Below are 512,516 nucleotides of genomic sequence, written 5' to 3' on the forward strand. Positions count from 1 at the left end.
AAGCTGAATTTTATTGAATGCTTTTTCCGCATCTATTGAAATGATCATATGGTTTTTTGTTTTTAATTCTGTTTATGTGATGTATCATATTTCTTAACTTGCATATGTTAAACTATCCCTGCATCCTTGGGATGAAACCCACTTGATCGTGGTGAATTATCTCTTTGATGTGCTCTTGGATTCAGTTAGCTAGTATTTTGTTGAGGATTTTTGCATCTATGTTCACCAGGAATATTGGTCTGTAGTTTTCTTTTTTGTTATATCCTTTCCTGGTTTTGGCTTTAGGGTGACTTCATAGAATGAGTTAGGGAGAATTCCCTTTATCTCAATATTTTGGAATAGTTTCAGTAGGATTCCAACCCAATAAAACCAAGTTGGCCTGGATCTGTAAGACCCAAGGGACCTCAGCAGACTCAAATACAAAAGCACTTTCCACTCTGCACACACCAAACACCCACAGAGGAAAACATTCCATTAAAGATGAGCTTGCAGAGCTAGATATATAAAGCAAATACTATCAGATCTAAAGGGAGAGAAGACTCCAATACAATAATAATGGGTTGCTGAAGTCCCCCACTCTCAGTATACTCAGTATACAAAAAAAAAAAAAATTGGATTTAAACTGCACTTTAGACCAAACGGACCTAACAGACATTTATTTACAGAACATTTCACTCAACAGCTACAGAATATATACATTATTCTCATTAGCACATGAAACATTCTCCAAGACAGACTATATGTTAAAACACAAAACAAATCTCAAAAAAAACTTAAAAATTGAAATCATATCAAGTATCTTCTCGTACCACAGTAGCATAAAACTAGACATCAACAAGAAGAGAAACTTTGAAAACCATATAAATACATAGAAATTAAAAAACCCGCTCCTGAATGACCATTAGGTCAATGAAGAAATTAAGGAGGAAATAAAAAAATTATTGAAACAAGTGAAAATCAAGACAAAACATACCAAAATATGGAATACAGCAAAAGTAGTACTAAGAGGTAAGTTTATAGTATTATAGTAACAAATGTCTATGTTTTTAAAAAAGTAGAAAGATTTCAAATAAACAATCTAATAGTACACCTCAAGGAACTGGAAAAGCAAGAACAAACCAAACCCAAAATTAATATAAGGAAAGAACTAATAAAGATCAAGGCAGAAATAAATGAAATAGAGACTTAAAAACAATACAAATGGTCAACATGAAAAGTTGGTTTTTCAAAAAGATAAACAAAATTGATAAACTGCTAGCTATACTAACCAAGAAAAGAAGACAGAAGGCCCAAATAAAATCAGAAACAAAAAAGGAGACATTACAATTGATACCACAGAAATACAAAAGATCATCAGAGACTATTATGAACAACTATATGCCAACAAGCTGGAAAACCTAGAGAAAATGAATAAATTCATGGACACACACAACCAAGGTTGAATCAGGAAGCAGTAGAAAACCTGAACAAACCAATAACTTGTAATGAGATTGAATCTGTAATCAAGTCTCCCAACAAAGAAAAGCCCAGGACTGGAAGGCTTCACTGCCAAATTCTACCAAAATTACAAAGGAGAACCAACACCAATTATTCCAACTATTCCAAAAAAACTGAAGAGGCAGAAACTCCTCCTAACTCATGCTACAAGGCCAGCATGACCCTGATACCAAAACCAGACAAGGACACACACAAAAAAGAGAAAACTACTGGCCAATATCCCTGATAAAAACAAATGCAAAAATCCTCAACATAATACTAGCAAATCAAATCCAATGACACATTAAAATGATAGTACACCATGATCAAGTGGGACTTATCACAGCGTTGCAAGAATGGTTCAAACATGCAAATCAATAAACATGATACATCACATCAACTGAATAAAGGACAAAAACCACATGATCATCTCAATAGATGCAAATAAAGCATTTGACAAAATTCAGCATCCCTCAACAAACTAGGTGTAGAAGGAACATACCTCAAAATAATAAAGCCCATATATGACAGATCCACAGCTAACATCATACTGAATGGGGAGAAGTTGAAAGCCTTTCCTCTTAAAACTGGAACAAGACAAGGATGTCCACTTTCATCTTTCACCATAATACTGGAAGTCATAGCCAGAACAATCAAATAAGAGAAAAATAGAAGGCTTCCAACTTGGAAAAGAAGAAGTCAAGTTGTTGCTCTTTGCAGATGACATGATTTTACACCTAGAAAAACCTAAAGACTCTATCAAAAAACCTCTCAGATCTGATAAATGAATTCAGTAAAGTTTCAGGATACAAAAGCAACCTACAGCAATCAGTAGCATTTCTATATAACATTAATGAACTATCTGAGAAAGAAATGGAAAAGGCAATCCCACTTAAAATCGCTACGAAAAACCAAACTACCTAGGAATAAATTTAACCAAGGAAGTGAAAGACCTGTACAAGGAAAACTACAAAATATGTATGAAAGAAATTGGAGATGACACAAACAAATGGAAAGACATCTTATGCTCACAGATCAGAATAATTAACATTGTTAAAATTGTCATAATACCCAAAGAAATTTGCCGATTAAATGCTATTCCTATCAAAATATCAACAGCATCTTTCCCAGAATTAGGAAAAATGATACTAAAATTCCTGTGGAACCAAAAAGGAGCCCAAATAGCCAAAGCAATTTGAGCAAAAAGAACAAAACAAGAGGCATTACTTTACCTAATTTCAAAATATATTACAGATTCTATAGTAACAAAAACAGCGTGGTATTGATATAAAAACAGACACATTACCCAATGGAACAGAATAGATAACCCAGAAATAAATCCATATATTTACAGCCAAACTGATTTTCAACAAAGGCATGAAGAACATACATTAGGGAAAAGACACCCTCTTCAATAAACGGTGTTAGGAAAACTAGATATCCTTATCCAGAAGAATGAAACTGAACTCCTATCTCTCACTATATACAAAAGCCAACTCAAGATGAGATTAAAGGCTTAAATGTAAGACTCAAAACTATAAATCTACTAGAAGAAAACATAGAGGAAACACTTTAGGACATTGGCGTAGGCAAAGATATGGCTAAGACCTCAAAAGCACAGGGAACCAAAACAAAAATATATGAATGAGACTATATTAAACTAAAAAGCTTCTGCACTACAAGGAAAGCAATCATCAGAGTGAAGACAGAACCTGTTGTATGGGAGAAAATGGTTTGCAAACTATTCATCTGATAAGGGATTATTATCCATAATATATAAGAAACTCAAACAACTCAACAGTTAAAAAATAATAACCCCATTAAAAAGTAGTCAAAGGACATGAATAGACTTTTCTCAAAAGAAGACACACAAGTGGCCAACCGGTATACAAAAAAATGCTCAACATCACTAATCATCATCACTAATCATTAGGGAAATACAAATCAAAACCACAAAGAAATATCATCTTACTCTAATTAGAATGGCTATTAGTAAAAAGACAAAAAATAACAGATGCTGGTGAGGATGCAGAGAAAAGGGAACTCATACACTGTTAGTGGGAATGTAAATTGTACAGCCATTATACAAAATAGTACGGAGATTTCTCAAAAAACAAAAAATAGAACTACCATATGATTCAGCAATCCCACTACTGAGTGTCTGTCCAAAGGAAACAAATCATTATATCAAAAGGTTACCTGCACTCTCATGTTTATTGCAGAGCTATTAGCAATAGCAAAGATATGAAATCAACCTAAGTTTCCATCGACGGATGAATGGATAAATAAAATGTGGCATATATACACAATGGAATACTATCTGACCATAAAAAAATAAAATCATGTCATTTGCAGCAACATGGATGGAACTGGAAGTTCTTATGTTAAGTGAAATAAGCCAGGCATAAAAAGACAAGTATCATGTTTTCACTCATACGTAAAAGTTTAAAAGTCCATGTCATGGAGGTAGAGAGCAGAATGATAGTCAACAGAGGCTGGGAAGGGTGTGGAGGTGGGAGATGAAGAGAGGGTGGTTAATGAGTACAAACATATAGTTAGATACAAGGAATATGTTCTAATGTTCAATAGCAGAATAGGGTGACTATAGTTAACAACAATGTATTGTATATTTCAAAATAACTGGAAGAGAGAACTTGAAATGTTCTTAACACATAGAAATTATAAATGCTTGAGGTGATGAGTATCCTAAATACCCTGACTTGATCATTATATGTTCTGTGCATGTTACAAAATACCACATGTACCCCACAAATAGATATATTATTTATCAACTAAAAACCTCATAGTAAAATGGAATTAGAAAAGATCTAACTTGGCCTGACAAAGAGAATCTACAAAAAACCCATACAACATACATCATACTAAAAGGGGAATGTTGGAAATGATTGGTTCCTATAAGAATCAAGTTAAAGGGAGAATATGTACTGTCATCACTTTTATTCATTGTTGCACTAGAGATTTTAATTGGTACAATAAAAAATAAAATAAAACTGGTCATTGTCTGCAGCCACTATGATTATTTACATAGAAAACCCCAAAGAATCTACAAATAAATTAATAGAAAGCATTAAAAAGGTCAAGGTGGCTTTTATAAAATCAGCACATAAAAGTCCATTTCATTTTACATACCAGCAACAAATAATAAAATCACAATTAAAAAGATGTTTACAATAGTGCCCAGGGATAAATCTAACAAAAGACATGAAAAATATGCAGATCATTACAAACATATTGAAAGACATTGGAGAAGATCGAAATAAAGGAGAGGTATTCCAAGTTCACAAATAGGAGGGCCTCAGAAAGAAGTCGGTTCACTCAAATTGATCTATAGATTCAATGCAACTTAAGTCAAACTCTCAACAAAACTTCTGCTTCCATATGGCAGGCTAGTTAATTTGAACTAGGCTTCTTGAAGATGAGATCTTTTAAAATCTGGCATATATCTTTTAAAAAAGCATAAAAGAGCTTACTGAATGAAAATTAGAGAGAGAGCAAGAGTAATTAAGCATAGCATTGGGGCTTCTCTTACCCCAGGGCTATCTAGTGCTCTTGAATAGGCGGTCTAGAGAATGACCTGCATTTTTTCAGTCCTTGCAGATGTAGAGGGTACAAGAACTGGAGTCCGGCACCACCAAGGATGGGGAAACCCTGATAAGTCACCACCCTCCTTAAGTTAGGATCCCAAAGGACTGCACCACAGGAATTAGGATTAAATATAAATCAACCAATCTCCAAATGGACTGTAGCCCAGTTTTGAGTCATCTGGATGGCTCAGAAAAATCTCAAACTCTGAAACTGTATGAAGATGATCCTGGGTTGGTACAAGTAGGAGTTAACAAGAAGTAAATTTTAAAATCTTCTATAGGGGAAGATACTATCTTAGGCCTCAAATTGTTTCTACAAATACTTTTTTAATACAATGTCCAGCACACAATTAAAATAAACCAGAACTCTAGGAGACAAGATAAAATGCGTAGAAACCAGCGGAAATAATAAACCGCAGGACAAACACATGGGTTCTCCAAACAATGGAATTCTCAAACACAGTCTATAAAATACCTATCTTTACTACAATGAAGGAGATAAAGCCAAACCTAAAACACTTGGGAAGAAACTGAAAGTGGCACAGCAGATTTGAAAAGAGAACAAACTAAAATTCTAGAATTGAAAAATATATAACTGGAATAAACAATCAAATTCCTGGCTTTTCTTCTCAGTTAAGAGCCAAAAAGAAAATTCGTAGACTGGATTACAGGTAAAAATGAATGAATGCATGCATACAAACGTGTATACATACAACCCCAAAAGAAGTATGGAAGAAGAAAAAAGAGAAAAGCACAGAGAAGACACATGCAGATTACAATGAGAAGGTCTAACATATACCTAGCTGGAGTCCCTGAGAATGAGAAAATGGAACAAAAGCAATATGTGAAGAAATAATGACTCAAACTTTTCCAAAAACTGATGAAGGACTTTAATTCAGTTTCAAGAATCTCAACAAATCCCAAGAGAGGTAAAATATACAGTAGCATACGTTGAGAGAATTAGTGGGAAAGGGTTTTTTAAATCCTTTACTGTTACAGTAAAACTACAGAAAGCAAGAGATAAAGAAACATAAGCGGTCTTGAAAACAGAAGAGTAACGGAAAACAACTATTCATACAAAACTTTTAGCAAAGTTAAAACAACGTTAAATTTCTAATTAATAAAAACACTACAGTGAGTAGAGGATTTTTGCCTTTAAAGACGTGTACAAAGTTTATAGAGAACCAGAAAATAAGTCCTTCTAAGACAAGACAGGTAACCACATAGAGCCAAGAGGATGAATAATGACATCATGTACAGTCCTGCCTTCCTCCATAGTCTGCTGGGTTCAGCTGTGTTGGTGAATTCAGTGGTTCTTGTCCGATGGTGCGAAACTCAAGTGCTGGGGGAAATTATGTATGACCCATAATAATGTCAAAATTCTGCTGATATCATTCCTCTATTTAACAATCGTGTATAAACTAATTCTCATCAAAGAAATATGTATCATAGAACATACTGTACACGTGGAGAGAATTAAAATACACAGTAGCATACGTTGGGAGAATTAGTGGGAAAGGGTTTTTAAAATCCTTTACTGTTCAAAAGGAGGGTAAAAATATCAACTACAATTGAATATTTAGAAAGTAAAGAAATGCTGTAATCGCAAGGGTATTGCGATTGTTAGGTTGGGCTAATTTCTGTAATAAACAACCCCCAAAATCTCAGTGGTTATGGAATAAATGTTTCCTTCTGGCTTCGGTCACCAACTAATGCAGATGGGTGGGGCTCTATTCGGCGCAGCTACTCAGTGGTCCAGGTTCCTCCCACGTTTTGGGTCTGTCTCCCCGGGAGCCTCGGGTCCTCCCTGGGATCCCGTATCTGGCTACCGATAAGAAGAGGGAGACAGCAGGTGTGGAGGAGACTTTTTAGGAGCCATGCCTAGAAGTGGTGGATGTCTTTTATGTCCAAATTCCAATGAGCAGAACTGAGCAAATAAAAGGGAATTGGACGAATTCAGTTTTGGCTCCACCAAATAGCCTAACTGGTGACAGAAGGGGCCGGGGGAAGAAGGTGGGGGAAGAAGAATGATGAACGAATACTCCCAATCAATCAAAAAGAGGCAAGAAAATAGAAGAAATGCAAGGGTTTCCAATCCATACTACACCCCTGTCACTCTTGGGACCGCAACTTGCCCTCCCAGAGCCTCGGTTTTGTAAACAAAAAACATAAAATACTTCCTAGGGATGGTAAACTGATTCAACCAGATAACGCAGGGAAAATGCTTCGCACGCCGCCTGACACGAACTTACTGTGCCTGGCTGCTGCTGTTATTTATCACTAACACTTGCCACACCAGCTCAAACGCGCGTATTTGCGGACCAGGCGCTGAGGGTCACGTGAGCAGCTTGGGGCCGGGAGGATCCCCTAGCGCCACCCCGGCCCCGCCCGGCGCGTAGCGACGCCCACGCGCCCGGGCCGGAAGAGAGGTTGCTTAGCAGCGTGTGTTTCTCCCTTGCCTCTGCGGCGGCGGAGGCCTGGCGATGCCCAAGAACGCAGTGGTCATCCTGCGCTATGGGCCCTACAGCGCGGCAGGCCTACCGGTGGAGCACCACACCTTCCGCCTGCAGGGCCTGCAAGGTGGGCCTCCTCGCCGCGTGCGCCCCTGAGGGCCCCAGCCTCTGAGCATCCGTGCAGGTGGTGCCCTGTGCCTAGGCCTTCCTCAGACCCCCACGAAGCGCCACCTCTCCAGGAAGTCTTCCCCAGGATGATGTTGCAACCTATGGCTTCCAGGGCTGGGCTAAAAGAGTGGGAAGGCTCTTCTATCCAAGAGTGAGCTGTGGGCCCACCCAGTGCCCAGCAAATTACAGAAATTACCTCCATAGAAAAAATTACATAACCCTGCTTTAAGAATTGGGAAACTGAGGATCAAGAATATTAAGTGACTTTCACAACTCAAATGGCTGGGAAGTAGCGTTGCTGGTATTCCATCTCTTAATCGTTCATGCAGCAGACTTTTATTAAGCACGCAGTGTGTGTTGGACACCCTTCCAGGGACTGAGGACACACTGTTAAACAGTGATGAATGTCCTTGAAGTAATCTCCTTGTTAACTGCTAAATGACAGCTGTGCCTAAGCTCTGACTGAGGCTAGGTGGTGCCATGGGAGCTAACCACAGTGGGACCTGTGACTAGCCATAATGGGAGGGGAGAGGGAGAGGTCTGGAAAGGCTCATTTAAGTGGAGCCTTAAATGAGCCCACATTTAAGTAGACCTTTAAAGAATGAGTAGAAACTAACCAGGTAAAGAGAGGAATGCCTTCCAGGCAGAGGGACTAATAATATAGGCAATGGCTGGAGGCATTCAATAAATGATGTATTAATATTTGTTAAACTGATGGGGGATGAGGCTGGAGAGGTAATCAGGCCAGATCCTGCAGTGCCGCAGATAAGTTTTAGGCAGGGGATGAAGCTGTTGCTGCTCTGAGGAGAACAGATTAGAGGGGGCAAGAGTGGAAACAAGGAAGACAAGTCTGTTGGGGTGGTCCAGGGCTGAGATGAGAGTAGCTTGGACCATAAAGGAGACCATGGATCAAAGTGAAAGCAATGGTACTTCCTGAGAGGATGGAGGTGGGAGGTAAGGGTAAAAAGAATGTTATCCGGATCTAATCAGTGTCTGACTTGAAACAGTGCTGATGGATGGATGTACTGTCCACTAAAATCAAAGACACCAAAGATGGACCAAAATTTGGAGGAATATGTGGAATCGTTCCAAAGGAACAGTCTATTTTGGTCATACAGATAGTCCCCAACTTAGACTTCTTGACTTTAGCATGGGTTTATTGGGAGGTAACCCTATCCTAAGTTGAGGCACATCTGAACCTACAATGGTTCCACTTAACGATTTTTCCACTTTATGATGGGCTTATCCAGGTATTAAGCCCACTTTCCACTTACAGTGGGCTCATTGGGACCTAGCCCCATCATAAGTCAAGGAGCATCTGAATTAAGCTTCATGTGCTTTCGGCTACCTAGACAGAGGTGCTGAATCAGCTCTGTTGTTCTGGAGTTCAGAGAAAAAGTCTGAAATGGAGATAGAAAGATGTGAGTCATTGACTTGGAGAGAACATATAGAATGAGATGAGAGCCCAGGAATGACCATTGATGAACTCCCATCCTATGACCCAAACTAAGAGTCTTCCAGGCAAAATACCCTGAAGCCTAAGGACACAAAAATTAGTTTTAGCTGAGCAATCAGGGAAAGCCTCCTGGAAGAGATGGCATTTGAGTTTGAGTTTGAAGGATGGGTAGGATTTCAATCAGCAGAGGAAGTTACTTTCTGTGAGAGAACAGTTGATAGAGAAATTTCTGTTGCAAATACCTCCATGTTTGTATTTGTCTATTGGGATTGCCAAAACAAAATACCATAGACTATGGGACTTAAACAATAGAAATATATTTTTTCAGTCTAAAGGCTAAAAGTCCCTGATCAAGGTCTGGCAAGGTCAGCTTCTGGTGAGGGCTCTGGGCGCTCTTCCTGGCTTGCTGACAGCCACCTTCTCTTTTGTCCTCACCTGGTGGGATTATATGGGGAGAGCGGGGAGCAAGCTCACTGGTGTCTCTTCTTATAAGAAGAAAGACACTAATCCTATCAGATTGGGTCCTCATCCTTATAACCTCATTTAACCTTAATTACCTCTTTAAGCACCTGTAGTCACATTGGGAGTTAGGGCTTCCATATATGAAGTTGGGGGAAGGGGGGCAACAATTCAATTCCTAGCAGTGTTGCATGGTGATGTTTAAAATGTTTTGTAGTTTTGGCTAAGAAGACAGCCTAAATAAGTGACTTTTCTCTTCCTCCCCCTCTGATGAGCCACACCTACCCACCCTCACCTCATAATCTACCTTTAGTTTATGTTCACTGTCTCTAAAAATAACGTGGGTAAAACATATATTTAAAATGTTGCCATTTTAACCATGTTAAGCATACAATTCAGTGACATTAATTATCTTTACAATGTTGTGGAACCATCACTATTCTCTCTTTTTAAAATTTTTCAACACCCCAGACAGAAACTGTATTCCTTAAGCAACAACACCCTATCCCTCTGTGTCCAGAATTTATTCCTTCTGGTGGGTTCATGGTCTCGCTGACTTCAAGAATGAAGCCAGGGACCTCGCGGTGAGTGTTACAGCTCTTAAAGGTGGTGCATCCAGAGTTGTTTGTTCCTCCTGGTGGGCTCGTGGTCTCGCTGACTTCAGGAATGAAGTTGCAGACCCTTGCAGTGAGTGTTACAGCTCTTAAAGGTGGTGCAGACCCAAAGTGAGCAGCAGCAAGATTTATTATGAAGAGTGAAAGAACAAATCTCCCAAAGCGTGGAGGGGGACAGGAGCCAGTTGCTGCTGCTGGCGCAGGGGGACAGGAGCCAGTTGCTGCTGCTGGCGCAGGTGGCCAGCTTTTATTCCCTTAGTTGGTCCCGCCCATGTCCTGCTGATTGGTCCATTTTACAGAGTGCTGATTGGCTCATTTTACAGAGTGCTGATTGGTGCATTTACAATCCTCTAGCTAGACACAGAGTGCTGATTGGTGCATTTACAATCCACTAGCTAGACAGAAAAGTTCTCCAAGTCCCCACCCGACCCAGAAGCCCAGCTGGCTTCACCTCTCACCTCCACCCCCAGCCCCTGGTAACCTGCAATCTACTTTGTAGCTTATTTCACTTAGCATAATATTTCAAGGTTTATCCATGCTACAGCATGTATTATACTACTTTATTCCTTTTTGTGGCAGATATGCCATATTTTGTTTATCTGTTTATCTGTTGATAGACACTTGGGTTGTTTCCACCTTTCCGCTACTGTGAATAGTGCTGTTATGAACACTGGTAAACAAATATCTGTTTGAATCCCTTTGTTTTAAGGGACTGAAATTGCTGAGTCATATGGTAATTCTATATTTAACTTTTTGAGGAATGACCAAACTGTTTTCCAAAGCAGCTGCACCATTTTACATTCCCACTAGCAATGCACAAGGATTTCAATTTTCTTTGGTTTTAATTACAGCCATCGCAGTAGGTGTGAAATGGTAGCTTGTGGTTTTCACTTAAATTTCCCTAATGATTGGTGATGTTGAACATCTTTTCATGTGCTTATTGGCCATTTGTATGTCTATGGAGAAATGTCTGTTCAAGTCCTTTGCCCATTTTTTAAATTGGGTTGCACTTTTTTTTGTTACTGAGTTGGAAAATTTCTTTAGATATTCTGAATATGAGACCCTTAATAGATAAATGATTTGCAAATATTTTCTCCCACTCTGTAAATTATCTTTTCACTTTCTTGGTAGTGTCCTTTGATGCACAAAATTTTTAATTTTAATGAAGTCCAATTTATCTGTTTTTTTCTTATTTTGCCTGTGATATGCTGTTTAAGAAACCATTGTCTGCTGGGCATGGTGGCTCATACCTGTAATGCCTGCACTTTGGGAGGCTGAGGCAGGTGGATCACTTGAACCCAGGAGTTCAAGACCAGCCTGGTTTGAAGTTCAAAACCAGCCCTTTTTGTAGAAACCAGCCATCTCTATAGAAAACACAAAAATTAGGTGGGTGTGATGGCACGCACCTGTAGTCCCAGCTACTCAGGAGGCTGAGGTGGAAGGATCGCTTGAGCCCTGGAGGCCGAGGTTGCAGTGAATCAAGATTGTGCCACTGCATTCCAGACTGGGTGACAGAGCAAAAGACTCTGTCTAAAAAAAAGAAAGAAACCATTGTCAAATCCAAGATTATGCAGATTTGCCCCCATGTTTTCTTCTAAGAGTTTTATAATTCCTAAATTTAGATCTTTGATCCATTTTGAGTTAATTTTTGTATATGGTGTAATGTAAGGGTCCAAATTCATTAAAAAGATATTCATATGGATATCCAATTATCCCAAGACCTTTTGTTAAAGTGACTGTTCTTTACGAATTGAATGGTCTTCGCACCCATGTCAAGAATCAACTGACTGTTCATTCACATCAGTCACTGTGAACATTTATTTCTAGGCTCTCAATTCTATTCCATTGCTTTATATGTCTATCCTTATGTCAGTATCACATGAGTTTGATTACTGTAGCTTTCTAGTAAGTTTTGAAATCAGGAAATGTGAGTCTTCCAACTTAGTTTTTTCTCAAGATTGTTTTATCTATTTTAGGTCCCTTGCAGTTCCCTATGAATTTTAAGATAGGTTTTTCCACTTCTGCAAAAAACACCATTGGGAATGTGATAGGTATTGCATTGAATCTGTATAATCCTTTGGGTAGTATTGTTATTTTAACAATATTAAGCCGTTTAGTCCATGCACACAGGATGCATTTTCATTTATTTAGATCTTTCTTAATTTATTTTAGCAACTTTTATAGTTTTCAGTGTATAAGACTTGCACCTAATTGTTTGCATATATTCCTGTTTTGTTCTTTTAGATACTACTATAAATGGAATTGTTTTCTTTATCTCCTTTTCAGATCAATCATTGCTAGTGTGTAGAAATACAACTGCTTTTTGTGTGTTAATTTTGTTAATTCCTTCAACTTTGCCAATTTCATTTATTAGCATTAACAACATTTTTTTAAGAACACTAGCAGTTTTGGGGTATAAGATTATGCAATCTGCAAATAGAGGTAGTCTTCTTCCTTTCCAATTTAGATGACTTTTATTTCTTTTTCTTGCCTAATTTATCTGGCTGGTACTCCTAATACTATGTTAAATAGAAGTGCAAAGGTGGGCATCCTTGCCTTGTTCTTGATCTTAAGGGGAAAACGTTCAGTGGGCCTCCTTCAATCAGTTGAAGGCCTTAAGAGAACAAACATTGATGTTTTTCAAAGAACAAGGGATTCTCCCCAAGACTGCAACATAGAAACTCTACCTCTGTCTGTAGCCTAGCCTGTGAACCAATTCCTTAAAACCTCTCTGCTCTCTTTCTCTCTCTCTCTCAAACACACACATACACACACACACGCACACACACAGATGGTCCCTGACTTACAATTGTTTGACTTTTGATTTTTGACTATATGCTGATGCTTTCAGCTGTGTACATTAATGGTGAGTACCCATACAACCCCATTCTGTTTTTCACTTTCAGTATAGTATTCAATAAGTTATGTAAAATATTCAACACTTTATTGTAAAATAGGCTTTGTATTAGATAATTTTGCCCAGCTGTAGGCTAATGTAAGTGTTCTCAGCATTTTTAAAGTAGACTAGGCTAAGCTATGATGTTCAGTATGTTAGGTGCCCTAAATGCATTTTTAACTTAAAATATTTTCAACTTACAATGGGTTCATCAAGACTTAAGTTCACTGTGAGTTGAGGAACATCTGTACATGTGTATAATGTATATATATTTGTGTATGTATATGTACACACACACACACTTACACACACATATATTTTATTGGTTCTCTTTCTCTGGAGAATTGTGACCAATACAACAGGTTCTTGTTTTTTTCCTTTCTGCACTTTAAATATGTATCCCACTGCCTTCTGGCCTCCATGGATTCTGATGAGAAAGCTGATAATCTTATTGAGAATCTGTGTGTGATGAGTCATTTCTTTCTCACTGCTTTCAAGATTCTCTCTTTGTCTTTTGACAATTTGTTTATAATGTGTCTTAGTATAATACTTTTTGAGTTTATCCTGCTTGGAGTTGGTTGAGCTTCTTGGATAGGTATTTTCATGTCTTTCATCAAATTTGGGGAGTTTTCAGCCATTATTTCTTCAGATATTCTTTCTGTCCCTTTCTCTATTTCCTTTTCTCCTGGGACTTTCACTAGGTATATGTTGTTATACTTGAGGGCATCCCACAGGTCTCCAGGGCTGTTCATTTTTCTTCATTCTTTTTCCTTTCTACTCCTCAGACTGGGTTGTTGCAGGAAGTCAGAGACCCTGAACAGAGGGACCAGCTGGAGCTGAGGCAGAAGAACATAAATTGTGAAGATGTCATGGACATTTATCAGTTCCCAAAATTAATACTTTTATAATTTCTTACACCTGTCTTTACTGCAGTCTCTGAAAATAAATTGTGAAGATTTCATGGACATTTATCACTTCCCCAATCAATACTCTTATAATTTCTTATGCCTGTCTTTACTTTAATCTCTTAATCCTGTTATCTTCATAAACTGAGAATGTACGTCACCTCAGGACCACTATTTTACAAATTGATTGTAAAATATGTGTGTTTGAACAATATGAAATCAGTGCACCCTGAAAAAGAACAGAATAACAGTGATTTTCAGGGAATGAGGGAAGATAAACAGGAGGTCTGCCTGCGGGGTCGGGCAGAATACAGCCGTATTTTTCTTCTTGCAGAAAGCCTGTAGACAGACGTGTGAGTAGGAGAAATATCGCTGAATTCTTTTCCCAGCAAGGAATATTAATAATTGAGAACCTGGGAAAGGAATGCATTCCAGGGGGTAGGTCTATAGATGGCTGCTCTAGGAGTATCTGTCTTATGCGGTTGAGATAAGGACTGAAATACGCCCTGGTCTCTTGCAGTACCCTCAGGCTTACTAGGATTGAGAAATTCCAGCCTGGTAAATTCTAGTCAGACCGGTTGTCTGCTCTCGAACCCTGTTTCCTGTTAAGATGCTTATCAAGACAATGAGTGCACAGCGGGACATAGACTCTCATCAGTAATCCTAATTTTGCCTTGCCCTGTGATCTTTATTGCCCTTTGAAGCATGTGGTCCTTGTGACCTACTCCCTGTTGGTACACCTCCCTCTGGAATCAAGAACCAGAGTCCCATACTGGGAACACAGGCTGCTATCTTCAAGACTGCCACCAGGTCAGAGAAAAGGTGAGGCAAGGGCAGGCAAACATGCCACAAAGCTTTCCTACCATTTTAAAGTTGCCTTTTCTTTGATTCAGTATTCACTTGGTTGCTGTAGACCTTTGACTGTTTTCCAGAGTTTTGACAATGTTGGTTCTGACTGTTTCTGGGTTTTGTTTTGTTTTTTATGTATCTGCAGAGGAATGGGAGTTTGGAGCTGTCTGCTCTGCTGTTTTGCTGACATAAGTTCCTTGCTCCTGCCACAACCAGCATGATTGTAGGAGTTCCATTAGATCATTTACATACCAAAAATTTTATTAAAGCAGGATGCATAAATGAACATTTTGTTATAATACACAACTTATCAGTATTGGGGGGGAAACTCCCCATCTAGTTTGTCCACAAATCATGTCAGCTTTAGTTGTCACCTCTCCCTGGTCACTTATCTCCTGCCTACATTTTTGGCACTTCTGGCAGGGAGATGGCATGAGCAGAGGATAAGCACAAGGGCTCTGAAGTCAACACATATGGTTTGAATTGGGCTCCACCATTTAGTAGCTTTGCAGTCAAGGTGAAAATCAAGTGGTTTTACCTTTATGAGCCTCAGTTTCCTTGTTGGTAACAGAGGAATGTGAATCCCTGCCTCACCAATGTGAGATTCTGATGAGCAAGTGCATGTAAAGTAATTAACTCCATGCGTACACACAGTCAGGGCTCTGCAAGCGTTAGTTCTTATTGTTCCTGAGGAAGGCTCATTGCGAAGGGGAGGTGCAGGCAACCTGGGCACTTCTGGGGAGCAGCAGGCTATTGGGTCTGGTTGGAGGAGGATGTGCAACAGGAGAGTCCAGCCTGTCTCATCCTTGGCAACAGGAAGCCAGTGAAGGTTCTTGAGCTAAAGGATGATGAGATCTGGGATGTACCTTAAGAGTCCAATTTTGGAAGAAGAAATTTAAGAAGGAGAAATGGCAGGGTGTGGGGTGGAATGAACTATTAAGAAATATTAAGCCAGTGGCTGGAAATTACGTTCTGGAGTTTGGAAGAAAGATGAAGGCAGGAGATTTGAGTCAGGAGTAGCTATGACTTTAAATGACATTTATATGCGATGAACTTCCAAATTTATGTCTTTAATCAGGACCTCTCGTAGCCACTGCCATGTTGAGTAGGCATCTCAGACTTAGTATGCCCCAAATTTCCAGCTAGACCCCTAGCACTCACCCCCACCAGCAGCTCTGCCCACTTTCCCTCTCCACTGCTCACAGCAGCTCCATCTTGCAGTTTCTCAGGCCAGACACCCTGCAGGCACCTCTCACTCCTCTTTCCCTTACACTCCCTGTTTAGTCTGTCAACACAATTTGTCAGCTCTGCCCTCAAAGTACGCCCAGAATTAATCCCTCTTAGGCCTCCTGACTACCCCCTCTGCATTTTTTGTCCACCCGCCATCATCTCCTGCCTGGATTACTGCCCTGGCCTCCTGACTTCCCTGCAACCCTCATCTGCTTGCAGTTTGTTCTCAGTAACACAGCCAGCTGATACCGGTAAACCTGAATCACATGAAACAGCATGACCTTTACCCCTGAGAACATTCCAGGGGCCCCCAGCTCACTCAGGGGAGAAGCCAAAGGCTCACATGGCCCTCTAGGCTCCTTATGGCCCCCCTGATCTCACCCCCTCATCTCACCCCCTCCTGCTTCTGCCTATCCTCTCCCTGGCCCGCTGCTGCAGCCACAGCCACCTCCTGCAGTCCTTCAATGATCCTAGCCAGCTCCCACCTCAGGGCTTCACAGCCGCTCCGCCTGGAACGCTCTTTCCTACGTGGTCTTCAGCTTCATTCTCTCAGTCTCAAGATATTCCTCAAAAGTCACCTTCATGGGCAGGCCTTCCTTGGGCATCCCAACAAAAATGTCAACACTTCCCTCTGCCTCCCTCTTCCTGATCTCCCTTCCCTCCTTATTTCTTCTTCTTGCTCGTAATTACCTACCTCAGCACGCACTCACCTGTATACCTTGTTACCCTTCTCCCCCACTTGGAGGCATGCTTTGAGGAGGGAAGGGGCAGGAGTTCTTTTCTGGTTCTGTTCTCTGCTGGGTCCCAGCCCAGAGCTGTGCCTGGCATATTGTAAGAATAAACATTAGTTAAGAAAATCAACCTGCGTAAAGCCGAATGCTAGAACCACAGGAGGCAAGACTGCGGAGGAAGCAAGGAAAGACAGGACTGGAGATGGCAGGATGATGAGACAGCCCCCCGAGGGCAGGGTGTGTTAAGAGGAGCAGCCTGTGGAGGAGCAGGGGCAGAGGGAGGAGAGAACTGGAGGCATAAGGGGGCAAGCGATGGCATTTCAGGAAGAAAATTACCAGTGGGCTCCAAACTATTGAGTAGAGGTGATTTCTAGGAGAGAAGAATTCATGGCTGATGAAAGACTGAGAAAAAAAGTATTTTCCTAATTTACCCTCGGCGGGAGAGTAAATTGAACTGTCACCTTTAGAGGACAACTTGGCAGTGTCTGTTAAAATGTGATCATATACTGTAGAATCCAGCTGTTCCATTTCTCAATATCTTCCTTATAAAAGAAAAAACAAACCTCACACACGCACTAGGATGCATGCTGTGAATGTTTTCTACAACATTCTCAGCGATAGCGAAAAATTGGAAACAATCAGAAAAAGGAATGGGTAAATAAATTGTAGTGCGTACATCATGTAAAATCCTACACAGCGCTGAAGAAGAATGCAGCCACTCTATGTGTGTGACAGGGCTGGGGCACATGATGCACTGCGAAGGGAACAAAGCATTGTCCTGAATGCCATGGTCTTACTGCCACTGAAAAAGACAGAGGGAGAGAAGAATTAGGGGTCATTTTTAAAATGTTGTCCTTTTCTATAATTTTAAAGTTTTTTTAAAAAAGTATTATGAATCTTCATTACATTGATAACTTGATTTTTAAAATTTAGAGATCAAAAAACATATTTGTTTTTACCATCAAAAGTATTTTAAAGAAACAAGAAAGGAGGTGGGTCCGAGAGGGATGGGGAGCGCTGGGAAGCCATTGAATGTGCGATGGTTTCCTGACCTCTGAGACGGCAGGCTCTGGACTTGGTGAGCTGAAGGCTTCCCTGCAGGAGGTGAGCGGGTGGAAACACAGCAAAAAGCGAAGGCAGCAGGCGCAGGTGGCTCTTCCCACAATAGGGGAAGGGAAGAGTATTTGGAGAAAGAGCAAGAGGAGCATTTTTATGGCTGAAGGAGACTTGAGGGTTGCAAGGTATCAGTAGGTGGTTGATTTGTAAAGTCAGTTCTGTGTTTCGATGAATGATAAGTCATGTAATACCGGCAGCCAACAAGGGCCAGGGTGTTCACCGCAGCAAAGCAGGGAGCATCTGCACCCCCCCACAACTTTAGATCCAGCACTCACCGCACAGCAGGCAGAGAGTGGTACCTTTGCAGGCCCTCCTCTGTAAAATCTGCATCTGAATTCTCTGTGTTTCTTTTAAAATTACAGCTCTTTATCATTTCCCGAAGCCCTGCTGGCTTTAGAAATAGGCCTGATCTTTTCTGAACTTACCATGCCTTTAGCAATCTGAAAATTTTTGTTCTTTCTTTATTATCCATGAATTATAATAACTCAGCAAAATGTTTCCACTATGGCCTCAATGCTGGTGAAGCTAAACTAATGCTTAACAAAAAGTTCTAAGTAATTTCCCTGGCCACACTTGCCCCTTGCATGCTCTACTTAAGTTTGCCAAATGACCCACTCAAAGGGCTTGGAAGGAATTGAAACCAATCCATAAAATAGAATCCACCCCACGTAGCTGAGACACTCTGTGTGGCATTCTCCTGTGCTAGCTATGCATCAGCGGCCCTTGCGCGGGGGTGTGTGTATGCCTCTGTGCTGAGTAGAGGAGGGAGAGAGGTCTGTTTACCTCTGCTTCCTGACCAGCGGCATTTAAATCATTCGCAGATGCTGTGCAGTTCCACCAGCACCGGCAAGGAGGGAGCCTTTTCCATATCCCTTTCGTTTATTTAGATCCCCCTTGAAGAATGAGGTGCCACTTCAAAGAGGCAGGCGGACTGCAGGTGGCCTTATAGCTTCTGGTTGATTTATGCTGGAGTTTACCCACTGCCTTCGCACAGGCTTTGTTTCAGGGAGTATATTTATCTGACCTTTCTTTGACTAGACAACCCCACAGCAGCTCATGGGAGGAAATGGGTGCTCCGTGTAGAGAAGTGGCATTTGGATGAGCTGCAGGAATTCCGGGGTGTCTAGTGTTTGATCCCTTAAGCCTGCACTGGCCACCTTAGAGCCAAGCCAGCTCAACACCTCCCAGAGTGATGGGAAGGGAATGTCCTGGGGCTGAATATTCAATGTAGACTCTGAGGTAGCTTGTTGCTTTAGCAAGAATCAGACTTAGGTCACTCTGTGGGTCCAAAAGTGTCGTGGGCAGTGCCCAGGGCCATTCTGTGTTTGCTTCTTCAGTGAGCCTCTATTAAAACCAGGCACTTGGAGATAATTCTGGTCAGTGAGGAAGACACATGCCCTTTAAGAGCACGAGAGCCTGTGCTTTGCAACCCTGTAGAGGGCAGAGTGAAGAGTGGTGTGTCTCTTAAGAGGGTTTCTTCCTGTTGGGCTTCATTTGCTCGAAGATGAGGTGGACCCCCATTATTCGGCACCCCTCAACTCAATAGGGTAAGTGATTCGGTGGATCAATTCCTGTTTCTGAGCTACACCATGCCGTATAAGTGCCACTGTCCTCTAAACTCCAAGCTCAGATGCCACGTGAGGCTCAGTCAGCAGGCCCTGCAGGAGGGCCAGGGGCAGGCTACAGTGTGCTCGCCTCCTGGGGCCTCCACCCGTAGGGCTGCTCCTTGCCCACAGTCCATGCACCCTCACTCCTCCAGGCCTTAGAGAGTTGGCACTGGGTGTTAACTGCCGAGTGGCAGCACCTTGCCTCACAGGTGGAGGTTGGGGGGTGCGGGTGTAAGGTGGGAATGGAGAAGTTGTTTTGCTCCTGATTTCTTCCTATCAAATTGAAGTCCATCCTCCAGGAGTGTCTTCAGACAAATGCAGCTCCGCCGTCCTGAGGGGTTGCTGCTGAGGGAGTGTGGGATCCCAGAAATCTCTGCCCATGGACTGCCTTTATGTCTCCCTAGATGATCAGCTGCCTTTCCAAACGAGCTGGACTGCTTCATTTAAACAAGTCGTGGGTCCAAACTGAGTGCCTTCTTCAAAGACGTTTAAGAACGAGACACTTAAACAGGATGCAATATCATAAATATGCCAATGAAAAAGATGCAGGCATTTTTTTAGAGACGCATTAGCTGACATGGGTCAATTAGGGCCGCCTATGGGTACCCAGGGAGTGCTGTCTTGTTAATGGAGATCCTTGCTGAGTCTCTTTCTGAAGTTCCTTTCCAGAAGTGAAATTAAAATCGCGCAATTAAAATGTTCACAGTTGGGGCTGGATGTTCTTGAACTGATTGAAAGATGAAGAAGTGGACACACCAACATTTTGAAACAGCAATTGTCTCTGTAATTAAATGCAATTAACTGACATAACTGTTTGCTTTACTCCGTGTAAAACTGATTGAAATGGCAAGACTTTAAAGAATATGCCCCCGTCTGTTTTCTCTTTCCATCCTAAACAAAATTCTCACCAACATATGAAGACCAACAAAGGTAATGATCGGCACACCCACTCTAATATTGATGTTATGGGTTAAATATATCCAGGAAAGTGGGGAGAAATACATTGGAAAAAATAGAGCTCTAGGCTGTCCAATGTACATCATTTCTTCTAATCCACACACCTTTGCATTTCCACAATAAAAAGATTAAATCTGACAATTATTCCATAACTGTTCTCTGGGGAAGGAGCCATTGAATGTAAGTGATAATCAAAATGCAGATTCCAAAGATGAGAATAAAAAGTTAGTTCATTAGCTTTTCTAAAAAACTTTTTTTCAGATTATTATACGCAATCTGGAAAATGCTGAAAGAATAAAGAGAAAAAAGTTTCCCATAATCTCACCACAGACAGATAATCAATAGGTATTTTCTTCATCCTTACATACATATTTGAATTCATATTGACTATATATTTTAAACATGTATTATATATATTTGTATCCTAAGTTTTTGCTTATATTGCATGTATTTTTCTTGCCATTAAAAAAGTTCATGAACATTTTTATAAATGTCCAAATAAAATCTCATCACATGGACATTCCACCGTTTATTTGGCCGTCCTCTCATTATTGGATATGTAAGTTATTCACGGTATTTTGCTGTCATAATAATGGAGAAAAGACATCTTGTTGCAAAAATCTGCCTGTATTTTTTTTCCTTAGGAAGCTTTCTTTTAAGTGTAATTTCCTGGACTAAAGATTAGAATCATTTTTTGAGGCTTTTGGTACGTACTGCCAAATTGCCCTCCAGAAGGTGTTCAATTTGTACTTTCATCAGCAGAGTAAGAAGTTGCCTATTCCCCCAAGTCTTCTCCAGCACTGAGTGTGGTCTCTATAAGATTGAGCCTCTGGAAAGCCCAATAGCCCTTTACTAGAGGAAGCTCATTGTTTAACAGATCACCTTGGTGTAGGACAAACCGCAACTGAAACCTGAATTACTCAGGCCTCTGGCTGTGCTTCCCAGCAAAGGTGAGGGCACCTGGGGCCAACACCCAGAAAGTGCCTACCAGGGCAGTTGAGTGATACCCATGAGCAACTAGATGGCAGACAAGCTACTGTCATCATGAGGACTGCTACCAGTCAGGTTAGTTTGAAGTCTGACCCCATGTCACTCACCTCCTTTTCTTTCCTTCCCAGCTGTGTTGGCCATAGATGGACATGAGGTCATCCTAGAGAAGATAGAAGACTGGAATGTGGTGGAACTCATGGTGAATGAAGAAGTCATCTTCCACTGCAACATTAAGGACTTGGAGTTCGGTAAGCCCTTTGGCGATGCTTCCAGCCAGCAATTTGCCTCCTCTGAGGAGTCCCTCAATTTCTAGTTGAAATGATCAGTGTATCATGCCTGGATTCAAATTGGGTTTCTTTCTGAGTTTGAAACTTGTACTGAAAGCCCTGTGCTTTCAGTGGCACACACAGGAGAGTATCCAAAACCACACAGTAAAGTGTGTGATGCTACGAGTTTCCCCAAACATTGGAAACAGGAAGGAAAATGAAGTGAAGCCCTGGACTTCGAGGGATGTGATGGAATTAAGGGATAATAGGTTTTTGTACTTTAATAATATGTATTCTGTTATTATTTGCTTTCGAAGCTGCTTTTTTTCCACTTGTTTATTCTATCTAGACTTGCTAAGACACTGAGTTGATATGCCAGCAGTGCATGACACTATCAGCAACATTCAAATGAGAGCTTCTGGCCTGGCAGGCTGGCACTGTGCGTGCCTCTCTGTGCTCAGAAGTTAAAGCTTTGCAATCCACTAACACTCTATTAAAAACTAGTTAACATTTTACCAGCCCATGGCCTTTGAAAATGCACTCTGGGTGGAAGCCATAGGTATGTCTGATATGATAACAAATTGTATATAAAGCTAACCAAAAGACAATTATATCTGTTTCCCTAGGAGGCGATGGTAAACTAGACCCACTGTGTGAAAAGGCCAGGATAGCCGTGCTGAATGCCTACTGATCTCCTCATGGAACAGGCATCTCAAGTCGGCACAACAGCAGCTGCCCCAGCCATTCTATGATGCAGGCAGAAGTGGCTGTGCCACGGTGTGGACACTGGGCTCTGCTAGTCAGAACAGGGCAACTCGGGCCTGACCTCCAGCTTACGCAGCCTCAGGATTGTCACCTGGCTGCACAGGAGCCCACAGAAATAATAAAAACCACATCATTTATAACATGTCTCAATCTCAACCCATAGGGAGAGCCCTCCAATATCAGGTACACATTGAGCTGAAGGAAACAATAAAATGCAATCAAATAACAAGGTGCCATTCCTGACTAATAACACATAGTTGCCAGAAGCATCTGAGATTCCATTGTTTAGTACTCAAAGTGCTCAGAACAGGTGAAATTAAAGAGAGGTTGGGGGAAGAGTGGGAATAAAGGCTTTTGAAAGTCTGAACCAAAAGCAAATGTTAATATTTGGAAACCTTGCTATTCCTACAGATTTATTTCTGACTCCTGAGGGAATAAATATTTTAAATTGCTATTATAAAATTAGCCAAAATCAAATCTTCAATTTCTCTCATCTAAAACAAGAAAATGACCTGCCTTCTTTTGCATTAATATCGTCTGAGGAGGGCGCAAAAGAGTCCTCAGCAGAATGTGAGATGGTTCCCTGGTCCCTCTGGAGTAGAACACAGCCCCATAGAGTTAAAGAGGGTTTTCACTATGTTCAGTGTGAAAATCAGTCATGTCGAAATGATATTTTTACTTTCCACTCTTACGCACCAATGTGTAGTATATATTCTTAACTATAGAGTAACAGAGAGGGGGAAATGCAGATATTGATCTAATGACGTCAAATGGGAGGTCATGGTAAGAAGGCCTCACACCTACGGGGAGAAAACCAGATTCCCTAACAGAAAACTCTGGACCCGGGGCACCTGTGCTGAAGGAGCAGGGCTTTCAGGATCGCTCAGAGACCTGCGGCTTCACCTGCTCTGAGAGCAGTCCTAACCATCGCCCCAGGCAGCCTCAAACCCTCCTGCACCCCAGAACTTCAAAGACCACTGGGGACCATGAAACTGCTTGCACAAGTTCCTTCTCACACAGGACAAAGTAGGGGATATAATTTTTAAAACCCCAGCCCAAGCTTCACTTGTCAGAGTTGATTCAGGGATTGTGAATCACTTAGAACTCTATGGAACTATTTAAGCATCTCCTTACTGAGAAACTGAGGCTCAAAAGAGATTCTTCCTCCCAGTGTCTGGTGCTGGTTTTCACATATCTTTTGTAACCCTACATTTAGTCCCTTTTTTTCAAAACCCAGTTTAAGTTACTATAGATGTAGCATTCAATCTTTGTTTCAATATAACATTTTACTACAAGAGAAATCCATTCTCATTAAAGAAAAATGGAAAAATACAGGTAAAAATAAAGTACAACTTTAGTAACATTTTTATATATTTCAATTTGGGTTTCTTCTGTTTATGTCTGAATATTCATAAAGAGATAGACATATAGAAATTGACTTCATCCATTTGAGATTTATGCACAATTTTGTAAGTTTTTAAAAATTTTTCAACTTTTATTTTAGATACAGGGGGTACATGGGCAGGTATGTTGAATCTTTTTTTAAACGTAACATTTTACATAGAGCCTCTTCCCGCATGATTTGTTGACTGTCTGAGCATTTTATCTTGAATCAGGAAATCTCTCCCTTGAGCTGTGATTTCTACTTTCATGGCCAAAACTTTTTCAATGCTGAGAACTGAAATTGCTAGCTTCCCCTGTCTGCATTTGGAGTGGGAACTTCATCTCCAAACACAGTGGAATCCTGTCTCCTCTAGCCCTGCAACCCCGGCATTAAACTGGTAACAAGTGCTTCCCTCGGCAGCCCCATGCCCTCCTCCAGCATCCGCCTCAACCCCGCAGGTTGTATTTGTGCCTTCAGAGTAGCACTACAAGTGAAGAAGACCTGCCCTCCTTGGCTTCATGACCAGAGCTGAAGGGCAGGTAAGGCGAGACAGTACACGGATTCTAAGAAATACCGGAGAAGCTTCTGGGAGATGCCTGTGCCCAGAGCCCTATGTTTCAGTTTGGATCAGAGGCAAATGATGTCTGAATCAGCATTGCTGGGAAAAATCACCGAGGTTTCCTCTGAGCAGTGGGATTGGGGGGTGTGGGGGGCAGGTGAGGTAGAGGGAGGAAGTTTGCAGGGCTATTCTGCCTTCCGTATTGTAAATGTTTTTAGTGGTGGAATTGATTTTCACTTTGTATGTAAGTGTGTGTTAGGGGTACTTTTCAGATAAAAACTTAAAATCAGGGCCGGGCACTATGGCTTTTGCCTGTAATCCCAGCACTTTGGGAATCCAAGGTGGGTGGATTTGTTTGAACACAGGAGTTCGAGAGCAGCCTGGCCAACATGGTGAAGCCTCATCTCTACAAAAAATACAAAAATTAGCCAGGCCTGGTGGCATGCACCTGTAGTCCCAGCTACTTGAGGGGCTGAGGCAGGAGGATCACCTGAGCCCAGGAGCTAGAGGCTGCAGCGAACCTAGATCACGCCACTGCACTCCAGCCTGGGTGACAAAGTGAGACCCTGTCTCAGAAAATAAAATAAAGATTTTGACATAGAAGCCACCTGTCTATGGCCTTATCCTCCTCTGTCACTGATTAAGAGGAACTTTCTCTATGGAAATCTCTGAAGAATGTGCTGTCATCCTCCTCCTTTGCCTCCCTCTCTCGAGCACGCACCTCCCTGCCCAGAAGCAAGAGACACAGCTTGCTCCCCATCAAAGGCAAAAGTGCCCTGTGCTTCAACGTGCTAGACATTCGGGCGCCTTCATGCTTTTAAAATACCACTGATTAAATCACATTTTAAGTTTTATAAGATGTCAAGTCAATGTCGTTATGATTAACATGTAAAGAAAGTGTATTTTAAAATAAAGTTAGAAGCATAGCTGTGTCTTAATTTTTTTTGTTTTTGAGACAGTCTTGCTCTGTCACCGAGGCTGGAGTGCAGTGGCATGATCATGGTTCACTGCAACCTCTGCCTCCTGGGTTCAAACAATCCTCCTGCCTCAGCCTCCTGAACAGCTGGGATTACAGGCACTTGCCACCAAGCCCAGCTAATTTTTGTGTTTTTAGTAAAGACGGGCTTTCTCCATGTTGGCCAGGCTGGTCTCCTGACCTCAAATGATCCACCCACCTCGGCCTCCCAAAGTGCTGGGATTACAGGCATGAGCCACACCAAGCCTGGCCCTTAATTATCTTTAAATGAAATTTGGAGTCTCTAAACTTTTTCCATTTACTTCTAAAATTTAAAAAGAATAGATTTTCAAGGGGCCTTCCTGGGCTCCTCCCTGGGGCCTTATTGGCTATATCTGCTCCCTTGGTAAGATTGCCCTTAAAATCTGATGATTGGCTGGAGGCTGTGGCTCACACCTGTAATCCCAGTGTTTTGGGAAGCCAAGAAAGGACATTTGCTTGAGGCCAGGGGTTCCAGACCAGCCTGGGCAACACAGTGAGACCTCATCTCTACAAAAAGTAAAAAATTAGCTGAGTGCAGTGGCATGCACCTGTAGTCCCAGCTATTTGGTAGACTGAGGTGGGAGGATAGCTTGAACCCAAGAGTTCAGGGCTTCAGTGAGCTACAATCACACCACTGCACTCCAGCCTGGGTGACAGTGAGACCCTGTCTCAACAAAAAAACAAAAAAACCTGACAATCCTTGCAAGAGGGCCATATACAAGGGAACTGTGTGAAAAATCAGCTCTCCAGGTAGGTTGCTGGGACATCTCAGTGGTGTGGAGACGAAGGGAGGACTGAACACATGGTGCTGAGGGAGGACTGGACACATGTCCTGAACAAAATCACACTGGGATTTGTTACTCTGGTCCCCTGCTTCAGACATTCATCCCCAGCCCTGCAAGCATTACAGTTAGAGAAAGAGAACATCTCAACTGGTGACAATCAACAAATGCCCTGGGGGTGTAAGGTTTCCACTAGAAACACAGCTGTTGGCCAAATCCAGGTAAAAGACAAGAAAGTGCTAGCCCAGGTCTCGGGCATAAGGCGTGTGGAACTATTCTTCCCAAACTGTCTGAATATTGAAAATGCTGGTGGAAGGGAGCTTCCTATGAGACAGTGGTGTAATCAGGCGCTATAGTGGCAGCTGTGAGTGGATGTTCCCACTCATAGGACGGGGCACTGCACTTCTCCCCCGTGCAAATCAGAGCACACACCCGAGGCCTCCGAAGTCAGGCAGCAGCAGACTGAGGGCACCATGCTGGTGTAAGACAACAACAGGGTGGACAGCGTAGTGAGTGCCAGGGACGTGGGGAGCAGGCAGCTAGGCTAACAGCGGTGGCGGCAGCTCAGCTCTAGTGATGTTGCTGTGCAGGGTATCAATCTTCTGAATTGTTCCAGAAAAGCTGGAAATCTGGATTTTTACTAGAGACTTTTGGTTTTAAAATGTTGGTTCAATTTTGCTTTTTGGCCAACAGTAAAATTTTACTGAAAGGCATTTTTAAAATAGCCCAATAATATGTCAAGATTTATCATTTTTCTTTCTCTTGTTAACTTTTTGTTTTGGTGGCTCAATCTTTTTTTTTTTTTTTTTTTTTTTTGACAAGGCCTTGCTCTATTGCCCAGGCTGGAGTGAGTAGCACAGTCATAGCTCACTGCAGCCTCAAACTCCTGGGCTCAAGCAATCCTCCTGCCTCAGCCTTCCGAATAGCTGAGACTACAGGTGCATGCCACCATACCCAGATACTTTTTCTTATTTTTTGGTAGAGATGGCATCTCCTATGTTACCCAGGCTGGTCTCGAATTCCTGGGCTCAAGCAATCCTCCTGCCTTAGCCTCCCAAAGTGCCGGGATTACAGGCACAAGCCACCACACCCAGTATGGTGGCTCAATTAAAAAAAAAATTGGTGCCAACTGAAAAACCAAAACAACCACATTTGTAGCCCGTTACTGTGATGATCACCTGCTTCTGATCAAGGAGCATGGGATGCTCCTTGCAGGGGGCACTCCAGTTTACACCTTTGGTCTGAGAGTCATTTTCCACATTAATTCCACCGTCACCCTTCCCAGAAGGCCCCTGGCTCTCCTGTCCACAGCTATAGTGTGTGCAGACTACTCTTGTTTTAATGAAACCACTTGACCCAACCATTTGGTTATGTAAATGAAAAAGCAAAGACTATTTGCAGATCTATGAAATAAAGACATTTGAGAAGCTAAGACCTAAAAAGCCTGATTGTTCTGTGATCAGGTACAAGAGGGCCCAGCTGTAGGCAGAGCTCATCCCCCCCGAGATCAGGTTGCCTGAGGGGAAGAGCCTCCAGGCAAGATGTGAGCCTACTTTGCCTGCATGGTCACAGGTCTTTGTGAGCGTGCATGTCCCTGTTCTGTGGATGTTCTGTTTAGAGGAAGTTAAGAGCTGAGACCCAGCAGACTCAACAATGGTGAGTTAGCCCCTCCTCACATGGGAGGAACCTGTCAGGTGAGGCTTAGTCCAAACTGCACCACCGATGTCTCCATAAAAAATACTGAACACCAAAGCTTCTGACTCCAAGGAATCCATTGGCATGGCAGTCCCTCGTCAGCGGACTCCAGGCCCCATTCCCATGTTCTGATTTAATGGGTCTGGGAGGGACCCAGGAATCTACTTCTTTCACATGTGAGCCACCTGATTCCAGTGCATCCAGGCCAAATGCACTGAGAGAAGTGGCATCAGGGTGTTAGGACAGGACTATATTGTCCCTGTAGGTAGCGGTGGGCATTTCCCCCCAAGGGGAATGAAGCTACCTTCTGTCAGTCATTCTGGGAAGTGCTAGGAAGGTTATCCCCCACCCAGACCAGGGAAATGGGATGTTTCTTCCCTCTGGGCCTCATGTTCTTGGGCCTGGATTCCAGGGACAATAGAAAGGCTTGGAAATACTCCGGGTTGGCGGTTGTGAGAGAGGCTGGTCTCTAGAGCATGGCCAGTAAACCATGGGCATGTCCACTTCTCCCTGATTCTCATATCTTTCTAACAGTCACAGCACCACTGGAGCTGTGATGTGGAGATGTCAACTCTTTTGCTAGATCTGCACCTACTCCTAGGGTGGAGGAAGGCCTGGGGGAAGAGAATATACTCCCAGGGTGAGCACAGCAGCAGCAGCAATGGCCTTCAGAGTCTCACCCTGGAACCTGCTGGAAGTGAATCCAGGCAGTGTGGACTCCCAGAGCCCAGAACTATGAGGGAAACCACTGGGCATGCAGCCCCCATCCCTCCTGTCCACAGTAAAAGCACATTAGATGATGCAGGCTGGTCCTTTGACCACACAGGAGGACTCTTTTGAGCAAACTTGGGGTTTTATTGCTAATCTGCCACTTGTACCCTGAACCAAGAAGAGCCAGGCCACATTTAGGATATATATATATGTATATATATGCACATAAATGATGTGCCTTTATTGACATATCTATTTATTAAAATCTGCATTTACATTAGTGAGTCTTTTTCTTTGGATACAAAGCAATACAGGTACTCCTCACTTTACAGATAGGTACACTCCAGCGGAGGGCAGCACTCAAATGCGTCTCTTGAGAGAGAGGAGGGGAGTTGAGAGAGAGGGCACAGCTCCCTAAGGGTGTATCAGGTTTCAGCTCGTTCAATCTGCAGACACTTTCAGCAGAGGCTGAAATGGTCACCTGGAGAGGGAACCTGCAGCTAACTGTCCCTCTGTCACTGATGTGAGTGTGTGCTAAATGGGGGGAAACTAGGTTGAGAACCAGAGCTATATGTTTTGTACAAATTGCTGCGTTTTTTTTTATTAACTTTTATTTTACACTTAGAAGTATATTTCTGAGTTGCTATAACTATTGTACTACAAATTGTTCCCCAAGTCATTGTCATTTTTCATACGTTTTAAGTCTGACCAGTGACCTAGACCTTATTCTACACACAATCAGGGTACCCCAAATTTCTCACAGTTCCTCAAAGTAAACCATAGTCTTTTCTCTGCCTTCCTCGTGCTGCTTCCTCCTCATGGAAGGCCATGCTGTGTTCTCTGGTTGACAAACTCTTGCTCAGCCTTCAGGTCCCTTCTCACCTATCAGGCCCTCCTTGAAGCCTGCCCTGCCCTCCCACCACTCCCACCCCCATGGCACCAGGGATGACCTTGGTGGAGCATCGCATGCCAGCCACACTGGCTTGCTGGTCTCTCCAGTGCCTCTGTGTGATGAGCCCATCAATGACGATCTCTTCTCTTTACCTTTGTGCTCTGGATAAGAAGGGTCAAAATCAGCAGCATGTTGAATAAAAGTGGAAGAAATAACAGTGGTTGGCCGGGCGTGGTGGCTCACACCTGTAATTCCAGCACTTTGGGAGGCCGAGGTGGGTGGATCACTTGAGGTAGGGAGTTTGAGATCAGCCTGGCTAACATGGTGAAACCCCGTCTCTACTAACAAAAATTAGCCAGGCATGGTGGTGGGCGCCTGTAATCTCAGCTACTTGGGAGGCTGAGGTAGGAGAATCACTTGAATCCAGGAGGCGGAGATTGCAGTGAGCCGAGATTGCACCACCTCACTCCAGCCTGGGCAACAGCGTGAGACTCTGTCTCAAAAGAAAACAAAGAAAAGGAAGGAAGGAAGGGAGGGAGGGAGGGAGGGAGGGAGGGAGGGACAGTGGTCAAAACCAGTGGGAAGTTGGGGTGGTTAATTGTATGTATCCAGTTGACTGGGCCATGGGGTGCCTAGGTATTTGATCAAACATTATTCTGGGAGTTTCTGTGAGGATATTTCTGGCTGAGATTACCATTTGAATCACTAGACTGAATAAAGCAGATTCCACCCCCACTCAAGGTGGGAGCCTCATCCAGCCCATACCTCATCCAAATCTGAATAGAGTGAAAGGTGGGATTTGGAGAAATTTGCTTTCTCTGCCTGACTATCCTCAAGCCGGGATGTTGATCTTCTCCTGCACTTGAACTGGGACTTACACCACTGGCTCTCCTGTTTCTCAGGTCTTCATATTTGGACTTAAACTACCACCTACTCTTGGGTCTCCAGCTTTCAGCCAGCAGGTAGCAGGACTTCTCAGCCTCCATAATTGTGACAATTCCATACAGATATAGGTTTAGCTATAGATGTAGATATAGACTATATAGATATACATATAGATCTCCTATTGGTTCTGTTTCTCTGGCGAACCCTGACTAATACAGAAGTCAAGAGTTGAGGCCGCTCCTCAGTCCCAGAGACCCTGACTCCAACTACCTCTACTAACCACCATCTAAGCATGGAGTGTTCTGGTCCATGATGTCTACCAAGTTCCAGCCACCAGATATATGTTGCAGGCATCTGGAAGGAGGAAGGGACAAAAAGAGGGGTTTTCCCTGCTCCCTTCTTTTTCTTTTTTCATCAGGGGCCTACAAGGACAGTGTACCCCACCCCGCTCCCTCAAGGGGAGGGGGGTCGCCGGGGGCCTCCCACTTATTCTACACCTCTCGTGTCTCTTCACCATGCCAGACTAGAGTCAAGCTCAACAAGGTCTTCTTTCCCCGCCAATTCCACCAAGACTCTTCCCTTGGCTGTGGTTTCACCGGATAGTAGATAGGGACAGTGAGAATCTCCACTTCATTAATTCATGCACATCACTAATTAGATGACAAGGCATTCAGCTACTTAAGAGAGTCATAGTTACTCCTTTACCTGCACTTCATTGAATTTCTTCACTTTGGCATTCAGAGCACTGGGCAGAAATTATATCATATCAACACACGCCATGGGCCTTCGCAACACCCCCTCCCTTTTAAGAAGAATTCTCAGAAGCCTCACATGAGCCTCCATTTGCATGACCAAACCTAGCTATGAAAAGGACCGAAAATTGGAGCTGTTTAGCCAAGCAGCAGCGTTCTGCTAAAATATCTTATTAGTAAAGAGATGGAAGGAGTCCATGTAAGGCGACCAGCAGCCCCAGCCACATACTGGCACAAGGTAGGTGCTCACGGAGTGCCTGCTACATGCAGTGAAGGGAACTTGGTCACCACTAAGGTCTTGTGATGCCTGGTCTTGTGATAAACTGAGTGCTTTAGATCTGGGGACATTTCTAGACCGTCCTAAAGCCCTCTCATCATAACTCCTTCCTCCCGCTGGATATAACAGGCAGACTCATCATAAAACATCAACACTCCCTAATTAATATGTAAATGTAATGCTATACCAATAAAAATGCCAGAAAGACTTCTTGAAAACAAGACAACCTGATTATAAAGTTTATATTGAAATATGAACAATAGTAGCCAAAAATAGAATCGAAATCTAAAAATTGACAAACAGAGGAATGTAGTATATGATAAAGGGCCTCTCAAATCACTGGAGAAAAGCGCTCATTCTTAAAATGTGGTTAGGACAATTGGACCACCATCTGGAGGAGCAACGCCATTCCCGCCTGTCCTTATCCTACTATAAACTCCAGATGGAGCAAATACTTAAATGTAATAAAGAAAATCACAAACTTGAAACCTTTCATAAACTTGGAAGAAAGAAGGCCTTCCTAAACATGACTTGAAACCCAAAGACATAGAAGAAAAAAATGATTAAATTCAACTTCATAAGAAGAAAAGTGGTTTTGTGTTTTTAAAAACAAAGCAAATCACATCAAAAGTGAAAATACTTGTGAAAGAAGGCATTTGCAACTCATATCCTTAACCTACAGAGAGCTCCCACAAATCACTAAGAAAAAGGCTAACAGCCCACAGAAAGAAGACAAAAATGTAAGGAGGCAATTCACAGAAAAGGAAACATAAAAAGTACATAAACAGAGGAAAATATGTTTAACCTCATTCTTAATAAGATAAATGCAAATTGAAACTGAGATACTAGGCCAGGCGCAGTAGCTCACACCTGTAATCCCAGCACTTTGAGAGGCAGAGGTGGATGGATCACTTGAGGTCAGGAGTTTGAGACCAGCCTGACCAACATGGTGAAACCCTGTCTCTACTAAAAATACCAAAAAAATTAGCTAGGCATGGTGGTGCACGCCTGTAATCCCAACTACTCAGGAGGCCAAGGTGGGAGAATTGCTTGAACCCAGGAGGCAGAGGTTGCAGTGAGTCGAGATTGCACCACTGCACTCCACCCTGGGTGGCAGAGCGAGACTCTGTCTCAAAAAATTAAAATAAAAAAGGAAATACTAAAACAAAAAATGTTATAGGACTCTGTGTTGGTAAGGATGTGGTAAACAGGCACTTGTGCTTGATAGAGGCAGAGTAAGTTGACAAAATGTCTACAGAGCAATCTGGCATTGTCAAAAAAATCTAAAGCGTATATCTTTATACCTCCCTAAAGGGATTTGTCCTAAAGATACTATCTAAATCTATTCAAAAAATTTATGTGCATACAAGGAAATGCTTGTAATAACAAAAGATTGAAAGCTGCCCTGTATCACTAACAAGGGCCTGGTTAAATAAAACCTGGTTCATTCATTCAATGGAGTCCTATGTGTCCAGTCAAAAGAATGAGAGAGACTTTTGGAGTACTGTTATGGAAAGCTCTCTAAAATATATTGCTAAGGTCAAAAAAGTATGGTGTGGAGGAATATATATACTGTATGATTTATGAAAAAATGAGAAAGAACATATGGGTATGCATTGAATCTGCTTAAAATAGCAAGAAACAGGAAGAAGCTACCTCTAGACAGGGAGGCCTGGGGTGGCAGAGGGACAGCAATGAGCAGGAGATCTTTCACTATACATCCTTTTTACCTTTGAAACTTTGTATATATTATATTACCCATTCAAAAATAATGTTTTAAAAATAAGGCAGTTGTATTTAGATTGACAGAGAAGCCAGACCCTAGCATAGCAGAGGGCCATGGAAGATACAAGAAACAGGAATTGACTGGAAGACTGTTTGGATTAATAAGATAATTCAGTTTGGAGAAAGATCCAAAAGCCACTTGCCTCAAGAAATGGTGCAGGGACAACTGGATAGCCACAGGCAAAAGAATGAAGTTGGACCCCTACCTCACACCATATACAAAAATTAACTCAAAATAGATCGAAGACCTATATGTAAGAGCCAAAATTATAAAACTCTTAGGAAAAAAACCTACAGTTAAATCTTCATGACCTTGTATTTGGCAAATGTTTCTTATATATTAAACCAAAACACAAACAAAAGAAAAAATAGATAAATTGGACTTCATCAAAATTAAAAATGTTTGTCTTTCAAAGAACACCACCAAGAAAACGAAAAAATAACTCACAAAATGAGTTTTTAAAAATCATATATCTGATAAAGTACTTGTATCTAAAATAAAGAACTCTTACAGCTCAATAATAAAAGGACAAATAATTTAAAAACAGGCTAAGAATGGGAAAACCATTTCTCCAAAGAAGACATACAAATTACGACAAGCACAGGAAAAGATGCTCAGCATCATTAGAGGGAAATGCAAATCAAACCCACAATGACATACAATTTCGCACCCACAAAGATGGGTTCTAGCAAATAGTCAACAGGTGTTGGTTGATGGGGATGTAAAGAAATCAGAACCCTCATACACTGCTGGTGAAATGTCAGATGGGCAGCCACTTTGGAAAACAGTCTGGCAACCCCTAAAAAAGTAAAACATTGACCCAGCAATTCTATTCCTAGTATATACCCAAGAGAAATGAAAACATATGCTGACACAAAAAGCTGTACACAAGTATTTATAGCAGCATTTATTGATAGTAGCCGAAGTTGGAAATAACCCAAATGTCCATCAACTGATGAATAAGCAAAATGTGGTCTATCCATACAATAGAATATTGTTCCACCATAAAAAGGAATGAAGTTCTGATATATGCTACAACAGGCATGAACCTTGAAAACGTCATGCTAAGTAAAGGAAGACCATGTATTGTATAAGTCCATTCATATGAAGTGTCCAAATAGGCAAACATTTGGAGACAGAAAGTGGATTAGTGGTTGCACAGCACTGGGAGAAGGGGGACTGAGAAGATGATGGCTAAAGAATAAGGTGTTTCTTTTTTTTTTAACATGATGAAAATGTCCTATAATTGATTGTAGTGATGGGGTTGTACAAGTTCATGAACATAGTAAAATCCATTGAATTGTACAGTTTAAATGGATGAATTGTACATATGTGAATTCTACCTAACTACCAAAAAACGTCAGTTGCCTCCTCCCTCCAAACTATTTGAACAACATTAAAGGCACTGATGCAGTGTTTACATCTATTGTATGTACTGGTTTTGCAAAGATGTCCATATCACATTTACATGAACAATTTTCTGGTGTGTGTATAGTGTGTGCATACTCATTTGCACAAGCAAAAATATGCCAGGAAGAATATTCTTGCCCAGGGTTACCTGAGAGCAAGACGAGTAGGTAGGAGAACAGGAGGAAAACAATCCTTTACTCCTATGTTGTTTGATTTTTTTACAATGAGCACATGCTACTTTGTTAGCATACAACAAAAATTAATAAAAAACAAAAATTGAGCTCCTTTGCTGGCATTCATCAATGATCTAGCCTTGGTCACCTGCCTCACATGGACCATCTCAGATGTAACTCCTGTCTGCTAATCCTCACAAGAGCCCTACACACCCTACAGTGTTTTCTCCATTTAACAGGTGGGGAAACTGGGTCTTAGTGGAGGTGAGGGACCTGACCAAGCTCACTCACATAGGAGAGAAGTGGCCAAGACTGGGGGCAGAGCCCATATCCACAGGATGGACCCCAATGTTAAGCTTTCCCACTCCATCCCTTCCCATCACTGGAATGGGACTCAAGCTATTTTTGTAATTTTCCCAAAACTGACCTTAGGAAGTCTCCATCACCATAATCAATGACAAGCACAACCAGCTACAGTGCCCATATACAGTGAACCAGGTTCAGGCAAAAATTCTCAGGTTTCACCAGAACTTAGGCAACAGCCTAAATAACACCAAATAAGATTCAGAGCAGCTGGTGATCGAGCTCCAAGACTTGACTGATTCTTGTCTTTAAAATGTTCCAGTCGTTTAGCTGTTCAGTGGAAATTCAGCATCACTGAGGAAATGGGTTAAATGAGTTAAATACCCAATTCATAATGAAAAAATATCTTAAACCACTTGTTGATTGTTGTCTTTTCTGAAGCAAGCAGTGGAGTGGCATGGAAGCCAGGTAGCACGCCGCATTTGAATAGTGTGTGCTTCTTGGGAACTGTCTTCAGAGGGATGTACATTTTCCTCTGTTTTGAAAATGCTTCTGAGGCATCTAATAGTATCTCAGTGGTTTTCCTTAGAAATGAAAAAAAAAAACCCATTGACCTCATTGTATTTTTAACTGTCTTAAAGTTTTTCTCAATTTGCTACAAACATTAGTGCTTTATAAGAAGGGTACCAGTATTAGTGCCTGGAGTTCTAAGTGTTTCTAAATGTATTTCTGTACACCACCCAAGTACTGGCCCATCTCCTGGTTCTGTTCATGTGTTCTCCCCTGCACACTCTATTGTCATATCCACAGCTTCAGCTCCACTTCCCAACATCTTTCTCCAGCCCTGATTTCTTTGTTACATGCTAGATCCCAAATCTCAATGGTTAAGTCAGGAAATGTTCATCTTCAAGCAGTTTAAGCCAGCTGCAATTGGCTTAAGAATATAGGAAATATATTGGTTTGTATACCTGAAAAGTCCAGCTATAGGCATAGGTGAATATGAGTGTTCAGTCGACAACAGCAGGACTCTGTCTCCATCTCTTGATGCTGCTTTCTTCTCTGTTGTCTTTGTTCTCAGGCAAGCTCACCCCAAGTAGTGACAAGAGGACCACCAGCAGCTCCAGGCTGACATTTCACCAGCTTAGCAGCCCGTGTAGGATGAAAGTTTCTCCTTTGCAACAGTTCCCACAAAAGACCCAGGACCTGACTTGTACTGTATTGGCCCAGATTGGATCATGTATCCATTTCCAAACCAATCTTTGTGACCTGGGTTGGCCAGGCCTGGATCACATGCTCATTTCTGGACTAGAGAAGAGGGGAACTCAGCCCTACTGAAATCGACAGGACAGATTGTGGGAAAGGGGTTCATTTCACAAAAGGAAAATGGTGGGTCTGTTTCCAGAATAAGGGTGAATAGATGCTGAGTCCCCCAAAACAAAAATTGTCCCACATCTCCCGAACCTCTCCAGCTAGATGTCCCACAGGCAACCTGTGGCAAACCCAACGTGATTCTCCCCAGCTCTGAGTCTCTACAACTGTATTCCCGTGTTGAAGTTATGATCGATGAACTACTTACTCAATTTGGGAACTTGGGGACAGCCCCCACCATCTTCTGAAGTGAACTGATCTGCCCTTTTCTCAACAATGCCAGTGCTTTCGCCCTGCTTTGGGATTTGGCATCTCTTCCCCAAGCTGTTTAACTGGATTCCTATCTCGTTACTCTGTCTCCATTATCTCCTCCTGCAAACCACTCGCCACATGGCTGCTAAAATCATCTTTCCCAAGCATTGATCTGCCCGTTTCTTCCCTGTGCATTTATTTTTTGGCTTTCCATTGTCATGTTATATTTGGGGACCTCTCCACACTGTGAGTCTTGGTGGAAACAGAGTCTTGACATGAGCAAGTAACCCATGCTCCACCAGGGGAATGCACTGGCCCTAGACCTCAACTCTAGGGCTTGTGGCAAAAGGATGGTAAGAGAAGGAATGATGTGTTCTGTGGCTCTGGCAGCGGCAGCTACATCCAGCTTCTGGGGTCAGCCAGGGCAATCATGCCAGCTACGACATCCAGCATCTAGCAAGGTTAATGGGGTAAGCTGCCGTTTCTGGCCTCGGCAGCATGACCATGGGCTCCTTCCAGGCCTGGTTTTGTGGTATGACACGGCCTGAACCTCTGGCTTCAGAGCCTCTCCTTGTGTCCCTGTATTTTATCCAGCCTGCTTCTCCAGCCTTCTAGGCCAGTCCTTGAGATCCTGGTTTCCTCTCAAACAATTCCTTTTGAGCCCATCTCAGCCAGAACCAGCTCTGTTGCTCACAGCTATAAACCTTGACTGAGACACTCCTGTGTGGTTTCAGGAGAAAATTTAAACTCTTCAGCCAGGCATAAGAGACCCTTTACGATCTGAGCCTCACTCACCTGTTCCCTGGCCCACTGCCCACCCCACAGCCCTAAGTGATTAGCAAAGCAGGCCTTTCACATTTACAGGCCTCTGCCCTCCTGGCATCCCCTTCTCCACCTGGTAAATGCTGCCCAACTCAAGCAGCAACTCCTACCATAATCTTTCCCCTTCTCCCTTCTCTCCCAGCAGAACGGTGGGCTCCCCTCTCTGGTTCCCTGCAGCCTTGCTCTGCATAGGCTCTGATGAATGCCTGGCACCCTATATCTGTGTGTGTGTGTGTGTGTGTGTGTGTCTGTGTGTGTGTGTGTGTGTGTGTGTGTCTGTGTGTGTGTGTCTGTGTGTCTTGGGAGGGTCATAGAGCTCCTCAAAGCAGCAGCATGTCACCTCCCCCACGCCCCACGTCTTTGTGCCTCCTACCCTAGAGCCCACCATAGCACTTGTCCCATAGTGAGCCCTCAACAAACACACAGTTAACAAAGGATGGCAATCAATGCTCCATCCTGCCAGCCCTGGACACAACACCCAACAGTTGCTCGAGGGCCAGTGTGGCATTCTTACTTAATAAAACATGTTGGAAAATGTTTGAATGTCTCGGGGAAGAGTGCTTAGTACAAACTGTTGCAGACATTTCCATGGCATCTCTCTCGGGGATTATCAGTTGACCGGCTGGGAAAACTGTCTCCCTCAGGTTCTGGTGGCTGGAAGAGCCTTGTCACTGTGGAGCAGGGAAGACATGGCTGTCTCTTTTGGCCACTGTGGTGGACAGGGGCTGCTGTTGTCACTGCCTCCCTGCCTCTCCCCACTCTCAGTCTATGTGGTCCCCTGGACTCCACACCTTGCCTTGTTGCAGCTGAAACTCGTGTCCAAACAGTCAGAGCACATCGCCCAGGCCACAGCAATCAGCTTTTCTTAGGCCAGTGTAAGTTAGACTTCTTATCACTTGTAATCAGAACTGAAATGTTTTTTGCTACATCAGCCACTAAACTCAACAGTGGGTGCCCAGCAGGATTAAGTGGGCCTCCTCTCACACAGGAAAGGGGTGGCTCCCTGCAGCTCCTGGCACACCCAGCTCTAGTCCGGGACTTGAGTCCCCCACACCCCGCTGCAGTAGCTGATGGCTTTAGCTCCGCATTTGCCCCCTCACCCCCAGGCTCTTCTCTGTCTCACCCACCCCAGCCCAGCCCTTCCCTCCTTCTCCCCATTCCCCAGGGCTCTGCCTCCTCCCCCTTTTCAGGAGTAAACACTTTCCTGTTTTCTCCTCCAGCAGTTAATGCCTCCCTGTGTTTGATTCCAGGCAGACATAGACCACAGTTCTGGAAACTTCACCCTGTTACCTGCTGTAAGCGAGGAAACCATGGCATGGCCGTCATGGATGTTCATGAGTTCTCGGCAACCTGTGAGCTAACAGGCCTTGCTATCCAGACTTTTAAAACTGTGTTTCAGAGAGTGAAGTCACTTGCCCATGGCCCCAAGGCTGGCTGGGGGCAGAGTCAGGGCTCAAACCCAGGTCTACATGACTCAGATGAAGCTGAGATGGGCAAGCAGAGTGCTGATAAGCAAAAGAGAGGCAGTCGAGGAGCCAAGAACACACAGATTCACTTCATGCGACGTGGGGAAGGTGCTAGAACATGTAAGGGCTTTTAGCCAAAGTACAGACATCTAAATTGTAGAGGTTGTCCTGAAAAAAAAAATTGTAACTGTGAAATATTTGGGAAAATAGCCCCCTTTTCCAATATGTTGTTCAGTTTGTCAAAGTGACTGTTGCCATTTTCCAAACAGCTTGACTTGCATGTTATATGAGTTATGGCCCCTCCCATTGTGCTGCACGGACGGCTGCTATGTCCTTCAAAGCACACATTTCAACAGGCTCTAAGATCCCAGCAAAAAAGCGCCCCAAATCCCTTTATTGCAGAAGACAACCTTGGGCACGCCTATGTGTGAGCAAACACTTTGAGGGTTGCTCGAATGGAAGTATGTGTGTCATTTTATGGAACGGGGGCATAGGAAAAAGAAAAGACTGCTGTCTTCTTTGTCAACCACACAATATACACAGCTCAGGGGTGGGGATGCAGAGCCGGGATGTGAATGCCCACTCCCCTCTTGCTGTTTGTAGTATTGAAAACGTACTCAGCCTCTCATTCTCAGTTTTCTCACCTATAAAATGGGGGTGGCAATAACATGTCCCTCCTGAGGCTATTATGAGGATAAAATGAAATGCTGTAAGGAGCTGAGCCCACTGGCACACGGTTAAGCCAGCAGTAAATGTGAGCGACCATCATCCCGGCTTCTTTTGTTTAGGTTCTCATTTTTACTCAAAGGACATACATTGCTTTTCCACCAGGAAAAACATGAAGTTTGGTTTTTAGGATCATCTACAATAAAGCAGCAGCATTTTTTTTTTTGGCCTTTCCTTCTGGGCCCAGCAGTCCTGAGAAGGAGGTGACAGCAAGGTGTTTTCATCTTACACTTCAGCTGAAGAGAGAGGTGACAGAACGCAGAGGCAGATAATGTGTAATGGAGTTCCGCCCCAGCCTCCAAATTTTGAGAATTCTTTCTTGTTATGCTGGAAATTTCCTTGGGTATTTAAAGAGAAAACAGCTCACATCATTCTCTCCCTCCCCCCATCTATGGAGAAAAGCCAGTGAGCCCCAACAGACCCACATTGACTGACCTGGCAGGCACTGAGCCACCACCAAGGACCAAGCACTGTGTCGGGGCTCTGCCTGCACTGCCTCACTCAGTTCCCACCACAGCCTTATGAAGAAGCACCTCAGTCCAGAGGCAGCATGGCTTAGGGGCTCAGTATACGAACTCTAGACCCAACCAGCCAGGTGTGAATCCCAGCTGTGTGACCTTAGGAAAGTTACTTGACCTGTCTGAACCTCAACATATTAATCAGTAGCATAGAAGTAAAGACATGCCTCATAAGGTATAGTGAGGGTTAGGTGGAAGGGATGGAAAATAATGGTGGCCCCCTGGTAAGGAATTGAAATTACTTGATAAATATCAGCTGCTATTATTGTTCTCACACCTACCCAGTAGCAAAGTAGCATGGGCCTCCACAGGTGTTCTGCTCAACATCCAAATCCCCTTCTTCTGGAAACCATACCCCAGTTTTATTTGGAGGCTCCTCCCCCATTCATTGTACACAGTCTTGGGTAAACTGTCAATCAAGTTAACCCAAGAAAGACATGGATAGCCCCAAAAAATTGCCAATCAGATATTTTCTCTTGGAACTTGGCTGGGCACAGTGGCTCACCCATGTAATCCCAGTACTTTGGGAGCCTGAGGCAAATGGATCAGTTGAGGTCAAGAGTTTGAGATTAGCCTGGCCAACATGGTGAAACCCCATCTCTCCTAAAAATACAAAAATTAGCCGGGCATGGTGGCGCATGCCTGTAGTCCCAGCTACTCAGGAGGCTGATGCACGAGAATCGCTTAAGCCCAGGAGGCAGAGGTTGGAGTGAGCCAAAATCACCCCACTGCATGCCAGCCTGAGTGACAGAGCAAGACTCCATCTCAAAAAAAAAAAAAAAAAAAAAAAAAAAAAAAATATATATATATATATATATATATATATATATATATATATCTATCTATCTTCGGGGCCAGAAACAGGACAGAAGTGCAATTTCTGACAGGTCAGACAAGTCAAGTAACTTTCCTAAGATCACACAGCTGGGATTCACACCCAGCCACTTGGGTCTAGAGTTCGTATACTGAGCCCCTAAGCCACGCTGCCTCTGGACTCAGGTGCTTCTTCATAAGGCTGTGGTGGGAACTGAGTGAGGTGGTGCAGGGAGAGCCCCGACACAGGAGTGGCAGTAGAGAAGCTGCAAGGATCCTGAGCACTGGCTCCAGGGCAGGGAAGGAACCCAGGAGCTTGGCTTTCACAGGGTAATAGGACTAAAAATATCCCACGTGAGGCAGAGGGCTTGCAGCAGTTTCTCTGCTTAAAACCAGTGTTGGGATGTGGATCTACTGGTCAGGAAATATGGCAAAAACAAACTCTGACCTACTACCTGGAACACTGGTTTATTTGAGGTTCTGGACTTAAAGAGGAGGCTAGATAAAGAACTTAATCAAGATCACCTGCTGGCTTCTTGCCTGGGCCTAGCATCTGTCTAGCATCACCACAGAAGAGAATCCATAAAACTTCATTATAATGTTTAGTCCAAATGAGATTAGATGAGGCTTAGTAAAGACAACCACAAAAACGAAAAACTGATGCACAAGGCAGGAGAGAGATGAGAAACAAAACAACACAAAAGGCCTAAAACACCCTACTCTAAATAAGCCAGCAAATCAACATTCCAAATATAAGGGAGAATGCAAGTACTGAAAAAGACGGCCAACAAGGTCAACCTCGTTGGAACATGAGCTCACTCCAGACAAAATTAGGTTTATAAAACAATCTGACAAATGCTTCACAATTATTATAAGCTGCACCAAGAGATTTTTTAAGCAACATCCATGAAAAATAAAATACTTTTAAATAGGCAGAAATGAAGAATGTATACTACAATGAGAGATATCAAGGACATATGAACAATTTCAAAATCTTAGAAAAGTATAGTCATTGACATTTTTTAAAACTCACTAGATAGGATAAATTCTATATAGAAACTAATAAAGGAAAACATGAATGAATTGGAAGATAGTCCTGGAGAATTCACCCATGACAAGACACAGAGACACAGAAAATAAAAGATTCATTTGAAAAAAACAGCTATGAGACCTGACGTCTACTTTGAAATGTTCTAACACCTATCTAACAAGGGTTACAGAAGCAGGGAATGAGAAAAATAGCAAAAAATACGTATTTGAAGAGATAATAGCTTAAACAAATATAGAATTGAGGAAAGGGTTCTCAGAGTACACTATGAATACGGAGCCAGGACAAAGAAAGATAAATCTACACCTAGAGAATCTGTAACAAAACTGAAGAACATCAAGGGTAAAAAAGGAAATGTTAGGCCAGGTGTGGTGGCTCACGCCTGTAATCCCAGCACTTCAGGAGGTCAAGGTGGGTTGATGATTTGAGGTCAGGAGTTCCAGACCAGCCTGGCCAACATGGTGAAACCCCATCTCTACTAAAAATACAAAAATTAGCGGGGCATGGTGGCGGGCACCTGTAGTCCCAGCTACTGGGAGGCTGAGGCATGAGAAGAGCTACTCCAGGAGGCAGAGGTTGCAGTGAGCCGAGATCACACCACTGCACTCCAGCCTGGGTGACAGAGCGAGACTCCATCGCAAAAAAATAATAATAAAGAAGATGGCCGAATAGGAACAGCTCCAATCTACAGCTCCCAGCGTGAGCGATGCAGAAGACGAATCATTTCTGCATTTCCAACTGAAGTACTGGGTTCATCTCACTGTGGATTGTTGGACAGTGGGTGCAGCACACCCAGCGTGAGCCGAAGCAGGGCGAGGCATCGCCTTACCTGGGAAGCACAAGAGGTCAGGGAATTCCCTTTTCTAGCCAAGAAAAGGGGTGACAGACAGCACCTGGAAAATCGGGTCACTCCCACCCTAATACTGTGTTTTTCCAATGGTCTTAGCAAACAGCACACCAGGAGATTGTATCCTGTGCCTGGCTCGGAGGGTGCTATGCCCACGGAGCCTTGCTCATTGCTAGCACAGCAGTGTGAGATCAAACTGCAAGGCCGCAGCAAGTCTGGGGGAGGGGTGCCCGCCATTGCTGAGGGTTGAGTAGGTAAACAAAGCGGCCAGGAAGCTCAAACTGGGTGGAGCCCCCCGCAGCTGAAGGAGGCCTGCCTACCTCTGTAGACTCCACCTCTGGGGGCATGGCATAGCCAAATAAAAGGCAGCAGTAACCTCTGCAGGCTTAAATGTCCCTGTCTGACAGCTTTGAAGAGAGTAGTGGTTCTCCCAGCACGCAGCTGGAGATCTGACAATGGACAGACTGCCTCCTCAAGTGGGTCCCTGACCCCCGAGTAGCCTAACTGGGAGGCACCCCTAAGTAGGGGCAGACTGACACCTCACACGACCGGGTACTCCTCTGAGACAAAACTTCCAGAGGAACGATCAGGCAGCATTTGCTGTTCACCAATATCCGCTGTTCTGCAGCCTCCACTGCTGATACCCAGGCAAACAGGGTCTGGAGTGGACCTCCAGCAAACTCCAACAGACCTGCAGCTGAGGGTCCTGACTGTTAGAAGGACAACTAACAAATAGAAAGGACATCCACACCAAAACCCCATCTGTACGTCACCATCATCAAAGTCCAAAGGTAGATAAAACCACAAAGATGGGGAAAAAACAGAGCAGAAAAACTGAAAATTCTAAAAATCAGAGCACCTCTCCTCCTCCAAAGGAACGCAGCTCCTCACCAGCAATGGAACAAAGCTGGATGGAGAATGACTTTGACAAGTTGAGAGAAGAAGGCTTCAGATGATCAAACTACTCCGAGCTAAAGGAGGAAGTTCTAACCCATGGCAAAGAAGTTAAAAACCTTGAAAAAATATTAGACGAATGGCTAACTAGAATAACCAATGCAGAGAAGTCCTTAAAGGACCTGATGGAGCTGAAAACCATGGCACAAGAAATACGTGACGAATGCACAAGCCTCAATAACCGATTCGATCAACTGGAAGAAAGGGTATCGTGATGGAAGATCAAATGAATGAAATGAAGCGAGAAGAGAAGTTTAGAGAAAAAAGAATAAAAAGAAATGAACAAAGCCTCCAGGAAATATTGGACTATGTGAAAAGACCAAATCTACGTCTGATTGGTGTACCTGAAAGTGACGGGGAGAATGGAACCAAGTTGGAAAACACTCTGCAGGTTATTATCCAGGAGAACTTTCCCAACCTACCAAGGCAGGCCAACATTCAGATTCAGGAAATACAGAGAACACCACAAAGATACTCCTCGAGAAGAGCAACTCCAAGACACATAATTGTCAGATTCACCAAAGTTGAAATGAAGGAAAAAATGTTAAGGGCAGCCAGAGAGAAACCTCGGGTTACCCACAAAGGGAAGCCCATCAGACTAACAGCTGATCTCTCGGCAGAAACTCTACAAGCCAGAAGAGAGTGGGGGCCAATATTCAACATTCTTAAAGAAAAGAATTTTCAACCCAGAATTTCATATCCAGCCAAACTAAGCTTCATAAGTGAAGGAGAAATAAAATACTTTACAGACAAGCAAATGCTGAGAGATTTTGTCACCACCAGGCCTGCCCTACAAGAGCTCCTGAAGGAAGCACTAAACATGGAAAGGAACACTCAGTACCAGCCACGGCAAAAACATGCCAAATTGTAAAGACCATCAAGGCTAGGAAGAAACTGCATCAACTAACGAGCAAAATAACCAGCTAACATCATAATGACAGGATCAAATTCACACATAACAATATTAACCTTAAATGTAAATGAACTAAATGCTCCAATTAAAAGACACAGACTGGCAAATTGGATAAAGAGTCAAGACCCATCAGTGTGCTGTATTCAGGAAACCCATCTCATGTGCAGAGACACACATAGGCTCAAAATAAAGGGATGGAGGAAGATCTACCAAGCAAATGGAAAACAAAAAAAGGCAGGGGTTGCAATCCTAGTCTCTGATAAAACAGACTTTAAACCAACACAGATCAAAAGAGACAAAGAAGGCCATTACATAATGGTAAAGGGATCAATTAAACAAGAAGAGCTAACTATCCTAAATATATATGCACCCAATACAGGAGCACCCAGATTCATAAAGCAAGTCCTTAGAGACCTACAAAGAGACTTAGACTCCCACACAATAATAATGGGAGATTTTAACACCCCACTGTCAACATTAGACAGTTCAACGAGACAGAAAGTTAACAAGGATATCCAGGAATTGAACTCAGCTCTGCACCAAGTGGACCTAATAGACATCTACAGAACTCTCCACCCCAAAGCAACAGAATATACATTCTTTTCAGGACCACACCACACCTGTTCCAAAACTGACCACATAGTTGGAAGTAAAGCACTCCTCAGCAAATGTAAAAGAACAGAAATTACAACAAACTGTCTCTCAGACCACAGTGCAATGAAACTAGAACTCAGGATTAAGAAACTCACTCAAAGCCAGTCAACTGCATGGAAACTGAACAACCTGCTCCTGAATGACTGCTGGGTACATAACGAAATGAAGGCAGAAATAAAGATGTTCTTTGAAACCAATGAGAATAAAGATACGAACATACCAGAATCTCTAGGACACATTCAAAGCAGTGTGTAGAGGGAAATTTATAGCACTACGGCACACAAGAGAAAGCAGGAAAGATCCAAAATTGACACCCTAACATCACCATTAAAAGAACTAGAAAACCAAGAGCAAACACATTCAAAAGCTAGCAGAAGGCAAGAAATAACTAAGATCAGAGCAGAACTGAAGGAAATAGGGACACAAAAACCCTTCAAAAAATCAGTGAATCCAGGAGCTGGTTTTTTGAAAAGATCAACAAAATTGGTAGACCGCTAGCAAGACTAATAAAGAAGAAAAGAGAGAAGAATCAAATAGACACAATAAAAAATGATAAAGCAGATATCACCACCGATCCCACAGAAATAAAAACTACCATCAGAGAATACTATAAACACCTCTACACAAATAAACTAGAAAATCTAGAAGAAATGAATAAATTCCTAGACACAAACACCCTCCCAAGACTAAACCAGGAAGAAGCTGAATCTCTGAATAGACCAATAACAGGCTCTGAAATTGAGGCAATAATTAATAGCTTACCAACCAAAAAAAGTCCAGGACCAGATGGATTCACAGCCAAATTCTACCAGAGGTACAAAGAGGAGCTGGTACCATTCCTTCTGAAACTATTCCAATCAATAGAAAAAGAGGGAATCCTCCCTAACTCATTTTATGAGGCCAGCATCATCCTGATACCAAAGCCTGGCAGAGACACAACAAAAAAAGAGAATTTTAGACCAATATCCCTGATGAACATCGATGCAAAAATCCTCAATAAAATACCGGCAAACCAAATCCAGCAGCACATCAAAAAGCTTATCCACCATGATCAAGTGGGCTTCATCCCTGGGGTGCAAGGCTGGTTCAATATACGCAAATCAATAAACGTAATCCAGCATATAAAAAGAACCAATGACAAAAACCACATGATTATCTCAATAGATGCAGAAAAGGCCTTTGACAAAATTCAACAAGCTTTGTGCTAAAAACTCTCCATAAATTAGGTATTGATGGGACATATCTCAAAATAGTAAGAGCTATCTACGACAAACACACAGCCAGTATCATACTCAATGGGCAAAAACTGGAAGCATTCCCTTTGAAAACTGGCACAAGACAGGGATGCCCTCTCTCACCACTCCTATTCAACATAGTGTTGGAAGTTCTGGCCAGGGCAATTAGGCAGGAGAAGGAAATAAACGGTATTCAATTAGGAAAAGAGGAAGTCAAACTGTCCCTGTTTGCAGATGACATGATTGTATATCTAGAAAACCCCATCGTCTCAGCCCAAAATCTCCTTAAGCTGATAAGCAACTTCAGGAAAGTCTCAGGATACAAAGTCAATGTACAAAAATCACAAGCATTCCTATACACCAATAACAGACAAACAGAGAGCCAAATCAGGAGTGAACTCCCATTCACAATTGCTTCAAAGAGAATAAAATACCTAGGAATCCACCTTACAAGGGATGTGAAGGACCTCTTCAAGGAGAACTACAAACCACTGCTCAATGAAATAAAAGAGGATACAAACAAATGGAAGAACATTCCATGCTCATGGGTAGTTGAAAATGACCATACTGCCCAAGGTAATTTAAAGATTCAATGCCATCCCCATCAAGCTACCAATGACTTTTTTCACAGAATTGGAAAAAACTACTTTAAAGCTCATATGGAACCAAAAAAGAGCCCGCATTGCCAAGTCAATCCTAAGCCAAAAGAACAAAGCTGGAGGCATCATGCTACCTGACTTCAAACTGTACTGCAAGGCTACAGTAACCAAAACAGCATGGTACTGGTACCAAAACAGAGATATAGACCAATGGAACAGAACAGAGCCCTCAGAAATAATGCCACATATCTACAACTGTCTGATCTTTGACAAACCTGACAAAAACAAGAAATAGGGAAAGGATTCCCTATTTAATAAATGGTGCTGGGAAAACTGGCTAGCCATATGGAGAAAGCTGAAACTGGATCCCTTCCTTACACCTTATACAAAAATTAATTCAAGATGGATTAAAGACTTAAATGTTAGACCTAAAACCATAAAAATCCTAGAAGAAAACCTAGGCAATACCATTCAGGCCATAGGCATGGGCAAGGACTTCATGACTAAAACACCAAAAGCAATGGCAACAAAAGCCAAAATTGACAAATGGGATCCAATTAAACTAAAGAGCTTCTGCGCAGCAAAAGAAACTACCATCAGAGTGAACAGGCAACCTACAGAATAGGAGAAAATTTTTGCAATCTACTCATCTGACAAAGGGCTAATATCCAGAATCTACAATGAACTCAAACAAATTTACAAGAAAAAAACAAACAACCCCATCAAAAAGTGGGCAAAGGATATGAACAGACACTTCTCAAAAGAAGACATTTATGCAGCCAAAAGACACATGAAAATATGCTCATCATCACTGGCCATCAGAGAAATGCAAATCAAAACCACAATGAGATACTATCTCACACCAGTTAGAATGGCGATCATTAAAAAGTCAGGAAACAACAGGTGCTGGAGAGGATGTGGAGAAATAGGAACATTTTACACTGTTGGTGGGACTGTAAACTAGTTCAACCATTGTGGAAGTCAGTGTGGCGATTCCTCAGGGGTCTAGAACTAGAAATACCATTTGACCCAGCCATCCTATTACTGGGTATATACCCAAAGGATTATAAATCATGCTGCTATAAAGACACATGCACACGTATGCTTATTGCGGCACTGTTCACAATAGCAAAGACTTGGAACCAACCCAAATGTCCAACAATGATAGACTGGATTAAGAAAATGTGTCACATATACATCACGGAATACTATGCAGCCACAAAAAATGATGAGTTCATGTCCTTTGTAGGGACATGGATGAAGCTGGAAACCATCATTCTCAGCAAACTATCGCAAGGACAAAAAACCAAACACCACATGTTCTCACTCATAGGTGGGAATTGAACAGTGAGAACACATGGACACAGGAAGGGGAACATTTCACACATGGGCCTGTTGTCGGGTCGGGGGAAGGGGGAGGGATAGCATTAGGAGATATACCTAATGTTAAATGACGAGTTAATAGGTGCAGCACACCAACATGGGACATGTATACATATGTAACAAACCTGCACATTGTGCACATGTACCCTAAAACTTAAAGTATAATAAAAGATAATAAAATAAAATAAAATGTTAAAAGCTACCAGAAAGGAAATATAAATTGCTAAGAGCGCAACAACTAAACTGATGGAAGACTTTTCATCAGCAAAATGAGAGCCAAGAAAATGGAGGAACAGCTTCCAAAGGACTGAGGGTAAAAAAACTGTCAACTTAGAATTTTATGCCACATAAACTATCATTTATGAGGAGTAATAAAAGTTTTTATAACCAAAAAACTAAGAGGGCTCACCACCGATAGATTCTCACTAAAGGCATGGTTTGTTTTAAGGGCCACTGGGTTTTGCTTTAATCAGGTGTGGTAAGACACACAAACACAGAAATGGCTGTCATGAAGAAAGAAGTTTGTTTTACTCATAGCTAGATAGAAACTGGAGGTACCACATGCCAGGCATGGCACGGTGGGTCAGGGGCAGAGGGAGTGAGGAGGAAATGTGGGTAAGAGCCTTTTTATTACAGTTTCTATGGGAAGAAAAGGACAAAGGAGGGGAAGCAGGCTTACGAGTGGCTAGCTTGAATGGTTTCAGCAGGCTTTTAATCCTCATGGGGAATGGAAATGTCCTGAATTATCTGGTACCGGGCCATAGGGTGATTAGGGCCTGTGATTGGGAAATGGGCTCTTCATTGGTTGGTTTGCATACAGAAAGCCTATTCTCGGGGGAGTTGTTTACTAACTCTACAAATTGGTTGGCCCTGGGAGGGGCAGTCCCTCCAGGGTTAGCAATGTCCAGAGATGTAAAAGCATCAGAAAATAAAAAACACGATTACAAGGTGGGTAGATTGTTTGAGGCCAGGAGTTCGAGACCAGCTTCAGCAACATAGCAAGACCCCTTCACTACAAAAAAAATTTTTAAAGGTAGACGGGTGTAGTAACAGGTCCTTGTAGTCCCAGCTACTCTGGAGGCTGAGGCAGGAGGATCACTTGAGTCCAGGAGTTCGAGGCTGCATAAGCTATAATCATACCACTGCACTTCAATCTGGGCAACAGAGTGAGAGTCTGTCTCTAAAAGAAAAAAAAAAGATCAATTACAAAGTTGTATTTCAGTCCAAAGTAAAATAAACCAAGAGAGAAGTTGTGGGATTCAAAATACAATGCTAAGCACAGGGATGAATAAAACATCACTAAATTTAATTAACAATAAAAAATAGTTAGCTGGGCACAGTGGCTCACACCTATAATACCAGCATTTTGGGAGGCCGAGGCAGAAAGATTGCTTGAGCCCAGGAGTTAAAGACAAGCCTGGGCAACATATCAAAACCCCATCTCTTCTTGCACTTTTTGTACAAAAAGCAGAAAAATTAGCAGGACGTGGGGGCTCGCATCTGTAGTCCCAGCTACTGGGGAGGCTAAAGTGGGAGGATCACTTGAGCTGAGGGAGGTTGAGGCTGCAGTGAGCTGAGGTCATGCCAGTGCATGATCCTGTCTGTCTCAAAAAAAAAAAAAAAAAGGAAAATAGCCATATTAAAATAATATAATTTCTGTGTTTAACAATATTGTTTTTAGATAAAAAGACTAAAATGGGAGTTATTCAACAAGTTCCTTTGTTAAAGAAGTTAGAAATACTAAATAACAAATTTTTAAATAAAATCATTCAAACAAAAGAATTATTAAGAATAAGAATGGATACTAAAATGAATATTAATATGTATTGCTTCCAAACCAGCAGATGATAATTCGGATTATAAGAAAATTAAGCCGGGCGTGGTGGCTCACATCTGTAATCCCAGCACTTTGGGAGGCTGAGGTAGGCGGATCACGAGGTCAGGAGTTCGAGACCAGCCTGGCCAACATGGAGAAACCTTGTCTCTACTAAAAACACAAAAATGAGTTGGACGTGGTGGCCTGTGCCTGCAGTCCCAGCTACTCGGGAGGCAGGGGCAGGCTTGAACCCAGGAGGCAGTGGTTACAGTGAGCAGAGATGGCGCCATTGCACTCCAGCCTGGGCGACAGAGCAAAACTCCATCTCAAAAAAAAAAAAGAAAAGAAAAAAGAAAACTAAAACTTTTATTCAACAAAAGATGGGATAAATAGAAAGATAACTTACAGTTTGGAAAATGATACCTGTACCACATGTAACTGTCAAGGCTCAGATTCTAGAATTTATAAACAACTGCTAAAACCCAAGATGAAAAAGTAACAAAGAGCTTCCACTGTATTTGTTATGCTTTATTGTTGTAAAAATATGGAAAGCATGTAGACCAAGACATCAGAATTTGATCAAGATGAGTGGTTGATGGATATACTGATGTCTGTTCTCATATCCTTTTCACTTTTCTGTATATTTTATTTTTTTGAGACAGAGTCTCACTTGACTCACTGCAACCTCCACCTCCTGGGTTCAAGCAATTCTCCTGCCTCAGCCTCCGGAATAGCTGGGACGACAGGTGTGCACCAACACGCCCGGCTAATTTTTGTGTTTTTCATAGAGATAGGGTTTCACCATGTTAGCCAGGCTGGTCTCAAACTCCTGACCTCAGGTGATCAACCTGCCTTCATCTCCCAAAGTGCTAGGATTACAGGCATGAGCCACCATGCCCAGCCTCCTTTTCTGTATATTTTAAATATTTCATAATATTATTTAAGAATTAGAAAGAACCATAAGCATTATAGCAGAATCAAATACATCCCCATTTGATTCCCATTTTTACCTTAATTACCATAGTAGACAGCAAGTGTGGTCACTGTCCCCCCACAACCATGGTCCCAGCGTTGAGACTAGCTGACAGAGATGGTGCAGACAGGGACCCTGGCGAACTCAGCTCTGCCAAGCAAAGATCTCCGACCCTCCACAGAGGAAGATTCCACATAAGTGGCAGGTGTGGTCCTCCAGCTGGCCTCACCCTGGGGAACCAGGGACAGGGACCCACTGGCTGCTGCATGGGGCTCACAGGGAAGGAAGAAAGACAATGCTGCCAACTGGAGCCCCCTTTCTGCTGGCTTCTCAGCACTGCTCACTCCCCAGCACCTCAAGACCTTTGGGCTAGAGATGTCAACACAAGGAAATCCAGTTCAGCAGTTAAGAGGAAGATCAGCAAACTGAAGTAGCATTCATGCCATGGGATGTTTCAGATCCACATTCTATACTGTTTCAGGGAATATAAGCTTCATAGACACAACATTTGTAGAAGTTGCTCCTTAAGCAACAACTTAACAGCAACTCCAATTTAAAACCAAAAAGCATGTCAATACAATCAGAGTGTTCAACTTAGCGCTGCCTAGCTTTCATATTGATCACAAAGCAGGTACTTTTTGGAGGGACCTCACAACATTTTGCTGAACGAAAAAAGCTCAATCTCAACCAGTAACACACTGTGTGATTCCATTTATATAACTTTTTTTTTTCCAAGACAAAGCCTTGCTCTGTCACCCAGGCTGGAGGGCAGTGTCACAATCATAGCTCACTACAGCCTCAAACTCCTGAGATCAAGGGATCCTTCTGTTTCAGCCTCCCTAGTAGCTGGGATTACAGGTGCATGCCACCACCACACCCAACATATATAATATTCTTGAAATGACAAAATTTTAGAGATGGAAAAGAGATTAAAGGTTGCTAGAGGTTAGGGACAGTGGCAGAGAGGCTGTAACTATACATAGGCAGTACGAGTGAGATCTTTGTGATGCTGGATAATAGTTACACAAGTCTACATATGTAATAAAATGGCATTGGCTGGGCATGGTGGCTCATGCCTATAATCTTTGGGAGCACTTTGGGAGGCTCAGTCAGGCAGATCACTTGAGGCCAGGAGTTCAAATCCAGCCTGACCAACATGGAGAAACCCTGTCTCTACAAAAAATACAAAAATGTGGCCCGGTGCAGTGGGTCATCTCTGTAATCCCAGCACTTTGGGAGGCCAAGATGGACAGATTGCTTGAGGTTAGGCGTTCAAGACCTGCCTAGCCAACATGGCGAAACCCCATATCTACTAATAGTACAAAAATCAGCCCGGCGTGGTGGCAGGTGTTTGTGGTCCCAGCTACTCAGGTGGCTGAGGCACGAGAATCACTGGAACCCAGGAGGCAGAGGTTGCAGTGAGCTGAGATAGTCCAACTGCACTCCGGGCTGGGCAACAGAGTGAAGCTGTGTCTCAAAAAAAAAAAAAAAAATTAGCCTGGCATGGTGCCGCACACCTGTAATCCCAGCTACTGGAGAGGCTGAGGCATGAGAATCGTTTTGAACCCGGGAGCAGAGGTTGCAGTGAGCCAAGATTATGCCACTGCACTCCAGCCTGGGTGACAGAGAGCGAGACTGTCTCAAAAAAAAAAAAAAGGTATAAAACTATACACATATTGTACCGTTGCACTGTAATTATATAAAATATACCCACTCGGGGAGACTGGCTAAAAGGTACTCTGTACTATGTTTGCAAGTTCTTGTGAATTTATAATTATTTTAAAATTAAAATTTAAGAAAAAAATCACTTACTTGTGTATAAAGTTAAATAAAATCTATAGATTAGGGATTGGCAAACTATGAACAATAGATCAAATCTGGCCCACCACCTATTTTTGTATGACCTGCAATCTGAGGATAATTTTTATATCTTTAAGTGGTTAAAAATTTTTTAAAAAGAATGTTTTGTGATACATGAAAATTATGTGAAGTTCAAATTTCAGAATCCATAGGAAAAGTTTTATTGGAACACATACATATCTATTCATTTACATATTATCTATACATTACTTCAGCAGAGTTGAGTTATTGCTTGCTATAGAATGAATGTTTGTGTCCCCTAAATATGTTGAAACCTAATTCCCAATGTGATGGTATTTGAAGGCAGGGTTTTTGGGAACTGATTAGGCCATGAAGGTGGAGTCTTAATAAACGAGATTAATGACCTTATAAAGGGACCTCAAAGAGCTCCCTCATCCCATCTGCCATGTGAGGACACAGTGAGAAGATAGCTATCTATGAACCATGAAGCAGGCACTAATAAGACATTGAATCTGCCAGCATCTTGATCTTGAACTTCCCAGCCTCCAGAACTGTGAGAAATAAATTTCTGTTGTTTATAAGCTACACAGACCACAGTCTTTGTTACAACAGCCTGAATAGAGTAAGACATTGCTACAGAAATCATATGGCCTACAAAGCCTAAATTACTTACAATCTAGCTATTTACAGAAAAATTTTGCCAATCCTTGCTATAGAACATTTAGGGACTTATTAATTCACTATTTTGAATAATGCTGAAATGAAAAATCTTTGTACTCATTTCTGTATACACATGTATAAGAATATCTCTAGGACAGAAACCAAGAAATGGAGGTATTTAAATTTTTAATACATATTGCCAAATCTTCCTTCAAAGATGGTGGTTGTAGGGAACAGCTTCTGGTAATGAAAGAGGAATTTGTGTCAGATTAACCCTCCTGCTGATAACATTTACAAAAATCTGGACAAAAATGTAAAAAGAACAACTGTTTGAGGCACTGTAGATCAACTAAAAGTAGGGAGAAATTGATGGGATATGACTACTCTTATGAGAAGAAAAGCAAAGTAAGAGCAAATGAACCCTAAAATAAGCAGAAGAAAGTAATAAAGATGAAGGCAGAAGTCAGTAACATAGAAAATGAAACAAATCGAGAAAATCAATAAGACCCAAAGTAGGTTCTTTGAAAAGAGCCAAAAAAATGATAAATATTAGTCAGACATGTCAGAAAAAAAAAGAGAAGACACAAATTGCCAAAAGCAGAAATGAGAGAAGAGCCATTACTACAGAGCCTACAGACATTGAAAGAATAATAAGGCAATAGTAGGAACAATTCTATGCTAATGAATTCAACAACTTACTGAAATGGAAAAATTTTTTGAAAGACTATGTATTAGTTTCCTAGGACTGCCATAACAAAGTACCACATAATTCCTCACAATTTCTCACAATTCCGAAGACTAGAAGATTGAGATCAAGGTGTCAGCAATGTTGCTTTCTTCTGAGACCTCTCTTCTTGGTCTGCAGATGGCTATCCTCTCTCTGTGTCTTCACATTCACATGGTCTTTCCTCTGTGTATGTCTGTGTCCTAATCTTCTCTTCTTCTAAGAATGCCAGTCATTTTGGATTCAGGCCCATGCTAATGACCTCATTTTAATTGAATTATCCCTTTATAGGCCATATCTCTAAATATGGCCACATTCTGAGATGCTGGGAGTGAGGACTTCAGCATGTGAATTTAGGGGATACAATCAAGCTCATAACAGGTGCAAAAACTCACTCAAGAGAAGACAGATAATACGAGTAGCCCTAAATTTATTTTTTAATTGAATTTATTATTTAAAACCCTTCCACAAAGAAAACTCCAGGCCCAAGTGGCTTCACTGGTTAACTCTACCAAATGTTTAAAGAAGAATTATGCCATGTCCACATAATCTCTTCCAGAAAACAAGAGATGATGGAACACTTCCCAACAGATATCAAAATTTGACAAAGACATTATAAGAAAAAAACTACAGAACAATGTCTCTCATAAACATAGATGTAAAAGTCTTAATCAAAATTTTAGCAAACCAAATCTATCAATATATAAAATAAGTAACACATTATGACCATGTTGTTTATCCCAGGAATGGAAAATACATTTAATATTCAAAAGTCAATCAATGTAATCCACCATATTAAAAGACTAAAAAGAAAAACTATATGATCATCACAATAGACAAGAAACAAATTTATCAAAATCCTACATACGTTCCTTATAAAAACTCTCAGCAAACAGGAATAGAAAAATTGTGCTTAACCTGATAAAGAGCATCCAAGAAAAACCTTTGGTTAACATCATACTTAATAATGAAAGACTAAATGCTTTTCTCTAAGAATAGGCAACTTCTTACAACTTCTATTCAACACATTACAGAAGATCCTAGCCAGTGCAGTAAGGTAAAAATAATAATATAGGCAGAATACATAAAGATTTCAAATGAAGATATAAAACTCTATTTGCAGATTATATGATTATCTTTGTAGAAAATCCAAGGGAATCTATTTTAATAAGCCATTAGAACTAGTAAGCATGTTCTCAGTATGTAAAAATCAATTCCATTTTACTACACTAACAATTAATAATTAGACATTGAAATTTTAAAAATACCATTTATGGTGGCTTTAAAAACTAAAATGTTTACGGATAAATTTAGCTAAATATATGTTATTCTTATACAATTAAAACTGTAAAATGTTGTTGAGTAGAATTTTAAAAGATATAGATACATGCAGGTATAGAACATATTGCTGGATTGTAAGGTATCATTTCTCCTGAAATTGATATATACACAATACAAATCAAAATCCCATCAGGCTTTTATGGTAGTTTTATAATAAATTGTGAAATTAGGTAATGAAAGTCTTCTGCGTTCTTCCTTTTCAAAGTTGTTTTAGTTAAATACTTACACATAGATTTTAGAATCAACTTCTCAATTTCTATAAAACAGTTTGATATAATTTGAATGGAGGTTGTGTCAAATCTATAGATCAATTTGGGAAGGATTGATTCTTAACATGGTATAACTCTCTCCCTTTATTAGAGTTTCTTTAATTGTCTCAGTAATATTTTATACTTTCAGTGTGCAGGTCTTGCACATATTTTCTCATTTTTATGCTATGTAATTGACTATATATTATGTACGCAAAGGTGCCAAGTTAATTCCATGAGTAATGGATAGTCTTTTAAACAAATGGTACAAGGTCAATTGATTATCATCCAGTAAATAATAAATCTGGACCCTCACCTTACACCATATACAAAATAACTCAAAATGTATGTTTATAGACCTAAACTTAAAAGTTAAAACTATTGGCTGGGCACGGTGGCTCATGCCTATAATCCCAGCACTTTGGGAGGCTGAGGCAGGCGGATCACAAGGTCAGGAGATGGAGACCATCCTGGCTAACATGGTGAAACCCTGTCTCTACTAAAAATACAAAAAAAAAAAATTAGCCGGGCATGGTGGTGGGCACCTGTAGTCCCAGCTACTCGGGAGGCTGAGGCAGGAGAATGGCATGACCTGGGAGGCGGAGCTTGCAGTGAGCCAAGATCACACCACTGCACTCCAGCCTGGGTGACAGAGTGAGACTCCGTCTAAAAAAAAAAAAAAAAAGTTAAAACTATTAAATATATAGAAGAAAATACAAGAGAAAATCTTAACATTAGGTTTAAATTTTTTTTTAGTTAGGACACTATGATGGCTAGAATATCTGTGTTCACCAAATTCATATGTTGGAATACTGACCCCTCAGTTGATGGTGTGAAGAAATGGGACCTTTGGAAGGTGATTAGGTCATGAAGGTAGAGACCTCATGAATAGGATTAGTCCTTATAAAAAAGTTCTAGGTCTTCACAGAACAAGAAAAAACAATCCTAAAGTTAACGTGAATGGAACCAAAAAAGAGCCCACATAGTCAAAGCAAGACTAAGCAAAAAGAACAAATCTGGAGGCATTACATTATCCGACTTCAAACTATATCATAAGACCGTAGTCACCAAAACAGCATGGTACTTATATAAAAACAGGCATATAGACCATGTGCAGTGGCTCACACCTGTAATCCCAGCACTTTGAGAGGCCGCGGTGGGCAGATCACTTGAGGCCAGGAGTTTGAGACCAGCCTGGCCAACATGGTGAAAACCTGTCTCTACTAAAAATACAAAAATTAGCCGGGTGTGGTGGCACACATCTGTAATCCCAGCTACTTGGGGGGCTGGGGCACGAGAATCACTTGAATTCAGGAGGCGGAGGTTGCAGTGAGCCTAGATGGTGCCACTGCACTCCAGCCTGGGTGACAGAGTAAGACCCTGTCTCAAAAAACAAAACAAAACAACAACAACAAAAACAGGCTTATGGACGAATGGAACAGAATAGAGAATCCAAAAGTAAAACCAAATACTTACAGTCAACTGATCTTCAACAAAGCAAACAAAAACAAAGTGGGGAAAGGACACCCTAATCAACAAATGGTGTTGGGATATTTGGCAAGCCACATGTAGAAGAATGAAACTGGATCTTCATCTCTCACCTTATACAAAAATCAACTCAAGATGGATCAAAGACTTAAATCTAAGAACTGAACCCATAAAAACTCTAGAAGATAACATTGGAAAAACCCTTCTAGAAACTGGCTTAGGCAAAGACTTCATGATTAAGAACCCACAAGCAAATGCAACAAAAACAAAGATAAATAGATGAGACTTAATTAAACTAAAAAGCTTCTGCACAGCAAAAGAAATAATCAGCAGAGTAAACAGACAACCCACAGAGTGGGAGAAAATCTTCACAATCTATACATTTGACAAAGGACTAATATCCAGAATCTACAAGGAACTCAAACAAATCAGCAAAAACAAAAACAAACAATCCCATCAAAAAGTGGGAGGACATGAATAGACAATTTTCAAAAGAAGATATACAAATGGCCAACAAACATGAAAAAATGCTCAACATCACTAATGATCAGGGAAATGCAAATCAAAACCATAATGCAATACCACATTACTCCTGCAAGAATGGCCATAATCAAAAAATAAAAAAAAGATAGGTGTTGGCATGGATGTGGTGAAAAGGAAACACTTTTACACTGTTGGTGGGAATGTAAATAGTACAACCACTATGCAAAACAGTGTGGAGATTCCTTAAAGAACTACAAGTAGATCTACGGTTTGATCCAGCAATCCCACTCCTGGGTATCCACCCAGAGGAAAAGAAGTGATTATACAAAAAAGATAATCGCATATGCATGCATATAGCAGCACAACTCGCAATTGCAATAATATGGAACCAGCCCAAATGCCCATCAGCCAACGAGTGGATAAAGAAAATGTAATACACACACACACACACACACACACACACACACCATGGAATACTACTCATCCATAAAAAGGAATGAAATAATGGCATTTGCAGCAACCTGGATGGAATTGGAGACCATTATTCTAAGTGAAGTAACTCAGGAATGGAAAACCAAACATTCTATGTTCTCACTCATAAGGCGAAGCTAAGCTATGAGGACGCAAAGGCATAAGAATGATATAACGGAACTGGGCATGGTGGCTCACACCTGTAATCCCAGCACTTTGGGAAGCCAAAGCAGGTAGATCACTTGAGGTCAGGAGTTCAAGACCAGCTGGACCAGCATGGTGAAACCCCATCTCTACTAAAAATACAAACATTATTTTGTATGGTGGTGTGCACCTGTAATCCCAGCTACTCAGGAGGCTGAGGCAGGAGAATCGCTTGAACCTGGGAGGTGGAGGCTGCAGTGAGCTGAGATTGCACCACTGCACTCCAGCCTGCGCAATAGAGTGAGAAAAAAAAAGAAAAGAATAAAGAATGATACAATGAACTCTGGGGACTCAAGGGAAAGAGTTGGGGGGGTGAGGGATAAAAGACTACACACCGGGTACAGTGTACACTGCTCAGGTGATGGGTGCACCAAAATTTCAGAAATCAACCACTAAAATTCATGTAACCACACACCACCTGTTCCCCAAAAACCTATTGAAATTTTAAAAAATTAAATTAAATTAAAAATTTTTTAAAAGAGAGGTCCAGGGGCAGACTTGTTTGCCCCTTCTACCATGGAGGACACTGCAGGAAGGCATCATCTCTGAGGAGGCCAGGCCCTTACCAGACACCAGATCTGCCAGTGCCTTGATCTTAGATTTCGTAGCCTGCAGAACTGTGAGAAATATTACAAGCCACCCAGTTTATGGCATTATGTTATAGCAACCCAAACAGACAAACACAAATGATTAAAAATGATAAATTGAACTTCATGAAAATAAAAATCTTTCACTCTTAGTGAAATTTAAAATACAAGCCACAGACTGACAATATTTGCAAAATACATGTGGTAAAGGACTTGTTTCCAGAGTATATAAGGAACCCTTACAACTCAATAGGGAGCAGACAACTCATTTTTTAATTAAACTTTTGTATCTGATATCACTGTAAATTTGCATGCCATCATTAAGAACTACATCACAGAGAATCTTTACCCATTTTTCTCCAATAATAACATCTTACAATACTCTAGGATAATCACAACCAGGATACAGTGACATTGATACAGTCAAGAGACAGACATTCCATCACAAAGATCCCCTGTGTCTTCTCCTCCTGGGATTCCTGTTAGATGCAGTATCAGCATTGTGAAACTCCTGTGTTCTCCATGTTTCTTTAAAGAATTTTAAAATATATATATTTGTTCTTTGTTCAACTTTCTTTGGAGAATTCCTTGGCCTTGTCTTCAAACTTATTTTGTATTTCAGCTGTGTTTGTTCTGCTATTCAGCCTATCTACTGAGGTTTTAATTTTGGGAAAATTTCATATTTTCTTAACATCCAATTATTTTAAAAATAGTCTGTTATTATTTCATAGCAGCAATATTCTCCTTGCCCTCTGAAGTTACTACAGTTCATTTAAAGCCTTCTGCTTGTTCCATGAGCTTGTTTTATTTCCCAGGGTTAGTTGTTTTTTTGGTTGTGTTTTTTGAGATGGCGTCTCGCTCTATCACCCAGGGTGGAGTGCAGTGGTGTGATCTCAGCTCACTGCAAGCTCCGCCTCCTGGGTTCACGCCATTCTCCTGCCTTAGCCTCCCAACTAGCTGGGACTACAGGCGCCCACCACCATGCCCGGCTAATTTTTTTTTGTATTTTTAGTAGAGACGGGGTTTCACTGTGTTAGCCAGGATGGTCTTGATCTCCTGACCTGGTGATCTGCCCGCCTCGGCCTCCCAAAGTGCTGGGATTTCAGGCTTGAGCCACCGCACCCGGCATCCCAGGGTTAGTTCTTATGTTTATAGGGTTTGGAGCCGTTTTTTATGTGGTTGGTTTTCCCCAATTTGGTAATCTGGTGGTTGCACCTCTTCCCTTTTTTTTTTCCTAAAGAGACAGGGTCTTGTTACATTACCCAGGCTGGTCTTAAACTCCTGGGCTCAAGTGATCCTCCTGCATCAGTCTCCTGAGTAACTGGGACTATAGCTAGGAGCCACCATGCCTGGCTGATTGTACCTCTTCCTGCAGGAGATGACCTCTGGCCTATCTACAGCCTTCCCGTACCCACACTAAGGAAGGGACTGTATGCACCTTGGGCAGGCCACATCCACCATCTGATCCCCAAGGGCTCCTGCACAGCCCAGGTGCCTCACCAGTTGCTGCCTCAGCCAATCGCAGAGAAAGCCCAGACTAGTGGATTTCTGTGGGGCTAGGAATGCATGGTATGGGAAGAGCTGATTTCCCCAAGGGAAGCAATGTGGTCTTGAGGACAGAGGTGAAGTCCAAAACCACCACTTCCTTAGGAAGTGACCTTGGGCAAATAACTTTATATGAACCTCGATTTCCTCGTCTATAAAATGGAAATATTCCCAACATGCAAAGCCATGGTGAAGATTAGACAGCGTTTAATTACACACGCAAAACATCCAGCAGAAGGCCCAAGACACGACAGACACTATAAATGGGGGCTACAATTCTTTTCACTTTATGTCACTTTGAATGTCCCTGTGGTAGGATTCAAAGTATATCTCAACAAGACATACTCTGTTTTTTTTTTTTTGAAACAGAGTTGCTCTGTCACCCAGGCTGGAGTGCAGTGGCACGATCTTGGCTCAAAGCAACCTCCGCCTCCCAGTTTCAAGCAATTCTCCTGCCTCAGCCTCCTGAGTAGCTGGGATTACAGGCACGTGTCACCATGCCCAGCTAATTTTTCAACAAGCTATTTTTGAGGCTGATAAAACTTAACACTCCACTGTCCAACCTCACGCTGATCGTTCTTTTAGGTTGCTCATGCCAGCCCTATGGTCAGTATTTCTGTCTGTTCCAGAGAGGTTCATCTCTCTTTTCCTCTTCCTTTGAACACCACCTCTTCCAGGGATCCTTCCCTGACACCCACAGCTGTCTGCATTGACTTCCAACATAACTCGTAACTCAATGAATTAAACAGCTGACATGTCTCCCCACTGGACTCCCGATGCGAAAAGCCAGCATGCAGACAGATGCCTTCCACCCGGGCCCTAGTGTCCCGCACGGAGGAAGTGCTCTGAGAAGGGGATAAATGAACACATGATCTGTTCCAAGCAAAACATCCCTCCTCTGTGGCAGCTTCTCCAGTATCTCCACAGGGAAGCAAAACCCACAAAAGGCCAGAGTGGAGAAGCCAACAGACACTACCTGGTGCTCAAATGAAAATCTGGCGTAGTGGCTCACACCTGTCATCCCAGCACTTTGGGAGGCCAAGGCAGGCGGATCACTTGAGGTCAGGAGTTTGAGACCAGCCTGGCCAACATGGTGAAACCCCGTCTATTAATAATACAAAAAAATTAGCCGGGCATAGTGGCGCATGCCTGTAATCCCAGCTACTCAGGAGGCTGAGGCAAGAGAATCACTTGAATCTGGGAGGCGGAGGTTGCAGTGAGCCAAGATCGCACCACTCCACTCCAGCCTGGGTGACAAGAGCCAAACTCCGTCTCAAAAAAATATCCATGGAGGCAGATATTTTCTTCTCTCCATTTTTTTAACTTTCTCCCCATTCCCTACCTTCTCTCAACTGCCTATCCCTCCCCCAGTTTTACAACATGAAATGAAAACAGCAAATCTCTCTGAAGCATGTTTTTATTTCTCTGTGATTTGGTTTTCTACTTTGGTACACATGAGCTGTGGCTGCATTTCACACAGAAGCTGACACATCTCGCAGGAATGCCCCATAAAACAGAGCGCAAACAAATCACCCAGCAGGTTCGCTTCACCTGGCTGTTACTGCTGAACTCCCTACTTCTAAGAGCACAGAAGAGAACATCGCTTTGAATCTACAGATAAGCGAGGGTGGGGCGAGCAGCAGCCAGGGCTGCCGGGATGGGAGCGGCCACAGACACAGGCCCCCGGGTGTCTGTCTTGAGATACAGGTGGAGAAGCCGCCCAAGAAATTCCAGCAAGATGGGAGCAGCTGGGGGATGCTCCAGCACAGTAGCCTGCCTATAGGACTCCTCTGGCTCCCTCAGTCCTGGTAGATTCTGGCATGACACCAAGGCCAGCAGTGCTGGCTCTTGGCCCTGTCACTGTGTCTGTTTTATCCTGGGGCCCCACAGCCCCTCTCCTGGGCAGGAGCTCCGCCCCTCCCCTTTTCATCACCCCCTTGGTCCCCAGCAAACCCACAGCGAGACCTACACAGGTTTTGCCCAGCTCTAAAATGTCTTGCCCTCAAAGGCCTGGAGATTGAAGGCAGTATCCAGAAACTTCTTCAGTGACACCAGGTGAGTGTTCCTGTTTCCTGTGGCTGGTGCAGCCGCTGGGTCCCGGCCAACATACCTGGAGGAGGAGAGACAAGCTAAGGGGAAGGCGGGGCCTAGCCGCCCCCCAACCGCTGCCCTCACTCCGGGACTGCAGGGGGCACGCATCTGAGAACCGCTGACCTCGAAGCCATAGACCCTGCCTTTTGGCCCTGGCACCACTTCCAATGAGCTGCAAAGCCCGGATCAAACTCAGTCACCTAGCCACAGAAGAGTGGGGAGAAACTGTCCCTCCATGTCACTGCACTTGCCCATGAGGACAACAAATGAGGCAACAACTCAAAGACTTTGGGGACAAACATACTTTTGGCTTCTTGGAGTTTCTCAGGACCCTCTCCCATCTTCCCAGGAACACATGATGCCAGTATTGGGAACGCACCATGTGCCAGAGCTAATACATACATCAGATCTAATCTTATCACCGCCCTTTGTAGAGATGCAGGGACTAAGGCTCCAAGGACTACATAACCGGCCTAAGATCTAAGGCAGGAGTTTTGAGACATGTAGCAGGTTCCTTAATACAGTTCTGGCTGCAGAACAAACACAAAGCCAGTACTGATGATGCCCCATCATTGCTCATCACCAGAGAAGGGCAGGGCCAGTTCTGGGTAGCATGGCCTATGGGACAGATGGAGCCAGGACAGAGCCTCAGGGCCGAGGTGAGGGGCAATCAGCGGCCCCACCATGTACCATATGGGCCGTGCGCGCCTCAGGATGGTCATGAAGCGTGGGCTGATGTAGTCATAGTAGCCCATGTTCTTGTGCTCCTCCTGACACCAGGCCAGCTCCGCACCTGGGTACTTCTCTGCCTCCTGCTTGATCAGGTCGAAGGGGAATGGAGAGATCTGGGGAGGCAGAAACAAAGGAGCATAGCCAGAGGAGGGGCGGTATGTCCCCAGCACCCCCGGACAGGAGGCACAGGGCCTCACCGGCCTTCATCTGGCCTGCCTGGCACATTGGCCAGAGCCGGGGCCAGCGACGTGAGCTTGCCCATCACTTGACTGTACAAGGGGTTCAGGCACACCTGCTCCAGGCGCGTGATGGCCACTTTCTCCTCCAGGTCCTGGCTGCTCCGCTCCTTCACCAGGTCATAGTACACCTTTCCCGTGCAGAAGATGAGCCGCTGCACCTGCTCAGGGGCCCGTGCTGCGGCCCCATCTTCAGGAATCACCCGCTGGAAGCTGGTCCCTGAGGGACCAACAGGACATGGCAGAGGCGTTGGTACCCAGAGGGGCTGGGGCAGCTCAGGACCAGGCCTGCATCCCCAGGCTCTCCTTAGCCACTGACACTAACTGCAGGTTTGGACTTGTGGCTGCAGTGGACACCTCTTGAACTAAAAGATGGAGCAGGGGGCAGATGACACCCTGAGCTGTCATAGGGAGAGGGGTGGAGACACCCAAGGGTTGAGCCCTGGAAGCATCACGTTTAAGGTGACCGGAGGTGGGGGTACAATAAGAAGCGCCCTGAAGGAGACAGAGAAGGCAACATGATGGCATCATCCTTTGCCCCAACCTTGCTTCTGCCCAGCTGCGCCCACCTCCTGCAGAGCACTGCAGTCCCCCACCACTAAGCAGATGTCCCAGGAGGCTGCTGCATGCTCCTCCTCTTTCAGCCTGGCAGCTGAGCTTCACCTCCAAGCCCCAACCATTCTTCCTTCCTGAGCCCATGATCCTGACCCCAGGTCACGCACACTGCAAAACCTCTCAGGAAGCTACTGTAGTGTCCTCACATCCCTGCATCTCAGGTGAAGACTCTGGGGTAGAGAGGACAAATGGATCCCAGGCCCTCAAGAGAGAAGCCAGCACAGGGCAGGTAGCCCAGGTAGTCCAGTCCCGACATCAGAGCTCTAACAGCTGCCCACCTGCACAGAGGGGACATCCAAACACACATGGGAGAAAATCCAACCCCTGTCCATGCTGAGGCCCTTCCCAGCCCTCCCTCTACTGCCCAGGACCATTTTCCAAGACAGCTCTGCTCCACCAGCCTCACACCTGTCCTTCCCTGGACATAGTCACCTCTCAGTTGCAACTATAGTGTTTTATCTGATCTGACTCCCAGGGAAATAAGGCCAAAGACTCCTGGAGGGGACACCAGGACCCCAGGGCCTGTAATGTCTGTTTGGCTCATGAATTTTTAAAATGGACAAATGAATGAATGATACTCAATATCTTGCGAACTCAGCAGGCCTCTGCCAGGCCTCGACCAGCCCTGCTAGGGTCTAAGGGGGCCCCAGTGGACTCTACCATGGACGCAACCCACATGACCTGAGCTGGCCCAGGTCAGCCATTGTGCCAACCTCCCAACCCTACTGCTAGTGGGACCATGCCAGGAGCTGCTGCAGGTCAGCAGAGCCACAGGCAGAGGGGAGGTTGGAGAAGCCCCAGAAGCAGAAGCCACACAATGGGCCACCGCCCCATTGTGGGCTACCCCACACACCCAGGCCAGGCACGTACCGGATACCATTTGGTCAAAGCTGGACTTGGCCTCTGGGTGCCTCAGCAGAGATTTAGGTGTGAAGATAATCAGCTGGAAGGGAAATACACGCCCAGCTGCCAGCTGGCCCTGCCTGGCCAGGCCCCCTGCCTGTGACCCCTGCCCTGGGACGGAGACTCACCGGCTTGCGGAAGGGCAGCAGGATCTGCCGGCGCAGCACGTGGAAGTAGTTGGCCGGTGTGGAGCAGTTGACCACGATCCAGTTGCAGTCATAGAGCTGGCTCACCTCGAAGTCCTTGGTGAATGCCTGTGGGGACGAGATGCATATGGCCAGGGTGGCTGTCTGCTGCACCCACACCCTGGACCCCTAGCCCTGTGGGCACAATAGGGCGCGTCCCTGTCCTGGGGACAGCAGCAACACTCACAGGGTAGGCATCCGAGTCATCATTGCTCATCTGCAGGAACCTTTCGGGCCTCGCTGACGAGTGCTCTGGGCCCTGAAAGCAAACGCCAGACAGCCAAGGCTGGACCCCACCATGGGAAAGACATCTGGCCCTGCAGGGACCCCAGGCTCAGGGGAAAGTCTGGAGGGCTTCTCAGCAGAGGTGCCCTCACCCTGGAGCCTGAACCATAGAAAAGAACCAAGAATGTGGAACAAGAGCAGAATGGGAATCCTCAGAGTGGGGTCTGCCCAGAGCTAGCACAGTATGTGAACTTGCAGGGACAGAAGAAAAAGCAAAAAGCCCGCACTGAGACGTGCTTTCTCTGGAATGTCCTGGAACAGTGGCTGCCACTGACTGAGCACCTGCTGTACAGGAGGCAGAGTTCTAGGAATCCCACACGCCTTATCGCTAACCCCCAAAGTAGCCCCATGATGCAGACACTCTTCCCCACTGCACAGATGAAGAGGCAAGGAGAGGGTAAGAAACCACCCATGACCACACAGCCAGGCAGGGGCCAACCCAACTCGGCCTGGGCCTCGCCCACCCTCACCCACACGGACCGCTCTGCTCCATGAAAGCAGCAAGACAAGCCCAGGGGCATCTCCAAGCCAGCTCCTGCAGGACGGGGATGACCCACTGCACAGCTGCCACTTGCCCTCTCTTGGTGGGGACGGCCAAGGACCCAGCCCCCCACACCCAGCCTGGCCCAGATCTGGCCTCCCAAGAAGCTGCCTTCACGGCAGGCAGCCCCAAGCAGGGAGCCTCACCTCCCTCCTCACTGATACCCGGTGTTGTGAGGATGCCGAGTATGCAGCCTGTAAAGTGCTCATAACATGCCACTCAGGGATAATGGTGGCAATGAGCCCCCTGCCTGTCTCCCTTCTGCCTGGTCAGGCCACCTGCCCACCAGATGGTATCACATGACACCCTGCTCCTTCCTCCCTTCCTGCTAGCCCAGGAGCCTCCGGAGGATGCACCCAGCCTGCATGTCTTCCCTCTGCCCCATGTGTGGCTGCAGAGGCAGGTCATACAGGAGGGGACCAGAGAACAGGCAGTACTGCACAGGATAGCTTCAAACCCCAGCTACTAGCTGTGAAACCTTGGGCAACCTACTCCCCAGCTCTGTGCCTCTGTTTCCTCATCTGAAAAGCAGGAACACAGCCTACTTCATTAAGTTGTATGGATTGGAAGAGTTAACATTCAGAAGCATTGAACAGTGCCTGGCGCACAGCAAGCACTCATACGTGGTAGCGCCTTCTGCTGCCAGGGGTAGCATCATCGTCTCAGCAGCTGCAGCATGCACATGTGCAGACCCCACCCTGCACAGACCCACGTGCTCCAGGGGCCTGGAAGGCATATACCGTCCAACCCGACAAGGGGCCCAGGGTCCATCCCGCCCCTTCAAGGCCCGCCAGAACCCACCAAGCCACCAGCCACCACCGCAGCCCTCACCATGCCTTCCATGCCATGGGGCAGCAGCAGCACAATGCCATTATGCCGCACCCACTTGGCCTGGCCGGTGCTGATGAACTGGTCGATGATGCACTGGGCCGTGTTGTGGAAGTCCCCAAACTGGGCCTCCCAGAGGACCAGGGCATTGGGGCTGGCCATGGCATAGCCCAGCTCAAAGCCTAAACAGAAGACAAGATAGAGCTTGCTGCACACAGTCACCAAGTGGCAGTGGCTCCAGTCAAATTTAGCCTTTCTCAGTATATCCTCCATGCCCCCACCCATCCTTCTCACAAGCCAGGACGAACCCAGGGATTCCCTGGGATTCAAAGGGTACAATGTACCATCCTGGGGGCTGACAACATGCTCAGAGATGCTACCCTCAGCCCTGCTATCATGTGTGGTCAGGTTCAACCTTATTTAGGTATCCTGGGGAGGCAACAGGGACCATCTGTCAAGAACTCCTTAAAAACATGCAGAGCTGCTAAGGAGAAGGGGCAGAAACAGCCCTAGAGGCATCTGCCTGGGGGCGGGGGGCTGCCTGGCCTCTAGGGGCAGGCAGTGAGGACGAGGTGAGCCAGCTAATGATGCATCTGAGGGAGAGCATGCACAGGGGACACAGGCAGGGAAGCCCAGAGCCCAGAGAAGGGATCTCAGTGCAGTGTTCCTAGGGTGCAGGGCAGAGGAGGCAAGATGGGGCTCAAAGGAATGTGAGAGGGCTGGGCCAAGACTGGACTGCTCAGCAGCTGGAACCCACAGCAGACTGTGTTGGGCTCTCTGTCTGCGCCCACTGGGGCCCTGATACCCACAAAACCCCTCAAGGCAAGGAGGTCCCCCCAACTGGGATCCCCAAGGGGCCCAGATGGGACACGATTTCACCTCCCACATGGCCTTAGGTGAGGGCAGCCCAATCACCATCCCCCAGGGCCATCCCCTAAGGGCCTCTGAGCATCTCTCGCCCCTCCCAGGCCCTGGCCCCGGTCCCTTCCCAGCCCATCTCTTGTCCCCAGGTGTCTGGGGCCTGCCTGGCCTGCAGGAGAGCGTGGACCCACCCAGGACTCCGTACTCCGAGAGGGAGCTGTTGCACACGGTGTACGGGGCCTGGTCAGGCCAGAGATGATTCATAGGCACACACGTCCTGCGGTCAACCTCCTGGTCATGGAGAACATGGTGCCGGTGACTGCAGAGACACAGACCGGGGCAGGGACAGAGGGCAGGTGGGCTGGCACCTGTTCACCTGGAGCAGGGGAGCTGGGCAGCAGGAGGCAGGCAAGCCTCCGTCACTGTCCCAGGAAACCTGCAGGGTCCCACAACATGGCATCCAAGAAGGCTGTGGAAAACCAGAGCCATGTGGTCCCTCCTGCAGCCTGTCCCCCACCAGGCCTCCCCAGCCTGCCCCCTGCCTGCTAGCAGCGCCCACACACCACGCACTGGGGGGTCTGGGGGAAGGAGCTGTGAGTTGTGGCACCTCTCTGAATGTCAGCTTTTCACCCATAAAGGGGACCTGATAAGACACTTCCCAGGTGCCAGCTAGAGCCAGAGACCCTAGGAGGCCACTTCCCCTGCCCCGTCTTGCTGGCTTCTTTACCATCTCACCAGCCCTGTCCCAACTCACAAGAGGCAGAAACCACCGTGCAGTAGCCGAGGTGGGCACAGTAAGTGAGGGGCGCCTGGCTGAACCCCAGTCCCTGGCAAGGACTGACAGGTAGCTCTGGGTGCATCAGAGGGCCACCTGGGCCCTGGCTGGAGCAAGACCAGCCGAGATAAGCAACCAGGAATGAGAAAGCCAGCTGGTCAAGTCCTGGAAGCCACACCACCCTGGCTTGCTAACCAGGAGCGGACTGAGGCAGGATCTAGAACATTTTAGGAACCCGAACCAGAGGAAATGTGGTGTGGACAACTGACAAGTGTCAAGTCCCCATTTGGATTCACAAAGACAACTGCAAACAAGCAAGATAGGGGCTGACTTAACAGCAGTACACACACACACCACACACATACATACACATGCCACACATACCACACACACATACACATCCCCACACACCAAACACATACATACACACACACCACACACATACATACACACACCACACACACCAAACACCACATACACACACATCACACATACCACACATACATGCAAAACACACCACACACATATACACCACACACATCCATGCACACACACCAAACACCACACACACTACACACACCACACATACCACACACACCACACATACCACACAACACACACACCACACAGACTACACACCACAAACACAATCACACACACCACACACACTACATACACTACACACACACAACCACACACACCCCACAAATACCACACCACACATGCACCAAACATGACACATACCACACATATCACACGCACACCACACTACACACCACACACCCCACACATACCACACAAACACCCTCACACACATTACACACATACACACCCTACACACACACCAAACATACACACACATCACACACACCATACACGCCCCACACACACTATACACACCCCACACACATACGCACACCCCCACAAACCACACACGCACACACCACACATACACCACACATACCCCATACACACTCAACACACAACACACACCACACACACCACAAATGCACCACACCCACCACAAACACCACACACGACACACACCACACATGCACCACACAACACACCACACACCCACAAATACACACCACACCCCCACACACACCACACACACCATACACACATACACACCACACATACAACAAACACACCACACACACGCACCACACACACCCCCTATACACTCCCCCCACTCACCACATACCACACACCACATACACACCAAACACACCACACACACACACCACACACAACTCGCCCACACTCACCACACACCCCCCACACACACATGATCCTGAGGACCACAGATGGCCACCAGCTTGACCTTAGTGGACAGCTTGGGCCCAGCAGTGAGCTCTGCACACTTGCCCTGGGGGGTCAGCGAGGTGGCCATCTGATGATGCCACCTGAGGGCAGGGGCTAGGGATGCTGTGAAGATCCCACCCCAACAAAGGCCCCCTCGGGATCCCCAAGCCAGGCCCAGCTTCTGCTCCAGGTCTCCTGTGCGGATGCTGAGCCCCACTGCGCTCACCTGAATGTGCCCCTCTCCACATCCTGCCCGCTGAGCCGCACGTGGATGCCTTCCTTCAGCAGGGAGCCAAAGGCCATGTACTCTGCCAACGCCCAGTCCACCGTCCGGTTCTTGGTCATGTCCGCACGGCCCCGCAGAATGCGAGAGAGGCCTGTGGGAAAGGAGTGCTGGCCTGAGGGCCAAGGGACAGCCAGCCCTGGGGCGGGTAGGTAGGTGCTCAGCACACACCCCGCACAAAGCAGGGCAGCCATCTGTTGATTTGGTTGGAGGGCAGGGATGCTGCAGGAGGGCCCAGGGCCAGGCACCCCTCCTCCAGCTGAGACAAGGGGCTACCCCGAGCCTGTGGAGGGGTGGAGCAGGTACCACTTGGCAAGCATTGGCCACGTTGCAGACACCGTCAGGCTCAGAGTCATTTACTCAGATCACACAGCTGTCAAGGTACACGGATTTGACTCCAAGTCCCCAGGCTTATGCTGTGCTCCTGTCAGCCCCACACACAGAGGCTAACACACAAACAGAGCGGGCACATGCCCCAAACGCTGTCAGCAGCTGCCCCAGGACATTCGGTCTCGGTGCACACTGTAAGGGAACCCCCTCAGAACTCCCCCAGGTGGGTCAGAGGGTGTGTAGGCACCCCAATACAGCCACAGGGGACCCTCCGGACTTCCCAGGCAAAGGTCACAGTGGCCCCAGCCAAGGGATGCAGTCGGTGACCACCCACATTCTAGTCTCACCCCGGAGTGGGGGGGCTGCCCTCGGTCATTGGTCCAGGCCCCGGCAAGCCACCGTCCTTTCAGCTGCAGAATTCTGCCCACGTTCCAGGCTGCGTTCCAGCCCCTGTATGGGAGCCCTTGCTTTCCTGCTCTTCTGCCTGACCCAGGGACGCCCCGGCAAAGGCATTTGGAAAATCCAAGGTCCCCAACCTAAGACTAGTCACTGGTACCCAGCTGGGAGTGTGGCATCTGGAGCTGCCCAGCTCGCCACGCCCACCCTGAAAAGAGCTACTGTCACGGGCACAGACATGGTGCCGAGAGCTACGTGGACCCACTACAGACTGAGCAGGAATGCGACACACCATCTCTCTTGCATCCCAACCAATCTCCCTTCGAGGCACAGTGTTGGGGTGGGGCCAGCAGCCTGGGCTGCAGCCTGTCCAGCAACCTCACCAGTGTGGATCTTAAAGTCCTCCAGGGGCACAGAGCTGGCCACACTGCCGATGTGGGTGAGCATGTCCTCAGGGATCCCCGTGGCTGGGCATGTCATGCTCTTGGGCTCCCCATCTACGTTGAAGAAGCCTGAGAGGGAGAGAGGCTCTGTCCACACTGTGTCAGTGGTGGGTTCTGATCCCCCTGGCCAGCCTGCCTCCCCAGGACTGAGTGGCCCATGGCTTCCCAAACTCCACCGGCACTCGGACTCACCCTGAGCCCACCCTTGGGACCTGGGACAGCTGGACAGCCACAGCTGCAACTCCCCCACAGGCCCAACACCCACCTCTGGGCCCCAGGGTAACAGCTCTTCTAACCCTGCCCCCCAGGGAGGCCCTCTGAGCACCCTGGCCCCAAGCATCCAGTGCCCAGGGCTTCCTCTCCCACCTGGCTATGCCCTCCCTTTTCAGTGAGCACCTGGCCATCCATGCTCAGAGGGCAATGCTATCCTTGACTTGCAGGAATCGGCCCCACGCAGCTTTGGGGACTCAGTGATAGAGCCTGCAGCCTCTAGACTAGGCAATGACAGCTGTCACCCAGGGCCATTCCAGTCCTGATCCCAGTGCAAGACCTCAAGGCCCAGGGGAGTCCCTCTGAGCCACACACTGCTCGCTCACCAGGCCAGGGGGAGTCCAACCAGTGCTTTATATGCAGAATCTTTTTATCCTTGGACCTGCCATAAGCCTCCTCACAGATCCGGTCGTATTTGGCAATTTCTTCCTGGAATCAGGATGAAGATGTGGACAGAGCACCAAAGCCCTGCGCAGCCAGACGCCCAGTCCACTTGGACTCGTAAGTCCTGGTCCCCATCACCAAGTTCTTCTAGAACTCTCTGTCTCTGGCCTATAGGGACCTCATGGCTAGAAGCCAAAGTCTCAGAGTTCAGGGGATCCTGTACAGGTACCCCGAGGCTGGGCAGGCCTGCAGTGCGCTCAGCAAGGGGCTTGGAGAAGGCTCTGGAAACTTGTAGTCCTTGCCCTCAGAGCTCCATGAAGGTGGAAGGACGAACACTCCATAGATAATTATGGGGACAACCCCAGCTCAGGGCTGCCTCCTACAGGAAGCCTTCCCGCACTCCTGCTCAAGGCTGGACTTCCCCCACATTGCAGTACCCACTGTGTCCCACTTGGCTGTAACTGCATCCTTAGTTCTTGGTCCCCTTTGGTAACTGGGGCCTCTTGGGGACAAGGACCATAGTGGCTACTTCTTTAAATCCTTAGTGCCCAGCACTGGGCTGGTAACATCTACAACCCCTCTCCAGGGTCCCCACCCAAAGTTTGTCTTGGGCGCCCCTGCAGCCTGCCTGCCCACCTCAAACTCCTGCAGGGTGACTGTGCCCTCGGCAATCAGCTTGTCTGCGTACTTCTTCAGCACAGGCACCTGTCTGTGGATCTGCTTGTACATGAGCGGCTGGGTGAACATGGGCTCGTCCATCTCATTGTGGCCACGCCGGCGGTAACAGACCTGCAGGAGCAGCCAGAGGGGCTCAGGCCCTTCCCTACGCTGTGTGGTCAATGTAGCTGCTGCAAAATTGGGGAATATCTGGGTAGGGCACACCCACTGGGAGCCCTTTGAGCTCCACTATCACCTATCACCGAATGAATGTCCCGTCCCAGGCCTTTGCACAGATTGCTCTTGGTGGCATAAATCTCTCATCCAAGAAGCACTCCCAGCCCTGAGTGCTGAAGATGCTGATGACATGGCTGGCTCAGCACAGCAGGGATGGGCCACCCACCCATGCCTTGGCCTCAGTCCCCAGACCCACCAGGTCCACGACAACATCTTTGTTGAAAGTGTTTCTCCATTCGGCTGCCACACTGCACACATATATCACAGCCTCTGGGTCATCGGCATTCACATGGAAGATAGGCGCATTGACCACCCGGGCCACGTCGGTCGGGTATGGTGAGGAGCGGGCCATTCGGGGGTCTGTGGTGAATCCAATCTGCAGAGGCAGGAGAAACCTGCTGCGCCTCTCAATTTACTTAGAGTGAGATAGAAGGTGCCAGCCTTGGAGACTGAGCAGGGGGATGCTCAAGGTCCACTGAGGTGCCCAGGAGGAATGTGGGACACAACAGGGTGATGGTGAGCAGCCCCACAATTAGACACGGCAACAGCTCCCACGGGGACGGCAGCAGCACCAGCCGGGTGGAGCCTGCTCTTTTTCGCCAGTCACTTTGACACACTGGTAGTGAGGAACATAGGCCTGGAAAATCCAGTCCTAACAACGGCTAACTGCAACCTGGGGCAAGGTGCTTACATACCCACAGCCTGTTTCCTCATCTATAAAAAGGGGTCACTTAAATTCCCACCTCACAGGATGTTCAAGGACGATGACGTGACTTAATGCAAACAAGGCAGTGAACACAGGGCTTTCTAGACTCCATATGAGCTGTTAGAAGCTCAGCTGCCTTAGAGAAAGGGCACCAAGGTCCCTGTGTCTAAGATTGCCCATGTGGGGCTGCACACGGCCAGCCTCCATGAGGCACTCGCTACACAGGTGCTCCTTTGGTCCTTCCAGCCCTACTTATCCCTCCCTATTGTGTCTTCCAATTTCACAGACCAGGACACCAAGGCTGGAAAGAGCAGGGTCCTGCCTGGTAAGCAGCACAGCAGTGGGCTCAGAGCCAGGAGCATCTCACTTTCCCCGCAAGCTACTGCCTGGATTTCCAGGGATGCTGACGCTGTGAGGCCCAGCGTGGAGCCTACATGCTCACCTGGTTGTTGACGACGACGTGCACGGTACCATTGGTCGTGTAGGAGGGCAGGTCGCTCAGGTGGAAGGTCTCATATACCACGCCCTGGCCAGCAAAGGCGGCGTCCCCATGAACCAGGATGGACATGACCTGCAGGGCAGGTGTGAGCCAGGAGGGGCTGCGTGCCCCAGCCCATGTAGCCCAGCCGGCACCTGTACTGTGGAGACCCAGGGTCCAGCCCAGCCCTCTGGGCCCACCCTGAAGGGCCCAGGTCCTCTGGGTTCCCCCAGGTGAGCTCACCTTCTTGCCCTGGGCATCTCCACGGTAGAACTGCTCTGCCTTTGTCTTCCCCTGCACCACAGGGTCCACTGCCTCCAGGTGGGAGGGGTTGGCAACCAGCGACAGAGTGATGTTCCGGTTGGTGACGCGGTTGATCCTCTCATGGTACATGCCCAGGTGGTACTTGACATCCCCGGAGCCCTGAAGGTGGAGATGGGAACATGATGGATCCTCCCCTCCCACATCAGACAGGCAGATACACAGGCAGGCACTGCAGCCCACAGTCAGGCTGGCACATTCCCCCGATCCCACTGCCTCAGAGGGCCAAGCTGTCTCTGACCCCTCTCTCCTCATCACACTGCCCCTCCTCACTGGCCTGAGGGAGGAAGGCAGGGACCCCAGGCCTTGGCTCAGAGCCTCTCTGTACACTGACCATGGAGCAGGAGAGCACAAGAGTGGGGAAGGCCATCCAGCGGTGGGGAAGGCAGGGAGAGAAGGGCAGTGCCTAGGCATCAGCGCAGAGACCCTCGGCCAGGCCACCAGCAAACACTGAAGCTGAATCCCCTGACTCCTCACACCAATGGTAGCAATGAGGAACACACAACATTTTATGACCCTGAAGCAAGGAAGACTTACAGCATTCTACACAATATCCTAACACCAGAAAACACAAAAGACACCTAAATTCTAGCAAATTTGCCATGGGGGAGCAAACCCACGCCCAGCGATAGGGGAAACAAATCAAGCTGAGAAAAATATTCATAAACAAATGCAGGCAAAGGGCAAATTCCCTCAATGTACAAAACGCTTTTACAAATCAGGAAGATAAAGCCCAAAAACTCCATAGGAAAATGAGCAAAAGCCACAAGCAGGAATTTACAGAAAAATATGAATGGCTCAAAAGCATGTGAAAAGATAAGCAACTGAATTCATAACAAAGAAATGCATTACAACAAAATCCTCTTTTGAACCTATTATATCGGCAAAGATGAAAGGATTCGAGAGCGTGTAGGAGGAAGTGGGGTGGGGGCTCTGGCACCATCACACACTGTGGATGGGCTCGCTGACATCTGCCAGCTCCTGGGAGGGTCGTTCAGTCCCACCCCCGTAGCTCCAGCCGCTGCACTGCTCGGACACCATCTAACAGATAAACTCGCTCACACATGTGCAAGGACCCTCATGAGAACAACCCAATGTCCAGCACAAGGGATGCTTTAGCTGTAAGAAGCCTGGGGTAGCCCATGTGTGCAGGCAGGAAACAATGACAACTTGTTAAGTGAAAACAGCAAGGTGCCACCCGGTGTCACGGCTATGCCCATGGCCTCTTAGAAATAAGGTTGCACTGGAAAAAGAGGTTTGTTTGTATCAGCATGAAATGTTTCTAGAAGTACACACCTAAACACAACAGAAGCACACAAACAAAATTGGCCACAAGAATGGAGTCTCACTGAGGAACATATTCTCATTGTATAAGCTTTGTTCTGTTTTGTTGTTTTCACAATGATCAAATTTCTTTTTCAGTTGAAAAAAAATAGTAATTTCATTTTAAACATCCTTTGGCCAAGTTTTCCACTATACACACAGGTCATCTTTGACTCATTGCAACCATTCTCGGGCATGCGCTTTTATCCCTGTTTTATGGAAGAGCAAAGTGAGGCTTAGAAGGCTGAAGGTGCTAGAACAAAAGGAACAGGATGTCAGAAAGACCTGGGATAGGAGCCAGTAGGTATGGGTCCACACACACACACACACACACACACACACACACACACACACACGGCAGCAGGCTGGAGACAGCAGGAGAGATAGTCCTGAGGGCAAAGGGACACAGAGGAGGGAGTGACAGGCTCACTGCCCAGGGGACCCAGAGAGCCACCGAAAGGGAAGATGGGCAGGACTTTGAAAGAGGCTAGGCAGTGGCCGGAAGCGGTGGCTCCATGCCTGTAATCCCAGCACTTTGGGAGGCCGAGGCAGGCAGATCACCTGAGGCCAGGAGTTCAAGACCAGCCTGACCAACATGGCAAAACCCCATCTCTACTAAAAATACAAAAATTAGCCGGGCGTGGTGGCGCATGCCTGTAATCCCAGCTGCTTGGAAGGTTGAGGCAGGAGAATCGCTTGAACCCAGGAGGCAGAGGTTGCAGTGAGCCAAGATCATGCCATTGCACTCCAGCCTGGGCAACAAGAGCAAAACCCCATCTCAAAAAGAAAAGGAAAGAAAGAGGCTAGGCAGTATGGGCTGAAGGCCTGGCCCAGGCCTCCCAGGGAGGGGGTGGGAGCAGGAACAACATTTCCTCAGCAGGTCGATGGGTACGGAAAACCATCCTCACCTCCCAAGGCTCTGCTGGGCAAACAAATGAGCAAGGGAGTCATTCCTGGCTGGTGGACAGGACTTTGGACATGGAGGCACAGCCACATGAGCAGAACTGAGCAACTTCCAGCAAGCCTTTGCATCTTTGGGCTTCAGTTTCCCTAGCTCAAAACAGGGAGGTTGACCCAGATTATCTGAGGGCCCTCCCAGCTACCAGAGACTGCAGCCCTTGCTCCAAAAAGCCTTAGGGTCCTCAGGCAAACACCCAGCCTCTCTCCTGCAGGCTTCTCCAATGCATCCATCTTAAGGTTTATCTCAGCCCGGAAGCTCCCGGCTCAGCCCCTCCACAGTCCACCTCCCAAACACCCAGCTCTCCAAGGGTGCCGGGACCTGGGCATGGCACCCACCTCGTCCGCCGCCTCCAGCTTGGGGTCAAACTGGCAGAAGATCTGCTCCAGGTCCTTGCGGATCACGTTGGCCAGCACGTTCAGCCTTCCCCTGGAGCCAGAGGGGCCGGGCTCTCACCTGGCAAAGCCCGCAGGCCTCAGGGTTCCCTCCCCCACTGTGGAGGCCTGGCCTGGCCTAATACAGCCCCTTCGTGCCCAGAGCCCTCCTCAGGCCACCCAATCACCAGGCACCATCCTCTCCTGCTGCTGTAATGGCCCGAGGCTTAAAGCCCCATGCTTTCTTGCTGCCTCAGGCCACTGGGCCAGCTCTGCCTAACTCTCTGACCAGACACTGGGCATTCCCAGGCCCCCCATGACAGACAAACCCCAAAGTCCTGGCAGGCCAGCCACGAATGGGGACCCCTGCACCATGCATTTGGATGCCCTCATGCTGATGTAGCCCTGGGCTAGTCCAACCACAAGCAGCTCTCTGGTCACGGGAAAAGCCCAGGGCCCTTCCCACAGGCCACTCTGCACATCTGCACATGCCCACTCAGCAGGACCCCTGGCCACAGACGTCTCTGTCCCCCAGGGTGCATTCCCCCTCCTGCTTCCCCACAGGCTCCAGCTCAGAGGTAACGCCCCACTGCTGAGCAAGCCTCCTAGATCTTCATCAAGGTCAAGGGAACACGCAGTCAGCTTGCAGCCAGGTCAGAGACCCTCGGCTCACCTCCACAGACCTCCCTGTTGGGGACACAACCCGGGAACAACTGCCCAGGCCCTGCCCTCCCTTCCCTGGAAGAAATCCCTCCACCTCTCCTTGTCCACAGGAACCTCAAGAAGTATAGTGTACCGCTTTCTGAAATCTCACCCTTGCTAGGGACAGAGGCAACATGGCCAGGGAGAGAGGGTGCCTGATAACCTGGTTAGCACCCGGCCCCAGGTGACTCTGGCCAAGTACCCGGCAATTTCTGTGACGAGCAGGCCAGGCCCAGGACTCAGAACTTTCCAGGAAACCCACCTCTACCCCCAGGTCCCACCAACACCTCCGCTCTGATTTCCATCTCATCTCTCCCACCTCTGTCCCCTGGGCTGGAGGAGAATGCGCAAGGCACAGCAGGGAGGGGGACCCACCTGTGTGGCATCCCCAAGATGACATTCTCAATCCCCATCTCGCTGGATTTGTCGATGATGGTCTTGAGGGCAGGAATCATCACTTCACAGCCCTCCAGGCCAAACCGCTTCTCTGAGGACCATTTCCGGGCCAGGAAGTCTTCAAACCTGCTTGGGGAGAGGATGGGAAGAGGAAAGGGAAAGGGATGGAGAGGGAGGGGACTGGGGCTCACAGGGGCTGTTCATGAGTGCTCAGAGCTGAATGCTGAGGACAGAGGAAGTCACAAATCCTCCTTCCACCTACATGGTCCAGGGCCCACCATGGATACACCTGTCCCACCCAGCAAAGGAACACAGGGTTAGGGGAGGCTAGGCATCTTCCCAGCTGAACCAAACGCCTCTGCCTACACCCCTTCCCAGCTGCCGCCCTCTCTCTTCCTCATAGCCAAGCTCCTCCAACAGGCCACTGCCCACCCACTCCTAGCCCACTACCCTCCTGCCACACTCAAGGGCTCTCTTCGCCAAGTCCCAAAGATCTCCACCCAGCCAGATCCAAACTCCAGCCCACACCTCGCTGCTCAGGAATCCACTTTGCATCCAGCAGCTGAGTCAGGTGCTCCCCCAGCCCCTGCAGCCCTGGGGGACCCAGCTTCAGAAAAGTCCAGTGAACAGACAGGTGGTGTGGCCACAGTCACTCCACACCAGGGATAATTTTCTGCCCAAATGTTCCCACAGCCACTTCCCGCCACTTCTGGCCTTGCTCAGTGTCCCCGCTCTCTTGTTCTCCTAGAGCCTCATCCCTGCCCACCTGACCTGCTCTGCCTTGGGCCAGCTCTTGGCCAAACTGCCTAAACACCTGGTCCCAACTCTCCTCCCTGCAGCCAGTGGTGAGGCCGATCCAGTCCTGCCTTCCTGTGGTACCCTCCTGCTCTCTTAGGCAGGGTGTGGGACGTCTCATAGAGCCCTGGAGCAGGACCTCCAGCCACTTGGCCCTCCAGGTGGTGCCAACCTCATGGAGCGCACTAGCCGGGCCAGCAGGGTCCGCTTCTCCTCGCTGGAGAACTGCATCACACCAGGGGTCTCAAACTTCTGCCGGATCCACTGGCACTGCTCCACATCGTTGATGAACATGAACTCCAGGCCAATGTGCTGGCAGTAGGTGTTCTGGGGAGACACATTGGGACCCCATGAGGAGCGGGGAAGAGGGACGGCTGACATCCCTGCTGTCTAGAACAAAAAAGACAGTGCCTTCCCGTCCTCTGGCAAGCTCCAAAGAGCTGCTTCAGCTGCACCCCACACACCCGCCTGTGCTCACCTCCAGGCGCCGAATGATCTCCCGCAGAGAGAGGGTGTTTTCAGAGCCCCCAATGAAGGTGGTTGTCGGCAGCTGGAACTCCTTATCAAGGTCAGCCTCCTGAAGGTCATAGAAGGCTGGAGAAGGAGGCGTGGCCGAGCCCCGGGCAGCAAAGTGGAGGGAGGGAGGTCAGGCCCAGGTGGAGCCCCGCAGTCTCACCAGACCTCCCAGTCTCCCCAGTGCCCTCCCTCTGGGTCCAACCTGGGGAGCAGAAGTGAGAGTGAGCCCAGGGAGGCAGGGTGGACAAGCCTCTCAGGCTTGAACACATGGGGCACAAGCTAGGGAAAGTGGCAGGCATCCTTCTCAGGAACAACAGGCAGTACACAGGCAAGGTAGAAAGGAGGCCCTGTGGGCTGCTCCCCGAGCTCCATGGATTCCCAAGGATCAGGCTGTCCCTAGTGCCCGTGGGCCCCTTACTGGGCCACCCACACAGCACTGCCATGGCCGTCCTGAGGAAGGGTCTTACCCAGTTTATCAATGGTTGTGATCAAGTCTGAGGGCACAAAGGAGTCCAGGTCTGCATCCAGAATGCCCAGGGGGTCCAGCTGGGCCACATGGTGACCCCGGATCTGGGAGGAGGGAAAAGAGCAGGGTGGGGCTGGGACCCAGCTGGACAGACCTCCTCCAGGGTAAGGCTCTGGGCCCCAGCCCCTCTCTTCCCATTCCCGAATGTTAAGCTTCCCCATGTCTCTGCCCCGCGGCTACTTCACTGCTGCCTGCGAGACCCCAGCCACAGCCAGTAAGGTGGCAGGAGCTCAACCTGGTTTGGAAGTACAACATGCACGGGCAAAAACAGGAAAAAGACCTATGCACAAAGGTGTTCACTGCGGTGCTACTAGTAATAGTGAAATTCTAGAAACTTCCCCACTGTCTATCAGCAGGAGACTGGCGCATGGATATGGGCGATCCACACAGCGGAGCACTCCAGAGCCATTAAAAGGAAGAAGAAAAATCCCCATCTGATACTACAAGGTAGTCTCTAAAAAATATTGTTAAGCAAAAAAGCAAATTCTAGCAAAGTATGTATGGTGAACTACACATTATCTAATAAAAAGGAGACACAAATAAATATATGCATTAGAAGGGAAAATCATAAAATTTAAAAAAACCACAACATAAGAAAAATTATCCTCTAGGGGAGGGGACAAAATAGGATAGAGAGGCAGGGCTAGGAGCCAGATTTTTAAGAAGTTATCTTACTTTGAAGATTTGACTTTCAAACCTTGTAAATATTTTACATTCTTATAAAACAAAATTAAGTCTTAAAAATTGAAAGTGAAATGAATCAAATGAATAAATATGTCCACTTAGTGGCATAAATACAGAGAGAAACCATTCCAATTGACTAATGGAACATTCCCTAAAGACAAACAGAAAAAAATTCATCAAGTCTTTTTTATTACCAGTCAGTCGTAATAGTGTTAGAATTGTTATGCTGGCTGGGCACAGTGGCTCACACCTGTAATCCTAGCACTTTGGGAGGCTAAGATGGGTGGATCACCTGAGGTCAAGAGTTCAAGACCAGCCTGACCAACATGGTGAAACCCCATCTCTACTAAAAATACAAAATTAGCTGGGCGTGGCGGCACATGCCTGTAATCCCAGCTACTTGGGAGGATGAGGCAGGAGAATCGCTTGAATCTGGGAAGTGGAGGCTGCAGTGAGCTGAGGTCGCACCACTGCGCTCTAGCCTGGGCTACAAGGAGAAACTCCATCTAAAAAAAAAAAAAAAAAAAAAAAAGAACTGTTATTCTAAGATTGTTGCATGTGAGCTCTGGGAAATCAAACAAGCCATTGTACTGGCATCTTTGAGAACCTCTATTTTTGACATCTCTAAAGGCAATGTTGCCATAAGATTGACAGGGTCAAGGACAAACCCCAAATCCCACATTTGTAGCACGTTAGAAGCATCAGTATAAACCCTTTCCTGGCTCTGATTCCTGAAAGGGCCCAGAAGTAATGATCAAACCAATAGCAGGAAACAGCCAGAGACCTGGACAGTTCTGGAATAGGCAGAAATGTACAAGCTGAGCTTGAAGCATCTTGTTATACCAACATCAAGGCAGTGTTCAAACACCACGAGTGCTGGGAATAAGGACAAGTTTTGAGCAACTATAAGGACAGTATACCTACAGCAGATTGAAACTCATCAAATATGTTTATATTCATGCATTCATATGAATCCAAAAAAAAGAAGATAAACTTTCATTAGTCACTTTTGGAGTGTGCTAGGGAATCACCTCATAATTTTGAAAATCACTGAATAAAAGAAAAAAATAAAGCAGTGATCCTGTCTTTCCTACACAATCTGCACCTCAGGATAAACAGAGTTAACAAACGGAAGTTTCTCCTGATAGTGGGACTTCAGTTAATAAAGAAGGCAAAACAGAATTGGCATATCACCATTTTTGCAACCCCTAGTGAGTTAATGGATCTAGGAAATCACTATCCACAGCTGCTAACTGCTCAAGTGCCATCACCATCACCACCAGGAAGCTGATTTTGAAAAAAAAAAAAATCAAATGTCTATGGGATCGAGCCTCTAGATCTAATTGTCAAAGTACAGAAATTACATGGGACAATGGGACAGATGAAATGACATCATGAGGAAGCCATCAGCAAAATCCAGACTTGGGAAAACCCTACAGGACAAACCACCTGGTTTTTCCACATCATAAAAAGAAACAGAGGGAACCTGCAAAGTACAAGAGACGTAAGAGCCACTTTAGCCTATTGCAACCTGTGGATTTAGCTGGATCCTGCTTCAAAGAAGCAGTAAAAAGAAAGCACAGGCTGGGTGCAATGGCTCACGCTGTAATCCCAGCACTTTGGGAGGCCAAGGCGGGCAGATCACTTGAGGTCAGGAATTCAAGACCAGCCTGGCCAACATGGTGAAACCCCGTCTCCACTGAAAACACAAAAATCAGCCAGGCGTGGTGGCAAGCACCTGTAATCCCAGCTACTCAGGAGGCTGAGCCAGGAGAATCACTTGACCACGTGGGGCAGAGGTTACAGTGAGTCGAGACTGCATCACTGCACTCCAGTCTGGGTGACAGAGTAAAACTCCATCTAAAAAGAAAAAAAGAAAGCACAGGACAAAAGGCAAACACAAATGTCAACTGCATATTTGATATTAGGCATTATTATGTTTAGATGCGATAATGGTATCATGGCACATTTTTTAAGAAGCCCTTTTCTCTAGACATACACAAAGAAATGTTCAATGAATGAAATGCTATATCTGGGATCTGCCTCAAGATAATCAGCAGTGAGCGGGGGCTAAGGGGGAAATTGATGAAACAAGGCTGGCCATGATTGATGGGTGGTGGGCTCACTGCACTATCCTTCTGCCTTTTATATGTTTGAAAATGCTTATAATAATACAGTGTTTTTTTTTCAGCACAGTGTGCAGGTGATTCTAACCACAGCTGTGCCTGCTACTCGCCTGTAAGGGGCTGCAGCCCTCCTGGTGGGAGCTCATCCACACCAGGCACAACAGAGTAACACACCTGAATCCAGAAGCCACCCTGCCAGGAAAACTCTCTAATGCCTCGTCTTGGTTAATCAAAGAACAAAGAGCTACTGAAGGGCTGAGATCTGTGCTTAGAAGATAAGGCCCTCGGGCAGCACCCTGAACGTTTCCCTGTATTTAATATACAGTTTTACATCCTTGTTCTTCATTTTTGAAGTCAAGGGTTAGATCACTGTCTGCTTCTTTCAGCCAGCCAGGAAAGACACAATACACAATAGCTGCTGTTTGCTCCTAGGTGGCCCACAATTGATGGGTCCTCAGGCCAGAAGGGAACCCAACCCTGCTCACCTTCCCTCTTCCATCCCCAGGTGGGTGGTGTACAGGGAACTCTGTTCCATCCCACAGATTGGGCAGCTCATTCAGAGGCAAAGCATCATTTCCATTTGCTAATGCCCCCCTGTACCCTAGCCTTGCTGTGGCTTGCTGCTGCCTCACATTTCCCTGACGGAATACCTCCTGCCAGCAGTTCCCAGAGATATTCCAAATGATTACGCTTGTTATGGCCTGAACACCGCAGCAGTCCTCCAATTAGTCCTGTCTGGTCAAGACCAAAAACACACACCATCACTGGGACTCTGACAGAGCAGGGGCCCAGCATGGGAGAGCCTAAGTCTCCAGGAGGAGCAACTGGTGGGGGAGAATTGTTTACTGAACCATTCATTCCATAAACATGAATTAGGCACCTGCTGTATCAGTCCCTGTTCTCCCAGGATGCCCATTCTAGAGGAGAAAACAGAATTAACAAGGGTTAATCTACTCACCCCTCATTCAACAGGCTTTGGAATTGATCCCTTACTAAGTGCTCCTCCACGTACTCGGGGCATGGTGTGTGCAAGGAACAGACCACAAGGACACAAGTCAGTATGCACAAAAAAAAATTCAAGCAGGTGGTAAGTGCTCTGAATGGTGATGTGGCAAAGACTGGCTAGAGGAGTAGGTGCCGCTCAGTAGAGGACAAGGAGAAGGGCTCTCTGGGGAGATGATGTTGGAGCTGAGACCCCTTCCCTTCAGTGCCTGGCCACACCCCAGGAGCCAGTGCAGCCTCCCAGGCTGTGCCTCAGCTGCCCCTCACCTGGTAGGCCCGGATCAGGGACTGCACAGCCAGGTGGTCCTCCACCAATTTGCTGGTCTTGGTCCGACTTGAGACTGCAGACCTGCTCTCATGGACAACAGAAGGGGGCCGTGGCTGAGCAGAGCCAGAAAAGGCTTCCTCGCTGGCTTCCCTGAAGAAGCTGTCCCAGGACTAGGCAGGGCAGAAACAAGAACGCAGCCAGGTCAGGGCCTGGGAAGAGTCAGGGGTGGCCCAGGCTGGGGCCCCAAGGAGTGTCAGGTCTTCCTTGAGGACCACAGCTCTCAGGGCCTTCCCAGGGTGCCTAGATGTACATACAACGATGTTCCCTGCAGAACTGTTTACAAAAATTGACAATGTGAAAACAACCTACATGGCTATCCATAGAAAACTGGCTAAATAACGATTTTACATTTAGAATCTGGAAGATTACACAGTCTTTTAAAAAGGTGCTTTCAGTATTGTGGACATGGAATATTGCCAAGATACGTTTTAAAGTGAATGAAGCAGAAGAGGATGTATGGCTGCTACTCTCTGTGTAGAAGCAAAAAGCAGATGTGAACACACACAGGCATTTGCATGTGTTTTCCATAAGAACAATGTAAAAGCGCTTTCCTCCGTGCACTCCCATACGGCACTGGTGGGAGACTCAGTTGGTACAATCCCCATGGAAAGCAACTTGGCAATACCCATCAAAATTATACACAGCCACTCCTGGACCCAACTATTCCACTTTGGGGAATTTACCCTACAGATGGCTCTGCAGGTGCAAGATGATGAAGGTGTAAGATGATGCACTGCAGCACTGTTCGCCACAGTCAGAGACTAGAAATGAACCAGATGTCCATCAGCAGGAATAGGGGTGGCACATACATGCAATGGAATACTACACAGCTGGACAGAGTGAATAGTGAGGCTCTTCATGTACTGATATGGAAAGATCTTGGAGATACATCACCAAGCGAAAACAGCAGGGAGCAAAACAGTATGTGTTACAGGTTACTTTTGCGTAAAGGGAGACAAATCCAGAGTTACATTTGCAGTAAGTTTACCTAATGCAAGTCTTGGAAAGGATATAGAGGACACTAAGTTGGGGGACAGTGGGAACTGAGCAGATGAGGATAGATTAGGAGGGAGCTTTCTGACTGTGTAACTTCTTATACCTTCTGGCTTTGGATCATGTGACTGCACTGCTTTCCACTGCAGGTGAAGGGGTCAGAGAACAACTTCACTTTTCACCCTCCCATCTAATTTAATTTTTTTCTTTACTATCAGCAAGTATTTATTTTATCAGATCAATACATACACAAACACGTATGTCCCTAATTACATACAAAGGAGCATATGGAGGCAGCATAGCACGACAAAGGGGGCACGGCAGGGCTCAGGTGTGGCTGAGCAGGACATGGCCAGGGCCTCTCAATCAAAACCACCACCCACTGGCTGATTCAGCAAAGGGAAAGCAACAGGCTTTGATGACTGAGGACCTGAGAGGCAAAGAAACCTGCCCAGGATCACACAGCAGGCAAGCTGCTTCTCCCCACTGCCCTGCCACAGCCCGGCCCCCGAGGGCTTCCCTCCCTTGCGGTGGCCCAGGGTAGGGTGGGGATGCTGACCTTGTGGACACTCTGGGGGTTTTCCAACCAGGCGAAGTACATCTCCTCCATGTAACTGGAGCCGCCTCCACCTTTGCTGCTTGGGAAGGTGGCCGGTGGCCCGGAGGACCTGCTGCGCCAGCCAAACACCGGGACGTCATGTGCAGCCAGGAGCCTCGCAGCCTGTACCCCAAGACGGGACGGCAGCAGCCTCAGCTGACTCATTCTGGACACAGGCAATGAAGGAGAGGCATAAATGGCAGGACCAAGACAGGAAGAGGCTCTACCAAGCCACTGTCCGCTCATCAGCACTTGTCATTCCCACTGGGCAGATGGTGCTGGGCTAGGCAGTGATGAGACTGGGAATGTGACACTCTCCCAGCCCCCTGGGCTTACTGTCTGGTGGAAGCTCCCAGCTCAGTAAACTCTATCAATAGATATCAAACAGCCCTGAGCCCCAGCCCTGCTGTGCCACACTCATCCCAGACCACACTCCTTCCCGGATAGTCCCCAAAGCCTGTGCAGAGACATGAACTCCCCAGGCCCTGCCTCAGGGAGCACCCACCTAGGTCCTGGAGCCCACTCGGAGAGCCACAGGGCAGGTGCAGGGAGTACCACCAAGAAGGAGTGGGTCTCAGGCCCACCACCCTAGAACCAGGGCAGGCAGTCCTCCAGGGGTCAGGTGTGTTGTGCATGGTCAGGGAAAAGCAGGGGCAAAAGCATCCAGTGAGCACAGGTGTCGGGGGTGATAGAGGCACACTATCTCAGGAGGGCTGTGGCTCTAGTCATTGCGACCAAAAGTGACCAGTGACTCCCTGTGACTGCAATCCTGGGCCAGAGTGCCCTCTCTCCCAGGCCCAGCCAGAAGGCTGGTGACACTAGGCCCAACAATAGCCCCACTTCATTGCAGGAAGGGCTAAGGTCTGGAGGGGCAGGAAGAGTAGAATGGAAGGCAGCCCCAGGCCCAGCCCAGCGCCACTCAAGACAGCTAACAGTCCAGGCAGGTACAGACTGGAAGCCCACCCAGACCACGGGGAACCAGGCCCTGCAGCTCATCTCACCTCACTCTGTCACCTGTGCCTTCCCAGGGAAAATATCTAAATCTTGGGCTTTCAGTGATGGGGGCTTTCTCTATTCCGCAGACGGTAAGAGTTCTAAGAGCCCTCTGCCAATCCTGGAGAACCCCCCAGATATCCCTATCCAGGCAGGTTAGGGGTTGATAGGGCCTACTGAGGTCCCAGATCACCCCATACCCCTGCCACCTCATCCTACACATGATGTGTAAAGTGGGACCTCTGTTCCCCACCCTACAACTGTGAGCAGAACCCCTTCCTCTGCTCCAGCACAGCCACTGCCATAGAGCAGCTCCCCATGAATACCAGCTAATGCCCTCCTGCCCAGACCGCCCAGCTTGTAAGCTGGGTGCAAGGACCACCCCACAAGGGGTCGCCCAGGCGGGAGGAGTCCCCTACCCCTGGACAGCTCAGGCCCCAGAAAATGTGCATTCTGGGGTATAACTGGCTTCCAAGTACTGCCCAGGCCAGGCCCTGAGCCAACGCTCCTGGTCAGGTGTGCTCAGCCAACACCTGTTGCACCCTTCTGCCTCACCCCTGCCATCAGCTCAACCATGTCACCAGAAACTCACTGGCTGGACTTTCCACAAAAGGTCAGGCCCCACCAGAGGGCAGGGCACAGCCCTCCTTCTAACTCACATGAGCCAGAGGAAAGGGGTGATGTCACCTCAATGGAGGGAGGACAGGCTCCTGGGGCAACCAGCAGCAAGCCTGAACAGAGAAAATTTTCAAAACAAAAAAGATTCCACTGCAGGGAGGAGGGAGGTGAGCTTGGGAGCCTCTGAGTGCCCCCAAGTTTCCCTCCCCAATGCTCAGCCCCTGAGGCTTCGGGTCATGTGGCCCAGCCCACGAGCCAGTGATGCCAAGCCCTAGAGCGCGGGGCACTTGGGGCCGGCTCCTCTGGGAGCAGCACCTCTCCAAGTGCCAGGCATGAGCTCTGGGGTCAGGCAGCCAGGGTCCCAACTCCTGTTCCACCTCTGACTATCCTAGAGGCCTGGGCAAAGAGAAGGTCGTGCCAGCCCAGCTGGCCACTAGGCCCAGGAGCTCCTGAAGCATCAGGGAGAATCTTCTAGAGCATCAAAAAGAATCCACAACCCAGGACGCTTTATCATCCCCAGTCTATGGCAAAGGAAACTAGATATCAAGACCATCGTCATGGGAATAAACATAATAGGCACCGTCAGGAGCACTGATTCTAGGACAGATACTGTGCTCATTTAATCCTCCCAACATCCCATGGGGTGGGCACTCATATCAGTTCCACTTTATAAACAGAGAAACTGAGGTGCAAGAGGCTAAGCTGGCTAATCTGGTGAGTGACAGGGCTGTGTGGGGTTCCAGCGACTGTGCCCTGATCACTGCAGTCAATATGTAAGCCAGATTTCTCTTAGCGATGCAGTTCCCATCAGCTGAGCCAGAGCTGCTCCCTCTGCCAGCGCCACTCCCACCCCCACAGGGGAATGGGGCAGTTTGGGCCAGATAGGGACAAAGTCTGGCTGTGTCCAGAATGGCCCGGTGCAGGAACACTGTTTTATAAACACTAAACAGTCTGGGTTGGCCACTGGGCACTGTTGTGACCTTGACCCAGCCTGGCAGGAGGGCAGCCTGCCACCCACCCCCACCTGCATCCCAGCAGGGCATGAGGGCTCAGTATCTAGAGCCAGAGCCCAAGCCAGCCCTACTAGTTCCTGCCCATACAGTCAAGGACAGCAACAAGGAGTGAGAGTCAGGTGCCCTGTGCAACCCCCTGCCCAGTCCAGACTCCAGCAGAGTTGCCCTGGGTATCTCTTGGGGGTCTCTTCTCTGAGGACAAGGTCACATAGCATCCCCAACCCAACCTCAGAACCTCAACCCAACCCCAGAAAACTGCCGACACCATGGCCACTAAGACTCCCACACACACAACCCTGTCTGGGGTGCCCTAGTGAGGACTACTCCCTAATGCACCCATTGCAGAGATCAGTAAACAGAGGCCGGGAAGGGTTCTCCCCAGAGGGCCCTCCAAGCTGGGCAGCAGCAGAGCCTGGATTCTCTCAGCAGCAGGTCTACTCTGACCCCACTTTCTGAGAAGCAGATGAGCTTTTGCTCAGCAACAAACCGCAATTCTATTTAGTTGGGGCCTGTTCCAAGACACTGGGGAGGGGCTGCTAGGGCCTGCTTGAGCCAGGTGGCCGAGGGGCGTCAAAGGGTCTCTCCGGTTCGGCGAATGCGTACTGCAGCCTGCTGTGGCCTCGGGATTACCCCGTCCCCCTCCCACATCTCCCGGGGGGCGGAAGAAGCGCATCCCATGCAAGCAGCGACCTCAGGCCATGCCGCCCTCTCTCAGGCCTCAGTTTTCTCATCTGTAATCGGAGACCGCGGTTAAAACCGTCTATTAGGCTCCTTGGTAGTCCGAAGCTGCCTATGGGTCCCGCCAGGTGCACAGCGCTGACCCTCCCCATCCCCCGCACAGCCCTCGCAGCTCCGGGCCCTCCCCTGGCCACGGAAGGCGCGGGGCAGTCTGAAGTCCTCGGGCTGGAGAAACCCACCGCGAGCACCCGCTCCTCTGCGCAGGACCCTGGACTAGCCGGGTGGTACGCGCGCGATGGGCTGGGGGTCCCGGGGGAGGCCACGGCCAGCCAAGGTCAGAGCCAAGGTCACAGTCTGTTCCTCCTCCCCCTCCCCCCGGCGGGGCCAGACTCAGGGCTGCGGGCAGCGGCGCCCCAGGACCCAGGAGAGAGGAGCTGTGGGGCCGGTCCCCAGGACGGCAGGAGAAGCAGCGGCGCAGGGACCGGGAGGGGGCGGGCCGCCGCGCTCACCGGGCGGGCGGGCCGGGTCCGCGCTGCAGCGAGGTCCGGAGGCTGCAGGTCAGGGGGCTGCGCGGAAGGGGTGCGCGCGCGCCGTGCCAATTACCTGGGTCACGTGACGCAGCCGCCCACGGGCGCGCGCCCCTGAGACTCCGCGCGTCGTGACGTCTCCATGGATGCCCCGCCCCGCTCCTGGCGCTGTCCACGGTGCTGGCGGCCCAGGCCCGAGGTCGCCCACGGCCGAAGGGGGGACTCCTCTCTGAGACCGCAGAACGGGGCTGAGGCCCTGAACCCCGTGTGCTCGTCCTAAAACTAGGACGAATGTACCAGACGACAAGCAGCCTTTGTGTGTAGGAGAGGATAGGTTTTGTTTTGTCGTCTGTAAAATGGGAATGCTATGAAAAGTTCCACTATCTTAGGGATGTTTTGAAAAAAAGATGAGATAATGCGTGAAAAGTGCTTACCCCAAATCTGATACACATTTTACCCATTCATCCTCCCACTGATGGTGACCCAGGCTGTCCTCACCACCCCGTGGCCACAAACAAGGCTGCAATGAACTTCTTCATACACATTCCCTTAGGATCCTGCGTGGAACTTTCTCTGGGATAGAGATCAACTTTCTAATTATTATCAGAATAGCAGATGCAATGTCCTGTTATTGTTTTAATCTGCATTTCTCTGGTTATCAACCATTTGCATCTCCCGTTGTTTGTTAGTTTGGGGTTTTCTGTTGTATTTTTTTCAGCTTTCTGTTGGGTTTTGTTCTCATTTAAATGCAGGGATTTCTTGTATAGGAACATAACATACCTGTGGTTCAAGTTGCCATCAAATCTCTCCTGGATTATCGCAGCAGCCTCCTAACTGGCTTCTCTGCTTCTACACTTACACTCTTGAATTTTAATCTCAAAACTACAGTATGCACTTCACAAGAATATATTCAAGTACATATCAAACCAATTAATATGGTTGCTTGTCGAGGGAGGAGGATGGGGAATGTGGATATGAGGTAATTAATCAATTACCCAGATCACTGCTGACAGAGTGCCACGAAGAAAGGAATACAACTAACTTCTGCACCTGAAGTCTCCCAAAAGTTCTTTATTTGGAGACAGTTAGGGATACATGTGGTCAAGAATCTTCAGCACTTAACACAGCACTATCATGGTATTTTTCAGTAAATATTTGTTGAATGAATGACTGAGTGAGTAAATGGACACTTGACTTGGATCCTGAAGGATGAGTAAGATTTTATCTGGTGCAGAAGGGCAGGGTTCATTGGGAATTCTTTGGACACAAGCACCAAAAATGACCTGGCTAGCTTCAGCCGAAAACGAGTTGATATGAAGGTTGTATATAAGGCAACTCACAGAATCAGAGGAAAGCTGAAAATTTACTTCAGGAAGCAGGGCTGAGCCATAGAGGAACTGTCTCTTCAAGGCTCTTCTGTTTTTCAAAATTCAAATTCCGGGTGAGAGGCAGTAATGTACTTGCAGTAGAGACGGAGTAAGGTGGCCAGATTTGAGAGACTTACGGGGATCAGCTCCACGGGGTTTAGTGGTTGACCAGATATGAGGGTGGAGACATAGATAACTCACAGGTGTCTGGCTTTAGTGACTTGGGCACAGTGGAACTTCTCAGTGAGCTAGGGAAAAGGAGAAGCTGCAGTTTGGGGTAATAGTGGAAAAGTTTACAAGTCAGAGTCACCGATTAAGAAAGATGGAAAGCCTGACACAGAGCAGCAGGCAGGAACAAGGCTCTTGCAAATCAAAAGGCTTCAGAGCCTTTCAGCCTTCCAGCCTAATTGGTGTTCTGCTAATTGCATTGATTAAAGCAAACATTTGGGGCAATCAACGCTCCCATGAGGGTGGCTGCCATTCTCAGAAGCCTGAGAGGATTAGTGGCAGTGGCTGTAGGCTTTGCAGAGATCTTCAGAAACAGACACCTTTCTTTTTTTCCCATGCCTGTGGCGTGTGTGTGTGTGTGTGTGTGTGTGTGTGTGTGTGTGTGTCAGAACATGGAAGTTTTTATTTATTCTAGTTGTACAGAACTTAAATGATACAGAAGGATACAGAACAAAATGTGAAAAGCCCCCTTCCACCTGCCCCAACCTCACCTCTTTTTTTTCCTTCCAGAGATAACTACTGGCCAGTTTGGCAAACATTTTTACAAAATTGTTTATGTATTTATATCCATATGCTTCTACAAACATATACATAAAAATATGAAATGGATCACACTAGAATATAGTTCCACGACTTGTTTCTTTTTTTCCCTTGTCTTGAAGATTTTTATTTAAACTCAGTATGTGTAGGACCACCTCATTCTTTTTCATGGGTATGTTGTATTCATTATAGGGATGTATGGTGACTGTATGTCACTTCTCTCCCATTGAATGAACATTTCCATTTCTTTTGACATTTACAGAAAAAAAAGGAGAAAAGAGTCCTCCTATATATTCCCTTTAGTACATGCAAAACTACTATGGTAACATTGATTTCTCTTTCTTTCTTTCTTTCTTTCTTTTTTTCTTTTTTTTTTTTTTTTTCAAGATGGAGTCTTGCTCTGTCACCAAGGCTAGAGTGCAGTGGCTGGATCTCAGCTCACTGCAACCTCCACCTCCCAGGTTCAAGCAATTCTTCTGCCTCAGCCTCCTGAGTAGCTGGGATTACAGGCTCCCACCACCATGCCTCGCTAATTTTTTTATTTTTAGTAGAGATGGAGTTTCATCATGTTGGCCAGGCTGGTCTTGAACTCCTGACCTCATCATCCCCCACCTTGGCCTCCCAAGTGCTGGGATTATGGGAGTGAGCCACCATGCCCAGCCTGATTTCTAAATTAAGTTTAACAATGGGTCAAAAGATATATATTCTTTGCAGTTTAATATGTATAATAAATATCTAGTAAGACCGTTCCACTGAATACTTCCTCATTAGTGTTTTTGAGTTCCCACTCCCTTACATCCTTGCCAAGATTTATTATCAGTTTTCTTTCATTTATGCCAGTCTGATAGGTGAAAAATCACATTTTGTTTTAGTTAGCATAAAACTGATAAGCGAGTTTGAAAATCTCTCTTTTTTTGAGGTGGAGTCTCGCTCTGTCACCTAGGCTGGAATGCGATGGCGTGATCTTGGCTCACTGCAAACTCTGCCTCCTGGATTCAAGCTATTCTCCTGCCTCAGCTTTCCAAGTAGCTGGGACTATAGGCACACACCACCATGCCCAGCTAATTTTTGTATTTTTAGTAAAGACAGGGTTTCATCATGTTGACTAGGCTGGTCTTGAACTCCTGACCTCAAGTGATCTGCCCGCCTTGGCCTCCCAAAGTGCTGGGATTATAGGCATGAACCACCGCACCCGGCCTGAAAATCTTTTTATATGTTTTTATATGTTTCTTTTTATATGTTTCTTATTTTGTATTCTTTTTCTACAAATTGCCTATTGATAGACTTTGCTCATTTTTCTATCAGGTTGTTTATATTTTGCTTGAATTCACATAAACTCTGTACATATTCTGAATAAGAATATTTTGTAGGTTGTAAATGTTGCAACATTTCTCCCAGTCTGTCACTTGTCTTAACTTTGTTTATAGATGCTTTGGCCACATTTTCATAGCTTTGATTACAGTCTATTATTATAATTTTTCTTTTATAGTCTTACTTATTGTTGTTAATCTCTTACTAGGCCTAATTTATAAATTAAACTTTATCATAGGTATGGGCCAGGCATGGTGGCTCACACCTGTAATCCCAGCACTTTGGGAGGCCAAAGCAAGTGGATCACCTGAGGTCAGGAGTTTGAGACAAGCCTGGCCAACATAGTGAAACCCCATCTCTACTAAATATACAAAAAATTAGCCGGGTGTGGTGATGGTTGCCTACAATCCCAGTTACTCGGGAGGCTGAGGCAGGAGAATCACTTGAACCCAGGAGGTGGAGGTTGCAGTGAGCTGAAAGAGTGCCACTGCATTTCAGCCTGGGCAACAGAGTGAGACTCCATCTCAAAAAAAAAAAAAAGAAAAAGAAAAAGAAAAAAAAATTATCATAGGTATGTATAGGAAAAAACAGGGTATATATAGGGTTTGATACTATGTGAGGATTTGGGCATCCATGGGGGCCTTGGAACGTATCTCCCCAGGATAAGCACAAACTACTATATAAAACATTTCTATCACCACAAGGATCCCTCAAAATGCCCTTCTATAGCCACACCTATTTCCCTCCCACATCACCTCCTCCTTAACCCCTCCAAACCATTAATCAGTTCTCCATCTCTATAATTTTGCATTCAATAATGTTATATGTAAGTGGCATTATAGGGTAGGTAGGCTTTTAGGATTAGCTTTTTTTCATTCAGTATAGTTCTTCGGAGATTCATGCAGGTTGTTGTGTGAATCAGTCATTTGTCTCTTTTTATTGCTGAGTAGTATTCCATGGTATGGATGTACCACAGTTTGTTTAACCATTCACTCATAAAGGGCATCTGGATTGTGCTCAGATTTTGGCTATTACAAATAAACCTGCTATGGACATTTATGTTCAGATTTTTGTGTGAACATAAGTCTTCATTTCTCTGGGGTAAATGCCTTGGAGTGCAATTGCTGGGTCGTATGGTAGTTGCATGTTTCATTTTTTATAAACCTTCTGCTCTTTTCTAGAGTAGATGTGCCACTTCACAGTCCCATCAACAATGTGTAGGTGATACAGTTTCTCTGCATCCTCACCGGCATTTGGTGCTGTGTGTTACCCATCCTGATAGGTATGTCATGATATCTTATTGCGGTTTTAATTTGCATTTCCCTGATGGCTAATGAGCATCTTTTCACGTGTGTGTTTGTAATCTGTATATCCTCTTTGGAGAAATGTCTCTTTATGTCCTTTAGACCTTTTCTAATTGGATCACTCTTTTTTTTTCTTACTGTTGAGTTTGAGAGCTCTTTGCATAGTCTAGATGCTAGACTTTGTCAGATACGTGATTTGCAAATATTTTCTCTCGGCCTGTAGCTTGTCTGTTCATCCTCTTAGTAGGGTTGTGCACTGAGCAAAAATTTGTAATTCTGATGAAATCCAATATATCATTTTTTCATTTTATGGCTCATGTTTTTGGTGTTTAGTCTGAGATTTTTTTTCACCTCACCCTAGATCCTGAAGATTTTCTCCTATTTTTCTAGAAGTTTTATTGTTTTACATTTTGCATTTTGGTTCATTATCCTTTAATTTTTGTATAAAATGTGAGATTTAGGCTGAAATTCTTTTTTTTAACCTATGGACGGTCCATTGCCCCAGTACCATTTGTTGAAAGGCTGTTCTTCCCCCATTGAATTGCTTTTGCACTTTTGTCAAAAAATCAGTTGAGCACATTTGTGCGGGTCTGTTACTGGGTTCAGCTTTATGGAGATATAATTCACATACCATACAATTCACCCGTGATATAATATATCATTCAATTCTTTTTTAAGCATATCCATAGAGTTGTGCAACCGACTGTGCAATTTTAGAACATTTCATTATCTGACAAAGAAACCTTTGAAAGGGGAATTTTACCACCTTAAGAATATCAAGTTGATCCAAGACCTGCATCATACTGAAAATCTTCTGTGGGTGCCCCGAAGTGCAGAAGGCGCCTCCTCTGATAAGCCTGTGATACAGCAGGTGTTGATCCTAGGCCCGGCTGGTCAGCTTCTCCACAAGGCTGCCCTCTGACAAGCTCTGCGCTTCCACCACTGCCTCCCACAGGCCTCTTCTGCTCCCAGCCTTGGCCTTTGGGCCACAACCTCCAGAATACCCATGGTTTTCCTCCCTGAAAGATGGAGCCCCTAGGGCAACCATCTGCTCCTGTCCTCCAGCTCCATTGCAGCCGGCCTTTCCACCAGCCCCAGTCCAGGTGGGACAGGACATGGAGACAGCAGGGACTCGAGTTTCCGTTTGGAGGCGGCAGGATTCAGAGGCAAATTCAGCCCCTTAAACCTCTGCTGCCGCCTCCCCTGCAGCAACTGAGGCCTCCCACCTCTCGGAGCGAACCCCCAAGGAGAGCACAGCCAAGATTTTGGACTTCAGGAAACAGCATCCAGGCCATCGCTTGCCCTCGGGCTGAAGGCCACGCATCCCTGCCCGTCCCCTCACAGGCGGCTGCACGCTCCGGCCCTCGCCCCAGCCCTCAGGGCCCCGGCGGGAAGCCCCTCTCTGAGCAGGCCTGGCCGGGTTGTGCCCTCCTGCGGAGTCCCCAAGGGGCGGGGAGCCCGCGCCTGCCTAGCCCGGCTCTCAGGACACCTCTGTCTGCGTCTCCTTCGTCGCCACTCCGGGTTTCGACTCCGCGTGGCCAGGCACCCCGGGTCACCACCTCTCGACCCAGGGCGAGCTCACGCCGCCGCCTGCGCGCTGAACTGGGAGCTGGGAGCAGCCGACATCGGTCTCTGAAACCCTGCGCTGGGAGGCCCTCGGCTGGGCGAGGATTCCTGGGCGCTGAACAAGTTTTCCCGGCGGTGTCTGTCCGAGCGCAGACAGAAGCCGCGCGAGGGAACGCGGGGTCGTGTCCTGGGGCGGCGGGGAGGGGCTGGGAGGGCGGGTGTGCAGGGGCCTGGGCTGCCCGCCGGCTAGGGGCGGCCACCTTGGCCGGAGATCCGACGCGCGGGGACTCCCGGTCCGCGCTCCTCCAGCAGGCCGGATCCGCGCGGCAGTCCTGGGCTCCGCTCCTCATCCTCCTGCCGCGGCCGCGCCCCGCTGGGGAAGGTGCGAGGTGCGGCGGACGAGGACGATTCTTGACGCTGAGCCTGTGGGCCAGGCCCGCGCCCACCACAGGAATCTCTCCCGGGAAAGCCCGGAAAGATGCCAGCGGCCCCTGAAGCAGGGAGACCCCTGCGCGTGCGCTTCTGAGGCAGATGCATCAGGGAGGCCTTCCTGGGCGAGAGGGAAAGGATAATGGAGTGAGGGGAGTGTTGTGGACCAAGGCCTGGAGGGCGAGCAAGGGTCTGGGGTGTCTGGCGATACTGGGTGGAGGGAAGGGGGTTCTCTGTGGCCGGCATCAGGTGCTCCAGGGCAGGGCTTGGAGATAGCCAGGCCCAGCCAAGGGTCTCAAACGTTCTACCTGACGTTTCAGTCCTCAAACCGCTGTAGGGCCTCTTCAGGGTTTCAGCAGGAGACGCAGTCAGATTTTGTAGAAAAGTCATTCTGACCAGGCGCAGTGGTCACACCTGTAATCCCAGCATGCTGAGAGGCTGAGGGGGGCGGATGACTTGAGGTCAAGAATTTGAAACTAGCCTGGCCAATATGGTGAAACCCTGTCTCTACTAAAATAAAAAAATTAGCCGGGCGTGGTGGCGCGCCCCCGTAATCCCAGCTACTCAGGAGGCTGAGGCAGGAGAATTGCTTGAACCTGGAAGGCGGAGGTTGCAGTGAGCTGAGATCATGCCACTGCACTCCAGCCTGGACGACAGAGTGAGACACCGCCTCAAAAAAAAAAAAAAAAAAATAGCCAGGCATGGTGGCGAGCGCCTGTAATCCCAGCTACTCTGGAGGCTGGCAGGAGAATTGTTTGAATCCGCGAAGCGGAGGTTGCAGTGAGCCGAGATCTCGCCACTGCATTGCGGCCTAGGAAAGAAAGAAAGAGAGAAAAAGGGAGAAAGAAAGGGAGAAGGGGAGAGAGGGAGGGAGGAAGGGAGGAAAAAGAGAGGAAGGAGGGAGGAAAAAGAGAAAAAGGAGAAAAGAAAAAAAAAGGAAATGAAGGGAGGAAGGAAGGAAAAGAAAAGTCATTCTGGAGGCTGGTGGATAACTGGTGAGCTCCCATAAGCACCCCAGTGAATGGAGGTTTCACCAGTGAGGCCTGGGGAGGAGGGACCTGTGCAGAGCATTACAGAGGCAGGGTCAGTGGGGCTGGGACAGCTTGGCTTTGGGTAGTAAGAGAAGAAGAGTCAAGGATGTCTTATGGCCCCTGAAGGTGTGCTCCAGGCCCCCTGCCTCTATGGGGCACAGTTACCACCTCTTAGGAGGCCTCACCTTATGCAGAGTTGGGCCTTAATATTTATTTGAGGCCAAGAGAATTGTTTCCTCACTACCCTCGGAGAACTAACCTGATCTTGCTGTACAGAGACATAAGCAGTCCCTGCCTTCACAGTAGTTTCAGAGTACAGATGACTTCTGGCAGGTGCAGGGAGCACCCTCAGCTCTGAATAGGCAGAGAAGACAGAGAGACCAAAGAATAAAACAAAAGAAAGAACACTGACATGGTTAACAAATCAGACAGAAGGTAAGGTCTCTTAACCGAGTGTCTTTTTGTTGTCTTTTTTGTTGTTGTTGAGACAGGGTCTCGCTCTGTCACCCAGGCTGGAGTGCAGTGGCATGATCACGGCTCACTGCAACTTCCACCTCCTGGGCTAAAGTGATGCTCTCACCTCAGCCTCCCAAGTAACTGGTAGGACAGGCACGTGCCACCATGCCTGGCTAATTTCTGTGTGCTTTGTAGAGACAGGGTTTCACCATGTTGCCCAGGCTGGTCTCAAACTCCTGAGCTCAAGCGATCCACCTCCCAAAGTGCTGGGATTACAGGTGTGAGCCACTGCACCTGGCCCATTAATTGAGTGTTTTTTAGAGTCCAGATTTTCTTTTCAATTGCAATGTCAATACATGCTCATTATAAAAACACTAAAAAGCACAAAAAAATTGTAAAAGGAAAGAATATTCATATTTTCCTGTTTAAACTCAACCACCTTAGTTGAGTTTATCATTTAGTGTTTTCCTTCCAATTTTTCTTCCCTTACATGGTATTCAAACTTTTACCAAAGTTGTGGTTATACTGTCTTCACAATTTGCAGAGTCCCTTTTCACTTAAGATTATCTCAGAAGCGCTCTCTCATGGGTCATGGTTACATGGCAGCTACCGCGGCAAAGCGAGAGCCTCAGAGACGCCACTGCGGCCAGCACAGCCGGAGACCTGAGCTGGGGGCTGTCTGCAGGCCCTGCACTCTCTCGATGAGTTGGAGAAGTCCCATTGTATCAGAGTAAGATGGACGGTAGCTTTGATTGTGATTGTGGTGAGCTGGAGCCACCTGATCACTAACAAAAGACACCTTCTGTTAACCAACAGCCGCCAGGGCTTCCTGTTGAAATATATAGCAACAAAGGAAGAAAAGAAGCAAAACGGAAATAGTGCTTAACAGCACCTTAGAATGATGCTGCTCAGGACCAGTCCAACACTGAATGTATATGCACTGTGAGGAGAATGTTCATAGAAGCCTGTTGTGTGCATATTTATTCACATTTTTGTTAAATGTTAAATCGTTTAGCACAGTAATCTGAGTGCATAGTATATCATTTCATTCCGTTTGAGTTTCTTGAGTGTTTTCTTTAAATGTCTGCAGAGTTGCTGCCCCTTTCTTGGACTATGAGTACTGCAATCTTTTTAATTCTCAATATGAGTAGAGCTTTTTGAGCTTTAAATCTAAGGGAAACTCAACAGGCCTGTTTGGCGTATGCAATGAACATCAAGAAACCATCTTGCTGTGGAAGCATAATTATTTTTTTTTTCTCTCTTTTTGAAAGATCTTTCCTTTGGATGCCAGTTTTCTTCCTTGTTTACACAAGTTCAACAATTCAAAAGGAAAAGGCAATATAATTGGCAATGATTGGCCTATACATAACAACTTTGATATTGATGAAGTTCAGCTTGATCCAAGAGCTCTGTCTGATGCCACTGATGAAGAAGAAGTACAGGTTGACCCCTGAAAATATTTGGATGGAGATCGGGAAAAGTATCTGGAGGATCCTGCTTTTGATACCAATTACTCTACTGAGCCTTGCTGGCAGTACCCAGATCATCATGAAAACAAATATTGCGATCTGGAGTGTAGCCATACTTGTAACTGCAAAACGAGGTCATCATCATATTTAGATAACTTAGTTTGGAGAGAGAGTGAACCATTACTATGAACCCAAGCTTATTATAGATCTTTCCAATTGGAAAGAACAAGCAAAGAAAAATCTGATAAGGCAAATCAAAATGTGAAAGGAATGGATTGGTTAAAGCCAGATAGCACTAAAGGAAGCATCACAGCAACTGGCTGGAAAAGAAAGGGAAAAGAATCATGGATTTGATTTTGATTCCTTTATTGCAGGAACTATTCAACTTAGTTCCCAACATGAGCCTACTGATGTTGTTGATAAATTAAATGACTTGAATAGCTCAGTGTCCCAACTAGAATTGAAAAGCTTGATATCAAAGTCAGTAAGCCAAGAAAAACAGGAAAAAGGAATGGCAAATCTGGCTCAGTTAGAAACCTTGTACCAATCTTCTTGGGACAGCCAGTGTGTGAGTGGTGGGGAGGACTGTTTTCTCATCAATCAGTTTTGTGACGTAAGGAAGGATGAACAAGTTGAGAAAGAAAACACTTACACTCGTTACTTGGACAAGTTCTTTAGCAGGAAAGAAGATACTGAAATGCTAGAAACTGAGCCAGTAGAGGAAGAAGAGCTTGGGGAGAGAGGAAATGAGGAAAGGTTTCTGAACAACAGTGGGGAGTTCCTCTTTAACAAGTTTCAGTCGCGTCCATGTGAAGAGACCACCAAACAGGCTTTGTGTGAGCAACAAGGCTGTTTATTTCACCTGGACGCAGGCGGGCTGAGTCCGAAAAGAGAGTCAGTGAAGGGAGATGGGGTGGGTCTGTTTTATAGGTTTTGGGTGGGTAAAGGAAAATTACAGTCAGAGGGGGTTGTTCTCTGGCTGGCAGGGGTGGGGGTCACAAGGTGCTCAGTGTGGGAGCTTGTGAGCCAGGATGAGCCAGGAGAAGGAATTTCACAAGGTAATGTCGTCAGTTAAGGCAGGAACAGGCCATTTTCACTTCTTTTGTGATTCTTCAGTTACTTCAGGCCATCTGGATGTATACGTGCTGATCACAGAAGATATGATGGCTTAGCTTGGGCTCCGAGGCCTGACAAAAAGCAGCTCGAGTCCATAGGCATCCCGCAGTTTCACAGTCCAGTTGGGTCACCACTTAAGTCAACACAGGCCACATTAACACCTTCTGCTATGAAATCTTCCTCTAATATTCCTCATCAAACATACAGTAGCAGTCTGAAACTTCTGAACTAAAACACTCAGCAGACATTTATCTTTGTATTCTGCATGAAATGTGTTTTGTCTTTTTTTATTACTAGTGTTTAAGTCATTTTTTACTTGAATCAGATGGTGTCATTTAGTAAGGATTTTATTAGTTCTTGGCTTTTAAAATCCAGACTTTCTTTTTCTACATGTGAGATAGTTTTTATTTTAACTGGCATGTCATTTGCTCACAAAAGTAAAGACTAGAGCAAAATAATGCAATGCAGGAGAAAAGAAATGCACTAAGACAGGTAAAGAACATTCTCTCATAGAACAATGATCTGTTTTACAGGAAACAAACCTTGCCTTGAAATTTACACAGTGAGACTGTACATAATTGCATGAAAATAGCTATTTTTTCTAAGACATTATTCATTCATGAGTATTTTCAAGTTTTTCATACTGTACACATTTCTCAAAACACATGATACCAGCAGCAACTGAAAATGAATGCTGAATTTGGTACACATGTGTTATCTACCTCAAGGTAACAAGAGTATGTGGCAAAACATATACCACCATAGTGCTTCACAATATGCACTTCTATTTAGCCAGCGTTTATTGTAGTAAACTATTCTTAATAAGACTCATTCACTGTTTATAAATGTTCTGGTATGCATTCTTTATAGTGAAGTGTTAATACATCGCATCTTATTTATTTTAGTATATTTTCTGTATTTAATTATTAAAATTAACTTAGTTTTTAAAATGTATTTGTAAATACACTTTTTCCATTTGACACTATGGTTTGTTGCTTTCCTAGCTGAATCTATAATGTCAGCTTATCCTAAGCCTGTCCACATACTTAATTTACTTAAGTGTTCATTTTAAGTAACATGCTCACTGTGTATAAGAATTTGTATTTTGGAGGTGCTTGATCTATCTACAAAGAAAAATTAATTAGGAATTACTTTATTATAAAATGATCCGAGAAGTTTGTGTTTATTTAAAAAAAAGTTAGAATTGTGTACATGGAAGTAATTAAGGTACATCATTATTGTACTTTAAAAGTTGTACATGATAAGACATTTTGTTTTTACTGTATGTTTTTACTGAATGATCTATTCCCCATCCCAAGGCAAGCATGAATAAAGTTAGGTTAAATGAAAAAAAAAAAAAAAGATTATCTCAGGAGCATTTTTCCATCATATGATAAACTTGCAGGTAATTACAATATTGAGCAGGTCACTCAGTCCTGGTCTGCCAGATTTAGCTTCATTCTTGAACCCCAAATTCCAGTGAATCTACAAATATGAATGCAGATGCCACTTGGTTTCCTTTCCTTTTGCATTATAATAAAAATTAAGAAAGCTGGCTCTGACATTTATTAATCCTCTTCTTTTCTGAAAAATCTTTAGGCAATGATAAACACAGTGCCTTAGAAATACCAGCAGGATAATTAACTTCCAATGGAAGCAGGGAGGAAGTATGGGCTGAGGTTAGTTAATAAGATTGGGAGAGCCTCCTATATTATATGAAGTGTGTGGGCTAGAGATGACGGCCTTAGGGAATAATCAATGTCATTGTTGGTTGGGTTCGATTGATTTCATAAGGAAGTACTGAGCTATTGAAACATCGGCAGATCAAGACATCACTTCATTATTTAAACTCCACCAAGAGAGTTTGCAACATGTTCTCAGTGGTTGACCTGGGAGGGGAAAGGAGACATTTGTCTGTCCTTATTCACACCATGAATCACAGCTAGAAAGAGGGTCTCTGTTGACCACTCAGGAAGCTCCAGGAAACAGGCCTTAAGTTTTGAGCTCAGAGACTCAGTAGCAGAGTGTTCAATGTCTTCTAGAAACTGGACTTCATCGTTGTCTATGTCTTTGCTATTCAGACTTTGATCCACAAACCAGAAGCATCAGCATCATCTAGGAGTTTGTTAGCAATGCAGAATCCTAGCCCCACCCTAGACCTACTGAATCAGAATCCATATTTAAACAATATTCCCAAGTGACATGCACATTAAATTTGAGAGGCACTGCTCTCTGTAATATCAAGAATGTTTCAGCCCTTTAGAGAAAATTATGCCCTAGGTAAGGCTGTCAACAAAAAGGATGCATAAAAAGGACCAACTTCGTGGCTTAATTTTCAGTGAGTTCATCTTTAAATATGTTAAATAAAAACTCCATCTTTACTTAAACAATTGAACAAGCAGAAAACAAATAACCCCATTAAAATGGGGCAAAAGACATGAACAGGTGCTTGTCAAAAAAAGACATACAAGTGGCCAAAAAACATGAAAAATTGTTCATCATCACTAATCATCGGAGAAATGAAAATCAAAACCACAATGAGATACCATCTCACACAGTCAGAATGGCCATTATTAAAAAGTCAAAAAACAATAGATGTTGGCAAGACTGCAGAGAGAAGAGAACGCTTACACACCACTTGTGGTGATGTAAATTAGTTCTGCCACTGTGAAAAGCAGTTTGGGATTTCTCAAAGAACTTAGAACTGCCATTCAGCCCAGCAATCCCATTAGTGGGTATATGTCCAAAAGAAAACAAATTGTCCTACCAAAAGACACATGCACTTGCAGGTTCATTACAGCACACTATTCACAATAGCAAACTCATGGAATGAATCTGGGTGCCCATCAACAGTGGATTTGATAAAGAAAATGTGGTATGTATACACCACAAAATCTTACACAGCCAAAAAAGAAAAAAAGAATAATATCATGTCCTTTGCTGCAACATGGTTGCAGATGGAGGCCATTATCCTAAGTGAATTAAAGCGGGAATAGAAAAACCAGATACCGCATTTACTCACTTATAAGTGGGAGCTAAACATCAGGTACACATAGACATAAAGACGGCAAGAATAGACACTGGGGACTACTGGGGGAAGGCCAAGGTTGAAAAACTAACATTGTCAGTACCTGGTCAGTATCAAGGTACCATGGTCAGTACCTGGATGATGGGACCATTTGTATCCCAAACCTCAGCATCACAAAATATACCCACATAACAAACATGCACATGTACCCTCTGAATCTAAAATAAAAGTTGAAAAAGAAAAACAATTAAAAAAAAAAAAAACCTCCATCTTGTCCGGGTGTGGTGATGTACCTGTATTCCCAGCTATTTGGGAGGCTGAAGCAGAAGAATCTCTTAAGCCCAGGGGTTCGTGCTCAGCATGGACAACATAGCAATAGCTCATCTCTAAAAAAAATAAAAAAACAACTCCATCTTGCCTATCTATGTTCAAGAGTTCCAATATTTGGAAACATTTTTCCTTTTGCCACTTCCTCAGAGGCAGTTATTTCTTTTCCAAGTGCCACTAGGGAGTGTTTCCTACTATGACTTTTATGGAAGACCACAGAAATATGAAATGGGAAGGCCTTGCTTGTGTGTGGTTCACAAACAGGCATTTCTTTTTAGGAGTTTGCATTGCATTAATATCTACATTTTAAAATAACACATTTTTAACGTTTTTATTATTGTTAATCATTTATGTCTGGCTCCATTCTTCTCTTTGGCCTCTCATCCTTCCATGGTCATATCAGGGCCAAAGAAATAAATCTCTCGGAGGTTGGCTAATTGTTGTCTTAATTTCTAAAGCTGGAGATTTTAGCATAATTACTAAAGGAAATGAGATCTGGCTGCATCACGCAAGAAAAGTGAATGCACTTGTCCCACCAAGTGTGGAACAGTGGGCAGCCAGAAAGCAGCTGAACTTTCAGGACCAAAGGCAGCGCCCGGACCTCCACTCTTTTGCCATCTGGTGACCTGGCAGCTTCTGCCACTGCAGGCACAATTCCCAGCTCTGGATTTACAGCATCTCAGGGAGCCACAGAATCTCAAATGTCTCTAGACTTCAGAATTAATTCATTAAAAAAAAATTAACTAATGTGTAGCACTTTACAGTCAGGGGAGTAGAATGTTATAAAAGCCAAATAAATGATCTTATGCTACAGAGCACAAAATATGGAAAGTGACAAGATGGTATTTAACCATGGTGGCTCAACCAAGACCGATATGGCAGTACTCTCCTTTGCCAAGCCTTCCACCTCCCTATACATCTCTGCTAGCATCTCTTTCCTCCTCCTCTGCCCAGAGCTACGGGCTCTGAGGGGGTTAATTACTGGGTGACCTGGTAAAGGACTCTGAGGCATCTCAGGGCATCCAGATTATAGGAGTATCCATACAGCCAATTGTAAATACATATCAGAAACCTCAAAATGTCCACTGTGGAATGCTCTGTTGGGAAATCTATCCCAAATAAGCAAGTTTAAAAATAGCAAAGTTACACACATGGAGATGTTTCTTGCAGCATTGTTTAGAATAGCCCTAAGTTAGAAACAACCTAAAAGTCTAATTGTAGGGAAATGGCTAAATAAATTAATATACAGCTATATGATGGCTTATTTTCTAATCTTTAAGAAATGTGTTCATGAAGAGTGTTACATTGAAAAATGCTTCTGATAGAATGCTATTATAGTCAATACTTATAAAGCACTTACTGTGTGCCAGGTATTAAGTGCTTTAAAATTTTGAATTTAATTTATTTAATTTTCACAAGTCTATGAGGAAAATATTGTTATTATTATCCCCTTTTTGAGGAAACTAAAACACGGAGAGATTAGACCAGCCCAGGGTCTAATGCCAGTAAGGGATAGAAAAAAATTCAAACTTGTGTGTACAATATAAACTCACCTACACATATATACACAGAAAGACACAATTTTAACATCCTCCTTTTTAAAAACTTTTTTCTTGAGCTGTAACTTATATGTTAGGTTGGTGAAAAAGTAATTGCTGTTTTTGCCATTACATACAGTTAAGTACATCAATCTTATGTGCACGGCTTAATTTTTACATGGTATACACCCATGTAACTGCGATCCAGATAAGCACAAAGATAGTTTCCAGCATCCCCAGAAGGCTCCCAGGTACTGCCTCCCAATCAGTGCTTCCCAGAGGCAGCCATCATTCTGATCTCTATCACCATAGGTTAACTTGGGCTGGTTTTGAACTTTATATAAATGGAATAGTGCAGTATAAATCTCTTGTATCTGATTTCTTTCAATCAACATTATGCTTGTAAGATTCATCTTTATTGGATGTCTTGGTCATTTTCATTGCTGTATAGTATTCCATTGTATGAATATACAGCAATTCATTCGCCCATTCTACTCCTGTTGGACTTCAGAAATTTTTTCTACTATAAATAATGGTCTATGAATATTCTAGTACGTGTCTTTTGGTGGACCTAAGCCCTCATTTCTATTAGATACATTTCCAAAAGTAGAATTGCTGAGTCTCGGGGTATGGTAGATACTGCCAAATGGTTTTTCCATTTGGTATGGCAGTATCATAGGAGAAAAGCCATGACACAGGAAGTGATGGAGGACTTAACACTAAACTCCAGATCCATCACTGAGTCACCCTGGATCTCAAGCGTGTAAATTGTGGGGTGAAACAACCTTATATGAAGTATTTGGTGTGCGCGGGGAGTGATATAAAGGTGTGCAAAAGTCTTCTAAAGAACTATTTTTAGGCCGGGCACAGTGGCTCACGCCTGTAATCCCAGCACTTTCGGAGGCCGAGGCGGGTGGATCACCTGAGGTCAAGAGTTTGAGATTAGCCTGGCCAACATGGTGAAACCCCATCTCCACTAAAAATACAAAAATTAGCTAGGCGTGGTGGCAGACGCCTGTAATCCCAGCTACTCGGCAGGCTGAGGCAGGAGAATCGCTTGAACCCAGGAGGCGGAGGTTGCAGCGAGCCGAGATTGCACCACTGCACTCCAGCCTGTCGACAGAGCGAGACTCCATCTCAAAAAAAAAAAAGACAGTGCTAAAAGACTTTCAGGACAGTTAAAACTATTTTAACGGTAGATATATGTCATTTGACGTTTGTCTAAACTCATAGAATGTACAACATCAAGATGAACCCCAATGTAAATGGTGGCCTCTGATGACATGTCAATGCAGGTTCACCCACTGTAACAAATGCGCCACTCTGGTGCTAATGTTAACAGTTGGGGAGGCTCGGGGGTGGATATATGGGAACTCACTGCACTTCCTGCTCAATTCTGCAGTGCATAGAAAACTCCTCTACAAAACAAAGTCTATTTTTAAAATTAAAAAACTTTAAAGATGGTGCCAAACACAATGCCCAGCACGTAGCAACTGCCCTGTGAACATCAGCTGCAACTGTGGCATTATCATTATCATTATTATTGTCTTGCTGCTAGGGCCGTGTTCCTGGAGAGATGCCCCTGTGAGCCGTTTTGGGAACTTACAGATGGCACCTGAATCTTCTGGTGGTCTCCTAAATGAGCCCTGTCCCCCACCAGGCCAAAGCCACACCACCCTTGGCAGAGCTCCCACTTGCCTGTCTGCCACACTTGCTTCCTTACCATTTTTTGTTCTTCATACTTAATTGCCTGGTTTGTTGAACTGTACTCAAAACACCTATTTTACTAGAAAACCTAAACCAAGGTCCTTTGAGCTCAATCAAAGGCATCTTATCCAGTTAATAGAAACGTTTTAGAAATTTAAATCCATTGCCTTTAGATTGGGCATGTCAACTCTACTTGTTCACAGACCTCACTATTCCCTACTACTTTCCTCTCTCCAGGTTGTGTAACCCCCCTGGCTCCTGCAGTTATCTGTCTTATTGGCCCCTGACATAAATTCTGTATGAATCTATCATTATTTTCAGACTGATAATGACTTTTTGTCAAGTGTTAGGATAAGAAAGGAGTGTGCTGAGGAAGGCCAAGTCTTCAGCTTCTAGCATTTCAGGGTCTCGTTCAGTCCATTTCAACCCTTCTCTCCTTCTCCCTTCTTTTTTTTCTCTCTCTCCTTTCTCTCCTTCTTTCTTTCTCTCTCTCTCTCTCCTTTCTCTGTCTCTCCTTCTTTCTCTCCCCTTTCTCTGTCTCTCCTTCTTTCTCTCCCCTCCTCTCAGATATCTAGCACCTACTCTGTGCTATGCCAAGGGATGCAGATCTGAGCTTACAGCCCTGGGGAACCAGCCCCTAGGGATTCTGGCTAGGGAAGGAGATGGGGATCAGAGGGAAGGGAAACTCGTACCACGTGGAAACCACACCCAAAGGTACTGGATCCACTGACCTTGTCTCCACCACCCTAGAGGAACTTCTGGATGGGCAGCTCTGAGAACATAGCTCACCTCCAGCTGGGGAGGAGCTCCTGTCCTTATGTGCTCTCCTGCAGCTTCCAATGGAGAAGAGCCCAAAGACACAGTATCTCCTCTGTCCCCAGAGTTCTTGCCAGAGTCTTGTCAAGGGGTCTTGACAGGGCTAAGCATCAGCCGTCAGCCTCCTAATGGGACAATCTTGAGGGGCTGGACCCCACACTGGTCTGGGAGACCTCCTCCGGGTACACCCACAGGTTCGATTTCTAAGATCCCGGCATCCAAGACTGCTCTAATTGATTCACTGGAGTCACTGACTTGGAACAAAATACTTTTATAAGTATTTAGTTGGTAAGTCTAGCTATTATTAACATGCAATAATGAATTGCTAATAAGAAAACTAAATCAATCTAAGGAAATCTCAAATTGGGACCTGCCAGAAATAGAAGAAAGATCTCAGTCTCCAAGTCTAAATTATTTCACCGACAAACCTCTAGAAAAAAGAAATAGCTTTCAGGTTCAGCTCTTGGGTGCAAAGCTCTTTGGGAGCATTCATACGACTTGAATGGAGCTGTGGTACATGGAGAGGGGACTGGACTGGGAATAGCAGAGGCAGGGTTGGCGGCCAGTCCTCCTGATCCCCAGCCCAACACCCCCAGCTGCTCCCTCCTAAATAGGACGTGGCTCCCCTCAAACAAAACGTACATTCGATTGCCCATATTAAGTGCTTGATAAATGTGTGGAATTTAATGGAAATGACTATGGAAGGAATGAAGTAAGTTTGCTACATGAACAAGACTCTGCCTCAAAAAAAAAAACTACTTTTAGTCATTAAGGTCTGATCACTTCTGCTATGCATGGTGGCAGATACATGGTGGCTTTTCCTTTGATGAATTATGTTTTCTTTGCCATTTCTGAGATTATTATAGCTTAGCTGTGTCTGAACACTGACATCAAATTACAAGATGCATGAGTCATCATGGAAGAGACCCAAGGGAAAAAAGCAGGGCCTAATAAACTAGCCTCTGGGTCACAGCCTAACAGCATCCTTCTCCAAAGGGATGAGCTAAGCCTGCAGCCAGACATTGTCAGTGACTATTAAGGAGATCTGAATGCAAAATGTGAATGTCACCTGAGTCAGGATTAGTGGATGCATGAGACTCTCCTTTTCCTAGCAAGTAGATTCTTACCTTACTGAGTTCTACTCTGTGCTAGGGACATGATCCCTGCCCTCAGGCGTCTCACAGTCTGCACAGCAGAAACAGATAAATAAACGGGAAATCATGACCCAGCATAATAAGTCATGTCTGATGGAAACTGCAGGGCCCAGGGCCTAAGAAGGGCAGATTTTAATGTCTTGAAGAATTTAAGCTGACCACCAATGTTGAGAGGTGAAGCCAGCTGGACTTCCTGGGTCAAGTGGGGACTTGGAGAACTTTTCTGTCTAGCTAGAGGATTGTAAATGCACCAATCAGCACTCTGTGTCTAGCTAAAGGATCATAAATGCACCAATCAGCACTCTGTAAAATGGACCAATCAGCACTCTGTAAAATGGACCAATCAGCAGGACGTGGGTGGGGACACATAAGGGAATAAAAGCTGGTCACCCCAGCCAGCAGCAACAATGCTCTGATCCCCTTCCGTGTTGTGCAGGCTTTGTTCTTTGGGTCTTCACAATAAATCTTGCTGCTGCTCACTCTTTGGGTCTGTGCCACCTTTAAGAGCTGTAACACTCACTGTGAACCTCCATGGCTTCATCCTTGAAGTCAGCGAGACCAAGAACCCACTGGAAGGAACCACCTCCGGACACATGTGAGTCAAGAAGAAGGGCAATAGAACTTTTGAGCAAATAGCGATGCACCTGAAATTTTTTAAAAGTTAGCTTTCAGAGGCTAAAAGAGGCCTTTGAGTCTCCCAGACACAGGAAGTGTATTACAGGGAGACTAGTTCTAACCATCAGGTTCAAGAGCAAGGGGTTGCACATGTAAGGAAGGAGTTGCCAGGGGTCCTGGTTTCTGATCCTAGCTTGAATGCACTCTGCTTGTGGAGTCCTGAGAGGCCAGGTGGCTTCTCTGGGCTCAGTTTCCCTACTTGGGAATAGGTATAGACCAGAGGATCTCTGCAAGCTTCTTTCCAGATAGGACATGCTATGGCTGCTTAATATTTTTAAACAGGACAGAACTGCATCATCTCAAATGCTCATGGCAAGTCAACTCCACTGTATGCATTTTATCACTTCATGATATAATTTAATTTTGCTTGTGAGCTCATCGTACATATCAAACCACATGCAAAAAAAAAAAAAAAAAAGCCAAGCCAGAGAGAACATAAAAAAAGACAATGGCTTGAGGACATGATCTGGGGTCAAGAAATGAGACCTTTTTAACTCTTGAGTGCTCATGATGCAAAGTGAACCTGAGACCATCGAGGGATGACGAATGGATGCGAGCCACTCTTCCTCCACAAACTTCACCTTCCTTCCACCATCCTCAGAGTACCATGTCTAAAACTAGGATACTCATCAGTTGAATTGGATGGGAATGAAATCCAAGTCCCACCTCCATGGATTCCAGCCACACTCACTAAACATGAGAACAGGCAGAACGCACACAGAATGAGAAGTGGGCGTGTGAACAGGGGGCTGAAGTCTGGAAGGCACTGAGCAACAGAAGCTACCAGCTCTTTCGCCTTGAGAAAGCCTGGCTGTGCTTTGTATCTTGTCTGTAAATATCTGTTTACTGAGTTAAAATGCAAACAGTCTGGGTGTGCCTTAAAAGTGAACACCAAAAAGGAAAGGCCTAACCCAGTTCAGTGGCTCATGCCTATAATCCCAGTGCTTCAGAAGGCTCAGGTGGGAGGATTGCTTCAGGCCAGGAGTTTGACACCAGCCTGGGCAACACAACAAGATCCCGTCTCTATAAAAATTTAAAAATGTAGCCGGGCACAGTGGTGTGCACTTGTAATCCCAGCTACTTGGAAGCCTGAGGCAGGAGGATCTCTTGAGCCTGGAAGGTCGAGGCTGCAGTGAGCCATGATTGCACCACTGCACTCCAGCCTGGGTGACAGAACAAGACCCTGTCTTAAAAAAAAAAAAAAAAAAAAAAAAAAAGGAAGGGAGAGAGGGAAGGAGAGAAGGAGGAAAGGGAGGGGAGGGGGAGGGAAGGGGGAGGGAAGAGCGAGGGAAGGGGGAGGGGAGGGGAGAAGAAAGAGACCTGTGGGAAAGCTGATGTGAGCGTGACAAGGGAGGTGTCCTCATTCAACACATTGACTTTTGCAGTTTGCTCTGTGCTCAGGGCTGGGAACTCAGGGATGAGATAGCCAGTCGGTGTCCTGCTAAAGCAGAATGGTAAGACACACACACAAATGAGAACAAAACCCTGTGCTGAGAACACTGCATTCTTCCACTCGAAGCATTGCGTGGACCTGTAGCGGCAGCACCACCTGGGGGTTTGTTAGAAAAGAATCTTAGGCTCCAGAACCAGAATCTGCATTGTAGCAGGAACTCCAGGGTTTTAGAAGCATGGCTGCATAGGGTAAGGGGCCCTGGGGAGCTTACAGTGGGAGGAGAAGGGCTGATTCTGTCTAAGAGGGTCAGGGAAGGCCTCCCCCAGGAAGTCACATTTGGGCTGGATCTTCAAAGATGAGTAGGAACTTAATTTGAGAAGAGATGGAGGAAATTCCAAGCAGAGGAAGGGGTAGGATGAGATGGTGACAGACTGCAGAGAGAGATGATGCTGAACTGGAAACGGGGGCTAGAATCTGATTTTGAAGGCACCTGTACTCATCTACCATATTCAAGAATTTATGTTTTGTTTGTCTCCTGAGGATGAGAATCAAGTAAGGAGGGAGAACATTCTCCAGGCACCATGCTGACGTTTAATCAATGCAGGGTGTTCAGGGCACATTAGAGATGCTGATGACCTTGTTCACAGCGGAGATTTGCTCTCAGGGAAAATAGTAAAGACTGGTGGCTTTCAGGTCTGCTCACAGAGGGTGGGAGGGTCCTGTATTTAAAGGGAAACAGAAAAAAATGTTTCCATCTAAGGACAACTTCTTCTTTTTTTTTTTTTCCTGAAGGTGATAAAAGCAAGGGAATTATCAATTACTCTAAATGGTAGGAAGCCAAAATATGGTGCCAAAGGACTGGAAAGTAATTTTTCTTGGAGGCAAAGTAGCAACTGTTTAATCTTTTAAACAGCCTCATGGAAGGCCAAGGCAGAGAGAGAGAGAGAGAGCTTGCTTCGCCTTAGCAGAAACCTGCTTGTAACTCAGGACTCAGAAGCCTGGTGTTGTCCAAGGACGGTCCACAGACCGACTGGTCCCATGGCGGGTGGAGCCCACGCTGCCCAGGACCCCGGCTCTGGGAGCGATTGCCTTCCCCATGCAGGCCTGGGCCCTCCTTCAGCTCCCAACTGGCCAGATCCTCTCAATGACGAGCCAGAGGAAGCCATGTGCTTTTAAAAATGCCAGAGGACATTTGTCACACTCTGTTATCATAATGATTATTGATTGCTTAAGTGGTCTTGTGTGTGTGGAATAATATAGCACATCCAATCTAGCACAGATAATTCAGACAGCTCCCACTTTTAGAGATAATGTTGTCTTGGCATCTGAAGGTGTTTTATTGTAGCGACAGTCCTTGGGCCATTGGGACTGTGTATTGGGGGTATAGTATGTGAGAAGTAAAAGGAGAGCATTAGCAACCAGGACTAAACTATGCTGCAATGTGTAGAAGGAAAAAAAAAATGTGGGAGCTTCTGTTATTAGCACTCATTAAATGCTGGCCCTTTAATGAATGCTTTCTAGCACTCATCTCTAATTCATTCCACAACCCTACAAGAGAGCTGTCATTAGCCCCATTTTCAAATGAGTAACCTGGGGTCTGGTGAGGGTGGTTGTCAGGGCCCCGCAGCCAAGCTGTGCAGAGCTGGTGTTCAGGTCTAGGTCAGCCTGTTGTGGACCACAGCTCACCACTCTGACTTCCTGTAGTGTACTACCCTGCCATTCAGAAGTCTCTAAGATGCTGCAAGTTTGCTGAGAGTTTGTCTAGCCTTCAGAAAATTCACACAAAAGAAAAAAACAGGGAAAAGGCAGAAAACAGACAAAATCCACATAGGTAAAACATGAATTAAATATTAATTATTAAATAGCATACGATGTGTAAATTATATATAATCATATATAATAAATTTTTGTTGAAAAAGCTTCATTTTACAAAAGACTTCCACATAGGTTTTATGTATACAGCTTCTAAACGTACTTAAAGTGATCTGTTCACAGATATTTAGTTTGTAGTTTTTCCAGAATAGTTTTCATTTCCATATTTCGCAGATGAAGAGGATTTCACATAAGCCCAAATCTATGGATCCATTTGATTCCTTGAGACATTGGTATGAGCAAATCAATGAGCATTTATCTATGACTACTCCTTTAAAGATGCTGTGTTAAATCCTGGAGGAGAAATGATGGCGAAGGAGATACAGGTTCATCTCTAAAGAGGTCTCTCTCTAGTAGGGGAGATGAATCAAACAAGTAGAAAATTAAGTAAAAGAAGTGTGTTGCTGTTGTCACTGTTGTTTTTAATGTTAGTGACAAAAGAAAGAGAGATAAAGGTTTTACTGGCCTAAGTAATATTCAGATGACACTTACTGTAGGCACTCAGAAAGGAGAAATGAGATCGGGTTCAGGAAGGAAAGCTGTACAAAAACCAAGACTTGTTGCTGAATTTAGAAGAGAGTTAAGATGCTGAAAGACAGAAAGAAAATGTATTTATCAGAGCCCAACAAAAGTACACAGGAAGATGTACTTAGGGAAGAGTATCCAGATTAATTTGAGTTTGAAGAAACATTTGCAAATGGACTAAAGAGTGTTAAGCCTGAAAAGGCAGGTTGGAGCCACACCATCAAGAAAGTCTTGAAAGACTCATGCAGCAATTGGGACAGCTCTCTTTGGTGTGGCAGCCATGGAAGGTTTTTGATCTGCTTAAAGTACTTTCTTCCTTTTCAATAAACAGAGCTGGGAGAACTGGATATGCACATGCAAAAAAAAATGAAGTTAGATCCCCTATCTCACACTACATCCAAAAATCAACTCAAAATAAGGGTGGGCATGGTGGCTTGTGCCTGTAATCCCAATGCTTTGGGAGGCTGAAGTGGGTGGATCGCTCTGAGCTCAGGAGTGCAAGACCAGCCTGGGCAACATGGTGAAACCCTGTGTCTACCAAAAATACAAAAAAAAAAAAAAAAAAAAAAAAATAGTCCCAGCTACGTGGGAGGCTGAGGTGGTAGGACTGCTTGAGTCTGGGAAGCAGAGGTTGCAGTGAGCCAAGATCGCACCACAGCACTCCAGCCTAGGCAACAAAATGAGATGCTATCTCCAAAAGAAAAAAAAAATCGACTCAAAATAGATCACAGCTGTATATGTAAGAGCTAAAATATACAACTATTAGAAGAAAACACAGAAGTAAAGCTTTGTGATCTTGAATTAAGCAATTATTTCTTAGGTACAACACTGAAAGCACAAATTATTAAAGAAAAATTGATGTTGAATTTAATAAACATTTTAAAACTGCATTTCGAACAACACCATCAAGAAATAGAAAGGAGGCCAGGTGCAGTGGCTCACGCCTGTAATCCCAACACTTTAGGATGCCGAGGTAAGAGGATTGCTTGGCCGGGCGTGGTGGCTCACACCTGTAATCCCAGCACTTTGGGAGGCCGAGGCCGGCAGATAACCTGAGGTGGGGAGTTCGTAGACCAGCCTGACCAACATGGAGAAACCCTCTCTCTACTAAAAATACAAAATTAGCCAGGTGTGGTGGCGCATGCCTGTAATCCCAGCTACTCGGGAGGCTGAAGCAGGAGAATTGCTTGAACCCGGAAGACGGAGGTAGCAGTGAGCCGAGATCATGCCATTGCACTCCAGCCTGGGTGACAAGAGCAAAAAACCCCGTCTCAAAAAAAGAAAGAAAAAAAAAAAGGATTGCTTGAGGCCAGGAGTTTCAGGCCAGCTTGGGCAATATTGTAAAACTCCGTCTCTACAAAAAAATTTTTAAAAATTAGCTGGGCCTGGCAGTGCACACCTGTAGTTCCAGCTACTCAAGAGGCTGAGGTGGCAGGATCACTTGAGCCCAGGAGGTAAAGGCTGCAGTGAGCTAGGATCACAGCACTACACTGTAGCCTGGGCGACAGAGCAAGACCCTGTCTCTAAAAACAAAACAAAACAAAACAAAAACAAAGAAAGAAAGAAGAAAAGAAAATGGAAAAGACAACTTATAGACTGGGAGAAAATATTTGCATATCATATATCCAATAAAAGACTATGTAGAATTAAGAAAAAAAACTCTTACAACTCAGTAATAAAAAAAAAAAGTTTTAGTGGGCATAACCCATTTGAACAGACATTTCTCTAAAGAAAGTGTAGAGCCAGGCGCAGTGGCCCATGCCTGTAATCCCAGCACTTTGGGAGGCCAAGGCAGGTGGATCACCTGAGGTCAGGAGTTCAAGACCAGGCGGACCAACATGGAGAAACCCCACCTCTGCTAAAAATGCCAAAAAAATTACCAATTTTTCTCCTCTTACCTCGGCATCCTAAAGCCGGGTGGTGCCTGCCTATAATCCCAGATACTGGGGAGGCTGAGGTGAGAGAATAGCTTGAACCTGGGAGGCAGAAGTTGTGGTGAGCCGAGATCATGCCATTGTACTCCAGTCTGGGCAACAAGAGCAAAACTCCGTCTCAAGAAAAAAAGAAAAGAAAAGAAAGCATAGAATGTGCAATAAACACATGAAAAGATGCTCAACATTATTAGTCATTAGAGAACTGCAAATCAAAAATACAGTGAGACACCACTTCTTATCCACTAGGGTGGCTATAGTAAAAAGCAGACAATAACAAATGCTGTTGAGGATGTGGAGAAAGTAGATTCCTCATACACTGCTGGTGGGATGAAAAACGGTACAGCTGCTGTGGAAAACAATTTAGCAGTTCCTCAAAAATGTTAAACCTAGAGTTACCATGTGACTGAGCAAGTCCTCTCAGAGAAATTCTTTAAGAGAAATAAAAGCCGGGCACTGTGGCTCACGCCTGTAATCCCAACACTTTGGGAGGCTGAGGAGGGTGGATCACTTGAGATAAGGAGTTCGAGACCAGCCTGGCCAACATGGTGAAACCCTGTCTCTACTAAAAGTACAAAAAATTAGCAGGGCATGGTGGTGTACGCCTGTAATCCCAGCTACTCGGGAGGCTGAGACAGGAGAATCACTTGAACCCAGGAGGCAGAGGTTGCAGTGAGCCAAGATCATACCATTGCACTCCAGCCTGGGCAACAGAGTGGGACATTGTCTCAAAAATAAATAAATAGGCCAGGCGCGGTGGCTCATGCCTATAACCCCAACACTTTGGGAGGCCAAGGCTGGCGGATCACGAGGTCAGGAGATCAAGACCATCCTGGCTAACGTGGTGAAACCCCATCTCTACTAAAAATACAAAAAATTATCCAGGTGTGGTGGAGGGTGCCTGTAGTCCCAGCTACTCAGGAGGCTGAGGCAGGAGAATGGCCTGAACCCAGGAGGCGGAGCTTGCAGTGAGCCAAGATTGCACCACTACACTCCAGCCTGGATGACAGAGCGAGACTCTGTCTCAATAAATAAATAAATAAAGAGAGAAATAAAATGACATTTGTACTAAGATTTGAACACGTATAGTCATAGAAGCATTACTCACGATAGCCATTTGGCTGTGGAAACAACCCAAGTGTCCATCAACTGACGAATGGAAAAACAAGATGTGGTCTATCCATATTGTGGAATACTATTTAGCCATGAAAGAGAATTGAGTACTTACACATGCTACAACATGGATGAACCTCAGAAGTGTTATGCACAGTGAAAGAAGCCAGACACAAAGACCATGTGGAAGGAAAATTAATCTTGGGACCCCCAAATCACTAAAGCAAAGGGAAAAGTCAAGCTGGGCACTGCTAAGGGCAAACCTGCATTAGTAGCTTAGACAGCTACTAAGAAGAAAAAGCTACATACCTCCCTCACAAGGAATTCCCTTGTGGATAAAGGACAGACAGAGCTCAAAGTCATCCCTCAGCTCACTGAGATAGATGCATATCTGATTGCCTCCTTTGAAAAAGCTAATCAGCAACTCGAAAGAATGCGATCCTTTGTCTCTTACCTATGACCTGGAAGCCCCCTCCCCAACTCGAGTTGTCCCGACTTTCCAGATGGAACCAGTGTACATCTTAGGTAGACTGATTGACATCTCATGTATCCCTAAAATCTATAAAACCAAGCTGTGCCCTGACCACCTTGGGCACACGTTGTCAGGACCTCCTGAGGCTGTGTCACGGGCACAGGTCCTTAACTTTGACAAAATAAACTTCGTAAATTGACTGAGACCCATCTCAGGTATTTAGGGTTCACAATCACATACTATAAGATTCCATTTCTAGGAAAAGTGCAAACAAGGCACATATTCAGACAGGGCTGGAGGTGAGAATAGGATGTAAGTGAGCATGAAGTTTCTTTTTGGGATGAGGGAAATATTCTAAAATTAGATTAGAGGGCAGCACAACTCCATAAATATACTAAAGATCATCGAAGTGTGCACTTAAAACAGGTGAGTTTTATGGTATATAAATTGTATCTCAATAAAGCTGATTTTTTAAAACTCTTCCTTCATTCCTTTCTTCCTTCCTCCTTTTCTCCTTTCCTGTCTTTCTTGTCTTCTGTTCTCCTGTCCTTTTTTTTTTCTCTTACTCTTTTGCCCAACTTTTAACCACAGGGAAGCATTTAAAACATAAATGTTGAGCAAACACTCAGGTTGCCACTATTCAGGTCAATAAATGGAATGTTTCTAGCTTCCCAGAGGCCTCTCCTTGCAAATACAGTGTCTCTTCTCAATTGCAACTTCCCCCTCCTCTAAATACCAATTATCCTAGCTTTTATGGTAGCCACTTTCTCACTTTTCTGTACAGTTTTACTGGTTTTACTACTAAGTATGCATTTCTAGACAATATTAATTTTGTTTGTTTTTGAAATAGATATACAGGTACAGATATTCATACATTATGCATAGTTTTCTGTCTGGTTTATTTCATTCGACATAATGTTTGTAAGAATAGAATTTTTGATGAAAAGAAGCAAACTGTAAAATATTTGAAGAGATTTATTCTGAGCCAGCTATGAGTGACCAATGGCCCATGACACAGCCCTGTCCCCTTCTCAGGGTAAACACACCTGGCAGTGGTGTTTATCTGGTTCACCAGGCTGGCTGCTCCCTCAGGAATAACTTCCTGTGCGTCCTGATCAGATATATTCATCAGCGATTGTTTAATAGTGAGCTATGGGTGCTGCATCAACCCAAACATGCTCTTTCATTCTCTGGCATTGAAAATTAAAGATACTGGCCTGGTGTGGTCGCTCATGCCTATAATCCCAGCACTTTGGGAGGCCGAGGTGGGTGGATCACCTGAGGTCAGGAGTTCAAGATGAGCCTGGCCAACATGGTGAAACCCCGTCTCTACTAAAGATACAAAAATCAGCCAGGTGTGGTGGCACGCACCTGTAATCCCAGCTACTCAGGAGGCTGAGACAGGAGAATTGCCTGAACTCGGGAGATGGGGGTTGCAGTGACCCAAGATCATGCCACTGCACTCCAGGCTGGGCAACAGAGCGGAACTACGTCTCTAAGTAAATAAATAAATAAAACAATTAAATTAAATTAAAGATACTGATATGGTTTTATGTGTGTCCCCACCCACATCTCATGTCAAATTGTAATTCTTGTGTGTCAGGGAAGGGGCCTGGTGATAGGTGATTGGATCATGGGTGTGGATATCCCCTTGCTGTTCTCGTGATAGTGAGTGAGTTCTCACGAGATCAGATGATTTAAAAGTGCATGGTTTTCTTCACTGGCTCTCTCTCCTGCCACCTTGTGAAGAAGGTCCTTGCTTCCCCTTCGCCTTTCACCATGATTTTAAGTTTCCTGAGGCCTCCCAGTCATATTTCCTGTTAAGCCTGCAGAACTGTGAGACAAGTAATCCTCTTTTCTTCATAAATTACCCAGTCTCAGGTAGTTCTTTATAGCAGTGTGAGAACAGACTAATACAGATACTGTCCTTAAAGTAGTTGTTTTACAATCCATTACAGTAAAGGTTTCTCAGGAAGCCGATGATACCAATTTACAAAACAGATCCATTCCTTTACATTTTCCCCTCTGGTTTTAATAGTTACTTGGTTTTGCCTTTCCCTTGACCATCTTCTTGGCAACCACAGGTCTCAGAGGTAACTTTTGTTGCCCTGGCTTAATTTTTCCTTTTATAGGTAGCTTCGAGGCTGGTGGCCTGAGCTGAGATAGACCCATACCTGAGCTTGGTCCAGCCTTAAGGCCCAACCCAGCACTCTTTTACTTCCCTTTTAGCTATTGCAGATAATAATAACCAAGGGATTGAATATTTTATCTTTTTCTCATTAGTTTGCATTTTCTTATGCATTCAATGAACCAACTCCCTAGGAATATGAGTATGGCCCAGCTCTAAATTCCACTGGAAACTTTTACCTTTAGTAACTGATGCAATCCACTGCAGCTCCTTAAGATGGGTAACCACGTGGCCACCCAGGAGTCTAAGGTTTTTGATTTCCCACCTTTTTACCTTCCTCTTTATCCATTTAGATTTAGCTATATAATTTTTCCTTTATTTTAAAGCAACTCAAATAGCCTTTAAACTAGAAAAAAAATTACATTTTCTTTAGCAAACATCCTTGTGTTTTTATAAACCTCACCAAAACATTTCTTACTCTTTTACTATTTTATCTCTTGGTAACCCAAATTCCAAGTGAAAAACCCAAGGTTACTTAATTTAATATAATATGACCTTAAGATTCTAAACTACTGGAGAGAATTTTGAGATTAAATTTACCAAATTAATCGTACCATATATTACTATAGTCATGTGAACTAAAAGGCATCAGAGCTAACTTTCGTTAGTCTGATTAGCACTTACTTTTCTTTAAGCCAATTGATGAGAGCTCTTTCATATAGTTTGATAGTTAATTATCACCTCCACATAACACATGTCGATATAACAGATACACAGACAAAAGCAGATCCTATAAGATTTTTCTTTCTCTTTTTTTTTTTTTTGAGACGGAGTTTTGCTCTTGTTGCCCAGGCTGGAGTGCAATGGCGTGGTCTTGGCTCACTGCAACCTCTGCCTCCCACCCAGCTAATTTTTGTATTTTGTTTTTTGTTTGTTTGTTTTTGTTTTTTGAGACGGAGTCTCACTCTGTTGCCCAGGCTGGAGTGCAGTGGCGTGATCTTGGCTCACTGCAACCTCTGCCTCCCGGGTTCAAGCGATTCTCCTGCCTTAGCCTCCCAAGTAGCTGGGATTACAGGCATGTGCCACCACACTCGGCTAATTTTTTGTATTTAGTAGAGACGGGGTTTCACCATGTTGGTAGGCTGGTCTCGAACTCCTGACCTCAGATGATCTACCCCCGCTCAGCCTCCCAAAGTGCTGGAATTACATGCATGTGCTACTGCGCCCGGCAATTTTTGTATTTTTAGTACAGACAGGGTTTCACCATGTTGGCCAGGATGATCTCAGTCTCTTGACCTCATGATCCACCCGCCTCGGCCTCCCAAAGTGCTGGGATTACAGGCGTGAGCCACCACGCCTAGCTATTTACCTTTTAATAACACATTTTTTAGAAAAATGTTTTTCTATAGTTTTTAAATTAGAAACTACCCAGTTAATGAATTCTATTATTTAATGTAACTTTAGATTCTAAATTATATATCAAGTTTGTTTATAAGCATTTATTCCATTACATTTACCTGATTAATTTTGATAGTTTACTTAGGTTATTTATGAAAACTGTGATAGTCATCATTTAAAGCTATTTCCTGTTAACCTTTTTTATAGCCTGTGAGTTTCTTACCTAAGTAAGAAACTTAAGGTTAAATATCAGTATTTTACCAATAACTCAGAATTTAGCTGTTTTCATTAAACCAACAATAGTAAATGTCTTATTTATCAAAAATTACACAAGAGGGCTGGGCGTGGTGGCTTACACCTGTAATCCCAGCACTTTTGGAGGCCAAGGCGAGCAGATAGATCACTTGAGGCCAGGAATTTGAGACCAGCCTGGCTATGATAGTGAAACCCTCGTCTCTACTAAAAATTCAAAAATTAGCCGGGTGTGTGGCGCACACTTGTAATCCCAGCTATTCGGGAGGCTGAGGTAGGAAGATCTCTTGAACCCAGGAGGTGGAGGTTGCAGTGAGCTGAAATTGTGCCATTGCACTCCAGTTTGGGCAACAGAACAAGAGTCTGCCCACCCCCCCAAAAAAAAGCAACAACAAAAATTACACAAGTAAAGATCATTTTGTTTTGGACTGAGTTTACAGTTTTATAACTCTTATACCAAATTTTGACATCTTATAGTATTTGGCAGGGATAAGTTTGAAACTGCTTCCATCATTCAATGGAAACAAAAATGCTGACAATTCTTAAGACACATCTAAAATTTACTAATAATTTTAAAGCTGGCTTATTTATTAAATATTTTACTTATGTCACATGAAGTTGAAAAACATTTGGGTTTATTATTTATGAGTACTCTTTAACTTTAAGCCAATTTGGTACATTGTGGCCACAACACATAAAGTACATGTACATATACATAAACACACATACCACTCATACAAAAATCCTGTTGCTTTTACTTCAGAATTCTAGACATGAGATATTAATACGAACTCACCAGTTTACAAAAACAAACAAATGGCCTGGCACAGTGGCTCATGCCTATGATCCCGATACTTTGGTAGGCCAAAGTGGGCAGATCGCTTGAGCCCCAGGAGTCCCAGACCAGCCTGGACAACTCAGTGAAACCCCGTCTCTACAAAAAAATACAAAAAAAAAAAAAATTAGCCAGGCATGGTGGTGGGCACCTGTGGTCCCAGCTATTCAGGAGGCTGAGTTGGGAGGACCGCTTGAACCGGGGAGACAGAGGTTGCAATGAGCTGAGATCATGCCACTGCACTCCAGCCTGGGTAACAGAGCCAGACCCTTCTCAAAAAAAAAAAAAAAAAAAAAAAAAAAGCCAAATAAAATGGTTGAATCCAAGCAGTGATTTTTTTTAATCTCAGCAGAATAGTAACAACAGATTTTAAGCAGCAAAAAATAAAACAGAGAAATAGAGAACTTAAGAACTCCGTAGTTGCAGGTGGACCATTGGGCTCTGAATTTTTCCGTGATGTAATTTACCCATCAGTTCAAAATGTGCACAACAGACCATAGTATGTAACCAGCTCGACTACTAGAAAACCTGGCGTGCCTTTGGACTTTTCGTTTACTTTTCTTTCTTTTTTCTTTCTTTCTTTTTTTTTTTTTTTTTAAGACAGGGTCTCTCTCTGTTGTCCAGACTGGAGTGCAGTGGCGTGATCTCAGCTCACTGCAATTTCCACCTCCCAGGTTCAAGCGATTCTCCCGCCTCAGCCTCCTGAGTAGCTGGGATTACAGCACCTGCCATCATGCCCGGCTAATTTTTCTATTTTTTGGTAGAGACCAGGTCTCACCATGTTGTCTTGAGCTCGAACTCCTGAGCTCAAGCATCCTTCCACCTCAGCCTCCCAAAGTGTTGGGATTACAGGTGTGAGCCACTGCACCCAGCCAGACGTTTTTTTTATTTCGTACAAACACTTGCAAGTAGAGCTGCCATAAAACCAATGGGCTGTCCAAAAGGCGGTTGTTGTTTTTTTTTTTTTTCCTCATTCTTAGATTATTTGTGTCCCACTTTTTTTTTTTTTTTAAGGAGGAACTGAGCTGTGGCCTAGGGTTTAGTATGGTGGCTCAAAATGTGCTGCTTGTGGGCGGGACTCCAGTGTGTCACTACTGAGTCGTTTCTGCCCGCTAATGTGTGTCAGTTTCCCTCTCCGGAGGTCTGTCATCTCCAAGAGGGCTTGAAACACAGAGTTATCAGCTCTTATATGCATTTCCTGGGTGTGCTTTTGAAACTAATTTTGTTGGAGGATTCCCTGCTGCAGGGCCGCTGCATATTACAAGGAGTCAATCCCTTAGAGGCTCCCACTCCAGCCCCTTGTCATCTAGGGTCACCTTCAGGCTGAGAGGAGCAAAATCCCCTCTCTCTTCAGAGCTAAGGAGCTCAGACTCTCATTTATCTATGAAAAGGGCAGTTCAGTTGCTCATGCAAATGCACAGACAAGAAAATTGAGCTTAATTTTGGGAGAAAAAGCAATGGAGAAGACCCTTTAGAATGCAACTCTGAACTAGAATTAGGATCCTAAACAATTTCCTAGGCGGAAAAAAAAAAAAAACCAGCTCAAAATAAATCAAGGATCATTTATAAACCAAAGGGAGGTCCAGGACTCGTGAAGACTTCCCAGTTCCACTGGAGGAGAAGCTCGAAGTCGGGAAGGTTTCAATGGGCCCCTGCTGGTACCTTAGCTCCAAGAACAGGCAACTCCTTCTGGGTCATGAATCTTCTCTGAGGCCCCACGTGTTTGGGCACCAAATTACTGTTGACAAAAAGAGCCAAACCCTGTAAAATATTTGAAGAGATTTGTTCTGAGCCAAATATGAGTGACAGCCCGAGGAGATCCTGAGAACATGTGCCCAAGGTGGTCATCGTGCAGCCTAGTTTTATACATTTTAGGGAGACGTGAGACATCATTCAAATACGTGTAAGATTTACATTGGTTCAATCTACATTGAACAGGGAGTGGTGGGAAGACTTCCAGGTCATAGGTAGACTTAAAAATTTTCTAACTGGCACCCAGGTGCCATAGCTCATGCCTGTAATACCAGCACTTCGGGAGGCTGAGGCAGGAAGATCACTTGAGGTCAGGAGTTCAAGACCAGCCTGGCCAACATGGTGAAACCCCATCTCTACTAAAAATACAAAAATTAGCTGGGCGTGGTGGTGCGCACCTGTAATCCCAGCTACGCAGGACGCTGAGGCTGGAGAATCGCTTGAACCCAGGAGGCAGAGGTTGCAGTGAGCAACCACTGTTCTACTGTGTGGAGATCGTGCCACTGCACTCCAGTCTGGGCAACAAAGCAAGACTCCGTCCCAAAAATAAATAAAATAAAACAAAATAAAATTTTTCTGATTAGCAATGGGTTATTATCAATGGAAAGGAAAGTTTGGGTTATGATAAGGGGTTTTATCATGCAGATGAAGCCTCCAGGTAGCAGGTTTCAGAGAGAACAGATTGTAAATATTTCTTATCAGACTTAAAAGAGGTTTATCAGTAATTCCAAAAGGGAGGGGGTATAAACGAGGCATGTCTGGCTACCCTTCCCATCACGGCCTGAACTAGGTTTTTTTGGTTTGGTTTTGTCTTTTTGAGACAAGGTCTCATCTGTTGCCCAGGCTGGAGTACAGAGGCACAATCTTGGCTCACTGCAACCTCCACCTCCCAGGTTCAAGCAATTCTCGCATCTCAGGCTCCCGAGTAGTTGGGACCACAGGTGTGAGCCATCATGCCCAGCTAATTTTTTTGTATTTTTGGTGGGGATGGGGTTTTACTATGTTGCCCAGGCTGGTCTTGAACTGAGCTCAAGTGATCCACCTGCCTTGGCCTTCAAAAGTGCTCGGATTACAGGTGCGAAGAACCACCCCCAGACTGAAGTAATTTTTCAGGTTAACTTTGGAACACCCTTGGCCTGGAAGAGGGGTCCATTAAGATGGTTAGGGGGCTTAGAATTTTATTTTTGGTTTATGGAGTCTGGAGATAGATTCACACACCTTCATTAATTTTTTTTTTTTTTTTTTTGAGACGGAGTCTCGCTCTGTCACCCAGGCTGGAGTGCAGTGGTGCGATCTCGGCTCACTGCAAGCTCCCCTCCTGGGTTCATGCCATTCTCCTGCCTCAGCCTCCCTAGTAGCTGGGACTACAGGCGCCCGCCACTACACCCAGCTAATTTTTTTGTCTTTTTAGTAGAGATGGAGTTTCACCATGTTAGCCAGGATGGTCTCCATCTCCTGACCTCGTGATCCACCTGCCTCAGCCTCCCAAAGTGCTGAGATTACAGGCGTGAGCCCCCCTGCCCAGCACCTTCATTAATTTTTGATGAAGTTCCCAAGGCAATTCAATGAGGAAAGAAGTCTTTTCAACAAGTGATGCTGAAATAAATGAACATTTATGCAAAAAAAAAAAGAACCCTGACCCCTACTTTATCACATATACAAAAATTTACTTGAAATGGATCTTAGACTTAAATTTAAAACCTAAAACTCCAAACTTTTAGAAGAAAATATAGGAGGAAAATCTCTGTGAACTTTGGTCAGGCAAAAATGTATTAGATAGGACACAGGTGGCACAGGCCATTACATTTTTGAAATAAATTTTACTTTACCTTACTTTTAAAAAGCCTGTTGAAAGACACTGTTAAGAAAATGAAAAAATAAGACACTGACTGAATAACATATTTGCCAAACACATATCTGATAAAGGATTTATATCCAGAAAACATAAAGAATATTTAAAATTTAATAATAATTCCAGTGAGTTTAGCTAAAATTAAGAAACCTGGCCGGGCATGGTGGCTCATGCCTGTAATCCGAGCACTTTGGGAGGCCAAGGTAGGCAGAATGCTTGAGCTCAGGAGTTTGAGACCAGCCTGGGCAACATGGTGAAATCCCATCTCTATAAAACATACTCGAGTTAGCCGTGCATGGAGGCACACTCCTGTAGTCTCAGCAACTTAGGAGGCTGAGGCAGGAGGATCACTTGAGCCTGGGAGTCAGAGATCACAGTGAGCTGAGATCACTTCACTGCACTCCAGCCTGGGCGATGGAGCTAGACTCTGTCTCAAAAATAAATAAATAAATAAATTTAATTTAATTAAGAAACCCAAGGATACCAAGTGTGGGTGAGTATTCAGGGCAAATACCATTCTCATATACTGCTGGCGAAAGGACAAAATAGTGCAGCCACATTGGAAAGCACTTTGGCAGTTTCTTTTAAAGTTGACTATACAACCCAACCATCCGACTTTTGGGGTTTTACCCAAGGGAAGTGAAAATACATATCCACACAAAGCCCAAATGTTTCTAGCGGCTTTATTCATAACCACGAAAACCTGGAAACAACCCAGTGTCCATCAACTGGTGAATGAATAAACAAATTATGGTACCTCTATACAATGGAATACTGCTCAGTAATAGGAATGAGTTACTGATAACTGATATGCTACAACATAGATCACTCTCAAAAAATGTGTGCTAAGTGAAAGAAGTTAGATAAAAAGATAAATGATGCATTCAAGATGAATGAATGACTCCATCACATTCTGGAAAAAGCGAAACTATAGGAACTGAACTCATATCAATGTTTGATAGAGGGGCTAGACCATAGGGAGGGGATTGACTTCAAGGGGCAAGGCAGAACTTTGGGCAGTGAACCTGTTATAGTTATGGTACAAATTGAAATGCTGTGTTATAGTTTTCTTCTGCTCCATAGTTTTAGGGAGAGTTTCATGGGCTGAAATATTCTGATTCTTTTTGTTTTCTTCTTGTGGCGTTGTGTGGATGGAAACTGCCCGTGTGCATGCATTCCGTGAATGGGATTGGGAGGCTGGGTGGTTTACAAAATCCCTCCTCCCTCTTCTGTCACTGCCGGACTGTCCTTGCATTTTCCCTAATAGATGGCTTTAGGGAAGGGTGTGTGTATGAAGGAGTATTTCATGTGTCCTTCAACTTTTTGGCTCTCTTCTGTCTTCCAATAGTCTATATCCCTCTCTTGTTCTTTCCCTTTCACCACTCAGGTTTCAAGAACCATTCTTTCTCCTTTTTCTACCTTTTTTTGTCTCGCTCTGTCACCCAGGCTGGAGTGCAGTGGCACAATCTCGGCTCACAGCAACCTCCGCCTCCCGGGTTCAAGCAATTCTCCTGCCTCAGCCTCCTGAGTAGCTGGGATTACAGGCACGTGCCACCATGCCCAGCTAATTTTCATAATTTTAGTAGAGATGGGGTTTCACCATGTTGGTCAGGGCTGGTCTCGAACTCCTGACCTCATGATCCGCCTGCCTCGGCCTCCCAAAGTGCTGGGATTACAGGCATGAGCTACCGTGCCTGGCCTTTTCTAGCATTTTTGTGAGGATGCTCAAATATACAGAAAATAATTCTCCAGCAAGCACTCATATACTCATCACTTAGATTCTACAATTGGCATTTTATAATTACTGCTTTCCCACATGTTGCTGAAACTATCCCTCTCTCCCTGCACTAATCCATACTGTGTTGATACATTTCAAAGTAAATTGTACACATCTGTCCATTTCCCCTTAGACACTTTATCATATCTATCATTAAATAGAGCTCAATATTTCTTTGCAGTTTTTAAATGTAAAATCTACATACAATGAAATTCACAAATATCCAGTATGTATTGCTAAATGTTGACAATTGCATAGTTCTGTTTAACCCAAACTCCTATCAAGATATAGGATATCATCATCAACCCCAGATAGTTTTCTTATGTTCCTCAGTAAATCTTCCACCCCATACTCACAGACAACATCGTTCTGATGTCATCATGGGTTTTTTTTTTTTCTGCCTGTTCTAGAATTTCATATGAACTGCAACTGTATGGTGTGTACTCTTTTGCATAAGCTTATTTCACTTAGCATGTTTTTGAGATTCATCCATATTGTTTTTATTAGTAATTTTATCAGTAATTCATTCTTTTTTAGTTCTGAGTAGTTTGAATATACCACAAATTGCTTATTTATTCTCCTGTTGGACATTTGGGTTGTTTCCAGTTTGAGGCTATCAGGAAAAAGCTGCTAGTTATTCAGAGATGCCCTTTATCAGTCTAAGGGCTTCCTTCCGTAGCTTGCTGAGAGTTTTTATCATGAAAGAATATTGAATTTCCTTCCTAAAAAAAAAAAATCTTCCTTTCTAAGAAGCCATGCCTTTCAAGGCTGCCACCATGAGTCCCATAAACTTTTTTTTTCCCCCAAAAGAGCATCAGTTTCTCAACCCATAAATTTTCAAGGCCCATCCCTTTAGTGTTCTGATTTACTGTTTTGCAAAATTTAATTCACATACATGAAGTGTACAATTCAATGGTCGTTAGTCTATTGATAAGTGCAACCATCACCACAGTCCATTTTAGGATATTTTTGTCACTGCAAGAAGAAACACCATACATATCATACATATCCTTTGGCTATCACCCCTGTTTTCCCTTCATCCCTGCCCCCAACCCTAAGCAACAACAATTCTACTCTCCTTCTCTATGAATATGCCAATTCCGAACTTTCCCATGAATGGAATCATACAAGATGTGGTCTTCGGTGTTTGGCTTTTTTTTTTTTTTAGACAGGGGCTTGCTCTGTCGCCCATGCTGGAGTGCAGTGAAGTGATCCTAGCTCACTGCAGCTCAACCTCCCCGGTTCAAGCAATCCTCCCACCTCAGCCTCCCGAGTAGCTGGGACTACAGATGTGCGCCACCACGCCCTGCTAATTTTAGCCTCTTTTGCTTATCATGTTTACAAGGTTCATCCGTGTAATAGCAAGTATCAGAACTTCATTCCTCTTCATGGCAGAATAACATTTTATTGTATAAATATCCCACATTTTATTGACTCATTCACCTGCTGATACATTTGGGTTGTTTCTATCTTTCAACTATTGTCAATAATGCTCCTATAAACATTCATGTGCAAGTTTCTGTGTGGACATGGGCTTTTCTTTCTATTGTCTATGTAGCTAGAGTGGAATTGCTGGATCACGTGGTAAATTTCTGTGGAGTAACTGCCAGACTGTTTTCCAGAGTGGCTGGCCTATTTTTATGTTCCCACCAGCAGTGTTGGGGGTTTCCATTTCTCCACATTCTCACCAGCAACTGTTGTTATCTGAGTTTTTGATTCTAGCCATCCTAGTGGGTGTGAAGTGGCACCTAATTGTGGTCTTGATGTGCATTTTCCTGATGACTAATGATTCTGAGCATTGTTTCATGTGCTGTATGCCATTTGTGTATCTTCTTTAGAGAAATGACTATTCAGATCCTTTGCCCTTTTTTTATTGGTTTATTTTTTTTATTATTGCATTGTAAGAGTTCTTTATATAGTCTAGATACAAGGCCCATTAGATATATGATTTGCAAAAGCTTTCTCCCACTATGTGAACCATCTTTTCACTTTCTTGATGGAGTCCTTTGAAACATAAAAGTTTAAAATCTCGATTAAGTCAGCTTATCTATTTTTTCTTCTGCTGTTTGTACCTTTGGTGTCATATCTAAAAATATTTTGCCACATTTAAGGTCACAAAGTTTTTTTTTAATTTTATTTTTTATTGTGGTAAAATATATACAACCACATACATATTATATATATATATACGTGATATATATATAGTTTACCTTTTTTAACATTTTCAAGTTAGGCTCAGTGGCATTAAATGCATTCACATCGTTCTGTGCAACCATCACCACCATCCATTTCTAAAACTTTTTCATCTTCCCAAACTGAAACTCTGTACCCATTAAACAATAACTCCCTGTATCCCCCTCACTCTTCACCTGGTCCCTGGTAACCAGTGTTCTACTTTCTGTCTCTATGCATTTGACTACTGTAGGTACCTCATATAAGTGGAATCATGTAATATTTGTCCATTTTTTATCTGGCTTATATTCCACTTGGCATAATGTCTTCAAAATTTATCCATATTGTAGCATGTGTCAAAATTTCCTTCCTTTTTAAAGCTATATAATAATCCATTGTATGCATAGATCACATTTTGTTTATCTATTCATCTATTGTTGGACATTTCCCACCAACTTCCAACTTCTGGCTATCGTGAATAATGCTACAATGAACATTGTGTACAAATACCTGTTTGAGTCCCTGCTTTCAATTATTTTGTGGATATACTCAAAAGTGGGATTGCTGAATCCAATTAAGTAAAAAATTAATTCAGGCCAGGTGCAGTGGCTCGCGCCTGTAATCCCAGCACTTTGGAAGGCCAAGGTGGGCAGATCACCTGAGGTCAGGAGTTCAAGACCAGACTGGCCAACATGGCAAAACCTCTTCTCTACTAAAAATACAAAATTAGCCAGGCTTGGTGTCCCATGCTTGTAATCCCAGCTACTTGGGAGGCTGAGGCAGGAGAATCACTTGAACCCAGGAGGCAGAGGATGTGGTGAGCCAAAATTGAGCCATTGCACTCCAGCCTGGGCAACAGGCTCAAAAAAAATAAAATTAATTCAATGTTTAAATTTTGGAGGAACTGAAAGGCCATCAAGGTTTATACCTATGTTTTCTTCTATGAGTTTTATAGCTTCCGCTCTTACATTTAAAATGTAATGTGTTTTTGACCCATTTTGAGTTTGTTTACATGTGGTATGAGGTAAGGGTTCCAACTCAACTCTTTCGTATGTAGGCTATCCAGCTGACCCATCACCATTGTTGAAAAGACTATTCTTTCCTCATTGGATGGTGTTAACACCCTTGCATAATCATACATTTATTTCCAGATTCTTAAACTATCCCATTAATCCATATGTCTCTCCTGGTGCCAGCAAGTTTTGCAATAGATAAATGTGAGTCTTTCTACTTTATTCTTTTTTTTTTTTTTTTTTTTTGAGGCAGAGTCTGCTCTGTCGCCCAGGCTGGAGTACAGTGGCGCGATCTCGAATCACTGCAACCTCCACCTCATGGGTACAAGCAATTCTCCTGTCTCAGCCTCCCAAGTAGCTGGGATTACAGGCATGTGCCACCACGCCCAGCTAATTTTTGTATTTTTAGTAGAGACGGGGTTTCACCATATGGGTCAGGCTGATCTGGAACTCCTGACCTCACGTGATCCACCTGCCTCGGCCTCCCAAAGTGTTAGGGTTACAGGTGTGAGCCACTGCACCTGGCCACTTTATTCTTTATTTTCAGGATTGTTTTGACTCTTCTGGCTCCCTTGAAATTCCATGTGAATTTTAGAAGTATTTCATCAATTTGTATAAAGAAGTCAGCTGGGTGCCTGTAGTCTCAGCACTTTGGGAGGCTGAGGTGGGCACTTGAGGTCAGAAGTTTGAGACCAGCCTGGCCAACATGGTGAAACCCTGTCTCTACTAAAAATACAAAAATTAGCCCGGTGTGATGGCACTCCCAGCTACTCGGGAGGCTGAGGCAGGAGACTCGCTCGAACCTGGGAGGTGGAGACTGATGTGAGCCAAGATTGCGCCACTGCACTCCAGCCTGGGTAACAGAGTGAGACTCTGTCCCCCGCCCCCCAACAAAAAAAGCCATAAAAGTATATTATATCCAGGATATAGTTGTTGTTTTTTTTTTGTCGTTTTTGGTTTAGTATTTGCTCCATTTTACTGCTTAAAAGCAGAATTTTCTGAGCCCTTTCACAGCCCTAAGGCCTGGTAAACTCTAAAACCTCAATATATAGTGCAAACGTGTATTGAATTTAGGCTTAGTTTTTTTTTAGAGAGAGAGAAAGAGATAAGGTCTTGCTCTTTCATCTAGGCTGGAGTGCAGCGGCGCCATCATAGCTCACTGTAACCTCCAACTTCTGGGCTCAAACAATCCTCCCACCTAAGCCTCCTGAGTAGCTGGGACTACAGGGTGTGGGCTACTATGCCCTGCTAATTTTCTACTTATTTTAACAATATTTTTTGCAGAGACAAGGTTTTATGTGTTGTCCAGGCTGGTCTCAAAATCCAGGCCTTAAGGGATCCTCCCACCTCAGCCTCCCAAACTGCTGGGATTACAGGCATGAGTCACCACATGCCAGCCTGGTTTCCCTGTTTCAACATCTTGCATTGCTGTGATATATTTGTAACTGATGGGGCTATATCGATACATTATTATTAACTCAAGTCCATTACATGAGGGTTCACACTTTGTGTTGTACAATTCTATGGGTTTTGACAAATGCATATGTCATGTATCCACCATTACACTGTCGTACAAAATAGTCTCATCGTCCTAAAAATCCTGTGCCCCATTTTTCACCCCTCCCCTCACCTGTCTACTCACCTTGAACCCCTGGAAACCACTGATATTTATACTATCTCTGTAGTTTCACCTTTTCCAGAAGTCATAATTTGAATGATACAGTATGTAGCCTTTTCAGACCAGCTTCCTTCACTTGGCAATATGCATTTAAGGTTCTTCCGTGTTTTCTAGTGTTTTGACAGCTCATTTCTGTTTAGCACTGAATAATATTCCATAGTCTGCATGGAGTGGTCCATAGTGCATTCACCTACTGAAGACATCTTTGTTGTTTCTATATTTCAGCAATGAGAAATAAAACTGCTGTAAACATTCATGTGAGGATATTCTGTGGATATATTTTCAGTTCACTTGGGTAAAAACCTGGGAGGTCGGCTGCTGGTTCATATGGTAAGACTATGTTTACATTTGTTAAGAAGCTGTCTTCAAAAGTGGCTGTACCTTTTACATTCCCACCAGCAATAAATGAGAGTTCCTGTACCTCCACTTCTGATCAGTGTTTAGTATTGTCAGTGTTTGGGGTTTTAGCTATTCTAATAGCTGTGTAGTGTTATCTCTTTGTAGTTTTAATTTGTGGTACACTAGTGACCTAGGATGTTGGGCATCTTTTCATATGCTTACTTGCCATCTATATATCTTCTTTGGTGAGGTGTCTGTTCAGATCTTCTGCCTACTTTTTTTTTCTTTTTTCAGACAGAGTCTCACTTTGTCACCCAGGCTGGAATGCAATGGTGCGATCTCAGCTCACTGCAACCTCTGCCTCCCAGGTTCAAGCGATTCTCCTGCCTCAGCCTCCCAAGTAGCTACGATTACAAGTGCGCACCATCACGCCCAGCTAATTTTTGTATTTTTAGTAGAGATGGGGTTTCACCATGTTGGTCAGGCTGGTCTCGAACTTCTGACCTTATGATCCATCTGCCTCAGCCTCCCAAAGTGCTGGGACTATAGGCATAAGCCACCACGCCCAGCCTCTGCCTACTTTTTAGTAGGGTTGTTTTCTTATTGTTGAGTTTTAAGAGTTTTTTTCTACACTTTGGATATATATTCTTTTTATCTATTTATTTATTTTTTTTAGACAGAGTCTTCTCTGTCACCCAGGCTGGAGTGCAGTGGCTCAATCTCCACTCACTGCAACCTCCATCTCCCAGGTTGAAGCAATTCTCCTGCCTCAGCCTGCCAAGTAGCTGGGACTACAGGTGAGTGCCACCATGCCTGGCCAAATTTTTCTAATTTAATAGAGACAGGGTTTTGCCATGTTGACCAGGCTGGTCTTGAACTCCTGAGCTCAGGCAATCCACCACCTTGACCTCTCAAAGTGTTAGGATTACAGGCCTGAGCCACTGTGCCCAGCTGGATACATATTATCAGAGTAGCTGGGACTGCAGGCACGTGCCACCACACCCATCTAATTTTTCTATTTTTTGTAGAGATGGGGTTTCACCATGTTGCTTAGGCTGGTCTCGGACTCCTGAGTGCAAGTGATCTGCCTGCCTCAGCCTCCCAAAGTGCTGAGAATACAGGTGTGAGCCACTGCACCTGGCATTGTCTGTTTTTTTGTTTTTGTTTTTTTTTTTGGCATGGTTTGTGCTTTTGATGTTATATCTACAAATTCATCACCGAACCTAGGTCACCTAGATTTTGGCCTTTAGTATCTTTAAGAAATTTTATAGTATTGTGTTTCATATTTAGGTCCATGATCCGTTTTTTAGTTTAATTAATTTTTGTAAAGGTATAAGGTCAGTGCCTAGATTCTTTTTGCACATGAATGTCCAGTTTGGATGTTGGTTAAAAACAGTATCATTTCGGCCAGGCGCAGCATCTCACACCTGTAATCCCAGCACTTTGGGAGGCCAGTGCGGGTGGATCACCTGAGGTCAGCAGTTCGTGACCAGCCTGGCAAACATGGTGAAGCCCCGTCTCTACTAAAAATACAAAAGTTAGCTAGGTGTGCTGGCGGGTGCCTGTAATCCCAGTTACTCAGGAAACTGAGGCAGGAGAATCGCTTGAACCCAGAGGTGGAGGCTGCAGTGAGCCGAGATCAAGTCTACCGATGTTCCTTTTCAGTATTGTGTTGGCTGTTTTGAGTCTTACTGTTCCATATAAACTTTAGAACCACTTTGTCAATATACAAAAATAACTTGCTGGATTTTGACTGAGACTATGTTGAATCCATTGATCAAATTGAGCCTTGGTAACAATGTTGAGTCTTCTGATCAATGAACATGGAATATCTCTCCATTTATTTATTTATTTATTTGAGATGGAGTCTCACTCTGTCGCCCAGGCTGGAGTGCAGTGGCGCAATCTCAGCTCACTGCAACCTCCAAACCCGGGTTCAAGTGATTCTCCTGCCTCAGCCTCCTGAGTAACTGGGATTACAGGCATGTACCACCACGCCTGGCTGATTTTTGTATTTTTGGTAGAGACAGGGTTTCACCATGTTTGTCATGCTGGTCTCGATCTCCCGACCTTGTGATCCACCCACCTTGGCCTCCCAAAGTGCTGGGATTACAGGTGTGAGCCACTGGGCCCGGACTGGTATTTCTCCATTTTTTATTTCTTTCATCTGAATTTGGTAGCTTTCTTCATATAGATCTTGCACATATTTGCGAGCTTTATGCATAAGTATTTCATTTTTTGTGCTAATGTAAATTTTATGGTTTTTAATTTCAAATTCTAACTGTTCATTGCTAGCATACAGCAAAGCAATTAACTTTTTATACTAAACTTGTAACCTGAAACCTTACCATAATAGTTTGTTTGTTTTCTTTGTCTTTTCTTTAGGATTTTCTAGATAAGCATGCCACTGGGAATAAAAGCTGTTTTATTTCTTCCTTCCTAGTCTGTGTGACTTTTTAAAATTTTCTTTTATTGTCCTATTGCATTGGCTAGGATTTCTAGTAGAATGTGGGAAAGTAGTGGTGAGAAGAGAGAGCCTTGCCTTGTTCTTGATCTTAAATGTGAGAAATCTAACTTTTCAACATTGAGTATGATGTTAGCTATAGATTTTTATAGCTCCTTTTAAAAAAATCAAGCTGAGGAAGTTCCTCCTCATGCCTAGGTTGTTGAGAGTCTATTAACCTGAATGAATCTTGAATTTTGTTGGATGCTTTTTTCTACATCTATTGATTGATCATATGACTTTTCTTCTTTGGCTTCTTGATGTGATAGATTACGTTTTCAAATATTGAGCCAGCTGGGCACGGTGGCTCATACCTGTAATCCAGCACTTTGGGAGGCTGAGGTGGGAGGATCACTTGAGCCTGGGAGTTCATGACCAGCCCTGGCAACATAGCAAGATCCTGTCTCTATAAAAATTAAAAAAAAAAAAAAAAGCTAGGCATGGCAGCACATGCCTGTGGTCCCAGCTACTTGGGAGGCTGAGGTGAAAGGATCAGTGACTTGTGGTGGCACCATTTCACTCCAGCCTGAATGAAGGGTGAGACCCTGTCTGAAAACAATCTCAAAAAACCAAAAATATTGAATTAACCTTGCATACCTGGGATAAATCCCACCCTATTGCTCAATTCTATTTGCTATTTGCTAAGATATTTTTAGGCAGTTTTGCATCTATATTTCTACAGGATATTGGTCTGTAGTTTTGTTTATTTACTTTGTCTGGTTTTGGTATTAAAAGGAATTGGGAAGTTTTTTTCTCCTCTTCTGTTTTCTGAGAAAGATTGTATAGACATGGTATTAATTATTCCTTAAACATTTGCTAGAATTCTCCAGTGAAACAGACTGGGCCTGAAGTTTGCTTATTGTGAGTTGTAAAATTAGAAATTCAATTTCCTTACTAGCTATATGGCTATTCAAATGATAAATTTACAAAATTAAACATACTCTTAACCATATGACCTAGCATTCACACTCCTTAATATTTATCCAAATGAATTGAAAGCTTTATTCACAAAAACCTGCATGTAGATGTTTATAGCAGCTTTATTAGTCATTGCCAAAATTTGGAAGCAACCAAGATGTTCTTCAGTAGGTGAATGGATGAAGAAACTGTGTCACATCAAACAATGGAACATTATTCAGTACTAAAAAGAAGTGAGCTATCAAGCCATGAAAAGACATGGAGGAAATTTAAATGAATTTAACTATGTGAAAGAAGCCAGTCTGGGCTGGGGGCGGTGAGTCATGCCTGTAATCCCAGCAATTTGGGAGACTGAGGTGAGCAGATCACTTGAGATCAGGAGTTCAAGATCAGCTGGCCAACATGGTGAAACCCCGTCCCTACTTAAAATACAAAAATTAGCTAGGCGTGGTGGTGTGTGCCTGTAGTCCCAGCTACTCAGGAGGCTGAGGCAGGAGAATCATTTGAACCTGGGAGGCAGATGTTGCAGTGAGCCAAGATGGCACCACTGCATTCCAGCCTGGGCGACAGAGCGAAATTCAGTCTCAAAAAAAAAAAAAAAAAAAAAGAAGCCAATCTGAAAAGGCTACACACTAACACACTATGTAATTCCAACTATATGACATTGTGGAAGAGACAAAATTATTAAGATAGTAAAATATCAGTAGTTGCCAGTGCTTGCGGGGAGGGAGGAATGAACAGATGGAGCACAGAGGATTTTTAGGGCAAATGTATTCAATCAGCTGTAGTAATTTGTAAAACTTTTGGAATTTTTGGTCCATTTCATCTAAGCTGTAAAAAAATATCTGTAGAGTTGTTTGAGCATTCCTTTATTATCCCTTTTGAGATTTGGAAGGTCTATAATAATATCCCTTGTTTTATTCCTGATACTAGTAATTTGGGTCTTATTTTTTTCTTTCGGTCTTGTGAGAGGTTTGTTTTATATTTTGTTGATTATTTCAAAGAACTAGCTTTTTGTTTCATTGAGTCTCTCTTGATGTTTGTTTTTCATTTTCATTGATTTCTGCTCTTTATTTTGTTGAATTATGCTCACTTTGGGCTTCTTTTACTCTTTTTACCAGTTTCTTGAGGTGGGAGCTTAGGTTACCGATTTGCGAGTTTTCCTCTTTGTGTATGCACTTACTACTATAACTTTCCCATTCAGCACTGCTTTAACTGCATCCCACACATTTTGATATGTTTTCATTTTCACTCAGTTCAACATATATTTCAGAATTTTCCCTTGAGACTTCCTCTTTTATGCATTTATTATTTTAAAGTATGCCGTTTACTTTCCAAGTCTTTAGAGATTTTTCTTTTATCTTTCTGTTATTGATTTCTAGTTGATCCACTGTGCCAGAGAACACATTTATATGATTTCAACTTTTAAAAATCTGTTTCATGGCCCAGGATATAGTCTATCTTGGCATATGTTCCACGAGCACTTGAAAAGGATGTGCATTCTGCTGTTTTGAGATAGAGTGTTCCATAATCGCCGTTTAGACCCTGTTGATTTATGGTGGTGTTGCGTTCCTCTGTATTTTTGCTGATTTTCTGTCAAGTTGTTCTGTCAATTATTAAGGGAGGGACGTTAAAATCACCAACTATAATTGTAGATGAGTCTATTTCATCTTTTATTTCTATTGGCTTTTGCTTCACATGTTTTACAACCCTGTTATTTTGTGCATAAACATTTAGAATTGTTGTCTTCTCAGTGGCTTGACCCTTTAATCATGTAATATATCTCATTCCCTGACAACTTTTTTTTGCTCTAAGGTCTGCTTTACTTCATATTGTACAGGCACTGCTGTTTTCTTTTGATTAATGTTTGCAAGGTATACATTTTATTCCACTCATTCACTTTGAATCTACCCATATTACTATACTGGAAGTAAGTTTGTTAGACACCATATAGTTCATATAATTGCATTCGTTTTTATAAGCTCTACCAATCTGTCTTTTATATCTAATGTCCTTAGAGTTCATGTAACTACTACTGTATTAGGGCTTACAGTCTTCCACTTTTTAAATTAATAAACTTCACATTTTATAGTTTCAGGTTTACAGCAAAAGTGAGCAGAAATTACAGTTTCCATACATCTCGTTTCTGCACATACACAACCTATCAATATCCTGTGCTGCATTGGTACTTTTTTTTTTTTTTTTTTTTTACAATCAATGAACCTACATTTACACGTCATCACCTGAAGTTCATAGTTTACATTAGAGTTCACTTTTGGTGTTGTATATTCTATGGGTTTTTATAAATATAATGACATGTATCCCCACCATTGTAGTATCATACAGGACAGCTTCATTGCCCTAAAAATCTTCTGTGCTCCACCTATTCATCTCTCCCTCCCCACAAGCACTGGCAACCACTGATATTTTACTATCTTCATAATTTTGTCTCTTCCACTCTGTCATATAGTTGAACTATACAGTATGTAACCTTTTCAGATTGGCTTCTATCACTATTTAAATTTCCTTTGTGTCTTTTCATGGCTTGATAGCTCGCTTCTTTTTAGTACTGAATAATGTTCCATTGTTTGGATGTACCATAGTTTTTTGTTTGTTTGTTTTTGAGATGGAGTTTTGCTCTTGTTGCCCAGGCTGGAGTGCAGTGGCGCGATCTCAGCACACCACAACCTCCGCCTCCTGGGCTCAAGTGATTCTCCTGCCTCAGCCTCCTGAGTAGCTGGGATTATAGGAATGCGCCACCACGCCCAGCTAATTTTGTATTTTTAGTAGAGATGGGGTTTCTCCATGTTGGTCAGGCTGGTCTTGAACTCCTGACCTCAGGTGATCTGCCCACCTTGGCCTTCCAAAGTACTGGGATTATAGGCATGAGCCACTGTGCCCAGCCAGGATATACCATAGTTTCTTTATCCATTCATCTACTGAAGAACATGTTGGTTGCTTCCAAATTTTGGAAATGATTAACAAAGCTGCTATAAACATCTATGTATAGGTTTTTGTGTGAAGTTTTCAATTCATTTGGATAAATACTAAAGAGTATGAGTGCTGCATCATATGGTAAGATTATGTTTAGTTTTGTAAGAAAGTGTCAAACTGTTTTCCAAAATGGCTATAAAATTTTGCATTTTTACCAGCAATAAATGAGAGTTCTTGTTACTCCACATGCTTGCCAGCATTTAGTGTTGTCAGTGCTTTTGATTTCGGCCATTCTAATAGGTATGTAGTGGCATCTTGTTGTTTTAATTTGCAGTTTCCTAATAACACATTATTGTTGAATATCTTTTCATATGTTTACTTGTGATTTGTGTATCATTTTTGGTGAGATGTCTGTTCGGTATTTTGTTCTTTTTTTTTTTTTTTTTTTTTTTTTTTTGGAGATGGAGTCTCGCTCTGTCGCCTAAGCTGGAGTGCAGTGGTGCGATCATGGCTCACTGCAAGCTCCGCCTCCTGGGTTCACGCCATTCTCCTGCCTCAGCCTCCCAAGTAGCTGGGACTACAGGTGCCTGCCACCATGCCTGGCTAATTTTTTGTATTTTTAGTAGAGACGGGGTTTCACCATGTTAGCCAGGATGGTCTCAATCTCCTGACCTCATGATCCGCCCACCTCAGCCTCCCAAAGTGCTGGGATTACAGGCGTGAGCCACCGTGCCCGGCCGTTTTGTTCATTTTTAATTAGGTGTTCTTTCTCTTATTGTTAAGCTTTGAGTCCTTTCTGTATATTTTGGAGAACAGTTCATTATTAGATCTATCTTTTGCAAATATTTCCTCCCAGCCTATGACTTGTCTTTTCATTCCCTTAACTGTGTCTTTTGGAGAGAAGTTTTGAATTTTAATGAAGTCCAGTTTATCAATTATTTCCTTTATGTAGTGTGCCTTTGGTGTTGCATCTAAAAAGTCAACCGGGTTTTCTCCTATGTTGTCTTCTAGGGATTTTACAGTTTTGCATTGTACATCTAGGTCTATGATCAATTTTCAGTGAATTTTTGTGATGAGTGTAAGGTCTATATCTACATTTATTTTTTAACATGAGATATCCAGTTGTTCCAGCATCATTTGTTGAAAACACTGTCTTTGCTTCATTGTATGGCATTTCCTCCTTTGTCAAAAAATGAGTTGACTGTATTCATGTGGGTCTATTTCTGGGCCTCTATTCTATTCCATTGGTCTATTTATTTTTGCCAGTATGAATTACTGTAGCTTTATTTATCATCATTTTAGACCCAGTTGTTTAGTAAGTTTTGACGTCATGCCAAAGTCTTCCAACTTTGTTCTCCTTCAATACTGAGTTGGCTATTCTGGGTCTTTTGTCTCTCCATATAAAGTTTAGACTTAGTTCATCAATATCCATGAAATAATTTGCTGAGATTTTAATTGGGAATGTGTTGAATCTATAGATTAAGTAGGAAAAAACTGACATCTTGACAATATTGAGTCTTCTTGTCCATGAACATGGTTTAGTTCTTTGATATCTTTCATTGAAGTTAAGTAGTTTTCTTCATATACATCTTATACATATTTTGTTAGATTTACACCTAAGTATTTTATTTTGGCAGGGGGTAATGTAAATGGTAATGTGCTTTGAATTTCAAATTCCACTTAATTGCTGGTGTATAGAAAAGCAATAGACTTTTGTACATTATATTATATCCTGGGCAGGCGTGGTGGCTCACACTTGTAATCCCCGCACTTTGGGAGGCCAAGGCAGGTGGATCACTTGAGTCCAGGAGTCGACACCATCCTGGCCAACACGGCAAAACCCTGTCTCTACTAAGAACACAAAAAATTAACCGGGTGTGGTGGTGCATGCCTGTAGTCCCAGCTACCTGGCAGGCTGAGGTGGGAAGATCCCTTGAGCCCCTAAGGTGGAAGTTGCAATGAACTGAGATTGTGCCACTGCACTCCAGCCTGGGTGACAGAGTGGAACTCCATCTCAAACAAAACAAAACAAACCCAAAAACCATTGTATTCTGCAACCCTGCTGCAATTGTTTATCAGTTTCTTATTTGTCAATTCTACATGTCATCTGTGAACAAAGTATTTCCCTTTATTGTTGTATTGCACTAGCTAGGATTTCCAGTATGATGTTAAAAAACAGTGGTGATATGGGATATCCTTGCCTCATTCCTGATCTTAGCAGGAAAGCTTCACGTTTCTCACCGTTAAGTATGATGTTACCTGTAGGCTTTTTCTAAATGTTCGTGATAAAGTTTAGGAAGTTTTCTTTCTTTTTTCCCCCCAAAGATATCTTCCTAACATTCAAAGTTTTCTTTCTATTCCTAGTTTGCCAAAGGGTTTTTTTTTTTAAATCATGAATGTGTGTTGCATTTTGTCAAATGCTTTTTCTACATCTATTAATATGATCACATTATTTTTCTTCTTTAACCTGTTGATGTAATGGATTACATTAATTGACTTTTGAATGTTGAACCAGCCTTACATACCTAGTATAAATCCCACTTGGTTGCGTGTATAATTATCTTAATACACTTCTGGATTCAATTTGTTAATATTCTGTATGGGATTTTTACATCTATGCTCATAGGAAATATTAGCCTGTAGTTTCCTTTTCCTGTAATGTCTTTGTCTGGTTTCAGTATTAGGGTAATGCTGACCTCAGAGATTAAGAAGGATTCTCTCTGCTTCTATCTTCTGAATAACATAGAAAATTGGTATAAATTCTTTCTTAAATGTTTGGTAGGATTCACCAGAAATCTGGGTCAAATGCTGTTTCAAGGTCATTAATTATTGATTCATTATCTTTAAAAATCATAGGTCTAGTCATAGTGTAGCCATAAAATAGATTCTCTATTTCTTCTTATGTGATTTAAAGCAGATGTGTTTTTCAAGGAATTGGTCCATTTCTTCTAGCTTATTAAATTTGTGAACACAGTTGTTCATAATATTCCTTTATTATACTTTTAATGTCATGGGATATGTAGTCATGCCCTCTCTTTCATTTACTATTATTATTTTTTTTGAGAAGAATTCTCACTCTGTCACCAGGCTGAGGTGCAGTGGTGCAGTCTTGGCTCTCTGCAACCCCCACCTCCCGGAAGTGATTCTCCTGCCTCAGCCTTCCAAGTAGCTGGGACTATAGGCACGTGCCACTATGCCCAGCTAATTTTTATATTTTTAGTAGAGACTTGGTTTCACCACGTTGGCCACGATGGTCTCAATCTCCTGACCTCATGATTCGCCCACCTCGGCCTCCCAAAGTGCTGGGATTACAGGCATGAGCCACTGAGACTGGCCATTTTTTATATTAATAATTATATATCTTTACTTTTTTTTTTTAGTCTGGTTACAGACTTACTGATTTTATTGATCTTCTCAAAGAATAAGCTTTTGGTTTTTCTGACATTTTTTTTTCCCGGTTGTTCTCTTTTTTTCTTCCTGTGGGTTAATTGAACTTTTTTTTTTTTTTAATTCCATTTTGGCTTATCTGTAGGGTTTTTGAGTATATCTCTTTTCATAGCCTTTCTAGTGGTTGCTCTAGCTACTACATTGTATTATGTATAGCTTTTCATAGTCTACTGGCATCAACATTTTAATTGTTTGTGTGAGCCGAAACCTTACCTCTATGCCCCTTTTCTTTCCCACATTTATAACAATTATTTTCTCTGCATACAGTGAAAACCCCAATAGACATAATTATATTTTGCTTCAAAAAATGTAATTTCGAAACCCACAGAGGTGTATTGTATTTACCCATACTTTTACTGTTTCTACTCTTCCTCCCTGATCTTCCAAGATTCCTTCATTGATGGTTTCCTTTCTGTTTCAAGAACTTCTTTAGCATTTCAGCCAGAACCACAATTTTCTAATAATTCACCAAAATGACAAACACAAAAAGGAGGAGAGGCACCTGATATATGTTCTCTGGACCTTTTATAACATGCAGTTGTTCCTTTGGCCACATACACACGAATCTAACAAGAAAAGTCATACCATAGACATCAGTATGGGAACTGTTTGAAAAGGAATACCCACAAATGTTCCCATGGCAAAACTGGGAGTCCACAATGTTACCCACCATGCTATTGGCATTGTTGTAAACAAATTAAGGGGAATACTCTTGTCAAGAGATTAATGTGCATACTGAGTGTAGTAAGGACTCTAAAGGTTGAGATAGCGTCTTGAGAAGTGTGAAGGAAAATGACCAGAAAAAAAGGAAGCCAAAGAGAAAGGTACCTGGGCTTAACTGAGGCGCCAGCCTGTTCTTCTCAGAGAAGCACACTTTCTGAGAACCAATGGGAAGGAGCCTGAGCTGCCAGAACCTGTTCTCTACTAATTCATGCCATAATAGGTGTGTAACAACAACAACAACAAAAGACCTTTGCACTGTTTAAAAAAAACAAAAACAAAAACAAAAAAAACTTCCTTTAGCCATTTTATCAGGGCAGGTCTGCTGGCAACTAATTCTGTTAGTTTTCCTTTTTTGTGTTTGTCTTGTAGACAATGTGTCATTGCTTTTGGTTGCACTTTCCTGGTCCTTTAGCTACAGAGAATGGGCTCTTCTTGAGCCTCTGTCTACATACAGCCATTCCAGGTTGTTGGGTTCTCCAGTAACTGGTATTAAGTATGGGATATACAAGGCAGTAAGAAAATCCAGGGAACTCACCACTATTTTATTCCTTGATTCCCAAGGTCTCTAGCAATTCTGCCTTCTTTTTTCCAACTTTCAAAGTGTTCTTGTTTGTTTTATATATAATGTTCAGGGTTTTTTAAATGAGTTTAGAAGAAAGAATAGAGAAAAGTATGTTTATTCCATCTTTTGGAATCAGAAGTCCTTTTCCGATTATTTTGATGTGTGTGTGTGATGATCCTGTGGTCATCTTTTTAAGACATACTGATTTACAGATAAAATATAATGTCTGGGATGAACTTTGTAATAATTTGGCATGGGTAAATGGGTAGGAATATAGGTGGAAGTGAGATTAGCCATGAACGGATAAATATTGAAGATAAGTGACAGGTATATTACCCTATTTTATTTTTGTATATGTCCGAAATGCTCCTTTAAAAAAAATTTCCTGACTACCCCACTCTAATATTACAGAATCTTACAATAATCATGATTTATCTGTAGCTATTGTCTATGTTCCCTGGTAGAGTATAAACTCGTTAACAGGGATTCAGTCTATCTTGGTCACAATTATAAGCTCCAAAACTTTAAAGTGACTGGCATATAGTTGTTACTCAAATTACCACGTTTTGTCAAATACAAGATGCCATAGATTGTAAAATGTGTCTTAATTTTATGTACCAATAGGAAAAATTTCTGCAAATTGTGACACATACTACCAGTTTTCTTTTCTTTTCTTTTCTTTTTTTTTTTTTTTTGAGATGGAGTTTTGCTCTTGTCACCCAGGCTGGAATGCACTGGCATGATCTCGGCTCACTGCAAACTCCACCTCCTGGGTTCAAGCGACTCTCCTGCCTCAGCCTCCCAAGTAGCTGGGATTACAGATGCCTGCCACTATGCCCAGCTAATTTTTTATTTTTAGTAGAGATGGGGTTTCACCATGTTAGCCGGGCTAGTCTCGAACTCCTGGCCTCAGGTGATCCACCCACCTTGGCCTCCCAAAGTGCTGGGATTACAGGCGTGAGCCACTGCGCCCGGCCGACATACTACCAATTTTTAGAAGTATTTTGATTTGGGAGATGCTACAATGTGAAAACATGTCTATTGGTATCTGTGGAATAAATAAGCTGAAATAATGTGAGGTTTACATAATGGTGAATATGTGTTCAAGGACAGATCATGTATTAATTGATAACAGCTATATTTTTTAGTCTATTATCAATTCTTCAGTGAATGTTCCTTCCCAAATATTAAAAATTTATGTTCAAGTTTGTAGGACTATTACAAACCTTAATAGAAAATACAAGATTCCACAATGATGGTCTCCACCTTTTACCACCAAGAACCTCCTGTATTAATTTATCCCCAAGGTCTCCATATTTTAAAATACTTTGATAACCAAGTAAAGTTCACTTGTTAAGCTAATTTTGTCTTTTATGGATGAAATTATACTATTTGGATTGAGGTAATATAATTCCAGCTACAATAAAAGAAACTTCACCTTTTGCCCTACTTGTATGGATTCACTACAGGGAAATGTAACATTTCCATTAGAATATAACTTTGTAACCTCTAGTGCTACTTTCCTAGAGTCTAGGCCCCAGTGGAATGGGGATGGCAGTCACTGACTGGCTCTTAGCTCCTACATTAAGTCATCAAAGGGCATTTAGCTGGCCCATCTTACATTTATGTTAGGAGTTAGGCCATTTGTTTACACAGCTCTCCACAAAAGAGTCTTACTTTCTGTGTTTTGGAATACCCAGCTGGGTGACTTCTTACTTGGATTAATGATTTCTCTACCATAAGAACCAACCTACCCTATTCATGAAACATTTTAAAGAACGGGTCACTTAGTCTTGGGCTGCACAGGAGGAGACGAGTGTGGAGCTAGAAAAAGTGAGGACATGAAACAACCATGAATCTGCAACCAAAGCAAAGAATGGGAAAGATTTTAGTATCAACAGAACTAAAGACAGATTCTTCCAAATTTGAGAGATGACTAAAAATCTTAGTTATTGTGGTAAAAAACTTCAGTGACAAGTGGCTGCCTTCAGGTGCCAAATCTCACTATCCTCTCAATCTCTACATAAACAAAAAGTGTGATGGCCACCAGCCAAGGCCCTGTCTTTTTCCTGCCAGTAGCAGGAGGTCAGGCCATCCACTGAAGTGCCTTACGAATAGGATTTGACCGCCACTAGCGTTTCCTGACAGCTGATGGTAAACCAGAACAACAACAGGGTGGTTTAGGATTGTTTTGGAAATCTGAGTAGTAAGTGCTTCTGTGATGAAACTCCACTTTCGGTTAACACAGGATGGGCTTTGGCTTTCACTTTAACCTCTGAAAGACATTATTATTTATGTTTGTCGCCAGATTTAAAAATGCATAATTGTGATAAAGGACGTTAAACAGAACCCAAATAATGCCTAAACCTAATTGTTTCCCACCAGTCCAATTTTATTTAGATTTTATGTGCTCACATATAGACACACTTAAAGAGCATACGTTTATATATACATATATAAAATATAGATGATATGGGAGTTTCTGACAAAGTGATTTATTAATGAAAATTCATTCACTATATAACCTTTGAATACCAGAGAAACTTCAATATGTACAAATCAGCATGAAGTTCCCAGTTCTCAAACTTTGGTTATATGAATATGCCTCAAGCACCACAAAAGAAACATTAGTCCTAATTTAAAAAGAAAAAAGTACCAAGAAACAAAAAAAATCTTCAATTCTCTTGAATCTGTTTTCTTTACACCACATCAGGAAAACCTCCTTTTATTCCACATTTCCTTTCATCTCAGCCAGTCTCCAAAACTGGTATAAAAAAATACTGATCAGAGGAAAAAAGACAGACAAACCATTACAGATAAAAATGATACCTCAAAAGTACAATTTCTGGAAATTATTCTATCTTAAATAAAGAAACTATTTTAACCTAGGAGGTTTGCATTATGCAACACATATGAAAAAAACCCTAATTATTAATTTTCAGAATTTAAAAACTTAAACAATGCAAGCATATTAAGAGTTGAGTGGAAGGCTCACAGGGAGATTTTTAGCAAAATCAGTTAAAGAGATTCCTGGATTTCAACTTGTTTCCTGGCATCGCTGGCATCTGCGGGCTGCAGAAGCAACTGGTATAATATATGGGCAGGAAGAAAGAGACCCGACAGGCTGAGCACAACCTTCCATGGGATTTCACAAGAGATCTGATGGACAAAAGAAATAAACATCAAAGAATGAAAAACTGAAATAGAAGAAAATAGAAACAAAACATATCTAAGTCCACGTGAGTCAGGATGGAGGGAGTTTAGATGTACCAACTGACAACTGCACATGTGTGGAAGAGATTGCGTCCTTGACTACAAATGTGGATTATGTACACATTTATATTAACTTAAGTCAATTCATATATTACACCTGACAGCTCAAACAGGACGTCTCTGGTGGGAGGTGGGAGGAGATGCTATTCGCTCGGCTCCTCAGGTCCCTGTCCTTTGCCCTGAATGGTCAGCGGTCTCTGCACAGGACTCGACAGCATGGTATATGAATGGATAAAGCTTGATGTCTGGTCCAGGGGTGGAACAGTTTCTGCATTCTTCATTGTAGTATCGTAGCAACAGCTTATACACATCTCCTGGAGAGCAAAAGGTCAGACCAGAGGCACATTAAAGTATGTAATTGAAAAAACCTTAGAAAGAACACTCCAGTTTTATCTTAATCTAAATGGCATATGCTCAGACTTGGCTTTTGAAAATACAGCATGAATTTCATATGCCTGAAAGGCTTTCCCAACATAAATTAAACAAGATTTTTAACACTCTTTAAAGAAACAACTTCTTTGCTCATGATAACAACAGGCTATCCATGGTACACTGTCCATGCACCCTCGTTATGCACTGTCATGGCAGCCCTCGTTATACACTTTGCTCCTGAGGTAGCAAGCACACTGGATGAGCGCTGGCAGGTCTGAGAAACAGGACAGTGGGGCTTCTCAGATCTGAACTTACCCTCATTCATCTTTCCCATTTTAGATTTTTATAGACAGAAAAGTAAAAATGAACACCAACTTCAGCTTCTTGACCTTACTTTAGTAAGCTGATATACCCTATCAAGACTGTGGATGAAACTCTGCCAGAACAAAAAGACTCTGCAAATGCTGCCCCTCTGAGGGTTTGTCCTTCCTGCTTAGAGCCATGCTTTTGTTTCTTCGTACCCACTGTGATTCATCCAGATTTAGCAAGTGTTCCCACTGAATGGTGTACAATCCATCTAGATACCAAGTGTCAAGAGTATCTCCTACTTACCAACAGTGAGTTTCCTTTCAGTAAGGAAAATGTGCATGCTGTAAATGTCTCTCATCAATTCTGAGTCCCCAAAGGTGAAATAAACCACATCTCGCTCAGCTGCAGCAGCTGCCAATATCTGTATTAAGGCTGAGGCAAAGAGAAAAGACACGGCTATATCATGACATTTTCCACCTAGATACCTTTAGCTCTTTACCAGCTGGTGTGCCACAGCTTCATCCTAGATTAAAGATTTATAAACCCAGTATACATGGTATTAGAAATGGGGAACACAAGGCTGGGCGCGGTGCCTCACACCTGTAATCCCAGCACTCTGGGAGGCTGAGGCAGGCAGATCACCTGAGACCAGGAGTTCGAGACCAGCCTGGCCAACATGGTGAAACCCTACTAAAAATACAAAAAAAAAATTTAGCCGGGTGTGGTGGCAGGTGACTGTAATCCCAGCTACTCGGGAGGCTGAAGCAGGAGAATTGCTTGAACCTGGGAGGTGGAGGTGGCAGGTGAGCCGAGATCGCACCACTGCACTCCAGCCTGGGTGACAGGGCAAGACTCCATCTCAAAAAAAAAAAAAAAGAAATGGGGAATACAGGATGGACATAAATCATCTAGTTGTGTGGCTTTTCAGACATGCTGCCAAGAATATCATCAAACTATAGAATTCCAACACAGGCACCTTTGCTGAACCACAAATAAAGGAAGCTGCAAACCATGGGACTAAGGTAGTATTTATATTCGCTTCTATTAATCTGGAACTAAAATTTTTTGTGTTTGCTTACTTGATATAATTGCTGTGTCTTATCACACAGCCACTGGCCTTTTGTATAGGCACATTTGGGAGGTTCTAATGTTCTCCTTAATCCCACAGCAGGAGTTCTCAAAATGGGCTGGGGAGCACACCTGCGTCCCTCCTGCACTCCCACCTCCACTGGCCACTGCAGAACTCCCGTTCTGCAGAGTTCCTGAAAACACTGGACAGTCACTCTCTGGTGTGTTATAAGAATGAAAAAACAATCGAGATCTACTATCTCCAGGAATCAAAGTTACAAATCACTGAGCCTGAAGTATGTTTCCGAAAATTTAGTTACCTTACAATCTCAATAGATAGGATTTTAAATAACCACAAAATTGAATACAGTTACAATAAATGCCCTTTCGCTAGTTATAAATCTCTTACTTCATAAAAGGGAAGATGGGAATCAAATTAAAACATTAAAGAGGATATATATATTTTTTGAGATGGAGTCTTGCTCTGTCACCCAGGCTGGAATGTAGTGGTGTGATCTCAGCTCACTGCAACCTCTGCCTCCCGGGTTCAAGCGATTCTCCTGCCTCAGCCTCCCAAGTAGCTGGGATTACAGGAGCCTGCCACCATACCTGGCTAATTTCTGTATTTTTAGTAAAGACACGGTTTCACCATGTTGGCCAGGCTGGTCTCGAACTCCTGACCTCAAGTGATCTGCCCGTCTCGGCCTCCCAAAGTGTGGGGATTACAGGCATGCGCCAATGTGCCTGGCCAAAGAGGGTATCTTTTTACAGTTTTGATTTTTGACAGCATGTTAATATTCTACATATTTACAAATTAAAATTAAAATACTAAGAATGGGAATGGGAAGAAACCTACAATTGAAGGTAAACTAAAATAAATGAGCGTAATTTTAGTCCAAATAAATAACATAACCACATTGAAGGGAAAGGAAGAAGAACAGGAAGAAAGAAAGAACCCAAGTAACTTACAAAGACAATATATGACTTATATAAGTCCATAAGACCATAATATATGGTCTTAGGCCAGAAAGAGAGAACTGCAAACAAATTCCCAACTCTTTTTACAAGGTTTGCTTACCATAGTAGTAGAGGTGAAGCAACTCTGAAACTATTTTGAATTGTATTAGAGGAATGAGCAAATGAATAAATGTGTTGATGCTGCTGGGAACAGGTGTCTCACTATGGAAGGAGGGACACACAAAAATGGAATGGAGGAAGACAAAAAAGAACTGTGTGAGGATGGACTGAAATGGAAGGCATTGGTGTATACTCATGATGTCGAAAATATGTGTATCTGTGTGTGTGTGTGTGTGTATGTGTGTGTATGCACATATATATTTCCTAGCTCTGTCTGCTAAAAGGGCCAAAAGGGAGACACCACAGTAGCAATGAGCACACTCAGCACCCAAATCTTGGTCTCTACCATCATTCCCCCTAAATGGAACTAGATTTCTCAAGAAGTGCTTAATGCTATAGTTTGGACAAGAAAGGTACAAGATGACCTCAAAATATTTTGTTATACCAGAAGGTAAAGTAGTGCTCAAATGGATAAAACAAAACGAAACAAAAAACAGACGGGCCAGCTCTTCCCCACAGGAGAAAGCCAAAGACTAACTGGTAAGTGTGGTTGGGGTGTTAGAATAGGAACATCCTTTCTTTGCAACCACTGTGGTAAAGGTCAGGCAAGAATCATTAACAGATGCCAAATCTAGGGAAAATTTTGCCTTTGTTTTCCTACAGATTGCTTATTAGTTACAAGAGAGGAAAAAAATCCTCAACTCTGCAGTGGGGAAACTGGGCAACAGCCTGACACAGTGATCAAAATTAAGATCACCAGTAGTGTCAGATGGCCATCAAGTGCCTCTTGACAGTGTCACTGATGCAGCATTCTGACAGAGAATGCATAACCTCAACCTCATCACAAGGAAACAGCAGACAAACTCAAAGAACGTTGTATTCTTTAAACACATCAATGTCATAAGAGACAAAAAAAGGCTGTGGAAATATTCTCAATTCAAAAGGAGGCTAACAAACATGACAACTAAATGCAGTAGCTGACCCTGGACCCTGTGCTAGAGGGGAAAAAGGCTAGAAAGGGCTTTATTAGGTCATCTGACAAAATGAGAATATAGATGAAAGAGTAAATAAGATATCAGTGTACATTTATGAATTTAATAACTATAATGTGTTTATATAAGATAATATTTTATTCTTAAATACAAATTGAAGTATTTAGGAAAGAGGGCATAGTATATGTAAGTTAAGCTCAAATAATTCAGAAAAAAATTATGTGCATGTGTATACATATATATGCATACATAAAGGTGTGTATTTTTATTTTTATAAATTTGAAATTATTTTTAAATAGAAAGTTTTAAAAATTACATAGGAAGAAAAAATTTTAAGTTGAACCAGTAAAATTTGATATCGTTGAGTATTTCCCAGATTTGGGAAAGAATCTATGACATAATATATGTAAGACCCTAAAATACCATCAAAGTATGTCCTAATTCCCAAACTAATATTTATTGAGTACCCACAACATGGGAGGTGCCATGACTATGCCTCATTAATCTCAGAGTATTGAAAGTAATTAACTTCAAAATAGAGATAAGTTTTAATTAAAACTGCTCAACCAACTTATCCATACATTAAAGTTTCAATACACCCTATTTCAAAAGGTTCTTAATTAACCTAAACTACACATAAAAATGGGAACGAATGAATCATCATCTTTCTCCACCAAGAAGTACCATTTCTTACCTTTTACTGAAAATGAAAATTTAGCTTTAAGTATTTACTATTAAAAAAGACAGAGACCCAAAGAAGAGTCCTTTTCATCCTATTTCCTACTAGATCTCTAGTCATTTGCCATTTGTGAAAATGAAGTATTAATAAAAAACATTTAAAATTTATCTCTTTATAGAATTTATTTTATATTAAGAGAAAATCAAAAAGTAAAACCAATTCACATTACATTCTTGATTTCACACCCATTTCTATTAGAGTACATATTGTACCATAAGCACGTGTTAGACTAGTTAGGACTGGCAGGCAGGAGATCCAAGTTCTATCTTCAGCCTTCTGCCAGCTATCTAGCTCTGTGACTAGCCAGTTACTCTCTGGGCCTCATTTTTCTCAACTACACCATGGAGTTAAATCAGATGCTCCCTGAAGATTCTGTCAGAGTTTAGAAATCCATAATCACTGTTATAATTGTTTTCCCTCCATTGAATGCTAGACTATACATACATAAATGAAATTTCCAGAAAGATAATCTCGATCCTAGATACATCAGTAAACACTGACAAAAGTTTATTTTAAAACATCACTGTCTTCAGGCCTCCTTGTCTACAACACCCCCAAGATCTTTGCAAATCTACACAATTATGCCTCATGATTTAAGTGAACTCTCTTGCATCAAAAGTTAGAAGAGAATAAATCACAAGTCTATTAGAGTATGTGGACTGATTCCAAGTATGATATAAAAACATCGAATTCTAACTTCAAGCACAACTATGTGCCAAAATAATCACTTAAATTAACCTGCAGGGAGCTTGGTTTTAATTTTCTTTTTGGCATCAATGTTAAGCTATGAAAAAATACAAATAAATATGAATAACATGAAAAGCAATTCATAGTGTCCTGTTGCAACAAATGGACCAAGCACAAAATGGGTAAGATGATTGATACTCACACCACAAGTGTGGTGTGAGGCCACCAGCATGTAATATTGGTAACAACTGCTAACACTGGGCTCTTATAGCATGCTGAACACTGTTCTAGGAGCTTTACAAATACTACCTCGTGATTCCTTACAAAAACTCAACAAGAGAATTATTATTTCCATATTGAAAATAAAGAAATTTAGGCATCAAAAGGTTATGTAATTTGTCTCAGGTCACACAGCCAGAAAGCGGTGGAGCTGACTGGGCCACCAACTCAAGAATGCATGCCCTTGCCCACTGCTTCTGGGCTGCTGTGGCAATCCACCCTGGTCAACTCCAAGCAGACCTTACCACATGCCAGCCAGAGCAATGTCTTTACATTGTTTATTCAAACGATTTAAATGCATGCTGTCAAGGAGGCCAAAATAGTACAGATTTGAAAGTACTATGCATGTCCTTCTACTGAGCTCACTTTGTGAGCTCTCACATTTTGGGTACCCTGAGAGCTCAGCTTTGCTCACCAGTACCAAAAGCATTTCACTTCTTGTTTCTACCACACAGCACTCTTCGAGGCCAACTCTTATTCTCCAATTGGTCTTGTCCTCTGGCTACTGTTTTAAATCTTGACACTCCCTCCTTTTCCACTATGGATGTTACTAATGGCTCAATCTTTGGTCCTCTCACCTGCTTTAAATACACTCTCTCTTCAAGAATGCAGCCACCATCTCTAGAATGGTAACTCCCAAATCTAGATCCAGATCCAGAGCCTGCAGCCAATACGGATTAAATAACAAAAGCACACAAGGGCTTCAATCCTGGTTTGCATCCTGGCACTACCACTTGCTATCTGTATGACTCTAGGCTAATTTACCTCTCGATGCCTCAGTTGTTGCCCCTATACAGACAAAAAAGAAAACTTACCTAAATAGGTTGTTGTGTGCTAATACAGGTAAAGAATATATTTAGTACAATTCCTAGAACATAGTATGCACTCAATATGTTCTCAACTAATAATAACAATAGTAATGAACATATATTGGTTTTTAAGAAGATGGAGCCAAGTTTGAATGTTGGTTCTGACACTTGCTAGCTGCTCTCTTGGGACAGGTTTATTGGCTGTCTATAAACCTTGGTTTCTCATTCTTAAAAGAAGGGCAATAAATGGAAGGGTAACTGTGCAAACCATAAGAGAAAATGCAGTGACTGTTAAACCTGGCTGATCCCAGCTCACAGATAGTTAAAAAAATTCCTAAAGCCATTTTCCAAGTCCACTAACTCAGCAGTATCTCTGAGGTGCTGACACAGGTTGAGTATCCCTCATCTGAAATGTTTGGGACCAGATTGGTTTTGGATTTCATTGTTTTTTTGGTAATATTTGCAATATCAGTTGAGCATCTCAAATCTGAAAATCTGAAATTGAAATGCTCCAAAGAGCATTACCTTTGAGCATCATGCGCTCAAAAACTTTTGGTAAATTTTGGAGCATTTTGAATTTTGGATTTTCAGATGTGGGATACTCAACCTGTAAGAAATAGATACTTGCTCCAGACACCTTTGAATGCACATTATCATGCCAGACCCCATTCTCAGCACTGGGGCCACAAAAAAGGATAATACAGAAATGTTAAGAAAGTAATCTTCCTGAGCAAGGCTGAGAGAGACCAAGAGAGTGTGATCTGTTCTGGCAGAAGAAAGCAAAGTGAGGAGGAGCCTGTGGTAGACAAACGAGGTGACCTGATCCAATGCTCTATACTCCTACCTTCCATTTTTGGTTGGAAGTCACCCTTTCCCCAACTCCCTAACCACACTTCCTATAAAACTCAGTCAAAGGGCTAGTCTAGGCCAATCACAGCATGGTAGAAAATGACATATCAGCACTGTCTAAATTCTTTTTCTAGAGAAATGGTCTTTCTGGAGTTTAACTATCTTGATTCCAAAATTACAAAATAACTAGTGAAGACATTATTTAAGTTTGATATAAATGGACATAAGGTCTGAAAGAAATTTATAAAAAGTTTCTATATCTCAGAAACATTTCACTTAATATACATATGTCATGGAAATAAATTAGAAATCCTTTAAATCTCATTAGTGGATGTGTCTTGTGTTTCTTGATCCCTGGCTATGACAATTTGGTCCAAGGGATGAGAAGTAATCCCAATTGGTCAAATTAGAGTATTTTTGTGGCATTTTAAAACTAAGGAGTCCTCCTTTCTTCTTGGGTCACTCAACTGCAGGGTTGCAAGACTGGAACTATTTGGTCCTGGTTCCTGTCAGGCAGAGATAATCTGATGGAGACAGATGAAAATGAGGCCATTATATTGAAAGAAGCAGGCAGGAGAGGAACCAACACAAACAGAGGGAGAGCCTGATTCTAGGATCAACTCATACCTGAGGCCAACTCTACCCTGCTTTTCTCAGCCACGTCAAGCAACAGTCCCCTTTTAGGTGGAAGGTATAAGCTACATTAGTGTCTCTTTCAACCAAAAGAATCCTAATACAGAACTTTTCTGGTGGAAGGGAAGGAGGGTCTTTCTGGAGTAGTTACCACTGGAGTAGAATCTTACAAGGGACCGAAGTAATTAGCCAGGTACAGACAGACAGTTACAGAAAAATGGGCAAAGCCCAAGATTAATTAAAGGCACACAGAAGCTACTGAATATATTTGTTAAATAGAAATTCATTGAGCATATTTTATTTGCAAGTCACTTTTAGGTACTGAAGGTAGGGAATGGGGATAGAAAAGAAAATGCAAAAAATGCAACAAGACACATTTTAATGATAGTAAACTGGCAATGGCATACTTGTTTACAGGTCAGGTAACATATACGGGGAAGTCCAAGGGAGAGAATACAGTCACGGGTTCTTAGTTTCTGTTCCTGATTGGGCCAGTAAAGCCCTTCCTCATCCCTCTTTTCCGCTTACCACTAGGGAGAGAAACTAAATACCACAGCTTCAGGCTGCTAAGCACCTAAAACAAAACAAAACAGAACAAAAACAACAACAAAATAAGGCAAGTTGGAAGAACTTGTAAGTAAACAGCAAAGGAAATGCTAGGAGAAATTTACAAAAGCACAACAGAAGAAGGAACATTAAAGTAGCACTCAATTCCTTCACAAAATAAGCAAGTAAAGTCACAAGGACAGAGTCTGACCTAAAAGGTATGGAATCTTACAGCAAAAGAGTAAGTCTTATTTATACCTTTCAGAGACACCTTTTCAAGTGCCAACATGTCTGCAATAATTGACTATGTTAGGCCATGAAGAGAAGTTCAAGAAACACCAAAAAGTAGAAATAGTATTATCTACATTCTTTGATTACAATGTAATAAAATTAGACATGAGATAAAAGCAAAATTTTTAACAAACTAACCAGTGAGATAATTTTAAGTTATCTCCTAAAATTCTCACGGGTGCCTAGGGTCTGGTGGTACATTTGAGGCAGAAGCCCCCCACGCAAAAATCTCTGCTGAGACGAGATGTAGAAAGCTTAAACAAAAAAAAAAAAAAAAAAAAAAAAAAAAAAGCTCCTTCTACCCCAACCATGAGAAAAGCCCAAATGTTGTAATCTACAAAATTATGACTTTTTCTGAGTTTATAAGAGAGCTGAGTTTTTGAGGCAACCAAAGGGTGACAAGCCCCTCTGAGAAGATAAAACACATGAACTGTTTTATGTTTGAAAGTAACAGGAGAAAGAGGTGGTCACCACACAAATGGGTAGGAATAAATCAGCTAAAACTTCAATGAAATGTTAAAAGCCAAGTATGAACTAGGGGGTCACTTTGGAACAGTTAGGAGCACCAGAAATAAGTAGAGCTTGCACTGGCTCGAAAGCTTTCACATGAGTTCCACAAGGTGCTCAGAAAAATGCAGGTCAGGTAGGAGACCACAGGGAGCCCCTTTGGTGGCACAGGCATGCAGGAGGCCACTGGCTGCTGCTGGAGCCAGGCCCAAAGCCCCTCCATCTCCCCCTAGTCCCTTCTCTCCTAGCCTGTGGCTCTTAGGGCCACTGGCTGCCTGAGGAAGAATGTTGTTAGTAAACTGTCTATTGAATGAACTAATATATTAAAAATGTTCTCTTAATAGTTGTCAAAGTAATGTACAATTAAAGCAGTTCAAAACTAATTGTGAGGCTGGGCATGGTAGTGCATGTCTGCAGTCCCAGCTACTTGGGAGGCTGAAACAGGAGGATCCCTTGAGCCCAGGAGGTTGAGGCTGCAGTGAGCTATGATCGCGCCATTGCACCCTAGCCTGGGTGACACAATGAGACCCTGTATCTTACAAAAACAAACAACTAATTGTGGTAAAACACAAAACTCATGTACAATTAAGTAACAAGCATGTTAAAAATATTTTGCCAGCCGGGCACGGTGGCTCATGCCTGTAATCCCAGCACTGTGGAAGCTGAGGCAGGTGAATCATTAGGTCAGGAGTTCGAGACCAGCTTGGCCAACATGGTGAGACCCTGTCTCTGCTAAAAATACAAAAAATTAGCTGGGCGTGGTGGCAGGCACCTGTAATCCCAGCCACTCGGGAGGCTGAGGGAGGAGAATTGCTTGAACTCAGGAGGTGGAGGTTGCAGTGAGTCGAGATAGTGCCACTGCATTCCAGCCTGGGCGACAGTGCAAGACTCCGTCTCAAAATAAAAAAAAAAAAATTTGCCTTCTTTCTTTTGTAATTTTCTTTTTTTGTAAGAGATGTGGTCTTACTAGGCTGACCTTGAACTTCAGGGCTCAAACATTCCTCCCACCTCAGCCTCCCAAGTAGCTGGGACTATAGGCGCATACCATTGTGCTCAGCTTAGCCTTATTTCTATTAATAATTAAAGAAATACAAGTTTAAGGATTTATACCTGCCCATGTTACCCACCATGAACATTTTTTATAAGATTTTTTTGTTACAAAAACAATATATGCTCACAATAAAAAAGATGCAGATTAAAAATAAAGTATAAAACATCACTGACCAAGTGTGGTGGCTCACAAGTGTAATCACAACACCAGCCTAGGCAACATAGTGAAACCCCATCTCTACTAAAAATAAAAAATGAAAAAACCCCCAACAAAACAAAACAAAGACTATCACCCACTAGAGAACAACCATAGTTAATCCTGGCACGTAAACAGATGAACATAGAGAACTGCAAATTTGTGTGTGATATTTTATATTCACAATTTAATTTTAAAATGGTTTATATGGCATACATTGGGTATTTCTCCCATTTGTCAATATTCCAAAACCATCTTTCCCTGTCAGCAGACACATTTCTATAATGGTTTTTAAAGGAAGCATAATATTTTATTGCATAAATGTACCATAATTTCTTTTTTTTTTAGCATCATAGTTTAGTAACCAATTCCCCATTGAAGGACTTTATGACTCATTCTAAATTTTTAATGAATATTTATGCTAATGAAGGGGAGGGAAATGTCAGTTACTCCAAAATTTAAATCTCAATAGTTGAGGAAATGAATTATATAATGGAAATCTTAGACTACTATGCTTGATAGTCACCAGAGCAAGCACAGCTGCAGTCTGAAAGGCTTTTAAGCCAGAAAAAAAGAAAAAAGGAAAAGAAGTGAACACATTTATAAAGCTTTCCAAACTGTCTATCACAAATGACCACGGCTTACAGCAGACCTAGCTTCTGGATTGATGACTTGAATCTAGTCATTCATTTTACTTAAGAGAAAGACAGGAAAAAAGTATCTGTCGTAAGATCAATAAGCCCAGAGTGAAAAATAGGTTTCCTCAAACACCGAAAATAGCACCATGCAGTTTTTGTCTTTGAATTTGAAGAAAATGTAGGTGAAAGTCTTTAGCATAAAGGGACAGGAAACATCTTTATAAGCACACCACAAAAATGTGAACACATAAAAGCTAACTCAGTAACTTCAGCCTGATCGGTTGAAATAAATGAAGAAGCAGAAAAATGTTTATAACATGTAACAGTTAAACAATTAATATTTTTTAATATACAAAGAGTTATTACTAGCCAGTGATAAAATCAAACTACTCCCAAAGAGATGAATGGGCAGAAGGCATGAAAAAGCAATTCACAAAACAAACAAATGGCCAATAAACACGAAAACTGTTGAACCTTAGAGAAATGAAAAATAGTAACAAAGTCCTGTCTTGGTGATGCTGTTCATGTGAGGAAGACAATGTGAATTGATATCACCTTTCAGAGTGAAATCTACAAGGATCAAAATGAAGTATACGTATTCTTTGAGTCATTAATCTCACCTCTAGGAATTTACCTTAAGAAGATAATTACACATAATATATATAATTGTACTACACACTGTAGTACTCCTTATAATATAATGAAAACAAACTCTGAATGGAGAATCTGTGAAATAAATTATGGTACATATGTGCATACAACAGAATACTGTGTAGCCACTAACAAATGCTGAGTACTCAGTAGATCTACATTTGTTAGATGGATAGTTGAAAACTATCCATGAGACTGCAGACTTTCTAAAAGGAGGAGGCTGGAGAATAGAATAGAGGGTGTCACTTCATCAAGTTACATACATTGCTACTGAGATGACCTGAAGAATGGTCACCAAATGCTGACAGTGAATTCTAGTGATTTTTATATACTTCATGGTATTTTTCTAGATTAAAAAAAAATAATAAATGTGTCATTTTTATAAAAATATTAAGAAGCATTTTACTGATGAGGGGAAAGGCAGTTACATTATGACAGACTCAAGTATTCTCAAAGAGATGAATTTTATCTAAATATAGTTCAGCTATTAAGGCCAGCTGGCTGTTTTATGTCTGCTTTATTGCTTGTTACTTTGTAACTGTGGTATAAAAAAGAATTTTTCTGGTGTGCCATCTTGGGTTCCTGGTAAAAGCTTCAAACACCCTTGGAATTTCCTGAGTGCTGGTGCCTTTGTTCTGCTAATGAGGCGATTCAGATTGCACATCCGGGAGTCAGGGGAGGGCAGAGACCGAGCTCAATCATGTGGCCAATGATTTAATCAATCATGCCTACAGAATGAGACTTCAATGAAATCTTTGGTCACCAAAGGTCAGTGCAGCCTCCTGACTGGTGTACACGCTGATGTGCCAGGAGAGTGGGGTGCCCTGACACTAAGGGGAAGGGTTGTAGAAGCTCTGCTTTCCCTTCTAGGCTTCGCTTTATGTGTCTCCTTTATAATAAAACTGCAGTGGTAAGGACAGGACTTTTTTCTGAGTTCTGTGAGTCATTCTAGTAAATTATGGAACCTGAGGTGGGGACATGGGAACCTCCTACAATAGTAACCAGCTGGACAGAAATGTGCGTGGCCTGGGGATTCCCCTGAAACTTGTGGATGGAGTCTGAAGTGGGGGCAGTCTTGTGGACTCTGTTCTTAATAGGCGAGATCTGCGATTACTCCAGGTAGTCAGTGTCAGATTTGCAATGCAGTACACCCAGGTGGTGTCAGACCAGTTGGGATGAAATGGAAAAGTAATCATCCTAAGTAATGATATAGTATTATTTTCTATAACTGATACTTTGAAAAAATGTCAATGTAGTAAATGGCCAATAGCTTTGTTGATCGGATTTTGTGAATTTCCTACCACAAACAATAACACGTAAGAAATGTTTCTGCTTCTTGGACATCCAGATGCCTCCTATCTGTGCCATTCATGCAGCTCTCCCAGGCTGTGCTCCCACAGCCCCATGGGCCTCCACTACAGCACTCATTCCCATGTACTGCATCGGTCTCATACTGCCTCTCTCTCATACACTGGACTGTGAATTCCAAAGCAGGCATCACATCTTCTCCATCTTTGTATCTCAGAGCCTACCACTGTGCCTAGAAAGTGGCAGAGGTGCTATTAAATTTGGTGGATGAATGAGTCTGTGAAATAACTGTCCATAAAAATCACTCCAGTGGAGGAAAGTGAAAACTCAGGTTTGAAACTTCGCAGTCATTATATGCTCTTCTCCTCCTGCCAATCTTTCAATACTCAACAAAATACTGTGTCTGGGGGATCAAAGTGATAAGCGACCTCTGAAGGAAAATGGTAAATGAAATAAGAATTCCTTCAAACATAATAGGAAAAAAGAAAATAGTGTTAAATATTCCTTTTCCTTTTCTCTTAGATTTTTGTGGTCTCATGACAGGACATGAGAAATCTGGTTTGAAGGACTAACTTTTTTTGTGTGGGCAGAATGCTTTTATCCTTTTCTACAACAACTTACCTTTTAACCTGGCATCACCCCCAAAGGCACCACAGCCCCAGTTTCCTGTGGCCACTGCAGAAAGATTCTCTGAAGAAACTCCAGGACGGAGAAATCCACAGTAAGCCTGCAGGATAAAAGAATTATCAAAGCCTGTGAGTGCCTAGACACTAACAGTGTTTCTGACTGATGTACTAGGATCAGTGTCCATTATCAAGCTTATGTTCAATTTCTCATTTTTTTTTTCCATAGGGGCCAAAATAGAGGGAAAAACAAAGAGGGAGAAAGGGAGAGAAAAACCTGGGATTATGCAAGGAAGAGACTAAGAAATGATAAATTCTAATATTTATTTGTTTGAATGCTAAGCACATAAAATCCCTTAAACTAATACAGGTCCCAATTTATTTTTCCACTTCAAACAAACAGAAATGAAAATAGCAGATATTTCAAGAACTAATAGGATCCCAATTATAAACTACTAGGAAAAACTACCAGGAAAGGGACTTGTTAGAACAGTTTTCTTTTTCTTTGAAGGCTTTAATCACTATTTTTTTCATCAGGCAAAGGGTCACTATTATGCCTCCTCAGCATTCTCTCTCTCAGTTATGGAGATTAGATTAATAAATGTGCTTCCTGCTACTGACATACTTAACAAAGAGCAAGCAACTATCTATAGAAGGGATTCCTATACCTGGTTATGAAATAACCTTTAAGATGCCTTTTGGCTCTAAGATTCTCTAGTTTCACAGCTCTGTTTTAAGCTAGAATATTTAAAAACTTGCCAGTAATGTGAGAAAAGTACAATATATTCTGAAGATGCTGGCTAAGTATTAATTAAATGAACAGCTCATTTTCTATATGAGAAGACCATTGTGTAAGATCCCAGAGTTCCTGATTTCCACCTCTTTGCTGTCAGCTAGTTGGTCTTTCTGCCTTCTTTCTAAATTCTTATTTTCTGAAGTGATCAGACTGTAACAGGCTTAATACAGCAGCAAAGCAAAACTCCCCTGGGTTCTCAAGTTCCAAACGAAGCCTAAAATATAGCTTACATATAATAGCAAATACAATTAAAAGAATGATCTTGACAAATGTTCCCAGAGAAAAACCAAGGATAAAGAAAGATGCTTCTATGAAACCCACACATAGAAATATATTAAATTGTTCTTTGAAGTTTCCACAAAGGTATAAAAATTTATTTTACAGACTGTCTCGATGGATTAACAAGGCTATTCCTTCCATACCCTCCTAGACTGTAAATCCTGACAGATATTAATTATAAGTTGGTACCAGATCATTATTCAACACTGTGGTATAGAGCTTACACAAGCGCTCACAAATTACCTGCATAGTCAGATGCATGGAGCTTCTGAAAATCTCTTTCAGGTCAAAAAAATCTGAGAGCTCCATTTGTTTTGAATAGGCTCTTGAAAGATAGTCTGTGTCATTAACGAACAAGGGAAAAAACAAACCCTCTGGAAGAATAAACATAACTTTGCCGCTTTGTTTCATGTCAGAATTTTCTAACATGCCTAGAGAGAAGAAGGCTTCCTCAGATTCCTAGTTCATTTCTCTGTTTTATACTATCAGGATGGTTTTAGTTTCTTTCTTACTGCTGTCTCTAAATAACTGGGTTAACTTTACTTCAATGTGCAAAAATAGCTTAGTGAAACTAAGGCCTAATGATTGAGAATTTGAAACATTTAAATTATTAGAAGCAAAATCTAGTACAAAATATTATCCAATTTTCCTGGAAAATTATCTATCTTGAAAAATGGCCATAAAAACAAACCATGAAACTGAAAATAAACCTCATTCAGTGTTTAGATCAAATCTTTAAAAGTTCATGGCTGTAACCCCAGCACTTTGGGAGGCTGAAGTGGTAGGATCACTTGAGCTCTGGAGTTTGAGACCAGCCTGGGCAATATGGCAAGACCTGTGGTGTCACCTACTTGGGAGGCTGAGGTGGGAGGACTGCTTGAGCCTGGGAGGTCTAGGCTGCAGTGAGCCATGATGGTGCCACTGCACTCCAGCCTGGGTGACAGTGAACTCTATCCCCCACCCCTGCCACCAAAAAATATTAATCAGATAAAAATTAAATGATAAAATTACATAGAAATTAGAATAACTGGTTATAATGATTAAATACAAAATTATTTTATTCTGTTAAGAAGCAAGCATTTGTAAGGTCAGAAATAAGACAGCAGTAGTATGCTGCCCTGAGCCCTCTTTGGAAAGTCAGCCCAGGCTTCTCCCTTCTCTAGGAAGAAGGATGCCTTAAGTGCTGGAGACCAGGGCAGAGCCTTGAATCAGGGGACCTTTCCTTTTATGAGTAGGAATTGAACTCCCTTGGTAAAGAAACAAAGATGAGATAAGGATAGAGACCTTAAAAGAGTTGCCAAGTTCTCACTCCACAGCGAAAGGCATTAGGAGTTCTCAAGAGCTCTATATTGGCAAATGCGTTTGTTTTTCCCCCACCCAGAGCAAGAGTACTTGAGAAGACTCATCAGAAAGCTGCGAGAATAAAAGAAAGCCAGCTTGAACTCTAGCCATACCCTGCCCTGACAGTCTGCAATGACAGAGCAATTTATTTTTACTAATCAACAACTCAGAAGGGGGAAAAGAAAAAGGAAGCACTGAGACCTCAGGATAGTAAGCAGAAGATACCAATGAACAACCCTCTCTTGGAATGAGTTTTGATGGGAAGGGAAGAAGACAGCGAACATAAAGGTAATTTGGGAGTCCTGAAGGTTGCAAAGGGGTGTATTGAGAAGAAAGATGAAAATATTAGTACCTAGAGTTAAAAACTAGAGACCAACCAGGACATGGTAATGATAAAGATGTAGGAAAGAAGGAAAGAAAACGGAAAAGAGACCAAACAAAACTGGTATAAAGTCTACAGGCCCAAAATGAGGCCCAGGAAAGAAATGGTATCCAGGGGAATAGTCTGGCACAAACTGATGTATAAGATTTTACACTTAAGTAAGATCTTTGGCTTCAATATCAATTTTAGAAGGCCCAAGCAGATAGACAGTTACGTGCCGCATAGTGATGTTGCAGTCAACAACGAAGCACAAACGTGACGATGGTCCCATAAGATTATTATACCATTATTTTCATAGCACCTGCCCTATGTTTAAGACACAAATACCTACCGTTGCGTCACAGCTGCCTATAGTATTCAGTATAGTAACACACTCGACTGGTTTGTAGTCTAGGAGCAATAGGCCATACCATCTAGCCTAGGTGAGTAGCAGGCTATACCACTTAGGTTGTGTAAAGTGACATGTGCACAGTGACTACTTCACAGAACATATCTCCATCTTTAAGTGATGCATGATTTTACTTAAAAGATGTCTTTCATTATCATGTAAATACATTATTCTATTTGCTGGAATAATTTAATAATTATTGTTCCTAAAGTTACTCATTTATATGAAATCAATCTACTATACTTCTTTAACTTAATACACAGTGGATATTGATACTGATTTTCTGAGGTTTTTAGTATTCTCTGATTTCTTACGACTTTTTTTTTTTTTTTTTTTTTTTTTTTTTAGCCCAGGCTGGGTTCAGTGGTGTGATCCTAGCTCACTGCAAACTCCACCTCCCGGGTTCAAGCGATTCTCCTGCCTCGGCCTCTCGAGTAGCTGAGATTAGACTTCATCCCTAAAATAATTATAACATTAATACATTGTTTTTGCTATTCTAAAATGCAATATATAAAATGAAAGAAGTATGCAGATCTTAGTTTCCTGATGTATAAAATCCAAGATTGGGTTATGTATTTAATTGTTATTCTGATTCTATATATTGGGAAACTTAAGGGAAAACCCACTACAAATGATACATTTTGAACATTCTCGAAAAGTAAAGTGACACATATTTTATGAAAAGACTGTAAGTGCTCAGATGCTGAACTTCTTAGGAATATCAGCAGCAAATACTGACTGGTTTTGTTTTCAGGCTTTGGTTTAATAACAGTCCTATTCCAAATACGGTGGTGAATAATAACAAAAACATCAATAAACAGATCAATTTTTAAAAAGGTAAATAGGGATGATTTGTATCTCTCCACCTTGTTCAATCTCAGATTCAGAAAGCTCCACAAAACATATTCATTACTTAATCCTACCTAAAATCCTACCTAACATGGCAAATACAACTTTTCACAAGTGATTTGTTTCTTCTCTTGCAGTGCTATTTGCCACTTTTACAAGCTGAAGTCATAAATCTTTCTAACCCTAAAATAATTCTCCTTTAGAATGATACCCAGCTGATCTCTCACAGGATTAAACATTGCTTCACAGTATGAGTTAGATAGAAGGAGACTGGTCCCCCCCTTTAAAAACCAACTCTACTTGCAGGTCACGATGTGGGTCCAATAAGACCGGTGGAGCCTGGATGGAGCAGACCTTTTCCAGAGGCCTGGAAAGCACTTTGTAGGATTGGCTTTTCAATTATTAACTGGTGAGTAATGCTTAAAAGTAGCAAACAGGTCCCCAGAGGTCAGAGATCCATACTGAATTCTGACGGTGAAAACTGGTTTTACTTTTTCGCGTAGAAAAATGTGGGTTTTTTTTTTTTCTTTTCCTCCTTTCTCTCTGGCATGCATATATACACACACACACACACACACAAGCAGAATTGTGCAAGTCATCTCTAAAGTGATTTAACACAGACTTCTGCTCTAAAAGTTTGTAAAACATGAGATATAAAATATTAAACATTGTCTCCAAGTTGTGCTGTCAGTTTATGTGAGACTCCTGCTGCTCATAACCAAAATTCTTAAGTCAATTTTAATAGGTAAATGTAACTAGTAAGGGACAAATGCTTTAATCTAGAAGGCCTAAAGTTGTTTGGATTAGTTTCTGATTAAGTTGCCAATGACATTTAACAAAATCATTTACTGCTTTTTCCTTTTTCAGTGAAAGAATTAAAAAACTAATTCCTTGTTAAAATAACACATTTTTTGGAATATATCAGTGAATAAAAGAACACATATTTATCAGATGCCTTCCCATGTGCCAGGCCCTGAACTAGGTGCTTTCTCAAAGTTAGTCCATGTGTTGATAGGCTCTATTACACTCGAGGTATTTCCTTGTCTCACAGGTGGGGAACCCTCAAATTTCCTTGAAAAACTATATCAAACAGAAAAGCCATATTGAGAAAAGCATTTAACAGGTACCTTGCTCACAGCAGAAGTTTATGATCACAAAAGAAGAGTGATTCAGGCATAAGCATGTAGGAGACTATTCTAAAAGCAGAAATATTCTCAATGATTTAAGTTTGAACCACAAAAAGTCTAGAAGGTGAGGCCTAGTTATAGTAGTCTCTATGTGCAGGATTTACATTTTTAAAAAATGATTTGGCTGGGCGCAGTGCCTCACGCCTGTAATCCCGGCACTTTGGGAGGCCGAAGCGTGTGGATCACCTGAGGTTGGGAGTTCAAGATGAGCCTGACCAACATGGAGAAACCCCGTCTCTAATTAAAAATACAAAAATAGCCGGGAGTAGTGGTGCATGCCTGTAATCCCAGCTACTCAGGAGGCTGAGGCAGGAGAATCGCTTGAACCCGGGAGGTGGAGGTTGCAATGAGCCGAGATCATGCCATTGCACTCCAGCCTGGGCACCAAGAGTGAAACTCCGTCTCAAAAAAAAAAAAAAAAAAAAAAAAAAAGATTTGAAGTCAGGGGAGCCTGAATTTGAGCCCTGGTTTGGTCAGTGGCCAGCTATGTGACCTGGCCTGCGACAAATTACTCAACTTCCTAAGAAGTGAACTCACTGTCTCTAAATGAGAGACAAGAAAAATAGTTATGCCTCCCTGAGTGGTTAGGACTAAATCAGACACTGCATTTAAAGCACTAAGTAGAATGCCTCATAGAGAGTAAACAATCATTTAATGGCAAGAATTACTTTTACTATTGTTATCTGTATAATTTGAAAAAAAAACTCCACCTGCATTTGACTGAAAAGAATCTTTTATGAATTATAAATTAGACTTTATTGCATATTGACATGAATAATTGCAGGTTGAAAATGAATGTAGAACTGCATCACTATACATTAAAAATTAACCCATCTGCTTCACATGGCTTCATCTGTCCCAAACTTGATTTGACACTCAACTTACTAGGCTTTATTGAGCACTTGAAGAATATTTAGGAAATATATAACATTTTGTGACATATTGAGTGACTTAAGATAATGTACTTATGTAACTTCTAAAATATTTACCTCAAAAACCTAAATTAACATTGTCTAAGAAGTTATTTAGGCCAGGCGTGGTGGCTCACGCCTGTAATCCCAGCATTTTGGGAGGCCGAGATGGGCAGATAACCTGAGGTCAGGAGTTGGAGACAAAACTGGCCAACATGATGAAACTCCACCTCCATTAAAAATAGAAAAATTAGCCTGGCGTGGTGGTGCATGCCTCTGGTCCCAGCTACTTGGGAGGCTGAAGCAGGAGAATCACTTGTACCCGGGAGGCGGAAGTTGCAGTGAACTGAGACCACGCCATTGTACTCCAGCCAGGGCAACGAGTGAAATTCCGTCTCAAAAAAAAAAAAAAAGTTATTTAATTATCAGTCAAGTCATTTAACAAAATATTTTTGAGACACTTCCATAAGGCAGTGTGACTGACTGCCGCCAACTCCTAATGAAATAAAACTCCTGTTGCCAGGTTACTTGAAGACTCATTCTTTGTATAAAACGCCCCTCATTAAGACTCTATATTCTATAAATAAATGTTCTTCCATGTTGCCAATATTTACAACTAACTTAACCTATTCACATATATCTTTTAAATTTCTGGTGTCTTTGAGGATGGGCAAACTGAAGGTTGGTGATACACAAGTAAGTGCAGAGAGAATCAACTGGACCTGGCAATTTTAAAAAAGACTTATGCCCAAAGTTACCTTCTTAAAAGATCATAATTGAGGATAACTTCTAAAAGTGAATGATCTAGTTCTCATAGAAAAGTATATGTGGGAGTATACAGTTCATTCATAAAATAGTGAAGCTTTCAGTTTGTATTCATGTATTAACTGTGGCTAAACACATTTTGGTTCTACTTTCCTTTTCCATATTTCTCTCCAACAACCTACTGCTTACATAAATGTCCTCTTGACCGTGTGACAAATTCACATATACGTGTTTAGGTAAGTAGCACCTCATGAAAATTTAAAGACAAGTCTTATTCTACTCGATATGCTCTATCCTAAAAACATCATGGTACTGGGGACAATTGCTTTAAGGCAAGAGTTTGGAACAGTGAAAATAGGCTTACATTTAAAATGTATCCAATTACTAGTAAAAGATACTTTTCAGGCAGGGCATTGTGGCTCATGCCTATAATCCCAGCACTTTGGGAGGCCGACGGGGAGGAGATCACTTGAGCCCAGGAGTTTGAAATTGGCCTGGGCAATATGGTGAAACCCAGTGTATCTAAAAAAGAAAAATTAGCCAGGTGTGGTGGTGCACACCTGTACTCCTAGCTACTCAGGAGGCTGAGATGGGAGGATCACCTGAGCCCAGAGAAGTTGAGAGTCTGCAGTGAGCTGTGATCGCACATGCCACTGCACTCCAGCCTAGGCAACAAAGACCCTGCTTCAAAAAAAAAAAAACAAAAAACACAACAAAAAAAAAAATCTTCAGTACAGGCAAATCTCTGACTTTCAGAGTCAGGTAGGAGAGAACTTTAGAACTGTTGATACACCAAAGGCCGGTCTTTCTGGATAGCTTTTCTGAGGGATTACTTTTTATTTTCATTTTTAAATAAATGACACCTGTTACGTAAGTTCAACTTTAAAAAATAGTGCATTATTCTTCAAACATTTTATAAAATTTGAGAACTCTAAACATTAAAATAATTTAAAAAATTATACATACGAGAACATGTTCAACAATAAATTAGATTCTCCCAAATAGATCAGGATATAAGATACTTAATTATGTTCAAAATATCTACTAAGTTGTAAGTGTAGTAAAAATCTGTCTAGATCACTGTTATTATTCTCAGAAGTCTGTGTAGGAACTGGCACACCATGTATAGCCATGTAAAAACCACAAGCCTCATTATCCTAATAATCTTATAACTAAATCCTACTCATGGGAGTGAAAGAATGATTTTCAGAATTGGGTCAGTCTTCTTGGCTGTGTGAATAATTTGTGGAACTAAAGAAAATCTCTAGGCTGGGCACAATGGCTCATGCCTGTAATCCCAATACTTTGGGAGGCTGTGGCGGGCAGGATCGCCTGAGGTCAGGAGTTCGAGACCAGCCTGGCCAACATGGTGAAACCCCATCTCTACTAAAAATATAAAAATTAGCTGGGCGTGGTGGCAGGCGCTTGTAATCTCAGTTACTTGGGAGGCTGAGGCAGGAGAATCGCTTGAACCTGGGAGGCGGAGGTTGCAGTGAGCCAAGATCATGCCATTGCACTCCAGCCTGGGCCACAAAAGCGAAACTCCATCTCAAAAAAAAAGAAAAAAAGAAAAAAAAGAAAATCTCTGCTGAGTGAATAATTCGAGGAACTAAAAAGAAAATCTCTGCTGTTTTGGGAAAGCCCAAAATCCAGAGAACAGAATCAGCTCTCTGTTGTGTAACAGAGTTTATTTATTATGGTTGCCAATACTGAAAATTTGAACAACAGGTATGGTTCATTTTTATATTTCTGTAATAAAAAAGAAAAAAATGAATATAGTAGGCGGCACTAAGTATTACGGAAAATAATAGATACCATCATAAATCTTACCTAAAATAGAACAACATTTGATTTGGCTTTTTCAGTTTTTCTGTTTTAACCCTGATAGCATACTTTGTAGAGAAAATGTCATTAAGCAGGTCTGAGAAAAAAATTTTCAGAGCTCATTTGTTTCTATATGGTTTTACATTGATAATGTCCCATAGCAGCTAAGGTACTTGATGAGATAAATGCATGTGTGGGGTTTAAAACTAAGCAACAGCCTATCTGGCAACCTTAGCTGCGAATCAAACAATTACAAAATGGAAAGTACATCTTGTACAAGCTGACAGAGCCATTAAATCAGGAGAGCTGTGGGCAGACATACTGACACTGCAATAATTACCAGAAAGCATTAATTTCAGCATTAATAAAATGGCAGTAAATAGATGACAGCTGCCAGATGAACTAAGAAATAAGGTTACTGGCCTTGTTCAGCTCGCGTCTCATTTTCTCAGGCACAAACTGATCGAGGTAGCGTCTGAAGTGAAGAGCATCGATGGCAACGATCTCAGTGCAGCGCCGCTGCCAGTCGTCCCTGGGACAGGAAGGAAAGGGGAGAAAAGATAAGGAACAGGTAGTCGCTCAAATAAAATCCTCTCAGGGGTCAGGTTGCCAAGACTTTAGCTCTGTTAAAATATTAAAAACAAACCAGTGTCTGCAGGTCTGAGCAAAAGGAAAGGAAAGGAAACACCCTTTATTTTTAGATTGAGGCATATACAGTGTGCACTGTCAGGCTTTAAAAAGTAAAATGAAAAATTACCCAGAGACAACACAATGACATAGTGTAAACAGGTAAATCATTTATAGTAAGTCTCAGAGGTTAAAGGATTTGGGGGCAAACAAAAGGAATCTAGTTCTTTGTTTTCCTCTAATACTAAGGACATGCCACTTGCATCCTGACAAAGCTCATTCCTCCTTTGCTTTGAGAGATCTGCTTTAAATCACTGGGGTTGTAACATCACTATATACTGTCCAGGAAATAATCCTAAGAAGTGTTACAAAAATGTGAAATAATTCAGTGCAGCATTCTACCTACTGTGCTCAATTGCTGACTGTGAGAAACTATTTTTAAAATAACAAAGACATCAAAGCAGACAATACCATGTTGCCTGTGGAAATAGAAAGGACTGGTTGAGATGATAATTTTGGAAACATGTAAAATCCCAAATATTTAATCTCTTTATAAACTTGCATATATTGCTGTGCCAAGCAACTTTTCAAACTGAAAACCAACAATAGAAATCTTCATGCTGGTTTGTAAATAATTGTAAATAATGTAGAATAAACATCTACATAGATGTTTGTTGCAACCATATATTTTAAACAAAATAGCAAGAAAGCAGAGGATGGACTTGAGACATTATGAGGAATAAATTTGTGGCACGTGGGCAAGAGCTGATTCTTTCTGCCACAATGGTTTTCTCATCAAATAACAAACAAAACAAAACAAAACAAAAAACCCCACAAGCTTTCAGGTAGCATTTCTGCAAAATTTTATCTCTGGTTAACTAGAAGTAAGAATGTCAAAGTAGAAGACTATATTTCAAGAAGATATAGGAGACAAAGCAGCAAAGCACACCGCAGGTTCTGCCATCAACTGGTTTGTGGCATTAGGTCAACTGTCGCAACATAGGTTTCCTCCACCTAATTTCACAGAAAAATTAAAGATAACTTAATAAGTTGGTCAAAGGCTTTAAGCTCTAATTAGAACCTATTCTACTCAGATTTAAACATGGAATTTAACCTCCACGGTTTCTGATTGTAGCTCAGAGGTAAAGAACTGTAGAGAATTCTGCCCCTCTTTGTCTTTGCTTTAGACTTTTGGTTTTATCTTCTCTGTTCTTCCCTTTGGTACAGGAAGATGGTAATAGTGTTTTCAATGCCAATGAACCTGTAATGCTGATTTCTTTTCTTTTTTCTTTTTAAGTTCACTTGCTGAAATACAAGTAGACAGAATGAGAGTGTGTGAGGGTCAAGCCCAAATTCCTTTGCTTTTAGCCATGGAATACTGAAGACAGAAACAGACTCACCTTTCACTCCCATCTTCGTGGCTCCGGGACCAACGATATGTCTCAGCATAGCCTGTGTATTCACTGTACTGCTCAGTACCTGAAACAAACAATCTGTCACTATTAACTTCACACTTGATGGCAAAAACATTCCACCTTTCATAACATGGCAAGAATAACTTCTGTTTAGCACTGTACTGAAGGTCTCTCCAGCCAGTGCAATAAGGCAAGAAAATAAACAAAAAGGCATAAAGAATGTAAAAAAATAAGTCAAACTGTCCCTATTTGTAGATATCATGCTTGTTTACATAGCAAATCCTAAGGAATCACTGAACTAAAGAGAGAGGCCAGGCGCAGTGGCTCATGCCTGTAATCCCAGAGGCGGGTGGATTACCTAAAGTCAGAAGTTCAAGACCAGCCTGGCCAACATGGTGAAACCCCACCTCTGCTAAAAATGTAAAAATTAGCCAGGCTTGGTGGTGTGTGCCTTTAATCCCAGCTACTAGGGGGGCTGAGGCAGGAGAACTGCTTGAACCTGGGAGGCGGAGGTTGCAGTGAGCCAAGAGTGTGCCACTGCACTCCAGCATGGGAGACAGAGCGAGATTCAGTCTCAAAAGAAAAAAAAGAAAAGAAAAGAAAGGGGAAATTAAAATAAAGAAAAAGCATATAAGTAAACTTAGATCAAGGGTATGTCTGTGTACTAGCAACAAACAATGGGAAAATAAACATTTTTTAAAAATCCATTACCCATAATGTCAAAAACCATAAAATACCTAGGAGTAAACATAACAACAAAGAAGACACTACTGGCCAGGTGCAGTGGCTCACGCCTGTAATCCTAGCGCTTTGGGAGTCCGAGGCTGGTGGATCACCTGAGGTCAGAAGTTCGAGACCAGCTTGGCCAACATGGTGAAGCTCCGTCTCTAATAAAAATACAAAAATTAGCTGGGCATTGTGGCGTGTGCCTGTAATCCCAGCTACTCAGGAGGCTGAGGCAGGAGAATCGCTTGAACCTGGGAGGCAGAGGTTGCAGTGAGCGGAGATTGTGTCACTTCACTCCAGCCTGGGCCACAGAGCAAGACTCCATCTCAAAAAAAAAAAAAAAGACACTAGAAAAAAAAAGAAAACTTAAATGGAGACCTGGGAGGCGGAGGTTGCATTGAACTGAGATCATGCCACTGCCCTCCAGCCTGGGTGACAGAGCAAGACTCCATCTCAAAACAAAAACAAAAACAAAAAACAAACGAACAAACAATGAAAAAACACCTTCAGGAAAATGTTTAGACAAGACTGGAGAAAAAATATTTGCAAATCAAATATCTGACAAAGGACTTGTGTTCAGAATATGCGACGAACTCCTACATGTCTGCAATAAAAACACAACCCAATTTAGAAAAATGGACAGAAGACCTGAATATAAACTTCACACAGGAAGATATACAACTGGCTAACAACCACATAAAATATTGCTCAACATTATTAGTCATCAGAGAAATGCAAATAAAAAAAATCACAGTGAGAAACCACCATACACTCAAAAGAGAGGCTAAAATACAAAAGAATAAAAACGAATGACAACACTAAATGTTGACGAGGATGGAAAACAAGTGGAAATCTCATTTTATATTGCTGGGAGAACATAAATTGGTGTAATAATTTTGGAAAAGAGTTTGGCAATCCCTTGTAAAATTAAACATACACGTAACCTTTGACCTACAATTTCCATTCCTAGATATCTACTAAACAAATACTGAAAATGTGTGCTCACAAAAACTGCAAAGAACAATGTTCATAGCAGGTTTCCTTACAATAGATTTGTATCAGTCATTGCTCAACCAGAGAAATGGAACCAGGAGGACATATATATGAAGAGATTTATTGCCAAAAATTGGCCTACACAATTGTGGAGCTGACTAGTCAGGTCCAAAGGGTGCACTGGAACTCTCAGGCATGGGTGAAGTGGCAGTGCACAGAATGAATTTCCTCTTCAGAGAAGCCTCAGCTCTGCTCTTAAGGCCTTCCACCCAACTGAATCAGGCCCACCCAGATTATCGCTTACTTAATGCAAATTGTATTGAATGTGGCTAAGCACAGTGGCTCATGCCTGTAATCCCAGCACTTTGGGAGGCCGAGGTGGGGAGATCACTCGAGGTCAGTAGTTCGAGACCAGCCTAGCCAACATGGTGAAACCCTGTCCCTACTAAAAATACAAAAATTAGCTGAACATGGTGGCAGGCACCTATAATCCCAGCTACCTGGGAGGCAGAGGCAGGGGCATCACTTGAACCCAGGAGGCAGAGGTTGCAGTGAGCCAAGGTCACATCACTGCACTCCAGCCTGGGCAACAGAGTGAGACTTTGTCTCAAAGGAAAAAAAAATGCTTATTGAATGCAATAAGATTAACTCCTTTACTTGTAGACTTTGATCACATCTATAAAATACTTTCACAGCAATACCCGAATTAGTGTTTGACAGAATAACTGGGGGCTGTAGCCTAGCTAAGTTGACATTAAAAAAAAAAAGACTATCACAAAACTAAAGGTGGAAACAATCCAACTATTGATAAAAAATTAACAAAACATTTGCCACGATCACACAAAGGAATACTCCTTAGTAATAAAAGGGATAGAACCACTGACACATTAAAAAACATAGATAGATCTCACATTACGCTAAGCAAAAGCAGCAAGATACAGAAGTGTGTATGACATATATTTACATGACATTCTAAAAAAAAGAAAAAAGTAATTTATAATGAAAAGAATAAAAATTATGGTTGTTTCTGGGGTTGGGGACTGACCAGAAAAAGGCTCAAGGGAATTTTCTGAGGTGATAGACATGTTTTTTTTTTTTTTATGTCTTGATAGGGGTGTGGGATATAAAAGCATATCAATTTGCCAAAACTCACCATATTATCCACTTAACATTGTATACTTCAATGTGTGTAAATTTTACTTCAAAAATAAAAGAACTGTAAACAAATAATGAACTCTATTTAACAGGTTTACTTTTTGCAGTGGCATGGTTTAGAAGTTCTGAAATCACCTTTTGTATATATTAGGCTTAAACAAACGAGAAAAATTGAAGATATTGGGAGCCACATTCTTCATTGTTGGGGAAGAGAGTTCCAATTATGGAAAGGGGGAAAGACTATAATATAGGCTGTGAAGCTGGTTAAGAATGGGAGGTATCAATATAAATTCACAGTTGTATATGTGTGTGTGTGTGTGTGTGTGTGTGTTTGTAACATATATGTTCTAGTTCAAATCTTGGCTTCCAAAAACTAACTAAAATCCAGGACCACCTGCAGAAATGGCTGATTCCAGAGCTGGTGCAGGGAATATACAAGATGAGCCTACAACATCTTTTTGTGCTAAAAAGATGGAGATGCTCAAAGAAGAAAGTGCATTAAAGAATGATGGGCACATGTCAAAGGCACACAATAGTTAACTTGAAGGCATTCCCACTGATGGAATATGGGACAATTTAGCACCAAACAGAAAATAGCAATGGATCATAATCCACTGAATACAATAAGAATGCAAGTGTCTATACTTGCATATATATTAATAAATAATAAATATTAATAAATAAGTATACACAAATAAGGAAAAAGGGAAAATCCTTCCTTATAGTAGAATGCCAACTACTAAATGTAGAAAGAATGGGAGTTTAAAAAATTAGCAATGACTGCTAAAATTAGTAGGTGAAGGTTTGATGAGGACAAGATGTTTACAGTTTCAAAGTATATAAAATATATAGCGATACATTAATTACAGAATGAAAAAGTATAACCTGACAGTGGAGGAACCTGGTCAACCCAACTTAACCAAGTCATTACACTGGTGTCACAAATATTGGGACAAAGTGCTATCACATGTCTCCTCAAAAGATATACTAAATAGAACACAGTATCACTTCAGTGGGATTCCTACCGAAATGAATAACCCGAACCTAATTAGGAAGAAGCAGTGGGCAAACACAAGAAGGACAATCTACAAAATAACTAGCCTATCCACTTGAGAAATATCAAAGTGAACAAACACAAGGAAAAGCTGAGAAATGGTTCCAGTTTAAAGAATACCAAGGTGTGAGCCTGGACTAATTGAAGACTGGAAAGAAAGCTACAAAGGTCATAATTGGAATAACAAAATTATATTATAATGTAGATTAACTAACAGTACTGTATCAAATTAAATTTCCTGATTTTGATAACTAACTGTGCTGTGCTGATGTAAGACAATGTCCTAGTTCTTAGGAAATATACAACAAAGTATTTAGGGATAAAAGGGCACAGTATCTCCAACATATTCCTAAACAATTCAAGAAAAGAAAATAGAGAAAATGATGAAGTAGATGGGACAAAAATGTAAACTGGTGAATCTGAGTAAAGAGTATATGGAAATTCCATGTATTATTCTTACAACTTTTCTGTGAATCTGAGTAAAGAGTATATGGAAATTCCATGTATTATACCTGCAACTTTTCTGTAAGTCTGAAGTTTCATATACATACACATAAAAACACGTAATATAAGGCCAGGCGGGGTGGCTCATGCCTGTAATCCCAGCGCTTTGGGAGGTCGAGGCGGGCGGATCACAAGGTCAAGAGATCGAGACCATCGTGGCCAACGTGGTGAAACCCCATCTCTACTAAAAATACAAAAATTATCTGGGCGTGGTGGCGTGCACCTGTAGTCCCAGCTACTCAGGAGGCTGAGGCAGGGGACTCACTTGAACCTGGAGGGTGGAGGTTGCAGTAAGCTGAGATTGCGCCACTGCACTCCAGCCTGGTGACAGAGTGAGACTCTGTCTCAAAACAAACAGAAAAACACACAATAAAAACCACATAATATAAATAAAGCTATGAAAATACTCTATTTTCATATATGATTAAAAATTTCCAGAATCAAAAGTTCCAAGATTTAAACTCAATACTAGAGTTTCCAGTCTATTATTTAATATACTACTTCTAAAAATAATTTGTATTTTAATTATTAGACATTTATCTAGAATTTTGGACAAGATATTCATGCTAAAAATCAAGAAAATAACTAGAAGATTTATGTTATTTCTTTTATGAAGCATTCCTTGACACCATAAGTAGGGTTGATTGTTCTTCCTCCATGCTCCCAAGGTATTTTGCACATAACATTGGTAGAGCACTTAACATATTGAATTGTAATCTGAAAATCAATTGCATTTCCACATAGTAGCAATGAATAATTAAAAACAGAAATTTTAAAAACTTACAACAGCAACAAAATTATGAAATGCTTACGGATAAATCTGACAAAATGGGGAAGAATTATACAATGAAAACCATAAAATACTAATATAAAATACTAGTGAGTAAAACTGACATGAATAAACAGAGACATACATCCTAGACATGTGTCAAAGACAAAACATTGTTAAGATGTCAATTCCGAGGTGGGCGGATCACCTGAGGTCGGGAGTTCGCGAGCAGCCTGACCAACATGGAGAAACCCCGTCTCTACTAAAAATACAAAATTAGCCAGGCATGGTGGCACATGCCTGTAATCCCAGCTACTAGGGAGGCTGAGGCAGGAGAATCGCTTGAACCTGGGAGGCAGAGGTTGCGGTAAGCTGAGATCACGCCATTGCACTCCATCCTGGGCAACAAGAGCGAAACTCCGTCTCAAAAAAAAAGTCAATTCTCCCCAAACAGATCTACAGATTCAAAGCATTCTCAAAATTCAGCAAGCTGTTTTGGTAAACATTGAAATACTGATTCTAAAACTTGGCAAAACGACGCTGAAGGAGAAAAAAGTTGAAGGACCCATACTACCTGATTTTAAGACTTATTATAAAGATATAGCAACCAAAACAGGAAGAAAGAAAACAACACATTAATAAGCTTACTTCAAAACTTAAAACTTCTGTGCTTCAAAAGTCACTGTGAAGAGAATGAAAAGACATGCTAGAAATATCTGATAAAGGATTTATATCCAAAATATATAAAGCTTTCAAAACTCAATTAAAACAAAAAACAATGAAAACTTAAACAAAAGATAGCTTCATGGGTGTAGTCATACGTCCAAACTTACATAATTGTATACTTTAAACAAATAGTTTATTTTATGTCAATTATACCTCAATAAATCTGTCTTAAGAAATGGAATCTGACTCCCTCACTAGACTCTCAGCTCCTCAAGGGCAGGGATTATAAATTATAGGCGGGGTGTGTTGGCTCATGCCGGTAAGCCCAGCACTTTGAGAGGCCGAGGCAGGAGGACTGCCTGAGCCCAGGAGTTTGAGACCAGCCTGGGCAACAGAATGAGACCTTGTCTCCACTGAAAATTAAAAAAAAAAGTTAGGTGGGTGCAGTGGTGTGAGCCTGCAGTTCCTGCTACTCAGGAGTTTGAGGTGGGAGGATCCCTTGAGCTCAGGAATTTGAGGTAACAGTGAGCTATGATTGTGCCACTGTACCCTAGCCTGGGTGACAGAGATCCTGTGTCTAAAAAAAGAAAAAATAAATAATATTTTTATCTACATTAGCATCTTGTAATGCAAGAATATAAAAGCAGTTGAGTAAGAACTTGCCGAATAAACATAATAATTAATGAGCCAAAGAAATTTAACTGATGATTAAAACAATGAGTCCAGAAATAATCCGAAGGCACTACATAACTGACGCATACTAAAAATTCACATCTACAATAAATGCATGGTATGGTAAAAAGAGCACTGCACTGAGATTAGGAAACGTGAGAAACTCAAAGTGGATCTTCACTAGCTAGGTGACCTTAGATAACCAAACCTCACTGGACATCATTCCATCATCTGAAATTCAGGGTTCTTAATAATTCTTATTTTGTTTACATCATAGAATTCCTTGGGAAACTAAATAAGACAAGTAAAAAATTCATTCAAACCCACAAAGCCATCAGTATTGGTGTCATTAGAAATAATTTTTTTAAGGGGGTAGAGAAACCACAGATGCGTGATTCTATTTACTCGAGGGTGAAAAGCAACCTGGTCTACTTGCCTGATAGGAACCAAGACAGCAAGGACTACTCCTTCTTTTGTTTTCTGCCTAGCGGTAGACAAGCCTCGTTTTTCCTGTTCATAAAAAGACAAACTGCCTATTCTGATCTGTTAACTCGGAAAACAAATACTTGTTCTGTCTTTTTAAAAGAAAGTGGCTGAAAAATATAAAATATCAATTATCATGTTTCTACTTCATGTTAATATAGTTTCAGTGTTCTTCTCTGAGAGGAACAAGGTTAGATTTACTTCCTTCCCTCCTTCATGGGAAATAAAAAATACACATACAAACACTTTTGTACTAAACAAGTTAAACCCTGGGTTTTCTAAGTAGACACCTTTTAACATGCCAACTGTCTCCTTCGAAAAAAGTGAATGCCCTTAACTTGTTTAAAATTTAAATTAATGAACTATGATGAAAATATAAAGGTAAACTGGTAACAGCTACTGAGACAGAAGACTGAATGACCATTGTGATAGCTCTCACTAGGGATGGGCCTTTAAGACTTCATAGTCAAAGACCTTCACTTAAGGAAAAAACTAGAAGGAATCCATTAAAATCTTATGAGGAGTTCATGACCTCTTCATGATTTTTTAGATTTAGTAGTAAGAAACATGGTTATTTTCCCTTATTAGGAATAAGAGTTTGTAACGATCATGGGAAAAAACATTCGGAGATTAAAAAAAATTCTACTTACCAATGGATTGTTCCCTTGGAAAGCAGGTTTATATAAACACCATTTTACCCAAATTTTATTAGCATCACTCAAACAGTAGTGATTATGCAGTAAATAGAAAACTCTTGCTTTTAATTCTAATGATTATTAAAAACTTAGAAAAGACAAGCATAAAAACGTTTAATTTCCAAACATTTTTGGAAAACTCCAACTGAATTTGGACCTTTCCCAATGAGCTGGTGTCTTGACAGGCACCTCTAGTACTTTAACTCTAGAAGATGTCACCAGTCCTATAAGCAATGGTGTCTACTTGTTATCATTTCTATCAGCTCTGCTGACATTTGGAAAAGATGTAAAGATTTGTGATGTCTGGGATAATCTGATTCACTAGAGGCAGGTTTTACGTTAAATACAGGAATACTCTGCCCAGTAGGTTTCATGTCTAGGCACCTGGTTTATGTGCTCACCAAACAGAAGCAGAAAAACAACTCTCAGAAAACTTAACACCCTTTAGTATTGAAACTATTTTCTGGATGTTGTACAGAAACAAGTAAGAGAAGACAAAAAAAAAAAAAAAAAGAAGAAATGGGAAGATTGGAATTTTAACTCTTTCCCTCTATCTATACTTACTGAAAGGTTTTTAACTCATGGCTGCCCCAGGCAGGATCACAACAAACAGAGGGATAACACTGTCTGTATAAAAGTATTTGCCTGTTTGCATGACCTGTTTCATATTCTTTTAAAATAATGATACCAACCAGATGTCCCACAATGATGATAAATTTAATTTATTTCCAATTTCTCAAACTCTTCTACAGATTCAGGCAGCACAGTCACAGCCATTAGCTCACTGAGCTGGATGCATCATTGAAGGAACGGAATTGATCAGGCAGATAGATTGTAGTGCATGGCTAAGAGTCTCCTAAGGAGGGAGATGGCAGAAATCCAGACATCAAATAGATGATGAAATGGCCATTTCCATTAAGGTAACATCACATCACAGATATTAATTAGGAGGCACTATAATAAAGTTAAGTGGATGTGGGGGAAAATGCTGAGTTAAAAGTCACCCCATATGTCCTTAGCCTGAGGTAATTACAGATCTGAAGGTGAGTCATGGATCTGCAATTTTCCATTCATTTTACAATAGCTGCAGGAACGTTTAGAGATTACGTAAAAGGAGATTAGAATCCTTTTTTAGACTGGGGACAAATTATCTTTAAAAAAAGAAAATATTCTTATGTTTTCCTTTTAACATTCCTGTTTTATTCCCAAGGAAAATGACATCCTTTATTTACATTAACATTAATGGAGGATGACAATGTACTGGCTACTTTCTTCTTCTTCTTTTTTTCTTTTTTTTGAGACGGAGTCTCACTCTGTCACTCAGGCTGGAGTGCAGTGGCACAATCCCGGCTCACTGTAACCTCTGCCTCCCACGTTCAAAAGATTCTCCCACCTCAGCCTCCTGAGTAGCTGGGACTACGGGCACACACCACCATGCCTGGCTAATTTTTTGTATTTTTAGTAGAGATGGGGTTTCACCGTGTTAGCCAGGATGGTCTCAATCTCCTGACCTTGTGATGCCCCCTGCCTCGGCCTCCCAAAGTGCTGGGATTACAGGGGTGAGCCACCTCGCCCAGCCCAGTTCTTACTACTTTCTAGAGAAATTAAGCAAATGAAACAAGTTAGCTTTAAGTTTAAATGCATTTTACCAAGTTTTTTATTTCAAGAATGTAAATTCATCTTAAAAACTGATGGGATATTTTGTTCTCAGTGTTCAATCCAAATCTACCTTAACAGCTAAAAAAAAAATTTTTTTTTTTTTTTTTTTGAGACAGTCTCGCTCTGTTGCCCAGGCTGGAGCACAGTGGTGTGATCTCGGCTCACTGCAAGCTCCGCCTCCTGGGTTCACGCCATTCTCCTGCCTCAGCCTCCCAAGTAGCTGGGACTACAGGCACCTGCCACCAGGCCCAGCTAATTTTTTTTTGTATGTTTAGTAGAGATGGGGTTTCACCACGTTAGCCAGGATGGTCTCAATCTCCTGACCTCATGATCCGCCCGCCTCAGCCTCCCAAAGTGCTGGGATTACAGGCGTGAGCCACTGCACCCAGCCGGAATAACAATCTTTTAAAGTATTATTTGATGTACGTAAATGATGAAGACAGCCATATTCCAAACCTGCAGAGCTTCCCTACAATAGTATGAGACCAATAGCCAAAGTGCTGGTTGCTCAACAATAGATTTATGCCAGTTTTTTTTGTTCTGTAATTCCTTGCAATCTTATCTCCCCTAGTACCTTGCCCAATTATATACTTCCCACGTGCATCCATGATAACTAACAAATGCAGACAGATGGCCAAAATGTGAGTTGAGGAAGTGTTGAGTACAAAAGGAGTTTATCTTTCCATTTCAGTATAATTTGGATCATAATCTCAGAATTCTGAATGCAGTACTCCAAGTCACTAACTTCAAATGGCTGACTGAGGCTCTGTCCAGGAAAAAAATTCCTTTGTGGAAGTTCCAATCTTAATTTCCTACATAAACTCAGACAATTTACAATTTTTTATTTTTTGCCTTACTTCACCAAAAAAGCAGAATCACAGGGATAAAAATTTACATAGGATGTCTAAATGATGTAGAATAACTCATTGAAAGCTCCTTTATCCATGGGTGCTTACAAAAGATAAAAAGATATCAGTAAAAAATGGTGCAGTAAAAACCTCTGAAAACTCTCTCCTCCATGAAAGCAATGTGAACACTGTGATGAGCACTGTGAGAATCAACTGAAAAGTAGCCAAAGGCTTGCAGCAATCCAGGGAGTGCTTATTCAAGAAAAACCAGCTGAATCTTGGTAAAAACAATAAACTTTGCAGTGTTTTATTTGCCTTATTCCCATCCCACTCTCCCAAGCTCCATCTCGGCCTTAAAAACTAACCTTCCTGAATCACAGTGAAAATCAGAAGCCATCAGAGGGGGCAAAAGAAAGCTGAAGCTCCTTCAAAGCCCAATTCTCAGAGAACTGTCATTATTTGACCTGTCTGGTGGTCCCCTGGAGGGCCCCGCTCAGAAGGCTGTCTTTACTTTACAGGACTTGGAGCTTGGCCAGTAGGAAAAGCGTAATTCTTTTGAGGGTTTGATGAAAACAATTACAGGGATTGTTTAACACTGAAACTTCTTGAGGTGGTGGCAAACAGCTGGGGCAAACAATAGGCTAACCAAAAGCTTCAAAGGAAAAGTTGAAGAATGAGAATGTCCACAAAGGGCTTTGAAAAGTTCTAATATATTAAAACAAGAAGGAATCTAGAGGGCTCATGCGTGCCCATGGCCATATGAATGCTCAGGAAAAACTAGAGAAAGCCCTCAGCTCTCTCCTCTGCCTGACCTTGACAGGAAGTGAAGGCTAAGGCAGAGGCATCAACTGCTTAGTGCAGTGTTGAAGGTAGGCTGCACCTGCACATACAGCCCTTCAACAAAGACTATTAGACTTCATTGAGACTTATTAGTTTCAGGCATCTAAGGAAATCTGTTCAAGCATTAGCTGACTACTAATCTAACAAGCAGGGACTTCACTGGCCACACACAGAAAGAACACAGACATCACAAAATTAGTTTAGAAAAGTCATTGAAAAAACAGCAAGAAGGATGAACTGTGATGAAAAGCGAAAATCTGATTTCCAGGGTCACATTACATTATTTTAAATGTCCAGTTTTAAATGAAAATTAGAAGACATGGAAAGAAATGAGAAAGTATGGCCCATACTCAAAAAAAAAAAGCAGTCAGTAGTAACTGCCCCTGAGGAGCCCAGATGTTGGACTTAGTAGACAAAGAATTTACATGAGCTATTTAAAATATACTGAAACAACTAAAGAAAACTATGTCTAAAAAACTAAAGTATAAGAATGATGCCTCTCAAATAGAGAATATTAATAAATAAAGGGATAGAAATTATAAAAAATAAACAGAAATTTGTAATTGAAAAGTACAATAACTGAAATAAAAAATTCACCAGTGAGATTAAAAGCAGTTTAGAGCAAGCAGAAAAAACAACCAGTGAACTTGAAGACAGGGCAATTGAGACTGAGCCTCAGGAACAAGAAGAATAAAGAATGAAGAAAAATAAACAGAGCTTCTGAGACCTGTGGAACATCAAGTGAATCAACAAACACGTAATTTGGGAGTCCCAGAAGATGAGGAAAGGGGAAGAACAAACATTTGAAGAAATAATGGCCCAACATTTACCAAATATAACAAACATTAGAGAGGTTCAAAAAACTTCAAGTAGGATAAAGTCAAAGAGATCTGCATGTAGACACACCATATTCAAACCATTGAAAGTCAAAGAGAATCTTAAAAGCAAAACATAAGAAAATATACTCTTCTGAAGGTTGTCTACAAATCTATCTGAGGCACAGTGTGGCTTCAAGATTAGACTTTGGAGTCGGTTTTGTCATGTATGTCTTTGGAGGTAATGCGGTTGGGTACACATTTTATATAACTCATGGGGAGGGTTTTTCTCCTATTATAATTTTTGGGAATAACAATAAACTAAATTCTACAACCCAGGTGAGTGTTTAGACCCCGAAACTCATCTCCAAGCAGTAACAGATTCTAAGTGGAAATAAAAAATCCACTTTTTCAGGAAAAAAAAATAGTACCAGCAACTCATGGTGCATTAACGGCACTTATGTGGGAATATTCTTTTACGTACTTGAATAAAAGACTCAACTTACATATGGTGCCTGATTAAGAGTTTCTTAAGAGATATGAGGTAATCATCATTTTTCTTGATAGCTTATTCAAAGAAAATACTGTTACATAGTGATCTCAGTCTGAAGAAACAAAAAAAAATTAAATCTCTATAACAGACCTAAAGCATACACGTGACTAAATTTCCCCCCTCCTCCTCCCATATTAGCGTAAAGAAATCAAGAAGGACAAGAAGAAACACCAAGATAATCAGACTTTTTTTTTTTTGAGATGGAGTCTTGCTCTGTCGCCCAGGCTGCAGTACAGTGGCGCGATCTCAGCTCACTGCAACCTCTGCCTCCCGGGTTCAAGTGATTATCCTGCCTCAGCCTCCTGAGTAGCTGGGATTACAGGCACCCACCACCGTGCCTGGCTAATTTTTGTATTTTTAGTAGAGACGGGGTTTCATCATGTTGGCCAGGCTGGTCTTGAACTCCTGACCTCAGGCCATCTGTCTGCCTTGGCCTCCCAAAGCGCTAGGATTACAGGCATGAACTATCGCGCCTGGCCATGATAACTGAACTTTTTCTTTTAGGATTCAAAATAGGGTAAACAAAAGGTTACTGATTTCTCTAAATACTGTTCCTGTGCTTCTTATATTTACACAATGTCTTCATACTAAAGTACAAGAAACCACTTGAAAATTATTTTTAATAGAAACAAATCACTCTCAAATGGAAGAATTACAACAGAATACATACTAGAGGCATATCACTATGTTCTTCTTAAGAGCATTATTATGTCATAAAATTTCAAACTGCCAAGCGTGGTGGCTCACGCCTGTAATCCCAGCAATTTGGGAGGCCGAGGCGGGCGGATCACCTGAGGTCAGGAGTTCGAGACCAGCCTGACCAATATGGAGAAACCCTGTCTCTACTAAAAATACAAAATTAGCCGGGTGTGGTGACGCATGCCTGTAATCCCAGCTACTCGGGAGGCTGAGGCAGGAGAATCGCTTGAACCTGGGAGGAGGAGGTTTCGGTGAGCCGAGATTGCACCATTGCACTCCAGCCTGGGCAACAACAGCAAACCTCTGTCTCAAAAAAAAAAAAAAAAAAAAAAAAATTCAAACTGTGGGGTAACTGAATAGTTTTTAATCCCTGTTCCTCAGATAAAGATGCCACGAAAGAAAGAAAAGGTAAAAATAAGATGTCTTACTTAAGATTAGGAAAATAAGGCTGTAATAATTTCAAAAACTAAGTATAAATTAATGGATAAAAATATTGGGACTGATGCCCATGGAAGATAAAAGCTATACTGGGTAGTCTCTAGTCTTCATGACAGATATTCACAGATGGGGAAGACTACCCCATTTTCCAGGCTTCCCAAAACTAACCTGTGATAATTAGACATTCATTGTGATCCAGCACCTCAGTGAAGAGCCGTGAAATAATCAACTCAGGATTGATTAAAAAGCGGATTTCTTCTTGCACAAGTCCTGCACTGGTTACACCACCTCCAACAAAACGATTTGCAAAATCCACCTGTTGGGGAAATGTGACATATTAAATAATGGTCAAAAATACCTACACATATGATCAAGAAGCACATAGTCTCTAAGCTCTCATCTTTTCCTCTCCCATGAAAATCAATCCCCAAATAAGTAATCTTCCCAGGAAGGGCAGATTTTGGTTGCTTAAGCTCTTTCCACCTCACTGCAGTTAACATCTCTGCACATTTTTCTGGATCCCAGAACCAGAGAAGCAATCTGGAAAATGGAGCTTTTAGGCAAAATATTATGTATCATACAGACTCTTGTTTATAAACCTATTTGTGTCTCATGGGCCACAAATCAAGGGAGGTCTTTATCTGGGAAGGTTTCAAAGTCATTCTCCCCCATTCACTACTCAACTTCCCTTTATGTATTTCACGTGACTTTAATATAATTAAACTTTTCTTATGTAATATGGTAACCAAACACTTGCCCTAAAGAACTGAAAAGTTTAGTAATCAACTTTTTGGGTAACCTTTTCCAACTTTATTGTAAGAATAAAGAGATCGAATTTTTGTCCTTCTAAATTCAACCCCAAACCCCAAACTACATGAACATTACAAACTACTTTTTAAAAATATAACTAAGGAAAAAAGGAAGAAAGAAAACCCAGTATAGCAACAAAGATTCAATTAAAGTAATATTTCCAATTAGGTTGGAAACTCTTAAGCTTTATGTGGAGTAGTATGATGGGATCCCCAAATGCCTACTAATAAAGAAGAATTACACAATCCTCCAGAGAAAGCAAACTCAACTTGCTGGCATTATTTCCGTTTGTCCAGTGTGTCCAGCACTATGCCAGCCTCATGAAGCAGTATGTAAGAAATAGCAACCATCTTTTCCTTAGTGAGACTATCTGAGGAGTTAGATCACACACACACACACACACACACACACACACACACACACAACTTGTGTATATACATAGTCATACACACAAGTAAAATAGGATTTACTAAATACCATGAGGCTTATATTCTTTCAAACTATTTTAAAATATACGATTTCTTAAAACTTCAGTGTTCTCTAAAGCAACTGATACTAAATGACAATCTGAAGCCTATTTTACAAAATAGTAAAACAATAGTATGAATCGTTTGATATGTAAAAATATATGTCAAAAGACAGAAATTAATAGAAGGCGAAGCAGTCTTCTTTTACCACAGGAGAACTTAGAAAATACTAAAACATACCACTGAGGAGTTCTTCAATTGAGCTACCAGAGAGAATCATATATTTGGATTTGTGTTCTGGAGTACTAAAACCAATGCTAAAAAACCAGAGTAACTCTTTAGCTTAAATAGGAAAATAATTTTGGTGAAACCAGTCTGTTGATTAGAATTAGCTACCTACTACATATGAGGTCTATGGGCACTGGGTGATTCATGGCTTAAACTGTCCAATTCAACAAATATTTACTGAGTATTGTGCTGGGAATCACTGGATACAAAGATGAATAAGGTATGTATGGTTCCTGGCCTCACGGCATTTGTAATTTAGATGGCAGTCAGAATGAGCATAAGCAGAATGAGAAGATGATTATTGAAGAGCTTGTTACTATGTATTTGATACTTTCTAATAATACAATTAACTAAAATTGGAGCATGGGAGGAAGATAGGAAAGCTTTACAAGGGGATGTGGCAGCTGACATGCAGGCTGAGGGCATAGCTGCACAAGGACACAGGGCAAAAAAAAAAAACAAATGTAAATCACTATATGAGGGGAATGGTAAACAGATTCATTGTGCTTGCCTGCAGTGTAGAGTAGGTGGAGGCTTACAGTTGGTGATGAGGTGGTCTGAGGTCTAGGGAATTTTTACTCAATTTCCCTCTGAAGGTTCTGGGAAAGATTCAAGTAACACCTGGACCTATGTTTTAGGAAGATAATTCAGGCTAGAGTTTAAAGAATAAATGGAAAACTGTAAAACTAAAAGTAAAAATGCTGGTTAGGTGAGTACTAAATAGTTTATACAGGCACTACTAGGGCCTCAAACAGGAAAGTGGTAAAGTAAAGGAAAGAGAAGAAACTCGGTAAAGAAATAAAATGGACTGTACTTGAGAACTAAGAGACTGGCTGAGTGCCTAAAAGTATAATGATATTGTGACTACAAATGAGAAACAGACGAGGTTTAAGATTGGCCTAACTTAATTTTTACTGGAATAAGGTACATAACAAAAATAAAAAGATAAGCTCTATCCAACTTATGTACTACTTGATAATGATGATGAAATACATTCAATGTGTATGTTATTGTTTACTCTTTGAATAAAAGGCCCACATTTTTAACTTGAAAGGTGTGCACAGAAATAAAGACACTAAACTCAGTATGCCTCTAAATGCCAAAGTCTTTTAGAAAACCAAAGTTTTACTACTTAAAAAAGTTCTTAACAATAAAGACCCTCTACAACAGTTGAGAAACCTGTTCCAGTACATGAAAACAAGAATGTGAATGCATCCTTATTTTTAGCCAGTTATTTTCCAAGTCACTTTAAAGCTACTCATTCAGATTACTCAGCTTCTGAATTATAACTTGATGAAAAGACAGGAATGATAAAGCTCCTCAGAGAGGTTTTGTTGTTGTTGCCATTCAGCATCATGTAATTTATATGCTACACAAGGAGCTCTGTAGCATTGCAATACAATATTCCCCGATCTCCTGCGGAGACATGGCATGGGTAGGGAGAACAATTAATAGCAAGAAGCCCTTACGGTATTCTCTAATCTACCGAGGTCTCACATTTCCATCTATAATATATTCCGAGGAAGTGGGGAGGATCTCAACCTTAACTGTTGTTAAATAATTCCTTGTTGAATTGTATTGTAATGAAAGGTCAGCATTCCTGTGGTGCTAACTAGCAGTAACTTTGTTTAGTTCATGTGTATTAAGAATCTCTCAGTTTATCCAAGACTTTAAAGATGGAAAGAACTTCATCAAGAGGGGAATGTGGGGGAAAAAGTGATACTAATTTGAACCAATATTTAAGCATATTTTAAGATTATTTTTTAAACAGAAAAAAGGTATAGGAGTAAATGCAAATTTAAATATGTTTTGTTTTTGTTTATAAGCTCAAATAACCACTGGGAGAAGGTGATTTAGAATAAAACATAGTTTGTCTCTTTGAAGATTTTAATTACAAATATGTCCAAATAAAAGGCCATTTAAAAAAGAATCTCAGTTTCATTTAAATAATAACTAGACGTAAATCTTATAGTGAGCATTAAGTTATTCAAACAAATCAGTCCATTTTCAGGCAACTGCTTTCTTTAGATTCTGAACCAATATAAGCACCAAATAAGAATCTAAGAAGAAAAATAAACTATTATCAGTATAAATGAGATGGTATACAAGCTTCTTTCAAAGAAAACTCAGTTTACAATGCTCTTATAAATGGGATAAGAACACAAAACACTAACATTAGTGAATGTTAAAGAAGCATTATAAATCAAAAGATTAGGTTAGATATTACTATATTTTAAACACGGGGCTTTTGTTAACCCCCTTCTCCAAAAATACTTTTTAAAGGTAAAGGCGGTAACAGATTATTAACAAAGATTGAGAAGTGGACCAGAATTACCTGCTTTTAACAGGGAAAAGACATAGCAAACAGCTAGCTCACGTGCGTGAAACTGTTACATATGAGAGAGAGGCCTTTCTTATCAATCAGTTTTAGATGTCTGCCCCCTCAACCTAAACAAAGCTGTTGGTGGCAGAAAAACATCTCCATCTGGTCATCAACTGGGGCAGAGCAAGAAGAGCCTTTAAGGAAAAAGAATAAAAATGCCTGGTGACAGTCTGTCAAGACTATACCCTGGGAACTTCCTCCACTGTCAACCTACTATCAATGTCTGAACCAAGAGGCTGATGCTGTCCAGATCTTGGGATTTTCTGTCAAAGGCTTTTTAGAGAAGCACATATAAGAAACAGAGAGTATACACTGGCAAATCACAACATTACCAAGGCTGTCAAAGTGATCTGTTTGGTGTTTTTCTTCATTCTGCTATCATGCTTCTTTGCATTAAATCAGTTTAGGAGACAAATAAACAGTTTTTCAAATTTCTTTTGCTGTCAGAAGCTTGACAAGAAAAAGTCCTAACCATACACAGACACTACTAAGATTCACCTACCTGTAGCATGCCTTGGCCATTTTCTTCTATGGTACCTTCGTAAGTGACATGCAATCGTGTCAAGGGTTTTTCACATCTACAATATAAAAAGACATTCCCTTATTTATTATTTTAATGACAAGTTGTTCACTGCGGACAAAAGTGAAAATATAGGTAACTATTCAAAAACCGAAACCACCCCAAATCTCGAAAGTCAGAAACAGATGCCTACTGTTAACATTCTTGGTATTGATCCTCCTTTATTCAAACATGTAAATATACATATTTAAATTAAAATTGGATAACATAGTTTGAAACCTGATTTTCCTCTAAATAATATGAAAGTTTTTCTTCTTTAAAACAGTTGAAAAACATTACAAAATATTAAAAAAATTAAGATCTATGAAATTTTGTTATGGCTAGAGTTGGCAATCTGAGGAAAAATGTAGAAAAAATTTGGCAATAAATCATATATGATTCTCTTCTGGCTTCCATTTTCTATTTTCACTGTTTCATAACCGTGTGTGTGTGTGTGTGTGTGTGTGTCTTGATGAAAATACCTGCGACAGAAATTCTGAACAATGGTATTTTTCTATTAATAAGGTTAACAGATAAACTTAGTACCTGTAATTTAGAAGGCATAATTATTTTCTTTCCCTTTCAACCATGGCCACTGAGGTATTGACTTATGTTATATTAACAACAAATTCCATTGTATCAAAAGTATTTGTTAACATTATTTGCCTTATTAGATATTTTTCCCCTGATCACTTACTGAATAAAAAATATAAATGAATGAAACAGAGGAGATCCAAAGTTCTAACTCACATAAGAGTGCCCATAATCTTTTTTGGGAGGGAGGAGATGATTATATTTTTAGAAAATAGTCTAGGAGGTTAGCTGGAAAAATACTGAGAATTGTTTGATTCCTTCCTGGTTTCAATGAGTTTAAATACATTTCTGGCAAAACTCCAGCCCAACAGGCTGATAGCTTTAACTCAGAAGGTAATTCTGCACAGGTTCTGTCTAAGAGCCTTATTTGTATTAACTCATTGAATCCTCTCAACAACCCTATTACTATCTCCTTTTATAGACGGGGAAACAAAGCACAGAACATCTAAGTAAGCTAACCAAGACTAGTGAAATAAAGCAGCAGAGATGTGAAACTAGGTAGACTCACTCAAGCTCTGAATCAGTATGCTACACTTTTAGAAAAATTACTTTCCCAGTCTCTTGTAGAAAACAGTATCGTAAGTTTGATATATTTTTTTAACTTCCTTTTTTTGGTCCTACTTTCCTAGCCATTTTATTCAGAGGAAGACCCCTGTAAGCATACTACTAAAAAGATAAAGAAGCATAATCTAAAAATCTCTGGGCTGTCAGTCAGGACTTCAGAATGGGAATTCCATCTGTTGTCAACTATTCTCCATGACTGAAGCTAGAAACTTTATAGTATAGCTCTTAATAAAATCACGAAATTGCTAGAAACCTTTTCTTGGTTTTGTTTTGAAGCATTTTCTAACTTCCCAGTAGGTCATCCTCTACACCCCCGCCCCAGGAGTCAGAGACGTAGATGATTCTGGCTCTCTGTGATTAAGCCTGGCTAAAGTATTTGCTGATAATCAAAGGGTTAACTATAACATGCCACAAACATGGAATTCAGGAAAGCCTCTAAGTTCCTGGACCCATTTAGCCCCTTACGCTTGGGAACACCAACAATCCTTATCTTTTCTTCATTCTCCCTCTTTAAGTGAATGCATGTTTCTGGTTCTGTGGAGTCTGGGAGACTGGTTTTAATTATATTCTCCAACTCACTTATAAAGCAACTAAAACAAAAAAGAGATCAATGAAATAAAAATAAGTCAAATTCTGCCTATCAAAATTAAGGGGACAATCTTCGTCTCACTTAGAGGCAAAGTTACTGTGTCTCATTGACACAGCAGCCTTGCCAGTCTCTGCATTTTGACCTGTCCCTTCTCTCCCACATGGTGGTATACAAATGGGTGTTCTTTCACATTAGTGCCAAATGAATATCAGATGCAAAGTAGAGATCCTGGATGACTTAAAAATAAGCCCTCAGATTGATCTATAAAATCTACACCAAAGTAACAGGAACAAAACATATGCATTCCTATTAGAGATTAATAGAAGAGTGAAGAAAAACAATCCTCTGCACCATAGAGATGACACAGCAGAATGGTACTTTTAATTCCAGGCACTATATTTTAAGAGGGCCCAATGAATGGGAGTATGTTAAGAGCAGAGATAAAGGGTTTAGAATCCATATTACATGTGAAATAGAAGAAACGAATCAGTTTAGTATGAACTTGTATGCACTGTTAGAGAGGGAAGTAGGTTAAGAAGCCATTAAGATACATGAAGGAGGGTCAAATGTTAAAGAAAACTAGAAATTCAGATTTATTTATGTAGCTCCAGAAGGAAGAACCAGGAATGGTGGAGAATGAATGTAGAAAACATTTTTAGTGAATGAAAGCATGAGATGATAACACAAGCAGCCACCAATGGAACAAACTGATACGAAACAGCGGATCTGCCATCACTGAAGCTATCCAGTCTTCTGTCTGTTGCAGGTATTACAGAGCTGATCAAGAGTTTTAGCAGGCGGCCGGGGTTCCTTTCAGATCTAACATGCCATGATGCCAAAATGCTGTACGTGTTCTCATCTTTTTCTGGCTCATTTTTTTTTCTCTCTTCAGGTCGCTTAACCTTTTATCTACTTCCCTCTATTAATAATCATCTAAACCACGCACTCAGTCTTCTGAAGTAAATTTCTTTATCTTTCACTTCACAAATAAACATCTTTGATGGATGAAAACACCGCAGGAAAGCCACCTAAGCAGATATGACTTCTCAAGTTAACGTTTTTTTAAGTGATTTCCATTCATCACTAATTCCAAACAAAACAATTACAAACTATCATAAAATTATTAGAAAGTGAAAATGGGAGGCATTGGTTAAATATGTATTTAGTATGCTTCATCATGTCCTCAAACATATTTAAAAAGTTAATCTACACTTCTTTAAGTGTCCTGGGGGACTTGCTTTAGATTAAGAAATATGTTAACTATTTCAGGACCCTTCTTTAAGTATATTGGGAGACTTGCTTTAGATTAAGAAATATGTTAACTATTTCAGGACACTAAGGACTTTACAAATCTGAATTAGCTCATATTGGCTGCTATCTCCTCAATATTTTCTGATAAATAAGAAACAAACAGTAAATAGCAACTTCCACAAAATCTACCAGTAGTACACAAGGGCAGCCAAACTTCAAAATTCTTGCCACTCGACGAACTCTAGATGGTTACTGTTTACTAAAATGTAAATAATAAAAAGACTTTTCTCAATCTTGTCCTCCAGAAAGAAAAGCCATAAAGTTCAAACACTAACCAAAAAAAAAAAAAGGGTAAGGAGAAACATTTAAATATTGGTGTTCCTTGTATTAGTGTCTTCACATACAACACTTCTCAATTTTAAACAGGACTTTGTTTCAGAAGACAAAACCAAGACAAAATGGTAGAAATCAAAGGGTTATAGACTTTGATTTAAAAGGCATAACCTTTTCAAACATGAGAGCTATCAATGGATCATTTATGAGAAGAAATTCCCTGGCACTAGGATAAATAGAGGTTGGAAAACCATCTTTCTAGGTGCTATAAAATAGAATCCTCTCATGGTGCAAGAGTCCTTCTATTTCTAGGGGGTCTAGGATTATTTTTATTATTGTTGTTACCTTTCCCATTCTGGAAAATCTTCAAGACTCTGTCTTGTAAATGTCACCAACCCAGTAGGTTCTACAGAAGCAATAAAAGAAAAACATACCCAAAATAAGTTTCAATTTTGAAAAGATTATACACACACACACACACACACACACACACACACACACACACACACTCGGTAAAAGAATAGGTCTAACATTGGCTATAAAACTAACCAGGAAATACAAAGCCTAGCATTGGAAAATAACAGAATATTGATTGAAAATAATATCCTTACAGTAGAAACTCCTTCTATAAAATAATAAGACTTCACTAAACGAAACTATACAAATAACAGCACAACAGTAGGATTTGAGTGCTGGTATTTTTGGTAAAGTTTTTGAAGCTGAATACACTTTTTTTTAAAAAAAAAAGCATTGAAAAAAAGGATGTATAACTGGTACAGCTAATGCAATAAAGACAAAATTGAATTCAAATTTGTAGACTCCTTTACAAAGAAAGGACTTAACCCTACATTCAAAGACTGGAGAATAAATACACATTTATGTACTATATGGTAAAGTGAAATGCCACAGATTTAAAAAGGAAATCATTTGCACATCCTCTGGAGTTAGTACAGCTAAGTCTCAGGCTTAAATAGTGGGCAATCACTCTACTTGTTAGTAGCAGTCGTAGCCAGAGGAGAAATTACTGGTTCTAAGAGTTTACAGAACAAAGATGACATATTTTTCAAGGAGCAATAAATCTGGGAGGATCTAAATGAAGTACTATTAATGTAGTCAATAATTTTAGAGGATGAGATCCTTTTCTAGTCAGATTTATTTATTTATTTTTTAAAGCTAGTAGCAAAAGAAACTAATAAATCAGCTGGCCAGAAGTAATTTGTCTGATTCAAATCAAAGAACAAACTAAAAAGGCCATGCCATTTCTGTTTTCTTGAATACAAAAAAGCTCTTAAGGAAAGAGAGAGATGTCAGGAACTATTAGTGATGACAGTGTATAACCCAGTGAAAGCCTGGCCATCATTTCATTCCTGTGCACAATTCCACATTTCCTTGTTCTCAGTCAAAAGCAGGAAACACTCAAAAACCATATGGAGCAGTTGCAGTAGAAAACAAATTTTTTTGTTAAGATGGGTCTTACGTCTTTTAGATACCTAACTTTAAGATAAATGGATAACATATTTAAAACTCACAAGTAAGTGGTCAAACAACTCAAACACTAGTGAAGCAATTCCATGAATATAATAGAAAACATCTCTCTTGTCATTCGGTAACTTAGCAGAGAAGAACATCAAATGTCCTTAATATATACTAAGAGATGCTAAAAGAAATTCATAAACACTGCTGGCAAAGCAAGAAAAGGCAGAAGAACATGGTTTCTTAGATTAACAAAAATGCCTTGAGAGCACGTCTGTTAGCATTTTTTCGTAACAAGGCAACTTTCATCTCAGAATAGGATACTTTGATTAATCAAATACTTCCCATCATAAAATCACAATATATACTATATACAGGTCATAAATTTTCAAAAACCTCATCTATAAGACACTTTATCTAAAACTATATAGAAAGTAATTTAATTCAGAAGGCTTTTTAAAATACTTCAGTCTCAAGATCTTCATCAGATATAAAATACACATGTTTAACAACACTGAAAAGTTGGTCCTGATGGAATTCTAGTTTATCAATTCTAAAAGGCATGTTTTTTCACGTTACATTTCCGAAACTGGAACACATCTTTTATAATGGAGGTATCTTACCATAGGTCTAGACTAGAGGTGAATTTTCCCAGAGAAGATGTGCATCTGCTTCTGCTGTCGTCTGGGAACACTATCAGCCTGATACCATCTGAATTAATCCTTTGTGGCAGGCCTTTGTGGACCACACTGGTGGTAAGGCTGCACACTCAAAGCTTAGGGCTTGTGGTTCAAATTCTCAGAGAAATGTTTTTTTCCTTTCTCTATTTAGTGTCAAGGTTGAGACTTGCACGTTTCTTTATGGTCCCTTTCCTGGAAGGTCAAGTTAATTTCTCATTTATCCTTAGGTGTACCAGCCTTGTGGGTCATGTCTCCTACTAAACTCCCTGTCCTGAGTGTTTTTTCCTTCTTAGAGGTATATAATATAAGAGCATTTTTAAAAAGTCATCTATGACATCTCAGATTCGATGAAATACGGTACCTTAAATAAGCTTCTGAAGTCTATTGAGTAGGCTCCAGAACTTCTACACAACCACTCATTATACTGCAACCTCTTTTATTCTCTTTAGTATTTCCTCTTCAAACCATTAGCTTTACACACTGAAGACCAAGAGCAATGTTGTACTGTATTTCTACAAAGAACTTAATTAACATGTACAGTGAAAAAGTCAGAAAATAAAATGTCTAGTTATAATTTATTTCTTCAAATTCCCAATACTTATAATGGCATATACATTTCCAGCTGAAAAAACAAACTTTAAGCTTTTTCCTCAAAGTATCTGAAATCCTAAAATTTAGAAAGCCAAGTTAGTTTTTAGAGAAGACATACATGATTTGACTCCCAGGACAAAAAAGTAAACTCTGTACTACTTCGTTATAATAATTCTACTTAAAATGGCAACTCAAAGTACTGTAAAAACAAAACAAAAAAAACCAATAGTAATAATTCTAATTAGACCTAGAATAGCCAAAAAAAGCAGTCATTTATTTATTTTTTTAGACAGAGTCTTGCTCTGTCGCCCAGGCTAGAGTGCAGTGGCACAATCTCAGCTCACTGCAACCTCCACCTCCTGGGTTCAAGTGATTCTTGTGCCTCAACCTCCCGAGTAGCTGGCATTACACTCTCCCGCCACCGCGCCTGGCTAATTTTTGTATTTTTTAGTAGAAATGGGGTTTCACCATCTTGGCCACGCTGGTCTGGAACTCCTGACCTCGTGATCCACCCACCTTGGCCTCCCAAAGTGCTGGGATTACAGGCGTGAGCCACCGTGCCTGGCCTTACGTAGTCATCTTTTTAACAAGTCATTACAAATTCTAATTTGATTTTGTGTCTCATAGGTCCAAATGATTCTGCATTGTAATATTTCATTCAGTACAGGGCACAAAACTGAAATTCGATAAGCTATGAGATAATTCCATATCAGAGAAGCATGTAATTTTCCCTTAAATATCAAAATCCTGATAATTGATTTCATTCTAAAAATTTAACAATGTCCAATAGCAATACATTCAAGGGGGAAGATGCCAAGTACACTGTAATGCAAGAGTAAAAGAAGGATATGAGAAAAATGACCTTAAAATGATTCAAAGACATATTTTAAGACAATCCTATGACCCAGAACTGAAAAAAAGCCATTTCACTTGACCAGGTTGACCTTACCTACTTAGCACAAAGAAACTTTTGAGGTGTTCTGGTTTACATCCACTTGTAGGAAAGGCTACCCATTGATAATAGCTTACATTTATTAAGCATGTATCTTCTTGTTTAATATCTATAACTACCCTGTAAGGTAATGGCCGTTATTATATTATTTCATAGGTGATAAAACTGAAGCTTAGAGGTGTCAAGAAACTTGACCATGGTCATTCAGCTTCTGAGATAAGAGTGGCAATACCAATCTATTATCAGCTGGTCATTACCAGTATTTGTTGGACATTTACTATTACTGTCTTAGCTGCTATCAGTTTTTGGGGAAGCAAGAATGTTAAGGTTCAATAGAGGAAGATGGAGATATAAAACTCAGTACAAAACAGTTTTATAAGAACTCCACAAAGGGCTTAGGGGGGCACAAAAGAGAGGAATGGGTAGAAAAGCAATGCGTTAGTTGACTTATGCAAATAAACTAGTGAATACTTCTTTAAATAAAGAGCATCCAAAATTTATTTCCTGGTCAATATACTTTCTCTGGTTTTTATTCATGAAAATCTTTTGATGTATATTACAGATTTCAGAGAATATGGGTCCGATTTCAGAGTATGTAAACCCCGCCCCCCTACATTTAGCACACGTTTATGCTTATACACAACATAAGCATAAAACTAGGTTATATTGTCGCATCATTACTAGTGTTTCAATGTGGTTGGGACAGGAAGGTTTACGTTAAACACAAAATGTTCCTCACATGTCACTTGACTTGAACTGTTCCCATCAGCAAGAAAAATTACAGTAAGAATGAAAGGAATTTACTTTTCTCTGTGACTCTTCTAAAGTAGCAGAAGAGCGTTTTAAGTTTCTCCGGTTTCCTTGATGAACGTCCCTCAAACAATCTAAGAGATAAAAAATAAAAGAGAATGGAAGATAAGTTAAAATGCCTTAATGATTCACAAAACTACATCCATATTGCTACCAAGTAATACAAAGAAATAATTCTTCCAGAAGACAATTCTGTAATGATAAGAACTGGAAAATTGGTTTAGATTCAAATGGCATCTGGAAAGAACTGAAACCAACTAGAACCAGACTTCTTCAAAGCTGCTCAAATCAGACATCATTTACTACCAACCACATTTCTCCAACCTATCTTCCACCACAGAGAAGGCACCATCCAGCCCTCCCAGTCAACTGGGGTCAGTCAGTCAGTGCACAGCTACTTTCTCAATGGCTAAAAACATTTATAATTCATAATGTTACTACGTAGTTTGATAAGTAACAAAAACGGTATCAAAAAAAATCCTTATCTGAGTGTTTGTGAGGAAATGAGAGTGGAGGGGAATGGGGGCAGGGACACAGGCAGGTATAACAAGATATCAGGGCTCAACAATCCTTGTTAATTAAACAACTAGATTCTTTTATGGACTGAATGTTTGTGACCTCTCAAAATTTATATGTTGAATCCTTAATCCCTAATATAGCTAAATTTGGAGATAGGGCCTGTGAGCAGGTAGTAACAGTTAAATGAGGTCATAGGGGTGGGACTCTAATCTGATAGAACTGGTGTCATTTTAAAAAGCAAGGTGAGACTACAGTACTCTCCCTCTGCCATGTGAGGACAAGATGCCAGCCAACCTATAAGCCAGGAAGAAAGCCCTCATCAGGAACCAAAGCAGCAGCACCCTGATCTGCAGCTTCTAGCCTCCAGAACCATGAGAAAATAAATTTCTGTTGTTTAAGCCACCCAGTTCTATGGTATTTTATTATGGCAGCCCAAGCTGACTAATAGAGATCCTTTGCATGGTAACCACAACAGTGCCTACCCTGTGTCATCTAGTTTTCAGCAACCCGGACTTGGATTACTTAATTCCGTTTTCTTTGAAATGATGTGGCATTGTTATTGGTAACATACAATTCAGTTTATTCTGAGGAAAGAAAAGCAGGGCTTTAAAAGCATTATGACCTGAGTAAGTAGCTCACTAAAAGATTTCTAACACAAAAGCATGCTTTTGAGCATAAGATCTAGCTTTCCAAAGGCATTTAAAAATTATAGAGACTCAGTGGCTATGAATGATGAGGTACTCTTCATCTGCCTCTAGTCATGTGCTCTGACTTTAAAACCAGAGACCCTTCAAGTAAAGTCCATGTTAATAAGTGCTGAAATGGGTAATTATTTTTCATGATTACAACAGCAAGCTTATGTAACTACGCTGAGAGGGAAAAGTTAATTCCATGAGAAAATCCTATTGAGCGACTGAAATAAATTAGGAAAAGGAAAGGAAATGCACATTTCAAATGGTTCCGTTTTCAATGATCTGAAATCTGTATTCAGGGTCAATTTCTGGAAAAACAATTTATATGAATATTTATTTCCTAAAAAGAATACTAATGTATGCTAGTATTTTAACCAAATCTAAAATCAGATCTCTTTTTAAAAATAGTTTAAGACAGCCTGTGTGATAATTTTTATTTAAAGAACCTATCTTTCTAAAATATTTAATACACATACTCTTATAATCCAGTTGCCAGCTGAAAGAAAGGCTCTTTGAGGGTGCAGGTTTCAGCATGGCTTCTTCTAGAACAGAGTTTATTTAAGTCAAAATGAAGAAGCCACATGGCAGTTTAATTAAACATCCTATATCAATAAATATGATTTACTAAATGAATACCTAAGGCTCCACTGCAAAATCTCTTTCTAGGCTCACTATGCACTAGAGGAAAGCAATATGAATACAAAAGTAGCCACCACCTTTTCCTAGAGATGAATTGATGTACTATACAATTCAATTAAAGGATAAAAGTTCTTCTTCAATAGAACTATTGCATAGTGAGGAGAAAATGGCTGTTGCTCTTAAGAAATAATTCTCTAAAACATAGGAAAAGTGTCCCTAGCTTCCATATGCGGTCATCTGTATAAAATCACATAAAAGGTCACATACTTCACAACCATGATGACAAATTATTAACTTTAGGAGCCTCGTGAGACTGCAGATTTATTATCCTGGCGAGACAGACTTTCCTGGAAGATTTTATGGCTGTTATTATCACCCACTACAAATGAACACCACTGTTTATTTTGTAGGTACAAATCTTAAAGGTACAAATCAAGCAGAATCTCAATGTACTCTGTTTATTCACTGCTCCAATCCTAACTTCAAATCACTGTGTAACCAAATACACTTTCCCATCTTCCTGATAGAGCAGGGGGAAGTGGGGGAAGTGTCGTGGTGGGTGTCGGGGGTAAGAAGTGGAGATAAAGTCAGAGGAGATGAAGCAGGTTTAAAATCCTTGTGACAATTCTCAGACTTGGCTGTTGTGAAATTTTAAAGTTGTATGCACAGCCACTCAAATAAAATGAATTATCCTGATATGGAAGCAAGTAAAAATAACATAAATAGACAGGCAAACAGCATGAATGAAAGTCATCCCAGGAGTGATATACAATCTGAGGGACAGCTTTTGGGAATGAGGAGGAAAACAAAAGGACTGAGGCTGGAGCCCAAGAAACGGGTGAAGGGGGAGAAGAAAGATGGGGCAGGGAAGATAGAGAGAAGAGAAAGGCTGATAGAAATGGGGTTAGAGAAAGAGAGCATGAGAGACAGACACACAGAGAGAAAGACATACACAAACAGGCTCAGAGAAAGTGAGGCCTTCTCATAATCATTAAGCATCATTCCCCCGCCCCCACTTTTTTTGTAAACTTCCCAACACCTTTCTTTTTTAATTTAGATTTTTCAAGTCCTGGGTATGTATATTTGAAGGCATATTTTAAGTCAGCAGTGTGCACACAAACCAGGCCACAATAACTCCTCTACATGTAGGGAGGACATTTGGGCATTTAATTGAAAGATAATTACAGATTATTAAAGAAATCAAACACAAAAAGCCAGTCAGGAAATCTTACTTTGTTCTAAACAAAACTGTTGGTATTTTCAAAGACAGACATCAGTCAAAGGTCAGACACTTATTAGCTGGTGTTTTTCTTTGCATACTTATAAGGAGAAACAGAGTTGAATAAAATCTTTCCCTGAATGGAATACTGATAACATTACTGGAATTTTATTCTAGGTATATCCATCCCCACCCCCACCATGACCCACTATGCCATTTCAAGTTAAGTAATAATCCCATTAGTATACAGTAAATCAAACCCAAAGCACTACAACCTCCATTTTAAAATACGAGCAAGTGATAGTCCGGAACCCAGCCAGAAAGTCATTCCTGGCTCTTCTGTGAGGCACTCTGCCATATGGCCCCAGCAGCATTTTCAATACAGGGAAGAGGCAGATGTAAAAACCTCCTGGGCTGACCACTGCTGAGACCCACAATTTATCTCTGACCATCTAGTTTCCATGCAAACTCAGAAGCATCGATGCTAATCACATTGGAAGCCTTTATATGAATGTTTAGGACCTGAAAGGCAAGCAGGGAAAAAGGTCAGGGGTATTTACCATAACTAAGCAGGGCTTAAAGAACACAGCAATAAATAAAAAAGGGAAGACATATTCAATTTATTGACTTCAGCCTCCCACCACATACTCTTACCATTTTTCTTATTCAACTAGCTAGCCATACCTCTCTTTTGAGATTAAATACACTCTCACACACACAACTCCCCACTGCTAGAAACTATAATCATAAGTAGAAACTATGCATAAAAGGAAATAACACAATAAAATGCTACATAATCAGCTTAACAAATGGCTCATCAGATTACGTACTGGATCTTTCAGAAGCCACATAAAAGTGGGGGGACTTTCAGTTGTTTGGCATTTCCGGAGCACTCAGAGCATTTTGCTCATGACAGGCTTTGAGATACAATAAAAGAAAACTGAGTTTGAGTAGAAGACAGTGATCAAGTTCCAGTTGTGCTAACAATTCATTTATTCTCCCTGAACCTTATCAGTAGAGAGGCTTCCCTACCTAGAAAATTCCATAGACAGAATCAAAGCAAGCCATCAAAAGACAGTATCAATGGTGATGTACAGTTGTTGTTCCTATTATTTGCTAGCTTAGGCTCATTAAAACACACACCATCTCACAGTGAAAGGCAAGTGCAGACATCCTGGCTGCTTAGGATTCTCTACAACATTGTGGAGACTAACACTAGGTTACCTGCCTTAATTCATTTTTCATGTTCTGCTATCCAAAAGAACATCCATCACCTAGGAAGACAAGAATACGCCTGATTTCAAATCTTCAACGGAACTACTTAAACTCTTATTTGGTGAGAATGCTATTTGCTGCAAGCTTAAATCCGTCACGGTCACTCTGGACTTACAAATGGCTTTAATTCATTTAATAGATCAATAATTATTTCTAAAAATAGTTCTAATTTTTGACTAGTCATGAGGTAAGAATTATTAATTCAGTTCATTCAAAGGGAGACTGTGTAGCAGAATGGTTAAGGGACACAGCTTCTCAAAGGAGACTACATCCTGCGTTTGAATCTCAAGTCTACTAGTTACTGTGTTAACTTGGTGAAGTAACCTCCCCTCTCTAAACTTCCACCTCATTTTAAAAATGAGTGTAACAACAATTCCTAATCAATATTCTAATTCATATGGTTAATGTGACAAGTAAATGAATTTCAGATAATGCTGAGTAAGCTAAGGTACTTGCGCTAAAATAAGGCATTACATAATGCCCAGGCAAAAAAAATCAACATTCATTTACATAAAGCAGTTGCATGGTTCTAATTAATATTCCCTTCATTTAAAAAAATGGCCCAGCCTTGATTCCCATCAAGCCCAACATGCTGACTTTCAGCGCTAACCAGCTCAGTCTTCAGGATAAATGACCATGTACAATGAAAAAGATAAACCTGCCATCGCCAAGAAGCCCCAGACTTCCCCACTCAGAAGGTTGGCTGAAAAACAAAGGTCTTTTAAAATTAAAATATATAATAAAATTGGCCGGGTGCGGTGGCTGATGCCTGTAATCCCAGCACTTTGGGAGGCCAAGGCTGGTGGATCACGAGTTCAGGAGACTGAGGCCATCCTGGCTAACACAGTGAAATCCTGTCTCTAATAAAAACACAAAAAATTAGCCGGGCGTGGTGGTGGGTGCCTGTAGTCCCAGCTACTAGGGAGGCTGAGGCAGGAGATTGGTGTGAACCCGGGAGGTGGAGCTTGCAGTGAGCCGAGATGGCGCCACTGCACTCCAGCCTGGTCGACAGAGCGAGACTCTGTCCCAAAAAAAACAAAAACAAAAACAAAAAAGATATATATATGAATGTAAATTCTGGTAATTGGTTACAGGAAATTGGAAGTCACCAAAGCCAAGCCTTCCCAAGACATCTTGACCTCTGCCTGTCAGCCATCCAGCAGCGATGGGTCTTTGCTCCCTACAGAACTCTGTGGATTCTATTTCTTCCATAAGAAATAAAATGCTATATGCTGAATAAGTAAAATAGGGTGAAGTAGACACAATGACAATGTGTCTATGGAGGAGTAATTGGAAAGAAGCTATCCACACTAGCTTTTTTGGAAAAGCCTCAAAAAATCTGTGAAATTCCACCCTCAAAATCAAATTACAAAAATTGTCCACTCTTATTAACTTTGTGTTCAGCTTGATTTCTGACAACTGACTTGTTCTTCCCTGAACTATTTTTTCTTCTGCACGTAAAAGTAATATATGGGCTGGGCGCAGTGGCTCACGCCTGTGAAACAGGTTTTTTATATAACTGCAATTGCAGATTCCAATGCTCTGTGTTTTCTCTCAATTCTACCCCAATTACTAACGAAATCAGAAGTAAAAGCTATGTTTGATTATATGTGGCTTAAAAATAAAACATCTCGTAATTCCTAAGACTAAGACATAATATGAAAAGTAAAAGACAAGAGACTGAGAACAAAGGGTCTAAATTATAGTCTTAGCACTCTGCCACTAACCAGCTCCATTACTCAAAACAAGTCACTTAATTCTCAAATATTTCATCTGTAAAATTTCTTTTCATTCATTCAAGAAGCATTTATTGAAGGCCTACAATGCATGAGACTTTGTGAAAATAACAAAGACAGTTAAGATCCCTGTCCCACTGAAATGATTAAATAAGCAATTATGAAGTAGTCTAGGTAGTACAGTAGGAAAAGTAGGGGACAGTAAAGGCACACATCTGGCTGTACAAACCTAAGGAGTACCTTGGATGCCTCTCTCTGCCCATCTACCAATCCTGTCCATCACCATCACTCTGGCTACCCCTTCAAATGTCTCCACACCTCTGTCCCCTCCCCTACACTATCCCAGCTAACATCCTCTTTCCCGGTGCATTGCAGTAGCCTCTCCAATTGGGTAAACTCATGTACTCTGGCCCCTCTCTGCTTGATTCCCACATTACAGCCAAAATAAACTTTTGAAAATGTAAATCTGAACACATGTGCTAGTCTCCCTCTACCCACATATCTAATCCTCCAATGACTTCCTGTTGTTTTCAGATGGCCTAGTGAGGCACAGCATGGTCCAGCCTCCAGCTACTTCTGTAGCCTCTACCATCTCCATGCTCCTTCTCACTCTCTGTGCTGCAACCACACTGTCTTCTCTCAGTCTCTGGACATGTCAGGTCCTTCTTGCAACAGTGACTTTACACATACTTTTCCCCTGCCTAGAATACAACCACCTCTCCTTCTCCTTGGCAAAACTCTTATTCACCCTTTTGTACTTAATTCAAAAGTTGCGCTGGGCATGGTGACATGTACCTGTAGTCCTAGTTACTTTAGAGACTGAGGTGGGAGGATCTCTTGAGCCCAGGAATTTGAGACCAGCCTGGGCAACATAATGAGACCCAGTCTCAAAACAACAACAGCAAGAAAAGTTATTTCCTTGAGGAAAGTTTCCTTTATTAAATTATATCTTTCTTTAATAAAACGTCATGGTGCTGTGCACCTCTCCAGAGGTACACACAGGCTAGCATAGGAACCTAGAGTAGCAAACCTATCCTAGCAGAATCTGAGACACCAGAAAAACTGATACGTGAACTGAGTACTGGAGGAGGAATAAAAGCCATGTGGAAAAGAGAAGGGCATCTGTGACGTGAGGTTTGAAAATGAGACAATACTACATAACAGTAAGAACTCAGAAACTGGCTTCTCCTTTCTCTGTAACCTTATGGCACTTAATACACTGTGGGGAATATTGCAGTTGCTCATTGTACATTTGAACTAAACATTGACTAAATACCAGTATCTAAAAACAAACTTACCTACTGTACAAACTTGAAAAATAGATTAAAAATATGCCCCTTGCAACTAATATTTATGTAACCAAGGAGCATATTATATATAAAAAAAAAAAACTATCCTGTTTGCTAACACTAGGATTTTAAAGAAATTTTCTTAGATAACATTATTTTTCATTCTTTGCTGCCCCTTTCTTAGTGTTGATAGTAGAGGGTAACCATATATAATAACAAATTATCATCAATATTTTAATGTTTGAAGGTCATAAAAATATAACCCAAGAATTATGACAGTCTAAGAGCAGCTTATATTCAAGTCATCTGCTATACTTTCATCTGCTAAACACACAATAAATGCACTGAAATGTCTAGTTTTTAAGTTTAATTAAAATTTACATTAGGAACTAACCAGCTGAATTCTAGAATTCTTCTCATCTTAAGAGAGTAAAACATTCTCCAATTTTAAAAGGCTAAAAAATATGGTCTTCGGGGCTGACACTCTGATATTGGAGAGAATTGTGAATTCATTTCTCTGCTGCCATGTGGAGTTATAAGAAATGCTGCCCACATAAAGTAAGTTGCATTAGAAACAATGACACTCTAGCAGCAATGAGCACACCTATCACCTAGATGTTGGTCTCTAAATACCGTTGTACAATAAAAGAGACCAGGAATCCTTGAGAAAATGGTTCATTCCAGGATTGAGGCATGGAAAATGTAAGATGAATCTGGAACAATGTATGATTCCAGAATGAAAGTTAATGCTCAAAAAAAGGATAGGGCTTATCAAAAGAACATAGGAGTCAACCTAAAGGAGCCCTAATGGCCAAAGCTAGAATAATTAAAGCAGTAAAATAAATAATACTGTTTAATTTAAACTGACACAACAAAATAAATATCCATGAGTCCATTCTGATATTTTAAAAACGGGGGAAAAGGGATAGCTCTTCCTTACAATGGAATTTCAATTAGCAAATGTAGAAGAGGGAAGCAGAAAATTCACAACAGGCAAACACTATGGTAATAATCATTGCAGACAAGATGCACCAATGGATGCCAAAATTAGTAGGGATAAATGTGAGGCAAAACAACATTTGCATAGTGTTTTATCTTTTGGAAAATATTTATTAATCACAAAAGGAAATATGGTAACTTTACAGTGGAAAAAGTCAGCAGACACTACCTTCGCCAACTGATCACCAGTAATAAGAAGTATCATGATCCCCCTGATACGGTGCACTGAGAAGGACACAGGATCATTTCTGTGGTATTCTCCCAAAAATGCATGACCTCATTCCAATCCTGAAAAAACATCAGCCAAACCCAGACTGAGAATATTCTCCAAAATAACTGTGATGAGTACTCTTCAAAACTGTCAAGATCACGAAAGAAAAGAAAAAACAAGGAACATGTTGGAGGAGACTAGGTAATTAAATGTAACTGGGATGCTGGGTAGGATCCTGGAACAGAAAAAGGATACTAGAAAAACTGGTAGAATCAGACTGGGTGCAGTGGCTCACACCTGTAATCCCAGCACTTTGGGAGATAGAAGCAGGCAGATCACCTGGGGTCAGGAGTTCGACACCAGCCTGGCCAACATGGTGAAACCCCGTCTCTACTAAAAATACAAAAATTAGCCAGGCGTGGTGGCATGCACCTGTAAGCCCAGCTACTCAGGAGGCTGAGAAAGGAGAATCGCTTGAACCCGGGAGGTGGAGGTTTCAGTTGGCCAAGATTGCACCACTGCACTCCAGCCTGGGCAACAGAGTGAAGCTCCGTCTTAAAATTAAAAAAAAAAAAAAAAGTGGTGTTACTGATCATTCTACTTTGGAGACAAAAGCAGTATGGCAAACAAAAGTGGGTTTTGTTTGTGTATCCGCTCTATGACTTTATCTCCTACTCTGCATACTGCCCCACCCTCAGAGGCAGGCTCTGGGTGACCAGAGGCAGTGAAGGGCATTACACACAGCCTGCTGGGAAAGGGGCACAGATTATAGCAATTTTCTCAAGTCTCACACTGAAATCAGGGAAGAAAACTCATATATTCTATTCATGGGTCCTATAAAGATAATTCTCAAGTGAAGAAAGAAACAGAGGTGGGGATATGGGAGTAGTGAGTAGGAGGGAAGAAAAAACATTAGTTTGCCAAGAAGATTCTTTAAAATATTTTTGTTTGTGTAGAAGATAGAGAAAGCAGTCACCTGGGAAAATGGCTGGAATCTAGAACTTTATCAATACCTTCACACTGTATTAATTTAGTCGAGCAGTTTGAACATTCTTTTGTTTTTCTTTTAAAAATATTACACTGATAAATTAACCATGTCTATAAAGGGTCAAAATCACCTTTCACTTTTCATCAAAACAATTACATTTTTCAAGTCTCATAAGACAGCTCATGACTTTAGACTCTCATTTTATAAGACCTTTGTAGAAAGGAGGACTTTTCCTCTACCTTTCACAGTATTTCAGCATTAAGGAATATAAGCACAACAAAAGTTCTCGTGAATAATCAAACTGAAGAGGCATGTGGAGTCCAGAGAACTGGGGAATCATCTGAGAGGACAGAAAGAACATGGGCCCTGGAGTAAGACAGGCCTGAAATAAAATCTCAGTTCTGTGACTTACTAGCTCCTGGATCCTAATCAAGTTCTTTTAACCTCAATGAACTTTAATCACCTTGCCTGCAAAATGGTGAAAATGTCACTTAAGTACTGTAAAAATTAAATAAGACAACTGCATATAAAATGCTTGGCCTATGGAATTCATTCAAAAAATATTATTAGTTCCTTCCACCTTTGTCTTTTTCATTGTTAAAGAGGTGTTTTCTGAAAACATACCGATTGAAGTTAATGTCTGGGTAACTAGAATACTCCGATTTCATCTTAGCATTTCGTCGTGGAAATGTGCAGAAGAAAGCATTAGCTAAAAGACTGGCAATCTGTTCCTGCGACATTGTGATGGAATGATTCATCTTCTGTTTCAGGAGTGGTATTGGCTGATAAAAGAAACAAAAAAATACAGACGAGAAGAGCAATAATTAGTTTAGCAATTTCAAAAGCAGAGGCACCAAATTGCATTTGCTAAATTAAGGCAGAAATAATTTCAGGCCATTCTTGAATCCTTAAATCAGCAATATTGTAAAAGTCAAGGGCTGTTTATCAGGGATGATTCAGAAAATGCACTTATTTGACAAACTGCAGATTTCTAATCAATAATAATGATAGTGAAGAGAATATAAAACATTACTTATTAGTGAAAAACAAGATTGCTTCAGCAAGTAAATAAAAACACATTGCCCATGTAATGAAAAATTAAAACAAAAGATGAAACAAAAATATATAACATTGTTTAAGCTAAATTTTGTTCTTATTTATATTAAAAATTATTGGCCAGAATAATCTTTCTTAGTCCTCAATAAAATGATCTAAGATAATTCAACAAATAAGTCTTGACCCTCTTATTCCAAATTACACTTCATACTCACAATTTCTTTATAAGAATCAAATCTAACTTCATTAAAGCTATTAATAGAACATGTAAAAACCACCATACGGACATGCATAAGTTGTAAAAAGATAAGACATTTCTTACATAACCAAACATTCCAAGTCAAGGAAGATGTAAGACATTTTTCCTTCAAATCTTTTATGTCTAAAATGTCTTCTAGTTATGCCACCAAATTCACTTACCTTTTATTGTCAGTATAATCCACACGACCTGAGTATTGTGTTCAGTGGGTTTTATTCTGTTTGTAAACCAAAAATAAAGTTCCAAGACCCCCAACCAACTGAATGAACCCCTCCTCTCGACCAAGGGGATTCCAAAGTTAACCTGAAACACTAGTCCACACCATGATAGGAAGTGTGGGTCTGACACGCCTCATTATATGCTCCTCACTTTAGAATTCAGCACAAGTGACCAGCATTAACAAGAAAACAGAGACCTTAAAACTGATGAAACAAATCTTTTTATAATAATAAGACTCAATTCCAGCCTGACTCGAGTATAGCATCACATGACAGATAGCAGACCTTGAAAGAATTGAAGTATTTTACCCCAAAATATATTTCTTTGACATATTTTGAAATAGCCCTGCAAAGCTGTCTGTTGGGAAAATGTACATTCTGTAAAGAATCCCTATTCCTTTCCAGGTGAGAATTAAGAAAGGGCGTGGTACCTTTTTAGATCTGATAAAAGCTCTGAAGCTACAAGGTTTCATCCACATCATAAAACCTTGGTCTCCACAAACCCTTATCTTAACCCAGATATTCCTTTCTGTTGATTCCAGGTCTTTGGATAATAACTGTTCCAACCAATTGCCAATCAGAAAATCTTTGAATCTACCTAAGACCTGTAAGCCCCCTTTACATGTATTGATTGATGTCTTATGTCTCCCTAAAATGTATAAAGCCAAGCCTGACCATCTTGGGCACATGTTCTCAGATCTCCTGGGGCTGTGTTACAGGCCACTGGTTACTCCCATTTGGCTCAAAATAAATCTCTTCAAATATTTTACAGAGTTTGACTCTTTTTGTCAACATATTTTAAATATTAAACTATGTTTTTAAAGACATGCTGATAAAATCAAAGACCAACTACCAGTTTATCCTTCAGCTGTTAAGTTTCAAAATGCTCCCACAGAATATTTAGAGATGCATTTCATTCTCCCCTTCAGTAAGACCCAGAACTAAGAGTTTCAGGTAACTGCACTCATCTCAAAATGGCATGCCTAGAGCAAACTGTCCTGATCATACCTCAGGAGTGGACACCCAGAATGAACCTGAGGAAAGGGCAGGCAAGACAAACCAAAACTGCGGTGCTGAATAATGAATGCTTTTCTAAGTACAGAAGTACACACCACTGCTAGAATAAGAGTTTGCCAGAAAAAAGAACAGATTAAACTTGCAATTCAACTATTTCTCTTGGAAAAATTCAAAGGTAAACAAATAAGCAAAAGGTAAAGAATATTTTCACTATGTTATACAAAATTCTCTCCCCTTCAGGTCTTAGCAATCACCATTTCTGAGAAAAATAGAGAGCTCATATTGATCTCCATTTTCCATCCCGTGCATTTGTTCACAACCAAGCAACGAGTTTAGAAAAGGTGACAGTGCATCAATGGCTTCAAGCAAAGTGCTGCTTGGTTTTAGGAAGAAATGAGTTTTTAACTACCATTTACCAAGTTATTCAGAAAAATGATTTTAAAAATTAATAGTAAAGATTTCAGGATTAATGGACTTCAAACACAAACATTTCCTGTCTCCCAAATAAACAAATAGTATAATTTTAAATAGAGTTAATGATTTCTCCTCTCTTGGTGAGGAGAAATGCCTAAAAACTCATTATTTGGAGAAATCAGGAGATGTAAATCTTACTGTCAAGCAATCGGCTCAACAAAATAAGAGGCTGGTTACTGTGAACCAAGATATTTCAAAAAGTTCCTGACCAAATTTGTTTCCTTTAATTTTATTTTGATAAATCTAAAATTTACCCTTTAGATTTGGCCTAGAGTACTTCAATGTGATAAATTATTAAACACCAACATATACAATTTAACTTGCCACAAGACGTATTTTGATCTCAAATAAAAATCTTAACTTTCACAGCAGAGATTGACTTTTCAATAGGGGGCAAAGCACAGAATTTCCATGCTCTCCCCGTTGATATGCTAATGGAGAAGAAAGTCACTGGGAGAAGCCAGGACAAAAAGCTGAGGACTCAGGGGTCTGATTTTGGTTCCAAGGGACTTGTTATAGCTTACAAAGTTAGATACCTTTGAACAAAAATTTCTCATTAAATAAAATATGGAAACTCTCATATGCACGAGGGGAAGAGGATTAAATGGCCCACACCCAAAGGCTACCTACTACCTATTATTGATTATGAACTACATATTGAATTCAAAAAGCATATAATTAAGCACCATGCAAACCAGGGACACAAAGAGGATCTCCCTTTAAGGAGACTATAATCCAGTGGCAAGAGATATATAATGACAAGAATTACAAAACAATGATTTGAGTGCTTCAAGAGGGATGAACCTTGCCTGGGAGGCAGGGAAGGCTTCACAGGGGAAGTAACAGACAGGCATACCTAGGAGGTAGGGAGAGAATTTACTAAGTAAGGAGAGAAAGGAAAAAGAACAAACATGGAATATGATCAAGCAAATAACTTCCAACAGAAACAAGAAGATATGTTTTAAAATATATTTCCCCTGCCCAATAGTAAAACTTATTTCAGGCACAATGCATTACTGAGGTAAAATTAAAGTTACATAAAATTGAAAACATCACACTGGAAAACATTTCATGGGTCTCAACTGAAGGTGGCATAGTCCAAGAAGGCATTTGGACATGTATGCGTTGTTTTCTGGTTGCCCCAGTGACCCTATTTGTGGTTTTTGGGGTGTCCTAATGACATACTGCAATGCATGGGACCATTATACACATTCAGAAATTGTTCCACCCAAATGTCCATAGGGCCCCTGTGGAGTAAAATGCTAGCAGAACCCTGGCTAGCAGCCATGCAGCAAGAGGCGTTGGCCCTAGAAATAAAAGACAAAGGCAAATTCAAGCACGGTTGTGAGAAACACAGGAATAAAATTATGAACAAAACAAACCCTGTGGAGGTTTGAAAATACGTTCACAAATTCTTTGATGCTCCTCTCTTTAAGAGGTGGAGTCTTGGGCACGGTGGCTCATGCCTGTAATTTCAGCACCATGGGAGGCAAAGGCGGGCGGATCACATGAGGTCAGGAGTTCGAGACCAGCCTGGCCAAAATGGTGAAACTCCGTCTCTGCTAAAAATACAAAAAAATTAGCCGAGTGTAGTGGCACACGCCTGTAGTCCCGGCTACTCAGGAAGCTGAGGCAGGAAAATCACTTGAACCCAGGAGGCAGAGGTTGCAGTGAGCCAAGATCATGCCACTGCATTCCAGCCTGGGGGACAAGGATGAAATTCAGTCTCAAAAAGAAAAAAAAAAAAAAAAACAGGTGGTCTAATACCCCTCCCCCTGGGTACTGGCTAGCTTCCAATGAACAGAAAAACAGCAGAAGTGATGCTAGGTACCTTGAGAAAAATAGGTCATAGAAGACACTGCAGCTTCCTTGCTCTCTCCCTTGGATTGCTTGCTCTGGGGAAGTTAGCTATTATGTCATAAGGACAATCAATCAGCCTATAGAGAGGCCCATGTCAGGGCGTTCTGCCAACAGCTCTGTAAGTAAGCCAACTTAGAGGTGTGTCCTTCAGCCCCAGGCAAGCCTTCAGATGACTGAAACCCTGGCTGACATCCTCACCGCAACCACGAGAGAAATCCTGATCCACAACCACTCAGTCAGCTAATCTGCTCCCAAAGTCAACAGAAGCTGTGAGATAATACATGTTTATTGTTTTAAGCCATTAATTTTGACATAATTTGTTATGTAGCAATATATAATTAACGTACTCCAAACAAAATAAAATACAGGATTCTTTATTTTTAAAAGTTAAGGCTGGCACAGTGGCTCACACCTGTAATCCCAGCACTTTGGGAGGCCAAGGCATCATCTGAGGTCAGGAGTTTGAGACGAGCCTGGCAAACATGCTGAATACTCGTCTCTACTAAAAGTACAAAAAGTAGCCAGGTGTGGTGGCGCACGCCTGTAATCCCAGCTACTTGGGAAGTTGAGGCACAAGAATTGCTTGAACCCAGGAGGCAGAGGTTGCAGGGAGCTGGGATTTGTGCCATCGCACTCCAAAAAAAGAAACTTAGCCGGGTATGGTGGTACATGCCTATAATCCCAGCTACTTGGGTGGCTGAGGCAGGAGAATTGCTTGAATCCAGGAGGTGGAGGATGCAGTGAGCCAAGATTATGCCACTGCACTCCAGCCTGGGTGACAGAGCAAGACTCTGTCTCAAAAAAAGTTAAGAAAGTATCATTAACTCATTTGTTGTAGAATTTGGGGGAGGGTGAGGAAGGAGTGGGTCGTATTAAGCCATTTTGAAAATACGCTATTCCAAATCCACTAGTATGTTTTGAAATAATGAATACTTTTTTAAGTTAGAGGTTATTTAAACAAAGAGAGAAAAAAGTCAAAGTAAACAAGCTTCAACAGTGTAAACAGAAGCTGAGGAATGGAATGCTGCATTTTTAATGTCCTTTTGTAGTACTCTCTACCCTCTAACCTTTTCCTTAATACAGCAAAATTACTATACTCTTTGGCAAAAACTGTTTCCCATTTCTTCTCTTCTCTTCCTCTCTCTCTCTCTCTCTCTCTCTCTGTCTCTCTGTCTCTCTCTCTCTCTCTGTGTGACCCTGGCCATTCGAGTTTAAGGGAAATTCAATTGGCAGTCTCAGGGAAGCTACTGAGGAAGCTACATCCACTAACCTGGGTGCAAATATTTGGCAGACAGAGTGCAATTTTCACCATATCAGGCAAGATGGACTGATATAAATGTTGAGCTTCTGCTTCTTCAAGTACCTGAAAACCAATAAAATAAGTTATGTGAATAACAATAACCAGTAAATATAATAACTAATGAATATGTTTGTTATGAAATTAAATTACATATCTGCTTTTCATGGAACCCCATAAAGTGGCACCCTATCAGCATCACCAAACACATGTACAAATGCATCAACAGGTGTATACAAATAAACTTCCAAATTCATTTCCAAATGTATATTTGGCATTAAGGCAATTCACCTTAATGCCCTCTGAAAAAAAATGTAAGTATCCCAAATATCAAATATCCCTCACACAACATTCACAATAAAGTAAAAACACTTGCAAATGGAAAACAGTACATTCTGCCCTTGGTTGTATCAACTAGAAACTGCTAGACACCAAGGACTTTCTGAGAAGCCCCCAAGGACCCATCTAGTTTCAATGGTCTACAATTGAAGAAATCTCCATAAAAGCCACATTAATGACTTCAGAGCATACTCTATGGGTCAAATCTAATCTGTTGGGTAATAAACAATGAGGTTTCTGATGGTCTTAGAATTTCTCTTTTCCAGACACCCTTGGGAAGTGAAAACCACAATTCCCATATAAAAATTTGAAGCACAACAAAGATGCCATGCATGGTCCATTTTTGTCTTTTATAAAATTTCCCCTCTCTATAACACCTTTTAATCTAATGTCTTTCTAAACATCAGGGTATTTCTTTAAAAGTACTGGAAATGACAACACTCTTAATTTAGAGATACTACATATACAGTCAGGACTGAAGTAAATACTTTATCTACTTGAAATCACATTTTAACTAGAAGAGGCCTCAGTTATAATCTGGTCTGAGCTTGTCACTATTACAGAGAAAACTGAGGCCAAGGAGGTTACCTGATCATCCTACATTGAGGTCAATTAAAACCAAATCAGAACAAGAACCTAAGTGTTCTGGCCTCTATGCCACAGCTCTTCCTACTTCCCTATGTGACCAATGTTTGGAATCGATGAAGAAACAGACTCTTGACAAAAATCAGGAACTAAACTGAAATAAAGGTAAAACCATTTGTTTATCTGCAGCTGGACAGGGTATGTGTGTAAATAGAAAAAGTAACAAAGAATATTTGCCCTGATTTTGCCAGTAAATTCTAACACTAAGAATTTTCTTTACACCAAAACTCTAAAACCCAACCTATGTTTACTTCTCTTTTAAAATTAAGATAATGAGTAAACACATTCAGAATGAAGAGAAGGATATTTGTAATTCAGAGAGTTGGAAATTCAATTAGTCATAAGCATACAGAAAATTAAACAAAAGACAATTATTAATTCTGGAGAAAACAAAAAGTTGCTTAAGAGAGGAAAAGCAATCACAGCCCATATATGAATAGTGTTTATACTATCCAACTGAAAAAAAACTACTGATGTAATTGAAATGAGTATGAAAACTATAGTGAGAAAATGCGGAGGTAGAAATGATGTTTGCATTCATGGTAGTGGAGAAAGTGAGAATAAGAGCTAAATCCTAATCTTCTAAAGTGGGACTTGTTTTAAAAAGACTTTAGAGTAGTCAAATGACTGCCTCTTTATAATCTGCCTCTTTAACTCTGTTAAAAATAAAAAAACTAAATTTTTAAAAAATCATATATTCATAGATGACATTCTACTATTTTACAGGTATGCACTAAAGATACTGGCTTCTCTATATCTGAAATGTATGAAAATGTATAAAATATATTAATGCATTTGTTTAAAATATTCAAACTCTTCCTGTTTATAATTTATCTTTTTTTTTTTTTTTAATAGAAACAGGGTCTTGCTCTGTTGCCCAGGCTGGAGTGCTGTGGCATGACCATAGCTCACTGTAACCTTGAACTCCTGGGCTCAAAAAATCTCTTCCTGCCTCAGCCTCCTGAGCAGCTAGGACTATACAGGCCTTTTTGCTTTTTAAAACTATGTATTCTGAAATAATTATAGATTTACAGGACGTTATAGTACAGTATACCTCTCACCCAGTTTCTCTCAATGGTTACATTTCACATTACTATAACATACTAAAAACCAGGAATACCAGTACAATGTGTATCATTCTATGCCATTTTATCACACGTACATTTCTGTAATCGCCACCAAAATCAAGATGCAGAACCATTCCACTACAATAAAGATCTCATGCTACCCATTTATAGTCACACTCAGCTTCCTTCCTCTCGCTATTCCTAACACCCACTAATTTGTTTTTCAGCTGAAAAATTTTGCCATGTTACCTACATGGAAACATACAAGTCTTTTGAAATTGACTTTTTTTACATGGCTTAATGCCCTTAAAAGGCATTCAAGTTATTGCAAGTATCAATAGTTCACTCCTCCTCATTACTAAGTAGAATTCCATGGTATGAATATAATATTATATAATATTCCATGGTTTGTTTAGCAATTTCACCTACTGAGAGGCACTTTGGTTGTTTTCAGTTTTGTACTATTATAAATAAAGCTATCTTTAGTCTCAACCTATCTATATTGTTGTCTGAAATCACTTCCTGTAAACAGCACAGTGTGTCATTTTTAAAATTCACTCTGCACATCTGTCTTTTAATAGATGAATTTAGGTCATTTATGTTTAATGTAGTCTTTGATATGTTGAAACTTAAATCTGTTATTTCATTTTCTTTCTTTTATCTGTTTTCTTTTCCCTTCCTCCTTATGGGTTACTTGAACATAGTTTAAAATTCCATTTTTGTTTATCTAAAATGTTTCTGACTGCATCTCTTTGAATAGATTTTTTTTTAAAGTAGCTGCTGAAGGACTGCATTACATATAACTTACCAACATTTACTGGTGTCAACATTTCACCAGTTCCAGTGAAGTGTAGACTTTACCTTCCTTTAAATTCCTTTACCCTTCTCCATTTATAATCTTCAATATTTCCTCTACATACATTGATAACTATACTATTTTACAATATTTGAAAACAGTGAAAAAAGTCAAACATAATTTACAACACTCAAAAAAGTTTTTAAAAAGTCTATTACATTTACTATATTTTTACTCTTTGTTGTTCTTTCTTCTTTCCTGATGTTCCATGATTCCTTTTTTTTATAATTTCTTTTCTGTTTCAGGAAATTTCTTTAGACATTACTTTATGTTAGGTTCACTGATGTCAAGTTCTGTTTTCCTTCACCTGAGAACATTGTGGTTTCCTCTTCCTTTCTGAAGAACATCTTAATTAGATATGGAATTCTGGGTTGACAATTCTTTCCTTAGTCCTCAAAATTTTGTGTCACTTCTTTCTGGTCTCCATGTTTGCTGCTGAGAGATCCGTTGTCATTCAAACTGTTTTCTGTATAGGCATTGTGTCATTTCTCTCTTGATGCTTTCAAGATTTTTTCTTTGCCTTTGGTTTTAAGAAATGTAATTATAGTATGTCTTGGTATGAATTTCTTTGGGTTTATCCTACTTAAGTTTTGGTCAGCTTCTTGAATCTGTAGATTTATGACTTTTGTCAAATTTTGGAAGTTTTCAGCCATTATTTCTTTGAATATTTTTTCAGTCCCACCCTCTTTCCCCTCCCTTTCTGTCCACACAAAGACACAAATGTTATATCTAAACTCTGGGTTTTGTTTTTTCATCTATTTTCTCACTGCTGTTCAGACTGAGTAATTTCTCTTAATTTCTTCCAAGTTCACTGATTCTTTCCTCTATCATCTCCATTCTCCATTAAACCTGTCTATTCCATTTTAAAAATTCAGTTATTATATTTTTCAGTTCTAAAATTTCCATTTGGTTTCTCTGGATAGTTTTTTTTTTTTTCTTTGCTGGGACTTTCTGTTTTTTTCATTTGTTTCAAGTATGTTTATAATTGCTCAGCCTTCTTGTGATGGCTACTTTAAAATAATTGTCAGACAATTCACATCTGTATTCTCCTGGTGTCTATTGATGTTCATTTTTCATTTCAGTTGAGATTTTCCTGATTCTTTTCTGGTCATGAGGGACATTTTGTTGAAATTTGGATATTTGGGGTATTATAAATCTTTAGATCTTATTTAAATCTTCAGCCAGAGCAGGCTTTCTGTGATACTGTGCCAGCAGGGGAATGGGATAGCTACTTCATTACCAGCAATTGAGGGTAAAAATTCATGTTCCCCAGTCAGCCTTTAGTACCCAAAGTGGAAAGTGAGAGAGGTACCTTGATAGTGCTGGGTTGGGGTGAGAGTTCAAGCTCCCCACTAGGTCTTTACTGATACCACTTTGGTGCCATGTACTCTCCTAGGGTCCCATAGTCCCTGCTGGTCAGTGGTCTTCTACCTTTCAGAGTCTTATGTTTGTTTTACATACAAGGTCCCCTGTTTTTCACTGTAATTAGTGGGAAGGACAGAGAGAAGTGCCTATTCAACCATGTTAAACCTAAAGATATTAAACCTTAAGTGTCTTAACAGGCTGACACGTCTCCTTTGGGTATCCATCTTTGTCTTTTAAAACTGACATGAGTGGCTACTGCAGCGCTCTGCTGACAAGCTTTACAATGTTGCTTATTTATCTGATGAAGCATTATTGCACTGTACTTCTTCACAACTGTCAACACTCCAGACCTATGTCTAATGCTGCTTTGGAAACACAAAAAGGGAACCTAAAAATGTCATTTAAGAACATAAGTGACTAAACTACTGTTTGAGATGGAATGCATAATCTAAAATATCACCATGACCTTATAACCTGTACAACGCAAACTGGGATGCAAGTAGGGAAAAGTTATTTAAGATGTACGTCATTTCTTAACTTCACGAAAAGCAAGAGCCATTGGTCAAATCTTCCATAACAATTAAAGAAAAATAAACATGTATTACTTATTATGATGATAATGATGATTATAAGGGAGGTAAGCATTTACATGATGGTAAAAAAAGAAAGTTGTATTAAATTCTCCCACAAGTAAAACCCTGCCCTCTACTGGATAGTCTGCATAGATAATTACACACAGCAAGTGTTTTGATCTGTGCGTGTGCGCGTGTGTGTGTAGCAACTTTTTATTCTAGTCCCACAAATTGGCTGTATATATATGTAATATATATTATACATATATTTCAGTCAGGATTGATACAATAAATTTCAAAATTATACTGCTATTTTGCCTATCTCCTTTCCTTAGATTATAGATCTGTTCATTCATTCGATTGGCTGATAAACAAATACCTGAGGAACTATTATGTGTCAGGAATTGTGCCAGAAGATGACAGAAGAGTAAACAGTTAACAGACGTGGTCACTGACCTCATGAATCTCATGGCACAAAGCCCTATCCTCTCCCTGTGACCCCCAACACATCAGCCCTAACCTAGGAGGGCAGTAATAACTGCAACCACATCATAGTGACTGTGGACAGGCTATTTTTTTTTCTTCTCTCCACAAATAGAAACAAGCTACTAAAATAAAGGAACTAAATCTGCCAAACATCAAAACATTATAAATATTTAAATATCTACAAACATCCAAATAGAAAAGAGATATTTACTTATTTCTTCTTTCTTTGAATATCTGATTAACTACATACATCTGTTAAATGTGCTCTAATATTTATGAAAGACATATTTATACATGACTAAGTACTATACCTGACATATGGAAAGTATTAAATATTGACTACTGAACTTTGAATTAATAAGTGAAATCTGTAGCTTGCAACATGAGAAGACCAGTGTTATTTCAATAAAAGAAAATATTTCCATAGATCTTTTTCAAACAGTTTAGGGCAAACAGCTTTAAAAAAGTAATCAGGCCGGGCGTGGTGGCTCATGCCTGTAATCCCAGCACTTTGGGAGGCCAAGGCAGGCAAATCACCAGGTCAGGAGATCAAGACCATCCTGGCTAACATGGTGAAACCCTATCTTTACTAAAAATACAAAAAATTAGCCAGGCGTGGTGGCACATGCCTGTGGTCCCAGTTACTCGGGAGGCGGAAGCAGGAGAATTGCCTGAACCCGGGAGGCAGAGGTTGCAGTGAGCCGAGATCGTGCCACTGCACTTCCGCCTGGGCGACAGAGTGAGACTTTGTCTCAAAAATAAATAAATAAAAAATAAAAAAATAAAAAAAAATCAATCACAAATCAATGAATACAAGAAATAGCACAAGCTGCTCCATTTTCTCTATTGGTCTAAACCTAGTTAGATACTAATAAAATTGTGAAAAGTTACTAACAATCCTCTTTAATAAAAAAAATCAAAATCTATATGAAACGTCTAGGATGTGAAATTTTAGACAATTTTTCAATAAGAAGTACACCACTCCAAAACCTAAATAGCAAAGAGGAAATATCCTCATAATCCTATGGTCCATATATATATATATATATATATATATATATATATTTTTTTTTTTTTTTTTTTTTTTTGAGATAGCGTCTCACTCTGTCACCCAGGCTGGAGTGCAGTGGCATGATCTCAGCTCACTGCAACCTCCACCTCCCAGATTCAAGCGATTCTCCTGCCTCAGCCTCCTGAGTAGATGAGACTACAGGCACACACCACCACACCTAGCTAATTTTTGTATTTTTAGAGATGGGGTTGCACCATGTTGGCCAGGCTGGTCTCAAACTCCTAACCTCAGGTGATCCACCTACCTCAGCCTCCCAAAGTGCTGGGATGACAGGCATGAGCCTGTAATACTGAAGATGGGTGATGGAAACAGGGAGGTTCATTACCCCATTTTATTTTTGTATATGTCTGAAATGCTTCTTTAAAAAAAAATTTCCTGGCCGGGCGTGGTGGCTCACACCTGCAATCCCAGCACTTTGGGAGGCTGAGGTGGGTGGATCAACTATGTTCCTAATAGTAACATAACCAATATTTATACCTAAGTTTCTTTTTCCTCATACATAGGTGCATTTATCAGTTGAAATTATGTTGCTCAATTTCGTATTTTTTCTCACCAAATATGACAAAAAAGGCATTTTTTACATCACTAAAGGCAAAATGTTTTTTAAAATGTCATGTATTTTCACTGAAGAAAATTAATGTAAACAAAAAGAAAAGAAATATTACCCACAAGCCCACTGCCAAGATATCCTCTTCTCAGATATAAACAGATGCATATTTCCTCCCCAAACTTCTTCTGAGAACTTAGGTGTGTGTGCATATAAACACACAGTTTTGTGTTACCTTAATTTTTAAAATATTATATTTTTCTACAACTTGTTTTTGCCTTAAGAGAAAGCCTAAAAAGTCTTTCTGTATTATACAATGACAAATGCTACACAGTATTCCAAAGTAGAGAAGTACAATAATTTTTGTAATCATTCCCCTTTGAGAACCATTTTTCCCAACATTTTTAAAAATTTCAAAAATATGGTGAAGTTAAAATAACTGTACACTGAATACCCAAATACTATTTGGTTTCTATGATTAACATTTTATATTGGCTTTTGTCATGTTGTCATCAGTCCATTCTTCTGACCACATATCAATGCATTTTTTAATGCGTTTTGAGGTAAGTTGCAAGCATTCCACCCCATCACTTCAGTTTGCAGATCAGCAACTAGAGTTCACGCCAGGCACGGTGGCTCACCCCTGTGATCCCAGCACTTTAGGAGGCCAAGCCAAGTGGATCACTTGAGGTCAGGAGTTCAAGACCAGCCTGGGCAAGATGGTGAAACCCTATCTCTACTAAAAATACAAAAATTATTTTATGGTATGAATACATCCACAATTTGTTTATTCATTCTCTTGTTGATAGATACCTGGGCTGTCCCCAGGTTTTGGCTATTATAAGTAAAACTGCTATAAACATTCTTCTACAAATCTTTTTGTGTGCATATATTTTCATATCTCATAGGTAGGTAGAGAAAGAAATGAAATTAATGGGTAATAGGGTAAGTATATGTTCAGTTTTTCTAAAAAACAGCCAGACCCTTTTCCAACATTGTAGTACATTTTAAACTCCCAACAACAAAGTATGAGAGTTGCAACTGCTCCATATCGCTACCTACATTTGATCTTTTAGTCTTTCTAGTGCCTGCAGGCTAATATCTTATTCTAGTTATAACTGGCATTTCTCCAGTGACAAATAATATCAAGCATTTTTTAATGTGCTTATTGGCAATTTGTATACCTTCCTTTGTGAAATCCTTTCAAACTCTTGCTCATTTTCTAGCGAGGTTGGCTGTCTTTTTATTTTTCAATTGTAGTTCTTTATATATTCTGGATACATGTCCCTTGTCAGATAAACATTTTGCAAATATTTCGCCGTCTTTTAAAATTTATTTATTTCTATTTATTTATGTGAGACAGGGTCTCACTGTGTCGCCAAAGCTGGAGTGTCGTGATGCAATCACATCTCACTGCAGTCTTGACCTCCCAGGCATCAACCCTGTCACCCTCAGCCTCCCAAGTAGCTGGGACTATAGGTGTGTGCCAACATGCCTGGCTAATTTTTGACTTTTTTTTTTTTCCTTTTTTTTGAGATGGAGTCTCCCTGTGTTGCCCAGGCTGGGGTGCAGTGGCGCGATCTTGGCTCACTGCAAGCTCCGCCTCCCAAGTTCACGCCATTCTCCTGCCTCAGGCTCCCGAGCAGCTGTGACTACAGGCACCCGCCACCACGCCCAGCTAATGTTTTTTTTTGTATTTTTAGTAAAGACGGGGTTTCACAGTGTTAGCCAGGATGGTCTTGATCTCCTGACCTCGTGATCCACCCACCTTGGCCTCCCAAAGTGCTGGGATTACAAGTGTGAGCCACCATGCCCGGCCTAATTTTTGGATTTTTAATAGAGACCATTGCCATGTTGTCCAGACTGGTATTGAACTCCTGGGCTCAAGCAATGCATCTACCTCAGCCTCCCAAGCTGCTGAGATTACAGGTGTGAGCCACCACACCTGGCCTCCAAGAGATCCTTCCACCTCAGCCTCCCAAGGAGCTGGGACCACAGGCATGTGCCACCATGCCCAGCTAATTAATTTTTTTTTTTTTTTTTTGTAGAGACAAGGTCTCCCTATGTTGCCCAGGTTGGCCTTGAACTCTTGTACTCCAGCGATCCCTCTGCCTTGGCCTCGCAAAGTGCTGGGATAACAGGCATGAGCCAATGCGCCTGGCATCCCTGTCTTTAGCTTGCCTATTTTCCTAATGTCTTTTCGTCACAAGTATTTATAAGTTTTTTTCTTTTATAGCTAAGGTTTCCCATTAGCTATAAAAGCTGTAGGTCCTAGGAAATCTTTGTCGACTCCCAAGCTACAAAGATGTTTTCCTCTAGAAGCTTTATAGTTTTTGCTTTTTCAGTTAGAATTTAGAATTATTTTCTATGTATAGTATGTGGGAAGGGGCAATTTTTTTTTTAAGCCCACATGGAAATCCAGTTTCGCCAACACCATTTGTTGAAAAGACACTTCTTTTCCCTTGTTGTATTGCTTTGGCACTTTTGTTGAAAACCAAATGACTGTATAAACATGGGTCTGTTTCTGGGTTTACTACTTCGTTCCACTGATCAATTTGATTGTTATGTCAGTATCATATTGTATTCATTTCCTTGAGCTGCTGTGACAAAGAACCACAAACCAGGCAGCTTAAAACAACAAAAATGTATTATCTCACAGTTCTGGAGTCTAGAAATCTGAAACCAGTTGTTGGTAGTATCACGCTCCCTATGAAGGCTCTAAGGCTCTTCCTGGTCTCTTCCTAGCTTCTGGTGGCTTCTAGCAATCCTTGGGGTTCCTTGGCATGCAGATACATCAGTCCAATCTCTAACTCCATCATCATATAAGCGTTTTCCCTCAGTGTCTTTGTCTCTGTGTCCTTTCCTTCTCTCATAAGGACACCAGTCATTGATTTAGGGTACACCATAATCCAGTGTGGCCTCATCTTAACTAGTTACATCTGCAAAGACTGTATTTCCAGATAAAGCCACATCCTGAGAGTCCAGGTGAACATTAATTTGGGGGGACATTATTCAACTCACCACACATACTGTCTTGTTTACTGTAGTCTTATTGTAAGTATCCAAAGCAATTCACGTTAGTCTGCAAACTCTGCCCTTCTTATTTACAATTTCTTTGTAAATAAGGGTCCTTTGTGTTTCCATATAAATTTTAGTAATCAGCTTTGCATTTTCTACAAAATGCCTGCTTGGTATTATGATTGGAACTGCATACAGGGAGAACTGATATCTTTTTTTTTTTTGAGATGGAGTTTCACTCTTGTTGCCCAGGCTGGATTGCAATGGCATGATCTCGGCTCACTGCAACCTCCGCCTCCTGGGTTCAAGCAATTCTCCTGCCTCAGCCTCCTGACTAGCTGGGAGTATATGTGCCCGCCACCACGCCTGGCTAATTTTTTTGTACTTTTAGTAGAGATGGGGTTTCACCATGTTAGCCAGGCTGGTCTTGAACTCCTGTCCTCAAGTGATCCACCCACCTCAGCCTCCCAAAGTGCTGGGATTACAAGTGTGAGCCACCGCGCCCGGCCGAGAACTGATATCTTAACCACACTGAGTCATCCGGTCCATGAGCATGGTAGATATTCTTTTATTCAGGTTTTCTTCAATTTCTCTCAGCAATGTTTTACGGTCTTCAAGATACTGGTCTTACACATTTTTTGTTAAATTTATTTCTAAGTATTTTATGGTTTTTTAAAGCTATTTTTAATGAAATTTTTAAAATTTCATTTATGGCAAGTATATAAAAATATAATGATTTTTGTATACTGACCTTATGTCTTGCTAAATAAATTAGTTCTAATAGTTATTTTTTAGGTTTCTTGGGTTTTTCTGCATAAACAAACACCGTCAACTACAAACAGAAACAGTTTTACTTCTTCCTTTCTGATTTTCAAACATTTTATTTCTTTTTCTTGCCTTACTGCATTGGCTAGGATTTCTAGTACAATGTTAATAAGAATGAAGAGCATGGGTGTTCTTGCTTTTCCCCCAATCTTTGGGAAGAGTATTTCATATTTCACCATGAAGCATGATTTTAGTAGTAGGTTTTTCACAGATACTCTTTAACAGATTGAGGACATAGTTGTTAATAGTTTTGTTATTGTTGTTTTGTTTTGTTTTTTTTCTGGAGACAGTCTTGCTTTGTCAACTAGGCTGGAGTGCAGTGGTGCGATCTTGGCTCACTGCAACCTCTGCTTCCTGGATTCAAGCAATTCTCCTGCCTCAGCCTCCCAAGTAGCTGGGACTACAGGTGCATGCTACCACACCCAGCTAATTTTTGTAATTTTAGTAGAGATGGAGTTTTACTATGTTGGCCAGGCTGGCCTCGAACTCCTAACCTCAGGTGATCCACCCGCCTTGGCCTCCCAGAGTGTTAGGATTACAGGCATGAGCCATCACTCCCGGCCTGCTAACAGTTTTTCACTCTGAATGGTTACTAAATTTTGTCAGGTGCTTATTCTGCATTTATCACAATAATCATACAGCTTTTAAAATATAAATCCAATCCTGCATTTCTGAGATGAACTCTGCTTAGTAATCATGTATTATCCTTTTTACATATTTCTAGATTTCATTTGCTAATATTTTATAAAATCTTTGTCACATACTAGTATCGGAGGTATATATATATGGCTTTATAAATGAGTTGGAAAGTGCTCCCTCCTCCTCTCTTATTTGAGTTTCTGTGAACTTAGTATTATATCTTCCTTAAATGTTTCGGAGAACTGACAGTGAAAACATCTTGGTCCACATAGTAACCAATGTTTAATTAGGCATATTTTACTAGGTATTAATCCTTTGTCTCACATATGTTAAAATAGTCTCCCCTGTCTGTCATGAAACCACTAGTTTTATTATTTTTTAATATCTAGAATATAGCATACTTGAGCCCCTTTTTCAGTTTTATCTTTATCCTTTCTGTTGCTTGTTTGCTACTGTCCAGTGATACTTAACTATTTGCACCTCCTGACTTCATTTGTACCATACTGACTTCATTAAATACTATGATCAAATCACAACCTTTTGAACCTATTTTCTTACTTATAAAATGAAAATATCTTGCAGAGATGTGGTCAGAATTATAAGCTTTTCAACAAATAACAGCTAGTATTATGATGATGATGATGCATTATTTTACCCTCTGCCTTGTTTAACATTTTACTACCATTAAACCACGAACTATGCTTCAGGACTCAGTTCCCATCTCCCTGGGAAGCCTTCACTGATTGCCTGACTGCCCCTTACTCTATGACTCTAGAGCCAAATGTACATACTTGTATTAGAACACTTACTGCGGTTATTACAATTATTTATCTGCATTTCCTGTCCTCTGATCTGTGAAACACACAAAAAAATTTAAACATCTTGTGGCCCCCCAGTACTAAGCATAGTATTTAGTGCTCATTATTTGCTGAATAGAGTTGATAAAACCAAAAACATTGCATTTTATCTTCAAAGTATCCTTGCAAGATAGAAAGGATAAGGGCATCTAGAGAGACTAAAGCTCCAAGAAATAAGCAATTTGTCCACATTCAAAAACTTAGTGGTGGTTGGGGGCAGTGGCTCACACCTATAACCCCAGTATTTTGGGAGGCCAAAGCAGGTGGATCACTTGAGGTCAAGAGTTCAAGACCAGCCTGGCCATCTCTACTAAAAATACAAAAATTAGCTGAGCATTGTGGCCCACACCTGTAGTCCCAGCTATTTGGGTGGCTAAGGCATGAGAATCGCTTGAGCTCGGGAGGTGGAGGTTGCAGTGAGCTGAGATCATGCCACTGCACCTCCGGCCTGGGTGACAGAGCAAGACTCTGTCTCAAAAAAAACAAAAAAACACAAAGACATTGGGACTAGATGCCAGAGCTTTTCTTCCCAGGTTCACAAGGAAGGATATAAAAGAAATACTGGCCAAGAAACTGGAAGACTAGTTATAGGCCTAGATGTGCATTTACTCTTGTATTAACCACAGAAAAATCCCTAAATTCTTTATTTCCTCATCCATAGTAAGGATAATTCTACTATAACTTTAACTTACAGAGTTACGAAAGCTTTCAGATATAATAGTGTTTTATGAATTCTAAAGCTCCATATAAAAAGTATTAATGTCTAATGGGCCAGTAATTCACAAACTTTCTGGAGCCTCCTTCTTCTTTGATCACCCCCATATCAATTAACTGCCAAGTCCTATATTGATTGATCCAGCAGGATCTCACATATTTATTACCTCATCTTAATCACTACTAAACTACCCTCAGCCCTCATCCAGTCTCATCAAGATTACTACAATAATCTAACTGCTGCCCTGCTGATAGCCCACCTTCAGTTTCTGCCCAAGTAGACTATGATGTGCTTCTGCTCCACTTCAAAGCTTTCAATGGCTTTCTGCTGCCTTTTCAATACAGAACAAATCCCTTGAACTAACAGTCAAGCTCCCTTACCCTAGATTCTTATCTAGTCTCATTCAGCACATATATATAACATACACACACACACAAACTCTACCTTCTGTGCAGCCTACATACTAGAAACTCAGAAATTCATTTTTCTATAGCATCTGTTTGTGCTGCTACAGATACGATCCTGGAATATCTTTCCTTCTTAACTCCAAAACTTATCCAACCTTTTGATCTTGCTCAAACAATAGTTTGCTTCAAGTCTATCCAAATTTACTCTCCAGCTAAAAAGTAATTCTCCCTCTTGTAATTTATTTGAACTTTTTTTCACAAGACACTTAAGACTTTCTGCTTTCTGTTGTTATTTATGAACGTGCATTCTAGCCCTTACTAGAAGCTCCTTTAAGACAAGATTTATGATTGATTCACCATTCCTACAACAGTGGTGTTCATATGTAAAACCGTCAATAAAAATATGTTAAATTAACTGACACTTTCTATCTGGATTAGCTGATTTTACAAAGCTCATCCTCCTCCTCTCCATTGCCTTTCAGAATCTCTATTACTCAGCAAAAATATCATAGTTTTCTTTTGTGTAAGTTGATTAAACTGTCTATAGGCTAAGCTTTCCATACTGGAACTACCTCTAAGTTTTCCCAAGTCTAAAGCACAAGCTCACATTTCAAAAATTAAAAGTACAAAAACATTAAATGTTAGAGGAAAAACAATCATACTACTAAATTACGTAAGGGTAAAAAAATCAACTGGAGAAGGTGAAAATTTCTAACATTTATCTGTGCACAACTCAGGCTGACACTTTGAAGAGCAGAATGTGACAGCTTACAAGAAAACAAACTCACTCATTCCCCTTAATTTCTGAAGGCTCATGAAAGTCTGACAGGCCAGCCACAGGGTGATCTCTCATGTGTATCGCCCATGACAATTATGGCTTCAATAAAAATGGTCTCCATTTTTAATAAACTCCAACCGGTTTTCAGGAAATAGCCAGGTTAACATGGTCATATTTAAGAAGGCATATTTCACCAATTAGCAGCTAACTTATTTAGTTCATGGACCTAAATAAGACTGTGCATGGAGAGGTACAAAATCAGTGTGGTAGCAGAGGGCAAGGTGGTGTGAAAGGCTGAGTCCAGGGGTCAGCTGTGGTGACACATACAAATGGCTGTGCTGAGGATCACCTTGCCCCTCTACTTTCTTTTGGTTTGATTTGGTTTTCCTCTTTAAACAGCTATTAAGAGTCTTCCTATGAATTTTCAAAGTGTTTATGACTCAAATCTGGGAAATACTGATAAAAATCACAGCTCATTATAAGCATTTAAAATGATTTGCCCTAACGATAGATAAATGAAATATACCGAGTTTTTAAAGTACTCTGTAATTCACACTGGAAATAACCTGCAGTTGTCCTTATATTAATTTGACAGTTGCTTAATATGAAATAATCGGGCTGCTATACAGACACTTTGTTTCCTCCCCATCAAGGATTGCCAGCAGAAGGGGGAAAAGAGGAAAAGAAGTGCTAAGCAATGAAACCTCCTTTCATTTTTAGTCTCCACTCCTATGGCCCAGCTCTTATCAGCTAGTGCAGGACGAAGGAGGAGGAATGAAGGGAGAAAGAGTCCTCCTGCCAATTCTCACCACAACCCTACTTCCAATCTCTCCTAAGCACTGCTGTGTTTCTAGTGACAGAACTCTGCATTAGTTTTTCACTTCAGAAAACAAGCCATCAGAGGTTTAAAATTCACAGACTTTCTGGATGTGGTGGAAATTTCCCCATCATGACTCCTAATTCCAAATAATTAACAACTAGTCTGGGAACACAATCAGTTTAGGAAGAAGATCTTCATCCAATTCTTGAAACAAAATATGCCTCTAATCAAAAACAGTCACACTATTTTCCTACACAAACTTCATTAAACATGAAGAATAGAATTGTGTAGGTTTATAAAACATGAAGGAAGTTCTTCTTTAAACAATATTTATTGCACAATCATATCTATTTTCATGCTAATAATAAACAGCAGAATTCTTACTTTAGAAAAGACAAAACGTAATAATACACCCTCATTATCCTATGCCTCCAAAGAATTTACTTCTCAGTACTATTATGGTAAATGATTATTCCTTAGGAAATAAACCCACACTGGCACAAGACGCTCTGACATGTCTTTCCTATTTCTCACTTCTATTACTGTACGACTACATGGCCATATCCATCAATCACTTTTGTAAACACCACCAAACCACATTGCTATTATGTCCAAGCCAATGGATACTTTCAATACCACATAGTCACATTATTATCCATCTTTATAGACAGGCAGTAAAACTCAACATGACAAAATTTCAGAGAAACAGCTAATGGTGATGTAAGTTTTCCAGCCCTAGAAGTAAAATGGATGTAATTTGTCCAAGAAATACAGGTGAGCAATAACTTCAATCTTTTATTATAGTTTATACTTTTAAATAATTAGCAGGTTTTTTCAACTCTAAGAAGTACCCTGAAAAATACTTATTTCTCAGTAATATATATTTTTAAGAGATGGGGGTCTCACTTTGTCACCCAGGCTGGAGTGCACTGGTGTGATCATAGCTCACTGCCACCTCGAACTCTTGGGCTCAAGGGATCCTCCTGCCTCGGCCTCCCAAGTAGCTGGGACTACAGATGCATGCTACCACACCCAGCTAATTTTTAAAAAAATTTTTGTAGCAATGGGGTCTCACCATCTTGCCCGGGCTGGTCTTGAACTCCTGGGCTCAAGCAATCATCCCACCTCAGCCTCCCAAAGTGCTAGAATTACAAGCACGAACCACCACACCCAGACTTAAGTAATTTTTATGGTAGTTCAAGGACAGCTTAGCACACTCACAGCGCTATTATAAAATGTGCCATGCAAATCAAGTAACGTGCATACATACATATTATAGTGCTTAATTCTTAATTTAATTAAATTATCCAGTATGAAATAACAATATTATAGTTTGAACTTCACTCTTATTAAGGATGAAACAAAACTAATTTTCCTAAAAGGCTTGAGGACACTCTCTGGAAGCGCACTCTTTGGAGAAAGAATAAAAATGCAAATACATTTGTAGTTAAAACAAATGCTATTACAATGAAAAGATCTTTATTAAAAATGGACAAGTTCTACTCAACAACTCAATTATTTGAAGTAATATCCAATCTAAAAAAATTCAAAATGCAGTCAAACAATGTTGAGAAATCTCAGAAGTCCCTGTGAGCAGGTTTCCCAGTAGAAGGATGTCAGATGCAGAAGGATCCTTAGGGATGACCTAGTACATTTCTATTCAGTCTAACTTTCTGCAGTGATGAAAATGTTCTATATCTGTGCTGTCCAGGATGGCAGCCGGCAGCCACATGTGGCATTTGAAATGTGGCTACTGTGACTGAAGAACTGAATTTTAAATTTTATTTCATTGTAATTAATTTCTATTTAAATAGCCTACGTGGATAGTAGCCAGTGTTTGGACTCCACAGATGTAGTCTTTCTTGATACCCTACTCTAATGAAACAGTCACCAGGGCAACTGAAAGAAGATTCAGGGGTTTTCAGACATATGTAGATACAACTACAGATGATTAAATCTGTAGCTTTTTGTTTAGAGGTTCTAAAATACACCTAATTTTATTCAACTGCATCAGGCTACTTTTGGTAACTCCAATTCATTTTAAAAGAAGGATGAAAATGGTCAAATATTCCTCTTGAAGTAATTTTGGTTTTATAGCCCATATAAAAATGAAGGCATATGAGGACCGATGTGGTACGTAGCTATATCACATAAAACATTAAGAAGTCAGGTTCAATCTATCATCTAGGGCATTCATCCCCCTTTTGCATGCAGGGAATTAAAGAGGTAAATGGGCCCCTGAAGCGTGAACTTACAGAGCTCAGAAATCCAAGAAAGAGAACAGCCTCTCCCTTCTACTGAATTCTAGTCATTTATTGCTACTTAGTCCAAACACATATTGAACACCCACTTTGTCCAGGACATTAGATTGAGCACTGTGAAAAATAAACACCAAGACAAACAATACAAGGTGTCTGTCCTCTAGAAACTTACTACTTTTTAGGGTAAAAATGCTACACAACAACTATAAAGCCTGGGCACAGTGGTTCATGCCTGTAATCTCAGCACTCTGGGAGGCCAAAGCGGGAGGATCGCTTAAGGGCAAGTGTTTAAGACCAGCTTGGGCAACATAATGAGACTCGGTCTCTACAAAAAAAATTTTTTTTTTTTTTTTGAGACGGAGTCTCACTCTGTCACCAGACTGGAGTGCAATGGCGCGATCTCGGCTCACTGCAACCTCTGCCTCCCGGGTTCAAGTGATTCTCCTGCCTCAGCCTCCAGAGAAGCTGCAACTTACACGCCACCACACCCAGCTAATTTTTTATTTTTAGTAGAGACAGGGTTTCACCATGTTCGTCAGGATGGTCTCGATCTCTTGACCTCGTGATCTGCTTGCCTCAGCCTCCCGAAGTGCTGGGATTACAGGCATGAGAGCCACCATGCCCGGCCAAAAAAAATTTTACTTAGGTAGCTGTGGTGGTATGGACCTACAGTCCCAGCTACTCTGGAAGCTGAGGTAGGAGGATCTTGCTTAAGCCTAGGAATTTGAGGTTGCGATGCACTGCACTCCAGCCTGGAGGACAGAGCAAAGCCCTGTCTCTGGAAAAAAAATAAACAAAAAAGACTATAGTAAAGGTTATGCATACTGGCCTTACCTTTTCTCTCTACCAATCACCAGTTGCAAATGATCAACTATCACCTTACACAAAATAATTCCTAAATCTCTCGGTAAGTGATTGTGGTTCAAGGCCCACATTTTTGTGTGCTGGACTACTCTCCCTGAATATCCTGAACTCAGTTCAAGAAACATTAACTGTGCATTAGCCATGGGCTAGAAAATAGTAAGATGCCCTGGAAAAATTGGGCCTCATGAATATTCAGACATTTCGTGGCTATATGATGCCTAATGTAACAAGTACATGGAGTTGTGCACAGGTACTACTGTGAGCACACAGAGGAGTTTTTAGTAGCGGCTGAGAGGACAAAAAAGGATACTCAGAGGAGATAAAAACTGAGCTGAGTCTTGAAGGCTGGATTAAGAAGCAGGCAAACACCATGACAGAGAACCACAAGTAATTTAGAGTCATTAGACCATCAGGTTTCAAGCAGGAAAAGTGGCATGAAATGATGCCAGAGAGGTGGGCAGAGGCAAGGTCATGGAATGCCATAAATATCACCAATAGAGTTGAAAAGAGATGAAATGCCATGGAGGTTTTAAGATCTATGCTTCAGATAGCTCACTGTGTGTAAGCAGCATGAAGGATGGATTTGAAGGGATCAACTGCACACAGGGGTCGACTAGGTGACTCTTACAATATACTAGCTGAGTCATGACGATGGTATGGAGGAGACAAGTGTAACAGAAATAGAGCCGAAACTCAAGAAGTATTTAGGAAGTAAAATTATGACATCATACTGTAAGATGAGGAAATGGTAGATGAGCAGAAAAAGGTGGCTGAGGCAGAATAGGGCAGCTAAGATGATTAACAAGTTCTGGCTTGAGTGAATGAATAGATAAATGGTGGAATCATTCAATGACAGAATGTGGAAGAGTGGTGACAAGGCTAGTTTTAGGTACTTGTGGAATATCCAGGTGAATAAATCCAATAGTCAATTAGAAGATGGCAGAGAGAAAGAGCAAAAGAAAAAAGATTTGCATATAACCTGCATTAAGTGGTATTGAAAGTTCTCACTATGTTAAGTGCTAGGAACATAACAAAGAACAAATCACAGCCTCATACAAGGAAGCTTATAGAAGATGACTGTAAAACATCAATTACAGAACTTTGAGTGGTAATGATGTGTCAAGGTAGGTTCATCAATTGTAGCAAATGAACCACTCTGGTGGGGGATGTTGATAATGGGGGAGGGTGTGCATGCCTGGGAGTGGGGGATATATGAGAAATCAGTGTATTTTGCTATGAATCTAAAACTGCTCTAAAAAAAGAAAGTCTAGGTCAGGCACGATAGCTCATGCCTGTAATCCCAGCACTTTGGGAGGCCCAACGTGGGCGGATCACCTGAGGTCAGGGATTTGAGACCAGCCTGGCCAACATGGTGAAACCCCATCTCTACTAAAAATATAAAAATTAGCCAGGCAAGGTGGTGCGTGCCTGTAATCCCAGCTACTCAGGAGGCTGAGGCAGGAGAATCGCTTGAACCCAGGAGGCGGAGGTTGCAGTGAGCCAAGATCATGCCACTGTACTCCAACCTGCGCAACAGACCAAGAGAACATCTCAAAAATAAATAAATAAATAAATAAATAAATAAAGTCAATTGCAGAAGTGATAGTCATGCTGAACACTAAAAGTCAAGCAAGCACTAACCAGGCAGCAGGGAAAGAGGGACAAGGCCAGAAAAGAAACAGTGACATATGTATCCTAAAGTATAATTGTTTTGGACATGCTGCCCTTGAGGAATGGAATAAGACGAGCTTTTCCTTTGAGATAACAAGAAAGAGAAGCATGAGGTATGTTGAAACCCTTAAAATAAAGAAACTTAAAGAATTTACCTTTTAGATGTCCTCAAATCTCTCCGAGAGGTATTAAGTAGGAGCAGACTGATAGTGGAATGTCAGTAAATGTTACAAAACAATGAAAAGGTTTGGAATCCTAGAGTAATAAGGAAATATATAAAAGATGGCAACAGGAAACAAAGGCCTAGTTAAGATTGAATAACATGAACTCTTAGCAAGGCCTATCAGTAAGATTTGTTATTCCCTCTCTCCCTCCTTCCCTCTCTCCTCTCGCCCTTTATTTCTTCCTCCTTCCCTTCCTTCCCCATTACAACTGTGCTCTGCAAAGTGTGCTCCATGGAATACTTGCTACAAAGGAAGTCAAAAGCTGTTACATGGAAGCTGTTTATAAATAAGTTTGAAAAAAAGAGGTTTAATTAAATAAAGCTAAGCATGTTTCTTTACTGTAAGACTCCTCAGAGCTATTCCCAGAAGGAGGATATAATACGCAGTACATTCCCCCACCTTAACTATTAACCCTTTACTTACGAAGTGTTAATATTTGCGTAATACAACCTGGGACACAGTGGACCAGAAGAAAAGGGATGAACGCAGTGGAGACTCAAAAAACAGAAAGCACAGTAGGAATAAGGGAGTAGAAAACTAGGAGGCTGTGGTGGGAGAAGAATTCTGAGCTCATGGCTTTAGAGAAGGAGCTGGCCCAGGGGATAATCAGGTCCAAGCTCTGGTCATTTGTGGTCACATGGGTTAATAAAGTAGAAGGTCTCACACACAGACTGGGTTTGACTAGTAAATGGTTCATCAACATGAATATCAACTGAACCGAAGTTGCCCAAGGCGATGCCAAGTAACAGGAGAGAGGAAAAGAGGTGTCAGAGATGGGCAGATAACAAGAATGGGAAGAGGGAATATAACCAGATGGCAAAGGATTCAAAGGAACGAAGACTGTTGGAAGCTGGTAGGTGCTTTCCCTGAGGCTGTGATGCTGCCGCTTTTTTTTTTTTTTTCCCAGTAGAAACAGGGTTTCACCATGTTGGTCAGGCTGGTCTCAAACTCCTGACCTCAAGTGATCTGTCCACCTCAGCCTCCCAAAGTATTGGGATTACAGGCTTGAGCCACATGTCCAGCCATGTGGTTCTAAATGATGCCAGATCTAAGGCTATGGGCCATTAAGGCCGCCTTCTGCTAGAGGGTTTTCTTCTTCTTTCTACCTTGAATTCAAATCTTTGAACTTATTGGGCCTCCCTAGCTTTACTCAATTAGTTTTTACGATGAATCTTCCCCTTTCCCTAGCCATTTTCAATTGACCTAATGTTTGGGTAGTATGTTTAATCTGATTCAGCTTCTTTCCTAGGTGCTATGTCAAAGACCGACTCTGACAGCATGTGCCACAGTCCATAGATAAAAATGAGATGTCACTTAGTTACTTAAACTCCCTAAACCTTGGTTTTCCATTCTTCATTTGTAAAACAGAAATATTAATAGCATCTAACTCATGAGGTGGTTGTTAGAATTAAATCAGATAAAGCATACTGCTGACACTATAGTTGGTACATAGAAAACTCTCAGTAATAAGCACTACCACCTCCATCGCCAAAGATAACCAAATAAGATGATCCAGCAAACACAAAGGAGATATTTACAGGGAGGATCTTGTAGAAGAGGTGAGTCTGGGATGAGACAGGCCTATGCCTGCAACAGATAGAAGTGTCCAAGAGAAGTGAGGCTGGAATAGTCTGCAACTTAAGCAGCAGGCATGGAAGAAGGAAAGGATTACAAAGGGAGACAGGAGCCAACTATCAGGAAAGAGGCTATGCATATGGTTACTTAAGGCAGTGAGCAGTTCCAACATTGCACTCCCAGTGGAAGATGCCCTTTGTTTATCTTAGAGCTAGGCTTCTCAGGACTGAGGCAGATTAGACCAAGAGCAAGACTTCAATACATATCACTTTGGAGTTCATTTGAAAATATTCCATATTTCATTATGCTGGAAATGGCCCTTGTGGCAGAAAATGTCTTTTTGTAACACTTTTCATGTAATCAAAGAGCATTTGTGGTGACAAGGCACTATGTCACTCAGCTTACTAAAAACTTCATTAACACACTATAAAGAAAAATTATTTAGCCAGCTTAGAATCTGACAGACTCTTGTAGTAAATCATTACCTGTCATTATCATCACAATAAATCGAGGATGAGTATTTTTCTCTACTAGTACTAATAGTAAAATAAGGAGAAAGACCATTGGCTTAGTCTTTGGTAAACCACAGCACTAACAGCACCCCCTCATATAAAAGGACCAATGGACCTATTTAGTCTTTGATGAGCAAGTTTACCGCTTGTTTAGATAGGCTACACACTGAAACAATATATAAATTTGAAAAACAGATCTAACGTTCTGTTTTTATTTACTCATTATTTTTACCTTCAGATAAAAATACTACAATAGTCCTTCCAGGGTTAAATATGAAATGTTACATGTAGATAAGTGTTCAAAGCATACTCAAAAGGACTATAGAATTTATTTTTATGAGTAGGAACATAAGAAGAATAAATGCAAATTAACAGAAATTATAAATCAAGGCATCATGTTTAACTGTGTTAATAAAATACAAACAAAACAAAACAAAACCCAAAACACTTCAGAGCTAGCTGATAGAGATATAAATCATGGGCAAGATTAAAACACAGAATTATCTTCACTCCTCTAACAGTAGATTTTTGGATAATGAAATCAACACCACAGCAACATTTAAAAGGAATAACTTCTACTGCTATTTGACCCAAATGAAGGGTTAGAGTTATAGGACAAACTAAGTACTAGCTTAATTTCATTATTAGAATATAAGAGAAAGTCTACTGAATGAATTTTCACTTTTCAGTATCTATAACTTCTAACCTCTTTGTCCACCACATAAATAAATACAATCCAGATAGTGTTTTGCAAACACAAAATAACAACTCTAACTTCATCAGTGATCTAGTGCATAGAGGGCTCAACTAAGACTGATATTCCATGGTAACTCATCAAGTTTATAAAAGCAAAGTGCCTAGTTCCAATTGGAGTAATCTGTCCTTTGGGATATGCACTATTTAGAAATCATAAATCATAAATATGAGACCATCAACATATGTCCCAATTCAAAAGCACTCATTAACCAAACCAGGGAGAGAAATTCCACATATTCCATACAAATATAAAAGTCACAATTGATCTGTTTCAATATTTTAGTGATTCTGATTAGTTCCCTTTTGGCTCCTATAGTTCTCATGAATTAAATTGAGCTGTAAAGTAATGCAGACCTTATGATTCCAGAGACTGTGAGTCACCAAGGGAAGAGGTCCAAAAAGGTTAAATTTCCACTGAACTCCAAATCAGAGGTTCGAAAGCTAGAGAGATAAAGACATTAGCTGTAGTCTTATGAAACATTTAAGGCTGCTTTCATTTGATTAGGAGTTTGGTACAGGCTCTTTGTGACAAATATAACAAAGATACTTGATATTTTTTAAGCTTTGAAGAAAATCCCAGAAAACAGATTATCTACGAAGAATGTTAAATCAAGCTAAGTAATAATGTGTTTATATACATTCAGAAACTTACTTCAGTGTTATCAAAAAACCAAACCAAAACAAAACAAAAAATGACCACCAAAAGGCTATCATGGAAGGAGGCCACATTCCTTCAGTTACTGAATAACGAAATCTGTTGTGATTTAAAACAGCAGTTATAACAATTTACCGCCTTAGGTCAGCTTTTCCCAAACTATTCTAAAAAGCACTAACCCTCCATGAAATGTTTATAGACAGTTTATAGGATAAAGGGGTGGGGATAGGAGGAATGAAGAGAGAAGAAAAATCCTCTAACAATATTTTTGTTCTAAAATTTTTAATACACAAAAATACTGAGTATATTTGATACAGTTAAAATTACCATGAGATAAGCTACTCATAATAGCATGCCACACCTCAGAAAGCCAGGATGTCCACAGTATACCACATATGCATGAATGCATTGATGCTCAAGTGATGCATAAACATACAACTATTGTGTTTTACGTTATTGAATCATAGCTGATTTGTGCTGTGATTTTTGCCTAATAATTTCAACATATATTTTAACTTTTTATTATATAATAAAGGCATAAATCAAAACTTAATTTCTTCCAGCCATTACTTTGTGTATGTGAAATAACTTTTTGTAATCTATTTTAATACAAGTTTATGTTCTTTTTTCTGAGTTTCTACTGATGCTCTGTCAATACATTATCATTTTTAAAGTTTTCCATAATCACAAGTTCAAAAACTGTTATTTTAGCTAAACACAGGTATAATAATACATGCCTCAATTTTGGAGACAATGAATTATGTTGTACCTGTTTTTAAAATTTTAAATGGCCTTTCTCTTTCTGCCAACTTGGAGCCTGTGGAGGCCTGCTGGGAACAGGAATACTAAAAGGAAGTATGTCTGGAAGGCTGTGGTCCAAGGCCATTTTTGCTGAGCATAAGTGGGGTCTCCAGAACCAAAGACAGCACACAGCTCTTTTTAAAATAGAAGGTGCTTATGCTCAAAATGAAACAGAATTCTGTTCGGGCATAAGATGTACTTATATATACAAAACAAAGAACAACAAAGTGACTCCTGGTGGCAAACCAAACAAAACCAGAGTAATCTAGGGAAAGGTAACTTGGTCCCAGGGAAATAGTGGCATGGTTCATGCCAAATTCTGAAGCAATCTTCCTGCTAAGGCCACTGGACACAGAATCTGTGTGACGCTGTACCCCTCAAGCATTTAAATTAATGAAAAGTAAATAAATAAAAGTGGATTTGTGCTCTTGGAAAAAAAAAAAGTAAAAAAAAATTTAAATGACAGAAACAGTTCTGAAGAAAAAGACAGATATAATAACATGATCAACTTAATTTGCATCATTCAAAACTCAATATGATGTCCCATTTACCTTTTAAATTAAGTAGCACATAAATAAAAATGCAAGTTCAATACTAATAGAATTACACACTCTTATTTACAGTGATAGAGGCTTTAAACAGTCTTTCTCTGACAAGTCATAGGACAAGAGATGATAGGAGAATGCGTAGTCGATATTTTAATAACTACAGCGAAGACAAAAGATGCACAATTTCTAAGTTGCAATAATCTATTTTGTATGTATGATTTGAAGTAAAGACTTTATGCTATATATCTATATTTAAATTGTGGTTTACAAAGAGAAACATATTACTAGCCTCATCACAGCAACAAAATCATTCTAAAGTCTAGGTTTTTCATTTTTTACTTTTAAATGTCCTCTCCTTCCTGTACTCCTATCTCTCACTCTCTACCTTTACCAGCCACAGATGCAAAAAACAAAAGCAAAACCAAAACCACTTCATTTTGTTATTTATGACAGCCTTCATGGAAAAACCAATGGAAGGATGAAACGAAAGGCTTATACATTTCTATCTTTTCAATTCCAGACATAAAACTCAACATGGAAAGGAAGATGAAATAGTCACTAAAATCCTTAGGCTTCCTTTCAACAATTAATCCATTTTCTTAAGAAGTTTGCTATATAAATCAATTGCAGATTTAAAGCTCTTTATAATAACATTTTATACTTATTGTGAATATTCAAAAAGTACATAAAAATATATATGTATAGTCTAATGAATAAATATAAAACAAATATCCAAGTCCAGAAATAGAAGCCAACATTGCAGAAACAGAAGAAACCCCCTTAAAAATACGTCCCCCATGCCCTTCAGTTACTACAGCTTTAATGTAAATTTCACAAGTTAACACACTATAAGTGAAATGAAACAGTGCCACAGGTGTTGTAAAAGAGGAGTATTTGGCTGGGCACAGTGGCTCATACCTGTAATCCCAGCACTTTGGGAGGCCAAGGTGGGTGGATCACCTGAGGTCAGGAGTTCGAGACCAGCCTGACCAAGATGGTGAAACCCTGTCTCTACTAAAAATACAAAAATTAGCCTGGCGTGGTGGTGGGTGCCTGTAATTCCAGCTACTCAGGAGGCTGAGGCGGGAGAATCACTTGAACCTGGGAGGCAGAGGTTGCAGTGGGCCAAGATCGTGCCACTCCACTCCAGCCTGAGTGACAGAGAAAGACTGTGTCTCAAAAAAAAAAAAAAAAGAGAAGTATTTAAAAATTCCTCCAAGATGCATTGATAGAGGACTTTTATAACATATAGAACATTTTGTTCAACTTTCCAGTGAAAAATGCCAGGAGTAAGTATATTGATTCATTTAGAATATAAATTACAGAAGTGTTTGAATTTAATTTTGTGAAACACCACACAGGAGGGCCATAAAACACAGATTGTGTGTTTGTAGCACTTCCAGCAGCTAGCAGTGAGGAAGACCAATATTAGCCCTGAAGTTGCAGAAAACACTAAATAACAGCCATTTCGACTCAGTAGCACCTAAATATATAATTATAAATAACAAATTAACAGATTGGTCTCTGTGATCTTTGCTGGTTTCTGAAAAACTAATAAAAGCTTAGGTAATACTCCTTACTTCCATTCCAGTAGAGGTGCTCACACACCAGGGTGGGCTTCTGGGCACCTTACCTCTTGTGCTAGAGACCAGAATGTAGGTAATTACAGTACCATGGATTCACAATGACTGTTGACATGAACTCCTCTCGTTGTAAGGTAGTTTGGGTTACAAAATCCTTTACTTACAGAATTAATCAAAGGAAGGTTTTAAGGAGATAAATATCAACAGCTTCAAAATAAACGTAACTGCAAAATATTAATCTTAATACGATGTCAAATTTAATTCTTTTCCTTAATAAAACAAGCCACTCAGAGTTCAATGTGACATTTAAGTAAAGAATTTCCAAATTCTGGCTGGGAGCAGCCGCTCACACCTGTAATCCCAACACTTTTGGAGGCCGAGGTGTGCAGATCACTTGAGGTCAGGAGTTCGAGACCAGCCTGGCCAATATAGTGAAACCCTGTCTCTACCAAAAATCCAAAAATTAGCCAGGTGTGGTGGTGCATGCCTGTAGTCCCAGCTACTCAGGAGGCTGAGGCACAAGAATTGCTTGAACCTGGGAGGTGGAGGTTACAATGAGCCGAGATCATGCCATTGCACTCCAGCCTGGGCAATAGAGTGAGATACTGTCTCAAAACAACAAAAAATTAGAAAATAAAAATTGAAAATATTGCGAAACCCTGCTAATAAACAATGTTTAAGAACCCTTAGTTTAAGGCCGAGCGCGGTGGCTCATGCCTGTAATCCCAGCACTTTGGGAGGCCGAGGCGGGCAGATCACGAGGTCAAGAGATCGAGACCATCATGGCCAACATGGTGAAACCCAGTCTCTAATAAAAATACAAAAATTAGCTGGGTGTGGTGGCGCACGTCTGTAGTCCTAGCTACTCGGGAAGCTGAGGCAGGCAAATGGCTTGAACCCAGGAGGTGGAGGTTGCAGTGAGCCGAGATTACATCACTGCATTCCAGTCTGGTGACAGAGCTGGAATCCATCTCGAAAATAAAGAACGCTTTATAGGCCAGGCACAGTGGCTCATGCCTATAATCCCAGCACTTTGGGAGGCTGAGGAGCGAAGATTGCTTGAGCCCAAGAGTTCAAGACCAGCTTGGGTAACAATGGTGAAACCCTATCTCTACAAAAAAATACAAAAAACTAGCCAGGTGTGGTAGCACATGCCTGTAGTCCCAGCTAAACGGGAGGCTAAAGTGGGAGGAAGTATACAGCCCCGGAGGTTTGAGGCTGCAGTGAGCTGTGACAGCACCACTGCACTATAGCCTGGCTTTAAATAAAAAAATAAAAGAACCCTTTATAAACAAGCATTCCTAGTACAGAACATAAGACACTGAAAATGCAAACCAAATATATTTTCAACTTAAAACCAAAGCAAACAATTGTTTCCCTTGCGCTAAAAATCTTTTCTTCCACCAATCCCACCTATATAGGTATGTCTGACACTTACTTCTCACTAACCACTGCAAGCGTGGGCAATGTTGTCCCTGTGGGTCATGACTTGCTAAAGTTCTAGAATAATATCTGGAGATTTGATGGATAGAAAAATAAACAAGTGTATTAAACATCCAAGGTATTTTGTTAAGTACACTGATAATGACAGAATAGCAAACAATCACAGGGAGAACCCCCTTCAAATCTCTAGATAAGCTTTACACAAATTTCCTCAAATCTCCAACAAACACAGGAATGGATGAGCAGACAATTTATCAATTTGATGGAATATTATTGCAACCATTAAGGCTAAACATTATAAAATTATATAACACAGAAGATTTTATAATACAGCATAAATTTTAAACATACATTTATGTCTAGCTATAAGACATCATATATATGGGCAAAGACTTAAAAAGAATACAACAAGAAATAAATACTTAGTGTAGTTGTGGGGACTTCTCCAACCCTCCATATGTTTACAAAGTAAATACAAATCAGAAGGTCTGGTTGAGGGCGGTGGCTCACACCTGTAATCCCAGCACTTTGGGAGGCCGAGTTGGGTGGATCACTTAAGGTCAGGAATTTGGGACCAGCCTGGCCAACATGGCAAAACCCCATCTCTACTAAAAATATAAAAATTAGCCGGGCAACGTGGCGGGCACCTGTAATCCCAGCTACTTGGAAGGCTGAGGCAAGAGAATCGCTTGAACCCGCGAGGCAGAAATTGCAGTGAGCTGAGATTGTGCCGCTGCACTCCAGCCTGGGTGACAGAGTGAGACTCCATTTCATAAATAAATAAATAAATAAATATTAGAAGGTCGAAAACGCAAGGACTCTTCTCCCTAAATAACTGTAAAACCATCATCAGCACCTGAGTAATCATCTCATATTTATGATCTACACTAAACACACCAAAACTTGCTATATATTACCCGTTTCAGGCATGCTTCTGGGCAAGGTCACCAGATAAAGGGGAAACAAGGTCCTGTCTGAGTATTCTGATTAAGAAGAGAGAAACAAATGACTACTTCATAGCAAGGTGACAGAGGTATTGTAACCAATGGCATGTTTTACTGCCATCTCAAGGTATCAAATTATACATTACTTCTTACCCCAATTAACCATCATGTCCAATTTAAGCTCAGAAAGTTACAATACAAATGTTATGTCCTGATAACTTAAGTGACAAGGATAACGATTATATCGGTTTGATCTACTTTTCATCATATCAGATATTACATTGCTGTTACAGTGAAAGACATTTAGATTCAAGGATATCTGAGATATCCAATTTCCAGACACAAGGATAAGTCTTCCATTATTTATGCCTGCCTTGTAAAAGCCATATGGGTCAAAAGCTCAATAAGATAATTCTGAAATTACTGGCACTATCTCGAAATGCAGAATTAGTTTGGATTCTATTAACGTGATGTAAGAGTTGCCCTTAGCACCTAGGTTTTTTGCAGAAAGTAACAAATTAATCCTAAAATTCAGAGTGAAATGCAAAGAATCCAAAAATAGCCAAAACAAATTTGAAAAAGACCAAAGCTACAGGACACACACTTCCTGATTTTAAAACTGACCACAAAGCTATGCAACCAAGACTGTGTGGTACTGGCACAAGGATAGACATATAGATCAGTGTCACAGAACTGAGAGGCCAGAAACAATCCTTACGTCAACTGGTTTTGAAAAGGTGCCAAGACAATTCAACACGGGATAGAAGAGTCTTTTCAACAAATGGTGCTGGGACAACTTGTTATCCACATGCAAAATAATGAAGTTGAACTCCTACCTTACACCACATATGAAAATTAACTCGAAATGGATATTCACATGGAAAATAATAAAATTGGACTTCTAATTTACATCATATACAAAAATTAACACAAAATGGGTAATGGTCATAGTGTAAGAGCTAAAGCTATAAAATTCTTAGAAGAAACATAAATCTTCATGATCTTAGATTAGCTTCTTAAATATGATCCCGAAAACAGAAGAAAAAAAATGATAAACTGACTTTGTCAAAATTAAAAATTTTTGAGCTTCAAAGTGTAACATCAAGAAAAAGAAAAAAAAAAAACACAAAATGGGAGAAAATATTTGCAAGTCATATATCTGGTAAGGAACCTGCATCTAAAATATACAAAGAATGCCTAAAATTCAATAATAAAGACAAAAAATTTGAATAGGTATTTCTCCAAAGAAGATATAGAAATGGCCAATAGACAAATGAAAAGACTCTCTCTGCTAATGGTACTATGAAAGTGATATTCTTATCCACTACTGGCAGCATAGTAAATTGCTACAATTAATCTGTGGAAAAATGATTTTATGACAAAAGTTTTTAAAAGATTTTTAAACAAATGTTTTGTGCCCTTTGACTTAGTCATCTAATTTCTGGAAATCACCTAAAGAAACAATATCAAATATGGGAAAATATATATACATATATAATGATGTTGCCACAATGTAACTGAAGGTAAAACTGGATGCAACCTGTATGTTTGAGAATATAAGAACCATTATATTCTCAAAATCTAATCATGGACTATTATACATTCCTTGATAATGCTGATAATGGTATGAAAATATAACAGAAAATGTGTATTCTAAGAGATGAAAACAAAATTCAATATTAACTCCTAATTGTATTTACCTAAAACATACATATAAAATAACAGCAAATTTATAAAACTAAAAGATAATTATCTTAGTGTGGCAGAATTATGGGTATTCTTCTCAAACCTTCTTATTGAGTTGTCAATAATATTTTCATAAAGAAATAAGGATACTTTTACCTTATCCCAGAAATCGATCAAAGCTGTAAAGTCCCATTTCTTAGAATATGCCACATTGTATTTCAGAATAGCATCCTGTGGAAAATGCAGAAACAAAAAAACGTCATGGTATGGCCAAGTGAATGACCTATGAAGAGCCTGTCTCTTATGAATTACCTCCAGTACATTTCATAATGTTAGACAAGCTTCCTACTACCTCCCCCTGCTACTGATATGGACATCAGTAGCTACAGACAAACAGAATGAATACTAATTTATTACTCACTTAAAAAAATGAGATTAGAAAGGTCAAGTAATAGGTGAAAAAACACAATTACACCCTAAAGCATGCATTCTAAATAAGGTGATATACTCCAAATAGACAAAAACTGGATCTTGAGGGGTAAAAAATAAACTTAGTTATCACAATTGTTGGTGGTCCTTGAAAGCGTCAGATTATATATACACAGACATACACAGCAGATTTGTAGTATGAAAATTTCATGGGTCAGTTAATAGGGTTGAGGCATAAATTTTTTTGTAAAAAATAAAAAATAAAAATTTCATGGGGATGAGGAGATTAGAAAAAAAGTATTTAAAAACTGTCTTTTTTCCTTTACTATAAAGTATTTTTATACTATATATAAATTATTATCTTCCTCCAGCAGTTCACATAAATTACACATTTATGTAGAATGAAAAGTCAAAATATTATGCCATCTACTGGTGTAGCTTTTAACTGTTTGAATAGGCAATACTATACATCTGGTTTCCAGAGTCAGGTATGCATAAGGCAATCCACTAGATGTGCAGAAACAACTATTTATTTATAATTACCTTTTATCTCATCCTTTTAAATATCTACTTTGGTTTTATTTTATACTGTACATACTACATTAATAAAGTAATAGATATGTAGAATTTATAAATGACTATTTATATTGGTAACACACACTCAAAATTTTTTTACTGAGGCACACAGGTCTGAAAACCACTGTTAGATTATTACTATAAATCTTCCAAATTTCGTTATCATTGAATAAGTTTTTAAAAAATTAATACTCTGTCAAAGCTTCCTGAATAGTACTTCATGCCATACTAAGTATCTAGGTTAAAAGATGAGCCAACAAAATGTGTCTTATTCACTTGGAATCAGGGGACATCCAAGTTCCTTAAGAAAAGAAAAGAGAAGAGAAGATAAAAGAAAAAGAAAAATCTTCCCTAAAATAAGATAGCCAGAAAGAGTGAAAGAGTCTTTATTTTTCACTCACAAGTCATACATAACATTTTCCATTAAGAAATAAGAGATTTTAGGCTGGACGCAGTGGCTCGCGCCTGTAATCCCAGCACTTTGGGAGGTTGAGGTGGGCGGATCACAATGTCAGGAGATCCAGACCATCCTGGCCAACATGGTGAAACCATGTCTCTAATAAAAATACAAAAATTAGCTGGGTGTGGTGGCATATGCTTGTAATCCCAGCTACTCGGGAGGCTGAGGCAGGAGACTCACTTGAACCAGGGAGTCAGATGTTGCAGTGAGCCGAGGTCGTGCCACTGCACTCCAGCCTGGGTGACAGAGCGAGACTCCGTCTCAAAAAAAAAAAAAAAAAAAGAAAAAAAGAAAAAAGAATTAAGAGATTTTGGCCTGTACGGTGGCTCACACCTGTAATCATAGCACACTCCGGGAGGCCGAGGCAGGTGAATCGCTTGAGTCCAGGAGTTCGAGACTAGCCTGGGCAACATGACAAGACCCCTAGAAAAAAATACAAAAATTAACCAGGCATGGTGGTGCGTGCCTGCAGTCTCAGCTACATGAGGGTGCTGAGATGGGAGGATCGCTTAAGCAAAGGAGGTTGAGGTTGCAGTGAGCCGAGATTGCACCACTGCACTCCAGCCTGGGTGACAGGGCAAGATCCTGTCTCAGAAAAAAAAAAAAAAGAAAGAAAAAAAAAATTAAAAGATTTTAAGGATTTTTTTTTCCAATCACTGGTATCTAATTTCAAAACTTCATAAAGTATTAAATAGAAATGTGTATCAATAGGTGAAGGAATAAACAATGCATATACTGGAGCAAACTATCAATATATTGAACAACATGGATGAATCTCAAAATTATCTTCATTTTGAGTGAATGAAGCCAGACATACCCACTATGATTCAATTCATGCAGAATGTAAACTATAGTGAAAAAGAACAGATTAGTAGTTGTCTGGGGCCAGAGCAGAAAATGGAATGGACTGCAAAGTGGGGAGAGGAATCTTTGGGGATGATACAAACATTCTGTATCTTGATTATAATGGGAGCTTCATGGGTATGTGTAAATGTCAAAACTCATCAAATGACACACTTTAAAAGGATAAACTTTCTTATCCATATGTTATTATTCCTCAAAGTTGGTAAGGAAAAAAATTTTAAGTAGCAATTGCATTCTAATTCTTCACTGTAATTCTCTGATTATTTTAGTGTTTTATAATTAGCATTAAGCTTTAGCTTGTATTTATTTTTACTTCAGTCTTCAAGTCTCAAAAGTAGTCCACCATGAGATTGCTTGTCATTAGAAAAACTGGATACTACTCTGTACTCTTGAGTTATCAACGACTGAATAAGTTCTTTATGGTTCATAATTCACAATAAGCACAAAAAATTCTTTCTGTGCAAATTATCACACACATTATTTATATAAGTACTACTGTGTAAATCAACTTTTGAGGACACTATTACTTTTTAAAATTCTGAATGTCTCTAATCCCTCTAAATCCAACATCAAATGGTATATGAACAGCAAAAAGATCATTATATTCAATTAGAGGGATTTAATGTTTCCCTCTTCCTCTCTCAAAGCATTCTTTCAGCAAAGGAAACAATTACCATAAGCAGATAGAAAAATATCTCGATGGATTACTCTGTTCTATTGAATCTACCATAAGGGAAACGCAAAAAGGAAATTCAGATTAAAGCAATTACCCCTTCCTGAAATAATCATGGTGCACTAAGGAATTGCTAGAGAAGTAAGCAGACTGTGTAAGTTAAAACACTATAGTTATTCTTTTTTTTTTCTTCAAATATGGAGTTTCGCTCTTTGTTGCCCAGGCTGGAGTGCAGTGGCATGATCTCGGCTCACTGCAACCTCTGCCTCCTGGGTTCAAGCAATTCTCCTGTCTCAGCCTCCTGAGTAGCGGGCATTACAGGCACCCACCACCGTGCCCGGCTAATTTTTATATTTTTAGTAGAGATGAGGTTTCACCATGTTGGCCAGGATGGTCTCAAACTCCTGACCTCTGGCGACCTGCCTGCCTCGGCCTCCCAAAGTGCTGGGGTTACAGGCTTGAGCCACCACACCTGGCCTCACTATAATTATTCTATTTGCAGTTGAAGAAATATAAAAATTCTTAAAAACAGCCTCTGTTTAGAAGAATAAAAATAAAGAACCTAAGATAGTGTTCATCAAATGGACTCTGGGTAGTATTCCTGGGCAGCCTGCTTCTATGTGAGTTTATAATTTTGTTTTTAGAGAACAATGGCCAAATAACAACACGCTGTACGAATGAAGGCTAGTACTATTAATAGAAAAAATAGTGAAAAGATTGAGCTGTCCTACTATACACCACAGTACAGGTATGTTAAATTCTAACGAACCTTCATCCAGATGTGGTAATTACATGCCTGTAATCCCAGTACTTTGGGAGGCCAAGGCAGGTGGATCACTTGAGCTCAGGAGTTTGAGACCAGCATGGGTAACATGGCAAGACCCAGTGTCTCAGCCAAAAAATATAAAAAATTAGCCCAGTGTGGTGGCATGCACCTGTGGCACATGCCTGTAACATTATACTAAAACCAAGTAAACTCTAGCAGAACTTGAGATTTTTTTCCAGCTACTCAGGAGGCTGAGGCATGAGAATCGCTTGAGCCAGGGAGGTGTAGGTTGCAGTGAGCTGAGATCGTGCCACTGCGATCTGATGTTCTATATAAGGATCCCATCTTTGTATCCACCAACATCCATCAACTGTTCATGATTAGTAGGAAAAGTAATAATTGCAAAATAATTTCTTCTTTATGTAGTATTTTAAAGAATTTCTCAGCATACTATTTTGGGGTTTGGATCAGCGGTTTGAAAATTTCTGTGCAAAAAAAGGAATAATGACTACAAATTGTTTTCACTGTGATAATAAATACAAATCAAATGATGGTTCATTATACCTGAAATTTTAAAAAAAATCACACTGATATAGCTGTATAAGCACTACAGGTATAAGGAGTTAGCTGGGAGCAGTGACTCATGCCTATAATCCCAGCCAGCACCTTGGGAGGCCAAGGCCAGGTGGATCACTTGAGCCCAGGAGTTGGAGACCAGCCTAGGGAACACAGAGAAACCCCGTCTCTACAAAAAACTAAAATAAACAAAATTAGTCTGGGCATGGTGGCACACACCTGTAGTCCCTGCTACTCAGGAGGCTGAGATGAGGATCGCTTGAGTCTGGGAAGCAGAGGTTGCAGTGAGCTGTGATCACCCCACTGCACTCCACCCTAGGTGATGGAGCAAGACCCAGCCTCAAATTAAAAAAAAAAAAATATATATATATATATATATATATATATATATATACACACACACACACATATATATGTATATACATGTATATATATACACATATATATACATATATACGTATATATACGTGTATATATATACACATATATACATATATACGTACATATATACGTATATATATACATGTATATATATACACATATACGTATATATATGGAGTTTATATTTAGTTGTATGTTTGCATACACATAATTAACATTATACTAAAACTAAGCAAACTCTAGCAGAACTTGAGATTGTTTCCATTTAAAGGGTTTGCTTTTTGTAGCTGTGAGCCTGAGTGGTTAGCGTATTGCTGGTATTGCTGGAGGCAGGGTTGATCCCTCACCTGATACTTGTGTTCAAGACAATCTAAATTGTGTTAGGGAAGGGACTGACTGTACTCATGGCTAACCTGAAATATTAAAATAAGGCTGCCCCTAAAACCTTCTTAGTCACACAGGATCCCTGTAGCCAAAACAGTATATGTTCCAGCTGCAGAGAGCAGACTGCTCTCAGCTTGCACAGCACCTTAGGTGTGGGAAGAATATATGGATAGGGAATGGGGTGGAGAAAGAAGGACGGAAATGTTGTCACCCAGGTGGTTTTAGGGTCTAAGGAGTGGAAAAGGATGGCACTGGGGAGGTCTTCATGGATCTGTGTAGGAGTTCCCTGTAGATAAATTACTGATCCCCCATCTACTATCCCCAGTATGTAATGGCTGAATTAATACGTAATCAACTGCATTGTATCTAAAGCCTTAGAACTAGTCAGGTGCTCCTCCCACCTAATACCATTTCTTACCCCGTAATCCTACCTGATTTTTAACAAACCATTAATAATTCTAATGATAATCTCTATTTTGTTTTGTTTTTTTGTAACTGTTTTAAATAAATCAATTTGTACTGTAAAAAAGAAAAATAAACAGTCTGCTTTTCTTTTCTTTTTTTAAAAAAAGAGCCCATTAGAAGATTGAGAAACACTGTCCCCAAGGAATAAAGCCTTCAAAATACATTATGATATAACATATCAATGTTTTCCATGTAAAGAAAAAAAACAGGAGCTACAGAAAGGTATAGAAAGTTTAACAATAACTTGCAAGTATCAGTAGAAAACATTAAGAAAGCTGAGAAACTATATACAACAAATTAAGTCTCTGAAAGAAAATAAAACTCATTTTCATAGAAGTATAAAAAATTCTGTCACTGTTTATATTTATAAAAACATGAAAAGTTTTCATGGCTATAGTGCCCCCAAATATAAATATATATATATACACACACACTCTCACTCATATTTTAGATATTAGAAAAACAATCTACTAGTTACCCTTGCAGTCATAAATGAAATATAAATATATCAAAAATAAATTATTGCCAAAATATAAGATTAATAAATTATTAAACTGCTAGGAGCTATATTAAGGGCAATAAAAACCAGAATGCTTAACATATACTTTAATCATTGGGAAACTCAGCTTCCCTTTGGGCAAATATTGCTGAAGTCATAATTCTTTCCTGATTTACTTTTAAAGATATTTCAGAAACATGATAATTTTAAAACAAAAAAAAGAAAGAGAAGCTTGCACTGAAGGAAATTGGATGGGGAATCAAGAAACAGAGGTATTATTCCTGGTTCTCCAAATTATTCTGTGTGGCTCCAGGCAAGGCATTTGCAACTCTCAGTTCTTCTCATTTCCTAGTAGAATGTCTCTAAGGGGCCTTCCTTAGTGCCAGGAAGCAAGCATTTTGCATCTAAACAATGTTGCTACCTGAGTCTATTAAGACCAAAAAGTCTTTGAAAGAGGAGACACAGGGCCCATAAACAGGCAAGCATGGTAAAAACAACATACCTTCAAGTTTTGGGGTCGTGTAAATTTGTTGAGAAGTGCAGTCTGAATGAGCTCCCACCGGCTCCCCGCAGTTCGCTCACCATTCTTTTGGAAAAAAGAAAAACATATGAGGAAGCTATTCTAAGTTGTTTTGCATCACAGAATCAAAGGTCAAACAAGCAAGTACCAAACCATTTTTCAGAGACTAAAAGAATCTCGGTTTTGTTCTTACCTCATCTTCCACTGGGTACAAATTTTGTTCTGAACAAGGCATTTTAACATGCTTGTTATCCCACAAATCTTTATAATGTGTTGGAAAAGGTTTAGGAACTTCTCCTGCTCGCAAAAGATCTACCTGAAATTGAGGGTAAACAAAATTGTCAGTGCATAAAAACAAAATGTATCTTCTATAAAATAATCCTAAGTAACCAAAGCAAATGCTATAAAATAGAGACCAGCTCCCAGGCAAGAAATCACCAAAGAACCCTTCAGTTCTTCCCATTCCTCACCTCCATTCAACCAGGTCCAAGTCACCAGATATAGTATATATTCTAGCTCCATATCCCCTAGGAATCCTTCCTTGCCTCAGCTTTTACTAAGTGTTTCCTATCCTTCTCCCTAACTCCAGCTGTTGCTAGACACATCTAGCCCCCATAAAACCCTTTCTAAAGAACTCCCAGGCTTCTAATGCTATAACGCCTATACTCTGATTCTAAGTGTCATCCTGATTTTCATATACGTTCTTATCAAAACACCATTCATTCCAAACAAATCTTAAACAACACTTAAAATTCCTTAAACATAGCAAATTCATTTTCATATTTATATGCCTGTATACATACTACTGTGGCCTCTCTTTTTAATACCACTACTACCAATTGCCACCTCCCCCACTGTATCTGGTTAAATCTCTATTGTCACCTTCATAGCTCTGCCAGATTTTCATTATCTTTATGAAGTCTTTAGAAACTTCAAAGTAGTCAGCTATTTATCTTGTTTTGTTAGATTATTATCATGCTAGAGCACACTTGTCTTCCTCTCCCTCACTAGATCCCAAACTTCCTGAAAATAACCATATTAACTTTGTATTCTGAATATGTAAGATAGAACCTGGTATGTGTACATGTGTACGTGTACACATGCAAATATATATATACACACATATGCTACTATAATAACTATTAAGTAAATGTTTGAGGAAGTGGTACAGTAGGTAGCCAGTCAGACATGAGCAGGGCAGGACAGGGCCCCTACCACTACCAGGAATGTCAGACAACCCTCAAGTGATGCACAGGGAGTTGTGAAACTGCCTCTGTAAAATAATTGGAAGCAGCCGGCGCCAGGGAAAGGAGTCACCCAATAGATAGAAAAATCTGAAATTGGTGATCAGCAGCTTCCTGTTAAGATCTTAGGAGTTGGGCAAGTCAGCTCCAGCATGTGTACTAGGGAGCAAAATGGCAAAGTTTAACTGGTATATGACCTTATAAGAACACTCAACTGGTAAGGGAAGAATACCTCAAGCAAGCATATGTACAACTCCAGTAATCACACCGCGCATGCAGACAGCCCATCTCAAGGGAAGAATCAGGGGAGAAGGGGACACAACCCCCTGGAAGCATGCCAACATATAAAACCTCAAGTCAAAGGTCAAACTGTGTACTTGATCTCTCAAGTCGCCCGCTTGGCCCTCTTCCAAGTGTACTTTACTTCCTTTCATTCCTGCTCTAAAGCTTTTTAATGAACTTTCACTCCTGCTCTAAAACTTGCCTTGGTCTCTCATTCTGCCTTATGCCTCTCAATCAAATCCTTTCTTCTAAGGAGGAGTATTAACATTGCTGCAGACCCATATAGATTTGCCACTGGTAAGAGAAAGAGATTATGGTTTAAAGTTTAACATTATGCCTATTCTGGATATTTCATATAAAAGAAATCATATAATATGTGGCCTTTTGTGTCTGGCCTTTTTCACTTAGCATAATGTTTTCAAGATTAATCCATGTGGTAGTATGTATGAGTACTTCACTGCAGAGCATAATCACATAAATATATAATTTCACTTGTAATATGTTATGAATACGAGGAACACTGTGTTATGAGACCAGCTCAGATTTAGTTTATCTGGTAAACTTAGGTAAGGCTTCCTTGAGGAAGTGGCAACTGAGCTTAACTCTAAAGGCTAAAAAATTAACAAGGAAAAGGGTGAAACAAAAATAAAATTCTAAGCCCCGCAACCAACTGAATGGGCCCCTCCCTCAGCCAAGGGCATTCTAAAGCAAACCCCATACACTAGTTCAGGCCATGATGGGAACGGGTGGTTGGACATGCTTCATTATACCTTCCTCCCTTTGAAATTTAGATGTGACTGACCAGCATTAACATTAAAACAGGTACTTTAAGACTGACAAGGCAGACTCTTTATAGCAATTAAGATACCAACATGACAGATACCAAGCTCTGAAAGAAACGGAAGTATTTTACCCCAAAATGTATTTATTTGAAATATTTTGAAATGGCCCTGCTAAACTGTGTCTTGTGGGTAAAATCTACATTGTGTAGAGCAAGGGTCCCCAACCCCCCGGAATCCAGACAGGCATGGACTAGGGGTCTATGGCCTGTTAGGAACCAGGCTGCATAGCAGGAGGTGAGCAAGGCTGAGCTCTGCCTTCTGTCAGGTCAGTGGCAACATCAGATTCTCATAAGACGAAGAACCCTATTATGAACTGTGCATGGGAGGGATCTAAGTTGCACACTCCTTATGAGAATCTAACAAATGCCTGATGATCTGAGGTGGAACAGTTTCATTCTGAAACCATCCCCCAACCCATGGAAAAATGGTCTTCCATAAAACTGGTCCCCGGTGCCAAAAAGTTGGGGACTGCTGCTGTAGAGAATCCCCTTCCCTTTCCAGGTCTTCCCTGATCCAGTCCAGGAGAGAAGTAATGAAGCATCTGGTAAGAGCTCTGAAGCCTGTTACCTACAAGCATCAACTGCATGATAAAACCTTGGTCTTTAGAAACCCTTCTTAACCCAGACATCCCTTTCTATTGATTCCAGGTCTTTAGATAATAACCCTTTTAACCAATTGCCAAGCAGAGAATCTATGACCTGGAAGCCCCTTTCGAGTTGTCCTGCCTGCTGGACCAAATCAATATGCATCTTACATGTATTGATTGACGTCTTATACCTCTCTAATACATATAAAACCAACCTATAGCCTGACCACCTTGGGCACATGTACTCAGATCTCCTGGGGCGGTGTCACAGGCCATTGGTCACTCATATTTGGCTCAGAATAAATTTCTTTAAATATTTTACAGAGTTTGACTCTATTCACCAACATTCCTTAAAAAGGGAAGAACTATGGAAAGAAGACTGTCAAACAGGCAGCTTCGTAAAAACATCTACTGAGACAGAGCAGGGAGCCCTCTTAGGGGCCTGCCAGGAGTGCCCTCAAGCAAGGAAATAAAAGAAAATCTCGAATCCCTTTGTTAGGAATAATGCTCAAAATCCTAAGGAAATTGAACACTTGAACAAAGGATTCTTAGCAAAGCAATTTTACTTCTGCACAGAGGAGTGCCTCCTTGGCCAGTCGCCATGAGAGCACACCTGAACAAAGGGGCACAAGAGCCTTTATTCCTGATGCAAGTCCTGCCCCTGTACCCTTTCCCCATTGGCTGGGGTCGGGTCGTACAATCTAAACTAATTCCGGTTAGCTAAACATTTGATTTTTTTAGATAAGGTGGGCATGTGAAAGAAAGCGGAGAGGAAAGGGGAAGGCATGTCTGTAATAAGCTAGAAAGTTAGTTCTCTTTCCAAATAAGGAAAGGAATGTGAGCTGGTATTGATAATGCTTGGTACTGTGACGTGCCTGGGCATCTAACAAAGGCAAAATGGAAGAAAGGAGAAAAAGGAAAAAAGGAAGGGGGGCACTATGAATTAAAGAATAAAAGACTGATCAGGTTATTTGAAGAGAAACCTCATCATATCTGAAAGCTTCAAGGGAAATTCCAGGCACCTATCTAGCCTTGAGAAGTAAATGAGCCACCAGATAAGCAAGGAGGTAATAACAGCTTAAACCAATAGCCACTCATGGAAGTCAGAGCCACAAGATGTGTTGCTCCCTATAGAAAATAAAGATAACATCTTGACATAGGTCCCTGAGTTATTTTTCAGAAACTCAGACCCCCGCCAAATGGAAAGTGCCAACCACCATCATCACATAAGGGGGAACTGAAGACTGAACTCTGACTGACGTTCTTCATTCTAAATTTCTTCCTGAGGGGCCTGGAGACAGTGACACCCACATGCCAAACCTTAACATTCCTTTCTGCTGATCCCAAGTTTCTAGGCAAAGCCTTGCTTCCTTAACCAATCGCAAATCAAAGAATCTCCGAATCCTGCAACCCCACTTCAAGATATCCTGCCTTTTGGGACCAAACCAATATATAACCCCCACGTATTGATGTATGATTTTGCCAATAACTTCTGCTTTCCTAGAATATATCTCTGCCTTTAAAAAATCTTGCTTGTAAGCCATTGGGGAGGTCAGGTTTTAAGCAATAGCTATCTTATTCTACTTGCTTGGTGCCCTGCAAACAAACACCCCTACTTCTCTTGCTACAGACGTCAGTGTCGGTGTTTGGCTTTACTGCACTGGGTGAGTGTACTCAGGTTCAGTTTAGTAACACCGCAACTTAAGAAAAATAAACCTGGGCCGGGGGTGGTGGCTCACGCCTGTAATCCCAGCACTTTGGGAGGTTGAGGAGGGTGGATCACAAGGTTAAGAGATCAAGACCATCCTGGCCAACATGGTGAAACCTCATCTCTACTAAAAATACAAAAATTAGTTAGGCATTGTGCCGCGCGTCGGTAGTCCCAGCTACTTAGGAGGCTGAGGCAGGCGAATCGCTTGAACCTGGGAGGCAGAGGTTGCAGTGAGCTGAGATTGCGCCACTGCACTCCAGCCTGGCGACAGAGCAAGACTCTGTCAAGAAAGAAAGAAAGAAAGAAAGAAGGAAAGAAGGAAGGAAGGAAGGAAAGAAAGAAGGAAAGAAGGAAAGAAAGAAAGAAAGAAAGAAAGAAAGAAAGAAAGAAAGAAAGAAAGAAAAATAAACCTGTGAGTCATCTATATAGGTGATCACTAAAACCACAAGGGTGGGTGAGACCAACCAGAGAGAGACAGAAGAAAAAAGGACCTATGAAAAAGGCTTGAGGAACTCCAACAACACTTACTTGTCACATACAGAAGAACAGCCTAAAAGGAAAATAAGAATTGGCTAAGGAGGAAGAAAGAAATTTAGGATTATATTGTGTCACGGAGCCAAAGGATGAGTATATTCCAAGGAGAAAAGAAATGTCTATGGAGTCAAATGTGGCCAGGCACAGTTGCTCACGCCTGCAATCTCAACACTTTGGGAGGTTGAGGCTGGAGGATCACTTGAGGCCTGGAGTTCAAAATCAGCCTGGGCCAACATAGCTACAAATTTAGAAAATTAGCCACATGTAGTGGCACATGCCTGTAACCCCAGCTACTCAGGAGGCTGAGGTGGGAGGATTGCTTGAACCTAAGAGTTGGAGGCTGCAGTGAGCCAAGATCACACACCACTGCTACTGCAATCCAGCCTGGGTGACGGAGTGAGATCCTGTCTCTTTAAAAAAAAAAAAAAAAAGAAGAAGGCCAGGAACAGTGGCTCCCACCTGTAATCCCAGCACATTGGGGGGCCCAGGCGGGTGATCACCTGAGGTCAGGAGTTTAAGAGTAGCCTAGCCAACATGGCGAAACCCCGTCTCTATTAAAAATACAAACATCAGCCAAGGTTGGTGGTATGCACCTGTAGTCCCAGCTACTTGGGAGGGTGAGGTAGGAGGATCGCTTGAACCCGGGAGGCAGAGGTTGCAGTGAGCCGAGATCACACCACTGCACTCCAGTCTGGGTGACAGAGCAAGACTCCATCTCGAAAAAAAAAAAAAGTCAGATGTGACAGAATCAGCAGTTATGCTGAAAGTATTTTCACCCTCATAAGAACGTCCCAAAGGTGATTTTATAAGGATGTTCCATATCATCTGATAAAACAGCATAGGTACCAGTTGAGCTTCACAAAAGGGGAACATACATGTAATATGCTTTGTGTGTGGCTCTGTGTTTGCATGCACGCACGTATGCATGTGTTTGTTGGAAATCGACCACTAAGTGCAATTTCAGATTGCCTTACATTTCTAAAGCTAAATGTTGGTTTTATTTTTAAGAAACAGGGTCTTACTCTGTCATCCAGGCTAAACTGCAGGGCTCAAGTAATCCTTCTGCCTTAGCCTCATAAGTAGCTAGGACTACAGGCATGTGCCACCATGCCTGGCTAATTTTTTAACTTTTTGTACAGATGGGCTCTGCCTATGTTGCCCAGGCTAGTCTTGAACTCCTGTCCTCAAGTAATCCTCCTGCCTTGGCGTCCTAAAGTGCTGGGATTACAGGTGTGAGCTATCATGCCCAACTTTCATTTTACTATTTCAAAATCTGTAACTATTAACATCTGGAATCTTAATAATGTAACTAAACACTGCTATTAAGTAACTGTTAATTACATTTATATCTTATTATCATATTCAGGAATAAGAATCTAGAAGAAAATACAACAAACTGTTAAACTCTGGGAATAAGACTGACAGACGGGTTTTCTGAGTTACATGCTTTCATATAATAGTTGTGTATTTTTTACAATAGTCTTGCATTGCTGTTGTAATAAAATAGAAGATTTTAAAAACTCAAGGGTCCTGGGTATCTAAGAAAGAAACATTAACTATAGAGATTATTTGATGGTAGAGATGGTAGATATTAGAGAGATATAATGACGGTACAGGATGGTTTGGGTTTTCTTTGTGGGAGGGTGGGAGAGAGGAGGAAGAGAAAAAGCTAAAATATCACTTAACACCCTCTGTCCATCTTTTCTCCAGTTCCTCACCATTAACATCATCTCAGTAATCCAGACTAAGAACCTTAATTTTACATGCATTATCAACAACTCCTTTTTATTTGTCACCCATATTTAGGAATTCACCATATTCTATCAATTTTACCTCATAATAATGCAACCTTCTATTTTCTTTTTTATCCCCATGATTATTATCTCAGTGATTTTCAAGCTTTTTAAAATAGCAGAATCCCTTTTTTCCCTAAGAAATTTGACATAAAGTCATTTAAAGTCACACCAAAGCTATTTTTAGAAATACAGTTTTTGGCTGGGCGCGGTGGCTCACGCCTGTAATCCCAGCACTTTGGAAGGACGAGGTGGGCAGATCACCTGAGGTCGGGAGTTTGAGATCAGCCTGACCAACATGGAGAAACCCCGTCTCTACTAAAATACAAAATTAGCCAGGCGTGGTGGTGCATGCCTGTAATCCCAGCTACTTGGGAGGCTGAGGCAGGAGAATTGCTTGAACCCGGGAGGTGGAAGTTGCCATGAGCCGAGATCGTGCTGTTGCACTCCAGCCTGGGCAGCAAGAGCAAAAAACTCCATCAAAAAAAAAAAAAAAAAAGAAATACAGTTTTTATAGTAACTTTTACTTACTCTAATATCAATAAGTGATGATGAGACAGTTTTAAATACAAAATTTGAAAGTAGGAGTTAGGGATGAGAGTTAAAGCTTACATCAATCTACCATTTAGTTTACATTTATCTCTCTTACACATTATTAAGAAAATCCTGATTCATCCATCTATACAGTTGCAAATGGTAACATTTTACAAACTTTATTTTGATATTAAGCTAACTCTTCAGATGAATGGTAGCAAGGGAACCTTGGCTCTGTGGTCTGCACAAAAATGGGTTATCTTGGCAAAAACAGCTGGTTCAAATGTGGAATTAAGCATCTTCAAATTTGATTGTGCAGTTCTTTTTTAACAAGTTTTTCACTGTTAAAAATATAATTTAGAAATGAAATTTGCATCAAACTTCAAAAGAACCCCTGAAGCACCTCTATGTGGCACAATTCGGTACATACTGTTACCTTACTTAACTCTTATCTGGGCTCTTACATTACCTCTCCTGTCTCCCAGTGTATCCTCACTTCTGTTTTCCTTACATGCAGCTGTCTGATTAATCTTGCTACAGCACAGATACTGTCTGCACAGACATGACTTAAGTCTGGTTCCTGGCACTTGAAGCCCCCTGTGATATGAACCCAATCCAATTTTCAAGTCTCTTCCTCATTCCCCACCCAAATTCCACACTCCAGCAAAGGCACTGTTTTCCATTTCTAAAACAGATAGTTTTCAACCACACAGCCTTTTCTTATAAATCTTATATATCTGTCTGGAAGTCTCCTATCTTACTAACTGCACCTCAGAAATTTATGCTTATCTTTTAGAGCTCAGCTCAAACCCCATAACTCTGCTCAATGTTACTCTCACCTCTAAATATGCTAAAGAATTCTGAATTTCAAAATAGTTAATCACATCTACACTAAATTGTATGTTAAAAGGGATCATGTCAATTTTTTTTAGTACTGCGTGTGAAATCTATATAAAACCTGACTAATAAATGAGATGAATGTTTAAAACTACCCAGCAAGTGATGGAAATCTAAAACTGGATTATGGTGATGGTCACATAGCTCAAAAAATGGACTCAATATCACCAAATCGAGCACTTAAAATGGGTGAATTTTTATATACCTCAATGAAGTTGTTTTTTAAAAGCAAGAACACACAAAAAGTACAAAAGAGGTTACTAAGAACTAGGGGAAGCAGGGAAGGAGGTTTAATTATTTAATATGTTTAATATGTACAGTTTCTGTTAGTATAGTGTTATGATATTCACATTGGTTTTTGTCCAGGTTCTTGGCTTGTAACTCCCATAGCCCTCGTTATAGTCTTTTGTTATAATGTTATAATGTTAGTCTTTTGTTATGTTTTGTTACAATGTTGTTATAATGTTATAATATAATGTTAAAACAAACATGGTAACAGCCCTTTCCCAAAAGAAACCCCCTTCTTGCCTGGGGACTAGACTGCCACCGTAGGACTAACAAAATAGCCACAAGATTAGAAATTATGGTTTAGGAGTCATGCAGCTGGAGGCTACAAGATTCTGACCCGCCCTAAACTGCTAAGATCAGTGCTTGGGATATTTTGCAGACCCTGCACTTGATGGATCAGCTGGCACCACCCAGATGGATAAACTGGCTCATCTGATCTTGTCCCCACCCAGGAACTGACTCAGCACAAGAGGACAGCTTCAGCTTCCCATTATTTCTTCTTCTGACCCAACCAATCAGCACTCTCGACTCACTGGCCTTCCCCAACCCACCAAATTATCCTTAAAAACTCTGATCCCCGAATGCTCGAGGAGACTGATTTGAGTAATAAGAAAACTCTGGTCTCCAGCAAAAAAAAAAAAAAAAAAAAAGGCACAGCTGGATAATGATTTAAGGACACTAAACCATACGTAATTTTGAAATTTAGGGACGAATGCAGGATTCTGCAGTCAGTACACAATACTATCAACTGAGTAAAAAGAAAAAAAAAGAATCCAATGAGGTTTCTTAAAAATACTGGAAAAAAAAAATTATCTTCACCATCAGCTGATAATGATTGCTAATGATTGCTAATTTGTTAAGTTCTATACTAAGTAAGTTATCATTATATTGCTCCATTCTGTAGAATTCTCAGTATTTTATATATGCAGAAAACAGAAGAACTTTCTAAGCCTTGGTCTGTTTCTCACTTAATAAATATCACAATAAATAAGGACTTCCAGTCTTCTCTCATCATAGATAAGAGGTGCTACCTACCCGAATAGTTACTGTGTGATTGGCAGATGGTCTCAAGAGAGGCAGCCGGATCCCACACCGAGGCATTCTTCTCATCTCCTCAATGGGAGTTCCAAGCCACTTCTTATCTGGAGAAAGGTGAGGTGGAACGTATTTAGGGATCTTCCTTTCTGTTCTTTGATGTTTGGTTTCCCACTGTTCTTTTCTAAGGTCAAGACAAATGTATTTAGTCACAAATTATTTACTGTTTTAATTCCCTTAGATACACAAGCACAAAACTTACCCAGACGTTATTGTTTAAAGTATGCCATACTTGGTCACTCACTTCGTTATGTATTATATTTACAATCAAAAGAAAAACCTATAAAGCTTATAAAACTCAAGAGCTTATTTTCAACAGTCTGTGGAAGAAAGTTCCAAACACATGTAAATCACCTTCTCAAAACAGAAATGAGTCATGGTTCACAGTATCATCTACACAGTAATTTTCAATGAAGTGAACTCACTATTGCATGCTGATTGCACTATCTCAGGAAACTCAAATCACAGAAATCATGGATGGGATTTAAGATTCCATATGGGGTAACGGCAAAATATAAGCTTTGTAATATGACACACCTGGATTTAAATCCCAGCATTACCACTCAGAAGGTACATGATTCCAGTGAATTCTCTTACCCAAATCTCAGTTATCTCATTTAGTGAGTATAATACCATCTGTCTGCCTGTCACGGCATTAAACAAAGTGTAAAAAAAAAAAAAAAAGTGTAATATACAATGGTCTAGAAGAATGTCTGGCTGAAGAAACAGTAGCTACTATCAACCTAGTATTTTCATGTTCTAGCAATTCCCATAAATACCAAAAGGAAACTCATGAAACTAAAAATCTGATTTCTAATATTTATTTTATTTCTTGTTTTCTGTTTCTAGCCTTTTTAGAGTTTAAACTTTGGAGTCTAGGTTTAAATTTAGCATAAGTAGTTAACAAGAAACAAAACCATTTCTTTGCTTTACTAGAAATCACAGCTTCGTTAAACTCCCTTACAAAACTATAAAGCATATTATGCTATTGGAGAGATACTGCTGAGAGAAAATTACCTTCTGTCCTCTGCTTTGGGCAGTCTCATGAAATGATCTGTGATTTTAGAATCCTTTTTTCCATGTTGCTTAGAATTTCTGCATTCTACATTCAGGCTAGAAATATTTCCAGGTAGTTTAGCATTTAAATCATTCATTCCAGTGCGACTCTCTCCTCCTTCAAATTGGAAATGTAATCTAACTTCACCGCCCTTAGTAGAGTACCGTTTCCTAAATTCAATGTCAGCGTCTCTTGCTTGGAACCTTGAAGGTTTATTTGCTGTTTGGGAGGAACTACCATCTTCTTGTTCATCAAAACCTGGACTTGTCTCCTCATCTGCTTCTGAGTCTTGACAACTATTTTTAGAATTATCCACATCCATCGGTGACTCGGGTTCACTTTCCTTCTCAAATGGAGGAGAATTTCCTAGGCAACTTTCTTGTCTAGTCAATTTGTTGTCATTTTTTGGCCCAGTACCAACATCCTCAGAGCCAACATCTGACAATGGACTCTCTGGCACCACATCTATCTCATCTTGCTGACAACTTGCACAGTCTTCCCCAGGATCGCAAGACTTGCTGCACTTCTGGTGGCTTTTGGCTTCTCTGGCCTGTTCATCTTCTGTAGTCTGCTTTGCATTTGCAAGCTTTACAGTTGTGAGAAACTGTTGATTGTCTCTATTCTCTTCACTATCTGTGTCACTGTGATCATCATTTTGAGGTGACCGATCAATGTTAGCATTACTAAACTGCTCTGGTACCAGGGTTACTGTTTGAGGTTCACTTTCCAAAAGCTGCTCCGTGTGTTTCCCTTCATTTTGCCACTTACACATTGCTGCAGTCTGATGCTGGTTCAAATACTGTGTACTTTTTTCAGTGGGTGACTTATCAAGACTTAGCTGAGAAACATTTTCTAATTTTTCTACATTATGTTGGTAAAAGTTATCTTTTTGTACAGAACTCATCATGGATTCTATTCTTGTATTGTTGTTTTCTTTACTATCCAAACTACAAGAGAACAGAAAGAACTAAAAACAACTTATAATACAAAAAAGTCACTTATCCAATCATACCCCCAGTGTCACAGCAGTAATTAAACTCCCTGTGGTCAGCTGAGCACACAGCATGTCTTCTATGACTCCATGTCTTTGTATGTGATCCCTAATGCCCTCCCTGCAGCTGTGTGTCTGGCAAACACCCGCCTTTCCTTCAAGTCATAAATGTCACTCACCTCTCTGTGCAGTCTTCCTTTAGGGACCAAAGGTAAAGTTGAACATTTGTTTCTTCTACACACTAACCACCACTGTGCCTTGCTCATACCTTTACTATTGCATCTATCACACCAGGCAGTAATTATGTGTTTTTGTGTCTGTGGCCACTGCTACACTGTAAGTATCTTAAAGACACAGACTGGCCGGGCGCAGTGGCTCACACCTGTAATCCCAGCACTTTGGGAGGTCGAGGCAGGCAGATCACGAGGTCAGGAGATCAAGACCATCCTGGCTAACCCGGTGAAACCCCATCTCTACTAAAAATACAAAAAATTAGCCAGGCGTGGTGGTGGGCGCCTGTAGTCCCAGCTACTTGGGAGGCTGAGGCAGGAGAATGGCGTGAACCCAGGAGGCAGAGCTTGCAGTTAGCCGAGATCACGCCACTACACTCCAGCCTGGGCAACAGAGTGAGACTCCATCTCAAAAAAAAAAAAAGACACAGACTATTCCTCTCTCATCTTGGTATCTCAAGTATACAGGACAGTCCCTGGCATACAGGACTCTCTAAAAAATTACTTATAAGTTGATTTTGAATTAACATAGATAAAGGAGAACAGAAAAGCATGAACAAAGAGAGAAAATATTAAAGCAACAAGATAAAACATCCATGTATTATTATTCATTTCTCTACATAGGAATGTTTCTATACCTTTCTGATTCCGCTGTCTTGATTCCTTTAGTGTCCATCCAACTGGTAATAGTCTTTTGTTTGAAAACTATAAAAAAAAATGTATATTCATACATTCCTTCAAATATAAAACATATACAGCATATTGTACATGCAAGGAACTATGCTAGGTTCTACAGGTTAAACAAAAGATTAATAACTCAAGTATTTGCCCTCAAGTATATGGGTAAGACAGGAACATAAATGTTAATACATATGACACAGGGTAGAAAATGACTGGTGCCTAAAAGAGTTGGTATGGCCTAATGGATAAGAGCATAGGCTATGGAATCAGAACATCTGTATTCAAATCCTGATTCTCCCATTAGCTTCCTATGTTACTCTGTGAGGGGTCATTTCTCTGTATCTCAGATCCCTCATTTGTAAACATGCAAAATAACTATCTCATGAGATAAGGCTTAATTAAGTAAAAATAGTTCATGTAAAGCATTTAGGGCATTATCTGGTTTACGCTTAGTAAATGTTGATTCTTAATTATCATGATTATTAAAAGAGGTCCTGATAAAGGAATTAAGGTTATTTCTGAGGAAGACACTACTTCAGTGAACAGGAGAACATGGGCATAATCGGTAAGATTTCTTCGGAAAAGGTAAGGCTTGACTTATGCCTTGAAAAGTAAACATGCAGTCACATAAAGAGAAAATTATAAGCAAAGGCACCAATATCAGGGAAATATAAAGAACTTAAAAAGAAAGCAAAAGAAAATATGGTTGAAAAGTCAGCCAGGATCATACCATACAATAGGATCTTGAATGACCCACAAAGAGAAGCACAAAAAATGTGTTGAAAGACATGATTCCTCTCATCTAGGAGGCTCACAGTCATGCATGACAGCCTGGAGGATAAATCTGAGGGGCAAGAGGGAAGAGCTTATTGCCAGAAACTAGGGAGGAAGCTACTAGTCCAGGTCAGTGGTTCCCAAACTATCTGGATCATCAGGAAGCCAGCCACACCCCAGTCCTTCTGAATCAGAATCTATATGTGAGTAGGATGAAGGCATGAGGGGAGCTGGAATCTATTTTTTTTTTTCCAAAAGTGATTCTGATGATCCACTAGATTGAACAGTTACTGGCCAAGAACATAAACTAGTCCTTGTGAGAGTAGTAAAAGTGAGGAGAGTCATTACAGACTTCACAATAATAGGGGAAGTTAAAAGTGACTTTAAGCTTTGAGCTTGAGAGACTTGAAAAATGATGACAGCCTTAAGTAGAAATATGGAATACAAGAGAATTGTGTTTAGGGAAGAAATACGATTAGGTCGATTCTGCCTATACTAAATTTGAGATGCCAAAGAAGTAACTAGATAGAAAACCATATCACTACTTCTGGCTTCCTAAGGTTTCCTTCCTAACACATCAGCAGACAGTAGCAAAAGTAGAATTGATAGCTCAGGAGAGGGAGATGCAATATAAATAAATACAAGCCACATTTTATATAATCATTAGAAATAAGTGTGCTGTCAAAATTTAATATACTGAATAGGGATTAAATGTACATCATATTTTAGTATCAGAAATAAAATCTTAAACATTCGCAAATGTTTAAGATTTGAGATACTCACTAAATTGCAATGTAAGAATCTTAGCATCCTAAGTCACAGGATCTTTCTTATTTACCTACCTCTCCTAAAACACCATATGGAGCAAAACAGATGCAGGCTCAAATATACAAAAATCAATGGTTTATTTTTCATTGAAATAATGGCATAATCGAAATACATTTCAGATGGGGAGAATTTTATACCAGAAAAATATTCAATTGCTATATAATCTTTACCTTCCACAAAATACTTATAATCCAGCTAGTAAAAATCTTTGATTAATGTTTCAAAAATAGTTTAATAGTTTCTATCACAAAAAAGTAATCACGCATAGTGATTTCTTATTGTTAAACACCATTACTTCCACGATTTTATTTAGCTTTCTGCAGCAGATCAGGCTTCAGAGAAAAAATGAGCTTCAGTCAGAGGGAGTAAGAGGATAAACCATTTGATTCTGAAACTTTTTCTATAGTTCTGTATTCTCTATTTATTTTCTTTATATCAAATACAGCAAGTATAGTTTAGAAAATCCTCAAATTGGGCCGGGCGCAGTGGCTTATGCCTGTAATCCCAACACTTTGGGAGGACGAGGCAGGCGGATCACAAGGTCAGGAGATTGAGACCATCCTGGCTAACATGGTGAAACCCCGTCTCTACTAAAGATACAAAAAATTAGCCAGACGTGGTGGCGGGCGCCTGTAGTCCCAGCTACTCGGGAGGCTGAGGCAGGAGAATGGCGTGAACCCGGGAGGTGGAGCTTGCAGTGAGCGGAGATCGCGCCACTGCACTCCAGCCTGGGCGACAGTGTGAGACTCTGTCTCAAAAAAAAAAAAAAATCCTCAAATTACAAACCAGTAATATGCCAAAACATTCATTTTTTGAGTTGGTTTAGAAGTTAAAACATCTTTTTTCCATAAATGTAAGGATTAATGTTAAGATGCAATGACTAGGTTCCTATAACACACACGAAGCACGTACTCCTGTGATAAGTCTACAGAACCTAAAGACTGCACACATCATTTCATGAAAAACCAGGAGTGTTCCAGTGATGGCAAAGAAGAAGAGAGCTCTCTCCTGTAGCCCTGACCCTGAGAATGTGTTCTCTCTCTAGTTTCAGGCTTCCTGAAGCCTGGGGAAGGGATGAAGGAGGAAAAGCAAGAGATAAGGAACCAGTATCTTCTGCTAATAAAACATTGATCAGTCCTTCTTAGGGCCTCAGAGAAAGGACTGCTTACTGCTCTTTGCAATATCACTGTTTCTGGCTTCCTAAGGTTTCCTTCCCAGCACACCACAGGACTGTGTCAGAGCTTTATCCCTCTTACTCCTGAAGTAAGCATAAAATTATGCTTTCCAGGTTTCCTAGGAATTTTAACTAGAAATAGTCACAGCAAGGCAAAAAGAGTGGCAATAAGAAGTGATGAAAAGATACAAGATCTAGAGTCAGATAGTCTTGGATTGAGATCTTTGTTCAGTCACTTACTAGTACCACCTTGGTCCAGTTGCTTCACTTCGTTAAGCCTTTATTTCCTCACCCAGAAAATGAAGCTAACAACACCTACTTCTAAGGGTTATGTGGATCAATTACAAAGCAAAAATTAGAGAAAATATTGTGTTCAGCCTCACAAAGCACTCAATATGTTATCTCCCGACATTTCCACCCAGTCTTTTTTTTTTCCACTGAGATCAGTAATTCTCCAACTTTGACTTCACACCATTTACATTTACTCTCATCAGCAACATTATTCAGTACCCAGTATATTTTAATCAGCAAGTCATTCAATTAATAGCTATAGATACAGCCAAAAGGCACAAAACGCAATAAAATTCACCTGCATGTCAAAGGAACATTCCACTTTCACAAAAAGTCTATAGCAACACATCTGGATAAACCTGCGTCATCACAATGTGAATAACATGCTGAGTTCTGCCAATATGCAGGTTTGCAGATTTTTTTTTTCTTTTTTCAGAAGTGGGGTCTCGCTATGTTGCTCAGGCTGGACGGGAACTCCCGGGCTCAAGTGATCCTCTTGCCTTAGCCTCCCAAGTAGCTGGGACTACAGGTGCATGCCCAGCAAAATTAGCGATTTCAGTCAATACAAGAAATATATCCAGGAAGATAAAGAATATAAAATTTAAAGATACTGAATAAATATCCATTTCGCTACCCCGCCTACTTGTCCTAAGATAATTATATATAAAAATTTAAATACCAAGTTCCTAAAGGAATCCCAAAAATTCAAACAATGGGCTTTTGATACAAATATAGTCTTCGAACATTCTGTTAATTGGTGTCCTGTGCCAGGTATACAGAAAACATTTAAACATGCGAAATACAGCCCCAAGTATTCATTTGGTACCTCTTCTGCAGAAATCTTAATTAAGATCCAACCAGTGAGGACTGACTGCCCTCACCCCTATTTGCAACTAACTCCTCCTCCTTTACATGCAAATAAGGTTAATGAAACCACAAATTATCCAGTCACAGAAGCTGAAGTACACCTGAACGTATACCTGAAGTTCACCTTCAGTTCTCTCTCCCCTATACCAAGTTCTCTGAAATCTACATCCTAAATTTTAAATCCATCCCTTCCTCATACCCTTTAAACACATCGCTTACTAGACAACTGCCATTTGTTTCTTGCAACTAGTCTCCCTGTCTACAGCCTTGACTATCCAGTGTTCTACAAACTACAAATGACCAGTCATTTTTCAATGAAATAACACAGACAATATAAGAATGCATCACACATAGTAAGGTTAAGTATTATTTCATGAAACATTTATTTCAGTTATAAATATGGCTTATTTGCCAGGTTACATATATTTCTTACTCTGTGTACTGGATAAAATTTATGCTGTGGGTTGCAGTTAGAAAAGTCCAAAAGCCACTTTTCTAAAATATTAACCAAATGGTATTCCCACGCTTAAAAGCTTTTTAGTGGTTTCTCCATTAACCACAGAATAAGGTTGAAATTCCTTAAAATGGAATTTGAGTTTCTTCATAAGCTCCTGTCTGCCACCCAGCCTCATCAGACACTCCTCTGTCATCTTATGCTCCAGTCTTACCAACTTTTGCATGTCTTATTTCCTCTGCATGTATAATTCTTTCTCCTCTTGATTTATACAGCAAATCTTCCTCATCCTTCAAGGCCTAGTGCAAGTCTACTTGGTACTGCCCCTAAGTATGAAGACATCTAAGTGTAGACTCTTCACCAGAGAACTGCCCGAGCTCTGCCCAGCCTCTTACACTGTTAACGAATGCATCCTTTTTGAAATGATCTCCTTTGTCTGACACAACACAAGCCAGGCTTTCCTCCCACCTCTACAGCCGCTTCTCTTCAGTCTACTCTTAAACTTTGGTGTTCCTAAGGCATCTGCCCTAGGTCACCTTTACTTTCTCTACATGTTTATGTTATCTATGCCCATAGCATCCATTATAATGTTTATGCCACGAACTCCCCAATCTACTTCTCCAGCACAGAAATATTTCTTCTCAAGTATCCCATTCTTTCATGAATCCATCCCCTTCCCTATTGCCAGCATCCAGGCCTAAGCTACAATTATTTCCAACCTAGATTAACTCCTTAACTGAGTCTTGATGCTCCACTTGAGTTCCTTTTCAATCCATTCTTTATTTTCCACACACCAGCCACACAGACTTTTCAACAAATAAATAAGTCTAATCAAGTCACTCCCCTACTAAAAACCCTTGAGTAGCTTATCAATGCCCTTAGAGTTCAAAATCCTTAGCAATGTCTACATATCCAATTTGATCTGACTTTTCTGTACCACCCTGCAGCCTCATCTCTCACACTCTCTTGCGTTCACTCTATATATCAATTGCACTCCTGTTTTTGTTTTGTTTTGTTTTGTTTTGTTTGAGGCGGAGTTTCGCTCTTGTTGCCCAGGCTGGAGTGCAATGGTGCCCTCTCGGCTCACTGCAACCTCCGCCTCCCGGATGCCAGCGATTCTCCTGCCTCACCTGCCTCAGCCTCCCGAGTAGCTGGGATTACAGTTGCCCGCCACCACGCTAGGCTAATTTTTTGTATTTTTAGCAGAGACGGGGTTTCACCATATTGGTAAGGCTGGTCTTGAGCTCCTGACCTCAGGTGATCCACCCGCCCCAGCCTCCCAAAGCTCAGGGATTACAGGCAAAACCACCGCGCCCGGCCTCGGTTGCACTCCTGAAACACTTCTTACTTCCTCTTCATCTAACTCCTACTCATTCTACAGTCCTCAGAATAAGCATCTCATCTTCTGGAGGACTATTTTCGATTCCATAAATTCAGTTAGGTAAAACAATCTGTCATTCATCTATCAGAACATCCATTACCTTTTATTATATTAACTTTTGCTATCGTCTATCTCTCCAGATAGATTTTAAGGTATGAAGGCAGAGGCCAAGTTTCTCTCGTTCAACACTGTATACCAGGGACGGGTACAATGCCAGCTTAAACTAATAGCTCTGCACCCTGGGACCCAGAATCTGAACAAGTGAAGTTGTTTTCTTCCTATCTAGAGGCTGAAGCGCCCTACTGTTTTACATACACAATTAGATCTCCTTGACGACTAAGGCAATTTCTCAATCAAACCTGAAGAAGCAAACAGGTGGTGGAGTCTCCTGCCATTTTCCGCCCTGTGAGTGACTGCTCATCAGAGTTTCTCACATCAATCGCACTGGGAAAAATGCGGCCCCATTCACCCACTAGTGGCTTTGGTAGCTCAGCAAGTGGACCTCAAGAGTGACGATGCACACAAGACCAGAAAGGAGTGACTGGAGCCCCTGGGTCCTCAGACTGAGACCAGAAGGTTCGGGCCGAGGCGAAGGACAAAGATTTTTATTTTCCCACGTACCAAGCGAGGTGGCGCTGCCTCTGTGCTGTCCCGCCCGCCCTGGGACGCAGGCTGGCGAGGACGGTGGGACCCTGAACTGCACGTGAGCGTCCTTGGGGTCGAGGACGCGCCTCTGCCTGCTGGGAAAGCTCCGGGCGTCCGAAGCAGCCGGCGAAGTTGTAGCGGCGCCCCAGCGGGGTCGCTTGGTGCAGGGTTCACAGCCGGGGCCCGCATTCATGCTGGGACCAGCAGCGCACTGTCCCCGGGCCGGCCCGGGCGGAGAGCCTCATTCACTAACCCTGAGAGAGATGGACTGCGCCTCCTTCTCAGCGCCTGCCTGCACCATTCCCTCTCTGCCGCTGCCTGCTTCTGCAATTGCTGATCCGCCGGCCTCCCAAGTCAGGCCGTAAACACTCGCCTGCCTTCCCTCTTCCACTGGCACCCCACCTGCCTCAATGCGCCGCTTTGATTCGGGATTCGTTCACTTTCCCACCACCGGAAAGCTGCCGTCAGGCGCTTCCGGCTTCCGGGGCGCACACTGCCGCAAAGCGGAAGTGTGGCGCTTAACGGGAACCGGCGCCCGGAATGTCAGCGTGTGAAGTAGGCGCTGGCAACGCGGGGTTACCCGCTGTTATTGAGGAGTAACGGCCCAGCGGACCACCCAGGCTTGAGGCAGCGGCGGGAACCACTCGGTTTGCTGCGATACCATGGAAGGAGGCGGGGGAAGCGGCGACAAAACCACAGGGGTATTGGCCGGCTTTTTCGGAGCCGGCGAAGCAGGTTACTCGCACGCGGATTTGGCTGGCGTCCCGCGTAAGTATGGGGCCTAGCTTGCGATTATTTCTGACTGGTTCTTGCGTTTACACTAAAGTTGCGCGTCCCATGTTTTATGTTGTTGGTTTTTTTTTCCTTGCTGGCGTTTACAAGCTTAAGTACCAGTGGTGGGGTTAGTGTATCTGCATGGCTGCTCTTTCAAGATAGAAAGGCCTAAAAAAGGGCCACGGATCTCCTGGGGAAGCTGTCCGTGATTGACCTGGACTCGCGAGATGATGCATGTTTTCTTAGGTTTATATCCAAGCCTCGTACGTTTTGTGTGTGGTGGGCCGTGTGATTGACCCTTAAGAGTAGAGCCCAGCTTTGGGAGTAAATGTATTCCAAATAGCAAGCCCGTAGTTAACTTTTTAGTACACAGTGACATATTCTGAGCCTCCAAGTAGCCGTAAGGGCAGAATATTCAGTAATATTGCATGTAAGTGAGAAATAAATATGACTTGGGACAGGCTAGGAAACCTTCTTTAGGAGCTAGGAAGTAAGCTGAACTTTAAAGGTGATATATAGACATGAAGAAAGAAGCCAGGTAAGAATTATAGGAAAGGAAATAGGCAACATCAAGGTATACAGAGGCATAAATATCTTGCCTTTGCCTCTCCTCGGTCTTGTGAATATGTTTTCCAGAACTTTGGTACTTTGTAACTGTGGTTGTTCAACTAGATAAATAGAACTTGGACCTAAAGATAGGCAGTTGGTCGTGGATAAAGCCTTTACGAAAGTACTTTCTTTTTAGAGAATCCTTGTAATATTTCTCTAGGTATTTTATACTAAGGAACAACAACAACGAAATATGTTCAGACTGACTCTAGTGCAAAAAAATATAAAAGACCTTTCATTTCCCTGGTGTCACCTTTGTCAAAAAACTGAATCTACAACACATGGTGTTTTGTTTCGTTTTTTTTTTGTTTGTTTTTAGAGTCAGGACCTCGTTCTGTCACCCATGTTGGGGTGCGGTGGCATGATTATAGTTCACTGAAGCCTGGCACTCCTGAGCTCAAACAATCCTCCCCTCTAAGCCTCCTAAGTAGCTGGGAATCTAGGTACGTACCACCACACCTGGCTAATTTTTAAAATTTTTTTTTTGACTTATTGTGGAGATGGGGTCTCCCTGTGTTGTCCAAGCTGGTCTCAAACTCTCGAACTCAGGCCATCCTCCTGTCTCGGCCTCCCAAAATGCTGGGATTCCTAGGCCTGAGCTACTACTTTACCTGTTTAGAACACAGTTTCATATTAATCTTAGTATTTCTGAGTTTCAGAGCACAAAGGGCATATACACTTCCTTAATGTGACAATATTGTTAAATTAATTTGATTAAGATTTGAAGGTAAATTGGGGGACCAGGGAATGAACACCATTTACTGAGCTTTTACAGTGTGCTAGCTACTTTTCTGGGGGCAGGACTATAGTGGTTTTTGTGGGTTTTTTTTTTTTTTTTTTTTTTTGAAAAGAGGACCCTTGCGCTCACAGAGCTTACATAATACTGAGGTAAACCAACAAACATAAATTAAAACATTGCCTTTAGTGATAAGTGCTGTAAAGGGAATAAAGCAGAGTCATGAGATTGTGATGGAAGCAGGATGCCATTTTAGAGCGGATTAGGGAAAACATCTCAAGGGAGTTGACATTTGAGCTGTGACCCAAATACAGTACAAATGCTTGGGAGGCAAGTATCCAGGAAAATAGCTAGTGCAAATGTCCTGAAACAAAACAAATTTGGCATGTTTAAGGAACAGCTCTTAGGCCAGTCTGTCTTCGTAGTTACAAGGGAGTTGGATCAATTGAAGCTTGTGAAATCAGAGAGGTAGGGAATGACAGCTAATGTAGGATTTTGTAAGTTATGGTAAGGAGTTTCGATTTTCTTAAGAAAAATCACGTAGTTGCTATGTAGACAGTGAATTGAAGGGGTAAGAGAAAGCAAGGAGTTAGGAAATTGTTGCTGTGAGATATGATGGTTGGACTAGGATGGTAGCAATAGAGAAGATAAGTAACACAATTCAAAATGGGTATTAAAAATAGAACAAGCAGGACTCCTAATTGATGAAAAGATAGAGGCATGGGTGATGCATAGGTTTGTAAATAACTGCTGAGATACAGAAGGATCCAAAGATGATAGGTTTTACTGTTTTCAATGTTAGTGAATTCAGGTCTGGCCCTCTCAAAGTTTGTGTTTTCTTTTGCACAGACCCACATACCTGTGGTAATGACCCAAGGATTCTCAACCTTGCCACAGTAAATCAATCGTTAATAGTAATATGTGAAGGAACTGCCTTGAAATAGTTAGATACAACATGTACACAGTCAGAAAACCCAACCCAACCACTGTTTTTCCCATGGAATTGATTAGTCTTTTCTCAGTCTTATTTTGTAATTTATATAGTCACCAAGCATTCTTGTAGTAAAGTGAAAGAAATTAGCTTTGTAAATGGCCTGGACTACACTTCCTGTAAGTTCAAAAATCAGATCTATGACACTGCGATTATCTTATTGGTGTAAAAGCCTGAGCCACCAGTGGAAGACCTGGTTTGGGATTGAGGGTCTCAGGATGAGTCAGCCCCCAAACTGACAGATAGGGAGGATAAAATGGGAAAAAATTTTCTGCCTTCAGTGAGCCTATAAAAATTGCAAACACATGTAACAATCAGGAGCTGGATTAACTCTAACTGGATTAACTTAAAGAATTTTGTTGCAATGTGACATTTTGTTTTCTCTCTAGTAACTGGTATGAACCCTCTGTGTCCTTATTTAAATGTGGATCCACGATACCTCGTGCAGGTAAGACTAAGATTTTACTAGTTTGGTGCATTATTTTACCATTTTTAAAAAAACGCCAAGTGCTATGCTGACTTGAACTATGACATACACTTCTGGAGGCAGTAAGTCTCTGGTCTCCATTCACCCTTTTTTCCTCACAAACACCAGGAGCTTGGCCTGCATCTCTCTGAAACCAGTTAACTCCCTTCAAAAGCTTATTTTTTAAAACCAGAGCAGAATTAATTTTTGAAAGCACCCCAATAAAAGTATTGGGATGCCTAGTTACAAAGTGTGTGGGGTTTTTTTGTTTGTTTGTTTGTTTGTTTTTGAGCCAGAGTTTTGCTTTTGTCCTCCAGGCTGGAGTGCAGTAGCGCGATCTCTGCTCACTGCAACCTCAGCCTCCCAAATTCAGGCCATCGTCCTGCCTCAGCCTCCCGAGTAGCTGGGACTACAGGCGCCCATCACCACGCCTGGCTAATTTTTGTGTTCTCAATAGAGACCGGGTTTCACCATGTTGGCCAGGCTCCCAAAGTGCTGGGATTACAGGCAAAGTGTGTTTTAAAGCTCAGTTTACAATATCAGGGTTTTTTTGACTAAGCATCAAAAGTTTCAAAGAGTATCTTTTTGAATCCAAGATATATTAGCAAATATATCTTGGGTATATTAGAAAAGCAAGGTTGTTTTAACATCTGAAAATTAATGTATTGTGCCATATCAATTTATAATAAAGCAATCAAGGAAAGAATATAGTACAAAGACCACATGCTTATCTCAATAGATTCACAAAAATCATTTGACAACATCCAACACCCCCTTTAATGATTATAAAAACAAACTAGGCTGGGCGCAGTGATTCACACCTGTAATCCCAGCACTCTGGGAAGCTGAGGTGGGCAGATCACTTGAGGCCAGGAGTTTGAGACCAGCCTGGCCAACATAGCGAAACGCTGTTTCTACTAAAAATACAAAAATTAGCCAGGCGTGGTGGTGCCTACCTGTAATCCCAGCTGCTTGAGAGGCTGAGGCACGAGAATCGCTTGAACCCTGGATACAAAGGTTGCAGTGAGCTGAGAACACCCCACTACACTCCAGCCTGGGCAACAGAGTAAGACCCTGTCTCTAAATAAATAAATAAAACTAGACATAAAAGGGACTTCAGCCTGTTAAATGCCATCTACAGAATATCCAAAGCTAACATAATTTAATGGTGAAAGACTGAATGCCTTCTCCCTAAGATCAGGAACAAAATAAGTATATTTACTCTCATTTATATTCAGCATTGTCTGGCCAGGGCAATTAGTCAAGTACATTAAATGGCATTCAAGTTGAAAAAGAAGTTAAACTATCTGTTTACAAATGACATGATCTTATCTATAGAAAATCACAAGGGAAATCACAAAAATCTGTTAAAACTAATGATCGAGTTCAGCAAGTTGCAGAATACAAGTTCAATATACATAAATATATTTCTAGACAGTTGCAATGAACACTACAAAAATGAAATTACAAAAAACAGTTGATTACCAATAACATCAAAAAGCAAATACTTAGAAATAAATGGACCAGGTGCAAAACATATTCTGAAAACTATAAAACATTATTGAAATTAAGTGGAAAGACACATGCTATGATCCTGAAAATTTTAATATTAAAATGGCAGTGCTCACCAAATTAACCAACAGATTTAGTGCAGTGCCTGTCAAAATCCCAGCTGGCTTTTTTGCAGAAATTGACAAGCTTTTATCCTAAAATTCATATGGAAATTCAGGGGACATAGAATGGCCAATGACCTTGAGAAAATAGATTGGAGGACTTGAACTTGCCAATTTCAAAACTTTCTACAGAGCCACATCATGATAGTAACATAAGAATAAATCCATAGTTAATGAAATACAGAGTCCAGAAGACAGACCTTATACAATATACGCAGTCACTTGCTTTTCAACAAGGATGCCAAAATAGTTAAGTCAGGGGAGACGTTAGGACAACTGGAATCCATATGCATAAGAATGAAGTTGAACCCTAACCCTGCACCATATGCAAAATGTTACCACCAAATGGATTAAAGACTTAAATGTAAACCGAAGCAGTCAAACTCTTAGAAGAAATCATGGGCACAAGTAGTTGTGACTTTGGATTAGACAGTGATTTCTTGGTTGTGACACCAAAAGCACAAGTGGTAAAAAGAAAGTTGATAAATTGTATTTAATCAGAATTTTAAAATTTTGTGGTTTAGACAATACCAACAAGAATGGAGGCCAGGTGCAGTGGCTCACACCTGTAATCCCAGCACTTTGGGAGGCTGAGGCGGGTGGATCACCTGAGGTCAGGAGTTCGAGACCAGCCTGGCCAACATGGTGAAACCCCATCTCTACTAAAAAATACAAAAATTAGCCAGGCGTGGTGCTGGGCGCCTGTAATCCCAGCTACTTGGGAGGCTGAGGCAGGAGAATCACTTGAACCTGGGAGGCAGAGGTTGTGGTGAGCCGAGATCGCACCACCCGCACTTCAGCCTGGGCAACAGAGTAAGACTCGGTCTCAAAAATAAATAAATAAATAAATAAAGAATGGAAAAAGTCCTGGCGCAGTGGCTCGTGCCTATAATCCCAACACTTTTAAGAGGCTGAGGCGGGAGGATCACTTGAGCCCAGGAGTTTGAGACCTGCCTGGCCAACATAAGAAGATCCCATCTCTGCAAAAAAATACAAAAATTAGCGGGGTGTGGTGGTATGCACCTGTAGTCCCAGCTACTAGGGAGGCTGAGGTGGGAGGATCACTTGAGTCCAGCAGGTCAAGTCTCAGTGAGCATAATCAAACCACTTAACTCCAGCCTGGGTGACAGAGAGAGACTTTGTCTCAAAAGGAAAAAAATGGGGAAAAGACAATCCACAGACTGAGAGAAAATATTTGCATATTATGTATCTGATAAGGAATTTATATCTAGAATATTTAATTTTTTTAACTCTTGAAACATTAATAAAAATAATTACAAAATGGGCAAAGGATTTGAGTAGACATTTCTCTATGAAGATATACAGATGTCTAATAATGACATGAAAGCTGGTCAGTAACATTAATTAGAGAAATAAAACCACAATGAGATGCCTCTTTACACCCACGGGGATCACTATAATCAAAAAGAAAATAATAAGTATTGTTGAGGATGTAGAGAAATTGGACCTCTGTACATTGCTGGTGGGAATGTAAAATGATACAGCTGCTTTTAGAAACAGTCTGGCAGTTTCTCAAAGTGTTAAAAATAGAGTTACCTTATGACTGGCAATTTCACTTGCGTATACTCCATACTCAAGAGAATTGAAAACCTCTGTGCACATAAGTTGTAAATGAATGTTGCTAGTAGCATTATTCATAATAACCAAAAAATGGAAACAAACCAAATGTTTATCCACTGATGAATGGATAAAAAAGTGTGGCATATCCATACAAATGGAATATTATTTGGTAATAAAAAAAGAACTATTAAATTATGCTACAATATAAATGAACCTTTAAAACTTCCTAAATGAAAGAAACCAGTCACAAGAGACCACATATTGTGTGGTTCCATTTATATGGAATGTCCAGAATAGGCAAATATATGGACAAGAAAGTAGATTAGTAGCTGCCAAGGGTTGGGAGTAAATGGGCAGTGACTGCTAATGGGTATGTGATTTTTTTGGGGGGTGATGAAGATGCTTTAAAATTTATTGTAGTCTTGGTTGCACAACTCTGAATATACTAAAAACCACTGAATTGTACACTCTAAGTAAGTAAATTGTATGGTACATGAGATACATATCAGTAACTCCATTTTCTCTCTCTCTTTTTTTTCTAAGAGACAAAGTCTCACTCTGTCTTCCAGACTCGAGTTGCAGTAGCAGCATCATAGCTCACTGTAACCTCAAACTCCTAGGCTCAAGCGGTCCTTCTGCCTCATCCTCCTAGATAGCTAGGGCTGCAGATGAACACCACCATGCCTGGCTAATTCTTTTTTTTTTTACATTCTTTGTAGAGATGTGATCTGACTTGGTTGCCCAGGCTGGTCTCTTAACTCCTGGCCTCAAGTGGTCCTTCTGCCTTGGCCTCCCAAAGTGCTGGAATTACAGGCATGAGCCACCATGCCTGGCCTTTTTTTTTTTTTTTTTTTTTTAAGAGTTATGGTTGGAACCTTTTATTTCAGAGTTGAATCACTAACGGCATCTGACAGCTGCTGCATTTCTTGTTTGCGTTAAGTGTTCAAATTGAAGCAAGTTGATGGTTCGGACCTTGCCAATTTAAAGCTTCATTATTTTTGAAATGTTTTTCAAATGTTATATTTTAACATTGGGTGTTCCTTGATTTTTTTACTTTAAAAGTACTCCTTTGTCAGTTTACTCAAAATTTCAAAACTAGTTGCATGTATTTTGCTTTAATGTTGAATCTACACTTAGAGGTTGTACTCTAGATCTAGTTAAAATTCAATATCATTGTAGCCCTGCATTGCTAGGTGGGGCTTATTAAGGTTAGACATAAAATATTTCATATCCCCCCAAAAACTTGTGAATTCATTCTTCATCATGAACATTTAATCTTCCATTGGAATTCTAGAGGGACTTCAGACTTTAAAAAGTGTTTTATAAACCTCATCTGTTATTGGAAATAATTCTGGAGACCTTAAATTTAAAGATAATAGAAATTACATTTTGTAAAACTTTTATTTATACTTTTGAAGGTTAGAGACATCTTAAAGAAAATAGTACCTGTCAACTCACCATGTCGTGACTTTGGCAACAACTTTTTTTTTTTCTTGTTTAATAGTAGACACAGGGTCTCACTGTGTTGTCCAGGCTGGTCTGGAACTCCTGGGTTCAAGCAGTCCTCCCACCTTGGCCTCCCAAAGTGCTGGGATTACAAGCATGAGCTACTGTGCCTAGCCAACTTTTATCTGATACAGTATTGTAGTTTCTCTCACTAATGCTTTTGTATTGTCACTACTCTTATATCCTCATTGAAACTTTTTTTTAAATTGTGTCAAGTAATAAATTTTTTTGTTAGCCCAGGTGAACATCTGGTACAAAAATAAGGAAAATTTAAATATTTTTAACATCCATAGTGTTAAACACGCAAAATTATAAATTAAAAAAGTTTTTTCTTTTTTTTTTTTTTTTTTTCCCCCAGCAAGTACATTGATACCCATTCTTGGATTTATCTTCCATGTCAGCAAACTCTGGTACTTGGGATTTTAGTAATACTAGTGTCCTGGAGTGTCAACAGGACAGGTTTAACAAGAGCTTTTTAGTAAATCTTCTATACATTCAGTATATTAACATACTTTGATAACAGCCTTGTTTGTGTGTGAATTGATGGATGTTTGCTTGCAACCCTTGTTATATTTTTCAGTTGATACTAGCAGGAGAATGAGTTGGTGCTAACGTGCACTTTTGCTTGCTTGATAATGTTCATCACAGCCTTTTTTTTTTTTTTTAAGTTTTCTTTTCTTTTTTTTTTTTTGGAGATGGAGTCTCGCTCTGTCACCCAGGCTGGAGTGCAGTGGCGTGATCTCAGCTCACTGCAACCTCCACCCCCGGGTTCAAGCAATTCTCCTGCCTCAGCCTCCCAAGTAGCTGGGACTACAGGCGCACACTGCCACGCCCAGCTAATTTTTTGTATTTTAGTAGAGACGGGGTTTCACCATGTTGCCCAGGGTGGCCTTGAACTCCTGAGCTCTGGCAGTCCACCCGACTCGGCTTCCCAAAGCGCTGAGATTACAGGCGGGAGGCACCGTGCCTGGCCAAGTTTTCTATTCTTAATTAGTGATCTGTTTCTGTATTGAAGGATAATTTTTTTTTTCTTCTCAGCAACCATGGCCTGAGACTGAAGAATAATTATTTACCTTACCACATTGAATCTAGCATTTCTAAAAACTCAAACAAAAAGCAGTTTAATACTAAGTCATTATTTAAAAGTTGAAGTACCCAAAATTTATAAAACTCTATACAATTATATTATGACATGGGAACTATTCAGATTTTATTATTGCCCAACAGACCATTCTTATGTGATGAGAGTGGATGTGTTTGTTTACTTTTGCAATTTTTGGTGAGGATGTGTGCACATGCCAGAAAGAAAAAACCAAGGCAGAACCACAGTTTTCTGATTAGGAATACAGTTTTCTGAATCAACGTTCAGTATTTGCCACAAGGATGTAGGAGAATGTTAATTGTCAGTGGTCTTTACTATGTTAAATGTAACACACTATGTGTCTTTTTGCCAAGGGTGTGACCTAGCCATTAGAGGCTTATTTTAACCATCTTTGGATGGAAAGCGTGCCAAAAATGAGTGTGATTTTTTTTTTTTTAATCCAACATGGTGATAAAATTTTGTGTGTTTTTTTGAGTGTGTTTTTCATAAAGGTGCATTGACTCTTCAAAATTGGTAACCATATTTTGCTCTTAAGAGTGTCATTTCTCAATCTTAGTATTTTGGATGACCTTCCAGGGGTTCATGCCACATTTTGTGTATGCAATTACTAGAAATAGGGTCTATAGCTTTCTGAGAGTATCAAAGGAATATATACTCCTTAAACAGATAAGAATTATTAAAGGGGGTCATTTGCCCTTGCATAATTGATCCAAACTGTTGTACTTTATTAGTTTTTGCTCATGTTTGTGAACATTTGGCTTTATACATAGAAAAATGCACAATAAATAGCTGCTACAGAATGAAAGTTATTTGTTTCTTCCAGACTGGTTGTCTGTTCTGTTCTTCTCATAGCTTTCAGTGTTCCTTTCTCTAGAGCTGTCCTTTCTAAACACTTTTGCACAAATCTATCAGATTTACGTTTTGAAGGAAACAAAGTCTTTAATGAGACTCCCTTCTAAGAACTGTGTTTCGTATTTCATTTCACTTTGATTTAGGTGTTACTGCTGCAGAAAGTTTTATTTTTGTTTAAGTATAGGTTTGAGTTAATTTAAGGTTTATTTTCTGTGAAAAACTACTTGAAATGTTAAAAAGGCAACTTTACAAGATTTGTGTCTTGAGGGACACTCAGCTTGGTTTTCATTATTATCCTTTTAGGATACAGATGAGTTCATTTTACCTACCGGAGCTAATAAAACCTGGGGCAGATTTGAGCTGGCCTTCTTTACGATTGGAGGGTGTTGCATGACAGGTGAGTGTTACATACTTTTTTCTCAAGAGTGCTCAGTTCAAGTAGTTGAGGGTGCGTAAAATCAAAAGCAATTAGAATGTTGGTTTCAGGGTTTTTTTTTTTAATATTTACATTTGTCTTTTTCTATTAAATAAAAATGAAAAAGAATCAGAAGTGTAGTTATGCAGTTTTGAGGTTTTTTTTTTAATATAAAGCTGTCTTATCTGGGTGAATTTTTATGATTTACCAGGGGCTGCGTTTGGGGCAATGAATGGTCTTCGGCTAGGATTGAAGGAAACCCAGAACATGGCCTGGTCCAAACCAGGAAATGTACAGTAAGTCTCTTGTAACCATCTGATGTAGTGATACTTGAATATTAAGCTCTGTTGTATTGGTTTGATGAGTACAACCTTGAGATTACAGATGGTTAGCATAGTTATGTGCTTTTTTGTCTTTGTTTTTTAATCTTAATCAAAATAAAAGCAACTAAGGAATCAGATTACTGACTCTAAGCTTTTAAAAAGGAGTGATTTTTTTAATCAGTGTCCCTCAATCAGCTAGTGCTATGCCAGCCTGACTTCTCAGCTGCACCTGTTACATTCTCCAACCCTATGTGACTTGCTTTTCAAATTGTTGAGTTGCTAATGGGAATTTTGGATTGTTTGGGGGCATGCAGATCCATAGGAAATGGTAATGAAGAATAAGCAGCTCATGAGAGTGATGGCTCAAGCTGCCATCATTTAACTTGAACTTCTTACTGTCTTGACTTTGTTTCCGAAGTGATGAGCCAGATACATTTTAAATAAAATTTTTAGAATTAGAGTTAACTCCAAAAGGATAAGACACAGTTTTCTGTTAGAACTTGAAGTTACAGAGAAGGGAAAGTACAGTTAAAAGGATCAGAAAGTATGTTTTCACCCAACTTAAGAAGTAAACATGGCCAGTCCCTCTTGATATTCCTTAAACAATATGTTTAGTTTTGCCCATTTTTATGCTTCATGTAAGTGGAATCATGAGTATGTATTCTTCGATGGCTACTGTTTTGTTTTAGGACACTTTAAACTCCTATCTTCCTTTCATATTGTTCACCCAGCAGATGGCACCAGATGTGCTAGAATTAGACCATGGGAAACTGGAAGGCCTGTTAAATTGTGTGGTTTTTTGAGAGACAGGGCCTTGCTGTGTTGCCCGAGCTGGAGTGCAATGGTGCCATCACAGCTCACTGTAGCCTTGACCTCCTGGGCTCAAGTGATCCTCCCACCTCAGCCTCCCGAGTAGCTGGGACTACAGGCACATGCCACCATGCCCAGTTAATTTTTTAATTTTTTGTAGAGACGGGGTCTCACTGTATTGCTCAGGCTGTTCTCAAACTCCTGAGCTCAGGTGATCCTCTTGCCTCAGCCTTCCAAACTGCTGGGATTACAGACATGAGCCACTGCGCCTAGCTCTGTTAAGTTTTTTATATTCCTGTTACTGTGTGGATCTCTGTCCATGCTTTACCAGCCTAGATCCTTCAATATTTTTATTACTTGTCCCTCGCTTCAATAATATTTTTAAGTTTTTGTATTATAGGGAATTTTGAATATATAAAAGTAGACAAAATACATAGCATAGTGAACACATGAACCATAACCCATCCTCAACAACCATCAACCATGGCCAGTTCTATCCCATCTCCCTCTCCTCTCCCACCTTATTTTGAGACAAAAACCCCAATATCATATTAAATACAAATTTGGAAGTAGATCTCCTAGAAAAGACAACTTGCTTCCTTTCTTAAAACAAGTTATTAAAATGCTTGTTAAAAATGAAAAAATGATGGCTGAACTTAAAATACGTTAGTAAATATGTAACATAATTAGAAACAATATACTTCTGTTTGTAAACATTACTGATTTTTTAAAACAATCTTTTAGAAGCAATACAAATTTTTGTTTCTGTAGAACGTTAATTGAGTCGTTTAATAATTAAACTGAATGAGTTCCTTCACTCTTTGTTACTGTATTTCCATAATTTCCAGCAGTAGTCAGCTGTCTGGACAGAACCATTCCTGGGATGGTGTTACACTGCTGGGAGAAGAATGTCTTCTCTTCATCCAGTTGCCTCCATCACTGTTCTGGTGGTGTCTGGCACTGGTGCAAGGCAGAACTGTGCTTCCTTGAGAGTGTGCTGAGCATTCACCTTGGCTGCTTGGTTCTAGTCTGGGAGCAGACACAGGGTGCTTTCCCCATGTATTCTAGTTAGATGGCTGATTCCTTCTCTTTAATTCTACTTTATATTCTGTACTTCGATATTCTTTACTTTATATTCTGTACTTTGATATTCTTTACTTTGATTATCTTTAACATTCTAAGCATATGTTCCCCTCCCAAAAAGAACCTTTTAGAAGCTAGCTCGCCATAGTTAACAGTGGCATTTTTTACATGGATTAGTTTCTGTAAACCTCTGTAAGATACATTCCAGGCTGTCATTCAAAGCCTTATATATATTTAATGTGTATTCATTATATTATACATTTAATAATAAGAGTTTTCCTTATTATTATTATTATTATTATTATTATTAAGGACTTATATAAAAGTCCTTAAGACTTTTGCCTAAAATTTTGAAAGTTTTAACCTAATTTTCACTTATGTAGAGTAAAAACCATCCTTATTGAAATCGGAGATATTAAGATGTATTTTAGAATTTAAAAAACTTTGCGCCCTGGGTCTAGACATGTTAAATAGCCATTATTGTTTTTAAAGATTACTAGAGAAATAATGATTCTAAATACAGATTCTTTCTCTTTCTGCCCTGATAGGATTTTGAATATGGTGACTAGGCAAGGGGCACTTTGGGCTAATACTCTAGGTTCTCTGGGTAAGTAGAGATCTCGTTTGATAATAAATTGTTAACTTAAAGAAAGAATGCACAAATATCATGAACAATTTGATCAACCCATATTCTGGTCCTAGGATATGAGACAATTATGTTTAAATCCATTCCAATGCATAATGTAGATACTACTTAGGGAAAGACCATGAACTAACTTATGAAATAATCTCAGGTGCTGATACCATTCTGAATACCATTTCTGAATTTTTAAAATATTTTGGACACTGCACACTCTCCAAGCACAACACCCAATAAAATCATGTTTAAATGAAATCCAGATAATTTAGGTCCAAAGTAAAGAGCTTTGTATGTTAGACAAGGTTCAAGGTCCTGTAGTGATACATGATAAATTAATCCAGCCCTCTTGCTATGTTTTCTTAATAGCGTGTTCATTAGTCTGTTTACCTGAGTAGATTTCAGGCACCTAATTGCCACAATTGGAATAGGTTCCTTGTAGATAATGAAAACGTTTGCAGTTCTAGGCAAAAGGTAATTTAGTAGTGCTTAGTCAGAGCCTAATGCTTTCATACCATATTGTTTATGAATGATTGATCACTTACAATAGATCTCTTATGGCTTATGTCCTGACATCCAAAATTTTCCTACTGTGTGAACTTAGTTGAAAATCTCAATTTAAATTGTGGCAGATTAAGGAGGGGAAGACATAGAAAACTCATTGAAAACATAGAAAAAGCGTTTGTTATGGCAGAGTAAGGTCCTGCCTTGTCACAGAATTTGGAAGCAGTACATCTTCACACTGTAAAGCCAGTTTTCACACTTTGGATCCTAAGAGATGGCTGCTTTCATATGTTGCTGATGTCTGCATTCCTCCCACCCTCCTACAGAGTCACCCCTCTCTGCTTCTTTTAATTGCTTGTATACCTAGAGTAGTCAGCTGTCCTTGTCTGCCTAGGACTTTCAGAGAAAAGTCCAAGAAACTATGTTCCAATAATCTCCACCCCCCGCCCACCCCGCCCCACAGTCCTGGACAAACTAGAATGGCTGGTCACCCTCTGTGTACCCATTGTGGTATGATCAAGAAGGATGTTCTGCTTGTGATCAGTTTCAGTTAAATAAGTTGAAGAGGAAGATGAACTTTCATAGAAGTATAAAAATACTGCAGTAGAGGAGTTGTAAGGCTGAGCGCGGTGTATTGTTGCAAGGGGCAAGTGTAGCTATAATTTTGAGAAAGAGTTTAAAAGTTTAACGTTCATTCCAGATAGGAATCTGCAAGAGCATAGAAAGATGGCTTGGGGGAAGATACTTTAAAATGAAATGGTGCTAGTGTTATAATACGTGAGAATCAAACCTCACTTTTTTTTTAATCTATTTTTTCTTATACTAGAAATACGTGTGTGTGTGTGTGTGTGTGTGTGTGTGTGTGTGTGTGTGTGTATGTGTGTCTTCAATCCGAAGTACAGCAATTATGGGTAGCATATAAATGAAAATTTTAAATATTCTTCCTGAGACTTCCTAGCGGTACTTTCTAGAAATAGCTATTGATGTTTCTTCTGAATTCTTCCAGGCGTTTCTCTGCATAGCCAGTCAGTCGTGTATCATGTGCACATGTCCCTGATTTACTTATTAGTGAAAATGATTCTTCTGGTTTTTAAGTGACTGTATAGTATTCCATTATATGAAAAGTCCCTCTCTGGATCAATTCAGATGGTACAAATGCTCTTGATGGGCATTTTATTTGTTGCCAGGTGTTTGCTATTAGAAACTGTTCTAGTGATCATTCCATGTATATCTTTGGATAAATTTTTCTAAATATAATTGCCATACTGACTTTTGTGTTGAAAAAAAAAAACAGTTTTTCCTCTGCTCTCACACTACAACAGTCAACATAGGATAGTTCTGTGACCAGTTATGTGGGAATATTTCCCCACATACCAAGTAATCTCTTTTGCAGTGGACAGCAGTTGGGTGTCCTCCTGTTTCACTTCTGCCTGGAGATAGCATTAGATCAGCAGGTTGAGCACTCTGTCCCACAAAACTGAGCCCCACTTTGGATACTTCTGATGCTGATCGCAAGCTCCAGGTTATTTTACCTGTGCTTCTGACCAACCAGCTTTGTCAGGGTTTCCCACAACCCCCTCTTTGGGTTTGATTAATTTATTGGATTGGCTCACAGAACTCGAGGGAACACATACTTAACATTTGCGTATTTATTATAAAGATTTTTTTTTTTTTTTTTTTGAGACAAGGTCTTGCTCTGTCACCCATGCTAGAGTGCAGTGGAGCTCACTGCAACCTAGACTTCTGGGCTTAAGCAAGCCTCCCACCTCAGCCTTTCAAGGAGCTGGGACTATAGGCAACATGCACCACCATGCCAACTAATTTTTTTAAAAATTTTTTTGGAGAAGGGGGTATCCCTATGTTGTTGCCCAGACTGGTCTCTGACTCCTGGGCTTATGTGATCTTCCCACCTCGGCCTCCCAGAGTGCTGGGATTACAGAAACTTTGTGAGCCACCACACCTGGCTGGATATTTTTAAAGGATACAAATAGCCCAGTCAAGGAATACATAAGGTGAGGCCTGGATGGGCCCTGAGTGCAGGAGCTTTCATTTCACTGGAGTTGGGGTGCACTAGCCTCCTGACACGTGGGTGAGTTCTTTCTCACTTTCCTGCAAGTCCCATGAGTTGAGCTGTCCAGAAAGTCTTCCGACCCCATCCACTTGGGCCTCATGTGGAAAATTGATTGGATAGGCATGACTGAAGCATGGACAACCTTATAGAACTGTGATTGGACAAAAAGGACATGCTCTACTACTAATAGACTGGGCACAGAAATCCAGCAAGGCCTGCCTGCCCAGATTCTCCTTGGCCTTTCTGTGCAACATTTCTTCTTCCTGGGTATGGGGTACGATCTCTTCTGAAATGGGGGTCTTACAGCCTGCAATCAGACAAGGTAGGTCATAGAATTTCTTTATGGCCAGTTCCAAGACAGGAAGGTGTGGGGAAAGATTAGAGTCCTGCTGTGGGGAGAAAAGGGAGCAGGTGAAAGGAGGGCAGGAGAAGGTCACAGAGAGAGATTCTGTTTCTGAGGCTGCTTCTGAGGCCTGAAGTGCCCCAGTAATACAACAAAAGACCTTCACCTTTGTCCCTCTGAAGCTGTTCCAAAGCTGATTCCAGAACCAAGGACAAATACCTTAACAAGTGATTGTTTTAGTCACTTAGGAAGGGCTATGGGAGTTATGAGCTAGGAACCATGGATGAAAACCAATATATGTATATCATAATATCACACTTTATCACTGTTTTGTCACTGAGCACTTCCATTTCCTCTTTAGCGTTGCTCTATAGTGCATTTGGTGTCATCATTGAGAAAACACGAGGTGCAGAAGATGACCTTAACACAGTAGCAGCTGGAACCATGACAGGCATGTTGTATAAATGTACAGGTGAGTACTGTTGAATGGGGAGCCATCTCTTAATATACTTGAAGTGCGCTTTTTAAAATTCATGGTTTTCAAGGAAATTACACTCTGTTGCAGTATAATCTAGTGTTCTAACTTTATGGTTATTTTGGTTTGGTTTGGTTTTTAATTGTGGTAAAATATGAGATTTACCCATCTTAACCATTTTTAAGTATACAGTACATTAGTATTATAGTCACATGATTATATAACCAATCTCTGGAACTTTTTCATCTTGCAAAACTGATACTCTGTACCTATTAAGCCTCCAATTTACCACTTCCTTAGCTCCTGATAATGTTACACTTTCTGTCTCTGAATTGGCTGCTTTAGGCACCTCATATAAGTAGAATCATACAATATTTGTCCTTTTTTGATTGGCTTATTTTACGTAGCATAATATCCTCAAGGTTCATCCATATTGTTGCGTGTGCCAGAATTCCCTTCCTTTTTAAAGCTAAATAATATTCATTCTGTGTATGTGTACCACATTTTGCATGTGCATTCTTTTATCAAGGAATATTTGGGTTGCTTCTACCTTTTGGCTATTGTGAATAATGCTGCTACGAATATGGATGTACAAATATCTCTTCAAGGTCCTTCTTTCTTTTTTTGGATATATGTGCAGAAGTGGGATTCTTGGATCATATGGTTTATGGTGGTTTTTTGACATTAAGAATATAAGATTCTTTTCTGTATTTTTCATTCATTTTAGTTTAGTTTTTTTAATCTTGGACAGACTAAGCAATAGAATATTCAGAATTGTTGGTTTTGTTTTAAACAATAGTTTGACCTGTGACATCAGCATATTAAACTATCACAAGACACACACAAGGTCGAAGCCCAGGAATGACTTCCCTGTAAGTCAATTTAGAGCATCTTATTCCTATGATCATCTTACGCTACTGGGAGATAAACATGTTGCTGTCAAGGGTCAGATAATTCTCTTCTGTGATAAGTTTTACTAGTTTAGAAGCATACATCCAAGTAATGCCTAATTTAGCTTTTTTATTGTGTTGATACATCTTTGGCTACTTAATTTTTATTTTTATCAAAATAATCCACATACGTGATTTTTTAAGTCAAGGTTTTTATCTTAACGTCTAAAAGATTTTAATGATGTTTAATCCACATACTTGATTTTTTAAGTCAAGGTTTTTATCTTTTTAACATCTAAAAGATTTTAATGATGCACAACAGTGTTCTATACGTCTCACCTTAATTCCCTTTTCCCAAAGGCAACTTTTAATTTTTTTTTTTTTCTTTCTTTTTTGAGATGGAGTCTTGGTGTCACCCAGGCTGGAGTGCAGTGGCATGATCTCGGCTCACTGCAACCTCCACCTCCTGGGATCAAGCAGTTCTCCCATCTCAGCCTCCTGAGTAGCTGGGACTGCAGGCACACACCACCACATCTGGCTAATTCTTGTATTTTTAGTAGAGACGGGGTTTCACCATATTGGTCAGGCTGGTCTCAAACTCCTGACCTCAGGTGATCCACCCTCCTCAGCCTCCCAAGTGCTAGGATTACAGGCGTGAGCCACCACTCCCAGCTTATTTTAATTTTTTTTTTAAGACAGAGTCTCACTCTGTCATCCAGGCTGGAGTGCAGTGGCACAATCAAGGCTCACTGTAGCCTTGACCTCCTGGGCTCAGGTGATCCATCTCAGCCTCCTGAGTAGCTGGGACTACAGGCACACGCCTCCACACCCAGCTAATTTTTTTTTTTTTTTTCTTTTTCGGAGATGGGGTCTCACTATGTTGCCCAGGCTGGTCTTGAACTCCTGGGCTCAAGCAGTCATCCTGCCTCAGCCTCCCAAAGTGCTAGGATTGCAGATGTGAGCTACCATGCCTAGGCTGCTTTAATTCATTATTTTTTATTTTCATGTTTTTAAATAATATTATTATCTTGATTTTTCTTGACTTTTCAGTCTTACATATTGTCTGTTGACTTCCAAGAGGAAAGCTGTGTTAACTCTGCTAAGAATTGTACAAAATACGCTTAAAGTAGAAAGGAGGTCACATCCTTTATATAGGTTAGCTCATTTACCATTCTCTGAAGGTAGTAGACTGGTACTCCCTTGTTTTATAGACAAAGAAACTAAAATTCAGACAAGTTAAATTACCTCCACATGCTCACACAGCTCTGTCATGTTCTAGTGCATCAAACTCTAGTCTGAGTCCAAAGCCCGTTGTCTTTCTCACCAAACCAAATTACCTCCAGGACAGAGAAATCAGGAAAATTTCTAGAAAAGGGAAAGAAGTAATAAATAACAGTTGAGCCAGACCTTAAGGATGGACTGAATTTTCTGATGTATCTGTTTGATTATATGATACATATAAGGAAGTTGTGGGAGAAAAGTCTGGGAAGATAGTTTAGGCTTATGGCATGGAAAGCTAAGGTAAGAAGCTTAAAATTACATAGAAAGGCAGCATGTCATCAAAGGTTTTTGGACAGAGTATTAGAATTATCTCTGAGGAAGATTAAGTTAGAAGTAGTGGGTAGATAAAATAGATTGGAGGTAGAAGCCTAAAGTCAAAATGGTCCAGGAAAAGTATTAGTTGAAGAGATGGTAAGGAAAAGGTTGAAGTGAAAGATGATTGGGTCAGCTGGGCACGGTGGCTCACGCCTGTAATCCCAGCATTTTTGGGAGGCTGAGGCGGGTGGATCCCCTGAGGTCAGGAGTTCGAGACCAGCCTGACCAACATAGAGAAATCCGGTCTCCACTAAAAATACAAAATTAGCCAGGTGTGGTGGCACATGCCTGAAATCCCAGCTACTCGGGAGGCTGAGGCAGGAGAATTGCTTGAACCTGGGAGGTGGAGGTTGCGGTGAGGCAAGATCACGCCACTGCACTCTAGCCTGGGCAATAAGAGTGAAACTCTGTCTCAAAAAAAAAAAAAAAAAGAAAAGAAAAAAAATAATGATGGGATCACTAGAAGACGGTTTGCTGTTTGGTGGTTTCTTTCTCTGTTTTGTTATATTGTGGAAGCAATATATGGGACTTTGAATAGCATAGCAGCTAGCTGTCCTGGGCTCCCTCACCACTGCCCCCATCTGTCCCTTACTTATCTCTTCCAGGCAAGACTAAAGTCACTAAAATGTTTCCCTTGTTTTTTTTTTTGAGTTGCGGTCTTGCTCTGTCACCCAGGCTAAAGTGCAGTGGTGCCATCATGGCTCACTACAGCCTTGAACTCCTGGGCTCAAAGGATCCTCTCACCTCAGCCTGCCCAGTGGTTCAGACTACAGGTGCATGCCACCACACCCAGCTAATTTTTTTCATTGTTTCTTTTTTTGTTTAGCAATGGGGTCTTGCTATGTTACCCAGGCTGGCCTCAAGCAATCCTCCCACCTCAGCCTCCTGAGTTACTGGATTACAGGCATGAGCCACTGTGCCCAGCTGTCTGAATTGTTTTTGACTCCCCATAGTACTGTGTCCTTTTAGGAGAGTTTTTTTGCCACTGATTCTCAGTTGTTTGGGTGATTGCTTTTCTGTGGGTGGGAGGAATTGTCCTAGATCTCTTTGAGGGTCTTATGAAAGTTTTTGACAGTTTCTAAACCCTGCATTAACATCTCAGTATGTGTAGACTCTCGTTAGGAGAATTATGAAACTTAACTCTTTAGAAGTTTTATAAACACTTTGAGGCTTATGATTAAATGAAAGTGCTGATACTTAGAAGGTAGCAATCAAAATCCAATTAAGCTTTTTTTTGCTTTTTTTTTTTTTTTAAACGGAGTTTTGCTCTGTCGCCAGGCTGCGGTGCAGTGGCACAATCTTGGCTCACTGCAACCTCCACCTCCTGGGTTCAAGCGATTCTCCTGCCTCAGCTTCCCAAGTAGCTGGGATTACAGATGCCCGCCACCACGCCCAGCTAATTTTTGTATTTTTAATAGAGTCGGGGTTTCACCATGTTGGCCAGGATGTTCTCGATCCCCTGACCTCATGATCCGCCCACCTCAGCCTCCCAAAGTGCTGGGATTACAGGCGTGAACCACCACGCCGGGCCAAGCCAGATTCTTTAAAGTGGCTCTATCTTCTCTGTAATTTGCTCCCTTGCCACTTTGATGACTCCAGATTCTACTCCTATTCCCATTGTCTTTTAACTCCCACTTCAGGGCCTTTATTCTTGCTGTTACCATTTCCTAGAACAATCCTTCCAGATACCTACCTGAAATGCTGCATCATCTGTCCATCTTTGTTCAGATACCACCTTTTCTTTGAGGCCTTCTCTTAAACACTGTCGTACATACAGTTTTGCACATACATTTTAGTTGTAGGATAAATTGCTAAAAATTAAGTTATTTGAGAAAATTATCTGCATGCTTAAAACGTGAATGACTACTGCCAAATGACCCTTCTAGTACTTGCTAACGTTTGCCAGTGTGAGCATCTACCATCACTTTTTTTTTTTTTTGAGACAGAGTTTCACTCTCGTTGGCCAGACTGGAGTACAATGGCATGATCTTGGCTCACAGCAACCTCTGCCTCCTGAGTTCAAGCGATTCTCCTGCCTCAGCCTCCCCAGTAGCTGGAATTACAGGCATGCACCACGATGCCCGGCTAATTTTGTGTATTTTTAGTAGAGACGGGGTTTCTCCATGTTGGTCAGGCTGATCTCGAACTCCCGACCTCAGGTTGCAGTGAGCAGAGATCGCGCCACTGAATTCCAGCCTGGGCGATAGAGCGAGTCTGTCTCAGAATGAAATGACGTGACATGACATGACATGATGAAATGAATAATGAAATGCCGGGTGTGGTGGCACACTCCAGCCTGGGCAATAGAGCAAGTCTCTGTCTCGAAATGAAATGGAATGAAATGAAGAGAATAAATGAAATAAATGAAATGAAATAATAAAATGAATAATGAATTGCCAGGTGAAATGAAATGAAATGATGAAATGAATAATGAAATGCCGGGTGCAGTGGTGCACTCCAACCTGGGCAATAGAGCAGGTCTCCGTCTCGAAATGAAATGAGATGACATGAGATGAAATGGGATGAAATGAAATAATGAACAATGAAATGCCGGGTGAAATGAAATGAAATGAAGAAATAAATGAAATATTGAAATGAATAATAAAATTCTGGGTGCGGTGATGCACTCCAGCTTGGGTGATAGAGTGAGACTCCGTCTTGAAATGAAATGATGAAATAATGAAACAAAATTAAATATGAAATGAAATACGAAATACTGGGTGCGGTGGCTCACGCCTGTAATCCTAGCACTTTGGGAGGCTGAGGAGGGTGGATCACCTGAGGTCAGGAGTTCAAGACCAGCCTGGCCAACATGATGAAACCCCATCTCTACTAAAATACAAAAACTAGCCGGGCATGATAGCGGGTGCCTGTAATCCCAGCTACTTGGGAGGCTGAGAGAGGAGAATCGCTTGAACCCAGGAGGCAGAGGTTGCAGTGAGCAGGGATCGCGCCACTGCACTCCAGCCTGGGTGTTAGAACAAGCCTCTGGCTCGAAATGACATGACATGACATGATGAAATGAAATAATGAAATGAATAATGAAATGCGTGTGGTGCACTCCAGCCTGGGCAATGCAGCAAGTCTCTGTCATGAAATGGATTGAAATTGAATGGGAATGGGAATATGGGAATGGAATAAATGAAATGAAGAAATATGAAATGCCAGGTGTGGTGGCGCACTCCAGCCTGGGTGATAGAGCGAGTCTCCATCTTGAAGTGAAATGAAATGAAATGAAATGAAGAAATGAAATAAATGAATACTGAAATGAAATAATAAAATGAAATGCCAGGTGTGGTGGCACACTCCAGCCTGGGCAATAGAGCGCGTCTCCGTCTTGAAATGAAATGAAATAAATGAAATGAGAAATGATGAGATGAAATATGAAATGCTGGGTGAAATGAATAATGAAATGCCAGGTGTGGTGGCGCAGTCCAGCCTGGGTGATAGAGCGAGTCTCTGTCTTGAAATGAAATGAAATGATCAAATGAAATGATGAAATGAAATAATGAAATGAATAATGAAATTCTGGGTGCAGTGGCGCACTCCAGCCTGGGCAATAGAGGGAGTCTCCGTCTCGAAATGAAATGAAATGAAATGATGAAATGAAATAATGAAATGAATAATGAAATGCCGGGTGAAATGAAATGAAATGAAAAAATGAAATAAATGAAATGATGAAATGAAATAATGAAATGAATAATGAAATGCCAGGTGCAGTGGCACACTCCAGCCTGGGTGATAGAGCGAGTCTCTGTCTCAAATGGGATGAAATGAAATGAAGAAATGAAATAATGAATAATGAAATGCCGGGTGAAATGAAATGAAATGAAGAAATAATGAAATGAAATGAATAATGAAATGCTGGCTGTGGTGATGCACTCCAGCCTGGGTGATAGAGTGAGACTCCGTTTTGAAATGAAATGAAGGAGATGAAATGATGAAATAAATATGAAATGGAACATGAAATACTGGGTGCAGTGGCTCACGCTTGTAATCCTAGCACTTTGGGAGGCCTAGGTGGGCGGATCACTTGAGGTCAGGAGTTCAAGATCAGCCTGGCCAACATGGTGAAACCCTGTCTCTACTAAAATACAAAAATTAGCCGGGCATGATGGCAGGTGCCTGTAATCCCAGCTACTCGGGAGGCTGAGAGAGGAGAATCGCTTGTACCCAGGAGGTAGAGGTTGCGGTGAGCAGAGATCACACCACTGCACTCCAGCCTGGGCAATAGAACGAGTCTCCATCTCAGAATGAAATGACATGACATGATGAAATGAAATAATGAAATTAATAATGAAATGTGGGTGGCGCACTCCAGCCTGGGTGATAGAGTGAGTCTCTGTCATGAAATGAAATGGGAAATGAAATATGAAATGAATAATGAAATGCTGGGTGCACTCCAGCCTGGGTGATAGAGCGAGTCTACGTCATGAAATTGAAAAATGAAATGAAATAGATGAAATGAAAAAATGAAATAATAATGAAATGCCGGGTGTGGTGGTGCACTCCAGACTGGGCGATAGAGCGAGTCTCTGTCTCGAAATGAAATGAAACAAATGAAATGAAATGAAATGAGAAATGAAATGATGAAATACGAAATGCCAGGTGAAATGAAATGAATAATGAAATGCTGGGTGTGGTGGCGCACTCCAGACTGGGCGATAGAGCGAGTCTCTGTCTCGAAATGAAATGAAACAAATGAAATGAAATGAAGTGAGAAATGAAATGATGAAATGAAATACGAAATGCCGGGTGAAATGAAATGAATAATGAAATGCTGGGTGTGGTGGCACACTCCAGCCTGGGTAATGGAGCGAGTCTCCATCGAAATGAAATGAAATGAGATGAAATATGAAATGAAATAAATGAAACTAAATGATAAAATGGAATAATGAAATGCTGGGTGCGGTGGCGCACTCCAGCCTGGGCAATAGAGCAAGTCTTCATCTGGAAATGAAACGAAATGAAATGAAATGATGAAATGAATAATGAAATGCTGGGTGAAATGAAATGAAATAAATGAATAATGAAATGCCAGATGCAGTGGCGCACTCCAGCCTGGGTGATAGAGCGAGTCTCTGTCTCGAAATGAAATGACATGACATGACATGACATGACATGACATGATGAAATGAAATAATGAAATGAATAATGAAATGCTGGGTGTGGTGGTGCACTCCAGCTTGCGCGGTAGAGTGAGTCTTCATCTCTAAATGAAATAAAATGAAATGATGAAATGAATAATGAAATGCCAGGTGCGGTGGCGCACTCCAGCTTTGGGCAACAGAGCAAGTCTCTGTCTCGAAATGAAATGAAGTAAATGAATAATGAAATGCCGGGTGTGGTGGTGCACTCCAGCCTGGGCGATTGAGCGAGTTTCCATCTCGAAATGAAATGAAACGAAATGAAGAAATGAAATAATGAAATGAATAATGAAATGCTGGGTGCAATGAAATGAAGAAATGAAATAATGAAATGAAATGAATAATGAAATGTCAGGTGCAGTGGCGTACTCCAGCCTGGGTGATAGAGTGAGTTTCCATCTTGAAATGAAAGAAATGAAATATGAAATGCTGGGTGTGGTGGCTCACACCTGTAATCCTAGCACTTTGGGAGGCCGAGGCAGGTGGATCACCTGAGGTCAGGAGTTCAAGACCAGCCTGGCCAACATGATGAAACCCCATCTCTACTAAAATAAAAAAACTAGCCGGGCATGATAGCGGGTGCCTGTAATCCCAGCTACTTGGGAGGCAGAGAGAGGAGAATCGCTTGAACCCAGGAGATGGTGGTTGCCATGAGGCAAGATCGCGCCACTGCACTCCAGCCTGGGCAGCTGAGCGAAACTCTGTCTCAAAAAAATAAAAATAAATAAATGAATAAAATAAATTACTCTCTATCTGACAGCTGCTAGTTTTTCCCTCATGATCTTTCTATTAAAATAGCTCTGTACTTACTATGTTGAGCCCTTCCTTTTTTTTTGACAGGGTCTCAGACTAGAGTACAGTGGTGTGATCATGGCTCACTGCCACCTCTGCTTCCTGGGTTCAAGTGATGCTCCCATCTCAACCTCCCAAGATGCTAGGACTACAGGCACATGCCACCATGCCTGGCTAATTTTTTTGTGTTTTTTGTAGAGACAGGGTTTCACCATGGTGCCCAGGCTAGTCTCAAACTCCTGAGCTCAAGCGATCCACCCTGCCTTGGCCTCCCAAGTATTGGGATTACAGGTGTGAACCACCGCGCCCGGCCCCCTCTTTTTTTAAATTTCTGTATTTAAAGAGTACATTGGGGATTGGAAATAGTTTAGATCAGCAGGGATTAGCCATTCCCTAAATGTAAACTTCAGTGGTGCTATACTTAGAGTGCCTAAGGTCATTTCCAAATCCATGAATCTGGACGTTGAAGTTATATTTGTATTCCCACCACACAAAATTTATGTCTGTGCCCTGTCTTCTTGGGTCTATTTTTTAACCAGAAATTAATAAGACATTGATTTGCCTTTGTTAGAGTGATTTCAGTGTTTCGAGTTATTAAGACAGGAAGTGTGAGTCCCTGTTGGAATTCTGGGTCAGCAGATTATTTACCTCTTCTACAATTGCAATGGAAATTGAAATCTATTTGTCCTGTGACATAGAATTAATGAGTATTCTTTTTTGCTTTTTCTCTTCTGAGCCAAGAGCTTTCTTTTCATAATTTATGTTGGAGGTGTTCCAGACTATGTTACTACTGCAAGAAGGTCCTTGCCACAGAAAGTTAGACTCTCATTTCTTTTGACAATATCAAATATTCAGCCTTTTCCTCTGTCTTAAGAATACATATAATATGCCTTAAGTTAGATGCTATACCATAGTGGCTTCCCTTGTGTAAGAAAATGGAGTGGAGGGGGCTGAGCTGGAGCTTCCATGCCTATCTGTTGGGCTAGAAACACCTCCCACTCAACTCCAGCCATTTGCCACTCTGCATAATTAGTGTACCTCATTTATTCAGAAGAAGCTGGAATCCCAGATTTTTATGTGAAATCTCCTGTTTTTAAAATATTTGATCTTTTTCAACATAATTTGGCCCAACAAAACTCTTACTGGCTTGAGTGCTGCCCTTGTACTGCCAATTGAAGTTTAACATTTGTCTAACCCTAAAGACTTTCAAAGTGAAATTATTTTTAGGTTCTTAACAAGGTTTTTCTATGCCAAGGTAAAATTTTCAAGGGCATATGAGGTATTTACTGTCTCACTCAGAGTTCTGTTTAAGTGAGCACATGGGCATGCATGTTGGAGAAAGTGTTGTGAGCTCTTACGGATAAAGTTTGAAATGCAACCTATTTTCAATAGAAAAAAGCCTCTTACTCTCAGATAGCTCAGAAAAACTTAGATTTTACAATCCTTTTAAGACTTAAGACTCTTAGGTCTGTGGAGTCAAAATGCTACGTGATATTTGTGGTGGATGAATTACTGAAAAACAGAATTCCTCAGCGAATCAAGTGTCTGATGCATAATAAACCAACCCAACAAAAAAAGCTGCCTTTCAGAGGCAAGAATATAAAACATGTGTAGTTAATTAAGCTATTTAAAACAGAAATGTTAGGCCTGGCACAGTGGCTCATGTCTGTAATCCCAGCACTTTGGGAGTCCAAGGCGGGAGGATCACAAGGTCAGGAGATTGAGACCATCCTGGCTAACACAGTGAAACCCCGTCTCTACTGAAAATACAAAAACATTATCCGGGCATGGTGGTGGGTGCCTGTAGTCCCAGCTACTAGGGAGGCTGAGACAGGAGAATGGCGTGAACCTGGGAGGCAAGGCTTGCAGTGAGCCGAGATTGCACCACTGCACTCCAGCCTGGGCCACAGAGCAAGACTCCGTCTCAAAAAAAGAAATGTTATGAAAAATTTGGAAATATTTGTCACTAGCTGTATGACCTTTTGAAAAAGGTCCGCCTAATACCTTGCTCATCTATAAAATTGCGGTATGATGATTATCAATTTACAGGATTGTGATGCATTTTAAATGAAACAAGTTCCATTACGTGCTTATTGCTGAAGGTATAATTCAGTGAATGTTCTTTCCTTTTCTTAGAGCAGAGTTTGGTATTTTATTTTCACCTAAGCCATTTTGGTCAGTTCTTAAGGCTTTGATTATTTTTTTAAGTTGAATGGTGTTTAGTGTGCCCGTGTTCATAACAGCATATTATTCACAACAGCCATACAGGCTGGGTGTGGTAGCTCATGTCTATAATCCCAGCACTTTGGGAAGCCAATGTGGGCAGATTGAGTCCAGGAGTGTAAGGGCAATATGGTGAAACCCTGTCTATACAAAAAATTAGCCAGTCTTGGTGGTGGGCACCTGTAGTCCCACTTACTGGGAAGGCTGAGATGGGAGAATCACCTGAGCCCAGGAGGTCAAAGCTGCAGTGTGCCTTCATTGTGCCACTGCACTCTAGCCTGGGCGACAGAGTGAGACCCTGTGTCAAAAAAAAAAAAAAAAAAAAAGATAGATTCTAAGAGGCCAAGGCAGGCAAATGGACAGATTGCTTGAGCCCAGGAGTTGGAGACTAGCCTGGACAACATAGCTACTAAAAATACAAAAAATGAGCTAAGCATGGTGGTACATGCTACTCCCGAGGCTGAGGTGGGAAGATCACTTGAGCTTGGGGAGGTCAAGGCTGCAGTGAGCCGTGATCATGCCACTGCACTCCAGCCTAGGTGACCCTGTCTCAAAAAAAGAAAAATGTGGTATATACATAGAATATTATTCTGCCTTTAAAAAGAAAATTCTGGCTCTCCCTCTCACTCTCCCTCTCCCCACGGTCTCCCTCTCCCTCTCCCCACGGTCTCCCTCTCCCTCTCTTTCCATGGTCTCCCTCTGATGCCGAGCCGAAGCTGGACTGTACTGCTGCCATCTCGGCTCACTGCACCCTCCCTGCCTGATTCTCCTGCCTCAGCCTGCTGAGTGCCTGCGATTGCAGGTGCACGCCGCCACGCCTGACTGGTTTTTGTATTTTTTTTGGTGGAGACGGGGTTTCGCCATGTTGGCCGGGCTGGTCTCCAGCTCCTAACCGCGAGTGATCTGCCAGCCTCGGCCTCCCGAGGTGCCGGGATTGCAGATGGAGTCTCGTTCACTCAGTGCTCAATGTTGCCCAGGCTGGAGTGCAGTGGCGTGATCTCGGCTAGCTACAACCTCCACCTCCCAGCCGCCTGCCTTGGCCTCCCAAAGTGCCGAGATTGCAGCCTCTGCCCGGCTGCCACCCCGTCTGGGAAGTGAGGAGCGTCTCTGCCTGGCCGCCCATCGTCTGGGATGTGAGGAGCCCCTCTGCCCGGGCTGCCCAGTCTGGGAAGTGAGGAGCGCCTTTTCCCGGCTGCCATCCCGTCTAGGAAGTGAGGAGCGTCTCGGCCCGGCCACCCATCGTCTGAGATGAGGGGAGCGCCTCTGCCCCGCCGCCCCGTCTGGGATGTGAGGAGCGCCTCTGCCTGGCCGCGACCCCGTCTGGGAGGTGAGGAGCGTCTCTGCCCAGCCGCCCTGTCTGAGAAGTGAGGAGCCCCTCCGCCTGGCAGCTGCCCTGTCTGAGAAGTGAGGAGCCCCGCCGCCCAGCAGCTGCCCCTTCTGAGAAGTGAGGAGCCCCTCCGCCCGGCAGCCGCCCCGTCCGGGAGGTGGGGGGGCAGCCCCCGCCCGGCCAGCTGCCCCGTCCGGGAGGGAGGTGGGGGGCAGCCCCTGCCCCGCCAGCCACCCCATCCGGGAGGGAGGTGGGGGGCGCCTCTGCCCGGCTGCCGCCCCGTCTGGGAGGTGGGGGGCGCCTCTGCCCGGCCACCCCTTCTGGGAAGTGAGGAGCCCCTCTGCCCGGCCGCCACCCCATCTGGGAGGTGTACCCAACAGCTCATTGAGAATGGGCCATGATGACGATGGCGGTTTTGTTGAATAGAAAAGGGGGAAATGTGGGGAAAAGATAGAGAAATCGGATTGTTGCTGTGTCTGTGTGGAGGGAAGTAGACATAGGAGACTCCATTTCGTTCTGTACTAAGAAAAATTCTTCTGCCTTGGGATGCTGTTGATCTATGACCTTACCCCCAACCCGGTGCTCTCTGAAACATGTGCTGTGTCCACTCAGGGTTAAATGGATTAAGAGCGGTGCAAGATGTGCTTTGTTAAACAGATGCTTGAAGGCAGCATGCTCCTTGAGAGTCATCACCGCTCCCTAATCTCAAGTACCCAGGGACACAAAAACTGCGGAAGGCCGCAGGGTCCTCTGCCTAGGAAAACCAGAGACCCTTGTTCACATGTTTATCTGCTGACCTTCCCTCCACTATTGTCCTATGACCCTGCCAAATCCCCTTCTCCGAGAAACACCCAAGAATGATCAATAAATACTAAAAAAAAAAAAAAAAAATACTGCAAGAACATCTGCCCCAGAACTGCCTGTCCAACCTGGACTGACATCATCCTTGTTATTGATCTTTGTAGCCAAATATAATTATTTTAAAACAAACAAAAAAAGAGAATGTAAGCAGTATAAGACTTTAAAACACACAAATGAAATATACATGACTACATGCTTCAGTGAACTAAAACTTTCATCTGTGATCTTTATTTTGCAACATTCTGAAGTAACATTACAGTCTTTTCAGTGTGCTGTGTCATTTATATCCCTTACTTTATCCTAGGAATCCTGTATTGCCATTGAGCATATGCAAATTGAGACATGTGCATAGCTTCTCCCCGTTGAGCCCATCAGTGGGGAGGAGCTATGTACCGGGGACATTTGGCAAAGATTTTCATGAGTCTCTTGGATGTAACAGCTCCTTAAGAAAACCTCAGTTTACCTTCCCTATTTTTTACCATTTGTAAAACTAAGGCTCAGTGATGTAAAATATAACACATTCTGTGCTGTGGCATAACTGCAGCTTAGGTTTTTATATTCAAGACAAGCAGAGGTATAGCTGAAAAGGTATGAACACTTACTATGCTTCAAGATCCCTTCGTTGGTTTAGTTGTGGCATTTTAGAACAGCTGACTTGGGACTAAAGCATCTTTCTATCTGGGATCAGTATTTCTAAGTTGCCTTTAAGCTGAATAAACATTTGGTTTTTATATTTAATTGCTTCGATGTGAAACACTGCAATTTAAAAAATTACACATATGTAATATAGTATTTTACACTAAATAATAGTGACTGGCAGTCCACTGGCCGAAGAAGTATTATTTTTCAGATATTCTGCTCTGTCATCAGCTGTAGACACTGACAGGTATTTATCTGGAAAGGCTTGCTGTCAGGGGTTCACAGTGCTGCTTGTGGGTTATCTCCAGACCCTTTACATTCGGCACTTTAGGACAGCGTGAGTCACAGGTTGCACTAGAAGTTGCCTTTGAAATTAGACCTAAACTATGTGGAACTGGAACCCTTGTACACAAAGCTCTCTATCATCCAAATCCTGCTGAACTCTCTTAGGAAAGAACAGTTTTACAGATTCATTCTTTCCACACACAAGATTTCCCCACTGCCCAGTTACTCTCACCTTTTTATTTTCTTGACTGTTATGTTTTACTTGACTCTGGAATCTTACCTTGTACTCTCACATTTACATGGAAGTATAGCTTATTTCACCAATTATACTATCAAAAGCAGAAGTAGTTACTTACACCTGAAAATTTGTACTGAGAATGTAGCTGTGAATATGTTTAAGAAAGTATACTTAAAGCACAAATCCAAGGAAGTATATTTAAATCAAAGCAAGAAATCCCATTTCCAAATGGCAATAAAGCATGTGTTACATAGAATCAGTGCATGAAAGTGTTTTAGTAGCCCAGATTAGATTGTACCCTGGCGAATAAGCAAGAGTTCTTTTTCATTTTCATCTTGCAATTCAACTGGGTATTTGGGTTCTTTTTCTATTCACTCATGTCAGATAGAGACATGCATGTTGTAAATTATTTTGTCAGAATGAAAGCCTGGCAGATTAAATGCTTTCTTCTCTTCTTGCTTTACTTGATATCAATCTCTTGTTCATTTCTTGATAATATGTTTGGTTATTTTTGTTTTCATTGCTTTTAGTGTCAGAGATGGCTTTGGATTCCCCGTTCTGTGTGCTGCTGTCTGGCTCCTGAACCCAGCTGTAGAGGTGTGTGTCAATCCCAACTGGTGAAGTACTGAGAAGAAGCTACACAAAAGGCAGCAAAGTATTAGTAAGTGTACCTCTGACATTTTAACCACCTCTGACTTTTCCATGGAATGGACAAGTAGTAGTCTCTGTCAGAGCTACATTTTAAAGGAGAAAAAGAAACGTGAAGTCATGAACTGTTTATTTATGCTGTTATTTTTGTGTTTACTCACCTCATTTATATTGACTTGTAAATTAGTAATTTCTGAACTATTATTTATCAATTCATTGCCTACATGTCAGCAAACAAATTTTCTTCTTAATAAAGAATCCAGTTGCTGGGCACAATGGTTCACACCTGTAATCTCAGCACGTTTGGAGGGCAAGGCAGGAGGATTCCTTGGGGCTAGGAGTTCAAGACCAGCCTGGGCAATATAGCAAGATTTCATCTCTACAAAAAAATGAAAACATTGGCTGGGCATGGTGGCTCATTCCTATAGTTCAGGCTACTGAGGAGCCTGATGTAGGAGGATCACGTGACCCCAGTAGTTTGAGGCTGCAGTGAGCTATGATCCTAACACTGCTCTCCAGCCTGGGTGACACACCAAGTTGCCATCTCTTCAAAAAAGGAATCTAGAGACATCAGTGTGTGCACAAGCATGGTTTGTGAATTTGGAAGTGTGTATGTGCATAGTTGTGCTCAAGAATGTGTTGATGATTATACCTTCTCAGAATGAAGGTAATTTTTTTTTTTTCTTTTTTTTTGAGATGGAGTCTTGCTCTGTTGCCAGGCTGGAGTGCAGTGGTGCTCTCAGCTCACTGCAACCTCTGCCTCCCGGCTTCAAGCAGTTCTCCTGCCTCAGCCTCCCAAGTAGCTGGGACTACAGGCACACACCACCACTCCCGGCTAATTTTTTGTGTTTTAGTAGAGACGGGGTTTTACCATGTTGGCCAGGATGGTCTCGATCCCCCGACCTTGTGATCCACCCACCTTGGCCTCCCAAAGTGTTGGGATTACAGGTGTGAGCCACCGTGCCTGGCCTGAAGGTCATTTTTATAAAGATCTCTCCACGTCTTAGATTTGATTCTTCCTTTAAATATTTTTCTCATTGACATTTGAAAGCACCTGACCTTATATAAAATGAACAATTTTCATAACTCCATAAAAGGAGAATTATGGCATCATCTATTTCTTTCTCTTGTCTCATAAATCTAAACCATCAACCTGCTTATTTTTGTATACTGTCACACTGTGTATTCCCTGCATTGAATGCCTGTCTGTTGACATTATCTGTAAAAATTGTGGGAAGTTTTCTGCACCCTGAAATTTCTGTTATGCGGATTAAATATCCACTATCCATGTTTTTCCAAGTCTTACAGTAGAAAGGGTAAATGCAGCCCTCACAGCAGCCTGTTGTTCGTCCTGCAAATGTGTTTCCATCACATTACACAAAGCCTCTTTGTCTTCGTGGTTCTACCCTACTAATAAGTTTTTTAAAAAATTATGTAATGTGTGTATATACAAATACCTATATGTATGTGTGTACACATACAGCTGATATCTGCTGAGATTATGTATGCATGAACTATAGAATTAACTTGTAATTTTAAGAAAATAAATTATTTTGTAAAGATAAATCTCATGTTTAAGAAGAGGAATTACAGTTGAATCATTTAGGGATGCCTCAGCCTAAACATAATATGGAAAAAGCCATAACCAAAAGTCATTTTAGAGTACTGCTAGGTTACTCAACCTATCATCACATTTAATTAAAATGTCAGTTTGAACCATGGCCAGTCTATGTTGGTTAATATGTTATTTAAATCAACTTGTGAAGTCTTCATTTTAAATATAGAATTTGTGTTAATGGACTGGAAAATAACATTCTATTGCTTGGAAGATGTGTTAAAGTCTAAAGATTTATGACTTTGTAAAAGAAGAAAACCAGGTGATGATCAGTTGGCATTAGTATATGAGGATGTACTCATATTTGGTAATAGCCATTTTTTCTAACTAGAGCAAGGGAGTTGGGAATGGGAGGCAGAAGCAAGGACACAGACATGTAAAAAATCATAGAACAAAACTGTATTGAGTTCTGAGTATGGGTCTGTGATCCATGGTTCAGTTTGAGAGGTTCATGTGTCCCTTATGAGAAGGGACAGGAAAGCCAGGAGGAAAGGAGTATGTTTGGGCCTGTGCCTCTGCTTCCACCACAGAAGTCAGCAGCTCTACCTTTCTCTTTTCTCCTCTTTATCTAATAATTGTCTCCTCTTCAAATTTGGGAAATGAGCTTAATCAAAGATTTGTTGTGTTTTGTTTGTTTGTTTGTTTTTGAAATGTGGCCTCAGTGTGTTTGCCCAGGCTGATCTTAAACTCCTGGGCTCACATGATCCTCCCTCTCAGCCTCCTGAGTAGCTGGGACTACAGGCATGATCCACTACACCCAGCTAAGTTAATGCTAATGTGTAGTTTATCTGCTTCAATTTTGAAGGGTAGGATATATATAGTTATGTGTGTGTGTGTGTGGGGGGGGGTAGTGTTTGTGTGTGTGTGTGTGTATATATATTTATATATTACTAGTCCATTGCTGCTACAACAAACTACCACTATGTCAGGGCATAAAACAAATTTATTACACTCCTGTATGTCAGAGTATGATGTGGATCTCACTGGGCTAAAATCTAGGTGGTGGAAAGGCTACCTTCATCTCTAGAGGCTCTAGGGGATCTTTTTTCTCGCCTTTTCCACATTCTGGAGTCTGCCTGCATTTTTTGGCTTTGGGCTCTTCTCCACTCTCACCATTAGCAACCTTGCATCCCATGGACTCTTCTTCTGTGGCCACATGTCTCTGTGGCTCTTTCCTTCCCCCTTCTCTTCCACTGTTAAGGACTCATGTGCTTACTTAGTCCTGAATGGAGACACCGTCATCATCCACATGAGCCCACTGTCCTAATCCATACAGGCTGCTACAAGGAAATGCATTAGACCAGGTAGCTTATAAATAACAGAACTTTGTTTCTCACAGTCCTGGAGGCTGAGAAGTGCAAGATCAAGGTGCCGGCAGTCTTGGTGTCTGGTGAAGGCCTGCTTTCTCATAGAGGCTTCCTTCTTGCTGTGTCTTCGCATGGTGAGAGGAACAAACAAGCTCCCTTGTGCCTTTAATAAGGTGCTAATCCCAGTCATGAGGGCAGAGTCTCCCGTAAGGCTTAACCTCCTAATACCATCACCTTGAGGGTTAGGATTTTAACACATGAACATTGATGGAACACAACGTTCACTCCATAGCACCAGGGTAGTCTCCTCATGTCAAGGTCTTTACCTGAATCACATGCATGATGTACCGTTTTCATGTAAGGTTCTAGGAATCTGTGGACATCTTTGGGGGGCCATTATTTTGCCAATCACATATTACATATATTTTAATATCCTAGACTAGTATGAAAACAATGCCACTTTCATTGCTTTATATATGCATATATATATACACATTGTCTAATGCTATAATTAAAAAAAAGTTGTAGACACAAATATACCCATTTAAAAAAAACCCATTTTTTGCTATTTTACTTCATACTGCCAACCAACTCCTTTTTCCTGAAACTGCTTCAACTCTGGAATTCTTTTTTGCTATTAGTTTTATTTTATTGAAGTATTCATGAACAAGCATACACTTGTATATGGATTTAAAATTCACAGTAATGTTTTCATGAATTCATCTGTGAATAACATTTTATAGACAAAATGTCTGCACTAGGACAAGAGAAAGATGTATAATTCCCTTGTTCTAAGGTACCGCCATTCATTGTTATTATTTTAAAATACGAGTGTCGACTGATGTTAAAACACAAAATGGGGCCGGGAGTGGTGGCTCCCGCCTGTAATCCCAACACTTTGGGAGGTGGGTGGATCACCTGAGGTCAGGAGTTTGAGACCAGCCTGGCCAACATGGTGAAACCCCGTCTCTACTAAAAATACAAAAATTAGCTGGGCATGTGTTGCGCGCCCGTAATCTTAGCTACCCGGGAAACTGAGTCAGGAGAATTGCTGGAATCTGGGAGGCGGAGGCTGCAGTGAGCCGAGATCACACCAGTGCACTCTAGACTGGGTGACAGAGCGAGACTCTGTTCTTCCCCCCTACCCCCCCAAAAAAAAAACCACAAAAAGGGATAATTGGCTGGGCAAGTGGCTCATGCCTGTAATCCCAGCACTTTGGGAGGCCAAGGTGGACAGATCACCTGAGACCGGGAGTTCAAGACCAGCCTGACCAACATGGAGAAACCCTGCCTCTACTAAAAATGCAAAAATTAGCCGGGCATGGTGGCACATGCCTGTAATCCCAGCTACTCAGGAGGCTGAGGCAGGAGAATTGCTTGACTTTGGGAGGTGGAGGTTGCTGTGAACCAAGATTGCACCATTGCACTCTAGCCTGGACAACAACAGCAAAACTCTGTCTCAAAAAAAAAAAAAAAAAAAAAGATTTATAACTGGGCAATGGAATTGAAAATCATTTTTAAAAATATCCAAAATATCTAAGGAACTTGTATAAATAAATAGGAAAAAAAAAAAACATCAAGAAGCCCACAAAAAAGCAGATTTGTAAATGGGCAATGGATTTCAATAGACATTTAGCCAAAGAAGATATCCAGTTGGTGAAAAGGCATATGGAAAGGTGCTTAGCATCACTGATTATCAGGAAAATGAAAATCAAAACCACCACGAGTGGTTTAGACCATAGCGGCATGCATGAAAGTTTTCAGACCTCCAGTTGTTGGGAGTGGCTGAGGACATTGGGGAGCTTCTGTCTGAGTTGGAAGAGTGGAGTCTCAACAAGAACCATTGTATTCTGGACATGTGTGGGCCCTGGAGTGTGCAAGGCTGGATGCCTTGTCTACCTGTGCCTTACAGAGTGACACCATTGTGGTGTGGTTGATCAGAGGTTTGTTTGCCCACGGATGAAAGCAAAAGTGAGTTGGCTTCCCAAGAACTTTTACCAGTAGCCTGTTTTGCTACAATTCTAGACCCAGACTGGGGTCCCAAGGCATCATAGCCCACAGCTTCTTAGCAAGTGCATGTTCAGTTGGATCCCCCAGCTCAGCCTGGGTCATCCCCACCTTCTGCCTCTTGGGCCATAGCTCAGCTCTGCACACTGAGCCATCATCCTATGGTGAGCAAGACCCCATTCTTGGGCTTCAGTCTCTTTCCTTGTAGCAGGCAATCAAGGTGGTGGCTGGAAAGGGCCAAGGAGCCACATCTCACAGTGCCCTGCTGCCTGAACAAGGACCAGAGGCCTGTGGAACACATGGCTCTCAGATTTCTCCCATTTGATGACTCATCAGCTGCCCCCACATGGCTTCCTAGCTCACAGCAGATCTAGCCTTCTCTGAGCAGTGAAGATGGGATGTTTTGTGGTCATTTTCCCTGGTGTGCAGAGCCCAAGTGGAGTTCTTCAGCACACCCTAGTCCATCCCCTCACTAACACCCCCACCTGTCCAGTCTTACCTGCCTTCATATCAAAAGCACACAGTTAACCCAGAGGGCTTCTGCCCTGCCCTGCCTGACTTTCTGGGAAACCCCCCTCTCCACCCACCCTAATCAGGACACTGTCTGAAGGTTCCCCCTCATCATTTTAAAAGAAAGAGAAATTTTTCTGCCACAGAGGTTCTGGTGAAGTGGCCTGCTCCCACATCACAGGGTGATGGCGGTTTGGGCTGGACCAGGATCAGACAGTGCTGTCCTGAGGCTGGCCGTCTGATAAGGGGCTACAGAAAGGGCAGTGGTGGAGCCCTGGGAGGCTTTCTGCTCTCCTGATCACAGGTTTTTGGTGAGAGGACCTATTGGCCACTAGGGTGTCTGCGTGCGTGTGTGTGTGTGTGTGTGTGTGTGTGTGTGTGTGATGTGTGTTTACTTGGATTGACTTCTTTCAGCATGAAGCCCACTGTTTTGCTGAATGTATCTCACTGTTTCCTGAAACTCAGTACATTCAGCTGGCTTAAGGGTCCTGGGGCCTCGCTGTGTCATATTTGCACAAGCCTAGTGTCTGTGCAGACTGTACACTGGAGTTCAGTTGTAAGACCCTTTTGATCCCTTATTCTGTTCCTGTAGTAGAAAAGGCATTTCACTCAATGGAATAGAAACCCAGATCCAATGGAGAGATATTCTAATCTGCCATACACTGGGGCAGTGGCCAGTGATTTGGACTTGGTGGCACAGATGGAAATTTCCAGGTTCTCTAGGTGGTAGGCAGAGGCCTCACTTTTTAAGAAACTCCCCCACTCCACCCCTGCCAATGAGGACGTTGCTTAGAGGTATTTCTATCAGTGTTGAGTAGAAGAGATCATTTCTTGATGTTGAATTTCAGGTAAGGATGCCAGCTTCTGCATATCAGGGTGGTGATGCTTGGGCTGAGACAGGTCTAGACAGCACTGTCTGAAAGGGGGCTCAAGGAAGTAGCTGTGAAAGGCCCCTGGGATGTTTTCTGCTCCCCTTCCTGCAAATCCCCTGGAGGGAGATCCTGTTAGTCACTACGGGATGTGTGTGTGTGTGTGTGTGTGTGTGTGTGTGTGTGTGTTCATCACTTGTTGCTTGGGTGTGGGAAGAGACAACAACAACCTACAGAATCCAGAGTTCTCAGTTCATCTCCCATCCTAGTCCAATCATGGCCTAACATCCTTAGCTACCGATCGCAGAGGAGACTGCGCATTTGTGTTCATGTGGCCTTGGATGTTGGCAGATTCAGATTGGTGCCCCAGACATCTGTGCCTGTAACTGCAGTTTCAGCGGGCTCAGGACCAGGCTAAAGGGCCTCCAAGCTTCCTCCAGTTTCCTGGTGCATGCATGTGCAATATACTCCCGTGGCCTGGGTCTTTCCTGCCGCTTCTTGCCAGTTGGGTCAGAACTAGCTTATTAACCAGTTTTTTCTGAGCTTTAATCGAACTGGCTCCAACCAGTTGGAGACTTGAAAAGGGCTACGTGATAGTTATAGATTTTTAAAGATATATTATTATTTTAGAGTAGTATTGAGTGTACAGCAAAATGGAGTACAGGGTCCAGAGATCTCATATGGCCTCAATTCCTGTACACTCTCAGGTCACTCCACCAATAACCTCCTACACCAGAGCCACTTTGAAACATTAGAAAATATATTTGAGCATTCAGAAATGTATAAACTAGGCAGCTCCAGACTGCAAGCAGCTCAGAGTTCCAACAGAGAGGGAGGGTGGGGGAAGAATTTTATATGGTGAATGTGGAAGAAAAAGAAAATACTTGATTGGGTAAAGTGGAGCAGTGGCCTCATTTGGAACATTACAGTGGAAAGTCTCTAGTTAGATGTTAGTTGGTGGTTTCTGACTGGTTAAACTTAAGTTTCCTTTTATTATTTACACTGAGTCAAGTTTTGGGTTATTTAAGGAGGAATTGAGTGCACTGCAGCCACCTCAGCCTCATGGCCACCTGTTTATTTGATTATTTTTAACAGAGAAGATCCTTTTAAAAATATCTGTTACCCTGGCTGGAGTGCAGTGACGTGATCACGGCTCACTGCAGCCACAACCTTCCAGCTTAGGTGATCCTCCCACCTCAGTGCTCCCCACCCTGAGTAGCTGGGACTATAGGCATGTGCCACCACACCACCATGCTAGGCTAATGGTTTGTATTTGTTTGAGAGATGCAGTTTCCCTAAGTTGCTTAGGCTTCTTTTTTAGACTCAAATAATCTGCATGCATTGGCCTCCCTTAGTGCTGGAATTACAGGCCATCTAAATCTTTTATCTCAGGTTTGCCTTGTGACAAAAGGAGGGGTACTTTTTCTGACATGATGAGGCAGAGAAAGGTGAGGTGGGCGCATCCTGTGCATATGATTTTCTCAGGTGATGGGAATATGGTTGGCTCTTGACTAATGGGATATATTTTCTCTTTGAATGATTTGGCAAGATATCAGATGAGAGAAATTGAATGAATGTTAGAAGAACATAGAAAAAACAGGTTATACACGTTGGGTTTCTGAAGAAATGATGTGTTTGGAGAAACAAAACTTTTATTGATTTCTGGAAACATTTAGGGCCAATTTTTTATGTAAGTAATTTGAATTTATGATGATATCTCTGACCACTTTTTGATATTTTTTCTGGTTCAGGTGAGTAGTGTCATTGAGCAAACACAAAGTCGGGCTCATCCAAGGATGAGATTTTGCCAGAGAAAGGACGAGCAGCAAGTCAGGGAGCTTAAGGTAATTATGGGAAAGTGACTATCTGCAATTGCTTAGGTAGAAGGAGACAGATTGGATTTTTGTGTGTTTGGTATTTGGGATAAGAGGGATGTGGGTGTGTTTTTGACATGGGTTGTTTATTCTCTGTCTCTCTCTCTCTTTTTTTTTTTTTGAGAGGGAGTCTCACTCTGTCGCCCAGGCTGGAGTTCTGTGGCACAGTCTTGGCTCACTGCAACCTCTGCCTCCCAGGTTCAAGGGATTCTCCTGCCTCAGCCTCCCGAGTAGCTGGGATTACAGGTGCCTGCCACCACGCCCGGCTAATTTTTGTGATTTTTTTTTTTAGTAGAGATGAGGTTTTACTATGTAGGCGAAGTTGGTCTCGAACTCCTGACCTCAGATGATCCACCCGCCTCAGCCTCCCAAAGTGCTGGGATTACAGGCGTGAGCCACCGCACCTGGCCTGTTTATTCTCTTAAGAGAGAAAATGAGGGGATTAGTGGACTGTAGTTCTGGACAAGGTGGAAAACTCTTAAAGTGGAAGTATTGGGGCAAGTGCTCTGACAGGCTAGGATGGTGCAGTCAGTCACTTCACCCAGAAATCAGTAGAATGTTAACAGTTCAGACTCAAACCTTGTGAAAAACAGGTTCTAGAAAGGAAATCCCTCACAGCAACTGGCACCATAATCAAGACAGAATTTTTGCAGAATAAATGGAGTTACCTGCTTTCAGCCCCAGGTCGTAGCTATTGTCTGCCCTGCTGATATGTGATAATAATTTGTGATCCTGTTGTCTTAAAATGGGGTCACTCATCTCCAGTAGAATTAAGTCCACAGTGAAGTTGTCCCCCCATCCCCAGAGATAAACATATATGAATGAACTCACGTGATAACAACTACTGCTGCCTGGGATCATGAGAGACCTGAACTGAACTGATAGGAAGTGAAAGGTGGCTGAGGTAATGAGAATAGACCCATCTGCAGAGGATCATAAAACCAGCAAAGACAAGATCTTGTCTAAGATGCCTTCACAAACTTTGTCCATGAGAACTCTAAGGACTTCTCCAGACCTGTTGGCTGCTGCTGTGATCTCTGCCCAAGAGGAGCCTCTGACCAACATCCAAAGGGCTTCTGGACCCACTGGACTCCTCTGGAGGTACCTTGGTCTCCCGATCCATGGCTGTGGTTTTTTACTCCGTTTATCACTGCCTGTGTGTAGAATGATAATTGCACAATTGATAGTGTGAAGACCTCTTGATAAATGGTGAATCTGAGCATATGTATTTGGCTGACATGTCATTGTGAAACCTCACAGCTTCAGTCAGTGTCAGCACAGCTAGGGAGCATGTACCTAATGCACATATCACTGGGCATAGTCTACAGGCACCTAATAACTCAGGTACCTTAACAGTCACTAATGAGTGTCTCTCCAAGGTCTAAACAATGGAAGACTGTAGAAGATGTTATTCATTAAGATATCTCAAGAATGTGGAAGACTATTATTCGCTTCTAAAGGGACAGGACTTCATAGGGCACCTGAAGAAACTCCCATGAAAAATCACTTTTACAAAATGTCAAGTTATGATATCCAAGATGAAACCAATGAGTCACAACATTCACATAATACACTGTACAACCCTGATCTCTTGACTGTCATCAAATGTTTCTTACCTCTAAACCAAAGTTTCATTTTATAATTTAATTTTTCTCATTTTTTCTGTTCTCTTAGCTTAAGAAAAGATCATTACAAACTTTTTGTAAGTTTTTCATATATGCTTGCAAAGGGTTGTAAAACTTTATTGTGATTATTCTTGCTTTAAGCTGAAACTTCCCTAATCTTTCTTTAGAGATTGTGGCATAGCATGATAGTTTCTTTTCCATATCCAATTGTTTTCTGTAATGAATACAGAAATATGGGCACTATTTTGTAACTTTAAATAGACATCATCTCAAGTCTACAAGAATTATCCAAAATGGTATTTAATGACATTTCTAGGTCTTCAGACACTATTAATGCAGATTGTACCCTCTAGGTCCTGAAGATTTTACTAGATACTGGTTACTGAAACTGAGCTTTCTTGAATTATTTTTCCTTCCACTGTGGTTTCCCGCATTTCAACACATCACCTATTTTTGTCCTCAAACATTACTTAAATTTTTTCCACAGAATTAAATTAAATATGAATCATCCCTCCTCTGATTTTTGAAATGACCCTTTGCTTCCTATGATAATGATTCTTCTGGTCCGTTTTGTAGTTATATGTTAGAGTTTGTAAATAGTCACACATTTTGCAACTGCATATAATTTTCTTATTATTTTTTCCTCTTCCTCTAAACCTGCTGTTATTTCTTTTAACTTTTTGTGGGAAAAATTAAACCCATCTTTCACTTTGTTGATATACTTATTTATAATTGAACTCCTTGATTTTTGCTCGAATTGCTTTTCAAGTTACCCACTTTTAGGGAAGACATTATTTGGGTTTTGTTTAGTGTATCAGGCTTTTTTTAGTTAGTTGTATCAAGAAGTGTAGACTTTTCTATACATAATATCCTTTTTCCCACAGTAGTTTTGTTTTTTTGTTTTGTTTTTTTGTTTTTTTTTTTAAAGTCTAGCCGGGTGCAGTGGCTCACGCCTGTAATCCCAGACTGTGGGAGGCCGAGGCGGGCATATCACGAAGTCAAGAGACGGAGACCATCCTGCCTAACACGTTGAAACCCCGTCTCTACTAAAAATACAAAAAATTAGCTGGACATGGTAACGGGTGCCTGTAGTCCCAGCTAATCAGGAGGCTGAGGCAGGAGAATGGCATGAACCCAGGAGGCAGAGGTTGCAGTGAGCCGAGATCGTGCCACTGCACTCCAGCCTGGGTGACAGAGCAAGACTCCATCTCAAAAAGAAAAAAAAAGTCTGTTAAAATAAAGGTCATCAAAAGATCTTTTCCTAAACCTTTCCTTTACCAGAAATATCTCTAGAGTCACATGGTCCTTTCTCCCTTCTTGCTTTTGTAGGAGTCCAAAGCTAATCTGTCCCTGATCCGGATTGCAGGCACCTGTGCCTTTTGGGGCCCTTCTGCATTAGTTCTTCCTTCTCTTCTAACCTCAAAAATGTGTTTTCTCTGTTGGCTCTTTCCCTTTAACATAGAAGTATACTCACGCTTTTGTTGAATCTTGGAATAAAAGTCTTCCTTTACCACATATCTCCCTTTAATACTACATCTCTCTTCTCAGCCAAATACTTGGGAAGAGAAGCCCTGAGTTTGTGTCATTGTTTTCTCACCTCCAGTTCACTACTTTACCCACTGCCTGACATCCAGCTCGCTCACACACACACACACAAGCCCAGTCACTAAGTTGCCATAGCTAATTTGTAGCTTTCCTGCCCTCCTGGCAAAATTTGACTCTGCATTGGGATAATACATGTTGAGTACCTATTGAACAGGCACTGTGCTAGGTGCTGCTGTTATAGATATGAAAAGAAGGCATCATCTCCTTTCTAACAACTCACAGGAGCAGCCATTCCTGATTCATATGCAGGTCTCTTGAGTCTCATTGCTCACTTTTGCAAGCTTCACTTAATGCCGTGCAAATCACCCTATTCTCCAGGTCTTCTTTCTTCCCAGTTCTCCTTACTATACACAACTTCTCAGGGCAGTCACCTCCACACCCATGGCTTCAATTGCTTTCTCCATTCTCTGAGAACAATAGAATTTTAAATGGCTTTTTTTTCATGTATTAGCTTTATTTTATACAAGGTGCCTCACTTGCTGTAACCATAGATTCAAAGTTGCTCCATGAAAGTAATAAATGAAAAATGGTGATTTTTTTAGCATGTAAATTTTAGGAAATTTCCCCAGTTACGCTTAATGGCTTGATTTAGTATGTATGTTATTTTTGAAAACATATGTTGGGATGTCACAAATGGACTTAGCCTACAGAGGTTTATATTCAACTTTTGACCAGAGAGTTCCATTTTAATGTGACACTGAGAGTAAAAAACTATCTTTTCCTCCTTACCTATTTCTCTTCCTACATTCTCGGCCAGGAGGAAGGCACTGCTACATACCCAGTCTTCCCCAGCAGAGCCTGAGCAGCTCTGTTTTCCTTCTACTTCCCCTCTTCTTTCACATCTCATGACCAAGCACTTCCTATTCTGTCTCCCAAATGATCATAGACTTTTTCCTCCGCTTTTGTCACTGCCACTGCCCTTAGCATTACTCTGCCTTTAGAGAAAGTCTCTTAATTTGTTTGGTTGCTTCCTTCAGTCCTTATTGTACAGACCACTACACACACATCTGACAGAGACTTTTCACCTTTTCATGGTTCAATGACTGAAATTCCCAGAATAAAATTAAAACCACCCCAGCATCAAATTTGAGGTCAAATAGAGGTGGGTTTGTATCCCAGGTTCATATACTGTCCAGCAGTATGGTCTCAGAAAACTGACCTCCTTAAGGCTTTGTTTGTGTATCTGCCTACACTCATTGAGAGTTGGGACTATTTCACACATACAGTGCCTGGCATGTAGAAGGGACTTAATCAATGTTGAAAGAAGGGGAGGCATTTTAAAATCCACATCAAAAAAATGTTGTTCTGTTCGGGAGTGGTGGCTCATGCCTGCAATCCCAGCACTTTGGGAGGCCAAGGCAGGTGGATCACCTGAGGTCAGGAGTTCGAGATCAACCTGAACAACATGGTGAAACTCCATCTCTACTAAAATACAAACATTAGCTGAGCATGGGGTTGGGCTCCTGTAATCCCAGCTACTTGGGAGGCTTAGGCACTTGAATGAGAATCACCTGGACCCAGGAGGTGGAGGTTGCAGTGAGCAACGATTGTGCCACTGCCTGGGCAACAGAGTGAGACTCTGTCTCAAAAAAAATAAAAAAAAAAATTCTTTTAAAAATATACGAATCTGGCTGGGCACGGTGGCTCATGCCTGTAGTCCTAGCACTTTGGGAGGCTGAGGCGGGCCTGACCAACGTGCAGAAACCCCGTCTCTACTAAAAATACAAAATTAGCTGGGCATGGTGGCGCATGCCTGCAATCCCAACTACTTGGGAGGCTGAGGCAGGAGAATCGCTTGAGCCCGGGAGGCGGAGGTTGCAGTGAGCCAAGATCATGCCATTGCACTCCTGCCTGGGCAACAAGAGAGAAACTCCGTCTCAAAAAAAAAAAAAAAATAGTGTTCAGCAAGGTTGAAGCATAAAAGGTTAATAGCCAGAATCATTTATCAATTGTATTTCTATACATCTACAAGACACAATCTGAAAATGAAATTAGAGAAACAATTTCACTGGGCAACAAGAGCAAAACTTCATCTCAAAATAATCATCATCATCATCATCATCATCATCATCATCATCTACAATGTCATTTCCCATCCAAGCTTGACTTCTACCTTTACTTTCTGATATGGTTTTGCCATGCCCCCACCCAAATCTCATCATGAATTATAATCCCCATAATCCTGATGTGTCGAGTGAGGGGCCTAGGGGGAGGTGATTGGATCACGGGGGCAGTTATCCTCATGCTGTTCTTGTGATATTCAGTAAGTCCTCATGAGATCTTATAGGGTTTTGTTTTGTTTTGTTTTTTGGGATGGAGTCTTGCTCTGTTGTCCAGGCAGGAGTGCCATGGCACGATCTTGGCTCACTGCAGTCTCTGCCTCTTGAGTTCCAGTGATTCTCCTGCCTCAGCCTCCTGAGTAGCTGGGATTACAGGCATGCACCACCACACCCAGCTAATTTTTGTATTTTTAGTAGAGACAGGATTTCACTACATTAGCTAGGCTGGTCTCAAACTCCTGACCTCAGTTGATCCACCTGCCTTGGCCTCCCAAAGTACTAGGGTTACAAGTGTCAGCCACCGTGCCCAGCTGAGATCTGATGGTTTTATACTTGTTTGACAGTTGCTCCTTCACATGTTCCCACTCTCTGTGCGGCCACCATGTAAGTCGGACCTGCCCTTCTGCCATGATTGTAAGTTTCCTGAAGGACTTCCCCCTCTGCCATGATTGTAAGTTTCCTGAGGCCTCCCCAGCCATGTGAAACTGAGTCAGTTAAACCTCTTTCCTTTAAAAATTACCCAACCTCAGGTATTTCTTTATCAGTGTGAAAACAGACTGCTATACTTTCTGATAATCATGCTTAAGCAATTGGGGAATTCAGACTAGCTGGGATCAAACTATGGCCCCACCCTTAGCAGTCATGTGACCTTGGGGAGGTTACTTACCTTCTCCGTCTCAACAACTTCTGTAAAATCTGTAACATGAGATTGTTTCTGAGGGTTAAATGAGCATAGCACAGTGGGGACACTGTCAGGCACACACTACTTGCCAGATGTCGAGTATTCCTCTTTATTGAAATAGGACTGTGGTAAGCCACTTTATGGCTCTCGATTGTGTATGAGAAAATCATGCTTAGTGCCTTGTTAGTAAAAGAAAGAAAACCTGAAAGTCCCTGCCATGGAAGGAAGAAATAGCGGGGAGAAAAGGGAGTTGGTAAGTTTCAGCATTTCAGAGCTTGGAGGGGCAAGTTAGGTTTCTATTTTATGGAGAAGGAGGTGGAGGCAGGATGGGTCCTAAGGTGTCATTCAAAACACACAGCCATAACTCTTTATTGAGAGTAGAGCTAGGGCCCCAGGGATTGCTGTGGTCAAGTTGCGGACAAAAATGACCACTCGTTGGAAGACAGGAGAGGAGTGTTTAGTTACAAAAGCAGTCAACAATTCAGGTGTATCTATATTCAGTCAGCAAATAAAAGTTGTTCAACTTGGTTGCTAATGGGACCCACTCTACTGAGGCTTTGTATAGAACTCATAGAGGAAGATGGCTTCAAGGAATGAACTACCCTGTGCTTTTCTTAGGACTAAAATCTCAGGAAGCTGGTGATGAATGAAAACCTTAGTCCCAATGGCACTGCACGAGGGGCCAGGAGAGCAGCAGCATCATAAGCCACAGGGTGGGGCAGCCAAGGCAGGGGCATTCTGAGCTGTTGGGGAGGGGTGGCAGGCAGGGTGGGGCACTGTGAGCTGTCGGGGAGGGCATTGTGAAGTGTGGGGTGGGGCATTGTGTGCCACATGCCTGGGCTCCCACCTGGGGCCAGTGGGCTTCAGTCTGTAGGTGACTACAGAAGGAGGAGGAACTCCGTCTGTTCTCTCTTCAGGCAGTTGTTGTGTCTCTCAGCGCTTGTTGGTTTCACAACCTATTAAATAAGCCGGCTGGTCTTCACCCTCCCAGACAAGTCAACTCAGGGGAGGCAGCAGGGTGCGGGCCTTGGCCCGCAGCCCTAGCCGGGGCCGGGGCCAGGGCTGGTGCCCGGGGCCTCGCTGTGAGGTGGGCAGGCGAGGAGCGGGAAGACCATCTCTGCAAGTGCAGCATAGCCTCGGCCTAGGACAGCGGGAGTGCGTGGCCAAAGCTGTGAGCAGAGGCACAGGTGGTGGCAGACAGTAGAGGCGCCCCATGGGGAACATACTGACCTGTCGTGTGCACCCTAGCGTCAGCCTCGAGTTTGACCAGCAGCAGGGGTCGGTGTGTCCCTCTGAATCTGAGACCTATGAGGCAGGAGCTAGGGACAGGATGGCAGGAGCGCCCATGGCTGCTGCTGTACAGCCTGCTGAGGTGACTGTTGAAGTTGGTGAGGACCTCCACATGCACCACGTTCGTGACCGGGAGATGCCTGAAGGTGAGGAGGTGATAGGTGCCATCTACCCTCGGTTTGCCTCTGGCTGCTGCTGTCCCCATGGTTCCCTTTGAGGCATCCCACACTTCGAGCTCCTTTCTGCTTGTAGCCAGCTTTCCCGGGGGCTGGCCAGGAACAAAAGCTGGCTCTGCCTTGAATTCCCACCCCTTAGTCTTTCCCCACCGAGTCCAGTCAGTTTCTTTTCGCCTCCCCTCCCAATCGCCCAGTTCTTGCTCTCTCATCTCATTCTCCCAGGCTGGCATGGGACCATTTATTTATGGCTCTTGTCGAATAAGCAGCAGTTGAATAAATAAGTTGATAAATTTTTATAAATGATTACATCCTTTTTCTTTTCTCCCTCTATACATATAGCTTTGGAGTTTAACCTTTCTGCCAATCCAGAGTCAAGCACAATATTCCAGAGGAACTCTCAAACAGAAGGTGAGACAACAGTGTCTGTAGCTCTATTTATTATCCTGTGGTACTTTGTTTAGGCTTCTTTGAGCTATTCTCTTCCTTTTCTCAGTAAAAACTCAAATATCCCAACTTTTCAGTACCCATCTTATTTTTTCTTTGTACCTATCCAGATGGTACCTAAGTGAAGGAACCAGGTAAGTGCCTAATTGTTTCCTTTGTTAAAGTAGCCAAATCTCAGGACAGTTCCTATTCAAATATTTGGGGATTTCTTATTTAAAATCAGAATGGAGGTTGCCACGGGAGAGGCTATATGGTATTCTTAATGGGCTGCTTTAAGTCACCTTGATAGAAGCTGCTTAGTTTCTTCTAACTGTAATTTGAACACAAAAGGAAAAAGAAAAAAGGAGAGTGCTTAAAGTAATTGTGAAAGGTGTAAAATGTCACAGCCGGGGCTGCAGAAAAATGGTTGTGTGTGTGTGTTTGGGGTTTCTCAAAGGAGTTTACCTATGAGGCTCTGATTACTTTAAAATTCTTACTTTAACAGAAAATGTGTCTCCAGATTTATTCTGGTGACTTAACAGACTTTATTTACCTGCTTGTTCTAAAAGAGAGGTGGGGATTGGTTCATGGTCAAAACTTTCAAAAGACATGAAACGTCAATGTAGACTTTTAATGTGTAATATAAAGATTGCAGGTTAAAATGTCAGACCTTCCCTGTAAGAGTGTTTGTTGCCGTGGCTCCCCGTTTGTCCCTTCCCCTCCTGACAATAGCATCTTGTTCAAAGATAAGAAAGTTACAGTTTTGGCTGGGCTTGGTGGCTCACGCCTGTAATCCCAGCACTTTGGGAGGCTGTGGCAGGCAGATCACCTGAGGTCAGGAGTTCGAGACCAGCCTGGCCAACATGGTGAAACGCTGTCTCTACTAAAAAAAAAAATACAAAAATTAGCTGGGCGTAGTGGCGCATGACTGTAGTTCCAGCTACTCACAAGGCTGAGGCAGGAGAATTGCTTGGACCTGGGAGGTGGAGGTTGCAGTGAGCAGAGATCACGCCAATGCACTCCAGCCTGGGTGACAGAGCGAGACTCCGTCTCACAAAAATAAAAAGGAAAGAAAGTTGGAGTTTTTTAGTCTCTATGCTGTTGGCAGAGGCAGGGGATGGGAGCCGGTAGAAAAGAGAAAACAATTAGTTCGTTTGCCTCAAAAATTTTGCAAAGAGATGAATCTAAGTAAAAGTAATTCTGGGTAATAATATGGTTCTTGAATAAAAACTGAAATTTTCAAAATAGAAAACATTGCATCATAAACATATTAAATCCAGTTGGCTTATTGGTTTCATTTAAATGCCAGAGATTTCATTACTGTAGAGGAAATGTCTTATAGCTCTTCTATTTAAACTTTGGTCGGGCTCTTAATTTTTAAAGAGGTAAGATAATTAAGACTCATTATGAGTGTGACTTTGTAACTTGGAAGTACTATCTTCACATTTCAAGATATTTAAGGATTGCTTTAGAATAAACAAATGCATTATGTGAATTAATTGATTGTACCTTTATACACAAAGCATGTAAGTACTTGTGTAAACTTATACTCTGCTTGGTGATGTTCGGAAAGCCTGATGGATGTTACACACCAGTTAGTAGATGGGTAGTGTTGGATGAGAGCCCAAAAATGGCTCTTTATTGTCATTCTTTAGGATTACAACACAGTTTATGTATGTCTCACTTGGCCCTTTCCAATAGAAATAAGGCCTGTGTATGTTCTCCCTATGTATTGTTAATGAAGAAATGAAAACTTAGAGATATCACATGACTATGGAAGACAGCTACTCAAGAGAACTAAGGTTCTGTGTCCTCAGAATGAAATGGAAGTGACAGATACGATGAATTTACTTTTTAAAAATTTTAAAAACTCTAGAATACATCTTATATTTTGCCTATAAAATAGACCTGTCTTTTAAAACTTACTGACATCTTGATTTATTTTATGCAAAGTTGATTTTAGACAACTCAAAGCCAAAATTTACCTCTTCTGTTTTTTTTTTTTTTTTTTTTTAATAAAGGAGGGTGTCATTGTGTTACTCTTGCTGGCCTCAACTTCCTGACCTGGGTTCAAGTGATTTTCCCATCTCAGCCTCCTGAGTAGCTGGGACTACAAGCATGTGCCATCTTGCCTGGCTCTATCTTATGTCTATACATTCATTTCAATGGATAAGAATCAAAGTAGAGATAGTGAAATAGCCTAAATGCAGCAGTCGAATAAACGAGTTGATAAATTTTTATCAATGATTACATCTTTTTTTCTTTTCTTCCTCTGTGCATATAGCTTTGGAGTTTAACCCTTCTGCCAATCCAGAGGCAAGCACAATATTCCAGAGGAACTCTCAAACAGATGGTGAGACGACATTGTCTTTTCCACCAAGAGAAAGAATAAAAGCTCTTGTTTGATCAGGTTATAGAAAGTATTTAGAAAAACTCATATTGGTTTAAATTTTTCACCTTTTCACATGTTCACTTGTCTTATTTTAATATGTGATATACTTTCCTTTAGTTGTTATGATGTTAGTGAAAACGTGTAACCTTTTTGTTTATACATTTTGCCATCTTTTTATCAACACAATTAATTTGTCATGTGATGGAGGAGTCATGGATTTCTCTTTATAATTCTTGGATTTATCTTTATTTATAATTAATGGATTTATCTTTATTTATAATCCCTTTTCCCTTGCTCCAAAAAGTACACTTTAAAGATGAATGATAGAACTTAGGCTTCAGCTTGGTTTTCATTTAAACAAATTAAAAAACATAGTTGTTTATCATCAGGGATTGAATCTGTGATTTGGGCCTCCTCTTACACAGTCCTCTGACCACATTCATTTACCACATCCAAGTTCATGCTACTCAAAAGTTTTAGGTTATTAACTTTTTCATTTGATGTAATGTAAATTTAAACATGCCCTACTCCTGCTTATTTCCCTCAATGTTATGTTAAATCCTCATTTATTTGCCAACAAGCCATACACAGCCAAGTTTTCCGGTTGACTTAAACAGCAAGAATACAAGTGAGGGTTCTATAATAATGTGCGAAGTAATGCAGCACAGTAAAACACGGGAGTTTGCAACCTTTGTTTTTATAGTTTGAGTAGACTTTGCCCATCTTGAGTCAGTTATTTCTGGTTAGAATTTGTCTTCATTTTTTACATTACTGTAAAGAGATACTTAAGGCTGGGTAATTTATAACAAAAAGATGTTTAACTGGCTCAAAGATTTTCAGGCTGTACAAACATGGCTTTAACATCTGCTTCTGGTGAGGGCCTCAGCAAACTTATAATCATGATAAAAGGCAAAGGGGAAGCAGGTGGTTCCACACGGTGAAAGAGGGAGGAGAGAGGGGAAGGGGGAAGGTACCACACTTTTTTTTTTTTGTTTTGATATGGAGTCTCACTCTGTTGCCCAGGCTGGAGTGCAATGGCACGATCTTGGCTCACTACAACCTCCATCTCCCAGGTTCAAGCAATTCTCCTGCCTCAGCCTCCCGAGTAGTTGGGACTATAGGTGGGCACCATAACACCTGGCTAATTTCTGTATTTTTGGTAGAGACAGGGTTTCACCATGTTGGCCAGGCTGGTCTGAAACTCCTGACCTCAAGTGATCTACCCGCTTCAGCCTCCCAAAGTGCTGGGATTACAGGCTTCAGCCACCGCACCTGGCCAGTACCACAGTCTTTTAAATTACCATAATGAGAATGTGCTTATTACCATGGGGATGGGACCAAGCCATTCATAAGGAATCCACTGCCATTACCCAAACACCTCCCACTAGGCCCTATCTCCAACATTAAGGGTCACATGTTAACATGAGACTTGGAGGGGCAACATATCCAAAACATATCAGAATTGTATTTCCCAGTTCCTTCCAGAGGCATGGGCTTCTCACACCTAGAGAGCATGGAAGCAGTAAAAGAAAAGCTATTCCATGTCCCTCACTCTTCAGTGGTAGGAGCTTTTGCCTACAAGGCCCTTCCAGCATCAAAGGCAGAGGCAGTGTAGGAAGCAAAGCATGGCCCAAGTCCCTCTTGGGGCTTTTATTATTCTGGCCTCTTTTTAGAGGAAAAAAAAATGATTTTTTGTGCTGCAGACACCATGTCCAATTAGGTTTGTATACTCATTTTAAACATCAAAATTTAGGCCAGGCTCTGTGGCTTACACCTGTAATCCCAGCTCTTTGGGAGACTGAGGTGGGTGGATCACGAGGTTAGGAGATCAAGACCATCCTGGCTAACACAGTGTAACTCTGTCTCTACTAAAAATACAAAAAACAATTAGCTAGGCATGGTGGCATGTGCCTGTACTCCCAGCTAATCAGGAGGCTAAGGCTGAAGAATTGGTTGAACCTGGGAGGCAGAGGTTGCAGTGAGCTGAGATCCCGCCACTGCACTCGAGCCTAGGTGACAGAGTGAGACTCCATCTCAAAAAAAAAAAAAAAAAAAATTAAGATATGTTACTTTCCAGTTGTGTAAAGACCGTTTTTTAATTTTGATTTGTTTTTAGTGACATATTAGTAGATAACCACTAAGTGTGGTTCAAGATGCTTACAGGGATTCTGTTGCATCTAGAGATAGGTGTCTGGTCAGGAAGTAGTTCTTAGAGCTGTTAGCTCTTAGAGTCTGATAATTAAAGTAAGCTATGTATAAATGCAGAATGAGAGAATACTAATGGATCATGGCTCATATATGCAACAGTTAAACTTTTTATTAGCTAAATTTTTCATCTGGCCTAATTTTTTTACCCTTTTCTTTTGTACATGAGGATTCTTTCATTTGTATGTAATAGAAACAAAAAGTAAACTAAATGAAAAGCTAAGTTTTTAGATTTGACTTATGAAATTAATCATGCCAGATAATTTAAATTATAAATTATTGAAAATTATTTTTTAAATGGAATTTTGTCTCATTTTACGTAGGAGTAATCAGTAAGATGTTAACAACTACTTTTATTTTATGGTATTTGTATCAGAAGTGACCAGTTTTTTTTTTTTATTCTTAGTTGTAGAAATAAGAAGAAGCAACTGTACAAACCATGTAAGTAAACACTCAAATACTTAAGAAATTGATAGTTTGACATAAAAGGATGTCTCTCTTGATTTCTTTAAATTACAATGTGGACCTGGTGGTGGTAGCATGGACCTCTTTTTGTGGATTTTCTAAATCTCTTCTATTTTCCTGAGTATTAAATTTATCCAGAAAAGTGTTTAGTTTAGCGTGTCCACCTTTTAAAGATTTCTGACATTTAAGTTAAATTTCAATAGTCTGGTTCAAAAGATCTGCCTTACGGCTGGGCATGGTGGCTAACGTCTGTAATCACAACACTTTAGGAGGCCGAGGCAGGCTGATCATCTGAGGTCAGGAGTTTGAGACAACCCTGACCAACATGGTGAAATTCTGTATCTACTAAAAATACAAAAGTAGCCGGGCGTGGTGGTGCATGCCTGTAATCTCAGCTACTCAGGAGGCTGAGGCAGGAGAATCACTTGAACCCAGGAGGCGGAGGTTGCAGTGAGCCAAGATCGCGCCATTGCACTCCAGCCTGGGCAACAGAGCGAAACTCTGTCTCAAAAAAAAAAAAAAAAAAAAAAGTGCCTGAAATATTTAATCTTATTTTTAATGAAAGAACAAAAATAGAATAGTTAAGTTAATTGCCAGCACTGTCTATTGACTTTCTATCACAGCAGGTAAAAGCATACCTTCCCCGCTACACCATGATCTTATGTTTCTCCCTGTGTTTCTTCCAATTGTAGCACACTTTTTAATTAAATCAGTAATATTTACATGATTATGACTCTGCAAATATTATTCACTGCTAAGTCATATGGTGTTTTCACTGTGTCTCTGCATTCCATGTCCTTCATCCTGTCTCTGAAACAGTTCTGAAATCTGAGCACTTCTGCAATTCTCCTGGATCTTCTTTTTTCCTAGCCTACGTTAGTTTATCTATCCAAATATTGTTAAGTAGCCTCTGGGTGCTCTGTTTGCTTTCACATCCATTATTTTTTAGCATGAAGCTAATTTTCTGACTATATTCATTTGCCTATTTTCTAACAGCTGTTTTTCCCCCAAGTATTGTAGCATTTATCACATGCCTTTCAAAGATATTTTCCATCTGCAAAAGCACATCTGTTTCTTTTTATGTGTGTGTGTGGGGCAACTTTCTTTGGCCTTTTGTCATCCTAGTTCAATATAGCGTGGGTTTCCCTAGATATGCTCGATGTCTGCTTTTCTGGGCTAACTCCTTAAAGTCTTTTGGGATCTCACGTAACTGCTGTCTTGTGTGGGATCGCCTGAGTCCTAGATTCTGTGTTTCCTTCTGTCCTGTTATCATCTCTAGTTGTAGTTGAACACATTTTCCTGGGTGGAGATGTTAAAATCCCTCCTCTTTGATAGAGAGTACACCTCTAGGTTGAATCTAAATTTTATGGTTCTGAAGACATTTTGCAGCTGTGCTCTTATTACAGTGTTGTTCTTGAATCTATTGCCAGTGTGTGATACGTTATTTACAACCAGGTTTTAGTTATCTGCGGAAGCTTTTTAGAATCTCTCTCTCTAAGGTTCTGAAATTTTATAACAGCTTGTTGGGGATCTTTTCATTTTATTGAGGCTACTAAACCTGCAGACTATCTCTTCTTGAGAATTTTTTTTTATTTTCTCTGTTACTTTTTTACTGATAGTCTTGTTATTCAGATGCTAGGCTGCTTAGACCAGTATGCCTGCATTGATTTTTAATTTTTCCCCTTCTATTTTTTTCAGTTTGTCTTTTTATTCTAGTTCTGGGATATTCTGTGACTTTATCCTCTACTATTTCTATTGAATTTTGTAATTTTTGGAGTGTTTTAAGATTTTTTTTTAAAGTTTTGCTCCTGATTTTGACTGGTCCTATCAATTCCTTTTTTCTATTGTTTTGATCTCTTTTCTTGGAGGCTTCCTTCCAATGTGTGGTGGTCCCTGGCCTGCTTTATTTGGAAGCAGGATTTCTGTTAACTGATAGCATCAGTGTGAGGCCTTAGAAGCCTGACTAGCTTTTCATTTGGGAGACCTCAGTGTATTATCTGGGGATCTTTATTGAAGACATTTCAGTTTCTTCTGAGAAGGATCTCCCAATTTTCTGCCTGGAAAGTAAAAGCAGGCCTGGAAAGGAAAAGCAGAGTTAGCGAAGAAAGTTGGAGTTCCATTTTTGGTGTACAGTTTTCTTTATATCTCAGGTTTAAGCCATGGTATCTCTGAGCCAGAAATTCTCAGGTTTGATATATCCAGAGAACACACATCTAAGTTTCTTGTCAGATGGAAGGACAGGTGGACTTGGGGCTCTAGTTAGAGATTTGCAACTGACCTTGCTGGCTTTTTTTTTTTTTTTTCACATTTTACCCTACTTTCCAAAGTGCCATTGGCCTGTAAGTTCACAACCTGCCTTTAGTTCTGCAAGACAAACTGGCTCACTTGTGTTCCAGTCACTTTCTGTAGGCACCAAAGTTGTGTTTCTGTGTTATTTACCACTCCTTTATCTACTTTTTATGTCTCAGCATTTATTAAAAATTATCTCTGTCAACCTTCTGTGCTGGTCATGGGTGTAACCTTTATTTTATGACTGATGAGGCTTCCGGAGGGAGACGAAATAAATTTGTGGTCAATCTATTATATTTAATCCAAATTTAGGACCTGTGTTTAAATCAAAGTCTAATTTGAGTATAATTAATGATATTAAGCCAGAGAATTTTTTAAATTAATGTATCTATAATAAGCATATTACACTTTTCTCCTAAGGCCTTGTTTAATATTTTCATTCAAAGTTTATCCACTGCCATATACTTCCCATTACTTCACAACATAGATGGAGCTGTTTTCCTGAATGCCCAAAGTGTTAGAAATATTTAAGTTAAATAAGATTTGTTCATTTTTAGCCTGGTCAACATAGCAAGAGCTCATGTCTACAAAAAGGTTAAATAACAAATTAGCCAGGCCTGGTGGCATGCGCCTTTCGTATTACCTACTCAGGAGGCTGAGGCAGAGGATCACTTGAGCTCAGGAGTTTGAGGCTGCAGTTAACTATAATTGCACCACTGCACTCCAGCCTGGGCAACAAAGGGAGACCCTGTCTCGGAAAAAGGAAAAAAGTTACTAATTCTTTAAAAACCTATCTAAAATTTGTCCTGCCCAAAAGGAGAGTGAAAAATATGAACTTTAGTCTTTGTTTTATTTTATGTTTGCTGAGAAAAATGCTGTACTTTTATTTATTTATTTATTATTTCCATAGGTTTCTGGGGGAACAGGTGGCATTTGGTGACATGCCTAAGTTCTTTAGTGATGATTTGTGAGATTTAGGTGCACCCATCACCTGAGCAGTATCCGCTGAACCCAATTTGTAGTCTTTTATCCCTCACCCTCCTCCCAGCCTTTCCCCCAAGTCCCCAAAGTCCATTGTATCATTCTTATGGCTTTGCATCCTCATAGCTCAGCTCCCACGTATGAAAGAGAACATGATATTTGGTTTTCCATGCTGAGTTATTTCACTTAGAATAATAGTCTTACTTCCATCCAGGTTGCTGGGAATGCCATGAATTTATTCCTTATTATGGCTGAGGTGGAATTCCTCATATATATATATATATATATATATGTATGTATATCACGGTTTCTTTATCCACTCATTGATTGATGGGCATTTGGGCTGGTTCCATATTTTTGTAATTGTAATTTGTTTGAGTTCCTCATAGATTCTGGATAATAGCCCTTTGTCAGATGTATAGACTGTGAAGATTTCCTCCCACTCTGTGGTTGTCTGTATACTCTGCTGATTGTTCCTTTTCCTGTGCAGAAGCTCTTTAGTTAAGTCTCACCTATTTGTTTCTGTTGCATTTGCTTTTGTGTTCTTGGTCATGAAGTCTTTGCCTAAGCCAGCGTCTAGACGGGTTTTTCCAATGTTATCTTCTAGAACTTTTATGGTTTCAGGTCATAGATTTATGTCCTTGATCCATCTTGAGTTGATTTTTGTGTAAGGTGAGAGTTGAGGATCCAGTTTCATTCTCCCGCATGTGGTTTGCCAATTATCCCAGCACCATTTGTTGAATAGGGTTTACTTTCTTCACTTTATGTTTTAGGTGGCTTTGTTGAAAATCAGTTGGCTATAGGTATTTGAGTTTATTTCTGGGTTCTCTATTCTGTTCCATTGGTGTATGTGCCTATTTTTATATCAGTACCATGCTATTTTGGCGACTATGGCCTTATAGTATAGTTTGAAATCAGGTAATGTCATGCCTCCAGATTTGTTGTTTTTTCTTAGTTTTGTTTTGGCTATGCCGGTTCTTGTTTGGTCCATATAAATTTCAGGATTGTTTTTTCTAGTTCTGTGAAGAAGGATGGTGTTATTTTGATGGGAGTTGCATTGAATTTGTAGATTGCTTTTGGCAGTATGGTCATTTTCACAATATTCATTCTACCCATTCATGAGCATGGGGTGTCTTTCCATTTGTTTGTGTCCATGACTTCATTCAGCAACGTTTTGTAGTTCCCAACGGCATATCAAAAAATAATCCGGCCAGGCACGGTGGCTCACACCTGTAATCCCAGCACTTTGGGAGGCTGAGGGAGACGGATCATGAGGTCAGGAGCGGGAGACGGATCATGAGGTCAGGAGTTCGAGACCAGCCTGGCCAACATGGTGAAATCCCATCTCTACTAAAAATACAAAAGTTAGCCGGGTGTGGTGGCGCTCACCTGTAATCCCATCTACTCAGGTGGCTGAGGCAGGAGAATCGCTTGAACCTCGGAGGCAGAGGTTGCAGTGAGCCAAGATCACCGCACTGCATACTCCAGCCTGGGCAACAGAGCGAGACTCCATCTCAAAAAAAAAAAAAGATAATCCACCATGATCAAATGGGTTTCATACCAGGGATGCAGGGATGGATTAACATACACAAGTCAATAAATGTGATACACCACATAAACAGAATTAAAAACAAAAAATCACATGATCATCTAAACAGATGCAGAAAAAGCATTTGACAAAATGCAGCATCCTTTTATGATTAAAACCCTCAGCAAAATCAGCATAGAAGGGTCACAGCTCAATATAAGAAAAGCCATCTATGACAAACCCACAACCAACATAATACTGAAAGGGGGAAAAGTTGAAAGCATTCCCCCCGAGAACTGGAACAAGACAAGGATGCCCACTCTCACCACTTGTATTCAACATACTACTGGAAGGCCTAGCCAGAGCAATCACACAAGAGAAAACAATAAAAGGCATGCAGATCAGTAAAGAGGAAGTCAAACTGTTGCTGTTTGATGATGATATGATCATATACCTAGGAAACCCTAAAGACTCCTCCAAAAAGCTCCTAGAACCGATAAATGAATTCAGCAAAGTTTCAGGAGACAAAATTAATGTACACAAATCAGTAGCTCTGTTATACCCCAGAAGCGACCAAGCTTAGAATCAAACCAAGAACTCAACCCCTTTTCTGATAGCTGCAAAAATAAACTAAACTAAAATAAAATACTTCGGAATAGACCTAACCAAGGAGGTGAAGGATGTCTACAAGGAAAACAACTTTAGTATTTTTAATGGGTTAAAATGAGAGGCAGCAGGTACAGCAGAAGAAGTCAGTGCGTGGGCATCCGCATCCAATGGGTACTGCACCTTTGATGGTAAGGCTTTGGTTTTGACTTACTAAATTACTAGGTACGATTATTTTCTAGTTTTTGTCATTAAACCTTAAAACTACTAAGTAACCCCTTCCATTTCTTGTTAAATATTGTAAAATTTCATACTCTCATTTATGCTGCCTGACGTTAGAGTATTTGTTTCTATTTTGTGACTACCTTAAATAATACCTATAAAGAGTAAACTGTTAGTAGTGTTTTTGCTGTAATTAAATGTAGTAAGACTTACCTTCCAAATGATAACTGAATTGTCAAACACTTGTCGAAGTTTTGGATTTACTCAAAATTCTATGCTCAGCAGCTGGAGGTAGGAAGAGTAAGGGCCCTCCCTTACTCTTATGGAGAGGCATACTTTCTCACAAGGGGAATACTCTGCAGGAATTAGCATCTTGTAAGCAGTGGTGAATTCAACTAATTAGTGTATAAAAATACATTTTTTGGTGTGGCTGCCGACAAAGAGATCCAAGAGGGTAGATGGAGTCGAGCTTGCTGAAGCAAGGAAAGAGAAAAGCAGTATTCTAGGCAGAGAGCAGGGGTAGAGCAGGAAAATGGCTAGGTGCAGGTCAGATGATTTATAGAATGCAATTGATCAAGTTTTGAAGTGAATGCAAAGTATTCTCCGAGAGTCTCATTTGAGTCATGTCTTGGCAGTCTTATTTAAACATGAAGTGAAAGTTAGATTTTTTAAGTTGTCATTTGTTTTCAGGGTGTGAGAGAATATTTAAGTGATACTCTTTTTATCCTCCACATAAGAAAATAGGACTAGAGAAACCTATGGCTTCCTCACTTGTTGGTGGCCTAGCAGCCCTGGCACACAGAGCCTCTGAATCTGAAACACTTCTTTTGTAACAATATCACCTGAAATAATACATTTAGGATTAGTAATTTAGTAAATGCATTAGTCTTGTATTCACTGCAATAAAATGCTCTTGTAGCAGGATTATTTAATACATTACATTTTATCGTAGTAAATAAATAATAGAAGGGCTGGGCGCCGTGGCTTACGCCTGTAATCCCAGTACTTTGGGAGGCTGAGGCAGGCAGATCGCGAGGTGAGGAGATCGAGACCATCCTGGCTAACACGGTGAAACCCCGTCTCTACTAAAAATACAAAAAGTTAGCCGGGCATGGTGGTGGGCGCCTGTAGTCCCAGCTACTCAGGAGGCTGAGTCAGGAGAATGGCGTGAACCCGGGAGGCGGAGCTTGCAGTGAGCCGAGATTGCACCACTGCACTCCAGCCTGGGCGACAGAGCGAGACTCCGTCTCAAAAATAAATAAATTAATTAATTAATTAATAGAAATTCTCAGCTGCTTTTTATTGCTGCAGAAAAAAAATGAAATCTTATTTTAAACTTTTCTTTTTTTTTTTTTTTTGAGACGGAGTCTCACTTTGTCTGCCGGCCTGGAGTGCAGTGGCGCGAACTCGGCTCACTGCAAGCTCCGCCTCCTGGGTTCACCCCATTCTCCTGTTTCAGCCTCTCAAGTAGCTGGGACTACAGGGGCCTGCTACCACGCCCGGCTAATTTTTTGTATTTTTAGTAGAGACGGGGTTTCACCATGTTAGCCAGGATGGTCTCGATCTCTTGACCTCGTGATCCGCCCGCCTCCACCTCCCAAAGTGCTAGGATTACAGGTGTGAGCCACCGCGCCCCGCGAAGCCGACTTTTCCCATTATTTTTAACGGTAATTCATAAAATCCTTGTTAGGTTTGATGACAGGTACCATATTAAGGGCAGCATTTTATAACCCATATCTTAAACATCATCTCTGGAAGTTGAGAGCCTCCAATGGGTTTTCTATAGAGTGCACATGATACCACACTCAGGCAGTTCATGGAGTGTAAGACATATCTTAGTGCTTTGTCATTTGACATTTTAACTGAGAAAATAATACACTTTGATAAGTTTGACTTACAGTTCCCTTCCCCTTCAGGTATCTGCTGTGCGTTTCAGTCAACAATACAGCTTGTGTTCGACAATATTCCTTGATGACAGCACAGCCATCCAGCATTATCTTACAATGACAATAATATCGTGAGTACAACTATGCTGCCGAGGGACAGATTCCTTTATTCTAAAATTATTTCAGTCATTTGGTTGTCCTTTTCAGCAATCAGTTTAAGAAATTGGAGTCAACCATATATTGATATCCAGATTCTGAATATTAAGTATCAGTTTCTCTTTTAATCTTAGACGTCGTGGTGGAAGGAAAAATCAGTTAGCAAAGAAGCAATCCCAGAAACAGTGTATCTTTTTGATGCCTTTATGCCTTTAGACAATGTTGAACACAGTGAGAAGGATAGGTTCCCTTTATTGAATGTTTTTTGTGGAAACTTAGTTTTTCAATGCATCATAGGCCTAAATCAGTGTGCACTACTTTGGACATTATCCTTGGAAGAAGGAACAGCTTTTCTTCTTCTGGCACCACAGTGTATCTGCATTTGAATTTCTCCCATTGTGCATGAGCACCTCATGGGCCACAAAGATGCGCTTTGAGAGCACCCTGAGATGAAGTTTATTTTAAAAGGAACAACAACCAACACCACCACCAGCTCCACAGGGGCTGTCCAGTGTACATTATTCTCATCTTCTTGGGTTATTAGTCTTGATTTTTAGAACACAGTTTGGAAAGTGCTAATTTAGAATATTAATGTCTTTATCTTTAATTTAACTTTTCATTCTGTACACATAACTAGCTTATAAACAATTTTGTTTCAAATGCACTAGCCTTTTTAACTAATTCAATTGTCAATAACTTTTACTTCAATTAAAAGTGGAAAGTTTACACTCATAATAATGTCACTTTCCTCCCTCCCTTTTAACAATAGTTGAGAGGAAATTGTGTTTCGAACAAAAACTGGACTCAAACTCTGTCTCAAGTCCTGAGCTTTGGGACCTATTGAGTAATCACTAAATGTCTGTAGTCAGCTAAGTCTCTTAAATCTTTGAGCACACATACACAAAAATTACTTTGACTAGAGTCCCTGGCTTCTTCTGAGTTCCAAAGATTTTGATATGTTAGCATATAATTCAAAAGCAGCTTTGAAGATTAATTTTGCTGAAACAAATTTCGTGCTTTTTTCCTCATTATTCTACTTTTTAGAAGTCTACTTTTGAGAGTATAGTAAGTTTTAATTTGCCACCAGCAAGTTTGAGAAATGATCATTTGGTGTATTCACTATTGGTGAAATAAAGTTATTGAACAAATTAATAGGGCAAATTGGCTTCAAGAAGATATTTTGAAAAATGTTTTATCATGAATCAGTAGTGCACTGTTGTCAGTGGGATAGGTGGAACTCGCTGAGATCACTTATGCAAGGTTTTTTTCAAAATACAAGTCTGCAAACACATGTATCTTCCCATCTCCACTTTCCCTCTGTCTCTAGGCACTGAGAAGCCTTTTAGGAAAATCGGGATGGATGTGAGGCATCTTTCTGTGAAGAAAAGCATCCCAGAAGATTCTGATTTTCACCCCAGCTCAGTCATTCCAAACTTTGCTGCTGATTGAAATCACCTGGGAAACGTTTACCAAGAACCTTGATGCCCAAAGCCATACCCAATACTAATTAAATTAAAATGTCTCATGTTGAAGATGAGGCAGATATTAAAGCTTCTCAGGCGATTTTAATGTGCAGCAAAGTTTGAGAGCCACTGCTTAATTTGAGTTTAGGACGAGAAACTGCTCCTATTTGGTGGGACCTTGGGCAAGTCAGTTTTAAGGTCTGTTTCCCTGATCTGTAAAACGAGTGTTGAATTAAATGTCACATAAGGTCATTGGTCCTTTCCAGCATGTAACTTTAAATTCTGTGATTTTAAAATTATTTCAGAGATGAAAACTACTTGAAGCACTATAGACATATCCATCTCACATGCTAATATTACAGGCTTTTTAAAAAGTGCTAATATTGTGTAGACCTATTAGTAGAATTGAGATTTGCCTTCCCTCAGTTGTTTTGAGACTCACTCTACAAAATTAGCTGGGCGTGGTGGCACATGCCTGTAATCCCAGCCACTTGGGAGGCTGAGGCAGGAGAATCTCTTGAACCCGGGAGGCAGAGGTTGTGGTGAGCCGAGATCACACCATTGCACTCCAGCCTGGGCAACAAGAGCGAAACTCCACCCACCCCACCCCCCCAAAAAAAAATTATCTGAGCATAGTGGCGCAAACTTGTAGTCCCAGCTTCTTGGGAGGCTGAGGCATGAGAATCGCTTGAACCTGGGTGGTGGAGGTTGTGAGGAGTCAAGATGGCACCACTGCAGTCCAGTCTGAGCAAGAGAGACAGACTCTGGGTCAAAAAATAAATAAATACATAAAATAAATCGCATGGGACGAAAGGTTTCATGGGTAGAAAAGCATATAACAGGGAAATCTGTTATTATTTATATATTGTAATCACCAACAGAAACGCGTCTTCTAACGGCATATTTCCTTGCATTTTGGTTCTCATATTTTTGTAAAAAACAAAGAAATGAAAACAAAGTGCCCTTATGGTACTGTTCTGAACTAGAAGATTTGAATTTCAGGGCCGCTAGGAGAGTTTCCTCTGCCCCCCTTTTAAAAAATGTCTTCAGGCCTAACAAATGATAACATCTATTGTTATGAATTTTTTTTCCTTCCACAGTGTGACCTTGGAGATACCTCATCATATCACACAAAGGTGAGCTTTTTAGAAACCTGTCTTGTTATTCTAGCTAATTACTTTGCAAGATATCAAGCTCAGTGTTAGGTCACAGCTCTAGACATCATAAGCTGTATTGTGCCTACTAAAATATCGAAGCAAATTATTTGTATTTTCTTTGTTCCTTAAGACTCTCATAATTCTTAAATGACTGAGAATCTCAAAGAGTATGTGTTTATATTGATTATATTGATATTTAGTGTGGTAGAATTATACAGTTGAAATTTTTTCAAAATCTGTTTTTAGTTTAGATTTCACAGCCTTACCACTGTTGATATTATGGGCTAGATAATGCTTTGTTGTGAGGACTGTCTTGTGCATTGCAGAGAGTTTAGCGGTATTCATGGCCTCTACCAACTAGATGTCAGTAGTAACCCATGACCCAGGTTATAACAACAGAAAATATTCCTTGAGAACAGTATTGTTAACAGAAATTTTTCATTGAAAAATAACTTTTCTACAACAAAAAGTTGAGTAAAAAGTGCGTCATGTATTTATATTATTTGAAGTCTCTCATGTTGAGCTTAATAGGAGACAAATGGATTCTCTAGAGCTTTCTTTGCAATTTGCTTTAAAGAAGCAATAAGAGGCTGGGCACGGTGGCTCACGCCTGTAATCCCAGCACTTTGGGAGGCTGAGGCAGGCGGATCACAAGGTCAGGAGATCGAGACCATCCTGGCTAACACGGCAAAACCCCGTCTCTACTAAAAATACAAAAACTTAGCTGGGCGTGGTGGCACGCACCTGTAGTCCCACCTATTCTGGAGGCTGAGGCAGGAGAACCGCTTGAACTTGGGAGGCGGAGGTTGCAGAGAGCTGAGATGGTGCCATTGCACTGCAGCCTGGGTGACAGAGCAAGACTCTGTCTAAACAAACAAACAAAAAAAGCAATAAGCTGGTGGGGCGCAGTGGTTCACATCTGTAATCCCAGCATTTTGGGAGGCCGAGGTGGGTGGATCACTTGAGGTCAGGAGTTTGAGACCAGCCCGACCAACATGGTAAAACCCGCCTCTACTGAAAGTACAAAAAATGGCTGGGCGTGGTGGTGCATGCCTGTAGTCCCAGTTACTTGGGAGGCTGAGGCAGGAGAATCGCTTGAGCCTGGGAGGTGGAGGTTGCAGTGAGCCGAGATCTCGCCATTGCACCCCAGCCTGGGTGACAGAGAGAGACTCTGTCTCAAAAAAAGAAAAAAGAAGCAATAAGATGACCTAACCTCATGCAAATATGTAGTTGGTAGAAGGTGTATTTTTAAAGTTTTCAGACAGTTGTGGGTATTTGTTAACACTAAATCAAAACTTCACAAGTGGTGGTTTCTTAAATTAGTTACGGTGGCATTTTACATATTAATAAATTTATTCCATCAGTACTCATTGATCTTTCTTGCACAGTAAATGGATCTTTTGCTCCATACTTGTATTTATAATATCATGCATTAGTTACTTGGAATATATTGGTTTATGTTTTATTGTGTCAAAAATCACTTTTAGTTGAACCACCAATCTTACTTTAACACGCCTTTAAGTATTGAAAAGCTGCCAAGCCTACAGTAGAAGGAACAAGTTTTTCAAAGTCCAGAGGAAAGCTTAAATTTTATCATTGGGAACAAATACGTATTTCCCTTGAAGTGACAACCTCTCACTTCATTTATTTTTGAGAATGATAGTTGAACTGGTTTTTTAGACCGAGTTTCACTCTGTCACTTGGCTGGAGTGCATTGGCATGATCTCAGCTCAAGCAATCCTCTCACCTCAGGCTCCTTTGTAGCTGGGACCACAGATGTGTGGCACCATGCCAGGCTAATTTTCTTATATGTTTGACAGTGACAGGGTTTCGTTATGTTGCCTAGGCTGGTCTCGAACTCCCGAAGGAGCTCAAGCCATCTGCCTGCTTTGGCCTCTCAAAGTGCTGGGATTTTACAGGCGTGAGCCACTGCGCTGGCCCAGTTGTACTTTTAAATAAAAATGATGTTCTGTGAAAAAAGTGATTTTTCAGTTCACAGTTAAATCACGGATTCTTTAAAAACAAAAAAAAAAGCGCTTCTGGTTAACTTTCCACTTATTCAGAATATTAGAGACATGTCAAGATTTAACAACATTAATTTTTACTGCTTCATCAAAGACGTTCTTACGAAATTCAGGCTATGTTTTTTACCTGTAGGGGACAGTGAAGAATAGAATGACTACTAATGTAATTGGTACCACTGCCTTGATTTATGCTGAGAAACCAGCCATTGTACCCACTTTTGCTTTTATATAATCATGGCAAGTGTCAATGAAAAAGCAGGCAATGACTTTGTATTACTTTCACAAATTTTTAAAATTTTTCATCAGCTTTCTCAGGTTTAATTAGTATGATTCAGAACAGTGTTGGCCAGGCACAGTGGCTCAGGCCTGTAATCCCAGCACTTTGGGAGGCTGAGGCAAGCGGATTACCTGAGGTTAGGAGTTCAAGACCAGCCTGGCCAACATGGTGAAACCACATCTCTACTAAAAATACAAAACTTAGCCAGGAGTGGTGGCAGGTGCCTGTAATCCCTGCTACTTGGGAGGCTGGGGTAGGAGAATCACTTGAACCTGGGAGGCGAAGGTTGCCATGAGCCGAGATCACACCATTGCACTCCAGCCTGGGCAACAAGAGTAAAACTTGGTCTCAAAAAAAAAAAAAAAAAAAAAAAAAAGAACAGTTATGACCTCTTAGGCCTTCTGGAAGGGGTCTTCGGGATCCCGAGAGGTCCACACAGCACATTTGGAGAACCACTGGTTTATACACAGGCACAATGCATTAGTTTTACAAAGTTTAAAGTTCATCAAAGACTGGCCTCTTAAAAAGGCAGATGAGTTTGTCATTCAAACAACAGAAAGTACATAAATACATCATGAGAGTATACTACAGAGAACTAAAGAGAAAGGAAGCTAGGAAATCTGAATCACATTTACATTTATTAAAGTTTACTACTACTGCTTTGTAGAACATTCTTGTGTTTCAATGTGTGGTTAGAAGAGTGAAAATATGTTTGGTTTATTGCCATGGCCTGTTAGGGAGAGTCAATACTCACGGGCATTTCTGACTGGTTATCATATAAAAGACTTCACGATACAGGCCATGATGTGCTGAGAAAGAAGAAGTCAGGAAACCCTCTGCAAGTCAGGATCCAATAGAAGAATTCATAAAAACTGCTTTGGTAAAGTAAACACCAAAGCACACAGGAGGCAGTATTTTACTAAACAAATATTATACTAAGATATTAACAGTTTTTGAAGTAATGCGCTTTCTTATTTTATAGAGATGCAGATAGAACTTTGAGCATACCTGATGAACAGTTACACTCATTTGCGGTAAGTGGCACTTTTATTGAGGTTGTATTTTCATCATACACTTGTATCTGTTTCATGCTGAAGTCAAAGCCATCTTTTTTTAAATCTTCCCCATTTCATGTTGCATTTAGTCATCTTAAGTGTTGTAAAAAGAATGTGCTGGAGTAAGAACTGATCTGCAGCTCTGTTTAGTTAGTGAGCTAGTATGAGTAAATATACTATCCAAACAACAGAAGATGTATCTTTTTTTTTTTTTTTTTTTTTATGGACTCTCTTTCTGTAGCCCAGGCTGGAGTGCAATCGCGCGATCTTGGTTCACTGCAGGCTCTGCCTCCCAGGTCCCTGTTCAAGCAATTCTCCTGCCTCAGCCTCCTGAGTAACTGGAATTACAGGCATGTGCCACCATGCCCAGCTAATTTTTTTTTCTTTTTTTTTTTTGTAAAGACAGGGTTTCACCATGTTGGCCAGGATGGTCTTGAACTCCTGACCTCGTGATCCACCCACCTTGGCCTCCCAAAGTGCTGTGATTACAGGTGTGAGCCACCATGCCTGGCCCAGAAAATGTATCTTTTTAAAAGGTAATTGTGAGCTGTCTATAGGACCCTGCAAGCCACTACCCAATTTTTGAAGCCATTCCTCCTCCTGTTCCACACAGGTTTCCACCGTGCACATTATGAAGAAAAGAAATGGAGGTGGGAGTTTAAATAACTATTCCTCCTCCATTCCATCGACTCCCAGCACCAGCCAGGAGGACCCTCAGTTCAGTGTTCCTCCCACTGCCAACACACCCACGCCCGTTTGCAAGCGGTCCATGCGCTGGTCCAACCTGTTTACATCTGAGAAAGGGAGTGACCCAGACAAAGAGAGGAAAGCCCCGGAGAATCATGCTGACACCATCGGGAGCGGTAGAGCCATCCCCATTAAACAGGGCATGCTCTTAAAGCGAAGTGGGAAATGGCTGAAGACATGGAAAAAGAAATACGTCACCCTGTGTTCCAATGGCATGCTCACCTATTATTCAAGCTTAGGTGATTATATGAAGAATATTCATAAAAAAGAGATTGACCTTCAGACATCTACCATCAAAGTCCCAGGAAAGTGGCCATCCCTAGCCACATCGGCCTGCACACCCATCTCCAGCTCTAAAAGCAATGGCCTATCCAAGGACATGGACACCGGGCTGGGTGACTCCATATGCTTCAGCCCCAGTATCTCCAGCACCACCAGCCCCAAGCTCAACCCGCCCCCCTCTCCTCATGCTAATAAAAAGAAACACCTAAAGAAGAAAAGCACCAACAACTTTATGATTGTGTCTGCCACTGGCCAAACGTGGCACTTTGAAGCCACGACGTATGAGGAGCGGGATGCCTGGGTCCAAGCCATCCAGAGCCAGATCCTGGCCAGCCTGCAGTCATGCGAGAGCAGTAAAAGCAAGTCCCAGCTGACCAGCCAGAGCGAGGCCATGGCCCTGCAGTCGATCCAAAACATGCGTGGGAACGCCCACTGTGTGGACTGTGAGACCCAGAATCCTAAGTGGGCCAGTTTGAACTTGGGAGTCCTCATGTGTATTGAATGCTCAGGTATCCACCGCAGTCTTGGCCCCCACCTTTCCCGTGTGCGATCTCTGGAGCTGGATGACTGGCCAGTTGAGCTCAGGAAGGTTATGTCATCTATTGTCAATGACCTAGCCAACAGCATCTGGGAAGGGAGCAGCCAGGGGCAGACAAAACCCTCAGAAAAGTCCACGAGGGAAGAGAAGGAACGGTGGATCCGTTCCAAATATGAGGAGAAGCTCTTTCTGGCCCCACTACCCTGCACTGAGCTGTCCCTGGGCCAGCAGCTGCTGCGGGCCACCGCTGATGAGGACCTGCAGACAGCCATCCTGCTGCTGGCACATGGCTCCTGTGAGGAGGTGAACGAGACCTGTGGGGAGGGAGACGGCTGCACGGCGCTCCATCTGGCCTGCCGCAAGGGGAATGTGGTCCTGGCGCAGCTCCTGATCTGGTACGGGGTGGACGTCATGGCCCGAGATGCCCACGGGAACACAGCGCTGACCTACGCCCGGCAGGCCTCCAGCCAGGAGTGCATCAACGTGCTTCTGCAGTACGGCTGCCCCGACGAGTGTGTGTAGTATCTGTTTTATTTGACTGCAGTCTCCTTGGTGCAAAAACAAAATGGGAAAAATAAGGATAACTCAGAATTTCAAAAGGAAATCACAAATTCAGCTAATATTAGCATTTTCAGTACTTTTCGTAAACTAAGTAAATACACAAAATGTTGATTTTTCTGACCATAAGACGTATTTTATGTCCTTCTGCCAAGGTGGATTTGTTAGTCTCAGGCCCTCCTGGCCACATTGCCCAAGTCACACAGGCTTCTGTATTATGTATTTAGATAAAATGTGTGAAAACATATTTGAAATAAAGTTCATAAATATGCATTGATTTTTGTACACATGGCACCTCTTTTTCATTTTTATTTTTATTTTTTTTGGACGATGTTTTGCTCTGTCACCCCAGCTGGAGTGCAGTGGCGTGATATCTGCTCACTGCAAGCTCTGCCTCCCGGATTCACACCATTCTCCTGCCTCAGCCTCTCAGGTAGCTGGGACTACAGGTGCCTGCCACCACACCTGGCTAATTTTTTGTATTTTTAGTAGAGACGTGGTTTCACCATGTTAGCCAGGATGGTCTCGAACTCCTGACCTCGTGATCCACCTGCCTCGGCCTCCCAAAGTGTTGGGATTACAAGCGTGAGCCACCGTGCCCAGCCCATGGCACCTCTCTTAATTTATAAATTGAACTGGATGTGAAGTAATAATGTCAGTTAGTTGAGATAAGAGGGTTACAGATTGGCTGGGCGCAGCGGCTCACACCTGTAATCCTAGCACTTTGGGAGGCCTAGGCGGACTGATCACCAGGTCAGGAGATTGAGACCATCCTGGCTAACATCATGAAACCCCATCTCTACTAAAAAATACAAAAAATTAGCTGGGCATGGCCGGGCGTGGTGGCTCACACCTGTAATCCCAGCACTTTGGGAGGCCGAGGCAGGCGGATCACAAGGTCAGGAGATCAATACCATTCTGGCTAACATGGTGAAACCCCGTCTCTGCTAAAAATACAAAAAAAAAACTTAGCCAGGTGTGGTGGCGGGCACCTGTAGTCCCAGCTACTTGGAAGGCTGAGGCAGGAGAATGGCGTGAACCCAGGAGGCGGAGCTTGCAATGAGCTGAGATTGCACCACTGCACTCCAGCCTGGGCGACCAAACGAGACTCCATCTCAAAAAAAAAAATTAGCTGGGCATGGTGGCGGGCACCTGTAGTCCCAGCTACTTGGGAGGCTGAGGCAGGAGAATGGCATGAACTCAGGAGGCAAAGCTTGCAGTGAGCAGAGATTGTGCCACTGCACTCCAGCCTGGGCAACAGAGCGAGACTCGGTCTCAAAGAAAAGAAAAAGAGGGTTACAGATCACTGCACATGGAAAATATTCCCAGCAGTAAACACTTCCATTAATGTGATCTACAGCTTTTAAAAAGGAGCATCTCAGAATAAGATGGTGGTACAATTTGCTGATTGAGAAAGGAAAAAAAAAAACAACACATGAGTATATTACAAAGGGAAAAGAAGGAATGTGATTTCTCATGATTGAAAGCTTGATTTAGATCGCATACAGCTTTTGCTACCCAAGACCAAGCGGCTCTGGCAAGACAGGGTTGTTTTCCGAATGCCAGACCGAGGTGCCTTATGAAGGCAGCTGCCGATGGTTCCAGATGTAGAGAGATAGGTGATGCAGGAGGGAAAGCTGGATTGGAAAAGGGAGAGTTTTGTAGACGGGCTACGCTCATTGTGCCTTTGAAAGAGCAGAGCCGGCAGCCTGTAGTCATCATTTGGATATACAGGACTAGAGCATGAATCTGATATAGAGCTACAGAATGAAGAGCAACAGCAGCTGTTTAAATACCGAGAAAGTGTGTAGAATGAAATGGGACAAGCCAAGCATGGTGTTTTCATGCCTTTAGTCCTAACTACTTTGGAGGCTGAGATGGGGGAATTACTTGAGCTCAGCAGTTTGAGTCCAGCCTGGGCCAGATGGTGAGACCCTGTATCTTAAGAAAAGAAAAAATAAGACCAGGTACAGTATCTCATGCCTGTAATCCCAGCACTTTGGGAGGCCAAGTTGAGAGGACTGCTCGAGTGTAGGACTTCAAGACCAGACTGGGCAATAAAGTGAGACCCATTTCTACCAAAAAAAAATCAAGAAATTAGCTGGACATGGTGGCACATGCCTGTGGCCCCAGTTACATGGCATGGCAGGCTGAGGCAGGAAGTTCACTTGAGCCCAGGAGGTGGAGGCTGCAGTGACCCATATTCATGCCACTGCACTCCAGCCTGGGCAACAGAGTGAGACCCTCTCTCAAAAACAGATAAAGTGGACAGAAAATAGGTCGGTAAGGACTAATCATTTAAGGGACAAGCCCCCAGAAGAGTGGCTACTAGAGTGGGAGGAGGAAAAGCAGAAGGAGAAAGAGTTGAAGATAGGCGAGGCTGTGGTCCCAGTGCTGAATTCTGCCAAGCAGTGACTTGATTCATGAACACTCACTGGATGCTGACTCTGTTGCTCTTCTGAGTGCTGGGGTAGAGGAGAGGAGAGGTGGAGCACAGTTCTTGCTTTTATGAGCTTATGTTCTAGGAAATTCAAACAAGTATTTTTTCAGGTAGTATGAAATAGCAGGAAGAGGAAGCAGGCTAAAGGGACACAGAGTGATTGGGGGCTATTTTAAGTAGAATGATAAGGAAGAGCCTGTCTAGAGAGCTATTTGAACAGTGACCTGACTGAAGGGACAACAGAAAGCAGTGCTGACATTACAGGTAGCAGGATGACTGCCAAGACAGAAACGCATTTCATATGTGTTTGAGGAACAAACAGCAAGGTGACCAGCATGGGGAGAGTGAAGAATGAGGGAAACCTTGAATGAGAATAAAGCAATTCCATTTTGGATGCTAATCTGCCATATTCTGATTAATCCCAGTTCCAAGAATTCATCTACGATTTCTATTTTATCTTTTTAACAAAATTATTTTTTATTTTTTATTTTTTGAGACTGAGTCTCACTCTGTCTCCCAGGTTGGACTTCAGTGGCACAATCTCAGCTCACTGCAAACTTCACCTCCTGGGTTCAAGCGATTCTCCTGCCTCAGCTTCCCGAGTAACTGGGATTACAGGCGCCTGCCACCACGCCTGGCTAATTTTTGTATTTTTAGTAGAGACGAGGTTTTACCGTGTTGGCCAGGCTGGTCTGGAACTCCTGACCTCAGGTGATCCGCCCACCTTGGCCTCCCAAAGAGCTGGGATTGCAGGCGTGAGCCACCGTGTCTGGCCATACACATCCCTGCTGAAGCCCGCATTACCCTTCCCCTATGCTATAGAAGCCCTGGGTCGGGGGGGTGGGGGTAATGGCACAGGGATCCACCATCTTATCTTGGTGCCATCCCTGACTTGCCTTCTGTTCATAAACGCCTATTAAATGTTTCTTTCTGAGAAACTGGATTTGTCAGCCTCTTTCTTTGGTATCTCAGGTTCCTTGGCCTTTGCGGGTAGGTTTATATAGACCTGCTCAGCACAGGACAGGCAGTTTCTCAAAAAATTAAAAATAGAATTACCAAATGATCCGGCAATATCACTTCTGGGTATATAGCCAAAATAATTGAAAGCAAGGTCTCATAGAAATATGTGTACACTGATATTTATAGCAGTGGTATTCACACTCGTCAAAAGATGGATGCAGCCGAATTGTCCATAGGCAGATGAATTGATAAAATGTGGTATATACATACAATAAAATATTCTTCAGCCTTAAAAAGGAAGGAAATTCTAACACATGCTACAACATGGATGAACATTGAGGACATTATGCTAAGTGAAATAAGCCAGTTAGAAAAAGACAAATACTGTGTTCTTTCACTTATGTGAAGCGTCCAGACTGAGTAAGCAAACTAATAGAAACAGAAAGTAGAACGGGGGTTGCCAGGGACATGGGGAAGGGAGAAAATGGGAAGTTGCTTAGTGGATATAGAGTTTTGGTTTTGTCAGATGAGAAAGTTCCGGAGATTGGTTGCATGGCAATGTGAATATACCCTACATTACCCAACCCAAGGGCTCTCCTTGACCCTGTTCCAACTGTCACTTAGAAGTGGTTAAGGTAGTAAATTTTATGTGTGTTTTACCACAATTCAAAATAGAATTATTATTTTTTTATTATAATTTTTTGAGATCCCTCACTCTGCTGCCCAGGCTGGAGTGCAATGGCGCCGTCTCGGCTCACTGCAACCTCTGCCTTCTGGGTTCAAGCGATTCTCCTGCCTCAGCCTCCCAAGTAGCTGGAACTTACAGGCACATGCCACCATGCCCAACTAATTTTTGTATGTTTAGTAGAGACAGGGTTTCACCATGTTTGCCAGGCTGGTCTCGAACTCCTGACCTCAGGTGATCCACCTGCCTTGGCCTCCCAAAGTGCTGGGATTACAGGTGTAAGCCACCATGCCCAGCTGTCAAAATAGTTTTTTTTGTTTTTTTTTTTTTTTTTGAGATGGAGTTTTGCTTTTGTTGGCCAGGCTGGAGTGCAATGGCAGGATCTCGGCTCATGGCAACCTCCACCTCCCGTGTTCAAGCAATTCTACTGCCTCAGCCTCCCGAGTAGCTGGGATTACAGGCACGCACCACCATGCCCAGCTAATTTTGTATTTTATTTTAGTAGAGATGGGGTTTCTCCATATTGATCAGGCTGGTCTCCAACTCCTGACCTCAGGTGATCCACCCACCTCGGCCTCCCAAAGTGCTGGGATTACAGGTGTGAGCCATTGTGCCTGGTCTTTTTTTTTTTTTTTTTTTTTTTTTTGGGATGGACCTTCGCTCTTGTTATCCAGGCTGGAGTGCAATGGCACGATCTCAGCTCACTGCAGCCTCTCCTCCTGGGTTCAAGCGATTCTCTTTCCTCAGCCTCCTGAGTAGCTGGGATTACAGGCATGCACCACCACGCCTGGCTAATTTTGTATTTTTAGTAGGTATGGGGTTTCTCCATGTTGATCAGGCTGGTTTTGAACTCCTGACCTCAGGTGATCCACCCGCCTCGGCTTCCCAAAGTGTTAGGATTACAGGCGTGAGCCACTGCGCCTGGCCTGAAAAAAAATTTTAAAGTTTGAGAAAATACAAAATTTTCATAGTCTCCATGTATTTCTCCTAAGATCTTTCCCCGTATGAGGGGGAAAGATAGTAACTTTACAACGGAGAAAACCAGCAGAAACCTGAACCAAATGAACAAGTTCAACATCATCAGTAAGAAGCACTATCAATGCCATAACTCTGATGGAATGCACTGGGAAGGATTCCACATCATTTTTGTGCTGTAATTGCCAAAAGTGTGTAACTTCAGTCCAATCATGGAAATACATCAGACAATCCCAAATCGAAGAACATTTGACAAATAGTGATCAGTACTGTTTCAAAATGTCACGGTTATGAAAGATAAGGAAAGACTGAGGAACTGTTATTGCAGTCCTACAAAACGGCGAGAGACTAAGAAATAACTAAATGCAGCGTGATCCTGGGTGGAATTTGGGAACAGAAAAAGGACATTAGTGGAAAAAGTGGTGAAACTCCAATAAGGTCTTTTGTTTAGCGAATATGTTCATTTTAAATTAGTTAAATTATTTAAATATATTTAAACATTATTTAAATGTATTAAATTAATAAAATTGGTTATTTTGTGAAATAATTTTAATATAGTTAAATATGAGAATGTGGATTTCCTGGTTCTGATCACCGTACTGTGGCTATCTAAGAGGTGAATGTTCAGGGAGGCTGGGGGAGGAATAAATGGAAATTATACTATTGAGTTGGAAGAGAGAAACCTACCCCATCAGTCACAAAACCCTCACATTCATGGCAGTGTGCCGGAGGTTCCAGTATGAATGGCATTTCCCAGATGTCAGTGCAAGGTCCCTGTGGAGGGAGTGGGGCTCCCTGGGAATCTAGTGGAGAGCATTCGGGGCTCCCTTCCTCAGGAGCCTGCCCTTCCTGCACAGAAGCATCAGCCTCACCTCTGTACCACTGCCCCTCTGCCTCTCAGAACCCACTCGGCTTCAGGAAGTTTCTACTGCCGGCCTCCTTTCCTGGATACAGCCTCCAGGGACTCAGCCCTGCCTTCCCAAGTGTTCCCGCCACTCTTGGGAAGGGGCGCTCTCAGATCCCGCACCCCTGGACTTCCCTGGGCACCACCTGCTCCTTCTTTCTTCACTTCTCCAGCTCTGCGTTCTCACTCTGAGGGTCCTCTCCTGCTGGGAGTGTGTGTTGCTGGCAACAGTGAAGATTCTCCCCTGGGTGGCCCCCCCATGCCCTGTTCTTCTGCACTTCCCTGGCTTCCTGTGTTGGTTCTGCTGGTGTCACCTGCTTTTGGGTTTACATGGCTTCCCAGCTTCCTAACTTCTCTGAAGTTGAGTTTGATGTGTGTGTTGATGATGGGCTTTTTCTTCCTCCTCCTCCTCCCCCTCCTCAGTCTTGTCGTTGCTCCACATAGTTTCCAGAAGGAGAAAAGGGACACTGTAAAATTAAACTGCTGCAGGCCGGGCACAGTGGCTCACGCCTGTAATCCCAGCCCTTTGGGAGGCCGAGGCGGGCTGATCACCTGAGGTCAGGAGTTCGAGACCAGCCTGGCCAACATGGTGAAACCCCATCTCTACCAAAAATACAAAAATCAGCAAGGCATGGTGGCATGTCCCTGTAATCCCAGCTACTTGGGAGGCTGAGGCAGGAGGATCTCTTGAACCTGGGAGGCAGAAGTTGCAGTGAGTCGAGATCATGCTACTGCACTTCAGCCTGGGTAACAAGAGCGAAACTCCATCTCAAAATAATAATAATAGTAATAATAATAATAATTAATAATAATAATGCCATGTTTCTATCAGACCCAGAAATCCCGCAGAGTGAGCTGGAATTCTCTGTTTATCTGTTTCCCCTTCATACCCACTGGCTCCTCTCTGCCCGCTCCTTCTTGGACTGCATCAGCAGGGTGCCTCACTGTCTGGCCCTAGTGGAATTCACACAGTGGAGGACGTCATAGGAGGTGGGAGAGAGAGAGAGAGGAGAGGTGGTTATTCGCTCAGGTTCTTCCTTGCTGGTTTGGCAGTGGCCACATCTTTCTACTGATGGCTGCAGCTCCTGATGATCCTCCTCTACAGCCACAGCCCTCTTTGGGATCTGTGGACACCTTTCCTGTCCCTCTAGACCCAGGGAGATAACAGCTCCCACTCTTGCTGGTCCAGGACATTCCTCATCTCTTACTGGTTCTCTTAACTCGGTCCACACTTCTGTGAACAGCCCCTTTCCTCAAGTACCCATTCGAATATGTCCTCTGGCTTCCACCAGGAGCCTGACTGATACCCACAGGTGGGTGAATGCTGGCGTGCTGCTGGGCCCCTCTTCCTCTGGTGACTGGCCAGGCAAGTCTCCAGGAGTCTCGTTAGGGTGGGCAGGCGGTGGGCACAGCACAAACTGTGAGCTCAAATCCACAGAACAAAAGTGGGAGAAGACGCTGGCAGGATGGACCGCCACAAAACTCTTGGCATTCGTGACGTCTGTCCTTTAAATCACGCAAGGCATCATCATGCTTCAGACATGAGACAGCCTAAGTATTTAAGTATTTCAAATAAACAGATTGTTTTTCAGAATTGGTAATTGCTAAGTTGGCAAATTGCTATTGGAAACATTGGCTGTCCTTGACTCAATGATTCAGCCAGCTAGTCCCTTGCCAAACTAGTTGGGCAAATTCCACCTTGAGAATTTATCTGCTCCTATCAAAGCCAGATTCTCCCTGCCTGAGGGGAGGCTGGACTTGACCTTCTGACTCAGGATATGCTGACTTGGGTCCCTAGGTCCAAGGGCGGCCCTCTTGGGCCCACTGTGGGCTGGACCTCTTCCATGATGGGGTGGTGGAGGGCAGGCACCACCTGATTCACCCTTGACCTCATCGAGGCAGGTGAAGTTCCCTGCAGGAGTCACCTGAACCCAGCCCCTCAGATCAGGATCCATCATGGTAAGGAGGATTTTGGGCTGTCTCAGGTTCTTTGGCTAGAAAAGGGTCCCGCTCTTAGGTGTCTGCCCCAGAGGTGGGACACAGAGGGCCTGCTGGGGTCCATGGGCTGGGCTGGGTGGGCGGGGATCTGGTCACAGCAGCAGCTAGAAAGCCAAGTGGGAGGGCACCAGGGCCTGGGGCCCCTGTCTGGTCCTGGGCCTCCCCGGGCCTCTTGCCTTCTCCCCAGCAGGCGTTTGGGATCTGTGTCTGGACCCAGCCTTACCCAGGAAGTCTAGGGCCATGGTGTGTTGTCATTAGAATCACAGTGCTCACGCCAAGGCATTGCATTAAAGCAGGGCAGGGTCTCATGGGCAGGGGACCAGTAGAGGGGGTGGAGGGAAGGGCAGTTGTCCCCAGAGGCTGTGGTGGGCCTGGCTCTGGGCTGGGCAGTGGGCCAGTGTCCTGCTGTGTGGCTGAGCTCTGACAACAGGCTGTCTGGGGTTGGTGAGCTCCTGAGAGAGGGGACTGGTGCAGAGTACCCTAGGGTGGGAGCTCATGAGGAGGGAGTCCGTGGGGTCTGGAAGCCATTCTAGAGCAGGCAGATGACACTTGTCAGGGGAACAGGCATAGAAAGGACCCCTGTGGGGGTGGGGGACATAGAGCCTCAAAAGAAACAGGGAAGGGGCTTTGACGGATCCAGGGAGCATCCCTGAGATTTCTTAGCCCAATTCCAACCAGCCATGTCCCAGGTGTCCCTCCCCCAGCACCCAACCCTCTGCAGTGCCAGCTCAATGCCCTGGGCAAAACATCCTGGACTCTGGCTGTTACAAGAGGAGGACAGGGTCATCTGGACCTGCCTGAACTCCAGGCCCCCCACTTTCACAGCCCCTTCTGGGTCCACAGGTTCATACGTATATAAATGAAAAATGTGCAAGAATCATATTACTGTATTCTTTTTCATAAAGAGGCCCCTCTAAATTGTTGAAGCCCCGAATCACCCCTGCCCAAAGGAGACAGCAATGGCATGTGTGGGGCCGTGGCCTTGAGACCCAGAGGTCCTGCTGCCCATGGTACCCACTGCCCACCCTAGGGGGACTGGCCATAGCCCTGGAGCCCCCAAACACCATGCAGGAATGCAAGAGGGTCTCAGCTCCCGAGTCCCAGGCTGGGAGGGCCCACAGTCCAGTAAACTAATCAGGCCCTGACATATCCAGTAGAGCAGCTCCGGGAGCCTGCATTGGGGAGAGGGCATCAGACCACTGCCCCAGGCCTGCACCCCAGAAGTAGGAGCATGGGAAGACCTCTCCTTGGCTCCTGGCCAGTGGAAGTCACATTCCCCAGCCCTCTGGCTCCAAGGCAACCTCATGTCCCAGTCACTCCTTGGCCCACCCCACCAGGTTGGCTCACTGCCAAAGGGCACCTCAGTGATGAGTGGAGGGAACAGGTGTTTACCAGGAGCTTGCATGCTTTGTCTCAGGGATGATTAGGGACACAGCCAAGAAGGCACACTATGCCCATTTTACAGATGAGGAAACGGAGGCTCAGGTTGGGCTGGTGACTAAGGAAAGCAGCATATGGCAGGTGGCTTGAGGCATGTCTGTCCATCATGAGTAACTAGGGAGCAGCCCTGCCACTCCTCATGTGATGCGCCAGGAGCCAGGGAAGCTGCTTTCTAGGGGATTCTAGGTAAGGCCAGAAGCATCTCCCTGAGTGGTGGTGGAGGCCTCTGTCTACTCCTCCAGGACTGCCAGGGGATAGGAGGGCACCGCTGACCTCACAGAGCCTCTTGGGTGAGTGAGCATCAGCTGAGTGGCGCCAGGTGACTATGCTTCTGCTCAGTGCTGTGCCCCCTTCTGCCTCGGTCAAGGCACCACCGTGAATGCCCCACCTGTCCCATGGAGGCCGCAAACTGCTCTGCAGAGCCAGGGTCTCCAGGAATGGGGAGGGCAGCCACCCTCACTCCACTTGTGTTTGTGACCCAAAGGACTGCCCGGGTCTCCAGGAATGGGGAGGGCAGCCACCCTCACTCCACTTGTGTTTGTGACCCAAAGGACTGCCCAGGTCTCCAGGCCCGTAGAACCCCCAAACCCCTGACTGGGCCACACTGGGGACCTTGAGCAGCAGACTTAGATTCTTAGGTCTTGTCTCCGGGTACATATCAGTGCCCAGGCTTGGGAAGCTTGGGTCTCAGGGGGGTTGGCACTCAGGCCCTCTGCCTCAAGGAAGGGGCATGTCCAGATCTCTCCTGTCCAGCCTCAGCCCTGCTCCCTGCCCCTATCCTTCACGGGGTCCCTAGGACAGGGTTACAGAAGTCTCATGCTGTCAGGCGATGCTGCCACCCCAGTGCCGGGGTGGCTCCACCCAGCCCCTTTCCTGCTACCGTCCTCACTGACTCACCTGTCCAGCCTCCTACTGGGCTGGGGCGAGGGCTTGTTGCCCCAGAGCCCAGACGAGCACCAGAGGCATCTCTAAAGGCACATTGGGCCAGTCCTCAGCATCCTAGTTGGCCACCATCTGCTGCCACATGATGCTGGGAGGCCTGGGGAAGCTGGCTGCCGAGGGCCTGGCCCACCGCACCGAGAAGGCCACCGAGGGAGCCAGTGAGGACCCGGGGCTCCTTTCTACCTGGGCTGGGGGGATCTGGGGCAGACTGGGTCCATTGGAGGTGGATGTTAGTAGGCAGGCGAGGACCTGCGGGGAGGCCTTGGCCCCTCAGGAACCCTGGAACCCTGGCTTCCAGCCCCACCAGGTCAGCACGGAGTTGAGGGTTGGAGAGCTGGGGAGGTCTCCTGGGGGCAGGGCATGAGTCCTGGTGCTGGGTGAACACTGGCAGCTTGGACCCTTCCCTCTGGAAATCTGGGGAGCCTTTCTTATCAAAACAGCCTATTCTGAATAACCTATGCAGGAAAAGGAAGATGGATTTTTATTTTTACCACAACTTTAAAGCTTCAAAGATTTCTTAAGAAATCACCCAAATCTGATCTGTTCAAAGTCAAAAAGGACATTTTCAATTTCATCCAAGTCCCCTAAAGCATGTTTATTTTTATTTTTATTTTTATTTGAGACGGAGTCTTTCTGTGTCCCCCAAGCTGGAGTGTACTGGTGCGATCTCGGCTCACTCTAACCTCTGCCTCCTGGGTTCAAGTGATTCTTGTGTCTCAGCCTCCCAAGTGGCTGGGATTACAGGCGCCCACCACCATGCCCGGCTAATTTTTGTATTTTAAGCAGAGACAGGGTTTCGCCATGTTGGCCAGGCTGGTCTCAAACTCCTGACCTCAAGTGATCCGTTCCTCTTGGCCTCCCAAAGTGCTGGCATGACAGGCGTGAGCCACTGCGCCCGGTCCTGAAACAAAAAAATTGTTTTGTATTCAGAGGTCAGCAGCTGTGTGTGTGTGTGGGGGGGGGGGGGGCCAAGCAAGGCCCCACCCATGGATCATCGTGTGAAAAACAGTCTTGCCTGAGTTTGTGTCCTCACTCTAAATGGCAGCAGACGTGTATTTTCTTTTTGACTCTGCAGCTGGTGTGGACCACCTGCTTTAACCTTTCACTAGCCTCTGAGTTTTCTATGATTCCTGTTGGGAGAAAAGCTGAGTGTTGGGAGAGCAGTGGGCCTGCTCTGAGCCCTCTCCCTGGACTGGGGGAGCAGTGGGCCTGCTCTGAGCCCCTCACCCTGAGCTGCAGGGGCAGTGGGCCTGCTCTATGCCCTCACCCTGGACTTTGGGGCCAGTGGACCTGCTCTGAGCCTTCACCCTGAACTCGGGGGCAGTGGGCTTGCTCTGAGCCCTCACCCTGGACTGTGAGGCCAGTGGACCTGCTCTGAGCCCTCACCCTGGACTCGGGGGCAGCGGGCCTGCTCTAAGCCCTCACCTTGAACATTCAAGATTTAAGAAAGTTTGCCAGCAACAGATTCTGTTGAAAAGAACTACTTAAGAAGTCCTCCTGCAAGAAATGACATGAATCCAGAGGAAGAAGCAGTGTGAAAAAAGTAACAATTCTCTAAGTAATCAGCCAATGCTATTATTTAAGACTAAAGTATTGATTGCCATGGATGCTTAAAATAACAATTTAGAATTAGAATTCTGGATTATATCAACAGGAGAGTTGGGGAAAAGGAAAACAGCGGGAGGAAGTGAACACTCATCTTGTTTGGGAAGAGTCTATATGTACTGTTTACCTTTAGATTTTGTTAGGCAACATTATATATGGATATAAAAAATTAAAAGTATTAGAAAAATAACAATGAAATGTATAAATTTCAAACCAGTAAAGGAAATAAGATGGAACAAAGAAATTTCAATCAACCCAACAGAAAGCAAGAACAGGGACAAAAAGAGAAACAGCATAATCAATAGAAAACACAAAGATAGGCCGGGCATGGTGGCTCACGCCTATAATCCCAGCACTTTGGGAGGCTGAGGAGGGTGGATCACTTGAGGTCAGGAGTTCAAGACCAGCCTGGCCAACATGGTGAAACCCTGTCTCTACTAAAAGTACAAAAATTAGCCGGGCTTCTTGGTGGGCACCTGTAATCCCAGCTACTTTGGAGGCTGAGGCAGGAGAATCACTTGAACTTGGGAGTCGGAGGTTGCAGTGAGCTGAGATCATGCCATTGTACTCCAGCCTGGGTGACAGGGCAAGGCTGTCTCAAAAAACCAAACCAAAACAAAATAACCCCACAAAGATAATAAAGTCCAAACAAATGAGTATTCATAATAAATGGGCAATAAGAAAAAAATCAAATGAATACCAAATAGGCAATTCATATGAAAATACTATTCAAGGAAATTAAAATTGCTAAGAAAGAAAAAATGCTCGATCTCACCATTTATCAAGGAAATACAAATAAAAGGGCATTGAGATGCTATTTTTACTGATTAGATTGGCAAGTATTTTTAACTTTGATAACAAATGTTAGCCGGAGTTGGGCAAATGGGTACCCTCATGTCCCACCAGAGGGAGTGCATATTAGTGCAGTCAATTTGGAGGGCATCTGACATATCTATTAAAACCAAAACATTTGCATGTGTGTGCAAGAAAGTATAGTCAAGATTATCTTAGCAACATTGCTGGTAGCAGTGAGATATTGGCAATGATCTAAAGGTCCATCATTGGGAGAATAACTACATGAACTATTGTATGTTCCTACCACAGAATACTCTGCAGCAGTTAAAAACAGTAACTTAGAATCATTTCTTTCTTTTTTCATTTTCTTCTTCCTTCCTTTCTCTCTCTCTCTCTCTCTCTCTCTCTCTCTCTCTCTCTCTCCCTTTCTTTCTTTGAGACAGAGTCTTGCTCTGTCTCCCAGGCTGGAGTGCAGTGGTACAATCTCGGTTCACTGCAATCTCTGCCTGGCAAGTTCAAGTGATTCTCCTGCCTCTGCCTTCCAAGAAGCTGGGATTGCAGGTGCCCACCACCATGCTTGGCTACTTTCTGTATTTTTAGTAGAGATGGGATTTTACCATGTTGGCCAAGCTGGTCTCGAACTTCTGGCTTCAGGTGATCCACCTGCCTTGGCCTCCCAAAGTGCTGGGATTACAAGTGCCCCCCACCAGATTCATTTCTTATAGTACGAGTAGACTTACTGTGACTACTTAAAAATTTTCAGAAGGAAAGGAACAGAAACATATTTTATATGTGTAAAGCCACATAAGACAACACTACCGTCTTTTCACAAAGCCCTTTCGCCTTCCCGCTTGCCCTCTTCTTTCCCCTATCCTGCTTGCCACCCTCTTTTTGCCCTCCATCTACCCCAAAACTATTCTCCCCATCGTCTTTTTCCCAATCCTCTTTCCTACCTCCCTCTCGCCACCCTCTTTTCTCCTCCCACTTGCCACCTTCTTTTCCCCCCTCCATCCACCCAAAAGCTTTTTACCCACCGTTTTTCTTTCTGCACCGTCTTTCTTTTCTGCCCTCTGTCTTTTCGCAAAACCTTCTCTCCCTCCCGCTCGCCACCCTCTTTTTCCTTCTCCCACTTGTCACCCTCCTTTCCCCATCCAGCTACCCAAAAACATTTTCCCCCACGGTCTTTTCGGAAAACCTTGTCTCCCTCACTCACCACTCTCTTTTGACCCCTGCTGCTCTCCACCCTCTTTTCCCTCTCCATCTACCCAAAAACATTTTTTCCTCACTGTCTTTCCCCCCTCGCCATCTTTTCACAAAGCCTTCTCCCTGCTCCTGCTCACCACCCTCTTCTTCCCCACTCCTGTCCCCTCTCCCACATGCCACCCTTTTTTCACCCTCCATCTACCCCAAAACTATTTTTCCATCGTCGTTTTCCCAACCCTCCTTCCCACCTCCTGCTTATCACCTTCCCCCCTCCATCTACCCAAAACCTTTTCCCCCACTCTTCTCCCCACCGTCTTTTATGCCTCCTGCTCGCCACCCTCTTTTCCCGCTCCATCTACCCAAAAACTTTCCTCCCCACTGTCTTTTCTCCCCACTGTCTTTTCACAAAACCTTCTCTCCCTCTTGCTCGCCCCGTTTTCTCCCCCCTTTACCAATCTCTCTTTAGTCCTCCCACTTGCCACCCTCCAGGGTCAGGCCCTAAGTCCTGGCACTCTGGACGCACCCCACCGTCAGCAGGGAGAGGCGCAGGGCTGGGAGGGGCCTGGAGTCTTGCCTGGGGCATCACTTTTGCAAATTTATTTTGTGCGGGCCTCGGTTTCTCTGGCAGCGATTCCAATGGAAGCCAGCTTCAAGCCTTGGAACACCGGCATTTCCCGGCCTAGTGTCACAGCGGCGTCTCTCCCGCCCCCAGGACGTGCGCAGTGCTTGGCACAAGGGTGGCAGCAATGCCAGCTTCAGCAGCACAGTATGGCCACACAGGCCCAGGCCCCGGCCCGGGTTCGCGGGTTCGCGTTAGTGCGGCTCTGCCGGAGTAGGCGCAGAGCTTTGGGAGTTCTGAACCCCTAAGCGCGAGTCGGGCGGGGGAGCCCAGGAGCTTCTCGGAGGCCTCAGTGAGCGGCCCATGGGGACAAGCGTCCAGTCAGGGGCATGTCAGAGCCGGTGTCACATGTGCGTGCACTAGGGGAAGGCAGCCTGGGGTCGCTCCCTGGGGCCATCTGCCTGCAGGAATGAGTCCACCGACTTGTAGCTGAGCTGCAAGGGCGTCAGGCAGCGGAAAGTGCCAGGAGAGTGGGGGATCTGCACGCAGGCCCTCTGTGAGGACACCACCATCTCCCCAGGAGACAGCCAGGGTGGCACTCTGGCGACGAGGCTGGGGTCTCAGTACTCGCCCTGACACCACCCCCCTCCCTCGTCTCCTCAGCATCATAGTTGGGGGCCTCCTCCGTGTCTGAAATTTGCAAGTCTTTCTCCTGAATGGTGAAATTGTGCACGGGGCTCTACCTGGGCAGCTTCCTATTGGGGATGCTGCTGTTTTACCGCTTCTGGGCGCTCTTTGGCTTGTACAGCTTGGCTGCCTTCTTGTTCTGGTTGATCCTGAGCTTGCTCAACTTGAAGGACTCCAGGTGCTTCCTCATGGACCTGTGGAAGATTTCCCGGTCCCGCTTCTTGTCCTCAGTTGGTGTGGCTGTAGCGATGCATGTACTCCTTCCCCGGCTTGCACAGGTACTGCTGCAGCGTGTGGTGCGTGACGGGGTCCTCCCCATACGGAATGCTCTGCCACACTGCTCCAGGGACTGAACGTCCAGACAGACGGCACTGATGTTCTCCCTCAGAAGGTAGGAGACAGAGGCCACCATGGTGGACAATCGTGCCGTGAAGTCCATGTTGACGACGTTATCAGTACTTGGGGAGCTGATGAAGGCCACGGACCTTAGGCACTCTCCTTTGGTGGCTTAGCTGATGGCATCCTTCAGGTTCAGCTCATGGAAGACATTGAGGATCCCATATGGAGACTTCTGGGCCAGCATTCTCATGAGAACCCCACTGAGGAACTTCCTGTCAAAGTGGGACCACATCTCTCTGAGATAGTTGTGCCTGATATGCCGGGATATGTCCTTGATGGCCAAGAGGATGTGGTTGAAAGCATGGTGGTGCAGCTTCTCATGGAGCTTGGGCTCCTGGTGCTCACTCCTCTTCACCTTCAGCCACTGCACCAGGGACTTGATGGTCAGCCCCTGGAAAATGACTGTGAAGAAGATGATGACGGTGGTGCTGACAAACAGGTTCTTCTCCTTGACCTTGTTTCTGTCCGGAAGCATGACCAGGATGAAGGCCATGGCCCCATGCAGGCCTCTATAGGACATGACCACCTGGTCTATGATCTCCAGCTGCATCATCCAATAGCACTACAGGAGTCAGGACTGGATGACACCATGGCTCGGTACATGAAGGTGTAGGCCAGTGCAGGAGGATGAAGGCCATGTTCCACGTCCAGATGAGCAGGTTCATGACCGAGATGCCCAGGGATATGAAGATTGTATTGACACCACTGGCCAGCATCTTCACGGTGTAGTGCATGGTGTTGGCCGACTGCTCCAAGATGTTGGCCTTCATGTACTTATGACAGCAGATGCCACAGAAGATAATGGCCAGGATGGCCAACAGCAACAGCTTCTCAGACGTCCTATGGACGGGTAGGAGATGACTAACACAAAACCAGGCTAGATGATGTGCACATGCTTGGTGAAGTGGGTCACCAGTGACAGCAGGAAGGCAAAGACCACCCCACAGTCATGCCCCCCAGGCTCACCACAAAGGACACTACACTTTTGGCATGGTCCACGCTGATCATGTTCTCATCATCCAGTGTCACAAAAGATTGAAACACATTGTACAGTCATTCAGTAGCAACTCCCTGAAGATGATGATGAACAGGACCTCATTGACATGAACTTCCTCAAACCCAACCAGTATGGCTGCTGGGTCCACAGTGGTGATCAGGCTGCCGAACAGGAGGAAGTCCAGCAGCCCTATCTGCAGGTTGCCCATGAGCCTGCTAAGAGAGATGCCATAGAGGAACAGGATGGTGGTGGCTGCATTGCACACAGTGCTGATGACCTGGTACAGCAGGATGGTGCCCAGATTGCCAAAGAAGAGCCGGTTGGGCATGAAGTAGTCGGCATCTGCATGATGGGGGACGTCAACATGAAGTCGCTATGTGGTCGGCCACCCAGATGATGCTGCCCAGCACCAGGCCCAGGACGATGAGCAGGGGTGCTCTCAGGGACCACGGTGATGCCTTGTGGGACAGGTAGAACCAATCTTGGCCAGCCTGACCACAAGGATGCAGATCGCAATCAGGTACTGGTCCTGGACATTGGCCCATTCAAAGGCGGCCACGTGGGAGCCCTGGCTCACATCGTGTACACTACCGTGCTCCTCCTCGACACCCCCTCGCCCGTAGCAGCCACCCAGCACCAGCGCCACTGCCATCAGCAGCCACCGGCAGCAACATCAGTGCTCCATCTCCATGCCAGCCTGGGACACGCATGTTGTGGGGAGTCCCAGCTGTGCTCAACTGATGCACCATGCTGGGGCTGCTGAACACACAACCCAGCAAGGAGCCCAGCTGCCTTTGGGGCCGTTGCTGATGGCAGTCCCCTTGTTTTGTTTTTTAATCACACATCACTTTTTTAAGTACACACACATAAAATATCACTGAAATGAGATATTCTTAGAACTTTTTTTAGTTCAAAGTTCATCTTCTGTAATACTTTTGACTTAAAATCATCAGTGCCCTCATTTTTCCACACATTGTTTTCTGTTCCATCAAGAGAAAGGGACAACAAACTATCACCCATGAGCCAAATGTGGTCCTTCCTTTGCTTTTGCAAATAAAGATTTGTTGGAACACAGCTACAATCCTATGACTGCTTTCAGGCCCTGATGACAGAGTTAAGTGGTTGCAGCTGAGCCTGTATAGCTTACAAACCAAAAATATTGCCTACCTGGCCCTTTGCACAAAACATTTGGTGGCCCTTGATTGAGGAGCGCAGGAAGTGAAGCATTTCTTGCAAGCATGTCCACTCATCCTGGGGATGTTTTTTGTTTTTTTGAGATGGGGTCTCATTGTTGCTCAAGCTAGAATGCAATGGCACAATCCTAGCTTTCTTCAGCCTGGAACTCCTAGACTCAAATGATGCTCCCACCTCAGCCTCCTGGGTAGCTGGGACTACAGACACAGGTAACCATGTCCAGGTAATTTTCAAGTTTTTTTTTTTTTTTTTTTTTTTTTTTTTTTTGTAGAAATGGTGGTCTCACCATGCTGTCCAGGCTGGTATCGAACTCCTGGGCTTCAGTAATCCTCCTGCCTTGGCCTCCAAAAGCTGTGGGATTACAGTTGTGAGCCACTGTGCCCAGCCTGGGATGGTTTTTAAGTCCCATTTTTAAGTCCTGTTTTAAGTTTTTAAGTACTTGGTTGTTGCTTTGCAAGAAAACCTGGATTGCAGACCTCCCTGCAGGGATGAATATGTGTCTGTCTCACCAACATCACACAGGCATTCTGCTGCTTTGTTCCCAGGCTTCTTGCGTGCACACTAGCTTTTCAATTCAAAGCTGAATCACAGTCGAACTTTCTGAAGACATTTAAAATAGCACCTATACTCCACATGTGAAATAACCATGCCCAAATCTTAATTGATGTGACAACGCTATGAACCGCTGTGGCTGAGTCTGTATGAGACCAGGCAGGACAGCCATGTCACAGTTGTGATTAGAAGACCCAGCTAAATTTCAGGTATATGAAAATGTGAAAAATCAAGATGTGTATCTTTATATTGATGAAATACTGCAATGCTCCTCCCTTAGGTTATAAGCATGTGTGGTTAAATCAAGACAGTGCATGCGAACACTGAGCCATGTTCAGGACACACTTGGCACTCAGTAAATGTTGTTGAGATGAATTTAGTGGAGGGATGGTGACATTGCTCTCCTGACAAACCCACTTGAGATAAAGCAGGAGAGAAGTCTTGTAGGCAAATCCCATGGAGAAAAGGCCCGGCTGCTGGGAGGCAGGTGTGTGGGAGTTGTGGGGAGGAGGTTTCTGGGTATTGTCTGTGGGATGGGACCTAGAGCTCAGCTGTCATCTCTTTGTTTTGTTTTTGTTTTTGTTTTTGTTTTTTGATGGAGTTTCACTCTTTGTTGCCTTGGCTAGAGGGCAGTGGTGTGATCTCGGCTCACTGCAACCTTCACCTCCCAGGTTCAAGAGATTCTCCTGTCTCAGCCTCCCAAGTAGCTGGGATTACAGGTGACTGACACCACACCTGGCTAATTTTTGTATTTTTAGTGCAGACAGGGTTTCACCATGTTGGCCAGGCTGGTCTCGAACTCCTGACCTCAGATGATCTGCCTGCCTCGGCCTCCCAAAGTGTTGGGATTACAGGCTTTTTGTCTTTTAAGCTTTGCCAAGATAAATGCCTTCTGTTTGGAAAGGATGATTTTCAAGAGGGCCAGAACCTCCTTCCTGGTTCTAAAGGAAGTTTGGGCCAGGGCCCCTTGAGCTTAGGGGAAGGCATGAGTGCAAAAGTGATGGGGGCAGGTGGTTTTCATAGCTGGATGATGTAGAATGCATTGTGGAAGGGTGGCTGCAAGTGGCTTTGCTTAGCTTGGCCACCTGGAAGGAGGCTTAGGGTCTTCCAAGTGGCCAGGGCCTTGAGGGGATTAACCCAGCCTCTTGGTTCCAGTTATGTATGTGGTTCTTGAGTCAAATGGGCCAGGGTCTATATCCACGGTGACTCCAGCATCATGGCCAAGCCTGAGTCCTCCTCTGTCTGCAGAGGGATGACATAGAGGCCATGCCAGGGATTTCTGTCCCCACATCACACAGCTGATGTCATGACCTAGAAGTGAACAGTAAGCCAGCTGATGAAGGGGTCTGTGGGGAACCTAGACTATGAAAAGAGGTAGGGCACTGGGTCTGCCACACATCCCCTGGGTCCCTTCATTCCCCTTGGCACAGGGAAGTTCCTCTCCTGGGGAGGAGAGGCTTGCACCCTGCCCCTGCTTCTGCCCGCTACTCTGCCTGGTTGTTACGGCCACTTGGCTCAGCCTCCCTTGCAGCTGTGGCCTCATGGGAAACTCAAAGTCTCAGGAGGATCCAGAAACCAAGACTCTTGGGACATGGAATTTGGCAATGCCCTGGTCAAAACCATCCAGAGGGAGAAATCTTTACAAAGATCTCCTAAGACTGCAAATGGCAAAATGTTTCCCAGTCTCCAGCATCCCTTTCCCAGCACTCAAGGGAAGACAAGAGGTGTTAGTGAGTATCTGATCCAGGGCTGCATCTCCTGTGAAATCTTGTGATTTATAAGATCCAGCAAAGGCTTTAGTCAGGCTAGGAAGAAATTCTGAAACAGGGGATTCCCTGCTGGAAAGCCTGTATGCCAGCACAATTAGGAAAGACTTCAGGAAGAACAAAGGAAGCCATGGTGCAAAGGTGTGGCCGACCCAAATATTTCAGCTTGAGGAGCCTTGGCTGCTGTTGGGAATGAGAAGCAATGGCGTTGGCTGCTCCAAGTCCACATGTAATCGATATATATATATATATATATTTTTTTTTTTTTTTTTACTTGTTTTGCTTTTTTAAGAAACTTTTTGGAGACATAATCTCACTCTGTCACCCAGGCTGGAGTGCAGTGGTGTGATTTTGGCTCACTGCAAGCTCCACCTCCTGGGTTCACTCCATTCTCCTGCCTCAGCCTCCCAAGTAGCTGGGACTACAGGCGCCCGCCACCACACCTGGGTAATTTTTTGTATTTTTAGTAGAGACGGGGTTTCACCATGTTAGCCAGGATGGCCTCGATCTGACCTCGTGATCCGCCCGCCTCTGCCTCCCAAAGTGCTTGGATTACAGGCGTGAGCCACCGCGCCCGGTTGAAACAAATTTTAACCTAAAGATACACAGAACTCAGGTACCTTCAGCATGCTCTAATGGCCATCAGCCTATCCCTTCTCCCCTGTAATATTATGCTGAAGCAACATGCAGACATTATATGATTTCATCTGTAAATATTTTAATGTGTATCTCTTAAAAAAGGGACTCTTTTCAAGAAACATAACCAGAACAGTGTTATTGTGTTCTGTTTAATAAGAAGCCTCAAGGTGGTTAACATCAGGCCTTGGAGTGATGAACAGTGTTCTCTAAGCTGGTCACTTCCTTTGCAGGGTTTATCCTTTGTGCTCAGTGCTGGTCAGTGGGTGGGACAGTCGGTCCTAGGCTGAGCACAATAATTCAGCTCCAGTCAGACCCTGCTGTTTATCTCAATCTCTCTCTCACTTTTGAGACGGGGTCTTACTCTGTCACCCCGACTGGAGTGCAATGGTGTGATTCCTGCTCACTGCAATCTCTGCCTCCCAGGCTTAAGCAATTCTCCCACCTCAGCCACACTACCACACACAGCTAATTTTTGTATGTTTTGTAGAGACAGGGTTGCACCATGTTACCTAGGCTGGTGTCTGTGTCTCTCTCTCTCTCTAACATTTTATTTTTATTTATTTTTAATTTTTATTTTTTACAGAGATGAGGTCTTGCTTTGTTGCCAAGGCTGGTCTTGAACTCCTGGCTTCCAGTGATCCTCCCACCTTGACCTCCTAGACTCAAGAGTTTCTAATCAGGAGACACTCATGGAAGAACAGAGTAGGCCTCCTGGGGATGCTCTGGGACTGGAGCCTTGCCTCAGCCTCTTTATTTTAAACCTTGGTCTAAAGTCTCCTATGACCTCCCGGCTGAGTTCATATTACACAAGCCCCAAATCCCTTTGTAGCATTTAGAAAACTGTAACCACAGAATTCTGTGCCTAGCTGTATACCTACCGTCTTGCCCTTGAGAACTAAGTGCCTTGAAGGCAAGGGTCCTGTCTTGCTCAAATCTTACACCCAATACCTGCCACAGCTTGTAGCACATAGTAGGTGCTCAGATCAGCTTTGTGAAATGAAGCAGAGAAGTCAGGGCACCTGGGTTCATTCCCCAGATTTTTTTTTTTTTTTTTTGAGACTGAGTCTCGCTCTGTTGCCAAGGCTGGAGTGCAGTGGCATGATCTCTGCTCACTGCAAGCTCCACTTCCTGGGTTCACGCCATTCTCCTGCCTCAGCCTCCTGAGTAGCTGAGACTACAGGCACCTGCCACCACTCCCAGCTAATTTTTTTTGTATTTTTAGTAGAGACGGGGTTTCACTGTGTTAGCCAGTGTGGTCTCGATCTCCTTACCTCGTGATCCACCTGTCTTGGCCTCCCAAAGTGCTGGGATTAAAGCATGAGCCACCACGCCTGGCCCATTCACCAGATATTTACTGAGCACCCAACCTGTGCCAGCCACTGTGCTAGAATCAAGGAAGACAGCAGTTGTAGAAAAGGAGAGGAAAATCCTTATCTTCTCAGAGCTTACATTCTGCTGGAAGACAATGGATGGGCAAGGAGATGGATGAATATATGCTATGGGACCAAGCCTTTGCTCCACCCTCACCTTGCTGGATGACCTGGGGTATTTCACTTCACCTCGGTGAGCCACAGTTTTCCATTTCTGTCAAATAAGGAAGTAGGGCAAGATGGTCTCCTTAGAATTCAAAACATTCCCAGAGGGTCTGCAGGGATTTCTCAAACATTGAATTGTCTTCCATCCAATGTCAATGCTTTAAGCATACTGAGGACCCTGTTTGTTCCTTGGACATAATTAAGCCCAAGATTGTGTGGGCAGGAAACTCAATGCTCATGTTTCAGGAAAAGCACTGGATCCAATGATTGCCAAGTCCAACCCCAGCTCAGATCAGCTAATCGGGGACCCCATGCTTCTGCATTATCTTCTTTCTGTTTGTAAAACAGGCACATCCTAGGTGCTTCAATATTGAGTTCCAGCTGAATCAGCCCTTCCAAGGTCACTGCCCAGGGTATGTATGGGGCATCCCTAGCCCTGGGCTGTGAACCCCTGTCTATCCTTGTTACTCTCAGCAGAACCTAAGGATCAATGGAAGATAAATGGCAGGGGTCAGAAATGTGGGGTTTGTGTGTGAGGAAGAGAGATGCCCAGGGGCTCCAGCATCACTTGGAGGACAAGAAATCGATGGAGATAAGTGGGGGGTCTTGTCTGGGCTGGTGCAGGAGCACTTCTTGTTTTCACAGACAGCCCTCATTCCTGCACAGCCATGATCCTCATTCCTTAGCTGGGTATCCCAATGATAGAAAGAAAACATCACCAACAAGTTGGGTATTGGGGTTCTGAGGTCAGGTTGGACTTGCCTCCAATCTCAGCCCTACTGTGTGGAGCAGTGGAACCCTTATATGCTGCTGGTGGGCAACCAATTTACAGAGGCAAGTTTGGCAGTTTCTTGTATAACTTACCCTTATCATGTGACCCAGCAACTCCATTCCTAGGGATCTAACCAAGAGTAATGAAAACATATTCTCACACAAAAACTTATACACACATTTTCATAACAAAATTATTCATAATAGCTCAAGACTGGAAACAACCCAAATGTGCACCAGCTGAAGAATGGATATGTAGATGTTTGTGGTCCATCCATGCAACAGAACTTTATTTGTCAATAGACAGGGATGAAGCCACAATGGACATTACAACACGGATGAACCTCAGAAGCATTACACTATGTGAAAGAAGCCAACCACAAAAGGCCACACTATATGATTTCACTTAGAGGGAATGTGCAGAAAAAGGCACATCTGTGGAGTCAGAAAGCAGATTGGTGGTTGCGTAGGGCTGGGGGTGGGAATGGAAGATTGACTGCAAACAGGCAAGAGAAATGTTTTCAGGGTAATAGAAATATTCTAAAACTGGCTTGTGCTGACGGTTGCCCAAATCTATAGATTTACTGATCTAACTGTACATTTATTGTGAGTAAATTTTATGGTGTGTAAATTATGCCTCAGTAAAGCTGCTGAAATATGCAAAATAAAACCCAAAACTCACCCCTTGATTCCTCCTGCTGTGCAGGCTGGGACAATCAACTCCAGTTCCCTGAGCCTCAGTTTATTTATGTGTAAGATGGGCATGTACTAATGGAACCTCTCAATGAGCATGCCAGGAGGATTCATATAACAGAAAATACATGCAAAGACTTTTGCTGGGAACTCGGCACCTGCACAGGGCCCTCAATTATGTGGGCTGTTGGTGTCATTTCCATGGAACCAAAGAGACTATAGCCACAGAACTCCTCCTTGCTGACAGCTGGTGGGGCTGGTGTTGGCTTTGTTCACTGAGCATTTCCAGTGCTCGGCATTCACTGTGCACTGTAAACATTCTCTAAGCATCATGGACAAGTGAACAAAACAGAGCCCCTCTACAGGTGTCCAGCACCCTTTGGGGAATCAGAGGAGAAAACAGGTGTTTGCAACCCTGTGTGATGGGCACATGTGCTGTAGGAGCCCAGGGAGAAACAAACTGGCTAAAATGGGCACGTGAGGGGCTCCTCAGAGGCAGCTACACTTGTGTCCTTGCAGGAACCCTGCTGAGCCCGATTCTGGAACAGATCAGGACAGGAAGAGCTTTCAAAGAGTTTCTGTTTCAATATTCTTTTCATTGCTAGGAAACTGAGGCTGAGAAAGGGTTAGGAACTGGCTCAGGGTCTGTGGTGGGAGTGGGATTTGAATGCTGTCCGACCTTGAAACCTGTGTTAGTATGAATCCTCCCAGAAGCAGACACCAAGTTAGGATGAGATCAGCAGAGATTTATTGGGGATGCACGTGTGCAGGTTAAGAGAGGGGCCAGGAGTGATCAGGGAGAGCCTTCAGACTGCCATGTGAGAGGGGAGAGGGGGAAGGAAGGAAGGTAGGGCAGGAGGAGTCCGAGACACAGCACAGCTCTAGGAACGTTTGGCCGGATCAGTTGGGAGTCTCTGGTGGACTATTGACTGTTAGAGGATTCCCTTGTCCTGCAGGAACAGGTGGCACTAGTACCCTGGCATGCTCGGTTCTGGCTGGGAGCAGCCTATAGGAAGTGTGGCCTCAGTGCCCAGGCTGGAGTGCAGTGGTGCAATCACGGCTTACCACAGCCTTGACCTCTTGGGCTGAATTTGTTCTTCCACCTCAGCATCCTGGGTAGCTGGGACCACAGGCATGTGTAACCATGCCCAGCTAATCTTTTATTTCTTATAGAAGGTCTTGTTGTGTTACCCAGGCTGGACTCAAACTCCTGGACTCAAGCAATCCACCCTCCTCGGCATCCCAAAGTTCTGGGATTACAGATGTGAGCCACTGGGCCCGACCGGTTGGTTGTATTTCTATTGGATAGTGCTGGTCTAACACAGGTTTTCTCAGCCGCAGCACTGTTGACATTTGGGGCTGAATCATTCTTTGTGTTGAGGGTGGTCTTGTATATTCTACAGTGTTCAGGAGCCTCCCCGGCCTCCAGCTACTAGATGTCAGTAGCACCTAGTTAATCCTCAAGGCATGGCAACCTGAAGTTTCTCCAGACATCGACAGAATCATGTAGCCACAAGAGCCTGTGGCTTACCACATGCCAAGCACTGGTATTAAGGACAGGGTGTTAGGGATACAAACAGGGAACGAATAGTCCTGCCTATGTGGCACTTACTTTAGTGGGAAGTAGAGACAATGAATAAGTAAATATACATTGCCCCTGGCAACAAGTGTGGTGGTAAACAGTGAAACAGGAAAGGGGACCAGGAGCACACGGTGGTATGTGCTAGCAGGCCTCCTGTTGTGTGTATTTCATCAGGGAGGCCTCACAGAGAAATTGAAGAGTGAGGAAACAAGCTGGATTCTGAGACCAGTGTTTGAAAAAGTGGCAGGGGCCAGTGCAAAGACCCAGTGGTGCACATCACTGAAAACAAGGAAGGAGATCTCTATGTAGTGACATGAAAAGACTATTAATTAGGGAAGAATTTGGAAAGGGGGGGCCTTGAACTTAAACTAGGACAAATGATACACATCTTTCTGGTGAGGTGGGTAAACCTTTTTAAAAATAGCTTTACTGAGGGCCAGGTGAAGTGGCTCACATCTGTAATCCCAGCACTTTGGGAAGCTGAGGTATTTGAATCACCTGAGGTCAGGAGTTAGAGACTAGCCTGGCCAACATGGCAAAACCCAGTCTCTACCAAAAAATATGAAAATTAGCTGGGCATGGTGATGCATGCCTGTAGTTCCAGCTACTCGGGAGGCTGAGGCAGGAGAATCGCTTGAGTCCAGAAGGCAGAGGTTACAATGAGCTGACATCACGCCACTGCAGTCCAACCTGGGTGACAGAGCAAGACTCCATCTCAAAAAAAGTAAGAAAAAAGCTTTATTGAAATATAATTCACGTGCCATAAAAGTCACTCATTTAAAGCCCAAAATTCAATGGTTTTTATTACGTACATAGAGTTGTGCAACAGTCACCACATTTGCTTTAGAAAATTTTCATCACCTCTAAAAGGAACCCCATACCCTGTAACCATCACTCCCAAATTCCCCCAGTCCCCCACTCAACCCTAGGCAACCATTAATCTATTTTCTGTCTTCAAATTGGTCTATTACATTTCACATAAATAGAATCATATGTGATTTTTTTGTGACTGGCTTCTTTCACTTAGCATAATGTTTTCAAAGTTCATCATGTTCTAGGATATATCAGTACTTCACTCCTTTTTATTGCTGAATAATAGTCCCTTGTAGCAATATATCTCATGTTGTTTATCCATCCATCAGTTGATGAGCATTTGAGTTGTTTCCAATTTTGGGCTGTTACATATAATACTAAGAATAACATTCAACTGCAAGTTTTTGTGTAAACATATGTTTTTCTTTCTCTTTGAAGTAGCTTTGCTGGGTTATGTGGTAACTCTTATGTTTAGCAAATTGTGGCACTACCAAACTTTTCTAAATGGTATGGATCATTTTACAGTCCCATCAACAATGAATGAGGTTGCCAATTTCTTCACACCCTTGCCAATACTTCTGTCTTTTTTATTAAAGCTATCCTAGTGGGTGTGAAGTAGTATCTCATTGCGGTTGTGATTTCCATTTCTTTAAAAACTAATGATACTGAGCATCTTTTTAATGTGATCATTGGCCATTTGCATACATTCTTTGGAGAAATGCCTATTCACATATTTTGTCTATTTTTAATTGGATTTTTTATTGAGTTTTATGAGTTTTTATATTACATATTCTAGATAAAAACACTAACGGATATATAAATGGCAAATATTTTCTCTCAGTTTGCGGGTTGCTTTTTAACTTTCTTGATGGTGTCTTTTGAGACACAAAAGTTTTACTTTTGGTAAAGTCTAATTTGGCTATTTTTCTTTTGTCGTACTTCAAAAGCTTGGCCTAACCCACAGTAGTAAGATTGACTTATATATTTTTTCTAAGAATTGTATAGTTTTAGCTCTTATATTTAGGTGTGTTGTCCAATTACAATTTAGTTTTGTGTATGGTGAGAGGTAGGGTCTAACTTTATTCTTTTGTCTGTGGATAAATAGTTGTTCCAGTATCATTTGCCAGAAAAACCATTCTTTCCCAATTGAATTGTCTTGGATCCTGGTTAAAAATCCATTTTTTGTAAATGTGAAGGTTTATTTCCAGACTCTTCATGCTACTGATCTACCTATGCCAGCACCACCCTATCTTAATTACTGCAGCTTTGTATTAAGTTCTGAAATTAGGAAGTGTGAGTCCTCCAATTTGTTCTTCTCTTTTTAGATTGTTGGCTATTCTGAGCTCCTTGAATTGCCATAAGAATTTTAAGTATGCCAATTTTGCAAAAATGTTAGCTGGGATTTTGACAGGGATTGTATTAAGTCTGTAGATTTGGAGAGTATTGCAATCTTAATACTAAGACTTCTAATCCATAAATATCTACTATTTTTCAGTTTATATCTAATTTATTTCAAAAATGTTTTACAATTTTTAGAGTACAAGTTTTGTTCTCTTTTTTTAAATTTATTCCTAAGTATTTTATTCCTTTAAATGCTATTATAAATGGAATCACTGTCTTAATTAATTTCAGATTGCTCATTGCTAGTGTATAGAAACACAACTGATTTTAATGTATCGATCTTGTGCACTGCAACTGTGCTGAACTGTTTATTTAGTTCATTTAGTTATTTAGTTCTTCCTAAAGATCTACTATATAAAAGCTTTATATACAAGATCATGTCATTTACAAATAGAGCTTTACTTCTCCCTTTCTAATCTATATGCTCTTTTATTCCCCCCACTTTTTTTTGAGAGAGAGTCTCATGCCAGTCTTGCCCAGACTGGAGTACAATGGCACAATCTCAGCTCACTGCAACCTCTGCCTACTGGGTTCAAGCGATTCTCCTGCCTCAGCCTCCCAAGTGGCTGGGATTACAGGCATCTGCCACCATGCCAGGCAAATCTGTGTATTTTTAGTAGAGATGGGGTTTCACTAAGTTGGCCAGGTTGGTCTCGAACTCCTGACCTCAGGTGATCCACCTGCTTTGGCCTCCCAAGTGCTGGGATTACAGGCGTGAGCCACCATGCCCTTCTTATTTCCCTTTCTTGCCTAATTGCCCTGCTCTAGAACCTTCATTACAAGATTGAATAAAAGTGGTGAGACTGGACATCCTTGTCTTATTCCTGACTGTAGAAGGAAACCATTAGGTATAACATTAACCGTGGGGTTTTTATAGATAACCATTTATCAGGTTGAGGAGCTTCCCTTCTATTCCTACTTTAGGTGGGTTTTCTTTTTAGTCAAGAAGGGGTGTGAATTTTGTCCAATGCTTTTTTCAGAAAGTGTCTATTGAAATCATCATGTGGTTTTCTTTCTTCTTTTATTCATATATTACATTAATTTTTGTGTGTCAAATGAATCTTGCATTACTGGGATAAATCCTATTTGTACATGGTATGTAATCCTTTACAAATGTTGATGGATTTGGTCTGGAAGTATTTCCTCAGGATCTCTGTGTCTATAATCATAAGAGATGATCTGTAGCTTTCTTTATGTCTGTCTGGATTTGGTATCAGGGTAATATTGGCCTTATAGGATGAGTTGGGAAGTGTTTCTGACATGGGTAAATTTTTAAATGTATTTCAGGATAGGCAAAGCCTCAGAGTGGGAGAAGGATATCAGTAAGTAAACCTAGGTGAACAGAAAGTGAACACTATGAAAGTGCAAGCATCAGAGAAATGTGCCATACATAAATTTTTTTTACAATTTTTTCTACCAAAGGATATGAGATATCACTGAACTCACTACAATATAAGCATGTTTAAAGAAGCAGTTCTTTTTAAAGATGGTGGTTTTGTTAGTAATCTCCACTCCATAAGCATGATATTCCAGAGGCATCTGAAATCCAATATACTCAAAACTTATAATTTTTCCCACAAACCTCCTGCTTTCCTGTAGTCCCCATCTTGGTAAAGAGATGCCTTTCATGCCATCACTCAAAATGATCTGTCAATAATTTTGGATTTTCCCCCAACCCCATGACACCTAGAAATGACCAATTCTAGACAATATGACTTCCTAATATTGTTTTTTGTTTGTTTGTTTGTTTTTGAAACACAGTCTTGCTTTGTCACCCAGGCTGGAGTGCAGTGGCGCGATCTCGGCTCACTGCAACCTCCACCTCCCCAGTTCAAGAGATTCTCCTGCCTCAGCCTCCTGAGTAGCTGGGACTAAAGGCACGCACCACCACGCCTGGCTAATTTTTGTATTTTTAGTACAGATGGGGTTTCACCATATTGGCCAGGCTGGTCTCGAACTCCTGACCTTGTGATCTGCCTGTCTCGGCCTCCCAAAGTGCTGGGATTACAGGTGTTAGCCACTGGGCCCAGCCTCTTAATATTGTTTATATCTGACACCCACTCCATCTACAATGATTAGGGCTTAATTTAGGGCTTCATTAGCTCTCAACTGAGCAATTTTCATGGCCTAGTTTTGATCCTCGATTCTTGCCTTTCACTCTTTCAACCCATCTGTCCATGAAGCCAGTTTTAATTTCAATTTTGAAAAAATGTTTATGAAAACTAGATTAGGGTATCATATTTTTACATTATTCAGCAATGATGTTTAAGCAAGCAGAGAAGTCACACAAAGTTCTAAAATAATTTTATGTTTGACTTTAGAATGCATTGCAATGAAACCTCAACAATGAAGGAACTAAATGAGGGAAATGAACTAAGTTAGTCTAAACATGAAAAGGTTCCTTTTTGAATAGATTTCATTTTTTGAGCAGCAGAACTGAGCAGAAATTACAGAGTTCCTATATGACCCTCACTCCCACAGCCTTCTCCTATCACAACCTGCACCAGAGTGGTACATTTATTACAACTGATGAACCCCACAGTGACACATCATTTTCACACATAAATAGAAGTTTGTAATTTACATTAGGGTTCACTCTTGACGGATTTGAACTAATGCATAATGACGTGTATTCACCATTACAGTACCACACAGAATACATACACTGTGCTACAAATCCTCTGTGCTTTGCCTATTCATTCCTCTCTCCCCTCAGATCCTGGCAAACACTACACTTTTTACCATCTCCATACTTTTACCTTTTCCAGACATAATTCGGGATTTTATAGTATACGGCCTTTTCAGATTGGCTTCTTTCACTTAGTAACACACACTTAAGATTCTTCCATGTCTTTTCATGGGTTGATATAGCTCATTTCTTTTTGGTGCTGAATAACAGTCCATTGTCTGGGTATAGTACAGAGTTTATTAATACATTCATCTACTGAAGGACATCTTGGTTGCTTCCAAGTTTTGGCAATTGTGAAAAAAGCTTCCATACACATCTGTATGCAGGTTTTTGTGTGAACATGTTTTCTACTCACTTGGGCAAATTCCAAGGAGCATAATTGCTGGATCATACAGTAAGAATATGTAAGAAGTTGCCAAACAATCCTCCAAAGTACCATTTTGTATTCCCACTGGCAGTGAATGAGAGTTCCTGTTGCTCCCCATCTTCCCCAGCTTTGGTGTTGTCAGTGTTTTGGATTTCAGCCATTGTAACAGTCATGTAATAGTACGTCACTGCTGTTTTAATTTGTATTTCCCTAATGACACATAATGTGGAGCACAGTTATCTTTTGAAAATGTAGAACTGATCATGTTATTTCTTGCCTCAAGGTCCTATAATGACTTCTCCCTGTCTATAGAATATAATTCAGACTCCTTAGAAATGCTCCCAAGATTATGCATCTCACATTCCGGCCCCATTTTACTCATCTACAACCTCACCTCATCTTGCAACATCTCTGGTACTTCTATCCTCTAATCATCTGCATCTGCAGCTTCAGAACACATCAGCTTCTATATTGTTGCTCCTGCTCTGCTCTACTTACTATCTTGTGCACACATGGTTACCTGACAAGCACCTAATCACCTTTCAACATTCAGCTCCAATATCAACTATTCCACAAAGCTTTTATACCTACCCCCTTTACACTACTACCTACATCATATATTGCACCCATAACAATTTCTTTATTTTATTATTTCTTTATTTATTGAGACGGAGTCTCTCTCTGTCACCCAGGCTGGAGTGCAGTGGCATGATCTTGACTCACTGCAAGCTCCGCCTCCCAGGTTCATGCCATTCTCCTGCCTCAGCCTCCCGAGTAGCTGGGATTACAGGCGCCTGCCACCACGCGTGGCTAATTTTTTATATTTTTAGTAGAGATGGGGTTTCACCATGTTAACCAGAATAGTATCAAATTCCTGACCTCGTGATCTGCCCACCTTGGCCTCCCAAAGTGCTGGGATTACAGGCATGAGCCACTGTGTCCAGCCCCTAACAATTTCATTTTTAACTAAACTGAAGGGAGCACATCTGATCTCTACCACCTAGCACAGTCTTTTGCACATATTGGTACTCATTAAAGCTTTGTTCAAGGAAAGAATAGATATTTTAGTCTTTCAATTGATCCTCAGAACAAACCTGTGCTATAGGTAAGGTATTCTCCAAGTTTTAGACATTAATAAATATTTGGTTATCCTCTGTGTTAGCCTGTTCATATTGCTATAAAGGAATACCTGAGACTGGGCAATTTATAAAGAAAAGAGTTTTATTTTGGCTCACAGTTCCGTAGAGTGTACAAGGAGTATAATGCTGGTATCTGCTTCTGGTGAGGGCCTCAGGAAGTTTACAATCATGGCAAGAGGAAAGGAGCCAGCATGTTACATGGTGAGAGAACAAGAGAGAGAGAAGAAAGAGGTGCCAGGTTGTGTTTATTTGTTTGTTTAAGACAGAGTCTTGCTCTGTCACCCAGGCTGGAGTGCAGTGGCGCGATCTCAGCTCACTGCAACATCTGCCTCCTGGGTTCAAGCGATTCTCCTGCCTCAGCCTCCTGAGTAGCTGGGACTACAGATACGTGCCACCACACCTGGCTAATTTTTGTATTTTTAGTAGAGATAGGGTTTCAAGATGTTGGCCAGGATGGTCTCCATCTCCTGAAATTGTGATCTGCCAGCCTCAGCCTCCCAAAGTGCTGAGATTACAGGCATGAGCCACCATGCCTAGCCCCCAGGTTCTTTTAATCCAGATCTCATGTGAAATCAGAGTGAGAACTCATTCATTACCACAAGGGCAGCACCAAGACATTCATGAGGATCCACCCCCATGACCCAAACACCTCCCACTAGGCCCACTTCCGATACTGGCGGTCAGATTTCAACATGAGATTTGGAGGGGACAAAACATCCAAGCCATATCATGCTCCAAAAGTTTGTTTAGAGGGATGTTGGCTTCTCACAGGAATCCCATTCTGATTCACTCCAAATGAAGTCCATCAATGTTTATCCAACTCATAACATACATGCACATACAGGAATCTGCTATGAGTTTTTATAATATTAATAGGAAAGATAATTAATTTGGGAATCTGAATTGCATTGTTCAAACTTCTAGTGATCCTAAAGGGAGGGCATTACAGAAAGGAAAGTTGTTTCTTGTAGCATAGCTCTTTTGAGTGTTGTTGCACCACATTTCAAAATGATGGGTATTAGAGTAATACAAGGTACCAGGCTAATAATACTGCTGGTGATAGTGGTAAAGGGTCATTGCTCTTAAATAAAAGCTAAATTTAAAAGCTGCATTGCTTATATATGACTTTGTATGGAGCTCTCTAAACTTAACCCCCTTTCTTTCACTCATTCAAACAACTGCTTTTATAATTTTGGATAACATGAATTCTTAAAAACATACTTATGCTATATCAAATAAGACTGTCCTATAGGGTCACCAGTGTGTGTATCCCCGAAGCCAACAGTACTCCTACCTACATAGTTGCGGCTCTAGCAACAGAAGTCAGGTGTCAGGACTGCAAAATGCACATGACAGAAATAAAGACATGAGTGACTATGACTGCCAAAGGAATCTGGATTGTTTCCTTCACCACAGTGTTCTTCCATAGTGAGACCCTGAAAATAATAGGCTGGGGGAGGGTAGAAGATAACAAACAGATTTGCAAGTCCTTCACCTATAATGAGAATGGATAATTCAATTATATGCCAGAAGAAAAAGCACAACCCCGTTCAGTATTAATTGTGCTGGAACTTCCACCATAAGTCTGGGTCCAGTCAATGGGGTAATTTCCAATATCCTAAAAGAACTAAGATTGATAACCAAAAGGAAAATGTTTCCCTCTAGAAGATAGTTATGCTTCTCCTCAGGAGTAGAAATCACTGTAGCAGAGGACAAAATGAGGCCATGAAATCTGGTTAAGCCAGACTGGATGCCTAGAGGGTAGCTGAGGAACAAATGGAAGCTGCAGCAGGACAAAGACCCAGCCAGTACTAAAAGCTGGGTCCATGAACAGCTTCTTGAAATGGTGTGTGGTCGTGCTTAGCTGAGCATGCTGTGGGACTCATGATGTTGGAAAATGAGGGGGCAATGAAGACTTAAAGATGGGATGGAAAAACAGCTAAAAAAAACAAAACAGAAGGGGAACAAGAAACAAAACAGAAAAAAAGCTGGCCACGGTAGCTCATGCCTGTAATCCCAGCAATTCAGGAGGCCAAGGTGGGAGAATCACTTGAGGTAAGAAGGTTGAGACCAGCCTGGGCAACATAGCAAGATCCTTGTCTCTACAAAATTAAAAAAAAAATTAGCTGGGCATGATGGCACACATCTGTAGTCCCAGCCATTCAGGAGGCTAAGGTGGGAGGATCACTGGAGTCCTGGAGCTCAAAGGTGCAGCAAGGTATGATTATGCCACCGCACCCCAGCCTGGGCAACACAACCAGACCTTGTCTCAGAAAAAAAACAAAAAAAAATGGGGGCAGGTAGAGAAAAAAGTATTTCCAGAATTTTTTACAATTAAAACATATATCTAGCTATTAAAAGTAATGACAGCAAAAAGATTTCCAAATCAATTCCCAAAGCATTTCTCTCATCTCTTCTGAAAACGTCTGAAAAGACAACTATAAAGATGAAATAGAAGTTAAAGCTAAACAAGGCAATAGCGCTAAATATGTAATTTCAGTAACTCAGAATTTGCTCCATCCTCTGCTCTAAAAAAGCTTAGCTACAGAAGAGCAGTTACCTTTGAAACTTTTTCCCCAACATAAAGATATCCAGAATGTGAAGCTGCCATTAAAAATATTGCCATAGGCTGGGCGCAGTGTCTCATGCCTGTAAACCCAGCACTTTGGGAGGCTGAGGCATGTGGATCACAAGGTCAGGAGATTGAGACCATCCTGGCTAACACGGTGAAACCCCATCTCTACTAAAAACACAAAAAAATGAGCCAGGCACGGTGACAGGCACCTGTAGTCACAGCTATTTGGGAGGCTGAGGCAGGAGAATGGAGTGAACCCAGCAGGCGGAGCTTGCAGTGAACAGAGATCACGCCACTGCACTCCAGCCTGGGGGACAGAGCGAGACTCTGTCTCAAAAAAAAAAAAAAAAAAAAAAAGTCCAATGGCAATTTAGATTATAAAACATGGGAAGTAAAATAAAACTTATATTTGTTAAACTAAGTTGTATTTAAACTAAGTATTAAACTTAGTGCATCAGTCTTGAAGAAAGCTCATGCCTAAGACTTTCCTTTGAACTCAAATCTAGACAGCTGGGCTCTCTGACCTCACAGAGCTTCCCATGATTTCTTCCTCCAACATCTGCCATGATATCTCTTCCTACTGTGGTTCTGCACTATATTACGACAAGCGACTTGTTTATTTCAAGGGATCAACATTAATTACAGAGGCTATAAGGAAGCCGAATGTAAAAATACCAAGAACTCAAAAACTTCCAACTCCAGAGAAGAATGACATTTTAATTCTAAAAATCCTAAAGCAGATTGAAAAAAAAAGTGTAAAAACTCATGCAACACACATGTGAACAAGACACAATGAAAAACTGCTAGTAATCCTTTTACCACAAGTCTGAATGTGGCCTTTAGAAAGCATTTAGGGAAATTCTACTCGACTGTGCTCACACCCCTTCAAATCAAAGAACTCCCAAGCACTTGCATAAGTGCTGTATCTCTGGAGTCTAGAGTCTTACAAATCAAAGTGGAGTCCACAAGCCAGCAGCAGATTATGCAGAATTTCAGGCCCCGCCCCTATTTTCTGAGTCAGAACCTGCATTTCACAGGGTGCCCAGGTGATTTCCTAAACATGAAGGTTTGAGAAGTGCTCCTCAATGTTTAGCAGTGACTAAATGCTGAAATCCACTAGAGAGCATCACAAAACTCCAATGACGAGGCTGTACCCCAACCAGATTAATTCAGAATCTCTGGAGCTGGGATCCACTGTCAGCACTCATTAGGTCTTTTCTTTTTATTTTTTTTCCTTTTTTGAGACAGAGTCTCGCTCTGTGGCCCTGGCTGCAGTGCAGTGGCACGATCTTGGCTCACTGCAACCTCTGCCTCCCAGGTTCCAGTGATTCTCCTGCTTCAGCCTCCTGAGTAGCTGGGATTACAGGCAGGCACCACCACGCCCAGATAATTTCTATATTTTTTAGTAGAGACGGAGTTTCGCCATGTTGGCCAGCCTGGTCTCAAACTCCTAATCTCAGGTGATCTGCCCACCTCTGCCTCCCAGACTGCTGGGATTACAGGCGTGAGCCACTGTGCCTGGCCTGTCAGCACTCTTTTAAGTTCCCCATGGATCCCAGTGAGCAGCCGAAGTTGACAGCCTTTGTTCTAGGACAAGCTTGTCCAACCCGTGGCCCATGGGCCACACACAGCCCAGTATGGCTTTGAATGCGGCCCACCACAAATCTGTAAACTTTCTTAAAACATTATGGGATTTATGCATGAACCTTTTTTTTTTTTTTTTTTTAGTTCATCAGCTATTGTTAGTATTAGTGCATTTTATGTGTGACCCAAGACAATTCTTCTTCTTCCAGTGTGGGCCAGGGAAGCCAAAAGACTGGACGCCCCTGTTCTAGAACCTTGGCTATCTTTCCTCTGCATATCTTTTTGCTCCAAGCTTTAGGTAATGTTTTTATTTTCCCTGAACCACTATAATACTCTAGTAGGAGCAACTACACTGATGTCTGGCTGTTGCTACAGGGGGAACAATCACTGACAATGTTTAAAAGAAAAAAACTGGATAATCCATCATAAATTCATATGTTCGAGTAGAAAACACAAATTATATATGCTTGGGAATTCCTTGATGTGGAAATGTGAGCACAGCTGGGTGGGAATTCCTTAAATGCTTTCTAAAGGCCAGAGTCAGACTTTTGTAGTAAAAGGATTGCTAGCAGTTTTTCGTTGTGTCTTGTTCACATGTGTGTTGCATAAGCTTTTCTCTCTTTTTTTTTTTTTGAGACGGAGTTTCGCTCGTTGCCCAGGCTGGAGTGCAATGGCGCGATCTCGGCTCACAACAACCTCCGTCTCCTGGGTTCAAGTTATTCTCCTGCCTCAGCCTCCTGAGTAGTTGGGATTACAGGCATGCGCCACCACAAGCTGCTAATTTTTTTGTATTTTTAATAGAGACAAGGTTTCTCCATGTCAGGCTGGTTCCGAACTCCCAACCTCAAGTGATCTGCCTGCCTCAGACTCTCAAAGTGCTGGGATTACAGACGTGAGCCTCCACGCCCAGCCGCATAAGCTTTTAATACATTTTTTTTGCAATCTGCTTCGGAATTTTTAAATTGCTTTCAGTAAGAACATGAACATATCTATGACTTATATATCCACTTCACCCGCTCCTAACTTGCCTACAATGTTAAAAAAAAGAGGAATTATTATAACACAGGAAGATGTTTAACACTGAGGATTTTTTATGTCATCATATTTAAAGTCTTTTTCTGCACAGCTAAATCTGATTCCCTGCTACTAAATCTGATTGAGTTAGCAACTAAACTAACTGATTTGGTAGTATCTATCCAGATCACAAACAGAAATATTGTTAAGACTCCCTCAAAAAGGAGTTTAACCTCAATATGTAACTCCTCCTAACTATAGTTCTAAATTAATGAAACACAGTAGTCATTTAACAAGATACTAGTATATATGGCCATTGGGGTATACGGGACATGCTACCTCAAAATATGACACCTTGGCATTTGAGAAAACAGAAGCAGAAAGATGTCTCTGACCTCTCCCTGGCCCTTCTCCTCTGAAGGAGGACATAGAAGAATCCTCTAACCCTCTCTGGAGTAGGTCATAAGACCTTCATTCCAGTCCTCCCTATTCCCAGAGGAAAGGAGCCTCCTTATTTGTAAAGATGCAGAGAATGATCTGACCACACAGGCCTTGCTGAGCTCCCCCCAGCTTATTCCCATCAGGTCACACCCCTTTCATCTAATCGTGCTCCCCAAAACTGTCCGCTTCTTCATCAGACAGCATCAAATTGACACAGGATTTCCTGTTTCTCTTGAGTTTTTCTTTCTGAAGGCTCCTGTGTCTGGTAAAACTTATCTTACGTAAACTTGCACACTTTTCTCTGGTTAATCTGTCATTTGTTCTAAGGGACTCAACCATGAACCTAGCGATGGCTGAGAAATCATTTCCCCCCTAGCTGGCCTAACTCATTTGAAGGAGCATACACTATCGTGTGGGAGTCATACTTATTCCTAACCATTTTGAAGAGATTCATCTTTAAATTAATATATTACATTAAATGTCTTCCGTCAGAAAAGACAATCTTGTGAACATCACCTTTGGTGACTGAACATCACGAGATATAAAACAGGTAGAAAAAGAAAATATTTGGGGTGGCTTTAACTCTTAAATCCCATGAAATAATCCCCTCTTCTTTAGCAGAAACCTCAGCTCACCTCCTCATCACTGCTGAACAACAGGGCAGATGCTTTCTTTTTGGAGAGCTCGGAGGCTTTTGCTTTCTCTTCTCTCTGAGCTTGTAGACACAATGTCTGCCTCTTAGCAGCTGTACGCCCAAAAAGATTATCCTAGAAAAGCAAATGGCAGAAAGGTAAGACAACTTTATAATCAGAAAACATAGGATGTCCTCCTATATCAAACTGTTAGGAAGTAAGTCTCCAGTCAGGTATACAAATAACAACTCTGGCGGGGAAAAACCGTAAAATGCTAGTAAATCCCAAACTACAGCCTTTTCTCACTGCACCCATAGAAGGGAAAGAGGTTACCATAGAACTCAAAGGCAGAACAGCTGCGAATAAGCAGGAGAACAACATGCGAATGAGATCACAAAGTACAAGGAGAAACTGAGCCCCATCCAGTCACCCTGTGGGCAAGTGCCTCTCTGCTCATTTCAGGGGGTTACAGCCTGCAACGGGCATGGGAGCCCCTGCAGCAGCCAGAAACTCACACAGTCCTCTCCATGAATGAGAAACCAGAACAATGGCTCAAAGGAGAGAACTGGGGGTCTGTCTCCACTCCTTTACAGGTCAGAAAGACACACACCTGGGATGGAGGGAAGGCATGACTTGTGTTTCTCATTAGTTTCAAAGAGATTATACAAATTGGAGAAATAGTTTACTAAATAAAATTGCTGGTGTACTAAGTTTAATGGCATTTGTAAATTCTTCTGTGGTCAAGCACTCCCCAAAAGTTATATTTCTTAAGGTGCTTTTATTCAGGTAAGGGGAACAAAAGCATCAGAGGGCCTGAGTCTGAGTTAGGATGGACAAACTCTTAACAGCAGGTGAACAGCCCTGGAATGTGAAGATGGATGAAGGGAGTGTCTTCCTGAATGAAGTCTCCTTTAAGGAGAGTGCGGTAATGTAGGACAGGCCAGGAGAATAATGAGCTGGTGTCCATTGGGGATGCTAATGACAGAGCTCACATTCACTATGCACTTATTATGTGCCGGCACTCTGCAAGAGCTTCACACTAGTAGTTACAGCTGCCACAGTGACCCTACTCACTGTTAAGCCACATGAGCTTAAGGAAGGTTAAGTTACTTGCCCCAGGTCCCTGGTTTGCAAGTGGTGGAGCTGGGATATGAACCCAGGGGTCTGATGGCAAAGCCTCTGAGCTCACCACTGCCCAGTACTGCATGAGAGTTAAGGTTTGGGTTGTCTTCTCTCTTATTTCTCTTCCCCACTGTGCTCTCTCCAGCCAGGATGGGAAACAAAGGCAATGGTCAGGACATGGCTGCCTTCTCCTTTGTATCTCCACTTGATCCAAAACATTCTTGTAGGTCATTGGGTATATGTTGATCCATCCTCTAGACTAAAGTACAGCTGACCCTGAATGACACAGGTTTGAGCTGCACAGGTCCACTTCTACACAAATGTTTTCTCAGTAATATGCTGAAAATTTTTTTGACATTTGCAGCAATTTGAAAAATCTTGCAGACAAACCACTTAGCCTAGAAATATCAAAAAAAAAATAAGGAAATGCTAGATATGTCAGGAATACAAAAATATATAAATAGATACTATACTATTTATAGGTTAATCAACTGTTTGTGTTACCCATGAGGCCTCTGGTTAACAGTAAGGTGTCAGTAGATAAGTTTTTGGGAAGTAAGAAGTTATATATGGATTTTTCACTGCAATGTGGAAGCCAAAACAACCTCCTCACTGTTAAAGGGTCAATCGTATTTCTCAAAGGAAAATTTCTAAAAATAAAACCTGTAGATTTCACTCCATGAGAAATGTGTCAAGAGGCCAGGCACAGTGGCTCATACCTGTAATCCTAGCACTTAGGGAGGCCGAGGCAGGCGGATCACCTGAGATCAGGAATTCAAAACTAGCCTGGCCAACATGGTGAAACCCTGTCTCTACTAACAATACAAAAATTAGCCGGGAGTGGTGGTGTGTGCCTGTAGTCCCAGCTACTTGGGAGGTCGAGGCAGGAGAATCACCTGAACCCGGCTGCAGTGAGCCAAGATCGCATCACTGCACTCCAGCCTGGGTGACAGAGAAAGTCTCCAACTCGGAAAAAAAAAAAAAAAAAGAACTGCATCAAGAATCTAATGTCTTCTCCATTGCACAGCTAGGAAAATATAAGGAAGAAGTCACTGAAATAAAAACAGAAATATTTTTGTTATATAAACTTCAGGTGGCCTGACTGCTTCCCTACCACCTTTTGCTAGTATATGAGCCTCTGGGTAGAAAGTTACATCAACAACCGTTTTCTCCTAATCTAAATTATCTAGTGTTACAATAACAATGTTTACCTCTTCATCTTCATCATCAAACAGGGAAACCGACGTGGGGAGCTTGCCAGGCAGCAGAGATGCACCTTTTAAGTTACTCGCACTTTGAGAAGAAAACAAATCCTGTTGGATTGAAATTAAAGTTGCTGGTTAACAGGAATATCAGTTTTTAAAATATCAGGTCAGTATAAAACACAAGTGACTCAGACATGACAGCTGCCATGTGTCTAGGCTTCTTTCCTGAGAGGGAAGGTGGCTCAGACAGAGTCCTTAAAGGGATAGGCCTCAGGGTCTGTGCAGGGTGTGTGCAGTGGCACTAAGGAGGAGGAGAGCTACAGGATCTGGTGGCCTCACAGAGCCCAGGGGCTTCTGTATTCCCACCTGAATGACAGAAGGCAGGAATAAGTTTTTGAATCAATTTCCTACACCATGCTAAAAAAATAAATATATAAGCATGGCTTCCCATTACTGTCTAAAGAATCAGAGATTAGACAGGGTCAATAAAGAAACAGGGGCTAGATTCCCAAATTAATGGAGCTACAACTATTTTATTTAGTAACACCCTCCTCCCCTAAGATTATGACTTACTTCTTTTTCTTTTTTTTGAGGCAGAGTCTCGCTCTGTTGCCCAGGCTGCAGTGCAGTGGCGCCATGTTGGCTCACTGCAAGCTCCCCCTCCCGGATTCACGCCATTCTCGTGCCTCAGCCTCCCGAGTAGCTGGGACTACAGGCGCCCGCCACCACGCCCGGCTAATTTTTTTGTATTTTTAGTAGAGACCGGGTTTCCCCGTGTTAGCCAGGATGGTCTCGATCTCCTGAACTCGTGATCCGCCCGCCTCTGCCTCCCAAAGTGCTGGGATTACAGACGTGAGCTACCGCGCACGGCCCACTTATTTCTTTTAAATAAATTCAAATTAAATTTTTATTTGTAAATGTTTGGTAGTCTACTTAGTTTAACTACACGTATATGATGTTGCAAACCAGGATGAGACCTGCTAGATTCTGAATAAACTTTCAGCCTGGCGCTGTGGCTCATACCTATAATCCCAGCATTTTGGGAGGCTGGGGCAGGTGGATCACCTGAGGTCAGGAGTTTGAGACCAGCCTGGGCAACATGACAAAACCCTGTCTCTACTAAAAATACAAAATTAGCCAGGCGTGGCGGTGGTTGCCTGTAATCCCAGCTACTCAGGAGGCTGAGGCAGGAGAATTGCTTGAACCCAGAAGGCAGAGGTTGCAGTGAGCTGAGATCCCACCACTGCACTCCAGCCTGGGCAAAAAGAGTGAAATTTTGTCTCAAAAAAGTAAAAAATATAAAAATAAAGAAATTTTCAAAACGTTATAAAACATCAGCTTATCCTGCAAAGAAAGACCTGCAAATTGAGCTACATGAAGTAGAAACATAAAATGGGACATCTAATCCCTTGGGAAGAGAAACATTAATACACAAGAGCCGAACAATTAAATAGGACAAGAACATATTTTCTAAGACCTCTTCTGACAGTTTTTTTTTTTTTTTAAATCATGGGGTTGTTGTCTACTCCTCAAACATAGACCTAATGAGTTCACTAAGTGAGATCTCCTCCACACAGTGTTTTTCCCCTGTGCTTCCCAGAGTCCCATGGGTTTATTTAGATAGAAGAGGTCACAAGGGGAATTCCAGGCATCCTGTGCCCCTCCTGAATGTTACACAATGGCAAGAGAAAGGGTTCTGCTGTTCTAAGAAAATGAAAGTAAACCAAAGCAAAGAACAAAAACAAATGTCAACATCACAGTTTCGGACCCTTAACTAATACTTTTATTGGTACTGCAAAAAAAGACACTTCCATTACCTCAAATATGTTCCCCCAAAATGACTTCACAGGGCAAGCTTCAGCCCCACACTTGAGATATAGAGAAAGGAGTCACGATGCATTCCTTCGGGTCCAAAGCTTTAACTCTTACTTAGACTGCCTTAGTTTTACTTCTCCTTGACTCAGAATCTGAACAATATCCAATAAAAACATTCACTCTATGATGACACACATGGGGCAAAGCCTTTGGTAGGGTTTTCACACAAGTCTGAGAGTTCATTTACACTCCCACCATCAAGAAGGGGAGCCTATGGCCTCTCCCCATAAACCTGGATGGGCCATTGTGACCATCTTGACCAACAAATGAAGGAAAAGGAACACCGTTGACTTCCAAGGCTGGAAGACAGAAGGCGACATGGCCTCCACCGGACTCTCCCTGAGGACTCTCCCCTACAGCCCTGAGCCAGCATGTAAGAGGACTGGCTTCCCTGACTACATGCTGGGAGCCACACAGGGCTAGTGAGAGATGTCCCAGGGGCCCCAGTGCCCAGGTACCAGACATATGAGTGAGCTGACCCTCAGCCCAGCCACCTTCAGACACAAGAGACCCTCAGTGACAATGGCCTAGCTAAGCCCAGTCAACCTCTCGAAGTATGAGATAACAAAACTACTGGTGTTATAAACCACTAGGCTTTGGAGTTGCTTGTTTCATAGCAACAAATAACCAGAACACCTCGTAAGTCACTGAAATTGCTCACATTTTGTTTTCTTGTCTAATCAACAATTACTGGATGGCTTACAACATGCCAAGCACTGGTATTAAGGACAGGGTGTTAGGGATACAAACGGAATAAAAAGTCCTGTCCTTGTGGCACTTACTTTAGTGGGAAGTAGAGACAATGAATAAGTAAATATACACTGTCCCTGGCAACACGTGCTGTGGTAAACAGTGAAATAGGAAGGAGGACCAGGAGCACAGGGTGGTACGTGCTAGCAGGCTTCCTGTTGTGTGTATTTCATCAGGGAGGCCTCATAGAGAAATCGAAGAGTGAGGAAGCAAGCTGGATTCTGGGAACAGCATTCCTCAGAGTGGCAGGGGCCGGTGCAAAGACCCTGAGGTGCAGGTGTGGGTGACACAGGGGATCCATGAGCATAAGACGGTGGAGGCCCCATCATGCTGTTTCTCAGGGGTCAGGGTTGTGACTTGACTGGACTTTGGTTAATTCCCATGTTTTGTACACTCGCCTTCAATGAAATAATAGCCTCAAAGGTATTCTTTATGTCAAGGGCAATCACTATACTTCCAAAGGGTTCCATGTTCATCCTTGCTGTGAGTGCAAAGCCCAACCATGACAGCCTAACCTAGAGCCCACAGTTTCTTGAAACACATGTAAGTTTCTGCCATGTCCACATATTTTTCTGTAAAAGGGGCTTATTATTTCCCATTACATTTCTGATACAGGTCTCCAATCTCCTAAAAGGCCAACATAAAATTAGATCTAAGACGACCTAGGCCTGAGAGACTCAGGAAAAGCAGTGAAATTCTGAGAGGTGGTTCTAAGGTGCCTGGAGGGACCAAAGCAACCTGTGAACCAGGGTCCCACAGGCTGTTAGTGGTCTCAGTCTCGACAAGACAGATGGCTATGCCAGAACCCATCTGCTACAGCATTAAGCCACGGTCTAGTTAGTGAAAATGTGAATAAAGGAAGTAGCATGGTGACCTCCACTCTGGTGCAAGCTCCTCATCACATCATGAGCCCATGAACAGTTTAAAATCTGAGCATCCTAAAAAGAGAGAATTTTCATCCCAGGAAACGTAAATACAGTCCAACCCAAAAGTGAAAAGTATTGTAAACATATTGCTTTCTAAAGCCCCTGTGCTCTCAAGAGATTATTTTTTATTCATTTATTTATTTTGAGACGAAGTCTCACTCTGTCGCCCAGGCTGGAGTGCAATGGTGTGATCTCGGTTCATTGCAACTTCTGCCTCCTGGGTTCAAGTGAATCTCCTATCTCAGCCTCCTGAGTAACTGGGATTACAGGCTCACACCGCCATGCCCGGCTAATTTTTGTCTTTTTAATAGTGGCAGGGTTTCATCATGTTGGCCAGCCTGGTCTCGAACTTCTGACCGCAGGTGTCCGCCTGCCTTGGCCTCCCAAAGTGCAGGGATTACAGGTGTGAACCACCACTCCTGGTCTCTAGAGATAATTTTTAAAGAACTGGAGTACTTAACAAAAAGTCTTATAACTCTATTGAGAAAAACCTGATTCAAAAATAGTTTCTATGTCATATCCATAGACTAATACCCACAACTAAGGAAAAGAATAACATACCTCAGAGTCCTCCTGATCCTAAAATAAGCCTTTTTGAGTGTTTGTTTCTGACGAGGGCTTGAGATTTTTGCTGGAAGGTAAGGTAACCTTTGTTGGGGGAAAAGAAAAGAAAAAGAAAAATTAAGCATTAACAAATAAGATACCCAGAAAAGAGGGTTTACTCAATCAACCATTTAGAAAACGCACGGAGTCTCTGCTGTGATAGGCAGCAAGCTGAGGGGGCTGTTAGGAGAACAGCAAGACAAACAGAGGACACATCTGGTGTATCAGGGAGCAGGACACACTGCCTGGGTCAATGGGTGCACAGATGGGACATATGCAATGAGAGACAGCATGGAAAGACTGGCTGCCTGACAGGCCTACCAGGTTCTGAATGCTGGGCCTTAGGGGGTCGGCAGGAGAAAGTCAGGGTTTCACAGCCAGGACATGACATGATGAGACAAACTGTAGAAAGAGGAGGGACCAGCTGTACAGGACAGCAGTGAAAGGTCAAGCAGTCAAAAGGGCTTAAAAACTGCTGGGGACACACACACTGGCCAAATGCAGGTCAATCTGAGCATCAAAAACTATGATGGTCTGGCCAACATGGTCAAACCCAGTCTCTACAAAAAAATACAAAAATTAGCCACCAAGAGCAAGACTCTGTCTCAGAAAAAAAGGAAGAAGAGGAATGATGGTAATGGATTATCATCTACACTGAAGAATGAATTCATGATCCCAGAGCAACACTAAAAATTAGGGAAGCAGAGGAAGAGGAAACTCTTTATTCAGAAGATACCAACTAATAAGAAATATAGAATTAAAAAAGCAGTGGTTTATGACCACTAACAGGTTAACTGATTCAGGAAAAGATCATCAGTGGATTTTCAAAACACTGAGTAAAAGGCTGGGAGAGAACAGGTATTCACACTGTGTTCAACTATCACTTTAGAGATCAACTTAGCAATGGCAAAAGAGAACAGGGTAGCTTTCCAATGAAGCAGTGTGGTGGGCACCCTAGCAACCAAGTGACAAATGTGTCTGAATGAGGCAGACAGTGGACCTGATGTATCTTGGGAGGTGATCCAACTGGAAGTGCACAACCCTGCCTGCTTGTATTCTTGCCAAAACTGCTCACCCTGAATCTATTCATAGAAAAATAATCAAGCAAATTCACATGACACATTCTACAAGACAAGTGGCTGGACGTTAAAAAAAAAAAGAAAAAAAAAGATGTGGGAGATGTTGCACTAGATTAAGGAGACCAAAGAGACAGGACAACCAAATGCAATGCAGACACACTGCCTGAATCCTGGGTTTCTTAAAACAAACAAACAAACAAAAAATCAAAATACACAAAAATACTATAAAGCAGGGGTCCCCAACCCTGGGCTGCAGACCAGCCCATGGCCTGTTAGGAGCCAGGCCGCACAGCAGGAGGTGAGGTGAGCAGCAAGCATTACTGCCTGAGCTCCTCCTCCTGTCAGATCAGTGGCAGCATCAGATTCTCATAGGAGGGAAAACCCTATTGTGAACTGTATATGCGAGGGATCTAGGTTGCAAGTTGCACTCTCCTAATGTCCCCAATGCCAAAAAGGTTGGGGACCGCTGCTATAAATGGCATTTTGGGGACAAGAGAGGAAATTACCATATAAACTATATGCGAGATAATTTTAAATCTGTATTCTATTTGTTGGGGTGATTTTACAAAGACATTCTGGGGCAACTGGAGCAATTCTAATACAGACTAGATATTAGATTCTACTATAGAATTACTGTTAGTCTCACAGCTGTTGATAATGGCATTGTGCTTATATGGAAGTCTTTTCAAGAGAGGCTTAATGAAATATTTAGGGGTAGAATGTCACAATGACTACATGGAAACAGTTCCATGCAGCAAACAGTTCAAACAACTTACATGCAAATAGTTCAGGAAAAAAATAGATATGTCACAAGGTTTACATCCATAAAGTGTTTGCCAAAACCCTAAGAACTGATCAATCTGGGTGGCAGTTATTTGGGTGTTCACTGCAATGTTCTTTCCACTTTCTGTTTGAAGTTCTTCAATATGAACGTGAAAGGGAACAGTACTTCCCTCTGCGTTCCGGATGAATTATTAAAATGCTGCAGATCAATGCTCCTGCGTTAAGTCTTCCCTCCTGCTCACCTTTTTTTCTGCTCTTGCTTTATTTTCATCTGTCTGACTCACAGTGGCTTCTGGCAATGCTACGGCTTTTTCTTTGAACAGATCTCCTTCTTCGTCACCAAAGATATCAGCAGTGGATTGGACTTTGCCTTTAAATACCAAGGCATAAAATTACAATAAGGCCAGAAATCCTACCACAAAAAATCCTACCACAAAATTCATAGAATAAAAAATCCTTCCCTCCCGAAGATTAATATGAAAGTTACGTTGTTTCTTGGTTACTTATAAAGAAATAGTAAGTGGAACTATACTCTTCCCTTCAAATTTTTCAAAGAGTGTATTGACAGCTCAGTTGAAAGACAGAACAAATAGTTTAACCATGCAGCTGATATGCTTATCCAAGCAGCAGTCTCCTGTTGTGGTTACAGAAGCTTGGACTAACTTAAAAGGTGAAGAGAGATCTAGAGGAAGAAAGATCACTTAAGAGGAACACCAAGTCAATCATCGAAGGAATCTGAGAAATGAAGGCTGGGCTCCTGCTTTAAAAAAATCAAACTGGGCTGGGCACAGTGGCTCACACCTGTAATCCCAGCACTTCGGGAGGCCAAGGCGGGTGGATCACGTGAGGTCAGGAGTTTGAGACCACACTGGCCAACGTGGTGAAACCCCATCTCTAGTAAAAATGCAAAAATTAGCTGGGTGTGGTGGCAGGCGCCTGTAATCCCAGCTACTCGGGAGGCTGAGGTAGGAGAATTGGTTGAACCCAGGAGACGGAGGTTGCAGTGAGCCGAGATCCGCCACTGCACTCCACCCTGGGTGACAGAGCAAGACTCCATCTCAAAAAAAAAAAAAAAAAAAATCAAACTGTACAAAAGCAGATAAAAGCAAATAATGAAATTCCCTCATAATTCCACCTGCCTACTCGAACAACATGGACATTGGAAACAGTTCAGCATACATGCTTCCAATTCCCCCAAAGGATGTACTAATGAATTAACACTAGTTATTTACAAATAAGGCTATAAATAAGAAGGTAATTTGAACAATGTGTCTTACCATTTGTATTTTCCACTTAATGTACCTATAAAACATTCCCAAGTCAACAAGCATAGACCCCATTCATTTTAACAGTCGCACAATATTCCACTGAATAGAACGGCCATAGCTTACTCTACTGATGAATATTTTCACCACAGTAAGCACTGCTGTACCAAATGGGGCATGTGTTGCTGAAATGAGGTCACTGACTCATGAATGTCCGAAGAGACTAGGAGTTGTCAAAGAAAGCAGCATCAATTTACTAGTGATTCTAAATCAGTTCTCAAAGATATCCACTAAGTGAGAGCCCTGTGGAGCTATAAAAAGCACTACTACCTTCATTCACTGTCATCTTCACCGAGACCTGCACGAATTCTGCATCCGTTTGCACTCTTTCTAGATTAACTAGGCTATTGTTTTCCCTCGCACTTCGGCTTCCATCCTTGCTTTCTACACCTAACACTGGAAAAGGACAGTAAGTCCAGACAGTCTGCTTCTAAATGAATTCTGATTCCATCTATTCCTATATCATCCTTTTTTATTTTTTCAAGTTGCTGAAAATCATGTGCAACTTAGGGATCTAGGGATCTACCTTTCTTTTCTGGAAGACCAGTCAATGGATCTAAGTCTTGCTATTCCAGGTGTGATCTACAGACCATGAAGCTTGCTGGAAATGTAAATTCTCAGGCCCCACCCTGGACCTACTGAATCAGAATCTTCATTTTGACAAAAGCCTCTGGGAGATTCATCTGCACATTTAAAAACAAATGATTTACAGGAATGACTTCAGGAACACAGGACTTACATTTAAGAGGAAAAAGAAAGGAGAATGCCAAAAAGAAAGGAGTGGCCAAGCGGATGAAAACCCCATAATGTGAAGAAAGACCAAGGCCACCTGAGCTTTTTGGTAGAGAGAAGAGAAGCCGGGAAATAACTGGCCAGCACACAAAATGCTGCTCATGTAATTGACTAAGGTCGGCTGGAAGAAAGGATGATTAAAACTTTATAATTCCAAAGGTCAGAACTGTGAATTAAGCAAAAATTATAGGGATAAAGACTTGAGCCCTCTATAAGGAAAATAATCATAGTAATTAGCTTACAGAGCAGAAAAGATTGGGTCATAAAACAGACCTCCCAGGCACCACACCTATGTAAGTACAGACACAACAGCTCAATGACAGGAATGCTGGAGAAGGGATTCTGGTACTATAAGAGATACAGAACTAGGTGAGCTTATCTTCCATTTAGGCAACATTCTCTTTCTGGCTGAAGTCCTAGACACAGAGGCAGGAACACATACCTGTTTTGGAAGGCTAGCTGTGGGGTGTCGAGAAAAAGTCGTCATCATCATCACCATCATCATCATCAAAGAGGCCAGTGGGAGGGGGAAGGTAGGGGCTTTTCCTTGGAGTGGGCTGCTCAGGCTTCTGTGGCTCCTTCATTGATGGAACGGAGGCAGCACATCCGTGTCTCCTGTGAGTGAAGGGACAAGACAGACACAGCTGTGAGCCAGTGTGGGCCGGTTGAATTTACAGAAAAAAATTATCACCCACCAAAAACTTTTCATTTCAGTTAATCCACAAAATGCATTAAGAGGGCCCAATAGCCTCCATCCATTACTGCTACAGAACATCTCACAACGGAGAATCACCAGGTCACTCAAACACAAAAAAGTCCAAGGCCACTGAGCTCTAGGAGAATAAGAGCTAATATCAGTAAATGAGCTCTTTCTATAAGATGCTCAAAGCCCTTTGAAGCTCCCAGGTACTTCCTCATCTCCAGCCAGGCTTTAGAAGATGATAATTTTGAAATGGAAAAAACAGTATTTGTGTAGTTTTTAGAAAACAAACCTAAGTTATGTTACCTAAAAATACAGAAACAGCTCCTGCTGGGATTTTCTTTCCAGGTTTGGATGATGAAGACTCTAGAATGAGAAAGCAAGGGGCAACCATTTTTACAAGGGAAATAACTTTCCTTGCTATTTTATTCCTGAAATATGTGCAATGTAACACACAGCTAGTACCAGACATTTTGAAACTACTTTTTCCTGAACAAGCCATTTTAAAATGCTTTGGTATTTTCTTCTCTACCAATGTCAGGACTTTTTTGGGGATTGATACAATCTGAGCTGTGACTCCAATGGAAGAGCATGCTGACCGTCATCAAGCCACAGCAGTGGGTCAGCTGGGGGACACCAAGGGAGGAGGTGAGCACAGCAGAGGCAGGGACAGCATGACCAGGGCTCCCCCAAACAATTCCGCCTTTACCCATTCCAGTTGGATGAGAATGAACGAGTGAAAAAGAACCGCAAAAACATGTGAGTCATCAGTAAAAAATAAAGACATAAGAGCAAAGGGGGAAACCAAGCAAGTCACTGATGCCAAAACGTGGGCAGCAGAAAGCAGAGGAGAGCCAGGCTAGCAGCCCGCACAGCACGCACAAGGAGCGGCCTCCAAGGCCCAGCTCTGATGCCTGTGCCCGGGAGACTCGGCACTTAGAATCACTAATTCCCAAGTCCCAAGAACTGCCACAAACCTATGGAGTAACATTTGTAGGTTAAAAAACATATTTATATTTGTGTTTTTTAAAAACTGCACCAATGGGACAGGTGCGGTGGCTCATGCCTGTATTCCTAGCATTTTGCCAGGCCTAGGCGGGTGATCACTTGAGGATAGGAGTTTAAGACCAGCCTGTCCAACTGTCCAACACGGTGAAACACCGTCTCTACTAAAAATACAAAAACAAAAACAAAAACAAAACCTGCACAGATGATTTTAATGCACACTGGGTTGGGGAATTACTGGTCTCCAACTTATATACAGAATGTTAAAAATGTTTCTTTAAATTAAACTTCATTCAATGAAAATCATCCTCAACAGTGCTCTAGGGTACTTTTCTTGTTTGACTTTTTATGAGTTCTCTCCTAAGAAAGAGGCAAGACTGTGGTATGGGTTTACAGATGGTACTGTGTTTTCCAAGACATGAATTAGTGAAGATGAATTACTTTCAACTGGACCACAGTAAAAACAATAGCTTCCTGCTTAACACAGAAACAAGGCTTGGGAACAACCTTGTTCCATCTCCTAGTGAGGAAGACAGTTTTGGAACTCTGCACACAGAGACACAGCTGCCCAACCCCAGCTTACCCTCCTTAACAGAGGCTCCAGCTTGCCAATCCTGGGGGGCTTCCGTGAAGAGGTCACTCTGGTTGAAATAAGGTATATGACAAAGAATTCAAAAAACCAGGAGAAAGCACAGCTGCATTTGAGGATTCCTAAGGAAAAATAACCTACAAGATTTAAAGCTACATATTTACTACTCTGACAGAAAATCAGTTGCAAAGTGATAACTATGGCAAAATCAGACCCTAAAATAATTTAGGCCTGTCCAGGAATTAAAAACAAACGTGGAAGACAACAGATAAGGCAAGAAACAATCACCTAGTAAATTATTCACATTAACACGTGCACATCTTCTCCTCACCTAACAAAGCATAGAAGGATACGGCATTTCTCACTCTGTGATTCTTAGTTCAAAATGTCCCAAAATATGAAAATAGAAGCAACTTCCAACTGAGAAACTGTTTTTTCCCCACTAAACAAGCAAAGCCTATTTCTTCCCTGTGGACCCCTGACACAGCTAGCTGCAGGGAGTGTTGCTGGGTGCCATGGACTCACCTCCTCATCCTCATCATCAAAGAGCCCCTTGCCCCCACTGAACAGGCCACCTCCAGAGCCAAATGGCGAGAAGTCCTCGTCGGTCAGCTTGGGGGGTGCGAATAAGTTATCCTCTTCATCTAGCAAACAGAAAGCAATGTTTTGCAGGGAGTATTAAAGATGGGGCCAGAACTCAAATTCCCGGGTTGGCATCTGCTGTGTCTCCAAACTGGCATGGAGTTTATCTGGCCCTCTTTATCAAAGTGTGAGGCAGTCTGATGAATTTCACACTAACCCCCTGGCACAGTCCACTGACACCCTCAAAAGACTCTCTGGGCCTCCACTCTCAAGTCTGTCCATGTCTGCGGCAGACAGCATTCATTCTCTAGGCCAGCACCCTGGATCTAGATTTACTCTGAAGCAAGCATTCGGGTCAGATGCCACATTCAAGACCCATTCCCCCACGAATCTGGGGGAAGGAAGGGCAGAATAAACAAAGGGATCTGCAAACTGACACAGGGACACGTGGAATGTAATGGACATGGCTGTTTAATAGGAAAAGGCCTGGTGTATCCTTTATTGAAAACAAATGGTAGAGATCCCTAAGTTTCTATATTTCTAAAGAATTCTAGAAAGACAAGAAATGATTGCTGTAAAATCTAATAAATCAAATCTCTACAGGAATTTTTACTCCACACCCACATATCCTCCCAGCACCCCAAAACATGCCTTCCAAGGCTTTTGTTTGTTTGTTTTTGAGACGGAGTCTTGCACTGTCACCGGTGCTGGAATGCAGTGGCACGATCAAGGCTCACTGCAACCTCTGCCTCCCGGGTTCGAGCGATTCTCCTGCCTCAGCCTCCCAAGTAGCTGGTACTACAGGCACCCACCACCATGCCAAGCTAATTTTTTGTATTTTTAGTAGAAATGGGGTTTCACTATGTTGGCCAGGCTGGTCTTAAACTCCTGACCTTATGATCCACCCACCTCGGCCTCCCAAAGTGCTGGGATTACAGGCGTGAGCCACCGCGCCCAGCCCAGAGGCTTTAGAAAAGTAAATGGAGACAGACCCATTTGTCAGAAGGAAAACAGCATGTAAAGCAGTACTTCATGAATTATATAAGCAACATTCCCGAGTCAAAGGCTCCTAAAATAACAGAATTCAGGGAAAAGGCCCACCATCCGAAGGAGTTCTCCTTTCCTTCTTCTCGAGTGTCTTCCGAAGTTTTGCTTCTCCTGAGGGTAAGGCTTGAAGAACAGTTCACAGTTTTAATAGTACTAAGTCCTCCCTCAGTATACACATCCTGGTTCTTTCCACGTCTGTCATCCTCATAACTCACAGCTAAGAGCAAGACATCTGCCTTTCATCTCAGCTGCACTAAACCCCCTGTCCTGCCCACAGTGGGCACTCAAGAGTCTCTTTGTAAGGTAGAAGGCTTCTGCTTTCATCCCAGGCTCATGTGCATAACAGGATTGTATTTGTTGAAAGAATTATTATGTTATCTTTCTACCCTGTTATAACTAGAATATGCTATATAGCACATTCTTATGTGTTCAAAATATAGGAGTAAATATTCAGCCAGGAATTCTTAAGCTGTTGCCCATGGTTCTCTGGAGTTTCCATTAATCTCCTGAAATTATATGTAAAGTGTTATCTACATGTGTACATGTACATTTTTCTTGTGAGTCCACAGTGTTCAGTTATCTAAAGGAGCTCATTAACCAAAAAAGGAATAAGCGCTACAATTTAAGCCTCTTCTGCTGTAGTAATTACTAATAAAAAGGGAAATCCACCTTTGGTGAAGCCAGCAGAGGGCTCTGCACTACCCCCCCCTACTCCCCGTCAATGAGGCTGGGTCTCACTTGTCGGCTCCTCGTCCACTCCGCCCACGGCATCCCCCTTGATGCGGGCAGCCAGCTCACTGCAAACGAAGTAGGTCTGCTTTTCTAAAGTAGGAGAAATCAAAAGAATCTCTTTTTTGTAACAAACTAGTACACTTCACTTTGGACATCTAACAACATTATGTATACAAGAGCAAAGAAATTGAACTGAGGAGAAAACTGAGTTTAATTAAATGAACTTAAACATATGTACCCTATACAGCTCACCCAAGGAATAGGACTCATAAAATGTTCCTTCAAAGGGAGATGCTCTTTATTTCCTTATTTTTTTTAATACTTGACTTTAATACTTAAAAATCTGAATAAGAAAATAAGAAAAAGGTCATGGGCAGAGAGACAGGAGCACTACGGTCTTCAAACTCTGGAACCAGACATATTCTGAATGATCTGACTCATAAAATCATAACATCTGGACAAGAAAGTGGTACTTGTGAGGCAATTTGAGATGCTTGCCATTATTTTCCAAAGTGTAAATGAAATGACAAATATGCCAAAATGAGAGATGTTCAAAGTAAGTCACAATAAAAAATAAAAAAAGTCATTGGTTCTAAAACCCTGCCAAGTGATAGCAACTACAGCCTTCCTTACAGTTCTAGTATTTTCTTCAATGTCCTCAATATCTTTCTCCTCCTTCTCAGAGTCAGCAAAAAGGTCACAGCCATCATCATCCTCTTCCTCATCACTCACTTGTGTGATGTGCTAAGAGTATAAAATAGCAAATTAGAACTACTAGTTATTAAGCTAAAGAAGAGATACTGCCACTTAGCCTTTAGGCTGCTCCTTCAAAATCGTAACAGCTGTTTAAAATAATAATCATAATCATGATGCAGTAAGTTATAAAGCAAAAGATGTGCTGGAACAAATAATACACAAGATTTACTTCAAATCTAAATAAAAATGCATTCTTTAATAAGAATGTAACCACAAGAATATAAAAAGCAAAATATTAAGATATAAAAATTGTCTGTTACTAGAGAAATATTTTTATTTATTTATTTACTTTTTTTATTTTTGAGGAATTTTGTTCTTGTTGCCCAGGCTGCAGTGCAATGGGGTGATCTCGCCTCACTGTAACCTCCGCCTTCTGGGTTCTAGCAATTCTCCTGCCTCAGCCTCCCGAGTAGCTGGGATTACAGGCACCTGCCATCATGCCTGGCTAATTTTTATATTTGGTAGAGATTGGATTTCACCATGTTGGCCAGGCTGGTCTCAAACTCTTTACCTCAGGTGATCAACCTGCCTTGGCTTCCCAAAGTGCTGGGATTATAGGCATGAGCCACCACGCCTGGCCTATTACTAGAGAAATATAAACAAAATCAGTATAGTCTTACCTTAGTAAGAATACTGAGTAATAGTTAAAAGGTAAAAGCTGTAACAATTAGAGAGCCATCCAAGGTAGGTCAAGCAAAAAAGTTCCAATAACAAATCCAGCACGATACCGTGCCCCCTCTACATACAAGCATTTCTATGGAAACAGATATATTTATAAAAGCAAAGAAAAAGACGTGGAAAGACATGCTCCCAGAGCATGATCCTAGTTTCCTCTGAAGAGTATGCAGAGAAGGAAAGTACTGGAAGGCTCAAACTTAGCCTCATCTGTTAAGTTCTAATTTTTCCAAAGGTACACAGTAGTATGTATAACTAAAAAAAAATTTTGTTCAATGTTTGAATCAATGAACTGTGCCAGGCATGTTACTAAAAGCACTTTATTATCTAATTTAATCCTTACAACTTTGGGGTTAGCTGCAGCACACAAAACCAACCTGTTGCATAAGCTAGTGCTTTTACTCACTATACTGTACTGTTTTGAAAAACAGTTTGTGGCCAGGCATTGTGGCTCACGCCTGTAATTGGAGAACTTTGGGAGGGCGAGGCAGGTGGATCACCTGAAGTCTGGAGTTTAAGACCAGCCTGGCCAATATGGCAAAACCCTGTCTCCACTAAAAATACAAAAATTAGCTGGGCATGGTGGCACACGCCTGTAATCCTAGCTACTTGGGAAGCTGAGGCACGAGAGTCACTTGAACCCAGGAGGTGGAGGTTGCAGTGAGCCAAGATCATGCCACTGCACTCTAGCCTGGGTGTCAGAGTAAGACTCTGTCTCCAAACAAACAAATAAATAAATAAATGGGCTACTCTATTCAGGAGAAGTTCAGATTTTGGAGTCACAATGTTTCAGTGATAAATTCCAGGGTGTGGGACGTAGATTAAGGGTGTTAAGTACGTGGCCACTGAAGTTACCCATGATGGTGTTACATAAAATCCAAGTTTGGTAATTGGCTCGCCTCAATTTTACCAACCAAGTTCCAAGTTCTAAAGTGTGTATGTGTGTGTGTGCGTGCGCGCACGCACGTGTGTGTGTTTTAATCAATGTGGGGGAAATGGAAGAGGTTGGTAGATGGTGACTTAAAAATGAAGTCCCCTTAAGACTCTAAGACTGTTTTTGCAGACAGCAGTCTTAGTCTTCTTCCAGGCTGGAGTGGAGTGGTGCAATCTCGGCTGACTGCAACCTTGGTCTCAGGGGCTCAAGCAATCATTCCACCTCATTCTCCTGAGTAGCTCAAACTACAGATCTATGCCGCCATGTCCAGTTAATTTTTTTTTTTGTAGATATGGGGTTTCACCATGTTTCCCAGGCTGGTCTCGAACCGCCTTGGCCTCCCACAGTGCTGGGATTACAGGTGTGAGCCACCATGCCAGCCCAGCCTTAGTGTTAACACTGTTATAGGTTACTGTAACATATTGGCTCACAGTGTGTGTTCTCGGGTCTGCCTCTTTCCTGGTTACCTAATCATAAGTAAGTTACTTCTCCTTTCTGTACCTCAGTTTCCTCAACTATAATTTGGAAATAATATTCCCTCCCTCATAGTCATTGTGTGAATTAAATGAACAATGTATAAAATGGTAAATACTGAACACTTGATAAATGTTAGCTATTATTAAAGGAGAGACTGATATTTAAATGATTACAATACAATGTAATACCTTAGGATAAATACATAAAAAACAACTTTTTTCCTTCCTTATTTTACAGCTTTATTACTGATTTCCCTCTAAAAAGAGATCCAAATAAATGTGGAGCGACTCATTCTCATTATAGAGTAAGGAATCACAAAGTACCATAGTCACGTAACAAAAGCAAAAAAAAAAAAAAGCAATTGTTTTACCTTTCAACTGCTGATGTTATGTACAATCTATCACAAGAAGCATAGCTGTGCATTCATGAGCTGATTGTATTAACCTCTAGAATTTTAGAAACGAGCACATAGGAGGGCGTTTCAAGTATTCCTGATACTCCTTGTCATCTTCTGCGAATCTACTAGCAAACATCTCTTCAAAATTTGGAACAGCTTTGGCAGTGTCAGTCATTCCGAAATTCCCAAAGATTTGAGGCAGCTGTATTGTTTAATGTTTAGGTTGTTTAAATCCGCCAAGGGCTGTGTCTATCTAGCTCGGGCCGAACCCCGCCAGCGAGACACTAAGAGACCGCAGGAGAGGTGGCCTCTGGCCCACCACACCGTGGAACTCCAGACCACCCCAGCTCTCCAATGTAGTGGAGACCCTTCCGCTAGCCATCGAAAATAACTTAAGTCACTTAAGCTGTACTTGGGATAATCAGGTTATTTAATGAGGTGATAACTGAGGTGACTACAAAAGAAAAGTCTGGGATTGGGTGTGTGAGCAAGGTGCATGGGGACAGTGGTATGTTCTAGGTTGAAGGCTCACCCTAGGCCAAGCACCGTGGCACCTGTTTTACAATATCATAACTTTAATATCACATCCTTGCAAGATATGTAGCTTCGTTTTACTGAGGAAAGCTCAGAAAAGTTAAATAACTCGCCCTTGGGCACACATGACTGGAAAGAAATTGGGATTTTTATTTTAGTAAGTAAGTTGGTCAGGCACAAGGGCGACTCAGCAGAGGGAACTTCAAGGAAGTGTGAGACAACAGCTGGAGCCCTGAGCTGGGAGAGTGGAGGACGAATTATAAAGAGTTTTATGCCTGCCATAATGAGAAGCTTGTCCTTGAACTTGAGGGCAATGCTGAGAGTGCAAAGGACTTTAAGCAGGCCCTACACAGTGGCAGCCAAGCAGGTCATAAAGAGCAAGATGATGCCCAGGCAGATCAGGGATTCTCTATCTACAGAGCGTCCGCCTACCAGCTCCTTCACAGCAGCGGATTTTGCTGCAAGAGAAGAGGCAGCAGGCCAGGCCTTTTCCTTCGCCCACAGCGCCTACGTCGAAGGCTCCCAGGCTGGTTGCTCCACTGGCTGCTTGAGGTCCCCTCTTTCCAGACCCGCCGAACTGGCGGCCGGTGCTGTGGCCGATCCCGCGCCGCTGCCTCGGGCCTTGGGGGGCAGCGCCACCCGGCCAACCCGCCTCTGCAGCGTTCCTGGCGTCAGCCCCTATCCTCCAGCTTCCTCCGCCCCAACCTAGGGTAGAACCCCAAACTCCAGTCCCAGTCCACTTCCGCAGCTTCCTCCCCTCAGCATGGCAGGTCGGATCACGTGCGGGTTCTGTCACGTGACATCAGGTCACGTGAGGCCGGTCACGCCCCGGGCAGCTTGGCTGGGGCTAGGCTTCCGGGGCTCTGCAGTCCTCGGCGTGTGCTGGCAGCTTCGGAGCCCACCGAGCCGGGCGGCTAGGATGGTGAGGGCGCCGGGCAGGAGAGAGGCCGGCCTGGGCTGGGGCCGCCGTCCCTGCCGCCCTCAGGCTCAGCTTCTCTTCTCGTTTTTTTCGCTGCAGATGAACCGGACGACCCCCGACCAGGAGCTGGCGCCAGCGTCGGAGCCCGTGTGGGAGCGGCCGTGGTCGGTGGAGGAGATCCGCAGGAGCAGCCAGAGCTGGTCGCTGGCGGCCGACGCGGGCGTGAGAGGCGGGCCCCGGGGACGCGAGAGCGGCAGGGGTGACGCTTGGCTTGCGCGCAGGAGGGCCGGACCGCGACTGCCCCTGCACCTGGCCCGTCCCGTTGCCTGCCCTCTTAGGAACACACGCCCCGTTTAGCCCCCGAGAATGCCACCCTGGCAGTCCCCGGCCACCAGGGAGAGGGGCAGACACTGACCGTGGCCCAGACGCGACGTTCCCTTCATGGGGTTTCTGGCTCAGCTCCATCCGGAGGGGAGATCCGTTTCCGCCACACTGAGGGATTGCTCGGGCACTAGGGAGGCGATTCCTGTTGGGACCTGGACTAAATGGGGTGGGAAACAAGCCAGTATGTGGATATCCTTTAATGGGATTTTTCAAATCGGGGGCCCAAAAAGCTCAGAACTGTTGGAGTCCCAAATGAATAGGATTTTTGAATAAGAGTGGTGGTTGATTAGCTAACCCTTGGTCTGTGATCTCTGTAGATTGACAACCAAAGAGGACTTTTAAAAGGAGACAGGGTTTTGCCCTGTCGCCCAGGCTGGAGTGCAAGTGGCTTGATCTTGGCTCACTGAATCCTCTGGGGTTCAGGTGATCCTCTCACCTCAGCGTCCTGAGAAGCTGGGACTATAGGCGTCCACCACACCTGTCTGATTTGTTTATTTATTTAATTTTAGTAGAGATGGGGGTCTTGCTATGTTGCCCAGACTGGTCTGCAACTCCTGGACTCTAGCGATAACCCTGCCTCAGCCTCCCAAAGTATTGGATTACAAGCGTGAGCCACCATACCCAGTGCCAAAAAGGGATTTTAAATTTTTCCAGAAACGAGATAGGTGTCCATTAGCTCACTGCCACTCTTTTGATGAGCTTTCTTAGTGTTTTCCAATGTCACTTGGTTTTAGTACTTGTCAAACCAGCATTCCAGCCGGGCACAGTGGCTCACACCTGTAATCCTAGCACTTTGGGAGGCCGAGGTGGGCGAATCACGAGGTCAGGAGTTCGAGACCAGCCTGGCCAACATGGTGAAACCCCGTCTCTACTAAAAATACACAAAATTAGTTGGGCGTTGTGGCGGGCACCTGTAATTCCAGCTACTCGGGAGGCTGAGGCAGGAGAATCGCTTGAACGCGGGAGGTGCAGTGAGCCGAGATGGCGCCATTGTACTCCAGCCCAGGCAACAGAGTGAAACTCTCTCAAAAAAAAAAAAAGCATTTCTTTCACATTCTAACACTCAAAGGTGAAAGGAAATGGGTTCTTTTTTGATGTGACATGCAGAATAGTTACATGTAACATTGATACTACTGTATGTTTATTTTTTAAAATAGCTACTACAGTTTCTACAGGAATTCTCACAGCAAACTATCTCTAGGACCCATGAAATCAAGAAACAAGTGGACGGACTAATTCGGGAAACCAAAGCCACAGATTGTCGCCTGCATAATGTCTTCAATGACTTCCTTATGCTCTCTAATACCCAGTTCATTGAGAATGTGAGTTATTTAGTTATATTATCATTCCTTTTTTGGGAGTAGGAGATATTGTAATTTTAAATAACTTACTGTTAGGTTCCCTCCTAAATTTTGGTGGAAGTGTGGTTCTTGGTAATTGTAGCTTTTTTCTCTGGGATTAATACCTCTTTTTTATTTGTAAAGTTTTAAGTCCTTTTTTCCAAGCCTCTAAAAAAGTCTAATGATAACATTTTCTTATACTTCGGTGCTTCCATCTTTTGTCGTTTTGAGAGTAGTCAGCAATTGTGCTGAATTTTGTGGCACTCACACTGCCTTTGTTGTGGCGTGATCTGTAAGGACAGCTGTTTACCTGGTTAGACCCTCTGGACACCAGCATATGGTTTCACTTGTTGATTGGGGTCATTCTGTTCTGATAAATTATATTCAGGGGATATATATGTCTGCTTGCAATACTCTCAACTAAAGTTTATGATGGCTGAACTTACAATATGGAATCAACTGTAAACAGATTACTGAGCTTAAATCTATGTGTGATTTTTGTCTATTTACTGTTTCTTCTAGGTGGTAGGAATACATAGGTAAATTAGATAGAGCCTCTCCCTTGGCAAATAGTATAATTCCAGCATACAAAGGAAGTAAGTATGGCTGGAGCAGAGTGGAGACTTAAGAGATGAGGATGGAGAGGAAGCTTAGGTAACAGACCTGTGTTTCTCATAGGGTGTCCCAACTTTCTGAATATCAGCATTCATTTGTGGAAAAAGGATTATTAAAGTAAGCGATCTCCTGAGATTGTTAGATATAAAGTAATAAAATTTTCAGAATCACAAAATTATTTAAAAAGCCCAAGATTTAGAATAGTTAAGAGAATGCCATGTAGTCAACTTGTGCAGCATGTTTGTGCATTTTTTAATAGCTGGAGTTAAATGCCACTTCCTGTCTTTTTTTGGAGAGCTATATATAAAATAAAGACATTAATAAAGGTGTTAGAGATCTCTTTGCCAGTTATTTCCTTTAACAGCAAAGGAGTACTTATGAGTTTGAAAAATAACAAGTATTCGGCCAGGCGTGGTGGCTCATGCCTGTAATCCCAGCACTTTGGGAGGCCAAGACGGGTGGATCACCTGAGGTTGGGAGTTCGAGACCAGCCTGACCAACATGGAGAAACCCCGTCTCTACTAAAAAAATACAAAATTAGCCGGGCATGGTGGCGCATGCCTGTAATCCCAGCTACTTGGGAAGGCTGAGGCAGGAGAATCGCTTGAACCTGGGAGGCGGAGGTTGCGGTGAGCCGAGATCCTGCCATTGTACTCCAGCCTGGGCAATAAGAGCGAAACTCCGTCTCAAAAAAAAAAAAAAAGTATTCAAGTAAAATCAGTAGTTTTCTGATTGTTTACACAGAATGTCCATGCTTGGTCCTGACTATCTCACTGGAAAAGTCAGGGACTCTAGACTCAACTTCTCTGGTGTGCACAGCCCCATAATGTTTTCATCAAGATTAATTTGGTGTCCTTTTAAGCACTCCTGTTCTTTTCATTCTGTACTTTTCTTGCTGGATCAGGTAGTCAGCACTTCTCTGCAGTCAGTGCTGCAGCACCAGAGTCCCAAAGGATTTGGGAAGTTTCTTTTTTTTTTTGAGATGGAGTCTCACTCTGTCACCCAGGCTGGAGTGCAGTGGTGCGATCTCCGCTCACTGCAAGCTCCGCCTCCCGGGTTCACGCCATTCTCCTGCCTCAGCCTTCCAAGTAGCTGGGACTACAGGCGCGTGCCACCACGCCTGGCTAATTTTTTGTATTTTTAGAAGAGACGGGGTTTCACCGAGTTAGCCAGGATGATCTCGATCTCCTGACCTCGTGATCCGCCCACCTCGGCCTCCCAAAGTGCTGGGATTACAGGCCTGAGCCACGGCGCCCGGCAAGGGAAGTTTACTTTGTACCCAGTGTGCTTGTACCAGATTGGTACTAGATTGGTACCAGATCAATACTTCAGTGGGAAGAAATGGGGAACATCATACAATTTTTCTCAATCACAGTCTTAGGTCTTATCTTTTCTCCAGCTCTTTTCTAGCCAAGTTTTCGTAGATTCTGAGTTTTCCATGTTGTAGTTTTTGTGGAGTTTTTTTGGTTTTGTTTTATTGTGTTTTGGTAATTGTTCTTTATTTCTGTCCAATACTGGGGATTTCCTGTTTTCCATCCATCTCTCCATCCCTTTAGCCTTAGCTTTTTTTTTTTTTTCTTCCGAGACAGAGTCTTGCTCTGTCATCCAGGCTGGAGTGCAGTGACACCATCTCGGCTCACTGCAACATCCGCCTCCCGTGTTCAAGCAATTCTCCTGCCCACACCTCCCATGTAGTTGGGATTACAGGCTCCCGCCACCAGGCCTGGCTAATTTTTTTTCTATTTTTAGTAGAGATGGGGTTTCACCATGTTGGTGAGTCTGCTTTTGAACTTCTGACCTCAAGCGATCTGCCCATTGCAACCTCCGCCTCCCGGGTTCAAGCAGTTATCCTACTTCAGCCTCCCAAAGTGCTAGGATTACAGGCGCGAGCCACTGCGCTCGGCCCTTAGTGTTAAGTCTTGATGCCCCTTCGCCTTCCAGTCTGCAGCCAGAACTCTTCTCCGGATGTGCTGGTTGCCGCTGCCAAATCTTAATTACTTCCCAGACCTTCTATAAGGCCACATGCTATAGGTTTTTTTAATTTGTGGCAAAGCATGATAATACTGAGAAAACAGCTAATGCTTAATAAAACTCTGAAAAAATATAGTTGCTGATATATATTTGTAAGTGATCTGGCTTTTTTTTTTTTTTTTTTTTTTTGAGACGGAGTCTCACTCTGTCGCCCAGACTGGAGTGCAGTGGTGCAATCTCAGCCCACTGCAAGCTCTACCTCCCGGGTTCACGCCATTCTCCTGACTCAGCCTCCTGAGTAGCTGGGATGACAGGCACCCGCCACCACACCTGGCTAATTTTTTTTGCATTTTTAGTAGAGATGGGGTTTCACCGTGTTAGCCAGGATGGTCTCGATCTCCTGACCTCATGATCCACCCGCCTTGGCCTCCCAAGTGCTGGGATTACAGGTGTGAGCCACCATACCCGGCAATCTGGCTTTTTAATGTTTTATTTTCAATCCCTGACATCAGTACTTAGGTGTTACAATTCCAGCTTGAATTATGGTGCCATTTGGTTTCATGGTAATTTATCAGAAACATTCAAAGTCAGATAGGTTTCTGGGTCTTATTAATTAGCCTCAGGGGCAGCCACAAAGTTGCAAACTATATTATAAAGTTAGTGAAACAATCCAGACTTTCTAGGGCGAGAACAGTCAGGACTTTTTAGGGCAAGAGAAATTAATACCATTAGTAAAGGCTCAAGAGGGGACTTGGAGGGAGAAGAAATACTAATTAACATTGGCCAGTGTTCTAGTGTCTAATTAGAAGGCAACACAATTCTAAAGCCTTAATTATCTGTTAATTTAGGAATTGGATCCTGAAATAGCAAGTGCCATAGTTAATGACTTTAGTTTGTTAAATGAACTGGTGAGGGAGGATTTTTTCTTTTTAAAGTCAATTGTTTCCAAATCTTAGCTTTGTAAAATTAAAAAAAAAATTCCAGAATGAAACAAATTAACCTGTTTATGCCCAAGGTTAGAATTTTTTTTGTGAAAAGCCAGATCTTGGCAATGACCTTGAGCAGTAGGATATACATAACTCTGACAAGCTTAGTGTTCCAATAATGGGACACTAGGCATAAATTGGTTAATTTTCCAGATCATCTTCCTGTTGATTTATAAAAGCTGAATTTTGGTCATTTTTCCCTCCTTTTCTACTTTTCTATTGAAGAAACAGATGGAGTTGCTGAAACTGTCAAGTACTCAGCAATTAGAGAGAAGGAGGTAAAGCCCAAAAGCGTTATTAACATATAATTTCCTGCACAGGTTTTTCCCTCTCCCCCTAGACCTGCTTTATTTTACATAATGCCCCTTGCTTTTGACACTCCAGCCTTCTCATTCCTTGGAGATGCCATATGCCCTGCTGCTACGGGGCCTTTGCTTACATTGCTTCCTATGCCTCTACCCTTTGATTGACATCTGTCTGTCTTCTAGGTCTCTGCTCAATTATATTACTTCCTCCTGGACCCTCTGCACTAGGCACACCCCCTGGATAAAAGCAGCTGAAGCATCACATTCTTTAGTAGACTTCTTACAATTGTAATTTTACAATTATTGATGGGATTTGATGAGTTGGACCCTCCCGCTAAATCAAGCCCCATATTTTTAACAACAACTATATTTGAGGGGTCCAGCACAAGCCTGATATTTAGGGATCCAGTGAATATTTGAATGAATGAGAGTACGCATAAATGAAAGGGGACCAGGGCTGTGTATAGTCTGTTACTCTCCAGCCCTGGTCCCTTTTTCCCCAGTTCCCCTCTTTCCCCTTTTACCCTGTCTCCCCAGATGAGGAGCAATACCAAAGATATTTAACAGTCCTGGGTATAGCTATCTGACTGTAAATTGATCACAAAACACATGAAGCTGTGAGTTTAGCAGGTGAGGATGAAAGAAGTTAGCATTGGTTATCTGCTGGATATGAAGTAGTTGAGGATGCATAGTCCTGCTCACCCTGAAAAGATCCCATGGGCTTTAGGTCCCATGGGTTTAGGTTTCTTAGATGTCATGTTTGGCTTTCCAGCTGCAGGCTGCTGATAGGTAACCATGGTAGCTGCCAGGTCTTAAAGTCTCACTTTTGAGATTTACTTAACTTTTTGGAGTCCTGACTTTGAAAATTACCAAAGTAATCCCTGATCTTTATAGAGCAATTAGGAAAAGTAAGAAAAAGAAAAATCATGTGAAATTTCCTCAGCTTGAGGGGAGCCTCTCAAGGTTTAGCACATATATTCTAAGTCCATTTCCCATGCAGACATCAGGCTTAAAAGAATTGAACCTACAGTAGGCCGGGTGCGGTGGCTCACGCCTGTAGCACTTTGGGAGGCCGAGGTGGGCGGATCACGAGGTCAGGAGATTGAGACCATCCTGACTAACACGGTGAAGCTCCGTCTTTACTAAAAAATACAAAAAAATTAGCCAGGCGTGGTGGCAGGCGCCTGTAGTCCCAGCTACTCGGGAGCTTGAGGCAGGAGAAGGGCGTGAACCCGGGAGGCAGAGCTTGCAGTGAGCCGAGATCCTGCCACTGCACTTCAGCCAGGGTGACAGAGCAAGACTCCGTCTCAAAAAAATAATAATAAATAAATAAATAAATAATTGAACCTACAAAAAATCAGCTACCCCAAATTAACCAACCATTGAACTTTTCAGTGTATTTTTTTCTGTTCTTGTTTTTTAACTTTAACCTTTTCTAGATGACGGTATGTGTGTGTGTGTGTGTATTTACATTTGCAGCCTACTTTTTTTCTTAATGTGAACTTATTTAACCCATCTTTGAGACTTTTGTGAATATAATTTTTTTGTTCTTAAACCGTATCATAATTTATTTAATAATCTTCTAATATTAAATGTTATTTATGAAATGTTTCATAAATTTCATAAATGTTTCATAAATAAATAGAAAAGTTCAGAGAGAAACCACAAGTGCTAAGAAAATGTAGCACCTAGCATCAGTGGTTTTGTATCTTGCCACATTTGCTTCAAAGGTGCCTACCCACCATATTCGTCCTTAACTCTAATCATTTTGGGTGGGGATTCCTTGGTATCTCTGCCTTTTTATTCTTTTTTTGTTTTTGAGACAGGATCTCCCTCTGTTGCCCAGGCTGGAGTTCAGTGGTGGAGACAGCTCACTGCAGCCTCAAACTCCTGGGCTCAAGCCATCCTCCCATCTCAGCCTCCTGAATAGCTGGCTAGGACCACAGGTGTTCGCCACCATGCCTGGCCAACTTTTTATTCTTTTTACCTAGAGAGGGATTTCATTTTTATCCCTTATAGATAACCTTTATTGTGTAGTTGTTCTTTTCTTCATTGACTATTATGTATGAACGTTTGTGTGTGTTTATGTGAAAATAAAATCAGGCCTCCATGGAATTGTGGGTCTGTTTCTGCCCTCTGCTGTTTGTTTTGTTTCTCTGCTGTTTGCCAGTATCATAATCTTAAATACTGCAGATTTCTAATGTCTTATTAGGGCAAGTCCCCATAATCTCTTTTTATTCAGAATTGTCATGGTTATCAATCTTTGGCTTTTTACTTTTCTGTGTGAATTTGAGGATTATCTTTTACTTATTTATTTATTTTTTTGAAATAGAGTTTCAGTCTTGTTGCTCAGACTGGAGTGCAATTGTGCAATCTCGGCTCACTGCAACCTCTGCCTCCCAAGTTTAAGCGATTCTCCTGCCTCAGCCTCCTGAGTAGCTGGGATTACAGGCACCGGCCACCACATCAAGCTAATTTTTATATTTTTAGTAAAGATGGGGTTTTGCCATGGTTTCACCATGTTGGCCAGGCTGGTCTCAAACTCCTGACCGCAGGTGATCCCAAAGTGCTGGGATTACAGGCATGAGCCTCCCAAAGTGCTGGGATTACAGGCGTGAGCCTCCTAAAGTGCTGGGATTACAGTCGTGAGCCACTGCCCCCAGCACGATTATCTTACTATATTGTGCCACAGAATATTTTATTAGCGTTTGATTGGAATTGCATAGAATTATAAATTTGGTATTTGTGACTTTCTGCTGGAAATCATGATACCATGAACATTCTGATGTTTGCATTTATGATAATTTTCATGGGAGCTAAATTTCAAGAAGTAGAATTTTGGGTCAGAGGATATGATCGTTTAAAAACAACATTGTTTGATCAGATTGGCAGATACTTAAAGATGGGTGGACAGGAGCCATTGCTGGCAAAGGTTTGGGTAAGGGGCACTTGAGTATGCTGCTAGTGACAGGGAATTCTACACATTTGTGCATAGAATCTGGGAATGACTATTAAGATTTATTTATTCCCTCTCTAGGTAAAATCCCTCTCTAGGTATATAAATAAATAATAAATAAATAATCAGTTTCAGCCGGGCACAATGGCTCACACCTGTAATCCCAGCACTTTGGGAGGCCAAGGCCGATGGATCACTTGAGGTCAAGGAGTTTGAGACCAGCCTGGCCAACATGGTGAAACCCCATCTCTACTAAAAAAAAAAAAAAATGCAGGCCGGGCATGGTGGCTCACACCTGTAATCCCAGCACTTTGGGAGGCTGAGGTGGGCGAATCACGAGGTCAGATTGAGACCATCCTGGTTAACATGGTGAAACCCCATCTCTACTAAAAATACAAAAAAAATTAGCTGGGCATGGGTGGCAGGCACCTGTAGTCCCAGCTACTCGGGAGGCTGAGGCAGGAGAATGGCGTGAACCCAGGAGGCAGAGCTTGCAGTGAGCCGAGATCGCACCACTGCACTCCAGCCTTGGCAACAGAGTGAGACTCCATCTCAAAAAAAAAAAAAAAGGGCAAAAACAAATTAGCCGGGTGTGGTGGTGCCCGCCTGTAATCCCAACTACTCGGGAGGCTGAGACAAGAGAATCATTTGAGCCTGGGAGGTGGAGGTTGCAGTGAGCCAAGATCCTGCCACTGCACTCCAGCCTGGGTGACAGAGCTAGACTCTGTCTCTAAATAAATAAATAAATAAGCAGGAAGGGTAGGAGAGCTCTAAATATATGCACTTGTTAGCTTATATTTATGTTCAGAGCCTCAGGAAATGAGCATACACACCAGGCTTAAATTGGGTATTCCAAGGATCAGGTTGGGGATAGGGAGGGAACTATTTTAAAATACATCTCTTTTACATGTGCCTTTATATTGACTTAAAATTTTAAAAATTGAGATAGAATTCACATACCATAAAATTCAGTCCTTTAAAAAGTATACAATTTGGTGGTTTTTACTGTACTCAAAGTTTTATAATCACGGCCACTGTCTAATGCCAGAAGATTTTCATCAGTTCATTTATATTGACTTCTTATTTCTTTCTTTTTAAAAAATTTTAATTTCATTTCATTTTATTTTTGAGATAGGGTCTCACTTTTTCACCCAAGCTGCAGTGCAGTGGTGCAATCAGGGCTCACTGCAGCCTTTACCTCCCAAGCTCAAGAGTTCCTCCTGACTAAGCCCCACAAGTAGCTGGAATTACAGGTGCACACCACCATACCTGGCTAATTTTTGTATTTTTTGTAGAGATGAGGTCTCACTATGTTGCCCAGGCTGATCTTGAACTCCTGAGCTCAAGTGATCCCCTTGCCTCGGTCTCAGAGAGTGCTGGCCTTACAGGCGTGAGCCACCGCACCTGGCCTATATTGACTTTTTATAACAAGCATGTTGTACTTCGGTAGTTTTTAAAACATAAAAATGATTTTAAAAACCAAGAATCACAGTGATTTGGCAGAGCAGTGGGTCTTTTCTGGAAAAGAGAGTCTTGCCTACCCATGCTGTCAGGGTTAGTCAAATGCCCAGGCTTTCTGGCAAGTCAGTGGTAGATTTTTCTCTCTGCTTTCATACAAATGGGATAATAAAAATTTATCAGCCATTTTAAGCAACTGAATGAAAATAAGTTTTGCCTTTACCATTTTCCTTGTTCAAAATCCTGAAGTTCTAGTTTCCTAGTTGATAAATTACATCAGTTGACATTCTCCATAACCTGGGGTCAGAATACTGTATCATTGCCCATCAACATTATTAGGTTAAATGAAAAGGTGTGAAAACTGATATCTTACTGTTTTTGCAACTCTTGGTTTACAACGAGGTTAAAGTTTCATCATGTTTCCTAGTCATTTGTATTTAAAAATTTTCTTTTTTTTTTTGGTGAATGGACTATTCTTTGCTGTTTGTCCATGACCCACTGTTACGGACACCCACCTGGTAGTGGTCTCAGCCCTTTGCTGAATAACCATTTCCTTCCCCATCTTTGTCCTTAGTTACTGTGTGAATTCTTATATTGTGATTTATTTCCAATGACGTGTTGACCTTTTAACATTGAGTTTGCTTCCATATTTAGCGTGTATATGATGAAGAAGTGGAGGAGCCAGTACTCAAGGCTGAGGCAGAAAAAACAGAGCAGGTACTTGTATAAAATCACTCTTAGCTGAGTTTCTGACTTTGAAAAATGTGGTGGAGATCGATGTGTTATGTGGGAACTGGGGGATGGTGGGCGGGGTTGGGAAAGGGAGGGACTGCTCCTGACAGCAGCCCAAGAGGGGATTCTTTCCTTTGTTTCTGAAATGTAGTGTATTAACTAATACAGAGATCAAATCCTTGAATTCTGATATAAGAATAGAGTAGAAGTCAGCAAACTTCTTTTGTAAAGGGCCAGATAGTACATATTACAGATTTGGAGGGTCACAGAGGTCATTTTTTTCCTGTGGCTTCCTGAGTTACAGATGGACCAGCCTTCTTCCTGAGATCTTCTCACACCAGAGCCCAAAACATAGCTAAGAGGTTCTGGGTCACACTGACTTCTTAGCACTCCAGCAGAGATTTCTTTTTCTTCCACTCAGGAAGGCACATGGACTGTGAATAAGTTTATTATTGGAGTAGCTTTGATTTTGTTCTCATTTATTCAGAAAATATGGATCACCTGTAAAGGTTGGCCCTTTGTCAGCAATTATTACTTGTAACAGATGAAGCTGTTAGACTAGGAAAAGGGTATTCGAAACCAGCTATAGTTCTGCCTGTTGCCAGCATTTTTTAAAAAAAGTTATTTTATTTTATTTTTTATTTAAAAAAATTTTTTATTTTGAGATGGAGTCTCACTCTGTTGCCCAGGCTGGAGTGCAGTGGCACGATATCAGCTCACTGCAACCTCTGCTTCCTGGGTGCAAGTGATTCTCCTGGCTCAGCTTCCCGAGTAGCTGGGACTACAGGCGTGTGCCACCACGCCTGGCTAATTTTTTTGTATTTATTGTAGAGACGGGGTTTTGCCATGTTGGCCAGGCTCGTCTCAAACTCCTGACCTCAAATGATCCGCCAGCCTTGGCCTACCAAAGTGCTAGGATTACAGGCGTGAGCTACTGTGCCCAGCAGGTTATTTTATTTTTAATAGAACTCAAGGATTTGCTAGCCATTTAAGTGCAGTAGTATCTGGTTATACCAATTCAGGGTTTAATTTGAAGGTGATAGGTATTTAGTGTACTATTTTTAAAAACTGCTATATATTTCATACACATTTTCACAAACTCAGTACAATATTAGCTATTTAACTCAGAATCAAGCATATCCAAATAGAAAAATACACAACCAAGACAAAAAAGTTCAGTTAGAAAGACTTCAGTACTTGAGATAAAAGACTAAAATGCTCGTAGGGTTTTTTTTTTGCCTTTGGCCCTCAGAACAACACTGTGTGGTTTGGTTCCTTCTAGAATATTTGTAGAGGGGGAAATGACACTAAATATTTTTCGGTATTTCTCACAATGGCACACTTGTGTCTGCGGGGACTGCCATTGAGAACTGCTGTTGCAGGAAGAAGACACCTGAGGGAGATTCTCAGCCTGTTGGTGATATGAACAAACCTTTTTTCTTGAGTGGGGCATTGTTGTAGGGTATACACAGAATAGACCGGAGATGAAAATGACCCCCTTTTGATGTAGAACAGATTTATAAAATAATTGTAATTGTCCAGTATTTTTTTTTTGTCTCTTTAAACTGTAATTGAAAAATGAGACCTCTGTGACCTTCCTTCTAAGTCTTAACACCTAAAATTACCCAAGGGATAACCAGGGCTCGTGGGATAGTCATGGTGAGTCTGAGAGTCTAGGCCCTCCAGCAGTGGGGAAACAGCATGTATTCATTGTTGGGATACTTCTCCACACACTAGTTGTACCTCTGCTTTTGTAGACGATGACCCTTGAGCTCTGGAACCTTAGGTAGTTTGATGCATGTCCAGAAAGGGGCAAACTTGGGATTTAAAACTTGCAGTCTTACTCCAAAGTCTGTGTCAAGGCATTCAGCAGAATTTGACTTTTTTAACATTTTTAATAAGTTTTTTTGGAGCTTGAGGCTAGGCTTTAGAGAACATTCACAGTATTCTTTTGGGGCAGTATCAGTATATTGGAGACCCATACTGCATGGTATTTATTTTGTAGGAGAAGACACGAGAGCAGAAAGAAGTAGATCTCATTCCTAAAGTCCAGGAGGCTGTGAACTATGGCTTACAAGTATTGGACAGTGCCTTTGAGCAACTTGATATCAAAGCAGGAAACTCAGACTCCGAGGAAGATGATGCTAATGGGCGGGTGGAACTGATCCTTGAACCAAAGGTGAAGACATTCAACTTAAATATTTATTGCACAACTATTATGTTTGGGCTACTTTAATTGGGCACACGATTAGTAAGTCATGGACTTAACCTCTGGGAAGTGAGTATGTCACTTAGTAGTCTCACATTGACTCCACCAGAAAGACTCGCTTTACCTGAGCACTGATGGAGTACTTGTGAGGCGCAAGGCAACATGTCAAGTTGGGGTGCAAAGATGCAGAGCATGGCCTCTACTCTCGAGGTGTGTGTTGCAGTCTGGTGGGAGAGAGGAGACATACATACGAATAACCGTTGTAAATGCCCTGAGAGAGAATTGACTTCCAGCTGGAATTTTGGGGCAAAGATGATATTTGAATTGGGGTTTGAAGGGTGGGGAGGCTCAAAAGAGACAGAGAGTGTTGGGAACCTGAAATTATGTAGCTTGGGCTAAGGAAGACTGCAGAAGAACTGAAAGGCATTTGGGTTGTTTCCGGTTTGGGCAATTATTAAATACAAATGAAGCTGCTGTGAGCATTCACGTCCAGGCTCCCTCATAGCCTAGTGAGTGTTGGTTGCTTGACACACTTTCTCCCACATTGTTCAAAGAGACAATTGGGGTGACACAGAGTCTCTCGGTAGTGAACACAGAAAGTTACCACAGTGATTTATAGAAAGAGGCCTTGTGACACACAAGGCCTTCCGAATTAAAACATGCCACAGAACCAAACCCTTTTTTTTTTTTGAGACGGAGTTTCACTCTGTCCTCCAGGCTGGAGTGCATGGCACGATGTTGGCTCACTGCAACCTCTGCCTCCTGGGTTCAAGCGATTCTCCTGCCCCAGCCTCCCGAGTAGCTGGGATTACAGGCGCCCACCACCACACCCAGCTAATTTTTGTATTTTTAGTATAGACAGGGTTTCACCATGTTGGCCAGGCTGGTCTCGAACTCCCGACCTCAGGTGATCCGCCTGCCTTGGCCTCCCAAAGTGCTGGGATTACAGACATGAGCCACCGCACCCAGCCTGAACCACTCTTCTAGTCATTCTGTAGCTGCACATTTCTCTTCCAGTTTGAGCTTTGCTGAGTCACACCAAATTGAGGCAGATCATTTGGCACTGACCGGTACACTTGCTGCTTGGATTTTCACTGTATGCCTTTAAAAGTCAGCAGTGGACTCTGGGAAATGGATTGCCTGGACCACACTTGATACTTCCAAGACACACAGCACTTTCTCTCTTTTTTTTTTCCCCTTGCAGAGAAAGTTGTGGAGGTACACTTTTCTTTTGTAGGAGGATTTGGGGTTGTCTTCTGAGTCAGTGAGAATTAGTCCAAATTAACGCTGTCTTTGCCTTATGCTCCATTGGTTGCTGTGACGTCGTTGAACCTTTACTTTAACCTTCCCAATCTTTCTGTTGTTGTGTGAAATGTCAGAATTATTCTCCCCTGCCCCAGAGTCCTTTGACAAGGAAGAGATATCATTGCCAAAGGGCAATGCCTCACAGGGGACAGGGCAGCATTTCCTTCAGCAGTGGAGGTAGGAGGCTGTGCAAGGGTGGAGCACTTTCTTGACCCTATTTTTTTTTTTTTTTTGAGACAGAGTTTCACTCTTGTTGCCCAAGCTGGAGTGGCGCAATCTCGGCTCACTGCAGCTTCTGTCTCCTGGGTTCAAGTGATTCTCCTGCCTCAGCCTTCCAAGTAGCTGGGATTACAGGCATGTAACATGACACCTGGCTAATTTTTGTATTTTTTAGTAGAGACGGGGTTTCACCATGGTGACCAGGCTGGTCTTGAACTCCTGACCTCAAGTGATCCGCCCGCCTCGGCCTCCCAAAAGTGCTGGGATTACAGGTGGGAGCTACTGCAACCGACCAACCCTAAATTTTTAATGTGTGTGTGGTGTGGGACTGACAGGAGTAGACGGCTGACATGGGCAGATCTCCAGCATGTGCTGTTGGGGCCACAGTCTCCTGCCCTCACTCTGTTTTCTCATCTGGTCTTATTTTACCAACTTCAATTTTCTAAATTCAACAGTGTGGAACCACTAGGGGGTATTGTTCTTCTGTTTATTGAGTTATAATCTTTTTTATTTATTTATTTATTTATTTTGAGTCAGAGTTTCGCTCTTGTTGCCCAGGCTGGAGTGGAGTGATGTGATGTTGGCTCACTGCAACCTCCACCTCCTGGGTTCAAGAGATTCTCCTGTCTTAGTCTCCTGAGTAAATGGGATTATAGGTGTGCGCCACCACACCCAGCTAATTTTTAGTATTTTCGGTAGATATTGGGTTTCACCACGTTGGCCAGGCTGGTCTCAAACTCCTGACCTCAAGTGATCCATCTGCCTCAGCCTCCGAAAGTGCTGGGATTACAGGCATGAGCCACTGTGCCCGGCCTAATCTATTTTTATATTAAAATATATAGTTACATTATGTCTCATTAGTACTGCTTTTTAGGGGACAGCTCACCAGAATGTTCAGTTTCTTTCCTTGGTCCTCCTCTTCTTGGACCTTATACTAGGAGGTTGTACCCTTTTCCCTGTTTGCTTGCTGCTGATAGACTTTTGGTAGGCTTTTGCCATTTTTGTTAAATTTTGTTAATTAGGCCCTTGGGGAGGGAGATTCTGTGTGATACAGCTTTACTTTGGTATCTTTTTTTTTTTTTTTTTTTTGAGATGGAGTTTTGCTCTTATTGCCCAGGCTGGAGTGCAGTAGTGCAATCTCAGCTCACTGCAACACTGTTTCCTGGGTTCAAGTGATTCTCCTGCCTCAGCCGCCCGAGTAGCTAGGATGACAGTTACCCGCCACCATGTCCCGCTAATTTTTTTGGATTTTTAGTAGAGACGGGGTTTCACCACGTTGGTCAGGCTGGTCTCAAACTCCTGACCTCAAGTGATCCACCCGCCTTGGCTTCCCAAAGTGCTAGGATTACAGGCGTGAGCCATGGTGCCCGGCCTTACCTTGACATCTTTACCTAGGATTTGACTTTTAAAAAAATCAGTGAAAAAAAGAATTTTTTTTTTAACTTTTAGTCCTGCTGTGTTTCTTATTCTCCACTTTCGTTATGTAGCTTGTTTGGGATAGTCAGATGGAACAGGGTATCAGGTGGCACATGTAAGTTTGTTTTCAACTGAAATGTTTGACAGCCTATTCCTTTCATGATGTACAGGATCTATACATTGATCGTCCTTTACCATATCTCATTGGGTCAAAGCTGTTCATGGAACAAGAAGATGTAGGTCTTGGAGAGCTGTCCAGTGAAGGTACTTTTCTTCACCAAATAATTTTGTTCCTTAACATTTCTTTTTTATTTTAAAATAATTTCAAATTTTACATTAAAGTTTCAAGAATAGTTCAAAGAACTCTCATATACCCTTCACCTGGGTTTACCAGTTAACATTTCACCACATTTGTTAGATTGTTCTCTACATATACGTAATATTTTGTCTTGAGCCTATTTGGGAGACATCATGCTCATGCCCTGTTACTTCTAAATGTTTCTCTGTGTGTTTTCTTTTTTTCTTTTCTTTGTCTTTTTCTTTTTTTGAGACAGAGTCTCGCTCTGTGGCCCAGGCTGGAGTGCAGTGGTGCGATCTCAGCTCACTGCAACCTCCGCCTCCCGGATTTAAGCGATTTTTCTGCCTCAGCCTCCTGAGTAGCTGGGACCACAGGCGTGCACCACCACACCTGGCCAATTTTTGTATTTTTAGTAGAGACGGGGTTTCACCATATTGTCCAGGCTGGTCTCGAATTCCTGACCTCATGATCTGCCCGCCTCGGCCTCCCAAAGTGCTGGGATTACAAGCATGAGCCACCGTGCCCGGCTGTTTTTCTTTCTTTCTTTCTTTTTGAGCCGGAGTTTCTCTCTGGTCACCCAGGCTGGAATGCAATGGCGCGATCTTGGCTCACTGCAACCTCCACCTCCTGGGTTCAAGCAATTCTCCTACCTCAGCCTCCTGAGTAGCTGGGATTACAGGTGCCCACCACCACACCTGGCTAATTTTTGTATTTTTAGTAGAGATGGGGTTTTACCATGTTGGGCAGGTTGGTCTCGAACGCCTGACCTCAGGTGATCCTCTGTGTGTGTTTTCTAAGAACAAGGACATCTCTTGTATAATCACAGTAGAATTACAAAGCCAGGATATTTTCCTGGACATAAGGGTATTATCCAATCTGCTGCTATGTTCACATTTTGCCGTTTGTCCCAGTGACACCCTTTACAGTCTCTCTCTTTTGTTCTGTGGTCCGGGACTCAATCCAGGACCAGCCACCACATTTGGTTGTCAAATCTTCAGTTATCTTTTAATCTGATGCCATTTCTCAGCCTTTCTTTGCTTTTTATGACCCTGACATCTTTAAAGAGTACAAGCAATTTTTTTTTTATTTGTAATGAATAATTTTTGGGGGGAGAGATACTTCAAGACTACATAAATATGTAATTCCTCACCATAATGACACTTTCAATTCCAGTAAGTGGGTATAGATGGTTTTATCAAGATCTCTGTGATGCTGTTGTATGGTGGTTTGTGATTTTGAGCTAAGGACATTTTCTTGTGAATATTGGTGTGGTGACCCTTATCTCTCTTCTCAACAGAAGGCTCTGTAGGCAGTGATCGTGGCAGTATTGTGGACACTGAGGAAGAGAAAGAAGAGGAGGTAAGGGCTGTTTGGTATGACCAGGTCACGGTGGGCAGCAAGCTTAATTTAAGATGGGCCTAGCAGGCTAAGTAAATAGCATAACTGTGAATTCGTAATCTGCTTCCATAAAGCTTTTAACAGTGATAGAAGCCACATTCTGAGTTTTTTTTCCCAAGGGTTAGATTTCCTTTTTGCCTTATGTACAATAATAGGGAAAGCTGCTTTCATCTCTTCCACTATTATCCTCTCTCCCACCTTGCCACCAAATATCTCTTTCACCCAATATATTTTTGAGAAGGGCAGCTTAGATGTTTTGGTGGAATCTCTGCCTGGGATATAGTCTTTGAGTATATTCTGTCTTTGAATAATTCTAAGGGAAAAAATCTACATTTAGAACTTTTGTAAACTATAAAACCTAGAGCAGGATATACCGAAAGCCACCACTTACATTCTATTTTGCTGCTGCCGCTAGCGCTTTCATATCCACAGAGCATAATTTCATTTCCTTGTCTAGAGTTTGAGTTTGTGGGCCTTGACTACAGTTGAATCTGTAGTTGTTCTTTAGATGGGATATTCGTTATTGCAAAGGACACAGCCATGTTGCAGGAGAGTCCTCGAGTATGGGATTTCCGAAAGGAGACAGTGTTGTGTATGTGCTTTTCTCTTCTGGTTGGTCCCCCTTTCTGCACTCTCCCTGCCCGCCTTTCTTCCAGTCCTCCAAAGAAAAACCTGACAGCAGGAAATGAGCTTTTCTTAAGTAACTTTCGTATAACAAAAGCAGTGCTCATTAGGGGAATCCCTTGCTTTTAGCCACCGATGTGGCACTTCTATGTGGCACTTCATCAATAGTTGCTCGTAGCAACTATTGATGTCCCCTTCTTGGGCCTAATGAAGTAGTTATTTTTATTATTTTTTTTATTATACTTTAAGTTTTAGGGTACATGTGCACATTGTGCAGGTTAGTTACATATGTATACATGTGCCATGCTGGTGCGCTGCACCCATTAGCTCGTCATCTAGCATTAGGTATATCTCCCAATGCTATCCCTCCCCCCTCCCCCCACCCCACCACAGTCCCCAGAGCGTGATATTCCCCTTCCTGTGTCCATGTGATCTCATTGTTCAATTCCCACCTATGAGTGAGAATATGCGGTGTTTGGTTTTTTGTTCTTGCGATAGTTTACTGAGAATGATGGTTTCCAGTTTCATCCATGTCCCTACAAAGGACATGAACTCATCATTTTTTATGGCTGCATAGTATTCCATGGTGTATATGTGCCACATTTTCTTAATCCAGTCTATTATTGTTGGACATTTGGGTTGGTTCCAAGTCTTTGCTATTGTGAATAATGCAAGGAAATAGAGACAGTATAGTCCAAAATGTAAAATAACACAAACTGACTTTCAGTAATTTAGTTAGTTAAATGTGCAACTCTTTAAATCCAAAGGCAAGAGTTGAAAGTGCAGGTGATGTGAACAAATTGTTAGAGGCATTTAAGTGAACCACAAAAATTACATGTTAACTGGAACAACCCTTCACAATATTGCCAGCTATCCAGCTTATCTGCACCTTGATACTTAAGGTGACCAGTAGTCAGTACAAAGAGACTGAGTGTCAGAGCTTTTTCTCCACTTGACATAGAATCAGCCTGCCCCAGAGACTTAGACCTGCAATCATTTCTGTGCTTCTAAGTAAAGCCCATTTAACAACAAAGCCTTTTCTTCCCCACAAAGGAGTCAGATGAAGATTTTGCCCATCATAGTGACAATGAACAAAACCGGGTAAGGCTCATATATTGAAATGACTTTGTTTTTACATTTTAATTGAAGCATAGTATATATACTAATATTACTTTGGAATGATTTATGACCAAGTGAGGATTTTTTCTTGTATACAATTTATTTTCCTTTAAGCATTTCATGTATTTAGGCTAACTACCTCCTTTGTATATATTTTTTCCAATTTTGCTTTATAGTTTATTTTTCTTAGAAAAGAAGTTTCAAAGAAGTGAAAAACACAATTGGAAAACAGAGCCTCTAAAAGAAGACTCAGTTACCCAAACTGAACTACTTTGCATGAGTCCCTCTTCTGTTTTAAAATTGGAGACAATCTAGCAGTAACATTATTGAGTATTCACAAGATGAAAACTTCTTACCCTACTGTCTTAGCACGGTTATCTTAATTTTTGAATAGCTAAAGGCGTATTCTTTTCATAGTGTGCATCTTTCATTTTCTGCCATTTTATGTTAACATTTTATAAATGTATCCTTATTTATTATTATTATTTTTTTGAGATGGAGTTTTGCTCTTGTTGTCCAGGCTGGAGTGCCGTGGCATGATCTCAGCTCACTGCAACCTCCGCCTCCTGGGTTCAAATAATTCTTCTGCCTCAGCCTCCCGAGTAGCTGGCATTACAGGTGCCCACCACCATGCTCAGCCAACTTTTTTTGTATTTTTAGTAGAGATGGGGTTTCACCATGTTGGCCAGGCTGGTCTCGAGCTCCTGACCTCAGGTAATCCACCCACCTTGGCCTCCCAAAATGCTGGGATTACAGGCGTGAGCCACCATGCCTGGCCTCCTTATTTTGAATAGCCTTTGCAGTTTGCGTTGTAAACTTCTATACTTTTAAACATACTGAGTATGATACTGTCATAGTCTCTAAATGTATAAGGGAAAGGGTTTATTTCTAGAGTTGTATTTTTGATGTAATAATGTATTCAATATTTTCTTTTCTTTTTTTTGAGACAGAGTCTCGCTCTGTTGCCTAGGCTGGAGTGCAGTGGTGTGATCTCAGCTCAATGTAATCTCCGCCTACAGGGTTCAAGCGATTCTCATGCCTCAGCCTCCCTGAGTAGCTGGGACTATGGGTGTGTGGCACCATGCCCGGCTAATTTTTTGTATTTTTAGTGGAGTCAGGGTCTTCCCATGTTTCCCAGGCTGGTCTTGAGCTCAGGCAAACCGCCCACTTCGCCCTCCCAGAGTACTGGGATTACAGGTATGAGCCACCACGCCCAGCCAATATTTTCATATATAGAAATCCTTTGCTTCGGTGAACTGTTTCTTCAGAATGAGGTGGTATAGAGTTATGTTAATAACTCTTAATGTCTGGTGGACATTCTAAATTAAGTATTATGCATGTAGATTTTCCTACAATCTCATCACTGGGGTGATTATTTTAAATTTCTTTTAGTTAAAAATTTGCATTTAAATTTCTTAACTGGGAAATATTTTTTTCACAAAAATGTTTAACTATCAAATGAAGGATTTTATACTTTCTGGTTGTTACTGTATTTTCCTGGTTGTATTCATAAATGTGGTTGATCTCTATAATTTTAACGATCAGTCTTTCTTCATAGGATATTTGTTTCTATGGAATTTCCTATTAAGATCTGTAAATGCAAACAGTTTTTCTTTCCTTTTTTTTTTTTTTTTTTTTTTTTGAGACAGAGTCTCTCTCTGTTACCCAGGCTGGAGTGCAGTGGCACGATATTGGTTCACTACAACCTCCACCTCTTCGGTTCAAGTGATTCTCATGCCTCAGCCTCCCAAGTAGCTGGGATTATAGGCATGTGCCACCATGCCCAGCTAGTTTTTGTATTTTTAGTGGAGATGGGGTATCGCCATGTTGGCGCGGCTGGTCTTGAACTCCTGACCTCAGGTGATCTGCCTGCCTCAGCTTCCCAAAGTGTTGGGATTACAGGCGTGAGCCACCACGCCCGGCCACAAACAGTTTTTCAAAAACAGTACAGTATAGTGAGTAAAAGCACTAGCTTATGCAACAGGTTGGTTTTGTGTGCTGCAGCTAACCTCAAAGTTGTAAGGATTAAATTAGATAATAAAGTGCTTTTAGTAACATGCCTGGCACAGTTCATTGATTCAAACATTGAAAAAAAATTTTTTTAATTATACATAGTAGTGTGTACCTTTGGAAAAATTAGAACTTAACAGATAAGGCTAAGTTTGAGCCTTCCAGTCCTTTCCTTCTCTGCATACTCTTCAGAGGTAACTGGGATCATGTTCTGGGAGCATGTCATTCCAAGTCTGTTTCTTTGCTTTTATAAACACATCTGTTTCCATAGAAATGCTGTAGTGTTTGCAGAGGGGGCGGGGCGTGGTATCATCCTGGATTTGTTATTCTGCGCTTTTTTGCTTGACCTACCTTGGATGGCTCTCTAGTCGTTACAGCTTTTACCTTTTAACTATTACTCAGTATTCTTACTAAGGTAAGACTATGCTGATGATGTTTATATTTCTCTAGTAAAAGGCTGGGCATGGTGGCTCACGCCTGTAATCCCAGTGCTTTGAGAATGTAATCCCAGCGCTTTGGGAAGCTGAGGTGGTTGGATCACCTGAGGTCAGGAGTTCGAGACCAGCCTGGCCAACATGGTGAAACCCCGTCTCTACCAAAAATATAAAAATTAGCCGGGCGTGGTGGCGGGTGCCTGTAATCCTAGCTACTCAGAGGGCTGAGGCAGGAGAATGGCTTGAACCTAGGAGGCGGAGGTTGCAGTGAGCCGAGATCACCCCATTGCACTTCAGCCTGGGCAAAAAGAGCGAAACTCCTTCTCAAAAATAAATAAATAAATAAAAATATTTCTCTAGTAAGCCATTTTTGATATTTTAATATTCTGCTTTTTATATTCTTGTTGTTACATTCTTATAAAGGATACATTTTTAGGCCGGGCTTGGTGGCTCACGCCTGTAATCCTAGCAGTTTGGGAGGCTGAGGCGGGTGGATCACCTGAAGTCAGGAGTTCAAGACCAGCCTAGACAATATGGTGAAACTCCATCTCTACTAAAAATACAAAAAATTTGCTGGGCGTGGTGGTGCATGCGTGTAATCCCAGCTACTCGGAAGGCCGAGGCAGGAGAATAGCATGAACTGGGCAGGCAGAGGTTGCAGTGAGCCGAGATCGTGCTGATGCACTCCAGCCTGGGCCACAGAGCTAGACTCCATCTCAAAAAAAAAAAAAATATATATATATATATTTATATTTATATATATATATTTATATTTTATATATATTTTTATATATATATTTTTCTTAGATTCAAAGTAAATCTTGTGTATTATTTCTTCCAGCACATCTTTTGCTTCATAACTTGCTGCATCATGTTTATGATTATTATTTTAAAAAGCTGTTACTTCTTTGAAGGAGGAGCCTAAAGGCTGACAGTATCTCTTCTTTAGCTTAATAACTAGTAGTTCTAATTTGGTATTTTATACTCTTAGCACACCACACAAATGAGTGATGAGGAAGAGGATGATGATGGCTGTGACCTTTTCGCTGACTCTGAGAAGGAGGAGGAAGATATTGAGGACATTGAAGAAAATACTAGACCTGTAAGGAAGGCTGTAGTTGCTATCACTTGGCAGAGTTTTAGAACCAATGACTTGTTTTTCTTTTTATTGTGACTTACTTTGTACATCACTCATTTTGGCATATTTGTCATTTCATTTACACTTTGGAAAATAATGGCAAGCATCTCAAATTGCCTCACAAGTACCACTTTCTTGTCCAGATGTTATGATTTTATGAGTCAGATCATTCAGAATATGTCTAGTTCCAGAGTTTGAAGACCATAGTGCTCCTGTCTCTCCATCCATTCACCTTTTTCTTATTTTCGTATTTAGATTTTTAAGTATTAAAGTCAAGTATTAAAAAGAATAAGGAAATAAAGGGCATCTCCCTTTGAAGGAACATTTTATGAGTCCTATTCCTTGGGTGAGCTGTATAGGGTACATATGTTTAAATTCATTTAATTAAACTCTGTTTTCTCCTCAGTTCAATTTCTTTGCTCTTGTATACATAATGTTGTTAGGTGTCCAAAGTGAAGTGTACTAGTTTGTTACAAAAAAGCGATTCTTTTGATTTCTCCTGCTGTAGAAAAGAAGCAGACCTACATCGTTTGCAGATGAGCTGGCTGCCCGCATCAAGGGGGATGCCGTGGGTCGAGTGGACGAGGAGCCGACAAGTGAGCCCCAGCCGCGTTGATGGGGAGTAGGGGGGGAGTAGTGCAGGGCCCTCTGCTGGCTTCACCAAAGGCGGATTTCTCTTTTTATTAGTAATTACTACATATATTTATTAGTAATTGCTACATATAATTTAAATTGTAGCGCTTATTCCTTTTTTGGTTAATGAGCTCCTTTAGATAACTGAACACTGTGGACCCACAAGAAAAACGTACATGTACACATGTAGATAACCCTTTACATATAATTTCAGGGGATTAATAGAAACTCCAGAGAACCATGGGCAACAGCTTAAGAATTCCTGGCTGAATATTTACTCCTATATTTTGAACACGTAAGAATGTGCTATATAGCATATTCTAGTTATAACAGGGTAGAAAGATAACACAATAATTCTTTCAACAAATACAATCCTGTTATGCACATGAGCCTGGTACGAAAGCAGAAGGCTTCTGCCTTACAAAGAGACTCTTGAGTGCCCACTGTGGGCAGGGCCAGGGGGTTCAGTGCTCTGGTGCAGCTGAGATGAAAGGCAGATGTCTTGCTCTTAGCTGTGAGTTATGAGGATGACAGACGTGGAAAGAACCAGGATGTGTATACTGAGGGAGGACTTAGTACTATTAAAACTGTGAACTGTTCTTCAAGCCTTACCCTCAGGAGAAGCAAAACCTCGGAAGACACTCAAAGAGAAGAAGGAAAGGAGAACTCCTTCAGACGGTGGGCCTTTTCCCTCAATTCTGTTATTTTAGGAGCCTGTTGACTAAGGAATGTTGCTTACATAATTCATGAAGTACTGCTTTACATGCTGTTTTCCCTCTGACAAATGGGTCTGTCTCCATTTACTTTTCTAAAGCCTCTGGGCTGGGCGCGGTGGCTCACACCTGTAATCCCAGCGCTTTGGGAGGCCGAGGCGGGCGGATCATGAGGTCAGGAGTTTAAGACCAGCCTGGCCAACATAGTGAAACCCCATTTCTACTAAAAATACAAAAAATTAGCTTGGCATGGTGGTGGGTGCCTGTTGTCCCAGCTACTTGGGAGGCTGAGGCAGGAGAATCACTTGAACCCGGGAGGCAGAGATTGCAGTGAGCCTTGATCGCGCCACTGCATTCCAGCCCAGGTGATGGTGTGAGACTCCATCCCAAAAACAAACAGAAGCCTTGGAAGGCATGTTTTGGGGTGCTGGGAGGATATGTGGGTGTGGAGTAAAAATTCCTGTAGAGATTTGATTTATTAGATTTTACAGCAATCATTTCTTGTCTTCCTAGAATTCTTAGAAGTATAGAAACTTAGGAATCTCTAGCATTTGTTTTCAATAAAGGATACACCAGGCCTTTTTCTGCAAACAGCCATGTCCATTACATTAGACTTGTCCCTGTGTCAGTTTGCAGATCCCTTTGTTTATTCTGCCCTTCCTTCCCCCAGATTGGTTGGGGAATGGGTCTTGAATGTGGCGTCTGACCCGAATGCTTGCTTCAGAGTAAAGCTAGATCCAGGGTGCTGGCCTAGAGAATGAATACTGTGTGCCACAGACGTGGACAGACTTGAGAGTGGAGGCCCAGAGAGTCTTTTGAGGGTGTCAGTGGACTGTGCCAGGGGTTTAGTGTGAAATTCATCAGACTGCCTCACACTTTGTTAAATAGTGTCAGATAAACTCCATGCCAGTTTGGAGACACAGCAGATGCCAACCCGGGAATTTGAGTTCTGGACCCATCTTTAATACTCCCTGCAAAACATTGCTTTCTGTTTGCTAGATGAAGAGGATAACTTATTCGCACCCCCCAAGCTGACCGACGAGGACTTCTCGCCATTTGGCTCTGGAGGTGGCCTGTTCAGTGGGGGCAAGGGGCTCTTTGATGATGAGGACGAGGAGGTGAGTCCATGGCACCCAGCAACACTCCCTGCAGCTAGCTGTGTCAGGGGTCCACAGGGAAGATATAGGCTTTGCTTGTTTAGTGGGGGAAAAACAGTTTCTCAGTTGGAAGTTGCTTCTATTTTCATATTTTGGGACATTTTGAACTAAGAATCACAGAGTGAGAAATGCCGTATCCTTCTATGCTTTGTTAGGTGAGGAGAAGATGTGCACGTGTTAATGTGAATAATTTACTAGGTGATTGTTTCTTGCCTTATCTGTTGTCTTCCACGTTTGTTTTTAATTCCTGGACAGGCCTAAATTATTTTAGGGTCTGATTTTGCCATAGTTATCACTTTGCAACTGATTTTCTGGCAGAGTAGTAAATATGTAGCTTTAAATCTTGTAGGTTATTTTTCCTTAGGAATCCTCACATGCAGCTATGCTTTCTCCTGGTTTTTTGAATTCTTTGTCATATACCTTATTTCAACCAGAGTGACCTCTTCACGGAAGCCCCCCAGGATCGGCAAGCTGGAGCCTCTGTTAAGGAGGGTAAGCTGGGGCTGGGCAGCTGCGTCTCCGTGTGCAGAGTTCCAAAACTGTCTTTCTCACTAGGAGATGGAACAAGGTTGTTCCCAAGCCTTGTTTCTGTGTTAAGCAGGAAGCTGTTGTTTTTACTGTGGTCCAGTTGAAAGTAATTCATCTTCACTAATTCATGTCTTGGAAAAAACAGTACCATCTGTAAACCCATACCACAGTCTTGCCTCTTTGTTAGGAGAGAACTCATAGAAAGTCAAACAAGAAAAGTACCCTAGAGCAATGTTGAGGATGGTTTTCATTGAATGAAGTTTAATTTAAAGAAACATTTTTAACATTCTGTATATAAGTTGGAGACCAGTAATTCCCCAACCCAGTGTGCATTAAAATCATCTGTGCAGGTTTTTTTGTTTTTTTGTTTTTTGTTTTTGTATTTTTAGTAGAGACAGGGTTTCACCATGTTGGACGGTTGGACAGGCTGGTCTTAAACTCCTATCCTCAAGTGATCACCCGCCTAGACCTGGCAAAATGCTAGGAATACAGGCATGAGCCACTGCACCTGTCCCCTTGGTGCAGTTTTTAAAAAACACAAATATAAATATGTTTTTTAACCTACAAATGTTACTCCATAGGTTTGTGGTAGTTCTTGGGACTTGGGAATTAGTGATTCTAAGTGCCGAGTCTCCCGGGCACAGGCATCAGAGCTGGGCCTTGGAGGCCGCTCCTTGTGCCTGCTGTGCGGGCTGCTAGCCTGGCTCTCCTCTGCTTTCTGCTGTCCATGTTTTGGCATCAGTGACTTGCTTGGTTTCCCCCTTTGCTCTTATGTCTTTATTTTTTTACTGATGACTCACATGTTTTTGCGGTTCTTTTTCACCCGTTCATTCTCATCCAACTGGAATGGGTAGAGGTGGAACTGTTTGGGGGAGCCCTGGTCATGCTGTCCCTGCCTCTGCTGTGCTCACCTCCTCCCTTGGTGTCCCCCAGCTGACCCACTGCTGTGGCTTGATGACGGTCAGCATGCTCTTCCATTGGAGTCACAGCTCAGATTGTGTTAATCCCCAAAAAAAAGTCCTGACATCGGTAGAGAAGAAAATACTAAAGAATTTTAAAATGACTTGTTCAGGAAAAAGTGGTTTCAAAAGGTCTGATACTAGCTGTGTTTTACATCGCACGTATTTCAGGAAGAAAATAGCAAGGAAAGTTATTTCCCTTGTAAAATGGTTACCCCTTGCTTTCTCATTCTAGAGTCTTCATCATCCAAACCTGGAAAGAAAATCCCAGCAGGAGCTGTTTCTGTATTTTTAGGTAACATAACTTAGGTTTGTTTTCTAAAAACTACACAAATACTGTTTTTTGCATTTCAAAATTATCATCTTCTAAAGTCTGGCTGGAGATGAGGAAGTACCTGGGAGCTTCAAAGGGCTTTGAGCATCTTATAGAAAGAGCTCATTTACTGATATTAGCTCTTATTCTCCTAGAGCTCAGTGGCCTTGGACTTTTTTGTGTTTGAGCTGACCTGGTGATTCTCCGTTGTGAGATGTTCTGTAGCAGTAATGGATGGAGGCTATTGGGCCCTGTTATGCATTTTGTGGATTAACTGAAATGGAAAGTTTTTGGTGGGTGATAATTTTTTTCTGTAAATTCAACCGGCCCACACTGGCTCACAGCTGTGGCTGTCTTGTCTTTCCACCCACAGGAGACACGGATGTGTTTGGTGCTGCCTCCGTTCCATCAATGAAGGAGCCACAGAAGCCTGAGCAGCCCACTCCAAGGAAAAGCCCCTATGGTCCCCCTCCCACTGGCCTCTTTGATGATGATGATGGTGATGATGATGACGACTTTTTCTCGGCACCCCACAGCAAACCTTCTAAAACAGGTATGTGTTCCTGCCTCCGTTTCTAGGACTTCAGCCAGAAAAAGAACGTTGCCTAAAAAGAACATAAGCTCACCTAGTTCTGTATCTCTTACAGTGCCAGAATCCCTTCTCCAGCATTCCTGTCATTGAGTTGTTGTGTCTGTACTTACATAGGTGTGGTGCCTGGGAGGTCTGTTTTATGATCCAATCTTTTCTGCTCTGTAAGCTAATTACTATGATTATTTTCCTTATAGAGAGCTGAAATCCTTTTCTGTATAATTTTTGCTTGCAATTTCCAGTTCTGACCTTTGGTATTGTAAAGTTTTAATCATCCTTTCTTCCAGCCGACCTTAGTCAATTACATGAGCAGCAGGTTGTGTGCCGGCCATTTATTTCCCAGCTTCTCATTTCTCTGCCAAAAAGCTCAGGTGGCCTTGGTCTTTCCTCAGATGATGTTTTCATCCCCTTGGCCACTTCGGCATTCTCCTCTCTTTTCCTCTTAAATGTAAGTCCTATGTCCTGAAGTCATTCCCATAAATCATTTGTTTTTAAATGTGCAGATGAATCTTCCAGGGGCTTTTGTCAAAATGAAGATTCCGATTCAGTAGGTCCAGGGTGGGGCCTGAGAATTTACATTTCCAGCAAGCTTCATGGTCTGTAGATCACACTTCGAATAGCAAGACTTAGATCCATTGACTGCTCTTCCAGAAAAGAAAGGTAGATCCCTAGATCCCTAAGGTGCACATGATTTTCAGCAACTTTAAAAAATAAAAAAGGATGGCATAGGAATGGATGGAACTAGAATGCATTTAGAAGCCGGCTGTTTGGACTCACTCTCTTCCAGTGTTAGGTGTAGAAAGTAAGGATGGAAGCCGAAGTGTGAGGGAAAACGATAGCCTAGTTAATCTAGAAAGAGTGCAAACGGATGCAGAATGCACACAGGTCTCAGTGAAGATGACAATGCACACAGGTCTCGGTGAAGATGACAGTGAATGAAGGTAGTAGTGCTTTTTGTAGCTCCACAGGGCTCTTACTTAGTGGATATCTTTGAGAACTGATTTAGAATCCCTAGTAAATTGATGCTGCTTTCTTTGACAACTCCTAGTCTCTTCAGACATTCATGAGTCAGTGACCTCATTTCAGCAACACATGCCCTATTCGGTACAGCAGTGCTTATGGTGATGAAAGGTTGGAAACCACCCAAATACTTATCAGTAGAGTAAGCTATGGCCCTTCTATTCAGTGGACTATTCTGTGACAGTTAAAAAGAAAGGGGTCTACGCTTGTTGACTTGGGAAGATTTTGTAGGTACATTAAGTGGAAAACACAAATGGTAAGACATTGTTCAAATTATCTTCTTATTTATAGCCTTATTTATAAATAACTAGTGTTAATTCATTAGTACATCCTTTGGGGGAATTAGAAGCATGTATGCTGAACTGTTCCCAATGTTCATCTTGTTTGAGTAGACTGGTGGAATTATGAGGGGATTTCATTATTTGCTTTTATCTGCTTTTGTACAGTTTGATTTTTTTTAAAACAGGAGCCAAGCCTTCATTTCTCAGATTCCTTAGATGATTGACTTGGTGGCCCTCTTAAATGATCTTTCTTCCTCTAGATCTCTCTTCACCTTGTAAGCCAGTCCAAGCTACTCTAAGTACAGGAAATGGCTGCTTGGATAAGCATGTCAGCCACGTGGATAAACTGTCTGTTCTGTCTTTCAACTGAACTGCTACTATGCACTTTGAAAAATTCCAAGGGAAGAGTATAGTTCCACTTACTATTTCTTTATAACTAATCAAGAAACAACATAACTTTTTATGTTTATTCTTTGGGAGGGAAGAATTTTTTAATCTGTGAATTTTGTGATAGGATGTTTGACGTTAGTGTCATTTTATGCCTTGGTATTTTTTACAGGCAAAGTCCAATCCACTGCCGATATCTTTGGTGACGAAGAAGGAGATCTGTTCAAAGAAAAAGCCGTAGCATCGCCAGAAGCCACTGTGAGTCAGACAGATGAAAATAAAGCAAGAGCAGAAAAAAAGGTGAGCAGGAGGGAAGACTTAACGCAGGAGCATTGATCTGCCGCATTTTAATAATTCATCCTGAACCCAGAGGGAAGTGCTGTTCCCTTTCACGTTCATATTGAAGAACTTCAAACAGAAAGTGGAAAGAACATTGCAGTGAACACCCAAATAACTGCCACCCAGATTGATCAGTTCTTAGGGTTTTGGCAAACACTTTATGGATGTAAACCTTGTTACATATCTATTTTTTTCCTGAACTATTTGCATGTAAGTTGTTTGAACTGTTTGCTGCATGGAACTGTTTCCATGTAGTCATTGTGACATTCTACCCCTAAATATTTCATTAAGCCTCTCTTGAAAAGACTTCCATATAAGCGCAATGCCATTATCAACAGCTGTGAGACTAACAGTAATTCTATAGTAGAATCTAATATCTAGTCTGTATTAGAATTGCTCCAGTTGCCCCAGAATGTCTTTGTAAAATCACCCCAACAAATAGAATACAGATTTAAAATTATCTCGCATATAGTTCATACTGCAATTTCCTCTCTTGTCCCCAAAATGCCATTTACAGCAGTGATCCCCAACCTTTTTGGCATTAGGGACATAAGGAGAGTGCAACCTGCAATCTAGATCCCTCACATGCACAGTTCACAATAGCGTTTGCCTTCCTGTGAGAATCTGATGCTGCCACTGATCTGACAGGAGGAGGAGCTTAGGCAGTAATGCTTGCTGCTCACCTCACCTCCTGCTGTGTGGCCCGGCTTCTAACAGGCCATGGACTGGTCTGCAGCCCAGGGTTGGGGACCCCTGCTTTATAGTATTTTTTTATGTTTTGATTTTTTTTTTGTTCTAAGAAACTCAGGATTTGGACAGTGTGTCTGCATTGCATTTGGTTGTCATGTCTCTTTGGTCTCCTTAATCTAGAGCAACACCTCCCACATCTTTTTTTTTTTAATATCCAGCCACTTGTATTGTAGAATGTGTCTCGTGAATTTGCTTGATTATTTTCCTATGAATAGATTCAGGGTGAGAAGTTTTGGCAAGAATACAAGCAGGCAGGGTTGTGCACTTCCAGTTGGATCACCTCCCAAGACACATCAGGTCCACTGTCTGCCTCATTCAGACACGTTTGTCACTTGGTTGTTAGGGTGCCCACCACACTGCTTCATTGGAAAGGTACCCTGTCCTCTTTTGCCATTGCTAAGTTGATCTCTAAAGCGATAGTTGAACACAGTGTGAATACCTGTTCTCTCCCAGCCTTTTACTCAGTGTTTTGAAAATCCACTGATGATCTTTTCTTGACTCAGTTAATCTGTTAGCGGGCACAAACCACTATTTTTTTAATTCTATATTTCTTATTAGTTGGCATTCTTCTGAATGAAGTTCTTTCTCTCCCTCTCCTTCCCCGATTTTTAGTATTGCTTTGGGATCATGTATTCATTCTTCAGTGTAGATGATAATCCATTACCATCATTCTTCTTCTTTTTTTTTTTTTTTTATGAGACAGGGTCTTGCTCTGTTGCCCAGACTGGAGTGTAGTGGTACAATCACAGCTCACTGCAGCCTCAACCTCCTGGGTTCAAGCGATTCTCCAGCCTCAGCCTACCAAGTAGCTGGGACTATATGCGTGCGCCACCATGCCCGGCTAATTTTTTGTGGAGACGGGTTTTGCCCATGTTGGCCAAACCATCATTCTTTTTGATGCTCAGATTGACCTGCATTTGGCCAGTGTGTGTGTCCCCAGCAGTCTTTAAGCCCTTCTGACTGCTTGACCTTTCACTGCTGTCCTGTACAGCTGGTCCCTCCTCTTTCTACAGTTTTGTCTCTTTGTGTCGTGTCCTGGCTGTGAAGCCCTGACTTTCTCCTGCCGACCACCTAAGGCCCAGCATTCAGAACCTGTCAGGCCCGTCAGGCAGCCTGTCTTTCCATGCTGTCTCTCATTGCATATGTCCCATCTGTGCACCCATTGACCCAGACTGTGTGTCCTGCTCCCTGATACACCAGATGTGTCCTCTGTTTGTCTTGCTGTTCTCTTAACAGCCCCCTCAGCTTGCTGCCTATCACAGCAGAGACTCCGTGCGTTTTCTCGATTGATTGAGTAAACCCTCTTTTCTGGGTATCTTACGTGTTAATGCTTAATTTTTCTTTTTCTTTTTTTCTTCCCCACCCCCCCCCCCACCCCCGACAAAGGTTACCTTATCTTCCAGCAAAAATCTCAAGCCCTCATCAGAAACAAAGACTCAAAAAGGCTTATTTTCAGATGAGGAGGACTCTGAGGTATGGAATTCTTTTGCTTAGTTGTGGGTATTAGTCTATGGATATGACATAGAAACTATTTTTGAATCAGGTTTTTCTCAATAGAGTTATAAGACTTTTTGTTAAGTACTCCAGTTCTTTAAAAATTATCTCTAGAGGCCAGGAGTAGTGGTTCATGCCTGTAATCCCAGCACTTTGGTAGGCCAAGGCAGGCGGATACCTGAGGTCAGGAGTTGGAGACCAGGCTGGCCAACATGATGAAACCCAGTCTCTATTAAAAAGACAAAAATTAGCTGGGTATGGTGGTGCGAGCCTGTAATCCCAGTTACTCAGAAGGCTGAGATAGGAGATTCACTTGAACCCGGGAGGCAGAAGTTGCAATGAACCGAGATCACACCATTGCACTCCAGTCTGGGCGACAGAGCGAGACTTCATCTCAAAATAAATAAATGAATAAAAAATAATCTCTTGAGAGCACAGGGGCTTTAGAAAGCAATATGTTTACAATACTTTTCACTTTGGGTTGGACTGTATTTACATTTCCTGGGATGAAAATCCTCTCTCTTTAGGATGCTCAGATTTTAAACTGTTCATGGGCTCATGATGTGATGAGGAGCTTGCACCAGAGTGGAGGTCACCATGCTACTTCCTTTATTCACATTCTCACTAACTAGACCATGCCTTAACGCTGTAGCAGATGGGTTCTGGCATAGCCATCTGTCTTGTCGAGACTGAGACCACTAACAGCCTCTGGGACCCTGGTTCATAGGTTGCTTTGGTCCCTCCAGGCACCTTAGAACCACCTCTCAGAATTTCACTGCTTTTCCTGAGTCTCTCAGGCCTAGGTCGTCTTAGATCCAATTTTAAGTTGGCCTTTTAGGAGATCATAGAACTGTATGAGATTGTAATGGGAAGTAATAAGCCCCTTTTACAGAAAAATATGTGGACATGGCAGAAACTTACATGTATTTCAAGAAACTGTGGGCTCTAGATTAGGCTGTCATGGTTGGGCTTTGCACTCACAGCAAGGATGAACATGGAACCCTTTGGAAGTAGAGTGATTGCCCTTGATGTAAAGAATACCTTTGAGGCTATCACTGAAGGCGAGTGTACAAAACGTAGGAATTAACCAAAGTCCAGTTAAGTCACAACCCTGACCCCTGAGAAACAGCATGATGGGGCCTCCACCGTCTTATGCTCATGGATCCCATGTGTCACCCACACCTGCACCTCAGGGTCTTTGCACCGGCCCCTGCCACTCTGAGGAATGCTGTTCCCAGAATCCAGCTTGCTTCCTCACTCTTCGATTTCTCTGTGAGGCCTCCCTGATGAAATACACACAGCAGGAAGCCTGCTAGCACATACCACGCTGTGCTCCTGTTCCTCTTTCCTATTTCACTGTTTACCACAGCACGTGTTGCCAGGGACAGTGTATATTTACTTATTCATTGTCTCTACTTCCCACTAAAGTACGTGCCATGAGGGCAGGACTTTGTATTCCCTATTTGTATCCCTAACACCCCGTCCTTAATACCAGTGCTTGGCATGTTGTAAGCCATCCAGTAATTGTTGATTAGACAAGAAAACCAAATGTGAACAATTTCAGTGACTTACGAGATGTTCTGGTTATTTGTTGCTATGAAACAAGTAACTCAAAAACCTAGTGGTTCATAACACCCATAGTTTTGTTGTCTCACAGTTCGAGAGGTTGACTGGGCTTAGCTAGGCCATTGTCACTGAGGGTCTCTTGTGTCTGAAGGTGGCTGGGCTGAGGATCACCTTATTCATATGTCTGGTACCTGGGCACTGGGGCCCCTGGGACATCTCTCACTAGCCCTGTGTGGCTCCCAGCATGTAGTCAGGGAAGCCGGTCCTCTTACATGCTGGCTCAGGGCTGTAGGGGAGAGTCCTCAGAGAGAGCCCGATGGAGGCCATGTTGCCTTCTTTGTTCCAGCCTTGGAAGTCAACGGTGTTCCTTTTGCTTCATTTGTTGGCCAAGATGGTCACAATGGCCCATCCAGGTTTATGGGGAGAGGCCATAGGCTCCCCTTCTTGATGGTGGGAGTGTAAATGTACTCTCAGACTTGTGTGAAAACCCTACCAAAGGCTTTGCCCCATGTGTGTCATCATAGAGCGAATGTTTTTATTGGATATTGTTCAGATTCTAAGGCAAGGAGAGGTAAAACTAAGGCAGTCTAAGTAAGAGTTAAAGCTTTGGACCCGAAGGAATGCGTCCTGACTCCTTTCTCTATATCTCAAGTGTGAGGCTGAAGCTTGCCCTGTGGTCATTTTGGGGGAACATATTTGAGGTAATGGAAGTGTCTTTTCTTGCAGTACCAAGAAAGGTATCAGTTAAGGGTCCGAAACTGTGATGTTGACATTTGTTTTTGTTCTTTGCTTTGGTTTACTTTCATTTTCTTAGAACAGCAGAACCCTTTCTCTTGCCATTGTGTAACATGCAGGAGGGACACGGGATGCCTGGAATTCCCCTTGTGGCCTCTTCTATCTAAATAAACCCATGGGACTCCGGGGAGCACAGGGGAAAAACACTGTGTGGAGGAGATCTCACTTAGTGAACTCATTAGGTCTATATTTAGGAGTAGACAGCGACCCCATAATTAAAAAAAAAAAAAACTGTCCAAAGAGGTCTTAGAAATATCTTCTTGTCCTATTTAATTGTTCGGCTCTTGTGTATTGAAGTTTATCTTCCCAAGGGAATAGATGTCCCATTTTATGTTTCTACTTCATGTAGGTCAACTTGCAGGTCTTTCTTTGCAGGATAAGCTGATGTTTTATAACATTTTGAAAATTTCTTGATTTTTATATTTTTTAGCTATTTTGAGATGAAATTATACTCTTTTTGCCTAGGCTGGAGTGCAATGGTGGGATCTTGGCTCACTGCAACCTCTGCCTTCCGGGTTCAAGCAATTCTCCTGCCACAGCCTCCTGAGTAGCTGAGATAACAGGCACCCACCACCACACCTGGCTAATCTGGTATTTTTACAAAATTAATATAGGCTGGTCTTGAACTCCTGACCTCAGGTGATCTGCCTGCCCCAGCCTCCCAAAATGCTGGGATTATAGACATGAGCCACAGCACCGAGCTGAAAGTTTCTTTAGAATCTATCAGGTCTTATCCTGGTTTGCAATGTCATATACCTATAGTTAAGCTAAGTAGACTAGCAAACATTTAAAAATAAAGTTTAATTTGTATTTACTTAAAAGAAATATGTCGGCCGGGTGTGGTGGCTCAAGCCTGTAATCCCAGCACTTGTGGAAGCCGAGGCGGGCGGATCACAAGGTCAGGAGATCGAGACCATCCTGGCTAACATGGTGAAACCCCGTCTCTACTAAAAATACAAAAAAATTAGCCAGGCGTGGTGGCAGGCGCCTGTAGTCTCAGCTACTCAGGAGGCAGAGGCAGGAGAATGGCGTGAATCCGGGAGGCGGAGCTTTCAGTGAGCCGAGATTGCACCACTGCACTGCAGCCTGGGCAACAGAGCGAGACTCCGCCTCAAAAAAAAGAAAAAGAAGTAAGTCATAATCTTAGGGGAGGAGGGTGTTACTAAATAAAATAGTTGTAGCTCCATTAATTTGGGAATCTAGCCCCTGTTTCTTTATTGACCCTGTCTAATCTTTGATTCTTTAGACGGTAATGGGAAGCCATGCTTATATATTTATTTTTTTAGCATGGTGTAGGAAATTGATTCAAAAACTTATTCCTGCCTTCTGTCATTCAGGTGGGAATACAGAAGCCCCTGGGCTCTGCGAGGCCACCAGATCCTGTAGCTCTCCTCCTCCTTAGTGCCACTGCACACACCCTGCACAGACCCTGAGGCCTATCCCTTTAAGGACTCTGTCTGAGCCACCTTCCCTCTCAGGAAAGAAGCCTAGACACATGGCAGCTGTCATGTCTGAGTCACTTGTGTTTTATACTGACCTGATATTTTAAAAACTGATATTCCTGTTAACCAGCAACTTTAATTTCAATCCAACAGGATTTGTTTTCTTCTCAAAGTGCGAGTAAGTTAAAAGGTGCGTCTCTGCTGCCTGGCAAGCTCCCCACGTTGGTTTCCCTGTTTGATGATGAAGATGAAGAGGTAAACATTGTTATTGTAACACTAGATAATTTAGATTAGGAGAAAACGGTTGTTGATGCAACTTTCTACCCAGAGGCTCATATACTAGCAAAAGGTGGTAGGGAAGCAGTCAGGCCACCTGAAGTTTATATAACAAAAATATTTCTGTTTTTATTTCAGTGACTTCTTCCTTATATTTTCCTAGCTGTGCAATGGAGAAGACATTAGATTCTTGATGCAGTTCTTTTTTTTTTTTTTTTCCGAGTTGGAGACTTTCTCTGTCACCCAGGCTGGAGTGCAGTGATGCGATCTTGGCTCACTGCAACCGGGTTCAGGTGATTCTCCTGCCTCGACCTCCCAAGTAGCTGGGACTACAGGCGTGCACCACCACTCCCGGCTAATTTTTGTATTGTTAATAGAGACAGGGTTTCACCATGTTGGCCAGGCTAGTTTCGAACTCCTGATCTCAGGTGATCCGCCTGCCTCGGCCTCCCTAAGTGCTAGGATTACAGGTGTGAGCCACCATGCCTGGCTTCTTGACACAGTTCTTATGGAGTGAAATCTACAGGTTTTATTTTTAGAAATCTGCCTTTGAGAAATACAATTGACCCTTTAACAGTGTGGAGGTTATTTTGACTTCCACATTGCAGTGAAAAATCCATATATAACTTCTTACTTCCCAAAAACTTATCTACTGATAGCTTACTGTTAACCAGAAGCCTCATGGATAACATAAACAGGTGATTAACATATAAATAGTATAATATCTATTTATATATTTTTGTATTCCTGACATATCCAGCTTTTCCTTATTTTTTTTATGATATTTCTAGGCCACATGGTTTGTCTGCAAGATTTTTCAAATTGTTGCAAATGTCCAAAAAAATTTTCAACATATTACTGAGAAAACATTTGTGTAGAAGTGGACCTGTGCAGCTCAAACCTGTGTCATTCAGGGTCAGCTGTACTTTAGTCTAGAGGATGGATCAACATATACCCAATGACCTACAAGAATGTTTTGGATCAAGTGGAGATACAAAGGAGAAGGCAGCCATGTCCTGACCATTGTCTTTCTTTCCCATCCTGGCTGGAGAGAGCACAGTGGGGAAGAGAAATAAGAGAGAAGACAACCCAAACCTTAACTCTCATGCAGTACTGGGCGGTGGTGAGCTCAAAGGCTTTGCCATCAGACCCCTGGGTTCATATCCCAGCTCCACCACTTGCAAACCAGGGACCTGGGGCAAGTAACTTAACCTTCCTTAAGCTTATGTGGCTTAACAGTGAGTAGGGTCACTGTGGCAGCTGTAACTACTAGTGTGAAGCTCTTGCAGAGTGCTGGCACATAATAAGTGCATAGTGAATGTGAGCTCTGTCATTAGCATCCCCAATGGACACCAGCTCATTATTCTCCTGGCCTGTCCTACATTACCGCACTCTCCTTAAAGGAGACTTCATCCAGGAAGACACTCCCTTCATCCATCTTCACATTCCAGGGCTGTTCACCTGAGTTTGTCCATCCTAACTCAGATTCAGGCCCTCTGATGCTTTTGTTCCCCTTATCTGAATAAAAGCACCTTAATAAATATAACTTTTGGGGAGTGCTTGACCACAGAAGAATTTACAAATGCCATTAAACTTAGTACACCAGCAATTTTATTTAGTAAGCTATTTCTCCACTTTGTATAATCTCTTTGAAACTAATGAGAAACACAAGTCATGCCTTCCCTCCATCCCAGGTGTATGTCTTTCTGACCTGTAAAGGAGTGGAGACAGACCCCCAGTTCTCTCCTTTCAGCCATTGTTCTGGTTTCTCATTCGTGGAGACAACAGTGTGAGTTTCTGGCTGCTGCGGGGGCTCCCGTGCCCATTGCAGGCTGTAACCCCCTGAAATGAGCAGAGAGGCACTTGCCCACAGGGTGACTGGATGGGGCTCAGTTTCTCCTTGTACTTCATGATCTCATTTGCATGTTGTTCTCCTGCTTATATGCAGCTGTTCTGCCTTCGAGTTCTATGGTAATCTCTTTCCCTTCTATGGGTGCAGTGAGAAAAGGCTGTAGTTTGGGATTTACTAGCATTTTGCGGTTTTTCCCCGCCAGAGTTGTTATTTGTATACCTGACTGGAGACTTACTTCCTTAAAGTTTGATATAGGAGGACATCCTATGTTTTCTGATTATAAAGTTGTCTTACCTTTCTGCCATTTGCTTTTCTAGGATAATCTTTTTGGGGGTACAGCTGCTAAGAAGCAGACATTGTGTCTACAAGCTCAGAGAGAAGAGAAAGCAAAAGCCTCCGAGCTCTCCAAAAAGAAAGCATCTGCCCTGTTGTTCAGCAGTGATGAGGAGGTGAGCTGAGGTTTCTGCTAAAGAAGAGGGGATTATTTCATGGGATTTAAGAGTTAAAGCCATCCCAAGTCTTTTTCTACCTGTTTTATATCTCGTGATGTTCAGTCACCAAAGGCGATGTTCACAAGATTGTCTTTTCTGACGGAAGACATTTAATGTAATATATTAATTTAAAGATGAATCTCTTCAAAATGGTTAGGAATAGGTATGACTCCCACACAATAGTGTATGCTCCTTCAAATGAGTTAGGCCGGCTAGGGGGGAAATGATTTCTCAGCCATCGCTAGTTCATGGTCGAGTCCCTTAGAACAAATGACAGATTAACCAGAGAAAAGTGTGCAAGTTTACGTAAGATAAGTTTTACCAGACACAGGAGCCTTCAGAAAGAAAAACTCAAGAGAAACAGGAAATCCTGTGTCAATTTTATGCAGTCTGATGAAGAAGCGGACAGTTTTGGGGAGCACGATTAGATGAAAGGGGTGTGACCTGATGGGAATAAGCTGGGGGGAGCTCAGCAAGGCCTGTGTGGTCAGATCATTCTCTGCATCTTTACAAATAAGGAGGCTCCTTTCCTCTGGGAATAGGGAGGACTGGAATGAAGGTTTTATGACCTACTCCAGAGAGGGTTAGAGGATTCTTCTATGTCCTGCTTCAGAGGAGAAGGGCCAGGGAAAGGTCAGAGAGACCTTTCTGCTTCTGTTTTCTCAAATGCCAAGGTGTCATATTTTGAGGTAGCATGTCCCGTATACCCCAATGGCCATATATACTAGTATCTTGTTAAATGACTACTGTGTTTCATTAATTTAGAACTATAGTTAGGAGGAGTTACCTATTGAGGTTAAACTCCTTTTTGAGGGAGTCTTAACAATATTTCTGTTTGTGATCTGGATAGATACTACCAAATCAGTTAGTTTAGTTGCTAACTCAATCAGATTTAGTAGCAGGGAATCAGATTTAGCTGTGCAGAAAAAGACTTTAAATATGATGATATAAAAAATCCTGAGTAGTAAACATCTTCCTGTGTTATAATAATTCCTCTTTTTTTTTAACATTGTAGGCAAGTTAATAGGGGGTGAAGTGGATATATAAGTCATAGATATGTTCATGTTCTTACTGAAAGCAATTTAAAAATTCCGAAGCAGATTGCAAAAAAAAATGTATTAAAAGCTTATGCGGCCGGGCGTGGTGGCTCACGTCTGTAATCCCAGCACTTTGAGAGTCTGAGGCAGGCAGATCACTTGAGGTTGGGAGTTCGAGACCAGCCTAACCAACATGGAGAAACCTTGTCTCTATTAAAAATACAAAAAAATTAGCAGGTTGTGGTGGCGCATGCCTGTAATCCCAACTACTCAGGAGGCTGAGGCAGGAGAATCACTTGAACCCAGGAGATGGAGGTTGTCGTGAACCGAGATCACGCCATTGCACTCCAGCCTGGGCAACGAGCGAAACTCCGTCTCAAAAAAAAGCTTATGCAACACACATGTGAACAAGACACAATGAAAAACTGCTAGTAATCCTTTTACTACAAAAGTCTGAGTCTGGCCTTTAGAAAGCGTTTAAGGAATTCCCACCCAGCTGTGCTCATGCCTTCACATCAAGGAACTCCCAAGCATATATAATTTGTGTTTTCTACTCAAATGTATGAATTTATGATAGATTATCCAGTTTTTTTCTTTTAAACATTGTCGGTGATTGTTCCCCCTGTAGCAACAGCCAGACATCAGTGTAGTTGCTCCTACTAGAGTATTATAGTGGTTCAGGGAAAATAAAAACATTACCTAAAGCTTGGAGCAAAAAGACATGCAGAAGAAAGACAGCCAAGGTTCTAGAACAGGGGCGTCCAGTCTTTTGGCTTCCCTGGCCCACACTGGAAGAAGAAGAATTGTCTTGGGTCACACATAAAGTGCGCTAATACTAACAATAGCTGACGAACTAAAAAAATAAAAAGGTTCGTGCATAAATCCCATAATGTTTTAAGAAAGTTTACAGATTTGTGGTGGGCCGCATTCAAAGCCATACTGGGCTGTGTGTGGCCCATGGGCCACAGGTTGGACAAGCTTGTCCTAGAACAAAGGCTGTCAACTTCGGCTGCTCATTGGGATCCATGGGGAACTTAAAAGAGTGCTGACAGGCCGGGCACAGTGGCTCACGCCTGTAATCCCAGCACTCTGGGAGGCCAAGGAGGTGGGCAGATCACCTGAGATTAGGAGTTTGAGACCAGCCTGGCCAACATGGCGAAACTCTGTCTCTACTAAAAAATACAAAAATTATCTGGGTGTTGTGGTGCTTGCCTGTAATCCCAGCTACTCAGGAGGCTGAGGCAAGAGAATCACTTGAACCCGGGAGGCAGAGGTTGCAGTGAGCCGAGACTGCGCCACTGCACTCCAGCCCGGGCCACAGAGCAAGACTCTGTCTCGAAAAAGGAAAAAAAAAAAAAAAAAAAAAAAGAAGACCTGACGAGTGCTGACAGTGGATCCCAGCTCCAGAGATTCTGAATTAATCTGGTTGGGGTACAGCCTCGTCATTGGAGTTTTGTGATACTCTCTAGTGGATTTCAGCGTTTAGTCACTGCTAAACATTGAGGAGCACTTCTCAAACCTTCATGTTTAGGAAATCACCCAGGCACCCTGTGAAATGCAGGTTCTGATTCAGAAAATAGGCGCGGGGCCTGAAATTCTGCATAATCTGCTGCTGGCTTGTGGACTCCAGTTTGATTTGCAAGACTCTAGACTCCAGAGATAGAGCACTTATGCAAGTGCTTGGGAGTTCTTTGATTTGAAGGGGTGTGAGCATAGTCGAGTAGAATTTCCTTAAATGCTTTCTAAAGGCCACATTCAGACTTGTGGTAAAAGGATTACTAGCAGTTTTTCATTGTGTCTTGTTCACATGTGTGCTGCATGAGTTTTTACACTTTTTTTTCAATCTGCTTTAGGATTTTTAGAATTAAAATATTCTTCTCTGGAGTTGGAAGTTCTTGAGTTCTTGGTATTTTTACATTTGGCTTCCTTCTTATAGCCTCTGTAATTAATGTTGATTCCCTGAAATAGACAAGTCGCTTGTCGTAATACAGTGCAGAACCACAGTGGGAAGAGACATCGTGGCAGGTGTTGGAGGAGGAAATCATGAGAAGCTCTGTGAGGTCAGAGAGCCCAGCTGTCTAGATTTGAGTTCAAAGAAAAGTCTTAAGCATGAGCTTTCTTCAAGACTGATGCACTAAGTTTAATACTTAGTTTAAATACAACTTAGTTTAACAAATATAAGTTTGATTTTACTCCCCATGTTTTATAATCTAAATTGCCATTGGACTTTTTTTTCTTTTTTTGAGACAGAGTCTCGCTCTGTCCCCCAGGCTGGAGTGCAGTGGCACGATCTCCGTTCACTGCAAGCTCTGCCTCCTGGGTTCACTCCATTCTCCTGCCTCAGCCTCCCGAGTAGCTGGGACTACAGGCTCCCGCCACCACGCCCGGCTAATTTTCTTGTATTTTTAGTAGAGACGGGGTTTCACCATGTTAGCAAGGATGGTCTTGATCTGCTGATCTCGTGATTCACCCGCCTCGGCCTCCCAAAGTGCTGGGATTATAGGTATGAGCCACTGCGCCTGGCCTGGAGTTTTAATATATATTTTATGTTTTAAGGACCAGTGGAATATTCCTGCTTCACAGACCCACTTAGCATCTGACAGCAGGTCTAAAGGAGAACCCAGGGATTCTGGGACCCTCCAGAGCCAGGAGGCCAAGGCTGTGAAAAAGACCAGTCTCTTTGAGGAAGACGAAGAAGATGATCTTTTTGCCATTGCCAAGGACAGGTGAGATAGTCATTGGAAGGAGTCCCTCACTCCGTTACCGTGGTAACAAGAAAAGGAATCTGATGCACAATCTAGTTCATCGGGTGATTGCTAATCATGGATCACATAGTGATTGTGCCAGTGAGAATGTCTTTGCTTTTCAATGGCACCATCTTTTCCCTCAGTACCCGGAAATGTTTGTCTTTGTGGATCCTTATCTGATTTCTTCCCCAATCATTATTTTTTAACCATATTCTTTTTCTTTGTTTGTCAGGGATTTGAGTATCTTTTGTTTGTGATTTTTCTCTGGGCTACTCTAAAGTATGTCAGGTTTGGTCAGGATTACTTAAAAGTTACTTTAGGCCAGGCACGTTGGCTCATGCCTGTAATCCCAGCACTTTGGGAGGCCGAGGTGGGCGGATCACGATGTCAGGAGTTCAAGACCAGCCTGGCCAATATGGTGAAACCCTGTCTCTACTAAAAAAATATAAAAATTAGCCGGGTGTGGTGGCACGCGCCTGTAGTCCCAGCTACTTGGGAGGCTGAGGCAGAAGAATGGCTTGAACTTGGGAGGTGGAGGTTGCAGTGAGCTGAGATGGCACCACTGCACTCCAGCCTGGGCAACGGAGCAAGACTCCATCTCAAAAAAAAAAAAAAAAAAAAAAAAGTTATTTGAATAGAAATCTGCTCAGCATTTAACACATCCTGTTAGGAGGAAGTTCCCTGTAGAGCTGTGCAGTATCACTCCAGGGGCTGATAACCCATAGCCAACCTAGGTGCCTCTCCCCATTAATGCTGGAACTGAAGCTGCTAGGATATTCAGAGTGAGCGTGGGCTGTGGTTGGTATAACATGCTGCCAGATTAGCTTATGGGTTCAGAATTACTTCCCTGCAAATACTTTTTTTCCTTTTGAAAGCCTGACATGATTACTTTGAAATTCACCTGAATGTTATTAGCAGAAAGAAGTAACTGATTGGACATGTAAATCCTATGCTTTGGTGTGGTTAAGCGTCATTTGATAGATTCAGAAGTACGTCAGGTTTCTGTCTCCAAATACTCGAATCTTGTCAAGCATCACCATTTCTGCATTAGGCCTCTGTAACTTGACACTCGGATGCATCTTTGGTCTCTGATTTAGAATATAGGCTCTGGAAACTTGATATTAAATTCTGATTCTGCCAGTTCCTGTCTGAATAACCTTGGGCAAGTTACCTAACTTCCCTGTGCCTCAATTTCCTCATTTGTTAAACAAAAATAAAAACAGCATTTCTCTCATCGGTTTGTTGGGATGATGAGGTGGAATCTAAATGTGAAATGCTGAGCACAAGAGCTGGCACATTCTGAGCCCTCAGGTATTGCCAGTTAGCATCGTGACTGCAGGGAAATAGTACATTCCTTTATTTTTGTTGCTCTCTCCTGGGACATTCTTCTTCCTGTGTTGCCTGGCCACCTTCTTTCAAAACTAAGTGTAAGTCTTGTTTCATAAGAAGCCTTCCCGGCTGGGCGCAGTGGCTCACGCCTGTAATCCCAGCACTTGGGGAGGCCGAGGCAGGCAGATCACGAGGTCAGGAGTTGAAGAACAGCCTGACCAACATGGTGAAACCCCGTCTCTACTAAAAATACAAAAATGAGCTGGGCGTCATGTCACGCACCTGTAATCCCAGCTACTCGGGAGGCTGAGGCAGGAGAATTGCTTGAACCTGGGAGGCAGAGGTTACAGTGAGCCAAGATCTCACCACTGCACTCCAGCCTGGGCAACAGAGAGAGACTCCATCTCAAAAAAAAAGGCCTTTCCTAACTTTAAACAGACGAGAAAGAGAAGAAGTAGGGAGTCGAGGGCGGTCATGGCTCCACCTTCATACCCCAACACCCTCAGCTGAGCATTTTCTGCACTGTATCCAGGTTAGCTTATTCCCATGAGTGTCCACTACCCCCACCCCACACAAGGTCATAAATCTGGCAGTCTGAACCCCATCTTGTTTGTGGGTCCTGGTTCCAGCCACACACCATACCTGGCTTTCAGGAATGCTTTCTCTGCTCCAGATACATCCTACCTCCTATTGTTCCCGAAGTTGTCTGTCAAGTTTTGTGTATGGAAAGTAATTCATACCTTCATCAGATCTCAAAAGAAGCTTTACACACACAAGAAGAAGTTGAGGTGAGGATGTGGAGGAATTGGAACCCTCATACACTGCTGGTGGGAACGTAAAATGGTGTAGTCACTTTGGAAAGTAGTTTGGCATTTCCTCAAAATGTTAAACATAGAGTCACCATATGACATAATAGTTTCATTCCTATGTATATACGTATAAAGAGAAATGAAATTAGTTGTTCATATAAAAACTTGTACATGAGTGTTTATTGCAGCCTTAGTCATAACAGCCGAAAGTGTAAACAACCCAAATGTCCATCAACTGATGACTGGATAAACAAAATGTATAACCATACGATGGACTGTTCTTCAGCAATAAAAAAGAATAAAGTAGCGATGCATCCTAGAACATGAATGAACCTAGAAAATTTTATGTTACTTGAAAGAAGCTGGTCACAGAAAACCACATATTGTATTGTTCCATTTATATGAAATGTATAGATAAACCACAGAGACAGAAAGTAGATTAGTGGTTGCCAGGGCCTGTGGGGCAGGGGGAATGGAGAGTGATGGCTCATAGGCATGGCGGTTCTTTTTGGGGTCATGATAATGTTGTGCACTTAGGTTGTAGTGATATTGCACAACTCGATGAGTATATTAAAGAAAACATTGAAGTATGCACTTTAAAAGAGTGAATCTGGATTAAGAAAACCATTGAAGTACGCACTTTAAAAGAGTGAATCTGGCCAGGTGCAACGGCTCATGCCTGTAATCCTAACTGATTGGGAGGCCAAGTGGAAGGATCTCTTGAGGCCAGGTGTTTGAGACCAGCCTGAGCAACATAGAGCGACCTCACCTCTCCAAAAAAGTAAAAAAATTAGCCAGGCATGGTGACGTGTGCCTGTAGTTGTAGCTACTTGAGAGGCTACTTGAGTTCAGGAATTTGAGGCTGCAGTGGGATATGATTGTGCCATTGCTCTCCAGCCTGGGCAGTAGAGTGAGACCCTGTCTTAAAAAGTAAAATAAATATTAAAAATAAAGTAAATACAAGGTGAATTTTATGGAATGTAAATTATGTCTCAATAACGCTACTAAAAAAAAGAAATAGAAGCCAGGCACAGGGTCATTTCCCAGTGCTGATCCTGGCCCTGTGATCTCTCTTGGCAACCGTCTTCATGACAATTCTGGAAATAGGCCTGTCCGCTTTGATTCTTTTTGTGCTATAGGAAGTGGGAGAGAATGTTCTGCTTGGGAAGGCTCAGGCATCGTGTGCCTTGCAGCGGTAACAGCTGATGAACCTGCACTGGATAGTAACAGGAAAGGGGCAACCTGAGGCAGGAGGGACAGAGGCTGGTGATTTGTTGGAGTCAGATTTCATCTATTTCAAAGGTCTTTCCTGTTTGCTTTCAACTGTGTAAGGTCAACTAATGGCTTGGGTGTTTGGGTGGTAGGTGGATTCCTGTAGGTGCAGTCTAGAAGAAATATTGTTGTTATGGTTTTTGTTTTTTTCATCACACTTTTCCTTAATTTGACCTTTTGTTTGTTTGTGTAGCCAAAAGAAGACCCAGAGAGTGTCACTCCTCTTTGAAGACGATGTTGATAGCGGAGGCTCTCTGTTTGGCTCTCCTCCCACATCTGTTCCTCCTGCAACAAAGGTATTCTTCATCTCTTAGTCCCAGGAAATGTCCTTGAGTTTATGCTGCATCAGTAGTGGTACTTCCCCGAATCAGCTCTTCATACCTAACCTTGGAGGCTGAGTCTTATGGAAGACCTTATTTGCCTGGTTTCAGAAAGAGATCTTCTGATTAATAGTATTCTAGAGAAGAAGCACACGTGCAAAACCATCATTCAGTGTCAGGTGTAGGAACAAGGAACTGGGTCTCAGAAGAGGCTTGGGCCCCATTGTCATGGAATTCTGCTAACATTAGACTAGGCCAGTTAAGGCAAAATCATTCCTTTTATGAGTGTGTGTCGAGTACTAACACTGGTCCTGGTTTATATTAGCCAGTCAGTAAAAAGGAAGGAAATTCTCACATGTGCTACAAAATGCATGAACCTTGAGGCCGTTATACTCTATCAGTGGAGAAATGGTCACACAGGTCCTAGTACAGTTAGACTGTGGAATACTATACAGTGGTAAAAAAAACCCAGGGTGGAGCTTATTGGGATGAAAAACATACTGCAGGCCAAAAAAAAAAAAAAGCGTAAACACGTAAACATGGTGTAATTTAAACTTTACAAAACAAGAAATACACATGAATGCCTGGAAACCGGCCTGAAAGCATCGATAGCACATTGTTACCAGTGATTATGTCCAGGGAAAGGTATGGAATGGGGAACTTCATACTCTCAATGCCTTTTTAAAGCCTTTTTAAGGAAGGCATTTGTGCATTACTGTGGAATTAGAAATAAACTCCAAACAAAAAATATCTAGGAGATATGGAAGAAGACCCTTCCTGTTAAATGGAGTTGCTCAGCTTATACCAGAAGCTCTCAGCCCTGGGCCAGCATGCTGCCCACCCTGGGCCCCAGGCTCCCTGCTGCTGCTTCTACGGGGCTCCTGAGCCTTTCCTTGGGTGCTCTGTACTTACATCTCCCCCTTTAAGGACATCCAGTGGTTGTACAATTAAAGGAGTCAGGAGATCTGATTGGTTTTTCTTTGTAAATTATAAATAAACTACTCTGGAGGATAACTGAGCAATAAATTAATGAATTTTGGAGCCTCTGGAGCTGTAAAACTTCTTTCAACCTATGGTAATTATGATTGTTAAATAAAACAAAAGGTCAAGACACACAACTTAAGTAGCTGAATAGCCTACACGTTTTTGATTATTTGTGAAATATAATCATCTTTAGACAATAGTAAATAAAAGATATTTCTTGTTTACAGATATTTCAGTGTAAGTTAATTGTGACTTGGTTGTAAGCCTATGTTGACCAAAAGGTTAAACCACAGGCAGGAGAACTTAAAGAAATGTAATGTGAGTTTTGTTTTGAGCCAAGCTTGAGAACTACTAGCCCAGTAAAGAGACTCCACACAAACTGAGAATGCGTCCCAGAGTGGGCCACACGAGACACAGCATTTATACATTTCTGTTATATAGAAAATGGGAAAAGGGGGCAGTGAAGCAACGGTGACTTTCTTAATTCAGATTGGTGCTCGGTGACATTGAATATAAGATAAAGTAAATATGTGGTTAATGTATTTTCCTCATTAGCCTTTTACCCTAATGAGTACATAGGGGTCGCAGTTGCAGGGTCAGGAGAGGGATGGTTGATTTTGTGCTGCCTTTGTGCTTCATCCAATAGGCAGGTTGTAATCGGTGCCTGTCAGTGTGATATTTGACAGACTCTGGCCTTGCAGGTGAGGTTCAGCTTTCGTTCATAGGCCCGGTTTCTATTACCCATATGGCCAAGATGCAGCCATTTTAGACAATTTTTTTTTCTTCAGACTTTCCTTATTTTCTGACACCTATCAAGAAAGTAAATTTGACCAGGCGTGGTGGCTCACGCCTGTAATCCCAACACTTTGGGAGGCTGAGGTGGGTGGATCACCTGAGGTCAGGAGTTTAGGACCAGCCTGGCCAACATGGTGGAACCCCATCTCTATTAAAAATACAAAAATTAGCCAGGCATGGTGGTGCACGCCTGTGATCCCAGCTACTAGGGAGGCTGGGGCAGGAGAATCGCTTGAACCTGAGAGATGGATTTTGCAGTGAGCTGAGGTTGTGCCAGTGCACTCCAGCCTGGGCAACAGAGTGAGACTCCATCTCAAAAAAAAAAAAAAGAAAGAAAAAAACAGGAAGTAAACTTCATGACAAGGATGAGCTTGTCTTCAAGAAGATTAAAACTGGTACTTTGGGTAGCATTTTCTGTGGTTTAAGGACCTTAGTTATATATGAAGGAAGAATATGATTTGCCATACTTAAGTCTCTTTTTGTCTCCCCTATCAACTATTTGCATTGAATTATTATTATTTTTTTTTTTTTTTGAGACGGAGTCTTGCTCTTTCGTCCAGGCTGGAGTGCAGTGGCGCATCTTGGCTCACTGCAAGCTCCGCCTCCCGGGTTCACGCCATTCTGCCTCAGCCTCCCTAGTAGCTGGGACTACAGGCACCCACCACCATGCCCGACTAATTTTTTGTATTTCTTTAGTAGAGACGGGGTTTCACTTTGTTAGCCAGGATGGTCTCGATCTCCTGATCTCATGATCCGCCCACCTTGGCCTCCCAAAGTGCTTGGATTACAGGTGTGAGCCACCGTGCCCGGCCTGCACTGAATTTTTATGTAGTTTTCAGTGAGTCCAGGATGTTCCACAAAAGCCTTTTCCTTTGATTACTTCAGTGTTGCCTTATCTCTTCTGAAATTCTTTATGCCTTCCAGTGTTCTTTTATGTTAAGTTCAATGGTTTTGCACTTTACTTATCTCTTCCTAACTAAAAATCCCCTTGCTCTCTTCTTTCTTCATTCATCACATTTTAAAATCATGATTAGCAATGTCCTTCCTTAGTTTCCCAAATCTGCCTTCCTAACTTGATTTAGGCATTGCCTCAAAGCACACTTCCTCGTGTCATATGGTATGATTTGTATCTGTACTATACTATAATAGATCTTTAGTTTTTTCTCAAGCACTTGTTGATAAGTCACTTGCTGCAAAAATGCCATGAATTCCAGGAAAGTCACAAACCTCAGTTTCCTAGTCCCCAAATCCCTGCCTCCCTGATAAGGAAGAGATGAGAAATGGGCTGAAGTGCTTGCAGACTTGTATTGAACACTGAGTTGGTATAAAACACTGGGACTGTCCATGAAAATATAGTGTATAGTCCTTTCAGATGAACAGACAAACAGATGTGTGCTAGCTGTTATATAAGTTAGGAAGAAAGTCAAGGAAGGGTCAAGTAGAGAGATAAATATTATGCTTATTCAACAAAGCAACTGACACTTAACTGAAGAGGACAGAGACCGTGGGTGACATCTGCGTGGGGGCCCTGCTTGAAGGATGGGGAGGATTTGCACCTACAGACATCGAGGGCAGCGTGGCATGGAAGTTTGAAAGTTTGCAGCGACCTTAAGGAACAGCAGGGAAAGGAGGAGATGCATATGAGTAGAGGGATAGAATGGGGTATCTGCTGAGTGTCATTTGCTTCATGCAAGGAGTGCTGGTTTGGGTTGGGAGAGGACCTGATCCAGCAGGTGTTTTGTTTTAGCAAGACAACGCTGGATAATGTCTTCTAGTTGAAATATAAGAGGAGTGAGGCAGAGAGAGAGACTCATAATCGTCTGGTGGCAGAGATAAGGATCTGAGGGAGGGAGGCATGGGGGTTGACAGACACAAGTAGACAGATACAGGTGATGTGGTGGCGTGAAGTGTCCTGTCCACAAGTCCCGGGTGGTGGTGTTTGTTGCTTCTCCCTTTTGGTGCTACCTTCACTATCCTGTCCTCTCTTCCTTGATCACATTTAGCTGAAGCCCTAAGAGGATGGTTTGGGCTTGTTCTGTATATGGCCATGCTGGTCAGACACACTTTTTTATTGTTGTGGATGTCATGTACTCTTCTTTTGGTAGAAAAAAGAGACTGTCTCTGAGGCACCACCTTTGCTGTTCAGCGATGAAGAAGAGAAGGAGGCACAACTTGGAGTGAAGTCTGTGGATAAGAAGGTTGAGAGTGCCAAGGAGTCATTAAAATTTGGGAGAACTGATGTGGCTGAGTCAGAAAAGGTGGACTTTTTTCTCTTGTATACTTGAATGCATTTGTCTCTCGTATGTTGTTTCAAACACACACAACCCCTTAAGTTTTTTGACCACAGAAAATAAATGGCCCATTTGTAGACAGATTTGAAAACATAGACAAGCAGGCTGTGTCCCCACAGTGCAGGAAGCCTCTGCAGGGCCTTTCCTCCCGGCCCTTCTCCAAGACATGTGCGCACTGTGGTGTGCCTGCTCCTGTCTCTGTGGTTACTGTCACGTCATGGCATCTTTGCTTTCTAACTTGTTCTCTTCTGTGCAGTGTTCCTGTTACCCTTGGTCCTCCTTTGGTCCCCAAGTGCACTTGAATTTAAATGTCAGTTTTAAGGAGATTTTAGTTTAGCATCCTTTTACTTTTAGATGATATTGGCAAGGATTACAGAGTAGAGTGAAATTTCTACTCTTTCTAAAACACTAGCTTTCAAGTCCTGGACGGTCTGCCGTCTCTTGCAGGAGGCCTGTGGGTAGTTCTGCTGGCCACACCTGGGCATCCAGCTTTGTGGTTGCCTTCAGTCTCTATATGCCTCTTTTCTTTCTCTAACTTTTCTTATACGCTGTGTGTCCAGCTGCTTAGGTCTAAGATCTCCCAGGGCCTGTGTGAAGAGCGTTGCATTTGCATTTGCTGCTGAGGCTCCTTGGAGCTACAGTGATACAAGCATTTCATTTGTACCTGTGTTCCTGTGTGAAATTCTCTTCCTAGTGGCTGTGTGTGGACCCCAGTCCTATCCCAGTCCTGGTCCACACTTGACTCTGACTGGTTGCTGTACTGCCCTCTCCCTGAGTGTAAGCCCCTTGCGGACTAGGCCCAGTTTGTTTTGCTCACCATCATATCTGTAGTACTGGCATATTACCTTGCACACAGTAGGCACTATGTTATAAACTTTGTATTTCTTTAAAGAAGCATTTTTTTAATAGTTTGAGTACTCTGAAATCGGGATGTACCTCATAATCAATGGTATCTTACCTGAAATGTGCCATTTGTTGAATGAATAAATACTGCATTTTAGAATTATTTCAGAGATTCTTCTTCAATTGCCTATACAGTGTAAGCCTTTTACAATTTGAGGGTCTGATTTTCCTGATTAGATTTCCCCCTTGGGGCTTATGTATTAGTTAAATGCTACGAATTCATGGTCCACTCCCAATGATTGGCACTTGTATTGGTTATCTTTGACACTTAGAAGTTCTTCCTAGTTCATGAGCAACCAGTGTGCATCAGGATTATAGCCATCCTATCACTTGATAGGAGAGAGGGACCCATGGTCTTAATGCTTGGAAAAGTTATCTTTGGCTACGGATGATTGTACAAGACTGTCTCTTGGAGCAGCCAATCAAGAATTGACCTCAGTGTTTTGTTACTTGGGCACAGATGTGATTCACTGTGCCCTGAGTCATGCAAATGTGGCAGTTACTGAATTAACGAGAAGCTTGGCAGGCTCCATGATAGGATTTGTATTTCCAGGTGTTACTTATTTTTTCCCCCTATTATTTTCATTTTCAGGAAGGACTTTTGACTAGATCTGCTCAGGAAACAGTCAAGCATTCTGATTTATTTTCTTCATCATCCCCATGGGACAAAGGAACCAAGCCTAGAACCAAAACTGTTCTTAGCTTGTTTGATGAGGAAGAGGATAAAATGGAAGATCAAAACATTATCCAGGCTCCACAGAAAGAAGTAGGAAAGGTAAGCAAAAAGCAATAGTGGTTCAAGTCTCTGGATGAGATAAAAGACTCTCATCTCATGGTTGTCATTCTGTCATGTGAGTTTCTGAAGGAATCTTAACCTTCAATGTAGTGTGTTAATGATTCTGTGCAGTCATTTAGATATTTGGGAATCTTAATCAGGAACTCTTACCTCAAGTAGCAGTGTTAGGATAGGGGATTAGAATTTCACCCCCCCTCTTCTGGGATTTACAGACCTTGTTGTTCCTTCTAGCAAAACTTTGCCCCTTGGCCAGTTGTGGGATGTAAACAGCAGGAAAGGGAAGTTAGGCTGGAGTTGTACAGTTAAGTATTTCTAACATTCAGTTTAAGAAAAAGTGTTGTAGATGAACCTTTCATACTGATCAGGTGTCAGCAAACTATTTCTATAAAGGACCATATAATGACTATTCTAGCTTTTGCAGCCTATTTGGGCTCTGTCATAACTGCCTAGCTCTGCCATTGGCAGCATGAAAACAGCCCTAGGAAACATGAAGATGGATGGGCATGACTGTGTTCCAGTAAGTTTTATTAATAAAAATAGGTGATGGTCAGCTGGGCATGGTGGCTCACACCTGTAATCCCAGCACTTTAGGAGGCCAAGGTGGGTGGATCACAAGGTCAAGAGATCGAGACCATCCTGGCCAACATAATGAAACCCTGTTTCTACTAAAAATACAAAAAATAGCTTGGCGTGATGACGCTTGCCTGTAATCCCAGCTACTTGGGAGGCTGAGGCAGAAGAATTGCTTGAACCAGGAAGTCAGAGGTTGTAGTGAGCCGAGATCGCACCACTGCACTCCAGTGTGGCAACAGAACGAGACTCCATCTCAAAAAAAAAAAAAAAAAAAAATAGATGATGGTCATTCTGTGAGGTTAGTATGACCCTGATATTAAAACTAGACAGTGACATCACCAGAAAGCTAGATATCCTTTATGAATGTAGAGGCCAAAATCCTCAACAAAAATACTACTAAACCCAATTCAGCAAAATATAAAAAGGATTGCACATTATGAGAAGTGAGATTTACCCCTGGAATGCAAGGTTGGTTCAACATCTAAAATTAGTTGATATAATGCACTGTATCAATAAAATACAGAATTAAAAGGCGCATGATCATCTCAACAGATGCAGAAAAAGCTTTTAATAAAATCCAAACCTTTTCATGGTAAAGCACTCAATTAGGCATAGGAGGAAGCTTAATGAACTTGATAAAGGACATCTATGAAATCCCTCAGCTGACATCATACTTAATGGTGAAAGACTGCATGCTTTTCAACCCTAACATCATGAACAACACAACAATGTCCACTCTTGGTAATTCTAATCAACCTTGTACTGGGGATTCTAAGCAGGCCATGTAGGTGAGAAAATGAAATAAAAGGCATTCAGATTGGAAAGGAAAAAGTGAAATGAAGCAATCTGTATTTGCAGATGGCATGATCTTTTATATAGAAAGTCTTAAGGAATCTGCAAAAAACATCCATTGGAAATAATTAAAGTCATTAAGATTGAAGGATGTAAGATCAATATGTGAAAACCAATTGTAGTTCTGTAAGCTAGTAATGAACATTTACTAACTTACAAAAGTTACTACTAGTAACTTTCTTTTTTTTTTTTTTTGCAATGGAGTTTCACTCTTGTCCCCCAGGCTGGATTGAAATGGCACAATCTTGGCTCACTGCAACCTTTGCCTCCTGGGTTCAAGCGATTCTCCTGCCTCAGCCTCCTGAGTAGCTGGGATTATAGGCACCCACCACCATGCCCAGCTAATTTTTGTATTTTTAGTAGAGACAGGGTTTCACCGTGTTGGCCACGCTGACCTTGAACTCTTGACCTCAGGTGATCCACCTGCCTTAGCCTCCCGAAGTGCTGGGATTACAGGCATGAGCCACTGCACCCAACCTACTAGTAGTAACTTTCATAAGCAATTACCAGCTTATGAATGAAATTAAGAAATCAGTTTCTTTTATAGTAATACCAAGAAGGGTAAAATACTTAGGAGTAAATTTAGCAAAAGAAGTACAAGACTTGTAAACTAAAATCTACAAAACATTGAAAGAAATTAAAGACCTAAAATTGATGGAAAGACATCTCGTGTTTATGGACCAGAAACCTTAATATTGGTAAGGTGGCAATACTTCCTTCCCAAATTGATTTATTGTAATCTCTATCAGAATTCCAGCTTGCTTTTTGCAGAAATGGACAAGCTGATCCTAAAATTTTTATGGAACTGTAAGAGACCAAGAATAGCCAACAGTCTTGAAAAGGAAGAACAAAGTTAGAAGACTCACACTTCCTGATTTCAAAACTTACTTTAAGACAGGATGGTATTGGCATAAGGTTAAAATATATAGATCAGTGAAGTAGAATTGAGAGTCTAGAAATAAACCCTCACATTTACAGTCAGTTGCTTAAGGTGCCAAGATATTTCAGTGGGGACAGAATAGTCTTCAGCAGATGTGCCAGGATGCTGATTATCTACATGCAAAGGGATGAAGTTGGACCCATTAATAAATAAACTCAGATCCAATGTAAGATCCAAATGTAAGAACTAAAACTGTACAACTCCTAGAATCTAGAGAGTATGTGAGTAAATTATCATGACCTTGGATTAGGCAAAGCCTTCTTAGATAAGACACCAAAAGCACAAGTGACAAAAATAGCTAAATTGGACTTTATTTAAATGAAAAACATTGTGCTTCAAAGGGCACCATCTGGAAAGTCAAACGACCACCCACAAAATGGGAGAAAAGATTTACAGATCATGTATTTGATAAAGGACTCAGATCCAGAATATGTAAAAGACTTATAAGTCAATAATAAAAAGACAAATAGCCCAGTTGAAAGAAGGGATAGGCCAGGCGTCGTGGCTCATGCCTGTAATCCCAGCACTTTGGGAGACCAGGACGGGAGGATTGCTTTAGGCTGGGAGTTCAAGACCAGCCTGGGCAACATAGCAAGATCCTGTCTCTACAAAAAATTTTAAAAATTAGCCAGGCCTGGTTGCGTGCTCCTATAGTTCTATCTCCTTGGGAAGTTGAGGCAGAAGAGTCCTTTGAGCCCAGGAGTTCAAGGCTGTAGTGGGCTATGATCACACCATTGCACTCAGGCTGAGTGACAGAACGAGACCCTGTCTGAAAAAAAATAGGTAAGACAGACATCTGAATAGAGATTTTACTGAAGAAGATAGACAAATGGCCAAAAAGGATATAGAAAGATGCTCAGCATCAGGGAAGCCAAAACCACAGTGACATACCACTTCATACCCGGGAAGAGGACCATAATAAAAAAAAAAAAAAAGGGAAGTAACGAGTGTTGGTAAGGATGTGGATAAATGGAAATTCTCATTCCTTGCTGCTGCAAGTGTGGAACAGTACAACCACTTTGGAGAACAGTTTGCTGTTCTTCAAATTCTTATAACATAAAGCTACCACACAATCCGGAATTTTATTCCTGGGTACATATCCAAGAGAAATAAAAACATGTTCACACAAAACTTGAATATGATTGCTCCCAGCAGCATTATTCGTAATAGCCAAAAGATGGAAACAATGGCTAAACATAATATAGTATATCCATACAATGGAATATTATTTGGTAATAAAAAAGGCAAAGTACTGATACATGCTGCCACATGGATGAACCTTGAAAACATTCTAAATAAAATAAGCCAGTCATGAAAGACCACATATTATGTGATTCCATTTATATGAAATGTCCAGAATAGGCATATCAATGGAGACAGAAAGTAGATTAGTAGTTACTGGGGGCTGGGAGTAGCAGTGAGCAGGAATGGATAATTACTGCTAATGGTTTGGGGTTTCTTTTGGGAGTGATGAGAATATTCTAAACTTAGATTGTGGTAGTGGATACACAGATCTGAATATACCAAAAAATCATTACATTTTATACGTAAATGGGTAGATTTTATGGTATATGAATTTGATCTCAATGGTGATGTTATGCAAACCAGGTTGGCAGGTCATAGATTGCCAATCCTTTTTATAGATCTAACCAAAGAAATAGTCTATGTTTATTTCTACAAAAAATGTTATATGAATTTTTTTGTTATACCAATACTATAAGCTTATTTATAAATGAGAGCTGCACACAGTGAATATGATTAATTTGATATATTTTCTCCCAGTCTCTTACTGTGTATGGTTTTGTAATATTTTTCCATAGTTGTGAAATATTTAACATTACTTGCTGTGTTAAACTCATTTTTATATATAACAATAATAATTATTGTTAATGTGATTTATTTTGTTAGAAGTAAGTTTTTCATTAGTTTTTTTGGTTTTTTTGTTTTGTTTTGTTTTGTTTTGTTTTGAGATGGAGTCCTACTGTGTTGCCCAGGCTGGAGTGCAGTGGCGTGATCTCGGCCCACTGCAGCCTCTGCCTCCCAGGTTCAAGGATTCTCCCACCTCAGCCTCCCAAGTAGCTGGAACCACAGGCACACGCCACCACACCCGGCTGATCTTTGTATTTTTAGTAGAGGTGGGGTTTCACCACATTGGCCAGGCTGGTCTCGAACTCCTGGCCTCTGGTAATCCACCCACCTTGGCCTCCCAAAGTGCTGGGATTACAGGCATGAGCCACCACGCCTGGCCTTTTTGTTAAGTTTTAATCTGTGGCTGTGATAAGGAAATAGGGATGAATTTTAGAATGTCAGGTCTGGAGCATTGTATTATCAAACCAATAATGTTGATGGTAACTTTTAAATGTTAGATATCTAGTAAACAAAAAGGGACTCACTCGGAGTCTGAAAGTAGGGCAGAAGTGATGGACAGCCATAGGAAGGCTTGTGGTCGCACCTGTGCCAGGTCTTTGGCCTGCAGTGCTTACAGGTGAGGGACACATACTTGACCACTCTGTGTAGTTTGTGCTTGATTCAGCTGCTGTCTCTTCTTCCCTTTGGAAATGAGATGAAGAGAATTCATTCAGTTTTATGTTTTTTACCTTCAAAATGTTTCTCATTATGGAACTAATGGATTGCTTTTCTAATAAAAAATTTAGATACTATACAAAGTTTATATAATATATATAACCTGGAAAGATTATCTCTAAAGCTTGTGCATATATATATATGTAAACTTTGTATTTATAAATATATTTTCTGGTATTTTTGGAAGCGCCATAGCATTCCATTTTGTCAATGTTTCATTCCCCTACTGAGTGGCTTTTAGGCTGTGGCCAGCCTTTTGCTAATATAATACAGCTGCAGGGGACATCTTTGTTGTGTCCATCTTTACATATGTAACTTCCTTGAGATAAGTTCTTACAGCTCTAATCACACATGACCTTCCCTCCTGTTCCCAGGGCCGCGATCCTGATGCCCACCCCAAGAGCACAGGTGTCTTCCAGGATGAAGAGCTGCTTTTCAGCCACAAGCTCCAAAAGGACAATGACCCAGATGTTGACCTTTTTGCTGGCACCAAAAAAACCAAGGTCAGTTCCAAATGGTTCCCCACAGTATGACTTGTTATTGTATTGGGTGCTGTCTCAACAGCTCACCTAGTTCTCTTTGTAAATTGTTTTGCTTTTGGATATTGAACTTGGGTCTTGTTTATTCTAGCTGTTAGAGCCAAGTGTTGGGAGCCTGTTTGGGGATGATGAAGATGATGATCTTTTCAGCTCTGCCAAGTCCCAGCCTTTGGTACCAGCCTTTTGTTCTCAATACTGGGTTGTGTGGGAAAGATTCTGGGAAAGGAAACTAACGTCCAGTTAGATCATTAAGGAAAATCCTAGGAGAGTCGTGCTGCTTCCTACTAAATGAATGGCAAATAACATGCTGAGGGGAGCGTGTGTGGAGGATGCAATGCTTAGTTTCTGTTGTTCCTCATTTTATGTTCCCTATACTAACATTAAAACATTAATAATCCAGGCTCTCTGACTGTACTGCACATCTGTGTGATGTTTAAATGGTTGATTGAAAGACCATTGCATACACTGGGGTGACTAAATATTCGTGCCTTTCAGGTGCAAAGTTTTGAGTCTGAGTTTTAGCCTTTCTATGTCATTTTCTCCCCCAGCCCCAGTAGGTTTTTGTAAGTACTCTGTTTTCTTTTTATCATAGAGAGGACTCCTGTGACAGCCACAGTCTTCAGAATGCTATTTCTGAAATGCTACCTTTGAGTTGGTTCAGCCCTCATTTGAGAAAGTATTTTTAAGACTCAGAAGCCAGGATTGTTTTTTGCATTATGATTTTTCCTTAAAATTTCTAAGATATTTGATGGCTTTTTGGTATTTTTTTTCTTTTGAAGGTACAAGAGAAAAAGAGAGTAGTGAAAAAAGACCACTCTGTTGACTCTTTCAAAAACCAGAAACATCCTGAATCCATTCAAGGTAGTAAAGAAAAAGGCATATGGAAGCCGGAAACACCTCAGGTTAGAAATCCTCTTTAAGGATTTTCAGCTCTTGTTTGCATCCCAGTACAGAGAAATTCCATTATGCAGACCCACAGTTATTCAGACTTGTCTGCATTAAGGAGGAAACAGCAACCAGGGCTACCGCTTTGTCTTCACTGCACTCCCCCCAAGTCATCTCCCCTCTCCTCGCTCCACACGCCAGAGTTTCATGAATCTATACTTTAATAGTTAGTGTTTTTTGATGCCATGCCAGATTTAACTCTGAAGTGGAGTTAAGGTAGGATGAAGAATCTTCTTCCCACTAAAGAATTTATTTCTCCCTCTGGATTTCCTTGGAATAGAATTAAAATAGAAATAAATATAAATTACATCTGATTTCCTGCCTGCTCTCAGTGTTGCCTCTCCCAAGGTCATTGCTGTTGGGCCGTACTCTGCAGCAGTCTTCCCAGAACGCTGTGGAGCTCCTCCTGGGAACAGCCCAGGACTGGAGAGCGAGTGCCAGTTCCACGTGCAGGTGTCCCAGGGTGTCTCACTGAAGCCTTAGTGTCCTGAGCCGTAAACCTGAGGCACTTGGACGAACACATCACCACTGACCCTTCCTGGGGCTCAGATCTTTTGCTTTTAGAGCCAGTGCATTAGGCTATGGTTGAATTTTTGTGTGCTCCTTGAAATTTCTATTTGATAACCAACATGGTAATTTTGCCTGCTGGTCAGTTTTAGGTGCTCTGATAAACTGTGACTCTTGGGAATCTTACTCATCTTGTATTCCTTGACTCCATATCTGATCTGGCAGCTTTCCACTTACGTGACAGAGGAGGAGGCATACGTGAAGTAGTGCTAGTGAAACATCAGGCCCCAGGAGAGATTTGAATGCCTTTCCCATTAAAGAGCTACAGAAAGTGACAGTTTTGCTCCATCACAGATTTATTTACAGGCATAAGAAACACTTGTCTTTCTGTTTCCCAAATGGATTTTTAACTGGATGTAATTTTACACAGGACTCATCAGGTCTCGCTCCATTTAAAACCAAAGAACCATCCACTCGGATCGGGAAGATACAAGTAATTAAAACACTGGAATCTTCATTGCCTGCCCTGTGGCATCTATAAACTTTTTTGGGTTTCCTACTTTTGTCAGCTGCTGCCAAGCATCTTCTCATCTCTTCCCCCGCCTCCCCTCCCCTGCACCTAGTTGTTGTCTCCTGTGTGCTGCGTCTTTAACATCTATTTTTTGAGCCCAGTGGTGGGCATAGGTGTAAGACGCTCTGTTTTAATTCTGAGACTAGATCGGGCGATTTTCCTACGTTTCTCTACTCCTCTCGTATTATACATTATGTGCACCGAATCTTGTCATGTGTCACAATAAAGATAATAGACTGCTGTGTTGAAGAACAAATACAGAGTTTCATTTTTCTTCTTTAGGCAAATTTAGCGATCAACCCAGCGGCCTTGCTGCCCACAGCGGCTTCCCAGATCTCTGAAGTAAAGCCTGTTTTGCCAGAATTGGCTTTTCCTTCATCTGAACACAGAAGGAGCCACGGTCTGGAAAGTGTGCCTGTCCTTCCCGGGAGTGGGGAGGCCGGTGTGAGTTTTGATCTTCCAGCTCAGGCAGACACCTTACACAGTGCAAACAAGGTGATGAAACCATCTTTGCTTCCTTGCTCTCTTCTTTTAACCAGAACATGCATATGCTTCTTTCTAGTTTATCAGTTGCATACACAGCAGTCTTTGACTCTCCTTTTGAAGGAGGTGCCTCATCCTTCCTTCAGCCACTCCCCACTCCATTCTCCCCACCCCCCTCATCCTGCACCTGCTTTTCCGTGGCCTGCATTTGGTACATTTGCATTCTGCTCAGTAGCCACAGTAACGTCTCACCACTTTGGCTGGTGTCTGACACCTGCAGGTTTCCAGCACTGCCACCTGGGGGTCTTCTAACCACAGAGCAGATCATGCCCCTCCTGCTGGCGCTTCCTCACTACTCCAAGGAGAGCATTCGGGCTCCTGGGTTTGGTATGAAACCCCTTTGCAATCGGTGCCAGCCCATGTGTGCAGCTTCCTCACTAGTCACTTCACACTTTCCAGCCTGACTCCAGGCACACCAGGTGCCACTCCCTGAACACACATGGTCTGTTCTGCTGCTGCCCAAGGCTCCTGCTGCCTCCTCACCAGGAATGCTCCTCTCTGTCCACAGCTGTGCTTCCACATCCCCACTTCTGTGACTGTGCCCTGCACTCCCCGCACCAAGTTCCCACAGCAGCGACACTGTTTCATGGGATCTCCTCAATGGACTGTGAACCCTTTGAAGTTTTCCTTTCATTGTAGTTGGGTTTCTTGTTTCTATCCAGTCTCCCTTCTCTAGAAAGCTTTAGCTGATTTCCAAGTAAGCGACAGGACACAGAATGACCTACCCCGGCAAATAGATTCATTTCAAATGTTTCCAAACCTGTTTCCTTGTGCAAAACAAAACCGCCTTCCTTTTAAAGAGAATTTTCATTGGCTTTTTTTTAGTTAAGTTTAAATTGGCAACTAAAATTGTGACATTCCCCTGAAGTTGACAACACAATCATACTTTGCCCAAAGTAGATTGTAGCTTCTCAAAATTCTACTTGATTGTATATTTTGGAAACTATCATAAATACTGCATCATTGCTACTAAGTGATTCATGTTTTGAGATTATATGAAAAGTTCTGATTTCTAAGCCATATTTCTTATGTGGAATATTTAACGTTTGAATTCAATGTTTATTGACTTGAAGAAAACAGCACCTTAGATTACCTCTCTTTATTGTGTCATGTTTCTCCCCGCTCCTGGAGCCTGAATTTAGACTAGCCCCCTAACAAAGGTTAGTACCAGAATTCCCCGATTCTTTCTTGTTTTGAAAGATACCCACGTTTCTATTGAGGGTAGAGTAGGGGCCAAGGGAGGGGTTGTGAGACAGAGAGCCAACATACCTACTTTCCAGGTTTCCAGCAACAGATAAAACTTTTTGTGTGAAACTGAACTGAAACTGCCCTGAGAAGATTAAAAAATGGAGAACTCTAAAGGATTAAGAATGACTTAGTCTTGGAGTACTAGGAGCTATTAAACTCCTTCCTTGGAAATCATTAAGAAATAACCTCTTCTATGTTCTTAGATAATATCTTCATTGAAGTAGACCAGATAACCTTACAATATTTTGAGTCACTGATTCTTTGCCATGGTAGCTTTGAACACTTTATTTTATCGTCAGATCAATGTGTGTTTTTTTGCCATTGCAGAGCCGTGTCAAGATGAGAGGGAAGCGTAGACCGCAGACCCGTGCAGCTAGGCGGCTGGCTGCTCAGGAGTCCAGCGAGACTGAGGACATGAGCGTCCCCAGAGGACCCATTGCACAGTGGGCTGATGGCGCCATTTCCCCAAATGGCCATCGGCCACAGCTCAGAGCAGCCAGTGGAGAAGACAGCACTGAGGAGGCCCTGGCAGCTGCCGCTGCACCTTGGGAAGGTGGTCCTGTGCCTGGAGTGGACAGAAGCCCCTTTGCAAAGTCTCTGGGTCATTCCAGAGGGGAGGCTGACCTTTTTGATTCTGGGGACATCTTTTCCACGGGCACTGGATCTCAGTCTGTGGAGAGAACAAAACCCAAGGCAAAGATAGCAGAGAATCCTGCCAACCCACCAGTGGGTGGTAAAGCAAAGAGCCCCATGTTTCCTGCTCTAGGTGAGGCCAGCAGTGATGATGATCTCTTTCAGTCTGCTAAACCAAAACCAGCAAAGAAAACAAATCCCTTTCCTCTCCTGGAAGATGAGGATGACCTCTTTACAGATCAGAAAGTCAAGAAGAATGAGACAAAATCCAATAGTCAGCAGGATGTCATATTAACAACACAAGATATTTTTGAGGTAATAGGACTTAACACGTTTTTGTGTCTGTTCTAAGTTAAGGAAGGTATCTGATTGGCTTATTTGAGCCATAGATTATGTCTAGCTTGTTGCGTGCATACCCCATAGCCACTTGCTTAGTAATTATAATTAGGCTCTTTTATTAATAAGTTTAACATTGATTCAGAAGTGGTTTTTTGTTTTGTTGCATGTAGATTGTATTTCTTGGCTGGCCATGATCATTGATACTGGTCTTGGTTTCTCTAGTTTTTACAGTTTTTTTATTTTTATAGAATATTGTAATCAGCTTCCTGGGCATGCCACTCGGTGACATGGCATACAGCTCCACTGGTCCAGCTTGGGAGTTTAACCTCTGGTTCTGGGGACATTGGCCCTGGCTGGAGCTGACAATGTAGTGCATGCAGGCAATAAGACTTTCAGTGGCATTTGCTCAGCAGATGTTTATTGAGCACCTGGGGACTGCAGGCACGAGGTGAACTCAGAGAAGTGCTAGGCTCCTCAGAGCTCTCTGGGAAGATAATCAAATACAAACAGGGCAATGGATAATTAAGATGTTTTCAAATAGTACTAAGTGTCATGAAGAAAATAACCTGGGGCAGAGTGGTGGGTAGGGCTGGGAGGTGCTCCTTTAGGCAGGACTGGTAGAGAAGGTGTCACTGCAGTGCCGGCATTTGAGCCGGGGTGAGATGGGCGGGCCAAGCTGTGCAGAGATCTGGGGTAGTGCATCCCAGGCAGAGTGGGCAGTCTCGAGGCTGTTCCACACACCCTGGCCAATTGTATTTCCATAGCTCGTTGTTGTGTTTGAGCTTAAAAAGAAAAATTGATTTAACATTATTTTGTATGTATTTTTGGCTTAACAAGGATGATATATTTGCTACGGAAGCAATTAAACCCTCTCAGAAAACCAGAGAGAAGGAGAAAACATTGGAATCTAATTTATTTGATGATAACATTGATATCTTTGCTGACTTAACTGTAAAACCAAAAGAAAAGTCCAAAAAGAAAGTGGAAGCCAAGTCTATATTTGATGATGATATGGGTAAGTTTGGTTTTCTACATCTGACCTAGAGAATTCTTACCTTTCTGTCACTTGGTATTTTTCTTGCTACCTTTTCTTGGCCCTTTTCTGGAAAATGCACCCCAGCGGGTTCACTTCAGTGTAATCCTGAGTTAGGCTGAAGATAGGTAAGAGATGGACTAATTATTTTAGTGAAGTAACTCTTTCCTATGATAGTCATCAAAGAATTTGAAGGCACCCAGAGTTTGACGTTTAAGTATAATTTAACTTTGATCTCAGTGCACCTCACCAATCATCTGTGACACACCCCGGTGTTATGAAAGGAGGTTTGATCAGAAATGACCTCACGTGCTAAAGTAGGCTGAGGGGACTGCCTTGGGTGTGATGTGGTTGGTTGAGTCAGAGCTCCAGATAGACAGGGAGTGTCCATGGTTCTGTGCGAGAAGAGAGCAAGTCTAGACCTGGGTGTAGGCTCTACCTCAGGCGTTGCATTTCACTGAGGTCTTTGGTGTTTGGGAACAAGCTTGTCTTCCTTATATGGCACAACTTCTGCTTTATTAGTAGACAAGGCAAATGCCCGAGAACCCTAAATATTGGACTTTTGATAAATCCTGTGGGCTGAGGCCACATACACATTTCCTACTCTCCCCATCAATCTAGACCTTGAGACTAACTGGGAGACAGCTGGTGCTGCAGAGTCACACACTGGCTCTGTGCCTCCAGCAAGCCGTGTGCTCTGTCTCCCCTGCTTCCCGCCACATGGAGTGCAGAAGGGAACTCATTCATTATTTTAAATACAAAAAAAGTAATACATGCTTATTGTAATAGATTCATGCAATTCAGAAAATGTAAGAAGTGAATAACCCCTAGAGGTAATAGTAACAGTTTGGTGTGTATCCTTTCAGACACAGTGATATTAATATATGTTTGTGTACACATCAATATATACCCACCTTTTTAAAAAGTAAGAATATATTTACCTATTCTGCTCTGTCTTTTAGTTACTTAATGTCTTTTCATGTCAGTACATAGAGATCTCCTTCCTTGTTTTCAGTGGTGTGCACGATTTCTTTGTATTTAGCCATTAGCCTGTTGACGGCAATCTCAGTTGTTTCTGTTTTCTTTATTACAAATAATGCTGTGGTCTTTACCATTTGTGTACACCTAACTTTATGTATACATGTTAAATCATGGTTGGATAAAACCCTAGCAGTAACATTACTGGGTAAGTACCATAATTAGATAAGACAAGCTTTTGAGTCAGTGAAACACTAAAAGAATGCAGTGACGGAGGCTTACAGTCTTACATCGAGATGCCTCAAATCAGTGCATTTATTCTGAAAGAAAACAGGTGGGTCCTATGTTGGATTTCCCTTTGCGTATTTTTATTGCTCTTTTAAAACCCAGTATGAAAAGAATATCTAAATAAGTCCATTGTCCCTGATGGTAGGGGCGTGGGCTGGTTTGGAGATCAAGTTACGCTTCCCTTTTTTCTGTCCTACACACGCACATACATACACTTTTGTAGCTGAAGAAATTGTGCTCCAAGAGAAACCTGTGTGTGATCATAAAATTTAATGAGTAACAAACACAGAACCAGAATCTAAGAGGCTTGAGTTCTAGGTTAGTGTTTTAGGGTACTCCATGCTGTTACCAGAGCTGGGTCTTTGGTGGTTTGCTTGCATGTGTCTTAAAAGTACCTTTCTCCACCCCTCTTCAGCAACCGTTCTTCTTTTTTCTTTCTAAAGATGACATCTTCTCCTCTGGTATCCAGGCTAAGACAACCAAACCAAAAAGCCGATCTGCACAGGCCGCACCTGAACCAAGATTTGAACACAAGGTGTCCAACATCTTTGATGATCCCCTGAATGCCTTTGGAGGCCAGTAGAGCACACAGGGTATCCACATGTTACCCTGCAGCTACATTGTTGAGTTAGTGATGATGTTGTATATGCTGATGGTCTTAACTGGATTACAAAAAGCAAATACTAGAACAGCTAGCTCATCGTTCACCCAATGTACTTGGTATTTTTCTGCACTGGTTTAATCATGCTTAATACTACAAAACAAAAATAAATATTTCACAGTGGTTGGTTTGTTTTGTTTTTAAACCACAGTTTGATTTAGTTAGCCTTGCTGGGGCCATAATATGCTTCAGGGTGTGTAAAAGAAGAAATCTCTTTGTGGCTTTCATGGGCAGGGAATCCCAGAGATAGCAAATGCCACCTGACCAGAAGTCTTTGTTATATGGATGGGAACCCTAACTTAGGGCCTGGGCAGGGGAAAGAGAAAGAAGGTGAGAGATTATACTTCATGAGTCTTAGCAATATGGGAGCAGGTTTTCACTGAATTCTGAGGGTGCCTCTGCATGTCCTCCAAGGCAAAGTTTGGCAAACTGTGGCCCCCCCACTGTCATATTTTGTTAATAAAATTTTATTGGAACACAACCACATTCATTTGTTTACTTACTGTCTATTGCTGCTCTCACCCTACCTCCAATGTAAGAGTTGAGTGATTATGACAGAGACTGGATGGCTCACAGAGCCTCAGATGTTTTCTATCTGCCCCTTTATATAAACAGTTTGCTGACCATTGCTCTAAGGCATCCTTTTCCATCCTTGTCTTGTGGAAGCAGCAGAATGAACCTAGGTAATAGCCAGGGGAAGTGCTGAAGATGGAAATGTCAGCCTCTAGAGCAGCACTGCCCCATAGAACTCCGCAGGAATGAAAATGTTCTTTATCTGCATCGACAAAGGCAGTAGCCACTAGCCACCTGGATGGCTGACCCCATTCTAATCTGTGTTTTTTGGTGCTCTGTCATCTTGCTGCTGACCTATTCAGCCTGTCACCACAGCACAGTCTTGTAGGCCGCCCAGGTTGGTCTCAGCGATCCTGGAGCTACTTACTTCTTCCTTGGGCACTGTAAGATCGGAAGGGGAATTACTCATACCCAGAGTCAAACATTTTGTACAGCTTCCACAGGTCAACCATTTGCCCAAGTCTGCTGTGAGAGTGACGTGATAACAGATAAGGGCACTTGCTAGTTGGCCACTCCTTTCCCCTATTCATTTTATGCATCTTCCTTCTGTCCTTAGGTTGAGATCTCCGAGTCGCTGTTGTCAGGCAGACTGCTGTCCTCCAGATTCAGGCCTGTGGGTCTGGGGAGCCCTGCTTGGTCTTGGAGGAGCAAGGGCTGCGCAGGTGACTTGGTGGCCTCAAGTGTATAGGTACCTGGATGGTGCGAGGAGATGCTGGCTCTGAAATATTTCCTAATCCCGCTTGCAGATCAACTGCTGACTAGCGTTTAGGTTACAGATATATTAGACGGTTGATGTGATTCTGTAGCTCGTATTTAGAACTTTAGGGATGTTTTCACATATCAGTAAATGAAGATCTATGTAAACATTTTTTTTTTTTTTTTTGAGATGGAGTCTCGCTCTGTCACCCGGGCTGGAGTGCGGTGGCGTGATCCCGGCTCACTGCAACCACCGCCTCCTGGGTTCATGCCATTCTCCTGCCTCAGCCTCCCGAGTAGCTGGGACTACAGGCGCCCACCAGCACACCTGGCTAATTTTTTGTATTTTTAGTAGAGACAGGTTTTCACCATGTTAGCCAGGATGGTCTCGATCTCCTGACCTTGTGATCTGCCCGCCTTGGCCTCCCAAGGTGCTGGGATTACAGGCGTGAGCCACTGCGCCCAGCCTATGTCAACATTTCTAATGGTAGCTTCACATTCTGGATATCTTTATGTTGGGGAAAAAGTTTTAAAGGTAACTGCTCTTCTGTAGCAAAGCTTTTTTAGAGCAGAGGATGGAGCAAATTCTGAGTTACTGAAATTACGTATTCAGCGCTATTGCCTTGTTTACCTTCCATTTCATCTTTGGAGTTGTGTTTTTAGAACTTTTTCAGAAGGGATGAGATAAATGCCTTGGGAATTGATTTAGAAATCTTTTTGGTGTCTTTACTCTTAAGAGCTAGATATATTTTTTAATTGTAAAAAATTATGGAAATACTTTTTTCTCTACCTGCTCCCATTTTTTTTTTTTTTTTTAAGACAGGGTCTGGTTGTGTTGCCTAGGCTGGGGTGCAGTGGCATAATCATAGCTTGCTGCACCTTTGAACTCCAGGGCTCCAGTGATCCTCCCACCTTAGCCTCCTGAATGGCTGGGACTACAGGTGTGTGCCATCATGCCCAGCTAATTTTTAAAAAAAAATTTTTGTAGAGACAAGGGTCTGTTGCCCAGGCTGGTCTCAACCTTCTTACCTCAAGTGATTCTCCCACCTTGGCCTCCTGAATTGCTGGAATTACAGGCATGAGCCACAATGGCCAGCTTCTTTCTGTTTTCTTTGTTTCCTCTTCCCCTTCTGTTTTCTTCCTTTTTCTTTTTTCTTTTTTCTTTTTTTTTTTTTTAGCTGTTCTTGCATCATTTTCCATCCCATCTTTAAGTCTTCATTGCCTCCTCATTTTCCAAGATCATGAGTCCCACAGTATGCTCAGCTAAGCATGACCACACACCATTTCAAGAAGCTGTTCATGGACCCAGATTTTATTACCAGCTGGGTCTTTGTTCTCCTGCTGCAGCTTCCATTTGCTCCTCAGCTACCCTCTAGGCATCCAGTCTGGCTTAACCAGATTTCATGGCCTCATTTTGTCCTCTGCTACAGTGATTTCTACTCCTGAGGAGAAGCATAACTATCTTCTAGAGGGAAACATTTTCGCTCTTGGTTATCAACCTTGGTTCTTTTGGGATATTGGAAATTACCCCATTGACTGGACCCAGACTTACGGTGGAAGTTCCAGCACAATTAATGCTGAACGGGGTTGTGCTTTTTCTTCTGGCATATAGTTGAATTATCCATTCTCATTATAGGTGAAGGACTTGCAAATCTGTTTGTTATCTTCTACCCTCCCCCAGCCTATTATTTTCAGGGTCTCACTATGGAAGAACACTGTGGTGAAGGAAACAATCCAGATTCCTTTGGCAGTCATAGTCACTCATGTCTTTATTTCTGTCATGTGCATTTTGCAGTCCTGACACCTGACTTCTGTTGCTAGGGCTGCACCTGTGTAGGTACGAGTACTGTTGGCTTCGGGGATACACACTCTGGCAACTCTATAGGACAGTCTTATTTGATATAGCATAAGTATGTTTTTAAGAATTCATGTTATCCAAAATTATAAAAGCAGTTGTTTGAATGAGTGAAAGAAAGGGGATTAAGGTTAGAAAGCTCCATACAAAGTCATATATAAGCAATGCAGCTTTTTAATTTAGCTTTTATTTAAGAGCAATGACCCTTTACCACTATCGCCAGCAGTATTATTATCCTGGTACCTTGTATTACTCTTAATACCCATCATTTTGAAATATGGTGCAACAACACTCAAATGAGCTGCACTACAAGAAACAACTTTCCTTTCTGTAATGCCCTCCCTTTAGGATCACTAGAAGTCTGTACAATGCAATGCAGATTCCCGAATTAATGATCTTTCCTATCAGTGTAATAAAAACTCATATTATGGCAGATTCCTGTATGTGCATGTATGTTATGAGTTGGATAAACGTTGGTGGACTTCATTTGGAGTGAATCAGAATGGGATTCCTGTGAGAAGCCAACATCCCTCTAAACAAACTTTTGGAGCATGATATGGCTTGGATGTTTTGTCCCCTTCAAATCTCATGTTGAAATGTGACCCCAGTGTTGGAGGTGGGCCTACTGGGAGGTGTTTGGATCATGGGGGTGGATCCTCATGAATGTCTTGGTGCTGTCCTTGTGGTAATGAATGAGTTCTCACTCTGAGTTCACATGAGATCTGGTTTAAAAGAACCTGGGGGCCGGGCACCGTGGCTCACGCCTGTAATCTCAGCACTTCGGGAGGCCGAGGCTGGTGGATCACTAGGTCAGGAGATGGAGAACATCCTGGCCAACATCTAGAAACCCCATCTCTACTAAAAATACAAAAATTAGCCAGGTGTGGTGGCACGCATCTGTAGTCCTAGCTACTCGGGAGGCTGAGGCAAGAGAATTGCTTGAACCCAGGAGGCAGAGGTTGCAGTGAGCTGAGATCGTGCCACTGCATTCCAGCCTGGGTGACAGAGGAAGACTCTGTCTCAAAACAAACAAACAAACAAAAAAACAACCTCACACCTCCTTCCTCTCTCTCTCTCTTGTTCTCTCACCATGTAACATGCTGGCTCCTCTCCTCCTACCATGATTGTAAACTTCCTGAGGCCCTCACTGGAAGCAGATAACAGCATTATAACCCTTGTACAGTCTACAGAACCATGAGCCAAAATAAACCTCTTTTGTTTATAAATTGTCCAGTGTCAGGTATTCCTTTATAGCAACACAAACAGCTAACACAGGATAACCAAATAGTTATTAATGTCTAAAACTTGGAGAATACCTTACCTATAGCACAGGTTTGTTCTGAGGATCAATTGAAAGACTAAAATATCTGTTCTTTCCTTGAACAAAGCTTTAATGAGTACCAATATGTGCAAAACACTGTGCTAGGTGGTAGAGATCAGATGTGCTCCCTTCAGTTTAGTAATAAATGAAATTGTTAGGGACTGGGTGCGGTGGTTCATGCCTGTAATCCCAGCACTTTGGGAGGCCGAGGCGGGTGGATCACGAGGTCAGGAGATTGAGACCATCCTGGCTAACACAGTGAAGCCCTGTCTCTATTAAAAATATAAAAAATTAGCCAGGCGTGGTGGCAGGTGCCTGTAGTCCCAGCTATTCAGGAGGCTGAGGCAGGAGAATGGCGTGAACCCAGGAGGCGGAGCTTGCAGTGAGTCGAGATCATGCCACTGCACTCCAGCCTGGGCGACAGAGTGAGACTCTGTCTCAAAAAAATAATAAAAATAAAATAAAATAAAGAAATTGTTACGGGTGCAATATATGATGTAGGTAGTAGTGTAAAGGGGGTAGGTATAAAAGCTTTGTGGAATAGTTGATATTGGAGCTGAATGTTGAAAGGTGATTAGGTGCTTGTCAGGTAACCATGTGTGCACATGACAGTAAGTAGAGCAGAGCAGGAGCAACAATATAGAAGCTGAAGTGTTCTGAAGCTGCAGATGCAGATGATTAGAGGATAGAAGTACCAGAGATGTTGCAAGATGAGGTGAGGTTGTAGATGGGTAAAATGGGGCCAGAATGTGAGATGCATAATCTTGGGAGCATTTCTAAGGAGTCTGAATTTTATTCTATAGAGAGGGAGAAGTCATTATAGGACCTTGAGGCAAGAAATAACATGATCAGCTCTACGTTTTCAAAAGATAACTGTGCTCCACATTATGTGTCATTAGGGAAATACAAATTAAAACAGCAGTGACGTACTATTACATGACTGTTACAATGGCTGAAATCCAAAACACTGACAACACCAAAGCTGGGGAAGATGGGGAGCAACAGGAACTCTCATTCACTGCCAGTGGGAATACAAAATGGTACTTTGGAAGATTGTTTGACAACTTCTTACATATTCTTACTGTATGATCCAGCAATTATGCTCCTTGGAATTTGCCCAAGTGAGTAGCAAACATGTTCACACAAAAACCTGCGTGCAGATGTATATGGAAGCTTTTTTCATAATTGCCAAAACTTGGAAGCAACCAAGATGTCCTTCAGTAGATGAATGTATAAATAAACTCTACTATACCCAGCCAATGGACTGTTATTCAGCACCAAAAAGAAATGAGCTATATCAACCCATGAAAAGACATGGAAGAATCTTAAGTGTGTGTTACTAAGTGAAAGAAGCCAATCTGAAAAGGCCGTATACTATAAAATCCCGAATTACGTTCTGGAAAAGGTAAAACTATGGAGACGGTAAAAAGTGTAGTGTTTGCCAGGATCTGAGGGGAGAGAGGAATGAATAGGCAAAGCACAGAGGATTTGTAGCACAGTGTATGTATTCTGTGTGGTACTGTAATGGTGAATACACGTCATTATGCATTAGTTCAAGTCCATCAAGAGTGAACCCTAATGTAAATTACAAACTTCAATTTATGTGTGAAAATGATGTGTCACTGTGGGGTTCATCAGTTGTAATAAATGTACCACTCTGGTGCAGGTTGTGATAGGAGAAGGCTGTGGGAGTGAGGAGCATATAGGAACATTGTAATTTCTGCTCAGTTCTGCTGCTCAAAAAATGAAATCTATTCAAAAAGGAACGTTTTCATGTTTAGACTAACTTAGTTCATTTCCCTCATTTAGTTCCTTAATTGTTGAGGTTTCATTGCAATGCATTCTAAAGTCAAACATAAAATTATTTTAGAGCTTTGTGTGACTTTTCCCCTTGCTTAAACATCATTGCAGAATAATGTAAAAATATGATACTCTAATCTAGTTTTCATAAACTTTTTTCAAAGTTGAAAAAAAAACTAGCATCATGGACAGATGGGTTGAAAGAGTGAACGGCAAGAATAGAGGATCAAAACTAGGCCATGAAAATTGCTCAGTTGAGAGCTAATGAAGCCCTAAATTAAGTCCTAATCATTGTAGATGGAGTGGGTGACAGATTTAAACAATATTAAGAGGCTGGGCCCAGTGGCTCATGCCTGTAACCCCAGCACTTTGGGAGGCCAAGGCGGGCAGATCACAAGGTCAGGAGTTCAAGACCAGCCTGGCCAATATGGTGAAACCCCATCTGTACTAAAAATACAAAAAGTAGCCAGGCGTGGTGGTGCGTGCCTTTAGTCCCAGTTACTCAGGAGGCTGAGGCAGGAGAATCGCTTGAACCTGGGAGGTGGAGGTTGCAGTGAGCCCAGATCATGCCACTGCACTCCAGCCTGGGTGACAAAGCGAGACTGCGTTTCAAAAACAAACAAACAAACAAAAAACAATATTAAGAAGTCATATTGTCTAGAATTGGTCATTTCTAGGTGTCATGGGGTTGGGAGAAAATCCAAAATTATTGACAGATCATTTTGAGTGATGGCATGAAAGGCATCTCTTTACCAAGCTGGGGACTACAGGAAAGCTGGAGGTTTGTGGGAAAAATTATAAGTTTTGAGTACATTGGATTTCAGATGCCTCTGGAATATCATGCTTATGGAGTGGAGATTACTATCAAAACCACAATCTTTAAAAAGAACTGCTTCTTTAAACATGCTTATATTGTAGTGAGTTCAGTGATATATCCTTTGGTAGAAAAAATTGTAAAAAAATTTATGTATGGCACATTTCTCTGACGCTTGCACTTTCATAGTGTTCACTTTCTGTTCACCTAGGTTTACTTACTGATATCCTTCTCCCACTCTGAGGCTTTGCCTATCCTGAAATACATTTAAAAATTTACCCATGTCAGAAACACTTCCCAACTCATCCTATAAGGCCAATATTACCCTGATACCAAATCCAGGCAGACATAAAGAAAACTACAGATCATCTCTTATGATTATAGACACAGAAATCCTGAGGAAATACTTCCAGACCAAATCCATCAACATATGTAAAGGTTACATACTATGTCCAAATGGGATTTATCCCAGTAATGCAAGGTTGATTTGACACACAAAAATTAATGTAATATGTGAATAAAAGAGGAAAGAAAATCACATGATGATTTCAATAGACACTGAAGAAAGCATTTGACAAAATTCACACCCCTTCATGATTAAAAAGAAACCCCACTGAAATAGGAATAGAAGGGAAGCTCCTCAGCCTGATAATGGTTATCTATAAAACCCCACGGTTAACATTACAACTAATGGTTTCCTTCTACAGTCAGGAATAAGACAAGGATGTCCAGTCTCACCACTTTTATTCAATCTTATACTGAAGGTTCTAGAGCCAGGCAATTAGGCAAGAAAGGGAAATAAGAAGGGCATGGTGGCTCACGCCTGTAATCCCAGCACTTGGGAGGCCAAGGCGGGTGGATCACCTGAGGTCAGGAGTTCGAGACCAGCCTGGCCAACTTGGCGAAACCCCATCTCTACTAAAAATACAAAAATCTGCCTGGCGTGGTGGCAGACGCCTGTAATCCCAGCCACTTGGGAGGCTGAGGCAGGAGAATCGCTTAAACCCAGCAGGTGGAGGTTACCATGAGCCAAGATTGCACCATTGCACTCCAGCCTGGACAATGGCGCGAGACTCTCTCAAAAAAAAAAAAGTGGGGGAGGGAATAAAAGGGCATATAGATTAGAAAGGGAGAAGTAAAACTCTATTTGTAAATGACATGATCTTGTATATAATGCTTTTATATAGAAGATCTTTGGGAAGAACTAAATAACTAAATGAACTAAATAGTTCAGCACAGTGGCAGTGTACAAGATCAATATATTAAAATCAGTTGTGTTTCTATACACTAGCAATGAGCAATCTGAAATTAAGACAGTGATTCCATTTATAATAGCATTTAAAGGAATAAAATACTTAGGAATAAATTTAACAAAAGAGAACAAAACTTGTACTCTAAAAATTGTGAAACATTGTGGAGGTAAATTAGATATAAACTGAAAAATAGTACGTATTTATGGATTAGAAGTCTTAGTATTAAGATTGCAATACTCTCCAAATCTACAGACTTAATACAATCCCTGTCAAAATCCCAGCTAACATTTTTGAAAAATTGGCATACTTAAAATTCATATGGCAATTCAAGGAGTTCAGAATAGCCAACAATCTAAAAAGAGAAGAACAAACTGGAGGACTCACACTTCCTAATTTCGGAACTTACTACAAAGCTGCAGTAATTAAGATAGGGTGGTACTGGCATAGGTAGATCACTAGCATAAAGAGTCTGGAAATAAACCTTCACATTTACAAAAAATGGATTTTTAACCAGGATCCAAGACAATTCAATTGGGAAAGAATGATTTTTCTGACAAATGATACTGGAACAACTGTTTATCCACATGCAAAAGAATAAAGTTAGACCCTAACTCTCACCATACACAAAACTAAATTGAAATTGGACAATACACCTAAATATAAGAGCTAAAACTATACAATTCTTAGAAAAATATATGTCAATCTTTACTACTTGGGATAGGCCAAGCTTTTGAAGTACGACAAAAGAAAAATAGCCAAATTAGACTTTACCAAAATTAAAAACTTTTGTGTCTCAAAAGATGCCATCAAGAAAGTTAAAAGACAACCCGCAAACTGAGAGAAAATATTTGCCATTTATATATCCGTTAGTGTTTCTATCTAGAATATGTAATAAAAAAACTCATACAACTCAATAAAAAATCCAATTAAAAATAGACAAAATATGTGAATAGGCATTTCTCCAAAGAATGTATGCAAATGGCCAATAATCACATTAAAATGATGCTCCATACCATTAGTTTTTAAAGAAATGGAAATCACAATCACAATGAGATACTACTTCACACCCACTAGGATAGCTTTAATCAAAAAGACAGAAAGAAGTATTGGCAAGGGTGTGGAGAAATTGGCAACCTCATTCATTGTTGATGGGACTATAAAATGATCCATACCATTTAGAAAAGTTTGGTAGTGCCACAATTTGCTAAACATAAGAGTTACCACATAACCTAGCAAAGCTACTTCAAAGAGAAAGGAAAACATATGTTTACACAAAAACTTGCAGTTGAATGTTCATCTTAGCATTATATGTAACAGCCCAAAATTGGAAATGACTCAAATGCTCATCAACTGATGGATGGATAAACAACATGAGATATATTGCTACAAGGGACTATTATTCAGCAATAAAAAGGAATGAAGTACTGATATATCCTAGAACATGATGAACTTTGAAAACATTATGCTAAGTGAAAGAAGCCAGTCACAAAAAAATCACATATGATTCTATTTATGTGAAATGTCCAGAAAAGACCAATTTGGAGATAGAAAATGGATTAGTGGTTGCCTAGGGTTGAGTGGGGGACTGGGGGAATTTGAGAGTGTTGGTTACAGGGTATGGGGTTCCTTTTAGAGGTAATGAAAATTTTCTGGAGCAAATGTGGTGACTGTTGCACAACTCTGTGTACATAATAAAAACCAGTGAATTTTAGGCTTTAAATGAGTGACTTTTATGGCATGTGAATTATATTTCAATAAAGCTTTTTTTCTTCTTTTTTTGAGATGGAGTCTTGCTCTGTCACCCAGGTTGGAGTGTAGTGGCGTGATGTTGGCTCACTGCAACCTCTGCCTTCTTGACTCAAGCGATTCTCCTGCCTCAGCCTCCCGAGTAGCTGGGATTACAGGCATGCATTACCATGCCCAAAAATTTTTTGTATTTTTTGGTAGAGACCAGGTTTTGCCATGTTGGCCAGGCTAGTCTCTAACTCCTGAGCTCAGGTGATTTGACTACTTCAGCTTCCCAAAGTGCTGGGATTACAGATGTGAGCCACTTCACCTGGCCCTCAGTAAAGCTATTTTTAAAAAGGTTTAACCACCTCACCAGAAACACGTGTATCATTTGTCCTAGTTTAAGTTCAAGGCCCCCATTTACAAATTTTTCACTGATTAATAGTCTTTTCATGTCACTACATAGAGATCTCCTTCCTTGTTTTCAGTGATGTGCACCTCTGGGTCTTTGCACTGGCTCCTGCCACTTTTTCGAACACTGTTCTCAGAATCCAGCTTGTTTCCTCACTCTTCGATTTCTCTGTGAGGCCTCGCTGATGAAATACACACAACAGGAAGCCTGCTAGCACATACCACCCTGTGCTCCTGGTCCCCTTTCCTGTTTCACTGTTTACCACGGCACGTGTTGCCAGGGGCAATGTATATTTACTTATTCATTGTCTCTACTTCCCACTAAAGTAAGTGCCACATAGGCAGGACTTTTTGTTCCCTGTTTGTATCCCTAACACCCTGTCCTTAATACCAGTGCTTGGCATGTGGTAAGCCATAGGCTCTTGTGACTACACAACATTTGCTCTGTTCTCAAGTGGGGTGATTCTGTCGATGTCTGGAGAAACTTCGGGTTGCCATGCCTTGAGGATTAACTAGGTGCTACTTACATCTAGTAGCTGGAGGCCAGGGAGGCTCCTGAACACTGTAGAATACACAAGACCACCCTCAACACAAAGAATGATTCAGCCCCAAATGTCAACAGTGCTGCGGCTGAGAAAACCTGTGTTAGACCAGCACTATCCAATAGAAATACAACCAACTGGTCGGGCCCGGGGTCTCACATCTGTAATCCCAGAACTTTGGGATGCCGAGGTGGGTGGATTGCTTGAGCCCAGGAGTTTGAGTCCAGCCTTGGTAACACAACAAGACATTCAACAAGAAATTAAAAGATTAGCTGGGCATGGTTACACATGCCTGTGGTCCCAGCTACCCAGGATGCTGAGGTGGAAGAACAAATTCAGCCCAAGAGGTCAAGGCTGTGGTAAGCCATGATTGCACCACTGCACTCCAGCCTGGGCACTGAGGCCACACTTCCTATAGGCTGCTCCCAGCCAGAACCGAGCATGCCAGGGTACTAGTGCCACCTGTTCCTGCAGGACAAGGGAATCCTCTAACAGTCAATAGTCCACCAGAGACTCCCAACTGATCCGGCCAAACGTTCCTAGAGCTGTGCTGTGTCTCGGACTCCTCCTGCCCTACCTTCCTTCCTTCCCCCTCTCCCCTCTCACATGGCAGTCTGAAGGCTCTCCCTGATCACTCCTGGCCCCTCTCTTAACCTGCACACGTGCATCCCCAATAAATCTCTGCTGATCTCATCCTAACTTGGTGTCTGCTTCTGGGAGGATTCATACTAACACAGGTTTCAAGGTCGGACAGCATTCAAATCCCACTCCCACCACAGACCCTGAGCCAGTTCCTACCCCTTTCTCAGCCTCAGTTTCCTAGCAATGAAAAGAATATTGAAACAGAAACTCTTTGAAAGATCTTCCTGTCCTGATCTGTTCCAGAATCGGGCTCAGCAGGGTTCCTGCAAGGACACAAGTGTAGCTGCCTCTGAGGAGCCCCTCAGGTGCCCATTTTAGCCAGTTTGTTTCTCCCTGGGCTCCTACAGCACATGTGCCCATCACACAGGGTTGCAAACACCTGTTTTCTCCTCTGATTCCCCAAAGGGTGCTGGACACCTGTAGAGGGGCTCTGTTTTGTTCACTTGTCCATGATGCTCAGAGAATGTTTACAGTGCACAGTGAATGCCGAGCACTGGAAATGCTCAGTGAAGCAAGCCAACACCAGCCCCACCAGCTGTCAGCAAGGAGGAGTTCTGTGGCTATAGTCTCTTTGGTTCCATGGAAATGACACCAACAGCCCACATAATTGAGGGCCCTGTGCAGGTGCCGGGTTCCCAGCAAAAGTCTTTGCATGTATTTTCTGTTATATGAATCCTCCTGGCATGCTCATTGAGAGGTTCCATTAGTACATGCCCATCTTACACATAAATAAACTGAGGCTCAGGGAACTGGAGTTGATTGTCCCAGCCTGCACAGCAGGAAGAATCAAGGGGTGAGTTTTGGGTTTTATTTTGCATATTTCAGCAGCTTTACTGAGGCATAATTTACACACCATAAAATTTACTCACGATAAATATACAGTTAGATCAGTAAATCTATAGATTTGGGAAACCGTCAGCACAAGCCAGTTTTAGAACATTTCTATTACCCTGAAAACATTTCTCTTGCCTGTTTGCAGGCAATCTTCCATTCCCACCCCCAGCCCTAGGCAACCACCAATCTGCTTTCTGACTCTACAGATGTGCCTTTTTCTGCACATTCCCTCTTAGTGAAATCATATACTGTGTGGCCTTTTGTGGTTGGCTTCTTTCACATAGTGTAATGCTTCTGAGGTTCATCCATGTTGTAATGTCCATTGTGGCTTCATCCCTGTCTATTGACAAATAAAGTTCTGTTGCATGGATGGATCACAAACGTCTACATATCCATTCTTCAGCTGGTGCACATTTGGGTTGTTTCCAGTCTTGAGCCATTATGAATAATGTTGTTATGAAAATGTGGGTATAAGTTTTTGTGTGAGAATATGTTTTCATTTCTCTTGGTTAGATCCCTAGGAGTGGAGTTGCTGGGTCACATGATAAGGGTAAGTTATACAAGGAACTGCCAAACTTGTCTATGTAAATTGGTTGCCCATCAGCAGTAGATGAGGGTTCCACTGCTCCAAACAGTAGTGCTGAGATTGGAGGCAAGTCCAGCCCAACCCCAGAACCCCATTACCCAGCTCTTTGGTGATCTTTTCTAACATTGGGATACCCAGCTAAGGAATGAGGATCATAGCTGTGCAGGAATGAGGGCTGTCTGTGAAAACAAGAAGTGCTCCTGCACCAGCCCAGACAAAGACCCCCCACTTATCTCCATTTATTTCTTGTCCTCCAAGTGATGCTGGAGCCCCTGGGTTTCCCCACATACAATCCCTCAAATTTCTGACCCCTGCTATTTATCTTCCATTGAGCCTTAGGTTCTGGTGAGAGTAACAAGGATAGACAAGGGTTCACAGCCCAGAGCTAGGGATGCCCTATACCCTGGTCAGTGACCTTGGAAGGGCTGATTCAGCTGGAACTCAATATTGAAGCACCTAGGATGTGCCTGTTTACACACAGAAAAAAGATAATGCAGAAGCATGGGGTCCCTGATTAGCTGATCTGAGCTGGGGTGGGGCTTGGCAATCATTGGATCCAGTGCTTTTCCTAAAACATGAGCATTGAGTTTCCTGCCCACACAACCCTGGGCTTAATTAAGTCCAAGGAACAAACAGGGTCCTCAGTATGCTTAAAGCATTGACATTGGATGGAAGACAATTCAATGTTTGAGAAATCCCTGCAGACCCTCTGGGAATGTTTTGAATTCTAAGGAGACCATCTTGCCCTACTTCCTTATTTGACAGAAATGGAAAACTGTGGCTCACTGAGGTGGAGTGAAATACCCCAGGTCATCCAGCAAGGTGAGGGTGGAGCAAAGGCTTGGTCCCATAGCATATATTCATCCATCTCCTTGCCCATCCATTGTCTTCCAGCAGAATGTAAGCTCTGAGAAGATAAGGATTTTCCTCTCCTTTTCTACAACTGCTGTCTTCCTTGATTCTAGCACAGTGGCTGGCACAGGTTGGGTGCTCAGTAAATATCTGGTGAATTGGCCAGGCACAGTGGCTCACGCCTGTAATCCCAGCACTTTGGGAGGCCAAGACAGGTGGATCACGAAGTCAAGAGATGGAGACCATCCTGGCTAATATGATGAAAACCCGTCTCTACTAAAAATACAAAAAAAAAAAAAAAAAAAAATTAGCCAGGCATGGTGGCGGGTGCCTGTAGTCCCAGCTACTCAGGAGGCTGAGGCAGGAGAATGGCGTGAACCCAGGAGGCGGAGCTTGCAGTGAGCAGAGATCATGCCACTGCACTCCAGCCTGGGCAACAGAGCGAGACTCAGTCTCAAAACAAAACAAAAAAAATCCAGTGAATGAACCCAAGTGCCCTGACTTCTCTGCTTCATTTCAGAAAGCTGATCTGAGCACCTACTATGTGCTACAAGCTGTGGCAGGTATTGGGGATAAGATTTGAGCAAGACAGGACCCTTGCCTTCAAGGCACTTAGTTCTCAAGGGCAAGACGGTAGGTATACAGCTAGGCACAGAATTCTGTGACTACAGTTTTTTAAATGCTACAAAGGGATTTGGGGCTTGTGTAATCTGAACTCAGCCGGGAGGTCACAGAAGACTTTAGACCAAGGTTTAAAATAAAGAGGCTGAGGCAAGGCTCCAGTCCCAGAGCATCCCCAGGAGGCCTACCCTGTTCTTCCATGAGTGTCTCCTGATTGGAAACTCTTGAGTCTAGGAGGTCAAGGTGGGAGGATCACTGGAAGCCAGGAGTTCAAGACCAGCCTCGGCAACAAGGCAAGACCTTGTCTCTACAAAAAATAAAAATTAAAAATAAATAAAAATAAAATGTTAGAGAGAGAGAGAGAGACACAGACACCAGCCTAGGTAACATGGTGAAACCCTGTCTCTACAAAACATACAAAAATTAGCTGGGTGTGGTGGCATGCACCTGTGGTCCCAGCTACTTGGGAGGCTGAGGTGGGAGAATCGCTTGAGCCTGGGAGGCAGAGGTTGCAGTGAGCAGGAATCACACGATTGCACTCCAGTCTGGGTGACAGAGCAAGACCCTGTCTCAAAAGTGAGAGAGAGATTGAGATAAACAGCAGGGTCTGACTGGAGCTAAATTAATGTGCTGAGCCTCGACTAACTGTCCCACCCACTGAGCAGCACTGAGCACAGAGGGTAAATCCTGCAAAGGAAGTGACCAGCTTAGAGAACACTGTTCATCACTCCAAGGCCTGATGTTAACCACCCTGAGGCTTCATATTAAACAGAACACAATAAAAATGTTCTGGGTATGTTTCTTGAAAAGAGTCCCTTTTTTTTAGAGATACGTATTAAAATATTTACAGACGAAATCATATAATGTCTGCATGTTGCTTCAGCATAATATTACAGGGGAGAAGGGATAGGCTGATGGCCATTAGAACATGCTGACGGTACCTGAGTTCTGTGTATCTTTAGGTTAAAATTTGTTTCAGCCGGGCGCGGTGGCGCACGCCTCTAATCCGAGCACCTTGGGAGGCAGAGGCGAGTGGATCACGAAGTCAGGAGATTGAGGCCATCCTGGCTAATACGGTGAAACCCTGTCTCTACTAAAAATACAAAAAATTAGCCGGGTGTGGTGGGGGTACCTGTAGTCCCAGTTACTCGGGAGGCTGAGGCAGGAGAAGGGTGTGAACCTGGCAGGTGGAGCTTGCAGTGAGCCAAGATCACGCCACTGCACTCCAGCTTGGGTGACAGAGCCAGTTTCTGTCTAAAAAAAAAAAAAAAAAAAAAAAAAAAAAAAATTATCCTAAAAGTTTCTTTAAAAAAGCAAAAAATGTAAATATATATGTAGATAGATCAATTACATGTGGACTTGGAGCAGCCAATGCCATTGCTTCTCATTCCCAACAGCAGCCAAGGCTCCTCAAGCTGAAATATTTGGGTCGGCCACACCTTTGCACCATGGCTTCCTTTGTTCTTCCTGAAGTCTTTCCTAATTGTGCTGGCATACAGGCTTTCCAGCAGGGAATCCCCTGTTTCAGAATTTCTTCCTAGCCTAACTAAAGCCCTTGCTGGATCTTATAAATCACAAGATTTCACAGGAGATGCAGCCCTGGATCAGATACTCACTAACACCTCTTGTCTTCCCTTGAGTGCTGGGAAAGGGATGCTGGAGACTGGGAAACATTTTGCCATTTGCAGTCTTAGGAGATCTTTGTAAAGATTTCTCCCTCTGGATGTTTTGACCAGGGCATTGCCAAATTCCATGTCCCAAGAGTCTTGGTTTCTGGATCCTCCTGAGCCTTTGAGTTTCCCATGAGGCAACAGCTGCAAGGGAGGCTGAGCCAAGTGGCCGTAACAACCAGGCAGAGTAGTGGGCAGAAGCAGGGGCAGGGTGCAAGCCTCTCCTCCCCAGGAGAGGAACTTCCCTGTGCCAAGGGGAATGAAGGGACCCAGGGGATGTGTGGCAGACCCAGTGCCCTACCTCTTTTCATAGTCTAGGTTCCCCACAGACCCCTTCATCAGCTGGCTTACTGTTCACTTCAAAGTCATGACATCAGCTGTGTGATGGGGGGGCAGAAATCCCTGGCATGGCCTCTATGTCATCCCTCTGCTGACAGAGGAGGATGCAGGCTTGGCCGGGATGCTGGAGTCACTGTGGATATAGACCCTGGCCCATTTGACTCAAGAACACATACATAACTGGAACCAAGAGGCTGGGTTAATCCCCTCAAGGCCCTGGCCACTTGGAAGACCCTAAGCCTCCTTCCAGGTGGCCATGCTAAGCAAAGCCACTTGCAGCCACCCTTCCACAATGCATTCTACATCATCCAGCTATGAAAACCACCTGCCCCCATCACTTTCACACTCATGCCTTCTCCAAAGCTCAAGGGGCCCTGGCCCAAACTTCCTTTAGAACCAGGAAGGAGGTTCTGGCCCTTTTGAAAATCATCCTTTTCAAACAGAAGGCGTTTATCTTGGCAAAGCTTAAAAGACAAAAAGCCCGTAATCCCAACACTTTGGGAGGCCGAGGCAGGCAGATCATCTGAGGTCAGGAGTTCAAGACCAGCCTGGCCAACATGGTGAAACCCTGTCTGCACTAAAAATACAAAAATTAGGCGGGCGTGGTGTCAGTCACCTGTAATCCCAGCTACTTGGGAGGCTAAGACAGGAGAATCCCTTGAACCTGGGAGGCGGAGGTTGCAGTGAGCCGAGATCGCACCACTGCCCTCTAGCCAAGGCAACAAAGAGTGAAACTCCATCAAAAAGACAAAAAAACAAAAAACAAAAAAACAAAACAAAGAGATGACAGCTGAGATCTAGGGCCCATCCCACAGACAATACCCACGATACCCAGACACGGTGCATCAGATGGGCACAGCTGGGACTTCCCACAACATGTGTGTCCCAGGCTGGCATGGAGACGCATCACAGATGTTGCTGCCGGGGGCTGCTGATAGCAGTGGCACTGGTGCTGGGTGGCTGCTATGGGTGAGGGGGTGTCGAGGAGGAGCACAGTAGTGTACATGATGTGAGTCAGGGCTCCCACGTGGCCGCCTTTGAATGGGCCAATGTCCAGGACCAGTACATGATTGTGATCTGCATCCTTGTGGTCAGCCTGGCCAAGGTTGGTTCTACCTGTCCCACAAGGTCACCACCGTGGTCCCTGAGAGCACCCTGCTCATCGTCCTGGGCCTGGTGCTGGGCAGCATCATCTGGGTGGCCGACCACATAGCGACTTCATGCTGACTTCCCCCATCATGCTAGATGCCGGCTACTTCATGCCCAACTGGCTCTTCTTTGGCAAACTGGGCACCATCCTGCTGTACCAGGTCATCAGCACCATGTGCAATGCAGCCACCACCATACTGTCCCTCTATGTCATTTCCCTTAGTAGGCTCATGGGCAACCTGCAGATAGGGCTGCTGGACTTCCTCCTGTTGGGCAGCCTGATCACCACTGTGGACCCAGCAGCCATCCTGGTTGTGTTTGAGGAGGTTCATGTCAATGAGGTCCTGTTCATCATCGTCTTCAGGGAGTTGCTACTGAATGACTCTGTACAATGTGTTTCAATCTTTTATGACACTGGGTGATGACAATGTGACCAGCGTGGACTGTGAAAAAGGTGTAGTGTCCTTCTTTGTGGTGAGCCTGGGGGGCATGACTGTGGGGAGGTGTTTGCCTTCCTGCTGTCACTGGTGACCCACTTCACCAAGCATGTGCACATCATCGAGCCTAGTTTCGTGTTCTTCATCTCCTACCCATCTGTAGGACATCTGAGACACTGTTGCTGTCGGCCGTCCTGGCCATCATCTTCTGTGGCATCTGCTGTCATAAGTACATGAAAGTCAACATCTCGGAGCAGTCGGCCACCACCATGCACTACACCATGAAGATGCTGGCCAGTGGCACCAATACCATCTTCATATCCCTGGGCATCTCGGCCATGAACCTGCTCATCTGGACGTGGAACATGGCCTTCATCCTCCTGCACTAGCCTTCACCTTCATGTACCGAGCCATAGTGTCATCCAGTCCTGACTCCTGTACTGCTATTGGATGATGCAGCTGGAGATCATAGACCAGGTGGTCATGTCCTATAGAGGCCTGCATGGGGCCATGGCCTTCATCGTGGTCGTGCTTCCGGACAGAAACAAGGTCAAGGAGAAGAACCTGTTTGTCAGCACCACCGTCATCGTCTTCTTCACAGTCATTTTCCGGGGCCTGACCATCAAGTCCCTGGTGCAGTGGCTGAAGGTGAAGAGGAGTGAGCACCAGGAGCCCAAGCTCCATGAGAAGCTGCACCACCATGCTTTCAACCACATCCTCTTGGCCATCAAGGACATATCCCGGCATATCAGGCACAACTATCTCAGAGAGATGTGGTCCCACTTTGACAAGAAGTTCCTCAGTGGGGTTCTAATGAGAAGGCTAACCCAGAAGTCTTGAGATGAGATCCTCAATGTCTTCGATGAGCTGAACCTGAAGGATGTCATCAGCTAAGCCACCAAGGGAGAGTGCCTAAGGTCCGTGGCCTTCATCATCTCCCCAAGTACTGATAACGTCGTCAACGTGGACTTCACGCCATGATCGTCCACAACGGTGGCCTCTGTCTCTTACCTTCTGAGGGAGAGCATCAGTGCCATCTGTCTGGACGTTCAGTCCCTGAACGTGGCAGACGTTCGGTATCGGGAGGACCCGGTCACGCACCACACGCTGCAGCAGTACCTGTGCAAGCCGGGGAAGGAGTACATGCATCGCTACAGCCACACCAACTGAGGACGAGAAGCAGGAGCAGGAAATCTTCGACAGGTCCATGAGGAAGCACCTGGAGTCCTTCAAGTTGAGCAAGCTCGGGATCAACCAGAACAAGAAGGCAGCCAAGCTGTACAAGCCAAAGAGCGCCCAGAAGCGGTAAAACAGCAGCATCCCCAATAGGAAGCTGCCCAGGTAGAGCCTCGTCACAATTTCACCATTCAGGAGAAAGACTTGCAAATTTCAGACACGGAGGAGGCCCCCAACTATGATGCTGAGGAGACGAGGGAGGGGGGTGGTGTCAGGGCGAGTACTGAGACCCCAGCCTCGTCGCCAGAGTGCCACCCTGGCTGTCTCCTGGGGAGATGGTGGTGTCCTCACAGAGGGCCTGCGTGCAGATCCCCCACTCTCCTGGCACTTTCCGCTGCCTGACGCCCTTGCAGCTCAGCTACAAGTCGGTGGACTCATTCCTGCAGGCAGATGGCCCCAGGGAGCGACCCCAGGCTGCCTTCCCCTAGTGCACGCACATGTGACACCGGCTCTGACATGCTGCTGACTGGACGCTTGTCCCGATGGGCCGCCAGCTGCGGCCTCCAAGAAGCTCCTGGGCGCCCCCGCCCGACCCGCACCTAGGGAGAACTCCCAAAGCTCTGCGCCTACTCCGGCAGAGCCGCACTAACGCGAACCCGCGAACCCGGGCCGGGGCCTGGGCCTGAGTGGCCATACTGCGCTGCTGAAGCTGGCATCGCTGCCGCCCTTGTGCCAAGCACTGCGCACGTCCTGGGGCAGGAGAGACGCCGCTGTGAACACCTGCCAGGCCGGAAATGCCGGCTTGAAGCTGGCTTCCAATGGAATCGCTGCCAGGGAAACCAACCGAGGCCCGCACAAAATGGATTTGCAAAAGTAATACCCCAGGCAAGACTCCAGGCCCCTCCCAGCCCTGCGCCTCTCCCTGCTGACGGTGGGGTGCGTCCAGAGTGCCAGCACTCAGGGTCTGACCCTGGAGGGTGGCAAGTGGGAGGACTAAAGAGAGATTGGTAAAGGGGGGAAAAACGGGGTGAGCAAGAGGGAGAGAAGGTTTTGTGAAAAGACAGTGGGGAGAAAAGACAGTTGGGAGGAAAGTTTTTGGTTAGATGGAGCGGGAAAAGAGGGTGGCGAGCAGGAGGCATAAAAGACGGTGGGGAGAAGAGTGGGGGAAAAGGTTTTGGGTAGATGGAGGGGGGAAGGTGATAAGCAGGAGGTGGGAAGGAGGGTTAGGAAAACGACGATGGAAAAATAGTTTTGGGGTAGATGGAGGGTGAAAAAAGGGTGGCATGTGGGAGAGGGGACGGGAGTGGGGAAGAAGAGGGTGGTGAGCAGGAGCAGGGAGAAGGCTTTGTGAAAAGATGGTGAGGGGGGAAAGACAGTGAGGAAAAAATGTTTTTGGGTAGATGGAGAGGGAAAAGAGGGTGGAGAGCAGCAGGGGTCAAAAGAGAGTGGTGAGTGAGGGAGACAAGGTTTTCCGAAAAGACCGTGGGGGAAAATGTTTTTGGGTAGCTGGATGGGGAAAGGAGGGTGACAAGTGGGAGAAGGAAAAAGAGGGTGGCGAGTGGGAGGGAGAGAAGGTTTTGCGAAAAGACAGAGGGCAGAAAAGAAAGACGGTGCAGAAAGAAAAACGGTGGGTAAAAAGCTTTTGGGTGGATGGAGGGGGGAAAAGAAGGTGGCAAGTGGGAGGAGAAAAGAGGGTGGCGAGAGGGAGGTAGGAAAGAGGATTGGGAAAAAGACGATGGGGAGAATAGTTTTGGGGTAGATGGAGGGCAAAAAGAGGGTGGCAAGCAGGATAGGGGAAAGAAGCGGGCAAGCGGGAAGGCGAAAGGGCTTTGTGAAAAGACGGTAGTGTTGTCTTATGTGGCTTTACACATATAAAATATGTTTCTATTCCTTTCCTTCTGAAAATTTTTAAGTAGTCACAGTAAGTCTACTCGTACTATAAGAAATGAATCTGGTGGGGTGCATTTGTAATCCCAGCACTTTGGGAGGCCAAGGCAGGTGGATCACCTGAAGTCAGAAGTTCGAGACCAGCTTGGCCAGCATGGTAAAATCCCATCTCTACTAAAAATACAGAAAGCAGCCAGGCATGGTGGTGGACACCTGCAATCCCAGCTTCTTGGAAGGCAGAGGCGGGAGAATCACTTGAACTTGCCAGGCAGAGATTGCAGTGAACCGAGATTGTACCACTGTACTCCAGCCTGGGAGACAGAGCAAGACTCTGTCTCAAAGAAAGAAAGAGAGAGAGAGAGAGAGAGAAAGGAAGGAAGAAGAAAATGAAAAAAGAAAGAAATGATTCTAAGTTACTGTTTTTAACTGCTGCAGAGTATTCTGTCGTAGGAACATACAATAGTTCATGTAGTTATTCTCCCAATGATGGACCTTTAGATCATTGCCAATATCTCACTGCTACCAGCAATGTTGCTAAGATAATCTTGACTATACTTTCTTGCACACACATGCAAATGTTTTGGTTTTAATAGATATGTCAGATGCCCTCCAAATTGGCTGCACTAATATGCACTCCCTCTGGTGGGACATGAGGGTACCCATTTGCCCAACTCCGGCTAACATTTATTATCAAAGTTAAAAATACTTGCCAATCTAATCAGTAAAAATAGCATCTCAATGCCCTTTTATTTGTATTTCCTTGATAAATGGTGAGATCGAGCATTTTTTTCTTAGCAATTTTAATTTCCTCAAATAGTATTTTCATATGAATTGCCTATTTGCTTTTCATTTGATTTTTTTTCTTATTGCCCATTTATTATGAATACTCATTTGTTTGGACTTTATTATCTTTGTGGGGTTGTTTTGTTTTGTTTTGTTTTTTTGAGACAGAGCCTCGCCCTGTCACCCAGGCTGGAGTACAATGGCATGATCTCAGCTCACTGCAACCTCCGACTCCCAAGTTCAAGTGATTCTCCTGCCTCAGCCTCCAAAGTAGCTGGGATTACAGGTGCCCACCAAGAAGCCCGGCTAATTTTTGTACTTTTAGTAGAGACAGGGTTTCACCATGTTGGCCAGGCTGGTCTTGAACTCCTGACCTCAAGTGATCCACCCTCCTCAGCCTCCCAAAGTGCTGGGATTATAGGCGTGAGCCACCATGCCCGGCCTATCTTTGTGTTTTCTATTGATTATGCTGTTTCTCTTTTTGTCCCTGTTCTTGCTTTCTGTTGGGTTGATTGAAATTTCTTTGTTCCATCTTATTTCCTTTACTGGTTTGAAATTTATACATTTCATTGCTATTTTTCTAATAAATACTCTTAATTTTTTATATCCATATATAATGTTGCCTAACAAAATCTAAAGGTAAACAGTACATATAGACTCTTCCCAAACAAGATAAGGAGTGTTCACTTCCTCCCACTGTTTTCCTTTTCCCCAACTCTCCTGTTGATATAATCCAGAATTCTAATTCTAAATTGTTATTTTAAGCATCCATGGCAATCAATACTTTAGTCTTAAATAATAGCATTGGCTGATTACTTAGAGAAGTGTTACTTTTTTCACACTGCTTCTTCCTCTGGATTCATGTCATTTCTTGCAGGAGGACTTCTTAAGAAGTTCTTTTCAACAGAATCTGTTGGTGGTAAACTTTCTTAAATCTTGAATATTCAAGGTCAAAATCTCCTTAAGCTGATAGGCAACTTCAGCAAAGTCTCAGGATACAAAATCCATGTGCAAAAATCACAAGCATTCTTATATGCCAATAACAGACAAACAGAGAGCCAAATCAGGAGTGAACTCCCATTCACAATTACTTCAAAGAGAATAAAATACCTAGGAATCCAACTGACAAGAGACATGAAGGACCTCTTCAAGGAGAACTACAAACCACTGCTCAATGAAATAAAAGGGGATACAAACAAATAGAAGAACATTCCATGCTCATGGGTAGGAAGAATCAATACTGTGAAAATGGCCATACTGCCCAAGGTAATTTATAGATTCAATGCCATCCCCATGAAGCTACCAATGACTTTCTTCACAGAATTGGAAAAAACTACTTTAAAGTTCATATGGAACCAAAAAAGAGCCCACATTGCCAAGTCAATCCTAAGCCAAAAGAACAAAGCTGGAGGCATCACACTACCTGACTTCAAACTATACTACAAGGCTACAGTAACCAAAACAGCATGGTACTGGTACCAAAACAGAGATATAGACCAATGGAACAGAACACAGCCCTCAGAAATAATTTACAACTATCTGATCTTTGACAAACCTGACAAAAACAAGAAATGGGGAAAGGATTCCCTATTTAATAAATGGTGCTGGGAAAACTGGCTAGCCATATGGAGAAAGCTGAAACTGGATCCCTTCCTTACACCTTATACAAAAATTAATTCAAGATGGATTAAAGACTTAAATGTTAGACCTAAAACCATAAAAACCCTAGAAGAAAACCTAGGCAACACCATTCAGGACATAGGCATGGGCAAGGACTTCATGTCTAAAACACCAAAATCAATGGCAACAAAAGCCAAAATTGATAAATGGGATATAATTAAACTAAAGAGCTTCTGCACAGCAAAAGGAACTACCATCAGAGTGAACAGGCAACTTACAGAATGGAAGAAAATTTTTGCAGTCTACTCATCTGACAAAGGGCTATTATCCAGAATCTACAATGAACTTAAACAAATTTACAAGAAAAAAAAAACAACCCCATCAAAAGTGGGTGAAGGATATGAACAGACACTTCTCAAAAGAAGACATTTATGCAGCCAAAAGACACATGAAAAAATGCTCATCATCACTGGCCATCAGAGAAACGCAAATCAAAACCACAATGAGATACTATCTCACACCAGTTAAAATGGTGATCATTAAAAAGTCAGGAAACAACAGGTGCTGGAGAGAATGTGGAGAAATAGGAACAGTTTTACACTGTTGGTGGGACTGTAAACTAGTTCAACCATTGTGGAAGTCAGTGTGGCGATTCTTCAGGGATCTAGAACTAGAAATACCATTTGACCCAGCCATCCCATTACTGGGTATATACCCAAAGGATTATAAATCATGCTGCTATAAAGACACATGCACACATATGTTTATTGCAGCACTATTCACAATAGCAAAGACTTGGAACCAACCCAAATGTCCAACAGTGATAGACTGGATTAAGAAAATATGGCACATATACACCATGGAATACTATGCAGCCATAAAAATTATGAGTTCACATCCTTTGTAGGGACATGGATGAAACTGGAAACCATCATTCTCAGCAAACTATCGCAAGGACAAAAAAACAAACACCGCATGTTCTCACTCATAGGTGGTAATTGAACAATGAGAACACATGGACACAGGAAGGGGAACATCACACATCGGGTCTGTTTTGGGGTGGGGGGAAGAGGGGAGGGATAGCATTAGGAGATATACCTAACGTAAATGACGAGTTAATGGATGCAGCACACCAACATGGCACATGTATACATATGTAACAAACCTGCACGTTGTGCACATGTACCCTAAAACTCAAAGTATTAAAAAAAAACACACACATACACACAGACTATGCTCACAAAGACCCTTTGCCTTACTTCAGAAAAAGAGGTAGAGCTACTATTAAGCCCCTACCCTGACAACTGGGAGACTAGAAATGAGCCTATTATAAAGAATTGGCAGCAGAAAAGGGACTAAAGAAGAATTAATACTTTTAAAAAAATCTCTTGAATGTGTGTAGTGCTATTAGCACTGGGGCAAAAAGCCTGATGCACTTTAAGTTCCAAAGTCTTTACCCTGTACAACCTTGCATAATAACTAATGTCCACAATGATGACACTGGGCCATTAAGGGAGACTAAATTATTCTTACAGTCCTATATTTAATCAAGTAAGGAAATATGTAATCTAATTTGGAAATCTTTAAGATTCAAAATAATGAGAGTTAACATTTTGTGTGCAGCTAGATATCTTATCTTGAAGACAGACTTTCATTTGCCACATTCTTAAACCCTTGAGTGTGGTCTATAGAAGTAGTCAGAAGTCATCTCCCATCTGGCCCAAAATTCTTCTCCCATTATTCTTTGGTTTATGCCACAAATATAAGTGCACTATTCCCAGATAAGGACTATATTCAATATCCACAGACAGCCTGTTTTGCCATGACAAAACCTGGTCCCTTTCAGTTCAGTCTCAGAACAGAGTCACATTCAAGAAGCAGTTTATAAGGAATTCAAATTTTTACTTACATTTCCCAAATGACTGAAAGGAATTCAAATATAAAGTCCGGAGTAACCTTGGTAAAGGTGTCATCTCGCCTTTGTCCACTTCCCTCACGTACTGCATCTTCTCTGGGATTTTCAGTAAATGTTTTTCTGCTCCCCTACCAATAAGGCTTTTCTTCCACCTGAAATTTCTCCCCAATATCCACCTCCTTTTTTTGTCTCCTTTATCTTCTTAGCCATTCCCATTTGTCAAAAGTTAACTCCTACTTTAGAGTTTAACTCAAATACAATAAAATCTCCTTTTCAAGGAATTCTTCAGTCCTATCACTGAAACTGAATTCCTTCTCCTACTACATTACAATGACTTCTTTAGTTCACATCCAAGAGTAACAGGTAGACTTAAAGAAAAGATAAGAACAGGCTCTAGAGCCATCAATCCTATTTTATTTGTTTAGTTACCATTTATTATGCCCCTTCTGTATGCCACGCATGTTGCATGCATTTTGCATGTGTTAACTCTTTAAGTCTCACTGCTTGCCTATGACATAATTACTATAAACCTCATGCTTTAAGATATGATAACTATAGTTTAAAGAAATTAAGTACCTTGCCAATAATCACATAGCCAATGAGTGGCATAACCAAGTTTCAAATCCAGAAATGCTGACTCCAGAGCTGAGGTTATTAACCAGTGGGGTGGCCATGGAGGAGTGCCACTCAGACTTCCTTTAAGAGAACCTGCCACAGTGAGCATAGTTGGATCTGCCACATTGTTCATACTGTTACAGTAGGTAACTAGTCAGACATGAGCAGGGCAGGAGAAAGCTCCCACTACTCCCACACACACCAAAAATGTTACACCACTATCACGTGATGATCAGGCAGTTGTTAGCCTCTCTAACATAATAATTGATCACAGCTGGTGCCAGGGAAAGGCAGACTCCCAATAGATAGAAACACTGAATCTGGTGATCAGCAGCTTCCCAACAAGATCTCAGGAGTTGGGTGAGTGGGCTCAAGCATGTGCATTAAGAGGCAAATGGTAGAGTTTAACTGGTATATGACCTTCTAGGATCCTTCTATCGGAAAGAGAAGAACACCTTAAGTGAGCATGCATCCAACTCCAATAAACACACTGCACATGCTCATTTCCCAAGTGCTAGCAGGTCACTGCACATGTGGACAGCCCAACCCAAGAGAATAATCAGTGGAGAAGGGACACAAGACCCCAGAAGAATGCCAACGTACAAAACTCCAAGTCAAAAGGTCAAACCACACACTTGATCTCTGAAGTTGCCCAGTTGGCCCGCTTCTTACTTCCTTTCATTCCTGCTTTAAAACTTGCCTCGGTCTCTCCTTCTGCCTTATGCCCCTCCGTCAAATTCTTTCTTCTGAGGAGGTGAAAATTGAGGTTGCTGCTGGCCCATATGGATTTGCCAGTAACAATAACAAGATCATACTTTCCCTGGGTTACCCCCCAAAAATGACTAAGCACAGCACAAGGACAAGAGCTGAGCCATTCTTGCCCAACACAAGATCCCTTTATCAAGCATTCTTTGCTGAGGAACTCCTCGCCAGCCTGACTAATGCTTTCTCAAGACTGCACTGTAGTGTGAGGATCTTCCTTTTCAATCATGCCTTCCTCCATCTCTCCTTTCACAAATACCATATCTGCACTGCAGTCTGAAGGTTCACCAAACTGTTTCTGCTCCTTTCCCCTTTCCCCTAAATAGGTGTTTTTCCATTAAATCTCTAGCACGCCTGAGCCCATCTCAGCTTCTGCTCCTTGAAAGACACAGGTGGTACCATAAGTGGTCCAGGAAAACAGGTAATATAATGGGGTTCCAGGACTGGCTCACTCACCATCCATTTGGCAAGAAGGACTGCATCCCAAATAGAATATCAAGTACAGATAGTCCCTGGCACAGGTGACAGGCCAACTGCTGAAGTTTTCATTGATGTTGACCTGGGAAGATGCCCTAGTCACAGTTCAATGATTCAGTGGGAACAGCTCAATGATTTGGGCATTTGAAAGATATCTGGGACCTACACATGCAAAGACAGCAGAGCTGGTAAATAGTTATCAAGTTATTATAATGCTTCACAGGGACATCATGTGAAAGTGACGATGACTGGCAACCAGCTACAAGCTAAGTGAGGAAACCACGGAGCCTCTTTGTTAATTTATCTCTTACAATAAAAAAGAAGACATGGCCAAGGAGCAGATTCAGAACTTAATAGTTAGAAATGCAGAACTCCAGAGACATTTAAATACACAGCCAAAGTAGGTCAGTTATACTAAGGCCAGGACTCTGGTTAGGAAAAGATGGAACCCTAGAATATGGGATGGGGATATCTGAGTGGATGGCCACAAGGATTTTGGCTCTGGAGACTATCCAGACCTTGCAGAGGTGGCCCACTGCACCACAGTAAGAACCAGCACTTCACTTATGTGGAAGACACTGCAGAAGCTTTAACTCCACAAGGCAACAGGTAACTTCCAAAAGACATGCTCCCATCTCCTCTTCTTACTCCCACACCACCCCAGTGGGTACGATTATATCCAACATAACCCAGCTCAGGACACACTGGGCTTCATAAGAGGGAAAGGATTATATATACTTCAAAGGAATGGCAAGAATTACCTAATAGGTACACACAGGAGCTGGGATTGGATTGGACTGGGCTTTGGCTTGATCAAGAGGCCAAAGCATAAGATTGGAAAAAGAAGGATTCATGGACTTGAAGACACTTTCTTGAGATGTAGGATTTAATGCTCTGGGAAGGGTCCCTGGGCAAGGGGCAAACTTACTACTGAGTGGGATACTAGTTTCCCATTGTTGATGTAACACATTACCACAACCTTAATAGCTTAACACAACACATATTATGTAACTTACAGTTGTGGAGATCAGAAGATTGAAATAGGTCTTACTGGGCTGAAATGAAGGTGTTGGCAAGCTGCATACCTTCTGGAGACTCTAAGGGAGAATCTGTTTCTTCATCTTCTTTGGTGTCTAGAGCCTGCTTATGTTCTTTGGTTCATGGCCCCTTCATCCATCTTCAAAATCAAGTGTAGCATCTTCAAATTTCTCTTCCTCTCTAACCATCCTACTTCTGTTTTTCACTTACAGGGACCCTTGTTGTTATAATGGGATACTTGGATACACCTGAATAATACAGGATAATCTCGCTATCCCAAGATCCTTGATTTATCCCTACCTGCAAAGTTCATTTTGCCATGTAAAATAATATGTTCACAAGTTCTGGGGATTAGGATATAGACACCTTTAGGGGGAGGGGGCATTATTCTGCCTACCTCAGGTAACTTTTTTGAACCTGAAAAAGCAAAAGCCCACACTGATTGAAGCAGAAATACTTAGATTTTCCTGGAATATGGAAAATACCTGGAGACTTTGAAGATTATTGGATATATGATTTGAGTTGATATTAACTCCTGGAAATATCATCAAAGCATCATCATTATCACCTGTTAAAGTGGAGCTTATCGCGTATCAAGTAATAAATGGGAACTGGCTAAAGTCTGGCTTACTGGGGCCCCACCAGGTCCACAAACCCGCCTAATGCTCACTGCTATTCACCTGAGCCAGTGTTGTTGAACAACAGCCTCCCCAAAGAAATAAAATAAAAGCCCAATGCCTGGTGGTCCTCTTTGTTTCTAGAGAGAGAATATTCCACTCCTACTGGCCACTGCTCTGGCCAGTCTACAGGATGTGATACAAGCCGGCCTGCCACTGGGGCCATATGAGCCTGCAGAACCCCGTGGTGTGGGAGGGATCGGGGATAGGATGAGATGCATTGCGGAGTGTATGGCAAACCCTAAGGGGATATTTACACCACAGGCCTGTGGGTATCTAGCCAGGCCATATCATCCACAGTGAAGAAACAGCTCCCAGCTCATTACGGGGCCCTGCTATTGATGAAACGCCTGACACCTGCTTCTCAAATTGTCTGAACCCACAGCCCCTCTGTTAAACTGAATCACTTGTTCCAGCCTCCCTCCTCCTGGAGCTGAGAGATAGTCCAGGGGAGGCCAGGCTAGAAGCCTAGCTGAGGACCACCACACACTAACACACGCAGCAGCCCCTCCACACCAACAGTGTACCTCACCTCAACCCTCTACCAGAGTGAGCTCCTTCCCCATCGAGTACAGGGTGTGGTGTTTAAATGATTTCCTCCAAAACCGAGAGGGGTTTTCTGGAGGAGCTTCACTCTAGGAGTATATTTTTCCTTCTACCACGCTCCTCAACTCCTAAAGCAAGTAGATCTATGGCCCATTTGCCCTGGAATCTCAAGAGCTTTGCTCCTTGCTCTCAGGTCCCTGGCGCAGTTGTTCACTATTCTCCCATTCTATGCCATTTTACGAAAATCCTTCCTCCAAGTTCACCACCCTCTCAAGGCCACAGCAGCTTACAGGCAGATTCTGAACATGGAGGATTGCACAATCATCTTGAAAGTGAACACCATCCACAGCTCACTTCTAGCCACAGAGTTCTATAGCTTCCCCTGGAAAGAGAAGAAGAATAAGGAAAGATCTTCTAACTTGGGAACCCTAAAGGGAAGAGAGGGGCCAAAAAGCCTACACTAGCACCTAAATTCAAACCAAACATACAATTGGGATGAAAAGATACAATTATTTTCATAATGTTTCATAATAAGATTTCTAATCCAAAGTCTAAGCTTTCTTCCTATCTCCTCAAACTTTTTCATCCCCCTTTTGTAAGTCCACAATTTGAAGAATTGAAGCCAGGGGGCAGGACAAATGAATTCTACAACATAGGGCAGACACTCAAGTTTCCTCTACATACTTCATAAATCTTGTCATCTGCTTTCCTAGCTCTGCTTCATAGTTGTCTTTGTGGGGTTTTATAGACCCATAATACTTTGGAATAAGAGAATGAAATATCCAGGATCTCATCTGGTACTCAGTTCAGCCCAAAGACATAAGATACACTATTTCCTGTTGATATGTGGAGAAACTGAGCCACAGAGGCACAGAGAGTGAGGGACACAGCCAGGATTCAAAGAGCCCACCTTGTCCTGTCCCCTATCCTGAAGGGAAGCTCTCAACCAACTTTCAGATACAAAGGACCCAAATAGTCATCTTAAAAAATTAGCTCTGGGCAAGTGACCTTCTAGAGTTGCCCGTTCTTTAATATTTGTTTCTTATTGGTAAGGTACAAAATCTGTGATCTCTTCAAGAGAGAGGCTTTGGAAGTTGAATCCCAGATAACTGAGTCATAAATTCTGCTTTCATGGCTAAGAAACCCAAAGCTTAGGAGAGACCTAGAGGTGACATATCTTATCCAAATTAAGAATTCCTTGCAGACATTCTTTCTCTCCAAGTATCCCTCAAAACAGGGCCAACTTTAGGAGTAGTAAATGGCTGTGTTTTTGAGGAGTGACACACAAAGACCACTCATCACAAACAGGATACAATTTCCAACATTCAAAGGAACAAATCACTTGCTTCTCCAAGAACCTTTAAAATGTCTCTATCCGAGGGAAATGTCAACTGAAAAGGGGGGCTCTTGTGACTCTCCTTATCAAGCAGATGATCTTGACCTCAACCACGTGAAAACCAAAATGACCTATTGAGAGGCCACATAATTCAGTGGGAATAGCATGAGCTTAGAAGTCAGGCAGGCCTGGATTTTAATTCTAGCACTGCCGTTTTCTAACTATATGCTTTGTACAGGTTGCTTCAACTGTCTCAACTCCTACGACCTCCTTTGTAAAACAGGGATAACATCACAAGGCTGTAAGGAGGTGTAGTCAGTTAACATGGCTGAAGCCCCTAGCACAGTATCTGGCACCTGAGAGACCAGTATTAGGAACACATTAAAATAAACAGGCCATGTTCAACAAAATGTAAGAAACACTGAATTAGACAAACTTAAACAGGTTTCTTGCCTTCAGAGCTCCTGGAAACCTGTGTTGTCCTAATGTGCATGGTAAATCTTCAAGAGAGGGACTATTATAGCAATTCCCAAACATATTGGATCATAGATCTTTTTTCATGGCACTAACATAAACACTGCTGAAAAAACCAATTTGGAGCAAAACCTAATAGACCCTTAATGGACATTAATTTCCTCCTTTCTTCTCTCACCCAGACTTCTTTACCTCCTAAAACTAACATACAAATAAGACACGTTGGTCTTTGTGACTTCAGCGACATCAGAAGTGTACTTTTGGGTTTTGATATTTTAACCTTAAACTCTATCATTTAAAATAGTAGTTTTATGAAAGGAAACAGCCAGGCACTGTGGCTTAAGCCTGTCATCCCAGCTACTTCGGAGGCTGAGGCAGGAGAATGACTTGAGCCCAGGAATTTGAGGCTACAGTGAGCTATGATGACACCACCTCACTCCAATCTGGGTGACAGAATAAGACTGCGAGACCTATTTCTAAAAAACAAACACCCCCAACCCCCAAAAAAGGAAAACAAATGATTTAACGTGTATTGACAAGATACTTACGAATGACTGTTATTTATACTGAATTTTTAAAGATGGCTTTGAGAACCTCTCCAAAGAGCTCAATCAAAGCACTATAATTAAGTTCAGGCAAATTATGAGATTAAAATATATGGCCTTAAATAACAAGCAAAACATTTTCCTTCATTGTCATCTGGCCTACCTTTACAGTCTTTGCATTATTTCCTGTCCGATTCAGTAGATGGCACTGCAGATTGAACATAGAGAAAATCCCATAGAGTTGCTGTGGATTCATCCTTGGGTGAATACTGATTTGTTTTGTTTTGTTAACCCTCTCTAGTTTCGATGTTGTTCATCTGCCAAGAGGGGAACTTGTGTATTTTGTGGGAGTGGGATGGGGTAAAGTAGTGTAAGTAATGATTTTCTGCCCCTACTGGAAACTCTCCCTGTGCCTCCTAACCCCTTGAAAATTGGCATTTATAGAATTCCCTAGCTCAAGAAGGCCAAACACAGGACTATCATTTGACCACCGATGCAGACCCGGCCCATATCAGACAGTGCTAATCACCACCCCAGGCCCGTGACCAGACAGTGCTGATCAATCACAGCCACTTTTCCACTGGAGCCAAACAACATTTCTCAATTGTTTTCAATACACTTTTCCAAGCAACTACTATAAATCCCACAACAAAGGCACAACGATGCAATCTATTTCTAATACCTGCCGGAGAGTTCAGAGTTTTTTCAAGAGCAAATCCTTAATAATACTCAAAGTTGTTAAGAAATGTATCCAAGCTTATCAGATGATTTTTGACAGAACAAGGACAAGAATTCAGGACTCTTGACTCTCGCAGAAGAGTTTATATTCCACCCTGACTTAATGCCCTACTGCTAAGAGTCAGACTGCTGAAGTACAGCCCCTGAGGACCAAGTTCAGATAGCCGAGTACAAAAGGTTTGTCTGGACTCTGGTGGCCCCACTCATCATTTGGAGATGGGGAGGGGAAGAACAGGCAGAAATTAAACCCAAAAACAGTTGATGGCGTCCTGTACTATTTGTGCAGGCCAATTTTGCGCTGGCCCAAGATAATCCTGCTCCATGGACCCAGAAGGGCATAGCCCTCCAGTTGCTCCTCCTTCAGGGCTGTCCACCTTCAGTTGCAAAGAATTTTTATCCATTGTGTTTTTATAAGGCAATCAGGTATCAACTATGAGTCAAATGGCAGGTCCCTTCATTAATATTGCATTTCCAGGGACAGCTTTTTCAGCTTCTGATTTTGTGGTCTAAACATGTTTTGGGGAAAAAAACAGGGAGAAGCTCTTAAACTATATCCTGTGACTTTTTTTCCCCGAAAACTACTGATGATGTCAGAATGAGCATTTTCAGTGGGTTTGGGGGCATTTCTAGATGAGGTTCAGTCATAATTTTAAATATCATGCATCCAAAAGTGGTATTGCCTCCCTCAGTCTCATTCCTGATTTTCTTCTAGCAGTTGAAACTCTTAAAGGCACTGCTATTCTCCAGTCAACTCAGATTTGAAATCTGTCATTTTGAAATCCCCCCTTTCCTTTACCCTGTTTCCACCAATCATACTAATTCTTGTCTGTTCTGCATCTACCCCCTTTTTTTAATGTCAGTGAAATATTTCAAGCCAATACAAAAGGTCAAAATAATAATCTAATGGACACCCACGTACTCATCAAGTTCTGTCAAATGTTTGCATTTTGCCAAACTCCGTGGTATTTTTTTAATAAAAGTCATGTTGACAATTAAAGGCCTTGCAAATCCATCCCTGATTCCATTTATTTATTGCTTTAGCTAGCAAATATTTATCAGTCATTACTAAGTGCTAAGCCCTATTCTAGGATTGGATGCACATCAGTAAATGAAAGAAAGCCCCTACTTTCCTGGAGCTTACATGGCCCAGAAGTTACCTCCATCCCAAATTTGGTATAAGTGGTTTCACACACATTTTCTCATTTATTCCATTTTATGTTCCAAAACAGTATACACTATTATCATGCATGTTTTCAAACTTTATCTAAAGAGCACTTTATTAACATGTAGTACATATGCTTCTGCCACTTACCTTTTTGCTTCACATGTTGATAATTATTTTGAGAGCTGTAGCTCCAGTTCATATATGTTAACTACAGTGTTCCATTGTGTAGAACACCATTCCCTGTTGAGGAACATTTAGGTTATTTTGCAATTTTCATAAATAAAAAACATTCTGTAATGAATAAGTCCCTCTCCCCAGGATTATATTTATATGGCCTCTTTCCCACTCATTACACTTGCCAATGCCTTGTTCCTAAGAGGAGTTCAGCCAATATGTGCTCTCTTGAATATTCTTCTAGAGTTGATCAGAAGTTTATTAGTGGACCACTCTATCTTTCAGAGAGAGTGGAGATTCCTCTCCTATCTTCAGAGAAGAATTTACATAATACAAGGATAAGAAAAAACTATCCCCATTACTAAGAGATACGGTTTTATTGGAAGAAGTATAAATAAGGTTAATTGGAGGAAAATGCCCTTTGTCTTCTTTGGCACAAACTTCCTTGAGTTCAGCACTCCTTTATTCTTCTTATCAGTATAGTAGTAATATCTGCAATGGTCTTTCTCAACCCTGACTGCCCATTAGAAGCCCTGGGAAAACTTTAAAAAGCCTGACCCTCAGTCACTCATCATACCAATCAATTGAGAATGTCTGGAGTGGGCTCAAACATTAGTACATTTTTTAAAGTTCCTCAGATATCTGTAACATGCAGCCAAGGTTGAGAACCATGGAGCTAGGGCAGGAGTGATCCTCAAATTATGGGCCCCAGCATGCTGCTGTGTGCTGAGCTCTCTGCCAAATTTTGGTCAATGTGCACAATTTATTTGCACTCTTACTAAAGATGCATGTAGTTCTCAGATTCTTAAAATGATCACCATTTAGCATTCTGTCACCATTTGTGTAGAATGGCTTACTGCGCTGACCATGTACTTATGTAACCCCAAGGCTAAGTCCTTCCATGTTCCACTAAACTTGTGACATTTCTCTGGCATCAGTTGAATGTTGTCAATGCCTCTTACCTACAGAAGATTGAGTGCTCTTTACCCCTCTACAACATGTCACACAATTTTTTTCTTGGCTCACTGTTCTGACAGGTGCCATTATAATAGTGTGTTCCCTCTCTAGTAGTAAAAATGAATTGCACGTATTTACTGAGGTATACGGTGTTGTCCAGCCCCATGTTCTAGAACTAATATAAGGATCTTTTTCCATCTTGAAACTTGTTCTTTATATCAGTGGTTACCTTTTAATCTCTTAAAATGTATTACCAAAAATTCAACTATTACAAATAAATCATGAAGCTTGAAAGATTAAAAGCCACAATCTAGAGGGCTCATATTAGGTTGTGAACAGCAAAAGGGTTCAAGGAGGCTGCTTCTTCTGGTTTTAGTGTACATTCATGTTTCTCAAACTTAGGTCTTTCTAGGAGTTCAATGGTTATCTATAAGAAATTTATAATGTTGTATTTTGATTCCAAGCAAAGTCAAAATATTTATATAAGTGCAGGACTGTTCTCCAGGTGGCCTTGGACTGACCAAGTTCTCACCTTCTTATTTGTAGTTCTTAAGAGTAACTAGAATGTGCTGAAAGTGCAATATCCTGAGGAAGGGAGGAATTGCATGGAATAGCCCAGGCCTTATTCCTGTCCCTCCTAGGGAATGTAACATTTTGAGTTAGGCAAGAACTGCCTAGTACAGCTTAGGCTTTGTTCCTCTCTCCCCTGGAAGCAGGATGCTCTTTGAAGTTTTGCTTAGTGAGCCACATTGCCCCTGAGGTATATAATCCAGAAGAGGCTGCCTCTCTGGGTCCTTCAGCTGTAGCACAAGTGGGACACGTGGAGTTGAGGTACCATCTGCCCCAGGAAGGTTTCTTGAACTTTGGGGGACTGTCTCACAATGTATCCTAGACAGAGTCTTGCTCTGTTGCCCAGGCTGGAGTGCAGAGGCACGATCTCGGCTCACTGCAAGCTCCACCTCCCGGGTTCACGCCATTCTCCTGCCTCAGCCTCCCGAGTAGCTGGGACTACAGGCGCCCTCCACCACGCCCAGCTAATTTTTTGTATTTTTAGTAGACATGGGTTTTCACCATGTTAGCCAGGATGGTCTCGATCTCCTGACCTCGTGATCCACCTGCCTCAGCCTCCCAAAGTGCTGGGATTACAGGTGTGAGCCACCACACCCGGGCTCTAGGCTTCTTTTATCACTTTCTGCCTGTTTGTAGGTAGTAAATCTACTTCATTTAACTTGTTGCATATGAGTGTGTTCTGTCTCACCAGCTGCAAACAAGTTGGTAACAAGTGCACAGTGAACTTGCTCCATAATAAGCACACTAGGAACTATATTGAGTACTTCTTATGTGCTAGGGATGCTAAGGGTTTAACATGCATATCTCATTAATCCTCACAAGGTTAGATAAAGTATTACATTAGAGTTGAAGAAAAAGCATAGAACACTTATTAGCTGGGCCTAAGGATGCACAGCTGATAGGTGATAAGGATAGGACTCAAACCCAAAGTGTGTAACTCCTAGGCCCACCTTTGTAATCACTACACTATGCTATTCCTTAAACTATCACAGTTTACTGAAGAAAGAAGTGAGATGGGCTTAAATGTAATTGATGCCTTGTGCCACGTGATGATCAACTGATGCCTTGGCATCTGCTCAAATATGAACTTCATGATAGAACAAACAGAGAAGAGTGGTGACTAGAAGTGAGTCATCAAACTCACTATAGCATAGTGGCCTCAAAAGGACTCATACAAGAGAGGTCAGGAACATAGTCACATTACAAGTGATTTAATTTCTCTAATAGAGCTTCATGAACCACATTTAATAATTATTATTTGATTCTTACTGGTTCATAGTTGTTCATGTATTCAGTGTTCTTTACTTATTTTTATAGTTGTGGAAGATTGATAAATAAAATGATTTATTCTTAATTTTTTCTACATACTTAACTAATATTTTAATAAGAATTTATAAGAAAATATGGGATCCATGAGGATTGTTTTTCCTTTTAACTCCAGTTCATTTATCACTCAAGTTTAAGGAACATTGATGTAGACTTAAGGACAAAGATGCACCAAACGTCCCAAAGTTCACAGAGGGTCCAGTCCTTGTCCCCAGGGCTTAGGGTCCAAAGCCCCTGTGTTTCTTGCCCAGCCTTGTGCTCTCTGTTTGGATCTAGCAACACAAATTATCAAGGACAGCTGACTGAGCATTCAGGTTTTCCAGGAACCTATTTCACTCCAATTTTCTTACCTCTATAACTACCTAACTTGTCCATAGATCTAGCCCACTGATATAGTTTAGATTTTGTCCCCACCCAAATCTCATGTCAAACTGGAGGACGGGCCTGGTGGAAAGTGACTGGATCATGGGGATGAATTTTCTTCTTGCTGTTCTTGTGACAGTGAGTTCTCACAAGTTCGATGATTTAAATGTGTGTGGTAATTCCCCCTTCTCTCTTTCTCTCTCTCCTGCCACCCTGTGAAGACAGTGCTTGCTTCCGCTTCACCTTCCGCCATGATTGTTAAGTTTCCTGAGGCCTTCCAGTCATGCTTCCTGTACAGCCTGCAGAACTCTGAGTCAATTAAACCTCTTTTCTTCATAAATTACCCAGTCTCAGGTAGTTCTCTTTAGCAGTGTGAGAACAGACTAATATACCCACCATCACAGGTGACCTTACTTTAAATGAACATCCTACAAGTAGAAGAAATAATTTCAGAGCTCAGAGACAAGGCTTTTGAATTAACCCAATCAAACAAAAATAAAGAAAAAAGAATGAAAAAAAAATGAACAGTCTCCAAGATATATGGGATTATGTGAAATGGCAAAACCTAAGAATAGTTGGTCTTCCTGAAGGAGAAGAGAAGATAGTAAGTGTGGAAAACTTATGTGAGAGAATAATTGAGGAAAACTTCCCTGGCCTGGCTAGAGAGCTAGATATCCAAATCCAAGAATCGCAGAGAATTCCTGGGAAATTCCGTGCAAAAAGATCTTCAGGCTATCTAAAGGCAAATAGTCATCAGTCTATCTAAAGTCAATATGAAAGAAAGAATTATAAGAGCAGCAGGTAACCTATAGAAGAAAACCTATCAGACTAACAGCAAACTTCTCGGCAGCAACCTTACAAGCCAGAAAGGATTGGGGTCCCAGCTTCAACCTCCTTAAACAGAAAAAACTGTCAGCCAAGAATTTTGTATCCCACAAAACTAAGTTTCATAAATGAAGGAGAAATGGTCATTTTCCAAAAAACAAATGCTGAGAAAATTTGTCACTACCAAACCAGCACTACAAGAAATGCTAAGACATGAGTTAAGCTATCTAGGTAACAACATGATGAAGAGAACAGTAGTTCACATCTCAATATTAACATTGAATGTCAATGGCCTAAACACTCCACTTAGAAGATACAGAATAGCAGAATGGATTAAAAAAAAATTACAATCCAAATATCTGCTATCTTCAAGAGACTCACTTAACACAGAAGGATTCATATAAACTCAAGGAAAAAGGGTGGAAAAAGGTATTCTATGCAAATGAAAACCAAAAGTGAGCACAAGTAGCTATTCTTTTTTTTTTTTTTTTTTTTTTTGTAGACACATTCTTGCTCTGTTGCCAGGCTGGAGTGCAGTGGCATGATCTTGGCTCACTGCAACCTCTGCCTCACGGGTTCAAGCAATTCTCCTGCCTCAGCCTCCCAAGTAGCTGGGACTACAGGCGTGTCATGTTGGCCAGGATGGAGCTCCTGACCTCGTGATCTACCCGCCTCAGCCTCCCAAAGTGCTGGGATTACAGGTGTGATACACTGCCCCCATCCAGAGTAGCTATTCTTATATCAAACACAACAGACTTCAAAGCAACAACAGTAAAATATATATATATAAAGATGGTCACTATACAATGATCAAATGAATTGATAATCAATTCAACAAGAAGATATTATAATCCTAAATTTATATGCACCAAACACTGGATCTCCCAGATTCACAAAACAAATACTACTACACATAAGAAATGAGATAGATAGCAAAATAATAGTAGTGATAGACATAGCACTAGACAGATCTTTGAGACATAAGGTCAACAGAGAAACAACACACTTAAATGGCATGCTAGAACAAATGGACTTAACAGACATTTACAAAACATTCTACCTAAGATCTGCAAAATATAAATTTTTCTCATTAGCACATGAAACATTCTTCAAGATAGACCATATGATAGCTCACAAAACAAGTCTCAATCAGTTTTTTTTAAAATTGAAATCATATCAAGTATCTTTTCAGACCACAGTGGAATAAAATTAGAAATCAATTCCAAAAGAAACCTTCAAGACTACAAATACATGGAAATTAAATAATCTGCTACTGAATGATATCTGGGTTAACAGTGAAATAAAGATAGGAATTAAACATTCTTTGAATTGAAGGATAATAATGACACAAGCTATCAAACCCTCTGGGATATAACAAAAGTGTGCTAACAGGAAAGCTGATAGCACTAAATGCCTTCATCAAAAAGTTTGAAAGAGCACAAATTGACAACCGAATGTCACACCTCAAGGAGCTGGAAAAACAAGAACAAACTAAACTTAAAGCCAGAAGAAGAAAAGAAATAACAAAGATCAGAACAGAACTAAATGAAATTCAAACAAACAAAAAGATCAGTACAACAAAAAGTTGATTCTTTGAAAAAACAAACAAAATTAATAACCATTGGCTAGATTAACCCAGAGAAGAAGAGAGAAGATCCAGATAAACTCAATTAGAAATGAAACTGGAGACATTACAACCGACACCATAGAAGTACAAAAGATCATTGAAGACTATTATTGTAACTGCCCAGTGGGTTCACCTTGCCCGCTGCCTAGACAGAGCAGATTTATCAAGATATGGGAGTTGCAGTGGAGAAAAAGTAATTCATGCAGAACCAGTTGTGCAGGAGACCAGAGTTTTATTATGACTCAAATCAGTCTCCCTGAGCATTCAGGAATCAGAGTTTTTAAAGATTATTTGGTGGGTAGGGGCTTGAGAATTGGGGAGTGCTGACTGGTCTGATTGGAGATGAAATCATAAGGGGTCAAAGTGAATTTTTCTTGCTGTCTTCTGTTCCTGTGTGCGATGGCAGAACTGGTTGAGTATTCTTGCCAAAAGAAAAAAAATTGACCTGAATTTAATCAAACTGTTAGATCTAGCTAATATGTAAAGGAAACAGCAAGGATAGAAGAAGTTAAAATACACCATGAATAAACAATTGGTCAGAAGAAGCAATGGGAAAATCTACTGGATAAATAACAGGATTTCCTTAACAAAAAAAGGCATGAAGGAAGAGATCATGAGAAATGTTATATATTAAGAGTGACATAAGAGACAAACCAAATGCTATGTATGGAACTTGTCTGCACTCTGGTTAAACAAATCCAGTGTAAAAGACATTTTTTTAGATAATCATGGAAATTCGACCACAGACTGGGTATTGGATGATGTTAGGGGGTTATTGTTAACTTTGTCAGACATGAGAATGACCCTGTAGTTAAGATTTTTTTAAGTCGTTATCTGTTAGAAAAATATACCAAGGTATTTACAGGGTAAATACTCTCCAGCTCAACCTCCCTCTCCATTCCAGAGAATGGTGAGGAGACAGATGAAACAACATTAGCAAAATGTTGGTACCTTCTGAAGTCGGACAATGGGGTAGGTGGAGTATCATCAGACTATTCCCTCTAGCTGCTTGTATGTTTCAAAATTTCCATGATAAAAGGATTTTTTAAGGTCTCAGAATACTCAATGACAGTCTAAGGTTGGAATCACAGTGGAATTCTCACGATGCGCCTCCCATGGTAGAGGCACAGCAAGAGTAATATGTATGGAAGGGGATCCTCAGGTTCCCCTTGGCAGGCTTCATATTCCCCAGCAAAGAGGAAACATGGTATTTCCACAGGACCCCACTACATTTTCTGCTAAAAGGTGGACACTGTTTAAAGAAAATAAAAAGTCCCTCAAAGATTGGAAGATCTCTCTTCAATAGGGTCTGTAAAGCATTCTCTATTCATAAACGCATTTCCTGAAATAGAACATATTCACATATTTAAATGTAAAGTGAATCACTTACAGAAAACACTGTTATTACTTTCTGCAATGCCTTTCTACAATCTGAATACAACTGTCTTCTGCCTTAATTTAAAACTAGGCCTACCATTTTTTTTTTTTATTTTTTGAGACAGAGTCTCTCTCTTTCGCCCAGGCCTGACTGCAGTGGCACTATCTCCGCTCACTGCAAGCTCCGCCTCCTGGGTTCACGCCATTCTCCTGCCTCAGCCTCCTGAGTAGCTGGGACTACAGGCGCCCGCCACCGCGCCCGGCTAATTTTTTTGTAGTTTTAGTAGAGACGGGGTTTCACCGTGTTAGCCAGGATGGTCTCGATCTCCTGACCTCATGATCCACCCGCCTCGGCCTCCCAAAGTGCTGGGATGACAGGCGTGAACCACCGCACCTGGCCTAGGCCTACCATATTTTTAAAAGTACAGCACAATTCCTTTCTGGTTTTCCCTCCATGTAAACAGAAAGAAGGACTATACACTGACATTTCCCCTATTTGCTGCAGAGCTTATAGTACTTGCATAATAAATTAGAGAGGAAAAAGACCAACTCAGTTCAACTGCAACAGAGAAGAAACATGCATAGTGATACTTATCCTGATTCTGTCAACTTGTAAATATGTATAATAGATATTCACACTTACCCACAACCCATAAAAGATGAATTTCCAAAATTGCAGAATATTTATTCTCTGTAAAATTTTAGTTAGAGCTGCATCCCAGATGATTCATTTGGCATTTAATGGTATGTAAATTAGTTTTGGAATTTACTACAGTCTTTGACAATGATAGATGACATTCACAGGCAACCAATGATAGACAAGATCACTTGCCATAAAATGACTATGTTATCCAGGAAAGTAAAGAAGAGACATAATTACTGGCCCGCTAAACTGGAAGGCACCCAAGAATCTCTTTTAGTAGGTGACTAAAGGGGAAGACATTTAACTATTGACCAGTGTATTTATTTCCAAAGCCTGCCATAGCAAAGTAACACAGATGGGGTGGCCTAAACAACAGAATTGTCTCATGATTCTGGAGGCTAGAAGTTCGAGACCAAAGTGTCAACAGTGCTGGTTCCTTCTGAGGGCTATAAAAAAGAATCTGTTCCATGTCAGCCTCCTTGCTTCTGGTGATTGCTGGCAATCTTTGGCAATCATTTGCTTGTAGAGGCATCACTTTGATCTCTGCCTTCCTGTTCACATTTCATTCTTCCTGTATGTGTCTCTCCATGTGACATTCTTTTTTATAAAAACACCAGTCATATTGGATTACGGACCCACTTTACTCCAGTATGATGTCATCTTAATTAATCACATCTGCAATGATTTTATTTCCAAATAAGGTTGCATTCTGAGATACTGAGGGTTAGGTCTTCAACATATCATTTTGGGGATACACATTTCAACCCATAACAACTCAGAGAGTCAAAAAAACAAAGAGGCCACCATACCAATTTCCACAGGTCAACTAGTAAAGACCTGATTTCTGATTGTATGCAAATATGTTGACATTTGTCCTAACCACAGTAGAAAAAGTATATAAATGGTAGCCTTCATAGGGCTGTAACAGGTATGTTATTTAGAATCCAGGTTCCAGATGCTTTAACAATGAGATGATACAGTGAAAAATGAGATAGAAGTTTATTTTCCTTTCAGTTAATCATCTGAGAATAAGCACTTTAGGGATGATTTAACAGCACTGAACTATTAAGGACCCTGGGATCCTTTATATTATTGCCATCTTCAACATGAAGTTTCCATCTCTGGGCTTTTGCCATCATGTTTGCCACACACCTATTAAGAAGGAAATTAGGGCAAGGGAGTTGTATTTGTCCATTCTTGAATTGCTATAAAGAAATACCTGGGCAGGGTGTGGTGGCTCACACCTGTAATCCCAACACTTTGGGAGGCCCAGGAGGGTGGATCATCTGATGTCAGGAGGTTGAGGCCAGCCTGACCAATATGGTAAAACCCCATCTCTACTAAAAAAAATACAAAAATTAGCCAGGCATGGTGGTGTGCGCCTGTAGCTCCAGCTACTTGGGAGGCTGAGATAGAAGAATTGCCTGAACCTGGGAGGCAGAGGTTGCAGTGAGCCAAGATCATGCCATTATATTCCAGCCTGGGCAACAAGAGCAAAATTCCATCTCATAAATAAATAAATAAATACCTGAGACTGGGTAACTTAAAAAGAAAAGAAGTCTAATTGGCTCTCAGTTCTGCAGGCTGTACAGAAAGCATCGTGCTACATCTGCTTACTTGACTTCTGGGGAGGCCTCCAATAACTTATAACCATGGCTGAAGGCAAAGGGGAGCAAGATATCTCACATGATGGGAGCAGGAGCAAGAGAGAGCGTGAGTGGGGAGGTGCTAGACACTTTTAAACAACCATATCTCTCCAGAATTCACTCACTATCATGAGAACAGTGCCTAGAGAATGGTGCTAAACCATTCATGAGAAACTGCCCCCATGAGCCAATCACCTCCCACCAGGCCCCACCTCCAACATTGGGGATTACAATTCATCATGAGATTTGGTGGGGACACAGATCCAAACCATATCAGCAGTGTATGCCCATTACTTTTGAGAGTACAAGAGGAAAGTAGAACACATCACTTCTCTCATCTCATTGAACAGAACTTAGCTATATGGCTACAACCGGCTTCTAGAGGTAGCCCTGGGCTATACAAAGGCTGGGAAATACAGTCCTAACCCATGACCAGTTAAAACTATCACTGTGGAAGAATGGGAGAGCAGATTGTGGTGTGGAGTCTAATGGTCTCTTTCACAGCCAGTCAACCTAATAAAACTCCACAACTCCTTATAATCCCCTTCCACTCTTATGAAATTGCTGTCAAGTTTCAAAGGCTTAATTCAGTCCTTATCCCTTTAAGCTTCTCTACAATGTTTGATATAATTGACCTGCTTGGAGTTCTTTCTTCCTGATATAGCTTGGCTCTGTGTCCCCAGCCAAATCTCACCTTGTAACCCCCATAAATCCCACGTGTTGTGGGAGGGACCCAGTGAAAGATAATTGAATCATGGGGTCCAGTCTTTCCCACGCTGTTCTCATGTTAGTGAATAAGTCTCACAAGATCTGATGGTTTTAAAAATGGGAGTTTCCCTGCACAAGCTCTCTCTCTTTGCCTGCTGCCATCCACATAAGATGTGACTTGCTCCTCCCTGCCTTCCGCCATGATTATGAGGCTTCCCCAGCCACGTGGAACTGTAAGTCCATTAAACCTCTTTCTTTTGTAAATTGCCCAGTCTTGGGTATGTCTTTATCAGCATCGTGAAAACGGACTAATACACTGCCCCTTCTCCTAACTCTTCTAATTGTTTCTTCTTAGTAATATTACTTTCTGGCCCTGCTTCTGTTCATCTTCCTTAAAGTAAGTGGTTCCAAAAGGCCTGTCATCCGAATCTCTTTTCTCTTTCTTATATGCCCTCCCTTTTGCAAAGTCATCAACTTTCTTGATTTCAACCATCAGTTTGAAGTTTGATGCTTCCCATATATCTGATCTGTTGCCCTACTTTCTCTCCAGTGTCTCTACTCCACATTTCCCACTGTGTGCTGGACTTTGCTATATCTTGTCAAAGTCTCAGACATCCAAAACTAGATTTACCATCATCTCTCTGAAATCTGTTTCCTTTTACCTTGGCTCTTGTTTATAGCATTACTATAACCCAAATGTTATAGAGTTTGGGTTGTTGTAACTGTCTTCTCCCTACCTTATCCAGTCAATGAGTATATTGTGTCCATTGTAACTCTGGAGTTTTATACACCCACACCTTTCTGACCTGTTCCTAAAGCCATTGTTCTTGTTCTTGTTCTGACTTCATTACCTCTTAGTCTAGACCATTCTACTAATTTCTCTCCTCATTCTAACTCTTCCTACACTAATATCAGCGATGCCAAAGCACAACTTTGAAAAAGATCAGGGAAAGCATAGTCATTGTGGCTGACCATGATACCAGTCTCAATGGTAGAACTTTTTAGTTCCTACAATTTTCCAGATACTTACATGCAATATCTCATATAATACTCAGTAACACCTAACTAAATTAACAGCTAAGTAAATTAAGTACATACATACACCAGGCACTGTGCCAAGAACTGTACCTTATTTTAATCTCACAACCTAAAAAGGTAAGTACTATTATTGTTCTCTTTTTGTATACTAAGCAACTGAGAGGAAGAAACAAAGGCTTTACAAAACTGAGTAATTTACTCACGGTCTGATATTGGTTAAATGGTGAAACTAGGATTTGAACCAGTTAGTTTCCAAAATACCCTCTCATAAACATTAACTTAACCTCATAGCAATGATAGAAGGTCATTATTACTATTATTATTTCATAAACCAAGGAAATTAAGTAATCTTAAATTGACAAGACTTCAAAGCCCAAGTTCTTTCTTTTCTTTTCTTTTTTCTTTTTTATTATTGTACTTTAAGTTCTAAGATACATGTGCACAATGTGCAAGTTTATTACATATGTATACATGTGCCATGTTTGTGTGCTGCACCCATTAACTCCTCATTTACATTGGGTATATCTCCTAATGCTTTCCCTCCACCCTCTCCCCACCCCACAACAGGCCGAGGTGTGTGATGTTCCCCTTCCTGTGTCCAAGTGTTCTCATTGTTCAATTCCCACCTATGAGTGAGAACATGTGGTGTCTGGTTTTTTGTTCTTGCGATAGTTTGCTGAAAATGATGGTTTCCAGCTTCATCCATGTCCCTACAAAGGACATGAACTCATCATTTTTTATGGCTGCATAGTATTCCATGGTGTATATGTGCCACATTTTCTTAATCCAGTCTATCATTGTTGGACATTTGGGTTGATTCCAAGTCTCTGCTATTGTGAATAGTGCTGCAATAAACACATGTGTGCATGTGCCTTTATAGCAGCATGATTTATAATCCTTTGGGTATATACCCAGTAATGGGATGGCTGGGTCAAATGGTATTTCTAGTTCTAGATCCTTGAGGAGTCTCCACACTGTCTTCCACAATGGTTGAATTAGTTTACAGTCCCACCAACAGTGTAAAAGTGTTCCTATTTCTCCACATCCTCTCCAGCACCTGTTGTTTCCTGACTTTTTAATGATCTCCATTCTAACTGGTGTGAGATGGTATCTCATTGTGGTTTTGATTTGCATTTCTCTGATGGTCAGTGATGACGAGCAGTTTTTCTTGTGTCTTTTGACTGCGTAAATGTCTTCTTTTGAGAAGTGTCTGTTCATATCCTTCACCCACTTGTTGATGGGTTTTTTTTTTCTTGTAAATTTGTTTGAGTTCTTTGTAGATTCTGGATATTAGCCCTTTGTCAGATGAGTAGATTGCAAAAATTTTCTCCCATTCTGTAGGTCGCCTGTTCACTCTGATGGTAGTTTCTTTTGCTGTACAGAAGCTCTTTAGTTTAATTAGATCCCATTTGTCAATTTTGGCTTTTGTTGCCATTGCTTTTGGTGTTTTAGCCATGAAGTCCTTGCCCACGCCTATGTCCTGAATGGTATTTCCTAGGTTTTCTTCTAGGGTTTTTATGATTTTAGGTCTAATATTTAAGTCTTTTTAATCCATCTTGAATTAATTTTTGTGTAAGGTGTAAGGAAGGGATCCAGTTTCAACTTTCTCCATATAGCTAGCCTGTTTTCCCAGCACCATTTATTAAATAGGGAATCCTTTCCCCATTGCTTGTTTTTGTCAGGTTTGTCAAAGATCAGATGGTTGTAGATGTGTGGTATTATTTCTGAGGGCTCTGTTTTGTTCCATTGGTCTATATCTCTGTTTTGGTACCAGTACCATGCTGTTTTGGTTACTGTAGCTTTGTAGTATAGTTTGAAGTCAGGTAGTGTGATGCCTCTAGCTTTGTTCTTTTGGCTTAGGATTGTCCTCACAATGTGGGCTCTTTTCTAGTTCCACATGAACTTTAAAGTAGTTTTTTCCAATTCTGTGAAGAAAGTCATTGGTAGCTTCATGGGGATGGCATTGAATCTATAAATTACCTTGGGCAGTATGGCCATTTTCACGATACTGATTCTTCCTACCCATGAGCATGGAATGTTCTTCTATTTGTTTGTATCCTCTTTTATTTCATTGAGCAGTGGTTTGTAGTTCTCCTTGAAGAGGTCCTTCACATCCCTTGTAAGTTGGATTCCTAGGTATTTTATTCTCTTTGAAGCAGTTGTGAATGGGAGTTCACTCCTGATTTGTCTCTCTGTTTGTCTGTTATTGGTGTATAAGAATGCTTGTGATTTTTGCACATTGATTTTCTATCCTGAGACTTTGCTGAAGTTGCCTATCAGCTTAAGGAGATTTTGAGCCGAGATGATGGGGTTTCTAGATATACAATCATGTTGTCTGCAAACAGGGACAATTTGACTTCCTCTTTTCCTAATTGAATACCCTTTATTTCCTTCTCCTGCCTGATTGCCCTGGCCAGAACTTCCAACTCTATGTTGAACAGGTGTGGTGAGAGAGAGCATCCCTGTTTTGTGCCAGTTTTCAAAGGGAATGTTTCCAGTCTTTGCCCATTCAGTATAGGCTGTGGGTTTATCATAAATAGCTCTTATGATTTTGAGATATGTCCCATCAATACACAATTTATTGAGAGTTTTTAGCATGAAGGGCTGTTGAATTTTGTCAAAGGCCTTTTCTGCATCTATTGAGATAATCATGTGGTTTTTGTCTTTGGTTCTGTTTATATGCTGGATTACGCTTATTGATTTGCATATGTTGAACCAGCCTTGCATCCCAGGGATGAAGCCCACTTGATCATGGTGGATAAGCTTTTTGATGTGCTGCTGGATTCGGTTTGCCAGTATTTTACTGAGGATTTTTACATCGATGTTCATCAAGGATATTGGTCAAAAATTCTCTTTTTTTGTTGTGTCTCTGCCAGGCTTTGGTATCAGGATGATGCTGGCCTCATAAAATGAGTTAAGGAGGATTCCCTCTTTTTCTATTTATTGGAATAGTTTCAGAAGGAATGGTACCAGCTCCTCCTTGTACCTCTGGTAGAATTCGGCTGTGAATCCATCTTGTCCTGGACTTTTTTTGGTTGGTAAGCTATTAATTTTTGCCTCAATTTCAGAGCCTGTTATTGGTCTATTCAGGGATTCAACTTCTTCCAGGTTTAGTCTTGGGAGAGTGTATGTGTCCAGGAATTTATCCATTTCTTCTAGATTTTCTAGTTTATTTGCGTAGAGGTGTTTGTAGTATTCTCTGATGGTAGTTTGTACTTCTTTGGTATTGGTGGTGATATCCCCTTTATCATTTTTTTATAGCATCTAGTTGATTCTTCTCTCTTTTCTTCTTTACTAGTCTTGCTAGCAATCTATCAATTTTGTTGATCTTTTCAGAAAACCAGCTCCTGGATTCATTGATTTTTTTGAAGGGTTTTTTGTGTCTCTATTTTCCTTCAGCTCTGCTCTGATCTTATTTATTTCTTGCCTTCTGTTAGCTTTTGAATGTGTTTGCTCTTGCTTCTCCAGTTCTTTTAATTGTGATGTCAGTGTGTCAATTTTAGATCTTTCCTGCTTTCTCTTGAGGGCATTTAGTGCTATAAATTTCAAAACCGCTCAACTACATGGAAACTGAACAACCTGCTCCTGAATGACTACTGGGTACATAACAAAATGAAGGCAGAAATAAAGACATTCTTTGAAACCAATGAGAACAAAGCCACAACATACCAGAATCTCTGGGACACATTTAAAGCAGTGTGTAGAGTTCTTTCTTTTCTTTATACAACTTCCTATTTATGTTCCTCAGTTATAAATGAAGTTCCAGTCCCTGTGAAATTTCTTGCATTCGTGGATTATTGACATTAAGAGAAACTGAGAAGAGACAGGCAACAAGTCAGCACAATACAGTCCACAGTGTAGGAAAGCCTTCCAGAGGTTGTATTCTCCTCATGATAGTGGAATCAACTTTATAAAATCACAGATACTAGTTTCTTGAAATTCCACTTAAGGGTGTCTTTCTCCATGTTATCACCACTGTCCCTTGGCCATTTAGGGGATGTGGTTGGACTTTGTCCTAAGCTTGCAATTGCTGGATTATTAAGTTCTTTTGTCCTTTTAGCTTATTTTGGTCTGGAAAAAAAGGGTAAATCTTTTATACTGAATATGAAAAATACAATGAGACAGAGAAAATGATCAAGTCAATGTTTCCAGATACCTGATTTCAGACAGGGATAGTAGATCTTCTATTCTCCTCTAGCTAGTATTGACCCCATACCCCTAGGCTTCTAATTTTTCATTATGGTAAAAAAATCCAGAAATAGGACTAACCGAAGCTGGGTCCCTGATAACTTGGCAGTATGCAGGCCAAGATGCTTTGAATTTTATGAGGGTGGCTCAAATTTTTAGTATTCACAAGTATTTATGAACTCGTAAGGCTGGAACTCTGAACCCTATCTAAAGGGAGAGAATGGTCTTCATTGGTTATACTTGCCATTTTAGCAGGTACAACAAACAAACAAACAAAAAACAAAAGAAATCATAGATTTGGAAATATGAAATTGACATAAGCAAAAGAAGTCTCTTAATAAATTCAATTCCATGGGTTTGTCTATGGACAGGTTTATAGCCCTGAAGACAGAAGGATGACACTAAGTGGTACTGGAAACTGGGAGTCAAGGTAAGTTTTTGGTTATAGAAAGTGTATTTTATTATTAGAGCAAATGGCAAATACATTCAAGGACATTGATGTTATAGGGGAAGAGTCTCAAGGGGGAAAAATGCTAATACAAGTATAAAACCAAATTGCTATTTATGAAGGTAAAGTTTGGTGCTGCCTCACTGTCAACTCTTTCCTTATACTCTAACTATAGTCTTGATAAAGTACTCAATATTCCCTCTACATGGAATAGTCTATTTGCCCAGTACACAAACACAAACACACACTAATACACACATACATGCACACACCATTGCCTTTCTTCTAGCTAATTTCTACATGTCTTTTAAGTCTTAGCTTATATGTTATTTCTTCCAGGAAACTTACTGAAACATCCCCAAGACCATATTAGGTGCCCTCTCTAATTCCCTGAACAATAACAATATGGGTCACTCTGTACAGTAATTACCTGTTCATCTGTTTGCTTTGTTCGTTAAACGCTAAGTTCCTTTTGGCAGGGAATAGCTTTGCCTTCATTATTGTTTCATTCTTAGGATTTAGCATAATTTCTGCCATAAAGTATATAGGTGCTTGATATAAATCTGTTAAAGTAACGTATACATTTTGCAATACAGAAAGCAATTTTTTTCGTCATTATTCCAATGTGTGTTCTTTTCCAAAATATATTTTCTAGAGTAAAACGAGTTCTAATTATTTCAAAGAGCAGTTAATTTGGATATGCAGATATTATTGCTTGCCCACTGTGGTAACCTTTAGGGCTGCTTGCAAATATCCTGGTTCTGTCACCTGCCCAGTGAAAAATGCACAGTAATGTGGAAGCTTCACGAACTATTGCATGATTCTCCCTGTCCCTTCCCCCTAATCATGGAAGCACCTGTTCCTGTTCCCTCACAATGGAAGAATGTTTAGAATGGAAGTCTCTGTCAGCCTGTGAACTCAAATGAGATGTGGAACAGATCCTTCAGCTAACCCCAATGGACAGGTCATGAGATCAAGAAATAAATCTCTAATGTTGTAGCATAACTAATCTGTCTTGACTAACATAATTTTATGACAGCTACTTCGGCTATCTCTTCTTTCTTACTATCAGAACTTGCCTCACTCTCTAGAAGCACAAAATACTAAATATTCTTTTTTCCAGCTTCCCTTGCAGGTAAGAGTAGCTGTGTGGCACAGTTCTGAACAAAGAAATAGAAGGAAAATTCAACTTGTGTTCTTACTATTTTCCACCTTCTAAAAGGGGATTATAAAGAGAACTCTCTCCTCCCATTTTGCTGCTGCATTCAATTATATGTAGACTTGAGGTAGCGATCTTTTAGCTAAGAGGATAAGCCTAAGAATTAAGTCAATATATTAAGAAGAGCCACTGAGTGGCTGCACCAAACCTGAATTTATCACTTCAAGACTTACTGCTATGTGAGGTTATAAATGTCTTTAGTGTTTGGATGGATGTTGATCAGGAATATTTTCTGAGTTACAGCTGAATGCATACTAACAAATTGCATAAGGAATGTGCAAATTTCCCTCTCCGATACCCTATCACTCTAAAATTTTGGAAGCCAATATAAACCAGCAAGTCAGGTTGGATACCCAGGAAGCAAGAGCATCATTTGGAAGAACTAAACACATGAGAAGTTCATCTAGTGATGAAACCTTTTGGCTAAAGATAGAATCCATGCGCTAATCTTAGAAAAAGACAGTAAGCTTGCTTACATTGGAGGAGAAGCATAAGAGGGCACATTAGAAAAGGACATTCATAAGTAAATTCATTCTTGGTCTTTTTGTTCAGAATTAGCGCATGAAACAATTTCATAGTTAGCTACCTGCCTAGGAAATTTTTTTGCCCAACTAGTAAAAAAGAGAAAGAAAATAAAAGA

General features: G+C 42.1%; 6 protein-coding genes, 1 long non-coding RNA gene, 1 other non-coding gene and 7 pseudogenes across 83 annotated transcripts, besides 13 other annotated features; 10 read left to right on the forward strand and 5 right to left on the reverse strand.

Annotated features, from left to right (window-relative positions):
• Positions 1 to 7,517: 7,517 nt before the first annotated feature.
• Positions 7,518 to 38,128, forward strand: C10orf53 (chromosome 10 open reading frame 53). Of its 2 annotated transcripts, none has more exons than NM_182554.4 (3): positions 7,518 to 7,661; positions 21,641 to 21,760; positions 36,228 to 38,128. In NM_182554.4, the coding sequence occupies exons 1-3, from the start codon at positions 7,565 to 7,567 to the stop codon at positions 36,482 to 36,484; spliced, it is 474 nt and encodes a 157-aa protein (NP_872360.2). In that variant the 5' UTR covers positions 7,518 to 7,564; the 3' UTR covers positions 36,485 to 38,128. The 2 variants fall into 2 exon arrangements, with proteins under 2 accessions (NP_872360.2, NP_001035892.1); NM_001042427.3 differs by lacking the exon at positions 36,228 to 38,128 and adding an exon at positions 22,405 to 25,399.
• Positions 17,707 to 18,309: an enhancer, noted in NCBI's record as "OCT4-NANOG hESC enhancer chr10:50897886-50898488 (GRCh37/hg19 assembly coordinates)". NCBI's record gives its function as "activates a minimal SCP1, AML or CMV promoter by ChIP-STARR-seq in naive and primed H9 embryonic stem cells {active_cell/tissue: H9 hESC(naive and primed)}" and the evidence as "EXISTENCE:reporter gene assay evidence [ECO:0000049][PMID:30033119]".
• Positions 18,310 to 18,911: an enhancer, noted in NCBI's record as "OCT4-NANOG-H3K4me1 hESC enhancer chr10:50898489-50899090 (GRCh37/hg19 assembly coordinates)". NCBI's record gives its function as "activates a minimal SCP1, AML or CMV promoter by ChIP-STARR-seq in primed H9 embryonic stem cells {active_cell/tissue: H9 hESC(primed)}" and the evidence as "EXISTENCE:reporter gene assay evidence [ECO:0000049][PMID:30033119]".
• Positions 62,508 to 90,246, reverse strand: OGDHL (oxoglutarate dehydrogenase L). 18 transcript variants are annotated; one of them, XM_011539946.3, is made up of 23 exons: positions 90,200 to 90,242; positions 86,256 to 86,460; positions 84,643 to 84,813; positions 80,505 to 80,607; positions 80,000 to 80,115; positions 79,694 to 79,848; positions 78,706 to 78,852; positions 77,593 to 77,683; positions 74,896 to 75,075; positions 74,617 to 74,745; positions 73,665 to 73,844; positions 73,211 to 73,363; positions 72,517 to 72,619; positions 71,861 to 71,989; positions 70,695 to 70,845; positions 68,577 to 68,704; positions 67,528 to 67,706; positions 66,058 to 66,129; positions 65,814 to 65,939; positions 65,653 to 65,725; positions 64,224 to 64,387; positions 63,890 to 64,044; positions 62,508 to 63,218 (listed from the first exon to the last, which is right to left on the reverse strand). In XM_011539946.3, the coding sequence occupies exons 2-23, from the start codon at positions 86,457 to 86,459 to the stop codon at positions 63,095 to 63,097; spliced, it is 3,033 nt and encodes a 1,010-aa protein (XP_011538248.1). In that variant the 5' UTR covers position 86,460; positions 90,200 to 90,242; the 3' UTR covers positions 62,508 to 63,094. The 18 variants fall into 18 exon arrangements, 13 of the variants coding, with proteins under 13 accessions (XP_011538248.1, NP_060715.2, NP_001334750.1 ...); NM_018245.3 differs by lacking the exon at positions 90,200 to 90,242 and adding an exon at positions 90,106 to 90,190; NM_001347821.2 differs by lacking the exon at positions 90,200 to 90,242 and adding an exon at positions 90,106 to 90,190 and having other exon boundaries at positions 84,332 to 84,813.
• Positions 85,812 to 86,323: an enhancer, noted in NCBI's record as "H3K4me1 hESC enhancer chr10:50965991-50966502 (GRCh37/hg19 assembly coordinates)". NCBI's record gives its function as "activates a minimal SCP1, AML or CMV promoter by ChIP-STARR-seq in naive H9 embryonic stem cells {active_cell/tissue: H9 hESC(naive)}" and the evidence as "EXISTENCE:reporter gene assay evidence [ECO:0000049][PMID:30033119]".
• Positions 86,324 to 86,833: an enhancer, noted in NCBI's record as "H3K4me1 hESC enhancer chr10:50966503-50967012 (GRCh37/hg19 assembly coordinates)". NCBI's record gives its function as "activates a minimal SCP1, AML or CMV promoter by ChIP-STARR-seq in naive H9 embryonic stem cells {active_cell/tissue: H9 hESC(naive)}" and the evidence as "EXISTENCE:reporter gene assay evidence [ECO:0000049][PMID:30033119]".
• Positions 89,941 to 90,150: a silencer, noted in NCBI's record as "silent region_2364". NCBI's record gives its function as "represses an Ori minimal core promoter by ATAC-STARR-seq in GM12878 lymphoblastoid cells {active_cell/tissue: GM12878}" and the evidence as "EXISTENCE:reporter gene assay evidence [ECO:0000049][PMID:35858748]".
• MAPK6P6 (mitogen-activated protein kinase 6 pseudogene 6) lies at positions 98,930 to 102,285 on the forward strand (annotated as a pseudogene).
• RPL21P89 (ribosomal protein L21 pseudogene 89) lies at positions 142,925 to 143,465 on the forward strand (annotated as a pseudogene).
• Positions 146,146 to 269,894, reverse strand: PARG (poly(ADP-ribose) glycohydrolase). Of its 15 annotated transcripts, NR_136756.3 has the most exons (20): positions 269,376 to 269,894; positions 262,943 to 263,009; positions 261,044 to 262,030; positions 259,967 to 260,150; positions 250,414 to 250,536; positions 250,203 to 250,286; positions 243,784 to 243,858; positions 236,322 to 236,408; positions 213,070 to 213,162; positions 207,540 to 207,697; positions 197,343 to 197,422; positions 193,188 to 193,248; positions 189,455 to 189,530; positions 185,173 to 185,320; positions 171,421 to 171,499; positions 169,817 to 169,925; positions 160,670 to 160,775; positions 148,032 to 148,160; positions 147,145 to 147,361; positions 146,146 to 146,933 (listed from the first exon to the last, which is right to left on the reverse strand). NR_136756.3 is itself a non-coding variant. In NM_001303486.3 (18 exons), the coding sequence occupies exons 2-18, from the start codon at positions 262,978 to 262,980 to the stop codon at positions 147,207 to 147,209; spliced, it is 2,685 nt and encodes an 894-aa protein (NP_001290415.1). In that variant the 5' UTR covers positions 262,981 to 263,009; positions 269,806 to 269,894; the 3' UTR covers positions 146,146 to 147,206. The 15 variants fall into 15 exon arrangements, 7 of the variants coding, with proteins under 7 accessions (NP_001290415.1, NP_001311310.1, NP_003622.2 ...); NR_130168.3 differs by lacking the exon at positions 236,322 to 236,408; NR_136755.3 differs by having other exon boundaries at positions 146,146 to 147,361.
• Positions 158,776 to 159,541: an enhancer, noted in NCBI's record as "OCT4-NANOG-H3K27ac hESC enhancer chr10:51038955-51039720 (GRCh37/hg19 assembly coordinates)". NCBI's record gives its function as "activates a minimal SCP1, AML or CMV promoter by ChIP-STARR-seq in primed H9 embryonic stem cells {active_cell/tissue: H9 hESC(primed)}" and the evidence as "EXISTENCE:reporter gene assay evidence [ECO:0000049][PMID:30033119]".
• Positions 159,542 to 160,305: an enhancer, noted in NCBI's record as "OCT4-NANOG-H3K27ac hESC enhancer chr10:51039721-51040484 (GRCh37/hg19 assembly coordinates)". NCBI's record gives its function as "activates a minimal SCP1, AML or CMV promoter by ChIP-STARR-seq in naive and primed H9 embryonic stem cells {active_cell/tissue: H9 hESC(naive and primed)}" and the evidence as "EXISTENCE:reporter gene assay evidence [ECO:0000049][PMID:30033119]".
• Positions 165,030 to 165,324: an enhancer, noted in NCBI's record as "tiled region #10647; HepG2 Activating DNase matched - State 5:Enh". NCBI's record gives its function as "activates a minimal TATA promoter and a strong SV40 promoter by Sharpr-MPRA in HepG2 cells {active_cell/tissue: HepG2}" and the evidence as "EXISTENCE:reporter gene assay evidence [ECO:0000049][PMID:27701403]".
• Positions 237,417 to 237,856, forward strand: RPL35AP24 (ribosomal protein L35a pseudogene 24; annotated as a pseudogene).
• Positions 253,750 to 254,250: an enhancer, noted in NCBI's record as "H3K27ac hESC enhancer chr10:51133929-51134429 (GRCh37/hg19 assembly coordinates)". NCBI's record gives its function as "activates a minimal SCP1, AML or CMV promoter by ChIP-STARR-seq in primed H9 embryonic stem cells {active_cell/tissue: H9 hESC(primed)}" and the evidence as "EXISTENCE:reporter gene assay evidence [ECO:0000049][PMID:30033119]".
• Positions 269,735 to 269,804: an enhancer, noted in NCBI's record as "active region_3355". NCBI's record gives its function as "activates an Ori minimal core promoter by ATAC-STARR-seq in GM12878 lymphoblastoid cells {active_cell/tissue: GM12878}" and the evidence as "EXISTENCE:reporter gene assay evidence [ECO:0000049][PMID:35858748]".
• Positions 269,920 to 302,717, forward strand: TIMM23B (translocase of inner mitochondrial membrane 23 homolog B). Of its 6 annotated transcripts, none has more exons than NR_110767.2 (8): positions 269,920 to 270,167; positions 271,102 to 271,225; positions 272,899 to 272,957; positions 279,993 to 280,086; positions 280,316 to 280,400; positions 282,869 to 282,927; positions 286,237 to 286,347; positions 300,879 to 302,717. NR_110767.2 is itself a non-coding variant. In NM_001290117.2 (7 exons), exons 1-7 carry the CDS (start codon positions 270,062 to 270,064, stop codon positions 300,929 to 300,931), a joined length of 567 nt encoding a protein of 188 aa, NP_001277046.1. In that variant the 5' UTR covers positions 269,920 to 270,061; the 3' UTR covers positions 300,932 to 302,717. The 6 variants fall into 6 exon arrangements, 3 of the variants coding, with proteins under 3 accessions (NP_001277046.1, NP_001352800.1, NP_001277047.1); NR_158651.1 differs by lacking the exon at positions 271,102 to 271,225 and adding an exon at positions 297,976 to 298,325; NR_158652.1 differs by lacking the exons at positions 271,102 to 271,225; positions 272,899 to 272,957 and adding an exon at positions 297,909 to 298,325.
• On the forward strand, positions 269,920 to 338,383 carry TIMM23B-AGAP6 (TIMM23B-AGAP6 readthrough (NMD candidate)). Of its 7 annotated transcripts, none has more exons than NR_158661.1 (17): positions 269,920 to 270,167; positions 271,102 to 271,225; positions 272,899 to 272,957; positions 279,993 to 280,086; positions 280,316 to 280,400; positions 282,869 to 282,927; positions 286,237 to 286,347; positions 297,976 to 298,325; positions 300,879 to 301,009; positions 316,618 to 316,805; positions 317,175 to 317,243; positions 319,543 to 319,611; positions 322,262 to 322,296; positions 329,863 to 329,963; positions 332,552 to 332,587; positions 335,892 to 335,943; positions 336,578 to 338,383. It is a non-coding gene; the product is annotated as a TIMM23B-AGAP6 readthrough (NMD candidate) (long non-coding RNA). The 7 variants fall into 7 exon arrangements; NR_158660.1 differs by lacking the exon at positions 297,976 to 298,325 and adding an exon at positions 315,032 to 315,101; NR_158657.1 differs by lacking the exons at positions 297,976 to 298,325; positions 316,618 to 316,805.
• On the forward strand, positions 282,079 to 282,282 carry SNORA74C-2 (small nucleolar RNA, H/ACA box 74C-2). Its single transcript, NR_145778.2, has one exon. It is a non-coding gene; the product is annotated as a small nucleolar RNA, H/ACA box 74C-2 (small nucleolar RNA).
• RNA5SP317 (RNA, 5S ribosomal pseudogene 317) lies at positions 307,532 to 307,647 on the reverse strand (annotated as a pseudogene).
• On the forward strand, positions 316,235 to 338,366 carry AGAP6 (ArfGAP with GTPase domain, ankyrin repeat and PH domain 6). Of its 2 annotated transcripts, NR_171667.1 has the most exons (9): positions 316,235 to 316,805; positions 317,175 to 317,243; positions 319,543 to 319,611; positions 322,262 to 322,296; positions 329,863 to 329,963; positions 331,316 to 331,649; positions 332,552 to 332,587; positions 335,892 to 335,943; positions 336,578 to 338,366. NR_171667.1 is itself a non-coding variant. In NM_001077665.3 (8 exons), the coding sequence occupies exons 1-8, from the start codon at positions 316,583 to 316,585 to the stop codon at positions 338,051 to 338,053; spliced, it is 2,061 nt and encodes a 686-aa protein (NP_001071133.2). In that variant the 5' UTR covers positions 316,273 to 316,582; the 3' UTR covers positions 338,054 to 338,366. The 2 variants fall into 2 exon arrangements, 1 of the variants encoding a protein (NP_001071133.2); NM_001077665.3 differs by lacking the exon at positions 331,316 to 331,649 and having other exon boundaries at positions 316,273 to 316,805.
• A 10,665-nt stretch (positions 338,384 to 349,048) lies between the features above and the next one.
• FAM21EP (family with sequence similarity 21 member E, pseudogene) lies at positions 349,049 to 395,670 on the reverse strand (annotated as a pseudogene). Its single transcript, NR_038275.2, has 7 exons — positions 394,393 to 395,670; positions 389,345 to 389,463; positions 386,968 to 387,140; positions 382,505 to 382,591; positions 378,399 to 378,500; positions 376,069 to 376,200; positions 349,049 to 349,334 (listed from the first exon to the last, which is right to left on the reverse strand). The product of NR_038275.2 is annotated as a family with sequence similarity 21 member E, pseudogene (transcript).
• Positions 352,762 to 353,262: an enhancer, noted in NCBI's record as "H3K4me1 hESC enhancer chr10:51784655-51785155 (GRCh37/hg19 assembly coordinates)". NCBI's record gives its function as "activates a minimal SCP1, AML or CMV promoter by ChIP-STARR-seq in naive H9 embryonic stem cells {active_cell/tissue: H9 hESC(naive)}" and the evidence as "EXISTENCE:reporter gene assay evidence [ECO:0000049][PMID:30033119]".
• SLC9A3P3 (solute carrier family 9 member 3 pseudogene 3) lies at positions 353,239 to 355,230 on the reverse strand (annotated as a pseudogene).
• Positions 355,234 to 355,733: an enhancer, noted in NCBI's record as "H3K4me1 hESC enhancer chr10:51787127-51787626 (GRCh37/hg19 assembly coordinates)". NCBI's record gives its function as "activates a minimal SCP1, AML or CMV promoter by ChIP-STARR-seq in primed H9 embryonic stem cells {active_cell/tissue: H9 hESC(primed)}" and the evidence as "EXISTENCE:reporter gene assay evidence [ECO:0000049][PMID:30033119]".
• Positions 395,495 to 395,644: a silencer, noted in NCBI's record as "silent region_2365". NCBI's record gives its function as "represses an Ori minimal core promoter by ATAC-STARR-seq in GM12878 lymphoblastoid cells {active_cell/tissue: GM12878}" and the evidence as "EXISTENCE:reporter gene assay evidence [ECO:0000049][PMID:35858748]".
• Positions 395,821 to 461,376, forward strand: WASHC2A (WASH complex subunit 2A). Of its 31 annotated transcripts, NM_001005751.3 has the most exons (31): positions 395,821 to 395,875; positions 395,972 to 396,094; positions 397,414 to 397,578; positions 406,542 to 406,604; positions 408,625 to 408,798; positions 411,939 to 412,032; positions 413,364 to 413,425; positions 415,142 to 415,189; positions 418,643 to 418,753; positions 419,298 to 419,385; positions 420,029 to 420,100; positions 421,135 to 421,253; positions 421,727 to 421,784; positions 423,015 to 423,074; positions 423,466 to 423,645; positions 425,542 to 425,669; positions 427,845 to 427,931; positions 431,909 to 432,010; positions 434,201 to 434,332; positions 437,968 to 438,137; positions 441,762 to 441,864; positions 445,773 to 445,925; positions 447,454 to 447,636; positions 452,980 to 453,108; positions 453,236 to 453,316; positions 453,924 to 454,046; positions 455,027 to 455,089; positions 455,450 to 455,662; positions 457,286 to 457,906; positions 458,768 to 458,945; positions 460,673 to 461,376. In NM_001005751.3, the coding sequence occupies exons 1-31, from the start codon at positions 395,873 to 395,875 to the stop codon at positions 460,810 to 460,812; spliced, it is 4,026 nt and encodes a 1,341-aa protein (NP_001005751.1). In that variant the 5' UTR covers positions 395,821 to 395,872; the 3' UTR covers positions 460,813 to 461,376. The 31 variants fall into 31 exon arrangements, with proteins under 31 accessions (NP_001005751.1, NP_001278327.1, XP_016871716.1 ...); NM_001291398.2 differs by lacking the exon at positions 455,027 to 455,089; XM_017016227.2 differs by lacking the exon at positions 453,924 to 454,046.
• Positions 478,258 to 480,453, forward strand: SLC9A3P1 (solute carrier family 9 member 3 pseudogene 1; annotated as a pseudogene).

Source organism: Homo sapiens, chromosome 10 (genome assembly GCF_000001405.40).
Source record: "Homo sapiens chromosome 10, GRCh38.p14 Primary Assembly".
NCBI classification, from domain to species: domain Eukaryota; kingdom Metazoa; phylum Chordata; class Mammalia; order Primates; family Hominidae; genus Homo; species Homo sapiens.

Coding starts and splice junctions, on each gene's coding strand:
- OGDHL (XM_011539946.3), bottom strand. CDS start 86,459: ATGAGTCAGCTGAGGCTGCTGCCGTCCCGTCTTGGGGTACAGGCTGCG. Junction 73,364..73,664: donor AAGATGTTGTCGTGGACCTG/GTGGGTCTGGGG, acceptor CTGCTCCTGCAG/GTCTGTTACCGCCGGCGTGG. Junction 63,219..63,889: donor AGGCGCGCACGGCCCATATG/GTACATGGTGGG, acceptor CTCCTCCTCCAG/GTATGTTGGCCGGGACCCAG.
- PARG (NM_003631.5), bottom strand. CDS start 269,592: ATGAATGCGGGCCCCGGCTGTGAACCCTGCACCAAGCGACCCCGCTGG. Junction 260,151..261,043: donor CCCAAAGCAGAGGACAGAAG/GTAATTTTCTCT, acceptor TCTTGACCTTAG/AAAAGAACAGTGGGAAACCA. Junction 147,362..148,031: donor TGAAAGGAAACTCACTGTTG/GTAAGTAGGAGA, acceptor TTTGCTCTCCAG/GAGATGTGTATAAGCTGTTG.
- AGAP6 (NM_001077665.3), top strand. CDS start 316,583: ATGGGGAACATACTGACCTGTCGTGTGCACCCTAGCGTCAGCCTCGAG. Junction 319,612..322,261: donor GAGGAACTCTCAAACAGATG/GTGAGACGACAT, acceptor TTTTATTCTTAG/TTGTAGAAATAAGAAGAAGC. Junction 329,964..332,551: donor CTTACAATGACAATAATATC/GTGAGTACAACT, acceptor TTCCTTCCACAG/TGTGACCTTGGAGATACCTC.
- C10orf53 (NM_182554.4), top strand. CDS start 7,565: ATGCCCAAGAACGCAGTGGTCATCCTGCGCTATGGGCCCTACAGCGCG. Junction 7,662..21,640: donor CCGCCTGCAGGGCCTGCAAG/GTGGGCCTCCTC, acceptor TTTCCTTCCCAG/CTGTGTTGGCCATAGATGGA. Junction 21,761..36,227: donor CATTAAGGACTTGGAGTTCG/GTAAGCCCTTTG, acceptor CTTTGTTCTCAG/GCAAGCTCACCCCAAGTAGT.
- WASHC2A (NM_001005751.3), top strand. Junction 453,317..453,923: donor CTGCCAAGTCCCAGCCTTTG/GTACCAGCCTTT, acceptor TTTCTTTTGAAG/GTACAAGAGAAAAAGAGAGT. Junction 455,090..455,449: donor CTCGGATCGGGAAGATACAA/GTAATTAAAACA, acceptor TTTCTTCTTTAG/GCAAATTTAGCGATCAACCC.
- TIMM23B (NM_001290117.2), top strand. CDS start 270,062: ATGGAAGGAGGCGGGGGAAGCGGCGACAAAACCACAGGGGTATTGGCC. Junction 272,958..279,992: donor ATCCACGATACCTCGTGCAG/GTAAGACTAAGA, acceptor TTATCCTTTTAG/GATACAGATGAGTTCATTTT. Junction 280,401..282,868: donor TCCAAACCAGGAAATGTACA/GTAAGTCTCTTG, acceptor CTGCCCTGATAG/GATTTTGAATATGGTGACTA.